This window comes from Martes martes (assembly GCF_963455335.1).
Source record: "Martes martes genome assembly, chromosome: 1".
Taxonomy (NCBI): Eukaryota; Metazoa; Chordata; class Mammalia; order Carnivora; family Mustelidae; genus Martes; species Martes martes.
The window spans coordinates 177,169,668-177,746,383 of record NC_137888.1 but is presented as its reverse complement, the minus strand read 5'-3'; the positions used below and the strand labels follow the sequence as shown (position 1 = coordinate 177,746,383).

The following is a 576,716-nucleotide window of genomic DNA, read 5'->3' as shown; positions in this document are numbered from 1 at the left end:
ACTCTAACTCCTTCTTGAGGTCCCCTGTTTGATAATATTCCTTTGCAGTTATTTAAGAACCTCGGGGCCAGGACTAGCTACATAATTTGTGGAGCTCAGTGCAAAATGAAAATGCAGGACCTCTTGTTCAAAATGTAAGAATTCTGGGGTGTCCTGGGTGGCTCCATCGGTTAAGAGTCCAACTTCGGCTCAGGTCATGATCCCAGGGTCCTGGGATTGAGCTCCATGCTGGTCTCCCTGCTCCATGGGGAGCCTGCTTCTCCCTCTCCCTTTGCCTGTGGCTCTCTCTGCTTGTGCTCTTTGTTAAATAAATAAAATCTTAAAAACACAAAAACAAAATTTAAGAATTCAAGATGAGCACATAGGGCGCCTTCTGGAATGGCACACATCATATTCCCAGGTAGCTAGATCTGCTCATGGATGTGTTCAAGCTGAAAGACACCTCTAAACACCAGGCTGGGAGAGGAGAATCTGATGAGCTCACCATAGTCGTTGCCTCATGGGCCAATGATGTCATAGTTGAAGGTGAGGCTGCACGGTTCAAAGGACACTGCTTGCTTGTCCCCTCCTATGTGATGGCCTTGCAGGTTGAGTCCCTGCTCAGGCTGCCATGTTCCTATTCTTAGACTTCCTGTTAAGTGATTTGTTACCATCCCTAAAACACAAACATGGTAGGAGGGTAGCCAGCTCTTGGGAGACTGTGGCATGCCAGCCCAGGTTTCTCCTACCTTTTGAAGCTCCCTTTGAGGACTTAGTTGGCAGAACTCACCTAGCCAGTCCCAGTCCACGCTGATGGGTTTCTACAACTTTTGCTTTGGGGCAGTAGGTGTCCCTAATGTTTTTATTCCAGAAGTTCCTAGATCTGGATGCTAATTTGCCTTTTCTCATCCCAGAGGTCCCAGAGGTCAGGGACTAGGACTGCTTTGCTAACCTAAAAGACCAATAAATTCCTGCCTTCAAAGTGTGGAAGCATAGTGGCCTTGGGTGCCCTTGAAGAGGCTGCATGATGCTCCTCCACAGAGCAGTGACAGGGGCTCCACGGGTCTTTCTGGGTCGGCCTTTCCAGTAGCCGTGAAGAATTCTAGCAGAAAGGCCACGTATGTTTATGTCTTTATTTGGTTTGGCCTGCAAAGATTATCATTATTATTTTTTAGGTTTCAAACTAGTTGCCAACATTTAAATCAGGAAATTTCCCAAACAAGTCCAAATTCAGGCTCTCTGGGGAAAAAACCCTATATATATTGGAAGCAATAGGCTTGCATTCCCACATCTGCCATCGGCAGAGAGGATGGCAGTTTTCTAGGGTCACTGACACAAAGCACTAGCTTTCGTCTCCCTCTGCCCCTGTGTGCCCACTCCTTCCCTCACCTACCCAGTCTGTGTGGGCAGGACTGGAAGGAACATACCAGGGCCCAGCTGGGACCAGTTGTTAAATATTTTGACTCTCACCCTTGCCTGGAGCCATTTGAGTTGCTAACCCTGCTCGGGAGAGAAGCAGCTGTCAGCTTCTTGCTAAAAAACAAATTTAAATTCTGACTCCAGGGTCATTCTGTTACACTGATTAATCTGTTAGATTGTCAGTATCCTCCACTATTTCATTTACTGGGAGCAGAGCTTCGAGATGAAATCTGAGAGGGATTCAGAACGTCTGGCCGTGTCTGTACTGATGGAATGGGGGCCCTGGGAAGCCAATTTGCATGAAGGCTGAGGCCCCTCCTGGAGGACAATTCATCCTGATGAAATGAGAAGCCAGGTACTAGACCCTGACCTTGTTAGAGGAACTCACTTGTCAGATAATGGCATGAAGTCTGACATCCTGATTTCTCTCTGCATCTAGCCTTCACCGGCTCTGTAGCCTTAGAGAGCAGAGCAACAAGTAAAAAAATGCAACAGTGTTTCTCTCCAGACTCTTGGGTATCCCCCTAACAGAGTGGAACAGAAAGGGGACAAAGAGATATTCTGGGATCTCTTCCCCCTGGACGCTTGCTACTCGATTCACACACCTGTAGTGTATTGGCAGTGCCCTGTGGACCCCTTAGTGCTCTGCAGGAGAAGACATGTGGGTCCATCTTGGTGGTTTGGGATCCTCACTAATCACCCCTACCCCCTTCCAGGTCCTTACACTGTTGCAGACAGACATAAGGAGCCAAACAGTTTCAAATCCAGACACTGAGAGCATGGCAGGGTGGTTCTAGTGCCTGTAATGTTCTCCAAATATTTGAGTGTGGATAGTGGTATCTATGCATGTGCATGGTAACTATAATACATACCCTAGGAGCTGTTGGCTAAAATGTCAAGAATGCTTAGTCTAGTTACTTGTTGCTGCATAACTCCCCTCACAGCGTCGTGGGTTAGAAGGCAGCATGTTGACGTTGCTCGTGGTTCTGTAGATGGATGGCTCCGTTGGCAGTTCCCGCTTAGACTCTTGGATAGGGTCGCAGCCTGCTGGTAGCTGGGACCGCAGGCTTCTGAGGCCTCAGTGGGGGTGAATGTCCCGGGCTGTATCTTTCCTCACGTGGCTGGCACCTGGGCCAGGATGGCTGTCACGGCTGGGGGTTTGCTGGGGGTCTCTGACTTGATGTGGTCTCTCCACCTGGGTAGATGGGGCTTCCTCACAGCATGGAAATCTCAGGGCAGCCAGACTTCCAAGAGAGCGTGGTGAGGCTGCAAGTGTTCTTACCACTTAGCCTGGGAAGCCATGTTCCATTAATTCTCCTGTCACCAAGGCTGATGGGGATGGTTAATTTTAAGTGTCAATGTGGCTGGGGCTTGGTAACCAGATATTTGCTCAACTGTTATTGTAGATGTTTCTATGAAGGTATTTGGTAACATTTGAATCCATAGACTTCGAGGAAAGCAGAGTGCCCTACCCAATGTGGGTGGGTCTCATGCAATCAGGTGAAGGCTTTACTAGAAAAAGACTGCCCCTGAGGAAGAGGAAATTCTAGCAAATGGTCTTTGGATGCATCCACCATCAACTCTTCCCTGGGTATCCAGCCTTATGGTCTACCTTGCAGATTATGGATTGGCCAGCCATGATAGAAAGGAAAAATGGAAATTGTGAGCCAGTTCCCTGAAATCTTTGTAGCTCTGTTTCCCTCAGTGGCAGGGGGCTTAGAATCACAATGGGAGAGGCATCCAAGAAAACGTTCAGTCATCTTTAATTCGTCACAGTTTTCATCTGAAGTTTGCACTCTGTGGTTAGTTAGTTGTATACAATTTCTCAATGGTTGAATGAGTGGTGTTCAAGATATTTGGTTGGCTAGAAACACTCTACAAGCACCATAGTCCTTGAGCCAAGGAGATTTAAAAACCTGACAAGCCTAATATGACAGCATCTGCTCTTGGTCTGGAAAGTTATTTATCCTTGTGTCCCCCACTTATCAGAGCACCTGTTGCTTGATCTAAACAGAGGGATTACAAGTGAATGAAATTCTCTGTTAAGCTTCTTGTTGTAAAGCTCAAGGATAGGAAATCAAATGTCCCTGAGCTGACAGGATAAGTTATATATGATTACTTTGAGCCAGTCTGCTTTAAGAAACTGTTATACAAATGGAAAAATTTGGTCCACAGCTTGGTTTTATTATAAAATGCCATGCAGAAGTGAACCTTGGAGGAGCTGCATAGCTCCCACATACCTCTAACTGTTGGCTATGACCAATACTGGCTCCCCCAGATCTGTCCATATTGAATGGCCAAATGGGCTCAGATCAGTTTGCCCCATGAACTTTCTCTCTCCCTCTCTAAACAAGAACTCTGGGATTCATGTGACTTTGGTTTGCCTATTTATTTACAGGCTAAAGAACTAAGAAATTGCAAACTGGCCAAGCTGGCCAGCATCTGACCCTGCTTCATCACCTTACTAGAAGGAGCCAGGGGCACAAGGAATCATGCTTTCAAAGGGCAGGTGGCTCTCGCTGTCCTTGTTCAGCGCAGTGGTCCTGCTCCAGGCACAGGTGGCCCATTGGGTGTCAGGTGGTCCCATCTCACCAATCATATTCATGATTCCTCATTCCAACACCAGGAGCTAGAGAGGGCTACAGAGCTTACTCTATTGCTGTCCCTTTCAGGGAATAAGGGAGAAGTATTCTTGTGGAAATAAATATGGAGAAAGGGATATCCCAACCCAGATATTAAAGATGACTCCTGCTAATCCCAGACACCACTACAGAGGGAGTGATGGGGTCCTGCATGAACAGTGTAGCCCTGAGCCACTGACATTGATGTTTTATTAGGACACTGTCCTCAAGCTGGTGATGGTTGGCGAGAGCCTTCTTCTATCCATGTGCATTGGTTGTTTCCCTAAGTAGACATGAGGTCCATGTCACATTTCTTATGAACTGGGCTTTTTTCAGCCACTTAACACCCGGACAGTGCTCTGTGCTCTATTTGTTGTCAACCGCGTAACCTCTTCGTTGTTACGGAGTTCAGCAGTAGGAGCCCAGGGGCACTGTGGGTAGGTCTGGCATGAACATTAAGAAGTTTCCAGTGCATGATTTTCAAACTTCAATAATGTACTGAAAGACAAGGTCCTTACATGTTTATTTATAAGATAAAATTAAGTGTATTTAAGATATATAACATGATTTGATGGAGACACACGCATAGTAAAATGATTACTATAGTCAAGCCAGTTAACATACCTTCCCACATTCCTTTTTGTGCACGCTGAGCGCACCTGCTGTCTCTCGTAGCACATGTCCAGTGTGGAGGAGAGGATTAACTATACTCATGTTGTACATGACATCTCTAGACTTATTTATCCTACGTAACTCCAACTTTGTACCTTTTGACCAACATCTCTCTATTTTCCCTCTGCGCCCCCAGCCCTCAGCCATAGGTCACTGCCATTCTACTCCCTGCTTCCATGGATTTGGCTTTTATAGATTCCACCTCTAAGAGATCATGCAGGTTTTCTTCTCTCTGTGTTTGGCTTATTTCACTTAGCATAATGTCGTCCATGTTCATCCAGTTTGCGTGCAACAAGGAGAAAGCGGCTTTTAAATCAAAGGCAACTTACGGACTTCTAGAGTCGATTTAGCATTTTTATAATTTTTTTTAAAAAGATTTTATTTATTTATTTGTCAGAGAGAGAGCGAGCGAGAGAGCACAGGGAGACAGAGTGGCAGGCAGAGTCAGAGGGAGAAGCAGGCTCCCTGCCGAGCAAGGAGCCCGATGCAGGACTCGATCCCAGGACGCTGGGATCGTGACCCGAGCCGAAGGCAGCTGCTTAACCAACTGAGCCACCCAGGCATCCCGCATTTTTATAATGTTTTTAAATTCTTGGCATTACAGCACTCGGTGTGGTGGATCTTTTCTGTTTGCATACACCATATTCCTTCTCTCCACTCTGCCTGTGTCCTGTGGGGACAACCTATCTGAGCCACAGCAGCGGTCTCCTTTACTTAGGGCCTCTGATTGGGGTCAGCCCATGGGGAGCTCTGGCAGGAAAGTCAGGCTCCTTCCTTCTGACTGCACCTTGTACCCGCAATTCTCAACTTCTTCTTCTTCTTTTTTTTTTTTTAAGATTTTATTCATTTATTTGATAGACGGAGAGCTCAAGCAGGCAGAGAGGCAGGCAGAGAGAGAGAGAGGAGGAAGCAGGCTCCTGGCCGAGCAGAGAGCCTGATGCGGGGTTCGATCCCAGGACCCTGAGATCATGACCTGAGCTGAAGGCAGAGGTTTTAACCCACTGAGCCACCCAGATACCCCCAGTTCTCAACTTCTGACAGGGCACTCTCTCTGCAGGCTTTGTGCATCCCCTGCCACCACCCCTCCCCCCGTCTCTCTTCCTCTTCCTGTCTCTCCCTGCTGACCCCACAGTGTGCTCCTCCCCTGCTTTGCCCCATTAGGCCTTCAGTAATACCCTTCCTCTACCCCTCCCCACGCCTTTGTGAATGGCTTGCATGTTTAGCTCCCCTGACATTCATTACTCTGTCTCATCTCTTTTCCTGTCTGGACCCTGACTCATACGTTGGCCAGTGGTTCTCATCTGGGGACATTTGGGAATGTGTGGAGACCCTTCCGGTTGTCACAAATTGGGGGAGGGCTTGCTTTTGGCATCTGGCAGGCAGAGGCCGGGGGGCCGCCAAATGGTCTGCAATGGCCAGGACATCCTTGCAACAGACTCAGCAGGTCCCAGATGTCAGCAGCGGTGAGGCTGGGAGACGCGACTCCCTGGGGGTAACGCTCATGTCTGCTCTATGACTATAAAGGCAACACAGATTTATAAACCACATATGAAAACTACAGAACCAATGAAATTTTAATTAACGATGTTAATTGAAAGTTAAGGATGCGGTTGTTGAGCTGAAATGAAATATCACAAGGTCCCGACTGCTTAGGTCCCGGTTGGGCATGTGTCTGGGCGCCTAAGCCCATAACTCTCTCCCCCTCAGTATCTTTCTGCTCAGGCTACTAGGGGACATTTGCTCTTAGGGCACACGTTGGGGTTTTGTTGGCTTTTATTTGGCATCAATGTAATTTTCATCTGAAGTCTACCATTATCATTTCCCTCATAAACCTGTGTCAACGGATATTTGTTAATTGTTGTCATTAAGTTCATAAACATAATCAATCACAAAGGAGAACCCTATAGCAATGCTCTACTCAGATACACTTTTTTAAAGATTTATTTATTTATTTGAGAGAGAGGGTGTGAGCTAGCACGGGGGAAGGGGCAGAGGCAGAGGGGGAGAGAGAGTCCCAAGCAGACTCCAAACCAAGCGTGGAGCTGGTCACGGGTGTGGACCTTAACCTCATGACCCAAGGTCATGACCTGAGACCATGACCTGAGCCAGAACCAAGAGTTGGACGCTTAACTGACTCTGCCACCCAGAGGCCCTTGTCATTCCATTATTTTTAAGGATTTCATAGAGATTAAGACAAGAGGCTAAAATAAAATGTTTCACAGGGAACTCATGGGACCCTGACAATCTATCCTTGCACTCCTATGAGGGGATGCCGTTTTGGTATTGGATGGAAAATGCCAACAGACCTCAATTCCTTCCTTGATGATGGAAATGCAGGAAGCTTCTGCTGTGGGCAGAAGGTTTTGCAAACAGACACATAGCTTTCTCCTTGGCTCTTTCTGTAATGCCTCAAAGATAAAGAAAGGCCTTTCTAATAAAACCTTATCCCCAAGCTGCCCAGTGGGAGGTTCTCACACTTTCCAATCAACATGTTTTGCTTTCTCAGCTCTGGCTTTCTAAATGAAATTCCCCTGTGACATGAGGATGGCAACTTGAGGTTTTTCTCTTCATGAAAGAGATTTGTTGGATTTCCTCCTTTTCCCCCTGGCTGGGGAAGTGTGTCGGCTTCTGAGGGCTATTGAATCGTGTATGGTACAGACTAGCTTTGCAGAGGGCCTGTATTCTAAATTCCGCCTGGACAATGCAAACCTTATTTCTGCACCTAATAACCTCTCTGGCTGATCATATCCATCACAGAGTCTTGTGTTGCTCTTTATTTTACTCACGTGTTAGCACCTTTTGCAAATCTAAAACAATTATGAAACCATTTAAAAACAATAATGCTTAAATGCAAACACTTAAATGTTATTAAACTGTAGGCATCTTGCTGAATTATTTCCTTGTGGTTAATTACTTTATTTCTTTATAGCTAGCCATGATGGATTGCTGCCTAGTGTGGTTTCCACTCTTTGAGAAAATATAGTTGTGTGTTCTGAAACTGTTAAGGGTTCCCACCACTACTTTCAAAACTGTTTCAGAGCATTTGTGGGGTGTGTGTGTGGGGGGAGAGGCTGGGAAACTCTTTATTTTAATTTAGTTTTTATTTTTAAATAAATATTTAGCTACAGTGATTTTGATGAAGAGCCCTTTACTGGCTTAATGAAGGATTTTTATGGGTCTATATAACATCAGTGTCTTAATTACTACAAATGGATAATAAACCCTTTCTCATATGTGAGAATGGGAAACACACAGAGTGAGCGCCATTAGGAACAATTGGATTTTCACTTGATAATTCAGTAAAAAAAAAAAAAAATGTAAATACTGCAAATAACAGCCCAAGGGGTAGACTCTGCAAGCTCCACCAGAAACCATAGAGCATAACTAATTTTTACAGAGATTTTCTCTGTTTTTCGGTCTGTGACAAAAGCAAAATATATATTCATGCAGGGAATGAAAACATTGTTCATTTGGTGAGTACTAATTAATTCCTCTCTGTATGCTGGAGACATTTAATTCCTCATCATAAAAGGTCCTTGAATTTAGGACATGGCCCAGGGAGGAATGTATGACTCCACGCAAGTGGAGAGCAGTGCACAAGGAGGAGTGGTCTGGAGGCTCATAATGTGTGTGTGGCTCCAAAAACCAAATTCACTTGGTTTTAGAAACTCACTGATTGCTAGTACGGTTTGGCCTTTGCCATTTCAGCAAAAGGCCAATCAGAAAACAGTTTCAGAGAGGTAGTGGTTTCAGCTCTTCAAATCAGAAAATGGAAAGCCGTTGAGTAGGTCTTGAAAGAACTGCTGAATTATCACACTCTTCATTTCCTAATCAGAGGGCTTCAAGCCAGGGTGTGTCCAAGAACCACCTGGAAAACTAGATAAAATGAAGATTTGTGGTCTTTACTCCAAGACTTCAGCAGGCTTGGGTAGAGTCCAGAGACTTTTTTTGGATAGAAAAGGACCACATGTATGGCCCATGTTTTGAAAACAGTGGTTTCTTTTGGTAGTTTAAACATTTCCCTTGAAATTGTTCCTTTTATTTTTCTTTTCTTCCCAGATTACATTTAGAGTATTTAATGTTACTCAGTCCCTAATCAAATGGGCCCAAATTTCAGGTTAAAAATCTTAAAGCCTGCTCATACACAGGAGAGAGATAATCTCCACTTATATCCAGAGATCATTCTAGAAAATGGCAATTATTTTCAAAAAGTGGCACATGAGTACATAACTCTCTCTCTACCTTTCTGTATAGCTCTGGTTTGAATAAAGATAGAGCCCTGGAGAATCCAGGGTCTAAATCTGCAGAAAGAGTGTATCTCTAGCTCCAGAAACATATTTTGTAGGCTTCTTATAAGGAGATCTTGGTTGGATCTGTCTCTGTAATGATATTTGATTAAAGATTTATCACTCTGACTGAGATATAGCATTTATTTCCATTAGCATAAAGCATTTTCTTTGCCTTGTACTTTGTTCCCCTTTGGAACAATCTTCTCAAGATTCCACAATGTCTAATTTTTAAGTGATTTGGTTATAAAACTGAAACATTTTCTTCTTCTACTTCAATTCAAGGATCTACAAAACTGCTTCATTTTTCTTATCAAAAGAATGAGTCCACCATATCTAATCCAGGAGGGCCACTGGGGTTCTCTGCAATTATTTCTTTTTAAACTAAAATTACTTAATTTTATGAAAGTATAATTGGCATACAATATCCTATTAGTTTCAAGTGTACATCATAGTGATTCAATACTTTTATGCATTACAAAATGATCTCCAAGGTAAGTCTAGTTACTCTCTATCGCCACACAAAGTTATTACAATATTATTGACTATGTTCCCTATGCTGTACATTCCACCCCCATGACTTTTTTTTTTTTTTTTTTCTGATTGAAAGTTTGTACTTCTTACCCATTCACCTATTTCTCCCATCCCCTGATTCCTTCCCTCCTCTGGTAACTGACTATTTGTTTCCTGTATCTGACTCTGTTTCTGTTTTGTTTTGTTTGTTTCGTTTTTTTGGATTCCACATATAAGTGAAATCATACAGTATTTGTCTTTCTCCGACTTGTTTCACTTAGCATAATATCCTCAAATCCCATCCACGTTGTTGCAAATGGCAGGATAGCATTTTTTCTCATGGCTGAATAATATTCCGTGTGTGTGTGTGTCCATATTTATATCTGTTTAATCCATTAAACTGTTGATGGACATTTACACTGCTTCTTTATCTTGGCTATTACAAACAGTGGTGCAATAAATATGGAGGTGCAAACATCTCTTTGAATTGGTGTTTTTGTTTTCTTTGGATAAAGACCCAGAAGTGAGATTGCTGGGTCATATGGTAGTTCTGTTTTTAATTCTAGGGGGGAGCGTCCACACTGTTTTTTATAGTAGCTGCACCAATTTACAGTCCTCCCAATAGTGTAGGAGGGTTCCCTTTTCTCAGTATTCTTGCCAACACTTGTTATTTTTTTCCTCTTGATAATAGCCGGCTAATAGGTGTGAGGCGGTATCCCATTGTAGTTTTGATGTGCGTGTCCCTGACAATGAGCAGTGCAGAGCTTCTTTGCCTGTACGTGTTGCTCACCTGTATGTCTTCCTTGGAAAAAGTCTTTTAAAGTCTCCTGGCCATTTAAAAAAATCACATTGTCTATTTATTTTTCAATATAAAGTTGTTTAATTTGTTTATATCGTTGGGATATTAACCCCTTACCAGATGTATGATTTGCAAATATCTTTCCCCATTTAGTAGGTTCTCTTTTCATTTTGTTGATGGTTTCCTTTGCTGTGCAAAAGCTTCTTACTTGGATATGTCCCATTTGTTTATTTTAGCTTTTCTCGCCCTTGTCTGCAGAGCCCGGTTCAAAAAAGTATTCCTAAGATCCTAAGGCTGAGGTCAAAGAGCTTACTACTCATTTTTTCTTCCAGGAGATTTAGCGTTTCAGGTCTTAAATTCACGTCTCTAATTAATTTTGAATTTGTTTTTGTATATGGTATACGGTACTGGTCTAGTTTCGTTCTTTTGCATGTGGCTGTTCAGTTTTCCTAGCACCATTTATTGAAAAGACTGTCTTTTTCCAATTGTGTCCTCTTGCCTCCTTTGTCATAGACTGACTATGTATGTGTGGGTTTATTTCTATTCTGTTGATTTATATGTCTGTTTTCATGCCAGTACCACACAGTTTTGATCACTTTAGCTCTGTGTTATAGTTTGAAATCACGGAGTGTGATGCCTCCAGCTTTGTTCTTCTTTCTCAAGGTTGTTTTCTCTGTTTGGGATCTTTTGTGGTTCCATACAAATTTTAGGATCCTTTGTTCTAGTCCTCTGAAAAATGCCATTGGTATTTTAATGGGGATTGCATTGAATCTGTAGATAGCTTTGGGTGGTATGGATGTTTTAAGAGTATTCTTTTATTCCATGAACACAGAATATCTTTTTATTTGTGTTGTCTTTAATTTCTTTCATCATTGTCTTATAATTTGCAGGGTACAGGTTGTTTACGTCCTTGGTTAAATTTATTTCTAGGTGGTTTATTCTTTTAAATGCAATTATAAATGGGATGTTTTCTTAATTTCTCTAATAATTTGTTATTTGTTTATAGAAGCATGACCGATTTCTGTATGTTAATTTTGTATCCTGCAACTTCACTGAATTCATTTCTTCTAATAGTGTTTTGGTGGAGTCATTAGGGTTTTTCTATACAGTATCATGTCATCTGCAAATAGTGACAGTTTTACATCTTCCTTTCCAATTAAGATATAATTTACTTCCTTTTTTTTTTTTTAAACCTGATTGCTAGGGCTAGGATTTCCAATACTCTGTTGGAATAAAAGTGATGAGAGTGGGCATTCTAATCTGTTCCTGATCTTAGAGGAAAAGCTTTTAGCTTTTTCACTATTGACTATGATGTTAATTGTGGGTTTGTCACAGCCTTTTATTCTGGCCTTTATTTTGCTGAGAGTTTTTAACATAAATAGATGTTAAATTTTGTCAGATGCCTTTTCTGCATCCATTCAGATGATCATATGATTTTGATACATTGTTTTGTTGATGTGGTGTATCACATTGACTGTTTTGTGGATGTTGAATTGTTCTTGCATCCCTGTAATAAATCCCACTTGATAGTGGTGTCTGATCCTTTTTAATGTATTGTTGAATTCAATTTGACAATATTTTGTTGAGTACAATTCCATCTATGTTCAACAGGGATATTGGAGTGTCTTTTTTTTTTTTTTTTTTGTAGTGTCTTTGGTTTTGGTATCAGGGTAATGCTGGCCTTATGAAATGAATTTAGAGGGATTCATCCTTCTTCAGTTTTTTGGAACAATTTGAAAAGGATAGGTACTAATTCTTTAATTCTTTGGTAGACTATCGACTATGAAGCCATCTGTCCTGATTTTTTTTTTTTTTTTAGGGGGCTAGTTTTTAAGTTGTTGATTATATTTCATAACTTGTAATTGCTCTAGAAAATATTCAGATTTTCTTTTCCTTTGTGATTTAGTCTTAGAAGGTTGTGTGTTTCCAGGTATTTATCCATTTCTTCTAGGTTTTCTGGTCTGGTGACTATTCATAGTTATCTCTTAGGATCCTTTGTCTTTCTGTGGTGTCAGTTGTAACTTCTCTTTCATTTATGATTTTATTTATTTGGACCCTCTCTCTTTTTCTTGATGAGTCTGGCTAGAGGCTTACTGATTTTGTTTATCTTTTCAAAGAACCAGGTTAAGTTTCATTGATTTTTTTTCCTATTGATTTTTTAGTCTCCTTTTCATTTATATTCATTCTGATCTTTATTATTTCCTTCCATGAAATTTGGGTTTTGTTTGTTTTCCTTCCTATAGTTCCTTTAGTATAAAGTTAAATTGTTTATTTGGGATTTTTCTTGTTTCTTGAGGTAGACCTGCATTGCTATGAACCTCGCTCTTAAAACTGCTTTTGCTGCATCCTATAGATTTTGGAAAGTTGTGTTTTCATTCTCATTTGCCCCAGGGCATTTTTAAAAATATTCCTTTTTGATTTCTTTTTTAACCCGTGGGTTGTTTATTTTCCATGTATTTATGTTTTTTCTAGTTTTCTTCTTGTAATTGATTTCTAGTTTCATACAGTTGTAGTTGGAAAAGACGCATGATATGATTTCCGTCTTCTTAATGTTATTGAGACCTGTTTTGTGGCATAACATGTGCCCTATCTCAGAGAATGTTCCAGGTACATTTGAGAAGAATGTGTATTCAGCTGTTTTTGGATGGGAAGTTCTGTATATGTCTTTTAAGTCCATCTGGTCTAATGTGTTGCTTAAGACCAATGTTTCCTTGATTTTCTGACAGGACGATCTATTCATTCATGTCAGGGGGGTGTTAAAGTCACTTGTCATTATTGTGTGGCTATCAATCTCTTTTTTTATAGCTTTTAATATTTGCCTTATATATTTAGGTGCTTCTGTGTTGGGTCATAAATATTTGATGAATGTTATATCCTCTTCTTGGATTTACCTCTATCATTATATAATGCCCTTCTTTGTCTTCTGTTACAGTCTTTGTTTCAAAGTGTATTTTGTCTGATAGGAGTATTGCTATCCAGCTTTCTTTTCAATTTGCATGGATTATCTTTTTCTGTCTTTTCACTTTCAGTCTGTGTGTGGATTTAGGTCTGAAGTGAGTCTTTTATAGGCAGCATATAGTCGGGTGTTGTTTTTTCATCCATTCAGCCACCCTCTGTCTTTTGATGGGAGCAAGAATCCATTTACATTTAAAGTACTCATTGATGAGTGTGTACTTAGTGCTATTTTATAGCTTTCTTGTTGTTTTTACAGTTCTTCCTTTTTCCTTTCTTCTTGGTCTCTTCCCTTGTGGTTTGGTGTTTTCTTTATCTTTTTTTAAAAGATTTTATTTATTTATTTGAGAGAGAGAGAAACAGTGAGCATGACTGGGGGTGGAGGAAAAAGCAAACTCCCTGCTGAGCAGGGAGCCTGACATGGGGCTCAATCCCAGGACCCCGATATCATGACCTGAGTTGAAGGCAGGCACTTAACTGACTGAGACACCCAGGCACCATGGTTTTCTTTTCTTTTTAATAATGTTATGTATTTATTAATTTGAGAGAGAGAGAGAGAGAATGAACAGGGAGAGTGGCAGAGGGAGCGGGAGAAGCAGACTCCCTGCTGAGTGGGGAGCCCAATGTGGGGGTCCATCCCAGGACCCCAAGATCATGACCTGAGCTGGAGGCAGGTGCTTAACTGACTGAGCCACCCAGGCAGCACCCCTGGTTTGATGGTTCTCTTACTGTTATGTTTGGGCTCCTTTTGTCATTATTTTTGTGTATCTATTATTAGGTTTTTGGTTTGTGATTACCATGAGGTTCATACAATCAACCTATATATATATATGGCATTCTGGTTTAAGCTGGTAATTGCTTTGGTTTGAATACATCCTGAATGTACTATGTTAGTACTCCCCCATCCCAAGTTTTATGTTTTTGACATCATATTGCATCCTTCAGCTCTCGATTGTTCTTTTCTTGTACTTTCTGACTTTTTGTTGAAGCTCTCATTGTGTTCCTCCATTCTTCTCCTGAGTTTGGTGAACATCTTTATGATCAATACTTTGGATTCTTTATCACATCAATTACTTACTTCTAACTCACTCTTATTCTTTTATGAAACATATTCTTCTGTCTTTTAATTTTGTTTGACTTTCTGTGTCTGTGAGTTCAGCAGAACACCTACCTCTCCCTGAAGGAGTGGCCTTGTGTAGGAGAAGCTGGTGTGGACTGCATACTTCTGACAGATTTGGCAGGCCAGCTGGAGCTAGAAGAGCCAGGCAGTCTCAAGGCCTGTCATGTCAGGGCCACCTTGGCTGGATGCTGGAGTCACAGTGGGCGTGGACAGGGGGGAGGGGTGTCTCAGGGTGTATTTCACTTGGGCCACCTTCATGGGGTTGTTGGAACTGAAGTGGGTCTAGGCCCCAGTCTGGCTGGCTGGCTAGAGTCCTGGACCCTGCTTCATTTATGCCATCCAAGTGGAAGTGAAACAGGAAAAATGACACCTGCCAGTGCCTCTTACCCCAGAGAGAGTTCCAGCAGTACCCTAACCATTCAGCAGATGATCTAGGGTTAGTAAAGGGATTTCCTTCACTTATAGTCTAGTTGCCATTTAAACCACTATTTATTCACTTTGCCCCAATGCAGGTGAGTCTGCACATGGGTTAGTTATATCTCTCCCTAACACAGATTTTCTTATGGGGGTTGGGATTCTCATATTTCTGTGTCTCCATTTGTCCCACCCTTCTCTGTGTGATCCCTCTATCCTTTGTTGTGCGGAAGCTATTCTGTTTTATTTTATTAATATATAATATATTATTTGCTTCCGGGGTACAGATCTGTGAATCATCAGTCTTACAATTCATAGCAGTCACCATAGCATATACCCTCCCCAATGCCCATCACCCAGCCACCCCATTCCCCCACCTCTTCCCCTCCAGCAACCCTCAGTTTGTTTCCTGAGATGAAGAGACTCTTACGGTTTGTCTCCCTCCCCGGTCCCACCTTGTTAACCCTCAGTTCTTCAGGGGAATTGCTCTGTATGCAGGTATAAGTTTGGTGTGTCCGTGGGAGGAGGTGGTGTCAGGGTCTTCCTATGCTGCCATCTTGAAACACCTGTCCTGTTATCCTACATACTTCTTATAATTTGCTTATCAGTTTAAAAATTGAGGGTTAGGTTTTGATTAAAAAAGTAATACATTTTCAGGGACGCCTGGGTGGCTTAGTCAGTTAAGCAGCTGCCTTTGGCTCAGGTCATGAACCCAGCATCCTTGGATCAAGTCCGACATCGACATCGGGCTTCCTGCTCAGCGGGGAGCCTGCTTCTCCCTCTGCCTCTGCCTGCCACTCTGCCTGCCTGTACTCTCTCTGTCTCTCTGACAAATAAATACATAAAACCTTAAAAAAAAAGTAATACATTTTCAATTCTTGAAAGATTAAAACAGTACAAAGGAGAAAATGAAAATTGTTCATTTCTGCTACTCTGACATAATTCCATTAATATTTTGGCACAGTTTGAATTTAAGCCTTCCAAATCTAGATTTTGCTAAAAAAGTTTAAGTTTTACAGTACTTCCACTTAGGAAGTTATTAAGAACATCTGGTCAATCTGACCCCATTTTGTCTTACTTTGGGACCACCTCCTAAGAGGACAAAGCACTGTGTGGTTCATGGGGGCGCTCAGAGTCTTTGTAGCAATTCTGTTCTCACCTCCTTTCCAAACTGGTTACTCTCCTAATAATCACCAAGAAATTTTATGAGATTCAATTTGGGGACCAGTGAAAGAAATTTCTTCCTCCTCCTTCCTTATCCTTTGTCTCTACTTTCCTTCCCATTCTTCCCCCTCCTGCTCCTCTCCGCCTTTCTCATTTCTTTCCTCAGCTGGCCCTTGATGGGTAAAAACGCAGACCTTCCCATGGGCATCTCACCAATCAATACCCACACGACATACTAGAGATGTAGATTTTTCTCTGTTGCGACTGCTGTAATTTGATATTTGCCATGCCAATAGCCACCACATGTTTCTTTTAGTTAAATGACATTTATTTGACATCCTTTGTCACATGAGTAATCTTTATTCTATGCAGTCCATTTATCTTCTTTCAGTCTTTCAGCGACAATCTTTGTTCAAATAATAGCAGTACCATTTATCCATCAGTTACAGAGCATTACAGCATGCCGGGTGCCTGGTGCGAATGCTTTAAGTATATTTACTCACCTAATCCTTGCACACCTCTTAGAGGTCAATGATAGCATCACGATTTGACAGGTGAGGCATTGAGGCTCAGAGGGTTAAGGAATTTGCTTTAACATGGCAGGGCTGATAAATGGTGGAGCTGGGATTCCAATCCTAGTTTCTTGGATGCTAAAGTCAGTGAATTAATCAAATGTTTCCCTAACAATTGAAGGAACTTTATAGAATGGCATTAAGATGTCTGCCAGATGAGTGACCTCATAGAAGAGAATAGATTAATTTCCCTGGGAAGTTCAGTGATATGAAAAGAATCCATGAACCTTCTTGAGGCCCAAGCACCAAGTCTCTCAAGTCAGGGAATTCCAAACTTGACGTTTACTCCTGAGGCTCTGTCTGCATTCTGTGATGCCCAAGGCTCTAGTTTGGCATTTTGAACAAAGGACTCAGACAGTGGTGGACTTTGTGTCACATCCATAGGAAGTCTTAGGAACCGTTGTCTGACTGAGTTAGTCATAAAGCAGACAGAACATGGTAGGTTATGAAAACGCTCTGTTTGCTTAGCAGGGGCGGGTTGTAGAACGAGCGCTGATGACATGAGATCTGGTCTCTTTCTCACATGGAAAGATGGTAAATCTTGAGGCACAGGGAAGGTAGAGATCTGGTGTGAGTCTGGGAAGTCCGTCCTAGAAGAAATGATGTAGATACCAATGGCATGTCAGAATAAGCTCCATCAGGAAATCCTGAAGTGCTGAGAAACCTGAATTTGTTGTTAATCAAATTTAGGAGATAGTTTCTTGAGAAAAAGAAATCAAGAATCCAAGCTCTTCACTTTTTTTCTTTTTGAGACTGATGGTAGAGGGAAATAAAGTTTTCCTCTTCGATAAAGACTTAGCTATGGTAGCTAATTCTATACTCAGACGTCCTTTCTCTATTCAACAAAATGATTTTCAGTAACAATTATAAAATAAAACAAGTAATAGTAATAGAACAGGGATGCAGACAGTCCAAATGTTCAAATGTTCTTTCTTCTTCTTCTTCTTCTTCTTTTTTTTTTTTTAAGAGAGAGAGAGAGAGGAGTACGGAGGGGGAGAGGGAGAGAGAGAAAGAGAATCTTAAGCAGGCTCCACGCCCAGCACAGAACCTGACATGGGGCTCCATATCATGACCTTGAGAGGTTGATCCCAGCCTAAATCAAGAGTCAGACACTTAACCAACTGAGGCATCAAAAAGGAAAAAAAAAATGGATGAAAACTTTAAATCATATTGTGTTTTTTGACAAAAAAGAATTCTTATATTCGTTTGCAGCAATAAATACAGTTTTTCTTTTCAAGGCTTCTAAAAATTCGACAATGACGTTAATGAAGTTGATCTTCATGGCTTTGGGGTCAGTAGATGGTAGAGCCCGTTTTGCCAATCTAGGTTTACTCACAGCTGATCAGAGAATGTTTTCTGCTTTAATTTGAAAACTTTTCTTTTACACGAAGCAACAGATTCTCAAATAGACACGAAGCAACAGATTCTCAAATAGTTGGGAGAAATCTTAAACATAAGGGTAAATTTCACGGGGAGCCGTACAATTTTTATATCACCACAACTTCCCCAGAAAGTCACGACATCATCCATGTCTCTTTTCATTCAGGTTGGATTCTGGTGGCTTTCAATTATCTTGGCTGTTGAAAATTTTAAACACAGACACCCAAGTGGTCATACCGCATGACAGCTGGAGTAACTCAAATTCTGTTTCTTCGTCTTTGCATCTGTTACGTTGTCTTTATTTATTTTGAAGCTCCTGTTCAAACACAGGATTGTGTTGCACCACAAGTGGTTGGAAATAGAAACCGTGCACAAAACAAGCTCACTTAGGAACCTGATCTTGAAACCAACACATGCAATCGAGTTCCTGTTTGTTGCGAATGACTGTTTAATTAATTATCAGAATTTGCTTTCCTATAGAATATGATTATGAAAGTATAAATAGCAGAATCATGCTAATTTGAAGCTTACATACATGTTACTAAAAGTGAACTGAGTAAGTGGTTACTCGGTTCAGTTTAGTAAACCAGTTAGTTTAGCAACTGTTTAGAACTTAGACCAATGGAAGTGATGTTTTTGTTTGTGTTTTTAAGGGAAGAGTGTTTTTTTTCCTTGATAGTCTTTAGAAGTGCTAGTTTATGGTGATAATAAAATGAAGACTAGACAGTTTTATTTTATTTTATTTTATTTTTTAGGACTTATTTATTTTAGAGAGAGAGCACACATGCAGAGGGAGTGGCAAAGGGAGAGGGAGACAGAGATGAGCAGGCCTCCTACTGAGCTGTGAGCCAGGCGAGGTCAAGGGGCTCTATCCTAGGACCCTGAGATCATGACCTGAGTTGAAATCAAGAGTCAGATGCTTAACTGACTTGAGCCTCCCCCGGTGCCCTTTAAAAAAATAGTTTTAAAATTCTCTACAGTCAGTGCATTTTCTTATTGCCTGACCTTGGGCAATCCCTTCCCCATCCTTTCCTTTGGGCTTTGGAATATCCTTCCTTAAAGGATTGCTTTGGATTCAGGGGTTTTCAGCCATTTCTGATATATTTCATGATTTTTTTCCCCCATGACTTTTCTCAAATGATGAATCCTGGAGGGCAGCCTGGGCGAGGGTTGGGATTCTTTGGAATACCGCCTGTTGAAGGGCACCCCCATTCTGAGCCTACGAGCTCACTGTCTCATTGCCATGAAAATAGGAGCGTGGTGTTGCTCACCGGAGGGAGTGAGGTGGCTCAGCCACTGGCATGCTCACTCCCAGTCCCCAGGGAAATCACTGGCCAGGTGTCTCACTACACTAGGACTGCCTTGTGACCTTGGTAAATGGTCTGAATCAAGATTGGATCTCTTTCTAATTTAAGTTCTTTAGGGGGCCTCTAGTATACCAACCCTCCCTCTTTCTACCAGAGGCAGGAGTACTGCCAACCTCTCTAGGCTATGTCAGGAAGTTGTTCTTACTGTGTTTATTCCCTTCCCCTAGTTGCGTTTTTCTTTTAAAGTGCCTGCTTAACAGTGCGCTATAATCTTGATCAGCTAATCCCATTAGGAGATGGTGCCTTTGCTGGACAATCTCATCAGAAATGCCCCTGGAGAAAAAAATTAGTATAAATTTGGCAGAGGGAATCCTAATTCCATACAATACATCCTCTGTAAAACATATCCCTCTCCCAACAAGACCAGAAAGATCTATGTACTCATTCTTATCTTGCTAGTGCTCACTTCTTAGAGATTTTATTTTTACTATAGAAATGATAAATACAGCACGTGTATTCCATTTGGTTTTCATTGTGAGGTAAAATACTTATTGAAATGAGCAACATCGGGAGCCTCTGAGAATGATAAGTCCATAGACCATCTGGAGGGGAGGTAAAGAAAATGTTTTTGTGGGTTTTTGGGGGGGAAACAAATGGGCCTTGGGTTGTTGGAGGTAGGGATCTGAAAGCATTTGGTCTCATATGAAAGATGAAACATGTTTAGGCCAGGAGGCCAAGGAGACATGAATCATGGAAACCAAAGCCTATTAGGCATAACATTATGTGTGGAGGCTTGTTTGCCAGTCCTGGATCTGTTGTCTGGGATATACCCTGGGGCAGGAGGGGTAGCCCCTAGGGCGGGATTTCTCAAGTTTCTGAATCACCTGGATGGATTGGACCAATGGGATTTGTGGATGGGAGGTCAAAGGGCAGGGGGAGGGACAAACTGGGAAATTCTCCCTCCCATCCCTACTTTTCTGCCCTGAATCAAGTCTCCCTCAGTCCTTGTGGTTCCTCTGTGGCCTCAGGCACGCAGCGATTCTAGCCTTGGTGGTGGCCCCAGCCCCTGGCCTGGGACAAGCCCACTTTTTATCTCTGTTTATTCAGGGTGGTAATAGTTTTCCTGCTGCTACAGCTCTCTGGGAATGCCTCACTGTCCTATATTGGCTTCTCAGCTCTTTCCTCCCTTCGGTAACCAATTGCCTGTTTTAAATTTCCCTCTGCTTTCGTTACAGAGAAATTCCCCCCCCCCCTTTTTTTCCCCGATGGGCTTATAAAGGATACATTCCGAATATTTCTGTTTTTAGAAGTAGCCCAGTGAAAACCATATATGAGGCAGACGTTTGGTTTATTAGCCCCTTACTACTGTTCTTGTCCTTCCCATCTTCCCTCTGGAATTCTGTTAAGGACCAGACCTACATTGTTCTAGACTGGTATTTCTGCTGACATGAACATCATTGGAAAAAGAATACTGGTTTCATACATATAAGGTTAATTGATTGATGGATTTGGGGCCTCAGGAAATTCACTGGATGCTGGAGCCTCAGTGTTGGGATTAGGTAGGAAGCCAGGCATCGTCATGGTCATAAGAATGTTCTTTTTGCCACCACTATGGCTGACTTCTAGCCTGACCTTCCATCCTCATGACGTCCAAGATTTCGAGTTGGCAGAGAAAATGCCACTGGCGAAGCTTAAGTCACGTGGTTCCCTCTGTCTGTACTAGAGGACAGTCTCTGTACTAGAGACTCAACTTACGTGAGTCTCTAGTACAGTCTCTGTACTAGAGACTCAACTTATGTGAGTCTCTGCGATAAGCACCCTCCTAAGACCACATACTGGGTAGAAGAGGTGGTTCCCTGGAGGAAACCGGGTCACCGTTGGGAAGGGAATATGGAGGCTGGGCAGCCACAGAGGGAAAATATTCACCACATTCTCAGGGAATGGTAGTTCTTCTTGGTTACCATTCCCAGTCCAGCCTCTCTGGTGAAGGTTTGAGAGTAATTGCTATTTTTTGATACTCACTTAAGGGTATCTTTTCATTTAAGTCAGTTTACAGATAAGAAAAACATGGCTCAAGATGCTGAAGTGAATGCCAAAGGTCACTTCCAAGAAATGGAGAACAGCTGGGTTTGGAGTCAGGTGTGTCTGCCCCCAAGGCCTAGAAGGACAGCCTTGATGTCAGGAAGACTTTTTCCAGAGGAGCAAATACTTTTGTTCACCATTCACCCTCCTCAGAGCACCATTTGATGTCCGGGTTGATTCAGGCACCAAGTTGCTTGCTCAAGAAAACCCACGGTGGGAAATAGTGTTAGGGGCTGTATTCCAGACTGTGGTTCCAAACACTTTCCTTTATTTTCTTACTCCTTGAGGTGTTTCCCTGAGAACTCTGGTCTTGTGAAGCAAAAGAGAGACACAAAAAAACCAGTGGTTGGACTGGAAAAAGCTATGTAGGATTATCGCCCTTCAAGACAGTATACAGTATTTGTGGCACTGAAAAGTCCTAAAATAATAAGCCCTGTAGAGCTTTCAGGCTTCGTTTAACTCAAAATTTATACACCTATTTTGACCTCGGAATGTGGAGTACTCATTAACATTCGTGTTAGGCAGCGTTTTCTGGAAAAACAGACCCAATAGGATCCATATTCTAAGCAGGAGACTCAGGAAAGCCAGTGATGTAATTCTAGTAGGAGTTCCAAAGCCTGAGACCCAGGGAGCTGGAGGTGTAAGTCCCGGTCCAGGTGCAGGAGAAGACAACGGGAGATGTCTCAGGTCCAGCAGGCCAGAAGGAAAGGGAGTGAATATCTTCCTCCTTGCCTTTTGTTCTGTTCAGGCCCTTAACTGATGGGATAATGCCCACTCACACAGGATTTTATTGAGTTGACTAATTCGAACACTAACTCATCTGGAAACACCCTTGCAGACACACCCAAAAGTAACGCCTGGTCTGGACACTCTGTGGGCCAGTCAAGTTCACACATGAAATGAACCATCACAACAGATCATTTGATGAACATCAATCAGGGAACGTTTACTGTCGTACTATCTTCCCATCTAAGTAAACTGATGAGGAGGTGGCCTCATGGCCCAGGCTGTAGCTGCTTTGAGGGATGGGGGGAAATATGCTGGTCGCTCAGGTATGCTGCACCACTCTGGTGGGGTGTTTGCCATGCAGTTTTGGTACCAGTCCAGAAATTCTGGGCCTTCCTCAGACCTGCTCACATTGCAAGATGCAGCTTAGGTTTATGAGTGACTTTCTTTTCCCTCCCCAAATACACAGGCGTACCGCTTTGCTATGTCACCTTCTAGAACCATGAAAATGGATCTAAATAGATTTGGGACTGTTATAACACCAGTTATAGAAACTAGGGATATCCCAGGTCTTTAAAAACTACATTTGGGGGCAATACTAGTTTCAGTGTTCAGTTAACTAACTCATGATTGTTGTATCCTGGGTTTAGGGGCAAACTTCCGATGCCATTTAGTCCTTCCCTGACAAAGGCACAGAGAGAAGAGAATTCTACAATATAATGGAAGCATTCTCAATTAAAAAAAGCAATCCCACCTCACATCTTTTATACCTGACCTCGTTTTAGAAATGAACAACACAGCAATCTTTCCAATTGGAATCTTCTGGGTTTTGCATGTGCGTGTGTTAATGGTGGTGGCAGTGGTGGCTGTTTCATGGAATCCTCATTAGAGAACTAAATAATAAGGTCTCTGTAGAGTTACAGCGACTCTATTTGAACTGTCAGCCATCTTCCCATGATGCACTGCAGCTTGCATATTTTGGCTGCAAAGCTGCAATGTTATAAATCTGGAAAGAGACAGGCAAATTACAAATTAGGCATATTGTCCTATTAGCTGCAGATTCCATGATAAATTCTGCACATAAAAACTTCCCAGTAATGGTTCTATCTATGAAACTTTGTACATATTCTGTATATATCTTTTGAAATGAAGACCGATGAGTAATGGTTTGGTCGAGGAATAAATACATAATGAAGAATCACCTTTGATCTTTCTTGCTTTCTATGAGGTCAAAGTTGGGATGGGTTATAAATCATGATTTATGCTTTTAAGTCTGTGGTATTTTTTTTAAAACAGTCTGTTCCCCCATTGTTTTGATTTGAGTTGCTTAATTATTCATCAACCTGCAGTTCTTCCATTTTTTCAATGTTAGGTGTATTTGTTTAATTTTGGATACAGTTTGATTTTCAAGACTTGACTTTTTTTTCCACCTCCGTACATTGTCTTTGTGTTTACTGTGTTACATGACTATAATATGAAGATTCAGTTGTGGTAAATAAAAACCCAAAACGTATGTGTATCCATGCTATGAACTGCGACTGCAATCAGGGATTTTTAAGTAGAATTTTCAGGCGTTTGCTTTACTTGCTACATCTTTTTTCTTTTTCTTTCTTTTTTCTTTTTTTTTTTTAAGATTTTATTTATTTATTTGACAGACAGATCACAAGTAGGCAGAGAGGCAGGCGGAGAGAGAGGAGGAAGCAGACTCCCCGCTGAGCAGAGAGCCCGATGTGGGGCTCAATCACAGGACTCTGGGATCATGACCTGAGCTGAAGGCAGAGGCTTTAACCCACTGAGCCACCCAGGTGCCCCCTTTTTTTTTCTTGAAAAATGAAAAAAATTTAAATGCTCATAGGAGCTGCGGGACCTCAAAAACATGACATGCTTCACACACAATTGTAATGAATTTTTGAACACAGCTTGACTTGGTAGTGTGGGCATCTGATGAGAAGGAGTTTTTAAAAAATGATGTTTCTTAATAAGATAGAAATAGAGAAAACTTGAACTGATTTTGCGGTCCCAGAGAGGTAACCTGCTCCCCTTAAACTAGAGAGACAGCAGGCAAATTCCTTTTTATCATAGTGGTTGGTTTTAAATTTTGGGGTTGATGGGTGGACGAGACTCTGTGACACATACAGCCCCTAAACTCCATGCTATTCAGTGCTACAAAACATCAATCAACCTTTTAGCATAATGGGATGTTATAATTGGATACTGGCAAAAGCTTATTTCACACATTACTTCTGTTAATTTGTTTTTATGCCCCTGTTAAATATCCCTGCCACTTTGTACCTCCTGGGGAAGAAACAGTTGGTAACACACTTGAGACGAACCCCGGAGGGCCTCACACACAGGGTAAAATGCCTCTTTTCTCCCCCATATTGTGTTCCTACCTTGAGAGTTCTCTTAACTCCGAGACTGTGGAACGAGCACGGAATATTTTAGCAAAGCCAGCGTCACCTCATTAAGCATCCTTCACAAGGGTTGAATGTGGCCATGCGGCCATTCTAGTGAATATAGTCCCGGCACTAAAAAACATTTATCGCCATCATTAAAAAAAGAACTTTTAAAATGAGTTTGAAAGAAAGTCATTACCTCCTTAACTACCAAATAAACTCAGTGGTCTATGTAGATTATGATGAAATATCCCTGGTGCTTCCATCTTCCTCTCTTTGTTCCGTAAGCTGTAATTCATGCTGCGTCTGTGCTGACAGCTCTCCCTCCACGTCCCTCCCCGCGCCTGTCCGCTGCCTCCCCTCACTTAATCGTTTTTGCCTTGTTTGCTCTCTGCTCTTGCTTTCATCTCGGGATAAACTTTATTCCTTACTGTCTTTTAAAGTGTGTGTGTGTGTGTAAGCTAAGATATAGAAACTTTAAATAAAAGTTGACTGCTTTTGGGAGCCAACTATTTTTAGCAAATTTAGCTTTTGGATTTCTGTTAGTGTTTTTTCGCAAGCACGGGAATTCACTGATGAGTAGAGGTTGTAATCTATTCAGGGAAGCTTAAATGAATTGACTTAGATCATCAGGGATAGAGAAGTGTCTAGTTTCCCTACCTTCCACCTGTCCAAAGTCTAGATGCTTGGTGTCTGCAAAGCTCCACAGATCCTAAGAGGACACACTGGGCACTTTTTCATTAAGGGAGGGCAGATCACAGAAGTCATCCCTTCTTCCCATTTTCTCCTGCCTGCTTTGTAGTGCACTCTAAACGTGGCTGTGCCCTGTTTTTGATAGGAGTGGGCTTTGGCGAAGTCATTTGAAGGAGCAGTACAATCACTAGGGGTTGGTACCTTCGTGCTAGTCAGCCATTTTCTTGGCCTCACATTTCCACAGCAACATCCAGAGAGCTTTGGGCAAGCGTTAGCTAAGTCTCCCTTTTACAGCCAGGTCAGAATTTTAAAATTCATGGCTGGTACCATTTCGTGACTGGAGGTTTCCTAAAATTAATTGCATGTATTCCAGTGAAAAGGGGCTTGGAAACAACCAACCAAGAACCACACCAACATGTGTGAATGCTGTGAATATTTGCGTTAATGTGAAGCTAACAATTCTCTGACAGGACTGAGGCCCGGGTATCTATGCCCATTTAGGTCCCCTTCCATTAGTTCTGGGTCTGGCCAACAGGAAAAGGCGTGAAGCCTTCACAGCTGCAGAATGAGATCCAGAGGTAGGCAAACAGTTGGGAGACCTGATTCTAGCTCCTCTCCCTCCTGCCTGGATTCTAGTTCCTCTCCCTCCTTACATACCCTCAGAGCCTGACTTTGGTTAAGAGGAGGCACAGGTGCGAAAATGGACCAAATAATGGATGTGAAAGCCCTTGCTGATAACACGGATTCATTATAATTGCTGTTTGGCTTGATTTGTGACAGGACCAATGTCACAGAGTGTGATCTGTGTGACCACACGGGCCCTGAGCTCAGAAGGCCCCTGTGCTTGCTGTGGTGTTCTACTGTTGCCATCTTGAAATTCTTAATAATTTCCAAATGAGGGGCCTCACAATTTCATCCTGAACTGGGTTCCCCCGTTGGGTAGCCCATCCTGACTGTGGGCCCACCGTTGGCTCAGATGGCTGGATTGGTTCACTCAGCAAGTGTGACTGGGCCCTGCTCCAGGAAAGTGGGATTTTATTTTTTGGCCTGGGTCTGTCTTGAGCCTCACATAGTTACCGTTGCGGGTCAAGGTTGTCACTGCTGGGGCTCTCCTCTGCAAGGCAGAGGCCTGTCAACTGGGAAACCACTGCCACTGAAGCCACAGGGAGCCTCCTTGGTAGGTCCACCTTTAAGACTTGGAGAAATGTTGAAATTATATTTATGCAAAATTTTATGACATTCTCTTTCACCTTTGGACCTACCTCTGCTATTAAGGAGTACTGTTTGGAAAGGGATGGCAGTGCTGAAGGTTGTCATAATAATTGGAGCCGGGCAGGCGGAGGGGCAACACCGGCCCTTGGTGGCAGGGGTAAGGAATGCTAGATTTCCTGCCACGCATGGATAGCCCCACGTCGTAGGTACTTTTCTTGCTTCCCACACAACATCCCACGTGCCGTTCACATGACCTAACCAGTCATTCTTGTAGTGAAAACTGGTTTCCATTACTGAAGGTAGGAATGCCAGTTTCCACACAAGTACACTCTACTTTTTTTTTTAAGTTGTATTTATTTATTTGTTAGAGAGAGAGAGCGAGAGAGAGAGAGAGAGAACACAAGCATGAGGAGCGACAGGCAATGGGAGAAGTAGACTCCCCGCTGAGCCGAGAGCCCAATACGGGGCGTGATCCCAGTACCCTGGGACCATGACCTGCACTGAAAGCAGATGCTTAACCCACTGAGCCACCCAGGTGCCCCTTTACATGGTTTTTATATACCCTGAATCATGCAGCAATGCAACTGCAGTCCAAAGAGAGAAGGTTCTAGTTTGTTTCGTCCAGAGCTTGACTGTGAACTATTTATTCAGTATTTTTGGAAGGTTGTCAATGAGGACAGAAATGTAGGTGGCACTTGACCCCCACTGAAGCACGCTGGCTGTAGTGTCTACACCGGCTCTGGCATTGAGGGTGGCTCAATGCGTGTGTAGACACACAACTACACTTATTAAGGTCTTGTTCTGACATATGAAGTCCAAACTTCATTATAAGTAGGTCCAAGCATCTGACGTCTGCTTTAAGGTCTTCTTCAGTGCAGGGATCAGCAAATGAGGGCCAAAGCCATCTCTTTCTAGACTGCTCACAAGCCTCACCAATACTCAAGTTGTGAAAAAGGAAAGAAAAAAAAAAGAAAGAAACAGAGACCCTCTGCAGCCCACAAAGTCTGAAATACTGACCAGATGAGCCTTTACAGAAAAAATGTGCTGACTGCTGTTCTAATGTAATAATTCTTAAGTGGTGATATATCAAAATACATGGTTCATTAGAAATTATTTTCTTTTTCACATCTCCTTTATATACAAGTGAGGGCATCATATGGGTTAAGGCCATCTGACTATTGGTTGGATATTTGCGGCTTTCCCTCAGAAAAGTAAAAGGAAATGACCATTTGTCATGTCAAGGTGTGTGGAGAACTTCCGGTCACTCTGGGAAGGGTGCTCTGGGTTGAAGGTCCACAAACGCTGGCCTCCTGTCCACCGTTGGAGATGTGCCTTCTGCCTGCACTCCCATTGCCTTTAGCTCGTGGTTTCCTCAGAGCACACTCACACTCACACCCCATGCCTCCTCTTCCTCTCACTTCAAGGCCCAGCGACCGACTGTGGCTGCACCAGAGTGAGCGAGGGGTTGCCTATGGGCAGCAGATTCCTGTCTTTTCCTCTGTGGGTGCTGGTCTCCTCGGCCCGGCCCCACACAGCCCGGCCCCTGAGCCTGCCTAATGGCCCAGAGCTTCCTTCCTGATCCTGGCTGTCCTGTCTGGCCTCCTCTCTTGCCATGTCCATTCTCCCCTTTTGTTGTCTGGTTCTCTTTCAGTTTCTCAAACATAATACGTTCAGGTTTCCCCTTGGTCTTGGTGGATATTCCACATCCCCCTACCCCTCATTGCTTGGCCTTCCCCAACTCTGCCTTCCTGCCATGGTGCTGCCTCCCTGACTGGCCTCCGCCTCCATGAGAACAGGTCTCCCTCGTGTACCTTGCTCCCCCCAGTCCTCAGCTCCAGGCCTGTGCTTGGTGAGGCTCAGTCACTATTCGTATGCCACAAGCTCACCCTTCAAACTCTGTAATTTTCTCCCATGTGAGGTGTATGTGGAAAAAGAAAAATTAGCCCTGATGTTTTAATACTGTGTTGGCCTGTTTTTATAAGTAAGACCTTTAGAAACATATGTGTGAGTTTTCAGTACACACTGGCTGGTCAGAAGGATTAAGACTTCCAGCCATTCCATTTGGAGAGGTGAGAAACCATAATGAAGAGTCACTGGAAAGCTTGGACTTAGGCCTAGGGGATTGAAGGAACACGGAGACACCACTTTTTGGGAGGAGTAGGCCTGTGGAGCTTACCCTGACACCTTTTCTCTAAAAACTGCCTTCCCACTTAGCAACTAGGTCTTTGCCACACAACCCTATCACCAGCTACACCTAGTGAGATCCGTGGAGATATTTGGCTTTTCCGTCTTTGCCTTAGTCACTATCAGCATACTAGTGACTAGTCATTAGTCAATACTGTCATCAGTTCACTTTAGAGTTTTTGTAGTAATTTTCTGACTTCAGGAGCAAATCTGTTACTCCGGTAGGGAGCAAAAATAATAGAGAAGCTCTCTTCTCTGTGATCCTCGACTGTCCCATATAACATCTCCTTTGGTGTCCCAGGAGTTGCCATGTCTGCGTTAGGACCCCTTCACAAAAGGGAATTGGGTCACATAACTTCTGGCTTAACTGGTTGCAGTTGTTCAAATGATCTTGTCAAGGATTTCTCTATCTCTTCTCTTGGGGAGGGGGTTTCATTCTCAAGCCTGTTTTTCTTCATGGAGGCACAGATCTCCTACACAACCCCCCATCTCATTTTTCATGGGAAGAAGGAGAAACATCCACTGATATTTGAAAGAAGGAACTGGGCATGTATAACTCAGCAACCTTTTGTTTTTTGGAATGAATTGTGTTCAGGATGCTCATATTATTGGCCATGTGTGTGGTAAGCTTACTAGGACAGGATCTCCCTGGGAGAGGCCGATGTCCAGTTTTCAGAGGTTAAGTTAGAGAGTATAATTGTGACTTGAAGTCAGGCTTCCCTCTCTAGCATAAAGCTGATATTGTTTCTCTCTGTCATTCTGACTCCTCTGTCCATCTCTCTTAATTAGGCTTGTATACAGGAGTTGAGAAAGATTGGTATTTAAATGTCAACCTCCGAACCCCATTTGTGACTACAATTTGTAGTTTTCATCTGAAGAGTTTAGCAATAACCCAAAGAAAAGTTTCCTTCCTTTGTTCTGAGTAAGAGAAGTTTCCATGTAGTCCTCATTCGTTAGGCCTGATTCACATACCTAATTTTGAGCTGTTACTGATTGGCACAAAGGGTCACAAAGCACCCTCAGGTCTACAGGCCACACAAACTGAAAGGAGGAAGGGCGAACGTCTATAGACGGTAGTTCTCCAGTGGTTAAGTAAATATCAATTACCTGGGGCTCTTGATAAATGTAGATTCAGAGTCACCAGGCTCCAGGGTGGGGCCTGAGATTCTGCATTTCTTTTTCTTTTTTTTTTAAGATTTTATTTATTTATTAGACAGAGAGATCACAAGTAGGCAGAGAGGCAGGCAGAGAGAGAGAGGAGGAAGCAGGCTCCCCGCTGAGCAGAGAGCCCGATGCGGGGCTTGATCCCTGCACCCTGGGACCATGACCTGAGCCGAAAAGAGGCTTTAACCCACTGAGCTACCCAGGCGCCCCAAGAGATTCTGCATTTCTAATGAGCCCTCAGGTGATGCTGATGGAGCTGGTCTGGGCACCACATTTTGAGTAGTAAGGTCTGAAGGAACATTGGGATGTGGTTACTCAAGGCGCATGGTGCCAGGCAGGGGAAGGAAACCAGAGAGGGCCACCATGATCCCTTCCTGTCAACCCATTTTTTTAAATCACTTCTGCTTAGTGAACACAAGCTCTAAATTTCTCATAGAACTTAACTCAACAACTACAATGCACCGTGACCTGTCCTTCATTGAACTCCTTGCATGAAATTCATCCAATTGTTGATGATGGTGAGACATCTGGCATGAAAAAATTCTCGAGGCTAGATTCATTCCTAAAACACTCAAAGGAAGGAAGAAACCTCTTTCCGACATGGGAACACTGTTCTGTAGAGCTCCTGCTCTACGGCCATCCACTCTGTACAGAGACTGAGATTGAGTGGGGTTCTGTGGCCTGGCCCACCAAGATAACTTGCTTCCTTGGAGGAAACTGTTTCTACATTCCAAACTGATAACTTATGAAACCAGGCAGCTGGAACAGAAACTGCTTGGTGGAACACATTTTTTTCTTGGCTTGAGAATAAGCGAGAAGGCCACTTATTATTTGAGGGTGCTGTATGCCAGCGAGGTAACAGGTTTATCTGAAGGTGATGAGGTTGTTCTGCTTATCTAATGCAGTATTAGATCCCCACCCCACCCCGGCCAGTAACAGCCTTTTCGTTGACCCATAAGTGTGTAATCTGGTCAGGGTTTAATGGGGCAAAGGCCGTCTCGGTTCTACTTGGTGTTAGTTGGGGTGGATAAAAGGCTGGAATCATCTGAAGGGTCACTCATAGATCTGGTTCCTGAGGAGACTCACACAGCTGGGGGCTGGCACAGCTGGACTTCTGGGTGTTCCTCTCTAACTCTCTAGTTTCTCCATGTGATCCCTCCAGCATGGACACTTCCTTCATGTGAATGCAGGGCTCCCAAAGCACATGTGGAAAGAGCAGGAGTGGGGAGAGGGGGAGGGGAAAAGAGAGAAAGGGAGATGCAGGAGGTGGTGTTGGTGGGGGGAGGACCGAGCTGAAGCCCCATATCCTTTTATGACTTGTCCTTGGAAACCACACAGCATCACTTTCACTGAATTCTGATCCGTCAGTGCAGTTACAAAGACCCACAAAGTTTCAAGGGGAGGAAACTTGGACTTTTTGTGTAAAGTTTCAGTATTGCGGTGTAAGAGGAACCTGAGGGGTGGGGTGTGTGCGTGTGTGTGTGTGTGTGTGTGTGTGTGTGTGTGTGTGTGTGTAGCATCTTTAGAAACTACGAACTGGCACAGAGACTATGGGTGACATGATAGCTTTGTAAGAATACATAACAGTCTGATGTTTTCAAAGAGAATATATAGCTTTAATATCCAAAAAAAATTGCAACAAAATGACTTTGATAAAAAGTACTATAGGGGCCCCTGGGTGGCTCAGTTGTTAACCATCTGCCTCTGGCTCAGGTCATGATCCCAGGGTCCTGGGATTGGGGCCCTGCCCTGGGCTCTCTGCTCAGTGGGAAGCCTGCTTCTCCCTCTCCCACTCCCCCTTCTTGTGTTCCTTCTCTCCCTATCTCTCTCTGTCAAATAAATAAAATCTTTTTTTAAAAAAAAGGACCCTGTATAAGATCTAAGTACCAAAACCTTGGCCAATACTTAGTGTCATTCTCTGCCCTATTCTCCTAGCCACTCCCATCACCGATTATGACAGAATCAAGCCCCTTCAACAGAGAATGAGGCATTGGTAATTGGGCCAGCCAAATCACAAACAAACCAATTTCTTCTCAATTCTTCCTTACAGACCAGGAGTAAGGGAAAAGTAAGTAAGGGAAAAGCTCAGGGTTTTCTAAGTCAAAGAGGTAGAGAAAACCTCCTTGAAACAACGGCCAGTCCTTTCTGTTCAGCCCAACTGTATAATTGCGAAGCCTGGCGTTGGGCTCCAACAGCAATATCCTAGCTGCAGGGCATGGCGGCAGATGGAGTATGGCGTCTAATAAGCTCCAACTCCCCATTGCCGCCTGGCCACATAAGGAGAGCAGTAATAACACTCCAAGAATGAAAACATCCATCAAAGCCTGACAAACCTCTGACATAGATTTTCTTTATGCTCCTAAAAGAGCTAGTTAAATGTGATGGAACTGCTAATAAAAATTCTTTGGTGGTCCTAATGAAACAGCTTGGTACACCCAATCTCCTTCCTTGTTAGGCGAAAAGGAAAGCCGTATTAGAATTTTTGGTGGTTAACATTGTTTGTGGTCTGGTGGAACGGAGGGTAACCGGATCAAAGCAACTCAGCTCACTTGTCTTCTGGAATGGGAGACAATAGAGTGATGAGTCGTTTTAATGGTAGTCTTTGCCACAGAAAGATAGATTTTGTTATTGTAGTCCAAGAACAGAAGCTTGGAGGGATCAGGGGATGAGGGGACAGGATTTGCTTTTCCCTTGGTGGGTCCAAGATGTTTTTTCTTTCATCGAGCATGGTCCATCAGGCTATTGAGGTATTTCTTCTGGACTCAGCAGAATGGAGTGTGATGCATTCCATGCTGGCATCAGCACTGCCTGCAGAGGAATTTGTAAGGCACTTCATTGCAATGTAGTGTCTTGGTCATTCGTAGGTTGTGTCCCCCTCTCACCTGAACGGCACTGACCATAATACATCTGGAGTGATACGGCATTGCATTAGCCCACCCTGATTACTTCCTGTTTCCTAGTGTCCATTGTTAGAATTCTCGGTTCTGTTGGCTTCCTTGTTTCCCTGTCATTTAAGGGGGTGGTGGCTCCTTTTTTCTTTTCTTTTTTTTTAGAAACAGTGGGAGATTCAGGGGGAGGGGAAGAGGGAGAGGAAGCGAGAGAATCTTAAGCAGGCTCCACACCCAGCATGGACCCGATGTGAGGCTCGATCTCACCACCCTGAGATCATGAACTGAGCAGAAATCAAGAGTCAGACACGTAACTGACAGAGGAACCCAGGGGCCTTGAGGGGGTGGCATCTTTGACCAAGCCAGGAGTCCTGAGGTCTGTGGTCTCTTGTCTTCCCATGCTCTACCCAGCCATTCCTTCAGAAATCTGGCCAGTCTCCCAGGACACCGTTATGAAGCAGGGTCTATACTGAGACTATCCCTAGGACCCAAAGCAACCCTGTCCCCTTTCTATAGAGTCTATAGAGAAAGTCAGGGAATTTCTCTTACTTTCTCTCCTTTCTTTCTGAAGCTCTTTCCTTCCCTGCCCCATCTAGAATTCTGGCTTTCCTGAATGTGGGCTTTTACACAACCCAGGGAAAGTGGTGACCTCAGAGAGGAAGAAACCTACGAATCAACTTCTCAAAAGCATAAACTTATGTGTTGAGGATTCTGGGTGTCATGCTGATCTTATACAGGAAGAAACCAAGACCTAGGTAGATGAAGGGACTAGGATAAAATCACACTGTTAAGAAGCTGAGTGAGGCTTTTGTTCTGCGAGTCCAAGCCCTGCGTCTGAACACCTCTCCGTCGGTCGGAACCATCAGAGGGGTTCATCCAATAGGACCTGTTCATATAGACAGTGCACTTCTGAATATTTGATGTCAACACAGCCACTGACTTCTAACGTTCTCTGGGCAGAGCCATGGGCTTAGAGTCAGAGCGTCTGGGAATTCTGACCTTCCAGCTACCACAGCTGTGTGATCTTAGACAAGCCATTTGACCTCCCGTGATCTCACATTTTTGAAATCTAAAATCCTGGCTCAGTCAACCTCACAAATATGGATCGGAGGAAAATGTTGGCAGCCTTTAGTGAGTTAGAAGTGTCACATGGGTACGGCATAAACAATCGCGATCACTGTGGTCTGCCTTGACTTGCCCCAAACTCCAAGAGGTCAAGCTCTTCACCTCCTCCAGTCCGGAAAGTCTCCGCAGACAGTCAAGGCAGTCATGACATCACAATAGGGGCATTGGAGGCATAAATTTGCTTATTATTTATTTGTGTGACCCAGCTCTGTCTCTTGCCTCCTTGGGATTTGACACTCCTACACAGAAGTTTGGGATGCCTTCATGTTGACAGAAGTCACTGAACAATTAACCTGTATCATTAATAGTTTGTTAGCAACCTCCTTGCTTGGCTGATGTGTGGCCCTGGGCATCTCAATTAACCATTGTTCCTCCCTAGTGTATTATGAAAGGGGTTGACTATGCTCTGTGACAGTTCTATCCCGGAGGAAGAAGTTCTCCTGATTAAAAAAATAAAAGACTCCTCTCACATCTGCTTTGCAAACATGGCCCCATCCCTTGCTCAAGATCTGCAGGTTTTAGGTGCCAAGTAGAGCAGAATGCTGCTTTTGTAGCGCTCTGTTACCATCTGCATAATGGGAACCCTTGTTCAGGGAACCGGTTGTTTCTTCTACCGAGCTGAGTCGCCAGGGATCAGCCACCCTCTTCCCCCACCCCTCAGTTTCTGATGGTATCACCAGCATCATCTAGCAAGGTATTTTGTGTAATTACCCAATAAAGCTTGTTTGAATTGAATCTTACTACTGATTTGCCTTCTCTAGAAAGAATGGCTAGTGGACTTGTGAGGAGCCGTTATTCGTAGAACAAACTCGTTTGGCAGATAAATTGGTTGTTTAACTGCAGATGGTGAATACAAAGAACACAATTTCTACCATGTACTATTATATCAAAGAGCACGCCACAGTAGGCAAAACCATGGCATGGACAGGTCAAGACAGCTTACTCCGACATCTGCCAAAATGCCTCTAAAGTTATTTTGGAAGTTGCCTTGGAAATAAACTTATTACCAGGCTCGGAACATGAGAGGGTCATGAAACCAGAATGGATGTATGTGAGGTATGAGGGGAGTATCTAAAAATGCATGTTTCTAGGCCCTCCCCTCAGAGATCAGTATTCACTGTGTTTGAGGGGAGGCCCAGGAATCTGGATGTTTTAACAAACAACCCTAGTTGTTTGGACAAAGGTGTATCCTCAGAATGCAATTTGAGAAACAAATTAGAATGAAACAGATATTTCATTCTAATTCATTAACAAAAAACTAAACAGTAAAGTTACTGGCAGCATCGAGATTTCTGAAGTATTAAAAAGTTGCCTGACTCAAAATTTCAGAGGGTAAAAACCATAGTATTCAGCCTAGGAATTCGGGTAAGGTTTAAAGAGGGAAAGCAATTGTTCCAGTTACCTACTATGGTGTAGAAAATGACCCAGTTTGTAGCCGAAAATAGCCATCTTATTTTACTTTTTATTTTTGGTGTCAGGAGTTTGGGAAGGATTTGGTGGGGGTGGTAGTGGTCTGAGTTGCAGGCTGCCAGCTACACTATGGAGACTCCACTTTCAAGATGGCCTCTTTAATTATATGTCTGCTGCCGGCAATGCTCCTTGGCCTGTCTGTCTGTGCACTCATAGGCCTCTCCATGTGGCTTGGCTACTTGCAGCCTGGTGGTATCCGTGCAATTATACTTTTTTTACGGCCGCTAACTGTCAAGAGGCAGGGACTGGGAAGCCACGGGCTCACTTAAAGACTATGTGAGTCCTTGGCCCAGCCCTAGCCTGTGCATCTGGGGCTGCCCTGATTCAAGGGGCCATGGAAATAGGTTCCACCACCCAATAGAGTATTGCATGGTTTCACTGAAAAAAGAGTGTGGGGGATGAGGGATTTGGGGGAAACCATACTGGGAAAACAAAATTTGCCACATCTAACGCACTCAGGTGGAAGCAAAAGAAAGGTCTCCTAGAGAAGATATGCCTAGATAGAGGGTCCTATTATGTGCAGAATTTAGAAGTAAGTGTATTCATTGGGAATGAAAATGTCGGTGGTAGAATTTTATAGTCCGTGCTTAATAATTTCTGTGTTTACAGAATGTTCATTTCTTTGCATATTTTCATGGCATTGTTGAGAAAAGCGAACTCACTTTCCCAAGGGCTGTTCTCTTTGTCCTACACATCTTCAAGAGCATGTCTCACATGAGATGTGCCTCCGACTTAGTGCATGGCCTTGGAATGTTTACATGTCCTCATGGGTCAGGTTTAAATGTAGATGTCCTCTGACTTTCCTTGAGTTTTAAAAAATTCATACACTCATGTCTTTGCTCCTCGGTGGTATTTCCTCTTTTCCAATAATACTTTAAAATCTAATTTCATTGTTCCATTAGATGTGGTTCTTCCATTTTGATTTCTGCTTTTTCACTCTTCTGCAATTGGGGCTATCATATCAGTGACACTAACTAGTGGTTTTATTACACTAGAGCGTAAAAGAATTGCATATCCTCTACGTTTATAAATGTCGTATCCACATTCAGGCTGAGCATAGATTTCACTGAAATGCCTTGAACTTGTTAGTTGGTCCACAAATAGCTTCTCTATATATTTATGGTAATACTTTATGCTGAACAACAATTTCACACTTAGAACTGTCCCTACTGGTTTGTGTGTTTTAAATGTCATCTGTTCATATTTATAAATGTGGAATGAGCTCACTCAAATTGGATTTCTTGGGTCCAAGACACTTCTGATTTTCCTAATGACCAAATAACCAAAAAGCAGAACAGATTAAGAAGAAAAAAAAAATTCTCAGGCATACACAATTTTCAAGCAGTCAGGGTTTGTTTAAAGCTGCTTTGTTCGGCAGGAATGGTTAATAAAAGAAACATTTCCCCGAAGAATTGTTGTGGTCTTTAATTAAACTCCTTTCCCATAGGTTTGTAATGTAGCGTTGAACAATATTTGGTCACTTTCTCTGCCTGGATTTTTTAGTCGCAGGCTGGACTTTATTGGATCTCGGGTCCTAAGGGAACATTAGGAGTAGAGAGAGGCAGGCTGCGTCAAATGAAAAGTTAATTGTGTTTAAGCTGTCTTGGAAACCAGCCTCCAGTGTGCCTTAGCTGAGAGCCGCTGTCAACCATTGGATACCTACCAGGCTGTCAAGCGGGGTCCGTGGCCAAGAATTTACCTGCCCCAGAGAAAGCACAGTCTGACAAAGACTAGTGACTGCAGGGAACGTCAATCCAGGGTCTCCCCTCTCGGCGGTCATGGGCTCAGGGACAGCGGACAATGAGGCGATTCACTCGGCTGGTGGGGCGGGAAGTTGGGGGTCGCTCTGAGGAAGGAGGGCAGTGGGCAGAAGTTTCTCCCTATAGTTCATTAAGACTCAGAACTGTCTTGTGAAAAAGCTGTGATAAATTGCTCTAAATGATCTGGGAGCGGAGCACTGTGGGAGTTGTTGAGATATTTTGTCTGGCTCTCTTCCTGTCCTTGAGTCGAGAATTGTTCTATCAGAGCAGACACCTGCAAAGTGCGTCTGACGTAGCTAAAGTGGGTCATTTTGAGAAGGAACTGTTCCCTTCATGTCTGTAGCTTGGGGAGGGGGCACCCCCATCTCCTTCAGCCCCGCGGCATGTCCCTGGACACATAACCCTGGGAAGGGAAACTTGGCGGTCTTCCCGGGCTCTGAATATTCCGCTTCCTCATCTAGATGGCGATGCCATACCTGTTCATTTGATGATGATTTATTCGAAAGCTCACATCTATTACTTGCTTTAACGTATGAGGTAACGTGTGAAATGGCTAGTAGTCGGCCATCTTTCAATGTACAGAAATGGCAGTTTTATAAATTTCGGTATATTTTACACAAGGAAATTATAAAATAAGGTAGTGTAAATACCACCAAATCAGTAGTCACAAGATGGATTTAAGCCATAAAGCAGCAGCTCCGTAATCGAGGCATTGGTGATAAAACTAGTAGCTTTTCCACTGAAGAGTGTCCTTCACTTTCTTTTGCTTTGAGGAACAGTGCAGCGTGGTGGTTAGTGCTGGGCTTCCACGGCCAACCATGCTTGGGTTTGAGTCTCTGCTTGACCACGTATCAACTGGCTGGCCTTGGGGAAAGGTCTGAAAATGAGGCTGTTAATAGTACCTCCTGCCCGGGATAGCTGAGTAGATCCCAATGGATAGTATCTACCTCACCAGATGCGTCTCCCACCACTTCCCTTTGCAACCTATGGCTAGGCATGCTCTGGACTTCTGGGATACCTTCTGCCACCGTGTCTTCGAATGTGCTTTTTCCTCACTCTTCAGAATGTTCTTCTCCTATGCTTTTTCCTATGGGGTTCCTCCTTGCTTGAGATTTCTGCTCATTTCTTGTTTTCTTAGCTGCTCTGGGCATCTCAGACTAGGTCATAGTTGTTAAATTTTACCCTCTAATGGAACCCTGTAACTTCCTATTGTCATAGTGATCACAGCTGTGATTTCAGAGTAAGGTATGTATTGTTTTGATCCATTGATCACCCTCTGTGCGCTCCATTTGGGCAGGAGACAAGATGTTTTTTGCTCATTGTTGCTCACTGGAGGAGCTGACTCATAGTCAGTCCTCTGGAAGTATTGAATGAATGAAGTGGCTTGCATTCTAGAAGTTCTTCCATTTTAAGGGTTTGGGGGAGAGTCCCTGTATTTCTGTTTAAAAAAATGAAGAGAAAGCATGTATGTAAGCAGTGTGTATGTGTGTTTGTGTGACAGTCATTGATAAAGCCATCGGTTTAAAAAAAATTCACTCTGGGCATTCTGTGCAAGGTGGTGGATAGGCAGGAAAGTGGAAGGTTTAATACCTAAGGCGCTGTCTGAAGTATAGGCTCTGGCTTAGTTCATCATTTGTTTGCTCTGTGGTCTTGGAAAAGTTGCTTGTTCTGAAACTCATTTTCTACATCTCTACATTGGATATTAAAAATAGTACCTAAATGCTATGAGTTGAATTATGCCCCTTCCAAATTCACATATTGAAGTCTTAACCCCCAGTACCTCAGAATGTGACCTTAGTTGGAGACAGGGTTTTTACAGAGGTAATCAAGTTGAAGTGAGGTCATCAGAGTGGGGTCTAATCCCATATGACTGGTGTGACCTTCTCAAGAGGGGAAATCTGGACATAAAAACACACAGAGAGGGACGGTGAGGGAAGAGATAAAGAGAGAGGACATCTGTGTATCGGCCAAGTTGAGAGGCCTGGAACAGATCTTTCTCCCATAGACTTCAGAAGGAACCATCCCTGCTGACCCCTTGATTTTGGACTTAGAGACTCTAGAATAATTGAGACAGCAAATTTCTGTCATTTAAGTCACCTAGTTTGTGGCACCTAGTTTGTGGTTTGCTTCAGTCCTTGACAAGAAATATACGCAATTAGCCAGTTTAATACACAGTGAGACCATATGTTAAACAATCCAAAAATACCAGCCACTTAACAGTGGAAAACGTTTATTTTTCTCGCCCATGGGCCTGTGTGTTGATTGCAGTTCACCCAGACAAGAGGCCAGCTGGGTTCAGATCTACTCCTTGTGCCTATATCATTCTGGCCCTGGCAGCTACCTGGGGCATGTTCTCCTGAAAAAAGGCAGAAGAGGCCAAGGCAAACGGTGCAAGTCCGTTGAAGGCCTCTCAGGGCATCATGCCTGGTAGCAAAGCGAGTCACCTGGCCAAGCCTACTTCAAATAGGCAGAACATATATGTCTACTGTAGTGGGAAGTATGGAACCTCACATGGAAAAGGGAGAGAGGGACAAAAATCCACTTGATCACCATATCTTTTTTAAAAATTTTAAAAAAGATTTTTATATATTTATCTGAAAGAGAGTGAGAAAATGAGCAGGGTGGAAGGGCTGAGGGAGAGGGAGAAGTAGACTCCCCGCTGAGCAGGGAGCCTGACCAGGGCTCTACCCAGGAACCTGGGATCACGACCTGAGCCGAAGGCAGACGCTTAACCGACTGAGCCACCCAGGTGCCCCTTAATCACAATATCTATACATAATGGGGTTTTCTTATCTACATTAGATTTTGTGCTCGAAGCTCTGAGCCCAGGGTCTGGCACCGAGTTGGGGCTCAATAAATGGGTGTTGCTATTTTTATTATTGTTTTTATTCTTGAACAAATTCTAGTGTTCATCTTCTATTGTGACTCTACATGGACTTTTTCCTTTCAAACAAGTAGAATTAGCTGAATAAATTGCATTAATATTTGGTTAAGTGAAAGTCTCTGTAGGCTGCATTATCGCAGCTGTGATTAATTCTTTTAAATTCTTTTAAATTGCATGTCTGCTTCAGTGGATTGGAACAGAGATATGATTTCAAGCTTATGTTTCTCGTTAGGACTTTGAGGCCACAATTAAATGTGCTTTTTCTTCTTCTTTGAAAAAAATCAAAGGCTCTTAAAATGGATTGTTGTGAAAGGACACATAAATAGGTTTTAATCAATAGCTGAATTCTCCAAAGCATCATCAAGACAAAGTGGTAAATGTTCGGATTAAATTTGTGATTGGTTAAGCTAGAAATCCATACAGTTGCATGTCACACAGTATTTAATAAATGGCATGTAGAGTATCTTAATTGTACCCATTTATCACTTCCCTCTGTTTCTAGATGCATAAAGTTATCAAAATCTGGAAACTCAAACATTTTTATTTCCATTTCCTTGGTTGGGCTTTGTTCTCTGTCTTTCTTGGTGTATTGGGTCTGGTTTTGAGCTAAATATTTTTGACACAACCTTCACAACTCATTTGCATTTAAATAGTAACAGGAAATCTCTTTGCCAAGAAGGCTATTGGAATCAAATTTTACACCAGATCTTTTTTTTTTTTTAAAGATGTTATTATTGATTTTTTTCTGTACATCAAAGTACTTTTTTTTTTAAAAATCTAAGTACTATAGGCAGGGTACAGTTTTTCATTTTTCATCTTGGGTGTTTATTATTTCTTCTGATGCTCATAATTTATACCAGTTGCTATAATGTTAAAAATTAGAAAAGAACTTCTGAGGTGTTCATTGCCTTTGCTATTGAAATTCCATTAAAGGGAGTTTGAAGTATAAATGCATGCCCTTGAACTTGTTGTCACATGTTGAATAAGATCTCCTTACAGGACAGGGAGGATATAATTATAGAAAAGGTGATGAAATCGAATAGATTCCTAATCAACAAATTGAGGTGTGATTTATAAACATCCCCATGATGAGAAGATTTAATGTGAGTTGAGCAGATTGGAGATGATCAAGGGTGAACCTTTCTGGCTAGGAAAACCAGCATCTTCGATGGAGGATCATAGGACGAGAACTCCCAGGCATCCAAATGGATTTCACCTACCACACTACCTCATAGTCTTAGGAATTTTTAAAAGAAGATATTAGAATCACAAGAAGGCTTCCCAGCTTGTAAAGCAAAGTCAGCTGCATCAGCGTACTTAGACATTGTTATTCTAGGCATCTGTGGGAAGAAGAAATTCATTGTGTGCTGAGATCTTGTTATAATTCTCCCTGAACTGGATTTAAGGAAGGGCTCAGTAAAACTTGTTTAATAATAACTTACACGTGATTGACTGTTTATTCCGTTCTGGGCATTGAGAGTCTTACATAGATTAGTTCATTTTATTCCTGCCAAAAGTCTTTTGAGGTTGGTCATCTTATTCCCATTTTCAGAAGATAAAACTGAGACCTGAGGAGGCTGGGCAGTGGACCAAGTGTTGGAGCTGGGAGCAATGCCTTGGCAGCCAGCCTGCGGTGCCCATAGTCTTAATTCACACATTGGTGGTCAAAATGTCTTGTCTGTCCTTTTTTTGGCATCTCCTTCTTTCCTTCAGCTGTTTGGGTAGACACCCTATACTCTGTACTCTGTTTATGCACTGGGGATATGGTGTATTTCCAGCAGAAAAAGATGCCTGTCTTCCAGCATTTGATAGTCCACTGAGGAAACAGACAAGAACTCATACAAATCTATAATGTAATGGCTGGTTGAACAAAGTGCATTAAACGTAAGGCTGAATAAGGGGCTACAAGGCTGGGGGAAGAAGTGATGTCTTAGAGATGGTGATGGTTGAGAGTTTTCGACAAAGAATATTAAGGGGTTCTAAAATTCACAGAGCCGCTGGTTGGAAAAGCAAGTTAGCGTGCTCTACCGGAGTAGGATAACGTCACGGTGAAATGTGGTATGCAAATGACGAGTGTATGCAGTGGAGGTAGGTGGGGGATGACAACAGAGATGGGCAGCCAGCTAGGACTGACTAGCCTTGAATAGGGTTCTTTCTGTTCAAGTCACTCTGGCATTCCTTCTGTCCTCCTCCCTGCCATCAGGTCTTTGCAGAGCACTTGCCAGACTATTCCCTCTGCCCCTTTTCTACCGCCTTCACCTGGAATTTTTACTCTTTCAGATCTCTGCTCATTTATCACATTCTCAAAAAAGCCTTCCTTGATTCCTTGCACAATGCCGTATTCTTCGTTTTCGCTACTCCTAGAATACTGTTCACTTCTTTTGAGCATGCATCTCTGGCGAATGAGATAGTTTTTGGCAGATTGTGTGAGTGCTGTCTTCCTTGCCCCGTTGAACTATAAGCTCTTTGTGGATAGGGTCTGTGTCTCTTTTAGCTCATAAGTTGTCCCCAGAACTTACCAGAATATAGAACTTGTTAAATATTCTGCCATTTATTAAAAATGCATGAATATCGACAATTTGATATATGTCTCTATGTAGGTATAAGTCAACTTTAAATTTTACTTTAGGAGTAGTTAACATTTGAATTAATCAGGGACCAATTTTCCAGGGCTGCCATCAGATATCACTGTCTGCTAATTAAACATAAGGGATGTTAGAAATAAATGTTATTGGTGAAATAAATGGTGTTCAAGATATCCATTGGTTAGACTCTGCCCTTGCACAAATGGAGTTGTTACAGAAAAAATGATTTATGACACTTGTTAAAGATGGTAAGGCAGACTTTATCTAGGACCATCCAGATTGGCACAGAGAGCACTATAATTGGATTTTACATTGGGGGAGAGAGAGACTGGACCCAACTCCCAATACAGCACAGACAAGTGGGAATTTATAGTAAAGGAGCAGAATGAGGGTTAGTGGATGGAAAATTACTAAGAGGAAACATGGGGAGTATGAGGGAGTTCTGGCTAAACCAATCTAATGGGATTCTTACTGAAGACAGGCCAGGTGATCAGACATCACCTGTGGGACACTGGGGGATGAAGAACATGATGCGATATCAAGAATGATCAGTTGTCAAAGGTAGAGGGGTTCTGATTCAACTGACTTATCAGGGTTCTTGCTAAAACCAGATTTTATGATGACGTGCACAGATGGGCCTAGGAGAAGGTTCAGGAGCCTAAGTTTGCTCAAGCAAAGAATCTCTGCCAGGGTTGAAGAATAAGGTTAACATAGGCCTGGAACTCTGAAGGATCCTAGTCTCCGTGCTCCGGGGAAGACTCTGTTGCCTAAATTGACTAAATGAGAGGTGAACCTAGCTTTGGAACACGTTGTGTTTACCTCAGGATGAAACTTCTGTGCGACACGCTTTATCAAAAACCTAAAAGCCCGAGAACAGAGGCCTGGCTTGGGTAGGCGCAGATGGTTTGATTCTCTAGGACTTGCTTGCTCAGAACTCTTTGTAGGTGTGGTGACCTTCAGCCTGAGACTTGCTTACTCGTGACATACCGCTCAGGTGGGAAGAGGGGGTTGAGGAGAAATATGGCTCGAAATTACCTCTAAACATTGGAGGTTCTCCAGATTCAGTAAGGAAGTTTGGCATCTGTGAATGGCCAAATTGGCTTTGGTCATCTTACAAGAGAGCAATAGACCATTGTTGAATGAAAGAGGCGGTGGTGGGTTAGAGAATACCAAGATAGAGTCAACACATCCCGATGACTGATTTATGTGGATGTGAGGGAAGAGGTGAGGATGACTGACGCGTTGGTCCTGGGAGCAGGTGTGGGTTGGTTGCAGGAGGCTTATGACTCCATCTTGTAAACTGGGCTGGTCCCTGACTCTATTAGGAAGCAGACAGTGTTGGTCTTTGGTAACCTCTCACCTCTTTCATTGCGCCCATTGTGAAATTCTTCTCACCCAGTGCTCTGCCAAGTAACATCCCGTCTGCTGATGTGCTGTGCCTGAAGGTCTCATGGTCTTTGTTTTCCAGAAAAGGCACATTGGAGTCATCTGTTTACCCAACCTGTATTGTGATGGTTATGGCTGGAAATCTGTGGGACTCCAGCCCATGTAAATAAATCTGTGCATTTTAGAAAAACTTTTATTTTGAATTCAGTTTAGATGTACTGAAAAGTTGCAAAAATAATCTAGGTAATTCTCTTATATCTCTTTCTCTGCTTGCCCCAATCATGACATGGCATACAACCTTGGTGTAATTATCAAGAATAAGAAATTGCTATTGATACAGCATTCTTAACTACACTGTGGTCCTTATTTGAAATTCACCACTTCTTCTCTAATGCCCTTTCCTTTCCAGGATCCTGTTCAGGCTCCCACATTGCATTTTGTTGTTATTTTTCCTTCCTTTCCTCCAGTCTGGGACAGTTCCTCCATCATTCCCCATCTTCGTGACCTTAACACTTTGGAAGAGTACTGGCCAGTTATTATTTTATAAACGGATCTTAATTTGGGTTTGTCCAATGTTTTCTCATGATTGGGCTGAGATTATGCACTTTCAGCCTGAATTCCACAAAACTACTGTGTTTTCCTCAGTAACTGACAGGCAGGAGTTCGTGATGTCGGTATGTCTTATCGTAGGTGATGTTTTCTTTGATCACAATTTTGTTAATTGTTGTTTGCCAGGTTCCTCCTGTATAAAGTAACTATCTTTCCCTTTGTAGTTGACAAACAAATCTGTGATTTTAAACCTGGAAGCTAGCCAAAGGAGGGCAGTGACATTTTGGGCAAAAAACAAAACAAAACTCTGTTCTCCTCCTACCAGCCTCTGTTTAAAAACTATTCATTTGAGAGGCATCTGGGTGGCTTAGTTGGTGAAGCCTCTGCCTTCAGCTCAGGTCATGGCCTCAGGGTCCTGGGATTGAGTCCCAAATTGGGTTCCCTGCTCAGTGGGGCGTCTGCTTCTCCCTCTGCTCCTCCCCAACTCATGCTCGCTCTCTTGCTCACTCTCTGTCTCAAATAAATAAAATCTTAAAAAAAAAAAGGTATTCATTTGAACACTGTATTTTGTCCTGGAAAACTTAGAAGGGTTGATGTGCTAAAATAAAGCCATCTTCTGGCTGCTTCGGTGGCAATTTGTGAAGATGAAAAAGAGTGATAATTCCTGTCTCTATACTGCTGTGGTCGTAAAACCTATCTTTGGTCATTTTAGTTTCCTGATTAAAAATGTTTGTTGGGGGGGCACCTGGGTGGCTCAGTGGGTTAAAGCTTCTGCCTTCAGCTCAGGTCATGGCCTCAGGGTCCTGGGATTGAGCCCCACTTCGGGTTCTCTGCTCAGCAGGGAGCCTGCTTCCCCCTCTCTCCCTGCCTACTTGTGATCTTTCTCTCTCTGTCAAATAAATAAAATTAAAAAAAAATGTTTGTTGGGTTCCAAATGACTATAGGAAAATGTCCTGACTTCCCAGTGTGCTCCCCAGGAACCCCCACAACAGGACAGCTGTGCATTTTTCCACTTCTGTCCTCCCTTTGTCTTTCGTCTGTCTTCCGCTCTCACGAGCCCCATGCACCAGCCACGTTCACCCAACAATTGTTCCCTGAGTCTCTGTTTTTGCTTATGCTGTTCTCTCAGTCAGAACACTCCTTCCTATCTCACCTCTACCTTTTAAAACCCTTGTTCCCTGTGGATAAACATAATGATCTCATCAGTAATTAAGCTACTGTCTCTTAGCTCCCAAATCTCCCTCCTCTGTTCTGCTTTGTGATGCTGTGGCCGGGCTACTACAAGCCACATTTCTGCTTGGGCCAACTGCTTCCTGGAAGGCTCTGCCAGGATGAGGGACTAGAGGATCCTGGGAGATGTTTTATTGCTGCGAACATCACCGCAGTAATGCTTCTCCATCCAGCATGGCAATGGAATTCGTCTGCTCTTGGGCCAGCAGACCTGGCCACATGCCTGCTCCGACACCAGGACTGGAGGCCAGTGGCCTCTCCTCAGAGGGCTGGGTCCTGCCCCTGGGGGAGTCCCTCCTCTAAGCTCTGAGCTAACAGCCTCAGCCTGGCAGCACCCCCTTCTCAGACATCTGAATTTCAGCTCGGCAGAAAATGTTCTTTAGGATTCTGAGCTCCAATCATTCCAACCTCTGCCCTGGGTTCCTGCCTTCCTGGCAGTGGTAACTGTCTCCCTATGTGATAGCTTAGTGTTTTCTTTTTGCTTTCTGTAAAGTTAATAGTCTTATCCCTAGCTAACCCTAATTTTTATTAAATTCTCTCTGTTTCGAACAAACTAGAAAACATTGGTATGGTTCCTATCTCCTGCCCGGATCCTGAATGATGTGGAAGTCGGCGCCAGAAGCATTGCTAGGAAGCTAGTACTCTAAGATGGGTTTGGGGATTTGCTCATGGGGTCCTCAGACTTGAGCACAATGTTGAGTCTTCCTAATGGAAAAGGCACTGCTGGTGATCACGGCACCCTGTGGCCTCATGAGTCGTCAGCTTTGTGGTGAAACCCCTACTGAGGCAAGGACTAAGGGGGCCAAGTCACTTCTGCCCTTGACTGTGATGGCAGTCACGATGACTCTTAGGACTGCATTGTGAGGAGGATTTCCACAAGGACACGGGGGCTCTCACAGAAATGGAGTGACGAGCGCAGATCTTTAAATTCTCAGCTCACATCCATGGACAGAGGACCAGAGAGCTTCCCCCGCAACCCTAAAGACTTTCTTACCATAGCCACAGTTGGGAATGTTGATGGTGGTGCTGTCATCATTACCACTGTCTCCTGGGTTAGAGAGAGAGAGGGAGAGAGAGAGAGAATATGAATCAACCCAGTTTGGTTCAACAGTCTTCCCAAGTCTGATTGGCTGTAGTCAGGAAAGAACCTCATAGGGGGAACATGGAGGCTTGCGGTGGCAGGCTTTCCCATAGATGAGCACAGAGCTGATACCCTGAGAGCTGTCTCTCGATAACTGTACGGGAGTACAGACCACAGCCTGGGGAGGAAGTCTAGTGCTTCCCACCCTGGAGGTGGGAAGAAGATGGAAGAATTCTTTTCCACTTCAATCTCCGCACATAAGTCTGACCTTGAAACTGAGACTGCTTCTGGTAGCTCTCTGAAGTTGTTTTTCTTTAAAAATTGTATTTATTTGTTTGAGAGGGAAAGTGAGTGAGAGAAGCATGAGCAAGGGGGGAGAGGCTGAGGGAGAAACAGGTTTCCTGCTGAACAAGGAGGCTGATGCAGGGTTTGATCCCAGGACCCTGGGATCATGACCTGAGCTGAAGGCAGAGGCTTAACCGACTGAGCCACCCAGGTACCCCTGAAGTTGGTTTTCTGAGGGACTTTTAAGATTCAGGACACGAGGTTGGCTGCTCTGGGCCTTGGTAACAGAACAAGACTCAGGGTTCGGGAAGGGGACATGTTTTCCTTTTTGCTCAGAACCCACTGCGGCTTTGGAGCAAGGATGGAGGGAGCTCAGTGCTGTGTGGTCCCTCAAGGGGCTTGGATCTTCCTGCATCCAAAGGAAGTTGTCCCACAGGCAGAGGAGCAGCCTTCTTGAGGAGGGCTGGGGCTGTTGCAGCGGGGGATGGGGGTGTGTCATGCGTGGTGGGGCTCCTCCATCATGCTGACACCAGCCAGGACACCAAAATGGAAAGAGACATCAAAGGGATTCCCTCGAATAGTGAGAGCTTTGGAAGTGGGGGGTTCAGAGCCCACGTAAGTCAGGTAGAAATGGAATTTCGTTTGAACGCTCATGCTGCAGAGACTGGGGATTGCTCAGGTGACATTAAAACCTGCCGAACAACTGTTTTTCTCCCCCCCCCTTTTTTTTTTTTAAAGATTTTATTTATTTATTTGACAGAGAGAGATCACAAGTAGGCAGAGAGGCAGGCAGAGAGAGAGAGAGGGAAGCAGGCTCCCTGCTGAGCAGAGAGCCCGATGCGGGACTCGATCCCAGGACCCTGAGATCATGACCTGAGCCGAAGGCAGCGGCTTAACCCACTGAGCCACCCAGGCGCCCCTGTTTTTCTCCCTTTTTAAAGAAGCATCCTTATTCTGCACCGTTAGCCTATGGCAGGCTCTCGTCTTTCTGAAGACTTAGGCATCTGAGACTCAAGCCAAGAGAATGACAAAGGGAAGGCCTTGGCTTTCCCTTACATGGGTTTTGTTTTGTTTTGTTTTTCTCAGTGACACTTTTCAGGGTTTCTAGAAGAATGGAGCTAACCGGCAAGGGGCTTCTGAGAGTATCATCTCCCCAGAGGCATTTTGGGGTTTGTCGTTAACAGACTTGGCCGAGCACACATCGAAAGAACTCATTACTCGTTCTACCTGTTGTTTTAAAAAAGGCAGCATTCAAACTCTTTGAATATTTTGCTGTGGGGGTTTTGGCAGAACATATTTCAGAAGGGGCGAGGGATAAACCGTGGGGAAGGGCACATGAATTTCCTGTGAAGGACGGCTAGCTGGGACACATGGGTATGTTGCTGGTGGATTTTAAATTAGAATATTTGGAGACCCTGTGGTATTATTTCTGAAGCCCTGTACTTATTATTCATGGTTTCATTATGGCCCCTTTTATTCACACACACACACACACATTTGAGGGTGGGGTAAGGGAGGGGGCAGGTGCCGGGCTTGGCCTTAAAAAAACAAACATAAAACTCACCATATATTTTAGAATTATAGGTGCATGCATTTTTCCCCCTCCCATCAAATCTTATTTTTCCATTTTAGCCGCATAAATGGTTGTCATAGTGACATTTGCTTCAAGCCTTCATAGCTTTGGTACAGAGCAGAGAGCTCTGGCAGTATCTGGTGACCGTAAATTCAGCTCTAACTGTCCCCTTAGCTCTCTGAAACTCATCAGAAACGAGGTCTGCCACGGAGCTGCTCCTGCTCTCACAGAGCAAGTGAAAATTACATTGAAATTAGGTTACAACGGCCCCTTTGTCTGAGTTTTACAGAGGGGTGCTGTTCATTTTTAAGGAAAAGTTTGCTCATTCAGCATTTTAAAGGGCGTTTAGCCAGTAAAAGTCATGGTTCTCTGCCATCCAGCAGTAAAGTAGGACATTGAATCCCTTCGAACAATCTCTGCATATCTTAGGTCCCGAGTTGTGTCTTAAAAGTTGTGAGATGGTCCAAAGAATAACGTTTATGAGACTGACGCGCTACCTACTGCGCTAACGAGGCACCTAAGAATAACGTTTAAAAATGTCTTCGAGTTGACCTCAATGTCTCCTCTTTGGTAATATTTGGCTAATGTTATTTGATAAAATAATATTTGATAAAATAAGAATATATTAAGATCTAGCATCATCTCTAAGGCTACTTCCTCCTGGATTTTTTTTTTTTTTCAATTAACAACAATCGTGCCTCGGATAAACCTCATTGGCTACGATACTGCCACTGCGCAAAACTTGGATTTTTTTTTTTTTTAATAATCAAAGTTATTGGCTTGAGATATATTTTTATTTATTTATTTGACAGACAGAGATTACAAGTAGGCAGAGAGGCAGGCAGAGAGAGAGAGGAGGAAGCAGGCTCCCTGTCGAGGAGAGAGCCCGATGTGGGGCTCGATCCCAGGACCCTGGGATCATGACCTGAGCCAAAGGCAGAGGCTTTAACCCACTGAGCCACCCATGCGCCCCAAGGATTTTTTTTTTTTAATCAGAGGGTAAAACTGTAATCCAAAGGCAGAGAATTGGGGAGAATCTCAGCATTTGGAGGTTCTAATTGAGTTATTGGCAAGACTAGAAGACCACAGAGGTGGAACAAATTAATGGGAGGACATAGAAAAGCAAATTCCCCATCCTGCCTCAGCATGGGGTCTATGAAGATCACGTATTGCCACCAACACTTCCTAGGGGTCCTGTGGGCCTTTACCTGTGGCCAGTCTAACATCCAACAGACCATGGTAGACAGCTGCCATCAGTGGCACAAAATATGGAAAAAACAAACAAACAAACAAAAGTAACACAACACAACAAAGAATAACAATTCTTCTGGGATGCTTCTGGGATGCTCTTTTAGATGCAAGAAATAAAATGGCACCCAAGAGTAGTTTCCTTAGTTTGGACTTAATTTTCTTCTCCTAATAAGACGTTGAGAGGTAGAGAATTCCAGAGTTGGTTTTCCGTTGGCCCAGAATGCCATGGCTCTGGGTGATTGTCTCTGCAAGTGTCTGGCCCTTCTCCTCCTGGTTTAAACATGACCACCACTACCCCCAAGTCCACATCCTAAGTCCATACATCCAGAGTTGGAAGAAGGGAGAAGAAGAACATGCCTTACTTGCTCATCCATCTCCCATGCTCTCTCTCTTTTTGAACTCCAGATGCTGGCTAGCCCATGGAATGTCCACTTATGCTTCATTGGTGGAACTATATCACACAGCTGTCCCTAGCTGCAAGGAGGGCTGAGGAAGTGAGTATCTGGCATTTTCAGTCTCTGCTGGGTTGGGGTAGAATCTGTCAATAGAGTAGAAGAAAGAAGTGAATGGTTGCCATGCTGGCAACCAAAAAGTATCAGCCATAGACAAAGTTTTAGAAATGAAATGACTGAATGACATTGTTTTATCCATCTTATTTATGAGGAAACTGGCACCAGAGGAGGTTGGTGTCAGACCAGAGATCTGAGTCTAGATCTTCTAATTCCCAACGTAGAATTTGAGGTTGACGGCGACTAACATCTGACTTGCACATTCCAGCTGGCACAGCGAGGGCTCTGTTTAGCATGTATTAGTTTGCTTAATTTTTGCCTTTAGCACTGGGGGGTGGGGATGCTGCCTGCTTCTCAGAGCAGAGGGCACATATGCTATAGCTTCCCACTTCTGCTGAAAAGTGGCAAATCATTTCTTCCTAATTAAAGATCAAACATTATTTCAGATGGTCCCCTTCCTAAGATGTCATGGGAGATGTTCTTCGTATCTGTCAGTGGTACTGATCATGTTGTCATTTTTGGCAACTAATTCCTGGAATGAATAATAAAATTATAATAATCTTGCACCAGAGGGAGGATGACCAATTTGTAAAGTCCATTAAGAACTGAGCAAAGGATTGTCCTCTAATGAGATGGAGCGCGTCAGGGAGACCGTACATCAAGCTCCTCTGTCACAGATGCACAAAGGGACCCGGAGGGAGGGGCTCCTGTAATGCTGGCAGACAGGGCGGTTGTCTTGGATGCACATTTACATATTGTCATTGATCAGCTGGCGGAGAAGAGGATGACAAGCAGAACACCAGGGTTCTCCATTGTGAGGCTCAGGGTGTGTTTCTGCCACCATTGATTCATTCCCCATGGGAGAAGGAGCATTACTCACCATTTCCTCATATGCCAGAAAGAGAAATGGAATCAACGAGCATATCATCTCCTTGTTGGAAAATGACAGCTCCCTGATTATAAATCCCCAATAAATTGATGGAAGAGCTGTTCAAACTTCGTAGATATAAATGTTTTCTGGGATTAATTGGAAGTTATTCCTAGAAATGACTTACAGTTCAGGAACCAATCTCTGAGCAATTGGTTTTTGGTTTTGTTTTCCTTCAGATGCCACAAGCCCCCCCAAAGCAGCTGAGTGTGGACGGCCAAGGTGGTCCATCCAGCCCAGTCCTGTACCCCGCCACCTTCCTCATTTTCTGTTGCCATGCATTTACAGATTCAGAAAAGCCAAATTATCCCTGCCTTCTGGAGGAAGCTTCTTCCTGTTGAAAGTCCTTTAGAGGAGAACTTAAAATGTGAAGATCTACCTGTGACCTCTGGGGAGACATAACTGCTCCCTTGCAGGACAGAAGCCAAAATACTGCTTGTTATTGGGTCTTTTAGAATTTAAAAAAAATATTATTCAGTAGCTATCTTAACATTTTTGTTTTCAGTGCGCTTGTAAACGAGGACATTGAGCCACTTAACTGTCACTTTGGGAAGGGAATGTGCCAACAATGGCTTATTTTCTGAAACATCAGGATTCTTCTCCATTGTGACGTCTAATGCTCATTGGGGGATGTCACTTGTTATTTGTATTAATGTTGATACTCTCATCGAGTGAGTGCTTTTATAAGTGGGACTGGGCCTTTTGTCCAGCACAAGGAGCATGTGGGCACTTCATAAGTACCAATCAATACCTTTTGCTGATAGTGGAATGCAGACCCATCCACTTCCCAGATGGCTCCATTGGGAAAGATGCTCTTATAGCTTGTGCTTTATTCTAAAGAAGACATGAGGGGCTGCCTGCTATATTCCCTTTGTTTGAGTCTGGGCTCAATGTGACATTTACCCAGGCAATGCCACTTCTGTGTGCTGGTTGCTGGGGAGCCAGAAATACACTTCTCCTTGCACTTGACTTGCTATAATTCTAATTTACCCCAAGAGTGGGCTGGATGAGGAGTGGGGGTGTTGTCTTTAAGTCTGCCAACCTTCTCAACTGCCTTGAGCCCCAACTTACTTAGCCTCTTGTTAGATTTTGAAGAAGTTAGAGACTGAGGCTTGAGTTCTTCTGCCATTCAACCCTTCTCCTAACTTTTCCAAAGGAGGCAGAATTCTGAAACTCCTATCTTCTTGCTGTTTGTACGTGAATTGATTCATTCCACCTCCTCCTTCCTCCTCCAAAGTCCCACCACCAGATGGATGTGAAACAATTTCCAGAATTGGATAGTGGATGGGGAGAAGGGCATAGGGAACACATTAAGAATTAGATAGCACTTTTTTTTTTTTTTAAACAGTGACTTGGTTTCCGTCACCATGGGGAAACCTCACTGGTCTTGCCCCCTCAGGTTCTGACTTCTGCGAAGCCCTTCTGCCCTCCTGTTTGCTTATTAGGTCAACAAATAGGATTGAGCATGTTCTGTGCACCAGGTGTGAGCAGTAGATGCAAACAGACATGATGTGACAAAGCTTTTGGTCTAGGATGGAGGGGGAGAGACAGACAGCAGGAGAGATTAAACACACGACACACACATATTCTAGCACAACGGTGAGAAGGCCTGAGAAGGAGAACAGGGTTCTGTGAGCAAGATTAATATCTTCCCTGCTTCTTTTGTATTTCTGTAAGCCTCCCTCTTTTTCAGGTTGCCCATGAAATTCCCAGCCCCTCCCTCCCTCCCTCCCTCCCCTGCCTCCTCCCTCCCTTTCTTCCTTCTTTCTGTTGACTCTTTGTTCCAGATCTGTCTCAGGTTTGGGACCCTCACCTCTCTTACCCAAGAGGTCACCAGGGTACTTCCTTAAAGAAAGTGCTATCTTCCCTCATAGGAAATATGCTGCCACTCTCCTATGGGAAGACATTTAAGATTTGGGCTATTTTAAGTTGCAGTTACTTCCTTCCTGAAATACTGTATCAGTGTTGTGTTTCTAAGTACGAGATGTACAAAGTGAGGGGTGAAAGTTGTGTTTAGATGGTCTCTGGGAGAATATTAGTTAACACACATCTCATGGAGATACAGAGATTTTCTTCTTTTTTGGAGCTATAATTTATATATATATATATAATATATTAGTTACAAGTGTGTAACATAATGATTCAATGCTTGTATTTATTGCAAAATGATTACCAGAATAAATTTAGTTACCATCCATCACTACCCAGTTAAATTTTACATGGGCGTACACACACACACATACACACGACGCCTATAATTTCATTTCTTCTTATTACCTCTCCCTTCCTTCTCTTTTCTTACTTTCCACATTCACTTGGTGGTGACCCCTGACACCAATCAGTTACACATGTATGTGACAACAAACACTTCTATAATACTTGTTATATTCCAGGCACTGTCCTAAGAGCCCATTACAGATAGATACTCTTTTTTTAATTGAAGTATATTTGACGCACAATGTTACTTTAGTTGCAGGTGTACAACATTGCGATTGGACAGCTCTGTGTGTTACGCTGTGCTCGCCTCAAGTGTAGCTACCATCTGTCACCATACAACCCTAGTCTAACCCCATTGACTCTATTCCCTGTGCTGTACCTTTCATCCTTATGACTTACTCATTCTATAACCAGAAGTCTGTATTTCTCACTCGCCTTCGCCCATTCTGCCCATGCAACCACCTGTTTGTTTTTGGTATTATGTGTCTCTTTCTACTTTTTTTTGGTTCGTTTGTTTCTTGATTTGGTTTTTTAGATTCCACATATCAGTGATATCAAAGAGTATTGTCTTTCTCTGTCTGACTTATTTCAGTGAGCATAATCCCGTCTGGGTCCATCTGTGTCATTGCAACTGGCAAGATCTCATTCTTTTTTATGGCTGAGTAATATTCCTTGTGTGTATTTACCATCTTTTCCCTATCCATTCATCTATTGATGGACACTTGAGTTGCTTTTTATATGCTGGCTGTTATAAACAAATTGATACTCTTAATTGGGTCCAGGAGAATATCTCAGCTTTATGCTGGTGTGACTTGGTTATTTTCCTCTCCAAACGCATAGTGAGCAGCCCTTGGCTCAAAACTCCAACATCTAGTTAGAGTTCTAGAACTCTGTCCTGTTTCACTTTGCTATCTTCTTTTTAAGGTTATCTCCTTCCTATAGCAACTGATTCAGTTTATTTTGAAAATAACATTTTTAACGCATATTCTAACTATGTAAGGGTTGGTTGTGTCTGGGAGTAGGAAAATCATGCAGTTGGTTGCAGCCACTAAGACTCGGACGTCCTGTTACCATATGTGTGAGCAGACAACGCGGTAGGCAAGCTGGTGTTGCATGGCGTGGGTGGGGAGAGTGCGCAGGGGCCGTCAGAAGACCTGGTATGAATCCAGGTTTTGCCACATCTCCTCCACGTGGCCTTGGACAAATCTCTCTTCTCTTTCAGCCTTGATTTTATCTCCTTCCAAGTAATGATGAATACCAGACTGCTGTAAAGATTAAATGAGAAAAGCTTGAGAAAATGTTTGGCATGGCATCTGGCAAGTAGTTGGTGTAGAAAAATTTTTGTGTTTAAGTGGGAGTTGCAACATTTTATTGAATTAGCAAGTGACTATTAAAATAAAAAGACATCATTAGGAACAGCTGCTGTGTGTTCCTGGCACTGGGTTGTCAGTGATGACCAAGACAGCCCGGGCCCTCTGCTCACAGAGCCTCTATGCGCAGAGACAGACGAGACACATTTTACACAGATTCTTGGAGTGAGGGCTGTGATCAGAGGGAGGAAGACAGTGCTATGGGAGCATCTGACAAGCAGGTCTTGCATTCACTGGGGAATGAAAAATGTTTAGCAGAACAACCATAACAAGAAATTGCTTAAACTGAGCCCCCCGAACTGTGTAGGTGTCAGCTAGGCAAAGAGGAGAGGGAGAGAACAACATTCTAGACGGTAGACACTTCCACCTGAGAACTTGACACCGACCTTTGTACACGGAGCTGATAAACTCATCCAGCAAGCTCGGTTTATGGCCTCTATAAAAGGGTTTCATCCATCCCCAGCTCTCAAGGCAGTCCCTTTATAGTGGTGATCTTTCTTCCTGTTTTATATTACAACTGAAGCTGTTCCTTTTCCAAATTGCCTGGCAGCCGGAGGAGTTTTATGCATCCTTGGGTCTCTAGAAACAAGCCATTGTTCCAAGTCCTCAATTTCTCCCTCTCCACTGGCCTATTACGTGCCATTCCCTACTCTCCTACAGGCACTTCATTGTCCTTAAAATGAGAATCTCATTCTGTGATTGCTGTTTCTGTTTTGTTTTTTTTTTTCCTGAGAGTCTTATTTGATGAGGACAAGAAGATCAGATTAAATGCGGTATTAGATACATCTCCCTCTCTATTTTTGGCTCACGTTGAAAGGAAGGTCTATGTCACCGTTTACCATGTTGCGCCATGTAAAGAGAACATTTCAGAAGCCAGATGTGAAGCAGGATGGAGGGGGGAGGTGTTAAAATGTTGCTATTTATTGGCTTTTTAAAAAAATCACTATTTTTATGGAGGTAACTTGACCATTAAGGGACAGGACATTTTCGCTAACATTGTGCTTCTCATGTGTTTCCAAGTCAGGGACTCCTTCGTTCTGCAAGTTTCCATTTCTATTTTCATTGCTTTAGAAATAGCTCTGGTTTTGTGTGGTCTAATGTCATCTCTTGCTGGCATACTAAGCATGAGCTATACCATGACTGTTTGTTTTAAGATTTATTTATTAATTTTAGAGAGAGAGAAAGAGAGCATGAAGGGGAAGGCGCAGAGGAAGAGGGAGAGGGAGAATCTCAAGCAGACTGCCTGCTAAGAGTGGAGTCTGACATGGGGCTTGATCTCACGACCTTGAGATCATGACCTGAGCTGAAATCAAGAGTCAGATGCCTAACCGATCGAGCCTCCCGGCTGCCCCCATGGGTTTCTTATAGGTCTTGTCCCCACTCACCCCTTAGAACGTCTAATGAAGCACCTGCCTTGTAAAATGATATTCTGCCTGGAATACAGACCACCACCCCCTATCCATTGACACATAACCTCTGGGAAGCGCTCTCTGAAAGTGCAAGATGAAGTTGGAGCCCCCCTCCCCACCCACCATGTTCATATAAGACTTGATAATTCTACCTTCAGAGTACTTATTGGAACTGGTGATATTTGCCTGATTACTTGTTAGGTTGCCCCCAAGTCTACTGAGGTTGGGGACAAGCTGCCATGTTCACAGCTGTATGCCCTGTGTCTAGCAAAATCCCCACACCTAGTGGGGATTCAATAAGTATTTAAATGAATGAGTGAATGAAGTAATGAGTGAATAATGTGAGTGATAATATGTGGGCTTGGTTTTGAATTCAAAATCATTGACAGTATTTTCCGAGTCTTTTGATACATTTCTTTCTTTTCACCCAAGACACATCCCTCTTAAAGATAATCTTTAGCCTAGCTTGGGTTTCAGATCATCTCCATTGCTCAGGGAAATCTGCAATATCTTTGTTCCCATTTTATGCTGCATCTATAAAATAGTACTGCAGGAATGGTTTTCTAATAGAAGGACTCCGAGCAAATAATTCAGTGTCTGGGGCAGGAATGTTGAGGGAAGAATAAAATTGTTCAGATCCTGGCTTGCTTCTGGCCAAGGGCCTTAGTCCTTGAATTCTCATCTGTAAAATGGGGATATTCATACTCATTCAACTTCATAACGTTGGTGTGATTAAATGCCATATATATATATATATATACACACACACACACGCACATATATATATATATATATATTTTAAAGATTTTATTTATTTGAGAGAGAGAGAGAGAGAAAGCACAAGCAGGTGGAGGGGCAGAGGAAGAGGGAGAAGCAGACTCCCCGCTGAGCAGGGAGCCCGTTCAGGGCTTGATTCCCAGGGCCCTGAGATCATGACCTGAGCCAAAGGCAGACACTTAACCGACTGAGCCACACTGGTGCCCCTAAATGCTGTACATTTGGATGCAGTATCAATAAAATAGACCGGGGTGACTGTAAAATGATCCTTAGAGCAGTGACCTTTGTTGGCAGTATGTATTAAATTATAAATAAAAAGTTCAGGGGCACCTGGGTGGCTCAGTGGGTTAAAGCCTCTGCCTTCGCTCCGGTCGTGATCCCAGTGTCCTCGGATCGAGCCCCGCATAGGGCTCTCTGCTCTGTGGGGAGCCTGCTTCCTCCTCTCTCTCTGCCTGCCTCTCTGCCTAGTTGTGATTTCTGTCTGTCAAATAAATAAAATATTTTAAAAAAATTATAAATAAAAAATTCAGGATAATTTTTGCAGCTATGATGCAATGCCAGGCACTGGCGGAGTACTCAGTAAATTCTAGCTGATCTGGTGGTGCTCATTCCTATTAATTTATGAATATACTTGTCTGCTTGCCTCATCCCGAGGCACCAGGGAAAATGAAATCATATCCTAAACTACTGGGAGTGACAGCAAATACGGCAGCGCTAGCCATACCTCTGCCATCTTGAGAACTCCTTGTCAAAGGAGATCTCAAGCATCTCTCACATCAGCCTCCCCTTTGCCACCCTCTCTTTCGCTCTCGCTCGTGGCAACTCCAGTGACAAAACTTCACCCTGTAACAGGGAGGATGGTGACAGGTGGCAAATGACTGTGAAGAAAAACTCTTGGGTAGAGGTTGAAGATGAACACGTGCTTTACAGATTTCCCTGGAGGCTCTCTTCAGAGAGTTTCAGCCAACTGACATTATTCATGATCTAGCGTGAAAAATTGGTACCGAGGCCACTTGCAGCTTTGAAGTTAATTTGAGCTTTTTATTTTCTTCTGTGCTTTTAAGATATTGGACCATGTTAGAGGTGCTGCCGTACTGTGGGGCTAACCTCTCTCACCCCCGAAGCGGTATTCCTTGCCAATCAGATTGTTGTGGGTAATTAAATACTGTTGACATCTTTTTGGAAATCACCTTGAGACTTAATAATATGCTTTTATGTTTAATTTTTGTGGAACTGTGTTCACGTTAGTGTTTGATTCTTCTGTTCGGTATGCTTTTCTGCCTGGAAGTAGAAGACAGGCATCTCCTCTCTACCTCTGTAGATGAGAGTATGCCTAGAATTTCTGGGATTTTACCAGAGTTGGATTAACATTAACTCTGGAGTTTATATAGCTTAATTAGAACAATCACAGTGATGGGGTGTGAAAGGCAGAAGAATGCTGTTATAGTGTGCATGTTTGTACCTGCACCTACATATGAACACTTGTGTGTTCTGACATATATAATATGTGTCCAGCGCCTTAAAACAGTTGTCACTTGCCAAGATATATAAATGACATAGAGCAACACTTTCAACTTAGAAATTATGCTTGGGAATGATAGCGATGTGAATGTGATCAGCCGTTTTTACCTGTTCCCTTCTGCTCCAGTTGATGGATCAGTCTATCATGACATCACCCATGAGATATTCATAGCCTTACAAATCATTCTATCACTACATGCTGTGTGTTATTTGCAGCAGCTTGATTTTAAAATTGAATTATTGGCAGGACTGGGGCACCTGGGTGGCTCAGTGGGTTAAGCCTCTGCCTTCGGCTCGGGTCATGATCCCAGGGTCCTGGGATCGAGCCCCACATCGGGCTCTCTGCTCAGCAGGGAGCCTGCTTCTCCCTTCCTATCTGCCTGCCTCTCTGCCTACTTGTGATTTCTCTCTCTGTCAAATAAAAAATTAAATAATTTAAAAAAAAAAAAAAAAGAATTATTGGCAGGACTTCCAGGTATGGCTGAGTAAGGAGGTCAGTAAATCCTTTCCCCAAAATGCATCTATAAAGCTGGACAAAATGGACAAAAACAAGGATTTCAATATCCTGAGAATTAGTCAATGGCAGGAAACAATCTGAGAAGCATTTGTGCTTAAAAAAAAAAAAAATGCTGGAATTTGGGTACTTCTGGGAGTCTGAGGTGTTTTAGTCTGAAGCTGCTCTCCTTCCCAGCTCAGGTTGGGTAAATTGCACAGCCACAGTAAAGGGGGCTTGCGTGAATTTGGTGTAGGGGTGTTATTAATGAAAGTGATGACCTTGGTGACCAGGAAGTAGAAAGATCTACTAGCCTGAGTTTTTGGGCAAACATGTTCCCGGCTGAGGCTTTGCAGGTGCATAGCAGAGACCAGAGAAAGCCTCAGCTATTCATACACTCCTGGCCAACCCTAAAACTTTCCACATTGCCCAGAATACATGGAAAGGCCTAGCAGTAAACAAAAGCAGGGGCAGACTTAAGAATAGCCTGACTTTTTAATGTCTACTCCTACCCTCTACCATCAGCAAAGGACAGTATGCTTCCTGGTTAAGGTATTTGAGTCCAACCTTTTCCCAGTCATTAGCTGACTACTGAGCTATGGTGATATAAGAGCAGCCCGCATGAAGCCAGACTTAAAAAAGTAAAATCAAGAGCCCCCTGGGTGGCTCAGATGGTTAAGTGTCTGCCTTCGGCTCAGGTTATGATCCTAGTCTCCTGGGATTGAACCTTGGGTAGGGCTCCCTTCTCAGTGGGGAGCCTCCTCCCTCTCCCTCTGCTGCTTCTGTGCTCGCTCTCTCGTGCACACACCCCCCCAATAAAATCTAAAAAAAAAAAAAATCAAGAATTAAACAACAACAACAACAACAACAACAAAAACCTGAGCTAAAACACAGCAGCCACACACACTGCAGGGGACAGGCTTCAGAGTTTAGCCAGTGAAAATTTCTGAATAAACAGAACCAAGAAAATGGCAACAGCAACCATTGGAGGGGAAAAATCAGAATCCAGTGTTGCTACAACATATTATCTAAAATGTTCAGTGTTCAATCAAAAATATGAGACATACAGAGAAACAGGAAAGTCCAACCTATAATTGGAAGAAACCACAGTTGATAGGACTATCTCTGAACGTCCCCAGATGTTAGATTTAGCAAACAAAGATTTTTAAACAGCTATTATAAATATATTCAAAGAGGTATAGAAAACTATGCTTAAAGAATTAAAGGAAGTTGTATTAGGGTTTTTCAGAGAAACAGAACCAATATTAATATATATACATGCATATATATGTGTGTATATATATATTTTTTTCTATTGTATATTAATTGGTTTACATGATTATGGAGGCCAAGAAGTCCCATGATTTTCCTTCTGAAAGCTGGAGAGTCAGGAAAGCTGGTGGTATAATTCAGTCCAAGTCTGAAGGCCTGATAAGTGGGGGCAGGAGATGCTGATGGTCTAAGTCCTAATCCTAGTCTGAAGGCCCCAGAGCCACGAGTACTGATGTTTGAGGGCAGGAGAGGATGAACGTTCTTGCTCAGAGCACATTTACCACTCCTTTGCCTTTTTATTCTATCTGGACTATGAAGGGATTGAATAGGGATTCCCCACATTGAGGTGGGCCATCTGTTTACTCCGCTCACTGATCCAAATGCTAATCTTGTCCAGAAATACTCTTACAGACACCCCCAGAAATAATTATTACTAGTTATCTGGGCATCCCATAGCCTGGTTAAGTGGCCATTCAAAACTAAGCATCAGAGGAAGTATGACAATAATTAACAACTGAGTCTCAATGAGGAGATAGAATTATGAAAAAACAAAACAAAACAAAAACAAAAACCCCACATGGAAATTCTCAAGTTGATTACAATAACTGACAGGAATAATTCACTAAAGGGATTCAAGATAGCTGAAGAAAGTCTCAGTGAACATGAAGACAGAGAAGTAGAAATGATCTTTTCAGAGAGGGGGAAAAAAAGAATAAAAACAGAGCCTCAGAAAACATGGGGCATCAAATATAGCAACATAAATATAATGGGAGTTCTAAAAGAAAGAAGTGAAAGAGGGGAATAGAAAAGCTCTTTGAAAAAGCAGTGGCTGAAAACCTGCCATGTTTGATGGAAAACACACATCTACCAGGGTCAACATCCCCGTGGTAGGCTAAAGCCAATGAGATTATCATTCAGATGCATTACAGCCCAACTCTTGAAAGTGAAAGGCAGAGAAATTCTTGAGAATTTGAGAAAAATGGTTTCTTACAGGCAGGGGAAGTATCAGTATGATGAATGATCGACTGACTTCTCATCTGAAACAATAGAGGCCAGAAGGCAGTGGATGAAGTAGTCAAAGTGCTAAAGGAAGGAAACCAGGGGTGCCTGGGTGGCTCAGTTAAGTGTCTGCCTTCAGCTTAGGGCATGATCTCAGGGTCCTGGGGTAGAGCCCTGAATCAGGATTCCTGCTCAGTGGGGAGCCTGCTTCTCCCTCTCTCCCTGCTTGTGCTTGCTCTCTCTCTCTCTCAAATAAATATCTTTTTTTTTTTTAAAGAAGAAATCCAAAACCATAAACTAAAAATACTATATCCAGAAGAACCAGCCTTACAAATGGAGGAAAATAAAGACATTTCAGGATAAGCAAAGGCTAATAAAATCAGTTGCTGGTAGACCTACCAAGAAATATTTAAGAAATCCTTCAGGCTTAAAGGACAGGACATTAGGTACATCTTGAATCCATAAAAGAAGACAAAAAAGCACCAGAAATGGTAAATATAGATTAACATAAGAAACTCTGTAAATATATCTTTCTGATAACCTCTCTAATCTTTCTAAAAGATAAAGAGCTAATTATAGCATATATATATATATATCTACATATACACACACACACACACACGTATATATATATATATATATATGAAATATACACACACATGTTCATAGACACAAAAGAGCAAGGAATGGAGCCATGCTGAAGCAGAGTTTCTATATTTTATCAGAATTATGTTAGTATTAATCTGAAGTAGGTTGCAATAAATTAAGACACATGTTTTAATTCCCAGCACAGTCACTAAGAAAATAATAAAAATTAAAATATTTCATAGAAGAATTAAAATATTACACTAAAAAGTAGTTATTTAATGCAAGAGAAGGCAATCAAGAAGAAACAGGAACACAAAAAGGAAACAGAAAATAAGGTGGAAAATCTACATCCACTGGGAATGACCTAAATACCTTAATCAAATGGCAGAGATTGTCAAACTAGATTTTTCAAAAAGCAAGACAATCTCTTACCTACAACACAAAGAGCATGATTCATAAGAGAGAAAAAAATCTATATATTTGTTGTCCATCAACTGGTGAATGGATAAACAAAATGTGGTGTATCTGTGCAATGGAATCCCATTCAGAAATAAAAAGGAATCCATACATGCATACCATGGATGATTCTCAGAAACATTATAAGAAGCCAGAGGCAAAAGACTACCTGTTGTATCATTCTATTTATAGGAAGTAACCAGAAAAGGCAAATGTAATAGAGCCAGAAAGCAGAAGAGTGGTTGCCTTGGGGTGGGGGGGACAAGTGAGGATTTAGTGAAAGTGGTCTTCGTAGAATTTTGGGGGTTGATGACTAAGTCTTGTGGTATATAAATTAAACCTCAATAAAACTGTTTTAGAAAACACTAATTTAGAAAATATTGAATTATAGTTAGAGAGTCTTATTAAACAATTCAGATAAATTATCCCAGTATTTAGATTTCTGAACAAATGATCTTCTACTCTACAGTTATGAGAAAAGCTATTTGAAATGAATATGTCTCACACACAATTTAATGTTATGTAGCTATGATTCACACATATGCAGAATTATACTGTGAAGTTACTGCTTTCCCAATGAATGAATAAGGACCTTCCTTTGAAGATACTCTTGTTACCTGCCAACTAGCTCAGGTTTTTTTATAATGCTACTTTATGGACATGTTTTCAAAATATCTTCCTACATAGCATTCCTTCCTAGTACATTTTATGATATAAATACCTTCTTTTCTATAGTCAGTATACTACACCACACACTCTCATCCACTAGTGTTTGACAGGCAGTAGTGTGCAATTGTTGCTGAGGAGTGTCATTGTGTGTACCATACAGTATGATCTTTTGGCCAATGAGTGTTCACCATGTTATTTTGAGTTGAGTGTGGAGTTTACTTCTCTGCAGTCTCTCCTTCCACCATTGTTGTGTAGAGTATAAGAAGAGTCATGGCTCCCAGTGATACCAAGGCACTCAGTCCAGGGACTGTTCCAGAGAAGCAGTGGGAGAGCCCCCAATTAGATGGAGATGTAAGACTTTTATATGGAGAGTGTAGCAGAGGCAGTTGTAGGGGAATGCTTGAGGAAAAGCAGTCAACATCCTCAGGCAGGCAGGGGCTGGTAGAAGTCCTTTGGCTTTTCTGTTGCACAAACCTTGCTAGTTGAGATGAGTGACCAACATTTGCCTGAGGGATTGCAAAAGAAAAAAAGCCCAAGGTGGTCACGTCTCCAAGGATTGAAGAACATGGAAATGATCACATGATTCAGGAACTTCTCAGGGCAAGGGTTTTCTGGAACACATGCCTGCGGCACAGATTCAGGTAGTATCCCCATTTCTAACCAAGCCTTCCCATACCAATCCTGCTTCATGGCTGAGGGGTGGGGTAATACGCTTTTTTATTGTAAAAACATAAGCAATCCAGTCTTTCCTTCCTCAGTGCTACTACTCTGGTTTTATTCTACCAAGTCTTGTTTCCCCTACAAGCGTGCACCACACTGCAATTGGAGTGATGTTTCTGAGTGAACCTTCAGAGAATGTCACTTCCCTGCTTTCAACTTTAGAGACCAGCCAGTGCCCTCAGGATTAATATGGACTGCAGTGCCTTGTCCTACTTGCCCATCCTGCCTCATTCTTCGCTGTTCTCCATGTCCTCCCTTTTAGCCTTTATACACATGGTTCCCCTGTTTGGATGATTTTGTTACCTCACAGCCATCCCGCTGCTCAAATACCCTCACCCCTGGCAGTAACTCTTCCTCATTTTCAAGCCTCTGTTTCCATGTCTGGGAGACTCCCCTCTCCCTTAAATGCTTCAAAGTCATTTCTGTGCTTCTCCCAAGTGTTCCCTTAGTATTTCTTAAATCCATTTTCTTGTAGTTACCATCCTTAAGGCAGATAGTACTAATTACCTCCCCAATAACCATTATACTTTTCTTCCTTATTAGCAGGACCCTGGTTTTTCTCAGAGTAACCATGTGCCCAGTTAAAAAGACTTACCTTCCCAGACTCCCTCATAGCTGTGTGCAGTCACATGATCTGGTTATTGCCAATAACGTGTAAGGAATTTTCTACTGGGTGCAATTTCCAGATAATCATTTCCACTTTTTAAAAATTTTTTATTTATTTTTTTAAATTTCAGTGTTCCAGAGTTCACTTGTTTAAGCACCACTCCCAGTGCTCCATGCAATACGTGCCTTCCAAAACCCTCAGACTGTCTTTCAGAGTCCACAGTCTCTCATGGTTTGTCTCCCCCTCGAATTTCCCCCAACTCCCTTCTCCTCTCCATCTTCCCCATGTCCTCCATGTTATTTCTTATGCTCCACAAATAAGTGAAACTATATAATTGACTCTCTCTGCTTATTTCACTCAGCATAATCTCTTCTAGTCTTGTCCATGTTGATACAAAAGTTGGGTATTCATCCTTTCTGATGGAGGCATAATACTCCATAGTATATATGGACCACATCTTCCTTATTCATTCGTCCATTGAAGGGCATCTTCATTCTTTCCACAGTTTGGCAACTGTGGCCATTGCTGCAATGACCATTGGGGTATAGATGGCCCTTCTTTTCACTATATCTGTATCTTTGGGGTAAATACCCAGTAGTGCAATTTCAGGGTCATAGAGAAGCTCTATTTTTAATTTCTTAAGGAATCGGAACACTATTTCCAAAATGGCTGCACCAACTTGCATTCCCACCAACAGTGTAAGAGGTTTCCCCTTTCTCCACATCCTCTACAACACACGTTGTTTACTGTCTTGTTAATTTTGGGAATGCTAACTGGTGTAAGTTGGTATCTCAATGTGGTTTTGATTTGAATCTCCCTGATGGCTAGTGATTATGAACATTTTTTCGTGTGTTTGTTAGCCATTTGTATGTCTTCATTGGAGAAGTGTCTGTTCATGTCTTCTGCCCATTTTTTGACATGATTATCTGTTTTGTGTGTGTTGAGTTTGAGGAGTTCTTTATAGATCCTGGTTATCAGCCCTTTGTCTGTACTGTCATTTGTGAATATCTTCTCCCATTGCATGGGTCCCTCTTTGTTTTGTTGACTGGTTCCTTTGCTGTGCAGAAGATTTTGATCTTGTTGAAGTCCCCAAAATTCATTTTCACTTTTGTTTCCTTTGCCTTTGGAGACATATCTTGAAAGAACTTTTTGTGGCCAATGTTGAAGAGGTTACTGCCTATGTTCTCCTCTAGGATTCTAATGGATTCCTGCGTCACGTTGAGGTCTTTTATCCATTTTGAGTTTATCTTTGTATATGGTGTAAGAGAATGGTAGAGTTTCATTCTCCTACACATAGCTGTCCAATTTTCCCAGCACCATTTATTGAAGAGGTGGTCATTTTTCCACTGTATATTTTTTCCTGCTTTGTCGAAGATTATTTGACCATAGAGTTGAGTCCATATCTGGGCTCTCTACTTTGTTCCACTGGTCTATGTGTCTGTTTTTATCCCAGTACCATGCTGTCTTGGTGATCACAGCTCTGTAGTAAAGCTTGAAATTGGGCAACATGATGACCCCAGTTTTTTCTTTTTCAACATTTCCTTAGCAATTTGGAGTCTCTTCTGATTCCATACAAATTTTAGCATTGTTTGCTCCAGCTCTTTGAAAAATGCCAGTGGAATTTTGATTGGAATGGCATTAAAAGTATAGATTGCTCTAGGCAGTATAGACATTTTAACAATGTTTATTCTTCTGATCCAAGAGCATGGAATGGTCTTCCATCTTTTTGTGTCTTCTTCAGTTTCTTTCATGAGTGTTCTGTAGTTCCTCGAGTACAGATCCTTTATCTCTTTGGTTAGGTTTATTCCCAGGTATCTTATGGTTCCTGGTGCTATAGTAAATGGAATCGATTCTCTTATTTCCCTTTCTGTATTTTCATTGTTAGTGTATAAGAAAGCAACTGATTTCTGTACATTGATTTTGTATCCTGCCACATTACTGAATTGCTGTATGAGTTCTAGTAGTTTGGGGCTGGAGTCTTTTGGGTTTTCCATATAAAGTATCATGTCATCTGCGAAGAGAGAGAGTTTGACTTCTTCATTGCCAATTTAAATACTTTTTATTTCTCTTTGTTGTCTGATTGCTGTTGCTAGGACTTCTAATACTATGTTGAACAAGAGTGGTGAGAGTGGGCATCCTTGTCATGTTCCTGATCTCAAAGGGAAGGCTGTCAGCTTTTCCCCATTGAGGATGATATTCACTGGGGGGTTTTCATAGATAGATTTTATGAAGTTGAGGAATGTTCCCTCTATCCCTATACTTCGAAGCATTTTAATCAGGAATGGATGCTGGATTTTGTCAAATGCCTTTTCTGCATCAATTGAGAGGACCATGTGGTTCTTCTCTCTTCCCTTATTGATTTGTTCTATCACACTGATTGATTTGCGAATGTTGAACCACCCTTGCAACCCAGGGATAAATCCCACCTGGTCATGGTGGATAATTTTTGTAATGTGCTGTTGGATCCTATTAGCTAGGATCTTGTTGAGAATCTTAACATCCATATTCATCAGGGATTATTGGTCTGAAATTCTCCTTTTTGGTGGGATCTTTGCCTGGTTTGGGGATCAGGGTAATGCTAGCTTCATAAAAAGAGTCTGGAAGTTTTCCTTCTGCTTCAATTTTTTGAAACAGCTTCAGGAGAATAGGTATTATTTCTTCTTTGAAAGTTTGGTAGAATTCCCCAGGGAATCCATCAGGTCCTGGGCTCTTATTTTTTGGGAGGTTTTTGATCACTGCTTCAATCTCGTTACTAGGTATTGGTCTATTCAGGTTGTCAATTTCTTCCTGATTCAGTTTTGGAAGTTTATAGTTTTCCAGGAATGCATCCATTTTATCTAGGTTGCTTAACTTTTTAGCATATAACTGTTGATAATAATTTCTGATGATTGTTTCTATTTCTTTGGTGTCAGTTGTGATCTCTCCCTTTTCCTTCATACTTTTATTAATTTGGGTCTTCTCTCTTTTCTTTTGGATTTGTTTGGTCAATGGTTTATCGATCTTATTGATTCTTTCAAAAAAACAGCTTCTAGTTTCATTGATGCATTCTACTAGTTTCTATCTCATTGATCTCTGCTCTAATCTTGATTATTTCCCTTCTTATGTGTGGAGTTGGCTTAATTTGTTGTTGATTCTCCAGTTCTTTAAGGTGTAAAGACAGCTGGCGTATTCTGGATTTTTCAGTTTTTTTGAGGGAGGCTTCGATGGCTATGTATTTCCCCCTTAGGACCACCTTTACTGTATCCCATAGGTTTTGGGCCAAAGTGTCTTCATTCTCATAGGTTTCCATGAATTGTTTAAGTTATTCTTTGATTTCCTGGTTGATCCAAGCATTCTTTTTTTTTTTTTAATCTTTTTAAGATTTTATTTATTTATTTGATGGACAGAGATCACAAGGCAGAGAGGCAGGCAGAGAGAGAGGAGGAAGCAGGCTCCCTGCTGAGCAGAGAGCCTGATGCGGGGCTTGATCCCAGAACCCTGGGATCATGACCCTAGCTGAAGACAGAGGCTTTAACCCACTGAGTCTCCCAGGTGCCCCTGATCCAAGCATTCTTAAGCAAAGTGGTCTTTACCTTCCAGGTGTTTGAATTCCTTCCAAAATTTTTCTTGTGGTTGAGCTCCAGTTTTAAAGCATTGTGACCTGAGAATATATAGGAAATGATCTCAGGCTTTTGGTATTGGTTGAGCCCTGATTTGTGACCCAGTATGTGGTCTATTCTGGAGAAGGTTCCATGTGCACTTGAGAAGAATGAGTATTCTGTTCTTTTAGGGTGGAATGTTCTGTATATACCTATGAGGTCCATCTGGTCCGATGTGTCATTCAGTGCTCTTGTTTCTGCTTGGATGATCTGTCTATTACTGAGAGTGGCATGTTAAGATTTCCCACTATTAATGTATTCATATCAATATGACTCTTTATCTTGATTAACAGTTTTCTTGATAATCATTTCCATTTAAGAGAATGTGACCTGAGTGGTCTGTACATTACTTTGCCCTTGTCCTTTACTCTGTCTCCTCTGCTTGGCATTCAGATTTGAGCAGCAGCTAATAGAAGGGAGGCAAAACATGAAGGATGGCAGGGCAGGAGAGCAGCAGTTGTCCAGAGAGAGGCAGTTGTCTGTGGTCTTTGTCGCACAGGCAGTCCTTTGTCTGGGACTGCCTACCCTTGTATTTGTTTCTACATGAAAACAGACCTGGTTAAGTCAAATCCCAGTTTGATTAAAGTATTAAGCATACACCTAAACTCATTCCTAACTGATAGCACCGTTTCATTAAATTGTATATTTGCGTAACTGATTTTATTTCTAATGACCACCTTCTGCAGAAGGCAGGGACTCTGTCCTCTTCACTGCTGGAATCCCTGTGACTGCAATGACACTGGGCACCACGTTGATGTTTAGAAGTGTGTTGAATAAATAATTGGTTCAGTGAATGAATTAAGGCGATATGTTATGGATTTCCCCATGATTTTTGTTTAGCTTTCCTGGGTGTATTCCCATATGGAGCTGGGTCTCAGTATTCCATAGGGATTTTTGGCCTACTGTGTAGAACAGCATTTCTCAGCCATGGCATAAATGATGTTTGGGTCAGATGGTTTTCCATGTGAGGAAGTGTCCTGAGGATTATAGGAGGTTTAGCAGCACTCTTGGCCTCTATCCACTAAATCCTATTAGCACCCAAACCTTCCAGCTGTGGCAAACATCACTGAGTCCAGATGTTTGCTAGATGTCCTCTGCAGGACGAAACAGCCCCTGGTTGAGAACCACTGCTCGAGAGAAGGGATTCTGATATTAAGTTCTATGAACTACTGGGTGGGACGTGCATGTGTGGACCATTAAATAGCATGTAAAATTAGTTTTGTGAGTGTTCACTGCTTTGGGGAGAGGGCCTACAACTCTCATACATCCTCAAGGGAAACAATGGTCCAGCAAAACCAAGAACCATTCGTCTAGAATTTTCTAGCTGTTTTAAAACTTTTCATCATGATTTCCTTTAGCCTCCTGTACACCGTTGAATTTCAACGGTAGAGAGTAGGTAGAGAGGCCAACACCACGCTTAATGACTGGGAGTTCTAATTGAGTGTTCAAGCCCAATAACCTAGTAGTGCTTATGAGGCCCACAAAACAAGCCATCTGAAGCCTTTTGGAGAGACGTTGTAAAAGTGGACATTGAGGACTGTACTCTCCTGCCTTCTAACCTGATGGTCAATCTACTTAACAAAGGAGAATCAGATTGCAGTTCTCAAGCTCCCAGTGCAGCAGTAATTGGGTGAAAAGTAAGAAGAGAAACTCTCATAAACAGATTACTTAATAATAGTCTCAGGTGAATATATACCAGCAGGAAAATTTAAATTATAAAAAAGAAATAAGATGGATGTAAGCATGACTGAACTGAATTTAATGGTTGATGTTCTCACTTACTTAATCACATAATGCCACTACTTGGGACTCTATTACTGAAGCAAATCATTTGTTGCATCCAAAGGGAGCCATAATAATGCAAAATGTGCCATGAAATACCCAATTAAATTATTTTAACACATTGGAGATTGTGGGCTGGTACACGTCTTTCCTCTGCCTGACAGTCTGGAGGGTATGATATGTATTTAATATCTGGTTTTATTTCTCCACTCTGGCCTGTATGTTTGTGTGTGTGAGTGTGTGAGTGTCCATGTGCCTTCAGCACTCTGCTCTAGCCATGATAATGTTTGAGTGTAACATGGCTAGGAATATAAAGAATAAAAATAATCTTTAAATAAAACAGTCACCTCCTAGAGCATTCCTAGGGGAAGGTAGGAATGTGACAGACCAGGAACTAGGAAATGAGGTTTCCTAAACTTTAAACCATGGCCAAAGCTTAATGCGGTGAATCTGCCAGGGGCATGTAACTTGCTAACTGATAAAATTGAGCTGTCTGCTGGAAACACACGCTTCACTTGCTGGCTTTGCTTTGGGAGAGGGGGAGGGGAGAGAATGTGGGGAACTACCCTTTTCCCCTGTAAAGTGTTTCCATAAATGTAACTTTTAATCGTCCTTGTTATTTTCGACTATGAGGTTGTAGATAAACCATGTAGGGTTTAGCTATATATAGTATATTGTGAGTACTAAAGTAACATGGATTCATTATAGGGAAATATAAGAAAATAAGAAATGTCCATAATATTACCACCAAAGACAACCACTCAGTGTATTTCCTTTTCCTCTGTTTCAAAATCTAAAAAACTTTTTTTTAAAGAGAACCATTCTCATTAATACAGAAAGCTGTGGACGTAGCCTGTAATAATGCTTGGGCTCAAGGATAGGAATTATTCATTTTTGTATATAAATGTTCGAGTTTCTTCCCTCCTGAGCCTTGCATCCACACATATACAGAGATGGAATGTCGTCCACCAAATTCTCTGTTGTTTCTATTTCTGTTGATAGGCAGATCCATGATGCACACAAAGCTTTGTTGCTTTCATTTTTTATTTTTTATTTTTTAAAATATTTTATTTATTTATTTGACAGAGATCACAAGTAAGCAGAGAGGCAGGCAGAGAGAGAGGGGGACTCCCCCTGAGCAGAGAGCCCAATGCAGGGCTCGATCCCAGAACCCTGGGACTACGACCCGAGCTGAAGGCAGAGGCTTCAACCCACTGAGCCACCCAGGCGCCCCATGAATGTCCATTTTCAAATTCTTATTTTACACGAATGGGATCCTACTACCTCATCTCCATTGTATTACAAAATGTGCCCCTCCCCCTTCCAGGTGGGTACAGTTCTCATTCATCTACTCGGGTCTGTGAAGGGCTCCAAAGGGGACAGCAAGCCTTGACATCTTCCCCTCAGCAGTATGTGGAAGACACATAATGATCATACGTAGATGTCCCACCACCACCGCATCAACGTCCCTCCACAAGAGGAAACACTGAATGTAATGATTACTGTGTACATCAGGCACTGTTTTGGGAGCATTTAATAAATACCGTCCTCTTTAGCCCTTCAACACCTCTGTAGTAGCACTCTTACTTTCTCCATTTTATTGATGAAAAGACAGAGGCCTAGAGACATGAAGTTGCTTGTCCCGTGCCCCCCAGTTCGTGAACAGCAGGGATGGGATCTGAATCCTGGCAGGTTGCTCCCAGAGTTTGTGCTCTTACTTGTTCTGCCATTCTAACTAATCTCTTGTTGGCAATTTCTCCTTTCATTCCTATTAAAGTCATGTTTTAGTGAACATTTTAATCTGCTTATATCCTTAGGATAATTTTCTATTTAGTTTTTATTTAACACACTATTAAAGAACACTAAATGTCTGGCACTATTCTGAAAGTTTTACAAAAATTAACTCATTAATCTTCCTACCAACCCAAAGAGTCAGGATATTGCGGATGAGGCCGAGAAAGATTAACTAGGAAAAAATGCCAGAGCTGAGCTTCCAACCCAGCCAATCTGGATCCAGAGCCTGTTTCCTTAACCATCAAGTTATAGAGCTTCTTCCTCTCTTCAGGAAGCAAGAAAGTATCACAGACCATATCTGGGTGTAAAACTACCAGATTGGACTGAAGAAAAGAGTGTCCCCATGGGTGATTCCCACGTTAGGAAATTTTCTTCTAGCAGTCTTTTTCTAGGCATATCATACTGTATATCCAAACTTATCCAGTTATTTATTAAAAAAATTTAGGAAACAAAAAATAGGGGCACCTGGGTGGCTCAGTGGGTTAAAGCCTCTGCCTTTGGCTCATGTCATGATCCCAGGGTCCTGGGATCGAGCCCCGCATTGGGCTCTCTGCTCAGCGGAGAGCCTGCTTCCTCCTCTCTCTGCCTGCCTCTCTGCTTACTTGTGATCTCTGTCTGTCAAATAAATAAAATCTTTAAAAAAATATATAAAGAAAAAAATGACATACATTTGTCAGTGAGAAACCACCCATACATAATCACCTATGTGTGCTTTAGGATTCACAGTATTTTTTTCATGGGATTGTAAATGTATGTGCGCATTATAAATTGCTGTCCTTTTTGCAATGAAAATTATTTTTGCCATTAGTCTTTATTTTTTTAAGATTTTACTTATTTGAGAGAGAGAGGGAAACAAGTGGGGGAAGAGGCAGAGGGAGAAGCAGACTCCCAATGGAGCAGAGAGCCCAACGTGGGACTAGATCTCAGAGTCCTGGGATTATGACCTGAGCCAAATGCAGACACTTAACCGCCATCTAGGAATCCTCCATTAGTCTTTAAAACTAGTTTTACTGCTTGTACAACAATGAATTTTAAAAATGTAGCATGTATTTAACAAGTCTATAACTGAAAGAGGTTCCATCCAGTTTTTGGATTTTGATGGAAAAAATAACACAATGATGAATATTGTTATGCATTATTGTTGGTGTGATTTTGTTTCTTTAAGGTAGATCCCAGGACAAAAAAATTTACATCAAAGGCTATGAATATCTTAGGGTTTTACAGATACACTTTTATTTAGTTTGTAACAGATATTTTTCTAAGTTACAAAAAACCGTTCATGAGGACCATTTTACTCTCTAAATAATATAAAAATTACATATGGCTAGACCATACCTTGATCATTTCACTCTTTTTTTTTTTTTCATTTCACTCTTGTTTTATGACTTCTGTTGAGAGTGGTAGTCCTTGATCTTTTAAAGTTAGTGTCCCTGTTTGACAAACATTGATACCTCACGCCTCATTTTTTTTTTTTTAATAAACATATAGTGTATTTTTATCCCCAGGGGTACAGGTCTGTGAATCGCTAGGTTTACACATTTCACAGCACTCATCATAGCACATACCCTCCCCAATGTCCATATCCCCACCACCCTCTCCCATCCCCCCTCCCCCCAGCAACCTTCAGTCTGTTTTTTGAGATTGAGTCTTTTATGGTTTGTCTCCCTCCCAATCCCATCTTTTCATTTTTTCTTTTCCTACCTCCCCCCAATCCCCCCACATTGCATCTCCACTTCCTCATATCAAAGAGATCATATGATAGTTGTCTTTCTCCGATTGACTTATTTTGCTAAGCACAATACCCTCTAATTCCATCCACGTCATCGCAAATGGCAAGATTTCATTCCTTTTGATGGCTGCATAGTATTCCATTGTGTATATATACCACATCTTCTTTATCCATTCATCTGTCGATGGACATCTAGGTTCTTTCCACAGTTTGGCTATTGTGGACATTGCTGCTATAAACATTCAGGTGCACGTGCCCCTTTGGAGCACCACGTTTGTATCTTTAGGATATATACCCAGTAGGGCAATTGCTGGGTCATAGGGTAGCTCTATTTTCAGTTTTTTGAGGAACCTCCACACTGTTTTCCAGAGTGGTTGCACCAGTTTGCATTCCCACCAGCAGTGTAGGAGGGTTCCCCTCTCTCCGCATCCTCGCCAGCATCTGTCATTTCTTGACTTGTTAATTTTAGCCATTCTGACTGGTGTGAGGTGGTATCTCATTGTGGTTTTGATTTGTATTTCCCTGATGCCGAGTGATGTGGAGCACTTTTTCATGTGTCTGTTCGCCATCTGGATGTCTTCTTTGCAGAAATGTCTGTTCATGTCCTCTGCCCATTTCTTGATTGGATTATTTGTTCTCTGGGTGTTGAGTTTGATAAGCTCTTTATAGATTTTGGATACTCGCCCTTTATCTGATATGTCGTTTGCAAATATCTTCTCCCATTCTGTCAGTTGTCTTTTGGTTTTGTTAACTGTTTCCTTTGCTGTGCAAAAGCTTTTGATCTTGATGAAATCCCAATAGTTCATTTTTGCCCTTACTTCTGTTGCCTTTGGCGATGTTCCTAGGAAGAAGTTGCTGCGGTTGAGGTCAAAGAGGTTGCTGCCTGCATTCTCCTCAAGGATTTTGATGGATTCCTTTCTCACATTGAGGTCCTTCATCCATTTTGAGTCTATTTTCGTGTGTGGTGTAAGGAAATAGTCCAGTTTCATTTTTCTGCATGTGGCTGTCCAATTTTCCCAGCACCATTTGTTGAAGAGGCTGTCTTTTTTCCATTGGATATTCTTTCCTGCTTTGTCGAAGATTAGTTGACCATAGAGTTGAGGGTCTATTTCTGGGCTCTCTATTCTGTTCCATTGATCTGTTTTTGTGCCAGTACCATACTGTCTTGTTGATGACAGCTTTGTAATAGAGCTTGAAGTCTGGAATTGTGATGCCACCGACTTTGGCTTTCTTTTTCAATATTCCTTTGGCTACTCGAGGTCTTTTCTGGTTCCATATAAATTTTAGGATTATTTGTTCTATTTCTTTAAAAAATGGATGGGATTTTGATAGGGATTGCATTAAATGTGTAGATTGCTTTAGGTAGAATAGACATTTTCACAATATTTGTTCTTCCAATCCATGAGCATGGAATATTTTTCCATTTCTTTGTGTCTTCCTCAATTTCTTTCATGAGTACTTTATAGTTTTCTGAGTATAGATTCTTTGCCTCTTTGGTTAGATTTATTCCTAGGTATCTTATGGTTTTGGGTGTGATTGTGAATGGGACCGACTCCTCAATTTCTCTTTCTTCTGTCTTGTTGCGACTGATTTCTGTGCATTGACTTTATATCCTGACACTTTACTGAATTCCTGTACAAGTTCTAGCAGTTTTGGAGTGGAGCCTTTTGGGTTTTCCACATACAGTATCATATCATCTGCAAAGAGTGATAGTTTGACTTCTTATTTGCCAATTTGGATGCCTTTAATTTCTTTTTGTTGTCTGATTGCTGAGGCTAGGACTTCTAGTACAATGTTAAACAGCAGTGGTGATAACAGACATCCTTGCCGTGTTCCTGACCTTAGCGGAAAAGCTTTCAGTTTTTCTCCATTGAGAATGATATTTGCAGTGGGTTTTTCATAGATGGCTTTGATAATATTGAGGTATGTGCCTTCTATCCCTACACTTTGAAGAGTTTTAATCAGGAAGGGATGCTGCACTTTGTCAAATGCTTTTTCAGCATCTATTGAGAGTATCATATGGTTCTTATTCTTTCTTTCATTAATGTATTGTATCACATTGATGGATTTGCGGATGTTGAACCAACCTTGCAGCCCTGGAATAAATCCTACTTGGTCGTGGAGAATAATCCTTTTAATGTACTGTTGGATCCTATTGGCCAGTATTTTGGTGAGAATTTTCACATCTGTGTTCATCAAGGATATTGGTCTGTAATTCTCTTTTTTGGTGGGATCCTTGTCTGGTTTTGGGATCAAGGTGATGCTGGCCTCATAGAATGAGTTAGGAAGTTTTCCTTCCATTTCTATTTTTTGGAACAGTTTCAGGAGAATAGGAATTAATTCTTCTTTAAATGTTGGTAGAATTCCTCTGGGAAGCCGTCTGGTCCTGGACTTTTGTTTGTTTGGAGATTTTTGATGACTGTTTCAATCTCCTTACTGGTTATGGGTCTGTTCAGGTTATCTATTTCTTCCTGGTTCAGTTGTGGTAGTTTATATGTCTCTAGAAATGTATCCATTTCTTCCAGGTTGTCAAATTTGTTGGTGTAGAGTTGCTCGTAGTATGTTCTTATAATTGTTTGTATTTATTTGGTGTTGGTTGTGATCTCTCCTCTTTCATTCATGATTTTATTTATTTGCGTCCTTTCTCTTTTCTTTTTGATAAGTCTGGCCAGGGGTTTGTCAATCTTATTAATTCTTTCAAAGAACCAGCCCCTAGTTTTGTTGATTTGTTCTATTGTTTTTTTTGTTTCTATTTCATTGATTTCTGCTCTGATCTTTATGATTTCTCTTCTCCTGCTGGGTTTAGGCTTTCTTTGTTGTTCTTTCTCCAGCTCCTTTAGGTGTGGGGTTAGGTTGTGTATTTGAGACCTTTCTTGTTTCTTGAGAAAGGCTTGTACCACTATATATTTTCCTCTCAGGACTGCCTTTGTTGTGTCCCACAGATTTTGAAACGTTGGTTTTCATTATCATTTGTTTCCATGAATTTTTTAAATTCTTCTTTAATTTCCTGGTTGACCCATTCATTTTTTAGAAGGATGCTGTTTAGTCTCCATGTATTTGCGTTCTTTCCAAATTTCCTCTTGTGATTGAGTTCTAGCTTCAGAGCATTGTGGTCTGTAAATATGCAGGGAATGATCCCAATCTTTTGATACTAGTTGAGACCTGATTTATGACCCAGGATGTGGTCTATTCTGGAGAATGTTCCATGTGCACTAGAGAAGAATGTATATTCTGTTGCTTTGGGATGGAATGTTCTGAATATATCTGTGATGTCCATCTGGTCCAGTGTGTTATTTAAGGCCTTTATTTCCTTGTTGATCTTTTGCTTAGATGATCTGTCCATTTCAGTGAGGGGAGTGTTAAAGTCCCCTGCTATTATTGTATTACTGTCGATGTATTTCTTTGATTTTGTTATTAATTGGTTTATATAGTTGGCTGCTCCCATGTTAGGGGCATAGATATTTAAGATTGTTAGGTCTTCTTGTTGGACAGACCCTTTGAGTATGATATAGTGTCCTTCCTCATCTCTTATTATAGTCTTTGGCTTAAAATCTAATTGATCTGATATAAGGATTGCCACCCCAGCTTTCTTCTGCTGTCCATTAGCATGGTACATTGTTTTCCACCCCCTCACTTTAAATCTGGAGGTGTCTTCGGGTCTAAAATGAGTTTCTTGTAGGCAGCATATGGATGGGTTTTGTTTTTTTATCCATTCTGATACCCTGTGTCTTTTGATTGGGGCATTTAGCCCATTAACATTCAGGGTAACTATTGAGAGATATGAATTTAGTGCCATTGTATTGCCTGTAAGGTGACTGTTACTGTATATTGTCTCTGTTTCTTTCTGATCTACTACTTTTAGAGTCTCTCTTTGCTTAGAGGACCCCTTTCAATATTTCCTGTAGAGCTGGTTTGGTGTTTGCAAATTCTTTCAGCTTTTGTTTGTCCTGGAAGCTCTTTATCTCTCCTTCTATTTTCAATGATAGCCTAGCTGGATATAGTATTCTTGGCTGCATGTTTTTCTCGTTTAGTGTTCTGAATATACCATGCCAGTTCTTTCTGGCCTGCCAGGTCTCTGTGGATAGGTCCACTGCCAATCTAATGTTTTTACCCTTGTATGTTACAGACTTCTTTTCCCGGGCTGCTTTCAGGATTTTCTCTTTGTCGCTAAGACTTGTAAATTTTACTATCAGGTGACGAGGTGTGGACCTATTTTTATTGATTTTGAGGGGCGTTTTTAGCATCTCCTGGATTTTGATGTTTGTTCCCTTTGCCATAGTAGGGAAATTCTCTCCAATAATTGTCTCCAATATACCTTCTCCTCCTCTCTCTCTTTCTTCTTCTTCTGGAATCCCAATTATTCTAATGTTGTGTCATCTTATGGTGTTGCTTATCTCTCGAATTCTCTCCTCGTGGTCCAGTATTTGTTTGTCTCTCTTTTGCTCAGCTTCTTTATTCTCTGTCATTTGGTCTTCTATGTCACTAATTCTTTCTTCTGCCTCATTTATCCTAGCAGTGAGAGCTTCCATTTTTGATTGCACCTCATTAATAGCTTTTTTGATTTCAACTTTGTTAGATTTTAGTTCTTTTATTTCTCCAGAAAGGGCTTTTATCTCTCCGGAGAGGGTTTCTCTAATATCTTCTATGCCTTTTTCGAGCCCAGCTAGAACCTTGAGAATTGTCATTCTGAACTCTAGATCTGTCATGTTACCAATGTCCATATTGATTAGGTCTCCAGCCTTCGGTACTGCCTCTTGTTCTTTTTTTTGTGGTGAGTTTTTTCGCCTTGTCATTTTGTCCAGATAAGATTTGCTTTCTCCTCCTATAGAATTCTGCTGTTCTTGGTGAGTGAAGTTGGTCTTGGCTGGGTTTCTTGTTGATCTTCTGGGGGAGGGGCCTGTTGTGGTGATTCTCAAGTGTCTTTGCCGCAGGCAGAATTGCACCGCCCTTGCCAGGGGCCGCTCGGGTTTGCTTTTGGGAGCTTTTGTTCCCTGAGCGCTTTCCGTAGAGTTCTGGAGGACAGGAATGAAGATGGCGACCTCCCAATCTCTCGGCCCGGAGGAGCCGAGAGCCTGGGGTTCCGCTCCTCAGTGTGCCCTCAGAGAAAAGCGCCCAACCGCCCCGCCTCCCTGGCCTGTGGTTGTGCTGGTAGGAAAGCGGTCAATTGCTGGCACTTGGAGAAATGCGCCCGGTCGCTTCCGTCTCCATGGCCTCCGGCTGTGCTCCGAGCCCACCCAGCCTGCGACCAGCACAGGGTAACCCTGGGCTGAGAGCTCACTCCTCGGCTTTGTCGCGGTAGCCAGCTTCCCCACTCTAATACCTGCGAGCTCTGCAGCACTCAGACGCCCCCAGTCCTTCTGTGACCCTGCGGGACCTGGGGTTACACTGACCCCGCCTGGGTTTCCCCCCGGTTTAGCCAAGTCCCGATTTTGTGCTCCATTGCTCCGCCGCTTACCGGGAGCCGGCCCCTCCCGCCACGGTCTATCTTCCTGACACTTTGGATTCACTTCTCCGTAGGTCCTACCTTTCAGAAAGTGGTCAATTTTCTGTTTCTAGAATTGTTGCTCTTCTTCTCTTCAATTTCCCGTTGGATTTGTAGGTGTTCACAATGGTTAGATAAGCTATCTAGCTGATCTCCTGCTACCTGATGTCGTCTCAGCCTGCTACTTCTCCGCCATCTTAACTCTTCCCGGACCATGCCTCATTTAATGTAATTTTTTGACAGTATTTGAATCACTAGAAATTTTAGGAATAAAACATTTTATTTTGATTTTGAAAAATTATCTCCCTTTACCCTAAAAACCTTCCTTTAGCATTTCTTGGAGTTAAGGTCTGAAGGTGACAGATTCTCTTAGTTTTCTTTCTTTCTTTTTTTTAGAGAAGGAGGGAGAGAGGGTAAAAAGGAGGGCCAGAGTGTGGGAGAGATAGAGAGAGAGAATCTTAAGCAGGCCCCAGGTCCAATATGGAGCCAGACATGGGGCTTGATCTCACAACTATAAGACCATGACCTGAGCCGAAATCGAGTCGGATGCTTAACCTATTGAACAATCCAGGTGCCTCAGGTTTCTTCGATTTAAAAATGTTTTTATTTTAAAAATGGGTCCTTTGGGTGGTTCAGGGTCCTGGCATTGGCCCACATTGGATTCCTTGCTCAGCAGGGAGTCTGCTTCTCCCTTTCCCACTAATACTCCCCCAACTCCTGCGATCACTCACATGCACAAGCTCTCTCTCAAACAAATGGATAAAATATCTTTTAAAAAATATTTTCATTTTGACTTCATTCTGAAACACATTTTAGCATGTTACTTTTTGTTTTTCTAAGTAATCCCTACACCCAACGTGGAGCTTAAACTCACGACCCTGGGATTAAGAGTGGCACGCTCTACCAACTGAGCCAGCCAGGCACCCCCGGAGGACATTTTGGTTAAATAAAGAATTCTCTTGACAAGGTTTTCTTCAGGATTTTACAGATGTTATTCCATTATCTTCTTGTTTCCATAGTTTCTGATGAGAAATCTGTGATAATTTAAATGTTTGTTCCCCTGTGTGTAATGTGTTGTTTTTCTCTAGCTGCTTTTAACATTTTCTGTTCATTTTTGGCTCTCAGTGCTTTGACTACGAAGGGGTAGACATTGTTTTCTTCGTATTTATCCTATTTGAGGTTTGTGTAGCTTTGTAAACCTATGAACATATGATTTTAACCAATTAAGGAAACTTTGGATGTTTTATATTCAAGTTTTTTTTTTTTTTTCTGTTTATCTTCCTTCCAGGATTGCAGTTGTCTAAAAACTAGTCCATATGGTATCAGACCAAAATCCCATGAGGCTCTGTATATTTTCCATAATTGTTTTTGTCTATATGCTTTAGATCACATCATTTCTTTTGATTTAGCTGTAATTTCGCTAATTCTTTCCTCTGCCATCTCCATTCTTCCAGTAAGCCCATCCATTAACTTAAATTTCACATATTTTAATTTTCAGTTTGAGAATTTCCATTGGAGTCTCTGTCTCTTTTTTCTTTTTTTTGTAGTTTCCATTTGTCATTCATTATGATAAAATTTCTTCTTTATTGAACATAGAATAGTTGGTTCAAGTTCCAATGTCTGGGTCATCTCAGGATTGGCCTCTATTTATTGTCTCTACTCTGGCAATTGGCTCACAGCCCTGGTTCCTTGCATACTGAATAATTTTGGATTAGATCCTGGATATTGTGATGTTACCTTGTAGAAACTCTGGATTCCATTATATTCTTCTGCAGAGTCTTGATGTTCTTGTTTTACCAGACACCTAATGGGGTGGAACTCAAACAGTAACTTACTTCTGAGCAGTAGGTCAAATTTCAGTCCTGTTCTTTTATCTTTAGCGGGGCTGCTTTGAAATCTGCTCTGTGCATGTTGAGTTCACTTCAGCCAGACATGTGAACCAAGACTGTATGTAGAAACTGGACCTCTCCCTCTTTGGCTTTCTCTACCCTAGGCTTCTCTCCTTGCTTTGCAGTGACTGTGCTAGCTTCAAACCCTGTCCTCCTGTGCTTTGGGTCCAAAAGAGTGGTATTTTTCTTTAAGATTTGATTTATTTATTTTTCAGGGAGAGAGAGAGAGAGAGAGAGAGACATAGAGAAAGAGAGTGTGCACACAAGCAGGGGGAGCAGCAGGCAGAGGGAGAGGGACAAATACATTCCCCACTGAGCAAGGAGCCTGTTGCAGGGCTCGATCCCAGGACCCTGGGATCATTACCTGAGCCAAAGCAGACACGTAACCAACTGAGCCACCCAGGCGCCCCAAAAGAGTGGTATTTTTCTTTCAGAGTCGTAGCTGCCCCATGTGCTAACTCCGGCTTATCTTTAGGCTGCAAGTTGTAGAGACAAGTAACTTGTACTTTTCTTCCAAGTTTTGACAACCCTCCAGAATGTCTGCTTTTCATGCTTCATACCTTCAGGTTGTTTTGTGTGCACATATGTGTGCATGTGTTGTCCAGAGTTTATAGTTTTTATGTGCCGGACCCCCTGGTTCCACAGGTACCTCTTTATACCAGAAGCTGTGTTCTAAAAATGTCAGATAATTTATGTTTCAACAGTTAAACCTCAGAAGCACTTACGCCCATTTCCAATTCAAATGGCACTTCTTTGGGTAGCATTTATTACATAGGTTATTAAACATTGGTTGGGATACTTATTTAATGTTTTGGTTTTTTTTTTCCCCGTGAGAACATGTGAGCCCCTGTAATCCCAGACAATAAGCCTGGTACATCGTAGCATCTCCTCAAATATTTGAATAAACAAATATAGCCAGGAGATGAAGAGGGTCTAAACCACAGTAAAGCACCAATACTACAAAGTAGAGGGAATTAAAAAGAAATGCTAGAGCTTTGAGGGAATTTGCTTATTGGCCAGATGGGTGGGGATGTGTGGAAGAGGGAGGATGGTAGGACAGTCTCCAGGCTTCTAGCTGGAGATACTTGGTGGGTGGTTAGAGAGGGCAGGGATGAAGACTGGATTTCTGGGGGCGCCTGGGTGGCTCAGTGGGTTAAACCTCTGCCTTCGGCTCAGGTCATGATCCCAGGCTGGGATTGAACCCCACATCAGGCTCTCTGCTCAGTGGGGAGTCTGCTTCCCCCCCTCTCTCTGCCTGCCTCTCTGCCTACTTGTGATCTCTCTTTCTCTGTGTCAAATAAATAAATAAATGAACAAAATCTTAAAAAAAAAAAAAAAAGACTGGATTTCTGAGTGTGGAGAAAAATGACTGTAGTCTTTCCAGGCTGGTGGTCCCTCCTAATTTTTTATTAGCATTCTCTTGCCCTCAGCCCATCCTTGATGGGGGAACTGAGATTAAAGGAGCAGTAACCATATTTCTAATTCCTCAGTCCTGATCAGGTGCTGCTGGTTCTTCCAAGAGGGAAACGAGGATGTCTGGAATCCAGGGCATCTACTGAGAAAGGGTGTTTCTCTACGATAAGACGCTGAGTGTTGAAATTTAATCCTCCTGACTCCTGACTCCCCAGGACTCCATTAAATTGTTCCTATTAGCGTGATTGCTCCAAGATACCACAAGAGCAGGGGAGATATTAGAAAACCTGAAAACGAGGGGAGAGATATTGGAAGTTGTGCTTCCGTCATGATTTAGGAGCCTCGCTAAATTCGCCAGCACAAATGTCTGGCAGCCTCGGAACCTGCAATCTTTCATCTTGGTGGAATATGAGTTCGCGTGTGCAGTAAAATGAAAACTGGTGGTGAGCGGTGCAGTAAAGCTCATGTTCCCTTAGTAGCAGGGTTGGGATGAGAGCGTAATTACATGTAGAAATGCTGCCTTGGGCCTCCTTTCTTGTAAGTGGCCACGATAAAGACAGCATCTCTTCCTGGATTCCGGAGCGACCGGCGCCATCCAAACTTTTCTTATTAGCACCTCTGATGTCCCCTGGAGTCACAGGCTTTCAGCTAATCCTCCCGTGGAGCACAGTTGTTGTTACTCGCCTCAGTCAGGGCACTGAGCACCGGGAAAGCCTCTCCTGATGAGGTCCCCCTGCAATTAAGGAAAACTGGTTTCCAAGGGCGGGGGAGGGCAGGGCGTGGGGTTAGAGGGTTGGGGTGGGGTGGGGGGCTTTTCAGCGGAGTATCTGTTGTTATTTCTGCTTGGAGGCGGGTCTCCCTGGGATGCCTGGTTCCCAGCCACCCCCACAGGCCCTGCACCAGGGGACTGATTGCTTGTCATCAGGGGTAGTTTTTTGCGCATCTTGTCATGCAGTTAGAAGTGGAGACTCGGGGATGCTGGGTGGAGAAGGAAGCCTAGGGATCAGACGGGGGCACAGAAGAATGCAGCCTTGAGTGCTTTCGGGGGTTTTGCTCAACAGAACAACAGAACAACACTGCTAACCTAACGTCATTGACCCTCACCTGTCAGCTCCCTCCCACAGGAGCCCCAGCTGTGAATTCTGGGAGACCCCAGGGTGGAGGGGGCGGTTCTGATGAGTGCTCAAAGCACTCTGGGCCAGCTTCCTCACTGTGTCCCACTCTCCTTCGGTTGCTTGGCGACCATGGGGCGTCCACCGCAGGGGCTTGGTCTAGCCACACCAGGTGCTGCTGCTGCTCTGAGCTGCTTTTCTGTGCACCGAAAGTCTCTCGCCTGCTTCTCTGCACCTTCGTTCCCTATTGCTGCCTTCGTTCACATCGTCCCAAGGCTGGGGTGGGGTAGGGACTGAAGGGCTCCTTCTAAAGTTCCTTGCAAGTGACCTTGTGAGTAACCTAGTGTGTGTCCAGAGCTTTGCAAGATTGTTCCAGAAAACAGCCCTTGCATTTCTACCCTGACGCCCCTCCCTCTGAAGTTAACAGTTCAAACCTGTGGCTGCGCAGAGAAGTCACACGTGCGGCTTTTCATAGATAATGATGTCTGGACCCCAGCCTGGAGCACTGAAGTTAACATGCCATGGGGGAGGGGGCGGCTAGCACTGTGGTTTGTAAGCTTCCCAGGTGATATTAATGTGCTGCCTGGGCTGAGAACGCAGTTCCGTGGGGAGAGGGGAGGCACCAGACAGGACTGCCATCCCCATCCTGCCTCCCCGCTCCCCAGGACCTCCTGCAGATGCCACCAGGCCTCTTCCCTTCTACACAGAGGGATGTCTGTCCTTAGGCGGTACTGGCAGTGGCCCATCAGATTGGCTGGAAGCTAGGATTTGGATGCCCATTCACTCTAAAGCATTTTAAGTAGCCATTTCAAATACTTAGCTCAGGTGAGTCTCATCACTAGATGGCATGGGGAAAAATGTAGGGTGGAAAGCTTAAAGTAGACAGAATTAATTTCAGGCTGTGTGACCTTCTGTAAGTTTCTCAAGCTATCTGATTCTCGGTTTCTCTACCTGTGAAATGGGAACAGAATTTACCTTGTGGAGTTGCTACAATGTACAAATGAGGTGACGTAGATGAAAGCATTTTGTAAGAGTGTGGCATTATGGAAAAGCAATCCCTTGCCCATTGGCCGTTATCCAGCCATCTGGCAGATCTGGGGCTTGAGTTTCTCCTGGGGAGTGTGGGTAAAGCACTGGGAATTCATTACCACTACCGGAAAAACCATTCTGAGTGTACATTCTGGGGGTGAAAACTCGATGTTCTGTTTTGTAAATGGGGATCAGTATTATCATTATTGTTTAATTCTGTAATCCTCTGCGGTAGTATTACTTCTTATGGCAGAATTACTAATTTTCCCCAGTACTAGGAATTCTGGTTTTGGAATATTTTCACATTTTTAAAATGTTATCTTTTAGGCCCGAGGTTCTCCAACATCAAAGGCCTCAGGATCACCTGAAAGGCTTGTTAAAACAGATTGCCTGGCCCTCCCCCCTTTCTGATTCAGCAGGTCCGGAGTGGGGTGCAGGAAGGTGCATTTCTAACGCATTCCTAGGTAATACTGATGCTTCCAGTTCAGAGAGTGTGCATGGAGAGCCACTGTGTAGACTTCTACAGTGTCATGGCATTTCCTGGAGGGCAGTGGTTCTTATCCCTAGCTACACCTTAGAGTTACTTGTGGAGCTTTTTTTTTTTTTTTTTAAAGATTTTATTGATTCATTTGTCAGAGAGAGAGAGTGAACACAAGCAGGGGGCGAAGCAGGCTCCCTGCCAAGCAAGGAGCCTGGACAGGGACTTGATCCCAGGACCCTGAGGTCATGACCTGAGCTGAAGGCAGACGCTTAACCATCTGAGCCACCCAGGCATCCATCCCAGCCCTGGGGAGCATTTAAAAATAGTGATTCCCCACAGCAGCCAACTTGGTCTCCCTGGGTGGGGCCAGGGTATCACTATTTTTAAAATGTTTCATGAGGGATTCTAATGTGCAGCCAGAGGTGAGAACCACGGACATGGCGTAAATCCCATTTCCGGGCTTCCAGTATTCAGCCCTAGAATACAGTCTCCACCCAGAAGCTGAATCTGTTTGAAAAATACCAATCAGATGATCTCACAGCATTTCTCTGCTTAACACCCCTCATTTACCTTCTGATGTTTAAGATAAAGTCTGAACTCTATACCACACCCCTAAAGTCCAGGCAGGCCTACTCCCCCCTCACTCATTCTATCCTACGACCTCACCTACACACAAGCTCTTGGGTTTCTCTTGTGTTCTTCCAGCAGGCCACACCTGTCCCTGTGCCTGGGCCTCACGCTTGTCCTCCCTGGCTGGGATGCTCATCCCCAACCCCGGCACCGTTGTTTCCTTCTGGTCCCTCAAGCCGCAGCTCAAATATCCCTTCCTGGGCCATGCTGTGAAATACGGTGGCCACTGCTTAGATGTGTGCTGGTTAAGGACCACACAATTCTAGGGACCCCTTTACTTTATGGTCATCACGTATTTGTGTACACACATTGTGACAGTTTTCTAGCAGTTGGTGTTAAATGTGCAGAGTAAGGGGGGGGTGCTTTCTAATTCTGAACAAAGCCACCATCTTTTTCATTGGCGGTGGAACTGCTATAACAGGCCCTTTCCTACCATGCATCCCCCATTAAGTTCTCATATTTACCCATCTACCATCTTCATAGCCCTGATGAGATTTTAATATCTGGGTTATTTAGTTGATTACTTGCATGTCATCTGACTGTCAGGTAGTAATCGTCTTCTTTAGAGCGAGGTCCTTGCCTCCCTTGCTCACTGCTGCTCCAGGGGCTTGCGAGGTACAAGTACATAAACAGATTTATTGAATGAATGTATAAATAAATGAACCCTTCAAATTATGACCTACAGGTACCTACTCTGTCCTGTGACTATTACTGTAAGGAACTGGCAGCCCAGACATAGGCTCTTTTAGGCGGTTAGGCTACATTTGGCCACCTTGGAGGCCACGGGCCAATCATATCCTCTCTTGAGCCTGGTTGACTTCTCACTCACCGCTGTCACAGTTAAGATCAGACAATGGTGGGAGGGGCCAGACCAAAGCAGCAGCCACATTGCATTTCACAGAGAAATATGACAAGGGTGATTAAGTGGATCTGTGGTCCTTTACACCATTGCCTTACTGAGGGGTGGGGCTGTGGAAGGGTCAGTAATCGATAATTGCCATTTTATGTGGAAGGTTTATAGGCTAATTTCCAGAGTAATTTTTTCGGAAAGAGTAGTAAAATTAGGCAAGGAGGCCATTCGAGATGATGGCTTGTGAGGGGCAGTGCACAGACTGGCTGTTAGCATCACGGAGGTCAGACCTGCCTCGAAGTGAAGGGCATCATGTGTCCAGAATGAGGCATCCGAGCTTGAAGTGTGATCTTCCAGGGAGTTTAAGTGGCACCTGGAATGTTCAGCTTCTTGAGGAGGAAAAGGCAGGGTTGACCGAAGTCTGTGTTCTGGAGCAAGGAGGTGGCGTTGGGAAGGGTCAGATAGAAAATCTGGTGGGTTGGAAGCAAGCAGGCTCTTTCCGAAGCCGTTCTCTTCCTTAAGCATGGAGAAGTTTTCTATAATCAATACAACTCCCTAATCTCCTTGCGTTTGTGGCATTTTGTCCCATTCATACAAAGTGGTGCGGAGTGCACATTTCTAAATGAAAATGAAGGTGAAAAGCAGTTATGTGTCCCAAATAATTATCCTCGAATTTCAGGATAATTGGCAGGATTGTCCCAAAAGTAACCACCCTTACTTGCAAGATCAGTGAGAGGGTATTGGGCATACATATAATTTAAAAGCTGTTAATGTGTAGTAGAATCTCGGTAACTAGGACATCAGATCTGTGTATTTTCTTTCATATAGTGGTATAAAGTCTCTCATGCAAACAGATTTAGGTTAAAAAGTTAAATTGATTTTAAAGAAAACTATGATGGAACTATCAGGAGAAAGTAAAGAGTCACGAGAATTGAGAAAACCAGGACTGAGGCATCCAGACCTAAGCAAATGATTAAACAAGTGCTTTCTTTGTTTAATGGATGGGAATGTGGGTAAAATTGTTTTTGCTCAACATCTTCAGCATAAAAATTTGAGGAGAGAAGCAAGATTAACCTGCACTTGGACCACCTGTTTATTCTTTGCTGAGTAGACCCACAGAGCGGAAGAGGAAAGGGAGGAGATGCTACGTAACCAGCTGGATTAGCCAAATCCCATTGGCTTCTTGATGGAAGGAAGAGTGATGCTGCCGTCAGATGATGCTCATGTCCTCAGAAGACCTTCCCTGGCTCTGGACACATGAAACTCATAAATCTTCTCCAGAAGCCCTTGAGTCCAGCAGGAGGACAAAGTGGGGCAAGGCTTGTCGCACTTGGATCTGTTCCTAACTCAATAACTAGAGAGGGGGAACAATTTGTACTTGCTGGCCACACGACAGCACCAACAGTTGCCTGTCTTGTGGGAATGCCCCAATGCAAAGAATTTAATGCAGGAGTATTTTTAGATGGTTAAAATGTGTGTCTTCGGTGTCAACAAGGGCTAATAGTTTTGAACACATTGGTACTTGCTGACAGCTGCTCTTAGCCCATTTCTCTTGATGATTCTCTTTACTATCACAGAAAAGAGAGACTTGGGTGGGAATTTCTAAATAGACACTTCTTTATTGTAGATCTATACTGTCCAATATGGTAGCCCCTCACCACTGGGGCCATTTAAATAAAATCAAATAGAATTAGATAAAACTTAAAGTTCACTCTAAGTGTAAAATCTTAAGTTCAGCTTAAAATTCTCCTTTGGACCAGCCACATTCTATACACCAAATAGCATCCTGTGGCTATTAATACTGAATATTATATTTGATAGCATGGGGATTGGACATTCAGGGCAGGAAGTTCTTTGGATAGTGTTGTAGGAATGAGTCCCTTCTGAAACTTTGGACCCAATCAGCCTATTTTCATGGAGCATCATCCTATCCTAGGGGATTCAGGTATGTATGTTTGTAAAGGGTGGGGGGAGTGCTTCAGCAATTAGTTAAGTTTTTCAGTGTTTCAATTCTGAGCTATTTCTTAGTGTACTTCCATCACCCCAGGATATGCCTCTTGTTGGTCTCTCTCCTCTAAGGCTGATTGGCTTCTCCACAGGAGCGTGTTGGCTCTTCTGGGTTTTCTAATTCAAAGGAATTCTTGCCATTTCTGGAGGGAGGTAACAGACAATGAATCAAAAAGGAAAAGTCACAAATAAACCTATTCTTGAGATTTTCACTCACTGATGGTTTTCCCCTTAAGGCGGGGAAATAGTCCACCAACAAGCCCTGCTCTCCCTGGTACAGAGCAGGTGTACAAGAATGAAGAAAGAGGTGATTTAGAGGGGGAAGAAAATTTATTTTTGAATTTTTCTGGATAGAGTCAGGGACACTGAGCCGGAAAAGCCGGAACTGGCTTCTGCACACTCTGGGTGTGTTTTATTGAGTGGATCTTGTGCCTCGCAGCCCAGATTGACCGCTGCCCTTTGACTGATGGCAGAAGGAACATCGATTGAGCCTCTGCTAAGAAAACAAGTATCTCCACTCGATTCAAGAAAATACAATGTGTCACACACTTAGTGAAAATCAATAATGCAGGAAAATTTACTGGCTGCTATTCAAATCTCAGTTCCTCTAATTGTAGGAGCTGACGAAGTCCCTGGTTTTTTGTTTTTTGTTTTTTGTTTTTTTTTGAAGTTCAGGAGCCAGGCAGTAGGTACTGATCACTAGCTCTCTGGTAAACCTGAAAAGAGTCCCACTGTGTTGTTTTCTGTGCAAACGAGACAGGAAGCAAGTGGAGAAAGCCAACTGCAAAATAGATGGCAAGCTCTGGTGCTGAGAGCGACTCCTGGGGCTTTGCGGTATGCTCTGCAGAAGAGTGGTGAAGAGGGGCCTGGAACAGGGTTTTTTAAAACAAGAATCTCCATTTGGTTCGCTTCCCCCGTGGAAGCTGTCCGTCTGGTACTGGCTAGGATTTGAGTTTATGACCCTGCTTTCAGGAAAGCTAGGCACTGCTTATATACAGACCGATTTGAAGAAAGAAGAAAAGGAGAGCCCAGAGGAGCCCTGGAATAGAGGCATTGCCTCTTGTGGTCAGAATTAGAGGCAAACGTTGCTTGTTAGGCTCTATCCCCTCCTGCCCACCTCCCCCTGCCCCCACCCCAAGGACTTTGGAAGCAGAATGGGAAGATCGTCAAATGCAGGGAGGGCAGGAGAGAGCTGGGGGATGTGGGTAGAGCAGGACTGATGAGACACCGTAACTGAGTATTGAACTCTGGGCAGTAATATGGTGAATTACAGCCCAGCCCTTGAATGATGGCTGGAAGTCATCAAGTCTCTCGATTTTACTAAGTTGTCATTCACATGTTATATTAGCTGAAACTGTAACTACTGCTTCCCTCTCAGAAGGGAAAATGGCTCTCCGTGCTGGGTTACCGCCTCCATGGTATTGATTTTGTGTGGGCGGGCAGTGATTCATGGGACACCCCTCCCCTTTTATTTCTGGCTCCAGAGTTTCAAGGGTCTTGTGTGAATTGCACAAGTTTAGCAACAACGCAGCAGGCTCCCTCATCGTGTTTGCGAATGATTACTCCGGTTTCGGGAGCGAGAGGAAGACGGGTGAGAAACCACCAAATATAAAGTGAACTAAAGAAGACAAGGAGGAAGACGATGTTTGTGAATCTGTCAGGGATTGAAAGAAAGAGTTCTGAGTGTGGCGCTCCTACACTTTAGCTCAGCGGCATCCCTGGGGACGAAGAGAGGGGCAAAGTAAAAACTGAGACTGTTACTCTTTTTATGTCCTATTAAACAGTTTTCCAAGCCACTCTTGCTCGTTTTTGCTGAAAAACTTGCCCAAAGCTCTGCTGCAGAGAATGGAACAATTAAATGTTTATGAAGACATTAGGTTGAATGGTTCTTAGTGAGAAAGAACTAATTTTGTCCATCATTAGTCACCGGCGTGCTTAGGGTGCTCTCTGACTCTGTTCTCAGTTGGGATTCGGGATCTGAACTGGACTTCTGCTGACTACCAGTGTTCTTTCAGACGCTGTCCTGGAGCCCTGATTCCCCTCCCCTTCACAGCCTCCTGCCAGACTCAGCTCATGCCCAAAGGTGATGTTTATAAGAACATCAACATCTGGAGGTGTTTTTCCATGAGCGAGGGCTTGACTTTGATTTTGACCTGGGAATCCAGAGCCTTATTCTTGGTATATTTTCACTGTAATTTTATTCTGTTTTATTCCATTCTAACTCCTTAATTTTAGGCAACATATTCAGCAGGTAGTTCTCATTGGAGATGTGATATGATATTAACAATATATGGGGGCACCTGGGTGGCTTAGTCGGTTAAGTGTCTGCCTTTAGCTCAGGTCCTGAGGTCCCCCAGAACCCTGGCATGGAGCCCCCAACTAGGCTCCCTGCTCAGCAGGGAGTCTGCTTCTCCCTCTGCCTCTGCCCCTCCCTCCTACTTGTGCTCTCTCTCTGTCTCTCTCTCAAATAAATACATAAAATCTTAGGGAAAAAAAGCAATATATAATAGTAACCATCATTGTAACTGCTAATACTTTTGGTAATATGTTACATATTAATTCTATTAACATATACCAATTATTATAATTGGATTTTGTGTCACTGTTGAGGTAATAATTCTTTGTCACTGCTAACATTTCTTAAACTCTTACTATAAGCTGAATGCGGTGCTAAGCCCTTTTCATGTATTACCTCATTTAATCCTCACAAAACCCTATAGGTGAGTTTTAATCATTTTACCCCTTTTACAGATGGGGTAACTGGGACTTACAGAGTTTAAAGGAACTGTCCTAGGACGCACAACAAGATGATGGGAGAACTAGGCCTTCTACCTCTGTGGTCCTCATCTGTCTCCCCTGTAAACACTGCTCTGTGATTTGGTTGCTGTGACAGGTGCCTCCAGGCCCAGGTGTCTGGCCCTCCTTCAAACCTTCTGTTTTCAGGATGATGGAGAAGCCAGTGTCAGCCTCCAGGAAGATGTCATTTTCCAGTGAACTGATGATGGCCCCAAGCCTCATTAGTTGGCTGATGCTCTGGGTTTTAGGGGGTCTGTTCAATGGTTCGTGGAGTCAGTTCACTCCTGGGTCACCCCTAGCGATGCACTGGTAGATCGGATCTGGAGGCTCCATCCAGCAGTGGCTGCATTCGGGAGGGTGCCGCCCCCCCGGGACAGTGCAACAAATCAGATCTGTAGATCAGCAGAATCTGCCCCCACTGCCAGCCGCCTCCTCAAAGTAATGTGTGAGGAAGTGTGCAGGGAACCATGTGATGATGAATCACGGCTGGCGCTGGCGCTGGGAAGTGGGCAAAATCGACCCAGTCTTGTCTTTGTTCTCATTGACAAGAGTAACAACAAATCCCAGTTGCTGAAGGCGGAACCTTCCACCAGCTGCCCATGAAATCCAAAGGGCCTGAGTTTATCTCACTCATTCTGCTCTGGGGTATCCGAATCAGCCCCCAGCGCTAGTTCAGGCTGTCACATGCTGGTATGCATTTTGAGAGCACCAAGAAGCAAGCATCTATAATTTGTCATGTGACACCTACCTGGGAATTTACAACAGTGTTGTCCTTCTAGCCCATGCTGGAGGCCCACAGTGCATCCAGAGCCCGGCCCAGTGACCTTCACAGTGGAGAACAAGATCACGGAGAAGCTACATTTCCTAGCAGTAGTGGGTTGCGTGGGACAGAAGCAGGGTGTGCCTCTTTTTCCTGGAATAATTTTTAGCTTCCCTTTCACTCTCAAAGGTGTCCTTCTGAAATAGAAATTACAGAGTTGTTTTCTGACCCGGCAAAGAACGAAGGTGTTGCAGTCCACAGCCTAAGTACGAATCTTGGGTTTTCCTATTCACAGCCCTGTGATCTTGAATTCTTAGCTTTCTGAGCTCCGGCTTCCTCACTGTAAAATGAGAATAGTGGCAACTTTTTGAGAGTTGTTTTGTGGATTACACAATATGGTATTTGCAAAAGGCTTCGTGTGAAGGGCTCGCAGGTTAAGTGCTCCGTGAAAATTGAGTCTTGATGCAGTGTAGGGGTACAAGCTTATATGTTCCAGCGTGCCAGAAAGGCAAACTGGCTTGTTTTGTAGACTTCAATCATATTCCTGGCTTGGACCCTCCCTCTTCTGAAGCTGGCAACGTGGAAACAGTCTTCGAGGCTCTGCTCGAATTTTAGCCCTGCTGGTTAATAGCTGTGTTACCTATTTGTGTCATTTTACAGTTCCTCGTTAGGTATCCTCAGCTGAAAGTTAGACTCATGATTGCAGCTTAAAGTTTGAGACTCTGGATTCTGGATCCAAGTGTCTGCTTCCACATCCTGGCTTATCTACCCTGTCCCTGTGTGACCTCTGGGACTTCCCTCGCCCCTTTATTACTGTTTCCCAGCTGGGAATAGAATTTACCTGATAGCGTGCCGTGAGGATTAGAGGTGTGAACACACGTAAGCCTCTGAATTGTGCCCAACACATCGTGAGCATCGGTGAAGGTGCGATAGAGATACAGTGTTAGTTTTCAGGGAAATAGGAAGAAATGTAGATAACTGTTCACCAGTCCATCAGCCAGAGATAGCCACTGTTAATGGTTCAGTGTATTTTCTTTCCTTTATATCTGTATGTGCAATTTTGAAAATACTGTAGGGGTATATAGGCACATTGCTATCTTTTTCTTTACTTAGGTCAGTCATGTCCTCTATGTTACTGGTTTTTAGAAATCCCATTTTCACAGTAGCAATGTAGTCTATCGTACAATGAAATCTATTTTTTATTCCCCTGATACTGCATATTTATATGATTTCTTTTTTCTATGAAAAGTAATTATTCAGTAAATATTGCTGGATGAAAAACATAGATCTTGGGACCAGTTCTTTGGTTACCTCCCTTGTGCAGAAAGACTGGGCCAACAAATAAGTCTGTTTTAATGCTCTTTTAAGGATACATATCATCAGGTTATACTCTAGGAACGTATCAAATTTACCTTCTTAGCAGCAGAGTAGAGCCCTGCTTGTTTCATCGTGATTTCACCAGCATGAAGTGTCTTTATTCGGCCCTACTCACTGACTTGTATACACAACCTACCCTGTTATTTTTAGACCAGTGCTATCCCATTAAACTTTCTGCAATGATAGAAACGCTGTTTTAGCACTAATCGGGTAGCCACTAATTACGTGAGGATATCGAGCTCTTGAAATGTGGCTAGAGCAACCAAGGAAATGAATTTTTAATTCAATTTAGAGCAATTTGAATTTAAGAATTTTTTAAAAAGTATTTTTATTAGATAAATCATTTTTTATTTTTAAATTATTCCCATTAAAAATTTATTTTAATTCCAGTGGAGTTAACATCCACGATTACATGAGTTTCAGGTATACAACACAGTGATTCACCAATTCTGTACATGACGCAGTGCTCATTAGGGTAAGTGCACTCCTTAATCCCCATCACCTAATTCACCCATCCCCTACCCCCATCCCCTCTGGTAGCCATCTGTTTGTTCTCTAGAGCTAAGAGCCTGTGTTTTGGTTTGTCTCTTTCTCCCCCTTTGTTCTCTGGTTTCTTAAATTCCACATACGAGTGAGATCCTATGGTATTTATCTTTTCCTAGCTGACTGATTTCAGTTAGTATTATACTTTCTAGGTCCATCCCTATTGTTGCAAGATGACTTTGAAGTTAAAGAGCCACGTGTGGTCAGTGGCTACCATAGTGGACAGAGCAGCTTCACACTGTGTTTCCCATGAACGCAGCAGGACAGCCCCGTGCGTTACCAGCTGGGAGCTCGTCTAGTGTACTTTTCCGGTCCCTGCTGTAGGCAGGACAAATGGTAGCATCACTGCCAGTGATGATTTGGGGCAACAATTCCACTTTCTCTTCTGTGTCCACTCAGCAACACTCCCAGAAGCCCACCCGCCCAGAGAGCTGATGTCACTCCTTCCGTTAGAGGAGACTGAAGTGTGTGCCCCATCTTTGCCGTTTGCTCTGCTCTGCCGTCTGAGGTTTCTGCCTCCCTTACCCTGTTACTGTTAGACCCTTTTCCAGGGTGAGTTGGGAACTCCAGAAAAGCCATCTCTCTCTCTGCTGCTCTGCCCCCATCTTATGTTGGTGTGGAAGGTGGCGAGTTGGTTCTCTGCTTCCCTCTGCCCTCAGTTGTAGATGCTGCCCACGGATCCGCATCTAGGGTTTTCACTGCTTGCTCCTCAAATGCTCAGTGTGTGGTGTTTTTTGTTGCTGTTTATCTTGGTCATGTGACAAGGCACACAGCGTGGTTCACTGCACGCCCGAGCTCAGTACCTCTGTGATGGAGAGCCAGCCGGGCCCTCTGTGAAGTGTGCCTCCATCTGCTCGGCCCTGACCTGTGGGGCCAGAGTCGAACAAGGCCAAACTGCCCAAGGAAACAGCTGCCAAATGGCTCTTGGCAGCTCGGCACATGCCCTGTGGCGTACTCCTGACCACATCAGAAGAGAAATTAATGTCACACCATATAATCTAGTTTCTTAATTCTTGGCAAGTTCGAGCTACAGATAATCTCATTTGTAAGTAGATGGAATCATTTCAGAACCCTAACAGAAACAGGCAGCAAGAAGTGGTAAAATGGCTTGAAGTCTGTTTTTGGATAACACGTGGTTCTTGTTCAGTTCAGGTGAGAGTTAACTTACGTGGTCCCCTGGGGTTGGATTTTGCCTTTGATTTCTTAATCAACTTTTAATCCTACAACTGAAAGGAGTGGCCAGGAATTGACACACATCAGCTATCATGTATGAACTCTTTTTGGGGCAAATTCTTTTCAGAGTGGCTGTGATGGTGGTAAGAGACAGGCCCTCTTACATTGTACCTCTGTGTTTGCTGGCTGCTGGGCCCCATGCTGAATGCTTCTCATGGTTATTTTGTGTAATCCTTCCAGCATCCTCCTAGAGCCCATGACATTTGTCTTCTCATTTGCAGATGAAGAGATGCAAAGGTAAGGGAGGCAAATGACTTACCTCACATCACCCATTTAGTAGCTGGTAAAGCTGGGATTACACTGCAAGCAAACGGCCTCCAGCAGCTACATCCCTACCCTCTGCATGAATCGGATTCAGCACAAGAGTCATATGTGTGTGCTGAACGCTGGAGAAGGCTCTTTACATACATCCTTCTTGTTTTTTGTTTTACTTCTCAGAACAGCCGTATAGGCAGTGGGCACTACTCTCACTCCCAGTTGGCAAACCAAGGGTTAAGACTTAGGAATGTGACCAAGGTCACATGGTGAGGAATATGGTGGCACCAGGATGGGCCACAGTTGGACCCTTCCAGAGCTCAGGTTCTTAGCTACCAGATTGTAGTCCCTCCCTACCAGTGAGAAGGTTTGTCCTGGGCGGTGGCCGGAGTGTTATTACTGAGAGATTTCCAACCAATAACTAACATCGTTTATGCTTTTAAATTAAACTGTGAATTAGGGCTCTGCCATGGGTCTGTGGTGATACCATGAGAGAGGTTTTGTGGTATAGACCAGTGCCCCTCAAATGAGGAGCCAGAGGGATGGACCAGATTTTTGTTTTGTTTTGTTTTGTTATTTCCTTCTTCAAATTTCTAACTCATTGTGGTCCCACTCTGTATGGATAATGATGTAACTTGTGGCACATGCCTGACTAGGGAGATGGCAAGACCCCATATTCAGAGACAAGACCACAGACCTCTGCTTCAATATCAGCAACATCGACCTGCTGTAAGACTTTCTAAACATCTTCACTCAATTTCTGTACATATCTCATCACAGAGCACGATGAGAACATGGACCAGGTCTGGCCGTGGACCACACCATGGGAGAGTCATTACCAGAAATGACATTTCCAGCTCATAATTCAGGAGACACTCATTCTAGCTCCTGCTTTGAGCTTGGCGTGTGGCCCTAGGAAAGTTGCTTCCTCTCTCTGAGTTTAGCTCTTTCATTTAGTGGCTGGGTTTGGAGCAGATAAATACAGGATCCCTGCCAGTTCTAAGCCTCTGTTATTCCGTGTTGATTTTTTTTTTAAAGATTTTATTTATTTATTTGACAGAGAGAGATTGCAAGTAGACATAGGGGCAGGCGGGGGTGGGGTGGGGGAAGCAGGCTCTCCATTGAGCAGAGAGCCTGATGCGGGGGTTTGATTCCAGGACCCTGAGATCATGACCTGAGCCGAAGGCAGAGGCTTAACCCACTGAGCCACCCAGGTGCCCCACCATGTTGATTTTTGATGGGGTTCGGGGCTGCCCTCGAGAGGTCAGTGGTCAGAAGCCAAAGAACACCATGCATTTAGAATATGCTGAAAATGGTCTGTTTCTTGACAAAGCTTGGCATGGGAGACTCACGAACTTAATAAGACTCTTGTGATTTCAGTCTGTGGCATCCCTGTGTCTGACACAAGAATTTCAAGGGCACCAGAGTAGGTTGAGGCCGCTGAAAATCAGAGCACACCCAGTGTGCCAAAGCGAGTTGTGTGTCGTAAGTCTTTTGAGCTTAATTACAGTGATAGTTAAAATAACAGAAAATACAATGAGGTTTGTAAAGTACTGTCTGCTTGTTGGATTTGAAGTGCAGGTTCTTTCAACACCCATCAGGAAGCTATAGCCCAAGTCTTGGGTTTCTGCACCAAAGCACTGGAGAGAGGGATTCAAGGGCCTCCCCTTACATCATAGCTCCGGAGAGATCCTTTATTCTGTAATTGTAAATGCTCACCACGTGAAGTGTCGTCCATGGCCCAGGGGCCTTGGCATCTCCTAGGAGCTCGTTAGAAATGCAGAGTCTCAGGTCCTGCCCCAGCCTGGATGAATCAGAATGTGCATTTTAACAAGGTTCCCAAATGAACCCTACTCATTAGGATGGGACGAGTACAGCTCGGGGCCACTGGGAATCGCTCTTGAAAAGGGGAGAAACAAAAGGCTCAGTCATTCAATAAGTGACACTCCTGGTGATTGTCTGGCAGGCTCCGTAGTGGGCACTGGACTGGGGTTTGAAGGTGACAGATTTGGCTCCCTTCCGATAGAACTAGGACCGTGCAGTCATGTATGTCACACGGGACTCTGTGCTCTGACGAGCGGGGGAGTGGCACCAGAGACACATGGAGGAGGGGCAACTTCCCTGCCCCGTGGAGGTCAGGGGCACCTTCCCGGGTGTATGGCTTCTAAGCCAAGACAGAAATGGCTGACCACGAAGAATGGGAAGTGCAGTGGTTTCTAGCGGAGGCTCGGGGCATAGGGGCTTTCTTGGCTTTCTGTTCTGGAAAGAGTCAAAGGCAGATTTATAGGTAACTTTTGATTCACTTAGAATGGTGGCTGGCAAATTGTGGCCCATGACGCCTAATGGAGCCTACTGTTTATTTTTGTAAATAAAGTTTTATTGGAACAGAGCCATGCGCCTTTGTTTACATATTGTCTCTGGCTGCGTTCATGATCTAACAGCTGGAAAAGGAGCGGGAAGGCTCCTTTTCCAGAGCAGTGGTTCTCAAAGTGTGGATTCCAGCTCAGTTGCACCAGCATCATCTGGGAATGTTTTAGACGTGACAATTCCCAGGCCCACTTCAGAGCAACCGAAGTAAACTTTCTGGGGCGAGGCCTAGTGATGTGCATCGAACGAGCCCTCCAGCTGCTCTGATGCACATAGTGTTTGAGAAACACGGTCTTCGAGCCATCTCCTCTGTGCTTGGGGGACTTCACATAGTCCTATCTTCTCCCTGGACTGGGAGATCCTTGTATGTCTGGCTGCTTCTGTCCTTCAGGCCCCAGCTCTGATAACCATCCCTCAGAAAGCCACGCCTTGAGCAGGACCCAAAGGTGACTCGTTGGTCCGTCTAGCTCATCTCTTCTCTTTTAATGGCACATGCGCTATTTCTGCCACTTACTACCCCCTCCGCCCTTTTTGCTGTCTGCAGAGTAATTTATTCTCTCCTTGCTTTAGTTCCTTATCTGAAAAATGAGGGAGATAATAACACTGGTGCTCTCTGGTTATCGTAGGGAATAAATAAGTCACCATGTTAGGTGTTTATCCCTGGTACATGTAGGGATGGCCTGTTTATCCCTATCATGTAGGTGATAGTCTAAGAGGTGATACAGTGCTCTAGAAGTTTCCCTGGCTTGGTTGGCAGGAGTCACTTGCCAGAGGGACTGAACTGAACTGGCTTTGATTCGGGGCCCAGAGCTCCTGAGTTCTAAGCAGAAGTTATTTTCACTGGTCTCCTTAGCCCTTGTTCTAGGAACTGGACCAATTGAATACTGGAGCTACAGACTTGAAGATAATCTGCTCTAATCCCCTTGTTTGTAGGACAAAGGGGTCCCCATCTCCTCTGTTGCTGTGGAATGCTTCCTGAGTCTTTATGTGTCTTATCTCTTCCTTATCCCCAAGTTTAGGTGAAATACCCATGGCTCAGAGAGTTTCGCTGACTTGGCTACTGCCACACAGCTGGAAAATGGTAGGGTGGTGGCTCACCCCCCACAGGTCTGTGTTGTTGACAGGTTACTGAAACTTGTCCTAAGGTGTCCCAAGTGAGCATGATTTCAACCTGTGCTCAGTTCTTTTGAGGACATATTCTTCTGGAAGTGTCGGATCTCACCTCCCAACATCAGCGTAAAGCTCATAGACATTCCTACCGCTCTCCACTAATGTGGTATTGGTGGCCTTCTCTTCTCCATGGACACACGAATCAGCAAAATCTGGCTGGTGCATATGCCTCACAGATAGGTTAGGCTCATAGCCCTCGTATGCTTAGCTTCTTTCATTATGTTTGAAACTGACTCTGAACTTGGCATTGCTAGAATAGCCTTTATCAACCAATTAGCTTCAGATCTGGGTGGAGGGGCAGGGGCAACCCCCCCCCCCCCAAAAAGCACACTGTGTGAGAAAGTGAATTGTTAGGGTAACTAACAAAGGTAAGGCCAGTAAAATATCCACTTACCTGCGGATCCCCTAAGGTGCCTACAGAAAAATATTAATATGTGGTAAAGAATTGCTTGCAAAACCAAATAATTTCTTAGAGTGTATGTTTTAAGGGTGAAGCCTCTTTTGAAATAAGAAAAGTATGAGATTGATGGTTACATAAAGCCAGGTCCTCCCGTTCAAAGACTTCAGCAATAATAATGGATGCCGGCTCTCGCAGGCAGTTGAGCTCAGGACTTTGTAATTACTTTCGTCTTGATAACGTCCCAGGCTGGGGTATGTTTATTGCTTGTGAAGAAGAACTGCCCTCAAGTTATCTACGAAAAACCAGTCAAAGGCACGTTTATAAAGGTATTGACCCTAAGATAATAATAAAGTGTGTGGTTGAGGGGGTGGGAAGGCATATTGGGTTTGTGGAGAATTCTGAGGGAAGGGGGTGGTCGCTGGGGAACAGAAGGGTAGAAGAAAAATGGGAAAACTGGAACCTGGCTAATGATTGCAATGCATTTGGACTATTTTATTATTTGTCCTGACTTGGAGAGGCCTCAAGTGTTTACAGAACATAGATGACCATTGTGCACAGGGCTTAGAAGGCTTTACTGGAAGATGCTTCAGTGTTTTTGGAAAGTGAAAGGGGAAAAAAAAAGGAAAGGGATTTTAAACAAAAATACCAGTGTCACTCTGAAATCTTAGCTCACCACAGAAAATTTCCATACACAGAGATTTTCAGGGGGGCTTCAGTCCTCAGACCTGCAGTACAGCCATATGTTGGAGAATCACTCTGGGACAAGGAAAGCCACTTTCTGCCCTCTCTGAAGTAAATGCCATGAAAATCAAACCAGCTCTGGTCCTCAAGTGTGGACCTGAGCCTCTGTTGTGGGATCCAAGGGAGGAAAGTAGCTAAGAGCACTCAAAACGTCTCTCAAATACTTGCTCCAACTTTCTGCTCAGTGGGGAGTCTGCTTCTCTCTCTGCCCCTTGTCCCGCTCTTGTGGTCTCTCTCTCTCTCTCAAATAAATAAATAAAATCTTAAAAAAAATACTTGCTCCAAGGTCACAACCCAAGATGGCAGGATTTTTTTTTTCCTTTCAGTGTTATTGAGATGTAATTGACATAGAGCAGTGCATAAGTTTCAGGTAGAAAACATACTGATGTGATGTAAGTACGTATTGTGGAATGATCACCACCCCAAGTTCACTTCAGATCCATTACTTCATATTTACACATTTTTTATTCTTGTGACAAGAACTTTTAAGATCTAGTGTCTCAGCAACCTTCAAACATACAATACAGCGTTGTTAACTACAGTCTCCATCTGTGCATTAAATCCTGGGAACTTACTGGTCTTCCAACTAGATGTTCCTATTTTTGTCCCGCTTCACCCAGTTCCCCACCCCTTAACCCCTGCCTCTGGCAACCACCGATTTGTTCTCTGTCCCTGTGAGTCTTTGCTGTTGTTTTATTTTGTTGTGTGTGTGTGTCTTTTTAGATGCCACTTGTGAGTGAGATCATATGGTATTTATCTGTCTCTGTCTGACTGATTTCACTAGGCGGGTTTCTTTCTTCGGATAACTCTGATGTATTGGTGGTAGATGTGTAAAGTGCTGTATTGAGTAGGGTTCAGACATCATTCTTGGCCTCAGCAAGAAGGCGTGCCACAATTGGTTGGCTTTGTCTGCCCTGCAGATGAAAGGGGAGTGTGGTTCATGTGTACCCATCCGCCGACGTCACCACGTTCATGCTCAGCCAGGTCGCTGTCCCTAAAAGCACTGTGCTCTGCAAATCTACTGCATAAGTGGGGCAAGAGTCATATTTTTTTCTTAATTTTTTTGAGCAGTATTAGCTTTGCAGCAAAATGGAGAAGAAAGTATGGAGGTTTTCCATTTACCCCCTGCCCTCACACATGTGTAGCCTCTCATTGCAACATCCCCCATGAGAGTGGTATGGTTGTTACAGTTACTGAATCTGTGTTGACCTCCATCATCATCCAAAGTCAAGGGTTGACATTAGGGTTCACTCTGATTTGGTGCATTTGGTGGGCTTGGACAAATGGACAGTGGCACACATCCATCCATCGAGCCATTATAGTATATCGTACAGAGTATTTTTACTGCCCTAAAAGTCCTCCATGCTCTGCCTGTGTGTCTCTTCCCCACAACTCCTGACGATCACTGATCTTCCTACTCTCACCATAGTTTGGAATGCTCTATGGTTGGAATCACAGAGTTTGTAGCTTTTTTCAGACTGAATGACCACATTCTTCATAAATGACTTGGAGAGTTTTTGTAGACAGATCAACTTATTGATTTCGGTTCTGCAGGTGGATATGTGTCTAGTTCTGAAGGCTAAGGGACACTATAAAGCAAGATTTGTCCAACTTTTTCTGTAAAGGGACAGACAGTGAATATTTTAGGCTTTGTGGGTCAAGAAACAAAAAACCAAGGTATTTAGATAACGATTTAAAATAAAAGCGTTTAAAAATCTAAAAATTGTTCTTAGTTCATGGGCCATACCGTAACAGGTGGCATGCTGGATTTGGCCCACAGGCCAGAGTTTGTAGCCCTCTGACAGTGGATGTAGACACAGACTTCACCATGTAGACAGCATTTCATCCTCAGTTTCCCACAGACCATGTTCTTGTCATGAACCTCCTGCTGCCTTTGTTTACCTCACCTGTCTGAGTTTAGGTAATTAAGTGTGCAACTCCTGGGCCAGAGGAATGAACTCAAAAGCATGAAATCGTCCTTCTGATACTTTGTGTGTCATATCTTGTAGAGTTGGTGTCGGCGTTAGGTATGAGGGAGGCTAAGAGGGGCAGTTGAGGGTGGAGAAGCAGCATGGACTAAGAGAATGCTCTGGTAGAGTCTTTTGGTGGGCTCTGGTAGATGGTACTCTGGGGTTGGAGTAATGCATTAGAACACAGGCCATTCCTGACTTGCCAATTACAAGCCATGTGAGCATGGACCAGCCAGCTTTCCAGGTCTCAGTGTTCTCATCCATATAATGGGGATGCTGGTACCCATCTACCAGCTGACTAGGCTTGCTATAGGACTTTTTAGGACTTTTATTTTTATTATGTGAATCTATTGGGAAGCCTAGTGTTTAGCATTTTTGGATCATGGAAGATTGAATGAAGGTGAGTGTGGAGTATGGTTTGATGGGCTGGGGAACGGTGGGCTGAGAGCCTCAAATTGATGAACACCCCTGGACTCCTGAATGAGTTCACTGTAGAAATAAGAGAAGGAAATGTCACTATCTGGCAGATGATTCTTGAGGAATTGTGTAAAACTTGATGAGTGGGAAATATCCATTGAGAGGCTTAATTAGCACAAGTAAAGCTTTCTTTGGTTCATGGTCTGGTTTTTAGTCATGTAGCATCAGATGGGGGACTGTCCACACTGTCGTGAGCGTATCCATCTTTCAGGGAAGGATTCAGTCTGCCCAAGTTTTCATGGCTGATGCCCCAGAACCAGGCTATTAATGTATTCATTTTGGTGGAATACTCACGCCTGGATGGTTCCCAGCCTCTCTCCCTCTTGGCAGAGCTATGTGGGAAGACAGAGCTCACCCAGAAGGTTGACTAGGGAGTGGAGAATCGGTGCCAGGTGGGGGAATGAAGTGAGTCCACGGGCCCAAGGCGGGACAGCCTGCTTCTATTATATCCTGAGTGTTCATGGATAGCTTTGCCCAAGAGACTGGAAAATTCCACATTTTGCTTCAAGTGTCCTAAATTGTGTGTGTGCCTATCTGTTATAGTATAGCATCTGGGAAATGCAGAAACGCATCAAAATAATGTTAATCATCTAATTTCATTCTTCAGTTACAACCTCAGTTAATATATAATGGACAGTTTTTTCTGTGTATACATACATTTCTAAAAAAACAGTCCTATAGTACTGTACTAGTCAGGGTTTTCAAGAGGAACAGAATTAATAGTGTATATGTGCGTATGTACCCACATATAGAGAGATCTTGGTATATATATGGATAAGGATATGTATCTATCTGTCTATCAGAGAGAGAGAGAGCGAGAGAGAAGACTTCTAAGGAATTGGCTCACACCATTACAGAAGACGAGAAGTCCCCAAGGGGCCATCATCCAGCTGGAGACCCAGCAGAGTGGATGGTACAGTTCGAGTCCCAAGGCCAGCAGGCTCGCTACCCAAGAAGAGCCCATGATTCAGCTTCCATCCCAAGGCAGGAAAAGATTGATATCCCAGCTCCGGTCAGTCAGGTAGAAGCTCCTTCTCACTCTTGGGAAGATTAGCATTTTTGTTCTAGTCGGGCCTTCAGCGCCTTGGATGGAGTCATCCATTTTGGGGAGGATCATTTGCTTTATTCTGCCTACTGATTCAAGTGTAATGTCATCCGGAAGACACCCTCCCAACACACTGAGAATAATGTTTAACCAACTCTCTGGACACCCCTTGGCCCAGTCAGGTTCACGCATGCAATCAGCCGTCACAAAGACTGCTTTAGAAATGACCTTTCCAATATAGTATATTAGGAGCATTTCCTCATTTCATTATATAATCTTTCAAAACAACTTTCAAATTATACCATCTTTCACTTTATTTTTTAAAGATTTTATTTATTTGAGACAGAGAGAAAGAGAGCACACGCAGGGGAGGGGCAGAGGGAGAAGCAGACTCCCTGCTGAGCAGGGAGCCCCATGTGGGGCTCGAATCCAGGACCCTGGGATCATGTCCTGAGCTGAAGGCAACCACTCAACTGACTGAGCCACCAAGATGCCCCTAAATTATACCATAATTTAATTATTTCACCACCGTTGGATGTTGAAATGGTCATCCCTGGGTCTTGATGTAGTTCCTGAAAATCCTTTCTGTCCTCCCAAGACAACTCTAGTTTTGTTGCCTGGAACCCCTCTATGTGGATGGATGATTGACAGCTCTTCCTCTCTGGCCAGCACTTCCTACTCCTTCCCTAAAGCTTCCTGCATTTTCCGACATATAGTAGGTATCTGCCTCTATGTTTTTTGCCTAAAATCATCCTCCCATCATGACACATTGTTTGTTTCAGCTATTGTTTCTTTCATAGCATTTACCTCTACCTAAAATATTCCCATTTATTTTACTTATTTATATGTCTTCCCAACTAGAATGGAAACTCTATAAGCCCAGGGATCATCATAGCTCATACATACACTTAGAACATAGACAGGCACATAGCAAGTGCTCACTGAATATCTTAGAAAGGAAAAATGGCTATGTGAGCAACTAGTCTTTTTTAAAAAATATGGATTCCAGAAGATAAGTTGCTGACCTGGGAGGGAAAGGAATATGATTCTCTCGCATAACGAAAAATGACAACAACTATAAGCCATATTTTGATTCACTTTTGTCACAATTAGACTGTGAAAGCTTGATCATTTTTTCAGTGGACCATTTTTATGTCCTGACATGGATTTCTAATGGCACTCTCTCAAATAAGATTTTGGAAGCATATCCTCTAGCACACGTGGTCCTTTCCTGCCCTTCTGTAGCTTGGCATTTCTGTCCTCAAAGGCTTCCCAACCCCAGTAAAGGGCTGTCAGTGAAAACATGGCAGATAATCTTTGGAACACCTGTGAGTCCATTCCACATAAAGCATGGGTTTTGCTCAACCCACATTCTCGGGCTTGTACAGGAGGAGTTTGCTGGGGGGCAGTGACAGATGAGGGAAGGAGATGTGTATTTGGTTCACAATGACCTCATTGGCCTTCTTACCTTTGAGGTCTTGATGCCAGTAAGTGGGAGCCTTCTTGCTTGTCAGGGGCCGCAGTGCAGCCCACAGGAGAGCAGAGCTGGTCAGATAAGGCTGGGTCATTGCGGCACAGGAGTCCACCCCCTGGGCATGGCATCTACCAACTGGATAAGTTCTTTCAGACAATGAACGTGATCAGTTGGGCATTTTGGTCTCCCCGGATACCAAGTTGAGCTCTACTCTTCTCATGGGCCAGGACATTAAACCATATGAGGTCGGTGAACGTTTACTGGTAAATGGTCAGAGAGAAGACAGGTTTGGCTTTGCAGTCGCTTCACTTTTCTATTGTACCGCGAAAGCAGCCCTCCAGAGTACATGTGTGAACCGCCTGGCTGTGCACCAAGGAGACAGGTATGTGTAGAAACAGGTGGCAGGCTGGGCTTTGGCCTGTGGGGTGTGGTTCGTGCCCCTCTGCGCCATGGCATTGTGATTACAGATGTGGATTCTGCCATCAGACACACCTGGCTTCACCCGTTTCTGGCCAGGAGACCTTGGGGAGCACAGCTAATGACCTTGAACTCTGTCTCCTTATTAAAGTTAAAGAAATTAAGGGTTTGGGGCATCTTAAAAATACTGCTGTGCACGGAGATTTCACATTAGCATTATTCTCTTCAAAGAAATGACATCAGGAACAGTTTAGTTTTTACTCAGAATCTCTTCAGTGAGAAAGGAAAAAAAAGTAGCATTCTGAGACAGAAAACGAGACCTTCCTTGAACTTTGGCAGCGGCTGGTTCTGCGGCCACCTGAGGCACTGAGCAACAAAAGGCATCAGAAAGGAAACTGATCCAGAAAAAACCTTTGCTTTCAAAGTCCTGGAATAAATCAGACCATAACTGCATCCTTTAAAAATGTGAACTAATTTTTTTTCCCTCCAGAAAATAAAAATCGGTTTCTAAAATCAAATCTCCTTGTGCATCCCGTATGAATGTACTCAGAATAGACAAAATAGTCCCAACTTGCCTACAGAACCCCTCCATGAGGTCCAGCCGGAGCTGCTTACTGTCAGGCCTCTCACGGCAGCGGCTGCTCAGCAAAATCCGGCAGGGGCGTTGCTTAATGAGGGGTGAAGACAATATGGACTCAGGGATGCGGCCAGTTGCTTTTTCACAGTTGGTAGGCAGTGTTGCAGGTGCATTCTCTTAATGAGGGTTAATTTGTCTCATATTTTAATCTGACAGAATCTGGCCATGTTGTTGTGTATTCCTTGGAGGTGACTTGGTGTTCTTAGTTGGCAGAAAGAGAGAAAATGGAGTATAATTTGGGGTTTGTTCAAATGATAAAGAAGCAAGCGGGAGTTGGTAAGGAATCCTACATTTCTGGTGCCCAAAGTGATGATTACATGGAGGAAGAACATTTTAACACAAACAGCAAAGATGAAGGAGGGCTAAATTAAGTTTCTGGAAGATTCCACTTGGCAGTGGCTCGCTATATAATGCACTGAATGAGTGTAGGTACCAGCAGTGTTATTTCACACGGCACGTGTGAGTTTGCCACTTGCAGATTCTGCTACCTACAGGGTACTTAATGGCTCCTACTCCAAGAGCAAACACAGATTCTTTCCATTCTTAATTGGAAGCAGAAATTTTTTTGAAAAAAACAAACCAAAAAAACTCAAACCCATGTCTTCACTGAAGAAAAAAAAAAACCCATAAATAGTAATAGGTACTTATTGGAAAAGTTAAAATGATTAAATTGACCCTTCCCACCCCACATTAATCACAATCATAGATGATCACATGTAAGTACTGTTAAATTACTTGGATGTGTTTTGGATTTGGAGATGGAGACGTCCAGAAGCCCACAGGTATATATCCACGGTATTTGGGAGAGCTCTTTAATTGGCACATGACTGAAAGCAAACCCACACAAGCTTCAGCCACGAGGGGAATAGCCATGTTCCTGGGAAGTTAGCGAGGGGACATGGATGGGTTCCTGATTGGATCCTGGGGTCCGCTGGGAGCCTTCTCTCCGCCTCCTCTTCTCCCTTTCTCCTTCTCCATCATCTAGTCCTTCTCTCTCCTTGCCAGTCCTCTGCAGACCGCTCTCCTTCCCTTGGTGGGAAAGATGCTCACCCGCATCCCCCCAGCCCTAACTCACCAGGGCAGCCGCTCTGGTGGAGAAAAACTTCTTTATCCAGGGACCTGGACATCAGTCCCAGCGAAGGACGGTGACTGGCTCTGATCGGGCCAATCTCCGTGGACAGGGGGACAGTAACGGGACAGACCGGGGTCACCTCCTTATCTGTACCTGGAGGAATGGTTGTTGGGGAATGTGAAGCCCAGGACCACCTCAACTCAAAGAAGAGGGAGTTTGTGATTCCAGAGAAAGGGGAGAAAGAATACCAGTTAACAACCACATAGTGTGCCAGTGACGCATACACATGTACATCCTAATTTAAACAACAAAAAGGAATACAGAGTCTTTGCTATTCCATAGCTTTGCTTTTCGCTTGGTACATACCTTTGTGTGTGTCTCCATACATCCTTATAGCTTTCTTTTTCAAAGCTGTAGAACATTCACTTTGGCATGGATTCTGTTTTACCAGAGCCAAAGGAGCCGCCATTTAAGGAAAGACAATCATGTAGTATCCATCTAAAAGCACATGACAACTTATATTTTGGTATTTCCTTGTGTGTCTTTGACAGCTTTCCTCAAACTCCTAATTTCATTAAACCGTCTTAAAAATCAGGGATGTCATATTATGTGTCAGATTAGCCTTTGTCGGATTTCTGAGCTTTTAGAAAAGCCTCTGACTTGTTCCTTGTTGCCCGGAATTCCATTTTCGTGGCTCCTTTCCTTTTTGCTTGAAAAATGAAAATCTGAGCCCTGGAGGGGTGATGATTTGAGCAAGGAGTCGTTTTTACTCCTGGAGGTCAATGAGTTTGTCAGAGCTTTTCCCTCATTAAGGTTTTGGTAAGAGGTGGGAGGGGATCCTGGGCTCTGGGGGCAGAGTACTCCTTTGGGGTAGGGGCTCCCCTGAGGAAGGGGGACAGAAGTAAAGGTGGGCAGGGGTAAAAATGAATACATGAGAGGTTCTGGAACATGTTGGAGCTCAGTGCTTCATTAGAGAAAAAAGCTGGAAAACTCCCCTGCCTCTTAGGGATTTGGCTCCACGTGTGCCAATTTCTGGAAGAGCCCTGTGTGCCCCCCTACCACCAATTTCTGTCTGTGTCCTTCTGCCTCTATGCCTCCCCATCTGTGCATGCTGCTTTGACTCCACAGTTGTTACTATCAGAACAAAGCCCAGCCCCTTCCTTGGTTTCCACAAAACAATTGGTGAGCATCCCTTTTCATTGAAAATTTTAGGAGTTCATGGGAAGGAATAATGTGGGGGTTCACGTGCCTCTTCCAACCACTGCCTGGCACCAACACGATTATTTCTTCATTCCCGATTGTCTTTATTTCTGGGAAAGAAAGAAATTCTGCCTGGCTCCTGTAGGATAGTTCTGTATGATGTTCCTGAGCTGTCCCCTTACAAACCCATGCAGTTCTCAAGAGGTCCGAGAGTTACTGATCCGATGTGTTGGAATCAGGCAGGCTTGGTTTCAAATCGTTGTCCTTCTGCTTACTGACTGTGTAACTTTGGGCCTGTTACAAAACCTCTCCAGACTCTGTTTCCTCAGCTCTAAGAGAGCCGTAGTGACGCCTCCCACCCTCCTCCTCGCCACCTCAAAGCGCTGCTGGGAGCCTGAAATGGAGAATCCTTGGCAGAAAGCATAGCACCCGGAGGCTTGAGGGGTTGGGGGTTAGAGGATGGGTACCTCATTGAGAGGTGGGGCCGGACAAGTGGGCTACATTCTGAACACGGAATGTTCTAAATGTACACCCAGTTTTTGGCTTAATGTTTGATCCATTTGGGGGCCATTAAAGGTGTATGAATAGAGCTGGGTCTTAGCAGGTTAATTCTGGGAGCATGGAGGAAGATGGGTGGTCCAGGCAGGCCCGGGCAGATGCTGGCGAGCACTATGTCATGAAGCGGTGTCAACAGAATTTGATAAATTACTAGATTCTAGCCTCAAGTTGGCTTCCATTCAGGCCTTTCCCTCTGCATTTGTTTTTGTGATCTCTGGTACTCATTCATGATGCATATTGTATATTATTCTAACCATGTATTATGACTATTTTTCTATTGGCAACCAAGAGAAGGTCTCAGTAGGGTTACAGGCTTTGTAGGCTCTGATTCTGAAGCATGAGGACTTACTTACCGTGCTGCCCTGGAGATCTATCACCCAGCATAGTGGGATAATTAATTAATCAAACGAGCCATTCTTTCTGTACATTTCACTGATATGCATGAATTGATACACATGAACTATAGCAGGCTCTGATGGACTCCTTGGACAGAGAAGAATCTCTCTCCCAAACAAAATAACAAAAATTTCTCTGCAAATGATAGGTATCCCTGATTAGGAGTATCAACCAGAGGATGTATTACAGAAGAATTCTGTTGGTGCAATGTTAGACCTGATGCCCAGCCCCCTACCTTTGAGATGATGCTTTGGTCTCGCCTGATGCCCACTGTGCGGGGTGGGACTGTCGGGGACACACAGCGGGGCTGTTGGTAAGAAAGGGGATCAGACAGTCCCATGAGAAGCTGTGTATTCAGACAAAGCACAAAGCTGCCAGTAATGAGTTTTCTGCTTTTGGCAAAGGTACAAGAGCTTCAGAATTTCCCCAAATCTCAGGTGTGAAAGCTAAAGTTACCTCTAGGCTGTTTCAGCTATGTTATGTGATTGGTACTTCTTTGATAAACCCAAGTGTCTGAGGGCTTGGCACCCAGAAAGGCTGATTTTTCTAGGGTTCAACTGTCCTGAAATAACTTCCCTGGCATTGAAGGCACTGCGCTGGCTTTCCCCCACCTCCATCCCAGCCATGTTGGTAATGCCTCCTGCCTTGTTCCACCCTTGAGTTATTTACAATGGGGTAGAGATGGCATGAAATTCCCAATTTCTGTTTATGTCTGACATGCCCCATGTCTATCAGGCTCATCGCTCCTTAATTATGAAACACTGAGACGGACCTTTGAAATGGAAGCCAAGTCTTATTACAGACTTAATCATGGGTCTTTAAGTCGTATAATTGCTTGTGATCTCTCTTTCTTGGTCCCATTTAAGCAAAGTACGTTTGGTGTCTACATTTCTGTAAGGTCATTGAGCTAGAAGAGGGGGGATCCAGTCTCCGTGTATACAAATTGCACAGAAACGTGTGTGTTCTATGTGGTGGTGGTGGTGGTGGTGGTGGGTAGGGGGAGAATGGACTCTTGTTATGTCTGCTGCCTGTTTAATTAATTTTTCTAGATGCATATCCTTGTTAATGAGTCTAAAATCACGTTGTGTCCCTGAGTAAGCCCTGGGGAAGTGAGGCTCGTGAGCCAGCCTTGGGCTGCGGAAGGACAACCTCCCTTCACAGCCTGAGTCCCTTACACGCCATCTGTGAGGTTGGTGTGGAAGTCTCTGTCTCCAGTCCTCTTTCAGTAGGATCCAGAGCCTTCACGTCTCACTCCCAGAGGAACAGGAGACCCATCTCTTGACGAAACCGGGAACATTTTTTCTGAGTTAGATCATGTTCGAGTTAGACAATGTTCAGGTCTGCCTAAGGGCTTCCACGTGAGGAAATGAGGAAACGTAGCAGAACTGGGCTTATTGAACAAAGCTGCCTGTCTTGAGTTCGTCCAACCAGGGCTGAAATACACTGGGTTAAAAAAAAAAAATGAAAGGAGGGCTTTTGCTGAATTTGATTTCATATTTTGCTTGCTCTACCCAGAACTTTCTGTTGTCCATTCACAGGGTAATATGCAAGTTACCCCCTGTTATCCTTGTCTATACTTTACAGCTCTTGAAAAATCAAACTGCCCTTTATTCTGACTGTTTTTCATCAAATACAAATGCTTACAAATACACCAAGGCATAAGGTCAGAAATCAATTCCGTCCTCTTAAAATTACTTACATGCGGGAGCTGGCTGCTCCAGGGAGCCTCGCTCAATATCTCATATTTTACTTGTAGAGATTGCTTGTTTGGCTTCCTAATATCTGAGACAGGCTATGGGATATTTTCTCTTATTTTCCTGGAGAGCAAAGAATTCAAAAGAGCCTGATGAAAGAGCCCAGATAGCGTGGGGCCAGAGGAGGGATCCCTCTGTTTATACCGTGTTTGCGTACAGCCCTCAGCAGCGCCCGACGAGCACCTGGCCCCTGGGTGCTGCTCGGTCGCTCCTCTGGACCCCCGAGCAGCTGAGGATTCTGTTTCATCCCGAGGGTCTGAATCCTCACCCTCCAAGTGCTACTGGGGCAGTGCATAGTGGTATCATTGGCCTTCAAAGTAGGCAGATTTTTTCTTCTCACACGTCAACTGAAACGTTTGTCAGAGATCGTTTTCCTGTTAATAGTTGTCTCTACCCTTTGTGAGCTGTGCTCCAAGTGATATGATCCTTATAATGTGTCAAAGCCATGCAGTTAGAAATTATTTTTAAAAGGAAAGTAATGATTTCAAGGTCATCTCTGTAATAGCATCTCTCTCACCTGAATCCTGCTAATGGTTTTGTGTGGGATAAAAGGAGTAGAGGTAAATTCATTAAAACTTAAATATTTCTTTCCATCTTTTCAGCTGTCCATCCATCCATCCATCCATCTACCCATCATCTATCTCTCTCTCTACTCATCAGCCATCCATCTATCCGTTCATCCATTTGTCATCTCTCCGTCCGTCCATCCATCCATCCATCCTTCCCCCGCTTACCAAGCACGTGCTCTGTGTTAGGCACGGAAGTGGGAGTTGAGACAGGTGGCGAGCAAGGCAGGGTTCCTGACCTCATGAAGCACATAATGTATTTGGAGAGATAGAAAATAAAATGGTGAACGGATTATTAACAAACAAGAAATAATTTTTAAAAGATGGCAGAAAAGCAATTTCAGGTCTTCTAGGAAGTCAGCATTTAAGCTGAAACCTAAATATTAGAAAGACTGTGCCATGTAAAGATCTGGAGAAGAGTTTCACCAGAAGAGTGAATGACAAGTGCAAAGGGCCTGGTATGGGAATGAACGGGATAGATGTGAAGAACAGAAAGGAGGCGAGTAGGTGATGGAAAGAGAGGCAGCCCAGAGCAGTGTTTAAAGAGTATGGGCTTGGTGCTGCCTGAACTGGAATCCTAGTTGCCTTATTTGTCAGCTCTGGGAACTTGGATAAGTTCCTTAACCTCTCTGTGCTTTTCCTCATCTGTGAAGTGGGGGATAATGATAGCCCTACCTCATGGTATTTGTTGATAATTAAATGAGCTGGTATTTGTGAAGCACTTGGAATAAATGTTTGCTAACTTAAAAAAAAGGTTTTTTTTAAAGATTTATTTATTTATTTGAGAGATGGAGAGTGAAAGAGAGTGCATATGAGCATCTGCATGAGTTGGGGAGAGGCAGAGGAGAATCCCCAAGTGGACTCTCCACTGAGCCCCAAAGGGATCCCCTGAGCCCCTGAGATCATGACCTGAGCTGAAACCAAGAGTCAGCTGCTTAACTAACTGAGACACCCAGGCACCCCTAACTAAAAAAAATGTTTTTAAGTTAAGTTGAGAAATTGAATGAGATCTGTTTTAACCATGCCTAGTAATTATAATAATCCATGGACACAAATCTTACAATATCATGGTTTGTGACTATAGGGGGAAAAGGTGAATTGCTGACCTAGTTCAATATCCTCATTTTAGAAAAGAGACTGAGGCTTACTTGCAGATTTTATTTAAATTATTTATGAAGTACAATATACATGACCATGTTCTTGTTATAAGACATTCATAGAATGCTACCAAAGCTAAATTTTGAGCTCTTCTTCCCCTCAATGCTATGCCCCTCCCTGGAGGTCAGTATCTGACTCTGCTGACGTTTGTCTATACTTCCCTATGCTTAAGTGACAAGGAGGAAAATGCACGGTTTTGTTTTTACAGATACATTGAGAACATCTTTTGTTTTAAGTTGCAGTAAAAATACACGTACAGTTTACTGTCTTAACTGCTTTGAAGTACACAGCTCAGGGCCAAGAGCACATTCCCACTGTTTTGTTAGAATCTCTTGTTCTTAAACTTGTTTGTCGTTTTCACTTTTAATTTTCTTTTTACTTAACAGCATGTCTTAGAGATCTTTCTTCAGCATTGGTGTAGCTTTTTCTCATTCCTCTTAACCTCATCTTGGCCTTTCACGGTGTTGTAAATAGTTCTTCGAATAGTTCTTCGAATCACTTCCGTATTACGGGACATTAAATTGCTTCCAAGTCTCTGCTGTTGTATAGAAAGTGACTCTTCAAAATATTTTCTTTCTGTCCTGCTAAATAATGAAACAGGATCCAGAGCCGTATTGGGTAAAAGCACGACTTTTCAATGTTTTCTTGTCGCTTGGGAAGCCCCGGATCCTTCCACTCTGGCAGAAAGGCATCTTTAAATCAGGAAACCGGTGATGGGCAATTGCTCTGTAATAATTGTCTCAGGTTCCAAACTGGTCCACATGGAGCGTTAGCTTAATGAATGACAGGGGCGAGGTACCTTTTCCGTAAAGCCCCGCCGGAGAGAGCCGCAATCTGCTTTGTCTCCTGTTTGTTTTCCTCCCATCATCATTTGAGGGGTGCTCAGATGTGGCCTGGTACATAACGGCCATGTGACTTGTAATCAGACACCTGTCCATCCCATCACAACTGTCAGGATTCACAGGGGTCCCACCACATATGGGGCCGTGCTGGCAGCTCTTGCTGGGCTGAGCAGCCCTTTAGTGACTGAGAGCGTGTGAGAGTGCTGGGCCCCCAGGAGGTGTTGGCTGCTGCATCTCGGGGCGCTGGAGGCCCTCAGCCCCCACGGAACCATAGAGGTTCTCTGGAACTGCCCTCCCCACAGGACTGTGGAGCGTGGCATGGACGGAGTCAGGGAGTCAGGGAGTGACTGCGAGGCTGCTTGCCTGGCGAGGACTGTTGCAGAGGACGTACATAGGACAGGTGAGCTGAAGCAGTAAGGTCTGTTTTGCTTCTTCACTGTGCTGAACATTGTATCCCCAGGACTTTTATCTTATAAATGGCAATTTGGACCTTTGTCCCCCCCTTTGCCCATTTCATTCCCCAGCCTCTGGCAAACAGCGGTCTACTCTCTGTATTTACGAAGGGTTTTGTATTTTAGATTTCACATGCAATTGAGACCATACAATATTTGTCTTTCTTTTAACTTACTTCACTTGGCAGAATGCCGTCAAAGTCCATCCATGTTGCACATGACAGGATTTCCTTTTTTTTTTTTCCCTTAAGTTATGGCTCAGTAGTATTCTGTTGTGAAGATATAACACATTTTCTTTATCCACTGAACTATTGGTAGACCCTTAGACTGTTTCTATATCTTGGCTGTTGTAAGTAATGGTGCAATGAACATGAGGGTACAAATGGTTCTTTGGGATAGTGCTTTTGTTTGTTTCTTTTGGGTAAATATCCAAAAGTAGAAATGCTGGGTCATATGGTTATTCTAGTTTTAATTTTTTTTCAAAGATTTTATTTATTTATTTGACACAAAGAGATCACAAGTAGGCAGAGAGGCAGGCAGAGAGAGAGGGGGAAGCAGGCTCCCCGCTGAACAGAGAGCCCGATGTGGGGCTTGATCCCAGGGCCCTGGGATCATGACCTGAGCTGAAGGCAGAGGCTTTAACCCACTGAGCCACCCAGGAGCCCCTCTAGTTTTAATTTTTTGAAGAAATTGCACAGTGTTTTCCACAGTAGCTATAGCAAAACAGGAAGATAACAAAGAAAGAAAGAAAGAAAAAGAAAAGAAAAGAAAGAGAAAGAAAGGGAGGAAAGGAGGGAGGAAGAAAAGAAAGAAGGAAGAGGAAAAAGCTAGAGTTTGTCCATATTCTGTGCCAGATCTGGAGATGTCACTTGTCCATATCAAGTGTCACTTCTGTTCCCTATTGCTGTGATCACTTCCTGGAGTGACTTTGTGGAGAAGAGACATTATTGGATGGGCCCCTAGCCTCTCTCAGAATCTATAGTGGTTCTCTTACCTGTCCTCTGCTGATGTGTTTGCAAGTAATCGCTCTCTGCCATCTTTTCCCAATGAGGCAAATTCATGGTCCCTATTTCCACAAACGAGGCTCTTCCTTTTATCTCCTCAGACTGGCTAACCACTGTAATCTCAGCTCAGTTTGACGTACTAGAGTTGAATCTAGAAAGTTTTCCTTTTTTTGGAAAGGTCTAGAATTTTTCTGTCTGACACTGATGTTTGGTCATAATAGTAAAGAGCGAGACTGCCTGGGCTCCTGAAGTTGTCAGGGAAGAACCAGTCAGGTTCACTGGTCTCCTCAATCCTATGAACAAAACAAAGAAACAATGGCCATAAACACAACACACCAGCCTAAAATGATCTTATCCAAAGAATCATCCAAAGTAGATGTTCTCAAGAAGACAGGGAAGTGGGATCTGGCTGATGAGGCTGTTTGATGTTTTGAGTGGATGTGCACAGCTCAGTGTACTGGGAATTCCAAGTCATCCCAAGGAAAGGAGGAACAGAAGGTTCCTAGTGGTTTCTTCATTACCTGCAGACTATGAACGTCCCCAGTGGTCATCTGTGCTATCTGTTGGGGACATGGGCCAGGTATTTTGTAACTGATCACTTCTAGACTTATTAAAGTAGGGTGTTACAGTTCATGGACCCCCCCCCCAGATTGCTTTCATCCGGGGGCTCAAGTGTCAATGCCAAGGCTGCCTGGTCAGTGTCCACAACATAGGACATGCTGAATTCCTGGCAGGGTATCTATCTAGGTCTTGTGAAGAGGCAGGTGCGTTGGTGTTGCTACTAAGAAGGTGGTCCAATAGCTCGGTTAGATTTGGGTTTGTTCAGAATGAGAGCTGACACTTAGTGAACACTTACTATGTGCCTGACCTCATGTTACATTCTTCTGGAGCATTAGGTCATTTCATCTTTCCAGCAACTCTCAGCTATAGGTGGTCTAATCATCAAACTTGAGAGGCTTAGAAGGATTCGCTTACCCAATGTCACATAACAGGGATCACTCCAGAGTAGTCACTCTTAATCAATGATCAGCAAACTGTGGCCCAGAGGCCAAATTCAGTGCCTGTCTGTTCCGGGGTAGGACTCAGGATTGAAGAGTGGTTTTCGTATTTTAGAAGTGGGTTTTAGAACATCCAAAGAAGAGTGACATTTTGTAATAGGTGACAGTTATATGGACTTTGCATGTTGGTGTCCATAAGCCATGTTTTACTGTCACAAAGCCTCCAGCACTCCTTACGAGTGTCTGAGATTCGTGGCTCTCCCACAGCAGAGGGAGTGGTCGCATGCGACTTGCACAGCCCAAGTACATGCAGTTTGGTCACTGACTAAGGCAAGCCGGCCCGCCTCTGCTTTTCATCACTGCACAATTACCTGCCTGTTCATCCACACCCGTCCTCATAGGGAACCCTTCCGTGACCTGTGCCATGTGCCGGGCACTGTTCTGGGCGCTGACACTGAGTCAGTAATGGCCCTTTGCAACAGATTTCATCATGACTTCTTTTATAAACGGGACACTGAGGTATCAAGAGACACGGTTGCAGGCACTTGACGCCTATGAACACAACCCTGCGGACTGCCATTGCCCGCATTTGACAGGTGATGGAAATAGAGGACAGAGAGAGTCTGTGACTTTCTCTCCATTACGCGGGAAGCTGGAGGCAGACATACCCCTCAGTACCACTCTCGAGACCATCCCACGGCTATGGCACTTTTATGGGGGGGTTCATCACCGTGTGTCCAACAGGTAGGGGTGTGGCTCTCGATGACTCTACCAGCCTGCTTCAGGCTGGCCCCAGAGAGCCTTTGAGAGCCGTTGTAGCCCCCACCCCCGGGCGCCTCCAACTCCCATCCATCCCTGCTAAGCGAGCCTCAGTAATGATCTCATTTACATCAGGGAGGGAGGAGGAGATTTAGTTCAAAACCAAGCTGGCCAAGACGTATTCCATTTACGTGCCTTTCAAGCCGCATGCTGAAGCAGGTCTTGGTAATACCTTCTCTCCCTGGAACCAGAGGATTCCAATCCCGCTGGGCCTGCAGCAGGCTCTGCTCCTTTCATGTCAGATAAGGGGAGGCTCACGAGGCTTCCGTGGGAATAGTTTTGATAGTCTCGCAAGGTGAGCGCCTTTCCTTTTCCTTTGAAGGCATTGCTTCTTAGGAGTTATTGCTGAGTCCCTGTTTGAATAAATTTAGACGGCATTTCTTGAAAGCTCGGGTGCTCGTACTATGGATGCGTAAGTAGGACATCTGTTTTGAGGCGTGAGAGGAGAAAGGGCCTTTATATCCTTACAACGGCTTCCCGTCAAGATTTCTTTCCATCTCATGTGAAACTCCTCTGCCTGCCCGCCGCCCCCCCTGCCCCCATGCACACACACCTTGCATCAGTCCCCAGAAAATGCTCACTAAGCACCTCATGCCAAAAACAGCTTCAGTTTTTGTGATTTGTATTTATTCCTATAATTGTTCATCTCCATTTAAAAAAGGGACAGACGGAATTCCACAGACATCTGAATCCGCTGTAAGAAAACTGTTCGGTGTGTACAGATAGGGCTCGGGGCTCCAGAGAGGAGGGAGTATGCGCCTGAAGCAGAAGACAAAATATTTAAAAACCCGTTCTAAGGCAAGGCAGAGCAGGCAGTTCTGTAATTTCTGCTGAGCCCCACTGCCTTGTGAGGGTCAGGGGAAAGGCTAAGTCATGGTGGGTGGCTGGGGGCAGTTTGGGAATGTTCCCTGATGGAGGGAGAAATCAGCTTTGAAATGAGAATAAGATTTACAGAAGAGTATTACCGTGGGGGGGAGAGATGTGGATTTGCAACCAGAAATGGGCAATGTCATTGAAGAAGTAAGAAGAAAACCATGCTTGAACTCCTTAACATCATCAAATAAAGCCTAGGTTAAAGATTGGTTTCCATGTAGTTTTACAGCACATGGGCTGAATCTGGCCCTCTGCCTATTTTCGTAAATAAAGTTTTATTGGGGCACAGCTGCCCTCTGATTATTTGCATATTATGTGGCTTTTGCCCTATGGTGGCAGAGCTGAGTGGTTCTGACAGGGACCAGTTGGCCTTGCAAAGCCTAAAATAGTGACTTTCTGATCCTTGTAGAGCAAAAGTTTGCCACATTCTGCATGGATCAAGAGGTACCAGCTGAAGAGAAGGAGGGTCACGTGAGGAGAGGGGAGAAAGAGGAAGGTTTAGAAGATGAGCAAGAGGGGCACCTGGGTGGCTCAGTGGGTTAAAGCTTCTGCCTTTGGCTCAGGTCATGATCCCAGGGTCCTGGGATCGAGCCCCGCATCGGGCTCTCTGCTCAGCGGGGAGCCTGCTTCCCTTCCTCTCTCTCTGCCTGCCTCTCTGCCTACTTGTGATCTCTCTCAAATAAATAAATAAAATCTTAAAAAAAAAAAAGAGCAAGAACAAAAAGAAAGGTAAGTGGAGAGTGGCAGAGGCAAGAACCTTCTCCGTTGCATTCGTGCAGATCTATATCCCCTTTGCAGTTCAATGTTTCTCCGTTTCAACCACATATGGCATCACTGTTAGTCACGGTCCTTGACAGCTCTGGTCCCTGTGGGACTGTGGAATCATAGTGTCACTGCTGTTGGCCAAAGGAGCCCTGAAGAGTTTGTGTCATAGAAAATTTGGAAGTATAAATTCAAAACTCCAGAGAGCTGTAGGACACATGGCTAATGGCCACATGAGGCCTGAAGGCCAGTGCACCAGCATCCTGCTTGAGGAGTTCCATTCTGAATATGACAACCAGACAGCTCACTAGGGTGAACTTGGCACTTCCCCAATTTTTAGAGGATTTTCTGTGGTGTGACATGTTTGGTCAGGTAAATTGGGGAAGCTCGGGGTTGCATACAATTAAACATTTGCTGGCTGCAGGACTTCTCAGAGCCTTTAATAAGTCTCGAGAAGCTCTGGGCATAGAAGATAAGGTGTAGGATTTGTCAAATGTTTTTCACATGATCTTTACCCTCTCCCTGCCTTTTTTATTGATAAATGGAACCCATTTGGGGATGAGGTGGGGTAGGCATTATTTCAAGATCAGTGCATTTATATACATTTAAAGGTAGAGAGAGTCTTACAAGTCATGTAGCTGCGTGCCCTCATAGTAATGTTATGAATCGTCTTCCCAGGAATTTTATAAAATCAAATTTAAGCCTGAACGTCTGTGCTCCTGACTTTAATGTTGCCCTTGGAAATCTGTTTTTGGTGTTTGGGTTTAGGGATTTTATAATTGCAATTTCCAATCCAATTCCAGCCTCAGATTCTGCACTCCTATTGGCTTCTGATTTCGCTCCTTCCCAAGGGGGTTATGGCAAAAAGGGGGTGGAAATAATAAAACTTTGTAATTGGACACTTAAAGGTCAGTCACTGGAAAAAATGAACTAGCACATTGCATCGATGGTTGTGGATGATGAGTTTTTGGTTTAAAAAAAAAACAGCAACCAAAAAAAAAAAAAAAAAAAACCAACCCTCCTGTATTTCAAACACAGCCTAGAGTCAGCCCTAATTGCCTGAACCGTGGGCTTCCAAATGAGCGTTTGGAAATTGGCAATCAGCACAAGTTCACATCTGCTGTGACAAACTCCTGACTCCACCGCATCCTCTATCACGTGGAGAAGCCTTCCTTATTTCCCTGGTAATACTGTCACTTCAGTGTGGATTTTGCTTCCTCTGTGACATGCTTTGCAAACAAGGGAGGGCTACCCTAGGGGTTTGGGGCAGCGTGCCAGGGTTTACTCGGAGCTCTAGGATAAACCCACTATATTTTCCTGGAGTCCTTTTAAATAACTTTTTTATTGAGGTATAACATACACCCCCCACCCCCACACGTAGACACACATGAGAGATAAGAGTACACACATATCCTGACTGAGCAACTCAGATTTTGAACCTATGAACATACCCACATAACCGGCATCCCTGATGTTGATCAATTTCAGCCACACATGTTAAATTAAAGCAGGTACAGATACATTACCAAGTAATAAACCTTATGCTTAAAAATAAAATACAGGACCTCAAGGAACTTCTAGAACTCTTCATGAATTACTACAATTTTTTTGTTGTTGTTCTTGGAAAAGTTATGTAAGCACACAAATGTATTCTTTAAGCAAACAAATGTATTCTTCTTTGCCATTAGTTGCTATTTGATAAAATAAAGTTGGAGGAGAAATTGACTAGGCAGAAAAAAGAAGTAACCAGCAAGGCACTGAGTCCTTATGCTGTGTTAGGCATCGGGCATGCATTGCCTAAGTGTTCGTAACAAGCCCGAGGACGAGTACGCTTGAAGCAGCTGAGGCTTCTAGGCGTTGCCTGGGAGCCAGAGAGCTAACATCCCAGATCCATCTGACCCGAACATCTATTCTCTTAATTGCTCTGTTCAATTGCCTCTGTGACATTTCTCTGTTTCCTTTTGTTTGGGGCAAGTGATCTCACAAAAGAATATTATTGTTATTTTTTTTTAAATGAATTGAATATCCTGACTTCTTTGTCTACGGCTCTAAAAGTATAAAATTTATTTTTAGGTTGGAGACACACATCAGTGGGCTTGTTGTATAGCCTGCTGTCAGTTTTAGAGGAAAAGCAATCCAAGTTGAATTTGGAATGAATTACCTTCAAATGGCCATGCTTTGCAATGTACTACTGTAATCTGGGATATTGCAAGGCAGCTTAATGTGCTGGGTGATGACACGTATGACCATTATGTGGCTCTCCCTCATTGAATGCGTTGGGCACAACCCAAATCATAAATCTGCCAGCAGACAAAACATAAAATTTACATGCAAGATCAAATCTCCCCTGTTCCGATTTTTACACAAGGGTCACCAGTGGGTAGTAAATTAAGATTCAGAGTAAAAGTTACCTGCGGGTGCTAAATCACTAGACCATGTCAGGATCATAGAATTTTCTTTTGTTAATAACGCCACTGTTTGTTATCCGAGCCTGTGTGTACATGAACCCTGGGTCACTGTTTGTATAAGGAAAGGTGCCCTTTGTCCCTCGGAGATTTTGGATTTCTTTTGTCGGAGGTAGTGGCGTTGTTTTCTCAAACAGTGGGCTATCTGGTACCAAGATCTGGATTTGAAAGCTAAACGTAGGCGAGCAGACATGCTTGGATGATCTGTCATACTAATAAATCTCGTGTTGCCAAGAAATTACACATATATTTTAATTTCATTAGCTTTCAAGAAATATTTATTGAGCGCCTGCTGCCAGATACTGTTTTAGGCACTGAGTGTGCAAATAGGAATAAGACAATTCCATCGAGAAATGATCAATCAGGATCAGTGCAAGAAAAAGAAGTCACCCTTTTTAAGTCCCACCATTTTAAGCAGGGAGAGATTTAATGCCGGAAATCTGATGCTTAGAAAATCCCAGGAATTGTCAAAGGAGTGATTCTCTGAGCGCCTCTGAGGGACGGCCCAGTCCGCTGACAGGAGGTACCGGGAACCCACTGTCACCACACTGCCATCTCAATACCCTCTTGACACTTGGAGAGTGGAGAATGCATGGCAAATGCTGTTGTACGAAAGCCTCGCTTGTCTCAGTCCTTGATAACAAAGATGGGGAGATGACCTCTGCCTCACTTGTGCCTTCCAGGGATTACCTGCCTGCAGTGAACATGAAGAGTTGAATTTCTATCCAGCTGCAGAGGAGGCTGGCAGAAATCATCCCAAACTCTCCCAGGGGGAGAAGGGTGGAATGGTGATCAGGAAAATGGGTCTGTAGTATCCCCCAGTAGGGTACACGTGCAAAAATGCCTAATTTCAAAGTAGTATGTTCAGTGCCATCCCTGTCCTCTGCATTGAGTGTTGTGGGAATAGAGTGGACCTACCTTTCTCCTAGCCTGGGGGTTCTCTAAGAATTGGTGGCAGGAGATGTGTCCACATTGAATCTCAAAAGGCGAGGAGGAGTGATGCAGGTGGAGAAGTGAAGGAACAGTCACAGGGACAGCTTGAGCAACGTGGAGGGGTGTATGTGTATGTATCTGTGTGTGTGTGTGTGTGTGTGTGTGTGCGCGCGCGCACACGCGCGCACGCGCGTGTGCATGCGCCCCTACAAACCACAGACAGTTTGAAATTTATAAACAGCTAGTGAATGAATATTATCAGGATATAGGTGGACTGAAGACAGATACAAATAAAAGCAAATTTAAAAAGGTCTGTTTCCCATACCAAAGCTCATGGACACTCCATGAAATGATGGAGCATATCATGAACATTTATTGTTTGTGCCTCTTTTCATTCATTCTCTATACTTTTAAGGGTATCCCTTCATTCCTCTGGGGAGCTTATTTTCCCAAATTCAATCAGTGTGGTTCAAGTGAGATGGACCCCCCCCCCCCCCGGCTATGGTTAGAAGGCACATGATGCAGGCGTGGCTGTGAGGGTGTAATGTGTTCCAGGCCATGCGAACAGGAGTCTTGAGTCAAGCTGATCAAAGACAATAAGCATCAGACCTTAGACTGTCATTGCGTTTATAAGCAACCATGACCATTTTGGGTTTGTTTTACTTTGCTGGGGTGGCTAAGTGGAAGGCATAAGTTGGAGATGCTGAGGTTCCCCCAGAGGCTGCTTGGGAATCATTGACTAGGAGGATAACAAAGCCCAAGGGCGAGGAAGATTAAGTGCTCTCATTTCCCCTGGATCCGTGAGCCACTGGTCGCGCTCAGAGCGAGTCTGACAAGCCCATCTCCTCAGTCACAGGAGCCAGAAAACTCCCCTCTCTCGTTCAAGTCACTGTGAATTGGATTTCTGCCATTTGCAGGGGAACAAATCTTGATGACGGTGCGGGGCCATCAAAAGGTCTTAAAACGAGTATCATTGTGATCAGATAGAATGAGTGGGTGTATGACTGAAAGCAGGGAGCCAAGTGTGAAGGCTTGCTGCCCCATCCCATGGAGATAAGGCATGAGCGGAGGTCCGAGGTGGTGCAGGGCACCGATTTGGGAAATGGTTGGGAGGTGAATCAGTAGTGCTCATGACTGCTACTTTTATCTGGACAGCCACATGTCGTAGGCTTGCTTGCCGCTGGGACAGTCATGCTACAAAGTAGTAGCCCACGGGAAGTGCACAGAGGTGGTGTGTGCAAATCCTGGGTCATTCTTTATTTTTAATTTTTTTAGGTTTATTTATTTATTTTTTTAATGTTCAGTTAGCCACTGTATAGTACATCATTAGTTTTTGATGTAGTGTCCAATGATGCATTAGTTACATATAACACCCAGGGCTCCTCACAACTCATGCCTTCCTTAATACCCATCACCTTGTTACCCCCTCCCCCCACTGCCCTCTCCTCTGAAGCCCTCACTTTGTTCCCCAGGGTCCATAGTCTCTCATGGTTCCTCTCCTTCTCTGATTTCTCCCCCTTCAGATTTCCTTCCCTTCCCTATGGTCATGTCTTTAAAACAAAGGTGCTATCCTCTTCTGCTTCTCCTCCCCTTCCCACTGACGGGCTGAGATAGGGACATGGATATTGTAGGCAGGCTCAGAAATGCTGAGAAGACCAATGCTTGAGGAAGGTCAGGGCTTCAAGTGCCTGGACTCTGACAGCTTCATACAGCAAAACCACTCATGTTCCTGCACCACTGGCCACTTTCTCCTTTTACTGAGAGAGAAAGGAAACTTTTTTCTTGTTTTAAGCCACTGTGTTTTAGTCTGTCAAGAAAGCTGGCCCAATGTCCTAACATGGCAGCCTTTTATATATAGGGAGTGAGGTTGAGGAAGGAGTCCGGGGGTGGGGAATGATTGCTGGGCAGATTTGTACTTCAGAACGATCGCTCTGATGATGAATAGATTTGGAGGGGGGCACTATCTGACATCCTGGAGGCGAGTGCACGGGGCTGAGCGGGAGAGGACAGCATTTGAGACTAGGGTAGTGGTAGATGGGGCAGAAGGAGATACATAGATGGACTCAAGACACATTTAGGAGCTAGAAACCATAGGGCGTGATGACTAATTGATTGTCGTTGGGGTCGGGGAAAGAAAGAAGCAATGGAGTCTTAGGCCATTGGGTGGAAGATGGAATCATTTACTGAGTTCAGGACCACAGGACTAGGACAGGTTTGAAGGGCGAGAGAATGAAGGCAGGCTGGGGCATACTGAGTTTGAGGTGTGACATCTAAGAGGGGGTGTCCAGCAGGAGACGCAAGTTAAACAGGGAAAGTAGGATGAGAGGTAGAGACCTACAAATTGGCAGTAGATAAAGTATGTATATTCAGTATAAATACTGAATTGATGAGTATTGATGGAATTGCCCCAGAAGGAGACAAGGTCTAGGACAGGATCTTGAGGATATAGCATTTATGAAAAGAAGTGTGCAAAATAGAGGAGTGTCAGAAAGGTGGTGGAGGGAGGTCAGAATAAGAAAGATGGGTTGGAGAGGAGGATGTGGGATATGAATAGCTTGCTGCTAGGAGGCTGAAAGAGAACGGTTCTGGAAAGTGTCCCCCGGATTTGGTAACAGATGGGTTTGGTGACCTTGACAAGAGTAATTACATCTTGGTGGGAGCAGAAACCATCTGGGAGTGGTTTGAGATGTGAGTAGGAGTAAGATAGGGAGAGAGAATATAGGCACCCCCTTCAAGAACTTATAAAGGGGAAGCAATGGACCAGGTGTTGACTAGAAGATGATATTACATTCAAGGGAAAAGTGTGTCTGTGTTTTTCTTCCCTATTTCTAAGTACTATAAACCTGTGAATCAGAGGGTATGCATAAAGGATGTAACATTGTCCTGAAAAGAGCTAGGAATCGCTTATTTTAATGTTCTAGCCAGATAAAATGCGGGAAAGAGCTTTCAACTAGCCAGCTGGCCCAAATGTGCATCACCGACTCCCTCCGCTTTCATTCAACCATTTGGTGTGTATTGGGCCACTGTCACATACTCGGCCCCATGCCGTATCCTTCAGGGGAGAGAGAGGACATGGAGGATGTGGTTTCTGTCCTGCAGGAGCTTGCAGTGATAAGACCCTGTAAAAGCACAGCATTGTAAAATGACAAAGTGCCCTTGCATACATGTTGTTGGTATGACCTGACAGCCATGCACCTGCAGGAGTGCAGCGCTGGGTATCCGCAGGAAGAGCGCCTCAGGGACTAGCATTGCGGTCTCCCTCACAGAACACGAGCCCCAAGTGGACAGTCATTGATACCCTCCCCCCACCACCATGTTGCTGGGAGTTCCCTGAGGACGTGCGCTGTGTGCAAAGGATAGTGGGTGTGGTGGCAGACATGCACATCAGGACATAGGGACTGATCGATCTTTTGGGGCCGGAAGGGGGCAGAGGTGCCTTTGCGTGGCCAAGAACCCAGGAATCTGCATTTCATCTTCTTGGGCTTGTCTGCGTCCCTGAGTGGAGCTTTTATAGCTGGAGTGCTCCCTCAGGTTGCCAAGAATGCAGTCCTCCTCTTCCGGGTGACGTCACCGGCAGAGGAGGGGAAAGGAGGCTTGGGGTAAGTTCCTGTGAAGAAGACAGTGTAAGGAAGGTAGAACATTCCTCTAGGTCCCATGATGCCAAGGCCTTCAAGGAGAATGCAGCAAGGAGCTCTAGTAATGACAATGGTAGAGATAAATAATCATAACAAAAGCCACTAATAGTTGCTGAGAGCTTATTACACTCCAGGTACTGTGCTAAGAGCTCTTCATCTGTTACCTCTTCCCCTCCCCCTCCCCCTGCCCCTCCTCCTCCTTCTTCGATTTTGTTTGTTAGAGAAAATGTGAGAGGGAGGAGCAGAGGGAGAGGGAAGGATCCCAAGCAGACTCCGTGCTGAGTAAGGAGCCTGACTCAGGGCTCAGTTTCCTGCCCCTGAGATCATGGCCTGAACTGAGTCCCATACTTAACCAACCGAGACACCCAGGAGCCCCTCCTTTGTTGTTTGTTTTAAAATTAGTTTTTGAATAAAAATAGAATCACAATTGAGAAAAAGCATCAGTGGAAACTGTGTGCTGGAGAACAGTATTATTAATGGTTTTTGTGCATCCTTCCAGATATCCTTCACCCTTATCTTTCTGTGTTTGTTTTTGTTTTTAAAACACAAGTGGAGGGGCACCTGGGTGGCTCAGTGGGTTAAAGCCTCTGCCTTCAGCTCGGGCCATGATTCCAGGGTCCTGGGATCGAGCCCTGCATCGGGATCTCTGCTCAGCAGGGAGCCTGCTTCCTCCTCTCTCTCTGCCTGCCTCTCTGCCTACTTGTGATCTCTGTCAAATAAATAAATAAAATCTTAAAAAAAAAAAAAAACACACAAGTGGAAGCATTCTGTACCCCTTAACAAGATACTTATGGTTCTTTCCAGGTCAGAACATAAAAGAACCCGTTTTGGGTTTGCTTATCTTGGGGAAGACAGCATTATATCCCATCCGTTGTTTAGATTAACAAAATTTGTTCAGTCGTCTAGAAAAAGCCATTAAAATTTGTTTCCATTTGTTTGCAAATACAAGTAATGCCCTGATGAGAAACATTGCGTAGAAGTCATTTTCCGTCACAGCTATATCTGTAGGATAAACTGCAAGAAGTATAATTTGCCACATCAAGAGGTATGTGCCTCTGTGGTTTTGGTAGATGATGCCACAGAGCCCTGTGTGATGGTGACATCTGTTTCCACGGCCTGTAGCTGCATATCTGCTCCACAATGCACCGTGGGTTACCCAACTTTTGCATTGTTGACAATATACTAAGTAAACACCGACATCTTAGTATATGATAATGGACATGTCTCTTAGCATGAATGAGTGTCTTTGTGTCTGTTCGGTCATTCTCCTTTTGTGTTTATATTTTTTTCTGTTTCAGATTGTGTCTTTGACTTCAGTTTCTGGAAGTTCTTATTTATGAGAGAAGTTTGCATTTTGCCCGTGATTCTCCTCAGCTCGTCGGTCTTTCGCTTTGCATAAGTGGTTTTTTCATGCTAATTAAAAAATATTGTACATAACTGAATTTGTCAACCTTTTGTGTCTTGTGCTGTTATCAGAAAGGTGTCTCCCATTGTGATGTTATAAAAACTCCCTTCCAATTCCCCCCCCTTTTTTCCCTGAAAGATTTCATTTATTTATTTGAGAGAGAGAGCACAAGAAGGGAAAGAGGCAGAGGCAGAGGCAGAGGCAGAGGCAGAGGCAGAGGGAGAAGCAGACTCCCTGCTGAGCAGGAGCCTGATGTTGGGCTGGACCCCAGGACTCTGGGATCATGACCTGAGGTGAAGGCAGGCACAACCAACTGAGCCACCCAGGCGCTCCCCCCCAGGACTTCTTTGGCTTTATTTTCATATTTCCATCTTTGATCCACTGTGGTTTATTCGGTGTATGATCTAGGTACGTATATGTATATATATTTTTACAGATTTTATTTATTTGACAGACAGAGATTACAAGCAGGCAGAGAGGCAGGCAGAGAGAGAAAGGGAAGCAGAGAGCCCGATGTGGGGCTCGATCCCAGGACCCCAGGATCATGACCTGAACCGAAGGCCAAGGCTTTAACCCACTGAGACACCCAGGTGCCCCAGGTGTGTATATTTCTTTGTACTTTCTCTTTCTTTTTTAAAAGACGCATTAATTTATATTAGGAAGAGAGTGTGAGCTGGGGAGGGGCAGAAGGATGGAGGGGGAGAGAGAGAGAGAGAGATTCCTCAAGCAGACTCCCTGCTAAGCACAGAGTCCAACACAGAGCTCGATGCCAGGATCCCGAGATCATGACCTGAGCCGAAATCAAGAGTCAGATGTTTAAATGAGGGAGCCACCCAGGCGCCCCTTCTTTGTATATTTCTGATGGCTACCCTGTTATTCCAAGACCATTTATTGGAAACCCTTTTCTCCCCGGTGTGAAATGCTTCAGTCATTATATACCGTTATTTCATCTAATTCCCGTGACATCCTTTGAAGTCAATATTTGTCTCCTATTATACAGATAAGGAAATGGAGACTGAGAGAGGTGAAACATCCAGAAATGGTATTACCCAGATTTGAGCCTAAGCCTACTGTCATGGCTGTTTTGTTTCTCTCAACAGAAATCCTAGAAGATGCTCTGTCGGGAGCTTGTGTCTTCTCCTCGATACCAGAACCCTCATGTTACTGGGGTTCAGCTCCTGTCTGTCTCTGTTGCCTGTCTCCCAGCCACCGTCTCCTGACCTCCCTGATCTGCAGCTCTTGGGCTCAGATGCTTGAAAAGTGCGAATGGTCAGGTCGGCCTGCAGGCAAACCCCTGGAGTGCTATGATAGGGTGATCCTGCCTCACTGTCCATTTCCAGTGGCCACGTTCAGAAATGCCAACCTATGTGGTAACACAGGGGAGTGCCCTTCAGTTGGAGGCTTCCCAGATGGTGGGGAACCTTGCTCCACATCTAGGAGTGTGGGTGCCATTCCTCATTCTTGGCATGAATGAAGTTTTGTGTCCTCTGTAGAGATCAGGGCTTCGTAAATGACAGAAACCCAACCTGAGCTAACTTGAACAAAAGGAAAGTTTATTTTCTCTTCTAAGAACATGGTGGAAAAACCTGTGGTCTTACTGGCCTCTGGATGCCAGGATTCAGGAATATCAAAACCATTAAGTGTTGGTCTATTCCTCCTTTTCCTGCTGTGATGCTGGAATTTCAGAAGAGGCAGCTGAGGGCTTACAGTGCTCAGGAAAAGATTCTCATTGCCCGGTCTTGGGTCATGGATCTTTTCTGAAATGATCAGTGTGGCCAGGAAAGGGAGGTGTGGGACCTTGGACTGGCCCAGCCTGTCCAGGGGACCACCACCAGGGTAAGGGCGAGTGGGTAGTGTTTTTGGAAACTCTACCAAAATCATGCGGTTGAAGGGAGAAGAACAGAGTGGGGTGACTTTTACCAAAGGCCATTAGGCAGAGCAGAAGAACAGATTGGCTCCATTTTCTTCTGCCCTTTGGTTCAGAGCCAAAGCAGAGTACTTTGCCTGGTGCTACCTGGTTGTGGCGCCAAGTGCCGCCTCCTTCTCCCCTCCTCTTTCTAGGAAATGACTTATTCCGCCTGGATGTCTTTGTGAATTTTGAATCGACCATCCTCTTCTTGAATTTGTGGCTACTGATCAGTTTGTCTTACATACATCCATTTGCATATTTATTCCCTAATTCAACAAACTTTAATTGAATTCTGTGTGTTGGTGGGTCTGCTCCATTACCATTATTGTGGGATTAGAGATTCGAGATTTATAAATATTTGTTGCTGAAACAGAAATCTCCTGGAAATAGCTCAAGCTGAACGACAGGATTCGGTTCGGGTATAATGGGAACTAAAACCTCAGGAAGGGGCCAGAAACAGGCTTAGAAAGCACTCATGGGTTCCCCTGCACCTCTTGTGTCTGCTGCTGCCAGGGGACTGACTCTCCCACTGGCCACGTGTGTCATGGCCCATCTTTTGAGCTCATGCATTATAGTTTCGGACACCTGGAGAGACTAGTTAGTTGGCTAGGACCACAAACTTGATGGCTTAAACAATAGAAAGGTACCGTCTCACAGTTCTGGAGGCTGGAAGTCCCAAATCAAGGCTTCTGCAGGATTGGCTCCTCAAAGGACTCTGAAGGACACTCCTATCCCTCTCTCTCGAGTTCTGGTGGCTTGCTGGTGACTTTTGTGTGCCATGGCACGTAGAAATGTCCTTTGACCTCCGCTTCCCCTGTAACGTGGTGTTCTTTCTGTGTGTGATGTCTTTCTGTCCATATTTCCATTTTTCATAAGGATACAAGTTACATTAAGGCCCACCCTGGTAACCTCATCTTAATGTAACACAAACTGATTTTCCTTTTTTGTCCAAATTCCAAGCTCCCAGAAGAAGGAAGCTGACTGGTCCATCTTGGGTCAGATGGCAGGTGTCTACTCCCAGTTGAATCAACGTGATGATTCGATGGTGCAGGAAGGTGGCAGGCTCCCCTCTGGATTGGGGAGCTTTCCAGAAACCACAGAAAGGGTCTGTTAACTCTGCACATTGCCTTCTTCCATCCACTTCTAAACTGCCAATGACCATCAGCAGTCATTTATTATTAGCAGAAGTCTTGGGAATGAAAGAGGAGAGCTGTTCAGTTGTGTCTCCGTCAATCCGGGAAACAAAAGTCAGGCTTACCCTGGCCAAACTAGGACCCAGTCACATTCCCTGAGCGTTGCTCTACCTGGCAAAATGTGCTGCATTTATTCAAATACTTGTTCTTCTTTCTTACGTTCGCTAAGAAAGGAACAAACTTTGTTGGGGATTATAAATGTTCATTAAAAAAAAACCCCAAAACCTAGATAAACTAGAAGAAGAAAGTATGAAGCACCCCCAATCCCACCTGCTTGAAATATACACTATTAACAGTTTGATGCACTGTCTTCCAGACTGTTGTCATTTATCAATAATTGTATACACATGCAAATGCACACATGCATATGTTAATAGGCTCATATCACCTGGAGAATTGTGGCTTTTTTACTTTCTTATTGATACCATTCCATATTAATCTGTATGGATGTACATCAACTTTGTAGAATAGCTCCATAGCATTTTTATGTATGTATCCATTCTATTGATGGGTATTTCAGGTTCCTTTCCATTCTTTTTTTAGCAGCAGTATGTTAGCCATTATCCTTGTCTGTGTATCTTTATCAATTCCTAGAAGGAGCGTCTCCAGGTCAGAGTGTGAGCTCTGCTTTGAGATGAAGAAATGGTAGAAGAGGATTAGCAGCAGACAGGTCATTCCAATCCTCTCCCCCACCTTTCTCAACACACACACGCACACACACACACACACACACGCACACACACGCACACTTAGAGAAAATCTGCTTCTGAGTTGCGTTCAGGAGATAAAAGAGAATGCCAGTTTCCCTGGTAGGGGCGCTCTCCGCGGGAGTTCACATCAGGCTGTTGCTGTTCGGGGTGGTGGGAGGGGCTCTCCTTTGCTCTCACACATCAGTTTACATCCTTCAGCCTTGAACCCCTGCAGCTGCAGGCACAGACCCATGATCGGACTCCTACCCATTACAGTCAATGGGGATGCGTTTTCCTATTCTGTTTACCAGCTCGTTGTAGGTTTCTTTTCTTCCTGTTCCTCTGTCCAGGTTGAAATCTTGTTTGTAAGATGGCCTGATGCCCGCTGAGCCCAAACTGGGTGCCAAGCAGAGCAGGTGGTGGGCCGGCTGTGGCCCCGGAGGCTGAGGGCAGGTGGGTTTTATGCTGACTGGCGTGGGCAGGGGGTTTTTGCCTTTAAAGCCACCCACTAACCAACAAAAACAGCAACAAGATTTAAATTCAGTGGCCCTTGGCTCTCTAGGAAAAGGTCTCAGCATCCTTGATTTTAAAGGTCTCTGCATTGAGCGGAGGGCTTGATGTATGGTGTTTGATTTAAGCTGGTCATATTCACAATGTCCACCAAGTCTGCTTTCAAATCACCTACCCGTGACAGATGATAAAAAATCAGGCAGTTGTGATGTCTGGGTTGAAAGACAGTCCCCCGTAGGTCTTTGTTTTCTGGGATATTTGTAGTTCCCTAAATCTTGGCTTATTTGTCTTTGGGTTTGGGGAGCCTGTGGAGGAACTCTGCAGGCAGGGGCAAGGAAGGCTGTGTGTGTATGCGTGTGTGTGTGTGTGTGTGTGTGTGTGCGTGTGTGTTGCACACCCACAGGCACAGCTCACAGCTGTCAGGCATCCTCTATAGGGCATTGTCAAGGGAGGTTAATCCCAGTGCAGTCATACAGCTTCTTAAAATCTTCATACAAAAATCTGTTCTTGAAAGGGTCCCCACATTCATCCCATACCCTGTCATTCATCCTGAGGGTATTGCAGTTAGGGACAGGCTTCATTTCGTGACAGCTGTTCATCTCCTCGTGGGCCACAGGGACCATGCAGCAGCCAAAGGATAGCGGAGTCCATGAGGCCCTGGGTCCCCCAGTATGAAAGGGAAGAGGGGCGGCTGGCACAGTTTTAAGAAAGCTCATGTAACAGGATGTGAAGTTGGAGAATTAGATGAAGGGAACCCGGAGAGATTTTTTTTTTTAAAGTGCATGTCCCAAGTGTTTTCGGAGAGAGACTTGACTATGCTAATTTTATACTTTATAAGGTAAATTCTATGTACCCAGAGCTCACCAGGTATCAGGCACCAGGGCTAAATGCTTTATGTGCATCGTTTCATTAAATACTCGTAAAAACCTCTTGTGCCCTCATTATTATTCCCATTCCCCAGACAAGAAAGCTGAGTCTGGGAGAAGCTCCATCGTTTGGCCGGGATCACACAGCGGATGCAGAGCAGGGCCGTGATTTCAGTCCTGTCGTCCTCAGCGCCCACCTGGGCTCTTCACCACCACCCTCCAAGGCTTCTGGAGTTCGTACTCCATCTTTGGTTTCGGTGAGATGCTTTCCTGTGCAATAAGTGAAGAAGGCAAGGGGAACGTGATCTCACCAGCAGTATACTTTGTTTCAATAATGGGCGAGAAGCTAGCAATAATTATTCATAATAATAATTAGAGTTAATTGAGCGTGGCCCAGGGGCCAGCTTTTCCACTAAGGCCTTGACATGTATTATCTCATTCAATCCCACCCAATAACCCTATGGAATAGATATTGTGACGATCCCTGCAATTTCCAGCACTTTTACCTGCTTTCCTTCTGCTTTGTTGTGAACCCGCTACCCCCACCCCTCCGCCGTAAGTATTAGCCATTAGAAGCTTCAAGAAGGTAGGGACCATATCTGCTGCCTCACTGCCATGTTGCTGCCATCTTCCCCAGGGCTTAGCCGATGCCAGGGATCCAGGAAACCACTGCTGAATCCAAGAATGAAGCAGTCTCCTAGAGAGGCAGTCAGGGAAGCCCCGAGATGGGAGGTCACTAGCCCAAGTCCTCAGGTCTCAGCTGGTACACAAGGGGCTTGGGAGCACTTGGATACTCTGTCTCCTCCAAGGAGGAGTTACGAACTTCGTTTGTTGACTTTGGGAGGTGTAATGTGAGTGGTTATAATTAGGGGAAATGAGAACATTAGGAAGGTTTTCAGAGGGTAAGTATTTGACCCATTCTGCATTGGATAGGCAGTGTGTATCCACCATGGAGTTCCATGAGCTGGTTCATGTCCCAGAGAACAGGGCTTCTTACGTGCGGTCAAGTTTGCCTCCTTCAAGTCCCTGGACTGTTGGAGCATCCCTATTCCTGCTTAGGAATTGGAACAAGCTATACTTTAAAATTCTTTTGTATCGAAATTGGGAAGTATCAAGGTTCCTATGCAAAGACTGTGCAAACTCTTTGCAGGAAGGGCCCCAGTTTCCTCTGCACTTCTTGCTCTGAAGTTGGTCTTTCAATGAAGCCATTTAAAATCCTGCCCTGTGCCTCTACAGGCTAGACCACTGTGCCCCAGGCACGTCTTTCTCTAAAACCAGCAGGGAAAAGCACAAGGAATTTTCAACAAAAAACTATGGGGTTAGTGCACCAGGGACCCTAGAGGCTATTGTGTTCCCACTGCTGAACTGAGACGGGGGTTGGTGAGACGAGGCCAGGATGGACCAAGACGATACTCATTTGAGCTTCAGAAATGAATCAGCCAAACTTACGAACAGGTGCCATGTTCTTTTTGCCTTGTACAGTTTAGTTACTTGACTATGTTAAGTACTCACCAAGTCCTTGCTCTGATCAGGTGGCGTGCGATGGAAGGGTTTACAGATGAGGGCACTGATGGTGTCTGTGGCTGGAAAATTCTGTGTTGTAAAGGGCTGTCATGAGCATTTTAGAATCTGGAGCAGTATCCTTGGCCTCTTTTCACTAGATGCCAATAGCAACCCCTTCCCATTTGTGACACCTGAAAATGTCGCAAGACATTGCTACCTGTCCCTGGGGAGGCAAAAATCCCCCTCATTGAGAACCACTGTGCTAAGAGATTTACATACATCTTGGCATTTAATCCTCCACACCCGACCCGTTATTATTCCCCATTTTGCAGGGGTGAGGCCTGCGGCATAGGGAAGCTCAGTGTTGTACCCGATGTCTCAGTGGTAGAGCACGTGTAGCCGGAGCTGACATCTTTAACCACCGAATTCTGTCACACTGAGAAGTATGGGGCATCTTACTACAAAACCATGCTGTCTGCCTCCACTGAGCAATTTCTGTTCTATTTCTGTTCCTTTATTTGTTTAACACATATTTTTGGAGCATCTGCGATGTGCCAGGCGGTGTTCTGGTTGCTGGATGGGATAATGCAATGAATGAAATCACATAAATCCCTGCCCTGTGGGATTTGGAAAGTGCACATGTGCAACATCTTGTTGCCTGTGCCCTCAGGACAAGTGAGGCGGCACTGTGGCCGCATCACCCCACAGGTGACAGCTTAAGTTGACATTTGGCTTTTCTTCCTTATAGTACTGTTATTTTTTCCTAATAGTGACCCCCATTTAAGAGTTTTCCTCCAGTCAAGCTTTGAATTCCTGAAATTTAGCTTTTAAAACGAAGGCTCCATGTGGCTCTGGTGGGAATGGAAGTAAGACTCAGGAAGGGAAGGCATATTTATTTTTAATGCAATATTGCAAACTAGCTGCTCAGCATTTTTTCAAGTCTAATCAGGTAAATTTTTTCTCTCTTTCTCTCCCTTCCTGGGTAAGTGATGAGGTTTTGATGTTCTTGCAAGTCATTTAATAATAAAGGCACGGATCTAGCCTGTTTTAACTCCCTCTTAATGGGCTGGAGTTGATGCTGTGATTTTTTTTTTTTAAAGGAGAATTTTGTTTCATTTTAGGTCCAATGTGAATTTTTGCCATCAGAGCACACACATAAGTTTCTAACACTTATGGAAGTCTTTTGATAAATGGCACCATAAACGCAGGCAATTTTCTACATCTTGTTTGTCGGCTTTTGAAATTTACAAGGTTTCTCTTTAATACAATTGTCTATGCCAGCTAACAGGCGGTTTTATGGTCTCTGCGTATTTATCATTAGGATAAAAAAATCCTCACCTTAGATTCTTTATTCTCACAGGAACATAAATAATTCCAAATAACCAGCAATATGTTGGCCACAATTTGATTTGGTAGCTCTGGGGAAATAGCTCCTATTTTGCTAACTGTTAAGCCCTTTTCTGCAACATACATTTGAGTTTTAAAAGGCCTGGGCAGATTCTGAAATGTGTGCTATCAGTCTGATGCATGCATACAGAAGCGTCCAAATGCAGTTTTGAAACAGTCATGATGTGATTGGAGTTGCTCTGAACCCTTTGCGCACCTTTATCTTAGGCTACGATGGGGGAGGGAAAGAGAAATGTGTTCAGGGAGGGCAGGCTTTCAGGTTCTGTCACAGGTCGCAAAATGCATAGAATTGTTGAAAGTTAATTTATGTTTCTATTATACTGGGACAATCTGTCAAACAGTTTGTCATCCTTTTAAGGCAAGCAGATCAAATCAGTTTCCCCCCAAATGCCTGCATTTACCTGTTAGGATAATTTTTAACAGTTTTTTAAAAAATAGACTTTGGCCCCTACTCTATATACATCTCACTAATTGCTACCAACATATGAGAAAATATAGCAAAATAAATATATATGTAGCTGATGATATATTTTATAGAAATAAGTGTTATATAGGGATATGTTGTATCTTAGGTATGTAAAATATTATATTTTTCTCACTTATTTCTTGCATATTGCTCACAAGCCACTTTACCAAACTTTCTCAACTGTATACAGTCCCAATGGGTAATAGGTTTATGAAGGAGAGTGAAAGGAGATTAGGTTAACTTTTTTTTTTCCGTGTTAAAAAGAATCTGAGATGGAAGGTTTAGGGCTAATATGATAGTACCACAAAGTCATCAGGGATCCTGGCTGTTCCTAGCTATTTGTTCTCCTTCCTTAGAGTGTGGCCATTGACTCATGGACCAAAATGGTTGCTGGGATACCAAACATCACAGCCAAGCTCTTAGCAACAAGATAGAGGAAGAAGAGAAGTCTCTGCTCATACCCTTTGAAGTGATTTTATGGGAGCACCACATAGTATTTCTATTTCCATCTTACTGGCTAAGACACGGTCACCTGTGACTGCAGGGGTGGTGGTGGTATAATATTGTGGTTGGTTAGCAGAATACGCAGCTGAAAATCAGGATTCCGCTGCTGAGAAAGTTGGACGACAAGCCACACCCTCGTCCTAGTAAGGGAGAGAAACTTAAACTTGCCAAGTAAAGGCAAGTCAGACCCTTCCTGTTTAAGACGGCTGTTTTCAGGTGGACTGTCTTTTGCATAAATGCTGATTCCCTCTTCTTCGTTCTCCTCTTCCTGGGTGGTATCTGGTTAAGAAGAAGGTTAGTAACCTCAGAGGAGGACAGGAGGAAGGAGGTGACTCTTGTTTGTGCTGACCATTGGGGATGAATGGGTCCTATTGTGGTATGCGGACATGGCCCAGGAATCAAGCTGACAGTCACTGTCCCATGCCTGTGCTGGTTTGGTCTTGGCTCGTACTGGTTCCCGGCTGCTGCTGACTACAGACTTGCTCATGCCTTCCGGTCATGAGATCTCTTCCTCTCTCCTGACCCGCCACAAAGGAGGACCCTAGACCCATATCTTTTACCTTATTTGCCTTCATCCCACCCTAAACACTTGTCTCAGAATGGTGGGTCTCCCCACATTTCTATGGCATGCAGGTTGCTGGCCCCAACATTTCTGCCACCTCCTTCTTTCAGTCCAGCCCTTTTGGGGGAGGAAAGAGAAAATCAGGATCTTGGAGGTCTTCAGTCTTTGTCCTGCTTTTCTTCCTTCTTATGTCTGGGTGTCTCCCTGCTCCGTGGACTTCACTGCTGTGGGATAAACTGCCTTTCCTCCCCCAGGAGACTTGATGCCCAAGCCTTAGTGGCCAAAGAACCACAGAAGGAATAAAAAGAAAAACACTTATCATAAGGGAAACTACTTTGTAAGTTGTCCTTTCGGTATGTGCCCAAATGGCTTATTTTCTGAATAACTCAGAAACAGCACCACAACATCTTGTGTTTGTGTGTGTGTGTGTGTGTGTGTGTTTTATTGTGAATGTCATAAAAATCAGCATGAATTCTGCCCTGATCCAATTATCAAGAATATAAAATTAACACAAATCCTAGTCAGGTGTTGTTTATAATGCTATTAATATGTAGTAAGATTGGAACATGCCCTGCTTTAATGAATACTGCGTTATTTGGATTTAAAAAAAAAGGGGGGGGATACTATTTCTTATTTTGATCAGGGTTTTTAGTTCCTGGCATGTGTTTATTGAAACACATGGATGAACTAGAGATAAATCTGAAATCAAGTCTGTGTAAGGGAAAAAAAAGAACAAAAAAGAATTCACAATCCTCTGGATCAGTCTTTTATTTTAACCTTAGATATTCTTTCCCCTTTGGCATTTTGATTGTCTTAATTCAAACTCAGATGCCCCTCGGCACATTTTTTATCCTGCTCGGAGGCAATATGAAATTTACGCAGTCTGTCATTGGCAGTAATTGCTTTAGGGAGCACCGTCAACACCCTCCTCCACCACACATCAGCTTATCCCTGTCGAAATGCATGGCACCCACATTAAGAACATGTTTTATTCTGCCTCCCTTATTCAATGACACTGAGAAAGAAGCATCGTTACAGAGCTGAGAGGGAGCGCCCTGTTTCTAAAGCAATAAACCTTTTCCCTATCTTCTTCTTCTTTCATGTTGCCGGCTATTAATTGTAAACTTTCGTGATATCGAGAACAGTAAAAAGGGCAATAAAATTGTTCCTGTGAATTGTGGGGCTTTGAGCCTGTGGCATTTATTTGTTTAGATATTTATTTATTACTTAAGATATATATATTTTTTCTTTAGAGATCTAATAAGTCTGCTTGAGAGACCTAGGGTAGCCACTTTTTTATAAGGTGACCAAATATTAATCTAAAGATTAATAAAGTTCTGCCTGTTTCCTGGGGCTATACAAGGTACTATGACTTTTGGTCATACTTATCTTTTTTTTTTTTTTTCCTTTTCTTTGAGAGTGGAAAATGCCTTTTGATTTCAGGAGGGCTTTATTGAACTGTAACTGGAAGTTTGAGGCTTTGTAATTTATCTGTCGAAGAGAAACCGCCATCTCAGTATTACTGGTGTAATATTTGCTGGGTGTGTTATTTGTGTTATTTGTGGCCCACATTTGCTTTGGAAGGAAAAGCCCGGTTTTTCACTCCTCTTAGTGAGCTATTGGAATGATTCCTCTTGGATCCTTTGAGGAACTTATACCTGTGCAATCCCCTAAGTCCTAAACCGCATTCTAAAGCAAAACCTGAAAGTATATGAATATGGGTTTCATAGTACCCCTAAGTATATAGGAGGCTATCCGCTTCACTCATACTTGGAAGAAACCCCCAATCCCTGATCCCCATCACTGGTCCACTGCAAACTAAGCTAAGTATTTAGATATTTGTTTATTTTTACTAATGGTTAAAATAGTTCAGAAATAATACAAAAATATATATGTACAGACAAATATATATATATTTACATAAAACTATATATAAATAATACAGAAATATGAAAAACTATACAGTACAAGTATCCAGGTAAACCACTATTAGAAATAACTATTACTTGATGCATACAAAATTACATGGATTTTAAAAGACGTGAAATATGTAGACTGTACGGGAACCGTAGGGCTTAGGACATAGGGCAGATCAGATGAGATGGGGTCACTACAGAGATCAGCGATCTCCCACTTACAACCACTACCTATTGGAGGGGGCGCAAAGTCCCCAATTTCTTTTGTTCTGTTTGTTACTCCTCTAAGGAGGAGAACTATATGTCACCTCCCACTCTGGCCCCTACGACATCAAGCTCCCCATGCAACCTGCTTCATTGGCCAAGTGTATCATTTCCTACCAGAATTTTTAAAGAGACAGTATGTCTTCTTCCATTATTTCTCTCCCTTCTTCCACAAGGGATGACCTGTTCCATCTGGTCTCAGGGTGAAGATCGCGTGGAGTAGAGTGGCAGGAAATTTGTATTGGGTGTGTTGCATGATGAGGAAATAAAAGTCGGTTGTTGCAAAAGCCACCAAGATCCAAGGCTGCTTGTTACTGTAGTATGACTGTCTAAGCCCTCTGATGGGTTTGGCAATATTAAACATGGTCAATCCTCTAAGGTTTGGCCAGGTATTTAAAATTTGTAAGTCTATAAAATTCAAGCATCTAGGGCTCCGTGCTCCATGTGTAAATAAAATGGTAGGTAGCAATTTTGAGTGCGAGTCTCTGTTGTTGAGTACGGTAGCCACCAGCCACGCGTGGCTCTTGAGCACTTGAAGTGTGGCTAGTCGGGATTAAGATGTGGTGTAAATGTAAAACACACCAGCTTTCAAAGATTTAATACAGAAAAAATGTGAAATATCTTGATAATTTTCATATTAATTACATCTTGAGATGATAATGTTCCAAATACCATCAAATACAGTAGTAGCATGAATTTTGCCAGTTCTTACTTTTTTAATGTGGCTACTGAAATTTTTTAAATTGCCTACATGGCTCACATTAGATGTTCACTGGACAGTCCGGCTCTAGGCCCTGTTGGCTCTGGCGGTGTTCACCAGTGAGACCTTGTAAGGGAGCTTCCTGTTTCACACTCACTTCTCATCCGTAAGGCAGGGAGAACAATATCTGCCTGCTAAGGATATTATAATGGCTAAGTAAGATCACGACCATAAATCGTGCAGCCCGTAGGAAATGCCCTTCTTCTCCCTTCTGCCCTTCACAATGATGAATTTTTTCTAGAAGCTTCCCTTTGCATTACAATTTGCTCATATTTTCTGCTGGGGAGGGTGTGGGCAGTTAATTTCATGACTTCCAAATGCCTCCAAAATTTAGAAGCTTGGAGTCATGGGTAAGACCAATGGATTGGGCCAAAGTTTCACTCTGAATATCGTGAATGAGGCCTTCTCATTCTGCTTCTGTACTTTGGCTTCTCTGGAGGGTAGAGAATTGTCTTGGACTACTGTTCACCCTGATTGCATTATTCACCTCTTCAGAAAATGCAAATGACCAATGCACTCTAATGTATTATGTTGGGATGTTCGTCTAGAAATCATTCATCTTTATTGATTCTTTTGACACAACACATTTGGGGGTGCATAAAGCGAATTCCCTGTGGACTACAAATTAATTTCCTTCATGAATCTACTCAAAGATGCCAGGTTAGTTTATTTTTCCTGATGGCCGATAGGAGTCATTTGAAAAATGTCTGTCTTTTCAGTCTAAAACATTTTTATATAAGGACTTCCTTCGACTTTCGTTAGGTATTCAAATCAGTTTATAAATACTTGTGTTTACACATATTCGGAATCCTCCTGAGACCTCTTTGCGCGCGCGCGCGCGCGCGTGTGTGTGTGTGTGTTAGCAAAGTTTTAAAGCATTGCTCATAACATAAACCTATCGATCCAACAGCCGCACCATGTGGTGGGTCGCTCGATGTTGTGACTAGCCATTTATGAAGCTGCGAGCTCTACGACCCAAGCGTCAGACAGCATCCTTCCTGTGGCCTTCACAGTGTTTTCTAAAAAGGGTTTCTCCTTACTTCCATCAGCAAAGCCTAAGTGAAAGGAGTGGAGGTTGGATCTAGCCTTCATGGGACACAGAAGATCCAGGGTTGAGGGATGGTGATTATTGTTCCTAAAACCACCACCACCATCAGCCGTCTCTGTGGTCAGGCTCTGATACACACATGGGACTCTCTGAGCCTCGTATATAGGAGCACTTCCTGAGTTTCTAATGTCCCACAAGCCTTGTCAGCCTGTCTAGTTCCTTGGGCCACTCTTTTCTCCAGAATGGCCCCTGGGCTTCAGGGCCTCCTCAAGCACTTTAATATTTAACTTCAAGGTTCAGCTACAAATGAAGGATGACCCAAAACAACAGTGATTTAAATAAGATTGAAATTGATTTCTCTCCTCTGTATATAAAGACCTGAGGTGTAGGCATCTAGGACTGCTCCTCTAGTCAAAATCTGTGGGGACTCAGCTTCCTTTCAGTCTTCTGTTCTGCACTTGTCCGCCTCATGGTCCAAAAGAGCTGCTGGAACATCAGCCCAGCCTGGTTCCAGACCGGTCAGCGGAGAAGAAAAAGGCAAAGAAGGGTCTGCCCATAGCCTCTTCCTTTCCAATCAGCTTTCAGGAAGTGACTCATGACACCTCTGCTTACAGAAGACCGGCCAGCACTTGGTTTCGTACACTTGGTTGTATCAAGCTGCCAGGGAGATCGAGAGACACTGTCTTGAATCAGAGCAGCCCTGCCCCCGCCAAAATTGACAGGTGCTATTAGTACAAAAGAAGGGGAGAGAAGATGTTGAGGTGAAGAACTAATAGCCTTTTTTTCTACCATCCTTCATTTAATCCCTAAATAGAGACTTTTGTGGACCTTATTTTGTCATGCTTGATTAGTCTTTGCTCACAACTCAATGAGAGAGGCAGGAGTATTTCCATTTTTTTCAGATAAGGAACTGAAATTCAGAAAGTTTGCCTTTCTGTTAAGTCACATCTGTAACAATAATACCAGTTATTAGACTTTGGATGTTTTATGTGCATCACTGCCATTAATTTTTATCCCTCCCAAGTCCAATGAGTTGGCTCCATGATACCCAATTTTACATGAGGAAATGTTGGCTGACTTGTCCAAAGTCACAGGCTACAAATAAAAGGAAGAATTTGTAGTAGAACACAGCGATCAGTTTCAAACTTTTGGATTTGTTGTTGTTGTTGTTGTTGTTTTCTCTTGTTGCCATAACAAGTTACCCATGAAACTACATCCATTTGTGATTGTCCAGTTCTATAGGTCAGAAATCCTACCGGCCATTTCCGGAAATGTAGGAACATCTCCCTATTTTAAGACTAATGGCTCAGCAGACTAGTCACCTTAATTCCACGTGCAAAATCCCTTTTGCCATGTAACGTGGCCTATATACAAATTCAAGGGATTAGGGGATGGAATCTCTGGGAGCCCTTAGCCGCCTTACCACAGACCATGACCAATAGTGAGACACACTTTTACACTGCGACCCGGGACACATGTGCACTTAGATGAAATGAGTTTCACCAAACAATGTTTACCTATCCAATTTGTTAATTCAGTTTTAAGACATGCTGGGCTTGACCCAGCACATTGATTTCATGACCCACAGCTGGAGAAGCCCTGCCTAAGCCTCCCCCATTTCCAGTGCTGTCCCCTCAATCTGGTCCTCTTCCTCTCTTGTCTGCGTGGTTAGGAGCACTTGCCTCCCAGGTGTGATTCAAGATTCTCAACTCTCCTCCTTGAAGAGACCCCCACCAGCTCAGGACACTTTCTCCTCACTACTTGTGTTCTCTCAGGTATCTGTATTCCCCCACGATGCCTGAGCGAAGAGCACTGATGGACATTTCAAAGAATGTCCACGAGTGAGGTGATCCTGACTTTTCATAACCAAGGCCTGGGAAAGATGGTTGCTTCAAAGATGGCAAATCGGCTTACCTTTGCTGGTCATGCCTAAGCCTGAGGTGCTGTGCAAAGCACCATGACATCTCATGAAGGACTGGCGGAGGGCACTGGTATCCATGAGGGATGTATGCTGTGCACAAAGGAGGGGAGAGAGATGGCACGAGGCCCGGGCATGTGCCATCTCTGCTGTTGGTGGTTGTCTGTCATCCTGTCCTTCCAGTTTGCAAAACCACAGTCAGCATTCCTTAGAGGGCAAAACCTAAAGGAAAGGGCAGACACTCGAAGAAGCACTAGATCTGAATTTTAAGAAGAGAAAGGTCTCCTGGGTCTGTATGGAAAATAAGATATATAAGATCAGGCAATTTGTGGGAGACTGGAAAAAATGATTTTTGTGATTTGGGACCATGGAACTGGGAAGGATACGAATCACTTTCTGAGGCTAAAAGAATTCTTAGCTCATTAAAGCCCATTTCTGCTTTTACAACCACCGTCAGCATAGTAAATCTGTGTTTACCCTTTTGAGAGGGCTTTGTATTTTCCTTGGTCATGTGTCTGCTTCCTCAGACCAGAGATTGGAAGCTCAGATGCCTACAAGGAAGACATTTGGAGGCAACATCCCGTGCTTGTTCAGAGCCCTGCTCTCGAGTCCTGCTGCCTGACTTTATACCCCAGCTCTACCACTTATAATAAGCTTGATTCCCAGCAAATTGCTTTACCTTTTGGGGCCTCAGTTTATCTTTATGCCGTTGACAGCTGGGGGTGCTGGGAAATGGGGTGGCAATTGCAGACTGCTGACCTGTGGATAATGCCTCCTGCTTTGTAGGGTCCTTTGGAATAATAAATCATAGAATGAGTGACAAACATGAGACACATATTCAGAGAGTGATAAATGACAGTTATTGTGCTTAGTCAGAATGAATGGCTCCTATTCGTACCATTGCTTTGCCGTGTTTTAATTATTTGTTTACATGTTTCTTTCCCCCAGAGAGGGCAGATCAAAGGCCGACTTCTTCCCTGGGCTGAATTTCAATGACATTCTATGCATCCGTCCTTGTTCCCTATAGTCTTCTCTCCCTGTGGTAGCCAGAGGGTTCTTACATCACCTACGACAGGTCATGCTGCCCCTGGTCAAACTCTCTGATGTTTCCAGTGGCCTACGGGGCCTTTGTGATCTGTTCTCCCTACCTGTACCCTTCTGACCTTGTCACCTATCTCACCTCGTTCCACGCCAACACACGGGTTCCTTGTGATTCCTTGAATGTAACAGATGTGTGTCAACCTTAGCCACTGCAATAGCTCTTCCCATCTTCTAGAACATTCTTCCTATAGAGATCTTCATGGCTGTATTTTCCACTTTATTCAGAGCTTTGCTCAAATATCGCCTTCTCAGAGAGCCCTCTCACAATCACCTTTCCTAAAGTAGAAATCCCTCACCCCACAATCACTCTTTGTCTTGTGGCTCTATGCCATTTTTTTTCTTAAGCATTTTGTCATATCCAGACACATTGTGTTTTTACTTGATGGTTAGTTTTTTTGGTCTATCTTTGACCACTCAAAATGAAAGCTCCGTTATACAAAGGACTTGGTTGGTTTTAGTCATAGCTGTATCTAGTTTGCCTGGAGCTCTGCCCAGCACACAGTAGGCCCTCAGTAGTAATTATTGATTGAATAGCTAAATAAAATCTGAACAGATTTTAATTGAAGACGTACTATGTGCCAGGCACTGCATCAGACCCCAGTATATACAAATTGAACAAGATTAGACATGGTCCCTACCATCTTAAATTTTGTCATTGATTAAGAGAGACACATGGACAAGTACGTAAGTTTCCAAACATGTGAAGAACATTATAATAAAGGATCTAGAGACAGCTCTGAGGGATACTTAATCAAGGGCCTTCCAGAGGAAGGCATATTTAATCAACACCTAAGAGTATCAGTAGAACTTGAGCTACTGAAGGGGTGTTTTGGGGGTGGGAAAGAATGTTTCTGGCTGAAGTGAAAACTTACCCAATCACTGAAGGGTTTGCCCACACCACAGGGGCTGCAGCATCTCTATGCCATAGGGATTTAGGGACAACAATGTGGTTGAAAGGAGAATTGCTCTGAAGGAGTATTGGCACAAGATCTTATTTTATTTTTAGTGGGGACTTGGGGGAGTCTGAGAAGGATGAATTAAGGGCAAAGTCACTCCTGGGTCCCTGTTAGTGCCACAACCATGGATGCTCTCACAGAGGCTGTTTGGCCGACATGACAGTGCGTAATACCCTCCACTAGGCCAACTAAAGCATTGTGACCTCTAGCTTGTCTTCTCTCTGGGCTTGCTTGATGTAAGGGAAACCGGCCACATTGTCTTGAAATTGTCCTTAGTAGTTCTCCTTATTTTCAAATGAGAAAACATGAGGGTCAGCGAGGCTGAGTCAGTGAAGATCACCCGGCTCTTCAGGGGCATGCTGCTTTCTCACTAACCGCACTTTCTCTCTCTCTTTTTAAATTTTTTTTAGTGTTCCAAGATTCATTGTTCATGCACCACACCCAGTGCTCCATACAATATATACCCTTCATAATACCCACCACCAGGCCCACCTAGCCCCCCAGCCCCTCCCTTCCAAACCCTCAGTTTGTTTCTCAGAGTCCACAGTCTCTCATGGTTTGTCTCCCCCTCTGATTTCCCCCAACTCAATTCTCCTCTCCTTTTCCTAATGTCCTCCATGTTATTCCTTATGTTCCACAAGTAAGTGAAACCATATGATACTTGACTTCCTCTGTTTGACCTATTTCACTCATCATAATCTCCTTCAGTCCTGTCCATGTTGATACAAAAGTTGGGTATTCATCCTTTCTGATGGCTGCATAATATTCCATTGTGTATATGGACCACATCTTTTTTTTTTTTTTAAGATTTTATTTATTTATTTGACACAGAGAGATCACAAGTAGTCAGAGAGGCACGAGAGAGAGGCAGGGGGAAAACAGGCTCCCCGCTTAGCAGAGAGACTGATGCGGGGCTTGATCCCAGGACCCCAAGACCATGACCCAAGTCGAAGGCAGAGGCTTAATCCTCTGAGCCACCCAGGTACACCTGGACACATCTTCTTTATCCATTTGTCTGTTGAAGGGGATCTTGGCTCTTCCCACAGTTTGGCAATTGTGGACATTGCTGCTATGAACATCGGGGTACGTAAGGCCCTTCTTTTTACTACATCTGTACCTTTGGGGTAAATACCCAGTAGTGCAATTGCAAGGTCATAGGGTACTCTATTTTTATTTCTTGAGGAATCTCCACACTGTTTTCCAAAGTGGCTGCACCAGCTTGCATTCCTACCAACAGTATGAGAAGGTGCCCCTTTCTCCACATCCTCTCCAACACTTGTTTCCTGTCTTATTAATTTTGGCCATTTTAACTGGTATAAGATGCTATCTCAATGTGATTTTTATTTGAATCTCCCTGATGGCTAATGACGATGAACATTTTTTCATGTGTCTGTTAGCCATTTGTATGTCTTCTTTGGAGAAGTGTCTGTTCATATCTTCTGCCTGTTTTTTTGACATGATTATCTGTTTTTTGAGTGTTAAGTTTGAGGAGTTCTTTATAGATCTTGGATATCAGCCCTTTGTCTGTAGCGTCATTTGCAAATATCTTCTCCCATTCTGTGGGTTGCCTCTTTGTTTTATTGACTCTTTCCTTTGCTGTTCAGAAGATTTTTATCTTGATGAAGTCCCAGAAGTTCATTTTCGCTTTTCTTTCTTTTGCCTTTGGAGACGTGTGTTGAAAGAAGTTGCTGTGGCCGATGTTGAAGAGGTTACTGCCTGTGTTCTCCTCCAGGATTTTGATGGATTCCTATCTCATGTTGAGGTCTTTCATCCATTTTGAGTTTATCTTTGTACGTGTTGTAAGTGAATGGTCGAGTTTCATTCTTCTATACATAGCTGTTCAATTTTCCCAGCCCCACTTATTGAAGAGACTGTCTTTTTTCCACTGTTTATTTTTTCCTACTTTGTCGAAGATTATTTGACCATAGAGTTGAGGGTCCATATCTGGGCTCTCTACTCTGTTCGATTGGTCTATGTGTCTGTTTTTGTGCCAGTCCCATGCTGTCTTGGAGATCACAGCTTTGTAATAAAGCTTGAAATCAGGCAACATGATGCCCACAGCTTTGTTTTTCTTTTTTGACATTTCCTTAGCGATTTGGGTTTTTTCTGGTTCCATACAAATTTTAGGATTGTTTGTTCTAGCACTTTGAAAAATGCCGGTGGAATTTTGATCAGGATGGCATTGAAAGTATGGATTGCTCTGGGCAGAAAATATGGATTGCTCTGGGCAGTATAGAAATTTTAACAATGACTAACCACACTTTTAACTATGCTTCGAGGAGCCCAGCTGGAGTTAGAGGACAGAGCAGGGAGGAAGGAGGTGAGAACCATGATAATGGCATAACCCAGGGTTTCTCGAACTTAAGTGTGCATGCAAATAAATTGTAAGCCAACCCTGGGAATCTGCATTTCCAACCAGCCTCCTGGCTATGCCACAGGAGCTAACCCCAAACCACACTGCACTAAGCAAGGGTGTAGAAGACTTGAAATGTGAAATAAAATGACTAAGGGGACCCCAAGTGCCCCCAGCAACCTCAGATCTTATCACAAGGCTTTGGAGATCAGGTTTCTTGGAACAGTAAGTGCCGACAGAGCTTTAAAAGAAAGGACGCTCTCGGGAGCTTTGCGTCATTTTGGAAGCAGTTAGCCAGTTAATTTGGTTTAATCATCACAGGAAAATGCAAACAGAAAGGAGAGGGCACGCAGCCCTCATCCGCCACATCGCGTTTCAGGCCCTCAGACCTCTGGACTGCAGGCTTTCGCTGATACTACACAGAGGATTTATACGTGGAATAAATATTCTTAAATCTTTATAAGGTGCCTAAAATATTTATGGTTGTTTTAGTTTGGTTTGCATGCCATATTGGGTGCTTACATTAAGCAGTTTTTACACCATCAAGCTTTTCCATTAATCATTTCGGCCTGTTCCCAGCAATCTTAACTGAGGGGAGATCTATTACATTCAGCGACCAGAGCCAAATGATCTAATTTCTCCTTTGGCTGTTTCATCGAATGGTTCATAAACCTATGGCTATTATTGTATTAGGAAGACACATTGTGGTCCCCAAGTGTCATGTTGACATGTGTATGTTTCTTTTTCTTAAGAGAAATCATTATTAAAATGGAATATTCTTTCGCAGGAGGACGTTTTATAACAATTTCGGCCTGATGAAATTAAAATAGGGGAACATTCAGTCTCCCGCAAATGCTGAATTGGTTGAATCAACATTGTCGAAAGATCAAGATAATCTTGTTCCTCTCTTCTTAGGACAAGGAACTATTTCAGTGGAGCTTTAAAGATGAGAGAGATTTGCTGAGTGAGAATATTGTCCTGGGGAGACAAAAAAATGGTGTTGTTATTTTTTAGGAGGAGAGTAGGGGTTTGGAATGGGGGCTCCTGGTGGTGTTGCGACTTTCCTTTTGATGGAGTATGTCCACATTCTTGAGAAACAATTTTTGGGTGTCTCAGAGTCCAGTTTGACTCTGGAGAAGATGACGGATACCATTTTAAATACAGTTGGCCCTCGAACGACATGGGTTTGAGCTGCATGAGTCCATTCTTACGCAGGAATTTTTCGATAAATACCGTTCTGTCCTGTACATGTCTTTTCTCCTGCTTATGACCTACTTATTGGCATTTTCTCTTCTCTTGCTTACTTGATTGTAAGAATACAATCTGTTGGGGCACGTGGGTGGCTCACTCAGTTAAGTGACTGCATTTGGCTCAGGTCATGATTCTGGAGTTTGAGTCTGTGTTGGGCTCCCTGCTCACTGGGGAGTCTGTTTCTGTCTCTGACCCTCCCCCCTCTCATGCTCTCTCTCTCACTTACTCTCACTCTCTCTCAAATGAATAAATAAAATATTTTTAAAAAAAGAATATAGTCCTAATACACATAATGAACAAAGTACATGTTAATTGACTGTTAATGTTATTAGTAAGGCTTCTGGTCAATAGCAAAGGCTATCAGTAGTTAAGTTTTGGGGAAGTCAGAAGTTACACATGGACTTTCGACTGTATGAGGAGTCAGCACCCCTCCGCCTGAGTTGTTCAAGGGGCAATTGTAATGTTAAAGACTAGAAAAAGAGCACAGTTGGCCCAAATAACTTTGGGCCAATTGGGTTTCTTTCTTTCTTTCTTTTTTTTTTTTGGATTGTGTGTATGTGTTTCAACTGGAGGGAAAATGATCACACCCACCCTCACACCCAAGCCATATTTAGAATCTTCTGTGTACTAACTAATGTTAAGTAGCAACCACCACAAAAACAAACCACCGGCCTCACTTCTTCACTCATGGGATGGTTTGGCTGTTAGGAGAAAGCAAAGCCTTCAGTCTATTTAAGTTATAGGATCGCCTTAACTTTTGAAAGTTACCTTTGACAAGCTACACATCCAAAGTTCATGTGCCCCGGAAGGAAATATGTTCTTCTTTGCTTCCCCAGCAAGAGAATTTGTAGATAAAATCTAATTAAGTTCAGAAGTCATTTTTGCAAACAATCGCTTCCATTCCGTGAGTCATCGCCAACCGAATGTTGACTAATACACACCCATGCCGTATTATTTTGAAAGCCACACAGCCTTCAGCATTTTTCACAAGAATCCCTCTTTGCTTTTGGTTGTCATTTTGCATTCTTATAGGCAGATACGAACTACCTGTGCCACTGTCTGCTGCATAAACCTGGTTAATTCGCCATGGTATCCAAAACTGTACATAGCAACTGGGGAGGACAATTTACATGTAATCAAAACCAGCCCAAATCAAATCCAATGGACTGAAACACGAACCCTGGAGACTCTCCCACATCCATCCATTGTCACAGCTGCTTTTGTGAATGCACGATGTAGGATTCAACGTTTCTCTTATTTTGCTCACAACTATAATTCTTAAAATAATTGTTGCTGGAGTACTCAGCTGGTGAGGAGCACTGACGAAGGGCCAAAATTCAGTATTCTTGACCAGGTTTCAAAGCCTAACCCAAGTTTTGTTTGCAGGTTGACAGCCTGGAATGGTCCATTAAAAATACATGAATGCAGATGGTTGTGTGCAAGAAAGTCACAGCTGTCCAACCTGGTCAGATTTACACGCACACGTGCTCAGCCAAGGTATCTAAAGCTTTAAGCAAAAAGACACAATAAGGGGTGTCCTTGTTCGGATATAATTACCGCTTACCTCTGCCCTTTTTTGTTCCCCTCCTTGCTCCAGCATTATGAGGCATGAAGCATGGGCCAGGCTCCCTAAGTCCCACAGGGCCATGATTATTTCATGATAACAATGCTCCCTGGAGTGGTCTTATTGGTATTATAAAAAGTGTTTATTGTGGGGAAAGGCTATATTTTTGGTGCTGGCAGTAAAGCCTGTTGAGAGGCAAGCGCAGCTGTGGTTATGGTTTGAATCGACTAATCTTGTGCTTCAGACATCTCATTAGCCAATCAAAGTAATCCTAAATTAAGAAGGAAATTTGTAGAGAGGAGCAGAGCACATTCAGAATGAGGCTGTTACTTGCTTCCTGCTACGAACAGCAGGGACGCTTCTCCGGGGTTCTGTTTGCTCCCATGCAGGAGAAAATGATTCTTTGCAAACCCTTCCCTCTCGCAGTCAAATTTAGGGATCTGATTGGTCCTCTCAGTATTTTCCAAGCCATGAAGTAGCTCAATTTTATCTTCAGAGACAAGATGAGGAGCTGAACATGGGAGGCAGCCAAAAATTAAGGGAAGATCACCATAATTAAGGGAAGATTGCCATGGGGATATTTGCAACATGATGGCTGGGAGTGAGGGCTAGTGGCAGTTCGCATGCTTTCTGGAGGGAACAGAGCATGTCACATGTGTCCAGCCATTACCCCCAGAATCACTACCCAGGGTGTAGTCCTCAGTGTCGTTTGCAGTGAGGAGCACAACTGCACATCCCTAACACAGACATCAAAACACATCTTTTTTTTTTTTTTTAAGATTTTATTTATTAGAGAGGGAGTGAATGCCTATGTGTTGGGGAGGGGCAGAGGGGGTGGGAGAGGGACAAGCAGACTCCACATTGAGCATGGAGCCCGATGTGGGACTTGACCCCACAACCCCGGGATCGCTACCCCGGCAAAATCAAGAGTCTGATACTCAACCGACTGAGCCACCCAGGTGCCCCATAACGAGTCTTGTTAATGGAGGGAGAGCAGATACTGCCAGACACACCAAAGTGGGCACAGTGTGGGCACAGATGAGCAATTTGGGATAAGCTTGGGGCCCTGAAGGGTGGAGAGTGGTCACAGAAGTCGTTCATTCTTTCAGGCACAGACATAACTGAAAAAAACCTAGTTAGAGCCCTCTGTCTCTAAAACATAGCCTTTCTCCTGTGGCTCAGTAGTGAAAACCTCATTCTATGCCATTAGTGGAGAGATGTGAGCATTTTATCAGGAACTCTTTATTGAGCATCTGTTATGTGCATTGTGCTGAGTGCAGGAGGGTGGGGTTCAAAAGTGCATGAGGTCTGGGCTTTGCCCTGGAGTTAAGGACCTTACAGTCTGGATCATCGATAGATGGTTCTTACCCTGTTGAACGCTGTGGACTCCATTAGCCATCTGGTGAAGCTTTAGGCTCCCTTCTCAAAATATATTTTAGAATTATTAAATAGATATCATAGGATCACAAAAGAAACCAGTAGTACTGACGGTTATCAAAAGCTAAAAAACCAAACCTGTGATACAGTAGTAAATGTAGTTCTTTATTATTATATTAAATAACCATGATTAGTAGTGGGTCTAGCAAATTAGGAATTTATATAAATAATATTTGATATATCTGTAATAAGTATGACATGATATGAAAATATTTGCCATTTCTATGAATGGCAAAGTGCCAGGTGATTATTACCTTTATTTATAATCGAAGGATATGTCCAATTTTAATTAGATGTCCATGAAAGTGGGGATGTAGGTTTTTTTTTCATATCTAAGTTCAGGTTGGCATTGGCTATTTGAAATTGTCTTAAGTCTGTGGGACCACATCTGTGTTTAGAATGCCTTAGAATTCTCACCTTGACTTCTCTCCCTGGAGTACAGGTTAAAACCAAGGTCAAGGGGGAAAGATAGAAAGTTATCTACTGTTGTTTCCAGTCACCGGGACCTAGGTAATGGAGGCTGGGATGAGGGAAGTTTCCTTTCAGACTCAGGAAACTAGGTGGGGATGTGACATTTGGGCTGAAGGACAAAACTCCCCAATAATTGGGCAGGGGATTGATAAAGAGGTTTGGTAGATCTGGGCTCCTCCTAATTGGTCAGTCTTTGGCTTCCCCCACTGTGAGCTGGGACATGACACTCCTCTCATAGGGCTGCAGGTACCAAGCCCAGGGGGTGCCCCTCCCTGATCCCAAGCCCACGGCAGAAGATGTAGTCCCACAGACCTTTTTTTTTTTTTTTTAAAGATTTTATTTATTTATCTGACAGAGATCACAAACAGGCAGAGAGGCAGGCAGAGAGAGAGAGGAGGAAGCAGATCGTGACCTGAGCTGAAGGCAGAGGCTTTAACCCACTGAGCCACCCAGGCGCCCCCCCCCCCCACAGACCTTTTTAAGAAGAGTTTCAGAGAGCCGATGCCCATCCATGGATATTCAGAAATCAAACATATTTGCCATTTCCGCCCTAAGTGCAAAAGCGCCCCCACAGTGTTGTGTGGGATAATTTATAAGTTAAACTGAATACACAGCTCCAGCTCTGCTGAGTTCATGGGCGGTGAAGATTGCTTGGTCTTATCGTGACTTCCTCCTTCCATGATCCTGCTGTACAACCAAATGAATTCAGCTTGCACTGGGCAGAGGCACTGGGTGTGATGGTGCGAGTTGTGAACTGACTGAGTATGTTAGGTCTGAGGACAGGTGGGGCCGAACTTCCCATCTGGTGCTGACCTGAGTTTACCTGCTGAGGTCGTTTCATGCCTTTCCATTTTCTCCAAAGTACCTTGTATGTCAGTAGGAATTTAAGATCTTGATCTAAATTCTTCCTTAATTCTTTGAAAAGCGTGCATTTTTCTGGTTCTATCCTCTACCTCTGCCTGGGCCCAACTAAAAACCCCCTCCTTGGTCCCTGAGGAACTTAGAAGCCTTCAGGCTGGAGGAGGAGGCCACTTAAACCCTCCTTAAAAAAATCCTGCTTTTGCCCTCTTTACAGAAGATCCCACACATGCTCCTCCAAACCTGAGTCACTCCTATTTCATTTGTTTTTTTCTCATATTCCCTTGCTAGCTATGCTATTATTTATTTAATATTTTAAAAATAAAAAGTCCCTCTAAAACCTAAATTAGCATACACAGTAAGAAAACTCCAATTTGAAACTATTAATGGAAAATGGGAATTAATTGCCATAAAGAAGCAGTAACTGTGAGAGTAAGTGCCATGCTATGAAAATCAAATATTGGGGCACCTGGGTGGCTCAGTTGTTAAGCATCTGCCTTGGGCTCAGGTCGTGATCCCAGGGTCCTGCAATCGAGTCCCCCATCGGGATTCCTGCTCATCGAGAGGCCTGCTTCCCCCTCTCCCATTCCCCTTGCTTGTGTTCCATCTCTCGCTCTCTCTTTCTCTCTTCAAATAAATTAATAAAATCTTTTAAAAAATCAAATATTGACTTTCAATTGTACTTAACTGCTTTTATCTGAAGACTGAGTTCAAGGCCTGCCATCTATTAGAACAAAGAATTATAAGCATTATAGAAAGGTTAAGGACCCATTCGTGCCAATCTGAGTGTTTTTCTTCAGAAGAACAGAAAGAAAATTGAAGAAACAGCGTTCTATGTGTGTGTGTCTATGTTTTATGTGAATAGAGTTGACACACAATGCTACGTTGGTGTCAGATATAAAGCACAGAGATTCAACTTCTCTAAGTTATACTAAGCTCACTGCAGGTCTAGCTACCTTCTGTCACCTTACAATGCTATTATCATATCATTGACTCTATTCTCTGTGCTTTTACTATTACATATATATTCTTGTGTGTGTGTGTGTGTGTGTGTGTGTGTGTGTATGTGCGTGTGACTTACTCATTCAATAACCGGAAGCCTGTGTCTCCTACTCCCCTTCACACATTTTGTCCATCCCCTCCCCACTCTCCTCTCTGACAACCATCACTTTGTTCTCTGTATTTATCAGTCTGATTCTGTTTCTTGTTTGTTTATTCATTCATTTTGTTTTTTAGATTCCACGTGTGAGTGAACTCCTATGGTATTTGTCTTTCTCAGTCTGACTTACTTCACTTAGCAGAATACCCTTTGGGTCGATCTGGGTTGTCACGAATGGCAACACCTCATCTTCTTTTAATGAATGTGCAGCATCCCATTGTACATGTACCACGTCATCTTGATCCACGCATCTGGGGTTGGACACTTGGGTCACTTCCATATCTTAGTTATCGTAAATAATGCTGCAATACACAGGGGTACATATATCTTTTTGAATTAGCGTTTTTGTTTCTTTGGGTTAAGTGCCCACTAGTAGAATTATTGCATTATACAGAATTTCTATTTTTAATTTTTTTGAGGAAAGTCTATACTGTTTCTGCTGTGGCCCTACCAGTTTACATTACCACTAACAGTGCACAGGGGTTCCTTTTTCTCTACATCCTCACCAACACTTCCTTCTTTTTTTATTTTAGCTATTCTGACAAGTGAGGAGTGGTATTTCATTGTGATTTCAATTTGCATTTCCCTGTGTGCCTTCTTTGGAAAAATGTCTCTTCCATTCCTCTGCCCATTCTTCTAGGATTTATTTTTTTAATTCTTTAAAAAAGATTTATTTATTTATTCCAGAGGTGGGGGGAGAGAGGGCAGGGTAGAGGGAAGGAGAGTATCAGGCAGATTCCAAGCAGAGCACGGAGCAGGATGTGGGGTTCGATCTCACGGTCCTGAGATCACGACCTGAGCCCAAACCAAGAGTTGGACACTTAACTATGCCACCAAAGCACCCCAAGATTTATTTATTTTAGAGAGGGCAAGGTAGGGGCAGAGGAGGAGGCAGAGAATCTCAAGCAGAATCTGCCAGAGCCCGATGGAGGGCTCGATCTCATGACCCTGAAATCATGACCTGAGCTAAAATCAAGGGTCAGACCGAGCTTAACCAACTAAGCCACCCAGGAGGTTCTCTGCTTACAGTTTGTTTCTTCCTTTCTTCCTTCCTCTCTCTCTCTCTCTCATAGTGTCTGTGTCTGGTTTTGGTATCAAGGTAGTGCTGGCTTCATTTAATGTATTTGGAAGGTTTCCTTTTTCTTTCATGTTTTGGAATGTTTTTAGGAGAATAGGTATTAACTCTTCTTTAAATGTCCAGTAGAACTTACTGTTAATCTCTCTGGGCCTAGACTTTTATTTTGTGGTAATTTTTTGATTACTGATTCAGTTTTGTTACTAGTAATGGGTCTGCTCAGATTTTCTATTTTTTCCTGACTAGGTTTTGGAAGATTGTATGATTCCAGGAATTTATGTGTTGGTTCTACAGTTGGTTGTCATATAATTTTACATCATATACTGTTATAATCCTTTGTCATTCTGTGGTGTCAGTTGTTACTTCCATTTTTCTTCTGATTTTATTTATTTGGGTCCTTTCTCTCTCTCTCTCTCTCTCTCTCTCTCTCTCTGATGAGTCTGGCTAGGAGTTTATCAATTATTGTTTCCTTTTTCAAAGAACCAGCTCTTGGTTTCATTGTTTATATATATATGTTTATAAATTGAATCTCTATGTCATTTCTTTCTGTTCTTATTTTTATTATTTCCTGCCTTCTACTCATTTTGATCTTTATTTGTTCTTCTTTCTCTAGTCCCTTTAGGTGTAAGGCTAACTTGTTTGAGTTATTTCTTGTTTCTTGAGGAAGGCCTGTATTACTACATATTTCCCTCTCAGAATTGTCTTTGCTTCATTCTGAAGATTTGGGACCGTTGTGCTTTTATTTTCATTCGTCTCCATGTATTCTTTGATTTTTTTCATGGACCCGTTGGTTATTTAGTAGTGTGTGGTTTAACCTCCACATATTTGTGTTTTTTCTTTTTTCTTTTTTTCCTTGTGATTAATTTCTAGTTTCTTACTGTTACAGTTGAAAAAGTTGCATAATATGATTTCAGTCTTCTTAAACTTATTGAGACTTGTTTTGTGGCTTAACATGTGATCTGTTCTGGACAACTTTCTGTGTGTGTGTGAAAAGAATGTGTATTCTGTTGTTTTGGGATGAAATGTTCTGTGTTTATCTGTTGTGTCCATCAGGCCTAATGTGTTGTTTAAAGGTACTGTTTGTTTGCTCATTTTCTGCCTGGATGATATATCCATTGATGTAATTGGGGTGTTAAAGTCCCCTACTATTACTGGGTTACCATACATTTTCCCCTTTATGTCTGTTAGTATTTGCTTTATGTATTTAGGTGCTCTGATGCTGGGAACATAGATATTTATAATTATTATATCCTCTTATTGGATTGATCTCTATCATTATGTAATGACTTTTTTGTCTTTCATTAGTCTTTGTTTGTTTGTTTTTTTTTAAGATTTTATGTATTTATTTGAGAGAGAGAGATTTAGAGAATGACTGGGAGGAAGGACAGAGGGAGAAGCCAACTCCCTGCTGAGCAGGGAACCTGATGGGGGACTCAGTCCCAGGACCCTGGGATCATGACCTGAGCCGAAGGCAGCTACTTAACTGACTGAGCCACACAGGTGCCCTCGTTAGTCTTTGTTCTAAAATACATTTTGTCTGATGTAAGTATTGCTAACCTGGCTTTTTTTCCACTTCCGTTTGCATGGTAAATGTTTTTCCAACCCTTTTCTTTCAGTTGGATATGTCTTTAGGTCTTGGGTGAGTCTCTTGTAAACAGCATATAGATGGGGTTTTTATCTGCCACTCTATGTCTTTGGCTGCAGCAGTTAGACCATTTGCATTTAAAATATTTATTAATAGATAAGTGCTTATTGCCATTTTGTTAATTGTTTTCTGTTGTTGTTGTTTTATTAAATAGTTCTTCTCTGTTCTCCTTGCTTTCTTTCTTTGTAAACCTTAAGTTTCCTTGGTGTTATTTGGGTTTCTTTTTATTTTTCGTATCTCTGTTATAGGTTTTGGGTTTGTCATTTTCATGAGGTTCATATATCACTTCCTAAATATACAGCAGTCTATATTCTATATTAAGTTGTTGGTCACTTAAATTCAAACACATACTAAAATAACTTTTTTTTAACTCCTTTCCCTATACTTTATGTATATACTGTCATACTTCATATTTTTTTATGTATAATTTTCTTATAGCTAATTATGACCATTTCTTTTCCACTTAAAGAGGTTCCTTTAACATTTCTTATAAGGCTGGTTCAGTGGTGATAAATTCCTTTATCTTTTCTTTGTCTGGGAGATTCTTTCTCTCTCCTTCCAATCTGAATGATGACTTTGTTGGGGAGAGTAGTCTTCCTTTCAGCACTTTGAATATAGCATGCTAGCCCCTTCTGGCCTGCAGGTCTGCTGAGAAATCAGCTGATACCTTTAAAGAATTTTGCTTGTACATAACTTTTTGCTTGTCTCTTGTTGCTCTTAGAATTCTCTCTTTATCTTTACTCTGACATTTTAATTATCAAGTGTTTTGACGTGGACTTCCCTGGGTTCATTTTGTTTGGACCGTTTTATGCTTCTTGAAACTGGATGTCTATTTACGTCTCTTCATTAGGTAAGTTTTCAGCTATTATTTCCTCAATTAATTTTTCTGCTGCCTTAGCAAGCCATCTGAAGATGAAGTAGTATGCCCCTGGAATGTTCTGGGGTGCTTGGCACCTGTGTCACCTTGGCATGAAGGCTTGTGGCTGTCATGAGTGCTAACTGTGGGTGTCCTGGGGCTGCTTTGGTGGCATGGCTGGGGCTGGTATGGGCTAGTGACCTGGGGCTCACTGAGATAATTGGCCAGTTATGGTGCCTGAACCCTGTGCTGGTCTGTGCAGTGGAGAAGGGAGCATAGACTATGCCAGCCAGGTCCTTCCTCCCAGATAGAATTCCAGCAGCATCTGGCAGAGTTCTAGCGGTGGCCCTTTTATATGCTAGTTTCTCTTTAAATTGCAACATTTTTCTGTGCCCAGGTGCAGCCAAAGCAACAAGCTGGCCGTGGGGTCTGGACAGTTTTGGTCTGCGCTTGCAAGTTACAAGTGGGGCTGGGGGAGCATCCGCCATATTGCTGGCCAGTCCCTCTGACCCTGAGGGGGTTCCAGCAGCTCCTCTGCCATTTGGCTAAGTTCTAGTGTTGTCTCTTTGATATGTTAGTTGCTCTTCTAAACCACAGCTTTTTTTTTATATGCCCAAGGACAGAAGAATTTGCCCCTCATCCCTCAGTATTATTCTTTTCTACTTCAGTTTGCATCATTGACTGTGAGGGTTCCTTTTGTCTCTCCATCTCTCTTACTGTTCTTTTTTGTCATTCTGTCCTTTGTTATGCAGAAGCTGTTCTTTTTTTTTTAAGATTTTACTTATTTATTTGACAGAGAAAGAGAACAAGAACAAGCAGGGGGAGCTGCAGAGGGAGAAGCAGGCTCCCCACTGAGCAGGAGGTCCAACAGGGGCTCCCAGCAGGGAACTATGGGATCCTGACCTGAGCCATAGTCAGGGTTTAACTGACTGAGCCACCCAGGCGCCCTGCAGAAGCTGTTCAATTAGCCCTCAGTTCTTCCTTCAGGAAGACTTGCTCTTTAAATAGGTTTAATTTGGTGTGATCTGTGGAGAAGGTAAATTCAGGGTCTTCCTAGGTTGCCATCTTGGACCAGAACCTCCTTGTTGTGTTTTTAAATTTGATATTATTTTATGCCCTAACCAGAGGGACCATGTTCCATGCAGTAGGAAATGATACATTAATGTAACCTACCTTGTCCTATAAAGGAGATCAGAGGGTGGAGGTATCTACTTTCATGGAATTAAAGAATGATCTCAAAAAAATAAATAAAGAAAGAATGATCTCATTTGACAAGTTGTGAAAAAAATGGTTTATGCCTGCCAGCTCATTTCCAACTAAACATGGATTAGCACTTTCTAGATTTTGTCACCTCAATCTGCTTCCAAGTACCCCAGGAAAAATCATTTGCTGAGGAAACATCAGGACATATAATTCTGGTAGATTATGGGACATGTTTCCATGTTTTTTTCACCACAATCTCCCTGGGAATAAATTTAAACAAGAAGGTAGAAGATCTATATACTGAAAACAAAGATATCGATGAAAGAAATTGAAGGAGACACAGATAAATGGAAAGATAGACTATGTTCATGGATCTGAAGAATTATTATTATTAAAATGGTCATACTACATTTACAGATTTATAGATTTGTAGAGTTATAGATTGAATGCAGTTTCTACCAGAATTTCAATGGCATTTCTCACAAATATAGAAAAAGCAATTTGAAAATTCACATAGAATACAAAGACCCTGAATAGCTAAAGCAGTCTTGAGAAAAAAAGAACAAAGCTGGAATTCGCACACTTTGATTTGAAAGTGTTTTGATTACTACAACAATGTTGTAGTAATCAAAACAATATGGCACTGGCATAAAAATGGACACATTGACCAATAGAACAGAATCAAGAGCCTAGAAATAAACCAAATTAAACTTTTAGGATTATATTTTTGAAAAGGGGGTTTTTAAAGAGTTTTGGAATGAAGTGTGAGGTGGATTGGTGTTCCAAGAAATGGCTCTTCTAATAGACCAAGGATAAGAGGGTGGATTCAAGTTATGATATGGTCATCAGTTATTTTGGATCAGGCAATGTGATATAGTTTTACATTTTTCTTGCATTTGATAACCCTGACAACTTTACTGGGCAGGTGTTGTTCTCACCATCTTCTAGACAAGAACATTGAGGATTGATAGGTTTAGTAACTTGCGCAAAGTCCTGCAGGTCAATTCTCCATCACCAAGGAGCTGTGACTTTTAGAAGACCACGCCACTTTCTATTTGTCATTTTCCTCATTTCTAGAATCTCATTTCCTCATTTCTAGGACCTTGACCAGTAGTTCTGAGCTTGAAATTCTACCACAAACTGGGTGGTTTAAAACAGAAGAAATATATTCTTTCACAGTTCTGGAGGCTGGAAGTCCAAAATCAAGGTGTCCTCAGGGCCACACCCTCTCCAAAGTGTCTCAGGGAGAAACTTGCCTTGCCTCTTCCTCCTTCTGGTGGCTCCAGGTAGTCTTTGTCTTAGGACAGCGTCCCTCCAATGTGTGCCTCCATCTTCTCACAGCCTTTTTGTCTTCTGTGTCTTCTCTCTGTCTCTTATAAGGATGCTTACTAGATTTAGGTTCCACCCAGTTAATCTCAGATGATCTCATCCTGAGACCCTTAATTCTAGCTTCAAAGGCTCTCTTCAAACGCAGTCACATTCACACGTTTGGGAGTAAGGACGTGGACATAACATTTGGGGACTACCATTCAACCCACTATACTAGGTCTCTGTTTTCCCATTGGAAAAGGCAAGAAACTCATTAACACTGACACTTCCAGCCCTTCCTAAAAATACTGCAACTCTCTGCCCTGCATTAGTAGGACAGTGGCATTGAAAAAATGTGAGAGAGACATAAATGAAACAATGAAATGAAATAAATGAACCATGATGGGGGAAAGGAGCTGTCTCAGTCATGGCTTTCAGAGTCCCTAGTTTCACTGACTGCATTGTAGTGCCAGTCCCCGGGCTAAGTCCCGGGACTGCCCACCTGCCCTACTGTGCCCACGGCATACAAGTTTCTTAGAAAAGCTACCCGAGAACTTCTTTGATACATAGTTCACCCCAGGTCTTCAGAATTCTCCCCAGGTCTTCAGCTGTGTTTCCCAATGTGCTGTCCCCTCTAAAATTAACCAAGTTATCATCCAGAAAGGGCCTGCTGATATCCTCAAATTTACATATCCAGATGAGCCTGCAAAGCCATTTATCTCTCAAGAGCAGCCTGCTGTGGTCCCTTTTATTTTTTTTATGGGATTGTCCTTAAATGGGTGATTAGTTTGGGGTGATTTATAAATGCTTCAAGCTTGGCAATTTCCTCCTTAATGAGTGGACAGATTTGTGTTTGGCTTTAAGCAGCCCTGGTTTTTGTTGTTTTAGCATGTTCTCCCCCCTCCCCTTCCCCACGCAGCCCCTACTCTGAGTTGGCTTCAGTTCCCGTCAGCTAGATCTTTCCCGTTTCCCAACATTTTAAAATTTGCCTGTCTTTGGCCATTTGTTTATTTACTTATTTTGGAAAGACAGAAAAGGAGATACACATGGCTTCTCCTCATTCCTCTCTCATTCAGACTCAAGAGGGAATCGCATCGGACCTTGGATCCCTTATTTATCCTTTCTGGGCCTTGGTTTACTCATTGGAAAGTAGAAAAATGAGAGAACCTTGTTCTGTCTTAGGGTTCTTTGAGAATGGAATTAGCTAATGTTAGAAAACTGCTGAACACCATTGTCTTTTCCTGGGTAGCCCTTGATGGAGGTGACCTGCTGTTTTTCCTGTTTTGATGATATGGCAAGAGGCAAGCATGATAAGTGAGGACACTGAGTTTTATTTGCTTAAACCCCATTTTATCTACTTACATTTCTTCATTCTTGGCCTCCTCACAGGGAAGCTTATCTGTGGTAGGTCCAGCTCTCTACCTCACAGTGATGATATGCCTTCCCTTGCTAGGCCTCCTTCATATTTTGGTTTGTTCTTTTTTTAATTTAATTTTTAATATTACTGAAGTAGTAAGTGTACAGCAGAAGTCACTTTCCTGTTTCTGGGTTTCCCTTTCTGGAGGCAAAGTACTTTGGTCCTTTCTAGCTGTTTTTCATGATGGCTACTTCTCATTTTTAAGAAATAGAGTTACATTGTTTTTTTTTCTTGGCTTATGTATTTTGGACTATTTACAGGCTTCCTGAAATGGGAGATGATAGACTTATTTTCTTAAATATTCTCCCACACAGACACAAACCCACATATAAGCTTCCCGCTTCCTCATCCTTCGATCTTTCTTACATCATAATTTTTGGTCCAATTACTGTTCTGTACTCTTACTATTATTATGCAGATATCATTGACTGTTGAGTCAGGGAGTGAATGATACAGTCAACACTTGCTTTCCTGTACAACCTGGAGATAGTAATGACTTTGGTTATTTATTATTAATTGTTCAGCTTTCTGGGTACTTGTTGGTAAGTTTCTCTCAAGCACGCTGATAAAACCCTAAGACCATTTTCAGTATAGATCAGCCCATGAGATAAACCATCAATTTTATTTCCTGAGAGCCCCTGCTCTGTACCAAGCCAAGCTGGTTGGCCTGGCGGCCCCCTGCCCAATGCTCTCCCACGGATTTCCTTTTCCTTTTCTTTTGTGATTGGTGTTCTCCTTCCTGGATCCGTTGGAAGTTATTCTTGGTTACTCGCTCATCTCAGTGTCGTCCATCCCCTAATATCCTGCCATATGGAACACAAACAATATGAATACTTCACATTGCCAAAAATATAGACATTTTATCGTTACATTTGATTAACACTGGGTTTGGGTGTGTCATTCTGGGTTGGATGTTATTATTTCTCAGAGAATTTGAGGTCTTGTTCTATTGCCTTTTAACTTTCAAGTTTGCTGTTGAGAAGTCTAATGCTGATTTTTGATCTTTTGCAGGTGGTATGCATGTGTTTGTATGCATATATGCATACATTTGTGTCTGAGAAAGTCCTTAGCCGTGTGGGCGCTTGTGTGTGTGTTTGTGTGTGTGTGTGCAAATGAATCTCAGGAAGTCCTCTGCCCTCTTCATTTGTAGCGCTCAGCTGTTTCTTCCATTTCCTGAACTGATTTTTTTGTATCCTATTTTAAGTTCCTAGATATTCTTTACTATTCTCAAAATGTTTCCTTCTATAGAATTCTGTTTTTGTTTCGTGAATATAATATCCTTTCTATAACTCTCTAAGTACTGTGATTATGGCATTTGGAAATTTAATTCTGCTTTCTGCACTTTGTTTCTTCTGAGTTCTTCCTCCCACCCCCGGCTCCCAGCCCCATACCCGCTCTATTTGTTTTGGTACTTGTTTTATTTTTAAAGACTTATTCAAGAAGCTGGTTTTCTTTGATTGCTCATTCATATTTTAAGAAATGGAAATAGCTGCTCTTAAGCTGAGTGGGTGTGTTTGGGGCGTTTGCGTGGATGTGCTTGAAATACGTGTATGTGTTGAGGTAAGTGTTTCGTATTTCTCTCTGTGTTCACATGATACGTGTGTATGTTTGGTGTATGTGAGTTGAGGATGTGTGTGTGTATATATGTCTTTGCGATATGTGTGTGGGGGGTGGGGATGTATTTGTGTATTTGGGGAGTGTGTGTATCTGGAGAGTGCGACTCATGGGGGTGTGCATGTGTGTTTAGAGTGTGTGTTTGGTGGGAAGAGATCGGTGGCTTCACTGCAAGGAAACCAGGTCACAATAATTTTGTCTCAACAATCCTAAGATGGCGGTGTCTGGAAGTTTTCTTTCTCTTGGGTCAGTCAGTTTCTCAACTCAGGAATCCTGCGGTCTCCTGTCTTGGGAAGTGTAAACTCAGCTCCCAGGCTGATTCTAGGAGCCACAGTGGACAGAAAGGACAGGGGTCTCATTATCGGTGTGTAGACTTTTACTGCATCCCTATTTTCTGTTCAGTGCCATACTGGAGTCTTTGTTGTATCTTGAGATTTCATGATTGGAAAACATGTCTTTGATATCTCAGATATAAAAATCCCATTAACTCTTGGGGTCAGAATGGGTCCTAGCCTAGCAGTGAGGTGTTAAGGGTAGTTCCCTGGAAGTCTCACTGTCCTTTTCACGAACTTTGAGCCTCCTCCCTGGCTCCTTCCTTTGGAGACAACTGGTGCCCCAGTTCCTAAATCTTTCTGGAGCTCAGCATTACAAACCGGCATCCTTGTTGCCTCCCCCATAAGCCATACACTTTTAGGTCCAAGCTTTCTGTGTCGAGAATAATTGTGTTGTTTTCTTTCAACTATTGATATCTTATATTCTGTTGTTTTTGTCCTTGTGAGTTCATAGCTTTTCGTACCTTTCTAGTATTTTAATGAGATTTTGGAAGGAACAGAAATAACTACATGAGTTTCATCAGTGCTTTCCAGAAGTCTCACTGACTCTTTGCTAATTTATCATAAGTTCCCTAGATCTCTAAGGGATGTGACAGAAAAGTGGGAGTGACATGTATTTCTAGAGATAGATAGATTGATTGACTAGGTAAATATTTTCATTAGGCTCTGTGCATTTTGATGAGGCATTGTACAAATTCATTTCTTTCTCTCTATATATGTTATATATATATTTTATATTTATATTTTTATACTTATATATATTTATATATTATATATATTTATGTATATTTTATATTTATATATATTTCTATATATATTTAAGATTATATTTATTTGAGAGAAGGAGGGGGGAAGGGAGAAAGAATCTGAAGCAGACTCCACGCTGAGCTCAGAGCCCAGTGCGGGGCTCCATCCCAAGACTGCGAGGTCATGACCTAAGCCCAAAACATACGGAGTCGGATGCTTAACTGACTGTTGAAGGTGCCCTTCAACATGTATTTATTAAACGCGTACCATATGGCCAGGCATTGTTTTAAAAAGAGATGGGGAGATGCAGAGGCTAACAGACATCCCTGCTTTGGGGGAAATCACTAGACAGTGGAGGGAGACAGAATAGAAACATTGTCAGGTGGTCTTAAGTGCTCTGTGGAAAATAAAATAGATGAGTGCTGGAAAGTTATGAGGGGACTGGTTTAGGTTGGGCGGTCAGGGTAAGCCTCTGTGAAAAGAGGACGTTTCACCCAATCTCTGATTGACCACAGGGACCGGCAGTGCCAAGAGACAGTGCAACACAAAGAGCAGAGGCAGTTAGAGCACAGGCCTGGAGGTGGAAACTGATGGTGTCGAGAAACTTCAGAAGGATGGGCAGTTGGGCTCAGCAAGCTCTCATCGGTGAGTGGAGAGTAGGGGATGTGGCATGATTCAGTTATAGCTTTTGTCAGCTCACTCTGGCTGCTCCATCCGGAGCAGGATAGAAGATGGGGGCTAGGACGGACTCCGCAAGGCCTGTGAGAAACTGTAACTCGGGGAGGGGTGCTGATGGCCTGAGCGGGCGGCGAGGCCGGGCTAAGTTGTTTTGACCGCAGAGAGTGCGGGACTTACGGTTCGGCTGGATGTGGACTGATCATAATCAAGAATAATGTTGGGATTTGGGGTTTCTTTGGGAGAGTGTGAGGAACACGTTTACAGAAAAAAGCAATTGAAGGAATGGTTCTGGAATGTGAATTAAGAAAAAAACCCTTTTTATTACAGTATAAACTATAGACAGAAAAGCACAACCATCATCAGTGATGAATTTTTGTCAAGTGAATACTCTCACGGAAGCACCGGGCAGGTCAAGACCTAGAGCCTTAACCATTCCCCGGCGTGTGCTGATTTTGAGATTCGGGTGTCTTCCATAGTCACGTGGGGACATTAAGTGTCGAGAGGTAAAAGTTGGGAGCCAGCGGCCTGTTGGTGATGTTTAAAATTGTGGGAACTAGTTGAAACTGACTAGACAGAGATCATGAGGGAACCCCGATTTTCTGCTGCCGTCCTGTGGGTGGTGTGGATAGATTGGAAGTCCATGGGGCACAACCACATTAGGACCCTGGGCGGCAGCTCTCAGGTCAGAGAGACCGGAGACCACGGTGGGCTGGAAGTCAAGAGAGGGTTTTGAGGAGAGCACGACCAGGTACCCTGAAAGGCGCCAAGAGACTGGGAATAATGAGGTCAGAGATGGGTTCTCTGGCCTGGTTAGCATGAGGGTCCCCGGTCATGCTGAGGTGTGGCTTCACTTTAGGGGACAACCGTCCAGTCGAGTCTGTGAAAACGGGAACCGGTTTTGAGGAAGTGGAAACAGTGTGACAGAGAATGAGACCACTGGTGAGAAAGGTAGCTGAGGAACGATCCAGTAGCAGGGTGCTATTGACATAGGAAGGAACGGGCCTGAGCTCCAAGGAAGGGGAAGCATCCAGAGGACACGTTTATTTTCAGGAATAACAACATTTCCCTGACTAGAACAGAAATCATGAGTAGAGATGGGGGTCTGTACACAGATCAACTGACGGGCGTGGTGGTGAAGTTCTCGACTTACTATTTCCAGCTTCTTCCTGAAGTACCAGCCAGGACCTTGGCTCAGGGCGCAGGGCCAAAAGGAGAGAGTTGTGTGTGTTTGGGGGAGGGGCGGAGTTGGAGAAGGAGGAGAAGGTGTGAAAGAGCCAGGAAATACTGGGGAACAAAACATACCAGAGAGATGCCGTCGGCTTGGGAGTTCGTTAAAGGTGGTCATCCTTAGTTCGTCTCCCATTGCAAAGTGTCCGTTTGCCAAGCATGTCCTAGCATGATTTGTGGGTTATTCAACATGCTGTGTCATCTCCCTGTGCTATCTTCTTGATTGATGGGAACGGTGATGACTTCAGTCCATCAGGCTAGCAGGAAACTCTGGTCCCCAAATCACATCCCCTCAACCTGCTTCCGGTTGCAGACAAAGCCATGAGGGCTGTTCGGTGGAAGTTCAGGTTCACCTTGAGCCACACACTCCACCCCGAGTGTACCCATCTCTGCATTGTGCCCCAGGGCCTTCCTAGGGGGACTCATTCAGCTGGCATACCCGGCACCCAGCAGCGTCTGTATGTATGCATGTACATGGTGTGTATGTGTGTTCGTGCCCCTGGAGGTGCGTGACTCCCTTAAACCAAAGGGAGGTGGGAGTGGAACATCCTAGCCTTCCCGCTTTTCCAGATGCTTCTGGGAGGCATGCCATCTGCTCAGGAGGTCTCAGGAGCTCGGAGCCCCCAGTGCTCCTAGGAGTACCAGCAACAGATTCTCCCTTACACTGGCCTTCTCTTCCCCCGTGCCTGACTCTCCCTGCCCAGTCTCTCCTGTTTTCTGAGATCACTTCCCAAATAAACCCCCTGTCCCCAAGGCCTTTTCTCAGGTTCTTCTTTCCAGGAAACACAAATAATCATTCACCTGGGCCATGATTCTTTTACGGTAACTCCCACAAAACTGAGAACATTTCGGGATGGTGTTGGTGACTGTGACAAGGGACAGGCTGAGCAGAAATAAAAATGCAAGCTGCCATGGAGCCAGGGGTGAAGAGCTCGAGCTTTGGGGTCAGACAGAACTGGGACCCAGGGGACTCCACCCCATCTAGATTTGACATTAGACAGATGACACAACATCTCCAAGCCTCCCTCTTCACATTTTTGAAATGGGGGTGATGAGAACGGGTTTCCCAGTGGAGACGCACACATGCAGCCTGGGGTTCTTGTTACAGGCCCAGGTCCCCCGGCCTTGCTGTCACGGGAGTCCAAGTGGCTCAGTCCATCGCCTCACCTTTGTCACCAGCGATCTGCTGGGGGGTGTCTGCCCACCGCACTCGGAGCAATGCTGTGTGGGAGCCTGTTTGGTCGTGTAGTATATGTGGAGCCCTGGGCATGGGGAGAAGGGGGACAGCCTGCTTCCCTCCTGCCAGGGCCCTGATAAACATTAGCGGTGAGGATGAGAACGATAGTTCATCCTAATGGGCTTACGGCGCCACCTGTAATTACCATGTGGAGCGGATCACTGGCATCCTTCCTTCTCCAGAAGAGAAGCAGGAGTTGGAAGAGTAGAGGGTGTTTGTGGCAACTGCTCAAGGAGAGGGCAGAGGATGGGGCCACTGTTGGCGGGGGGCGGCGGGGGGGGGGGGCACGTCCAGACCTCAGGGCCTGCTGGGCGAGCAAGAATATCCGTGTTTGCACAAGGGAAAGGAGCCTCTGCTGGGGCGGGGCGGGGAGGGGTACATTCCTAACCAGCCCAAGTGGGGCAACAGCTCTCTCCCCGAGATGGGCTGGGAGTTGCTCTTAGCACAATATTTATCTCATCACGTAAAGCAATCTAGCTGGTTAGAAAAACAAGTTTTATTGCAGTGCACTTAGCTGGCTGGTCTCCTATAAAGCCATCTGTGTCTGATGGTAGAAATAACTTATCAGTATAAAGGCTGGGTAAATTGGATTAAGAAATCACCGTGTGCTGAGAAAGTGGACAGACTACATTTACAAATGGAAAAGAGGAGACCCCCCCCCCAAAAAAAAAAAGAATCATGGAGGGAGAAGGGAGTGGTGGCTGAGCCCCGCTGCAAATCCAGCTCCTCTACTTGACAAGCTGTGTGACTGAGGGCAGGTTACTTGACTTCTCTGGGCCTCCACTTAAACATGCAATGGGGGAATTCAATGAGAGAATGCATGTATTAACAGAGTCCTTAGAATAGTGTCTGTAAATAGTAAGAGTTTTAACAAGTTCTGGGAAAACTGTAGACAGGTTGAGGTGAGCTTTGCAGGGCTGGGACCAGGATAAAGTAGTATGAGGTACTCACTCGGGGTGAATTTAAGGGGGTGCCAAGAGCTCAGTAATCAAGATAAATAGTACTTCAATATTTTTAAAACATCAAAATCCATGTTGAACAAAATACCGAATTTTCCAATAAAGCCAGGATGCGACCCTATAATTATACCACTCCACCTCACTTGCTTTACCCTAATCTTGGCCCTGAGCTTCCAATAAAACTTTATTTACAAAAACAGGTGACCAACACCAGGACTGTAGTTTGGTGCTTCTGTTTTTTGTGTTGTTGTTGTTTTTAAAGATTTTATTTATTTATTTGACAGAGACACTGCGAGAGAGGGAACATAGGCAGGGGGAGTGGGAGAGGGAGAAGCAGGCTTCCCGCTGGGCAGGGAGCCTGATGCTGGGCTGGATCTCAGGAAGGACCCTGGGGTCATGACCTGAGCCGAAGGCAGATGCTTAATGACTGAGCCAGCCAGGTGCCCCTGATGGTTCTAATGTTTGAAAAGGATTGCATTAAAATGTTATTTATCCTTATTACTGGATTTTCACTACACCCTCTTCGATTTTGCACCACAGGTGTGTGTTTCATCTGTCTCATCTTCATCCCAGTGCTAGATATTTTCTCTGAGAATGTCAGGGAAATTCTAAATTATATGCTCACTTCGGAGCTCTCAGGGCCCAACAGGGGTTTCCCCTTTAGCTAAAAGAGCAGAATATTATTGGAGGACATGTGGGTGGCACTTGGGGGGGGGTGGGCAGTGTCTGGACTCAGGACTGGCTCCAAGGTCACCTCAGAGCAAAACTCCCTGTACAGAAAGAGAAAGATCTTCTCTCGCACATTCTCCTTCCACACCCACGGTGTAACTTTGAAGTTAAACTGAATGCAGGGGGAGGAATGGGCAGGGGCAGGGAGAAAGCTGGGAAGCTCAGGACCAAGAGCTGTTGCCTTTTTCTTTGTTGTTTTAACCTTCTTGGTGCTCTTCCAAAGGAGGCATTTGTCAGTGCTGCTATCAACTTTAGTGCCTTGTGTTTATAGCTCTGGATTTAATAGGAAGGACATAAACATATACTTTTCATCCATTTTCACTGTTACTTGCTCAGCTCAGACAACAGTTAGGATTATCATAACCCTTCGGAGGGAGCTATTATGGGGCCCGTGGTTTATCCTTGCCCTAGCAGGGCCATAAAGAGTGCGCCTCGGTGTGCAAAGACACACCATCAATGCGTTCCCGTCATTATCCAAAGCCCCCGCCTCACCCCATTTGTTAGGATTAATCCCCTCTCCTCGAGGCTTAAAGTCAACCAGTTTTTACCTCTCCCCTGATAGTTGCTCAGACATCACGAGAGCCGTGTACGAGACGCAGGCTGTGGGCTGACCTTTCTTGAGGGCACATAAGTTAGGGCTTGGAATTGTCACTCATGTGGCCCTTTGGTTAGAGCCAGGGCACTTCTGTGTCATTTGGGCCCAGAATGCTGCCAACACAGCCACTCACTGCAGAGAGCTGGGGAGCAAACGAGCTTTCTCGTTGACTTCCCCACCGGCAGCCAGAGTGATGGGAGCCAGGCCACTCGGCCAGCCTGTGTCTCCGGTTAGTCCTGCGGTGGGAAATACAGGCCAAGGTCGCCTCCAGCCTGGGAAGACTAGGAGAAAGGTCACGCCATCAGGAGGCAGCGGGGTGACCCCCAATCCCAAATTGAAAGAATGCGGTGGGGTGACTACAGATTCTCTAGCCTCCCAGAGTATCTAGCAAGGGGAAGAGTCCTTCTGCTATTAGACTGACGTGAGACAAGTGTGTAAGAAAGGACGCAAATGAAAAGGAAAACACACACACACACACACACACACACACAGTCCAAGCAACCATCTGATTTTAAGGAGGAGATTCTGACACAGCAAAACAAGAGTTTCCTATTATTTCTGTGCTGATCTTTGGGCTTAGGGAGTTTGTCTCTTTGCAATAATGTGAGTTTTATGACATCCTGGAGGGCCTAGAAACCATTCGGTAGTTTTTTTTAAAAAAATGCTCAATTTATTAAAATTACGCTTTAACTTTTCCTCACACTTTTTAATTCCAAATTCTAAATCTCATTATCCTATTTATAAATCTCACATTTTAACAAGCTCATTAAAGGAGATTTTGTTTACTATTTGAGCTCATTTATTAAACTTAGTTAATTAAACCTTTTTAAACATTTTAAACTTAATTTATTAGCTGACTGTATTCAATTTCCTTTTTAAGATTTTCATTTTATTCAGTTGTATGAGTTTTCTTTCTTTTTTGGGGGGGGCTCTTTTCAAGTGTTTGGTTCTTTTTATTTTATTTTATTTAAATTCAGTTAATTAACATACAATGTCTTATTAGTTTAGGAGGTAGAGTTTACTGATTTCATCAGTTGTTATATACAACTGTTGTTATATACAACACCCAGTGCTCATTGCATCACATACCTTTTTAATGCCCATCACCTGATTACCCCATCCCTGCACTCCCCTTGCCTCCAGCAACCCTAAGTTTGTTTCCTATGGTTAAGAGTGTCTTACGTTTTGTCTCCCTTTCTGATTTTGTCTTGTCTTATTTTTCCCTCCCTTCCTCTATGATCCTCTGTTTTGTTTCTTAAATCCCGTGTATGAGTGAAATCACGAGATAATTGTCTTTCTCTAATTGACTTTTATTTCGCTTAGCACAATATCCTCTGGTTCCATCCATGTTGTTGCAAGTGGCAAGATTTCATTTTTCTGATGACTGAGTAATATTCCATCATCAGTATATACCACATCTTCTTTATCCATTCATCTATCGATGGACATCTGGGTTCTTTCCATATATTGGCTATTGTGGACATTGTATGAGTTTTCAAAACTTTCTAAGTACTCAGGCAATTCTTGTAACTCTCATAAATTAAGCTTATGTCAATATGGTGAGTCTTAAAATCTCTGAACTCTTACAATCCTGTTTTGAAAGTAGATCACGATTGCAAGCTTGTGTTAATCAAGTATGTATCTTAGACAGGAGTCTATAAGGGTGTTTGATTAACTCAAACTTATTTCTCTCAAAAAATCCTATAAGAAAATAAGCACAGATTTTCTAATGTAAAAAAAATATCATATGGGTTTGTTGCTCACAGACATTCCTTTACTTAATTCTAAACCTTTATTTAAAAGATGCTTACCCAGGTAACAGATGCTATTTCAAAAACTGGGGGTCTGTCTTTCTCCAACCAAATGTGAACTCATTTCTCAGGTTCCTGAACTTTCCCAGTAACCAGAAATACCAGCTAGAATGGGGGTTAGATTCATATCCATGTACCTGATTAGCACAATCTGTATGTTTGTTAGTCTATAACAAGGTCTCCATAACCCAGGCTACTGATCCTACACATCCACTCAGACTCTGTTGGAGTTTGCAGTTCTCTGACCTTTAAAATTCTTGAACTTGATTGACCCCTGCACTTACAATCATACATATTCTTATTGATATTAAAATTGTATCTGGTTGGCTTCTCTACATCACAAGGCCATATTTGACTCCTGAATACTGTTATGAGCTGAATTATGTCCCCCAGGAAACCAATACCTCAAAATAGGACCTTATTTAGAGAGCTGGTCTTTACAGAGGTAATTCAATTAAAGTGGGATTCCCAGGGTGGGCCCTAATCCCATAGGACAGATGTCCTTATAAACAGGAAGCTTGGACACAGAGACAGACATGTACATAGGGAAGACAAGGGGAAGTCGGTCCTGTGCTGTTGGACTCAGGACTGGTTGATGTGTCTATGAGCCAAGGAGTTCATGAGCCTCAGCATCTGAGAGAGAGGCATGAAGCAGACCCATCCTTAGCACCTGCCGAGGTGGTTGGCCCTGCCAACACCTTGATTTAAAACTTGATTTAAAACTCTTGGCCTCCAAAACTATAAGACAAAAACTTACTGTGGGTTTAAGCCACTCTATTTCTTGTGTAAGAAACTGTAAAATTTGCTCTCACTCAGGCATGAAAAAAAGAAAGGAACTGTTTGGGGGATGGTGTATGTGATCTCTTGCTGAGACCCAGGGCTGAGGCAAAGTCACCTCATGAACTTACTCTCATGCTGTTGGTTTTAGGACTATCCTTAAATGCAAAAGGCAATTCTAAAAGGCGTTTACTGGTTTATTTCAAGTGGTGCCCTCAAGGACATGAGTACTCAGCAGGCCATGTAGATAGATAGTGGCAAAGAGTATTGGCTCTGCAGTGATCCCTGAGGGTGAACCCCAGCTCTGAGTGGGACTTGAATTTGTCATTGAGCCTTGGTGAAGGTTGATAACCTTTCCAGTGCAAAGGCACATATCTCAGAGGGTGGTCTAAGAGCCAGCTGAGATTCAAATTTTAGCTCAATACCTGGTACATCTTAGGTGTTCAGTAAATGTTGAAAAATTGTTATTGCTATTCTCTTGGTATGTACCTGCTACCAGACATCTGACATGTTCTCCTTGAATTTAATTGACTTTTACACCCTTGGGGACCACAATCAAGAAAAGATGGTGGAGAGGTAAAAGCACTGGGATGTAAGTAAAAGGCCCCGCTCTTTCGAAATCTTGGTTGTCCATGAACCCTCTGTGTGACCTTCAGTACCACTGAGCTCCACTAGGCTGCATTTCTTTAACTTTAGAGACAGAAGGTTAGGCTGAGCCCACATCCTTCTCTGTAAATCTAAGACTGCTTGACCTAAGGCCCTGATAAAACCCATGTGACTGCCTTGTTGAGACTTCCAGGTAGAGACCCTTATCTCTGTGCCCCAGGCTGGAAGGGATCTTTAGTGAACTAATAAGAAAGAGTTCTGTTTCCATTTGCTTTCTGACCCTGTTGCACCAACTGATACACCTACTTAATGCTGTTATCAACAATTTATGGTCACCTCAATGCCGTGCTCTTATCAGCAAAGCTAATCACATTTTAAGCTTTCTTGAGTTTTTCTCCTTCAAATAATTGCTTGGCTTTACTGTCTAATAATTCTTTAAATGATAGTTTGATTCTTGGGTGCAGGAGAGCTGGAAGATGGTTCTGGTAAATTCCAGTGACTTCTACCCCAAAGACAGACTGACTTATTAAAAGAAAATGGCAGTGACACCTTTTTTCTTTCTTTGCAAGGTGCTATGAGACTTGGCTCTGGCCAACTCAATATTGGCCGGCTGACCACTTTCTCTTCTGTGGGTATCTCTAAAATTATCCATAATTCAAAGTTTATTACCAGCAGTTCCCAATTATGTTTCTTAGTGAGTTGTTCTCAGAGATGTGATTGATTGGGTATTGTGAAAGGAGATATAAGAAGAGAAAGAAAAGATTGCAATGAAATAAAACTGGAGTCTTTGTAGATTGTATTTCTTTCTTTCTTTCTTTTTGTTTTGGAGACTCATAAAGTCCCCTGTCATATCAAAGTTACTAAAATGTCCTGTAGTCAACAAACCGTTTCCACATAGTTTAAACCACCACTTTTGTGAAGAACTTTTTTTTTTTTTTTTTTTTTTTTTGCAAATGACTGTGTTATAACACTTCTTAGCATCTGTCCCTGGAAAATACTCTAGATTGTGTTGTTGACCCTTTGAACAGAATTGAACCCTAATTGTAGCTTCTATTTGTAAGAAAAGCATTTGACATTTACCACCAATTACCTAGCTAAGGGGTGACTGCATGAGTTCTCTTTGTGGAGGTTCACTGGCTCTCCCTCCTTTCCTGCCATATTGCATGCACCCTTTGGGGTTCTGTAAGACATCTTCTCAGCCTAGTTTCTTAAGCCTTTTTGTAGTGGACTTAGGCTTCCAGGATCAGCGGTGAGGGGAACATAACCTCCTCTTGTTTCAGCCCCCTATATTTCTAGGAGCTCTGGGGGCAGACTGGAAGTCAAGTGGCTCTTCTGGCTCCTGAAATCTAGGATCTCCTGTGCCTTCATGTTCTTCTGTCATTAGGAATCTGTCTTTGCCTCATCTTCCTCCCACTTGCTGACCTGGGTTAGTGCTGTACTTGCCTCTTTTGAGACTGTGTCTGATTTTATTTTTGTAACAGCTACTCAGAAAAAAGCAGGCAGTGATCCTATTTGAAAGAAACCGAGAGGGTTAGGAAACTCTGATAAAGTGAAACCCAGGTTTTGTCCCTGTTGTATGCTTGAGTGTGCTAGTTCACTAGGGCTGATATGACAAAGTGCTACAACCAGAGTTGTTTAAAGAACGGGTATTTATTCTCTCACTGTTTAGGCTAGCTCTTCAAAGATCAAGATGTAGGTAGATTTGGCTGCTTCTGAGAGCTGTGGGAGAAAGTCTGTCCCACGCCCATTTCCTTGCTTCTGGTGGCTTGCTGGCCATCTTTGGCATTCTTTGACTTATAGATGCGTTGGTTTGCTCTCTGCCTTCATCTTTACAAGGTGTTCTCTTGTGTTTGTGTCTGACTCCAGATCTCTCCTTTTCATGAGGACATCAGCCAGACTGCATGAGAGCCCACCTCACTGTAACTTGATTATCTCCATAAAGACCCTGTCTTTAAATAAAGTCACATTCTGAAGTGCCAGGGGTTGAGACTTCAACCTATGAATTTGGGGGAGGGGACCCAGTTCAACCCATAACATTGAGTGTTAGGGAGCACCAGAGTAGTGATGATACCATGGCATCCACCACTCCTGACGGAAAGTGGGAGCAAGGGGCTGTTGACGTTACCTCGCCACCCCCTGTGGGAGGCTGTGGTTTATACAGCAGCAGGAACAGCAAACATTTGTATCTTTCCTTTGTTTAATGTTTATAGAGCATCAGGTGAGTTTATATAAATTGTCTCATTAATTCCTTATAGAAACATTCCACTTCCCTTGGACTCCTGCTTGGACTCCCAACACCTGCCTTCATCTCTCTGACAGAATCTCCAGTCCCTTCCCTCTTGCTTTCCTGCTCCAGCCCTGCAGGTGTTCTTGCTGTTCCTTAAACTTTCCACTGCATTTGGTGTCTCCTCTGCCTGGAGTGCCCACCACTCATCCCATACCCACATAGTCCTCCCTCCCCATTCTTAGCTCCATTCAGATGGCATACATCAATGAGGCCTTTGTTGACCACCCTGTTTAAAATGACAGTATCTCCCTACCTTACCCCTTCCTTGCTTTATTTTCCTCTGCAGCACCTGTCATCAAAGTCATTCTATGATTTCCTTTTTTGTTGTTGTTTCTTGTCAGTTTCTCCACGTTGGAAGGTAAGCTCCAAGAGGGCAAGGATTTGTTTTCTGTTTTGTTCACATGGTAGCCTTAGCCCATCAAATAAACTTACCATAAAGGTTTAGCATATATTTCTCTAACGAATGGATGAGTGATTGGAGTAAGTATTAATATCCTAAATCACGGATAAGGAAATAAATTCAGAGTGCTGAAGACCAAGAAACGATAGGGATGGGAGCTGGGGCCACAGTTAAAGTCCATACTGGTAAAGACACATAAATCAAAACCACACTGAGGTGTCACCCCTTCCTTTGAGACGGCCACCATCAACCAGACAGACAACAACCTTTTGGGGAGGTTGTAGGTGAATTGGAGCCCTCCAGCACTGTGGTGGGATTTTAAGATTGTACAACTGCTGTGGAAAACAGCATGGTGGTTTTCCTCAAATAATTAACACTGTAACTATGATAGGACTGAGCAATTCCACTTCTGGATATACATCTGAGAGAATTGAAAGCAAGACCTCAGAGAGAGAGTAGCACACACATGTTCACAGCAGCGCTGTTCCCAAGGGCCAAAAGGCAGAAGCAACTCCACTGTCTGTTGACAGATAAATGGATTAAGACCATGTGATGTATATGTACAATGGAATATTGTTCAACCTTTAAAAAGAAGGAAATTCTGACCTATCCTATAATCTAGATGAATCTTGAAGACATTATATTAAGTGAAATAACATAGTCACAAAAAGATAAATGCTATAGGATTCCATTTTTATGAGGTACCTCAACTAGAGACAGAAAGTGGAAGAGGGAGTTAACAGGCCCTGAGTTGGAGAAGGGGGGTGGCAAGGCATGTTCTTGCTTAATGGTTATCGAGTTCCAGTGTTACAGATGAAAAAAGTTCTGGAGATCCGTGAACGTACCTGACACTGATCTGCACACCTAAAAATGGTTAAGAGGGTAAAAAAAATAATGATAGTTATTATTTATATAACATTGAATTAAAAAAATTATTAGCTTGGGGCTCCTGGGAGGCTCAGTGGGTTAAAGCCTCTGCCTTCCGCTCAGGTCATGATCCCAGGGTCCTGGAATCGAGCCCCGCATCGGGCTCTCTGCTCAGCAGGGAGCCTGCTTCCGCCCCCCCCCCATCTGCCTCTCTGCCTACTTGTGATCTCTGTCAAATAAATAAATAACATCTTTAAAAAAAATTGTTAGCTCAATGGAATAAAATGAGGAAGGGTTGCATTGCAGGAAATGGCAACTAGTAACGTAGAAGGTATGTAAAAAGACCAAGCCCAAACGACCCATACTCTACAGCCCCCTGGGGGGTTCCCTCTTGGGTGTACGTTCTGGGTGCTGGCCAAGGTGTGCATCAAATGGTCATGACCTCAGCAAGAGCTGCCTCTGGTCACAACCAGGAGAGACTGGCTCTGGGCCTCAGCGTGAAACCAAATAGTGCCATCCAAGGCTCAGAGAATACCTTTCCCTTCCCGAAGAGGACTCCTTCCCCCAAGGGGAATCCAATACCAGGGAGGTAGGCAGAGGCCACGTAGAAAAATCAAGGGCAAATGCATTTGCTTCATCCCAGCCGGGCCATCCCATAGAACGTGCTGGTGGCTTCTTGAGGGAGTCCTCTTAGAACACTTACGGCAGGAAGTCTAGAAGAGCTTGCACTGGGTAAAAGGAAAAAATAGGGCCTAAAGAAATGTCTGTAAACACTACCTACACAGGAAGTTGTTTTTCCAGCAGGAATTAAAAGATGGGGTGCTCGGGGAGGGGAGAAATGGTCCCTCAGAGAATGTCAAGGTGGGGGTATGCCTGAGAATGGCTGGGCTGCAGGCACGAGGGGCATCTCTAGGGACACCTCAGGTCCACCTCAGAACACTTCAGAACCAGAGCCGCCTCCTCCTCCTCACCCAGGGGCTGTGCCGGTGCTGGTATATGGAAGGCTGCTCCCACCCTCACGGTCTGAGGAAAGCAGTTTGCCAGGATGCTTGTGGCTTGTTGGCAGCTGGGACTGCAGGGAAGGAGAAAGAGGCATGGCTTTTTGTTTTTTGAAATCATAGTCTCATGAGGAGTCTGCAGGTGTGGATGGCGATAGTTAATTTTATGTGTCCTCTTGACTGGGTAGGCCATGAGGTGCTCAGATATTTGGTCAAACGTTATTCTGGGCACTTCTATGAGAGCACTTTTGGGTGATATTAGCATTAGAGTTGGTAGATTGAATAAAGCAGATTGCTCTTACCAGTGTAGGTGGGGCCTTGTCCAATTCGTTGAACTCCTAGGTAGAACAAAAAGGCTCACTGTCCTCCAGTAAGAGAGTTCTTCTTGCCTAATGGTCTTTGTTCCAGATCATTGGCTTGTCTCCTGCTTTCAGTCTTGAACTGAAACAGTAGAAGTTCCTGGGTCTCAACTTGTCAGCCTTTGGACAGGAACCAAACCACCTGCCCTTGTGGGTCTCCACTTGTCCACTCACCCTGCAGATCTCGGGATTTGCCTGCCTCCACAGCCACGTGAGCCCATTCCTTCTAATCAGTACCCACCCCCCATTCATACATACGTGTACACACATATGGGCACACATACACATACATATATCCCATTGGTTCAGTTTCTCTGGAGAACCCTGACCAGTGCCTGGCCTAAGGTAGGAGTTAGGAACTTATGGCCCATGAGCCAAATCCAGCCTGTACCTCCTGTATGGCCCATGAATTAAGAATAGTTTTTACCATAAATATTTGGAATCAATGTGATGACAGGAGCACTAACTTTGAACCCTATGTAAGCAAAATGTCCCACCGTCCTTGCATTCTTCTCATTAGTAGGCCTATATTACTAACAGTAACACTTACGTACTTGGAAATTTGTTTTCTTTCTTTCTTTTCTTCTTCTTCTGCTTCTTCTGCTTCTTCTTCTTCTCCCCCTCTCTTTTTTTTTCCCCAAATATAAGCTCATGCCCAGAGTGGGGCTTGAACTTATGACTCTGAGATCAAGAGTCACATGCTCTACCAAATGAGCCAGCCAGGTGCCACATTTTTTCTCCTATATAAGTATCCAGTTAACATTCTTGATTTTGTCTCTTGACCCATAGATACTGAAATATTTACTATCTGATCTGTAAAAAGTTTGCTGACCCCTCACCTGAAGTCTGAATTCTGAGCTTCTGCTCTAAGTGACAAAATTGTGGGTACCTTAAAGACATCCAAAACAATTTTTTTTTACTTCTTAAATTTTAAAAAGTCTCTCTTAATATTCCATTAATTTTTAACATTAAAAAATGACATCAAAATAATTTTCCCGGTGGGCATAATTAGAGCCAAACTTACATCTTTTCTTGCTGATGAAGGTAAGCGCTGCAGGGAAGGAAGGGAGCTGCCACTTCGTGTCTCCCTGGCTGCCAGCTTTGTGTGCTGCCACAGTTGGAACTCGGCTGGGTATTGATGATGAAATATCCACGTTGACTTGTCCCAACGCCTTCCCCTGGCTCCTGGCAGCTTGAGTCACTACAGTCACATTTGTCACTGTGGTCTCTCACTTGCTGCCCTCCTTATGATGCCACCTGAAATGTATGTTGGCATGTGCTTTCTTGATGGTGGAAATGATGAGGACAGGACGAGCTTCAGAATGCACTGTTGAAAGTCGTAGCTGCGGCACACTACCCAGTTCTCCAGCCTGGCTTTCTGGGGGACACCGGGGAGCCTTTTTGTCCAGGGTCACTGAGAGGTCATTCTGACAGGACAACAGGGCAGGCTCTGTCAACGAAGGCCTTGTCTGCAGCTTGGCGCTGTGTGGTGGGCTTTGCACGCACACCCAACTAGAAAGGTGGTCATGCCTGCAGAGAGGTCAGGTTTTTCATCTGGTGGTGAAGCTCAGAAGAGACCTAGTCTTACGTTCCTTGGAGAGGTAAGAGTCTGGATCCGTGGCTTGTCAGGTGGTCTGGTTTTGAAGGAAGTCTTTTTCCCACCCCAGGACTTTTGCACTTGGCTCTTACAGTTGGCTTAGAGCCTTCTTGCCCACACTCTTTATATGGCTGAGTCTGGCTCGAACTTTAGGTCTCAGGTCAAATACTTAGATCTTCTCTGACAACCCAGCTTAAAGTACTAAGAACTTTCTTATAGTAAAGAACCCCAGTGGTCCATGTATTTGCCATATTTTATAGAGTGCCCTGTATGTCCAGGGACTGTTCTGAGGATTAGAGGTAAATAACCAAAACACCCAAATGGTCAAAACCCGTGCTTATTTGCAGTGTTCGCCAAACATCAGAATGCACCTGAGGGAGTCATTTGGAGGGCTTGTAATACAGATACCTTGGCTTTTGAGTGTGTGAATCAGCCAGTCTTGGTGGGACCCCAGAATTTGCATTTCTAGCAATACTCCAGGTTATGCTGGGTCTGCTGGTGCAGGGACCCCACTGTGAGAACCACTGGTCTGATGGGTAATTCTCTCAGACCTGTGCCTGTTTGCTTATCAAGATTTGCTAGTGTTTATCTTTGTTTACTTGAGTTTCTTTGAGGGGGGATCATCTCTGTCTTGTCTCTGGCGTAGCCATGGGCCCTAGCAGAGGGACCAGCACATAGTAGGTGTTCTGTAGATACTTGAAGGAGGGAAGGCCAGTAGGCAGCAAGAAAAACCCTCTCATTGTTCTTCCTTCCTGTGTATACCCCCTTAATCCAGCCACTTCCACTATGCATGAGAAATCTCTGCAGGAGGGACAAGGAGAACCTGAGTTCACGTCTCGTCCCCAGCGAGAACTTCATGTGTTCAGTCCGATTATTTCAGCGAAAGCAGTGATTTATGATATGGGGTGAGATTACAGAGTAGGTGAGTGGGTAAGAGATAAGAACGAGAGACAGACAGGTGGAGATTATGTAACGGTGGGTGTCCCCAAGTATGGAATGGGTGCCAGGAAGAACGATTTTGCAATCGGAGACCCTGTGACATTTAAGCTTCTAGGCAATCTTTTAAAAAGAGCTTCTAGAATCTGGGCAGTGAGGTCATTCTTGCTGGGAGCCGTCTTCATGCCTAGGTTTTCTAGATTAGAGAGAATTCTGTACTGTGTAATCTCATGAGGGCAACAAGAGGCAAGCCAACCAACTTTATTTCATGCCTGGAGATAGACCCTCGTCCCCTGCCAGTTACGGTGGAACCCAAAGTGTCTTTGTAACTTACAGCTAGGCACCTTAAGAAGTATTCGAAAGAATGTTTTGGTACTTGGGACCATTTTCAATTGTTCATTTCAAAACATCTTAGCCTATTCTGACTGCTCTTAAAAAAATTACCAAAGCCTGGGTGGCTTGAAAAGAGCAGAGATTTATTTCTCACGTGGTGGAGGCTGGAAGTCCTAGATCAGGGCACCAGCATGGCTGAGTTCCAGGGAAGGCTCTCTTCCGTGTTGTACTTGGCTGCCTTCTTACTGTACCCTCGCTTGGCAGAAGTGGGGAGGGAGCTCTCTGGGGCTTCTTTTATAACAGCACGAATCCCATTCAGGAGGGCTCTGTCCTCACGAGCTAATCAGCTCGCAGAGGGCCCACATCCTATTAACTCCACCTTGGGGGGCTAGATTTCAACACATGGAATTTAAGAGATACAAATATTTGATCTGCAACACCAAGGTAGGCATGAGTCCCTGCCCAGGCGTGAGCAGCCCACAAGCCCAGGAGATACTGGTATAACTTATTTCCTCAGCACCTCGATTAATAAAAGCATCCTTAGCTCACATGAAGGGGCACTGGCCTCATTTTGCCTTGGATCCATGCTACCTCAGATCAGAACCAACCTGGTGTCTAATACTGCTTTTGCAAAAAGTGTGAACTCAAATGAATAAAAATCGGCATGTATATTTGTTTTCTGATTGAGGAAGTATACATAGATCTCAACAATGCTTACAACAGTCAATGCTCTCAAGAAGCCAAAGGTAATTTGGCTTGACAGAAGACGTGAATTATTTTTTAGTTGTGATTATAATTGTGATTACACAGATACACACGTCATAAAATTTACCATTTCAGTGATTTTAACTACATAATTCAGTGCATTAATTACATTCATAATGTTGTAATCCATCACCATTATCTGTTTCCAAAGCTTTTCCATCACTCTAAACAGAATACTCTACACATTAAGCAATAATTCTGCACCTCTCTCCTCTGGTCCTTTGTAACCACATTTTGGTTTTCTGTCTCTGTGAATTTATCTGTTTTATATATTTCATATAACTAGAATGACACTATATTTGTCCCTTTATGTTTGGCTTATTTCACTTAGCATAATGTTTTCAACATTCATCCATGTTGCGACATTTATCAGATCGCCATTTCTTTTTCATGGCTGAATAATATTCTGCTGCATTAATATACCCCATTTAGTTTTAATGGACACTTGTGTTGTTTCCATCTTTTGGCTGTTATGAATAATATTACTTCTATGAATGTTAACTTACAAATACCTTTTCAAGTGCTGGCTGTCAGTCTTTTTGGTTTTCTATCCAGAAATGAAATTCCTAGATCATGTGGTAATTCTGTATATAGAGTTTTTTGAGGAACCACCAACTGTTTCCCCAGAATGGCTGCACCATTTTACATTCCCACCAGTAATGTGTGTATTCTGATTTCTTCACTCCTTACCAACACCTGTTCTTTTGTTTCTGTTTGGTTTTGGTTTTGATAGTAGTCATTCTAGCGGATAGGAGGTTGTATCTCCTTGCGGTTTTGATTTGTGTTTCCCTAAAGATTAGTGAGGTTGAGCATCTTTTCTTGTGCTTATTGGCCATCTGTACCTGTTCTGTGGAGAACTGTCTACTAAAGCCCTTGCCCATTTTTAAATTGGGTTCTCTTTTTGTCATTGAGTTGGATTAAGGTGGGCCCCCAACCCCATATGGTTGGAGATCTTTCTATACTCTGGATAATAAACCCTTTTCAGACATATGATTTGCAAGTATTTTCTCCAATTCTTTAAGTTATCTTTTCACACTCTTAATAATGTCCTTTAATGCACAAAGTTTTTAATTTTACGAAGCCCAATGTATCCATTTTGTGCTTCGTTGTTCATGCATTTGGTATCCTATCTAAGAACCCATTGTAAAATCCAAGTTCATGAGGATGACATGAGGTTGTCTGGACGAGGAGATCAAGTCAGTATTTGTCATGACTTTGTTTAAGACAGTACAACGTTTTGTGAATCCCCTGAATTATATGCAAAATTTTGTACTTTGGAGTTTTAATGGGATCTTTGTGTTTAAGATAGATAACAGGGAAGCATCTGTCATGATATAAATTAGTAGCTGCTTATTTTAGGGGTTTGTCTGCCGACATCTCCCAAAGCATTACTCTGAGAGGCAGGTGTCCTGGCTCACCCTGGGGCGAGATCTTGAGCATGTCCATTGTGTTTGGTAGCGGATCCATCGAACGTGCAGGTCTTTCCTCTTTATATGTGCTGAGTATTCATGAGCTTTTGTGCATTTTAAGAAACACATTTATATATGGCCTTGGCTCTCACTGTACAAATCTATGCTTCTTTTGGAATTATGCTTGATGTTAATTGAAGGAACGAATTCCAAGCCTGGTTTATAAACTGTTCTTAAGGAAATCAGGTCATGACACCTTGGGTAGATATTAAGAAAGTGACCTTGGTGCAGAGGTGGGAAAAGCAGGAGGGTTAAGGGAGTAGGAAATAGAAGCAGTTGGCATTCCTGAAAAGGCTTCGTCAAAAAGAGTCAGAAGATTGAAAAGTTGATTACAAAACACTGGTCAAATATAAGCCTCCTCACCAAAGTACTCCTCAGAATGTTGACTTGGAATGTAGACAGAGGGCATAAGAACATGCCATGTTCTTAAGGTAACCAAGTCCCTCAGTGCTTGTAATGAGGCTCAGGTCATGGTGAAGGTAACTCTTAGAAACTCATTATTTTTTCATTAGGTCCAATACCCTTCTCCCCAAGACGCTGCTCTACAACCACATGGGCGGGTTTTGTTCATTCTGCGAGGCATTTGCAAACCCCATGTTCCTTGTCTTAAATGCCTACTTCTCAGAAAGTGGAAAGGCTTACATTATATTTAATTAGGATGTATTTAGCTCCCCTGCTTCTAGCTCATCAGCGCTGAGAAACTGCGTGATGGAGGTGGATGTTCAGTGTCTTTGGAAACTTGTGGCTTCAGCTTAGGACACCTTTGGGATCACTTACAGAAGGAAGAGCTGAAAGACTGGCAGCGGGGGTTGGGAAACTGCCCTCTGACACGGAGTCACCCTGTTAGTTCACACAGCGGGTCACAACTCAGGAGAGGTGTTTTCAAAGGCTGGCTAATCAGAGCAGCTGTGTGGCCCTAAAACTACTTAAATTGCCTTCTTCATTATACACTCAGTGGGACCATTTCATCAGGTCAGGTTCTTTATCTTCGGACAGCGGTAAGACCCGGGAGGCCGGGTTTTTAGCCGGGAAGGAAGGAAGGAAGAAGGAAACTCGCTTTTTCTTAGCCCTTGATCTGTATGTTCATGATGGGTGATGGAAAAGGCAGACTTGGAAAGGGAGTTTTGTTCTTACCACTGGTCAACTCTGCAGAAGTGAATGGACTAAGCTTGTTAAGTTTATCATCTGCAGGAGCATAGAAATGAGAAGCGACAGGGTTATGGACAGATTTATACCTGCACTGGAGAAGGGCACACAGCGATCAACAGAGGTCACAATGATACTTACCGACTAAGTGTCGTGTGCCCCACCCGACCCCTGAATTCATGCCTGTTGAAGCCCTAACCCCCAGTATATGGGTAAATGGAGATGAGGCCTTTGGGAGGTAATTAAGGTTAGATGAAATCATGAGGGTTTATTATAAGTTTTTATAAGTTTATTTTATATATATATATATATATATATGTTATTGTAAGTTTATTATAAGTTTAGTGTCCATATAAGAAGAGAAAGAGACCAGAGCTTGCTGCTCTCCCCACGATGGGGAGATAGCTATCTACAAGCCAGGAAGAGAGTTGTCACCAGAACCTGATTACACTGATCTTACACTTTCGCCCTCCAGACCTGTAAGAAATACACTGCTGTTGTGTAAGCTCCAGCTAAGATGCGAACAAGCATCTGGCACTTGCTGAAATATGAACATGTCTCACAGGGAAAATCTATGGGCTCCCCGTCATGGAAATGCTATTTCCAAGCACAGCGATCCACAGGTTTTGCTTCATTGTCATTGACCACTTTATCTGGTTGTCAGTTTAAGGTATTTGGTGATAAAACTACAGTCCCTTAAGAAAAAAGAAAGAGTGGTTGGAAAGAACTGGTTTTACCTTTCCCCTTCGCCCTGTACCAGCTCTTTCACTTTGAGCAGGGGAGAGGACAACACTCCCACCCATCTCATAGGCTGTTTATGCTTAAACAAGTTAGCACACATAACCATTCAGTATAAATTCCAGCACATGTTGGGTACTCAGTAAGTACTGGCCATGGGGAATGGGTCTTTATGGTTGAGTGGAGAACTGGGTTCTTTGCTACCTCTCCAGTCTTAATCACATAATCTCTTCTCCACTGCATTCTGAGCACAAGCTACATGGCTTTCTTTGTTTTTTTGTTTTTGTTTTTGTTTTTGTTTTTTAAATTTGTTTAAATTAAATAAGCCATGTCTCTCCCACCTCAGGACCTTTGCATATGCTGTTTCCACTGCCTGGAATATAACCACTTCCTTTGCCTAGTTAACTCACAGTCATCCATTGGCTTTGAGCTCAACCGTTACTTTTTTGGGAGACACCCCTTGAACTCTGTGGCATTAGCTCTCCCATCTACCAACCCTACCCCCACTCTAATCATGCTGACATTTTGTTTTTAAATATTTGTGTGATGACTGGATTATTTTCTTTTCCAATAGACTGTGAGCTTTAGGAGAACTCACTGTGGTCTTAAACCTGGGGACCCAGAAAATTGCTGGCTGAACATGTCCATGCTGGGTCATGATGTAGCTCCTGGGGCATGGGGCTGGTAACAGTTCCTCGGAGGTAGAAGTGCTAAGTCCAACCCATCACATCTGGGGTGGTGGATGAAGAGGAGGACTAAACACATGGTTCAACCTAATCCTAATAGATTTTCATTTAGGGAGGTTTCATTTGGCTTCTGAGGGTTTTGGCAAGACTCACTAAACTGGTGAGCCAAGCTAATTCTGCAGTAGCCCCACAAAAGTAAGAATCCTTAATAGCCCGTTTTTTTTCATTTTAAAAAGCAGCTGAGTGCACAGAGGTCAGCTTTCTACCACTGCGAGGCAAAACCACGTTACTGGCAAATCACATGACCCCGCGGACCACGCTCTTTCAGGATTAGCGGAAACTGGAAGCTAGGCAAAATGGACCATTTAAGCAGGAAAACCCATCTGAATGAAACCCAAAGAACCATACTCTGTTTTGTAACTGCTTTAGGGAATTCACATTTAATCAAAATTGAAGACTACAGCATTTGCCATGAGAATTCTTGCATCTTATCTCGGGTTTTAGTGATTTCTTTTTAATTAGTTGCTGCTCTGCCGAAATCTGAACGTGCTTAAAACAATCGGGAAACGAATAAAACTGGGAGCTGCAATTGCTTATGGTGCAACTGTGTTTGCTTCCTTGGTTTTAGGCAATTTCACTAACAAGTAACCTGTAACCTGCTTCTAAAGCTACGAGGAGATAATTATTTGGTAAATTTTCATACTTCAGTTTATAATACTAATTAGTTCTCCAACTGGTATTCCCCAGGCAATGTGTGCCGTCCTCTCATCACATTTGTGATTCTTTCGGCTTGGGAATCTCCTGTTTTCATTTAAAAGATGAAAAGCTTAATTTGTGCCCCAAATTCCTATATTTTTATGTGTCGTCTGTCCTATGTTCTTGCCAGGAGAGTTAGAATACCCTGTAATTTAAAACTCAAAGGGAACTGAGCAAAATGCCCATCATTTTGAAGTGGTTTCTTTTATTGCAATCATAACTATGTTACAAGTAATGGCAGAATTTGAACAGACTGTAAGTGACTTCTTGAGAAGAGGATGGAGGCACAGTGGTGACAGGTGAAGGGTTTGGCATCACGTGGGTGCAAATTCAAAGCCCCTCTCTACACTCATCTGGGCGGATTGCATCCTTGGAGTTTGAAGTGTGGCTGAGGCCACCGCCGTGCTGAAGCACCCCACTGATGGGGTGAGATGGCGGGGTGGCTTTACACACGCGTGGTTGAGAGTCTCTATCAGTGCTACAGGATAGAAATAGAATATGTGGCACATGCGTAACCAAATGTTTCTAGGAGCCACATTAAAGTGAAAAGAGATAAAATTAAAAGTATTTTCTTTAACCCAACATATGTGAAATATTATCATTTCAACATGCATGAAAATTGAAATTTTTTACGTCCTTTTTTGGGGGCATCTTTTAAATTCATTTTCTCAGAACATTTCAATTGAGGCTAGCCATATTTTAACAGCCTGCTAGGGCTAGTGGCTCCTGTATTGGATGGTATGGGAGCATGGAATCATCCATGAATTCTCATTTCTTTCCCTGTGAATTTTGAAAGTTTTGTTTAAACTTGAGTTATCCAGCCAGTGGAGTGGCTGCCAGGGAGAAGTGGGGATCTGTCCTTGTAGCCCTGAGATTTATTTAGCTAGGAGAGGAATAACCATCAGCACGATGACTGGGGGAGTATGGATGCTAGTGGTTGGTTGGATTTTAATTGCCATCTGCAATATGGTTCTAATGGGGATCTTTATTCCTTGATATTAAAAATGGGTGCCCCGATCAAACAGTGCCATCAGAGGCAACTAAAAGCAGCTTGTAAAATAAACCCATATGATTGTCCAGTTCATTTGGTCTCACGTTGAGGTTTTTGTAACTTCAGGGGAGGAACATGAACGGACTTTGTGGGCACAGAAGGCCTCCAAAATGATACACAACTTACTATGTTTTTCTGTGAGGAGAATCCTTGGCTTCCATCAGATTCTTCTCTGGGCCAAGGAAATCAGAGTATTAGCAGCTGAGGCCGGAGGGTGGCCTGTCGGCTACAGTGGAAGTTCTGTTTACACAGGAGCTAGGGTTTCACACCAGTGAGAGCAAAAGTTGTAAATTGTCTCTTGTCACCATTACCCAGGAAAATCCCTCCATGCACCCACTGGCCCGGAAATGCCTGTACCGAGAGGCACTTGGGAGCTCAGACTCACTGAAGAAATGGCAGATTCATGTCTCCTGGCTTATGCTCACTCCAGGGCATCCACTGGTGAAATGTGTTTATTTTTTGGTTGAGGGCACATGGTCACGTGCATCTGAGCGAACTGTGAATATGACAGCTACCTCTCCCCTGCGGCCGTGGCATTAAGAGCTGTGGGAACGGGAGGTGGGCTCTGAATTCAGATCTCCGTTTGTTTATTGAATGAGCTACGTTTGTCTCCTTGAGCCTCTTGCTGGTGGATAAAGTGACGATTTCTGGGGTGTCTTCCAGAATCTTTTCGGAGTTGATTTGCCAAATTAGATTTGGAAACTTCTTCTCACATTGCAAATTATGACCAAATGTATTTATATGATAAAAGTGATTTAAAATATAAGTTGTAATTGTAGAATCTGGAATTGGATTTAAATGTATGCTGCTTTCAATTTCCCTGCACTTTTTCATTAAGTGGCCCTGGCTGACCCCTCATTTGGAGGCAGTTGGGGAGCTCCGGTGAGAAGCTCCCCAGCTTCACTCTCTTGGCACATGACTGTTTAGGCTAGAGCTCTTTGTTCCTGTGGCTACATACATACCTCTGACTTCCGTAAGAACACAAAAGGGGAGGAAAGCTATTTCCCCACGGGAACCCACATACTTCCATGTGTCTCGCAGCCATGTTTGTTCTTTGTGAAACATGAGCGAGAAAGGGTGTGAGGCAAGAGTGCTATAGATGAGCTTCTTCTGGGAACCGAGGACCACTTCTGCTGGCAGGTGAACTTGGAGAATATTGGAAAACCATGGCCCTGTTAGTCCACCTTTTGAGAAAACTTGTCTTTGGAGGGCTGATGAGAATAATGTAGATTTAACTGTCTTTGTAGTTCCTGGTCTGGAAGAGGGAATGAACAGACATCTTATACACTTTAGTGTCTTACCTTCACTAAATTGTTGTTAAGATTTTAGCCCCCAAGGAGGAATTTTGGTTTGAGGAGCATAGAGGGGAGTTATCTGTTAGATGTCTAACCAGCTGGTCACTTCAATCAAATTTTTAGTCAGATCAGTGTGTAAACTAGATATCCGGCAACATGTCAAATGAAATGGACTCCCTTCTTAATCCTATCTTTATTTTGTGTTTTCAGTAAGTCTTAGAGTTGCAATTGGTGTCAACACTATAACCAGGGAACCATTTGTAGCAAATTCATTATTTAAGATCCTGGAGGTGGTTGGGATTCTGGAAGATACCAGTTTTAAAAACCTGCTACCTTTGGTGACCTAAGTTATTCTGTGAAAATATGAGATAGTTTGCAGAAATGGGAAGTTGGGTCTAGCCACCCAGAGTTGTTTTATCGGCAGGCAGTAATGGCTGCAATAAACCAGAGAAATTTCATTGTAAATGTGACCGTGATTGATAAACTTGCTCCTTCTCATTCTTGCTTACAGGGTAACCAGGCCAGGCTTGAGGCTTTCTGCAACACAGCAGTCAGAATGCAGGATTCAGTGGTGAGTTTGATTCCTTCTTCTTAACTGACAGACATTTGTTTTAGGTCTGTCTTTGGGTTTTGGGCAGAATGAAGGTACTGGATGATTTGAAAGAGTCAAATATTCCCAAGGTAATCGATTAATGGGAGAAAAAAAAAAAACACTGTGAAAGGCTTTTATTTTATAAGCACCACTGCAAAAAATGAGGAATCACTTCAAAACATATCAAATAGAAAATAATAATTTATTTTAACTTCATTTTACTTAGTGTTTGTAACTAATCATGATTTCATGAGCTTGCTTGTAAAACTCTGTCCCTTCAAATCTACAAAGCAAAGGTTTACTACAATGAGCACTTAAAATTCCACAAACCACCTCCATCCACAACTTTCCTGTACATGCAAATTCTTCCATCGGGCTGCAATATTTGCAAACATGCTTTAAACTTCCATAAAGCTGCATGATATTTTGCTTTCTGATAAAACCTTTACGCTCTTGGGAACTTTCACCAGGAAAAAAAAAAATGTTTGTTTAAATGTGTATCCCAACTCTAAACACTGCTGGTTTGGTTATGTGTATTAAATCCTAAACCACACAGTTTGGGAGTTTTGAGTTGAAGCCTTGACCTAAATTATATATTAATGGTCACTCATATGAAATACATTTAACAAAGTAACATTATAAAATAGGGTTCTGTTAAAAATACACACTGGCAGTTGTATTTGTGTTTTCGGCAGGGAAAAAAAAAGCGTGTTTAACTTTTTTATATGAATATAGTTTAAACAAATTATTCTGTGAAAGTATGCTTAATAAAAGATCTTTTTGAAATTTAAACACTTTATGCAAAAGGTAGCAAGTAAAAAAGTACAATTGCTATTTGAAAAAAGCTCAGCTTGTTACCATTGCCTTCCAAGACAGTTAAGGGTGGTTTTTCTCCGCTTAAAATAGAGCTATCGACACCCAGAGTGAGTTGCAGCGTTGGCCAGTCGTGACTATAAACAGGATGACCGTATTTATCTTATATACAAAAACTTGCCGCATTGAACGAGGCAGGAATTTCTACCCCAACGGTAGCGTTCTCTCGTATGTACACCACGCAGGAGGGACAATTATACAGTCGTCACGGACAAGAAGGAATTGTATACTCTCGTGCCATCGGGGGACTTTGTGCCGTGGGTTAAGAGTTCTTGGATTGTCATCCAATTGTCAAATATCTTTTTGTTCCTCTTCTTCATCATCTTTTTGTGGCTCAGTTCGAGGATGTTCATCTCCTTCCTGTCGTCGGCCGCCTGCTGCTCCTTCAGGCAGTCGAGCCGGCTCTGCATCATGAACTCGCGCCGGCGCCGCTGCTCCTTGGCCTTCACCACGTGCTGCTTGCGCTCCTCTTTGCTCCAGTACCGACCCAGCTTCAGCTCGCTCACCGCGTCGTCGTCGGTGGTCATGCCGCTGCGCTCCTCGCGGATCTTGAGCGCGCGCTCCCGCAGCAGGCGGTCGCGCACCGGCCGCTTGGTGATGTAGCGCGTGCCGTCGCTGCGGACCTTGACCTTCCACTCCATGCGGGCCTCAGCTGCGCCGGCCGAGTGCAGGTCCTTGCACATGCTCACCAGGCTCATCTGGCTCTGCGCGTACTCCACCGCCGACTTCTGCTGGATCAGCTGCATGTAGCTCTGGTAGTGCTGCGCGTGCGCCGGGATGTGTGCGTGTTTGTAGGGCGAGTGCGGGAAGGGCGGCAGGTAGGAGCCGCCCAGCTTGGGGCTGGGGCTGGGGCTGCCGCCGCCGTCGTCGCTGGGCCTCCGCTCCCTGCTCTCTGGGGCCGGGCTGGGCTCCAGCTCTCGGGGCGGCGGCGGGCTGTAGCTGGCGCCGCCCGCCTCCGGATCTTCGGTGATGGAGAGCAGGTTCCTGGGGCACGGCCCGTAGGCCTCCGCGCTCCCCGCGGCCCCCTCGCCACCCGCGCAGCTGCCGCCCTCCGCCACTCTCCTCAGCGAGTTGTCGGGGGACATTTCCAAGGTGAGCGGTGTGCTGCGGCAGCTCTCGCCCGTGTTGTAGGCGCTCGAGCTGTCCTTGTCGGATTTCTCGGGGAGCTCGGTGATGTCCGACAGCTCGTGGCGGCGCACGTCCACGCTGGTGTTGTAGTTGCGGAAGCCGCTGTGGTGCAGCATCCACGACTCGCGGTACTGCTCGCGGAGCTGCTGCATTTTGTGCGCCCGCACGATGCTCAGGCACTCCAGCTCGATGCTGCGCAGCTCCTCGTTCAACAGCTCCAGCTCCTTGTCCACGCTCTCGGGATCGCTCTTGCTGGCGTCCAGGGGGCTGCTGGCGTAGTACAGGCTGTAGGGGCTGCTGCTCTTGGCCTGGCACTTGAGCTCCAGGAGCTCCCGGAAGCGCTCGCACTCGTCCACGGGGATGCCCAGGTAGTCGGCTTCAGTGCAGTCGGCCGACAGGAAGGACTCGTTGCTGAAGGGCAGGTCGCCGCTGCCCAGGGTGTCCTGGCTGCATGTGAGCTTCCTCTGCCCGGCCAGCGGGGTGGACGAGGCGGTGGCGTCGTCACCGTTGTTCTCCTGCTCCGAGCTCTCGTCGTTGCGCGTGCTCTCGTCGGTGCGTCCCACGCCGCTGTCCTTCTCGTGCTGGTTGGATAGGATGGTGGCTGTATCTGTGGTCCCCCCGTCTTCTTCGTGCTTCTTCTGGAACAAGAACAAATGGCCACGGTGAGGGAGGTGCGGACCGCAGCGGCCATGTGCCCTGCAGGACAAGGGCTGCCGGTCGGGGCAGGCTCTGCATCTCTAAGGTTGAGAGGCTGCAGATGCTCTCCATACCTGGCCATCAGGCAGACCCACCCGGGCTAAACACCTGCCCTGTTCCTCCTCCTCAGTTCTCCCACCTGTAAGACGAGGGTATTAGTCACCTTAGCTCAGTGAATGATCCTAGCCACGCCGGCACCCAATGCATGGGGAGCAGGAGGCACAGAGGGCCTTACCACTCAGCAGTGCGTTTTTAGGACCCTGACCATGGAGGTGGCACAGAAGGGGGCTACAGAGCTCTAAGAAGCTCAGGCTACACTGACGGAATTGTTCTAGTTTTGAAAACATGACTTCATGCTTCCTAATGTGTGTTAAAGCTGGCCCAGGTGTTTTCCAAGCAGATAGCTCGTCAGCTGGACCTCAGCATGACTACTGCACTTTCAGAGCCCAGCCCCATTCCCTGGGTGGGGGAGGATATGGCTTCGGCTGTGCTGGTGTGCAGAGGGGAAGGCATGGAGGAGGGGCAGGTAGGGAGTGCAGGGGAGGGGAGGGGAGGGGAGTCACCTGCTGCAGCACACCAGCGGTGAACTGCATGGCTTGATGGTGCTGCTCCTCCAGCATGTCCATGTGCAGCTGGTCCAGGAAGTCGTTGCGGTCATCATCCATCCAGCCCTCGTCCAGCTGCAGAGAGAGAGCAGCCCACACGGGCCTCAGACAGGATTCCTTTTGCTTTCATTTTATTTACTTTTTTAAAAGAAAGGACATTAACTTGGAGGAAAAGACTTCTTAGGCTCTCTCTGGGAGGCCTGAAAATGCAGTGTGCCCGTTGTTTGGCCTCTTTCACGGTCAAGAGCCCTTCCGCCCTAGGAAAGTCTCTGCTGTCCATGGCTGTCTTTTCTCCAGAGGACGCTCCACGGGGGCTACTTTCAGGGAAGAAGGCCATCCAGGAGGGGTCCCGGACAGCTAGCCCTGCCCCCGCCCCTGTTGACTGGCCCACACATAGGTTTAGCAGGCCCTGAAGACAAACTATTTGCAGTGCTGGAAGAGTTCCTTTCGGCACAGAACGTGGTTCTGTTAACTACCTGTCTGGGGCAAGACCCCTCACTTTGATCACGCCCAAGTCTTCCTAGAGCAGACTACTCAGGGGTCAGATGTGGCCTGCTGCCTGTGGACTGTCTGCAGCCACGTCTTCTTTTCTTTTTAATCTTTTTTTTTTTTTTTAGATTTATTTATTTATTTGACAGACAGAGATCACAAGTAGGCAGAGAGGCAGGCAGAGAGAGAGGGGAGGAACAGGCTCCCTGCTGAGCAGAGAGCCCGATGTGGGACTCGATCCCAGGACCCTGAGATCATGACCTGAGCCGAAGGCAGAGGCTTTAACCCACTGAGCCACCCAGGCGCCCCTGCAGCCACTTCTGTGCTACTATAGCAGAGTCTAGCGATGGCACCAGAGGCTATATGGCCCCCCAAAGCCAGACATTGAGAAAAGGTTTTCTGAGCAATGGTGCTTTCATTTTTTAAAATAAAAGTTGTATTTTATGTTTAAGAGGTACGTGGTGATGATTGAATATACATCAACGTAGGTAATTCCTAGAGTCAAGCTCATTAACATAGAATTTCCTCACAGAGGAAAATTTGTGTGCGTGTGTGTGTGATGAGAGCACCTGAGATTTACTCTCTCATCAAAGATTTAGCAGCAATGCACTATTATTAGCCACAACCACTGTACTGTACCCGACCTCCACTCTGCAGCTGGAGATGAGGTCCGCACTGACCCTGGCTGGAACACCCGTCAGGCTTTGGGAATGCCAACATCTAGATGGTTATGACCTTGGCTGTCCCTTGTTTTCTTCTTCATGACCATTCCTATGCTAATGAGCCTGCTGGGCCTAGAGTGTGATTTCAGGCTGGATGTCAGTGCCCTCCTTAAATGGTTAAAACATAAAATAGATTTTAGATCATATCAAGTGAGACGAATTTTTCAGGGTGTACAAAGTGCCTTCAAATTCAGACCCAATACTTGGGCAGTAGTCTACAGTGCTGAGGACTTGGGTTTTTGGTTGTAGCAACACAGACCCAGCTTCTCATGCAGGAAGTGGACCCACCTGGAGTTCAGGCCTTGCAATCAGCAAGGAAAAGTTCTTGTTTTCTTCACTGGTTAGGAGAGCCACAGCCTCTTCACGGTTCTGTACCTCTATTCCATTAATCTTAAAAAAAAAAAAAAAAAAGGGTGAGGAGGCAATGGAGCGATGGACAATAGTATAATGAGATCGTAACAAAATCATTCTATACTGTTCCAGGCCTCTGTGTGTCATGCCGTCACAGCTGGAGCAGAGAACTTCCATGGAGCTTGCAAAGAATGCTTTTTCCGAAGGAAAGGCCTTGCTCAGACAGGTCTATCAGTCAGCCGTGACAGGTGTACAAGGCAACTAATGTGGAAACTATGTGAACACAAGTGGCTGAGACTCCAGAAGGCAGACTGAGAAAAATCACCATGTTGTGAAGAGGGAACATCTGAGCAATTTAATCAGACATAATACTCAGGCAAGAACATAAAGGGAATATACTAAAGCATTATTATAGGCATTTTCAGATAATAGGTGAGAAAAAGCAGCAGCAGGTCTCATGTGACCATTATGGAAGTTGAGGGCAAACAAAGAAATGGCATTGTATGTGGTGGTCTGTGTGCCCAGTTTGTCACTTGAACTTCGTTAGGTGGGACAAAAAGTCTAGTGGGAGGGACTCTCACAAATTGCTCCAGGGCATAGAGGAATGGTCTCAAGAGCAGGGAGCAGACCCTTCCATCCAACTCAGGCCAGTAAACCAAGAGGCAACAGAGGGGGTGACCCTACTGGGTGGGGTGAATGAACCCAGTGACCAGTGGAGGTAGGCAGGGCCATGTCTGGAACCCAGGACTTCCGTGCCCCGTAGTAAAAGCTAAAGGAAAAGCACAGCATCCCCAAGTGGTAGGACTGCTGATGGGTCAGAGCATTTAGGAATGAAGGTATGGGTTACTTCACCAGCAAATGGTTGTTAAGCAGCTGAGGCTGGGGTTGAAATCTGGGGAAATGCAGACGAAGCAGTGGAAAAAGGGAAGATAAATGACTCACAGTGCAGTAAGTCATGGCAGATACAAACACAGTGGAACACAGATGGGAAGACAGGAATGAGGGGAGGTAGAAGCTAAGCCTTGTGGGACACAGTGGACCAAACGATCTCCATTTCTGGGAGATTAAAGAAGACTGTAGCTGAAACAAGCAGTCTCATTTGGATTCCAAAGAGCAACAGGGCTTCAGGTAAAGAAACTATCCTTAGAGGCCCTTCTAAATGTCAAGTCATGAAATTTAAAAGGCTTCTCCATCAATTTTACTAAATTTGCCAAAGATGTTCCTATTTTTTTTTTTTAAGATTTTGTTTATTTATTTGACAGAGAGAGAGATCACAAATCGGCAGAGAGAGAGAGAGAGAAGGAAACAGGCTCCAGAGCAGGGAGCCTGATGCGGGACTCAATCCCAGGACTCTGGGATCATGACCTGAGCCGAAGGCAGAGGCTTTAACCCACTGAGCCACCCAGGTGCCCCAAGATGTTCCTATTTTAAGGACAAGACCAAACTTGACATTCATGGTCCAAAATAACTCCTTCAGAGAAATAAAAAATGAATTATTCTGGTTCACAAGTTGCAGACTATTGGCTTGACTTGGGCCCTGGCGGTGCTGCGCTGGGCCTTGCAGAGAGAATGGAAGGCAATGAGGTGTGTCTTCTGTAAGGTGCTGGGGCAGCTCCGTCCAATTGTCTTAGGCCTCACCACTCCCTGGTGCGTGTCACTTTGCAGGGTCTTTGCTTCGCTCATTAATTTAACTTCTGGCCTCCCTGTAGGTCTGATTTGGTGATCCTTGTTCTTTAACGTCTTCTGCATTTTCAACCCTAAAGCCATTATCATCAACCATAAAATGTGCTCGTCAGGGACAGGCATGGGACGAGGCCTCTGGTAGAAGGCTGACCTACCTGGATAATGCGGTCTCCTTCTCGGATGCGCCCATCCTTGGCCGCAATGCTGTTAGGGTCGATCTGAAACACACAGGGACAGGTCAGCATGGAGTGGATACTGAAGACACATATGAGAATAAACAGCAGACTTCTCAAAGGCTGTCTGACACGCAGTCCTGCTTATCCCTGTTTTTGTTTTGCACAGAAATAAACAAGACTTGGTGTCATGCAAGGAGAGGCAGACATGGATTGATCTGTTTCCAAGCCCTTTCCTGGGCAGGCACTTGGATCCCTGCATGGCCTCCCTGTAACAGGGCGGTGTGCACAGACCCTGCTGACCTAAGGGCTGGAGAGGCACAGCTCACATTCATCGCAGGCACAGAAATGAAAACCAAAGTGTGATGCAGAACAAGGTAAACCAGACCCCACGCCTATGCTGATGAGCGACCATACCTTGATTGTTTTCCTAAATGGTTCCATTTTGGAAAGTAACTTTAAAAATGAAATATAATTGAAACAAGTGGGATGAAGTATAGGAAAATACCCCCCAAATTCAGGAATGGTGGACCATCTTAAGCTTGGTGAATAAAGTACACCCAAAGGAATAACTATTAAGCCTAGTGAACACATCCCTTGGCTCATCCCACAGAGAGAGGTTTCATGTCCTAACAAAACTGAATGTCTGTGCTCGTGTGGGTGGGAGGCTTGGGTTAAGTATCTATGTTGTAATCACACTGCATTGTCCTCTCTAAGAAGATCACAATAGCTTCCATCTCTGTCCTTTGCAGACACATTTAACTTACATGAATGCAGCGATATACACAGTCAACGAAAAGGAAAAAGATATAGTTTAAAAAGCATAAATGATTCCATCCACCATCCCATTCAATGGACACGAGAAGGGAAATGTGAATTTGCTGTCCCCTCGGGGTTGAACACACAAAACCGTGTAAACGGCTCCATTTTCTGGCCGATTTGCAGGCTTCTCAAGTGTAATTTCGCCTTATGTGCTGACTGACATTTGAACTTCACCCCCATGTAAAGATGTAACTTCATGGACTGTGTGATGAAGGGGAGAAAGACATTTGGGTCTTTCCAAAGACTTGTCAATGAGCCAGCATGAAGGCTGGTTAACATGTAACAGGAAAAAAACCAATAAAGCAAACCCAAACACTTCCTCTGGTCTTGGGATGATACTTATAAACACTTAGCCTTCGTACCTCACTTATGTAAATCCCAAGGTCATCTTCATCATCTGTCCGGTAGCACACGGTGAGGCCCAGCTTGTCCTGGCTGTTCATTCTGTAGAGATCCACTTCCTAGACAAAGAAAAGGTGACTGCAGTGAGCTTCCAGCAGGCAGGGAGAGCTGGGAGGGGTCAAATGCTTTAAAAATATTTTGTTTCAATGATGAACTGGGTTTCTTTGTATTTGACTGTATAGAGTGGTTAACTTACTAAACAAAAAGTGATTATGGACACAGGATCAATGCCCACGGCATATCTGACCTTTCAGTCAATATAAAGTCATTTTGAAAATAGTTATTTTATTGATCCCCCAAAAGAAAAATTACCTATATTTCACTCAGTGTCAAGACTTCTGGGGTTGGGCTTTTAAAAAGCCTTCTTTCAACGTCTGCCACAAACGAGACTATTTCCATACCCCAAACCATCCAGCCATTTCAGTACAAATGTTTCCAATGTGTTCGGTTAGATTATTTCACGTTGCGTTCCCTTAATATTCACAGTAATAGAACTTGCAAACAGATTACACATAAATTGATCCAAGAAAGGAGGGTAACGTGATAGTGTGCAATTAATGCTTTCCACAACAGCTGTGATATTTACAGTCGAGAAATTAGTTTCAGCCGCTATTACTGCAAATTAAATAAGATAAAAGCAAAGTGAGCCCAAATGCGAGACACATGAGCACAGGGAACGCCACTGTATTTGCCAATTAGTCTGTGCGGCAGAATGAAATCAGAACTCTGAAAATTGCTGGAGTCTTGGGAGGAAGTTCTGGGTTTTCTGAAAGTATCACCCAGCCAAGCTGTCCTCTCTGCCATACCGCCAATTGCCCCTGCGAGATTCTGCAGCGCTAAGCTGAGGCCTGTCTGAAGGGCTGCCTGAGAGTGTCTCCAGCAGGTCTCTCGGTCTGGTTTTTACGTTGCCTGCTCACCAACTGGGAGGGGGAGGTGCTGAGAGAATGGGTCTCCGAAACCATGATCTCCGGGGACCACTTCCTCTCTCCACAGTATTCTTGGTGTGTGGTAAGGATGCACTTGTCCTTGTGGGGAAGCTCAAAGCAGATACTTCCTGAACCCTCCCCTGTGAAAGGTCCCAACACCGTGGACACTTTCAAGGTGGAGGAACAGCAGGTGCAAATGTCCTGGGCCAAATGCCAAAGCCCTGTGTGCCAAGAGGAGAGAGGTGGGCTGAGCACGGACAGGCATGAAGCCAGACCAGGTCAGGAGGACCCCCACAGGCCAGCATGAGGAGCTCAGATCTTACTTCGCCATTGTGGGAACCCATGAAAAAGCTTTAAGCGAGGACTGCACTGATGTGACAGACTCCTTTCGGCAGTCTTTCTGGCAGATGTATGGAGAGTGATGTGGCGGTGAAGGGTTGGGGCTATGAAGACAGGCAGACCCATGTTCAGATCCCAAAGCTACATTTTCTGGCACCTCCATCATGGGCTTGTGGCTGTATCTAAGCCCGTCTCCCCACTAGGCAAGGTCATTCTGCTGCCTCAGGCTGGGGGAAGACTCAGTGAGGTAAGGCTCGTGGACAGCTTCAGCACAGTGCTTGGCCCAGAGTTAATAGGAAACTGTAGTAAAATAATTACTGCAGGTATGTTTACCTGCCTCAAGTCCCAGCACTTGTGTGTAGCAGAGGGGTTATATCTCACGTGCCCCTTCCCCAATAAGGTAACTTTGTTTTCTTAACATTGATATGTTAATTAATTCACTGACTTCCTAATTATAGCTTTAGCAATATGGCAAATTTTCACTAAATGAAATCCCATTAATTTCTGTAACTTCAGTTGGATGGAAATTTCTTTCCTCCTGTTTTGAGAACTGGACTGAGCAGCACAGTAAGGGAGGAAGCAGGAGTTTGAAGGTCACAAGGGCCTTCACAAGGGCCGATTCTTTCCAAATAGTTTGGAGTAACCCATTTGCATACCTCACATAATATTATCAGTCACACATCCTCCTCTTATGTTTCAAACACAAGCCCACATCTCTGTCTCAGGGTACACTTCCTTTGGGTCTGGGTAGAAGGAAAGACTTTCTCCATTTTGGCCCTTCTTACAGTTAGTGTGAGTCAGTGGAATTTCATGATGGTTTGTTTGGGTCCAGCTGCACAACTATAGCCAAATGCTGCCACCGAGCCCTGTGCTATCATGGCGGACGCGAGATGGTTCGGGAGCGAGTCCACGGGCAACCAAAGCAGAGAGAGGGATAGAACAGGAAAGGTTGGAGGAAGAAAAATGAGAAAGACAATAAATGCTGTGATAGTCCTTTTAACAGAAGTACAAATGGTGATATGAGTTACAGCTTTTTTCTGAGCAACGGGCCACCAAGATGAGTTTCTAAGCATAAAAGATTTCAAAGTTCCACTGGGCTTTATTCTAGTACCCAGAGTGAGCTTCCAAGTGTGGTTTTAAGGAATAAGTGCAGAAACAGAGGGAAGGGTTTAGAAACTACTAGAGCATTTGGATATTGTCATAATACCCAAAAACAAGATGAGCAAGCTTGGCTTCCTGACCGAAGTGTGTGTTGGTTCAGGTACTCCTGACTCAAGTGGAAAAGTTTGTACAGGATGAGCTATATAGCGTGCCACATGGTAGAACCACATATCAGTGACACACTGAAGCTGGTTGGTCCTCCTGGTTTTTCAGTATAGACTGTCTGAGAAGCACAGCTCTCCAACACACATCCTAGAAGTTAAGGCTCCATCTGAAAACCTAGGAAAGTGAAAAGTCTGGAAATCGTTGTCTTGGAAAAGAACAGCATAATGTACTAGGATTATTCAAGACAGAAAAAGGAAGGCTCGTAAGGAACGGGATAGCTGAAGGTCTGCTACATAAAAAAGGATTACATTCATTTGGCTTGGTTTCCAAAATGTAGACAGTCTGCTGTCTCAAGTGTTGGGTAAATGATTTAAAAAAAAAAAAAACAACCTAGCTTGAACAGCATTTCTGCTCTATTTTTTGGTCAGGATTTTGACTGACAGATAGTTGGAGAACTAGGAAGCTATAAATGTGGACATCGGTTCATGCTGCTATTGGTGGGAGGCTTTTTTCCCCCTGTACTTTACTCTTCTGACTCTGCCAGTTCCTTTCAACAAATCTTTTATAACCAGGGAGAAACTTTCTTAGAACAAGATGTCAGGCTGGAAAGGAATACATCCTAAAGTGTTGCTTTAAAATAGTTTCACCTGAATTTCTGATACCTGAATCATGGATAATCCCTATGCTGTCCTTGAACACATTTTATATGCTGCCATTAACCTCATATGTGATTAGCAAATCAATAATAGATTTCCAACACACACTGTTGGAAATGACACACAATACATGATGGTCAACATTCCCACATTTGTGCATGGGAGACGAGAGGTTTTCATTACCAGATCTACTCCCAGTTAGCAATACTCTGAGAGTGCAGAGCTCCCTACCTCCGGCACAAAGACTTAGCCAACACTACATTTAGCCTTTATATCCCATTGCAAATCCTCCCAGGACAGACTGTCATGGCTACAGTCACATTTTCACTTTGGTCAGATTTGACTTAAAAACTGCAAAAGCTGAATTCCATCCTTGACATGGATGAGAAGCTGGCTCTGGCATCACACGCACGTGCATGTGTGTTCACACACACACACACACACACACACACCATGAGAGGGCAGAGCACAGGAGGAGCCCACTCTTATCTGAAACACTTGCCCTGAGTATGTTAAAGCTTTCTTTTCTACCCACAATTCCAGTTGGCTGTGAAGCAAACTTTAGGACTTGACTTTTAAAACAGATTCAAGAATGGGAGTGTAATTCTAGTTTAGGGAGTAGTCCTCTGGAAATAACTCTCTATCTTAGAAGTGGTCTGGTTTTAAAAATGATGAGTGGTACAGGATAGACATACTGGTATTACATTTCTAAGTGGTGGGAAAGGAAAGAAAAGGTTTCCTCCAGGTATGTTCTTGACATTGATATTAGAAAGGGTGGCTTGGCCTAGAATGTCTTCTTGTGTTACCTATATCTTCTGAGGAACACTAACCAAACACTGGAGAAGTTTCACTTAGAAGGCATATGGCTCAACTTAGCTCTAGTCACTCAATTTCCAAGGGATGGTTCAACATTGGAGGAAGAGCCTAGATGCTCTTAGGCAAAGAGTGAACCATAAAAGGTTTTCAGAAGCTCTTGGAAAACAACACTCTAAGAACTGCTACTATCCTAGCTGTGTATAAATCTGAGTTTTACCTTGGTTGCTCATCAAGATTATATTAAGGCAATAGCTGAATCATGAGTTTTGAAGTAAAGAAAAGCCTAATGTAGTGTGCACAGTAGGTGCCTCAGAACTGAATGAAGGAGCTTGCAATTCCAAGGCAGGGGAAAAAAAAAAATCCACATGAACAACCATCTTGGCTGGGCCATGAGCAAGCCAGGCGACCTTGGGAAAGTCACTTCACTTTCTCTGAAATGTCTCAGCTATTCTACAATTTCCCAACCAGATATGGTATATTTGGGGGCCTGAGCAGACAATTCTCCAAACTCACTGGCTGGCTTGTAAATTCTCAACATGGCATTCTGCCTCAAAGGTAAAGGCAGAGTCTTACCCAACTGAGCACATCACTGAAAGCTTAGAGGTTATCAATACATATCTGTCTGTGATGATGGAGATAAGATTTCAAAGAAGACCATTAATCAAACTGGTATGAATAATGTATTAGCATTATCTGGATTACAGCTCCCCCACCACTGGTGTCCTGTTGCTTACTGGTCTAGATGGACTCTTGGATAAAAATGAACTGCTAAGCCTGACATTTCAGATGAAATTGAAACGATAGCCCAATTAAGAGAATTAATGGGGCCATTCCACCTGGGTGATTCAAGCTTTCTGTTTCAACGTCAGCCACTTTAATCAGAGGGGATCCCAAAGACTAATTTCAGTGGCTTATCCCATACCCGGAAGACGGGTCACTGCAGCATACCTCTACCTTATCGGTTCAGAGCTGCTGTGCCGACGTCTTTAAATCATCTCCACTCTTTCTGTGTCTATGCATAGGGCGGGCTACGTGCAACACAGAGCTGTCTCTAGAGAGGCTGCACTTCCCTTTGAGAACCTTCACTGGAGATAAGGTAATGGGCATTTATTCCTCCACTCCACAAATGTTTACAGGGTACCTGCCATGTGTCGAGTATCCTAGGCATGAGGAGTGGAGCCAGGAATGAGCTGGACAAGAGCCCAGGTCTCATGGAACTTCTGTTCTAGGCGGGGAGGCCAGTCAGTAAGTAGGAAATGGCACGGTTGGGGTAGGGATGTCCTAGACAGAGTGGCTGGAAAGCTTCTCTGGAGGTGACCTGTGGACAAAAGATGGAACCAGGCGGGGCCATGCTAGGATCTGGGCAAGTGCTCTGCGGGCTGAGAGCAGAGCAGGCAGAAGGTCCTGGTGTGCAGACGGTAGCACAAAGAACAGGCAAGTGCCGACTGTACTGGGACTAGGTGAGGAGGCCGACTCCGTGAGGGCAGGGCTTGACCAGGGAAGGCTTCCTGGAGGAGTTCTTGAGCTGCGCTTTAAAGGCTGAAGACAAATGGACAGATTGGCTGGGGTGTCCTGTATCGTCTCTGGCATAATCCCAATTCCCTAGTGACCTACTTAGGTTACTTGATGAAACCAGGTTTGGAGGTCGTTTTAGTCTCCCTGTTGAAACTGTAGCTTTTCTTCTCTTTTCTCACCCCAAAATGACATCATCAGAACACAACATAGGTGAGGGTAGTTTCACAGCTTGGAAGGGAGGGGGGTTACCGATGAACCGACTGGGAAATTAACACGCTAGATTAAGGAAAAAGCCTTCTTCAAACATCTATTTTCCTTCTTAATTGCCTCCAGGAAGATCTAGAGCAGGTGTTCAGTACCTGAAAATTTATGGGTAATTATGTGGCTGCTCAACCCTTGGGCATACTTGGGTATAATCCTTTTGGCTTTACACAGTTTCACAATAACAGGGATTTGACACTTACCTAAATACGATCATTTTGTGTGCTTTAAAAGACAGAACATCTGTTTTTCTCTGTGAATTTGCTTCTATAATATCCCAACACACTCATATATTTTCCTCCTATATAATATCCACGGAACTAGCTATTTTTCAAAAGGTGTGGATGTTAATCTCATCCAACTCGGACGACGAGTGGTGTGTTGAGACTGACCACCTAACTCAGAACAGGCCTGCTCTTTTTGTAATCTAACCCCAGAGTCGGGGAGGGGGGATAAAAGGATGGAACATAGCAGAGACAGAGTGTGGACTGCTCTATGAAACCTGGTGAGAAGCATGGATGACAGGTACATGCCAATTGCCCTAAAAACTGGGTCTGCTTTAGGAAACTCTGCTCTTGGCACTGAGGTTCGTCTGAGCATCTGGGAGCTGACCAAACTACCGTCCGAGGACGTGCCTCTGCAGCGGGGCAAAGTGCTGGAGGTACACTGTTCTCTACGGGAGAGTGCCTCCTGGGAAGGGGCCACACTGAGCTTCTGGAAGACTCCATGCCCTCACCACAGGACTCAGGATGGGCCTCTTATCCCAAACCGCCAGGTTCACTTTGTGAGATGTGCTTACTTAGCAAAAATAACCTGGTGACATCTCAGCTAAGGACAAAAGTCCAGAGGTGAAAGCAACCTTCCCGCCTGGCGTGCACCCATGACCATATTTTGGCTTTCTTAGGAGATGGTGAGCTCCTGTCTAATAATCCTAAAGGCTTAGGAACTGCGAGGAATGTGAGCTCCTTAAAGGCAAGCAGGGTGGTGACTTCCTGATTTTGCATTTCCAGCTCCAGTGTATTCTGTGTAACAGATGATCAGTGAAAATGGGCAAGTCGAAATGAAAATAATCATGGATGTAAAGTCTCATGGCATCAAAGGTCTAATGTAAGAGACTCAGCAAAAAAGAAAAGAAAAGAAAACTGGGGTTTCAGGGAAAATTGCAGAGAGATCTTTTCGGAACAGGCACTTTTAACTATCAAATTTTACTTTGTTTGCATTGCAAAAAAAATAAATAAATAAAACACTCAACTGATTTTCCAAATACTTGGGTTGTTTGTCTCTGCTTTTTACTCATGAAAAGAAAGAAGTCTATACGGAATGGAATGCACAACCAAAACCTTGCTGCTTTGCCCCCTGAGCAAATGGAAACTTGGGACTTTTTTACCTCTAGGTGGGGCCCCTCCAACTTGAGTGTGTGCCAAGTCACCTAGGGATCTTGTTAAAATGCAGATTGGGACTCAGCAGGTCTGAGGGCCAAGACTCTGCATTTCCTGCCATCTCCCAGGGGATGCTGTGCCGGTCCTGGCACCACACTTGGAGAAGCAAGATTCTAGGGAACTGTTTTAGAGTGGCTTCTACCAAAAGCAAGATGCTCTAAGGTAGTTCATGCTGAGAAAGTTACCACCTTTAGGAAGACGGACTCTGTCTGGGCTAGTCTGGACACTCCTTTAACATTAGCTGATCTCCTGAATAAGAGAGGAGGGGTGGGGAGAACCGGCCCCAGACCCCTCAGCCCTCACCCGGCACCACTGATCATGCACATCAGGGTTTGGTAACACTGCCTGGGGTCCACTGTATATACTGTGTAGAACCTTTTATTTATGGCAGTTGATGCTGATTTTCTGAGGCAGTCATAGTGCATTGCCTTTAAAATAAATTCACCTGGCTTACAATGAGTTGAGTTGGGTTAAAACAGAGCAGAAAGCAAACAGTGATCCTGGTGGTATTCAGATACAACAAAAAAAGTTTAGGGCAGAATGGGCCAAATGGGGCAGATACTCTGGGAGACCTGTGACCTTCCAGAAGGCATCTGTAAGCTCTTTTAGACATAAGATTTTTCCAGGAAGAAACCCTAAGTTCACGACCCAGCAATTGCACTACTGAGTATTTAACCTAAAGATACAAATGTAGTGATCTGAAGGGGCACGTGCACCCGAATGTTTATAGTAGCAATGTCCACAATAGCCAAACTATGGAAAGAACCTAGATGTCCATCAATAGATGAATGGATAAAGAAGATGTGGTACATATATACAATGGAATACTATGCAGCCATCAAAAGAAATGAAATCTTGGGGCACCTGGGTGGCTCAGTGGGTTAAAGCCTCTGCCTTTGGCTCAGGTCATGATCTCAGGATCCTGGGATCGAGCCCCACATCGGGCTCTCTGCTCAGCAGAGAGACTGCTTCCTCCTCTCTCTCTGTCTCTGCCTGCCTCTCTGCCTACTTGTGATCTCTGTCTGTCAAGTAAATAAATAAAATCTTTAAAAAAAAAAAAAAGAAATGAAATCTTGCCATTTGTGACGACGTGGATGGAACTAGACAGTATTATGCTTAGTGAAATAAGTCAGTCGGAGAAAGACAACTGTCACATGATCTCCCTGATATGAGGAAGTGGAGATGCAACGTGGGGGGTTTGGGGGGTTGGAAAAGAATAAATGAAACAAGATGGGATCGGGAGGGAGACAAACCATAAGAGACTCTTAATCTCACAAAACAAAATGAGGGTTGCCGGGGGGAGGGGAGTAGGGAGAGGGTGGTGGAGTTATGGACATTGGGGAGGGTATGTGACATGGTGAGTGCTGTGAAGTGTGTAAACCTGGCAATTCACAGGCCTGTACTCCTGGGGCTAATAATACATTATATGTTAATAAAAATAAAAATTTTAAAAAAAGAAACCCTAGGTTCTGTCAGTTTCTCTGAGGCATTAGATACTAAAACAGATCACTAGTATGGAGTCAAGTTTAATGAGGTGTCCATGACTTACCAAGTCTACGCCATACAGCCAACCTTTGAACAACATGGGTTTTAACCACATGGGTCCACTTACATGTGGATTGTTTTTGTGGATTATACAATATAATACTGAATATAATACTGAAAACATATTTTCTCTTATTTTCTTTTCTCTGGCTTACCTGACTGTAAGGATACAGTGTGTGTTAACTGTCTATGTCATCGGTAAGGCTTCTGGTCAACGGTAGGCTAATAGTTAAGTTTTTGGACAGTCAGAAGTTAGATGTGGATTTCTGACTGCACAGGGGGTCAGCCCTCCTAACCCCTGTGTTGTTCAGAGGCCAGTTAGACTCTGTAAATCTAGCTCCTGAGATATTTTATAGCTTTTTAAAGACTTCGACTTTATCACAGTTACATTGATCATCAAAACATAGTGTTGTCCTATAACTATTGCTAAATAGCCTTCTTCTTTAAAGCCCTATTCCAGAGAACTCTAGACCCAGGAAATGCTAAGAGGTAGTTGGCGAGAGAGAAGTTGTTAGATCAAAAAAAAAAAAAATGTTGGAGGTAATTCTATTATATTTGTTCCCCTTCCTAGGGCATTTACCATGCCCTTGAACATATCCAGGACTAAGAAGTCCCCTGGGACCCAAATCTGTTCACTGTGGTTCACTCAGACATTTCTCAAACACAGTTGATGTGGAACCCCATTTGCACACACTGCGTGTTAGTTAACATGTTAAGAACTAGTGTCCTGGGAGGGGGCACTGGCTGCTCCATGAACTAGCCCTGAAGTTGGGGAAATGAGAAATCGTAAATAATGGGCAGAATCGCTGGTTTTCTGAAAGGCGCAAGGCTATGTTTTACACAGCATCAATCAGTGGGAGGCCAGCACTGCAGTCTACGGCAGATGGTGTGCAGGAACGGCAGCAGTCTTGAGTCACAATGACCACCGTTGCACAGTGACCATAGGCATTTAGCGGGAAATTCAAATTTTCCAAACAATGCCCCTGAATCCGTCATGGCTCTACTGCCAAGTACACTGATTGGTCTGTGTCAGGCTGTAGGGAGCAGCCAACTGATCCCTGTCCTCTCTTCTGGCACAAAACCCCCCGGTAACCATAAAGGAGAGCTCGAGGATCACAACCACCTTACACTCGTCCCCCGCTTCCGTCACTGCCCTCCAGCCTACTCCACTCACAGCAACCTGTCCGCTTCACATGTGTTGGTGGGATGGCCCGGACAGCACAGCAGGCAGCCACGGTTGAGTAAACTGTTACTGGACTTTTCCTGGCTGACCTTCCGATGGCGCTGCAGGGCCTACCCTTGACATCAGGAATCTTTCCAAAAGGTCCCTGATTATCCTAGTCTGTAAAGTTAGTTCTGAAAAAACGCTATTTTTCGAAAACACAGTGGAATACAGGAACCAGTGTTTGCCCAAAAGTGTAAATAAGCACATCTTGAAGGGTGACTTTGCTCTATTTTCCATCTCTCTTATTAAAAGACAAATGAGAGCTGGAACTCTGTAAACGGAGGTCCACTAGAGGAGGTGGGCCGGGGGCTGTGTGAAACGGGTGACAGGGACAAGGAGTGCACTTCTCGTGAGGGGCCCTGAGTAACCTACAGGACTGCTGAGACACTGTTAGACACCTGAAACTAATGCAACACCGTATCTTAGTTATACTTGAATAAGAATAAATTTAAAAGCCCTTAGAGGCCGGTGTGACCTCAGACATCACCTAGAATCATATCCGAGTCAGATACGGCCTCAACTTAAGCAGAGTTTCAGATTAACTGAATTTTTTTCAAGCTCAGTGTTAGAAACCATCGGTAAACCCTTTTGTGTTGGTGTGGGCGAGCACCTACTCTAATTACCCACCTACTCTTGCCTTTGAGTCAAAGTAGCCATGACTTCAAGAGGAGAAAAGGTCGGGGAGCCCCCCGCAGTTACAAGAATGGACGGAGTTTAGAGCCTGATGAGAGGAGAGAACCCGAGTTCACAGATCCACAAAAGGACTCGCTACCCTATCTTTTAAGTGATTTTAATTTAAAGAAAACCCCTACACTTCTGCTTTGGGGTCAGACTGTTACTTTCTGTTTTGAAAGGGGAACGGAAGGCAAAAAAGAGGCAGAGAAGAAAAGCCGAATTATGCCTTTAAATGGCACGACTCAAAGTGGTTCTTCTGAAAGAAATCCACCCATAGTGGCTCTTTCGTTAACATCCATGAACTACGTGTGTGCTCACAGACACCTTGTTAGACTTAGCAATGACTCCTAAATCGAGACAAGGACGTCCTTACCTCCAACTCCAGCTCCTCCCTGTCCATTTCCTGATGGATGCCGCCAATGTAGTCACTGGGGTCACAGTACTCGTGGGCCGAGGGATGCCTGAGAACAGAAGAGACACCTTTATGACCTGCTTGCGGCTGAAAGTTGCTGCTTTCATTCTCCCCCAACCTCGCCGGGCCTGCTGTCATGCCGCCTCTATTCTCAGGGCCAGGGCACTGTCTTGCCCAAGTCCCCCTGTTCCCACCGTGCTTCCCAGCAGCACAGGACCTCCCCTATTAACACTTCCATCCTCCCCGGAGAAGATGCAGGGACAGCGGGATTGCCTCTACTGCTCCTAGTGACCATCCTCTTGCCAGCTAGTCCCGTGAGTCAACAGGCCTCCTGTCTCACTCAGTGTCTAGGCAGCAGACACACTCCTCTCTCCTGCTTATTGCTTCACCGTTAGATTTTCTCTTTGGGTAGAAAAAGCTGGACTTCAGGAAACACTCCAAGATACGTGCTGGCCGCTGAGTCCGGTCCAAAGGGCTGGGACTGAAACTATGAGGCTGTCATCTAGGACAGTGTCTTTCCAAACTTCTGTGATTGTCCCATGACAAGGTAGGTTTGACATGAAACCCGAGTACGCACATACATGTACATAATGAACGAACGAATGTACCTACATGCACATGTGAAATGCACCCGTATCGGAGCTGACATGCATACACACCCACTGCTCAGAGGACGGAAGCTTGAGTCTCTCTAGGACAACATATGTGAAAACCTGTTTCCAGAAGCCATGGTCTCTCTGGGACCTCCAGGAGCCGAGGCAGTGGGGATGGTAACAGGCTCGGTGAGCAGCCCTGAGAGGGGCCAGACAAGGTGGGAAGGCTTAGCCTGACGGTTGCCTCTTGAGCATCTTGTCCTCAAAGGTCAGCACAGCAATCAATGGGCTCTGGTCTTCCCTCCCGGGCACTTAGTTTTGAAATACCAGATCAGACACGAATGGCCAAACAAGGGCTGGCTTTCAATTCTCTGGACCTATCCGGTAAATATCCTGCGAGCACTTAAGGGGCTTGTAGTACTGAGGATGCCGCTGGAAGGCCTGGGCTTTCAAGCATCACGTTAACACTCCCCTTTCCATCCCAATGCGCACTCTTGCCCTGCTCTGACCTTGGGGCCAGAACCTGGAGAGGCCTGACCTCTGGACTCTACTGACATTTCTCAAGTTGCCCCTGGGGGGTAAGTCATGTCATGTTAACTAGACTTAAGAGGAAATTAAGGGTTTGGCTTCTCAAAGGCCCATCACGGTGACAGTTCAACATCTGAGAGGCAGGAGTGGCTACAAAGCCCTCATCAATACTGAGAGGCAGTTTTGCTCTATAAAGTCAAAGGACTGGCTTGAATGATTGTGTTCAGTGAATCAGGCAATTCTTTCCCAGGAGCAACTGGGAGGCCACGGAAGAGTCACGTGGCTAAGCGCTGGCCGTTGAGGTTAGACAGACCTGACCTTCAGTCGCTGCCAACTGAAGCTGAGGAGAAGGGGCGCCTGTGCGCTTCCCCACGCACGGGAGGGCCGTCGTCTGTGCACACTCCCGTGCACACTGAGCACGGATGTCAGAGAGGGGAACCCCTCGTCCCCCGTCCCCACTGTCAGCTGCAGCTGAAATTACTTCGTCAGGTCTGGGGAATCAGCCCCGGGCTCCTGGGACAGCCAGCGGGTAACGCCACGGGACTAAAGGCAAGCCTCCGTCCGGGATCTGGAGGAACCGCAGGGAATGTGGGCTCACTCCAGCTACTGAGTTACTATCCGAAACCCAAGAGGCGGCACCCAGACGTTCGCCCTGGGAGGGGTAAGATGCCCTTGGAAATAAAGCACCACGTCAGTGATGGGAAGCAGGAGCAAGAAGGAAGGCCCACGAGTGACTCTCCCATCACCTAGAGAGACTCAGGTGGGGAAGTGGACATCCTGTCCTCACACAGGCAAAATGACACGCTACGAGCTCTATGATAAAGCGGGCATCTTCTCAGAAGTGGTCTCTCGCAGAAAATTTCTCGCTCTTCATTTTTTCCCTAGATGTTCCATCTCACTCACTCCATGAACGATTCTGCTCCCTCCTGAGTGCCTACCATATGTCATGCTGAGACCTTCCCACACGTTACTTCCTCTAGTCCAACTCCTACACACTGGGGGCTATCACCACTTTTCCTATATTAAAATGGGGATAAAGTAAATTGCCCCAGGTGCCCAGCTAGTTATCAGTTCGAACATCAGTTTCGTCTGACTTGAAGGCTCCGAGCTCCTCTCTCTCTCTCTCTCTGGCAGGAAGTAAGGTAAGAGGAGAGTCATGTGTAAAGTAATTCATTCGGGATGCCGGATCGCAGCTGTTACTTAATCGGTAAATGTGGTATTTATATGAGGCACGTGTGGGCTTATTAACACGGATCCAGGTTTGAAACGAGACCCAAGAAATCGGAATGCACACCCTTCAGGGCTCTCTTTACACTCCCGACTCCCTTTGTTGTCTGTTTAAGAGAACCATCAGCGTTCCCTCTAGTTAGAACACAAAACCTTCCCGTTGCCATTTGCGGTGATTAAATTTTAGTCTGAAATAACTTTTACGACATTTGTAAGTAATTTCGTTTTTAGAATATAATTTGAATAATTCCGCTCCAGGGCTATAATAAAGTAATTAATATGTCAGGGCGGTTTTGAGCAGGACTCCACTGATTGCCTCTATAAACAATAAAGTTAAACATGAGCAACTTGGAGGAAAATTGTCAGACCCGCTCATGTTTTCCACCACACGGAAGGGAAGAAAACAACTTCACTGCACTTCTTTACCGTGCTTAACGGATTAGTGCCACGGGACCATGTGACTTACTCCTCTGGTAGGAGATAGGGATCCAGCACAGGTGGGGTGGGAGAGGACATCTTGGTGAGCGCCATGATGTGCTCGAATGTGATGTCAGTCTGGGTTCCCGTGTCTACCAGCTGCGCCTCTGACGGGGGCGTGAACATTTTGGTCCGAGGCGTTCTCCTCAACACCTGTACCACGATGGGCTCTTTGGCGGTCTTGAAAGCTTCCACAGCCTGGTCATGAGTCGCTCTGGATAAGTCTTTACCGTTGACCTGTGGAAAAACATTTAGGGTGAGAGAGGATTATAGTCAAGCAGAAGCTGGAAAGACCGCGCTCCCGTGTAAGCAAGCTAAAAATTAAGAAATTGACGGTGTCAGAGAATTCCAATTCTCCCTGTTTTAGGTTTCTTTCCTAAGGAATGCCTGGTGGGATGGGAGTGAGTTTGGAGGGATACAGATCTGGCATCAAATGATAAATCTCACAGTGGGGACATCTTGGCTTCCTACCGGAATGTCTTTCACACGGTATCATCACCTGCTAATCTTCCCTGTGAGAGAAAAGAGCAGCCTCCGGGCTCAGAGCCTTTATCAGGCAATAATAGCTAACCAGAAATTAATTACATTGTTATGCTTTAATGGGGTCTATTATGTCAGGTGACATTAGCTTTGCTTTTACGGAAGTGATGTGAAGTTTCCTTTTTAAATAAATTGCTTTGCTTTTTTTTTTTTTTTTTCAGAGTCAATCTAATATATTAAGTAAATGATAATCCGGGTGGTAGATGGACGTGGCAGGCGTCAACGTGGTGCACGTTCAGCTGGCATTCTGGCCAACATGTGGGGAACCATCGCTAGCTGCATACGGTCTTGTTTCCCACTGTGCACAGCTTGAGCCGCTGCCGCGTCCCCCGTGCCTTTACTTACAGCGTGTCCACAGTCCACCGCAGGACTGACCCAAAGCTAGCACTTAACACTTCCCTCAACACAGTCCGGGAAGTTGGCAGAGCCAACGTTATGCTCGTCTCCCTCTTCTAACAGCTGCAGATTCACCACATGAGCCCACACAGCCCGTTAGTGGTGGGTCACAACTTTGAACCATTGGCAAGTATCCTGGATGCGGCATCCAATCCGCTAACTCAACGTGGCTATCTTTAGCACAGCTTACACGAGAGGAAACAGAAGCCAGAACCTTACTTCTAGAAAATGAAGTCATTCCAAGCAACCTCTTAGTCCAACTCCTGAATTTACCTCATCCTTCTCCTGTACCCCACAGAGAAGGACTAGGATGTTATGTTCCGGGAGTTTGGTAATGTCTAGCAACTACACTGCAGAAACGGTCCCTGGCTCATAGTTCAGTATTATTCCCCAGGGGGTTGGTTTGCTTTGTAAAGTCAGATACAAAATGATCGTACAGGAACCATACTCTGTGGGCTGTACCTCTGCAAAACTTCCTGAGCTTCTCAAATCTCCGGAGAGCAACACTCACAAGCTTGTGTCACTTCACATAGGGGTTCCTGAGCATAAATCTCTTAGACTGATACTCCATTGTTTCAATAGGCATGTTTTTAGTATTTATTTACAAATGTCAAAATGAACACTGAACCTTTTTCTGTCCGGCATACGCTTCCTCCCCCTAACCCCCCAGTATCTTGTACTTCAAAGCACAATGACAATTAGGTCCCACCTCTGAGGCAGAGAGCACGTCGGTTTCTCTTTGTCCAAGCAAAACACGAGTATTGATCAGGCAGCCGTTTTTCTATTTTTTGCTAAGCCCCTCCACTCCGGCCCTGCAGGGACAAGAACTCTCAGGACCGCGGATCTTGTAAACAACTGCTAGGTTGAAGGATAGATGTGAGACTCTTTCCTTGTAATGAAGCCCAAGTGCATCACGCTGGCAGAGATTATTAATGATCTGGAGTCAATCTACTTAAGTAATTTACTTGCAACACAAGGGACTTGGGTAGAACAAGAACTCTGGGCTAGGAAATGACTCGAGTGCACCAGGAAGTAGATGAACGGCTGAAAACACCGAACTCTTCCATCCTCTGCCCAGGAGGACTGGGGACGCCGGGGTTTAACCTCACAACTGTCTTCCCCCTTCTCCTTCGAGAAGAGGACAACCAGACACAAAGGAATTCTTTCCAGTTCCCAAACCAGCGGACCACCTCGGCCCCCTCCTTGCTCAGAGCCCAGAGTGCTTGGGGCTTGGGTTGGGAGGGAAGGGGAGGGGGCGTGGTTGAACAGCGACTTGGAGATCTGTGAGATTCATGCTGTGGTAGAACTCTCTGAGCCCTATTTTCCATGACTGCCTGACGCCGAGGGTCAAATACTACAGGAATGTGCAGTGTGAGAGTCAGACTGTCCCTGGGTTAAATTAATGCCACAGACAGCACGTGTAAGAGATGTGGACGTGGCCACTGCCAGCTAGCCCAGCTGTCTCCTGCCCTCGGTAGTCACCAGGGATGGCTTGTACCGGAGGCAGTATTACTCCCAACCAACTCTCACGTGAAGACTTTTTTTCCCGTAAGTTTTTATGTATTTGAGAGAGAGAGAGAGTGCGCATGAGCAGAGGGAGGGGCAGGAGGAGAAGCAGACGCCCTGCTGAGCAGGGAACCCCACTCCAGTCAGGGCTCCACCCCAGCACCTGGAGATCAAGACCTGAGCCGAAGACAGATGATTAACCGACGGGGTCACCCAGGCGCCCTTAGACATGAAGACTTTTGAATGCGTCCTGCAAGATCTTGTAACCTGTGGTTTCTCTATTCATACATAAATACCAGGGCTTTTGCCAAAAGGGAGTGAACATGAGATTTTCTTTCAGGATCCTTCTAGTTGTGGCTAAAGAAGAACCCATCCTAGGAGTCAACTTTTTACATGTACAATCAGGTCTTCTAGATACAACACCAGACAGTGTTAGCTACCTGCTCAAAAGACAGCCTTCCTTGCCTCACCTTCCTCCCAGCTCAGGAAGATGGGATTTTGTTTTCCTTCCATCAGATCAGAGAGCTTTCCCTCCCAGGGAGCCTGTGGTGTGGGTTTGATTAACTTTGGCTTATTACAGTGCTCTTGTTCCCTTAGTGATGGATTTAGGCATGGGCATACAACACACTTCTGGCTGGTAGGAGACCATGAGGAATCTTCTAGGGAGCTTTTGAAGTTTTGTTTGTTTTTAAAACAGGTAGGGATGGCCTCCTGCTGCCTCTGGGCAAATCATCTGCATGTGCCGCCTGGACGCCTGGGAGTATGTTGGGATCATGTTGAGAGCCAGTCTCTGGAGCCAAATTAACAACATACTGAGGGATTCGGAGCAGAAAAACTAGGCAGCTAGGGTCTCTGATGGTTGCACTGAGCAAATGAACTAACCAAGCTTAGAACCTTTGAACCCCAAATTTCTTCTCATATTCAGTACTGAATTCCTTATACATCGACCATTTTAACTTCAATCTTCACTGCGTGCAGCCCAAAACATCCCAGTAGGTGTGAGTATCACAGAGATGTACTGTAAAATTAGGCAGGAATGTTACTACCTATTACTTAGGTAGATTTTATAAATCAATGCTACGAGACTGAGCAGATGTTTAAATGGTACCTAGAAAAAGAAACGCGACGGACCCACCTGAATCAGTCTAGGCTAAGAGGATTCATGGGGGCAAAGAGCTGCCCTGTGTCTCTATGCACACAATTCCAAAACACACGAAGGCTTTTCTGAATCCGTCCCGTTGTTGGTATTATTCGAAGGTGTTGATGCAACGACACCCATCGCATCTCTACTGCCTAGAGTGAAGAAAGAGGGCAGCAAAACCCAAGGAAGGCCTGGAATATTGGGGTGACCACGAAATGACCTCTTGTCCCACTCCAGGATGTCACCGCCATGCTGGGTTCCCCAGAAAGGCATTTCTGACACCTGTGTCCATGAGAACAACTTCAGAAGCCCAGAGTCATGTGTGTATGTGAATCAAAGACAGTTCCGCTGAAGCCTGGGCACAATCTAGGTGAGCTCCTCCTTCCTTAAGTTACAGCTCAGGAAGGAAGGCACAGGTCAGCAAGCGTGAAAGCAGGGCAGGGCTGGAATCCTGACTGTGGGCTTTGAACAGCTTGGCTATTCCGAGTCTCAGTTACCCCTTCCACAAAACAATGTAATTACAGTGTTGTGCCTATTAAGGTTATTATGAAGTTTAACAAGATAATCTACTTAGAGTGACTAACATGCAAATAATAAGAAATTTACTAAGATACCAGGGCTAATGGGGATCCTATACCAGAACAGTCACATTTTCCCAGGAGAAAATAATCTATAAATCAAAGAAGCAAAATGCAGCCTAATTAGGTAGTCTTAAGAAACATTTGTGTACCCAGGAGCTCCCTGCCCGTCTCTTGTTCCTGGACTACCAACATGCACGTTCATATCCTAGAGTCCTCAAGCTGGGATTCTCCAGCAAGGGTTTGGGGGGTAAGAGATAAATTTTACAAGACTTGACCCACACAAGCTTCTTGACAGGGTATTTTAGGGATCATTACATTCTCTTAAAAGACAAGGAGACAATGTGGGAGTTTACCATCCTAGACGATCCATTTTTGCAGCCAAATTTGTTTTGAATTACCTTGTGCACATAACACTTATTACACTGTCATCTTGGAATCACATCCCTGAGAGCCTTCGCTAGGGGATGACGCCGGTGTGCTGTCAACCACCCGAGAATGACAGCCTTTATTCCCGGGATTAGCATTACAGCTACATTACATGGCACAGCCGTGATGATGGCTGCAATTACAGAGGGAATGCGCCGCCGTGCTCATCCGGTGACGTTTGGCCCGGTCACATTAAATATCATTAACTCGCCCAATTGAGCAGATTGCTTTTAAAACAGTTTATGCAGCTCTAAAACCAAGTAAATGGAATGTTTTGGAACCAGAAATGCTGATTGCAAACTTTATCTTTATTATAAATTAAAGGCTTAAGTTATTCACCTAAGGCTCTGGCTGGCCCCTCGGGACTTAGGTGCAATTATGGTGAAAATCCAATCAGTCTGTCTCGTGGCAAACATCGCGGCCACAAACATGACATGACACTAAGGAACCCTCGAGAGGTCCTTTAGCGTAAGGTCTCCTGAGACAAGACAATTACGCCGTGGGCATGGAAAGATCCCTGCCTGATTCCGATGAGGCCGGGCTAACGTGCTTGCTGCTCTCTGTATGAGGCAGTCGTGACGGTCTTTTCCACAGCCCTGAGAGGTGGTGCAAAACTGGGGGGGGGGGGCAGATTTTCTACTTGGGGGCAGATCTCACGGACAACCCCTCGGTCCACCTTGTAGTCATTCGATCACCGAGAAAGTATTTGCTGGGGTTATTTAGACAGGACGCTACTCAGGAGAATTAAAATGAGGCCCCAGCAAGTGTGAGCCACTCAAGAAATGGCCAGAGGAATGTGTCGTGGACGGCATTTTCCCAAGACACCCGGTGAAGGATGTGACCTGCTGAGGTGGCCGGTTTGCTCCCAGAGACTACACATGCTGGCACACAAAATGAGCCCATAGCCCAGAGAGAAGCCGGACCACTGCTGTGTACCTAGAAATGCCATCCACGCAAGTCCTGTCCTGCATCTTTAGTGTCGCCTTCCAAAAGACGCGCCCAGAAAGCTTGCAGGGTGCCCTCCGACCCAACGGTGAGCGGTTCAGGATACCTGAATATGTAATATTTGGAAAAGACATACCATGCTGTCTCTAAGTTAGAAAATATGTATCTATTTTTGGGAAGACATCTGGTTTCTGAGGTTCGAGGTACCGCAGTCACCTCTCTTTCCACTGCGTGTGCCAGCGACCCCAATGGAAAGCGCTAATGCAATTTTAAATCCAGCCTACTCTCAATTATGCCCCTGGCTAAAACACAACTTTTATAGGGTTCATTTAATTAAATACAGGGGCAGGGATTTCATTCTGTAAAATATCACACCTATGTTGTCAAACTAATTAAAACTTAGATCCCACTGGAACCAACAGACAATAATAAACTACATACCAAAAAGTAAAAGGTTTCAAGCTCGGATTTGGGTTGAAGCAAAAAACATTTTTTTTCATTGAGGAAACTTCTTGTGTGTTTTCATTTAGTTCAAATATATAGTCTGCTCTGGGGCTGGACAAAGGGAAGGTTAACTTATCTAACATGTAGACATTATGTTTAATAAGAAGGAAGAGGAGTCTTCATAAACAAATGGTGTTTAAATTAATGTATTTCTGCGGAAAGCACTCACTTTCCTCTGTGAGGTCATCTATAAATAGATTACCCTTCTGTAGATCTGTAGATCTCAGTTCCTATGATGTAAAAACTTAAATCTGTAGGAGCACGTTTGATTTCTAGCACGGACCACACTAGGGTTTGTCCACAGTAATTTCTAAATGCATCCTGATGTTAATTCCCTGGGTTTGGTATTTCTGTAACTGGAAGATTCCTCCCCACCCCCCACCCCTGACTTACTACATTCTGAGTTCACTTGAACAACTGAACTTACAGTCTAGGTAGTTTTCCTGTTAGAGGACCCTTCCTTATGTCTAACTTAAGTATCTTGCATTTTAAAATCCCTTACTTTTTTTTTTCCTAAACGGAGAATATTCCTGGTGATAGCCTCTGAATAATAAAATGGATGACAAGTCCTAAAGAAAGAGAGGTGAAAAGTCACGTATGTTCTTAGTTTTTCTAAAGGTAGTATGAGTCCTAAAATTACAAAATGCTTTCTTCTCAGGTTAAAAAAAAAAAAAATCTACCTTAATCGACAATGTTTTGTTAATCTCTTTTCGGGAGACTTGATGTCATCACGCCAAAGTCCCATTTTAAGTGATCACATCCAAATGTCCATTAAACTATGGTGTATCTGAACCACTCAGCAACTTATTAACATGCACTTTTTACATCATCTTGAAGGTGATAATTTAAAGAGGCAACTCAACCTGTTACAGGAAAGCCCAGTGTCAAGTACTTGGAAAGAAGGTGTTTCTATCGCTAAATCTCCCTCTCCTTTCTAGGACTAAGTTCTTTGGAACGTGTCTTCTCTAGTCCTATCTTTCATGCCCCTGCCGCACGGGATGGTTTTGGGTTTAAAGCCAGTTAAATATGGCCAATTATATTCCGCAGCCCATCACTATTCACTCCTGGGAGACATTCTTCCAAATACCTCCAACCATCCTTGCCCTTCTCTTATTCTTTATGCTCATCTGGAAGAACAGCCCTTATGGTCCAACCATCTGCCTGTTGTCCACTTCCACACAAGAGTTTAGTGATGTTAATTCACACAACGAGATGTCACCAAGTAGAATTCACAGCATTTTCTTGATGTGCAATCACACAGTTACTTTTCTTGCCTGTATTTTCTCACCAGGCTCTGAACTCCACGAGAGCATCAATGGTGCCTTTCACTCCCTGTACACCCAGACCTCAGCACAGCAGCTGGAAGGCAGCAGGCTTGCCAGCAGGTCACCTGAGTGACCTCTTCACTCGTTTGTAGACAGTTGCATCCCCCCACTGGGCACATCTGCTACCATTTCATGGTCCTTTCTACTCTTAAACCAAAATTCAACATTTTCTGCTCTGTGGTTGTCTATGCGTAGCTAAGCTAAATACAAATCTGGTTGAGTTTCCTTTAGAATTTCCACATGTCAAATGAAAATACAATATGCCTTTTGTGTTTTTCACATACATACGCACATATTTAGTGAGAAGCATTTTCAGTAGAAAATGTACGTGGCACCATTCTCGGTAGGATTGACATGATGTCAAGGGTAAAGTATCCTCTGTTTTTTTGGAGAATGTAAAACGTGAGGCCCAGAAAGGTCATGGAGTGCCTGCAAAGAACCAAGGTGGCTCTACCCAAGCTTTCCTGTCCTCCGTGGGTTCTGTATTGTTGGAGACAAGGTGGGACCACTTCAAGTGAAAACATGAAACCTCCCATATAGGGGAAGGAGACAAGAAAGACCAAAGTTACAGACCTCACAGAAAATCAGAACATGTGAAAATGCAAAATTTCTTCTCCCCTCCCTATCCCCCTGCCCTGCTCCCTCATACTCTGTCTCTCTCCTGGATCCCTGCTTAGGGTTGTGCAGACTAAGCGGTGAGCAAGGTGCCCAGACAAGGAGGGGAGTGGGTGGGCGGGCTCAGAGGAAAGGGAGCTTTTTTCTTTTCTTTTTTTTTTTTAATTTTATTTATTTATTTGTTTGACAGACAGAGATCACAAGTAGACAGAGAGACAGGCAGAGAGGGGGGGAAGCAGGCTCCTTGCTGAGCAGAGAGCCTGATGTGGGGCTCGATTCCAAGACCCTGGGATCATGACCTGAGCCGCAGGCAGAGGCTTTAACCCACTGAGCCACCCAGGTGCCCCAAGGGAGCTTTTTTCTAATCCCCACTGAAGTGCCAGAAGGACTGGCCATGGTCCCACTTGGGGCTGTCACTGGGTCAGGAGTAGGAGGTGTCATGGACGCACGTGATGACCTGGCCTCTGGACACGCAGAGGGGACTGTGTGGTGGCTCAGCTACCTCAGCCCTACCCCAAAAGGGTTGGAAAAGGTCTCTTCCCCTAGTACCACCGTGCTGCAGCATCCGGGAGAGCAGGCATTATCTTTCTGGGCTCCGCTGCTCACCTCGCCATGTGATGAGAGCCCAGAAGAGCTGAAGTAATGTGCAGGAGTTTGGGGCACTCTGGCCATGATAATGTCAACAGTGGTACTGCGCTCCCTCCAGGCCGGCCACTATTCTAAGCACGGCGCGTTTACGTACTCAGCTGATCTCCTGTGAGGGAGATGGTGTAAAATGACCTGTATCTGACAGATGAAATTGGGAGGCCAGTGAGCATTTGTGTATCTGCAGACCTTGGATTCAACTGGCCAGCGGCTTCTAACTTGAATCGGCAGATGCAAGTTCAGAGCTAGCCGTGCTTCTTTTTACAGGTCCGTTTTATTGCATTTAACGATCCATATTGGCTTTACCCCCTACTATCAAAGCAATACAGCCACCACTCAAAGGAGAAAGGCGTGGTTCCGTTTTTGCAAGCATCACACCCAAGGCCTTATGAAAACCACTTTACTATGTCATTTCCATCTCCCTGGTGTAAACTTCATATCGGTCTCATAAACAGACCTTGTAAATTTGTTAGCTGTTTTCCTCAAAGACGAGGGCAGTGATTAGGATAAAACTCTACCCTCCAGCCTCTCATCATCAGAGAAAAGGACGTGTAGGAAGACTCCTCCATGAAAACAATCATTGTCATGCTGAAATTAAAATATGACGTAAAAAGAAGTGTTCAATGATGTTTCACGTAACCATGGGCACCAAAGTTTCAAACAGGATCCTAACGGGGACAGCATGAAGGTGCATAAGAACAGGAAGGAGTTCTACATAGGGTCTGACCGCCTCAGTTTAAATATAAGCTGTGTCACTTCCGTGTTATATCGTCTTGAGCAAGTCAACCTCCTGGTGACTCGGGTTTCTTATCTGTAAAATGGGTCAACAGGAGGACCTAACTCATTGGTTTGTTATTCAAATTCATTAGGCCACACATAGAAAGTCATTCGGGTTTGTGCCCCCACAGAGTGCATGCTCAATAAATATCAGGTACCTTTTATCTTCATTCATTTGAAGATTTATTGGGGGAACCACTAAGTGCTAGGCTCTATGTCCCACTGAGAAAGTGGTGACCCCAAAGCTCAGTAACAGTGGGTAAGAGTGACCACTGTCTGGGCTCTGGGGTGAGACACCCATGGGTCTGAATCTCTGTTCTGCCATTTACCACATGTGAGACCGGGTAAATTACTCTACCTCTGTGTGCCTCAGTGTCCCCCACTAAAAATGGAGGATACTAAAGCAGTTACCTCCTAGGGTTTCTGTAACCACTTAGCAGTGCAAAGTAAAGCTCTCAGCATAGTGCTGAATGCCAGCCATTGTCATAACCCTGCAAACTCGGACACATTCTCCCTGTGCCTCATCTGTGAATGCAGTTGTGAAGATTCAATGTGAAGAAAGTCTGGCTCAGGGTCAGCACTTTTCACAGGAGATACCAGCCCCCATGTGGTTCCGGAATATTCCAGCTGCCAAATTTCAGTAAAAAACTTTAGTGCAAATAAATTGTATAAGAACATCAATAAAGGGGCGCCTGGGTGGCTCAGTCATTAAGTGTCTGCCTTCGGCTCGGGTCATGATCCCGGCGTCCTGGGATCGAGCCCTGCATCGGGCTCCCTGTTCGGCGGGAAGCCTGCTTCTCCTTCTCCCATTCCCTCTGCTTATGTTCCCTCTCTTGCTGTCTCTCTCTCTGTCAAATAAATAACTAAAATCTTAAAAAAAAAAAAGAACATCAATAAAAAAGATTTTATGTTACACTCATGTGTATGGGAAAGACACAGATGGATTTGTAGAGGGATCCTAGCGTCCGTCTCAAGGATCTGGTATTCTGCACTACTTGTAGTGCATGCTGCTTTGGGCCAGGCCCTGTGCTAAATGCTTTCTATGCGTGATCCTATCCCATCCTCTCGATAAGGTCATTGGTAAGGTCAGAGGTGTTTTCCATGTTTACAGATGAGAAAATAAAAGCCTAAGCTGCTAAAAGCAGCATCTGAAAAACAGTACAGCTCCTAAGCAGTAGAGATGGGACTTGAACCACATCTGCCCAAGTTCAAGCATATGTCCTATCCCTCTTACCATAGAGCTGCGTAGCTGGAGCACTGTTGTCTGACCCCAGCCCAGAGGTAAGATGAGGTCGAAACAGGATGGGAGAACAGAGTGGAAAAGAGTCATCATCACATGGGGGGTCAAGGGAGCCTCAGAGGGGAAACTCAAAGCTCTCATGAGGAAGTCAAGTTCCTCAAAGTTCCTCACCCAAGAAAGACATTCACTGTTGGTGCCTTGGGCGAATGGGTGAGCTGGGCCACACGGACCCAAGGTGGCTAAGCCAGCTGACCTTTCCCAGAAACTCACCTTGGTCATGGGACATGTTTACCAAGCAGAGTGAGAAAACACAAGTTTTCACTCACCCACCCCTTCCTACTTATCTGCGAAGATGAAGCAGAGGAATCTATTTTCTTTTCTCATTTCTTTTCTTTTTCTTTTCTTACGAAGCTGTCCCTTCAAATTTTAGCATGTTTGCCCTACACATGTCCTGAGGCATTTTGTGAAGCCCCAGTGATGGGACACCATTTAAAATGGTCCAACTAGGAGGAATGTAATGTGAGTCTTGTGTTAAAACAGAAAACTCTTGAGCGGTAATAAGAAAACCAGTAGCACCAGGCATATTGAAGCCCATGAATCTTATAGAAGCAGAGCCAAGAGAACACATTTTGCAAGAAGCTCACTGACCTTAATGACCTCTGTCTTACTTATTCCTCTTGATAAGACAATGAAATTTCCTAACTATCTTTATATAACACCAATGTCAGTAAACAATCTGATGCATGCCAAGACAAATGAAAGCTAAAGTCATGCACTTGACAGAATTTCCTGGCTCTTGCGGATCTGTGTCTCAAATTTTTATGTCACTTCAACAGTGGTTTGGAAGCTTTTTTGTTTGTTTTCTGTTTTCTTCCAAGAAATAAAATTATGACATATAGGACTTAGATAAAAACTAATTTTTTGCTTCTACCCTGCAAGCTAGTAGTAAAATTTCCATGAAAATGGGGTAGAATCCTTAAAGAAAATGTTGTAAATGATTGCCTTGTGGTCTTAGCAGTTAAAGAAAAGTCTATTGAGAAGGGCCTAGTACAAGCATGAAAATGAAACTGGCACTAGATGTTGAGAGAATAGGCTAGTTTTTCTTTTGTTTTCACAGAAAAGAATCATTAGTTGGCTTGTCCACAATTATCTTCCTCAATAAATTATATATCATCACAAACATTTCTGATTTACTAAATAGAATTTTTAAAAGATCCACACCAGAGAAAAACCAGAAAGTATGGCTGGGATTTGAAATACAACTGAAAGACTAAAAGCCCCTTAATGTTAGGGATCCTACTTTTTACTTCCTAGAAACATCAGACATCATCATTCATTCAGAATATTTTCTATGTACCGTGCACTATGCTTAAGTCATTTTATATTCAATCACTCATTCATGTGCTTATTGATCTAATAAATACTGGAGATGACCATGTGCCTGGTATCCTGCTTGGGGTTGCCAGTGCACTGGTGAGCAAAACCAGAAATGAGAGCCACCCATTAAGTTCATAGTCTGGTGAAGGAGACAGAGCTAATGATCCTATAACTGAGAGAAGGAAAGAGAACCTGGCTGGGGTTGGAAAGGAGGCCAGTACTGGGATGAGGGGGGAATCCTCTGAGGAAGAGATGTCAAGCATAAATCAGCAGAATAGACAAGATTTACATGGGTAGAAAGAGAGAAGAGCATAGTCCAGACAGAAGGAGCAGCATGAGCCAAGGTCCTGTGGCTGGAAGAAACCTGGCACAACTGCATGAGAACAGGTGGAATATAGACTGTTATGTGATAGGACTGGAAGTGTGGGCAGGTACAGGCCACATTGACCACTGGAGGCCACAGAAAGGACTCTGACTCTGAGATATCTATAAAGGGGTAGGTGGAGAACTAACCAAAGAGGATACATGTTCAGGTTTGCCTCTTAGAAACATGACTCTAGCACCTGGCTGCTATGTGAAGACTGCAGTGGCAGAGACTAGGTAACAGGTGTCTGTGGTGGCCCAAGGACAACAAAGAAAGATTTAGGAAGTGGGACCCTTTCAACCACCCTTTGAGTTATTTCCATTTTCATAGGAAACTGAGACTCAAGAGGGTAAGTGACTTGCCTAAGGGTCACAGAACTATTAAATGTAGTTTGGGGAGCCTGAACTTGGTTTCTTAACTCCAAAAGAGCCTGCTTTGCTAAGATAAATCACTCGAGGTGTGAATATCATGGCAAAACACATCCAAGTAGCAAATTCTAAGAACATGAAATGAATAAGGATCCAAGCAGGTCCTAGGCTTCTCAAGAATTTTCCTTGTCCGACTACAGACTTCCTGTAATGTCCTGGGTTCTAAATCGTGGTTCCTTCTTGGGGCTCCCTCCCAAGTGCATGGTGAGGGCATTGTGTCACCACCTGCTGTTTCCATCCAGTGGAAGCTACTATTTTGTTGGAGCCTCTGCTTCCTACACGTCTCTTCTTTGGCTAGAAAACCATAATGAGGTTAGATTACAGACCTAAGGATGGGTTATTGTGCCAACGGGTTAAAAAAGCCACTCAATCTTATATTTCAACAACTCTTTCTGCAAAATGGGACGCATAGTCCTCCGCTTCAGCAGGGGAAGACCCTTGCTCTGCACATGAGCTTCCCCTATAGTTGGTGTTCTAAAGTTGTTGTAAACCATATCTAATTATACGATTCCCAGATTTTTTAGTTTTAAACTTTATTGGATGTCAACATTTCAAAGTCAGATTACGATGGGCAATTTTTAGCACTTTTAGTACGAAAATTTTTCCTGATCTTCTTTTCCCTCTTCATTATCCCCAGGAGGAAAATTGCAGAATTGAAGTCTGCAGTTAGCAGGATGGCCCTTGCTGCTCAAGCATCCTCAGAGTGGGCGGACAGGCTCTGGATTTTATTTTCCTAACTTATAGCAACAGACTCATTTTGGAGAGGGATAGTATGTGCGTGTGTGTGTGTGTGTGTGTGTGAGTGATATAAATTCACTGCAACAAAACAAGAACAATTCATTGCTTATCTAATCGATGTGCTTGAAACACAAAAACTAACCTCTTGTTTTGTCCCGAACTGTGACAAAATTCTCTATTTTTTTAAAATTTTTTTAAAGATTTTATTTATTTATTTGACAGACAGAGATCACAAGTAGGCGGAAAGGCAGGCAGAGAGAGGAGGAAGCAGGCTCCCCGTGGAGCAGAGAGCCCGATGTGGGGTTTGATCCCAGGACCCTGGGATCATGACCTGAGCCGAAGGCAGAAGTTTTAAACGACTGAACCACCCAGGCGCCCCAAATTCTCTATTTTTAATTGCAAATTGTTGCTCGATTTGTTGAGGAAATTTTTGGTTAGAGGAAAAAATATGTCTCTCTCCTGCTGGGTTGAGAAAGATTTCTAAATTTAAATACAATTTCTAAAAGACAAAACACTCATCCTACCAGCTCGTACTTCATCTGTCCTATGTATAAGTATATTCCGTTTAGGAGTGTTTAAATGCAGTAAAGAACCTAGATAGATCTCTAGTGAATTGCCACAAGATTTACAGTTTGCAGATACCTTCCCTTGCAACCAGAGACAACTTTGTATCAAGAGATTGTATAAATTCTCGTCAAGTTCTCTCCGCTGGAGTATGGAGTTACCAAATGATCACTGTGAGAAATTAATGCAGAACTCTGGAAATACTGGCTTTGAAAGCAGAACCAATGTAAGTGAACAGGAATGATGGCCTCTGGAGGTGTGGAAGGAACAGAAAGCGGTAAGATTTAGAACCTTTATGAATCAAAAATAAACTTAAGGTGGTACTTCTTTCTCAAAGATTTATAAATGTGATTTATAAATGGCACCAAAAGAATAATGATGACATCCTGGGATATTTATCACCTCTAAAATAGGGAATAAAATGACTCTTCCTCTCAACTTCACAGACACTGAGGGCTTTAAAATATGACCACATTATCATAATTGATCTTCGCTTTTTTGGTGATTAAATTCGGGGCAATGAGAATGGCAGAGTAATTACAAGAATGAGCTGCACAGGACTCCCAGGATGGAGAAGGCCCATGATAAGTTTGTTGATCCTAATGGAAATAAAAAATAAGAGATGCTTATGGAAAGTATGAACTTAGCCTTTCTACACGCAATTCCACAACCCCCACTGCTCCCAATATTCTGCCAAATGGTGAGAGGAAGAACTACGCCCCCACATCTTGCCCCTCATAAGAACGCTCAACTGTTAAAACTTCTTGAGTTCCTTTTCTTGCTCTCAGTGTTGGTTACATGGAAGCATCATGTCCGGGGAATGGGTCTGTCAGACATCTGCCTGACTCTCGGCTCCAGCAGGGGACACAGAGGAGATGGACCCCTTGCCTGTGGCCACTTGGAGAACTTTGTTTAGATGACAAAATAACCTTGAGTGTGTCTCAGTGAGGTGAGATGTGGAATACTCCAGTGAGAGCTTTGGCCAAAGCACAACTATGAAATGTCTCCTCTGCTGTCAAGTTGTTAGTGAGTTTTAAGGAAGAAGCTAACAGGGTTGTTTTGCTGAGAGGAAGGAGGATAAAACTGTTTGCAGGGCACAGGAATTAGCATGTGGACTCCCATCCCTATGACAGAGAAGAACCTGCAGCATTTTCTAAGATGATTTATTAGACATGGGTAGAATTTGCTAGAAACCTACCAGGAGCAAATCATCTGGGAAGGAATTAATGATCCAAACACAACACTTGATAATGCAATTAGAATATGAGGAAATGTAGGGGTTTTCCAGAGAGAGAGAAAAGTAGGGAGGGAGGGAGGGAGGGAGGGGGAGAGAGAGAAAGAGACAAAGAGAGGAAGGGAGGTGGGGAGTTTGGGGAGGAGAAAGAGAGAGGGAGAGAGAGACAGACAGGGAAGGAGGGAGGGAGGGGAGCAGACAGACAGACGGAGAGGGAGAGAGAGAGAAATATGTGTACGTGATTTTGATTATGTCAAAAGTAAAGCCAGAAAAAGAATCTAATAACAAATTTCTGAAAGAGTGAAGTTGTCAGAGGGGAGAAGGAGAGGACTGGGGTGCACTCTCTAGTTCTTTCCCTCCAGTATAGTTACCAAGTGTGCCCAGCTGAGTGGAAATGCACCTGCGGCTACATTCCAGCAAAGTGGTGTGTGGGTCTGAGAAAAAAGAAAAATCAGACCACCGGCAGCAAAAACAGGGACCCCCATCATGGAATGGCAGAGAGCAGTGATGGGACACAGCGTTTTTCTTCAGGTGCTGGAGGCAACAGTAAGATTTCTTCCCCCTACTTTTGTTTGGGTCAGGGATTTTTTTCCTTTAAACCTTTTCTTAGTTGAGTTAGAAACTGAGAGTCTGAAGCTCTGGAAGTTTTTCTGACCTCATTTCATCTTGCCTCATAGATGTGCTCACCAAAATACGTGTTTTCCAGTGGCAACATCCGCTGTATGTGTCTCCAGAGGAAATTTCCGGCTGTCTACTCATTCTAGCTGCCATCCTAGGCTTTGTGCACACACGATCCGGGTAGCACAGGCTCCCTTTATTTTTATGAATGTCTAACCCCTATATGTTTTTAAAAATCTGTTATTGAACAACATATCTTCCCCGTCTCTTTCATTAGTTTGTTTAGTTTGGAGAGGCTATGATTAACATTAGTGATGTCTTTCCAAAGCATTTCTTTATTTAAATATTTGGCGTAGTCCTACCCCCATCTACACAGAATTTGCTTCATACTTTCAAAGCATTTCATCTGCTTTCGCTCAGCAAGTAAGGGTCCAGCTTGGGATGGCAGCCCGGAAGCCAAGCTCTCTTGGGATGCTCGAGAGCATAGGAAACATATGCCCGGGGAGGTATCGTCAATGAAATGCTCTTCCTAGAGCTCCAGGCCTCTTTCTGCCCCCAAGCTACTGCCTGGCTCATGCTGACTGCTTTGTGCCAGATGATTAGGAAGCCCAGCCTGGCTACCAGGATTGGATCCTCACCCCCGAACAGGTGGTCCCTGGGGCTTGGCACTGGCCGCCTGCTGGGCTTCTTACTGGTGTGTGTTCACCTGTGTGATAACTTGGCAGTGTCCAACCCCCTCCACCTCCAGGTGGTAAGAACGGGAGGCTCGTGACTTTGTTGGTGTTGTAACCCCTGCATCACCGCCAGTGGCTCCCCTCCCTGGCACAGTAGAGGTGTTCAAGAAATAACACATGGAACAAATGACAGAATTTCTTCCAAACATACTGTGTATTCACCTTTGCATTATAATTCTTGGGAGTCTTGGCCTTTCATACTTCTTTCAAAAGCCCTGTTTGCCACTGCTCCTTTCTAAGAAATGACTTAGCAACAGTGGTGGCCAATGAGGTACGCATAAGTTGCCCTTTCTGGAGCCACTGCCATCCCTTGGCCTACCTCTCGAAGACCTTCTAGCCATAATGATGACCCCTTTTACAACCAACTCTGGAGGCCTGGCTGCCGCCACCTCCTCTAGGAATGCTGGCTTTCTCCCTTGGTCCCCAGAGCCGCGACTGGCTTATCGGACAACACGTAATAGTTAACAGCACGGCGTCTGGGGCCAGGATGTGAGTGCTGTGAGCACAGGGCTGCCTTCCGTCTTTCCCTCGGCATGTGGCCCAGCGAACCCAGCCGGCACTCAGTAAACGCTGGCCTTCGGACCACAAGAGGGTGACTCGCCACTGGGATAACTCGTGGATGGGACTCCTCTCCTGCTTTAGTAAGACACTAAGATGAACCTCCCTGGAGGGATATGTCACACCAATACACCATGTAACCCCCATAGCTGTGGAACTCTTTTTTTTTTTTTTTTTAAACTTCCCTACTATAAAGGAGAAAACGGAGCACAGTTTCCTTTTCCAGTCTTTTGACGGTATATCTGTGGCAGATCCATATTCCTTCAAGCTTACCTTGTAACATAATCATATGCTCATTAATGTAAGTTTTAATTTCTGACCTTCCACCATCCCAGAACACGAGCCCCCAGGACAGGGACACTTGGCTATCACGGTGCCAGATATTTAGTACAATGCTGGGGACGCTGTTCAGACATGTTCTGGAGACCAACAGTCCTGTGCTAGGATTTTGGCTCTGCCCCGTGGGAGCCATGTGATCCCAGGCACATGAATCTGCTTCTCTAACTGACCCTCAGTTGTCCCGTATGTAAAATGGACATAACAATAGGAGCTGTGCTCCAAGAGGCTGTGTTAGAATCACATGAACTCTGCATCTAACACGCGCCTACGGACCATGAGCACTGCAGTTCACGGTGACTTATCATCGCTATTAACACAGAAATCCAAATCACTGGAATGTGTCTGTCTTGCCTTCCCTGGACAAAGAATACAATGCTGGAATGGCTTCTTCCTTTCTCTGGACATTTCTTAACTGTGGTTGGGTGTGGAGGAGAGCTGCTTCTAAACCTTGACGGCCAACTGAGAAAAAGATGTGCTAGCTCTTCACCGTGCCTTCTCCCTGAGGCTTGCCCCTCCCTGCACTCTAAGGGGGAACAGGTACTTGCTCTCAATTCCACTCCAGGGAAGAACCACACCAGAACCTTCCATTGGTTGGGGGAGAGATTAGACAGACATGCCTGATAACTCAAACATCAATGCCTGGGAAGCTTCTAGATGCCTAAGCTTATACTCCAAATTTTAGGCTTAGAAAGTTGCTAGAGCGACAACGGAAAAGGAGAAAACCCTGGGCCCCCGGAAACAGAGGCACTGCAGGCTACAGTACCGTAACGCATGGGAACACACAGATACACGCGGGTCAGTGCAACAAGTGGTAGCTGGTCTCCAACAGGGAGAGGGTAGGAGATATAAGTCATTCACACCGGGCATTCTCTAACTAGATAAAAAGAAGAGAATCCCAGGTGTGAAATACCATTGTGATTCGGCAGGGGAGGGGACACAGCTCTTCCTCTCCTAATGCCAATGGAAATACTGTGATGAAAGAGGGCAGTTTCTCCCTAGGTTTTCCAGATCCCGCAAACAGTAAACAGCTGCTTGATAAAGGAACATTGGTTCCTATTACTTAGAGTTTCCTCTTATTAGAATGCATGTCACTTCTAATGCTATGTGCCCCACCACGGACACTTTTGGGCCCAGAAGGGGAATAAAGAGTTGTCATGTATGGTAAAGCAGGAACTCATCTGAGCGGTGGGACACTGCTTAACACACTGGGAGGAAACTTATTTTCCCAGATGTCTGACAAATGAACTCTGTTCTCATTGGTTTAATGCTGTGAAGAGTGTCTATCTCCATTATATGGCTTATGCATTTTTTGTTCACAAAAACAGAAAACATTTTTGCTTAAGACTTCTTTATATACAGACATGCAACCATGCCAACTCTTGAGCAATGTGTTTGTAAAGATCCAAGTTCTAACTGTGGTCCTACAGCTGTCTTCTGCTACAACAAATGGTAGAGGGTGAGAGAATTCTTGCGCACATGAAGAATGTTTTTTCTTAAGGAAAAAATAAGACAGTATTTTAATACTTTTTAAAGATCTTGAGAGCCAACCAACGCTTTCCTCCCCATCATTACTATTTCTGATTTACTTTCCTTCAGAATTTGGGGGAGGGAGGAAGCTTTTTATAATATATGGTATTTCTTCTTGGGGCTCTTCTTAATATTTTTATTTTATTAAATACTGAATACATTAAAAGTTTTGTTAAGAGGCATATAATTATAAAGAATGCTACGCTGCATACTTGTAAGCCCATCCCCCCATTTGAGAAAAGAGCACTACCAATATATCACTTGAAAAGCTGAACATCCATGTCCGTGGATAGACAGAATGCCAAGAAGACCACAAGAAGGCAGCACCAGAGAAGGACCTTCTCCTAGGGGGACAAGAGTTTCTAGATAACTATAGCACTAGAAAACAGACACCCTTAGTGTGGTTTTGGTGCAGGAAGACTCTTGATGGATCAGAAAAGAAAGGCCAGAAACAGCCCCAAACACAAAGGGAAACTGGCTCTGCCCTTTGATGGGGAGGAGATGGGCTTTTCTACATTGGTACGAGGAGATCCACCCTAAAACAAAGTCGGCTCCCGCCTTACAGCCTTCTGTGGAAGGCAAAAGTTATATAAAGCTTTTGAAAGAAAACACGGGATAGCAGCTTTAGAGCTTCAGAGTAGAAAATACATTTCCTCACAGAGACTGAAAGCACAAACCATAAGAAAAGACTGATATATCTGACTATGTTCAATGAAGGGATTTGGTTCACTGGAACACATCATAAAGAGAAGGCAAAGACAAGCCACAAACTGGGAGAAAAGGTCTGGAAGTCGTACCTGATAAAGGACTGGTATCCAGAAAATGCTTTAAAAAATCCTATGAACCAAAGGAAAAAAGATGAAAAATCCAATAGAGAACTGGGGCGAACACCTGAAGAGGCACTGTACACACACACACACACACACACACACACACACACACACACACTCGAATATGGTCAATATATGCATCAAAAATAAAACACTCTATTTCATTAATAATCAAGAGCACAGCAAATTTAAACCATAGTGAGAAACCTCTTTGTATTCACAGCATTGTAAAAATTAAGGAGCCAGATGATACCAAGTACTGACAGGGAAGTGAAGCATTAAGAACCCCTCTACCATAACAGTCTGGCATTAGTAAAATCGAGAAGCATTCACCTTAAAGCCCGCCTTCCTTCCCTCCCTCCTGTCCTTTTGTCCATCTTTTTGTCCATCTGTCAGTTTGTCCATCCATCCAACCAACCATCCACCCGTCCGTCTGTCAATCCACCCGTCTATCCAACCATCCATCCATCATCCACCCATCCACCTGTCTACCCATCCATCTGTCCATCCATCCATCCACCCACCTGTCTACCCGTCCATCCGTGCATCCATCCATCTGTCCATCCATCCATATGTAACCACAAATATCTCAGAGCAGTGATTCCCAAATCATGCTCCCCAGACCAGAAGCATCTAAACCGGGGTTGGGCCGGGGACTCAGTGCTTCCATACTGCCTCCTGGAGACGCTGCTGCATGTTCCAGTTTGCGAACCCAGTGCCCTAGAGGAACGTTGTGCCTTGAAACTGGTGTAGGAATGCAAGTTACAGTTGAGAGTGCAGTCCTCTACCCCACCCCCTTTTCCTACCAAATAGAAAAAAAAGTGAGAATACCTTTAATGCCCACTGAGTATGGGAAAGGGAGACAAGGTGAGACAGATACTTAGTTGCCGGTGGTGTTACACAAAGAGGTTCATCTGGGGGATAATCTGGCAAGACTTATTAAGACTGCTAAAAGAATTTCTCCTCTGGTATAACACATCAGAATGCACACTAAGATAGTTCCTAAGGATTGATCAGTGGTACTGTTTCCCTGACAGAGACAGCGGGACTGCGTCCTACAACCTGAACATGCTCCAGAAGCAGGGTCTGTGAATCGTGACCCAGCAGCATGGTGACGGCCACCCAGCTCACCATCAGAAGGAGGTCCCTGCTCCACTCACTCACCCACGATTCTGCAAACGAGGATTCGTTTGGCTAACAAGGTCTTTCTAAACACACATTCTCTTCGGGCAGGAGGATTCTGTCTACCATCATTCACGTTCTTGGGAATTACTCTAAATGAATTTCCCACTGACTACTGGAAAGGGAGCATTGATACGAGCAGGAGGGTGTGGGACTTAAGAAGATTAAAATTCTGGAATCTGGGGTGATTCTGAAAGTGACACTGGTTGAAGAAAATTGAAGGTTAATCGGTAGAAGAGACACACACATGTGCACACATGTACATGTGTGTGTTTACATGTGCATATACGTCTTTACTAGGCAAAGCTTCACTAACCTTCATTTCCCCACTTGTAAACTATATATTATAGAACGACTTACTTGAAAAAAGCCCTGCTTCACCAGAATAAAATGACTGCTATTTTGTATTCACCAACAGATGGTTACATTTTGATCTGAATGGAAGTGTCTGAGATAGAAGCGTGTCCTGCCGCCTCTTCGTTCGAAGGAAGGATGGAGAAAATCTGCCCCAAAGCTTAGGTAACTGGAGAGTCCTCCCTCTCCTGGTATTTTGGGCTGAACCTGGAACAGAGGTGCTGACACTTGAGTGAGCATCAGACTCATCTGGAGACCTTGTTCAACACAGATTGCTGGCGCCCAGCACAGGGACTGGGACTCAGTAGGTCTGGACTGTGGCTGGAGTGTCTGCATTTCTAACGTGTTCCTATGTGATGCTGCTGCTGCTGCCCCAAGACCATACTCTGAGAATGAGTGACTTAGAAGAAACTTCTGGAAACGCTTCAACTGTCAGGAAAGTGCCCCTTGATCCCCACCGCCTCTCAAATTGAGATCCTCGTGCTCCCACAACTGAACATTGATGCCAATAACTTCCTTCCACTTCTGCATAATTCCAGCATATTCTTTATTATAGACTGATGGGTATAATAAAATGGTTTTGGAGAAAAAGTGATCCTACCAGGCAGATGGCCAGTAGACCGGACAAGGGGCCCTCTCCCCAAAGTTAACCCACAAACACACACCACTCAATATGCCCTTGATGAAGAAATAGGAAAGCAGAGCATCTGAAGTAGACAAATTCACGCCTGACTTTCGCCAGCGCAGCACTCGCCATTAGGCAGCAGAATCCAATGACATTTCACCAATGTTATGACACCTGCCACGCTACGGAGGGTAATGTTGCTAGCAGCCCGGCTTCGTGAGCTTTAGAGAGTGAAGGCTGTGTTCCTTGTTGCATCCCACACTGGGCAGACAAGGCAGGGGGGGTTCTTTTGGCTCTGGCGTGCCTCTGGACCTGGGATGGCATTCTTTTGTGCCTGTTCTCCCCCACCCCCAGTGTAGCCATGACCTCTCCCTGCATTATTAATGAGTGCAAGAGAAGTCATTTATTAAAGCTACATTTTTTCACTGTTCCATATGTTTCTTTCTGCCAGCCACGGCAGGCACGTCACAGGAGCAGAGAGAGAGGGGCAGTCATCTCCCCTGTGGCTGCGTACCACCTGCCTCATGGCGATATGCAGCTGAATCTATGGAAGCCATTAGAATCCCAGGATGCAGACTCATTCGTCATTGCTAAAAGCCCGGACCAAAGTGGGACCTACTTAATACATTCCTCATTCAGAAGTTAATTTGGTAAACATGTCCTGAATAGTTTACTGGTTATATGTCAGGATCTGGGGTGTCACAGAGAATAAGACAAAGTCCCCACCTTCACGGGGCTGACGTTTTCCTGGGGACTGCGAGCTGGAAACAGTGGACAAGTTAGTAAGTACATGAATTATGATAAGTGCTAAGAAAGAAAGAAAGAAACTGTGGACAGAGAGGTCAACATGGGTCAGGGGAGGGGAACTTCTCAGATCAGGGAAGATCTCTGGGGAAGAGCGATATTTGAGCCGAGTCCTCAAGGATGAGCTGGTGAGCTATGCTTCAGGTGGAGAGGAATGGCTAGTCTAAGGTGTGAAGACAGAAGCAGTCATGTGGGGTCTGGGTGCTGCAAGAAACCGGTAAGGATCAGAGTGGATGTATGATGGGCTCGTGGCAGGTGGCTTGCTGGAGGGGGAGAAAGAAGCCAGACCACACAGGTCCCTGCAAGCCCCAGTGAAGGAAGTTTTATCTCCAGGGCACTGGGGAGCCAGTGAGTAGGGAGTGGGAAATTTGGTACTCAGCATGGGGTTGGTCGGGTAAACACATTGGCCAAATGAATGGAAACACAATGTCTCGTATCCCCTGTGTTCTTTGTTGGCCCCTTTATGGATGAATCACAGGCATCTCTTCCAACAGCTTGTTCTGGGTTCCTAACTAGTACCCTTGTTTCTTTTCTTGCTCCTCGTGCCCTACCAACACATACAAAATTCAGTGTGTTCAAGTGATCACATGCGGAGGATACAGATGGTGACAAGGCCACCCAGGATTTCACAGTGTAACCAAGGAGGCCGAATTAACAGATTAGTACCGAAACAAGGAAGAGAATGATGAACAGAGCCTTGAGGGAGGGCTCAGGGCATGGGTACTATGGTGCACAGGACCTCACGGGGGCTCACTCAGCACAGGGATACGGAGGTGTGCAGGGACTCATGGGCACACTCAGAAAGTCACCTGAGCTGGGGTTGTGGCCAACTGACTTCAGTCCTAAGAGGAGAGCAAGAGACTGCTAATACGGTCACCAAATGTGTTGTACGTAAAGAAGAGATGGGTAGAAAGACAGGCGAGTCAGCCGTGCTCAAACCCTAAGCCTTTCCTTTTCACTGCTTCATCAGCATCAAAGTGTTTTACGGTCCACTGTTGACTGAAGGAAAAAACAAGTCCAAGTGATGGATAAATGCTTCCCATGAAAAAAAAAGGGACCCTTTCAGCCACAGACGGTGCCACGCCATTAAGGCAGGAGGAGACAGGCTTTCTTTTTCCACACCTGCTTTGCCTCAACTAATTCAGATTATAAAGCTGCTTCTAATAATAAAGTTTTTGGAACTGATAGGTTGTTTAAGCAGACACACTCTCACTTACAGGAAAACTAAACCACGTGCAACACTTCCATATGGAGGTCAAGTTTATGTTCATCCAATTAATCACCATTAGCTCTGTCCACGCTTTATCATACCACGAACTGGCCGATTCCCCAAATCAACAACTTTAGGGGGCATAAAAGGCACAGATTCCTCCTATTTGTTGTTACTGTGAGATGCAAAAGAACATAAACCACTCTCAAATGAACCATTCTTAAAACGGCCTGGGAAGCGGGTGGGAATGCTGCGTTCCTCCTGAACACTTTTCTCTCTGTCCACCATTCTCCCCTGGCATGAGGGACCCGAGGCCCTGTCTCAAGTCCTCTCATTTGTAGGAGAACAGACCCAAGCGCTCCCAGGCTGACGGGGAGGGCAAGCAGCACATGGCCCTTTTGGAGAATACAGGGCCTCCCTGTTTGCTCCACAAACTTGAGAATGATATTTTAAAAATTTAACTAGGCGTCCCATATAATACAGGGATCTCCTCACTGGGTTTGATAAAAATGATTTGTATAAGAGAAGAATTCAGACTTTGGAATCCCAGCACGGGCATCGCTGCCACTCCCATTCCTAATTCCTTTGTGTCTCGGTTTTTTTAATCTCCAAAATGGGGTATCAGTATGACCCACCTCTTGGCGCTGCTGTGAGGATCTGATGGAGAAATGTGCAGTCGGCACGGGTGCAAAGTAAGTGCCCAATAATGCTGTGGTTCCCACAATGGCCATCACTGCGATTCCTATGTTCTCCTAGCCATCTTGAAAACATGTGTACAGTGCAAGCGAATGTACTCGTTATTAAAATTTCAGTTTGAAGCCCAAGTCCCAAACAGTATTACTTCCTTATGACCCAATCAAGTGACCCAAGGTCACTAATCTACAAAGAGCATCTGGTCGACCTTAGGAGAGGCGGAGGGAATGAGTGATACCGCCTGGTGTGTTATTCCTTTTCCCTTCCCCCAGCCTCTATCTGAAAATTCTCTTCAAAGCATCCACACACTGGCCTTCCCCTTGTCCAGAAAGGACGCAGCTGGGGGGATGGCTGATGCCTGGCTGGGGACGGGGTCCCGGGCACCAAGCCAGCAGAGCCACAGACTTCTCCAGCCCTGCCAATACTACTCTCCAACCCTTTCCCTATAGCCAGGGGACCAGCCTCAGCTAGGTTCTGGCCATTGCTCCAAAGCTGTCAGGCTCCCCACCCCATCACCCCCTGCTCATGAGATCTTCTGGGCAGTTAATTTGTCCAAGCAGAAGACTGTGCCCCTCGATAACCTTAGAGCATCTTCCTTTCTTGCTTCTGTCTTTACGCCTCAGCAGTGCTTCTGAGTGGTCGCCCGAGATGGGCTGGTTTTCCAAAGCAGGAAGCAGCTACTAACTTAAATGTTAGATGTCCCACAGGCACAGGTCCTGTCTTGATGCTCCCCAGGACGCTACAGTTACCAGGAAAGCACGAAGGCTGCTATACCTGGGCTGATCTGACACCTCCAGGGTGGACAGGAGGCTCGCCCCGTACCCCCCCAGGAAATATTCCGGAGATCCCCAGACACCTGGGGATACTGCGTGATGGGAATCGCTGCTATATGTGTGCACTCCTCACAGCGCCATTTGACAGCCAGGCAACTTCCTGTGTTGCTGGTGTTTTTCTAATGTGATTAAAGGTACAATAAGGTATGTGTGCAACAAGAGGCAAAGCCATTGTTCTGCATCATTAAGCTCACAGCAGCCCCAAAAAGAAATTGTAGGCAGCTTGCCAAAGGCCCTAATGAAGAGCATCTCTTTGAATTATCTCTGGATGAGGGAAGGATAAAGTCTGAGCCCCAGAATATTTGATCCTCTTTGTGCTGCTGTTACGAGGGCTTACCGAAGCCAGACACACTGGACCTTCTGGAACTGTAATTTATGGAAACCTTAATTTCTCTGCTTTTAATAAGGCTTTGCATAATAAGAAGGGGAATGCAGTTATTAATTCTTGCAAGTGTTTTGTGAATTCCTTTATGCTACGGTTCAGGACTCCCAAAGAATAGGAGAAAGGGGATTTTACTTAGTTGGCACAAGGGTAATGGGTCCGAAAAGTAGTTTGAGTTTCCTGAAAATAAATCTGCATGGCTTCCTAAATTGCTGACAAAGTGTATTCCAGATGGTAGTCATTTATCAGCAATTTACTGCACGATGCTTTGGCCAGAAATATTTCCACATAAATTCACCTAGTAAAAACAAACAAACAGAATCCAGGCTCCTTCTTTTGGGGGGGGGCTAATGGGGAAGAGCCTACCCAATCCAGATGAATAAAGCCCGAGTTAACACAGATCTGCAGGAGACCAGGTAGGGTGACCACATTTTGGAGGGTACCAGTGTAATTAAACACATGTATGACAATGAATACTAAGTGATATTTCTGTGCACTGATAGTTAGAAGAAAAAAAGCCCAGCAAGTTATTAAGACTCTATTTTTATGCACTATATTATATACACAGTAGTGCATGTCTGCCACACACAACCACATTGGTGATGGTTCTGTTGTTCTGTTCTGGTTCTGAATGCCTCACTCATGGAGAAGGGGGGCGCTCAGTGCTTATCGCACATGATAACCTGGCACAATGTAGATGACAACATCACCACACGACCACACAAGGGATGGAGGCCAGCCCTCCACTGCCAGTGGCACTAAATTTAGCCCAGGCTTCCAATGTGCAACCCAAGACTGCTTTCAAAGGACAGAAGTCCGGCAGACTGCGAAGCGTGAAGTCATAGGTCAGAAGTGTATGTCAAACACTGATTTAAGATGCTTGTTTTTTGTAAGAGATGTGCGCTCTGTACAGGGGCGGCTGCCGGAGGCTGGGTAGGTGGGGAATGACCAAGCCCCAAAAGGTTTGTTCTGACATTCTCTGTGCTTCAGTGGAGAAAAGACACACATGCGTGCGCACACATCTTTTCTTTACCCAGGGTCCCTCTATCCTGAGACTGTCCACAGAGGCAGCCAACGCACTGAAGCAGCCTTGCTACACTGTGTCTTTTTAATGCTATGCGCCCTCTGGTGGCTTGTGCAAAAATGGTACCCAAGTGAGGGCTCATCAAATTCTTTTTTTAAGCTGTCTGGCTCTTTAGAGAATATATTAATATACCCCCATTCACTGTGATAAGTTAAGGAATAAGCACCTTTGTTTTCTTACCATAAAGAGTTTTTTCTGTCATTCTAACTAAAAAAAACCCGTTTTAATAGGATTCTAATTTTTTTGATTGCCAAAGAAAAACTGGAAGGAGTTAGAATGATTTAAGGAGAAAACACTTAACTGTCAAGTTAGGTTACCAACGACAGTCGAAAAACCTCCTAGTTCAGGATAAAACTTGAATATTTAAAGATAAAACACTCAACGCAAATGTTAGGTAAGTTCTCTGGGTTATGTCTTAACTGTCCCATCTCATCTCGACTGAATTTTCACGTCACTCATGATGTAGAAGTTTTGAGAAGTCATCTGCCGTGGATGACAGCACCCAAGATCAAGCCACTTGCTCTTGAAGCTCTTAAAATTTTCACAGGGTGAGGTACAGAAATGGCAAGTGTGAAGCATAAATCAGAACCACATGTCCCAGGACAAGACGCTGCTGAAAGAATCGAGTCTGCGGTAGACACTTGTGCTCTACTGAAAGGCGCGCCTCGGAACTATTTATAAACAGAGACAAAACCGCACAAGCATCAATCATCATCCCCGTCTTCTCCAACTTGTTCAAAGGGTGACCACGCTCTGACCCTTCCTAAGACAGTCGCTGACACTCCAGAGAGCGGTCAGTTGTAAAGGAGCTTTGTGGCATGACTGCTGGAAACGTACTTTGTGACTGTCAGCATCTATTTAAGTATTCAAATGCTGGCACCTAAGTGCCACTGGGAGGGAAAGCACGGAAGAGACTGAACGGAGGCTGTATGGACAAGTCAGAGAAGCCGTCTCGTTCAGAACACAGACACACGCCCCCAGCCCCAATTCCTTTCCTAGAAGTTACACTCTGCCAGGTGAGTGCTGGTCCACGCCCACAGAATAAAAGGCAATGCGTTACCTGACAAACTTCATAGAGCAATTTGTACTGCTCCTCTTGCTTCTGCAGGCTGCACAAACTGCATCCCATGTTTAGAGGAACGTCCGAGGAAGGCTTCAGGACTCGCCAGCACCCGGGAACAGCAGCGTCCTGCGTGCAGGCATGAAGGGATCCTCGGAGAGCCTCAGGTGCATCGGACGGCTGCTACACTTCACATTGGCGTTGCTCTCTAAGGCTGAAAACAACTCTCTCCCCGTCCACGCTTCCCCTCCTTGCCTCGCAGCATGCACACACGCGCAGACACACAGACACGCGCATACACACACACACACACACACGCACGCACACACACACACCGCTCCCTCCTCTGAGGGACTCTGGCAGCTGGATTGTGGTCCAATGCACACGGTATATATACTGCTGCTCATGCATATTAATCAGCTCTCATTGACTATTCATAACAATGATACAGAAGCTATAATTGCCAACTATGACAGTTGAAATTTCTCTAATTAACAAGCAAGTGCTCCAGTGGTAGGGAATAATAAAAGACACTAACAATTTTGTAAGCCATTTTCTGGCAGTTACAAATAAACAGGACTGCATTTTTAGCAAGGTCTCTTAGGATGATCCCTAATGCATTTAAGCTAAGTAGAAATTCATTTTTAAATATATCATAAAATTTTTGATGATATAAAATGTATTTAATGCTGCGGATAATGATGGCATATAAACAAGTTTTATGGAAGGCACATGTTTTGAATGATATTCATATAATATTTAGCGCTTTACCAAGTTGTAGGAAAAATGTGCCCCGTATGAATAAAATATAAAAATTTAAATTGCAAGAACTATGTGTGTGTATGCAAAGTCACCGGGGGCTTGTAAGGAGACAGGCTCCCCTAAAGGTGAGGAAGCAGATAATCACCGCTAAAGTGTATTCGCAGTTCCCAAAGCAGAAAGTTATTTCTTAAAGGGCTGCCCAGCTAACTGGAAGGAAGAGAAGCCTAACACCATTTCGGGAGCTAGGAGATGCTCCAGATACCTCAGAGTCCATGCCGCTCAGCTAACTGTCACCGGCTACTATGGGTCTGGATCTGATAATCCCATGGCCACCTAGACCGTCATAGCTCTGATCCGTGCTGTGTGTCAAGAAAGCGGGGAGCTGTGATGACCCAGAGCATTTAAGAATTTTTTTTCTTGCTGCCTTGCCTCTTGTCTCCTTTTATTCAGCCTCTGACCCACTAAGTCTGATGGATGGCTTTCAAAACAAAAACCTGCTGTTTTCAAATCATCGCCCCACCGCCTAAACGAAATGCACAGGTACTATTGTTTCAACGCAAATCACTGAGGTATAAAATTCTCACAACTGCTTCCAAACCCTCACACCCCCCCTCGATTTTATGAAGGTTGAACTGTCTCTCAGGAGGACTCCCACGTCTTGCCAAGAGGCATAACAGGGCCTGAAGAATAATGCTCCCTTTCTCTGGGAGCCCAGACACACCTGTGATGTGAGTAAACCTGTAAATAAAATCCCACTTGGGCTGGTGGCCAGCAGATACATCTGGTCCCATTTCTCAGACCCAGAAGATGAGGCATGACAACTTGTCACAGATCAACTCACAGCTCTGGCTTGCTGGAGAGGGAGGAAGGGAACCTTCATCTCAGTCCCACACCTGGTGTCCCCATCACGGCTAGAGCAGAGTGTGGAGGCATGCCACCAGGGAAAAGAAGCCACAGATGGGGCTGGGCAGTGGCAGTGACCTCTGACTTGCCCTGATGCTGGGAAGGGCCCTATGGATCCATGAGAAGGTTACTGGGAGCTCGGTTTCCTGATCCCTAATTAGCTCTACAACTACCTACCTACCTTGCAGACTTTTGTTACAGCCTCGTGAGAAAACACAAGCTGTCAAGCCAAAGCTGGAAGTCATGCTTGTTTGCTGCCCCTGTCCCAGAGCCTTCCCCTTCTCTATAAGTCTGCTCTCCTTGATTCCAAGTGAGATTTCAGTTCTGTCCACTTCTGTTTATCATCCCTGGCGTGCCATCCACTCCAGATGGATGACACTAAGAGCCTCCGATGTACTTGGTGCTTCCTCTCCTGCCCATGCATGCGCTCCCCACTCTACAAGGTTGCCAGGTCCATCTTCAAAAAGCAGAGACAGGATCACTTCTTCCACTTGCCTGAAAACCCCGCAATGACTTCTCATCACACTTGGATTAAAATCACGTTCTTCACCGGACCTCTAATGACCTAGGAAATCTGGTCCTTGCCCATCAGTTTCTCTATACCACCATCTACTGGGGCTCTGGGGCTCACCTAATTCCCACCGAGCTGGGTCCCTCCTCAGGATTCCCTCCTCCAGACTGTACCCCCTTCTCCTTCCTAGCCACCCAGCAGCCCTGTCTCAGCTCAAACCAAGTCCCGTTTGAACAGCCTTTGCTGGCCACCTTGTGTGAATCTATTTCTCTATCCTCCAGATGACTGTGTGGCATCATTCCATTCATTTCCTCAGTCTTCCTGTTCATTTATGCTTATCTGTTACTCAAGTCTCCTTAAACAGGGATGCCAGCTTCCCCAGGGCAGGAACTGTGTCTGCATTGCCCTGTGGGCCAGCCCTGTGAAGGGGCTGGGGAAACACACGTCCTCTGGTTGAATGATGTCTCCCAAACTCCTACCTGAGGGGGTGGACTGGAAGTACCATACACAGAGGACAACGGTGTGCTTGGTTTTCCTCCCCAAAGTTATGGGCTTTTAAATGATTTTTTTGATAAGGTTTTGCATTTCACACTAGCTTATATGCATGTTTTTCCTGCATATCCACAGATAAATGTAGAAATGGGCTCCTGCTAAAGGAATAGGGAACTTAGGCAAATCCCTTTAGTCTTTGTTGGAAAACTTCAAATCTCATTCGCAAGCCAGGAGAGTTTTATCACATACCGCCCTGCACTGTGGAAAAGTTTCTCCAACTTTTGGCTCTTGGGAGTCCTTCACATTCTTAAAAAACTAATGAGAAAGTTGAAGAGCTGGTCTTTATTTGGACTATACCTATCGATGTTGATCATGTTAGAAACAGAAATACGAAAATATTTATTCCTTCGTTCATTTAAAATAGCAACAACAAACCCACTGTATATTAACATAAATAACATTTTTATGAAACATTACCATATTTTCCAAAACAAAAAGCATTTTTTGGGAAGAATGGTATTGTTTTACATTTTCACAAAGCCCTCTATGTCTAGCTTAATTGAAGACAGCTGGCCTTTTGCTTCTGCATTCAATCATTTCTGTTATGCGATAGGGGGGCTTCTAGAAAACTCTACTGCACTGTACTTTCATAAAAGAACAAGAGAAATAGAAAAAAAAATCTTGATGTTTTTAGGAACATAGTTTGACCTCATGGACTCCCTGAAACAGTACAGAGGACCCGCCCCAGGTGCCTGTGTGATACATGACAATCACCACTCTAAGAAGACATGGATGGCGGTGAGCTGGGTGTCTAAGAACCCCATGCTTGGGGGTGGGGAGAAAAGTGGAGAGAATACTAATTTGAATTCAACTTATGGCTGGTCTTCCATTCTTATGATTAATTACGTATTATTTGGACTCAAGAATGAGAAAACACTCGTACCTATTATGCCTAAAACAAGACTTACCAAACTGATGATATGCCTTAAAAATACACTTTCCTTTGCAAAATCATCTAGTACACGGAGAACAGTTTCATTTTCAAAATGTTGCTCCCACAGAGTAAGAAACACAACTGTGTCAAAGGAGGCTCCCCTGTACTGTGCTCCACACCAAGGTCTGTCCGAGGGGCACGGACCATAGTGACAGGAAGCTATTTACTACAGAACTGTTTTTGAGAAAACAGCTGTCCCAGGAAAAATGAAAAACTCCAGGCCGCACAAAGACGCACATTGTTTAAGGAAGATGCTGAATGTCCTTTTCGAGTTCGTAATCACATCATCAGAAAGTGTTTAACGAGCTCGTGAGAGCCCAGAGCATGCCTCTCAGGGGTTCTGTGTGGTCAGATGACTGTCTCTTCCTGCCTTCATGGTAATGAAAAATCCAGTGCCAAGAAGGGTCACCAAGGAACACACAGAAAGAGACACACACAGAAGAGGCACATATAGTAAGGGCCGGAGGTGCCCAGGGAAGAGCCTCTATCATCATTCTTTGAACTTCCTTAAGGCATCAAGGATGCTGCAAGAGTAGCAAATGGAGACAAGAACTTATGTTTGCTTAATTGTGGAAGCATCTCTCTGATTCAGGCATACTATTCTGGCACCCAGACTGGGGTGCCCGCTTGTCCGATACCTGTCATCTGACCGTCCTGTTGTTCCCCATGTATGAAGGGCACAGGAGTCATCAAACTACAGAAGAACATACTGGGAAGAGCGATGACAAAAAAGAGGCGGGCGGGGTGATGGAGCCAAGTTCATGTTGAGAACTGGAGTCTCAGCGGGGGCCAGCACGAGAGAGTTGTGGAGTCAATCCCACCTCCCTTCCATCTATGAGAGCCCCGCCCACCGACCTGGTCTTTCCTTAAGCACTTTTCAGCTTTTTTCAGGATCTTGCGGGTTCATTAACTTGTTTCTTCCTGCTTTGACTCTCACTCTCATTTCAAGTCCTTCCTACTCTACCACGCAGCTAGAATCATCCGCCCCAGCCACACAGACATGGCGGATAAACCACCAACCTCCAGACACAGCCCAAGTGCCCAAGCTTGTGGACCTGACCGCTCCAGCTCTGCCCGGCCTCTTCTGTCCTCTATCATCCAGCAGCACTTTAGGGCCCTTCATGCCTCATGTCCATCCACACAGCAGGCCCTCGGCTCGCACTGCCCAACTTGCAGCCTTAGGCGTGGCCCTCAAGTCTCCCCACCTCTTCTGCCGCCTTCTTTCTGGCAAGCTTCACATTGCGTGGTCCTTCTGTGTTTCCAACACTCCCTTCCTCCCTGGAGGGGGCCCTGGAGAACACCAGGCCAAATGCAGCTTTGGAGGCTCACCCCTGCCCCCCAACCCCAGGTACTCAAATCAGTCTCTCATAAATAAATTCGGTATCTGATATTCACCGAGTGTTCACTCACTATGAGGCACTTTCCTGAGTTCTGAGAACACAACAGTGACCAAAATGGACATAGAGTGCAACGCTCACAAGGAGATTAAGGCCGTAAACCTGCGAAAAGCACTTTTTGTGCCAGCTCTGGTCTGGATGTTTGTGTCCCCTCCCCAATTAATACACTGACATCCTAACGTCCAGTGTGATGGGTATTAGGAGGTCGGGCCCTTGGGAAGTGCTTAGGTGATGAGTGGAGCCCTCAGTGTTCTTAGAAAAGAGACCCCACAGAGCTTCTAGTCCTTTCTGCAGTGTGATAATACAGCCCAATCTGTGACTTGGAAGCCAGCCGTCCCCCAAGCACACTGGCACCCTAACCTGGGACCTTCAGCCACCAAGCCTGTGAACAACACGTTTCGGCAGTTTCCCAGCCACAGAGTTGATGCCACTTTGTTGAACAACCCAAAGGGACCAAGATGCTACCTTGTGCAGGACAAAAGCTGCTCCTACAGGCCTCCCATCCACGTCATGCCAGAGATTCAACTCATAAGCTGATGAGCAAGTGGGTTAGTAACTTCTAGTGAACCGTCTCCTTTGTCAGGGTGACACTCCCAAAGCCAAAGCCTGTCTGAATCACACATAGTGAGTTCTCCAACTAATCCCTGAACAAGGAGGAAGAACTCCTGGAAAGCCAGGGGTGGATGAAGAACACATCATTGTTGCGAAGAAAAAAAGCAACTGCCAGGATGTCAGAACACAGGAGCAACACGGCGGGGGTGGGGGGGGGTGTAGGGGGTGGGTTGGAGAAGCATTTCCCTGCAGCCTTGAGTACAGGTTTGGTTCTGAAAAGCTATGTAAGTTCAGAATATCTGCAGAGGACTTCCACTCTTATTTCTACACACGAAAGGATGTTTCTCCTTTTGACTGAGGTGCTGCCGTCCTGAGGGCACGTCCTCTGGGCTCCAGGTGTTCAATGAACACCCTGGCTGCCTGAGTCCCACAGCCCACTGCTTCCACTGCAAGCAATTGGGACTGGAGGTACCACTGAACCCTGGGAGGGGAGGGAGGGAGAGGTGGGCGGGGGCAGCGGAACAGCTGCCCTTCAAATGCCACAGAGTCAGATGAGCACCAGGCCCCAAGAGCTACCTCACGAACCACAAAACCACTGGACAAGGATGCAGCCAGAGCCACGGGGATCTGTCACGGGGTGGCTGGAATACAAGCATTTTGGGTGAAGGCAGCCAGTGGGGAAGAGCTCCAAGGGCCCTCAACTTCCAACAGAAAATTCAAGTTTTCTGATGGGCTTGCAGCCCTGGGATGCCCCTGTAGATGCATTTCTTCCTCAAAGGCCCCAAAGCATATTGTTTTTGGGGTGGTGCCAGTGCGTCTTATTGTTGGGAGTAAGCGCGTACCTCGGTTTCCCCAACTATAGTTGAGGTTCCTGGAGGGTGGACTCCCGACTAAGTCATCTCTAGGACCCCTGGAATGCCTAGAACAACATCCAAACGTGCATGTGAGTTCCTCCCAGAGAAGAGGGAGCACACCCATCGGCCCTGGCTCTGAGAGCCAAGTGGGGAAGGGAGACTAATGGTCAACTCAGTCCAATCCAGAAGAACAGCTCACGGGCTGTAGGAAGCAAACTCACAGTCTCCCGGGATCTTGGTTTCCCCACCTTCCAGCGTGGCACCCAGCCCCTCAAACCAGGGCTCTGGAGAGAGGACTCACTAAAGAGAAGGCCTATGAAAGTTCTTAGAACACAGCCCACGGGTGCGCAACCAGACAAAAAGCAAGTGACACACCAGGGGCCCCAAAGCCCTTCCAGCATGTTCTAGTGCAGAGGGTGGCAAACTTTTACCACAAAGGGCCAGACAGTAAATAGTTTACATTTTGTCAGCCAAGAGGCCAAACTGAGAATAATATGTAGAAACTTATAGAACCATTTTATTATTTCATTAATTTTTTCAAGATTTATTTATTTTAGTGAGGGGGGGCATGGGGGGAGACTCTTTCAAGCAGACTCCCTGCTGAGAGTGGAGCCCAACAAGGGGCTCAATCTCATGACCTGTGCGATCACGACCCAAGCCAAAACCAGGAGTCAGATGCTTAATCGACTGCACCACCCGGGTGCCTCTAGAACCATTCTAAAACGTAGAAAACATTCTTCCAATGCAGGCTATATATAAACGGGTTATGGGCTAGATTTGGCCTGGGAACCAAAATTTGCCAACCAGACGCTGACCGAGTGAACAAAGAGTTCTTTGATACAGACAGCACGAAGAGGCAGTGCTCGCTCTTCTCCCCAAGTTACACAGGAGGAAACGGGCAGGTGGGCAGGCAGAGCGACTGACCCAAGAGCCCATGGCCAGTAACAGTGGAGATGAGATCCGGATTCAGACTGCGTAACCCCAAGCCCACGAGCTGCTGTGTGTCCATTTCCCTCCCACCACCTTACAGTTCGTCAGGAATACTGTATGCAGAGAGGCTCTGAATGCCAGTCCTTGTTGGGAAGTGGCAGGCACTGCTACAGAAAAAAATCTATAAGCCACACAATGTTCCCATGATGATCCTGTTCAACACACAAAATCTGTAACTCATTGGCCTGCCCAAGAGGACAAGGCATGCTTGCTGCAGCTGTGATGTGTTCCTATCTCACGCTGGATAGTTTTTTCCTTTTTGATATTTACAACCACCCAGCAGCCCGATCCCAGGTGTCCCTCCTGAGTCCAGGGGATGTGAAATGTGTCCAGTCCTCCCTAAGGCACTGTGCCCGCTTACATATGACAGACCCCTCAAAGGCTATATTCTGAATGGCATGAGGGGAGGACGGATTCTGTAGCTCTGTGACCCTGGCCAGGCTTCCAGAAGTGCTGGGGGTTATCTCAGGCCGGCCACGAACCACACGGGTCTGTTCCAACCATGGGATGTGGGATTCCTGACAGCAGGAAAGAAGATTCCAGGCCTGAAGTCTAGGCAGGGAGAGACGGAAGAGGAGGACACGTGACAAAGACAGATGAGTGAACACAGAAGCTGAGGAGAAGGGAAGATAGCTGGAGAGGGCGTCAGGCTAGGATTTGGGGGAATTATGATGGGGGCAAGCACATCATTCAAAGTCCCGATGGCTTAAGCCAGGCTTAACTGTGTGAAGCCTGAACTCGGATGACAGAGAAAGCAAGCAAGCGACAGGACCAAACAGCCAAGATGAAGGACATTCGGCAAGAGGAAAGGGGGAGAGATCTGGAACTCAGGCTACGGGACACATGAAAAGGGCACCAACTGTGTTACTGTGGATTCAGAGAAATGACTAAAATAGCAGGCAAAAAAAAAAAAATGCACATAAAGGGACAACTGAATGTGACAAAACCTTGGGCAAAGGAAGAGACAGGACTTTATCTCATTACATCAGAGGTCACAGACTGTGTGCTGGACCCATGCAGACTCTTCAGAATTTTGGATCAGGGCTAAGTAAAAACACAGTCAGGAACTCTCACCTAAAATGTGTATTTTGTGGACATCTTTTGATAAATCCCCCAAATCTGATACATGCGTGGCAAACAGAAGCAGAGTAAAGACTGTCCCCTGAGATGGGGCTGGGGGTTTGTGGTCCCCACCTCCATCCCAGGCGTCCTCACGAGCCGGTTTACACTGGAGGACATCAGGGTGCCCAGGGCCCTATGGCGCTCGTAATATACTGAGAAAGTGAGAGAGACTCGGTGGGAGACCCCCACTGGAGCCCGCAGGCTGGCCGCTCTGTAGCCTGCCTCCCTCCTCCACCAACATGGTCCCGTGAGCTCACTCAGGAGGGGGCGTGGGAACCAGGCTGCTCCCAGCTCCCCAGCTCCGGCGGGAGGAAAGCAGCAGCCCGAGTCTGTGCCACGGGTGGAAAGAAAAGCCTCGCTTCAGACCTACCACATGCTGATTCACACCTTCTTATTAATTGCCCGCAATGAGCCAGACACTGTTGTGTAGTGATAAACAAGGAACATAAAATCCCAGCCCTCACAGAAGAGCTGCTCTGTGTCTGACTTCCGGCTCTCCTGGGACGATGACGGCTCTTGCCAAATTCACCAATGGCTTCCCACTGGGTCAGGCTCCAACAATCTTTTGGTCCTGGGCCTAGATAGCTTCTCTGCAGCAACTTTCCACCGGGGGAGGGGGAATCTTTCCATTTTGACACTGGTACACACCAAACTTCCAGCCATAGGGAATCATCCTTTTTGACATATGCCCCCAACACTATTTACTTTGTATTTTTCTCTAAAGCTACTCACTTGGTTTTATTTGGAAAAAAAAAAACAAAAAACTTTTATGCCTCCTGTAAATGGGAAACCATGATCACCTACAATGTCTAAAAATTGTTATTAAAAATAATCATGAATGTAAAATGAGAAAAGAGGTCCATTCCCATCCCACACAAACGACTATATGCCACCATGTTTAACATGTTTTTGGGATGAACGTCTACTTGGCACTGAATTTCAGCCCCAACATGACCTTTCCCATGCCTGTTTTGTCAGCCTTCCCTGCGCTTTCATTGAGCCTGTTGGCTCTAAGTAGGATGCCCTCTGCACACTCGGCTTCTCCCAATTTGAACTCCAAGCTTTTAAATCCCATTTATATTAAAGCCAAGTCCAACTTCACCCCTCCAAATTCATCTCTAGATCCTAGGTGCTCCTACTGCACCTGCTGCCATCTGGTGTGTGCCGGTTTCTTGGGGGCATGCCTTTCGGTCTTCAAACCATTTAAACTGGCAAATGTTAAGCTAAGTGGTGGGGACAGAATGGTGACTGTGACCAGCTTCCTCCTCCTCTGGGAAAAAGCTACAAGTTCCTAAGACAGAAACGCCACAGTGTTTTATGACCAATAAATGGCTCTGTTACAGTGATTCATCAATGAGCAAGTATTTACCGAGCATCTGAACTACACATCCTACCCACGGAGCGGACCAGAAAAATTGTACAACCTTGTCTTTACACCCAGAGAGCAGATAACTCCCTGTGGAAGATGGGACTGAACTATAAAGGGGGCAACGGGAAGTCTGAGCTGTGGGGAGCAGAGGCTGAAGACAACAGGGGCTACTGGTCCTGATGACCCCCACGAAAGAGTTATCACAAAGCCCCCTGGGGCCATGCTTCTGGGTCTGCTGTAATTCGGACAGCCTCTGTGGAGGAGGCAGGGTCTGAGCTGGCTGCTGCAAGATAGAGAGAATTTGGACATGGGAGTAACAACCCAGAGAGAACAATGTGTGCGAAATAGCGTGAGGGAGAACTTGCTGGTTGCAGTTGGAGTTGGGTTCCTGGACCATGGCGGGATGGCCAGGAGGATGGTGGCCTCGAGGGCAAGGAAATGGTGGGACAGAAGCCATGTCTGAGGAGGTGGTCTGGGACTGTCGTCTTTGTTGGCGTGAAGGTGGGAGAGTATAAAATGGTGAGAGGGTGACACAGGGTACAGGCAGGAAGTAGTAAGAAAGAGCCCAGATCTGAATTCAGAACTGGGTGTCCTGATGGGCAAATCTCGTGGTCCTTTCTTTTGGCAGATGCCAGGCTGAACTACTGCCAAGAGTGGGTCAGAGAAACGCAGCTTCTGTGTTTCAGTCTCAGCCAGGCTCAAGGATCTGGGACACACCCCTGCCATAGACTGTTTCTTTCCCCGACGGTCCGTAATTGAGCCACAGGATCCTGGACTGTTCCTGTGTGAGGGAATCTGCGATACAGGAAAAGCATGAGCTGGATGGATGACTTGGGCACTAACAGGAAGCTAACTCGCTATTTTAAAATCACTCAGAAGGTGAAAAAGTAGTGACGAAGAGACGTATTTGAGGAAGAACAACACAACATGGCACAGTGGGGCTTCGTAATTCACTTACGCCGCTAAGGTTGTGTGCTACCAAGTCAGCCATTACTCATCAAGCTTCTATCCTGGATTTACTTTCGATATGAAACAGCACTTCAGAGAATAAGTAAGCAAACAGTATTATGACCAATGACTTGTTTTAAGAGAAAAATGCTCTCACAAAGGGCTATACTAATTTTTCTTAACACTTCTCTGGGAAAATATAACAACGATATACTTGAGAACTGGGTAAAAACTATCTGACATTGTACTTCGTCCCTGAAACTGATCTATAGGAGTCCAAAAGCTAATGAAGTTGCCTCTAATACAAATGGGGGGGGGAGTAAAACACTAGATCACAGGCCACACTCATCCGCTTCGGATTCTGGTCTTATGGGCAGAGCCCAAGGGCAGAGAAAATTGAAGTGATTTAAAATAGTCTCTGATAGGATATATCTGATATTAGTGGGCTTACTGAAGCGAGACAGTAATATCCAGAGATACCAAGGTGTAGAACCTGTTAATGGGCATCCAAATGTTTGGAGGCCTGGGACCTCCACATCTTTTATCCACCGTGGGGTAGGCAGAGCTATGCTGGGTAGATCAACGAGAAGACCAGGAAATGGGTATTCTGAAGCCATGATTTATTTTATGGGATGAGCCCGGGAACACTAATGGCATCTTCTTTCAGTTTCCACCTTCCACCCCGAAGGTCCCCACCCCGTCAGCCCCCCGAGTTCTGCCCATATTCTTCCTGAGTCCCTCTACCAAGACCTACCTTGGGGCAAGGCATTTCATTACAGGAAGAGCAGCAAATACATGGTCATGTAGACAGAGCGTGTCCCCTCACAGCTCTGCTTGAGCACACCAAGCCACAGTCCTCTTCACCCGCCACGCACGCTGACTTATTAACTGTACCGTGGACGCCAAGGACTGCTAGTTCTCTGCCACGTGGTGGCTCACAGACCAGTCAAGTTATCAAGGGGAAAAGTGCCCAACGAACTGCATGGTCAAATATACGAACTGTCTTGTAAGGACCTTTAAACTAATCTGTTAGAATATTTTTTTTAAAAGATTTTATTTATTTGACAGAGAGAGATCACAAGTAGGCAGAGAGGCAGGCGAGAGAGAGGGGGAAGCAGGCTCCCTGCTGAGCAGAGAGCCCGATGCGGGGCTCGATCCCAGGACCCTGAGATCATGACCTGAGCCAAAGGCAGAGGCTTAACCCACTGAGCCACCCAGGTGCCCCAATCTGTTAGTATCTTAACTGGGAAAAAATCCCCTCAGAACGACGGGACACAACCTAAGAACTGACAAAACAGAGTGACTTGATATTGACCAAGTACTCACTGCACAATCCCTTTGGGCTCTCTGCAGCCGCACCCCTGCGGGGACGGCAAGCACGGGCACTAACATACATGCCACCCAGGCTGCTCCTGGTGACGGGGAAGTTCCCTGCCTGGAGGAAGAAGCGCTGACCAGGGTGCACGGAACAATGGACAATGAGGCACCATTTCTTCTTTCAAATACCGAATTGTACGGCAGCAAGCCAGTCCGTCTTACCTGACTTGCTCTCTTCACTTGTGTCCTCCGTGTCTCCCACAGGCACGATGCCGGTGAAGCAGACTCCCAGTTCCTGCCTCTCTCTTTTCCTTTATTCCCACCTTCACTCCCAGCTTTCTCGTGCCCTTCTGAACCCAGGACAGGAAGATTCCTCACTGGTTCAGACTGACACGGGCTAAGCCATCACTGCTTCTAGGAACCTCATGAAAACACATGTGTCTATGCAATCCATGCATCTGTCTCCCTGTTCATTCCCCGGCCCCAAGTTATCCGTGTCGGTGGAGAAACAAACTCCGTGCACTTCCTGGCTCTATCCCACTGCCCTTGTTTGGCTCCTCCAGTGTCTACAGGGAATGGGGGCCTCTCTCCCTCTGAACTCAGGTTTTCTAGATTCACAGCGACGGTCTTGCTACAATCCCTCCCACTGTGCTCTCCGACCCAGCCCCAGCTGTCTGCCCTTCCTCTGGAAACCACCAGGCCTACAGAGGTTTCCTCATTCTGAAGACTCTCAAATCTGTGGGCCCCCAACCTCCTCCTCCGCCCGCCGTTCACTGCCACACTTCTTGATAGAGGTGTCTATGAGGAGGTACCCCCTCTTCTTTCTCACCTCGACACCATGCAATTTGGTTTGCCCTTATGATCTGTCCTTCCTACAGACAAACACATCTCACCTAGGGTCACAAGGACCTCTCGAATGTCACAACCAAGAGCCTCTGTAAGTCCTCGATTCAACCTACCTAAGCAGGAGGACACGGAGGCCCGTGGTCCAAGCTTTACCTCTAACAACTTGGGAGAAAAAGGAATTGCAGTCCAGAAACACGGGGGCGGCCTTGTGGCCATGGTCACCCAGTCGCTTACGGGCAGAAGCTGGGTCACCCAGCTTCTGGTCACTATGCTGATGCTCCCCCTACCCTGTCCCCTCCCTCCCGAGCAAATTGTCACCACTGGCCCTGCTTTCCCTCTCCAGGCTGACCCTGGTAACCATCTAGTCCTTCTGAACTCCTCCTGATAGCACACATTCCTGCTGTCCGTGGGTCCCTCCAGTGTCTCATGCATGTGTTTCTTCTTCCTCCTGGCTTCTAAATGAATGTGGACGCATTCCGAAGTCCCAGCCTTTCCAGGAGTCAGTAAAGTATGAGCAGATATAAATTCTCTGCTCCCCACCTCTCTTCCGTGTGCACTCCTGTCAGTGGAGGTGCGGCATCTCTGACATCTAAAAATATCCTTTCTTTTCGTCACCTGTAAATAAGCACCCACTGCGCGAGGTTTTGCAGAGCGGGGAGAAGAGTCAGGGACTGGGGCTCAGACTGCCAATTTTGGAATGCTTCTCAGCCCCCAGGACTTGGCTTGTTTCTGCCTGAGTGTCCATGTCCTCATCGAAGCACACAGGACTGTTGCGAAGACCACTGAGAAAGCTTTTCTGAATTACTCGGTACCGGAGCTGGCTCATAGCACTCACAGTAAACGGAAGATTTCAGTTTGTTCTCATTTAAAGTTTCATCACTAATGTCTGTCAGGGAGGACACTAAGCCTCTCTTGCTTCTCCTGAGTGGCTCAGTGTCCTTAAGGCTCAAAGACGCACAGACTGAACGGCATCACTGACTTCAGATGTGCTCTGATGGCTGCAGGAGGAGTGGTGTGGGGAGGACAGGGGAAAGAGTTAACTCCACTTGGGACATCAGAAAAAGCTTGACCATGAAGAACTGAACATTGGTCTGGACCTCGTTCCCCCTCCTGGGAATGAGGCTCCTCTAGGAACCACATGCCAACTCTGCCTTCTGAAAAGAGCAGTATCATGTCAAGAAAAATGCCAAAACATTTAGAAAAGAATCACTCAGACTTTGGGGAGCAACAGAAATCCCCCATTATTGGATAGGTGTGGTGGTGGGTTGGTTAAATGCAGATTCCTAAGCCCTGCCCAAAAGGGTGATGGTTCAACAGACCCGGGCACCCACCCGTTTTCCATGCAGGAGGTCCTAGCAGGAACATGCCGACTGTGATGTGACACCAAAGTCAGAACGGGCATCTTCCTGTTTCAAGCTAATCACCTCCACCACCACTACCAGCTTCCAGTACTTATTAAGCAGGTTCAATTTCTCGCGACGATGCTGTGCGCGGTGTGGCTGGGATCACGAGGCTGATGATGTTCCTGGGCTTTTGAACCTCTGCTTGTGTGTTTGAGTTTTACTGAAGCCTGGTCTTTGAGAGAGAGAGAGCAGGAAGAAATCACGGATAATTAAAGCTTAAAATATTCTTATTTCACGGTGGGGATAACAAGTGAAACTACAAGTAATGATGTAATCCAACTTGTCAAAAAGGAAAATGAAAAGAGGAGACAGAAGGCAGGACAGAGCCTTGGGACCTGGCGTGCCATGTCATCTTCTAATTAACTAACTGATCCTTTAAACTGTCAAACTCAGAGAGGGGCTCCGTGGCCTGGCGTCTGATTAATATTCATATTTGGGCACTGGATGCTCTGATTTAGGTCCCAGTGGTTGTAGTTAAACATCAGTCTTTAAAAAAGAGAGAGAGAGAAATAAAAACCGGCCTGGCCAGCCAAAATCTCCAGGTTTTACATTCATAGGGAAATGAGGGGAGGCCACCCTGAAGTCCATAATCCACGGCGAGAACAAACCCTCCACGGATGCATATTGATTTCTGAATCATGATGAGGACTTGTATATTGAAAAAATAATTATTTTGCCTCTTCCCACTGGCAGCCACATTGTTAATCACACTCTGTGCCCCATTGTTAAATAAGTGAACGGCATGTATAAAATTACATAGCATTCGGTAATATAATCAAGCTTTTAATTTCAAACAAAAATAATTGAATATGTAATTTAATCAAAGCAAGCTAGAATCGATCATTTAAACTATAGTAAGTGGCAACCTGGACTTTTGTTCTTATAGCACAGGCTGCGAAAGAATCCATTATTCCCTTCCTCATATTGGCTTTCCCTGGCTAAAAAAAATAACCTCAGTCCGGGGTATAAGAAACACCCGTTCTAACAAATGCTTTCCGTGGAGAAGGCAGTTGGCTCGAAAACCAAAACTGGCTCCCTCGTGGTAAGTCCGGTTCACACTTCCAACCAGCAACAGCCGGGCAGGACAACCCGCGGGTTGCTCTTCCAGAAGGTGGTAACATGAGGAAGGGTCCCTCAGAGGCACCGGACCCACGAGGCCTTTTCCTTCACTCTCCGTTCACATTTTAAAAAATTTAAAAATCTTCCAAGGAAGGAAACAATGCAACCCAGTTCCACTGTGAGCTCTAACGGCCACGGCTTTCAGAAACGATTTCCCAAATTCTAACCTGAGCCTGGCCTCTCACGCTGTGGATCCATCCCACAGTCCTCCGTCCTGGATTGAGACGCCCCGTATCCCATAAACGTTCTCCGCTGCAATTCCCCTTTACCCTAGAGAACTCAGAGGACATCCTCAAGCTCTTGTTTAACTTACTACTCAGCTATTTCAAGTTAGCTTTAAAAATGGGGGACACTGCAGGCTCAGACTGGGATCGTATTTCACACGCTTTCTGAAAACAAGTGGTGTGGAACAGCTAGACTCAGGCTGATGAATTCAACCACCAGATACTGAGGCCCTACCATGTAATCAGACACATTAATAAGACGCAGTTCATTTCCGTTTGGTGGGGAGAGAGGCCATACCACTCGTACGATCAATACATTTTTAATAAAGGAACAGCCCACTTCTAATAAATAAATAGATACATTACGGATGGCTTGTAGTGCTTTCTAGACTGAGAAGAAATTCATGGCCATTTTCTTTCAGGGCACAGGTTTACATTCCAGAAGGCATTCACGTACCTGTACTCAGGAGACCTGGAGAAGGAGGAAAACCACCCAGAAGCATTAAGAGTATGTGACCTGGGTCACAACCATCTGTGAAACATCACAACTAAAATCTCCCGGGGAAAGATGGGCTGATGCCACCCATCAGGAACCTTGGTTCATCGACCCCCCCCCCCCAAGTCGATGGTCAATAACGTCCTTCCCCCTGATAATTATTTCTAGGATGACTTGGAACCTTTCTCATGCTCTTAAAAAAAAAAAAAAAAAACAGAAAAACCAAGAAGCTGACACAATGCCAAATCCACAAACGCCCACCTCCGCTTGGAGTCTTGGCCGTCGGGGACATCTACTGTCACTGCCAGGCCTGACTGAGAGCTCCACACAGGGAGGAATCCAATACTGAGGCAGGGAACGTCTTGACGTCTCACTTCAGAAGTCAACACACAACTTCCGTGCACTGCCTGCCACATGACGTCCTGTGCCGTGTTCCTTGGAGCTGCAAATCCTTCTTCGGGTGGGGAGCAGACTCCGGGGACACCGAAACTGGCTCCAGTCCACAGGCAATAAGGTAATTAATGGTGTTTTTCAGGGCAAGCGCAGTAAAAAAATAATTGCTCTCAAATTTTTACTGCTAATGAATGATTGGTACAGTCAATATTTGTGTTGTTGGGAGTGGATGTGTGTGAATGCGTGTGTGTGTGTGTGTGTGTGAGAGAGAGAGAGAGAGAGAGAGAGAGAGAGAGGATGAGGAAGAGTCTTTTGGATGCAAATGCCCAAACCAGTCTATCAGCTTGGCTAACAACTTTGAACCTCCAGACCACAAATGTTGAATATGTTGACTTTAAATGTCTATGGGGAACACATGCCATGGATCAAAGAACACAGTGATTAATCCAACAGAGACTAAAATCTGTCACTTTGGTCATGGTGCAAAGACGTGCCAAACAAGATCAGGAAAGAGAGTAAATAAATGGGAGAGAAATACCAAAGTTAAATTGGTTTCAAAGAGGGGCTGAGCTGCCAACTACCTGTCTCAAGGCGACTGGGTTAGGTGAACACATTTCCTTCCCCAGCACATCTGCCCACTTGTGTTAAAACAGCACTTCCCCTTTCTTAAGACAACTACCAGCTTGCTGACGCCAGGTAACTCTCACTCACGCTGTCATCATTTACTACCACATTAGGTCATCGGCTTTCCCTCTGCTCAATCCCACAGACACTCTGGCTTCTCATCACATATGCACGGCCCTGCGGACAGATTCAAAGAGAACTCTGCTCGTGTGGTTTAGTGGGAAGTTGGTTCTCATAAGTAACAGAAAGCCACTGCTCGTATGAACAGTGAACACAGGGAGAAAACCGTGAGAGCCAAACACAATCAGGTCTTGGCTATAGTGAATGGAAGACACACGCTGCCATGTTTTTTGGGTTGTTTTTTTTTTAATGGGCCAGTTTGCCCAATGGTTAGAACACAGCTGAGGCTACAGCAGCAAGCCTGATTCCCATGTGAGGAGGACAAATGGCCTCGTGGCTGCAGAATGAATCCTTCATCGCCACATCACCCCACAAATACGCATGCCTTGGGTCGGGGCAGGGCCCATGACTAACACAAAGGCTGAGTCAATATGGTGGGTCAGCGGTGGGGTAGAAGGAGGGGAGGTGCGGGGAGTTAGACTGGGCCACAGACACATTTCTTTTCTCTGCCTCTGATGGGGTGACGGTCATTTGTTTATCTTCTGCCAAGAAGCCGCAAACTATCGGCCACACAGAGTCCTGCAGACTGACGGGGAAAGATACACCTTGGATGTTCCTGTTAAATCTGCTTCTGCCTTACTGCACGGAAGACCTGGCTCCGAGCCAGGAACCCCGTGCTCCTCCAGGAAGCCAAACGAGAGGCCGAGTGGCTGTGGCTGGGCCCGGCTTCCCGCACAGTCCCACTGCCGCCCCCGCACTGCTGTGACTCATGCATTACTACTGGGAGTGCCAAGGCGCACGCGTGTCCTCTCGGCTCTCTTTCTGGCCACCGTATTTCACTTGGTTTCAAGTTCTGAGAGACTTCGGGGCTGCTCCCCCCACGCCCCCCCCCACCCCGGGCAAACCAAGCGAACGCTTCAACTAAGAGGGTACAGTTGAATAATTTTATAAGTTATTCATGAAGTAACAACTGCTGTCGACAACACAAGCTTTCCAAAGGAAATTCTTTTCAACCTGCCACATAGCTGGTGGGTTGTTTTTTCCCCCCAGTCCACTGCAGTTGTCCTTAACTTGTTCTTCTGTATAATTTATTGGGCAGCTGTCAAACATGCATGTTCTCTTGTCTCCTATCTGACATATGCACGGTGAGAAATGACACCGGAAATGGGCGACGAACACACGGACACGCTCGAGACTGAATAAATGAAAGCTGAGGAGTACAGTGATGAGAGAAAACAGTTGGGACAAAGTATGCTACATCCTCTGCCAGCAGGCAGGCCTATGAATGGACCCACTGTTGAATTCTTGAGCGGCCGGCTGAAATGGGACTGACTTCACAGAAACACTCATTTTAATATACATGAAGTTGTTTCCTTCTTGCCTTAACTATATACACACACACGTGTGTGTGTGTGTGTGTGTGTGTGTGTGTGTGTATATAAACTTATGTGTAATTTTATATAATCTACAATGATTTTACAAAGTCAACAACGTTGATACTGTAATCGAATACACAGTTTGAGAAACTCCTGAATTTCCCCGAAGAGAACGCCTAATCCCTGCAACGGGCCAAATAACGCAACTCTGCAAACCTCACATGCACAGACAACTGATCTCCACGCTAACCCACGGAGCACTGTTGCTAAGCGAACACACTCCTTCCTTTTGATCTCTTTCCATCTCCTGCATTGTGTTCAGTGCCTCTTATCCTTGTCCAACATCAACAGGTCATTTGCAGAGTGGTCAGTGCTGGCCAACAAAAATAACCATTATAAAACCTCTAGCATGTTTAAAATCAACAACCCAAGTGGCCTACACTGTTTAAAGAATAAATTCCAAATATTTTGATGGCAGAGGGTAGCCAGGGACTGTGAAAAGTACAGGTACAAACTATAGTTAAATAATCAGATCACAGCAAGCTCTTCTAGCACAACGCTCTCTATTTTTAAACCAGCTTGAAAACAAATAGAGATACAGCGTCCCTTGGGCAGGATGGTAAGCCCGGCTCTGTGCCACAGGCAGGTATATTTCAGAAGAGGTTCACACACATGGCTGAAATTACCCGTATGGACACAGATGCAAGGGTTCTCAGCCAAATCTCCAAGAGCCGAAGAATTCGAGAGCCCAGACAACCTCCGAGCAGGCAGAGGCAGTGACTCTCGCAGTCTCCAGCTGCCTCTCTCTCTCACCCCCAAAGCCCATTGACAATGACCCGCCTCCCGCTAGGCTCACCTGAGCAGGGCGCTGCATTGCGACACCAACGAGCCTCCAAACAAACTCTCCCTTGAAAGAACAGATATGGGCTGATGTGAGTAGTCTGAGAGCTGCTGATGTCTCCCTTTGAGGATGACATGGATCCTCACTCCAGATTTGCCTCTTCTGCTTGCGTTGCTCAGGTGGTTACTGGAATTAATCTGCATTATCTGAGAACACAGTCATTAAGCTGGGTGGAGTAGTATCTATAAATGCTAAGGACCTAGTGGGCCAAGAATAATATTGACCATGAGGAAGATCTACCTTTACTGCCATGGAGAGATGGCTAGAACACGGTGCTAATTGAGAAACAGGAGGTTCTAGAACAAGCACGCACAGAGCTGCATTATTTTAACACAGAACTACATAGGTGGATGAAACAATGCGTGAATAAATGAATACATTACGTCCAGAGAATGTTTATTCAAATCTCTTCTCTGTGTACTGGGTTAGCAGCTGATCTGAAGTCTCTGCATTATTATTATCATAAAACATTACTTAAATATTGATGTTTCGGTCTGATTGGCTTATCATCCTTAGGAAATTTGTCTTGAATTTCTACACTCTATACTTGGGGCACCAGCTGATTCCTTCTAGAGGTCCATCCAATTTTGCAACTCCTATTTCAGGCTGTTTTTCTAGAAGTGCACACACCTTTCTGGCAAACTGGACCCTCACCATTTCGGAGTTCCCTTCCCCAAATTTATTTTCGTAATAAACTGAAGTTCTTATGATTGGGAAAAGCAGCTGTTTTCATGTCGAAGAAACAATCACCACGAGGAATGACCAAAGACTATTCTCAGATCATCACCACTGATATGCTTTAAGCATTACTCTGCACCAGACATTACTTAATTTAACCCGTATGATAACTCCACGAGGTAAAAACATTTGCCTAGGATCGTCTCTCCAGTTTGTAGACAAGAGAGGTGAGGATGAAAAGGTTAGGGAACCTACTCAGAATCACACGGGGACTGCTGGAACCAGAGTGAAACCTCAGTTCATCCAAATCTAAAGCCTGAGTTCTTCTTCTTTTTTTTTTTTTTAAAGATTATTTATTTGACAGACAGAGATCACAAGTAGGCAGAGAGGCAGAGAGAGAGAAGGGGAAGCAGGCTCCCTACTGAGCAGAGAGCCCGATGTGGGGCTTGATCCCAGGACCCTGGGATCATGACCTGAGCCAAAGGCAGAGACTTTAACCCACTGAGCCACCCAGGCGCCCCTAGAGCCTGAGTTCTTAATGCCTCCAGGTGCCATGTTAACATTACAAAACAGCGACACTACTATCTCCACACGTGTAAAGAAAGACATTGCAGACCCAGGAAACTGAGACACTGGCCTCTCCATGCCATAGAAATCTATTTTCTTACCCCCAGAACGGCTCTCACTAGCAAGGCATATATAATTTCTGAGCTTCTATTTTTCTCACCTGTAAAACATATTATAATAAATCTTGTTCCAATGATGAAGATGCCTTATTTATTTCCAAAGTCTGCTGAGAAGGTGGGATGTAATATCCCAATTTTACCAATGATGGGTCACTTTTCTCCAGCACTGAGCAACCAAAGAATAAAATTGCATTTACGTTTTTCAGACACAAATTCATACAAGTCAAAATGTACATTTTCTTTACTTTCTTCATGAGGCCAACTCTCTTCCTCTGAACCCCTGCTAATTTTCCTGATGATGTTTGAACAGAACATGCTGATTTGCGTAATTCCATGTCCAGGCACAAAAATAACTGATGACATCAGCATAGTTATGGGAATTAAACTTATTAGTTAATTACAGAACCAGCAGAGGGAGCACAAACCCTGCATAAATAATAACCATTTCTTTTGGGCTTCTTAAAAAACAGTAGCAGTAGTCATAGGGAGAAATACATTTAAAACTAAATTACCAGTAGTCAGAAGATGGTCTCTCGTTCCTTGGAATGGTGTTAAGGTAGAAATCCAATATATTGTCCATACAATTTAGATTCACATATATGTTGGCCTTCTTGGGTATCTAAGAGGGAGAAAGTGTGTGTGTGTGTGTGTGTGTGTGTGTGTACATGTACGCTTGTGTGCCTCTTGGTATCATGGTGATACCCTCTCCACTGGTGGATTAATTAAGGTGCGATGATAAGACTTGCCTAGAGTTGGCAAATATTTACTTGTTCAACCCTGATATCAGAGCAGCTTTCATTTTAGCTCATCCTGATAAAGTACTAAATGAATAAACCAATTTTATCCTTTTAAGATGCAATTAAGGCTTACATTTAAAATAGAAGAAAGGTTTGACAAAATAGCATAATATCTACTGGTAAAAAAAAATCATATATTTAAGGAACTATCAGCCTTAAGTACTGCTAAGATTTTTAAATAAATGGCCGTATTTTTGAATTTGAAACAGATGTTGTTGACCTTTTTTTCTGCAACAATAAATTACTGACAGACAGTAAAGAGACTAGGTCCCCAACCAAAATAAGACTTCCACATAGACATGGAAGAAAAAGGGCACCCTTTTATCAGTCCTTTGATAAGCTGGGTCAATTCCTTTAAAGATAGCTATGACCACCCACCCACCCACCACCACCCAGCAAGATGTAAAATTCAGCCAAAGAGATAATATAATGAAAGACCTGATTTCCCTGTCACGGATTTCTTCTGTTGAGTTTGAGAGGATGGCTTCCCCATCACTGACATGGGCAAATTAAAAAGGGAAATCATGGAACACATTTATTAACATTTAAATTATACACGTCCTGATACACTACAACAAAATGTTTATTTCAGAAAAGTCTTCTGCGGAAGTGGGGAGGGGAATACATTTCAGCTTTAGCTCACAGAGAGCTGCCAAGCCTCAGGAACAGGGAAACGGTGCTGATGAAGAGACACTATGTGTTCGGTGAAGAAAGGCCCCAGTGCACGACTGTGTGACTCAGGTGAGAACCCAGTGGGGGTATGATGTGGGCCCGGGCTTCCACCACCCTCTCCACAAGGCCCCGTCCTGTGGGCAGCAGTTCCCGTCATCCTGTTAGCCCATGCCGACCACCCCAGGAAAGTGGACCGGGACCTGCCGGTGGACAGTGGACAGCAGACCTGCCATGGAAGCCGGAAAGGCACTCCAGTACAGAGACCTAGACGCTGGTTATCAATGGGGACAGACGTGCTCTGCCCTGGCCACCCCCCCCCCGCCCCCACCTAACTTTTTAACTTTCTTCTCCCATCAAGGACTCTAAACATAGTGCAGCCTCCAAATGTGGCCCTCATCTATTGGCTGCAGTTTACTTCGGGTGGGTCTGCTTTCCTTATGGACGTGATCAGAGGAACGGGAGGGACCTGGGTGGTCCCAGTGGGCGGGCTCTCCTACGGTGCCTGCGGTGAGGGCCCTTACTGACCACTCCCAGGTCTGATGCCAACACCTGTCTTTCAGAGACTGATGGCCTCTTAGTGGTGCTTTCTCCCACACTCAAATGTCGCTCTTACAGGGTCGGGTAACTCCCTGTGCCTGAATGCTGTGTCTCAGCACAGATATTCATGAATCCTTTTTTCCATTTAATTGTCCCACAACATTCTGCATATTTGAGGTTTTAATGGCGAAGTAGAATTTACAGAACTCCTATCATACACCAACACGGTGTTAGAAGCCTTGGCTGCATAATCTCAATTCTCAGAAGAGCTTTAAGACTTACGCACTCTCTCTCTCTTTTTTTTTTTTTTAAGATTATTTATTTGACATACAGAGATCACAAGTAGGCAGAAAGGCAGGCGGCGGGGGCTTGGGGGGAAGGAGGCTCCCTGCTGAGCAGAGAGCCTGATGCAGGGCTCAATCCCAGGACCCTGGGATCATGACCCGGGCCGAAGGCAGAGGCCTTAACCAACTGAGCCACCCAGCTGCCCCATGCACTCTCTTTTATTCCTAGTTCATAGATGGGGAACCTGGAACTCGAGCAATTAAGCAAGCTGCCCAAGGTCACCCTGATTGTATGTGGTAGTCAGGAATCACATCCGTGTGTCTGTCTCTGTGATTCCAGGCATGCCCTTCCCACGACAGCGCAGTGTTACCCGTTTCAAGTGAAGAAGGTAGATGATAATGTGCAGGGAAGATGGTAGGATCCATCCATTATTAGAACTCTCAAACAGACGTTGTGGGGATTTTTTTTTTTTTTTTTTTTTTTTTTTTTTTTTTTGGTGTTTTAGGCAACCACAAGTTTGCTGGTTTGGGAAACTAACAGCAAATGAAAATGAGCAAAATAATCCCACTGAAAAAAATACCAATCAGTGAGAGAATAATGATTGGGAAAATAATGATCTAACATAATGCTAACATTCTCTCCAGTGATCCTTAGTGCCTGTGTCGTGAGTTGTGTCCTCCACGGGAAGGAGCTTTCTTTTCCATCGTGATGGCTAAAGGTCATTACAGACCCAATCAACAAGCTAACTAGCTCCTTATCTGTCGGAGTCATTAAGACCAAAATAAATGGGACCAGCTGTCTCAGGCCTCCAATCCTGATTCATCTTAACAATGCACTGAAAACCATAGGTTTTCTATGAATTAAGAAATTTAAAAATTCTCTTCAGGGAGCATATTATGTACCTGGCAAATGTATCCCAATCCTTTTCTTTATGATATCATGTTTTCTAAATGAAAAGTTTAACATTGAATGTGATATAAACATACTCTTCCCAAGTTTTCTTAGCTGATCAAGAACAAAGAAAGAAATCAACAATGTTTATTTTCACTCAACAAATGAATTTAACACAGCTTATCTATGGATTACTCATGACTATAGGGATTTGTGTTAAACTTACTAGTGCTCATTATAACATGTATCAAAGTGGCCTCAGAATGAAGCTGCTGAGAGAGACCAGTACAGTGTCTTGTCTAATCATGTTAGGAGATGACTGAAAATCCTGACCCAATAATTTATTTCAGTAAAAACTGCCAAGCTTGAATAGAGCGACCCATTTGTCAGGCCTATGCTCTGTGCACCCTTGTATCTGTAGCATGTCACAGCCATTCCTGGCCAATTCTACAAGTAACTCAGGAAGCTGTATGAACTCAGGACAGGTACTGTAAATGTGGAGAACCCAGAAATCTTTAGAGGAATCCTCTGGACACTTGCCCCACTTTGCTTTATAAACACCAGCGAGATCGTGTCAGTGAAACTCATCTCATCAATGTACAAAGCACTGATTCCCACAAATGTGTTTACGTCAAAAAAGTAGGTAGTCTGCTTCACGCATCGGTTTAGAGACACTGTCTCTGCCTCTGTACCCCCCAAACACAAGTTAAAGTTCTTGTGGTCATCTGGAAAAGAAATGCAAAATTTCCCCCCATGGACTACTGGTTTGCTTTCTCAGAAAGACCTGGAGATAATATTAACTCATTTGGATGGTCCTGTGGACAGCGGATGTCAGAGCACAGACATGAGCACATGTGTGAGAAAGTACATGTCATGGCAATGGCCACGTCATCCACGGCCTGAGCTTCCCTGAGGACAGGGGTTCAGCCATGGGGCGGCCAGAGAGAGGGCCATGATTCACTCTAGCAGGGCCAGAGCCTGGACAGACTCGTCTTTAATTGCCTGGTTGTCATCTCTGAGATACTCCTGGGTGACATTGTGGCTAGAGTAATGAAGAAAATAAATACACAGAATCCTATAGATTCCGGGATCCTGAAATGCTCTATTTGCTCAATATTCATTAACGGGGGAAAAAAAATCAAGGTTTCATCTTTCACGTTATGCATCAATGCTGTATATCATTTTTGCTTGAGTGTAAATGGTGATGTGTATTCGTTCAATGATATGAAAAGCAAGATGTCAAAGATTATGAATCTGCAGTGATGCTGTTCTACATGCTCACATTTTTTTTTGACCGTGGAAGTCTGTAGTTCCAACACAGGGGTAATCAGCTCAAATAGTCTGAATGGTAATTTTGCTCTAGAGGTGTCAAATCATAATTTCGTCACAGAAGTGTCACATAGCTTGTGAACCCTGAAAAAGGAACTTGATTCCATTTAAGGTCTAGAAGTTTTCATCCTATTGTATAATGTCACAAAAAGTCTCAAGCATTTTCGGTTGGGTATAATGGCATGTCGAGAGAAAACCGAGGCTCCACTTGGCCTCCTGATCCCTCTGCCTGTGGTGTTGGAAGTCCTATCCCATTCTCTAAATTAACAAAAGCAGTGGCCACCACCAGATACCAGGTACAGGCTAAGCACTTGGCCTCCATTATCACGTTTAACTTTTTCAATATGCTTTTGCCATAAGCTTTACTGGTCATGCTTTTGCAAATGAAAATGAGAGACTTCGAGGGAGGGACTAAGTATTTATGCATCCTGCATGTACTGGTCTTTCCTGGTTTGGATCACCAAGGATGGAAAGGAAATGGCAGAGAGAAAGGAAAGGATCAAGTCCTAGCCTGGCAAGACAGATGTGCACACATGTGAAAAGGCAAGCTTCAGGAAGAATTCGTTATCTTATTGGGGTAGCACTGGCAGAATTCCTGTTCTCCTGGGGCTCACTGCATTGTGACCTCAAGCAGGGTCTACCTTACTCTGTCAGACTTGGGAAGGAAAGATCTAGCAACACTGAGAAGCAGACAGCTGAGACTACCATATGGAACAGTATTTGGGAGCTTACTGGTTACTCAGTGTCAAGAGATTCTGTTCCAAGGACAACCCAACTAGTAGCTCAGGGAGCCAATGTACCATTCATGCACGACTACTTACTGTACACATATTGTGTCTATATGGCATATAAAGACTTTTATCATAAGTGGATGTAAAACCTAAAAAATAGAAAAGGGGGGTCTCTCTCTCTTTTTAATCTGAAACCCACATTCTGCTTTGCTAGGTTTTGAGAGACTCCTGATCACAAGGTTCTAAGTGGTCCTGGGGTCATGGAACTGTCACATGATGAATCTTAATTACATTATAATAGAGTGTCCCCAGGGAACTGGTGTAGCACTGACTGCTTTCCCCACTAGCCTGGCAGCTGGTACTTAGGAGATATTCAGTAACTATTTCATGAAAAATGAAGGATACTTTCTTTCATGTTTTTTAGTTTCTGCATCTTGAAACCTCTCTTCCTACCCATGTCTCTTCCTTCCCCTCAGATCCAGCACCCGCTATGGCAAAAAAAACCCACTTCCTCAGGCAGGGGGTGTGGAGGGTATGGTCTGAACATCCACTAGGACGGGTGGTTCCGGGCTATGGAATCTGAGGGGATTTGGAAAACAAAACCCTAATTAAACAAAACGAAGTATCCCTTCCTAATCTGCTAAGAAATACCTCTGAAAGGACCACAGTTGAAGAACAAAACCAAGCCACTGGACTTCCCCAGGATGACGCCAGCCGGGTGTGAGGGTCAGAGAGGGGCTACTGGGGAGTCACAATTATTGTTGGATATTATTTGTGTTTAGTGCCAGAGAAACGATTTTCTTTTTGCAATATCTCCGTCCCAATAAAATTAAGAACTTAGTGTAGGATCCAAATTCCCCCCAAAGGAGTCAGCTTAAAAAAATTTACTAGCTCTCCTGCCACCAGGATTTATGGTTTCTTCTTTAATAGTTACAGTCTGATACACTATAAGTTTCTTCGGTCACTCCACAGATTCATTTATCTTTCTTTTGAAATACACACTGAACATTTTAAACAAATTCTGGCAATCCAATTTGGCTGAATTTTACATCGAGAAATGAATTGTAAAGTGGCTTTGGAATGGGTCTCCAAAACAAGACGACCTTAAAATAAAAACAGATACTGAAGACTGTATTTTCCTGATTGTCAGTCAAGCTAATTACGCTTTACTCTAAAGCTTTGTCTATCAGGCAAGAAAGCAAAAGGCAATTGGGGGCTCTCTCCTTGCACAGCCTGATGTCTGGGAATATAACACCAGTTTTTTCACAGCAGGAGGCTGCTGTAATTGGCAGTTCCATTTTCCCCTACTAGAGGGTAATTCTCAAGCGAAGAAAACACAATGTTAACAAGATTTTACAAATCTGACATATGGTATTCTATCTAAAATGACCAACAAAAGTTCCTTCTCTCCCCAAGCAAACAGTTTTCACTGGATAGGACAACAAGAGAATGTGATAAAAGGGGGTAAAGTCACCTGGGGTTCTTTTAGGGCAACAGTATATCTGCGATCGTAAGAAAAAAAGCAACAAGAAATAAGAGCAATGAAAGGTAAGCCACTCAGGGTAGTTGTGTCCCAGAGAGGTGTTGATACAATGACAACAAAAACCTCACCTAGAACACCAGGCTTCATTAATGACATGTGGTCATGCCTAGGGCACTCCAGGAGAGGATTCAGACCCAGGAGAGAATCCTTAGTGAGTCCATTAAAGTGGGGGTAGCGCTGGTTCACAGTGTGAGTGCACAGGACCTAGAGACGGGTCTTAGTTTATCTTCATCCCTTCCCTAAACACACAGAAACTTTAGAATGAATTTTTAGGGAAGGCCCAATTGCCTTAATGTGAATCCAAAAACTTGTGATCATAACAGAATTCTTGTTTAAAACCATATACCCCGGGCGCCCAGGTGGCTCAGATGGTTAAATATCTGCCTTTGGCTCAGGTGATGATCCCAGGGTCCTGGGAGCCAGCCCTGAGCTGGGAACCCCTGTGAAGCAGGGAGTCTGCTTCTCCCTCTGCCCCTTCCCCTGCTCATGGGTGCCAGTGCATGCACATGCTCTCTCTCCCTAATAAATAAATCTTTTAAAAAAATTTAAAAAACCCTATAGAGTCCCAATGAAGTTTCTGGATTCTTTTTTATTTTTTTAAAAGATTTTATTTATTTATTTGATAGACAGAGATTACAAGTAATCAGAGAGGCAGGCAGAGAGAGAGGAGGAAGCAGGCTCCCAGCTGAGCAGAGAGCCCGATGCGGGGCTTGATCCCAGAACCCTGGGATCATGACCTGAGCTGAAGGCAGAGGCTTCAACCCACTGAGCCACCCAGGTGCCCCTCTGGATTCTTTTTTAACTAACAAAGGAATGCAAGAAAGAATACTCTAGTACATAAAAAGCAGAACAGAAATGTACCACAGCTTTCCAGGAAAAGAGCAAGGATTTTTCTCCCCCTGTCTCCTGAGCATCATTTCATTCCTTCTTGGTAAGGCATTGGGTAGATTCCAAAGATGGGCAAAAATGGATCCCTAGGAATTCACCCTGAATTTGCCGCTAAGTTAACCACCGTTCATTGTCTATAGCTCTCATCCAGACACTGTTGCCAGACCTCGTCTGAGGTTACATCTGCCCCCAGCTGCAGAGATGGTGCATGGACTGGAGATTCATTTTTAGGTTGGTGATCTCAAGGGGATTCCAGGAAGGGGTTAATGAGCATTCGCAGCCACCAGGTACTAGCAGGAAAGGCACAGAGTCAGGGCGAGTCCTAATTTTCATGGGGAATTAAACTGCTTTTTGTTACCACCTGGTGACACATAATTGACAATCAATGAGAACCTGCCCAGGTGAAGGAAAGAAGGATGGCAAAGCCACTCTTTTGTTTCAGTGCACTCAACAGCACAGACGCTCCATGTTCTCCGGCAACAACATTTGCTTCTCTGGGGAAACTATTTGTGCGTTCCTGTCCATTTCTTCTTTCCTTCTGGGATGTGCTACAATGGTGATTCCCAGTAGCACCTGAGCTATTTTCAAGTAGTATAAAGACAGGCTTTGAATTAACACTGAATCACGTAACAAAGAGAGTTTTACTCTCTCCATTGTCTTGCTAGCCTGAGTCTCCAATATGAAAAAGTGGGAATCTCAGTTTGGTGCTGATACAGCTTTTGTACCTGGCCAGTATGTGCTAATCTAAAAGCAAGGCAGGAAGTAAGAGTGCCCAAAGGAGTGCAGAACCCAGCTAACATCTAATAATGGAATTTCACTGTAATTCATTTTTACAATTATTTCTTCTTCTATGACAAACATCACTGGTTCTCCATTTCCAGAAATCGGAGAAAATTTTCACTTTAAACAGTTACTCACGCTAGATGAAATCAGCAAGTCACAGAAAGACAAATATTCTATGATTCCACTTGTATGAAGTATCTAAAATAGTCAAATTCATACACAAAAGAAGTAGTACTGGTTGCCAGGGGTGAGGGCAGAAGGGAACAGAGAGTTGTTTCTGGGTACAGAGTTTCAATTTTGCAAGATGAAAACTTTTGTAGATTGGTTGCACTACAATGTAAATATGTTTAGCACTACTGAATGTTGCACGCTTAAAAATGGTAAAAATGGCAAAATTTATGTGTATTTTACTGCAACCAAAAAAAAAAAAAGGGTAGAGAGAAGCAGAGAATGATGTGACTATGGAGAAATATAACGTCGTGGGCCTGGAAGACACAGGAGAAGCCACGATCCCAGGAATGCAGACAGCCTGCAAATGCTGGAAAAGGCCAGGAAACGGAACCTTCTCTTGAGCCTCCAGAAAGGAAGATAGCCCTGCTAACACCTTGATTCTAACCCAGCAGGACACAGTGCAGACTTCTGTGAGATAATAAATTTGTGTTGTTTTAAGCACCTCTTATCTCCCTACTCCCTGAAAAACACAATCACCCAAATGTATCTTTCTCTGAGTCACTTCAAGCATACTTGGAAATGATAGAGATGAGGTCCACGTCTACAGGAAAACTCTGAGTGCCTATGAGAACACCTGATGGTTGGTGGACACATATCCTATCTGTGGGGCTACAGAAGGCAAACAAAGTTTTCCAGGATTATACCCAAGAGGCATCGTGACCATGGGGTGAGGTCAAATTAGATGCCAAATACTTTACGCTCAACTCTAACACAGGCAATGGTCTTCAATTATTCAAGGCACCTCCCTCCCAAACTTTCTCACCATGCTGACCGATGGAAATACGAACCAGGAGTTAAGCTTCGGGACAGGAGGCAGCCATGCTAGATTTACCCCTGGCTTTGCCACGAGCAGCTGCATACACCTGGGTTCATCCCCTGCTCTCAGAGCTTCAGCGTCTCAACTATGAAATGGGTTAATCAGTATTTCCCTCAAAAGAGCTGCTGTGAGACTCAATCAAGATGCACAGCAACTTTAGGCACATGCCTGGTTGCTATGATTAATACGATTATTACCAGCCATTCCAATTCTACAAAACAGCTATCTTCTTTCAGGGAAAACAAAACAAAACAAAACACACCCACCAGATTCAGCACTTCAAGATACATTAAGTCTGAGCAACTCCAGCCACCAATCCGTTGGTATTTTGCAGGGCACGTTATTTGGAGTGATCTAGGATGCCACCATGTTGGGGCAGACTTGTTCTTGGGGACAGCTCTACCCTCTGGTCAGCTCTGAGTGAAAGTGCCCAGTGCTGTGTGCCTGTTCACTGGGCCACGGCCATGAGGTGAGGGCACCTAAGAGCTTGAGCCATTTAATGCTGGAGCCTGGCCTGAGTGCTGGGTCTCTCCACAGCTGTCACTTATCAGCAACACAATACGCTAGGGATATGTATTCATCAAATGCTTATTGACTTAAGCTGTTGGGCTTTTTTTTTTTTAACTTTTTCCTTTTTGTAACATTAGAAAATATTGCTTCTGATTTAAATAGTTTTCTTTGCAGGGTGGAATTAAAAAAAAACAAAGATCCATTTTCTGATTGTATTCGATGATTGAAGGTGAGCAGTTGGGACCTTAAGGCAAGGTTCCCCAACCCTGGCACTACTGACCTCTTAGGCCAGATGATTCTAGGTTTGTAGAGACTGTCCTGTGCTTTGTACGATGTTTAGCAGTACCCGTGGCCTCTACCTGCCAGACGCCACCAGGACCCCCGCCCCCAGCTGTGACAACCAGAAATGTTTCCATACACGGCCAAAATAGCCCCCACTGGCAAAATCGCCTTCAGCTGAGACTGACTGCATTGGAGGACGATATCAACTCTGAGATTACTAACAGTAGCTGTTTCCTTAAAAAAAAAATAATTAAAAAATATTTAACATAGAGCCACAGTTATGGCCACCAGTTGTGAATAATTAAAAAGAAGCACTTTATATTTTTATAGAGTCCCTCAATCCAATAGACAGAAATTAAATGTAATAATAAATAAACCTGCTTTGTAAATTGCAAAGTGCGGTGTTCATGATTATTACAATGATACCAGCATGCTCTGGGACTGTACAAAGCAGGAGCCGCTTTGAAGAACTGACTTTTTATTAAGCCCGTGCTATGGGCTAAGTACTTAGCTCACACCATCTCATTTGAACTTAAAACTCTGATTTGTATGAATGAGGGAACAAAGGCTCAGGAAATAGAGTAATATGATCAAGGTCATTCAGCCAGTAAAAGGTAGTGGCAGGATCTTGAATCTAGGGCTGTAACTCTCCAAAGCCCCATTCTCCTCTCCCACTCACTGCCTACCAGATGCTGTAGATGCCAGTCTGGAACGGGAGGGAGATACTCGTATGTTCTCTGACAAGCCCTTCTGGCAACAATGGCACATCTATCTAGAGAAGCCAGCCAGGGCTGGAATGAAATCTATAACCAGGAGCTGAAGCCATCTGAACTGGTTAATGCAGGCCTAAATTCAGAACCCAAGACCCTATGAGTCAGTTACCCAACCAACCAGTCAAAAACTGACATTTTTAGGGTTAACTCTTAGTACATGTTATTCTTTTTCTTTTTCTTTTGTATTCCTTTTGTATTCTTATTCTTTTTCTCCCTCTAAATATTCAGAAAATTAAGCTTTGATGCAAGCAGGAGAAACACACTGCAAATTGACCTAAGTCACAAGAAGGAATTTAGATGCTGTTTTCCAATTTTTGAACTTAGTATTTGTAATGGGTTGAAATGTCTCCCCAGAACACGTTATATGTCAAATTCCTAAGCCCCAGTCCCCCAGAAGGTGAGCTTATTTGGAAACAGGGTCTTTACCGAGGTCGTCAAGTTATAATGAGGTTATCAGGATGGGGCCCTGATCCAATATGGCTAGTGTCCTTATAAGGAAAAATTTAGACACAGATAGGAGGAAATATCGGGAGAAGACCAGGTGAAGACAGAACATCAAAGACGACTGACGACCCCTCAGAAGCTAGAAAGAGGCAAGAAGGAATTTCCCTCTCACCTTCAGAGGGAGCATGGCATTGCCAACACTTTGTTTTTAGACTTCCAGCCTACAAAACATTGAGACGACAAATTTCTCTTTAAGTCACTGAGTTTGTGACTTCATGGGTGAGGAAAATGAATGTTATGGCGGCCCTAGGAAACTAACAGAGTTTCCATTTCATAACGTAATCCATAAGCAGACTTGGGAAAAGGCATATGGTATGTTTTCAGGGGGTTCTAGAATACTGTATTTGCATGAGTGGAAAGCAGACTGAGTTGTCTGAGGTGGCTTGTCCACTGAGTTGTGCCCGCCATATGCATTTTTTGGCTTACTGCCATGTAATGACAGGGCCCTCACCCATGCCAACTGGCGGCTGGGCCCCCGTCAGCCTGTCTTCTGTCCACCTCTTCAAGGCACGTCTTTTCTAGGTCCCAGGCAAAATGGCCTCCTGGCTTTACCCCGAAGATTTAGAATGTTTATTCGCATGAATTCTAATGGATTTGTAAAAATAACATCTTCAAGTTTCTACTATATAGTCCCATTAACATTTGTATGATGTAAATACATTCAGAGAAAAAAGGAGGGATATTTACTACACAGAGAAACGCCAGTGGCATTAATATTCATGTCCATCTGAAAGGTGGGCAAAGAATAAATGAGTGGGCCATGGGAAACTAAAACAGCAACAAAAACTTTTCTTAACCTTTTTTGAACTGAAGCATAGCACCAATCCGCTGTCTTGGAGATGACCAGGACAGAGGAAAACCTATTTGTGGAAAGTTAAAAAGTTCACATCTGGCATTAGTAAATCAAGGCAGAAAACACCACTGCTCATCTCCTCGGTGAGCCAGGCCTGGGCCGTTATCTAATTACGGCACTTCTGGCTTTGTTCGGGCTGTCCGCGCCGCATTTGTTTATAGGTGTTTTCTTCTGCAAATCTGCCGGTGGAGGCTCCCCCATGTCATTTGTCAGGGGCTAAAGAGCCCCAGGCCAAGAGCAGACATTTACTTACAGAATCTTCAGATTCTTTTAAATAGGCCTTTGGGATTTTGCCACTGACTGTTCTGTGGCAAGAGGCTCTGGACATCTTGCACTGGGTGTTTCTTTTAATTGACTAAGCTCGATGTTGCTGCTCAGAACCACCGTAACCCACACATGCCCTCGGTCTGAAGCTTCTAATGACCTTTCTCTGGCCCTCCACACATATGGCTGAGACAATGCAAACATCATTTGGAAGATGAGTAAATTCAATAACACAATTACAGCTACACCAAAGCGCCATTTATCAAACTTGGACCACAGCACTTTGTCTCTCTTAGAACCTCTGTTTTTCCACGGCCAGGCATTTGGGGAAAGTCACTAATCAATTTAGGAATGATTAAATTGGAATTTGTAACACTTCCCATTATTAAACCTTCAATCTTCATTACGGCAACTTAATGATTACATCATGGCTGAGAAAAACAAATTATGGGTAGCTGGCATCATTCAGAGAGCTACAGTGGCGAGGAAATCATCAAAACCACCGGAAGGCTAATACGTGTGGGTGTATGAACGATTGTTGGATGTGTACAAAGAAACACCAAATTGCCATTCCCATTAGGTAAAAATATGCATTAAAACTTGACATAGTGTGTTGGCCTTTACTGTATTCTTGCTCTTTTCCTATAGGTTCAGTTGATTAACCTGGGGTGAATGGATGGGAGCCGGGAAGCCCTCCAAAAAATGGATGCAAACCTGGATGTGTGCACATGAGCTTTATTACAAGAGGAAGTTCCTAAGATCATATCTGATTTCTAATGGGGTGCATAAATAGAGGTGGTCTCTATTTAGTAAAGGAAGCCATGTTCTAGAGTGTTCCTCTCTTATGTCCTTCATAGGCCCGTTTGTCCTCTTTCTCCCAAACTCCAGTATTAGCGTTCTGGTCAAAAACTCTTTTATAGGAAATGTTTATTTTCTCAACTCTTTTAATGAGCTTTCAATGGCTACTACTTCATGCAAATTCTTTGCCGTTTCTACCACTCACCTTGTCCTCCGTGTGCTGGCAGCAGAAAAACTCAGTAAGGTTTACCCATGTGACTTTAGGTACTGACATTCTGATGGATTCTCATTGGGCAGCCAAGAAAGAGGGTGAAATTCAAGGTAGTGGGGGGATCATTAATGGCAAGGAGAAAAAGAAAACAGGAATTGGTGTTATACAGGCCCATTTAAACACTATAGAAAGGTAGAGGGTAGAGACTGACAACTATGATCGTGATGATAAAATAATACTGAGAGTTTATCAGGACTCAGATAAGGTGTATTGATTCAAATTCAATTTTCACTATGAAGCCACTGAAGTATTATTTCCTTATTTTACAGATGAAGAAATGGAGGCTCAGAGAAGTGAGGCGGCTTGCCTGGTTGTGGTAGCCAGCCTCCAAAATGGCTCCCAACGGGCCCAGTCTGGTATTCACAGTCTTGTCCTCTCCTACAATGTATCAAGGCTGGTCTTGGTGACTAATGGAATACAGCAGAAATGACTGAATGCCACTTCTAAGATTAGCTATGAAAAGATACGAAGGCTTCCTTCATCTTGGGCATTCGCTCATTCGCTCTTGCTCTCAAGGAAGCCAGATATAGTGTCATGAGCAGACCTTCACCATGGTAGAGTCCCTGAGGCCAACAGCCATGGGAGTAAACTTGGAGGTGGAACCCCAGTCCTGACCTACCTCACAGGACTGCTGCCCCAGTCCACAACCCGAGTATACCCACGGGAGAAACCCTGAATCAGAGCTATTCAGCCCTTAGCCGCTTCGGATTCCTGACATTCAGAAACCATACGGCAGAATTAACATTTGTTGTTTTAAACTACTAGGTTTGGAGGTAATTTGTTAAGTAACAATAACTAACATACTCATCACACACCTAGTAAGCAGGAGAGCCTTGATTCAAACCCAAACTTGCCTGGCTCTAGAGTTTATGTCCTTAACCCTCCCTCATTCTCTCTCAATAGTTCCTTTATGCACCTAGCACCTCTTTTACGGGAAAACATAAATTTATTTCTGCTCCCACAGCCACCTTAGTAGGCACTTGTCAAAGTAGCTGTAGTCTTCCCCAGCCTGCCAATCACCAAAGGAAAAGGTCAAAGGTAACACAGCTCATCATCCAGACAGATGGGAGAAATCCCAGTGCTTAGCAGGTGGGCCCTCTCCCTGGCTCTATCAGCTTTGGAAGTTAATTTTATACACACAGGGTTTCTAAAGCAGACTGCTGTCAATGACATTCAGTGGGGAAAATATACCCACATCTCATAATTACCTATTTATTTAAAAAGGTAGAGCAGATTAAACTCAACAAATACCATCTTCTTCCACCACAGGGTTTACATATTAGAGTAAATCTGATGAACACTAAGGTCACTGTCTTGTGCTCCACCTTCATTTAAACAATGGATGTGGGAAGAAAAACACCTACATTAAAAACGCCGTAGATCCGTAATTTCCTTGCAATCCAAGCTTCATTTATGGTGAGAGTGCAGAGCGAGTGCTACTACTACGGTAACAGTGTACACTTCTAAGCTCAGAGAATAGAGAGGCATTAAACAAAAGAGGACCAGTGGGAGACCCATCCATTTCAGGCCCTGGGAAAGGTCCCTCTTGCCAAGTGAAGGGGGAAAAATGAGCCGTAAGGCATTAAGAAAGGAGCAAGCTGTGAAATGAACCAAGGGGTAGATGGTGCAGTTCATGACCCTGTAGCCTCATAACACCGTCCTTCAGCCACGGGGTCGCTAATGAAGGGCGATGCCTGGAAATTAATGGAGTGGTATGGGGTGTTCGGGTGAAAATGGGAGCATGGTGATTTTTCCAGCCCTTTCTGCTCAAAGAGTTGGGGCAGAATGGTTATTAAAGCTTCCAGCACTTTGATAAGTTAATATTTCACCATTATATGATTAGAATGAGCGAGCCCAGGCATCAAGCACCCAAGCATCTTCTTTTTGAAAAACAGAAGGGATCACTGGTCCTAGGAAGAAGAAAGAGAATAAAGACATGCTCATCCGATTCCAAGCTCTGATGAGGCAAGAGCCTTCATTTTCTTTTGTTTTAATTCAAAAGGCCCCTTTAGCCAAATGGACCCTGCGAAAATCCTCTAGTGAGAGCTCCCATCCTAATCACGTCCTTCCAAAAGCCTCACAAATAGATATTTATGGCAAATACAAAACACCAAGCGTGCTGACTTATGAAAGGCGATTTGTTCCGTCTGTGAATTGAGACCTGAAACCTTTCTACTTTCATGTGAGCTGTCATTTTTCTCCCACAAATGAAATGAATAATTCCTCCTCATGGCAGTCAATTTCAAATTCGCAGGGTTCCCCCACCCCTGAACCCATTATATTTTGTTGCATAAAACCCATCTCATAAAATAAACCTCTCAAAGTTGTAAATTAAAAAATAAACATTCTTGAGAAAATGTCAAATGCAGGCCTGAGAGAAAGGCCAAAAAATCCATTTAAGGGAATATTGCAGTGAATCCGTCCCCAGAAAATTGGGGGAAAACACTCAGACTGGTGATTGAATATAAATTCACTGCCTTCAGCCAGTTTGTAATGAAATGAACCTTTAGCTAGGGGTTGCTATATACTTTGAGAATGGACTATAAGATGAGCCATGTCTGCGGTGGAGGGAAATCAAAAAATATGTACCAGAATATTAAAATAAAAGCGAGGGTGAACGAATGGCAGAGGGCAAACATAGTATTTGGCACCATCTCTGGGTGTGCAAATAAGAAGTCAAGAAAATACTACCCACCCTCCCACACACACACGGTAGTTGCATTGACCCTACCAAGTAGACTCATACTAAGTGCTCAGGCTAGTGGGTTTTCAGTGGTACATCTTTAATTCTGGAGAAGTCTTCCTAGGGTCTCTGGTCAGCATCCCCCCTTCACGGCTCAGAAACAGAGCACAAACACCACCGTGGCATAAACATCAGCCTCCAAGATGGCGCCATCATGCTGCCTTCCGGTATTCACACCCTGTGTTCTCCCCACCCACACTGTGCCAGGGTTGGTTTGTGTGACCAGCCAGGTAGGGCAGAAGCGATGGTATGTCATTTCCAACATCAGGTTATAAAAGACCCTGCCCTGTCTTTTGCTCAGTCTCTTTATTTCTCTTGCTGGTCATTTGCTCTTGCAGGGGAAGCCCGTGGACACGGCCTGAGTAGCCCTTCGGAAAAGCCCACGTGCTGAACAACCGAGGCCTCGCACCAACGGCCAGTGGAGACCCGAAGAAGCCCTGGCAATGGCAGTCATGGTGAGTGAACCACTGTCAACACAGATCATCAGTCAAGCCTTCAGAGCGCCACCGTCCAGGTGGACAGCTGATTCCAAGCTCACGAGAGACAATGAACCCAGACAACTCAGGTAAGTTTTCCCCAGATTCCTGATCTTCAGAAACGGTGAGACCCAAATTATAATTTTTTGTAGAAGCAGCACATTGGGGGATTATTTGTCACACAGCCAGTGACCGCTACCGCAACCACTGCTGACCCCACATATCTGAGTTCTTGTAACGTACCAGACAGCACGTGCGATGTTTCTCATGAACTATCTCACTTAATCCATCACACACCCTACTGAGCGGGTCCTAGGATTCCCAGCGCTCCTTCTCAGGGTTGTAGGAGGATGAGATGACATATAAAGCACTTAGAAGGCACACAGTCAGGACTTTCTAAATGTTAGCTCTCAAGACTATTCATGCTCCCGGTAGAGGAGAAAATCAAGGTTTTGTAAGAGCAAGTGTTCTGCTCTAGATCACACAGCAGGGAAGCAGCAAAGAGTTAGACTCTAAGTGTCTCTGGTTCCAAGGCTAGTGTTCTAAAATAGGGAGGCTTCCTTTGACAGAGCAGTCTTCAGTGAACAAAATGAAACACACACTATAAGCAAAAGTAAATAATTCCCGCAGTATCTATGGTCTTGGATTAAAATCCTCTTCGCATGGGTTACTAACAGAGCCAACAGTATTTCCAAATGCTCCAGGAAAAAAAAAAGCCTATAAGAAAATCAAGATTTTTATTTGGTGTAAGAATTTGTTGAATACCAATGATATCTGAGCCTGAAACCGGCTAAATGCTGCCATGAGTCAGTAAATGTGCGCCCATCTTTAAGATGAAATCGAGTAAGAGAAAGGTGTGTGTGCATTACTCGGGCTGAATCCTGAGCCTGCAGGGACACTAACAGAAGTTTCTGTTGGTAATTTCCGTCCTAGCTGTAGAACTAAAAACAGTCAAAGAGAGTCCAGCCCTCTGACACGTGTTGCTTTTTACCTGGAGTATATCCCAGGTGGGGTTATCATCTCTGTAAGATACTCTATAAAATTAATGAGAAATAACAGAAACTACACGCTGATACTGTTTAAAAAACACATCTTGACCAAGTCTCATATAGTTGATTAATCAACATACAGCTTTCCTCTTTAGAGTAGAACCTTGGGTTCTACATAATTCAGTGCTGAATGAACATCTGTTCACTCCTGAGATGGATGTATCACGGGCACTTGTGGGGTGGGAAACTAAGAAATGTGGCTTGAATCCTACTCTATCTTGAAGAATTCTCTCCTCCTCTGAGGTTAGGAAGCCTGAAAAAAGGCACTGGCTTCTTGTGATCTCATTTCTTTATGACACCGTCATTATTTATCAAAGTAACCCAGCAACTTCAAAGAAAACTGCCACTGAGAGCATCCATTCTCTTTCAGCCCATGAGGAGGAAAGTTCAATTCCTCCTGTTTATTGGTGTTTTCAAATTGTGAAGGCAGCAATTAGTAGAACCAAACCCCGAAGGCCTCTACTTCGAGGAGACGCTTTTTGCCCATATACACTGCCCACAGTCGACCACCCAAGTTCCTTTTCCACTGTCATTTGGCTGGCCACGTCCCTGTAACTCCCTGAGAACACCTACCAGAGTCTGCCACCAGCCACCGGGAGCCCCGGGCAGGCCCCTATCAGAATTGTTCCAATCCAACATCCACAGGGGAGCTCTGCCCGAGAAGCGGATGCCCAGCAGTGTGGCCGCCGGGAAGGGCTTCAGAGTGGTCTTTGCAATAAGAGCATCTCTGAAAGGCTCCAGAGCTTTCCTGTTCCCCCTCCTCAGACCGTCTGAATGGATGGATGAAGCAGGCCCAGCAACGCTGCCCCCTGCCCCTAGTCCCATGCCCACACTCCAGACTCATTCTGTCTCCACGAATGTTGTGGACTCTCTTGTATCTGTTTTAAAACAACCAACCAACCATCCCCCAGCCACAGTCATATAGGGCTCCATGTCGTGTGATCTGGCAAAGCGAGACGGACAGACTGAGTAGGAGGGGTGGATGACGGGAAGAGAAGGAAATCAGGTTACGCGCAAGGGACCCGGCAGTGCACTGGAATACAGTTTCCAATACAGATGCTGGCACCAGGTGTTCCAATAAACCCTTGTGTTTGTAATGTGATTTTACTGGGGGCAATCCAATTACAGAGAAGTTCAAACCACCATCCTTAGGGTAAGACCTGCAGCCAGGGTCTAACTATTAATAACTCTATTAATACTCCTGCTCACGAGACAAACTGTGTCTGCCCTTGGCTGCTGTGACTGCCTATTGGAGAGCACCTTGATCCTGACACCACGGGGGCATGAAGGCCAGCCAGCCCGAGATCAGCCACCGCTGAAGTCACTGTTGTCAAAACTGTTGCCCACAGGATATAAAGTCCAGCAGAGCTCACAGCTCTCAGTGCAGCACGCAGGGGAGCCCTTGGTGATGCGGTATGTCCCACTGCTGAGAACCCCATGGGATCCTCTATGGTCTGCCCCCCCCTAAATGGTGTCAGCTAAAGATGCAGGTGAGCAGGTCATCAAACCTCTCATCCTCTGCACACGTGGGTCCCTCTGCTGGTAAAGGCTTCCTGAGGCTGGTCTGTCTAGCTCTCAGGTAAACCACGCTGAAGGCAGGCTCTGCTTTGTTCTTTCCTGGACATGGTGTCTAGTCAGCTCTTCAAGTCTGACTTAGAAAGAGCTCCTGGGACCTCCTCCTTAACCTGCTCCCCACACAGTCCACACTTGCTTCTGCAACAGCCCTTGGCTCCCTGACAAGAGGCACAGGTATTTCTACCACTTAACCACACCACACCGAGGAGGGAGTACCTTCCCTTCCTTCATCTGCGCCCTCAGCGGCAACAAGATGATGTTTCAGGCTCAGAAAGTGCTGTCGGACCCACACCTCTGCTCCCAATTCAGTATGTTATAGCAGCTCCTGCTGCTGTGTATGTACTGCTTTCCGAACCACACATCCTGCAACAGCTTCTGCCCCAGGACAGTAAGAGGACAAGCAGCCTCCACACTTTGCTTTCATACAGTTGCTGACTATTTATATGCATGAGTTCATGTACCTCTAACAATGTTGTACGTTAGTACTTGCATTATTCTTTACAGCCAGGAATTAGCATTTGGGTAAATGACTTGTCCAAGGCCATGAAAGTCTAGTAAATGACAGAGGTGGGATCCGGCCTATTCTGTCCTGACCCTGGAATCTGTGCTCTTCACCTATACGTGCATACCTAACTTATCCTTCCAGGCTTCCGAGCCCTTCGCCACGAGGACTGTGTATGGTGATGAGATGTGTCAGAGGGTAAAAGGGTCACAGTGCCCATCTAGGAGTGTAGCACTTTGGAGAAAAATCTCTCCTCTTAACCTTAAAATAATGAAAAATGGAGATAATACAATTTATTATACTTAATAAAAAGGTCTGATGATAGGCATCTATCTCCTAGAAGACCATGAGCTGGACATATGGAAACCCACTGAGTTCATGGGAAGCAAACCACTCCTTCTTACTTCTACTCTTGAAAAAGAAATAAAACAATATATTCAAATTTATGAACGGGTTGTTCATGGAATTTATAGTGCAATTTTACAAATAGAAGGGACATCAGAGATTCTCCAATCCACCTCCCTCACTTTATAGAGGAGGGACAGAGAGGTCCAAGAAGAGTGAAAAAGATGAGCAAAACCACAAAGCTGCTAGTGGAAGCATCTAGATTGAACACAGGTGTCCTCCATCCCAGCCCAACATCCTTCCTGTTATCCAAGCATGGCAAATTGTTTCAACACGAAGGGTGCCTCTGACTGATGGGTAGTGGCTGCCTGGAGTGACACTGTGAAGTCTCTGGAGCCACAGGGGTGGATGTGGTGGGGGGATGGGGTAGGGAAGGGAAGGGGGGGGCTCCAAGGATAAGAAGGCAGTGAGTGATTAATCACATCTGATACAGGGATGGGCCAAAAGATGAGAGTCAGCTGCTCCCTTCTGAGGTTCTCTATTCACAGAATTGTGTCTGTTTAATTGTAGTGAACTCATAATTTATCTCAAGAGCAATTACATTAATACCATCACAGGAGTCTAGTTCATTAGACTGTTACAAATCTATTTCAAAGGGAAAATACCGTTTTGATTTGCAACATGGGATCTCAGAGCCCTGGACTCTTCTTCAGAGGAAAGCCCAAGGAAAGGCAAATGGAGATGAGCTCACTGGAGAGCAATCCAATGGAGAGCCCCAAATGCTCACCATTCTTCAACAGTGGCCTTGAGACAGACACACCCTCTCCTATTTGGCCGCCATTCCACTAGGCTGTGTCAGAATGGCTAAAGCAGACATTTATTACCTGGTTCCTAAAAGTAACACAGACAGTCTTCAACTCTATTTTCTGAAACATCGTATACCCTAACGTACCCATGGAATGTATTATGAGAAAGCTCTGGTCTATTTTGGGATTGCCCTGAACAAGTTCAACCGAGTACCCGAAGACAATGCAAGGGATGAGGTGCCCACAGGGCTGGTCTGGGACGCCCCTCAACTATTAAAGGACCCAGAGTTGTCAGACACCCCTAGACAGTAATACAGCCTTTGATGAATCTTGAACTTACATGGTTTCTGAGGACAGAACACTTCCAGTCTTTCTGCTGGGTAGATCCAGAAACCATCATACTCGCCCTGGGGCACTCCTAAGTATCGAATCTCTCTCTGACTTTCCTCACCACGGCCAACATGACTGATCCCTGGACACCAGAGGGCTTAGGGAACTGCTGCTGATGGTTTCTTATTTTGTTATAAATAAAGTCAACTGTTCTTGTGCATTAGAGAACAAACATGCATACCTTGCCTTTGCTTTATTTTTTTATTTTTTAAGATTTTATTTATGTATTCGACAGACTGAAATCACAAGTAGGCAAAGAGGCAGGCAGAGAGAGAGACAGAGAGGGAGAGAGAGAGAGAGAGAGAGAGAAGGAAGCAGGCTCCCTACAGAGCAGAGAGCCGGATGTGGGGCTCGATCCCAGGACCCTGGAATCATGACCTGAGCTGAAGGCAGAGGCTTTAACCTACTGAGCCACCCAGGTGCCCCTGCCTTTGCTTTATAATCTGGAGTAGAAGATGAAATTTTCCCTCTACTTCAGAGAAGGTGATTAGAGAAGAAATGATTATTATGGTTGTTATAGATACACCAGACACCTGAGTGGCTGACCCAAGCACACAGAAGGGAGAAAGTCACCAAGAAATATCTAAGAGAAAAGCTTTATTCTGAAGCAGTCCGTATGAAGCCACAAAGACATGCCTTTTTTGAACTCATTCTCCCTGCCTGCAAAGTCAACAGAACGAGGATGCGAGAAACAGCAGTTAACATAAAGCATTTCGGCTGGGCACACTTTTGCGCCCAGGGTGCTCTGTCAACGATGTCTTCACAGTGTTGTCAGTTGTCCCGGGGAAGAAATGTGTCCTGGGCTCACCAACACTGACGAGCTTCCAGAAGCGGAGAAATTTATTTTTTAGCTCACCAGTTGTTATGATGACGGCTATGATAAGGCTCTTTCTGGCTTCCTGTCACTATCTCTTGTCTGGGTACCGTGGCTGCACTGTGCTTAGGCAAATATATGCCCATTCTTTAAAGGGCGAATGCAGAGGGGATGTAAGTTTACTGCATATGCTATAAAGTGAGGTCGCTTAGCTGGTTGGTTGTGTTGTTCGCCACACAGAGCCTTACAGAAAAATAATGTGGAAGGATTTAACAAGAAGCTAGGAATATAATTGTGTCTACTAAGCATTTGGTCCTGCTTTCTTAGAACCACAGCCTAATCAAGAATTTAGTGGGGGGAAAGAGTCCACTGATGGTATCAGTAAACTCCGCTTCAGAATTAGCAGTGAAACACTCACTGCTTTTGCTTTTTCCCTGATTTGTTTTCAGAGGATGGACAGAAAGTCAATTTTCTTTGTCCCTTTTCTAGAAATGACAAGTGCAAACCCATTAAAAGATGAGTTGGGTTTAGCTGACAATGCCAGGAAGGGTGTCCCAGATGGAGGGGACAGTCGACACAGAGGCACAGGACCGTGACACTCCTGGATGGATCTGCACATAGGATGGCTGGTGTGGTAAGCTTTGGTTGGAGGCGACTAGAGAGGTGAGTGGGCTGGGAGAGGCTGGGAAGGGCCTTAGGGATGAGACTAAGTAACTGAAACCATATAGCGGCCAGAAGAACTTGCCTCCATAAGAAAAAAATGTACCGCAGCACAGTTTTAGAAGAATTTTGACTCCTGGAGATAGTGTAACAAAAAGATTGCAGGAAGGAGAAAATGGACTATGGTAGGGACTAAGGAAAGAAGTATAACAATCCTGGCAAAGGTGATGGGGTGGAAATGCAGAGGAGGGGGTGGATAGGAGAGATAATAACCAGAAGTTAGAACCAGAAGTTAGAACTGGCAGGCAATGACAGGTGAGTGAAGAGGGAGAGTCCAGAACATTTCCAAAGTTTCTAGCTTGAGCGACTGTGGGTGGATAAGGATGATGTCAAGTAAGACTTGGAAGGTAAGAAAGAGAAGGAGGGGAAGCAGCAGTGTGGCTTATAAACCTTCAGGACAGAGCTGGGGAAAGAAGCCATGTTGTGACACAGAAAGTCAAAAAAGAAAGCAGGGACAGACTGTTCTTTCAAGATGACTTTCAGATGTTCTTTTCAAGATGACCGTCAAAGAGAGAGAGAGAGAGAGATGAGGCAGTGCCATCACGGGGAGGAAGAGGTGGCCTGGGAAAGGAGTGAAACCCGGAGCCTTGCTATGCCCGGTGGGGTCTCCAGGCCAGCTGCATTAGCATCACGCATGGACTTGTTAAAAATGCAGAATCTCAGGCCTCTCTCTCCAGAGTAAACGAATCAGAATCTGCGCTTTAGCGAGTTCCTCCGCGATAGATTTGCATATTCAAGTCTGAGAAGCTGGTTGTAAAGGAGGCTTGGACTTCTGTGGCGTAGAATGGGGGGCACCTAGGAAGAGGGAGAGCAAACATTCTCCTGCAAAAAGTGCAATTAGATTACAACAGGAGGAGTGATTTTAACCTTAAAATGAAGCCAGAAAGGGCACAGAGTGAATTTAACCTTAAAATGAAGCCAGAAAGGGCATACATCCTAATCTTTCTTCCTTTCCTCCAGTTTCCAACAAATATACTTGAGTGATGCAAACAAGCATCACTTTCTCTGGTCTCAGTTCTCTGACTCGTAAAATAAGGATAACGAAGAATTATTGAATTCTGCAATTAATTTAATTTTTAACCTCATCAACATGATGGGATAGGAAATACATTCCTCAAATCCTCTTTATATCTTTGTAGAATGAGGCAATTACAGATTTTGAACCAATGACAGAAGGACATTTCAGGAGTTCGGATAGAGTTCCTACCTCAGACTGTTCACAGTAGAAGGAATTTTCCTACCACTGTTTGGTTACTATATATCTGGAAGCTTCGAAGTCAAATACAGTTTGCCTTACAAAGAATTAAGCCCTAGCTTCAGGATAGATGGTGGTATCTCATTCTTCCAACTTCCTAAAGGAGATCTCTGTCAAGTCCAAACTTACTGGTAGCAGGAAATGCTCATTTTAAACAGTAAGACCATGAAAAATGGTTAGTTTTTTGTTTTTTTGTTTTTTTAAATGCAGGCACTGCAAGAAATGTGGCTAGCATGCAAAGGATGACAATTAAATAAGTCAACTTTGGGAAAATTGGCAGGTCATCTGATGTGTGTTGATCTACCCATCTCCGCTCCTAATGTTTAAAAAGAAATTTGGAAAAACTTACAGGTGACGCAAGGCTGATAAAAACCTGTAATTACAACCACAAGGCGGCCCATGTAGCATCTTTATCAAGTAATTAACAACGTGTCTGGCAATGATGGTACATGACTCCCTGTTTCTAATTTCTTTAAGTGAATTTTAAAGTTATTACCAGGGCCCTTGCCAACACACAGCAAGGGATGTGGCTGAGCAGGTTTCGTGCAAAAAAAAAACTCCATCTTCATCAGAGGAAGTAAGTGGATCAAGCTGACAGGTTGCTGGGAAACAGCACAGGGCAAGGATGGATGGGCGTGGCCAGGGAACTGGAAAAATCATCAACGCGCTACCAGACACTGGGGTCGGGGAGATGCCAGTGGCTGCAAATGGCTCACTTTTAGGTCAACAGCTTGAATCCGGCTCCAATGGGCAATAACTCCAAATTCTATGGCCTGTGTAAGAGCCCATGGATGGGAGGGGTGGGATTCCAATCCAGTCACAAGTACACAGCTGGGAATTTCCATGGCTTTAGAGCTGGCAGGGTTGGAGAGGAGACTGGGAGAAAAATGATCATTCAGCCAACCAATATGATTTTTCAAACCCTGAAAACAACCCCATTAAACCAACAGACAAAAAAAGCCACACACTGGCTTAGCGGTTACAGTTTCTGTTTGGGACAGTGAAAACGTTTTGGGTACCGTCAGTGGGGACGGTTGTACAACCTTGTCAATGTCATTAATACCACTAAATCGTACGTTTTAAAATAGATGAAATGGTAAATGTGAAGCTATTCAGATTCTGCCACAACGAAAAGAAACAAAGAACAGAAACAAAGAAGAAGCCAAACATTTAATTTATCCAGTCCATGAAAATTTCCTCAGTTGGCCAAGCTGGGAGGCAGAGCTGGTAGATATTTTGTGATTATCTATGAAGCTGTCGGCAGCTGATTGGTAGAGATGACACTTAAACCTTATTATCAGACATGCCAGAGGTCAAACATTTAATTTCATATCAGAAAAACTTAGTATTTTTAAAGTATCAGAAAGATATTAATAAATTAGCTTAAGAAAAACCCTTAAACCTATAGTCTATTCTAAGGTAAATCTACCCTGTGGAATGAAAATGTCTTTTCCTCCAAAGTTTATGTGCACTGTATTTTATACTACCCCCTACCACCAATAAACTGGTTAAACATATAAATACTCAAAATGTTCTATTTACATGGAAATCAAATGGATTTTTATAGTTAATATAAAAAAATGGACCAATATTGATTTCTAAATGGAAGCAATCTGAATGTCGACTTGCTATACCGTTTTTTATTAGCTTCTGTATCTGCAAACTTAGATGTTTCCTAAGAAACAGTTTTAGGTTTTGAAATTCAAGGCACTTGATGGTACTTAGTACTTAATTCTGTATCTTATAATCAGATGGCCAAGTTCTTCTTTAAAAATAAGATACAGAGCACCTGGGACGCTCAGTTGGTTAAGCAGCCAACTCTTGATTTCAGCTCAGGTCATGATCTCAGGGTCCAGGGGTGTAGCCCCACATTGGGGTCTGCTCTTGGCAGGGAATCAGCTTGAGAATGCTCTCTCTCCCTCACCCTGTGCTCACTCTCTCTCAAAAATAAATAAACCTTTTAAAAAAATGAAAAAAATACAAAGGAGACGAAGATCTTTTTTTTTTTTTTTTTTACCCCTAGAAAAATAACACCAATACAGTAAATCCTTTTATAATAAAATGGAGGAGAGGGACCAAAACTGTCTGCACAACTCCCAGGAGAAGGGTGTCCTCCTTTTCTGTGTTTTCTGGGAGGTAAACTAATCAGTTCATTATACTACACAAGATGAAGACGTCACAATTAACTGATCCCACCTAATTACCACTGAAACTGTCTGGGACACATCAGAGCTCTCTCCTCTCCTGACATTCAAGCCTTGTTTGGCTGAAAAGAAACTAGCTTTTCTTTCTTTCTTTTTTTTTTTTTTTAATTCAGAACACCACCATTAAGTAGTTAAAACATTTACAATCTTGAATTTCTGTGAAGGTCTAAAAATGGTTCTTGTGTAAGCCAATAATTTCTGTGTTGCTATCTGACCTAAGTACAGAGAACTTTTGGAACCCATGTGACCTTCTCAGTGATTTCTCCCTCGCTGCCCCATGTGAGGCCTTTCACTGCTCACTGTTTAAAGTACTCAACTTTGAGGCTATTTCTCAACAGGAAAAAGCCTCCCAGAAACATCACCTCATGAGAAGCCCAGAAACCATTTTCTTATCTCACAGCAGCGTGCAGGAAAAAACACATCATACACCTACTGCAGGCTGATTTCCTCCAATTTTAGATAAGCGCTTTTCAATAAGGTTGTGATCGAGGCATTAGGCTTTTATATTTCATGAGGGCAAATGCAAGGCACCGAGTGTTGTCTGATTTTTAGATTAATTGTCAAGTCATATGCCAGCACAGGTCCACTAGCTACTACATCAAATCCCCCTTTGAGGGAAATGAACGGAAGTCTAAATTTTCTCCTACAAGTTTCCTTGGGGTGAAAAAGCTGAGCCTCTTGGGCTGAAATTAACCAAAGAGAATGACGTGTACAAAGGCACATGTATGATTTAAGGAAAAGGTGGCTATGAGGAACTAAACTTAGCCTGTCCCCAAATACCTCTATCAATTTTCTATCAATCTTTTCCACTTTCTCCATGCTGCTCTCCTTGTCATTCCTCAGGCCACAGCCAGGTGCTTTCAGTTCCTCCAATAAGCAAGGACCTTTATGGCCTCAGGGCCTTTGCATGTGCTATTTGTCCTGGCTAGAACAACCTTCTTCCCAACTCTTGCCTTAATTGCCACCTTCTCATAGCTTGGTCTTTGTTTAAATGACCCATTATCTAAAAAGCCACCTAACTACCATCTCTAGTGTTCTGTCATCTTTTTGGTTTTTCTTTGCCTTGGTCTTATTCTTTCTTACTTTAGTAGAAATTACATTCATTGGACGTGGGAGGGTGGATGGATATCATCCTATCTCTTTTTTACCTGTAGGACTAGCTTCATGTACTCATGAGGGTGCTTCCCCATACTTGGGGCTTAATGCTCTATCTTGAAAGCCTTAATAATTTTATCTTTGAATTTGTGTTTCAAAAATGAAATTGGGTAAGACGACATAGTATATGCTGAAGGCTTGGCTCATAATGAGTTGCCCCGAGACCTGCTGGCCCCCTCTTCCCTGCCTCTGCTGCTGACCTCCAGCCTTGATGTGGGCTGGGCCCGGGAGGGTTTGAGTCAGGTGTATGTGACTGTGACACCCAGGGGTGGGACATGGTAGTGGCCTACCTCCCTGGGCTTGCCATTCCCCAGTATATCTGATAGGCCCACCACATCTTGGCACACTGGTTGCAATTCCCTTGTGGATAACCTGTCAGTGGGAGCTTAGGGCTGCAGGCCCACGAGATGGGGAGATACCTTCCCTTGCCCAGTGGGGACACAGGGCGTTGGGGAGGTGAGTGGCAGGAGGAGGACCCAGTGGTGGTTGTGTGTGCGCCAGTGTGCAGGGAGGGCCCCCAGAAGCCTGTGAGGGTCTGCACTTGCACATGTTCTGGGGGTAGCTCCATGCCTGAAGGAACACATCAAACAGCAAATAAAATGCCAAGGCAGGTAGACACACCATGGGAGAAAAGCAAAAGGCATGAAAAAATATATATACATATATGGCCATCATATATATATGATGGCAATGCAATATACATATATATTTTTAATGCTTTATTTATTTGAGAGAAAGAGAGAGTGCGAGCACATGCAAGCAGGGGAAGGTATTCATTTTAGAGAGAGCATACACACACACACTCACGAGTGTGTGAACTGGGATAGGGGCAGAGGGAGAGAGGATCTCAGGCCAACTCCACACTGAGTGCGAAGCCCAACTCAGGACTCGATCCCAGGACCCTGAGGGTCATGACCTGAGCTGAAATCAAGAATGGCTGCTTAACCCACTGAGCCACCCCGTGGCCCCCAAATGGCATATATTTTCGTGCCTTTAAATGGCCCTCTCTTCAGTTTTCTCAAACAGTGGGGCCCTGTGTTTTCGCTCTGCACCGGCCCCTCCAAACCAGGAGGCTGAGCCTGCTCACCACTGTATCCCAGCCCCCAGCAGAATAGATACCCCGCTGCTCAATCAAACCCTCTACCCCCTTCTGTCAGAAGTTTTGAGTGGTGGGAGGAGGGCTCTCTGGGGGCGGCACGGCTGAGGACTAACTGTGCCACCCGAGGCTGTCCTGGCTGGGCTGGCTGGCAGCTCCCGGTGTTCCCGCAGGCACCCAGGGCAGCAATGATGGCGCAGAATGTTCCTGGGCTATCTAAATCCCCAGATGTAATTACAAAGTGTGGATGGGATCTCATGAGTAGGTTGTGCTATCAAGCCATGTTACTCCTCATCCCATCTCTTCATCTGTGAACCTATGGACTGACGAAAAACCCGCTGATGAACTCATTTTAATTGACACAACCTGCCCTGCAGAACCTTGAAGACATTATTTTTGTCTCAATGGCTAAGTCCATCTTCAGGCCCCTGCACCCCTGCAGCCCTGCTCGGGGGCACACCTCTCCCAGCAGGAGGACAGGTCAGCGGCAAAGCCTGCTGTCCCCGCTCCATGGAAAGGGAGAACCCAGCACAGCCTGGAGGGCTCAGCATGGTTAAAATAGCACCCACCATCCCATGTCAGGGACCGCCTCTCACTCCTGCACACGGAATCAAGTCCCCTCAAGGCCACCAAGGGGAGGGGAAATGCGGGGCCTCATCAGGATTCTTGTTTTCCAGGTATAACCAGTACCTCCTAAAGGTTTTCGGATCACGTGTGGCCCGGCTGAGAAACACCCCGAGCCTCTCCGATCGTCCGTTGGAAGAGTGATACCTGCTTCCATGGCACGGACACTTGTAACCCCCAGAGCGGCGAATGCAGGCAAAACCCTCACAGCCACGTGTGTACCTGTGGCCCGACAAAGGTTTGAGTCTTCATCAGTTCTCCAACTATAAATTCAGATGCACGCAGGATAAAATTGGGAGGTATGGGGTTACTCTTCTCTCCTGCTGAATCAGCAGGAAATCCTATCTAAGGAGAAAAGGCTGACGTGAGGGTACATTCAGATGAAAATAACCTTTTCTGGGGAAGGCCTACTTCTTGGGCAGACCTGCTGCCACGGATCCCTTGCCTTAAAGAAAAAGCTCAGGGAAATGTTGAAAAACAAAAATAAAACTGGTGGCATCACGTTACCTGATTTCAAGCTTTACTACAAAGCTGTGATCACCAAGACAGCATGGTACTGGCATAAAAACAGACACATGGACCAGTGGAACAGAGTAGAGAGCCCAGATATGGACCCTCAACTCTATGGTCAAATAATCTTTGACAAAACAGGAAAAAATATCCAGTGGAAAAAAGACAGTCTCTTCAATAAATGGTGCTGGGAAAACTGGACAGCTATATGTAGAAGAATGAAACTTGACCATTCTCTTACACCGTACACAAAGATAAACTCGAAATGGATAAAAGACCTCAACGTGAGACAGGAATCCATCAGAATCCTCGAGGAGAACATAGGGAGTAACCTCTTTGATATCAGCCATAGCAACTTCTTTCAAGATATGTCTCCAAAGGCGAAGGAAATAAAGGCAAAGATGAACTTCTGGGACTTCATCAAGATAAAAAGCTTCTGCACAGCAAAAGAAACAGTCATCAAAACAAAGAGGCAACCCACGGAATGGGAGAAGATATTTGCAAATGACAGTACAGATAAAAGGTTGATATCCAGGATCTATAAAGAACTCCTCAAACTCAACACACACAAAACAGATAATCATATCAAAAAATGGGCAGAAGATATGAACAGACACTTCTCCAATGAAGACATACAAATGGCTACCAGACACATGAAAAAATGTTCATCATCACTAGCCATCAGGGAGATTCAAATCAAAACCACATTGAGATACCACCTTACACCAGTTAGAATGGCCAAAATTAGCAAGACAGGAAACAACGTGTGTTGGAGAGGATGTGGAGAAAGGGGAACCCTCTTACACTGTTGGTGGGAATGCAAACTGGTGCAGCCACTTTGGAGAACAGTGTGGAGATTCCTCAGGAAATTAAAAATAGAGCTTCCCTATGACCCTGCAATTGCACTGCTGGGGATTTACCCCAAAGATACAGATGTAGTGAAAAGAAGGGCCATCTGTACCCCAATGTTTATAGCAGCAATGGCCACGGTCGCCAAACTGTGGAAAGAACCAAGATGCCCTTCAACGGATGAATGGATAAGGAAGATGTGGTCCATATACACTATGGAGTATTATGCCTCCATCAGAAAGGACGAATACCCAACTTTTGTAGCAACATGGGCAGGACTGGAAGAGATTATGTTGAGTGAAATAAGTCAAGCAGAGAAAGTCAAGTATCATATGGTTTCACTTATTGGTGGAGCATGACAAATAATATAGAGGACAAGGGTAGATGGAGAGGAGAAGGGAGTTGAGGGAAATTGGAAGGGGAGGTGAACCATGAGAGACTATGGACTCTGAAAAACAACCTGAGGGTTTTGAAGGGGCGGGGTGGGAGGGTGGGGGAACCAGGTGGTGGGTATTAGGGAGGGCACAGATTGCATGGAGCACTGGGTGTGGTGAAAAAACAATGAATACTGTTACACTGAAAATAAATAAAAAATTTTAAAAAAAAAGGGGGAAAAAAAAAGGAAAAAAAAAAAAAAAAAGAAAAAGCTCAGGCAGTGGCTACTGGTCTCCATACCTCTGCACTTCAAAGGAACTGAAACGACGGTGCCCAACGTGCTGCCAAAGAAAGCAGAGTCTGAGGGCTCCCTGGCCGGACGTGAGTGTGGGCACAGCCATCCCCAGATGCACAGGGACCGCTCTCTCTTTCCTGTCTCAGACGGAAACTACGGTATCAAGAGCCAATAAAACCCTGCCAGGCAAACCCTCCAAGGTCAGGGTCAGTTCAGCAAGCTGCAGGAAGGCTCAGGCAGGCGGCTATAATTCCCAGCAGTCCCGTTTCCTAAATGTTCCCATGCCACGACCTCCTGGCCTGCTGGCAGGGCCTCTACTCCACGCAGGGGGCTCCCGCTCACGGTACAGGGATGCGTCTTTTAAATCACTGAAATTCTCTCCGGGGTGCTTAGGATGAATTCCTCCTTCAGGGACTGCATGAAGATTAGCCTATAAATGACTCTGTGGGGCACCAGCGGCTCCTTTCCCAACCTCCCCCACAGAGGAAAAGGCAACGAGGGGAAGCTTGATGTCTGATGCTGTTCACTCTGCTCCTGGGCTCGGAGCTGGCCCCACCTGCCGCAGACTGGTGTGAGGACGCGGACGGATCCTGCCGCCTGGCTCCACGCCAGTTGCTCAGACAGATTTGGAAATGTGAGTGTGAGGTTGTAAGAGAAGGGGGATGTTAATTCAGGCGAGGACACTGCCAGTGTCCTCCAGTTCCTGCCAGTGTCCTGACAGTTCCTCCAGTCACCGGGAGGAACAGGAGATGCTCGCGTGGAAAGGTCTTGGTTAGACCGGAGGGCCGGTGTCCTGTCTCTCTGGGTGCTCTGTGGCTCACGGATGGATCTGGGAACCTCTGCTTCCACCACGTGCTTCTCCAGACCTCCTCTCCCCATAAGAAAGACCCACACAGCACTGTGATGAGCCATCCTTGAGGGCCTGAGAGCCAGCAGTGAAGAAATCTTCGCATTCTCTAATCCTGGAATACCCTTCCTGGGTGCGCGCAGGCCTGGACACCAGTGAAAGGGGTCTCTGAAGCTTGTAAATTGGTTTCCAACCCAACTTATCAAATTATTCACAGAAAATCTTGGCTTGCTGTCTTTTCTTGCCGAAACGTAGAGGCTCCAGCAGGAGCGGGCTTGCGTGTCTTCGTGGTCATCGCTGGATGGCTCTGGGTCGTGGCTTCTGTCTGTCTGAAGCCAGGCTGTGTGCCCACGAGCCCCTCACGGTGTCCCACCTCACTCACGCTTGCCCTGCGCCTCCCTGGCCCTTGGAGGTGCTTGCGTTTATGACCCTGATCCCAAATGTGCTCTGGAAACCGCGAGATTGACCACCTGTCCAAAGCCCGAGTGGAGGCCATTCGCCGAGTGCCTACATGCGCGGTGCTGTTCTCAGCCAACAGGGGACCGCGGAGGTACATCTGGAAGGGATCCTACAGCAAGGTGGAAAGGCTAGGCATACTTAAGAACAGAGGCGCACTGGAGGAAGCGGGCTGGTACTCACACTCTAAGCCATCTGGTCTTTCTGGGAATCCACAAAAATGAGCACTGCCCTTTCTTTTTTTACTTAAAACTTGGCAAAGATTTCTCGTCTATGATTTTACGCAAACTGAAATCTTCAGGCAGGGAAAGAAAGAGGGTAGGTCGGGGGCTCCCATCTCTTTGGCTTTCCCTTCTTATTCTGTGGCTTCTTCTAGCGCCCCAGAGGGACATCTCCTGGAGCTGAAGGCTCCCAAAGGCCCAGGTGGAGCCTCAACGACCCGCACGATGCCCAAGGTCTCTCTGTGCTCTCATGTTCTAGTGTCTTTCTGAGCGGCCCCATGGAAATGGGAGGGCAGGTGTGATGGCAGAGCTTCCTGCTATGTTACAGAAGAAAACAGCCAGTAGGAGAGACAATGACAATATGCATGACCTCATCCATGGGGCGCCTATGACTGACTCTGAAACTGCAAGGCAGGAGATCGTGTACCATCTCAGAAGCATCTCTAAACCTGACAGAGCAGGACTCATGACCCAACATCCACCACTTGAAACAGCACCCTAGTAGATGAGTAGATGAGAAGTAGATGAGCAGGTGCGTGTGACCATGTTTGCACGTGTGCACACACATAACTGGAGACCTTGTCAAAAACCACACAGACTGCAGGCTCAAATACCTGGTCATTCTGCATCATATCACTCTTTCTGCCTATCCCTGACCCCTACTTGGCAAAGAGCTCCTTATTTCCCCTTGGGCAACCATCCCTCCCTCCTTCTTTCAACATGGTTTAGCTAACTTGACCCCATCACTAGTTCCAGAGATGAGCACGTGCCTCCAGCCTGGCCAATAAGATGGCTACAAACTGCTGGCATAAGCCATTGATTAAAGGATGGCACACACTTAAACTGGTATAGTGAGAGACTGCTGTTAGATTTTTGCTGAAATGGTCAAGAAGAGAACTTGCTTTTACCCTGGGAGTGCTGGGCTGATGAGATCAATCTTACAGATGCTAGGAGCCATGTTTACCACCTTGTGGGAAGAGTACAGCCCAAAACGAAACCAGCCAGAGTTAGGCACAGCTAAGAATGCAAAGAGAGCTATGCTGGATGACAAGAGTTGAAGGGTTGGAGCTAGTTGAGCCTGTATTTTTCCATTTCAGGAGCCAATGAACTGCCATGTGTCCTTTGTTTTGTTTTGCTTACTGCTGAGGCCAACTTGACTGAGGTTTTGACACATGCATTCTCAAGAATCCTGACCAGTATCATCTTTCTTCACTGAGCACCACTGGACTTTTAGCTAAATACCTTAAATGCATACCAAGGTTTTCTTACTGTAAATGAAAAGATCAAATCAGAGAATTAAAGAGTAAAAGGCTATTTTCTTTACTGTGTATTCCTAGCTTCTGACATTACTCATTAGACAACTGATTTTGACCACATGTCCAAATCCAACCATTCCCTAAAATAACTCACTTTCCCTTCATTAACTGTGAAGCTCAGAGCAGGACAGTCCTGACATATTTGCCGACAGCTACTCCCGGAAGAGGTGTGAACAAAATCTGTGTCTACCTTATGTTAAGTCACTTGTTCTCATCCCAAACAGCAATAAACTAATTCAAATACCTCATATAACACTTATAAAGGGAACTATTTTTAACCTATGAAATAGTATTTGCAAAAGTTTCATGGCAACTGCTTATGAATTGAATTCATTGAAATCAAATATTTAAGAGTTGTTGGTTTTGGACATAATTCTTTAGTTACTTTAAGAACCTTAATTTATAAAGTAATTTTTGCCCACCTATGACCTTTCTCTTCTGCATTATTTTAAAGACACTTATGTAACCCCATGTATTTATTTAGTTCCTTCAAAGCCAAAAGACAAAATCTAAAGACTTTAACTTTTTTTTTTCAATGAAGAATATGATTTTTGGTTCTTCAGCATGCCACAATATAAGACAAAGCTTATTTCTCACCAACCGAAAAGAAAAGAAATCCAACATTGCAAAACTAATTAAATTAAAAAAAAATGTCACTTTACAAACTGAGAGCTCCTTTTGATAGCAAGATGTACGTAGCAGGTGTCTTACCTTTCACTTAATTTTTAATTGCCCAAGTAATACAAGGAAACATTTTGGTTGTGAAAAATTTAAACATGCCTGACTTAGTCAAAATTCCTCATTCATCTCCATTTCCAAGAAGAAACCAGTGTCCCCTGACTGGGGTGTGCCTCCCAGATCTTTTTCCTTCTATGTCTATACTGCTTGGTATGTATGTGTCTTTCCACAAATGCTGCCAAACATTATGTAGTATTTTTAACTTCTTTTTCTCCTCTCAGTAGTAGTAATATTAGAGATCTTTCCCTATTAGTACACAACTATTTGTCTCATTATTTTAAATTCCATACTTTATTCTGCTGTTGATTGATTGGGATGTTTCTGAGTCTTTTTTTTCTTACTAGAAACAACATTGTAATGAACATCCAGGTACAAACCCTCTTTTATACAAATAGTCAAGGACTTCTCTTGGGCTGATTCACACTCATTTTTTCAGGCCGGTAGCTGTTTACACACACAAAAGGTGGACAACAAACAAAACTATGGCTCCAAAGAAAAACTATCATAAACCAAAGTTGTTTTTTCCCTCTATTTTTAAAGATTTTGATTTTTTTTTTTTTTTGCTTTCCAAAAACTGCTGTATCCTTAAGGAAGGCTGCCCAATTAAGACAGAAACCATAGCTAGTACTCAACAGTTGTGTTTTACATGATTAGAGACCTTATTCTCCCCCAACCCAAGAACTCCAGCATCGTTTATTATGCCTATTCTTTGAAGATGTGTTAATTATAAGGACTGTTGATGTCAGCATATAGTCCAAAAGACACTTAAGTCACAGTCAAGCTCTGTATTTGAAACAATGTAACTGTTCCACAAAGAGGAACTTCATTTTTAAAATGGAATGTATGATATATACAAAGTAATAAACCCATACACCCAGCGAATGTGGTACAAAGAATAGTGAATGAAATACCCCCAGACCCACCACTCTTACGAACAATCTCCAGACTGGGGATGCCTCTTGAGCAATTACCGCATTTCATTTCTCCCCAGGGGTATATATTCCAATTTTTCTATTTATCCTTTGAAATGTTATTAACATTTTATTGTGGAAATCTTGAAATATACATAAAAGCAGAGAGAATAACCTAATGAACTCCCAGGTATCCAACACACGACTGGAACTATTAGCAACTTCTTTGTCACTGCGAGTTCATCGACCCACTCTCATTCTTCCTATTTCCTGGCATCTTTTTAAGAAAGTCATAGGGGTGCCTGGATGGCTGAGTTGGTTAACCATCCGGCTCCTGATTTTGGCTCGGGTCATGATCTCTGGGTTGTGAGATCGAGCCCTGTGTTGGGCTCTGTGGCCTGCATCAGGCTGTGCACTTAGCACAAAGTATGCTGGAGATGCTCTCTCTCCTCTCCCTCTGCCCCTCTACCTGCTCATGCACACACGTGCTTTCCCTCTCTCAAAACAAAATCTTACAAAAAAAAAAAATCACACAGACCATGTCATGTTCTTCATAATGACTTCATAATGCACCTTAAAGAGGAGTTAAAAAAAAAAAAGCCTACCATGCCATTATCACACACAACACAATAATGATTCCTTAATTTAATCTAACATCCGCCCACATTCAGATTTTCTCAACACTCAAAGATGTCTATTCAGCTATTTTAAAAGTTCATTAAAAAGTTAAATTAGGATACAGACTCAAAAACCCTACATGATTTTAAAAACATTTTACTTCAAACTTTAAGAAACAGCCTATCTTTCCCTCAAATTAACATGCAACAGAGAGGTTTTATTATATAATCAACAACTCGGTGAGCATTACCAAATATACTTCCCCTCCCCCCATATTTGCCACAGTGCACAACAGAATCATTAAGCAATTGGTAAGGTTTTTAGATTCACAAGTGTATGAACTAAATTATATGGTGACTACAGTGTTACAATGTGACTAATATACACTCTGGGCCTTATTTTCCAAGCTTCGAAATAATTGGGTAGATACCACTGAGTATTTGGGTGTAGAGCTTTTTATTCTGCTTTCTTTAAGGAAGCATATGATTAATTTAAATGTGGCCATTAAGGAATATTTATTTCCCTATTCTGGTTTGTTCTTTACACTTAGAAGGGGGAAAAAGTATGTTTGGAAAGCAATAGCACACGTGTCTGACAGGGAAACTGTTAGGTAAAGGTTGAAACTGCTTCAGTGGGGTTTCAGACCTACTTTTCTTGGTGTATTTATCAAGAGTGAGGAAATACATGAAATTAATTCTGAAGATGAATGATCAAATTTTTGGTACATTCAGCTGCTTTTCTAAAGCAAATGCCTCATTATCACTGCTGCTATTATAGGTGTATCCAGCTTTAAGAAAACCCCAAATCCAAAAGGCTCAAGCATTAAAGGATGATCACTCATGCTTTTTAATTTTTAATTTTTAATTTTTTACTTATTTGTTAGAGGGAGAGAGAGGGAGAGAGAGCACGAGCAGGGGGAACAGCAGAGGGAGATGGAGGCTCCCCGCTGAGCAAGGAGTCCGATGTAGGGCTCGATCCCAGGACCCTGGGATCATGATCGGAGCTGAAGGCAGACACTTAATGGACTGAGCCACTCAGGCATCCCTCACTAATGCCTTTTATTATGGAAAAACTCAACCATCTATACAAGTAGAGAGATAATATAATGAAATCCTATGTATCCATCACCCAGCTTAAAGAGTTACCAACTCACTTTAAATCTTGTTTCAACTACCCCCTAGGTAGATTTACAAGGGTGGTGTCACATGGGAATGGACTTGATCTTAGGAACAGAAGGAGGGAGAGAACACTCACATGCAGCTGGGCCGCAGCACCTCGTAAGTCAGCACAGTGCTGGGCCCCTAGCAGGGGGCTCAAACACTCGCTGGAGGCATCAAGAGCCCCAAGAATCTCCCATCCTTCCCCGAGTGTGACAGGTTGATTTTGGAAGACATACTAGAAAGGGCCCTAGGAGCAGGGAAGACACAGAGAGAGAGCATGGGCAGGAGTCTGCATGGTTCCAACTCCTTCCTCCCCTCCAGGGTGGGAGCTGCTCTTTCTGAACTTCCCGGGGAGACGCTAAGGTCAGGCACCTGGTTTATACTTGTCCCTACATGGACACAAAAACTCACCCTTTCCCCCTCATTTTCCAGATGCGGTAAATATCATCACGGCCTGTCATTCCACTTGAAAATACCTCCTAGATGCTCCCCTTTCCTCCAGCCTCCTGGCACCACTCTTCCCTTGTTTAGGCTCCATGCATAGGTGAGCCCCCACTGCATCCTGACTAACTCGAAAAGGTCCTGGCCCCGGCAGCTGGGGTAGGTGTAGGAGTCAGGGGTTAGTCTCGTAAGGGCGGCCTGGGATACTGCACTGAAGCTACCGCTGGGATCTTGGCCTCCGAAGAGGACACAAGAGTTTCAACACCACTTTCATTCAAAAGGTTTTACAAAAAACCTAGATACTTATGTGGAAAGTGGGAGAATGAGGGCTTGAGGAATTTTTGCTCATTTGTTCCCCGACACAATGAGTAATTGCTCTTTGCCATAACCTATCTTTTCACAAAAGCGGTACTGAGAGAGGAGGGTACAAGTTCCAGATCTCCAGCACTCCCACAGTAAGCTGCCATGACAGCACAGACAGGGTGAGGCCAGTCAGTGGCTGGGAGTCTCCCTGGTCAGACTTGCTGCTGTTTTCGGAGGGAAAAACTGAGGTGGTACCATCCTGACATCCCGGGAGACAAGCTCAGTTCCCCTGTGGGGAAGATGGGCTGAAGCTAGGCGATTCCCAGCCACACCACAGGAAAGGAACAAATGACAACGTGGTGTGTTCTCATGCTCATTAACAATCTGACTTTCCTAGACCTCTTTCAGTCACCCACCAAAAGCATGCTTCCTGACTTAATCCTTTCAACACAGACCAGGTTCCTATCGCTATTCCAGGCACTGCTATAGCGCTGTGGGAAAGATCGAGTCCCCAATCCCACAAAGTTTGCCTTCAGATTCTCGACAGTGTGATTAGGGATCCCTCGTGAGCATGGCCTGAAGCCACAAAACCTAGGCTGGGGCCATGGACGAGCCACCCTCCCAGGCCCACAGACCTGATCTGCCATAGTCTCCCTGGTGAGTCCACACACCAGCTCGGCACCTGTGTCATGACGCAGTCCAGCCCATCTACGACCATTAGTGCAAGGCTCATGGGTCCATGCTCTAGATACGGATGACAACAAGCCCTTGGATCTTCCGGAACTACCTAATTGAAGGGCCCATAGGTAGTTAAGAAACCACAGAAATATCAACGTTGTGGCATCCTCCAAAATGCCAAAGGTCTGGGCTTGGAGGAGGAGTGGGAGAAGCAAGGGCACAGCGGTCTTCTGTTGAATTACGAGAGGGAGTAGGGAATCTGTGGGTGCTAGGGTGCTCACACCGAGGTTTGCTACTGACTGCAGTTGCATCTTCTTGGGTGAGTTACAGAATCTCCCCACATTGCAAATTCTTTGCCTGTAAAATAAGGGTAATGATAGCACCTACCTCTACATTGCTGTGATGATTACACGGCTTAATGCATGTTCAGTCCCAGACAGAGCCCACCATGGAGAAAACCTAATGGATGCCGGCAAGTATCATTGTTCTCAATATTAACTGTCAGATTTCTTTTGTTTGGAAGAAAACCTGCCTCCGTAGGAATGGGGGTTTCAAAGAGTACCAGAGGAAGCCTTCGTTGCTTTTTTAGAAAAAAAAAAATCTGTTCTTAAGATTGAACTTGAACTTGGCTTTTTACACTTCTTTTTGATCTCCATCTTCCACCCTGTTTTCCAAGTGAGGTATGTCGCATTTCACTTTGGGCCCTGAGTATCTTGGAGCTGAATCACCAGGCCTGCTGAATGCTAATCGCCATGGCTCCAGTCTATTCCAAGGTCATTGCCCGAGGAATCCTCCTAAAACAGGGTCTCAACAAGCTTTGCCCCCACCCAACAATGGTTCTTGTTGTAAACTGGATTAAGGGCAAGTTCTTCATCCTTTTATTTTGGCAACTCAGTAACCCAGCTTCAAGCCCACCTGTCAGCTCCCACCTCCACTCAAGACTGTCCCCTCTAAACCCCCTCCATGTATACACCAGGCCATATGTGCATTTGTCCACCAGAGCCATGCCTTCTAAAGAAAGCTCCTCTCTTTCTCTCTCAATGTGTACGTCTTAAAGCTCTGATTTCTCCGTAATGCTTAACCTATACACTATAGCCAGTGTGAGTCCCTCGGTCAAGTCTTCTGCTCATTTTATGCCTGTTTGCTGCTGCTTCTTTAGAATGGCTGCATTTTGCCTCCTTTGTGCAAGTCTGGTCTCCCAAGACAGATTCCAATTTTCTCCAGAGCAGGCGCGGTGCCATACATTCCTTATGAAATCCACATACCCTTCTCCCTCCCTACCAAGTCCAGATAGGTGATTCAGAGATCGTGTAACCTTCAGAACTATTTGGACAGGTTATTATAAACTCTTGCTGAAATTCTGGTATGACTTCATGAACCTGATCCCAGTTGCAAAATCCAAACACAAAACCACAGCTGCCATGGTTTGCTCTGGGGTTCTTAACAAGCAAACCAATTTCTCCACTTGATTCTCATCTCTGATTAAATTCATGCCAACTGCCCTCCTGAGCTAAGGGCATCTTTCCAAGTCCTTTCTACTCTCAATTGGGAAGTGGATGTCAGAGATGATGCCCTTTACTAAGGGCCCCATTCACTGTTAATAAATACACTCTTGTTGTTTATTCCTAGGTTCTGTGGAATCTGCCTCCCACGTAGGGCTTATCCATCCCATCTCCAACTTCCCTGCCACTTTTCTATATGGGTCACCATCATTTACCCCAATGACTGCAGAAGACTCTTAACCATTCCTTCAACATTCAGTCTCTGCCACTTCTAACCTAGCAATGATTCATTTAAAACAAATCCATTGTGTGCCTGTTACGGAAAAAGCACAAACAGTGTTGGACAGAGAGGAGGCTATAGGGTGTCAAAGGGAAGCCATGTTAAATCTGACCCTCTGCCTCCGTATTTGGTGGAAACAAAGTGGCTGACACTGTCATCTAAACTCTAAAACAAGCTGTCAGAAAAACGAAGCTCCTTGAATTATCTCCAGCTTTTAGAGTAAATGAGACCCTTTTCTAAGAGTCATGTTATTAAGGAAAGAGGAAAAACACAATAGTAGGCAACAGGAGAGAAAATCACGTGCTACCACACATGCATCTTGGTTGAGCCATGGCACACAGAATCAAGTATAAAACCTTTTGTCTGAAGGAAATATGTTTTCAGTCGAAATTATAACCTGGTTGCTGCCCAAATGACAGGTTTTTATAGAGAAGATTCCATTTCCATAATGGTGTTCTTCAGTGTCTAAATAAATGACTTCCCATAAGACGGGGGATTGTCAGCTACATCTGAGAAGAGAAAGGAAGAGACTTCATTTTCTGTAAGTTTAGGCCGTCAATAAGTATAATCATTATTTTTCAACATTCACTCAAGGTTATATTTAATATCCACCTTTCTGAATGATCTTTTCTGAGAATGGTTCTCCCTCCCCCACCACACACACTTAAGTAAGGCTGCCTGATAGGAGCTTCTATTTTGTGGTACGTTATGTTCAGGAACTGGCATCATGAAGCCAGTCAACTCTTAAGAAGTGACAACTTTCAACATACAGCTCGGTCAAGGATGTTAAATGGTCAGATGTAAGGCAAGTCCCTCAGGGGTCCAGGTATTCCTAAAGATGAGCTGTGTGATGTCTTACAGAAAATCCTCCCCTATGGCACAGGGCGGCTAGAGCCTCTCATCAGCCAGAAAGAATGACCAAGAGGTATGGTATCAGAGCGCCACCTTCTGGCATAGCTATGCCAACGTTCTACACACGACAGATCTTTGCAGAGCACCGTCTCTAGGCTTTTAACATAAATAAGAAAAAGTGAAATTCTTCCTATGGACAAAAGAGATGCAAACACACTTGTGATGTTGCATTACTGGGGTTGGCTATATGGGTGCTATTGGTCAGAGAACATTAAACTAACACAGCTAGTTTTGCTTTAGATAAAGGCATTTTTATTTCAAAGTGTTCTTGATCTCAATTTTATTATAAACAAAAACTGTCATCTCTTAAGAATTTTGGTATTTCAGTCTTTTAGAAAGAAACTAAGCAAGTTTTGGATAGCTGTTTTTTCTTTATAGGCTAATTCTAGATTTTAACGTTTCCTTCAGAATTGTTTCTATTAGGTGCTACTTTTAAAAGCAAATGTCTAAGTTGTACATTATTTACCTAGAAGATTCTACTGAGGTCATAAATCTGATGTGAGCTCCATTTACAAGTGACAGGTAGGTTAAACATCTGGGAATGCAAAACCAAGTTCTAACATTACACATGGGTAACTCTTTATTTTTAAACCTCAAGGAAGTATGATTTCATAGTTTAAATACTGGGCTTCAAAAAAAAGCAATTTATTCATTTTAAATCAAACTTTTATCCATAATGCTTCATTCCAAAGAGCATTCCCATTGCGGTCTCTTCAGCTTCACCTAACGAATAATGAAAAGTCCTTCTCTTACTTAGTTTGGTACTTTTTGATTATAGAGGACATCATCTAATCCTTTTCCCGAGGCACTCTGCAAAGTCTTAAATGACAGAATACAAGTACATTTCCAAATATATAACACAGCATTTACAGTGTCTGAACTCAACTGTCTTGGTGCAACCATGAATGTGTCTCAAGAAACTTGGTAAAAGCTTTGAACTTCTTTGGGGCAGAAAGGCATCACAGATGGAAATAAAAAACCTACAATTAAAGCTTTTATATAAAATTTATACATAGATCAAGTTCTGCTCTCTGACACACAGGCAGGAAAGCAAGGGGGGGAGGGAGAGAACTCAGACAGATGTGTTTCTGTGTTAAGTATATGACCGCACGTCTGAAACGTAATTCAGTGAAACAGGAATCCCAGCGTATTACACGTTTTTTGAACAGAAATGCAAATACGGCATCCCCAAAATCACACTGTATGTGCCAGACGTTCATTTATTCATGCTTCTGCCCTCCTTTATTAAGCAGACATTCATAGTATACTTCTGGCTGTGTATGTGTGTCTGTCTTTTGTAGGTACATTCTTGTTTTCCCTGGATGACCAACCAGTGCACCTCATTCGCACCACTAATGAGAACACGTATATGGTTAAACACACAGGAATATGGGGTTAGTTAACCAGTGTTGTGTAACAAATGAATTCACATAAAATTTACATGTGATTTAATTAGCTGATAATGGGTCATTAATTGAGGGGCTGAAGAAAGGAAACATATTCTTTTGGACACATAAAGGCGCCATTCAGGAAGAATAGATTTGTTTTTCCTCAGCCTTTCTCGGCTAGGAAAACCACCTGTGCAAATACGCGGCTCAAGTCAGATGACAAGCGGGGTTTTATGGTACCAGGAAGATTTTCATCTCCATGACAACTTTCCTGGTTCCAAATAGAGAATGTTATTTTTCTGGAATCAACATCTCGGCCACACTAGTGGGCTCAGTCCGAGCCTGGCGTGCATCTGAACGCTCCTTCCTGGGCAGCCATTATTAATGGAGGCTGCATCTGCCAAATCATTATTAGTTGGTGATTACAGATCCGACATATTTTATAATGACTCCGTCTTCTGAGCCCTTCATTTTCAAGGAATGAAGTAATGCTCTGACTCAACAACTCACTAGAACTACAAACCACTGCCCCCATCCCTACAGTATGCTGTTTATTATTAAGCAGGTCCATACCCATGTAAGTTATCAGATTTCAAATATGAAGATAACCATTTGGGGGCCACTTATGTGTATGCACATGGTAATTTAAGAGTAATGACAATTTAATTTTTCAGATATGGATCAACAACGTGACTGATCGGTATATGGAGAAATATACAGAGAGACCTCTGGGAACGTCACTCAAAATAAGCACGGAAAAAAACAAGACAACGTTTCTATGCAATGCTTGTGACACGGGGAGAATGGGTTTTGTAGCAACTCCAACAAGTGCTTTTGACTCCTTGGAAATGACATTTCATCAAGTTTCTGATTACAGCCCAAACCCATTCCTATTCCATGATCTCTCCACACCCTACAGAGGCAAATTTGGAATAGACAACTATGAGAACACAGGACTGAAAGCAAAGATTTTGTTCTTTTGATTTAAGAACTAAGCCATACCTCTGGGGCGCCTTGGTGGGTTGAGTGTCTGACTCTCAGTTTAATCTCAGGCCCTGATTTCAGGGTCGTGAGATCAAGCCCTGAATCGGGCTCCGTGTGGAGTCTGCTGGAGATTCTCTCTCTCTCCCTTTCCCTCTACCCCTTCCTCCCCACGCGTGCTTGCTCCCTCTCAAATAAATAAATAAATCCTTTTAAAAAAGGTCAAAGAATGTCATTCATGCAACTTTCTTCACTGTGTCAGGTTTGTGACTGTTGGTTTTAAGAGAACTGAGCCACAATGAACTAGGTAGATACACTACTGCACAAAAAACTCCCAAACAAAAACTGATTAACCATATCAGCCAAAACATATTCTACCAGACAAACCAACAGACGTAAGACTTTTCAAACAGTCCACTTTGTGGAAGATATTCTATATAATTTTTCACACCTTTGAAGCTTGAAACTCACTGCATTTAGTATATTTATTAAACAAGCAATGCTTATTAAAGATGGTTTATTTGTACTGCTTGAATTTCAAGAAAAGGCAAAACACATGGGAGTCACTGTTTACCAGAAAAGATGAAAATGTTGGTCTCGCTAATATAAATGAAGCTCTTCTGTATGTGTAAGATAGAAGATGAACCTATTGACCAAAACATGGGGAAGGTTACCAGCCTTGCACCAAAGAGGAAATACAACTGGCTAATGAGTAAGTGAAACTAGGTCCAACTCTATATGTAAAAACAAGTACTAATTTAAATAACAAGGTTCCTTTTTTTCACTTATCAACATAGTAAAGGTTAAAAATACCCCAGTACTAGTAAGGGGCAGGGAGACAATCCACAGGCCTGATATCACCTATGGGAAAGCAGTGGCCCCCACCTTCTGAGGGAGATAGCCACAATAAGGTGACAAACATTCCAATTCTAGAGACTTAGGAAAAATGCATAAACGGACTGAAGATTTACAGATAAGGACCTTCAACATAGCATCGTTTATAATGCAAAAATGGCAATAACAATAGCCAGGTAAGTTACAACACAGCCCCAAGTCAACTATGGAGCCATAAAAAAGTCCTGAGGCCCGAACTATCTAATGACAAAGGGAATCGTTTATGGTACCCTAAGTAGGAACAGGCTACAAGACATCAGGAAAAAGATGATCTCTTTTAAAACTCTGTGTGTGTAGGCGCGCCTGGGTGGCTCAGTCGGTTGAATGTCTGACTCTTAATCTCAGCTCAGGTCATGATCTTAAGGTCGTGAGACTGAGCCCTGCATGGGGCTTCATGCTGGGCACGAAGCCTGGTTGATATTCTCTCTCCCTTTCCCTCTGCCCCTAGCTGCCCCCACCCCCAGTGCTCTCTCAAAAAAATTTAAACTGCGTCTTTGTTTTCATTTTCTCTAATGCACTTAGGTGTACACACACCTACACAGATACCCACCAGAAGGTACAAATAAGGTATAAAGGAGTAATGGGTTTCTTCTTCCACACTGCTAGATGACAGGTAACTTCTCTGTCGCAGTGTTTTTGAGAAATGAGACCATATCAGTTCAGTAACTTGGGGAAGTTATGGAGCTTGGTGATGTCAGCTCTAATGAGAATCAGCCAAATGAGAAATGACTGTTGGCAGGTGAACACTTGGCCAAGGAAAGATGGGCTGGAATGAGGCAGTCACCAATCTCTAGGACTGTATACAGGAAGGGGTGCTCAGGCATTAGTGCTCCTAAGTCGGACTTAAATTTTGTAGTTAAGACACAGCTCCTACCACCCTATTCTCCATTCTTCACAACACCCATGGTTATCAACTAGAAACTTCCCTGAAGATACGTCTCTGCCTCACGGGCATACAGCCCAGCTAAGCCACACGCAGCCCCCTGCACACAACCCTTCTCACCGTGCAGCCTTGAATGAGGTAGGCCTGGGACAGAGCTGCTGCCCAGGAAGGCTGCCCTCTCTTTGGCTATCAAAGCCTGGTGCATAAAATCAGTCTGGAGTCACGCCTAGAACGCTGGGGACAGCAGCGGAGGAGCAGAAGAAAACCATGTGAACCAGGGAAGAAAGACCAACCAAAGTTTCTCCATGCAGAGTTCAGCCATCATGGTTCACGTCTGAGCCATAGGTCAGGCGGACAGGTGGATGGTGGTGCCTGCCTCAGAGGGACCAGTTCCTCAGCTCCTCTTCCGGGACCGTCGGTGACCCCTAGAACCACCAGGGGGCGACAGAGGAGCGAACAGTTTTCCATCCTGAAGCCAAGAAGCCTCTAATGTGCGCCCTTTAGTCACCGTAGAGAGCTAGCTCCCAGGTAAGACGTGTTTTAAATTTTAATCGCTAATGTAAGCAGGATCTTTCTAAGGTCTTTGGAAATGTACAGATAAAAGGCTTTCTGCTACACATGTGAGAAAGGGAAGGGAATGGCAGACAAAGCTGAGAAGGTGGAGAAGTATTTTTCTCTCTGCTGTCCACTTCCCCAGCCATAACCAAGGCTTCCTCCTCCAAAAGACAAAATAAATAAACGAACCTCTGACCACAGAGCCTGTTGCGTCCCTCTGAGGGTCTATTTATATATCACGACCATGGTTCAGACAGACGGACCCGAGAACGTTCTGCAGCAGCCAAGACGACTGCACCCACTCCCGCACTCAGCGTCTGTTACCCGTACCCCTTGCGTGGCTGGCGATCGCTCCCTCACTGCCTCGCGAGGGCTCGGCTATGGGGCCTTAATGCTCATAAGATGCCTTAAATCCTTTGTGGAAGGAAGCAAGATATAAATAATAATTTTAAAAACACACAGGCTTACTCTGCTATTTACATTTTTCACGTGTTTGACTTTTCCTTTCTTACTTTCCAAGACCCCCATGACGAAGTGCCTTTGCCTTCACGTTCAGGCTGGAAAGCCGCCACCCTGGGATGTGAGGATCCCGGGCTGACAGGGTCACCGAACACCTACCATGTGACCGTGCTACATAGGCTCGGAGGATGGCTCCAGCGGGACACCGAGCCACACAGTGTTCCCTGCCCTTGGGAAGACGAAAGGGCTGGCTGTCTACCTTCTGCTTTGTCCCCTCTTTCCTCTACCATCTGCAGACTAGGCCGTTTATTTAGGTCCTCCTGCCTCAGCTTCCTCGTCTCTAAAAGCCAAGGAGTTGAAGGAGATGGTGACCAGTCATCCTTCTGGATCTCACACTGCTATGGCTCAATGGGGCGTCCTGTCAATATTTATTAACTTACTGACAGACAAGTCTTTGAGCCCTGGAAGGCAGAAGCGTCTCCCGGGAATAGACACACCAAAATGTCATTTTAAATTAGGGTCTCGGGCTTTCAGGCCTTGGGAGGAAAAACATCCTCTTTCCTAACCTCCTCAGTAATCGCAGGCAGCAACTTCAGCTCCAACTGAGTCATCAATTCTTGCCAGAAGACGCCTGAGTAAATACCAAACAGACAACTTCCTGCCTTTGGTCCTGGCACGGGGAGCTCTTCCCTAGCAAGTCTCTGAAAAGGGCTACAAATGTTTCCACCTGGGGACCCCAGGGGCCTCCTGCCACCTTTCCTTGAAAGCAATAGTTGCAAATGTTTTGAAAACAACAGATGATCTTTAAAGAAGAAGCAACAACAAAAAGCCATTTGTCTCTTCTGCCCTGACTGATTCATTTGTTGTACACCCGGGGTTGGGGGCGGAGAGGAGAGGCCCTCAAACAAATGTTTCCTATCCGCCGCAAGGATGGTGACAATCAGGAAAGCACCGACTCAGTGTGCTGCCTGCTCAGAAACTGTCTTCGTAGTGTGAGGATTCAACAGGATTCCTACTGCATTCTTTCTGCCTCCTGTCTCTTCCGTCTATTTCTCTGTGGATTAATCGGTTTGGCTAGAAATCAAGCACAACCATAGGAAATACAGCTGGGGGCGATGGACATGAAGTTAGCGCTCTTGCATACAATGTTGTGCCCAAGAACAAGCACTACCAGAACCGGGTAGCACCTAAGCACAAGGGGGAATGTGCAAGGAAAACTCACAGCAGCATCACTTGGAAAAGCAAAATGTGTGCAAACAACCTAGAAATCCAATAACAGGGAGAGGGGTGTTCTATGAAGAAGTCTGAACCAGAGGGACAATTAAAAGGACCGTAAGCAGAAAATACAGACAGACAGAACACATATCAAGTTCACAGTAAGGTCTGGGCGGAGAGGGGTCTGGCATGGGAGTGGAAAGTGTTATGACCTAAGGAAGGGTTTACTTTTCTATATGTAACATTTTACAGTTCTAACGTTAAACTGTGAAGAGAAGGATAGTCAGCTGTTACCTTTTAATATATAAACAAAGAAAAAAAGCCACTGAAAGCAAATGTGGCAACATGGTCACAGTGGCTACTTTTAAGAGGGCAGGAATATGGACGACTTCATTTCTCCTTTTCTCGATTTTTTTCTCCCATCCCTTACTTCCAGAAAGAACATGAATAAGCAAGCCCTTGTCTTTGCATGGTCTCCTGCACGCTCACCATTAGGCAGAATGAAGCCTACAGAGAAGGCTCCAGCCACCAAGAAAAGAAGGGCCAAAGCAGGAAGCAGGTACCAACTATTCCCTCAGGACTTCATGTCCTGTCTAATCTAGAGAAATGGTCTTCCTTTCCAAGCCACCGCCTCCCCAACCCTAGGTATCCCCGTATCCCCTTCCAATCCTGGTTGCATTCCGCACTTGGGCTTGCTTGCGTGTTTGGACATTCTTCACAGGGCAAGCTTTTCCCTTCTGCTTTTCCCTCTGCTCCTTAAGGAAAGGACATGGCTGTAGGTCTCATGCTGAAATCAGGTCCTCGGGGTGTCTAGCCTGGGGCGGGATCAGGAGATGGAAGGAGAAAAGGGCAGCCTTTCTCACCGCCCCAGCTACCACCCACAGCACCAGCGGACAAAGCACGGCATGCTGTCCAGAGCCGTTCTGCGGGCAAAGGGAAAACAAATCCGTGCTTTTGGACTGAGGCTCAGCAGCCGCATCTCAAACAGACATCTCATTGTGCTCAGTTTTAAAAGAAGCCCTTCCAAAGCAGAGGCCTTTCGGGCTGACAGTTAAATCACAACGGCCGGTATTTATACGAACGGCTTCCAACTGTCTGGGCGAATACATAATATTTCTATTTCACAGAAACCAGGGACTGTAGCAACACTGTAGCTGGCGAGGCCAGAAAGCAAACCTCTGATTAGTACGCATGTGTTTAAGAAGCAGAAGCTGAGAAGTTTGCAGGAGTTAACACACTCCTTCTGTAAACAAGTTTGTTTTTTCTTTAATTAAGTGACAAATGTAATAGATCAGAATACACCCATACATACGTGTCTCAAGACGGCTTTGTGCTCATTAAATCACGTTATGTTGCTGTGAGCGCTTTCCACCATTCAGGCATTAGTGGGGAAGCTGCGTGATTCTTAGTTTCTTATTAAAGCTGGGGCAGCCCAGAGCAGCCGCTGAACATTCCAAATGCAGACAGGAAACACCTGGAACTCTGGGCTCCACTCGGACCACACTTTACATTTCAAAACAGGGGATTCTGAATTGTTCGTAAATATTTGTCTTGTTTCAATAAAACACTCTTCAACCAGTTTCATCAACCCTTGGTTCAGAAGGCTAAAACATACACGCTACCAGTCATCCACATTCTTTGAACGCTGCATATATTTATGTGGACAATATCCTAGAAACATAAAACCCAAGGAAGGCCTTTAATAGCGTCATAAGGGAATTTCAGTGTTGTGGGTTGTTTTTTTGGTTTTTTTTTTTTTTTTTGATGGGGGTCAGCTCTCTGCCCCATAAATAAAACCCAAATCATGCTTGTTTTCTAAAAAGATTTTTTAAAATGCTGAATTGAAGTATAAATTAAACCTAAGTTTCCCTAACTTGCCTATTAGAATAAATAAGACCCAGACAAACCCTTCTGGAGGCTTAGAAAAGCTTTAATAAATTGATTATTCAACCTGCAGCTACAGGGGAAATGCAAACTTCAGGCCTCATAGCCAGACTTTCACCCTTACACATAACTTGAACATGTTGAGCCCTTTAAAACGTTTTAAAAAGCTGTTTTTAGACACTGAAATGAAAACTGGCTCAGCTTGCATGTTGAAAATCAGATTTTTAAAAGCTATTTTCTTCCTACTTTCTAACTCTTCCAGATTTTCCACTATGTGGGGGACATGTATTGTTTTCATTTATTGTGTACTCTGATGATCAGAAAAATGAAAATGTCACACACACACACACACACACACACGCCAACAAGGAGGAAAAGAAGGGGCTTCTTCAGAGCAGTTTATACAGGCAGTGTGTCAACCCAGGAGAGAGTGCAGTGCTAGAAAACGTCTAGGGAAATGACTAAGGGCAGGTTCCGGGTTCCAGGGCAGACTCTGCAGGGAGTGGTGGCCTGGCTAGGAGCAGAGCTAACACGAGGGGCACTGAAATGGAACTCCTAAGAGGCGATGGAGGAAGCCTCAAGCCCAGGCTGCCTGCCAGGGTGCCCTGACTCTACCCCACCAACCCTGAGTCCTCCAAAGTCAAAAAGAAAATGCAGAGACCCAGGGTTACCAAGAGTTAAGTGGGAAAGTAGGTCACAAGTATATAAACCTGTGAGCATGGTCCAGAGACGGCAATGAGTGAGCTGCTGGTCCTTCTATTTTTCTGGAAGCAGCTGTGATTAAAAATTCCTCAGTTGACCATAAACCGTTTACCCTGGTCCCGCTAAGAATCATCAGCGTGCTGGTCCCTGGTTAATGAAGATTAGGCTGGGCGGTGATAAGAGATTTCATAGAAGCTCTTCGGAACCATAAAAGGCAGTAGTTAGAGGTAATGATAAACTAATTCTGAATACACCAGGCAGCGGACGCTCAGCCTCAGGTTAATGATTAATGTGCTGGACCCTGGCCAGTTAAGAAGTTGTTTAACCGGCGCCCCTGAAAAGCAAACCTGTTCACATTCACATGTCCGCAGAGAAACAGCCACTGTTTCCTTCCTCTGCCTGCACAGAGCTGAAACTCAACGAAAGGTGTCACCTTGCCCTGCCTCAAACCAGGACGTTTCACATCCAGGAACTGAACTCCATGAACTAAGACACATGAGTGAAGCTCCTGCAATTTTCTCAGATCCCTGAACACTTACTGCAAAAATCCACCAAATCAATATTGCTTTCCCACTAAACAAAAATATTTTGACCCACAGTTGAATGGTAATTGGTAATAGTGGAGTTTCTTATTCCTGAATGAACTGATTTTTATCACTCTTGAAAATAGACACCCCACAAAATTTAGGCTCACTGACGAGATTATGTCTAAAGTAAAGAACTGACTAGAAGAATCTCATTTGTTTCTGTATACAAAACTTTCTGGGACCTTGTGGTTAGTACTTGCACAGACCGGCCTCCCATATTTAAAGGGTCAGGCTGCCTTTGGCAAACACAAGGGAATCATTTAGGGGTACCTGATCTAATTTTAGGAACAATACACTGAAGAGGGTGATTAGTGATGCAAATGAAAAATCACCTTTGGTTGGGATAAGCAAGACAATCAAAGGGAACTCTTGTGGGGGGAGGGGATGCTGCTTTGATCATGCTGAAAGGCAGATTATAAAAAAGACTGAAAAGCTGAGTCTCCAGGATATGAGGTCTGGGGTCTGTTTATCCTACTTAGTTCAAGTTGGAATTAATGCATTGAAAAGTCTGAGATGACCCCAAACTACTCTTTCATTGGGGCAGGCCTGAGGGCAAAAGGTAGATATAGGCAGAAGAACTACACAGAGTATTGTGCATGTGTGTAACAATGAAGTATCCTTCTAACAAGATTTTCTTTGAAAAAAGACATAGCAGAAGGGTAATATGGAAGACCGGTATGGTTGGGGAAGCGAGGTGGTTGTCCTGAGTTTACTTAGGACTGTCTGTCTGAGCAAATTCTCTGGTCTTGATTTGAGCCATGAGGATCACGAATACACAACTATAATCACATTCTAACAATTTCTGTCAGTATCTGACCTAAGAAACTTCAACCAACACCATCTGGATCCTTTGTATTTTGCACTCCAAGTCAGGTAACTAGCCAACAGTCCTGAGTTCTGGTCCTTTGGCCTGCTTTCCTGTTCATTAGCAAAGAGGGGTTTGGTAACCCACCTAACTGTCAGAGCCACAACCAATCAACCACCTGAGCTGCCTGGTTTTCATCCAGGGAGAACTGCACATGCTCTTGGGATAAAAGTGTGCATTTATAGTCCAACAGAAACGACAGGTACCAGCAAAGGCTTGACGGGTGCTAGGTGGGAAGATAAGCATTTCACCGGCAATCTCTCATTTAACCTTTAACACCTCTATAAGCAAGAGGTTATTCATAAAACCATTTTACAGACAGGAAACAAGCTATGCTAGACTGCAAGTAAGAAAGGGACAAAAGACATATGTAAGGGGCGCCTGGGTGGCTCAGTGGGTTAAAGCCTCTGCCTTTGGCTCAGGTCATGGTCCCAGGGTCCTGGGATCAAGCCTAGAGTGGGGTTCTCTGCTCAGCGGGGGGCCTGCTTCCTCCTCTCTCTCTGCCTGCCTCTCTGTCTACTTGTGATCTCTGTCAAATAAATAAATAAAATCTTTTTTTTTAAAAAAAGACATTTAGTTGATCTGATTGTGAAGCAACCCCCGCCCCCCCCCGCCATATACTGTATCCCTGCGTGAAAAAACCCAGCCACCCAGAAGAGTTTACTCTTTAAATACTCATTAGCTGAGTGACACAGAAGGGCTCTAAAGATGACAGACGCCTAGGTGTTCTTTACTGACCCGGCAGATGTACTTTATTCAACACGGCAGCCCACAGAAGATGTATTGTCACTTAATCAGCAGCTACGTTTCTAATTTAGGAGGAAGGGACATCTTGTGGTGGTGTTTGTTTTCCATTGCATAATGTTCTAAGTAGCATCCTCGCCTGCCCACGCATGCGTGCATATATGCACGTGCACGTATCTGGCCATACTCTTGTGATTTTGTCCCAGCCTAATAATAGAAATCTATGAGCCAGAATGCACATTCTAATTTTAATAGATATTACCAAAAGCTGCACAAATTTAAACTCCTACCAACAGTTTATGAGGATGTCTATGTCAACACTGATCAATGCTGCCTATGATCAGACTGTTCTAGCTTTGCCAACATCATCGCAATTATGAGCAAAGTCAACCACCTTTTCACGCATTTACCGATGGTATTCTTGGCTAACTTTTCTATTGGGTGGTTTGTCTTTTCCCTGTTGACAAGTAGGAGCATATTAGGAAAGCAGGAAAGCAGCCCCTTGTCTGCTTCTGCTGGTTTAATTTTTATTATAGTTTTGCTTCTATATGTGACTTCTGAATTTTGTATAGTCCAATTATCAATCTTTTTCCTTATGACTTCTGGGTATATAGGGTATAGAAAAAAAAATTCAGATTCAGACCTATCCATAGGTGTCCATGAGAAACGGAAAGTCAACCCTGGGCAAACTTATCCTTGAAGTCTGATGTTTAAAACAAACACTCCAGAAAGAGGTCTACACTTGCTGCTGTACAAAAACTTCTGGACCCCTGCCCAAACCTTCTGGAGCAGAACTCTGCAAATCCATTTATGGTCCTGCTGTGCTGCTGGCTGGGATCATCTGCCTACAGACTAGAGCAGAACTAGAGGGTTCTTCCAAGTCCAGGAAACACTGCAAACAATGGCATACTGAGTTCAAGTTGCTGAGCTGAGCAGTAATCACAGCCATGCTGGCGCTCAAGCAGAACTCCCATCCATCCTGGTTCCTCAAATTCCACTACCATGGAGAAAACCAAAATACCTATTTTATTTAATATCTGAGGGGAGTGTTCATTGGCCACCACAAAGTGGGGGTTGAAGCAGTCCAACTGTCTGGAGGGAAGGTGTGTGTGTGTGGGTGTCTGTGTGTAAGTGTCCGTGTGTATGTCTGTATATGTGTCTATGTGTGTGTGTTTATCCTATCGCACACAGCTATGGGTGGAAGAACAGAAAGTGTGATGAGGTGGAAAGACCCAGGCTTACATTATGTGTCCTCCATTTACCCCCTCCGTGACTTTGAGTAACTGCGTTAACCTCTCTGAATATCAATTTCCTTATCTGGTAAATAAAGGTGATGATGATTCTATTATCTTTCAGTGTTATTAAGGTAATAAGATCAGACATTGAGATCCAAGAGCTAAGTGCTTGGGCTACAGTGAGTACTCATTAATGTTACCTGTTATTATGTAAAATAATTCACGTGTGACTAACTTGGGGGAAAGTTATAATACAATTCCAAGAAAATTATAGCTCTTTAAAATTTTATAACCCTGGTTTACCAAGGATTTTCCACACAGGTCTTCTTTCTAGATGAAAAGAATTCTCATCTGGACCACTGCATAACATGCTTTTACTTTTGTCACCTAACACTTAGCGACGGAAGAATAAAGTGTTAGATAAGCCACCAAACGCCCCCACACTGAATAGCATGGTTAGGGTTAGGCCCAAAAGGATGCTGCAAGCTCTTTAAAAGCCTAAACAGACTGGGCAACCGAGGTATATTCAAGAAAACACTCCCAAAGTGACACAGAAGAACCTTAGAGAGTATTCGTAGAATGTGTAGCCATGGCAATCAAAATATTCAGTATGCGATATAATTGAATCCATATCTGTAATTTACACATCTGCTTTGAAAATTGGCTTCATATTTCACAGGCAGGATGATGCAGAGTTTCTGCAATGCATTTTCTTAATATATTTTGTGGACCAAAATATTTACCAGCTCGAAATTACAAATGGGTATAAACAAAAGCAGGTGACCTCATAGACGTGACTAAAATAAGTTTCTTAGATGTGGGATACCATGCAGATACAGCAACTCCAAGAGTTTTAGTCTTTTGGGTCAAAGTAAACAATATAAATAATAAGAGATGAAAACAACATGGTGTATTCTCAAAAAATTAAAAATAGAAATGCTGTATGATCTCTTAATTCCACTCCTGGCTATACACCCAAAAGTATAAAAAGCAGAGTCTTGGAGAAATATTTGGAGACCCACTGTCACAGCAGCAGCATTATTCACAACAGTCGAAAGTTGAAAGAATTTCAGCATTCATGGGCAGGTGAATAAACAAAAGGGGGTAGAGATAAAGAGGTAGAGGTAAAGACAGAGGTAAAAGGAGTATTATTCAGTCTTAAAAAAGAAGGACATTCCGACATACACCACAACACAGATGACCTTGAGGACATTACGCTAACTGAAATAATCCAGTCAGGAAAGGACAAACGTTGTATGATTCCACTTCTAAAAAGTGCCAGAGCAATTACACTCAGAGAGACACAAAGGAGAACAGCGGCTGCCAGGGGCTGCAGGGAAGGAAGCAAAGGGAACTGTTTAGTGAGCAGAGTTTCAGTTTGGAACAATGAGAAAGTTCTGGAGATGGATAGTGGTGGTGGTGGCCTAACAATATGAATGTACTCAATACCCCTGCATTGCACCTTAAAAATCATTAACACCAGGGCAGAGGGCCCGGGATGATGGCATAGGAAGGTCCTGAGGCTCACCTCCTCCCAAGAACACACCAAAGTTACAACTCCATATAGAACAATTCTATCCAAGACTACAGAACAGCTCTTCCACAAAACACACACACACACACACACATACACAGGCAAATAAAAGAAAAAAGCCACATCCAGACCCATAAGAGGAGCAGAAAAGCAGTCTGGCCAGGACCCCACCCCTAACCGTGGCACCGTGCCCCACAAGAGGGAGAGATATCACAAATGCACAGCTCCTCTGAGGAGGGGTCTGAGCCCTGCCTACATCAGGCACTCCAGCCCACAGACACCTGCACCAGAAGAGTGAGCCTCCATAGCTACTCGCTTTGAAAACCCAACGGGCTAATATACAGGAAAGCCAGAGGGCTGCACGAAACTGAGACTCCATTCCTCTGTGTGTGAGGAAGATAGGTTGATTAGTCTTAGGAAGTGCACTAAAGGGGCAGGGGTCAGAGGGAGCTCTGTCCCAGGACAGAGGTGCTAATGATCACCATTTTTTTTTTTTTTTAACTCCTCTTCTTCCTTGTTAGCACACTGTGGGCAGATGCTATTTTTGGTGTTTTCCATCTACTCCCCTAGTGCCACCTGCTTCACCCCCACAGTGCCCTATAATCAACCAGACCTGGCTCAGAGCTCAGCTACCCGTCTCCCACTCTGCCACAATGAGCACCGGTGCTCACCCTGCGGCCTCTGTCCCCACAGGCTACCGTGGCCTCCACCCTGCTAGGCCCCATGAGCAGGAATGTCCCAGCCCCTGAGATCCAGGAGGTTCCTGCAGCTCACAGAGGACAACCTTGAGTACCTGGCCTTGCTGGCCACAGGGGCTTGCATTTCTGGGCCTATAGGACTGAAACCATTGCAGAGACAATACTTGGAAGGCTACTACTCCCCCTAAGGCACTGCAAAGACAACAGAATGAAACACACCTTCAAGCCTGGGAGAACCAGCTTCTTCACTTAATACAAAGAAACAAACACATCAAGTCAGGAAAAATGAAGAGACAAAGGAAGACCAAAAAAATTAATGAGTTGAAGATAAGCAATTTATCTGATCAAAAGTTCAAGGAAACAGTCATAAAGATGCTCACCAAACTTGGCAGAACAATGGAAAAACACAATGAGGTCTTCAACAAAGAGACAGAAAAAAGAAAAAAGCAACAGAAGTTACAAAGCTGAGGAATGCAGTAACTGGATGGAAAAATATGCTAGAGGGGCTCAAAAGCAGCCTGGATGAAGGAGGAGAACATATCAGCAAACTGGGAAATGGAGTGGTGGACGTTACCCAAACAGAGTACCAAGCAAAAAAACATTCTGAAAGGTGAAATTTCCTTAAGGGACCACTAGGACAATACCAAATAAAACAATATTCACAGTATAGATGTCCCAGAAGGAGAAGAGAAAGAAAAGGAGCCAGAAAGCTTATTTAAAATATAAAAGCTGAAAACTTCCCTAACTTAAAAGGTAACAGACACCCTGGTGCAGGAAGCAGAGAGTCCCAAATAAAATGAACCCAAGATATCTATACAATACACATGAGAATTAAAATGGCAAAAGTTCAAGATAAGAGACAATCTTAAAAGCAGGAAAAAAAACAACAAAAAACCAAAAAACCCAAACCTGATTAAGTCTTAGGTATAGGGGAAACTCCAAAAGGCCATCAGCGTATTTCTTAGCAGAAACCTTGCAAGCCAGAAGAGGGTGGCAGGAAATACTCAGAGAGCTGAGGGACAAAACTACTAACCCGGAATTCTCTACCTGGCAAGGTTATCATTTAGAATTGAAAGGGGAGATCAAGAGTTTTCCAGATAAGCAAAAGCATGAGGAGTTCATCTTCACTAAACCAGGCTTAAATAAATGTTAAAGGGACTTCTACAAGCTTCTATGAGCTGAAAACAAATAACATTAACAACAACAATGAAACCACACAAAAGTAAAAATATCACTAAAAAAGGTAAATATATAGTAAAGGTAGAATGAGTCAATTATTTATAAGGAAAGTATGAAGGTTAAAAAAGAACTAATAATAAAATTAACTAAAACTACAATAATTAAAGTAGGCATAAAATAAAAAGATGTAATATGTGATATTAAAAATACAAAATGTGGGTGTTGGGGGGGAGTAAAAATATAAGATTCTGGAATGTGCTCAAATTTATGTTGCTGTTAGCTTAAAACAGACTGGCAGCTATATACAGGGGAGGCTGTATGTGAATGTAATAGTAACCACCAAGCAAAAACCCATAGCAAGTACCCAAAAGATAATGAAAAAGGAATCTAAACCTAACACTAAAAAAAGCCAATGAAGTACAAGGGAAGAGAGAAAAAGAAGAAAGGAACAGAGAGAAACTCAGAAACAGCCAGAAAACAATTAACAAAATGGAAATAAATACATACCTATCAATAATCACTTTAAATATAAATGAACTAAACACTACGATCAAAAGACACAATGTGGCTGAGTGGGTAAAAAACAAGATCTATCTACACGCTGCCTACAAGAAACTTACTTCAGGAGTAAGTAAATAGACTGACAGTGAAGGGATGGACGAAAATATTCCATGCAAATGGAAATTCAAAGAAAGCTGGTGTGGCTATATTCATAGCAGTCAAAATAGACTTTAAACAAAGACTGCAATGAAACACAAAGAAACACATTACATAATGACAAAGGGATCAATCCAGCAAGGATATATAACATTTATAAATATATACACACCCAACACAGGAGAACCAGGATATAGAAAACAAGTATTAAAGTACATAAAGGGAGAAGTGACAGCAACATAGTAATAGCAAGGGACTTTAACACCCCACTTACACCAGTAGACAGATCATCCAGACAGAACATCAGTAAAAGAACATGGACTTCAAACAACATGTTAGACCATATGGACTTAATAGATGCACGCAAAACATTCCATCAAAAAGCAGCAGAATATGCATTTTTCTCAAGTACACATGGAACATTCCCCAGGACAGATCAAAGGTTGGCCACAGAATAATTCTCATTAAATTCAAGACTGAACTCATAACAAGCATCTTCTCAGACCACAATGGTATGAAATTAGAAATCAATTACAAAAAGAAAACTGGAAAAACCATCAAAATGAGGAGATTAAACAACATGTTACTGAACAACCAATGCGTCACTGAAGAAATCTAGGAAAAAATTTTAAAAATACATTGAGACAAATGGAAACAGAAATACAACATGCCAAACTTAATGGGATGCAACAAAAGTGGTTCAAAAAGGAAAGTTCGTAGCTATACAGGAATACCTCAAGAAACAAGAAAAATCTCAAACAGTTTAACTTTGCCCTTAAGGAATTAGAGAAAGAAGAACAAAGCCCAAAGTTAGAAGGAAGGAAATGATAAAGAAGAAAGTGTAAATAAATGACACAGAAACTAAAACAAAACAAAACAAAACAACCAAACAAACAAAACCCTCCCAAAAGCCCTATAAAAACCAAAAAACATCAATGAAATTGACTTTTTAAAAAAATAATAAAACTGACAAACCTTAGCAGGACTAACCAAGAAGTAAGAGAGCTCAAATAAAATAAAAAATGAAAAAAGAGAGATTACAATTGATACTACAGTAGTAAAAAGGATCATCGAGACTATTATAAACAATTACATGCCAACAAATTAGACAACTAGAAGAAATGGATAAACTCCTAAAAATATATAATCTTCAGGACTAAACCATGAAGAAACAGAAAATCTCAACAGATACTTATTAGTAAGGACACTGAATCAGTAATTGACAATTTTCCAACAAACAAAAGTCTAGGACTAGATGGCTTCACTAGTGAATTCTACCAAACATTCAATATCCATCCTTCTCAAAAATGCCAAAAAACTGAAGAAGAGGGAATGCTTCCAAACTCATTTTACGAGGCCAGCATTATCCTGATACAAACCAGGCAAGGACACTACAAAACAAGAAAATTACAGGCTAATATACTTAATGAATAAAGATGCAAAAATACCCAACAAAATAATAGCAAACTTTATTCAACAATACATTAAAAGGGTTATATAATGTGGTGCCCAGGTGGCTCAGTCAGTTAAGTGTCTGACTTTGGCTCAGGTCACGATCTCAGGGTCCTGGGGTGGAGCTCTGACTCCGGCTTCCTGCTCAGCAGGAGTGTGCTTCTCCCTGTGCCTCTCCCCTAGCCCAGCTCATGCGGGCTCTCTGTGTCTCTAATTAATTAATTAATTAATTATTTAAACAATATGCTCAAATAGGATTTATTCTAGGGATGCAAGAATGGTTCAACATCTGCAAATCAACCAACATGATACACCACATTAACAAAATGAAGGATTAAAATCATACGATCATCTTAACAGATGGAGAAAAATCATTTGACAAAACCCAACATCCATTTATGATAAAAACTCTCAACAAAGTGGACAGAGAGGGAAAATACCCGAAGATAATAAAGGCTGTATACAACCAATTCACAGCTAACATCATATGCAAGAGTGAAAAGCTAAAAACATTTCTTCTTAGATCAGGAACAAGTTAAGAATGCCAATTCTTGTTGCTTTTATTCAACATAATGTTGGAAGTCCACAGCAATCAGGCAAGAAAAAGAAATAAAAGGCATACAAAGTGGAAAGGAAGAAGTAAAACTGTTGCTATTTGCAGATGCCACTTTATACAGAAAATGCTAAAGATTCCACCAAAAAACTGTTAGAATACACAAATTCAGTACGGCTGCAGGACACAAATCAATCTATAGAAATCAGTGGTGCTTCTATATACTAACAACAAACTATCAGGAGAGAAATGAAGAAAACAAGCCCATTTACAACTGGATTAAAAAGAATAGAATGACTAGCAATAAATTTAACCAAATAAGTGAAAGGCCTATATATACCAAAAAACTATCAGACACTGATGAAGGAAACTAAAGACACAAAGCAGTGGAAAGATACTTGATGTTCATAGATCAGAAGAATCAATAGTGTTAAAATGTTCATACTACACAAAGCAATCTACAGATTCAACGTAATCTGTATCAAAATTCCCATGGCGTTCTGACAGAACTGGAATAATTCTAAAATTTGTGTGAAACCACAAAAAGACCCTGAAGAACCAAAGTGATCTTAAAGAAAGAAAAAAGCTGGAGGTATCATGTACCTCGACTTCAAACTATATTACAAAGCTATAGTAGTCAAAACAGTACATACAGTACTGGCATTAAAAACAGACATGCAGATCAATAGGGTAGAATCAAGAGTCCAGAAATAAAGTTGCACATATACAATTAATTTACAACAAAGGAACTAACAGAAAAAGGATAGCCTCCTCAATGAATGGTGCTGGGAAAACTGGACAACCACACGCAAAAGAAAGAAACCAGACAACTATCTTAGATCATACTTAAAAATTAAGTCCAAATGGATTAAAGACTTGAATATAAGACCTGAAACCATAAAATTCCTAAAAGAAAAACATAAGCAGTAGGCTACCTGATATAAGTCTTAGTGATGTTTTTGTGGATCTGACTCCAAAGGCAAGGGAAACAAAAGAAAATATGAACAAATGGGACTAAAGGTAAAGAGCTTTAGCACGGCAAGAAAGTCATCATCAAAATGAAAAGTAACCTACTGAGAGAAGGTATTTGCCTATTATATACCCAAGAGGGGTTAACATCCAAGATGTGTAACAAATTCATACTTAAGGCCCAAGATAACCTAATTTAAAAATGGGCAGAGGATCTCAATAGACTTTTTCCTAAAGAAGACTTATAGATGGCATTTTAGGCACATGAAATGCTATTCAAAATCACTCATTATCAAGGAAATGCAATTCAAAACCACAGTGAGGTATCAGTTCATACTGGTTGGACTATCATCAAAAAGAAATAACAAGCACTGGTGAGGACGTGGAGAAAAGGGAACCTTTGTGCTCTGCTGGTGGGAATGGATTGGTGCAGCCACTCTAGAAAACAGTTCATGGAGATTGCTCAAAATATTAAGAATAAAAAACTACCATATGATCCAGCTATTCCACTCTTGGATATTTACCTGAAAAATACAGAAATACGAATTCAAAAAGGTATCTGTTCCCCAATGCTCACAGCAGCATTGCTTACAGTAGCTAAGATACGGCAATGCTCTGACTGCCATGGATAGAGAAACATGACCACAAGAATGAAATCTTGCCATTTGTGAAAACATGGATAGAACTTGATGATATAATGTTAAGTGAAATTAGAAGAGAAAGACATAAACAGTATGATTTTACCTATAAGTGAAAAATAAAACAAAAAACAAACTCATAGACACAAAGAACAGATAAGCGGTTACCAGAGAGGAAGGGGATTGGAAGTTCAGGTGAAATGGGCCAAGGTGGCCAAGTGTATGCTGATGAATGGTAACAAGAATTTTGGAGGTCATCACATTATCATGAACACCGATCTCAAATTATAATTTTGGACACCAAAAACATATATTGTGTTATACACTCATTCTACCACAATCAAAAAGAAAACATGAAAAAAAATGGTTAAGATGGTAACTTTCATATGCTATGCATACCTCACTATACACATGCGCACCAACTTAAAGTGAGGTATACTTCTGTAGTAAGGAAACAGATGATACACTTAACACAAACAGGGCTGACTTACGTAACAGGTATGGGAGGAAGACCAGAGGACCAAGAGGAGTGGGCTGTTACCATGTCTGGGCCCACTTCCTCAGGAGTGTGCCTTGAGAAGTGTAGTGAGCTTCCCTCTATAGCCAGAGCCAACCTGAGATAACCTCTCAGGGAGAAGGTGAGACATGATCCCCCAACTTCATTTTCCCTCTTCTCACCCTGATATCCTGCACAGCACTCCCATGGCCAAACCCACTTAGAAGCTCAAGAGCACTGGACTATTGTTTGGGTCCCTGGCAGAAAGCGGGGTGGAAAAGAAGGCAACAGAAGTGAGAGGCAATCAAGAGTCAGCAAAATCCCCGTGCAGCAGAATGGAGAGAATGTCCAACATTGCTGAAAGAAAAACAGCAAGTTGCAGGCCAGAAGACCCACTATTATGTGATTCATGGTAGGTGGAGGGGGACCACCCCAGTATGTGTATATTCTACCAGTAAATGCAGAATGGAGTCTAATGGAGTCTTACCAACTGGTAAGAGATTTCTGGGGCAGGGATGAGGGGAAATCAAAAGGGACTTTGGACAGATCTGTAAGTTTTCAAAGATTTTCAAGAAAAATGTGCTCATGTGCCACTTGTACAGTTCAATGTTTATAAGAAATGGGTAAATGCAATCATTTGATCATTTGTTTTTATAAAACACAGATACCTCTAGCTCTTACAAAATTGGATTAGGTAGTTTACAAGTAGATGCGCCCTAAAGTCTTTAAGTGAGTAAAATGTTGTAAGAGAAAAAGTTCTGTCATCTCAAGCTATGTCTATATCAGAGGTTCTCAAAGTGTGGCCCCTGGATCGGCAAGCAGCATCACACCACCTGGAACTTGACAGAAACAAGTATGTTCAGACCCAACTCTAGACCTACTGAGACAGAAACTCTGGGACTGGCATTTGGGAAGAAAGTTGTATGGGCTATCGTAGTGGGTCAAAATTTCAAGCGTAGCTGTTGCTGGACCCTGTGAGCCCGAGCTGCCATGTACAGTAGAACATGCTATGCACTGAACAACTGAAGGAGGCACTCTTCATACAGATTATGATGAGAAGGATGACTCCCAGGGTTGTGCAGTACAAAACCTGCATTCTATACCTGGCAGTTTTTAAAGCAGAGGGAACCCATGGAAAGTTTTTAGCAAAAGGAATACATAATTTGTATTTGAGAAGCTATCACTGGCACCAGGTAGGAGAGAGGCAGGGGCTACCTGTAGGCACTCTATCATGTGTATATCATTGGGGCCATTTACAAGCTGCATCATGAGTGAATTAAAGTAAAAGACACCTTGAATGGAATTCAAGTTGTCCTTATAGCCAACCTTCAAATTCAGGCTACCAGATACTTGGGTCTATATTAGCAGAAAAATGCAACAAAGGAAAAAAAAGACTATCAGAGACTTGCAAGTTAAGTACAGAGAGATTGAGAGAGAGAGACAGAGAAGGACATGGAGGCAGAGCAGAGGCAAGCAGGTCTTGCAGAGGAAGAGATGAGCTTTATGGCAAGATAGCTGGAGGAAGACACACAAAGCCAGGGGACAGGTCTGGCTGGGGATATTGATCTGAAATCCATCAGCACCCAGATGGTAGTGAAACCACAAGTGAGGATAAGATCAGTCCAGAGGAATGCATAAACACTGGAAAAGAAGGGTGTTAGGGACTGGGCCTGCAGAAGCTCTACATTTAAGAAGCACAGAGGCCGGTGGAAAAGTGGGTTTGAAAGTTGGAGGCTGGAAAAAACCGGCAGACACACAACCAAAGAACTACTGGCATGGGAGAGTCAAGAGTTTAATTCAAGAAAGACATGTCAGCAAGAAAAAAAGAAAAAAAAAAAAGGGAGGGGACAAGCACAGGGAAGCTTTGCCCAAGTGCTCTGTCCCTGGGAAATGTTCTGCTACTGGTAGGCTCTTTAAACTGGTCAGTGTGCCTGCAGTGCCACTGGCCCCATCCCTGCTACGTAGCCTGATGTAAGACTTCACGCTTCTGGACACCTCTTCCAGGGCCGGGGTACAACCCATACCCCCCATTCATTCTCATTTTTGAGGAGCGAGATCAGCTGAGCAAAGCTTCGCCAAGTTTCAGAGGGACCAAAAATGTGCGTTTGGGAGGAGTGGGCGGCGGGCAGATGGTGCTGGATTAAAAAGATGCTGGTTTGCTCACGGTTCTGCGGTGTCTGAATCGTCTCCAGCACAGCAGTGGGGGCTCAGGAATTCCATCAGATGACCTAAAAACTTGTGAATCTCTCCCAAAAGACTTTATCCCCTACAAGACACCGAGGGGGGAGGGAGGCAATTCTAGAGGATCTGAGATTACAGAGAACCCGGGATTCTTGGGTTGCACATACTTTGCTCTGAGTCTATGTTTCACATTGTGTCGCAATTGTTTATATTTTACCACTTCTACCCTGCTAACCCCCTCTCCAATGAGGCTGTAAACCCTTGGAAAACAAAGGCTATCTTAATCATCTTCTGTATCCTTACTGCCCAAGCTGGGGCTGCTGTGCAGTCATCAGACCCCGAAATACCTGTTCAATCAGGTATTTTGGGAAGGATGATTTATAGACGTGCCGGTCAACGGCACACCTTTCCATTAGCTGAAGTTCTAAGACTTGAGTGTGCTAAGCAGGGTTGACAAACTGTAGTCTCCTGAGTAAATTTTGGCTGTGTGGCTATTGTGGGAAGGCTTATGAGGTTTGAAATGACCAGAAAAAAAATTTTTTTGGTGATGTGTGAAATTACATGAAATGTTTGTGTCCAGGGGCACCTGGGTGGCTCAGTGGGTTAAAGCCTCTGCCTTTGGCTTGGGTCATGATCTCTGGGTCCTGGGATCGAGCCCCGTATTGGGCTCTCTGCTCAGCAGGGAGCCTGCTTCCCCCTCTCTCTCTGCCTGCTTCTCTGCCTACTTGTGATCTCTGTCAAATGAATAAATAAAACCTTAGAAAAAAAAAAGAAATGTTTGTGTCCATCAATAAAGTTTTATAGGAACACAACAACACCCATTCAGTTCTGTATTATTGACAGTTACTTTAGGGCTCTGTCAGTATTTTTTTATATATTTATTTGACACAGAGAGAGAGCGAACAAGCAGGGAGAGTGGCAGGCAGAGGGAGAAGCAGGCTCCCCCCTGAGCAAGGATGTGGGGCTTGATCCCAGGACCCTGGGGTCATGACCTAAGCTGAAGGCAGAAGCTTAACTGACTGAGCCACCCAGGTGCCCCAGGGCTCTATTAAATACTGTTGAGTAGTTGTGACAGAAATAGCATGGCCCAAAATGATTACTTTTTTTTTTTTTTTTTACCATTTATGGAAAAGGTCTGCTGACCCCTACTATCAAGGAACACAAAATGAGATAAACATGAGATTATTTATCACGAGTAGAGTTCTTTAAGACTTTCTAATCACTGACATGAAAACAAAAGACATTTTTGCCCACCATGGGGCACAAACATCAATACATCCTAGTGGAGTAAAGCAGCAGACTCTGGGCCCATAAAAGCTTGCACTACTCACCATGCTAGAAGAAGGTCTGACAGGTTACCTACTTCCTAAGCTTCAGTCTCCTTGGCAGTAAAATGGGCACCTTAAGACTTTTTTCTCAGAAGGTTGTTCCAAGAATCAAATGGTACGATGCATTTTTACCTCTTAAGCTTACACCTGACGTCTAGTAAGCATTTGCTTAATGAAACTACTCTAATTTTCTTCATTGTCTCTGGAGGACTATTTCACTTTGATACAAGCTCGTTGATATTCCCCTCTAAAATGAATTACTTATGGGGTGCCTACGTGGTTCAGTCGGTTAAGTCTTGGTTTTGGCTCAGGTCATGATCTTGTGGTCCTGTGCTCAAGTCCAGTGTCAGGCTCCCCATTCTTGAGGATTCTCTCCCTTTCCCTCTGTCCCTCCCCCTGCTCACTGTCTCCCTCTAAAATAAACAGGTCTTTAAAAAATAAATGAAATGAATTACTTGTATCAGACTACAGCTTTTATTATGTCTAATGATGAAAGTTGAATTATTGCTCTAGGACATAACTGACTATGAATTCACTCGACCCTTAAGGATGAGTGTCTAAATAAAACATTAGAGTCTTATGATAAAGATATTCCAGCCAATGAAATATGACAAGAAAAAAAAAAAGAGATATTTGAAAGAGAAACAGTTCTCATGATCTAGAAATAACATGATAGACTTCCTCAGAAAACCTTACAATGAACTATAAAACTATTTAAATAGTCACCCAGTACAATAGCTATAGACATATGCATATATACACATATGTACACATACACACATGTAGTGGTACATGTACACACAGACACATACATAAACATAAAACACCAAACAGCAAAAGAAATGTGTAGAAATAATTCTCTGCAGAAAGATACAGTGTGTTACTGAGGGGCATTAAGGAATGTCATGAAAAAATATGGATCATAACACTTCAAGTAAGTGAAAAACAGGACCACAAAAGCAGAACAGTTGGTTAATGGTCCAAAGAGAAATCTGACAGAGTAACTAGAGGGATGGAAGAGCTTCAAACAAACCTCCACCTCCGTATCACACAGCAGAATAACACACAGCCCTCCCATTGCTCAGACGTTGGCCAGTGCTTTCTGGAAGCTGCTTTCATTTAGGCCTGAGCAGATGCAACTGGCAGAAAGGAAGCAGGCGGCTTTGGAAAAGCAGCAGGAAATGAACAGGCAGGGAGCACATTCATGGAGACCCTGGCGAAAGATCCAACGTGTTCTGTAAAAGGAGCGACAGAGCCTGGGAGTCGATTCTTTGGATTTACAAATCAGGAAGGAATAGGTTCAGGACTGTAAAATATTTCTTACATGCTGATAGATACCAGAGGCCACACTTAGCCTTCCCAGGAACCTTTCTGTTCACAGCAAACTTGTATTCTGGTGTTGGGGAAACATTTTGGGCTAGAAGGGCTCACATTAATTTATAATCCTGCAGAAGGGAGAAAAGGCAACTGAAGACCACCAACCCTTTTACAGTTAAGGTTGCAAACATATCCAAGATTTTTGGAGACTGGGAGACAGTCTACCTTGCAGAATTGGGGGGAAAAAAAAACACAGAAATTTAAGTAAAAAGTAGAAGCCATGTACATATTTTCCCTTCCTGTAACACAAAACTCCTTTCTCCCAAAGATATTCAAAATCAGGCTTTAAAAAATCCTTAACAACTGCACTGATGGATATTAGTGCTAGCAGCCTGAAGGAAATCAGAGGGAGATGTGAAGTTCCATCTGATTCACAAATTAGCCGCACGAGACACAGCAGGTCCAGAAAAAGCAGTGACCTTTGCAAGTAGGTTGTGACCTCCATAGGCCACTCATCACAGCTGCTGGGGCTGGCTGCAGTGTGGTCAGGTGTGCCCTGGGAGATCAGAAGGCCCCTTTATTAAAAATGAAAGAGAACTTGATCTTCTCATACTGCTTTGATGTGAGATCAGCAATTTCTAATAAAAGGGATTTTTTTTTTCCTGGACAGGACCACAGAGCCCAAATCTATATTTAGAAGAGTATGTTGTCACTGGCAAGCTCTAGTTTAATTAATTGCAATTTATAAAGGAATAGCTAGGGTTAGTGCCATGGTTAACCAGTCATGCAGATTAAAAGTGAACATAATTCTACTTTACATTTGGGGAAACTAGCTGGTGTAGCTCAGGAGGTAAAACGTACCCCAAGAGGGACAAGAGACATGTGATTTTCAATAATTTGTTTAAAAAAGAAATGTTGCCTCCTGCGGCAGAATCAAAATGTGCGGGTAGGTACTCACAGAAAGATTTTTCAGGGAACATTTTTGGTGGTCTGCCTGATGCTGCTCTGTGAAAAACAGAGCAAATAAATTAGCATTCATTAATTTTATGCCTTGCGTGTTTCGGCATTTACAATTACTATGCTCTTTTGAGGACTTTCTTGCTCAGAATTAGGACTCTGTACAATCTTTTTTTTTCTTTTAAAGAATGTATATAAAGGCAGAAGAACATCATTTTTTATGAATACATGTCAGGTTTCTAAGGAACCAAGCCCCATAAAAGACCACTAAGGAAATATGTGGAGGCAGAACTTCAAAACTTGTCCTTCTCCTTCTGTTCTCTCGCATCTGGAAGAGGGGAGGGGACGGTGACATGTGGCCAGTTAAAGGCGTTCATAGAAAGTCGAAATCTCTTTCATGCTTATACATTTGAACATATGTAATAAAAGAGAGAAAACACGACAACCCCAGGGGCAGCTGCAGAATCTTCTACTGATTGTGAGTAGTTTCTAAGATCTAAGTATTCTTTCTCGGTAACCATGTTCTGTCATTTTGAGCAGCTACTTTATGGGACCCCCTGGTACAGAGACTCTTTCCGGCTCTGGGCTTATACACCACATCCCGTCCCCTCTGCTGAAGCCCTCTGCTCCCGGCTGATCCCCTGGCTAACTCTAATTCTGCCAGATCTCAGCTCGAATGTCACTGACCCCGAGAAGCCTGGCCAGATTCACCAGCCTCACTGAGCTCCCCATGCCTGGCTCTTTCATCTCTCAGGCTCCTCTGTTCCTAGCACTAAGCACAGTGTGCTGCTCTTGCGTTCTTCGTGTTTGCTTATGTTCTGTCCTTTCCCCACTGGATTCTGAGCTTCCTCGGGGGGTGGGGGGTGCAGGGACCTTCCGTGCCGGCAGAGCACAGACACTACAATGTCACAATTAGAATGCAGGTTTTAGAGGTGGACTGCTGGGTTCCTACCTAGCTCCACTACGTACAGGCCGTGTGAACTCAGCAAGTCACGTCACTTCTCTGGGCAGTGGTTTCAACATCTTAGGTGGGAATAGGGTTAATAACACCTATACTCCTGTCTTCTATGGTTAAATTCAAATGTGATGATAGAGGTAAAGCACTTAAAATGATCCCTGACATACAGGAAGCACTTCATAAATGAACACTATTATTATTCACCACTGTATACCTAGTACCAGGCACAGGTGTCATACTAAAACGTGTTCAAATACTTACTAAAGCAATACACTCTAATATATCTGAGTATTCTTGCAACAACTCATGAAGTGATTCTACATCCACGTCAGAGACGGAATTAGAGAGATTATCAATGCCTTCTCTGATCTCTCACAACACTCTAGAAACTCCCAGTTTTGGAGTCCCAGCCCCACCAGCCTCAACTCAGGGCATTTCCAGTACATCTCCTGAGAGTTTTCACACCAACCTGTTGAGGGTAGGAACAATCAAAAACCAAGCAAACAAGAACAAATCTATAAACATAAAACAATGTTTATTTGATTATGAATATGGTATGATGTAGATGCTCTCCTGTCCTGTCCCATAAACCCTTTGAACCTTGGTTTTTCCCATCTGTGAAATGGGGATAATAGAGATGAAAGGAGGGAATATATGGAAGAATTGCCTCCCACAGGGACTGGCATTAACTAGGTCCTCAAAAAAGTGTAACTTTTGTTACCTATTCCCTCCTCCTCTCCAGGGGATATAAACCAGTAAATGATTTTTAAGGCCATAAGTTATACTTATCCTACATCTCATCAACTAAGAATCCATTAGGAGAAAAAAATAAAATCCATTAGAAACAACTATTTTGCTTTCAAATTATAGGGTAGTTAGAATGCTGAGACCCTTGGATTTACAACAGGTACTGTATTAGGCCATTCTCCCTATGCGTTTCTACATTGTCTTATGATACAATATGAAAAATAAAAAATCCCATCTGAACTAGAATCTGCCAACCTGGCCACTTCCAGTTCTTAAATGTATAGCATAGGGGGAAAAAAAAATCATACATTCTGACCTGTTCTTAGAATTCTCAAACTCATGGGGTGGCTCAGTCAGTTAAGCATCTGACTCTTGGTTGCAGCTCAGGTCATGATCTCAGGCTTGTGAGATCCAGCCCTGCCTCAGGCCCCATGCTGGGTGTAGAGCCTGCTTGGGATTCTTTTTCTCCCTCTCCCTCTGTCCTCCCTGCCCCACTTCTCCCCTTACCCCTCTTAAAAGAAAAAAAAAATTCTCAAACTCATGAATAAAGTTGTTTCAGGGGAAGTGGCTATTTTTCTTTGAGCTATTTGAAGTAGTCCAACTAATTATTAACAGAATTTGCCCACTCCCAACATTAGAAAGATTCATTTGCCAGAACTCTGGTCAGTGGGGGCTAGCACTGTTCCAAGAATACAAGGGGAATCCTAAAAAAAAATCACATTTCGTGCCTTGTCCCAGACTACCCAGAAAGACCACATGACCTAAAAACCAAATAATGGAAATAAACCCTCATTTACTTGGATTGGGAAAAATGTAAAAAACACTTCCCCATGATAAACTGATAAGTAAGGCTCCATTCATGAGCACAGATTACAGGCACTGCCCAAAGCCCCCTGGCTTATGTCCAGACCCAAGAAACCTGGACAAATCACTCAGTGCTATGAAGGTCAAGGTCAATGGGCAGAGGGGCTGTGAGGTCAAGGGCTGCCCACCACAGGCTGGAAAGGCTGCAGGCAACATTGCTCCTTATTACTGACATGGTCAGCCACCTTGGATTCCTCCTGGCCTAGACTGACTGCCTGAGAAACGGGTACGCTCGAGCCGCGGGTTTAAAACTCTGCTGGTTAATCTTTCAAAGGCCCAGTGCTGTTTATTCAGTGTGTGGAAAGGTTAAACCAAACGGCTTCCCTTCCGAAGGGCAGGTAAGCTTCTTGCTAAGGAGTTTGAAGACTACCACTGTAGAGAAAAAAAAACGTTTCAATGGCCAAGAGGGCAATGGGCAAGGAATGATCGATAAGGATTAGACAAGTCATGAAATACACAGTACAGCTCTGCTGAAATTAGACTGATGCCACGAGAAGAGAATGTGGCCCCATTCCAGCCCAAGGAAGATCAGAAACTCGAGGAAACTGTTGGAAATAAACACAGGATTCCAAAAGCTGAGAACCTTTTATATGCAATCGTGAAGTTACATAGATAATTCCAACTTCTGCTGATTTACACACTAAACATCATTCTTCACTCTATTTTTGGCTGCATTATTAATGATGTCGGTATCCCAACACTGCCATGTAATGGCGATTTAAACAAAACAGTAACAAAATGAAGCATTTTTACAGGCTAGTGAAATGGAATCAGGAATGTTTCCCATCCCACTGGGTTCTCTAACTGGATTTTATATCTGGCACAGAGGTCTGTGTATCACTGCCTTTTGCAGTGGGAGGAAGGCAGACAGACACAAGGAAAAGTGGGTATTTTTAGTGTCAAGAACTTTTTTTGAAACAAACAGCTAATAGGGATTGTTTAAAAACCCTGCTAGATCTGTCAAATAAAAATAAATAAAATCTAAAAAAAAAAAAAAACAAAAAAACACTGCTAGAAACATCTAACCCAAAGAGGGATAAAACTTGCTGAGCAAAAGAACTCTGGCAAGAGCAATATACAAGTAATATACACTCAAACACACTTAAGATGCTTTTGTTTTATGTTCCCATGGCTAGGGCTGGGGAGCAAAGATTTGGGACTGAGGTCCATGAGTGCAAATAAAAATTAAGCACTTCTGCTGGAAAGAAATTTACACACAGTCTTCCTACATCACTTGGGCTTCATTCATTATTCCATTAAACCTGAACTTGGCAACCTCAAAAATGTGACCTCGAGGGGCTTCTTGGAATTCTACTCCTTGATCAAGACCTATAAGGCAGAGACTGTAGAAGTTATCCGGCCTGTACCTCTGCCCCTCGCTGTGTTTATGTCAATCTGCTCTTCCAAAAAATTAGTAAGGAAGTAAGCCTAGGGCACCCGGACACCAGGTACAGATGGCAGGCCTGTGGTCTGTGCTACATGCTCTTCTCGACCCTCAAAAACCCCACCCTGCCTGTTACTTTATACCCCTGGTCACTTGCATTTGCTGCCTCTGGTGCCCTGGTGCTCTTCCTGCCTCACTGCTCCCAGACAGAGCCCAGATCACCCATTCCCAAGTCAAGCCAGCAAATACTGACTCCATCAGCAACACACTCTGTTACACGAGGGGGCTCCAGGGAACATCAAAGATACAGGAACAGTAGGACAGTGCTTGTCTTCAAGGGGATGACAAGGAAATTAAGAACTCCTTTTTGCAATATGGGGGGGTAGAACTAGATCGTCTTGATGGACTTATGAGTTCTCCAAAAAGAAGAGAATTTTCGCCAGCTCCTCTTATAAAGGGGACCACAGGAGTTCAGAACATCAGCCAGACTGGATGGTCTAAATTCTCTGCCATTTCACTAACTGCCCTAATTGGGGGAAGTCATTTCATCAGCCTGTGCCTCAAGCTCCTCACCTGTCAACAGGGGAGAAGAATCCTTCCTTGTAAAGTGGTGGTGGGGATTCAATGAATCAACACCCAGCAAGCCCTCCGAACAGTGTGTGCGACACATGAGCACTCTGTACAAGACTGCCGTCAACATCATCAACATTATTACCATGACTTTACTCCCTACCCGTTTACTTCATTCCTTCGGCTGATAACTGCTACGAAAGCCCATGGCAAAGCCACAGAACAACCCCTTCCCACTCTGGCAGGCACATTTTGGCCTCACCGTGGCGGTTCTGTTCCATTGTGCTCCCCACCAGCCTGAAGTCGACAGTGGTATGCTGGAACAGGGGGGACAAAGATGTCAAGAGAGGTCTGGTTCTTTTACTGAGCGCGGTGTAGACACATTTTATGACTTCATACTTATGCAATAAAAATTAAGTGGTTACCTAAGACGACTACCAAAGGACAAAACCATGATTATGTATCGGTTCCCTAGAAAACCTTGCACAGAAATGGATGCTAGTCGAGAACTACTTATTAATACCCTCAAGATCCATGCCAATGTATTTACATTTTATGAAAACCAAGGTGATTCTTGGTTCCTTGAGAGCAAAAAAAAAAAAAAAAAGTCAAAGTAATCAAAGTGATCTTATTAAAAAGTCCCAGCATACCAGGCTATACTAAATCTAGGTCAAGTAGAAGACCCAAATGGCCTACAGAATTGTAGATGTCATTCGAAGTAGAACATGCCTCTTAAATAACAGAGATCAATTTTTTTTTACAAAAATTTAAGCCATAAGTCTTGAATTTCTTTCTTAGGGAGAAAATCAGAGATATCTTCAGTTAATATTTATTTCTGATGTACTTCAAAACATAATCAAAATTCTGAAATTCTTTTTTTTTAAAGATTTTATTTATTTATTTGAGAGAGTGAGAGAGTGAGAAAGTGAGAGAGAGTGAGGAAGGACAAGCAGCAGGAGGGGCTATGAGAGAGGGACAAGCAGACTCCCCACTGAGCAGGGAGCCTGCTGAGTCAAAGTCAGAAGCTTAAACATCTGAGCCACCCAGGTACCCCAAAACTTTGGAATTCTAAGGAAGAGACATCAAAAATTCACTGAATGGACCAGTAGGTCAATGGACAACTCTTCTGTCACTTAACTGGGATAAGTTTAGCAGGTTGTGAGGAAGACCAGAAAAGTATAAAGCTTCGAAGAAAAGAGAGCTGGGGAAATCCAAAAGATTATTATGAGACTAAATTTTTTTTATTAAGGTACAGCTGACACACAATGTTACATTAGTTCCAGGTAAACAGCACAGCGATGCCTCAAGTTTCTATGTTACGCTGGGCTCACCACAAGCATAGCTACCCTCTGTCCCCATACAACACTATCACAATACCATTGACTGTATTCCCAATGATGTACCTTCTGTCCCTGTGACTTACTCATTCCATAAATGGAAACCTGCACCTCCCACTTCCCTTCTACCATTTGTCCATCCCTCCACTTTCCTCATCTCTTGTTCACCTGCAAATCTATCTGGTCCTACACAATTCTCAAGTATCCAACTCGAATCGAGAGGGCTGATCTGTTCCAGATCATGCTTGATAGTGAATTATCCTGTTTGTTTTGAATCAACTGAATCCTGCCTTCTCCATCCTAAGCCATATTCCCTATTTGGCTGGTGGCATCAGAATAATTCTCCCCACTCATGATCTCTACCATTACCAAGTTTGCCTGTGTGATGCTTGAGTGACTTGGGTGTGTACTTGTCGCCCCACTCAAAGGCTGGTTGTAGGAGCTGATCCTCCTTCCCAACCCCAGCCCCAAATCCTTTCCCAGACACTACTACTGATGAGTTGCTGCCCAAACTCCATTTTGACTCAAGTGGGTACGTGGAAGGAGGCACCTGTTCTTCAGCCACAAGAAGGTGCACAAGGCATTTCCTTCCTTCCTCAGAGCCAAACACATCTCAAAGCCCATCTGTAGCCTCCAAACGTGTCAGTGCTATACAACACAGACACATCTGCTCATGGAGTCCAGTCAGCCGAACATCTGGACTGGGTACTGTTAACCCTTTAGGTGCCCTCAGGGAGCAGGCAGAAACATGACAGAGGGAGGGGTGGTCTGCGTATCTCATCTCCTCCTATGTGAAGCCACTACCTCTCAGCTCCCACTGACTGCTGGTTCTGCAGGGAGGAGCACAGCAAGGGTCGTATGGCCAGAGAGTCTCAGTTTTCTAATAAAGCCAGAAACCTAGACTTCTCTGTAAGCATCTCCTCTCAATTTTATGTTGGCTTCAAATTCCAAACATTTTTAGACACAGTGATAGGTGGACCAAACATCTCTCTTAGCCACATGCAGCCTATGCGATACCAGTTGTGGAAATGACCCCCCCAAAAAGCAAGGAAACCTGAGTCGCAACTCCCATCTCCCCAGTGTTTGTAAAGTACCAATAATAAGGACCGTCACAGGCTAGGTACCAGTCTAAGTGCTTTCCACGCACCATCTCCTTTTGATTCTTATTATAAACTGTAATATTACCCCTCTAGCTGGAGAGATTAAAAAGAAAAAAGAAAAAAGACACTTAGGAGAGGGAAGCTCTTATCTAAATTTTCCCAGCCAGGCAGCAGCAGGACTTGAACTGGAGTCTCAACTTTAAACTCTACCAGCTTTCCCACAAACCACAGGACCTACACCTAGAAACAGTAACAGCACAAAGCTGACCTGGCAGGAGGGTCCTCTTAGGTCCTGGGGAAGGTAGCCTTAATGGATCTCTGTGTGACCTGCTAAGGTATGCGCTGCCAAGTCTGTTGTTCTGAGCTCAGTGGTCCAATGCGGTCGTCTCGGAAGTGAGAAATGAGTGTCTTCGACCACATTTCCAATGTACGATTCAGCCCTCCGGCGTGATGTGCCACCTGCAGGAAGATGCCATCAATCTGGCCACTAACAGTATTTGCAAGCAGAATGGCTCTTAAAAATAATAAGAATAATTTTTAGAGAGTAAGACAAACACTTTCGGGAGCCTTCATTCACTGATTCTTTCTTGTATCTATAGGTTTTACCTTGTTGACAAGTTGATTTGGGGGCGCCCGCTGGCTCAGTAAATATGGTGTGCGACTCTTGATCTCGGGATTGTGACTTTGAGCCCCACGATGGGTGTAGAGATTACTTAAAAAAAAGTTGATTTTAATCTTATTATTTCAACATCAAAGCAAGAAAAAGGTTCAACATCAAATGCAGTATTTTTACAAAAGAAGTCCAATAACTTCATCCAGCACTCTTTCTTAATTAACTTAAGCAACTTTCCATATTTTCCTAATGCTTATTTTTTGGCAGAAATTAAAGCAAAAGCAACTGAATCCAAAATTAGTGCACAGGCCAGTTGTGATTTTTATTTGCCTTAGTTTCATCTGACAACAGAGCCATTGTGAGGGACACACTTGCTCACAGAACTTCCAGATCTTCCCCCTCACACTAACCCATTCAAGAACAAGCTTCAAATTACTTACAGCATTGCACAACCACAGGAGTTTTTAACTGCCTATCAACCCCCTGCCTATTTCCAACTACAAACGCAAAGAAAAAAAATTGAGAAAACCTCTATCCAGTGTATTATGACCTCCAAGGACAATTTTTTATTCAAAAAAGAAAATACCTGGCATCCTGTGGGGCTGCAGTCCAGCGTACTTTAAGGAGCAGAAATAGCCCACCAGCGTCATCTCAGCAGTGTACGCAGCAGACACAATATCCACCGAACATCCACACACCCCTGCCACCGCTGTCCTTGTGAAAGTCACCAGATACCTTTGCATTAGAAGCAGGAAGGTCTTATGAAGGTGTAAGAGACCAGGTGAGCAGCCCAGGACAGAGGTAAGCAAAGACGTCAGCGAGGGATGGTACTGGCAGGGCTTCCACTTTGTACTCTCTGTCCCCTCACTCTGGAATACCTTTCACAAATATGAGTGCCATTGCCTCTGGGTCTCTGCTCCCTTGTGACGCCTTCAGGGAGACCTCACCTGAACACTCCATACCAAGCAGCACACGCAGTCCCTAGCCCTTACTCCCCACTGACCACACTTCCTTCCTTCCCTTCACTTTTTATCCTAGCACCCAGCGTCACTGCACATCTTGCGTACTGACCCGTTAATTTATATTCTACCTCTCCACCGCTAGAATGGTAGGTCCATGAGAGCTGGACCGCTGCCCATTCCCTTAATTGCCAAGTCCTCAGGATCTAATAATTAATCAATGCATTATCTTTTGTATGTAATTAATGAATATACAAGTGAACAGAGGCTAGATCATTAATGACCACACCCACCAGAATGTCAGTGCCTGAAAGCAGGGCTCCTGGGTGTCCCAGTGTCCCTGCAGCCTCCCGTGCCATTACCTACAACAGCGTCTGCCATACAGTAATGAATGGCTGGATCAGTGAGTGAATGAATCACACACTCGGGTTCATTCTGCAGCCAAGCTAATTCCACCGGCGGGGCAACGATATTTTCCCACGTGCAGTCAAGACTCCGGTGGAGGTTCAGATTCCTCTTCTTCTGTGTTCGACTCAGACACCTCCACATCTTCGGAGGTGAATGCTGCAGCTACTCAACTGCATCTTCCATGCGTTAATATACTGACTCTTAAAAGAGTGCTGTTGAAAGGAACAGACTCGTTCCATTCACCTCATGGGACGGGACCTTCTTGGTAAGGAAGATGTGTAGGGAAAGCAAGAGAAACCAAAGTGATCAGATCTCAGTAGGTTCAGAAAATCATGGGTCAAGATTTACAAGGAGTTTGTGAACCTGATAGCAGAAGGCCCCTGGCCTTGGCCAGGCAGCCCTACCTCCCCTGTGGGCTCACATTTTGCCACACTTGTCCCACATTGCCTGGTCTTTTCCTTACATCTTGTAGGTAACACCTTCGGACACTGAGGACTCTTGATCATCTTTATGGTAATGAGGATTAGAAAAGAGTGGGGATTCCCTTTCTGTGTTTCTAATAGTGTGCCATTCAATCAACCCCAACTACTACAAAAACAACCCCAACTACTACAAAAAACACTTCTCATTCACCAAGGACAGCACTGAGAAAATCAATGTCGCCATGCCAAGTGCAGTGGGCTAAACTATCGCTCAGAATATTTGCTGCCCTTCCCTGTGGGGGGATTATCCTTCCCTGTGCTGGTCATGTCAGACTTGATCAAATCCCTTAGCAGTGAAACGTGGCTGGGAGGGAGCATGCTCCTTCTGAGCAGAAGATCTGAGACCATTACCTGGTTCCGCCATGTTGTCTTCTCTTTCTGCCTACAGACAGAAATGTCCCAGCTAGAGGGTCACTCCTTCAGCCTAGGTTCTAGAAGGCTGAGCACATGGAACAGGGCTGCTGCTGACCCAGGGTGGACACATAGCAAGAGCAAGAAACAAACCGTTTGCTGCAAGCAGCTAAGCTTTTCAGAAGATATTAATGCTGTAGGACTTAGCCTAAGCAGGATGATACTCTGATGGTCGATTTGCAATGATTGTTCATTTCCTCACACTCTATGCTGTCATTAAACAAGTAAACAAGGAACTGGTACTGCCCTAACAGTAAGCAAGGTCTCCACTCTCTACACTTGAATGGAGACTAACTGGCCCGCTAATGGCAAGGGCCAAATCATGGACTCCCTCTCCCTACTCCTAACATCTGAAGAGAAAGCAGAGGTGCCGGGCAAGATAAAAGCAGACATACATCCATAGAACTGGCTTTTTGGGGACAGAGTATCTTGTGAAAGTTTCACTTGACAATTCACATGGGAAGATGGCAGAGTAAAAACAAATCAAGGTCCATATAGGCCCATAATTAGAGTCATCACACACTTCATAATGTGCATTTCCTAAACTGTCCTCCATGTCATCTGTTGCTACGTGTGGTGTGGACCTGGCACGTACTGTGTACCTTGAAGCCAACTCCAGAACGGGGTTTCTGAGGCCCCCACTTGTGTGGGACGCTGTACAAACAGGCAACGCAAACTCCAGGTATGCCCCGAAGTAACCTCAGCTGAGGATTTAACTGCAGGTAAGGGAAGAATTTACAAGGATATGAATCTGGGGTTTTCCATAATTATATATACTGTAACATCAATGTAAAAAGAAAATGTGATACGATCTAGACAGGCTCCCTTAAATGCACACACCCGATTTAAGAAACGTGACTGATACAAAAGCCAGAATCTTTTTGTGATGCTGAGTTGACTCAAGAAAAACCCCAAAGAAATGTTACTGTAATTTCTTTGTTTGGGCTACAACTTTTCATCACAGTAATCAATACAAATGTCTGTGCCCCCGTAGGGCACACCAGCCATCTCTGACAGATCATGGCATCTGTTCTATTTAACGACTCACAGGTACCAAATGTATATCCAAGAGATGTTGAAGGTTTCATTAAGTTGACTGATTAATACGATCTAAAGATTCAGTGTTCCTTATCAAATTCTACTAGAGTCCCTTCAACGGTCAGGGCTGACCAGATAGAAGTGCAGGGAAGATTCCCGCAGCTGGCTCTCCAGCAGAAAACTGGCGGTGGTCCAGAGCCTGCCCCAACCGCCCAGCCATCCCTTCTCCCGGGGCCGACACTGAGGATGTGGCTTTGCCGGCATGACAGGTATGTGTGTCATTCTGGAGCATGTGTGGTGCCCAGTGAAGAAACACTCAGACACACATCTGAAACCTCTGCCCCTTTGCAAAGATTTCCAGCTGCTTCGAATCCTGAGCACTGAGAACTTATTTTAAGAGACAAAGGTTTCTTTAAACCAATATCCATAATTTAGAGACTGGAAGGAGGGTCCCATGTCTAGAATGCCACATGTGGTCTTCAGATGTCCCCGTCCTTAAGTCCCCCACGGTGGCAGGTTCTCCAGAGGGACATGTTTCCCACGCTCAAGAACCACTGCATCAGAGACCAGAGAGGGAATGGACCCGGAGGGAAATATGACCAAGAGGCACTATTTTACCGGGTGTAGAAGTAACAGTCACAGTGATCTTGACCACTCTAAGAGACATGTTACACTTGCAGAGAATTTCTTCCACGTTGCAAGTCTTTTTTATTGGACCTAGTCATTCTGGTCCACTGGCGAGGCCCCCTATTGTAACCGCATGTGAGAGAGTGATTCCCCTCTCCTCTGGTCCTCCACTGAAAGGTGAGGGCCCACAACCCCAAGTGTTCACAGACACTGCACTATTTCATGTAGCCTCTCCCAACAGGTTGTTGAGGTCATGGCACAAGAGTTCTGGCCAACAGAACAGGAGCAGAAGTGATAGGCGTCACTTCCAAGTCTGGCCCAAAGAAACTTCTCCTGCAGATCTTTACTGGCTTTCCAAGTGAAGAGATTCAGAAGACCCAGAGGAGGCGGGCTCCAAGACTGGGACAAGCCTGGGTCCCGCACCTATGGTGAAGGACAGACCCCAAGCCCTTACTGAACCATGTCTGGCCCTCAACTGGAGCAGGTGATGAATATTTATTGTGTGGGACCTCTGAATTTGGGGGATTATTTGTTATAGCACTTAGTCTACTCCAATACAGTGATAATAAATTTGCCTTAACTGACCAGATGGCTTTAATCTATAATGCAGAACTGCCAAATACTTGGGAGTAGGTTGATACTTGGCTATCAATGAGCCCCAGGCAACAGTCTTGATTTTCAATCTTTTAGGGAGCACTACAGAATCTGGACAATACTAGTTAAAGAATGGCCAACAGGATCCAACTATTACCTTCTCTAAGAGACACAGGAGGCCTTTCTTTCATGTTCTCCTTGTATAGAGCCTGCCACCATGGGGGATTTAAGGACAGGGACATCTGAAGACCACATGTGGCACTCTACACACAGGACCCTCCTTCCAGTCACTGAATTACAGTTAGGTGATTAAGGAACCTGTGTCTCCTAAGCCATGTTCGATAGCACCATCCACTTCACCACTGGGGCTTCGGGACCAAAGTGACTCTTTAATGCTCTATCAAATCTTGAGTGGGGGTGGCCACGTGGAATCCACAAAGCACTGTTTACAACTAGAGGTGCGTTCACTTGTCCCAGGCCTGGGCTGTCACATTAAGATCTAGGATATGTAGCGATGTATTCTACTGTAATTTGCCACCTTCGTTTTACACTTCAGATTTCCAGGAGTCTACCCTCTGTTTTCCCACAGCCACACAAAGACATCCTCTAATTGCTCCTGAATGAAAGCAGAGACTTCGTTTCCTGGCCCGGAACACGTACACATCACACATACTTCAAGCACAATGAGCGGTCTCCCTTTCTCTCAGTTCTGTGCACTGTCTCACCAGCAGAGAAGAGCCTTTTTCAAATCAAAATAATACTCCTCCAAAAAGGCAATCTAGTTTTTTGAGGTTCTTTAAAATGAGCTTAGCCAGAACACCAGGGACTCCAATTACACATATTTACCTGATGTACTTTTACGGGAAGCATAATTCAAAAACTGCAGACTGACTTTAACACTGTGTCCTGTCCATTTTAAAAATGCACTTATGACGTCGAGCCCTTTCTTTTGTGGTTTCCTGATGCTACCACTCATTCCAAGTAGTTTCCTGGTCTCTCCTTATGTGAGGCAACACAGTTAACCCTTGGCAACAGAAAGCACTTAAGGGTTGTGCAAGCCTTGTTTCGCATCCACTTTTCTCTTGCAAAGAACACCAGATTTTTCATCTGGTTTTAATCTTTCACGATGATGTAGGTAAAGGCGAGCTCTGAGACCTGGTCATTAAGCCCGCATGGCTGCCCAGCAGAGGCACAGGAGAGGTTCACTAATCACAGGGATATGGTGGATCTCCTCATCCAGAGGGCTGTGTTTCCTAAGGTGTCTCACAAGTTCCTTACTTTAATGGCTTATGCAAAGACACACACTGGACAAAAGCCTTTCTTGAAGCATATTCCTAAATAAATGTTATTTTTACGATAGCCCCATGGGCTTTGACCGGAGCAGTATACAGCTCTGTCCTACTTCCAGCCTCTAAGGGAGCACCACCACTTCCCCAAATCTGCCCTTGTCCTTCAAGGCTGGCCAGGAACTTGCATTTCTTCAAGGGCAGGGAAGACGTCACTGACTTAAACATATTTATTAAAATAGAATGTCAGGTAATTATTTCTCAGACGAGGAGGTCCACTCCTGTTTGAGCCTTTAAAAAGGTTTTCACATTACAGGTCACTCTCCTAACGACTTAGTTTTGAACCACAACATATTTATGGAAGTGACATTTAGGGAAGATAGGGTAGCTTGAGTACATTTTAACCAAGGGATGTTTGGAATGCTTACAGATCTCACTATAGGCGATCAGTTAAAAAAAAAAGAGGTTGTGGTGGGCCAAGAAAGGCCACAAATTCTCTGTTGCTCCTCTCATCAAGAGGTAGAATCGAGTTCCTCGGTGCAAATCTGGGCTGGCCTTATGATTAAATTTGGCCAAGAGAATGTCAGAGAAGTGACAGCAGGTGACTTCTGAGTGAGGTCTTAAGGCCTTATGCGTTTTACTCTTCCCTCTTGACGCTCTGAGACTGCCATCAAAAGGCCTGCATTACCTCCTTGAGCAGGAAAGACTACATAGAAAGAGGGACACATCAACACGCTGCACCAACTGCTAGGCTTGTAAGTGTGGCCATCAGGACAATCCAAGTGAGGCTAGTAGAAGAACAGCCCACACTATCTAGAGAACCATGAGGAATTATACATCACTGTTGTTTTAAGCAACAGACACGGACATGGTTTTGTACATGGTAAGAGGTAACTGAAACCAAAGGCAAAAAAAAAAAAAAAAAAGACAGAGACTTACTATTTACTCCTGGTGGGTGTCTCTCTATATGTAATTCTAAGTCAGATTCACTGGGAATCAGTCTTTCAAAGAATAATTTTGAAAGCAATCAATAAATGGTTAATTGTGGAAAGCACAAATGCACTTTCATAGGGTGAATGGGAAAGTATGTTGAAAGGCTGCCCAGATAAGGATTTATGGTTTGCAATGAAAGGTCCTGTGATCGAGATGATTCAAAAAGTACTGTGCCTCCAACCACTTAGACAAAAATGCAGACGGTACGTTCTGGAAAACGGCAGGATGAAAAAAGCAGCTCTCAGGAGAGGACAAAGACACTGGTATTAAACATGCAAGGGAAGTTTTAATGAAGCAGTTTTATAAAATATGATAGTATTTTATAAAATAGTATTTTATATAATAGTATTTTATAAAATATGATAGTAATTTAAGATGTTACTCTCGGGGCGCCTGGGTGCCCAGTCGGTCCAGCAGCCAACTCTCAGTTTCAGCTCAGGTCACGATCTCAGAGTCCTGGGATGGAGCCTGAGGTCAGGCTCCCCCCTCAGCGGAGAGTCAGCTTGTCTCCCCCTCTCTTTGCCCAACCCCCACTCACCCTCCCTCTTACTAAATAAATAAATCTTTAAATAAGAAGAGAGACATTATTTTATGTGTGACTTATCTGAGATCCTAAATATGTAGAATTAAAACATTGTACATTATGAATTAACACTTGACTGTTTCATCTGCATCTATAAAAGTTTATATAATGAGGTGGGCCCCTCCTAAAACAACACAGGAGAAAAGCTGTTCTTTCTTCTTCTCGTTGGGGAGATGATGGAATTGGTCTACATTTGAGTACATATGGTATTTTATAAAATGATAGAGCTCAAAGGTATATAAATGATTGGATGCTACAATTTGGTGACAGTTACTCTGAGGTGGTTCAAAAACTATTATTTTTTGGAAACAATTGTAGTTAATTAAATTACCTGCCAAGACACCTATTTACCCAAATCTTGAAAGGCACTTTGCCATTATTAGCGTAGGGGTCACGGACCAGTCTATCCTGATGCTAACTCATCTTGAGGAGCAAAGAGCTTCTGGGAACTTGTGATAAACTTTATAAATTCCATTTACGGAGGTTAATAAGGCATTTGAGTTGAATGTCAGCAAAAATGTTGCTTCACCTCATGAAAATATACTCTAAATGGCTTTTCAGTCTCCTAAGTGTGACTCACCTGTGGTGTGTACATTTTTAAAACCTACTAAGAGATCCTACTTTAAAAAAAAACTTTTCTTCTGATTATCAAAGGCATATGTTCACTGTCGAAAATATTAAGAAATTTAAGACTATGAAGAACAAACTGTAATTTCCCATAATTTCACCATCCAAATATGCCCAATTTAGCTAATACTTACTGAGTACTGACTGTAAGCCAGAAGACAGTGGTCTAAATTCTTTACATAGAGGAATTCATTTAATCCACTTAAGTCTATGAGTTATGCTCCAAAATGATTTTTTTTTTTTAACAAATAAGGAAACCAATGCAGAAGGAGAGATATCGCAACTTTTAGTTACATGATCCATGGTTCAACGGCCAGTAAAAGGAAGAGCTGGGTGTTCTGGCTCAGGGCTCAGGCTCTAGATCAATACGGCATTGCCACTGGGCTGGCATTCTATTACTTTCCTTCCAGGCTTTCTTCTGTTATCTGATGTACACACTCTGGACTTAAACTGAGGTTTTGTTTTTTTTTTTTTTTTTTTTTTGAGAGCTCTAATAACCATCTGTTCAAGTCCCACCTTTGCCACAAAGTCTTGCCAGGTGTCTCCAAACCCACACTGATTTCCCCTAAGTGGCTAATGTAGCCATTTCAAACACTGAGTATTTACACTGTGGAGTTCAGTTCAATACATTTCATAGGTCATTAAGCCCAGGGTGTAGCGGCCACATCTGATTTTATTTTCCTCTCCCACCATTCTGAAACCATCTAAAATTCTGTAAATTCTAGAAACATTTGGGTGCTTGACATGTTTTCAAGAGTAGGATATTAAAAGAGTAGTACCCGAGTGACTAGTTTTTGAAAACTCTTTGGAAATAATCTAGGGCTCTGATGAAAGAGATGTCATCGGAAACTAAACTTGTGGGGGGAAACAAACAGAAGATAAGAGTAATCTGCAGTTTCTCTGGAGAGGGAACTATGAACAATGGGGTCAATGTTGAGGCAGGTCTTCAAAGTTCTATAAAGACATGGGAGGAAAGTACACAAGAAAATTCCCACTTTGATGGCATGATTAAATAATTATGGACAGAGAAATGTAGAGCACAAGAGAAATCAGCAGACATATTTTACTGGTCTCTCTGGATGACCAGAAAGCAGCAGGTCAGCAGTGCCTGGGTATGTTTGTGTTGCTAAGAACAAAGCCCCCTCCCCCCCACAACATCACCCCAGCCCAATCACTCTGTATCAGTGAATCGTTAGCAATGGATTTTTCTAGAAGATTTGTAAGTTAAACTTAAACAAATCACTCACATGGACCAAGGTGCAATAAAAGATCATTCTAAGACCTACTTGTTGACAATCACTGTACAAAAAAACACACATATTAACTTCACACAGTTACAGGGGATGTCGTCAAAATTGGTACTTCATGAACCCAAAACACGTCACCTTCAGGAGTGGAGTCGGTCATGACAAATGGTGTCTTTCTGCTATGGGCATTGCAAGCATCTGGCACTTCAGGCCCTTCAAGTTTTACTCTTGAGTTCATATTTTACCTGCTTTATTGCAAATACACAAAGCTTATATTCATGGACAGCTTTAAAATGGTCAACATGACATCTACAGAGGAACATCAAGGTCTCCAACCTCCTATTGTTTCAAATACAATGAAGCAGCCACTTGCTAAGACAGCATCCAGAGCCAAAAGGGGTCCCAGGATCCAAGTTCATCAGGCAGGATAACCCAGAGCCCCGCAGCTGAGAAGTCAGCACTGTGAGGTGGGCACCTAGGAGATGGCATCTTCCACCGGCCCTCAAAAGAACTGCCTTATCCACCTTGACTAGCCCACCCGCTCCTCAGAACCCCAGGGGCAGCTCCTGCAGTGAGACGGGGCGGCCTCTGAGAGATGAGGGGGTTCCCTTTCGTATAAACTAGGCAAAATGGAATCATGCTGAAAACACCATGGGCAGCTCATTCAGACTTTTTTTTTTTTTTAAGATTTTATTTATTTATTTGACAGACAGAGATCACAAGTAGGCAGAGAGGCAGGCAGAGAGAGAGGAAGGGAAGCAGGGTCCCTGCGGAGCAGAGAGCCCGATGCGGGGCTCGATCCCAGGACCCTGGGATCATGACCTGAGCCAAAGGCAGAGGCTTAACGCACTGAGCCACCCAGGCGCCCCCCATTCAGACTTTAAATCTTCTCTTGCAAGCTTGCAAATGTGATTTGGCCATATGGGTTTGTTTGTTTCCTTGTTTCCTTCCTTCCTTCCTTCCCCCCACCCTCCGTCCCTTCCTTTTTTTTTTCAGTCTTAACTAAAACCTAAAAATAGAGGCATTCCTAATAGATAAAGGATTCAGTCTTCCTTCGGGCTGCTGCCTCTTCCACAGTTCCTCCCAGGGATAGCGCTCCATGCAGCTGGCAATGACACACACCACAGGCATGCTTTCACAAAACCGGCCCAACTATTTTACTTCAAAATGAAGTTCACTGGAGGGAGTGAGCTCAGCACAGTCCGTCCCTGGGGCTGAAACACAGGCTATCTCCTGCTTTAACATCTCAAACAGACTATTAAAACTGTACGTTAACAAGCACACTGGAAAGAAAACATCACTTGACTTGCTCGGATTCAGCACTTTAAGTTGTTACTATCCAAATAAATACATGCTCATTATCCAAAAAAACTGGAAGAATAAAACATGTAACATCAACAAGTTCAAGTTTCCTGCCCTTTCGCTTACCCCAACGCCTTCCTTCACCGCAGTTACCTGTGGGCTTCTTCAAATTGTTCTTGGCACAACTTACCCCCAGGGGGGTTGTTATTTTACACAGATGAGACCACAGGACACCTATGCTTTAAACCTTGCTTTTTATTTAACAATCCATCTTAAACTGTTACATATATTTGTTGCCTTTACTTACTGATTGATTTTAAGCAGGCTCTATGCCTGAAGGTGGGCTTGAACTCAGGACCCACAGATCAAGTCACATGCTCTACTGACTGAAGCAGTCAGGCACCCCTTAAACTGTTACATCGATCTGAACAGTAACTGAAGTAACTGAAGTAACTGAAGGTTACTGCGGAGAAAGACCTACAAATGTACCACCACGCCATGGTGCCAACACACCCAGTTTCACTGTATTTTTTCCACGGACTACCTGCAGTCTCCACTACCTGGATTTTCTCCTGGAAAGAATGAGTCAGTAGGATGGCTTCTGAAAGAGTCTAAGAAAAATCTCATAATATCAGCTACTTTATTTTATTTTGAGAAGGAAGGAAATATCTGTTGGAATTACTGTTAAACACATTTTCTAGGTTTATTACGTGCCAGCCATCAACCCGTGGCATGTTTCTTTACAGATTTCATAATGGGCATGAGATTTGATATGAACAGAGCCCAAGACTGTACTTTTTCATCGAAATCTCCACATGTATTCCCCACCTCTGAATACTTACACATATGTATACAAATAACAACAAAACCATTTTCAAGGGAAAATTTTTTTTAATCCGCTTAGATATCCTGTTCATTTCACAGCATGCCTACCTATACTGACATTTGTTTTTTAAATTTTGAGTACAGTTGATACACAGTGTTACATTAGTTTCGAGTGTACAACATAGTGATTTCACAAGTTTATACATTATGCTCTGCTCACCATCAGTGTAGCTCCCATCAGACACCATACAATGCTATTGCAATCATCACTGACTACCCTGCATTTAATAGTAGTAATAAAAATAACAACTCACATCCATTGAGCCCCTCTGGGCTCACCAGCCAAACACCTGGTGTCTCAGGACAGGTCCTGGGAGCAGGTAAGCTGAAGTCCCCCAGGGCTAATAGGGCTGAATATGCACCTGCTTTATCCCCTGTGCCTTCAGGACTCCTCTCATTAACACCTTAACTGGTGATAAGAGGTGATACCAGTAACATCCTTCTTGGTAAGATCATAATCAGAGGATCACAGAGTTAAGAAATCCTTTGGAGAAGAGAGGATTGCACTGTGAAAAATCCTATTAGCTACTGCTATGAAGGTGATGAATAGTAAGTTCTAATAAAAATGTTCTACAACTTAGCTACACATAAAAAGTGCAAAATGGACAAAGAGCAAATAGTTTAGACTGCTCAGAAATGCCTCAGTGCTTACGTTTATTAAGTCTTTATTATATATGAGGTACTAAGAGGAATAAAATCTATCAGACAAAACCATAAGGAATAGTCAATATTTGATCATTGTGACCTATAACAAAAAGAGATTCCAAGGGCACCTGGGTGGCTCAGTGGGTTAAAGCCTCTACCTTTGGCTCAGGTCAAGGTCCCAGGATCCTGGGATCAAGCCTGCTATCGGGCTCTCTGCTCAGCGGGAAGCCTGCTTCCTCCTCTCTCTTTGCCTGCCTCTCTGCCTACTTGTGATCTCTGTCAAATAAATGAATAAAATCTTAAAAAAAAAAAAAAGAGAGAGATTCCATATGGGTCACCCCTGAAGTTCTAGTCCTTGAGATATCCTCGACTAGAAATTACTCATAACGTGTGGGAAGACCTTTAAAGGTCTTGGATCTTTAAACTTCTTGGCTATACCAAAATTCTGATAAAAATGCTTTTTCCCTCAGAGTCTTCAATTTCAGCGTGGGGGTTTTGCTGAGTGCTATGGCATTTTTTTCCACATGGTGGTGGAAGGGCCATTCTGAGGGAAGTCAGCCATGGTGTGAGCAGAGAGGAAAATCATCACCTCCCTCTCAACCAAGTCCAAGGCCCAAGTTCAGCACCTGGCTCTGCGACTCCCCATGTAAGCGCTAGAATGTGAGCTACACATATCCACAGGAACGGAAGCTGTTCATGAAGGGAGAAACTGTCTCTGTCCTAGACACATTTCCCAGCCCCTAGCATAAGGCTGGGTACAGGGAAAGCCCTCGGTATCTGCTGAAGGAATAAATCAATCAATGAATCACACTGAGCAGAATTCAATGGATGTAGCTCAACTTCTATTTCTTCACTGGAAATTAAAGTTACTCCAGACTGAGGGGGGAATTAAATAGACAATAGAGCGCTTGATCATCTGTTAACCTGAGGAGGCCTGTATTACCGGACAGGAAGGACCAGCAGGAGGCAGTGCACAATGAAGGAAATCTCACCCACCACTCATGGAGCCAATGGTCCTCGCTGTCTATCAGGCAAACTTCAAGCCCTTTGAAATCATTTTTGCAACTGGCTCACAGCCATCGCGTTGGGTCATATAAGAGCTTCTCACTAACCATATGAACCAAGCACCCCACTGCCATGCCCTCTGGCCAGTGATGGCACAGCTTTGATATGTGTCTGTCTGGTCATGGATTTCTCCCTGCTGTGGGATTCTTGGTTGGTGTGCTCAGACTTCAAGATTGCCTAAGACCTAATTCAGACTTTTCTAACTTGCCTAAAACATTTTACAGTTGCTGGGAAGTATTTTAAAATTTCCACTGAGAACGGCCCCCTCTTACACACACACACAATGTATATACAATACGTAATGGCATCATCTTCATGTTGAAGCTAACCTAGGACTTCATCCAATTCTAAGTACAAGAAGACCAAGCACACTTCTCCAGACCTATCCTTAGCATCAATGTCACATCTGAACGAGTGGATGACTTTATGTTGTACGTGTCCGCATGAGGAAATAAACACACTTGGGAAAGGGTCTGAGCTCAGCAGCTGGAACGCAGAGTGAGAATTTTCAGGTCAGGCTTTGCTTCCCACTCCCTACCTTTGCATTACAGTGCACCCACCCTGTGGCCCCTAAAAGGCCCAATGCCATCCCAAGCCAGGGAAACGAGACAGGAGTGCAAAGTCAACGGTGAGAGTTCCTTCTATCCCACTCACCAGAACCCAGGGAGGAGCCCTAAACTCTTGAGTGGCTGGCTCTATAAAATTCACCTCCTCTAGGAGCAAAGAGAAAAATCCTAACTGCTCACTAACCGAAGCTCTGAAAATAGGTGGACTCATTTCATTTCTGTGCTTATACAGAGCAGAAGTTCTAGAGTCTTAATGTCAGTAGTTTCTTTTACAAAGCTTGTAAGCCTTTCTTGATGAAGAAAAGCACTCAAAAAGGTCATTAAATGACAGCAATGCTGCCCCAAAGCCTGGTTTATAGCCGTGGGTGTCTCAGTCTCCCTCCCAGTGAGACAGAAGTCACTGGTGCAAAGGAGAGCCCTGGCTGGGAATCCATGGCTGGCAAAGGCATCAAGATTTAAATTAGTGACCTTCTCATGGACGGAGGTGGGAAACAGAGCAAGGAACTACTCCTCTGAGCTTCTGCAGCAGACATCTGCTCCCCAGTGGGCCAGTGGGAAGAGGCTGAGCTGTGTGGGGTCAGTCGGCTGTCTCCAAGAAAAACTAAAGACCAGACCAAAATCACAGTCATGCAGGGTTTAAGTAGGATTAGTGCCACTTCTGTGCCACCTTAAAAAGGGTAAAGAGAGTCTTTTCTGTTCTTGCTGAAGCTGTGAGTCTGCTCAAGTTTGGTGGGTCAGACTAGAAACAGAGTCAACCCTGAAGCTTGATTTTATTTACTCTTGGCAAGTCCCAACTTCCTGGTTCTAAGGGGAAAGGGAGGGAGGTGTTTAAAAGTCTCATAAAAAGGCTCCAAATGCTTCTTGGACACCAAAGAGCTCTTACAAAACTACATTTTGATGAGCTACATGTAAATGAATCAGAAACATATGGATTTCATTTCCTTTATAATACACAGGGGTTTAGGAATGAAGAGGTGGGGGGAATGCTCCACGAGATGAGTCTGGGCTCTGGCGAAAATGTGAAGGGCGCGGGGAGCTTCAGACATTTGCTGAACCTAAATTAAGACAAGGATAATAACCACCCCACCCCATCCTCTGTGGGCCTTTGGCATCCGCCAGCCAACCTAGGATGCCAGTGAGAGGAAGTATGACATACCTAAACCTGAGGACCTGGGGTCTGGGGCTTTCTTTGATGATGTTTGAGGACCTGGAAATTCTCTGTAACAGGCCAAAAAATACTGGATATTTTGGGGCTGTAGGGAACCATGAAGTAATACATATAAAAACTTTTATGTCCCTAGGATTCCACTAAAGGGAAGGCGGGTGGTGTTTCCGTAAGAGGGGCATACCCAATGCCCCTCAAAAGCAAAGAAGGACTTCTTCTCCGGGGCATGCACTAATTTGAGGTTCTTCGGAGCACCACATTCTGGAGGCTGGACCTTCCCACTGTAAAGCTCAACCCTCCCAAATCCCGGGGGTGGGGGCAGGGGAGGGAGCAGGCTGACATCCACACACCACAGAGCTGCGGTTTCTACCCCTGCCCTTTCACACATGCGTTTTATTAAGCTAATGAATTATGAGGAGGTAATAAAGAAGCTCAGAGTAAACGAGGTTTCTGGAGAGAGCCACTTGATAGGGTCAACCACTCAACACCTGTTTTGGCTAAAAATTAGATCGACTGTTTTAATTTCGCATGTCAGAAAGCCAGCGTGTCTAAGTCAAGAAAAAGTGATTCTCACCAAAGCAGAAAGACAAAATATAAAACAAAAAGCAGGAAAGCAGATGCTGGAAATCATACAAAGAAATGGCAAACAAGCCAATGTGAGAAAGACAGCTCCAAGAACTGATGACCAAGAACCTGGAGTGGCAGAAGAGCGGGAGCAGGGTATGGAGAAAGGCACCTGCCCCCACCCCATTCAAACACAAAGCTAGCCGGCTGTCTGGGGGACCATCCCCTCGCAAGCCCCGTTTCTTTTGAGAAGTCACATGCTTGGTGGCCTATCTCTTCTCGCCCCTGAACACAGGCACAATCACTTTCTGTTGATCATAATGTTGAGCTTAATCAACCAGCAGTTCCACTGGAACATTTCCTTCCTTAAGGCTGAAGCGATGTCATTATTTTTCATTTAATTGCAGAATAAGGGGTGCTCTGTTTGTCAAGTGCAGGAACAGCTAAGACAACAATGGTGAATGCCCCGCCAGTGCATGACTTCAGTGTTCATGATTACTATTAATTAAGGGTCTGTCAGATGGACAGAATGGGCTCTTTTCTTCTCTATCAGCTAGTGCTGGGCACTTGACTCGAGAGAAGCCGCATGGCAAGAAGGAAGAGTGAGCCAAGCTGCGCCAAGGCTTGGGTTCAAAGCCCAATCCTGGAAGGCCACGAGGATGGGACACAGAACAGCTGCTTTTACAAGCTCACTCTTGCATAAAGGTCAGGTGAAGACAGACGGGCAGCAGGGCAGCGAGAGGACTCCTGGGACAGGGCAGAGGGCAGAGATGGCATCCCAGAACTTTTGACACTTCATAAGGGGTTTTTCAGTAAACGACCAAGGAACATGTGGAGAATGAAAGGGGACTAGGAGAAGTTCCCAGAGTCAGATAAAAAGAAATTTAGGGTGTCCATTTAAATAAGAAATACATATGCTTAGTCATAGACTATGCGTTCTGCAGTTAAACTGTCCTCTTTTGGGGGCTAAGTCCCATGTTTTTGTTTTTTATTCCTCTTTGCATTACTGTGCCACATTTCATGCTGCCTAGGGCCTGTTAAGTGTTGCCACTCATGTTTCCAAGCTAGGTGTCTCAGTAAAGCTCCCGCATCCACAGCTCATTTGCTAGCCTAACAATTCCATAGACCCTGGCAACATTTTCTTCTCTTTTTAACTCTAAGCAGCCTCCCATCCAGTTCTTTTGGGTCCTGGGTCTCTAGTTCTCTGCCAGTTAGGATTTAACTGATTTAAAGAAAAAAGCTTACGACCCAACTTGTCTAGGAATGGGGAGGTGTAATATTTTAACACTTGCGCCTAAAACACTTGTTCTACTAAAAGCAACCCTAGGTATTTGTGTTGGCATTCCTTTTTTTTTTTTTTTTATCCTCTCTCATAGAGTCATGTAAAGCTATTGGAAAGATCCTTCTAGGCCTGTGGTCCTTAAAGTGAGTTCCCAGGACTACTGCATCAGCATCACTTGGGAACTTGCTAGAAATGCAGAACCTCAGGCCCACCTCCCACTGACTGAACCCGAAGTTCTGAGGATGAGGGCCGGGGCTGTGTTCCAACAAGCCCTGCGGGAGATTCTGCTGCACACTCACACTTGAGAACCACTGCTCGATGGCACTGGTTCTCAGTTCTGGCTGCACCTCGTAAACACCTGGGGAGCCTTTCAGCCTCTCAGTACCTGGTCCCACCCTGGACCGATCGAACCAGAATTCTCTGAAGGTGAGGCCTGGGCTTCAGCCTTTCCTTACACATTCCTAATCTGATTGAGTGTGCAGTCACAACTGGAAACCACTGCTGGTGGTGAGGAGTGCCGCCCTGCTCCACTTCCAGCTAAATCTCACCGCAGTAGACATCGCCAACGCTGCAAGTGGTGACCCCAAAGCCACGTCATGATTATGCATGAAGTCCTACATTCTAAGCATAAAGGCTGACCTACAGACTGCGGCTTCCACCCCAATAGGCCTTTCTCTACTATCCCATCTGTGTAGTAGAAAGAAATGCCAAGAAATCCAGTGATCGGGACTAGGAGGGGGATACCTTAGTTAGTGTTTCAGAAAATACAGGCAGCATCTGGGCTGACCTCGGAAACCAGCACTGGTCAGCACAAGGGTCCTGTGGACACAGGCGCTCCAAAGTGTCCCTGCCCCGCAGAAGCAGAATGTTGCAAAACCCCCTCTGTTTAATGCTTATTTTGAGAGTATCTGAAAGCGAGCTCTAGCTGAACAGTCCAGAAGAGCCGCGGCTGCTCTTGACAACGGCGGTATGCGCCTCTGCATCCGTCAGCATCACAGTTCCTGTCTGGGGGCGGATAACGAGTGCCATGGCATTCACGTCGGTTCCAGGGCAACCGGAGCCCAGGCCCAGCCAGGGAAACCAGCTTGACCGCCCTGCCCACCACTCTGTGTGGCGCAGGTCTGGCTCTCAGGGCCTCAGGTGACGGAGCGCAGGGGTGGCCGCACCCTCACCTTCCCACAGGCCAGGCACGGCAGGATGCACCCCTTCCAGCAGCCTGCCTCACAGCCCTCAAGGAAGGCTGGGCATAGCCGAGGCAAGGAGCCCCCTGTTCGGACTCTCCGTCCCCATCTGTAAACTGGGATGTCTACCTCACTTCAAACTCATGTCAAATAAGATCATGCTTGGGAAGCCCTGCTCTCAACAGTCACATTTCTGTCTTCAGGCTCTTCACTCACAGGCTCAGAGGCACACTTCTGCTCTGTCAGTGCCCTAAATTCCACACTGAGCATCCCGTCCCACTAAACCCTCTGTCTGCGGACTGAGGACTGCCAACTCGCCACTAGATGCTGTTCACTCCAGATTCCACCGTAGCTTACGTTCACCTGACCTCCACAACTCACAAGGAAGAGGAACAGCCACAACACAGTGCTTAGAGCCGACTCTGAAGGCAAACCAACCGCTTCCTCCCCTGGCTGCTCCCCTTAGGAATTCTGTAACCTTAGTGAGATCATTCTGACTTTCTGAAGCTTCGGTCTCAGCATCTGCAAAATGGGGGTAGTTATGTTACTTACTTCAGGATTATTGTAAGGAATGAAGGAATCTGTTTTTCATGTATGAATGTTAATCTAAGAAAACATCTTTATTTTAATTATCTTAGAATGTATTATTTGTTTCAGGGGTATAGTTCTGTGAATCATCAGTCTTAAACGATTCACAGTGCCCACCATAGCACATCCCCTCCCCAGTGTCCATCAGCCAGACTCTCCATCCCTCTAACCCGTCCCCTAAGAAAACATCTGTCTTAATTCCGAAAATAGTCTTTAAAAATGCACAGAGATAGCCAAGCCGTACACCAAAATCAGAACCTTCTTTTTATATCTCAGGAGGGAAGGAATGGGATCAACCAGAGCTAGAAAAAGGGTAGGATCTCTCCTCCACAGTATTTACCCCCTTAAAAAAGTTTTAAGCCATTATGGCAAAATGTCAACACTTGTTAGAATAGGCCCACATCTGTGTTTTAGTCACTATTCACGGAACTTGAGTATATTTAAATCCTGAGTATATTACCTGATGAAAAATAAACTGAAGAAAAGGGAGCACAACAAAACCCATACACAAAATGGATCACTCTTGCAAAAAAAAATATAGTCACAAAGTACAAAGAAATCCTGTTTTTAAATTATTTTCCAAAATTATGGTATCACCAAGTTTCAGCTGTTTTGTCACTTTTAATGTGCCTCAGTAAGACAATGTTTCTATTTCTCTAGAGATGGTTACTGAAGCAAACTTTAACGCAGCAAGAAAAAAAGGAGAGAGAGGAGGCAAAGAAAAGCCAATGCAGCAAAAATCATGACTTGTATGTTGAATGTAAGTAATGGTTCCAATTGTTCCAGGTTTCCTTGGCTAAATTTGAAACTTACGTGATTATTTTCCTACTTGCAATATTAGAAGCCCACAGAGATGGTCCAGAAAGTGGTAAGGGACATATTTTTGGAAGCTATCCCCTTGAAGCAGTCAACTACTAAACCTTTTGTTACACATTGTCATATTTATTTTCATAGCAACACAATGGCATTTATCTTTCCCTTAATGTATTGAAGAACCTGAGGCCCAGAGAAGATTAATACCTCACTTACAGCCACATTTCTAAGAGGGGGCTAGGCCAAAAGACCCACTCATGTCCAAGCAATTGACGCCTATGGTCTTCCAGTCCCTTTTACTGCTTCTCTCTCCTTCTCTGTGGACAGTCTTCTCTAGTTGAGCTCAGGGTCAGTTTTATAAAGACAAAGACTCCAGTCATCTGGGGCACATTTATTTTCTGACCCTTTTCTCTAGAACTTTCTTCCGCCCCTAAGTTACTCATCTTCTCTGGAGTTCAGTTTCCTCACCTCATTCTTATGAGAATGAAAGGAACAAACAGGTGCATGTCTCACTCCATACCTTAGAACAGTCACTGAATACAGTAAGTGTTATACAACTGGAGTAGCTATACAACTGGACATAGCTATGTAACTAGAGTAACTCTTCCTTCCATTAGCAATTAGGAAATAGTTACCCTGGTACCTTTTTACCACTCAAAACTTGCTCCTTCCCCACGAAGTGTCCTAATGACTAGTTTTAATAGGATAATAACTAGATCTAGGCAGTAGGTTCATGAGGAATTCATGCAATTACCTCAATTAATTCCTCATGACCCTATAAAATTAAGTTATTTTCTCCCCTGGGAGGAATATGAACTACAAGGAGCAGATATTTACAGGGTATGTACACAGCTGTGTGTGTGTGTGGGGGGGTCTAAAATAACTTTCAAAAGGACAGTTTATTTTTTATCAAGTAGATTCTGCCAAAACCAAGCAAGATTATATAAAACATACCACTAAGACACATTGCTGTTTGTGTTACTCAGCAAATTCTAATTGGACTGAGCGAGATGTCTGCCTACAGAGTACCTGCCCAGGGAAAATCGGTGCCACTGACTGGAAGAAGTGTGATTAATAAACTGTTTGGAATCTGAAGATACTGAAATATGGTGTTTGGAAAACAGCTCTCCAGAATGTAGGTGAATGTTTTCGTTCGTGGATAAACCGAGCACCAGCTGCTCAGCCCCATGATGCTCTCATTCTCGGCAACGCTATGCCGGGAATGCACAGCACCTACGATCTGCTCCCACCCTGGCTGGATTCTCTGGCCGACAGACCAGTACCAGGTGACCCTCGCCACCATAATTTAAAGAGGCAAAATGAGCACCTGAACTGAATAAGCAAAGGCTAGGATATGACCTTAAAGAGGGAGAAGTGTTTTGAGACTGTAAGATAGTAATGAAAAGGTAACATTTTTTACAAAACCACCTTGTTTATTCTTCATAGCTATATGATCTAAGAACAATTATTCCCATTTTATAGATGAAAAAGCTAAATGTCAGCGAAGCTAAACGGCCCAGACCCAGTATTTCACCCCAGACACTTTGACATCACAACTCACATCCTTAAGCATCAGAAATGTCAATATAGGTGGGGATGGTTAACCGGTAAAGGTAACAGGGAGGAGAGGACCTTGAGCTCTGGCAAAGGACAGGCAGGATTTGGTCAATGAAAAGGGCACAGGCAAGGATGGGGAGGGATACTGAAATCTGCATGGCAGAATGACAAGAGAGTTCATCCTGACCAGGGCTGTAGGGGGGGGGTGGTCTAGGGGAGAGAAGAATGACAGAGAATGGGGGTTGAGGAATAAGAAACCTACAAGTGTTTGCTAGTGTCTCACTGGCAGCTGGAGAAGCAAAGCAGAGGCAAAGGGAGCCTGGAAGTCTGGGCATCATCAGCACAGCGCTGCTAGCTGAAGACACAGGCAGCTCTGATGTGGAAGAAGGCAGCGCCCAGGTCCGGGTGTGACTAATGGCCACCATCTGGGCAGGAGGCAGAACCAAGAAAGAGGAACTCATATTTCAACAGCTTTATATACACCTACAAAGTTCTACCTGAATTCATACGGCAGCTCTGAAACCTAGTAGCTCTGTTGTTGTGGTTGTCAAGTTCGAACACATCTCTGGACCTCGTTTTACTCCAATATAAAATACGAGTCATGAGAATACCTATCTCACAGGATTGTGATGAGGAGTAAAACCAACACACCAACCATGATAACAACAATGCCGGGCGTGTAAGGAAGCACTTCGTAAGTGTCTGTTAATCATTGCTGCTGTTGTTACTGCCATCGTGGTGGCTCCCGTGAGCACGGTCGGCGGCACAGTTTGTAACAGGGAAAAATTAGAAACAGCCTCAATGGACATGCACAGAGATATGGCTATTCCAAAACCAGGCAATGGTTTCAAAAACTGGAGTAGCGTTCTACACATCCCAACCTGAAAGACCTTCAAGACGTAAAGGTTAGGAGAGAGAAGTAAGACAAATTCCAGAATTCCCATCCACAGTCACTAATCGTGATAAGGCAGTGACCATAGAGTCATTCACACAAACATCATCAGTTTCTTAGTGATTTCTCTGTAGAATGAATCTTTGCAGACTCCTACATGGTAGGGACAGCAGTTTTTTCTACTGACGCATTGAACAGGGCCAAGCACGTTGTGAGGGCCAAAGCCCTCAGAGGCAGGGAAAGGACCAGATTCCAACAGGCCTGACTGGCTGTCGCCTGCTTTAATCACCAGACAAAGCAGATAAGTTGCAGAGGGGATAGAAAAATTAAACATGTCTGTTTTTGCTTTTTAGAGGCAATTAGGGATTTATAGCCAAAGTGTTTTTTGAATCAGAGCCAGTAATTATTTTTTTCTTTTGGGAAAGATAATTATATCATAATCACTGAGATTTTAAAGGAACATTTTAGAGCCACTACTTTATTCCCCCCGAACAAGCACCGGTTCCTAAAATTCTAGCCATGTCCCTTGGGACCACAAAGCAATGAGGACTATGAGGCCATGGGGAAGCTTTCAGAAGGAGCACCTTTGTTTGTTTCCAGAGTAAAACAACAAAACAGAACAGCTGCAGTGGTTATCGAAACTCAGAGCCAAGTCTGAATCCACAAACCCACAGGGAGAACCTTCATTTGCAGAGTTTCCTATCCTACAGTCCAGGATGTTCCAAATAGTTCTATTCTCTTAAGTAATTAAAATTTTCCCACTGACATTTTGTAACAACTATCATTCTCCTTGGCATACCCTTTTCTTATGAGAAACAAGGATCGTCTTCAGACTTGGTCCAGCAGGACGGCCTATAACTTCCACATTACTGGAGTCTGAGTCAATGCCACGTCTCAGAAGTCTACAGTTTTGGAAAGATAAAACTCACAGAAAATATACACTGCACCTACATGGCAGGCAAAGGGGAAAGTATGGAAAGCACAAGCTTCGGGATATGGAAAGATGTCAGGGAGGCACCAAGGGTAACCTTGGTCCTCTACTTCTGAATTTAAAGCCGCTATTGTGTAAAACACAAGACTGTTCATAGCTGGATTTAGGTCCTCCTTCCATGTTCTTTTTTTTAAATTTTTTTTAAAGATTTTATTTATTTGACAGATCACAAGTAGGCAGAGACAAAGAGAGAGAGAGAGAGGAGGAAGCAGGCTCCCTGCTGAGCAAAGAGCCCAATGCGGGGCTCGATCCCAGGACCCTGGGATCATGACCTGAGCAGAAGGCAGAGGCTTTAACCCACTGAGCCACCCAGGTGCCCCTCCTTCCATGTTCTTATCCACGACTAAACACGAACATCTATTCAAACCTATGTCCAAAACCTAATACATGGAGGGTCCTGTGCTAATCACGGGAGAGGGCAAAGTAATTCAGAAAAGGCAATAATTACAAAATATGCTTAAGAAGTCTCAAGAGAAAATTCTGAAAATGTCCCCCTGCCCCCATTTTTCTTTCCCAAATCTGCCACACTAAGAAATCCTCTCAACTTTCAACATCTTCACCTTTACAATGAGCACAATACAAATGCACTCTTTCCTCTTCAAAATTTTTAGAATTGCTCATAAACACCAAGGAAATCTCAAATATAATAAGCAATAATCATCCGGAATCTATAAATGTTTTTCATTTAAGAAAAAAAAAACTTTAAAAGCTAAGACTCTGTAAAAAATGGTTTCAGACAACAGAAAACACAAACACGTCATTTCATAATAATGTAAAATATAATATCTACTACAGAGAAATCTGTAGTTTTATCCTTTTCCTGGTGACAAATACAATGCTAGGCCCCCAAAGGAGAGCTATCAACACTGCACAAATATTTTCAAGATATTTCAGGTACCTAAATAAAGCAAAGAGAGGTAAAATTACTTGTCAAAAAAAAGCCTCTTTTTTTTTTTTCCCCTTCACTATTTCCCGAGAGGTTCCTGTGGGCCAGACACAGTGCCTGGTGCTGAGGATAAATGATGAGTACAACAGGAGGAAGAACATATTTATTAAATCTGATACTACTATTAACTATAAACCATGTCAGGAAAACTACCCAGTGTTTGGGAGACGAGTTCATGCCAGAAATTAAAGGCAACTCTGAAGAAAGGACACACAAGCTTCTCTTCTATGGACAGAGGACTCCTGGGAGTTTCTAGAAGCAGCCCAAGAATGAAGGTAGCTTCCAGCCCCAAGGGTCTTCCCTGTTTGTCCCTCTGGAGGATGCTGGGGCAGTGACTCCAAGCGCCCAGTGCAGAATGCCAGTGCTAACCCTGAGTTATGTGCACCTGACCAGGGAACAGCCTCCCCCTCCCTCTGCTGCCCCAAGAACACCACCACCTTCTTGCCTTCCCCCCACAAGGCCTGAGAGATTGCTGTACTAGCCTGCTCCTCACATTACTGAGGCCCTGTGGGCAGGGTTGGGACAGAGAGCCACATAGCAGCAGGCCTGCTGTTGAGGGAAATATGGAAAGGGCAGAGGAAGGAGGGGTCTGTCCTTCATTCCTGTGGCCCCCATACGGCTGTGGCTGGACCTTGCACAGGGTGGACAGAACCACCTCTCCCCTTCCTCCCAGCTCCTCTACAAGAAAAACATCCAGAGCCTGGGCTTTCTCAATTCAAAAACAGCTCAAAGATGGGAAGCCAGCTGCTTTCAAAAAGAAACAACACAAGTATTCTTTATTTTATAAGACCTTTTCCATTTCCAGAAAAAAAAAAAAAGTACTGTATTAAAGGCAACAGCTGCTTCAAGTTAATAAAATCTGAATTATCTTTGTCTGGAAACTGATCACTAGTTTTAAGTCAGAAAGTTGGATTTCTAGGACTATTTCTCATCTTATGATTTGAATCCTTCCTTTCTGTGGTGGAAATAAAATTCAATGTGTGGTTATTCTTTATTCCTAATTTAGATTAATAATGACACACTTTAAATCCAAGGCCTCATATTTAAAAAACTATGTAATCAAACTAGTGGTTGAAAGTAAAAGCCAATTTCAAGTCTGGGATGTATCTCAACATTCTTAATCCAGCTGCCTGGCTATTTTCTTCCATTTGATATTTAAATATTTAAATGTCGGTATCTTGTGTCTTTACATATTTCTGAAAAAAATGTTTAAAGATACAGGAGACTGTTGTAATGACTCACAAAGGCAGGCAATGTATTAATATTTTAAGGCATCATCATTTCAAATCATTCTACTAACTCTAATCAGTGAGTTTTGTTCAACTTAAAGACAAAAATTGGAAATAGGAAATTTCGCAAACTTAAATGGTTTAATGCAATATGTTTCTCCAATGTATAAAAGTAAGAGTAGAAGAAACACCAAAACATTAACACTGGTTATCTCTAGTTGGTTTCACATCATTTTCTGTATGTTCTATGAAATAAAAATGCATTATTTTCACAAAATCAAAAAAATGCTTTTATCTTTACTATGTTTTTTAACGAATAATCATATATAGAAACTCTGCTTCTAAAAATAAACCTCTGTAGTATAACCAGTTATTTTTATATAATGAAACTAAAACTCTTGGCTAACACTATACTGGGAGGGAAAACTGTTTGGATATGTAGGGGGGGAACCTCCAGGAGTGTATCTACAAAGCTAGCAGACAGATAATTTTTTAAAAAGGACTAAATATTAGCATAAACGTTCTATTTTTTTGCACAGTATACAAGAAGTCTTTGTAAGACAGAAGTATCATCATAATGGTTCAAAAATATCATTATTTTAAAATTTGGTAAGTTCGAAAGTATCTACTCAATCAAAACAGAAAAGTAGATAAAAATGAATGAAATGATTCATTCTTCACTGGTTTTTGCCCCGTCCCAGGCACACCTAACACCAAGAGCCACAAGTGTGAACAGCAAACTGTTCTTCCTGTTCATTTTCCTGTCCAGGCTCCCTCTATCAGTCAGGGGCTGGGTCCCCAGGACCGATAATAAGGTCAGAGGAGAAGCAGGTGATTCCAAGCCTATAGGGAATCCAGTCCAAGGCAAACACTGTTAGCTTCCTAGACCCTTCCAAATGCAAATGCAGGTGGGGAGGAGGCTAAAAACCTTACTTAAAATATGCTATGGAAGCTTTACAAGTAGCCTTTTAAACCGTGTACTCTCAGAAACCTGTGAATTTCGTCACTGACCCCAGAAACCAGGAACTCCTGAGGTCCACATTATTTGATAGCCTATGCAAGACAACAAAAAATGCTCCAAAGGACATGGGACTGCTCTGCCTGGGAAGCCCCCAGATGGCTCAGTAAGTGATGACAGTGTCCACTAGCTGCACATCACTAGGGGGACACTATAAGAAAATGTTCCAGGAGTGTCTAAGACAGGGCTGCTATCTTCAAGACGCCCATAGGTACACCAAGCAATCAGGACAAACAGGTAGCCACAAGGAGCCAGATGCTGTGCATGGCCATTCTCTGGCTCATTTCTTTCAGTGGGTTTGGATTTAATAGATTCCATGGGAATGCATGCTGGTACAAGCCCTCTGGAAAACAGTATTGAGATGCCTTAAGACGTTAAATATAGAGCTACCCTACAACCCAGCAACTGCTTCACTAGGTATTTACCCCAAAGATACAGATGTAGTGGAAAGAAGGGCCATATGCACCCCAGTGTTCACAGCAGCAATGTCCACAAGAGCCAAACCATGGAAGGTTTGGGATGTCCTTCAACAGATGAATGGATAAAGAAGATGTGGTTCATATATACAATGGAATATGACTCAGCCATCAGAAAGGATGAATACCTACCATTTGCATCGACATGCATGGGACTAGAAGGGATTATGCTAACTGAAATAAATCAAGCAGAGAAAGAGAATTATCATATGGTTTCACTCATATGTGGAACATAAGGAAGGACCATATGGAGGACCATAGGGGAAAGGAGGGAAAACTGAATGGGATGAAATCAGAGAGGGAGACAAACCATGAGAAACTCTGGACTCTGGGAAATAAACTGAAGGTTACAGAAGGGAGGGCGGTGGGGGGATGGGGTAACAGAGTGATGGGCATTAAGGAGGGCACGTGTTGTGATGACCACTCGGTGTTATATGCAACTAACGAATCGCTGAACACTATATAAAAATGAATGCTGGCTAGCTGAACATAAAAATATAAGCCTTCAGAACTTGTCTACGGAGTTTATACTAAGTAGAACCTCTCTGATGGGTGTGAATCCATCTTGAACATCTTGCTCTCATGTGTCATTCTTCTCCCTTTTGCACAAGGGTTGCAGGCTTCAGACTTGGAGCCATCAGCTACTCTGAAGACTATCTCCTCTGCACGTTAAAGCTACCTTCCAGTTACTGCACGTCATAATTTCCCACTTACACAAGGCAAGGATTATTTCTTATTTGATTCGCTTATTCATTGATGGAGGATTATTTCTTTTTAAAATTAGTTTACATGTAGAAAGAATGGATGTAAGTAAAGCTATTTTTTTTTTAGATTTTTTCAAGGTTTTATTTATTTATTTTTCAGAGAGAGAGAGGGCACAAGCAGGCAGAGTGGCAGGCAGAGGCAGAGAGAGAAGGAGGTTCCCCGCAGAGCAAGGACCCCGATGCGGGACTCAATCCTGAGACCCTGGGATCATGACCTGAGCCGAAGGCAGACACTTAATGGACTGAGCCACCCAGGCGTCCCAGTAAAGCTATTTTTAAAAAAATAAGAATATGGGTAGAAGAGCGGACGCTGGTATCTGAAAGAAGCCTGGCCAAGGCTGGGATACAGTGTCCATATGCGTGCCATTAAAATAAAACAAAACTCCAACCGACTAGGAGATGTCCCCCACCACAGCATTATCTTAGTCCTTCCTTAGAATCAATATTTACACTCACAGAGCACATGTGAGCAGGCAGTTCACTTATAAATCACCAAGGGTGGAGGCAGCAGCCCCGCCCACCATCCCTGACTCGATCTGATCAGCCTGGTGAACATTCAAACTTCCATCTCTGCAGGGGACAGTCTGCACCCAACAGTGCCTGCTCTCCAGGTACCCAAGGATCCGTTAGTAGTAACATGCCTCTAACCCAGTAGGCTTGAAAACCTGTCCCGCAAAACCGTAAGACCTTTTCTCTTACAATCTCAAAGACAGGAAAAACACGTTGTGAGTCCTTTTTAGGCATCAACGACCACGCTGGGCCATTTACACATATCCTGTGAACTTCATTTTCGCAGGGGTCCTATTCCTTTGTGTGACTCATGACCCCATTCAACAGTTTAAGAAAGAGAGGCTAAGTAAGGTAGACTGACTAGAGCGAGGTCAAAATTCAACCCTAAAGCAGAGTACCCTGTCCCCACCCCCACCAAACAGGGGTGTGTTTGTGAATACAATCAAAGGAGCCTAATTTTCACAATCCAATTGAGAAACACGACATGCCGTAAGAAAACCTGCGTCATGGTACACGTGGCAGGTGAAGTGGGAAATCACTTCAACATACCTGCCTAATGGCATGTCAGATACATCTTGCTCTATACCTGGAGCAACCTACCCATTCGAACAAGTTTTACATGCAGCTTTATAAATTCTGCTCCTCCTCCCATCTTCTTGGGATGGAACATGGTCTGTGGCAGACGGGTCCCTTGGCATCAGCATCAGATTAAGTGGATAGAGACGAAAGCTTTAGAACGGGTGTTTCTGTGTTAGTACCGCCCAGGGCTGACTGTCACTCATGGTGGGGAACACTGCGTTATTAAGATTTAACGATCCTTGGTCCAGAAAGCCCCCTCACTCCAAACGAAGATAAACCAGTCATGGCTCACGTGCACGGAGTGGGTCTGGCCCATCTGTACTACTTCAATCTATCAGCTAGATCTAAATGATGTTTGTCAGAGGGCAACAGGGAGAGTAGGAAGAAGAGCACAAACAATTATGTAAACAGCTCCTCTGGGGAAACCATTTGAAAAGTAAGTGAATTCATCCAGTAGCCTATAAAAGCCCTCTACAGGGATACAGATAATAAGCTTCATACGATAACTTTCTTATCTTACCTGCCCTTAAGGAACTCTTTACACTTCGCACTGGTTAACCGGATCCTTGAATAAAATACGTGTTTTGGATGAGATTCAGTTGATCTGTGAGCTGGATAATTTTGTTTTCACATCCACTAAATTGCTTTTGTGGAGTTATTTTCAAGTGAAGTAGTAAATATTCTGAAAGTTTTCTACCTTTCATGCAACAGGGCTTCCCCTCACTTAGACAAATGCCACACCTTCTTCCTTCTTTACCATTGCTGTGACTAGAGCAAGTGCTCTTTTTGTCCAGCGGTTCTGATGGAACGAGCCTTCTCGCTCTGATTACTCAGAATTTCTAGAGGAGGAGAGGCTGTGGCATCCAGCAGTGACCGCTGGGCTGCAGAGGGCAAGGGCGTCCCGGACAGTGGATGCTGTATGTCCTCTTCACCAATGGAAACCCCACAAGGATACCCACCATGGAGGCGCCTGAGCGGGGGAGCTTCGTTTCTTAGCATCTCGCATTACTAGTCCATTCACCTGTCAGGATATTGGTAATATCTGAAAAAATACTGAACTACTTCTGAGAAATAACATGTTTCACCTGATGGGACACAGGAAAGGATGCCGTAATCAGTCTTTGAACCGGCAGGTGTCTAGGTTTTGAGAGGCCCATGTTTGCAAAATTTTAACCTGAACACATAAGGTCCTAGGTCTCCATTCCTGGACCAGATTAAAAAAAAAAAAAAATCTAGGGGCGCCTTGGTGGCTCAGTTGTTAAACATCTGCCTTCGACTCAGGTCATGATCCCAGGGTCCTGGGATTGACCCACACATTGGGAAGGAAGCCTGCTTCTCCCTCTCCCGCTCCCCCTGCTTGTGTTCCCTCTCCCGCTATGTCTCTGTCAAATAAATAAATAAAATCTTTTTTAAAAATTTACTTATTTCCTAGTGCAATTTTATTGTATTTTTTTAAAAATTTTATTTATTTATTTGAGAGAGAGACAGTGAGAGAGAGCATGAGAGGGGAGAAGGTCAGAGGGTGAAGCAGACTCCCTGTGGAGCTGGGAATCTGATGCGGGACTCGACCCCGGCACTCCAGGATCATGACCTGAGCTGAAGGCAGTTGCTTAACCAACTGAGCCACCCAGGAGCCCTCTTAGTGCAATTTTAAACGAATCATTACAACTTGGTACCATTAATAGAACAGAAAAACCCAAATCATCTTTTATGCTGGAAAAGCTGTCTTGTTTTCTCGAGGTAGCCATGTGAGCTTAATCAATTTCAGTAAGACCCACTCTGCACGCCAAACCTCACTGCCAGCATCATAAATAAATCTTCTGATCTGAGTTGGTTTCTAATATCTAAACCAGCACAGGAAAGTGGGGGTCTTCATGGCATTCACATTCAGAGGGGAATGGACTGCAGTAATAGGAACTAATGGATGCTTGGTGAAATAACACCAGACGGATAAATCACGAGAACTTCCTCGTAATAATCAGAGTCAAAACTAATGAAAGAAACCTACGGATGTCTGCTATGCAGAGGGCATGTGAACGCTCTGTTACAAGATGGCCATGGGATGCGACTCCTCTAAAACACTGACTCCACCAACCCCTGATATTAGGAGGTGTTCCATTAGATTGAAATTAGACATGCTTTCCAGAGTCCCTTTGAAAAATTAAACAAAAAAGGCCCCATTCCCTGAAAATTACAAAGTATGTCATTACTCAGACCTCACTTTGCTTTTACAGAACACGATTACAAAACTATCGTCCAACCCCAAACCTGTATTCACCAAGGTCGGTGCCCCTTTTAGGCAGGGCATTTACTCTTCCTGGCTTTCATTTTATTTAACAGCATCTGAAATTTACAGAATGAGAGGCATGATGGATATATACGGGCACTTCTTATCCCAAATCAGAGCCTGAATAGACAACATCATAATACAGCTTTTTGCACTTTCTTTTACTTCTTTTCCTTTTTAATCTGAGGAGAGGGGAAGTGAATTCTTTACCAAAAAAGGTTCCAGGACATATTTCTCAGTTGTTTCGCACCTTAAAAATGAAGTGTATCTCCTCTAAGTGTTACTGGCAACATACAACATCTCTAAGTCAGCTTAACCCTTTTCCTTGTAAATGAGAAACACATTTTCAGACTTTCTGGTGGTACTCATTTAACGATGGGATGCAACTTGCCAAATTATATTTTCTATGCAAAAAAAAGGGTAGATGAGCTAGAGAAATCAAAAGCAGTATTTAAGAGGAAGCCTAGCAGACGTGCAGAAAGAACGTGCCTTGTATTATCACATTTACACAGCCTAAAACCTTGTATTTAAAAAAAGAAAAAAAAAGTTATTTCTTTGCATTTGACTGTGTTGACAATGGGGAGTCCAAAGTCTAACATAAATGTATGGCTACCATTTTATGCAATTTCATTTATAAAGCCAAGGGCCACTTGCTTATCTTCAGGCTTTTCTGCAAATTTTCTATGACAAATAATAGATCTTCAAATGCCTAAATTTTCCACCAACTTACAGCAGCATGGGAGAGTCTCAACAGAGACCCTAAGGCCATATGGCCCCCAAGGCCAAAGATATCCACCATTTGTTCCTTTTTTTTTTTTTTAAGATTTTATTTATTTATTTGAGAGACAGAGATCACAAGTAGGCAGAGAGGCGGGCAGAGAGAGAGAGGGAAGCAGGCTATCTGCCAAGCAGAGAACCCGATGTGGGGCTCGATCCCAGGACCCTGGGATCATGACCTGAGCCGAAAGCAGAGGCTTTAACCCACTGAGCCACCCAGGCGCCCCCACCATTTGTTCCTTTGTAGAAAAGATTTACTGACTCCTGCCGTAAATCTATGAAGTATTATTATTATCCCAAATTTACCTAAGAGGCAAAGGTGGCTCAGAGAGAGAAAGCAATGTGCTAGAAGGTAACATAGCAAGAAGATGCAGGCGCTGGTACTTGAGGCAGTCCGCCTCCAGGGCGCGGGCTCACAACCTTGGTGTGACCTGTCATTGGTACTGCTGTCATTATGATCACCGACATGCACTCTCAGGAACACGCACATTGTTCCCTGGGCTTTGGGCTGCCCTGACTGTGGTTACTGATTCAGAGGTCGAGCCTCTGCAGTGTTGGATGTTCTGCCCTCTTCTGGCTCTGGGTCTTGCTTCCTGAGCCATGTCGTCTCGAGCCAAACCTGTGCAACGCTACATCCCAAATCTCCAGTCCCAGGCCTGGCAGTCCCTGCTGAGTGATTTAGAGCTGCAGACCAGAGGCTGTCATTGCACGTCTCTAAAATTCTCTTTTCCCATCTGAGTTGAGTTTTCTGTCATCCTGAGACTTTGCCTGCCTACCTCGTGAGGCTTTGGCTCTTGTCTTCCCCATCTGTCCATGTGGCCTAGCCCCACCTGTTATCTAAGCCAGCATCTGGGTCTCTTTTCAGCAGTAGCCATATGGCCTCAATTTGGGGTGTGTGTCATGGGGAGTGGGGATCACAACCCCAGCACCATCTGCGTTCCATCAGCTCCCTCCGGCACCTGTACCAACTTCTCTCTTCAAAGCCCGACACTCTGAGGCTTCTTTTGTCCGTTGCTCTTCCTCTGTTGGGTTGAAGAGGGAGTTCTAGCCGTCACCTGTTCCATGCAGTAGCCCATGCCCTGGATGAACCAGTCCTTCCTAGGGCTGCTCACTCTTCCAGGTCACTCCTGATGCCAACTGGGAACCTTCCTTTCCAGGGTCACAAGCACCACCGGTCCCCTGCTATGATCAGTGGCAAGCCTCTTCGTTAAGACCCTAGGGTCTGCAGTCAGCCAAACATGGGCTGGAATCCTGGCCCTCCTCCTGACCAGCTGTGTGCAACTGGGCAAGTGTAACAACTCCACTTCCCTTTCGTCGTCTTTAAAATGGGGACTACTATACAGTTATCGTGACGATGAAGGAATGATGGTGTTGAGGTCTAAGCATGCTACCTGGCACACCTTAAGTGCTCAGTAAACATCAGGGAGTGCCAGCCTATGATTTTTATTATTCTCATCATCACTATTACTGCCACTACCAATTGTGACTTTTACAACATCAAAGTTATCTAAATATAGAATTGTTACAGTAACTATATGCACAGTGCCATACAATTCTGTATGTGCTGTGCATTCTCTGGGGCTAAAGGAAATGAATCCACCAATAATCTTTCTAGGCTCACATTTCCTTATATGAAAAGAGGAAAATTTGGATGAACTGGGAGTTCATGTTTCCAAATACTGTCTAAGAATAAAGCTGATACATAGATCAATGGAACAGAATAGAGAACCCAGAAATGGACCCTCAGCACTATGGTCAACTAATCTTCAACAGAGCAGGGAAGAACAGCCAATGGTTATTCTTAAACTGATGTTCTTAAAAAGACAGTCTCTTCAACAAATGGTGTTGGGAAAATTGAACAGCCACATGCAGAAGAATGAAAGTGGACTATTCCTTATAACATACACAGAAATAGACTCAAAATGGATGTAAGATCTAAATGTGAGACAGGAATCCATCAAAATCCTAGAGGAGAGGGGCACCTGGGTGGCTCAGTCACTAAGCATCTACCTTCGGCTCAGGTCATGATCTCAGGGTCCTCAGATTGAGCCCTACATCAGGCTCTCTGCTCAACGGGGAGCCTGCTTCTCCCTTTCCAGCTCCCCTGTGCTTGTGTTCTGCTCTCGCTATCTCTGTCATAAATAAATAAAATGTTAAAAAAAAATCCTAGAGGATCTCAGCCGCAGCACCTTCTTGCTAGACATGTCTCTAAAGACAAGGTAAACAAAGGCAAAATGAACTATTGGGACTTCCTCAAGATAAAAAGCTTTTGCACAGCAAAGGAAACAGTTGACAAAACCAAAAGACAACCATCAGAATGTGAGAAAATATTTGCAAATGTCTTATCAGATAAAGGGCTAGTATCCAAGGTCTATAAAGAACTTATCAAGCTCAACATCCAAAGAACAAATAATTGAGTCAAGCAATGGGCAGAAGACATGAACAGACACTGCTCCAAAGAAAACACCCAAATGGTCAACACACAACATGAAAAAATATTCCACATCACTTGGCATCAGGGAAATACAAATCAAGACCACAATGAGAAATCACCTCACGCCAGTCAGAATGGCTAAAATTAACAAGTCAGGAAACAGACAGACATTGGCTAGAACAGGGGATCCTCCTACACTGCTGGTGGGAATGCAAGCTGGTGCAGCCACTCTGGAAAACAGCATGGAGGTTTCTCAAAAAGTTGAAAATAGAGCTACCCTATGACCCAGAAATTGCACTACTGGGTACTGACAAAGATACAGATGTAGCGATCCGAAGGGGCACCTGCACACCAATGTTGATAGCAACAATGTCCATAATGGCCAAACTATGGAAAGAGCCCACAGGTCCACTGACAGAAGAATGGATAAAGAATATATGGTAGATATACCCAATGGAATATTACTCAGTCATTAAAAAACGAAATCCTGCCTTTTGCAATAATGGATAGAACCAGAGGATAGAATAAAAAACGAAATCTTGCCATCTGCAATAATGGATAGAACCAGAGGGTATTATGCTAAGTGAAATAAGTCAATCAGGGAAGATGATTATCCTAAGATTCTCACTTGTATGTGGAATTTAAGAAACAAGGATCAACAAGAGGATCACAGGGGAAGAGAGGAAAAATAAAATAAGATGAAACCAGAGAGGGAGACAAACCATAAGAGTCTCTTAAGCACAGGAAACAAACTGAGGGTTGCTGGAGGGGAGGGGGATAGGGGATGGGGTAACTGGGTGATGGACAGTAAGGAGGGCACATGATGTAATGGGTACTGGGTGTTTTAGAAGACTGATGACTCACTGACCTCTACCTCTGAAACCAGTAATACATTATACATTAATTTTTTTTAAAAGAATGTGATTTGTGGTTAATAAAAGGAATAAAAAATAATATATTAAAAAATAAAGCTGATAAACCTGTATGCTGATTTCAGCTTCTGTAATACCCCAGGAAGACAGGACAAATCCTACAAATTTCCAAACAATGCTGCTTGTTACAAACTTTGTTTCCAGTGAAAAACATCCCTGTTATAAAAGCCAGGTTTGTCTTCATCCCTCAAACCATTTTCTGTAGCTTATCCTATAAGGTAAGAATTTTCACGTCAAAGAAATAAATGACATCTGAGCAAAGTAAAAATAAACCCAATGCGTGTCTCACTTTATGAAGGTCAAACAATGGACAGCCAAAATGTTCAAAGTATTAGCCTAATTAGGGAAAAGGGGAAAGTACTCCAAGCTTGAAATTTCCAGATGCCACATGATGATGGCTTGACAATTTTAACTTACATTTCATATTCTGGTCATGAGAGAAAGGAGGAGGGATGGTTTGGTTTTCAACTTTGTAGCTGGACTTACTAAAATCAATTTCCTTTCCTGGTATACACAAAATGACATCTCTTCTTTAACACGAGGAATGCAGAAAATCTCAACTGGTAAGCAGTCATGCTCACTTACTACACTGAGACTAAAATGTGACTTGATAATCTTATCAGATGATTCCCATGACCTGTGAGCATAGCCTTCATTTCATAAAATACTGAACAAATGGCTTTATCACAAAATTCCCAGAAGGAAAATATGAATCTATGTGGGAATTCCCCACCAAAGAACTGTCCCTTTGTTCCAATTTCATAAAATGCTCCTTATCTGAGGGCAATGAACACATTTATGAAGCGGGAATCCCAGGAGGAGAAGCCTGGAAGGGCAGTGACCACTTACTGCCCACCTGGCTCTTTCTGACCTTTCCTTTGATAGCACAATCCACATTTGAGCCACCCTCAGGGATGGTGAATGAATCCTAATGGGGCCACACCAATCATAGTAAACTCTGTCTCATAACTGAGTTTGGGTGTGACACATTCTGTCTAATAGGCAAATAGGAAGGTTCAGTCTGTCCTAGGACTTCTAGGAAAGCATCTCTCACACTCACAGAAAGAGACAAAGAAATAATGTCTTGTTGCTGTCTCTGGAGGCTGTCTTAACTAGATGTGATGCAAGGACCTGTGGCAGCCCTCTTGTGATCATGAGGAAAACTAAGCTGGCATGGTAAGGATGACCAAGAAGAGCCTGGGTCTTTGACAAAGTCACTGACCTGCTCAGCTCACTGATCTGGGAATCACCCAGTCCTTGTCCCTATGAACATTGTTTTCAAAGTTCCATTACATATGGCTAAAAAGACCTAAAATAATAGAACTAGACCCATGGAAAATCATTAGAGAAAAATCTAGTTGTTCATTAGATGTGCCCTCCAAAGAGCATACAGAAACGGGCTGATCTGCCTTACCACAAATGGCAAGATGTGAAAGGAACAATTTTTAGCTTGAACCGCGTGGACACTGACTGCTGAGGACACAGCTTCCACAGCTCACCTGTGATGTGTGCAGACACTTGCTTATCAAGTGAACAATGTCTTCAACATCCCCATGTGCTAGACTCTGCAGCCTGTGAAATGAGGTTTTAGGAACAAGCCTTCTAAACTGCATATGGATATGAAATAAAAAGATTTTTAAAAAAGTGACTACAACATCCATCAGCAAATGCCAGGTATGACTATTATTAGAAATCACAGTCCAAAAATTATGGCCTGGGTTTCCCAAGTTTTTAAAGAATTCCTCAGGGGTTTAAATCTCCTCAGAGGATTAAAAATTTTTTATCATTTTTACATGAACACTGAAACTGTTTCTTACTCAGAGTCCATTTAATTAAAAACAAAAACAAAAAGCCAAGGGGCACCTGGGTGGCTCAGATGGTTAAGCATTGACTCTTGATTTCAGCTCAGGTCATGATCTCAGGGTTCTGAGAGAAAGCCCTGTATCAGGCTTCACACTCAAGTGTGGAGGTCGCTTGGGATTCTCTCTCTACTTCTCCTTCTGCCCTTCCCTCTCCCCAACTTGTGCACATGCTCTGATAAATTAATAAAATTAATATAAATAAATAAATACATAAACAAACAAACCAAACTGGTCTTATTTATCTGGCAGACAAAATTCAGAGAACTCTACACATATTAAAAGAGTAAATTTGATTCACTGATGAAAATGTTTTTATAACAATGCTTATACCTCACGTCAATCTTCCACCAGACTGCTTTCTGCCTTTTAAACTTTCAATGAACGGCTTAGACTTTTCAAACTTCCGCTACTACCTTTGTTGCTTAAATAGCAACAAAGGGGCCCCAAGTGTATTCGGCACCAGACTAGGGCAGCAGGTACAAAGACAGGGGCCTGTGCTTATGGAGTGTATGTTTCAATGGTGGAGATAATATTAAATAACAAACACTGTATAAAAAACCTAAAATTTTATTTTAGGAAATAAAATTAAAGCTTGAGGCTCATGCTAATAAGGGAATAAGGAAGGGGCTAAAGGAAACCGGGGGGGTGTGGTGGGGAAGGCAGTTTTACCTCCAATGGGAGAATTAATCAAGGTCTCTTTGACAGGTGACATACCAGCTGTGATCTCAGAGAGAAAGAGTAGCCAACCCAGGGAACAGTCATGTGAAGCTAGGAGTTGAAAAGAAACAGCCTCTGGCACCAAAGCCACAAACCACCCCAGCGGTCTTACTTGTAAAAGACGCAGATCATCACTAACCTGCCTTTCTACCTGCAGCTGATTGTGACGACAGAGTCCTCCCCTTTTTACATTCAAGGTTAAAAGCTCTACCAATGGTAAAGTGCCCTTATGATTCACCTTCCCCTGGAAAACACAAGGCTTCAGCTGCTCTAAAAATAAACCCTCGTTGCTGTCTCCGGTTTCATACTGCATGTCTGGAAGCAGGAAATTAAAACGAGTTTTGACTTGAGAAGCTTTGGGTCCTGAGATACCGAAGGTCCACAGGACTCCTCCCACCTCACGGCGGAGAACGGCTCCCTTGCAGCATTTTGGCAAATGCATGTCAGTGCCCTAACAACTGACACAATTACTCTGCAAAACTGCCTTTGAAATAGTGACCCAAGTGAGAAAGGCCAAGGAAGAGGGCAGGGAGGATTCCTGGGCCACTCGGCTGATACGGGAGCATGTGGCAGCAAAGGCGGCTTGGAATTTGCTGGCAGAAAACCAAGCCCTTTCCATGGCATACTCTTTTTGTAGCCCCAGCTCCTAAATCGTGGTATTTGCCACATGATTACATAAAAATTAAACAATCACCAAGAGGCAACTACAGTCCTGTCACTGAAACAAATGACAAGCATGTCCCTAAGTACCGAACTCAAAGCCCCGTATGCTGGAAACGGTTTCTCTTGGACGAAGGTAAGCCAGACCTGCAATTTTTAGCAGATCTGCAGAGCAGCAAGGGAGAGGCAGTGGAAAGCAGGGAGCACGGATGCATTTCCTCCTTAGCTCCTAAACCCTCAGGATGTAGGTCTTGTTATTCCATTTCCAGAGGAAGGAACTGAACCCCTAAGAAGTCAGTGAACTCACCCAACGAAGGCACTGCGGCTGAAATGGGAATCAGATTCATGGGGCTCCAAACCACATGCACTTTGTCATCACGCTGCCTCACCTGCTCAGTTAGGTTTGATTCTCCAGCTCTCCTTGCATCATGGGGAGTAACAAGATTTCTGAAGGTCCTTCATAAAAATCTTAGTCCCTAGAGATGAGTAAGAGGATGCTGATGCATGTTGCAGAAAATGAAGACTGAGTTTCACCCAGGACCACCTCAGGTGAACATCAGGACAAGCAGGTTAAGGACCTTCTGTGAGGAGGGGCGGAGGGCAGGGCCACACGCAGGACCCCTGTGTGACAGCACAGAGCCCTTCCTCTTAGAGGTCACGTTCTTCCAAGACTCTGGTTTCTACTCGGATGGTTCCCACTGCACCAAATGCCTTGCTCATCGTTCCTCGTAGTGGTTCAGCTCCTCCTCAGTGAGTTCTCTGAGAAGTCCAGCACCACTGCCGCCGCCAACATCATCGCGGCCCTGGGACAGACGCCACCCCAGCACCGCGTCCCAAGGCCCACCATACTCAGGGCTCCCGGGACATTCCCAGCACAGTGGCACAGTGTTCCGCGGTACCCTCTTCACTGCTCGGGGACGTCTCCAAGCAGTACCTGAGTTCCAGTTTCTTTCCTTCTTAGTACTTAGCACCATATCTTCGAGTTGCGAATTCAAAGAGATACCCACTGACGCTTCACCTGGTCGCATGGGCCAAGGGCTGGGCTGGGCTGGGGGCAGCAGCTGTCGAGATGAGGGATCTCAAGGGATTGGGGGCAGGGGCTCTGGGTAATATGACATCCACCCCTGATGTCATCTTGGTTTTCTCTTAAACAGTGTGCCTTGGTCTCCTCATCTATAAATGGGGGTGAGGAACTTGCTCGGCCCCTCAGAGAGCTGTTGTCAGGGTAACAGGTGGACAAGGTTGGGAGATGCTGACACCTGAGAGTTGCAGAGAACATAATGAATGCCCTGTTAGCCTTCCATCACTTCCGGTCCCGCCTCCTGCTTCATTTCTGTCCAGGCACTCACTGACGAGCCGACACAGTGTATCTTCGGTTTGGCTTACTGCCAGCTCTGCCCTACTAGGATAATAAGCCCATCAGGAGAGGGTTCCTGTCTCTGCTGCTTTGTACTGGCATAGAAGGCAGTAACTGGGATGCACGAGGCCTTAAGTATTTCTTGAATGAATGAACGCACACACAAACATGTGAATGACTGAACAAGCGAATACTGACTGTCCAACACATAGAGCATACAATCTCGAAGACACCTGAGATATTAACAAACTGAAGACCATGAAATGGTATGTCAATAATTTCAGGGATATTTCATTTGTTATGTTCATCACAAAGGAAAAGCGGCACATGAATAAAATGCCTGGACATGAATTCATGGGTGATCTCACACTGGGTGGCAATGGAGTCCTCTCATCCTACCGTATCTGTCCCCAGATGCCCCATTACAAAACTAAAGCTGTGAAGCCACACCTCACCTACTGATGGCCTGTGCTTTAGCAGAGCCCTCTAGAAGAGCATAAATCCTCTGTAAGAAAATCTACCACTCCAGTTGGCCAGCTGTCTAGCTTCGGGTTTCCTCAAAGGCGAGTCTTTGACTAAACAAGGGGCAGAGCCTTCCTCTCCACAAGGAAGCATTGGAGGAGGCCAGGAAGAGCCCCCCACCCACCCACCGCCCAACTGGCAATGGGACCATTTCCCAGGCACTGAGAACAGAGGAGGAGGATGGGGAGGGGTGAATACACTCAGGGTAGAGGACCCCAAGCTCAATTCCCCTCTGGGACTCATGTTCCTCCAAAGTCTCTCAAGGTACTTCCTTTGTTATCACCCTTAACATCCTATAAATGAATCTGTGCCTATTTCTGCTGATCTCCCCGGCTGTGGGCGCTGCTAAGGAAATCTGTGCAGGAAGTCAAGAGAAGATAAAGTCCTGGGTTCTACTATCTCCACGGCTGTGTGTTCAAGGGGCATGAAAACCCTCCATTAAAAAACCTCATTTGACTCTCTCCGAAGGATGGACTGAGCTTTTCAAGATTCTGTATCAGAAAAGCTGCATGTTTATAAAAGCTGTCCTCATAATGAAATGAAAACATTTCATTCAACACCACACCCCCCAACAATTTCGGTTCTACTGCAACTGTTCTATCGCATCTGTAAACTGCATGCTCTGGCATACTTCTGCTTTTCCTATTTTTAAAAAAGGTCTCTGTATTCCTTTCTTCTCAATAACCAGTGGTGAGAAAAGTGATTTATCACCTGCCACAGGACCACTACTCCCACCATAAATTTTGCCCTTGTGACAAAATCCTTATCTTAAAAAACAGATAGCATCAACCATTACTGCTTTCTACATGGATGTCCTTTTATTCAGGAACGACTCTGTTTTCGTTATAAATCCTTAGGCATATTAGTGGAAGACGCATTCAAAGCACAGGCCTTCAGTGAGAGGCGATCCAGCTCAAGCGACGTGCTCACTTCTAAGCAGGGGCCAAATCCCTAAGTAAACACGTTCCACGGGGGCTGTGCTGAAGGACATTTTTCAAAGACCAATGCCGTGTGGTTGAAGTCAGCTCCAGAGGGCCGCATACCTTTTCAATCAAAGCCACAGCTGCGGGAGGGAGAGCCCTACCCTGGGAGAAGAGCCTGGAGAACTCCATCCATCTCCGTGGAGCAGGTGGAGCCCAGCTCATCAGCAGACCCTGCTCCTGGGGTTCACTTCTAAAGCGGCTGCTCAGAACCCCAAGAGCAGAAGCCCTGCCCTGAAAGCTAATACAGTCCCAGATGCTTCCCCGGTTCTGCTTGGTAAGATGGCAATGTAGCTCCCTCTCTCGCAGGGTTTTGGGCAACCCTTGGACTGACAGAATAGGACAAAGAGGGGAAGACGGGGTTGGGTTTGGTGAAAGCGTCATGGGTAATGTTGTACTCAGCACAAGGGACACACCATGACTGTCCTCAGAAAATTAATTCGGGGACACCTGGGTGGCTTAGTGGGTTAAAGCTTCTGCCTTCGGCTCAGGTCATGATCTCAAGGTCCTGGGATCGAGCCCCGCATTGGGCTCTCTGCTCAGTGGGGAGCCTGCTTCCTCCCTCTCTCTGCCTGCCTCTCTGCCTACCTGTGATCTCTCTGTCGAATAAATAAACAAAATTAAAAAAAAAAAGAAAAGAAAATTAATTTGGTGTCAACAGAATTTTGACAAGACATCTTAAAAATCACTTCATTTAATGTCTTCCTCTCACAGGTAAGCCAGGTGGAGTGAAGTAGCTGGGATTCAAGTCTCTCCAGTCATGCTCTCTTTTCAAGCTTGGTAATAAAAAATATAAATAAAACATCAAATCTGTTGGCTCCCAGCTATGTGTTTCCTAAGTGTTGACCTATTTAATGTGTGGTCACATGGACTGATTCTCTTCCTCTCTTGGGTCTCTTTCAAAAATTTTAGCTCTTCCAACATATCAAACTGGTAGTTACTAACTCAGTTGTGTGGAAATTCAATGCTGTGTTCTGTTCCACGAGAGAAAAAAGAAAGTAAGTCCTGGACTGATTCATCACAATGCTTAAAATATCACTGGTTTCCCTCTGCTCCTGTCCAGTGTACTTCTCTGCCATGGGCCTCCAGGCCTCGTGTGGATGTCGGGACTCAAGCTATCTGGCGATCTCCGTGTGAACCACCGCCATAAATCACACTGTGCATTCCGGCGGTCACAGAGCATCTTGTTCGACCACAGTTGGTTGCTTCCAGGTCTGGGCACACCTGAGTCCTGCGAGCAGGGAGACGGCAGTGCTGAAAAGGAGCACAGCTGTCCCAAGACAGTAAATAATCAGACCAACCCAAGAGCGGTCAGCCAAAGCAGCAGCAGCTTGATTTTGCAAGAGTACCCTCCCCCCAACTTTCTAATAAAAATGCAGATTCTGACGAACCATGAGAGACTGTGGACTCCAAGAAATAAACTGAGGGCTTTAGCGGGGATGGGAGTGGGGGTATGGGTGAGTCTGGTGGTGGGTATTAAGGAGGGCATGGAGTGCATGCAGCACTGGGTGTGGTACATAAACAATGAATCTGGGAACCCTGCATCAAAAACTAATGATGTATTTTATGGTGACTAAAATAACACAATAAAAAAATAAAATTTTTTTAAAAATCCAGATTCCTTCCCATACACACACACACACACGTATGTATGTATGTAAAAAACACTTGGAGATAAAGATCAGTAGTTTAACAGGTAACTTGGGAAAACTTCTGGAGTTTTGAGAAGATAGTTTCTAGAGCTTTCATGCTGGAGATTTCAAATAAACTGAGAAAATGCCACAAGCTCATTAGCAAAAGGGGGGTTTTCAGCTCTTGTTTTGTATCTCACAGTGTGCTGCAGAGACTATGGCTTATCTCAAATCCTAGAGCAAGATACAGAGCTTGTTGATAGTTGGCTGGAAACCAGGGTTGTCTTGTATAAATGCTGATCAGTTTTGCTGTCCCCAAAGGCCTCTCTGAGGTCTTAGGTGACCAACGCTGGTAGTAGAAGCCCCCAGAGCTGATACCTAGGCATGATCTCTAGGGCCTTCTGTTGCCTGGGAACGATAGAGCACGTACGATGCACCCCAGGGCAAACTGTTTTTAAGACGAGGTGTAGCAAGTGACAGTGGAATGTAGGTGACTGCGAGGACCACAGGGAAATTGAGGGGCGATGGCCTCGAAGATGAAATCTAGCCACAAAGCCAGACCTACGTATCAGAAGGAGTATTTTCTAGCAAGAGATTACAAACCAGAGGCAGCAAACTAAATTTGGTTCACTCCATTTTTTAAAATAAAGTTTTACGTAATAACAGTTTATCTGTTTACATGTGGTCTATGGCTATTTTTACACTCAGATGTCTATGCTGAGTTGTTGCAATAGGGACTATATGGCCCCAAAGCCAAAAGCTCACTATAGGACCCTTAACATAGAGTAAACCCCTATTCAACAGTCAAACGCAAACGTTATGGGCCATGTTCATTCTTCCAAAGCTATACAAGTCCTCCAACAATACCTTATAAAGCCCTGTAAATAGGCAAAATAATGTAAAATCGACCTCCCATACAAATGAGTCATTACCACACTGGGTCCTAACAGTAACTCAGGCTGTAACACTTTAAAAAAAAAGGCAGTAAATACTGAAGGGCGTTTCCACAGAAGGCCTTGTCGCAAACACAAACTTTGGGCTGCCAGGAACCATAAGTAGCTCGATTCTTAGTACACCCTCTAGACATGAGTGGACGGGGGGAGGCAAGAAGGCTTAAAATTAAAGGGGCAAATACTCTGTATTCTAGCATCAGAGAGAAGTAACAGTTGCCAGGATTAACAAACTGGCCTTAGCCCTGTCCGATATTTGACACTTAGCCTATAAAGAGAACAAAATGTCCAACGTTAATTACCTTCTGGGGCTGAAGGCTGCCCTCCAAGTACATTCTAACTCCCTCTCTTTGAGCCTCTTGACTGCTAATCTCAGCATCAAGAAAACCTGCCCCAGGACAGAAGTGGCTTCTTGGCGAAAGCTCCATAAAGCTTCGAAAACTGAACAGAGTACTTGACCATGCTAATTAGGCAGCATGAGCCTGGACAGCTAAGAAGGCCTTCTCAGCTCACTCTCCTTCCCCAGCACTTCTTTAAAAACAGAAATGAAATCAATGAGTGCAGTCAGACAAGCACATTCCATTACTGCAAAACAGCCAAAAGGCAGCAACGAATCCCAACCCTGCCTAAAAGACAAGAAGGCGATTTTTAAAACCAGTTCAAGTTTTTCCCCTCCTCTAGTCCATTTCTCTCTCTGGCTGTTCAGTCCTGTGCTAAACAATCACTTTATTTACAACACATGTACTAGGGCACGCTGTCAGGTGTAACTGAGTTTTATGCCTCTCAGTTCACTAAAGGGCTGCGGTAAGAGGTCTCTGCTTTGAAGTGTGGTACGAGAGAGCAATGTTGTGGTTTAAAAAAGAAAAGCTAAGAAGTTAATAAACAGAAAATCTCCCAGCTCTGAAGGATTTCACCTTTCTTGAGAATACGAGTGCTTCTGCAATTCAACATGATTGCCTATAAGAACAACGAACACAAACGGCATTATACTGTACTTAAAAGGAAAAAACAGGGGTTTATAATTACACAGCTAAATCTTAAGAAAGCTCACTAACAACTACAGAACAAGTACAGTATATGTACTGTTCACAGATTACAAAGGTGCCCACAACGTTCTGGAAAAGCAACCCCAGCATGAGCCACTCTAGGGTAACACATTACACCTTCAAGAGCGCTTGGGGATCTCACTTCCGAGGCAAGTTTTCTTTGGACATCTGGGAAAAAGTCACTCCTAGAACGTGTATCTCATCTTTTGCTCCCAGAAATCTAACACGGTGATATTCTCAAGGACAAACTTGAGAAAGGGCAGTCAAGTCAAACAGAAAACTCGTCATCAAACTTGAGAGTTTACAGCTGGGCCAAAATGAGATGTGTGTTTAAAAGACAAAGGGCTTACAGAAGCTTAAAACTTTTTAAGAAAAAGTTCAGAACGAAGAAACAGAAAACCATTTGACAAGACCATGCACTGCACTGTGCAAAGTACACCATGGCAAATAAGCCTCCTCCCGGGCCCAGCTCTGCCACCTGATGATGGGTGGGAACACGTCCTTCAGTGCTATGTGTCTCTGTCTTCTCATTCTACAAGCAGGATACTGAATGGACTAATCTCCCAGGATCATCAGAATGCTTCCACAGCTCTCCACTTACATCACTCAAAATCAATTTCTGCATAATAACTGAGCGGTAACCCTCTCAACAAAAGTATGTCTGACTGCCAAAAACCCTTAAAGGGTCATGTAATCTCAAAGTCAGGATGAAATATTACAGAAAGAAAGGAAAGGAGCGGTAGGATGAAGAAGGGAGGTAAGAGAAAGGGAGGAAACCCCAATGAAATCACTGTCACGTTGCTGTCATTTTGCAAGGAAGAGTATGTCCTTCAGAAGAAACGACACTCGCATGCACTCAAGTACACACCCTGGGCTAGAGAATGGACCCTCTTCTGCCAGAATCTTTCCTTTACCCTTCCTCCCCCCAAACTGGGGAGGTGAGCTCTTCTACGGTTAAGGACTAGAAAACCAAGTCTAAGTTGACCCCCATTAAAATAATGTGGTTGACAAACCTCAGGAGCAGTGAGACCCATCTCCATTCAAAACTAAAGCTTATGTAAAGGACTGTCACCCACCACAGTAAGGGATATTGGCTGAGCCAAACGTCCTCAAGCCCCAAGCTATGTGTTGTCCCCACTGCCAGTCCCCCAGTAAAGACAACTGGGGACCTCTCCGGGTGGCAGTGTGCCAAACCTCAGTGCCATAGATGTAATGTTTTAGCAATGACTTTTCATGTACCTGTTTTGGAATGTAAAAATAAGTACATGATCCAAACTACAAAAATGTAGAGAAACAAGTTTTTGGGGTGATGCAAGTCAAATTCTAGGACCCCGCCACATGCCATGAAATTTATCTTTTCAAGTCCACTTTCTTGTCAGAATACAAGCAATAGCACCAAACACTAAGTCCCCTGAAGTGCCTGCTGAAATCACCAACCTTTAGCCTTTTAAAATTCTGCTTGATTCAACTCCCTAACTACATTTGTCGACAGAAACCAGTAACTATCATCCTGTGTCCTGCAAAAGTGAGACATTACAGACTCACTCTCTTGTTGGTGTGGGTTAGTAGGCATTGAGTGATAGCTATGAGAGCTATAAAGAAGTCAAAATCTTCAAGATAAGGAGAATTTCTAGACAAAGAATCAAGAAACTGAATTATAAAGAATAAAAAAAAGTGAGGATAAACCAAGAACAACACGGACTCTAAAGATACTTATTTTTAAGACCTCTATTAGTACGGATTGCAAAGTTATCAAAGACATTCGCTTTCCCTGACCCTACTTTGATCCACAGTGTGATGCTATGTTTTGGGACAGGATTAAATTAGTACTTTCCTCAAATGGAGTCATTCACTTATGTGTGGTTGATGACTCATTCTATTAAAGGTCAGTATTCATCCATTCATTCATTCATTCAAGCAAATAGGGCTTCCCCTACTTTCAAACCCCAGCTGATAGCTTAGTATAATGACTTCCAAAAGTAACCTTACAGAAAGAACAATGTGGAAGACAGCCTGACTGACCCAAGGGATGTCAGTCTATTATATGACTAACTTCTGCACCAAGGGGATCTCTGTAGAAGGTTCTGTTCCTACTGCCTTGATTCCTTTACTCTTCAGACTGTAAACTGAAAGAATGCACATAAACCCTACATGTAATCAGACATCTAGATGTTTATGACGACTAGGATTAATAAGCAACAACAGGAAAAACATGTTTACAGAGCCCCCATTGGAAGTGGGGAAATCCAGGCTCATTAGCGTTTCAGGTCAGACAGCTTCCTTTTTTCCCACCCTACTCTTTGATCCCTGGGAGGACACTCTACAGAATGTCGATGTGTTCCCTCTGCTCTGCTGGCTTAGGTCAATGGGGCACACCAGAAGGGAAGCAAGAAAGAGAGGACAAATGAGGCCTGGGTATTTGCCCCTCCTTGTGGGGTGGTCTCTTGATAGCAGTGTCCTTCCAGGGAAAAAGCTCCAATCTGGGAAGCCCTTTCCACAAGGCCCCCTCTTTCCAGGTTCTGGTAACTCCTTCCTGCTCTGCACTGCAGGCCAAACTAGGTCACAGCAGTGCTCCTCACACAGGATACTGCCCCACCTGTATGCTCCCCCTACACCTACCGGTCCATGAGCCAGATCCTGCACAAAACCTATTTTGTTTGATAAAGTTTTATCCGAAGCCATACTCATTCATTATGTTGATGTCTATGTCTGCTTTCTGCACTTGAACAGCGAAGTAACTGAAACAGAGGCCAAATGGCCCCCAAACCTGAAAATATTTACAACTTGGCTCTTTACAGAGAAATCTGCCAACTCCTGTCCGACATTCTTCTCATACCCTTGAAAATAATCCTTGAACTTATCTCTTCTGATTTACCCTCCGTTAGGGGTGCCATCTATTTATTCCTGGGATCTTGCATGATACAGTCCTCCATTACTACGATGTAGTGTTAGTTACTAAGTATTCCCATTTCATACAAGACAAAGAAATTTAAGATTCGTTTTGGAGGAAAATATTTAGGTAACAGGGAGAGAGAACAAGTTACAAAAAAATAATAATAATAAAATAAAAAGCCATAAAGCAGCTTAGAGAGAGAGAGAGAGAGAGAGAGAAAGACTGATGTGTGAAGTGTTTAAACTTTGTCAAGTCAGTAAGGATACAGAGGATTTTCCCCCCTTATTTGAAAGATAAATTAATAGCAGCCAAGAATCTAAGTTTGCTTTGGCAACTGATGAGGAACCTGCCTTCCCCTTGTCACTTCCTGCTCCTTCTGGTTGGATATGAGGCACATTAATACTTCGGTGAGTGACCTGGAGATTTTGCGACAGAATCTTTCTTCATTCAGGAGTGGTGTCCAATGATTTCATGGGCTCTTTGTTGGTGAACAAAGAAAGCTACATGGTTAAACCCAGTTCTTCTCCGCCAGCCCCTGCCCCGGGATTTTAAATATTACCTCTGTAACACCTGAAGCCTATCCAAAGACAGAAATCTTCCAAGGCACACTGAATTTGGAAGGCCCACTCTGCGGGGTCAGAGACCAATAAACGGCTACTGTTGGATAATACTAAATGGTCCATTCACACTTCCAGTTACTCAGCACATCAGACGCACGTGCTAGGGCCTACGCAAGCACGTCGTCTTCTCTTTTTACTGACGGCCTGCAAGCTTATTTTTAACTGTACTACCACTACCTTCGTTTTTCAGAGGAGAAAATGAAGATAACTAAGTATGGAGAACTCGCCCAACTCTGTAAATGACAGAGTCTCAAGTGCAGAGCCTGCCTTTCTGGAGGAGGCGTGCTGAAAATTTCCCCTGCGTCAGAGTGGCGGACATGCCAAGAGGAGAAGCCTGCCATGGACGATCTGACTATAATAAGAGAACAACTCAGAGGTTATTTCATAAATCGTCACTGCCATCGCTGTTCTTGGACCACCTGGTGGTTTTAAACTATTCCTGTGATCTCAACAACCCTGAATGTCAGGTAGAGTATTTGCTCCACAGGGCCTACACTATTAGTAGGGAATAAGTTTGTGGTGGGGGTGGGAATGGGGGTAGGGTTGAGGGTAGGGGGGGGGGAGGGATTTGCACTCACACTAAGCTTCCTGAGACCTATACAGAAAAAGTCATGAGTTTCAAACCCTCCCAGAGAAGCAAGGACTCCAAATGAATTTATTCCAAGAAAGGAAGGTCCTACCTATCTCCCCAAATGAGCGTCTATTGGTTTTCCATATTATTTGGACCTCATACCCTCAAAGTCTATAGTCCATGAAGTGTTCCCGCAGATGCTCATTTATCCAGTTGGAAAATGGGAAGCCTATGTTAGGACTGAGCTGGTCTTGACAGAGGGGAAAATCATGATTTTCAGGGCTTTGTCTGGGACCCTGCAAACTTAAAAATTCTTAACAGATTCATGGATGGGTTCCAAGGAGCCTGAGTCCTGTGAAGTTGTGTGAGCGCCCGCATGGGAGAGCAAAGGAATGAGAGAATATGAGAATATGCATTTTTTTGGCAAGGAGATCCAAAACTCCCATCAGAGCCTTTATTGCAGGATCTGTCTCCTCCAAACCACAAAGAGTCACTGAGATGAGAGCTCACACAGTCCTCTTCCTTGGTGCAATCAGCCCACATTGCTCGCTGGCTGAAGTAGACCAACACATGAGCATTTGGCTCTTCCTCCTCCTCCTGAGCTGAGATCACACGCCATTCCTTTTTGCCCCATGTCCTGCTCACCACTGACTTACAATGAGCCTGTGATGTCACTATTCCCCACAGACGGGAACTCCACACAAAGAGGAGAAGGCCGTCCTGGACCCCAGCCAAAAGCTTTAGTTACTCAAGTAACACCAGGGCCTTTTCTGTGGCCGTTTCACCTGTGAGGCAATATGCTGACATCCAGCCTCTGTCTCAAAATAGGACTTTTACTTCATCCTGACTTCAGTCTGACTACAAAAAATGCATACGGACCTCCTCCACTAGTACAGTGGTCTGGTAATTCTCCCTATGTGACTATGTCCTAGAATTGTTATTATTTCCAGAGAGTGGTTTGAATTTTATCTTTCTGCATAACAATAAAGTGTACCTCAAACTAATTCTGAAATACAATACAGCCGCCTTTAAAGGATCCGGTCAACAGCTTCCACATAATAGCCCAGAAGCAACAAGCAAGTGTTTGTATTTCAGTAAAATGCCCTTTTCTGGGGGAAAGGGAGGATAAATTCTGGAGTATGAGGTTTAACTAAGTATAAATTCTCAAGGTGCAAACATACTCCCATGTATAAAACAGCCGTTGCAGAAGCAGAAGCAATGTAACTTTGGGATTCTTCTTCATACAAAGAATGTGTGTGTGAGTGTGTGTGTCTGTGTGTGTGTGTGTGTGCATGCATGCGTGCGTGTAGCTTTCTTAGAGTAGCTGAGTAGCCAAAGAGAACTGATGGTTTGCTCAGTATGTTTGCCAATTTCCCCCAAATTTTAAAACAAAAACACTCTCTGTGCCATGACCATATGTCCTGACGTGTTTTCTTTTACCACAGAAACCCAATGATGAACACCCAACAATGTGACATTAGTCTTGGAATAAATGTGACTCTGCTTTTGGCAGAGAAGTCTTTCACACTGGCTCTGGAGTCAGTGCAGTATGTCTGTGTGGGGGTGTGAATGTGTGAAAATCTATTTATTTTCCTTGAAATTTTATTTCTGATTATAAAGAAGTATCTGCTCAGTGTAGAAAGTAAAATTGCAAAAATTATATGAATGTATACTATATATAGTTGTTGGGAGTCCAAGCTCTAGGACCAAAGGAAACCTATATAGGGACATTATTACAGGACAGTTGGCAGAGGCAAAAACTGCAAAATAATTGAAGGATGTATCAATACATGTGTCATAGAATCAGCTGGGGTTACATTAGTATTTTGAAATTACATGCATTTATTAAAACCGATGGCTTAAATCTGTATCTCTTGGTGGTATGTGCATGACACACTGGTAAAGAAAGTTTTAATAAAATAGGAGTACAGTAGGATTCCATTGGTGTAAGGACAATGATCTAAAAAAGAAAAATCTAACACCCCATATGTGTGTGTACATTTCTATTTTTACATAATTATGCAGAAGGTTGTGGAAGGATGTGTGCCAGGCAGAAACACTGCTTACCTCAAGGAAAAGAGGAGGAAAAGGAAAAGAAAATAGGCAGAAAAGTGTCTTTTTCATTTTAAAACTTCATTGTTTCAGCGATTTGGGCACCTGCACATAATTTTACAGTTTGGGTGATGGTGTATTCAATAAGAGGTTTAAGATTTTATTGATTTACTTGAGAGAGAGAGTGAGCAAGAGAGAGCACAAGCTGGGGGAGCGGCAGAGGGAGGAGCAGACTCCTTGCTGAGCAGGGAGGCCAAAGTGGGGCTCGATCCCAGGACCCCAGGATCATGGCCCGAGCTAAAGGCAAACGCTTAACTGACTAAGCCATCCAGGCGCCGAATAAGAGGGGTTTTTTTAAAGAGAGAAAGAGAACTAAATATTTTAATAAAAAAATTTCAGAATCCACCCCCTTCCACCCTCCATGGTAGGCCACTGATGACAACTTGTATGCAAATTCCCATTATTCTCCATACCTACACTAAAATATATTTTAAACAAAATACAAATATTTTATATATAATATCTATATAGAATATATGTTTTATATATATGTATATATATACATATATATGCGCCATATATATTTTTAAACATGCTTTTCACTTAATGGGGCTTCAACATATTTCCACTAGCATGGGGTCTGATTAGACGGAAATGTGACAGAGCCAGATGGGGACTTGGATCCTGTCGTCCTCAACTGTCAGCTGTGAGACCTCAGATAAGGCACTCAGCTGAGTCTCAATGATATCTGCTGTAAAGTGGGAACAAGGCCATCTGCTAATGCAGGACTGTGTGAATGACACAAAATTCATCAGGATAACCGAGGTCACTCGCAGACATAACAGGTGCTCAACAAATGGAAACTCTCAGTAAGAATGATGTAATAGTGATATCACTGAGTACTCGCCTCGCATTAAGAACTAAGAGTTTCTAAAACCTTGAGATATATTCACTCATTTAACCCACACACCTAACTTTTGAGAGAGAGGCCATCATCCTCATTTTTCAAACAAGAATATGAAGGTCCAGAGAAGTTAAGGAACTTGCCCAAGGCTACAAAGCTAATAGTATCAGAGCTGGGATCCAAACCCACGCAGCTAGTTACTCCTATCCACTATGGACGCTGTTGCTCAATGCTGCGGTTACAGATGGGTTTCAGGGAAGTAGTAGTTCTGCAGGAACATCTGGGTAGATCGTGTAATAACTGATCAACCACACAGCTACAACAGCCTGGAGCCAGTAGTCAATTTTCTCCGTGCCGGTTCTCAGGCCTTTTCATGTGGGCACATATGTGTGCATTCACCTGGACATCGCAAACCAGTCCCCTGGGGACATTAAGCACTCTCCACCCATCTCTCCCCATGTGGCCAGCCAGTTATGTTCTGCAAGGACCCCGGTCAGCCAGGAGCTCTTCCTTTCCCATAAGCACTTCCAGCACTGGAAACAAAGGTTCAGCCACGGCAGGGAGATAGTGTCACAAGTGAGATAGGACAAGATGGCCTCAAGGGCCGGACTCACCTGAACCACAGTCCATCACCGGGTCACCAATGGCACCTGCCTCCCAGGTGGGTGGCTCAGACAGTATCTCATTACCTTATAATGGAATAAATGGCCCCACGTCAGGCTCTGATCATGAGAACCCCATGATCAGCTTATTAAACATACAGGTGACCCTAATGTCATGAAACAAATAACTTCTTTCCAGTCTCCAGAAGCCAGGGACTTTGAGCAAGGTGTCTCCCACCACTTTTAGGACTCACTGCAATTAAACCAAAATGGCATTTCTGTTTCCCTCAAGATCTAACAGACCTCAAGTGCTGGCCGGGTCTCGTGGGTGCTCAGTAACATTAACCCATCAACAATGAGCTTTATGTTTTCACCTCCAGTGACAAGGCAGCTCTTTCCTCTCGCTAACAAGGCTACGACGTTTCCTCTGTCTGGTGCAGTGAAGCAGGGGAGAAGGAAAGAAGAAAAAGAAGGGGAAAAAAAAAAAAAAGAAACCAGGCCATTGACAACCAGAGAGTTTGTTTCAATGCTTGTAACAAGCGGGATCTGGCCTCCCTGTTAGAGGAGCGTTTTCGGTGATCACTAGTGAACTTTGGGCGCCATGGGGTTCGAAGGAAGTAAGAGAGAACTAAGAGAAAACAGAGCCACTTCCTCCCGGGAAAGAGGGGACTGTTTTCTCAAACCCCCTCCCACTCTGGAGCTGAACTTGAGCGCTACACATGCTTTGCTCAATTAAGGCAATGACTGCATTCCTAGCAAAAGTCAGCAAGTTTTATTTCTTAATTGGAGGTTCTATTTAATGGTGTGTGTGTATATAAGAAAATAAATGAAAAGGATTTAGAAGAAAAAGAAAAAAAATTATTACTAATAAAATCACTTGGTTTTTGTTTTCTTAAAGTACCTTGAAACACTTCTTTCGATCCCTCTACAGTCAAGCTATTCTGGGTTAGATCCTAGTGTTAACTTATGGGACGTCCTTAAACCACAACAGTTTCTCCAAAGGAAATGCAAACAGTATACTGCATCCTATTACTAATACAGGGCACTCTCATCTGGGTAATGAAGCTAAGCAAAATATTACGTGAAATGCATTCAGAATCACCAAATGTTAACAGAAGTGGCTCGTTATGCACAATGCTTACTTACCGCTCTCCTTTCAACTTCTGTAACAGACATCACTTCCTTTTAAAAGCGTCCATTTGGGTGAATTCTGCCATCCCCCATCCCGAAAGAAAAGAGAAACTGCTTTGTCCCTGTTTGATCTCCCCCTTTTGAAATCTTTAACACAAAGTTATTTTTTTTTTTTTCAAAGTAAACTCTGAATGTGAGAGAAGTAACATTTCAGGGTGAAGCTGGCTGGCACAGAAACTTACAAGCTCAGCTCAGCTCAGCTCTACACAAATTAGCTTCTTTTCTTGGCTCCAGCGTTTAAAGGAAAACTCAAGGTAGCTGCTCTGTCTCATTAGTCTTAGCATTCCGAAACGTAGGAATTCACCTTTTTAAGTTTCCCTTAGCAAACGTTATTAGGAAACACAGCGGGAAATGTCTATTAAGAAACTTCTGAGGTCTTCATTTATAGTAGCATTTGCATTGTTTTTAGCTTGTTATTCATTCTATGAGGACATTCATCTGTTTTCAGCCTGTCACCCATTTCTTGCTACTACAGCACAAGAACATAAATCTCCAGTGTTCCAGAAGAAAGGTAACGGTGGAAAGGTTAGATAGATCTGTTTACTTCGACGGGTTTCAAACAACCCTTCCCTCATCAGATCCCTCCTGGAGTGTGGACTGGGGGTGGGGAGCAGTGAAGACCCTTTCCCTTAACGCTGCAGTTAGAGCCCCCTGCAGAGAAGTCCTCAGAAAGTTCTACTGGGGTTTCCTGCTTCACTGACAAGCTGGCTTAATCAAGCACTTGTGGCAAAGGAATCATTTCCTGGAACATGTATGAAAATTCCATGGCAACAATAGTGGCTAAACTTTCATCTAAGAAAACGGCACACTTGAAAGACAAGGCATCTGGAGGCATCTTCCCAGAACTCACTGGAAGTTACTATCGATTCTATGTTGCTAAAATAGGATCCTATAGGAAGACAAGATCAAGGTCAAAGAGACAGAAGACAGAGGTGACCAGTGTCACGTAATTTCTGAACATGACAGCAAGGCCTGTGGCTTCATAAGCAAAAAGCACCACTGCTTAAAAAAAAAAAAAATCTTACTGCTAAACATGACTAAGAAAAATGCTTACTTAAAATATAAACATTAGAATTCATAAATGCCACAAAGATTTTTCTTAAGATTGTAAAACCTAACATGGTTTATCAAAAATTGAACTCTTGATTCTCTTATGGAACCATTATCTTTTTTTTTTTTTTTTTTAAAGAAAGATCAAGAACAGGGTTTGCTCATGACTTTTCTCCAGCAGGCCAATTTAATCCCTTGCTTCCAAATAAAGGAACTCCCTACTCCTAAATCTGCCCCCGGCACTGGGAATGAGGTCTATTTTAAGCCACTGCTATTCCTGGACGGACAGCTGGTAGATTCCACCTGTCTGCAGGAGGCGGTGTGGAAGTATCGGATGTCCCCAAGACCTCGTGACATACTGTCACCTGCCTCTAATGCTGCTAATGTTAGACCTCCCATTGCAGTTTCACCCTCAGAAGGTGATCACGTGACTTGAACATCTATTTCCAAGCCCGGCAACAGACACTTACAGATCAAATCCTCTCCAGCAGCACAGTGCGAGGACCCAGGAGCATGGCAAATACACAGCCCAAGCGATGTGTCCCTAACTCTCAGGAGCTTGTAATCATACAGGACCCTCCTTGGTCCCTTCTTAATGAACCGCAAGTCTCACAGGGACATCTCACCAGTACAAACAGATGCTGGATTCAGGAGCCCACCTAGGTACACCTTACAGACTTCCCCACAGATCCTGGGAGGCAATGGCAACACATGCCATGCAGAGTGGCCACATCAAACATTAGGCAGTGACAAATGCCCCTGCACATGAAAGCCCCACTCTTAGACACAAGTTAGGCTTCCGAAGGCTTAGCTGAGGTCCCTTTGTGGCAAGTCCATTATGACCCAAGTGGGCACTAACTAATACCATCCATCTGCTGGTAACATGTGGAGCCCGTGAACTTGGCCTCGGGTAAGAAGTTCCTAAGTGGAAAACGGACAGGTAACGGGACTTATTTTTGCAAAGACAAGTCATATTCTAGTATTATATTTGACCCCATTCTTTCGGCAAGATGCTGGGGCTTAGGCCTTTAGCAAATGTGACACACTCCAGAGTATAGTGTCTGAAAAAGACACCTGCTGTCAACACAGAAGGCTCAGCTCTGTCCTCCCATGCAGAATGCTTTGGAACTGCTGGCCACTGCCTTTTAGTGAGTCATGAAATCAACTCAGGGGGCGGCAACGAGCCTTAAAAAAAGAAAAGAATGAAATAGAAATACCAGACTGCTGCGTGCAGCGAGGGTCAGTCTCTCTCCTCAACACTTGTTCAATTTTTGTACGTGGAACCAGGACCCAGTCCCATTTGTGAGCACTCCCCTGGCTTGCACATAAAGTCTATTTCAGATCGTAGGTCTCTGGAAAAGCAGTCTAGCACAAGGAGCTGTTCCAGCAGGTTTGTTTTTTTTTCTTTAAATTGTTACATTAGTTGCAGGTTTACAAGACAGGGATTCTCTGACGAGTCTGTACATGATGCTGGCCCCCCACGAGGGCAGCCACCCTGCCACCACACAACCCTGTGTCAAGACCACGGACTGTACTTCCTACACTCTACCCTTTTATCCTAAAGATTTATTTTGGAAAGAGAGAGAGAGAGAGAGAGAGAGCAGAAGGGCAGGGCAGAGGGAGAAGGAGAGAGAACCCCTGGCAGAGTCCACGCTGAGCGTGGAGCCTGACGCGGGGCTCGATCTCATGACCCTGAGACTATGACCTGAGCTGAAACCAAGAGTCAGGTGCTTAGCCAACTGAGCCCCTCAGGCGCCCCTTCTATCCTTTTATCCCCATGACGTATTCATTCCAGGGCTCTTACAGTTCTTCCACGTCTGAGTTGCCCCAATCGACAAATGAGCACACTACAGAGAGCTGGAATTAGAATGTATAATGATAGCAGAGTTTTTCAGAAAATGTATAAATCCAAATAAAAGTTGATCCAAAGTGGATTCCCTGGGTTGGGCCCTATGACACTAATATATACCTTTTTGCCTCAGAGATTCTTTGCCAGTGATGGCATCATCGTTCTCCGTGGTGCACTCTGGTCTCCAAAAGCTCCTCATTGCTCAACCAAACACACTTCAGCAGCTACACAAAGCGGTCAGCTCAGACTGGCTCCTGCCTACTTAGGCCATATGAAGTCGGGGGCAGGTGACACGACTGTGGGTGGTTCTTGGGACTATACTATTCAAAGACCTGCACTGACATCACAAGCAAACCGTTCTGTTGTTCACCTCCGGCCGATGTGCCTCCACCTAGGGGACAGACTCATCTGGGGCCTAAGTGTTCATAACATTTTTAGAAATACAACTGTCTAGGTGTAACATACACACAGGGAGTGAACAAACCGGAAGTGAATATCCTGAGGCATTTTTGCAGCATGTGTACCCTCATTAACCGAGACTCAGATGAAGACTCCAGTGGGACCAGCACCCCAGGTCTCTCCCAGGGCTTGCTCCCCATCATCATCCTGAGGAATCCCATAGAATAATTCCATTCTCAAAGAGAAAGCAAGGCTCATGAACTGTGATCAGCCAGCAAAAGTATAAGCTGAAATTCACCAACTCTACCCTTCTATTGTTTTTATTTTTACTGCTATCTTTACAGCACCCGAAAATGACTTTCCACAATCATGGCACAGTTTCCTTTCAGAGTAAATTTAAGTTACGCAAATGTCTGTTGCTTTCAGAAAAATGTTAAGTATTTAACAAAAACAGGTGGTGCATAGAGGGCAAAAACTGAGCAGGTGGTAGATGACTACAGTTTGAGAAACTCTTGCTTCGGGTGCTGATCAGCATGAAATGCGGAGCAGGCTCAACGGACCATACACTGCTCTGATTTTCTGCGGATGAGCGAAGAATCTCTCTCCCACTCCACGGTACATCACAAGGACTAACTTCCTTGCTTGCATATTTGTATAAAAGTTTAATGGCTGGTGCTTCAGGGAAGTCAGAGGACTTTGTTTTTATACCCTCTGGCTTGTATCTCTCCCATGCATCACGCTTAATCGCAACTGGAATAAATGGATTTGGAAGGAAAGGAAGCTTACCAGATTTTTCTCTCCTTAAATCTCTGTTTCAAGTTTTACAAGTTCACTTCAAACTAGGATCAGGCTACCAACAGCTCACACTGAATGTCTTTAATATTCTAATTACGGCAAAAAAGAACAGACACGTCTATGTACTTAACTGTCAAAAAAACTAAAGGGGAAAGGGAAAGATTTCAAAAGAAGTAACCACTACTTTCTTGTCCTCTTCTCTCTGAATTAGTATAATTCCCTGTATGTACTATTAAATCTAAGGACTTTAGCAGCTGAGACCTGCCACATTTCACTTATAAGATTGAGTGTATCCGGAAGAGTAACCTACATTTACTTATGAGTAGAGTTCGTAGGTAATTAAGACACTCTGGCAAAACAAAGATTTTTTTGCCTCTACATAATACTGTCTGCCCACTGGATTCCCCCTTCATTTCTTACAAAGTAGAAACAAAGTTTACTAAACAGGAATTGTATTAAAAAACAGCTTAGAACTCCTTTCAACTGGTCTTGGGTCTCCAAGGAGTGATTCAAACAAAAGAAAAGCAAAATCTCACAAGTGACCCGTGTGAAATTAAGGAAGTGCTTACGCATTCAGGCACACACACACCTTCATCCACAGATTCATACACTCATCCATACAGTCCTATACATACATATAGGTAAAACCTATTATTGTATAAGTCCTTTAGGCAATCTAAAAAGTCTTATTTGTCAAAATGCAGTAAGTTAAAGGACTTTGGCTAATAATGTAAGTTAAAGCATCGTTTAGAACTTCATTAAAACTCCAACACCAAGGCTGAGGCAACACAGCTCTGAAAATGATTCCACCAAACTCAGCATTTAATATCCTCCCTCTGTGCGATCACTTTCCCTCTGCTGGTTCAGACACCAAAGGGAATTAGTTCTCAGCATACCAAGATGCTGATCAGGGCAGCCAAACAGAGACATTTAAAACAGCACCAGCTTTGTAACCATTATCACTAGTCCTTTAGAAAGGAGGGATAAAGTAGTTCTTTCCAGCTTTCAAACTCACCTTTTAATCACCGAAGAAAATTAAGATGTTACTCCCTGGATAGTATTAAGGGCTTTCAAGAAGAATATGATGTAATACTTTTTTCTTGCTTGACTCCTGCTCCTCTACAATTCCTTTATCACCAGTAATTCTGTTCCAAGTCAGCATCACACATGGATACTCACCCCAGGTTCTTACAAGCATGCTCTCTTAGATAGTTCCAAGACTGATACCACGTATTAGAAATCCATTCACAATGCCATAACAAAATCATACTTAATCCTATTTTATTTGAGCTCCTCCCATTTCATTTTAGAGTTTAGAACAAGTCATAAATATGTGCTCTATACGCAATATGATTAATTTCCATGCCCCATCGGATTCCAGCACTCAGATAGTTGTATCTGTTCCTCTTTTTTGGTCAGGATCATGCTTGCCTTCAGTAAGAGTTTCTAGTATCATCTCTACACTTGACTGCATTTTCCAATATTTTTACATTGGTGCATTGCATTAGTATGAAGACATAAAAAGCAATTAAACGTAACTTGCAATCTTAAAGGAAGATGTAGTCAAAGAAACTCTTCACGATTTTAAGAAATTCCCAATATTCTTCATGAGTCAATATAAAAATGGAAATCTTATTCTCTTCTGGCATTTTAAAAATAGCTGATCTTAACCATGCAATTGTTTTACAGTATTTTTAGAACACTGGAGTCAGCACATATGCAATGAATTACCATGTTGTTCACACTATGATGTAAATTAAGAATTATTTTTGATTGATCAATTATTGTGATTTCTATAGCCTTAGGAAGTGACAGCTCTTTCTCAATCCAGATTCAAAGGGTCACTAATTTAAAAAAGAACTCTAAAACAAGTTAAAATGATCTACTCACAACTGTAATTTCAGGGTCACAAAACTATGCCATAGAACCATCATCATCAAAGCACGCGCTCACTGATAGGTCCCTCTAGGCCAGCCTCTACAGAGCTACAGGAAAGAACCCGGCAAAGCGAACCACCTGGCAAGTGTTTATTCTCGGGCCAAATTTACAGTATTCAGACACATACATTATTTTCTTTATTACAGCAACCTTATAATATCCGTAACTGTGTCCACATCTAACAGAAAAAAGCAGTGCCAGGAATGAGCTTGCCCAAGGTCACGAGGGTAGTGTGAAAATTGATATAGGGAAACCTCACCAAAGTGGACTTGAGATGCTAGAAGGAGAGGCTGGGAGAGGTAGGGAGAGCTGTACTACCCAATATCAGTTACTAAAAGAACTGTCAGTTACAGAACTCTATAAGAAGAATCCCAACAGGAAAATATGTATATCTCCTACAAGAAATAAACTGCCCCTGCAACTCAGCCAATAAGACACCATCATCACCCAGAATACCTGATTCCCTCTACAAGAGACTTAAGCTCAAAACAACACTTCCCAAGTTCCTCCTCCTATTCCATAAAATGAATTCCTCTCTTTTGCTTTTTGGTCTTGCCTATGGTTTTTCCAGAGCTTGCTTGCCCCAGATTCGAATTCTCTACTATTCCCAGATAAACCCATCTTCGGCTGGAAAAATGGCAGTTTTACTTTCAAGGCCAACAGTAGGTAATGGTGGAACCGATTCCAGAGTCTGCGACACTTAGCCATTCTAGACACTCCCCAGCTATCTTAAAACCCTAGTGTCAGACATCCTGCTCCAAACACTGGTCTCATGAGTAAACGCCCTAGAGCCAGGGACCACATTTTAGCTCTCTAAAGGAGAGCATCCTGTCCTCTCACAGGTTAGGAAGAACTCAGTGCACATCCAAAAAGCAACCATGCTGGCTAGTGGTTTCTCTTCCACTATTATCCCCAAAACTCATAGGACATGAAGATCTTTAGTAAGTTACAACCAGTAGATCACTCTATATAATTACTTTCCTCCCAAATGTTTAAATAAACACCTAGTAACTTTTTGGATAGAAGTTTTAAGTGTCTAGCTAATGAATTCTCAAATCAATGTGTCCAGAAATGTAGTATTTCTCAGCAATAATCATTCCACGAAAAGAGTAAGAACTGCCTTCTTTGATTAGACACTGCCAAAATTGATTCTGTTCCCAGAGTTTTTCCAAATGCTGAAAAACTATTATGTATATATATATGGCACATTTTAAAATGGGCTGGAATGTCTCTTTTGGGAGGTGGAAGAGCAAACGTAAAACCAACACGCTGAGGCTTTCAGTTCTCCTGACCCCAGAGAGCTGTCAAATGACTCACTGGGACCAGCAAGAAAGAGGAAGTGATGAGAGATGGAAATAAAGAGAATCAGAAGAGCCAAAAAGGCAGCAGGGAGTGCCACCCTCAGGAGAAAGGGGGTGGGACACACTCTCTGGAGTTGAAATGGGTATCCAAACAGACAAAGACAGGGTAAGAGGCAAAGGTCTCCTTGGAGCCCCGTGGCACTGTGTGGCAAGGGCAGACAGACGATCTCTGTACCAGCTGGTCTCCCCTGTGAGACTCCTGGGGACCATTAATCATCATTAGGGGAAGCCGAGCTGTTGCTGCTTCCCAACCTGGCGCATTCAGAATCCCCAGTGAAAGTGGCAGATCAGTGCTCACAGCCACCAAACTGCCCCAAGTCTTCTCATTTGCAATCTGCACTGATAATTTCTAACTCAACACTCCCTCCTCCTGTTCACAGCACCCTAAATCTACAGGCACTGTGCTTACTTTTTGTCTCCAAAATGATATCAAACTGTTGCTTTGAAGAGTCCCCCAGTGCCTCTCAGGAAGCAAATGCCCTACATTTCAGCTTACCACTTTTGTCCAACCATCCCAATATACCTTTCAAATTCACTAACAGTACAACCATGCTCATTTTGCCTTATAAAGACAGAAAAAACAAAAATTTTTAATAAAATTGTCCTCAAAACCCCCATACTTAAACGTAAGAGTCTAGATACCATGTGTAAAGAAGATGAGTGACTATAAAATACATTTTTTAAAAAAGGATTTGAGAGAGAGAGAGTGAGAGCGCACACGTGGTGGGGAGGGGCAGAGAGAGAGGGAAAGGAGAATCTCAAGCAGCCTCCCCACTAAGCACAGAGACTTACGTGGGGGGGCCCCACCCCAGGACCCTGAGACCATAACCTGAGCTGAAATCAAGAGTCCGACACTCAACTGACTGAGCCACCTGGGCACCCCAAAAATGCATCTTATCTGTAATGTTTTTTAAGATTTTATTTATTTGACAGAGAGAAAGAGATCACACATAGGCAGAGAGTCAGGTAGAGAAGAGGTAGCAGGCTCCCCGCTGAGCAGAGAGCCCGATGCGGGGCTGAGTCTCAGGACCCTGAGATCATGACCTGAGCCAAAGGCAGAGGCTTAACCCACTGAGCCAACTTTGTCAAGGGTTTGTGGTTTTGCTTTGTTGTCCTTGGGAAATGACCAAAAATTTACCTTTTTGACCTAATCTGTATCCAAAAAATTTAATGGGGACACCAGTCCCTTCTGATTTATTCTCAATTTTAAAATGCTTTGTAAATGATTCAATTAAGCCTTTTTATTAAGAGAGAGCCATGAGGGATAGACTGAAACCTTCTGTGGAGCCTTACACGGTGTTAAAGGAAGTGAACTTTGATTCATCTGAGCTGGGATGGGGGGGGGCGTAGGGGCAGCCAATGCCCTGTTCCCAGAGTTTCAGCCTAAAGCTAGCTGCTCACCCATCTCCAGGCCTGAGGCAGATGCTATGAGCTTTCAGAAATGAGAATGTCAAGTCATGTTTTGTTTTTATTTATTTGAAGATTTACTCATATTGGTAAGAGAGCGAGCGAGCAAGAGCACCAGAACGGGGTTGGGGGGAGAGGGAGAGAGAGAATCTCAAGCAGACTCCCCACTGAGTGAGGAGCCCAAGGTGAGGCTCCATCTCAGGACCCTGAGATCACGACCTGAGTCAAGAGTTAGACACTCAACCGACTGAGCCACCCGGGCACCCTGAGAATGTCAACTGACATTTTAAAGGAAACATACAAGCAGCAGTTAGCCTTGTAACACTTAAAACTCAGAAGAAACTTCTAACTCATCACACTTTTCACCTTCGCTTTTTTATGGATTATAAAAAATAATACTCACTTTGGAGAATTCCAACATTACAGAAATGTGACTTCAGAAATTCAAACTTACTGCCCATAATCCCACCCCACAAAATTACTGTCATAACTATAAAATGTTTATTAGCTCAGAGTATTTTTCCTATGAAAAGACTAATATATATAAATGCCTTTAAAATACACAAATTGCATCATGCCATATGTCCCATTCTTGATCTGTATGTTTATCTGGCTAGTGTACAACGATGTCTGTTACAAAGATGTTCACTGAAACCTGTTTTTTTTTTTTCTTAAAGCTAGTTTTAATAGCAAAATAATAAGACAATAACAACAACACTAATAAATATAACTAAGTCAATACATCAGTATAGTCTCTAGAAATAATGAATACAGAATTTTTTTTAAAGGCAGGGATTTAGGGTGGTATGTTTGACTTTAACTGGTCATAGTGTTAATTCTGGAAAGGATGACTCCCTGAAATAGATCAGAGTTTTCTCAATAATCCTACAGCGGCAACACTACATTCTTGCTAAAACACAGAACAAGAGGAAAATAGATCTCAAAAACTATTATTTTTTAAAGATTTTATGTATTTATTTGACAGAGAGAGACACAGTGAGAGAGGGAACACAGCAGGGGGAGTGGGAGAGGGACAAGCAGGCTCCCCGCTGAGCAGGGAGCCCGATGTGGGGCTTGATCCCAGGACCCTGAGATCATGACCTGAGCCGAAGGCAGATGCTGAATAACTGAGCCATCCAGGTGCCCCTCAAAATTAGTTTTGCTGACATCTATACTTAGATTTGGTATTAAGTTCTTGTGTCAGATGCTAAAATTTTAATTTAAAAAAAAGCCAGTTCTTCACATTTATACTTAATAGCAAAATCCCTGACCTATATTATCTCTTTGATCCACCTGCAGAGTATGACAGGTAAGGGAGCCAGTAATGCTCTTCCACTTTAGAAATGAAGAAGTCAAGGCTCAGCATTGTGGATACTGAGACCACAGAGTAGGTACCTGGGTGGGGACTTGAACTTGGGTGTCCTGATCTGAATCTCGGGGCTTTTTCCACCTCAGTATGTACCTTCTAGTACTAAAAGAACCAGATGCATTTTAGAGGAACATTAAATCATTTTGCCAGGATCTTCCATTGCTGTAGTATAGGCCATTAAGGTAAGATGAAAATGGTTAAACACAGAGGCAGGAGAAGGAAAAAATATATACATATGAAGGTGTTTGCTTTATTTTACATGTGAAGACCAAAAAGACTGATACATGATAATCGACTACATTCAATGCCAATGAAATCAGAGTCATGACTTGCAAATGATAATACAGTCACTCCAAAAACGTCCCTTAGGGGGGGTCCATTCTAGCAAATGCCCAGCCAGGATGTCATCCCTCCAGCCATCCCTTGTGCTGATGGTAACTATAATTAAATGACCACCACACTCAGGGCTTCTATCTACTCAGTTATTAGTGTGTGTGATTCTTGGTTTTGGGGTTGTAAGTTTGAGCCCCACATTGGGTGTGGAGATTACTTAAAAATAAAATCTTAAAAAAAATGATCACCGCACTCATCCCCATCCCATCCAGACATGACATCGGAAACTTTCCACATGGTAATCCAGGGTTTAAAACTGTCCATCCATCAAAATTGGTATGTAAAAAAAAAAACTCTCATCTCTGTCTCTGGAAATGGAGAGTTGTAATCCATACTAATAAGTGGTCTCTAAAGCCAGCTTATTTTTGCAGGTAACAAAGAGTCTTTGCAATATGGGTTGGATGATACCAAGTCTCCTTCATCAAAACAGATTATTCAGGTAAATGAGGCAATAGTTAGAAATTTCAAATTGACATGAATAGGTTTTAGTTCTAAGAAAATAATTGCCCCAGGATTCCCTGCTCTCCTCTGTTGAACATGGTCAGTGGGTATCAGTCACTGCAGAAGACAGCAAGAAAAGCTCATGTGTTTATTTCTAACACTGCCCAGAAAGGGCTTATGTCTATCTATGCTTGTTTAGTAGTAGCAATTTCCTGTATACAGTTACACAAGAAATACTCAGCTTTTCTTACCCTTAAAAAAATACATTACCCAATCATCTAGTTTATAGCACCTTTTTTCCCTCCAAAATCAAACCAAAATAATACAGAAAGATGTTAAACAATTTTCATCAACAATTTTTGATTCACTGATAACACTGAAGCAAAGGTCTGAGATTTGATTCAAAGGAAGAGTGCATTCATCACAACTTCAAAAGGGACTCTCTTAAGAGTTACAAATATTTAAGAGGAAGAATAGAATTAGCCATGCTGACTTGGAATGGAACTAGAGATACTGATAAAGGCATAGTTTTCAAATATATAAAGGAGAATGAATAAAGAAATAAATGCAGAGGTATTAATGTTGATGACGATGATACTATGTGTGTGTGTTGATATGTGCACATTTACATTTTCCAGCTCTATCTATTGAGAGTGCATAGAAGTAATGAAACCCAGGGGGCCTGAGTAGCTCAGTTGGTTAAGTGTCTGACTCTCGGTTTCGGCTCTGGTCATGATCTCCAGGTCATGAGAGTGAGCCTTGCACTGGGCTCCCCACTCTGCGGGGGGTCTCCCTGAGATTCTCTCTCTCCTTCTCCCCGCCCCACCACCTCAGTTTGCATGCTCGTGCATGTGCGCTCTCTCAAAAAATTAATTAAAAAAGCAATGAAACCACAATCATAATGATCAGCCTAGCAAACCCCATTATGGTTTCAAACACTATACCTCACCAAATGCAGCCTGAGTTACTTGGAAAAGTAGCTGATGCCACAACTGGGGCAAGACAAGTACAGAATGAACCAGAAACATCCTGTGGTAACAGAAAGAAAGAAAGTGCTCAAAAAATGATGGGAACACATCAAAAGATATAGGTACCATCTTTTAAAGGGCTCTGTCTGGCCAAAACTGGCCCCCGTGACAACCAAATTATAAGAGTCTATGCGTCCATACTGAGATGGATGGATGAAAAGAATGGATCGATGCAGATAAATAGAGAGATAAAAATAGGAGGGAAAGAATACCCTTTCTTATAGTGGAACGCCAAACTAATAAACACAGAGGAATGCAGTTAGAAAATCACCATTTGTCCACCATCTTAATAATAATCAATTCAAGTAAAAACCATAAATGGATGCTAAAACTGGTGTATTCAAGTTTGAGGAACAGCAGGATATTCACATGGCCTCAAAACATTCCCCCATAAGATACAACGTAAAGAAGAAAAAGTTAACTTGTTAGTGAGTGGAAAAGTCTCGCAGATAGAACTTGGACCAAGCAGTCCAAATTAATGTCATCAATGAAGGGACAAATTGACATCACATGACTCCCAACAGGGCATGCTGAGAAGGCCACACAATCACTTCCATGGTACCCTCGCTCAAAATGTACCACCTAACTCCACACTCCTGAGCAACAGACAAATCCAAATTGAGAGACACACTTCAAAAGACCTGGTTTGTACTCTTCCAAATACGAGCAGCATGCAGGACCGAAACTAAGTGCTATCAAGTAAGAGATACTTAAGAACTAAATAAAACCTGCGATCTGAGATTTCCTCTCACTTGTAACGGACATCATAGGGATTATCAGTGAAATCTGAATTATTTTGGTAGATAACAGAGCCCCACAAATGGTAATTTCCTGGCTTAGATAAATGTGCTGCAGTTATGTAAGAGAATGTCTTATTGCTAAAACACACACACACTGATATCTTTAGGAATTAAGAGTGAAGAGGATTCAAGTCAATGTAACAGATGTGAGTATTTGGGGAATCTGGATACACATGATATAGGAATTCATTTATACAAGTCTGAAATTACGTCAAAAAAGTTAGTAGGATAAAAAAGAGAATCTTAAACGTAAGTTATTTTTTTTTAAATAAATGCTTCATCAGATGAATTCATAGCCCATTTTGCAATTTTTTTCAGTCTCAGAACAGTACCTTCTAACAGTAACAAATGGTGAAACCTCATTTTGTTCTATCGGAGTCTGGCTCTGGAAGGGAAGGTACTGTTAAACCTTTCTTGCCAATCCCGTAACCCAGCCTTATCAGCAATGACAGGCTAACTAAACCCACAGCAAACACAACAGAGTAACTGGTTTACACCAAAGCCACTGAGGTTTCACAGCTCCGTGACCACAACATTGGGCCTTCAAATCCCAATGCTTCCACCAAGAACACTTTTCACAGAAGACTGTACAAAATAATGGTTCTCAGCAACCCCCCACCCATTCACTGCACCCCATCACATCTGCTCTCTCAGAGAACAACAGGACATTCCATTTAACCCAGCAACTGTTACAGAAACACACTTACTACCAAGTGGGAGCCTCGTAGAATGCAGCCATGAGCTCAGTTCTCCAACTTCAGAAACCTGAAAATTGGCAAAAAAAAAAAAAAAAAAAAAAAAGGCACATCCTGCGGATGGCCTCTACGGAGATTTAAGAGTTTCAGTGAGTTACATCATAAGGTCACGTACCTGCTAGGTCAGCCGTGTGGCTAAAAAAAAAACTGAGTGAGGAAAGAAATGGACCTATCGATCACACATGCCTCCAAGTGAATTCGCTAGTTTCTTCGTAGGCTTTGGTTTTTCTGTGCTTTTCTTGGCATGAGCATTTCACCCAAATGCGGTACTTGCATAAAAAGTCAAATGCCTCACATGGTAGTCAGCCAAGGAGATGGCGGTATGCTCCAGTGCTGGGGAAACCAGCTGGATGGACTTAGGGAGAGATGTATGCTGCCCACATGGGACATCCCGAAGGGATTTTTGAAAATAATGTCAACTATATGTGATTTTTTCACCTTTTGATTTCTTGAAATCACTTATAGTAGAATTGGGGAAAATGTGATTGGTCCAGACTAGACTCTAAAGGTTACAGAAACAAGCATTATATTTGTGATGAAACCTGTTTATGTTGATTAATGCACACTCAGGAGGCACTGGGAAGATTTTTTCCAATTTCAAGCTATTACAAAGAAGAAAAGCACAGTTCCTCTGAGAAATCTGGTGGTACTGAGGTATACGACAATTGCCTTGCCTTCAAAAGGGAATTCAGAAAGCAGGTGAGGCTCTGAGACAGAAAAACTAGAACCACTGGGGCATTTATGGTTTAGAATGAGTACAAAAAGTACAATGGAGAAATTAAATTAAGTTTTCTAAATAAGATTTGAGTAAATGTAACTAAAGGTGAGGTCAGAAGTTATGAAAAGGGCCTGAGGCAGCTCATTAGTATATACAGGGAGAAGACACATATGCAAAAAAAAAAAAAAAAAAAAAATCAGAAACAAATGCTAAGTTAGAAGTTGCTATATCTCAGTGTCAGATGTGAGGACGGGTGGGCACAACCATTTGTCTGTCCCTATCCAGGGCAGATGGGGACAGGAGGTGTCAACAGAAAGCATCAGCCATACTCCAAAGTTGCAACCATGTGGGCTGAGAGGACACTTCATCTGAGGGGCCCAAGATTTCTAGCCCGGGCCAGCTCAGCCTTTCTTATCAGGCCTTTAGAGCCCCCAGAGATGGAATCCAAGCAGTCAGGCCGGAACAGGGTAATGCTGACAACTCTGCTCTGAGTAGCCCACCTTACACCCTAAGTGTTGGACTTAGATCCATCTCTAATCCAGTGATCCTCCCTGGTACCCCCTTCACGTCCTGAGAGCGTGCTGGAAATCTGTGAGGGCACTCATGGGCATAATAATCAGGGTGGGGACCAGAGATGCTAGAAGTCTCACAATGCGCACAGTCCCAGGCACTGCACAATTATTATGTTTCTACTGCAACTTCCACATATCCTGCCAGACAGTCGGGAAGGTAAAATAACAAATGCTTTCTGAGTGGAGAACTTAACTTTCTGTTACATTTAAACACTAAGGGTTCTTCTTCTTTTTTTTCCCCCCAGTTTAAATATATACAGAATGTACACACTACTCACAGCAATACTATTCACAACAGTCGAAAGGTGGGAGTAAACCAAGTGTGTCTGTCAATGGACAGAGAGAGAAACAAAATGCAGTACATGCATCTATACACAGAGTGGGACAGTACTGAGTCTGAAAGAGGAGACAATTCTGATGCATCTTCCAATATGGACGAACCTGGATGGGGGAATCCTGCTGGATGAAATAAGCCAGACGCAAAAAGACGAAGACTGTATGATTCCTCTTACACAGGGTATCTAGAGCGGTCAAGTGCATAGAAACAGAAAGCAAAATGGTGGCCTCCAAGAGGTGGGGCTAGAGAGAGTGGGGGGTTTGTTAATGGGCACAGCTCCACTGTAGGAAGATGAGAAAGTTCTGGAGATGGATGGTGGTGACAGTTGCATGACAATGTGAACATACTTAGTGCCACAGAAAAGTAAGATTAAAAATGGTTAAATCTTATGTATATTTTAGCACAATTTTATTTTAGCACAATTTTAAAAATACACACACACACAAACACAGAGGTGGGCAAATCACAAGAAGACTGTACTTCGCGGTGCCAAAACTTAACCACAGCCTGCTCACCAGTGCAGGAAACCAAATCACATGACCCCAGGGCTCCAAGCGCCGGAGTCCCCAGCACCACCTGCCCACACTGGCATCCCTGACAGCAGGGACCTCATGTTGAGTCTACAAGGAGGCACAAGCACCTGCAGCATCATGGGGTCTTCCAACGTCGCTGTGCCCATCCGTTTACATCCTGATGACATATTTTATTATCAATTACCTTCCTTTTATTTTTCTATTATGGCCAATAGAGAGCTTACAATTAGGTGTGTGTGTATATGTAAATATTACTTACAAATTTCATTTCATTGCAGGATGGGTGGCCCTGAGAAAATAATTGTCATTAAAAAAAAAAAAAAAAGGGGGAGTGCGCCTGCCTCTGAGATGGGGGTGGAGGGGACCACCACTCCAGTCTCACGGGACAGAGAGGAGTAGGACCAGAGGAACTGCTAAAGATGCTGCACTAAGGGCCAGACTCAGTGAGTCTCTGTTGGTTTAAGATAAAAGCACCCTCCTGCAAAAATAAAGGTTCTTACGGTGGAGATCTGGCGGTTGTCTGCCCACTCCCCTGAAAAGGAAGAAATATGGTGGAAAACTAGAAAGTGCCTAACTCTCCTTTGTGATGAAACACAGGCACACTTAAAATAATCAGATTCATGCCCGGTAATGAGCTCCGACAGAGACGAGGTGAACCAGAGTATATATTTTTCAGTCATGGGAATCACTGTATCCTGTCAAAAAAGATCAGGATTTAACCGAGAAGGGCACGGTGTGTCAATTGCAGTGACACATATATTGTTGCTCTATTGTGCTCACCCTTCTTTTCCATCTCAACACGGGGCCGTGATTAATATTTTACATACTATCCAAAAGAGGAATGTGACTTACCAGAAACCGTCCTCCACATTTCAAATACGGATCCCCCCTTTGCCAAGAGAAAATCCTGCCCAGCTGTAGATTTCTCATTTGCAAAACATAAGAGCAATGAAATTCCATTACTTAGAGAAACTGGCTGTTCCCCCAAACCCTTGGCAACGGAAGCTGTACTTATCTTTCTGAACAATAGCCTCAGAAAATGTATTCTCTTTAAAAAAAAAAAAAAAAAAGAAAGAAAAGAAAAGTAAGTATGCCTTTGAGCTCTTAAGAAAGTGCTCTTGCACAAGCAAATTCCTGTTACGGAAAATCCACTCCCCCGACCTGGGAAGTACAAAGAGGGACCCTAAAACAGGCAGTAGAAAGAGCTCCAAGTTTCAGAATGCTTTGAAAAGTCAATGGGGATGTAACAATATTAAATGTCCTGAAAACAAAATCAAGTATCCTTTTCATATGTCCGTTACCACAACATACCTGCTCCCTCAGAAGAACGAGTCTTAGACCCTAACATGTTCAGTGTGCGTTCCCTGTGAGGTTGAACTGTATGTTTTCCCGAGGATATAAATGATCCTCAAGTGTACTGCTTTGCACATCATGGAATTCATCCAAACAAGACTGGGAAGGCGAGACTTTGTTCTCTGTCTTCCAGGCTCCCTTCCCCGGGAGAAGCATGTGGCCAAACTCCAGTGGCTTATGTGAACTTCGCTTATAGCTTATCTCACAGTCCGAGTTCCCACTCGGTCCAAGGTTTGGAAACAGACCACGAAAACACTCAAGATATACAGACGCCTCGCCAATGTGTTTGGAACCAGCGTCAGCAGCGTCGGGGCGGTTTTTCCGGTTCCCCGTCTAATGTGCCATGTCATGGCTATGGCCCGGGGGGGCCTTTCTTGTGGGATTCAACATACCATTCTGCACTCTCCTATCTTATTTCTTCCTCACAGGAGACCTGACAACTTACCCATGTACCAACCCATCAAAAGAGCAGTCAAAATGGTCGGCAAAAAATAGCCCGTTGTGTCCAACTTTGCACCAAGAGCCCATACCAGGAGGCAACGAATAATTCTTGCCCTTTGGGCAACCTGGGGCATCCGAGGACACTGTGTGACCTTATCCCAGTGCACTGGGTGGTGAGGCAAGAGGTCTTCCTCCCGCAGAGCAAATCCATGAACCTGCTCTATAAAGGCTTAAAATGCTCCACGAAGACCTGAAAATAAAGAATTCGGGACGATGGGAGTGATGATCCTGACCGTCGATCTCTGCCTACACATCCCCAGACAGTCACCTTGTACACCACATGACAGACAAACCCAACACAGAGAACAGTGCATCTCTAGCAACAACTGCGTGCCATGAGCCAGGAAGACACGAGCAGACCTCCAGAGCAGCCCCGGTTTTTGCCTGGTAAACGACGCGAACGCCGACACAATGTGCCCAACAGAGGTTTGTTCATCTGGTTCTAACTAACACACAACTCTCCAACGGCTTTCGTACAGAGCTCTAACTGAAGCATACAAAACAGATGTGAGGCCGCGGGAAGACAGCCAAATTGTGAACATGCCACTCATAATCTGGCTTCTCTATATTTAACATAAACAAAAACTTAACACCAAGGCAATCAGCGCTCTCCATCGTCCCACACAACGGGAAAGTTCTCCTGCCCAGCCATCCACAAGCTTAGGCCTCCCTCCCTGACCAAACATCTTGCACCCAACGAGACGAAGATGCGATGGCATTCGGCCTATTAAAAGACACTAGCCAGCGTTCACATACCTCAATAATCCTGTCATGAATTTGCAGGCCTCCGTCCTTGGCTGCCGGCCCGCTGTCAACTATTTTGGATACAAAGATTCCTTCAGTGGATGATCCATCTTGGTTGTCCTGTGGGTTAAAAAAACACACATGAATGCTAGGCATTAACTTGGTCATGAAAATAAAGCTTACACTCGTACACTGCAATGGACTCTTGCTCATGTCAAAAGGGGGTGAAGGCCCATCTGTTACCCTTAATTTCTGTTTCGATCTAAAATTAACATATACACATGGTAAAATACCTCAAACCATACAAAAAGGTATTTAAAAGAAGCCACTGCCACCCTCTATCTAGGGTCCTTTTCCCCATGTAGCTCTTATCTGCAGTTTACTTATCCTTTGTGAAACATTTTTCATAGATCACTTTCCTAAACATGTCTCTGTTCCTTTCTCATGCACACAGATGGTATGTGTGTGCACAGAGTATGCTCTCCCCACCCTGTGCATCTTACCTTGCCTCTTTCACTTAAGTCTACAAATCCAGAGACAATGCTGTCTTCAGTACCTTCCTACCTATACTACGACATATCGCATATCTGGAGCAAATCCCTAGTAATGGAACCATCAGGTTCAAGGATACATAAATTTGGCAACATACATCCAATCATGCACTGATAGCTCATTAGAGTATCTTCCCATATCCTCCCCAGCTCAGAGTACTATTAAAACTTTTAAATAGCCAATAATCTGACTGTGAAAATACGTGTTTTATATGTGTTCAGATTAACACCAGAAAAGCTCACTGCCACCCCCCAAGCCTAATAAATTCTCATCTCCAATCTCAAATTGCTTTAGATCTTTCAAAGTCTGGACCGAAACTTTCTGGGAAAGGCAACGGCTCACTGCTCAAACTCCTTCCTTTATTTAAAATCAAAAGGTCCAACAAACCCATAAAAAAAACCCTCACAGCTTGTTCATGAACTTCTTTCCAAACAGCACTGGGATGAATTCTCTCCAAGTGTGTGGATTAAGTTTCTAGTGATGAACAGATGGATTTGTAAGTTAAATGACACAAGTATGTATTGTTGCCAAACAAAAGCATTTGAAAAGTAATTTCAGGATCTTCCACAAAAACTCCAAATCCTACGATCATAGTAAATTCTTCACCATTAATGCCATAAGAAGATCTATCTTAACAGTAATTTCTGTACATAGAAATACATATAAATTCCATTTGCTAAGAAGTAACTATGAAAATATAAATTTTTTTTTTTTGACAGAGATCACAAGTAGGCTGAGAGGCAGAGAGAGAGAGAGAGAGAGGAGGAAGCAGGCTCTCCACTGAGCAGAGAGCCTGATGCGGGGCTTGATCCCAGGATCCTGGGATCATGACCTGAGCTGAAGGCAGAGGCTTTAACCCACTGAGCCACCCACGTGCCCTCAAATTTTTCTCTTTAAACAGAAAAAAAAAAAAAAAAAAGAAAAACTATATTCTAAAGAGAAAAGGGATGACTTTAAATGTGGTTTGATCAACCCCTTCCAGTGCAAGAGAGACGGCTAAGGGTGAGAAAACGCACATTCCGTACCTCTTCTCTCTCTCCCTCCCTCTCCCCTCACCCCTTTCTCTCAAAGACACATACACACTCTATAATGTTACAAATAGGATTCAAAAGAAACCAAAATCACAACCTAAAATGAGCATTAACTGTTCTTCCCAACATTAATCCCCCCATGACAAAGATAGGTCTCTAAACTGCCATCTGGATTCTATCAACACTCTCCCCAGAGAGAAGGGTCAGGGAGGATGTGGGTGCTGTACTAGATCAACAATCCTCAAAAGGCAGCCCTGCCCAGCATCACAGCACCCTGAACCGGCCCACCGCACACTAACCCTTCACTGTCTGAATTTCTCCCTGCCTCCTTTGTCTCTCACAGCAGCCTTACTAATGCACTCATCCCAGGGCATTCGTGAATCACCCTACATGCATTGCTCAAACAGAAGTACACAGCTGTGCAACAGCTTCTATTTACTGAGTGTATACTAGGTAGGTAGTGGGTACTCTGTGTCCCGTTTCACCCTCACAATATCCACAAACCTTAATACTTTATTTTTACCCATTTTGTAGATGAAAAACCCGAGAAAGAGAGGTTAAGTAACTTGTTTGAGGGCACATAGCTAAAAAGTAGCATAGGTCAGTTTCAAGCAGAGGACAGTTCAACTCCCTTACATAAGCTCTAAGCGCCGTCTCAAAAATACACATGAATTCAAAAGTTTCACATTATATGGCTATGGAATATTCCTCCGGACAAACCCAAAGAGCCTCAATGGACCATAGAGGATTTATGGACAATCTTGAGTTCCCTAAGAGGTGATGTCAATATACCCAAAGAAAAGAGATCCATGTGCTTACTCTGAATTAATTGCTTTGCATTTCTTGGCTGGAGAGGAAGCGGGAGAGGGGGGAGGGGATTTTTGGCCTGGTTTGTTTTGCAGAATACTACATCATGCACAAGTAATTCTTCTTAGGAGAGCAAGTAAGTTCAAGCAAAAAAAGAAAAACAGAGGAACAGGCAAAAACAAAGAGCAAAATTCAGGTTAAATGAAGACAGTGGTAGGAGGTAGAAACAGAATGCAAAAAAAATACAGAGACCACAAAATCAAAGAAAGCCAAATCAGTTCCATCCTGGATAACTAGACATGTCTCTTAAAAGACGTCTCCCCGTTCCTTAGTTTGTTTGGCTCCTCTCCTAATACATTTTAAGTCAGAGCTATTTATCAAGGTGAACTAATAAGGCTTGGGATTTGTTTTGTTTTGCTGGCTTGAGAAAAGGAAAAATAAAAGGGACTGTTTTCACCCCAGGGGTACCTGACAATGAAGTGTATGTGCCAAAGGCTGAAGTGAAAAGTCTGATACGCCAGACTCGATGCCGTCTCTTTAGAAACTTAAGAATGAATGAATGAATGATGTGGTTTTACCAAGAGCAGTGTATCAAGCAATGAAAAGCCTTATGTCAGCGCCCCCCAGGGCTGGGCCTATGTCACAACCCAACCAAGCTCCTAACACAAGAAATCGTTGGGAAACACATACGTCATGTGTACTGCATTCTACTTCCAGTACTAACAATGAGTGTGCATTGTTGCTCATCTTGGCTTTTTAGCATGTTCTCAATGACCTGCCAGATTTCCAGGCAACAGTTCAGAATACATTTAGGGTTCATTATGCGACTTCTGCTAATCAGGACAAGTTAAAAAAAAAAAAACAAAAAACACTATTGCAACCACATGCATATGGAATTAGACTTTCCTCCAGGGGACATGCATGTAGTTCTTGCAAAAAGACCACATGAACTGAGAACACTTACAAAAGCTACAAAATTCACTCTGGCTTGCACTTTAATCAGCCTCTTAAAGGAGAAAGAAAATAACCTAAAACACGTCCTTTGATAAGCACAAGAAAGCACCATATTCCAATGAGGCTGGGAGTGTCCTTTCGTTCCCCGGGAAGGACAGAAAACAAACACGTCATAAGTTCTCCAACCATCACCAAAGATACAAGGCATGCCTCTCCATTTCAAGCATTTTTAAAAAATTTTTATTTATTTGTTAGAGAGAGAGAGAACGAGAACACACAAGCAAGAGGAGTAACCAGAAGGAGAAGCAGGCTCCCCGCTGGGCAGGAAGCCTGACACAGGACTTGATCCCAGGAGCCTGGGATCATGACCTGAGTGGAAGGCAAATGCTTAGCTGCCTGAGCCACCCAGGAGTCCCATTTTAAGCATTTTTCAAACACTGGGCTCCTTTTTCCTATACACGCTCTGGTGAGGCAGAGAAGGGACCTTCCTGGTTTGGGCCCTCTTTCTGCGACAACTAACAGTAAAGTTTCTGCGACAACTAACAGTAAAGTGCATCTGGGTTTGCTGAAGTCACTTCCCAAAACTGGTAACAGTGGGGAGAGGAGATTTAATAATTATGAAGCCAAATGAAGGAAAGCCTCTGTTACTCATGCTCAGTGGTAAAGCGAAGCACGTTCTACAACACGTTCTGGAGGGTAAGCTGGGGAACATGAACCAGTGCCAGTCCTGTTGTTTCCTGGGACCATCCACTCAGACATCTGAGTCCCAGTCCGCTCCCTCATCCCTCCCCTTTGCTGGAGCACGTGCCCCCACCCACCCCTGCCCCTCCACAGCCAGGATACCAGCAGACCAGCACCATCACATGCTGCCTGGTTGCTCAGCCAACTGGCAAACGAGAAAAAAGAAAAGGTGCCAATGAGACATAAATTCTACAGTTTCTTAAGAATTTCAGTGAGATAATGCAAAAACCACCCCGTGTGCCCATCCCTGGGGCTCAGCAAACTGGGGGTGCCCCCGCCCCACCCATTTTTTCTCATAGTTTAATCTCACTGTCTGAAGGGTTCTCTCCTGTAGCTAAGTTTTATAGGGCAGTCCATCACTTAATGACTGTGCATTGCCTATACATAAGCTGTCATTTCTTACAATAAAATGTGTGTTTTCAAAACCCTGCCTTTGGCTACTCTTCTCCAGGTCTCCTGACCTCCTCCTGCCCGCCCCGTGACTCCAGCGGTGCTGTACTCTTTGCAGCTCCCCCAGCTGCCAACTCCAGGGCTATTCCGGGCTTCGCGCGGGCTGCACTGGGCCCATTTGCTTTCTTCTAGCTCAGTGCTCTCCCCAGGTGGGCTTGTGCAATGCAGGGCATTGGCACGATAAAAGGACATAAGAAAAACTGTATTCACACTCATGTTTTAATTTCATCATTTAAAGTGCTCCGTTTTGCATGTAACTTTTATAAGTCACGTAGAATTAGTTCAGGAGTAAATATATAATTTAGAACTAACTAAATAAGCTCACTTTTTTTTTTTTTTTACAGTTAAGAGTGCTTGAAGAAAACATTGTATATGGGCCTCTGATCTAGCAAACTCCTACTCATCCTTCAGAATACAGCTCAAATGGCCCTGCCCCAGGATACCTCCTACCCAAGGGTGAGCCCGACCCAGACACAAAGTTTAACCACATCTGGATGCCTGGCATCTTCTTATCCTTTACGACTCAGCTTAGTATTTCCTCCTCACTTTCCTGATCCCCCTGGCCAGTGATGCCCCTTGCTCCTTGGCACCTACTATCTGCCATCCTACCATTTTTCTGCTGCATCACATGTCTCCCAATCTGTAACTGTGACATTTACTTGTTTCTTGCCTAATGTCTCCACCAGGACATAAACTCAATGACCACAGAGACCCAGTGTCCCTGGGCTCCAAAGTGTCTTCCAGCTCCTACCAAACAGCCCCTACTCAATACTTATTTGTTGCATGAATGAATCCGATTTTCCTTGGACTATTATTGTCCTTTGAAGGTAACACACGAGGAAATGATCTGCCAGAGATAGAAGCAAGAGATGATGTCCATTCAGATAAGCTGGAATGTAAGGCGTGATCCTGCAACATGCCCCTTGCCACGTCCCATCCCTAGGGTCCTTTCTGCAGACATCTTCCTCCCCATTCAACTGACTGGTCTGAATTTGGCCTCTCCTTCCCAGAGGAGGAGCTAATGATGAATGGGGTGGACAAAAGAGCTGCAGTGGGAGAAAAAGCAAAGGGATGCGACAGCCCCCCCCGAATTAGGCAATCGTCTCTGACTAATGAAGAGCTGACAGAGCGGAGCTCCAGCTCAGACCTCCGGTCCCAGAGCCCACGCTCCAGGTCCGTTACTCAGTTCTAAGTGCATGCATCTCCCACAGCTTCCTGTAGCTCCACTGCTACACCACGGGACATGCCCCCCAAAACCTAAACAGTTCAGATAAGCTGTTGTATTTCTAGGACAATGCTATTTTAGGAGACCACAGCCAAATAAAAATCCCTGAGGGTGAAGATGTTAGATAAACAATGAACTCTCTAATTACAGAAAGCAGAATGAGGTAAGCAAGGTTTCCTACCCCTCACTACCCCTCTCCCCCCGACCCCACCCAACCTTGACCCCTCTTCCCGCTGCAGCAGGGCAAGGAGAAGCACATTTTAATAATTAACATACCACACACGGCCGGCCACCGATAATATTGAATCCCAGGGAGCCAGAGTCCCGATGTAGGACAAGAGTCAGACTTTTGGTTTCTTCACCCTGCAGGGAACAAATGAGTTCAAAATTTTATTTACCAACAGGGAATCGATGGTGGCAATTTTCTTTCTACCCGAGTGGACTCAAGGACTCTTAGGTCATCCTTCAAACACCTCTGTCTCTTGGGCAGTTTAAGCAAGGAAACTTCTAGGGCCCCAGCTGAAACAGTGTCCTGTGCCGAGGAGGTTACGGACATTCATAGACCCTGCCTCTCCCTGCAGTGTCCACGCAGGGCCTGATGAACACCGCCTATCAGTGACTCCGTGGTCTGCACACGCATCCCTCCTCCGACCGGCCCATTACACACCGGCTGTCTAGACAACGACTTTCTGTTTGCTCCTCAACCGTTCTCAACAGCAGCATTCATGTTTTGTCACGGAAGGTTCAAGGAGCAGCGCTCTCGGAAGTCTGAGCGCATGAAGCCTTGTCAATAGTCATCTGTGTCTGGGAGGCTTGAGGGGAGAGCAGGCCGTGGAAAGGCCGACGCAACCGTGGAGGGGAAAGGGAGCCTGCATCTTTCTGAGAGGGGGAGAGGGGCCCGTTCACAAAGTCATTACTGTCCAGGCCATCGGAGATGCCGGGCTGTTTAACAGAAAACAGCCCGGCATCAAGGGGGCTGGTCAGCGTGAGCCTCTTGAAGTCACGCAAGCAGAGGTCACCCAGGCAGCTCGCACAGGCCACGCTCAACAGCCACGAGGGACACAGATGCTTCGGCACCTCGGGTAAGACACAAGGAGCAGACACATGAGTAAAAGTAGATTTCCCCTTCTGTGTATGCGGTCCCTAACCAAGCTCTGACAGGCACTGTCAGCTCCTGGAGCACCTCAGAAGGGTTTCCAAAGACTGGAAGGATGCAGGTGCGGACTGCAGACACTCGCAAATGCTTCGCTCACGGTTTCTGTGTAAACACGGAATACTTAAATGCTGCATTTTTAGAAAATGTGAAATACTCCATTAACCAACCCTAACAGCTCATCTGAAAATAGATTTTATTCTGATGTTTACCGCCTCCTGATCAAACCTTTGCCTCCGACTTTTCCTGTGGAAAGAAACGACCACATGTGAAGGGCACAGATTCGAGGATCTGCCCCAGCCACACTGGCCAGGGAAACCAGGCTTTCTGACAGCCAGCGCCAGCAGCTTTCCTGCAGCATCGCGCCACGTACTGCGGGAGGGCTCACTGCCAAATGCTGGCAGCGGACTAATGCCCAGCAGAACCAAAAGAAAAAAAAATAATATGTATAGATGACCAACAGGCCTCAATACATAAAATTATCCATGCCTAAAGTTCTTAGTAACCACAACTCTTTCTCATGACTAGTGCACAGCAGAAATAAAAATATTAGAAATTTGTTAAAATTTCAAAAATGTTACATAACCCTAAGCATCCATTGTTAAAGGCTTATAAAAACAACAATGACAATTTTTCATTAGAAAAAGACAGTCTTGGGGTGCCTGGGTGGCCCAGTTGGTTAAGCATCTGCTTTCAGCTCAGGTCATGATCTTGGGGTCCTGGGAACGAGTCCCACATGGGGCTCCCTGCTCAGCAGGGGAGTCTGCTTCTCCCTCTCCCTCTGCCTGCCAATCCTCCTGCTTGTGTGCTCTCACTCTGTCAAATAAATAAAATCTTAAAAAATAAAAGAAATAGAAAAAGAAAAAAAGTCTTTAATGAAAGAACTAGGTGTCTTCTAAGAACGATGGAACAAAATATTCATTTCCTCAAGCTCACTTATTTGATACACAGAGTATTTTAATATAAAGAGAACATGTCTCTTTCAAGCTACTTCACCTCACCAAAAGCAGCAAGGCCTCTATAATAACAACGTACTGATTTTTCAAAAAATATTTCCAATCCACAGCATCGCCATCCAGAGCATCTGTGTGTCAATGGTATCGATCTGATTAATTTGACCTGCACCAGTTAACAGGCAGCAACTGTCAAGCTGCTCGAACAGAATAAACACTCAGGATCAACCTGATAGCTTTGAAATGTAAACGTAAGCATTCACAAACTGAAAGAGTTCATATCTCTTTGCCTTGGGAAAGGATAATCTTGGTAAGTCCATTTCTTGGCCTGCTATGTTAGAGGGGTGAAAAAGTTAGAAATACACTGGAATTTGAGTGAGTTATCACACATAGCTACATTTCTGGCTTTCATAATTAATGATAGAAATTGCACAGTTACTCGGTAATCCAAGGCAGATGCCTCCGGCCTGACAATCTGCAGTGATGCATGGCCAAGAACCCACAGACAAATTTTCTAGGGCTAGTTTTAAATCTACTGTGTGATAACCATTTATTCTTTCTAAAAACGAAAGAGAAACAAAGAAATTATATACTGCATTAACAGTGATAACAGCTAACATTTATTGGCAGCTTATTATGTACCACAAATGATATTAAACGTGTAACTGCTTTATTGTCTTTAATAAATCCCACCAATTTCATCACCTGGTATGAATAACCACCCTCACGATACAGGTGGGAAGAGCTAGTAAGAGATCACCCTGGGATGTAGACTCATGCTCTCTGATTCTGGACCCCACTTTCTCTTCCACACCATTCCCTTTTCATGTGGAATGTAGAAAAGAATGCCACAGAGCCTAGCAGTATCTTAGGTCCTTCTCAAGATGGTTCAACTGTTGGAGTTCCAAAAAGTTCCTTAAGGAACTCATGATAGGAAGTCATACCCAGGAAACCAATGTCAAAACAAAACTCCCAACTATTCACTGAACTATTTCTCTCCCAAAGACCCAGCCTGAGATGCCCGGACACCTCTAAGTCTGTACCCAGCTTCAGAGATCTCTCTCTAGGAAGAAGTGAGACAATGCCTGAGACACACCATTCCTTAGGCCAACAGCTATTTGCAAATAACGTTCTGAACAATCAGGTTGACCGTCTACACCTCCTTGCCAGTCACAGTCACTGGAAAGAAAGGAGTGTTCTCATTTCTGCAAGCATCTTGACAAAGTCTACTGTCCAGGAGGGGTTACAACAGGCTTTAGGTGCCATTGCCTATTTGAGGACTGATTTGCAGTAGTGAACTACCACATGGAAGATTCAACACACGATGCTGGGAGCAGTAACAGGAGAAGAGAAAAGCTCTGCCGAGGCTGAATTCCTTTCATTTCTCCACCTAACTTTTCCTCGGACACCATGAACTTGATTCTGGCTTTCCCTTTCCATTCTCCTCCCCTGAAAGCAACCTTAACTACTCTAATTTCTAATTCTTCAGAAAAAACACATGAATAGAGAATTTAAACACTGGACTTTTGCACAGCATATTTAACATGTTAACATTAATTCCTGTTTGATCATTTAACCTATTTCTGAGCTGAAAATGCATCAGGATAAAGAGCACTTAAATAATTCTCATTATACTCCACCAATTAAAGAGACATAAATATGGCACAAAGGCAAAGGCTCGCATCAATGCTCCTTTGCTCACTTTTGACGGAGAAGATGTTAATGAGCGGCTCTTTCATCTAAAGGAGATTTAACCAATATTGATCTGTTTTGGTAGTTTATCATAACCCATGCTTTGAAATTTTCCCAATGGCCTGATGAAGTAAAACAAAGAAGGGGAAGAGCTCAAACTCACATCAATAAAGGATTATCTCAAACATCAGCTTTTTGAAGCAGGCATTGTATCCAGGCTTTACACCTGAGAAACTGAGGTTCCAAGACATGCAGACATTTGCTTAAGATCACACAGCTGCAAGGAGGGAGAGCCAGGAATGAAGGTCCACGGGACTCCAACGTCCATGCTCTTTGTACTCTGCGGGTACATTCTGGCACCACATCCTAAAACCCCTTTGCCTCACAAGACTGAGCCTTCACATTAAAATGTCATGAAGGATTAGACATCTAATTAGTTTTGTAATTAGAGTTTTAAGTGAGGTTTCTCTGGACTGTGTAATAATAGTGGCAGGGATTAAGAGTGTCTATTATGCCGTGAAGGGTATCATAAGAGTATTATGCCCCCCCTACACAGGAACGAGGTAATGGTTAAGATCTTGGGACTCCAGGGTCAGAACCCTAGTTGAGTTTCCTCATCCACAGAATGGGGATAATAATGGTTTCTCCTCACATCACAGGGTTATGAAGAAGCCTGAATGAGATAGACAGTTGCTGACAAGGGCCTCAGCACAGTGCCTGCCCAACAGAAGTGCTCAAAATACAAACAGAGCACAGTGTGTGGTGGACATTCCTGCAGCTCAGCTGATGCCGTGGCACTCTTTAAGCACAAAAATTACCCTGCCACAAAATCCAAGCCATAAAAAATGTCTAATCCCAAATTAACTTAGTCTATCTCAAGCAAGTTTGGGAGAGCAAGGGCCTGAAGTTAAGCAAAATAGGATTATTATATATCCATGGCACCATCTGGCCATCTGATGGGAGCTCCTTCCATGTATGTGTCTTTTTTTTTTTTTTCTCCCTTAAAGTCTGGAGAAAGAGTAGCACATTCTAAGACAGACGATTAAGTGCCAATAGACAGTTCTTATTCTAGAGAAGGCAGCAGGAGACAAGACCACAGTGGGAGCAGCTCAGCCCAGACCTTCAGCGGCACAGACAGGTGAAGGATACTGACCTGCTGAGAAACAGGGATGAGGAGGGGAAATCAGACAAATGACACACCCAGGCCTGAGGTAGAGGCCGTGGGAACAGAGGATGGGGGAGCAGGTGTTGGCTCCCAACAGCACAGGAGCAACAGTAAGCCCAAGGATCTGTCGACTGGGATCGGGAGAGCAAAGCTAGAAGCAGCTGGGAGATGGGGAGCTAAGGGTGTTTGGGGATTGCCAAGGCACTGGACTGCTCCACGTTCCACCACATTAGCACTCTGGTGGGCTGGGAAGAAAAGGTGAAGAGTAGAGGACAGTCGACGACAACCGAAATGGAGGGGAGACGGGACCTCCTCGGCAGCTCCTCTCCGTACCCACCCTTCCCGGATGGCACGTGTCTCTTCCCTTCAGGAGACAGAGACCTCTCACCAAAACTGAGTGGCAGATGGAAAAGGAAAATTCTGGAGTCCAGTGACAGCCCGGTCTCCTCGGGGTGAGGCTGGAAGCTCCCCGGCCTCCACCCCAGAAGCACGTTCATAGCTGGCCCCTTACTGCTGTGCAGGGTCTCCTTGGGGAGTGTTTAGGTCTTTGGAATTGAGAACAAACAGAGATGCCTCGGCCTTGGAGAAGGAGACGTGGGCCACCATGCCTTAAATAACGGCATGAACAGTGCGCAGTACTTATCCCAGTAAATCTCGAGCAGAAATGGAAGCTCAACGCATGGGAACACAATAGTTGACGGCTCTGAAAATAAGCTTGGCTATCATATTCAAACAAGTATGTACGAGATCAAAATTTATTTTCAACTCAAGGGCTACGTGGACAAGAATTTGGGGGGAAAATGAAAGTCACGGTGGAAAAGGCAAAAATCCAAAGTACTTTGTCAAAGTCATCTTACACAGTGGCTGAGTTTTGTTGTTTCTATTGTATTTGTTTTTTAAATGTCCAAGAACATGAACTGTCCTCTACAGGCAAGGTCCTTTTTCCTCTTAGTATGGCTCTGTCACCGTCCTCCTCCCAACTCTCTGGCCTCGGAAGCTTGGATGCGTGCCATCTCTTAATCTATGCGGTGGCCCCCAGAGCCCATCCATGCCACTGTCAATGTGGATTCTTTCTAAACACTCCTTTCCGCCCCATGATGGGTGTTCCCCAATTACTGCTGTTGTGGGACTCACAGCCGAGAACTGGCTGGACTGGAAAGCTGCCCAGCGGGTTCTGAGAACTGTAATTGACTGACCGCTAGTCTGTGTATCTGGGGTGACAGGACACCTCTCAGCCTCAGATTATGCAAAGCTCTCTGGAGTCATGCAGCTGGGAAACAGCTCTGTCTGTGGGCTAGCGACAAGACAGCACAAAGTGTACAGCAGCGGAGGGGGCTGGGAGACCAGGAGGCAGAGCCGGCTGCGGGAACTTCGGGAACCTCCATACAGAAGAGGTGAGGGTGTCTTCACTCCCTACACTAAAATGTGTTTTTCCTCTTTGTTATTCAATTCATGTTTCTAGTGGTGAGGTGGCTTGGGTCAACCTCCTCCCCTCCAGAGAATTCAAACTCCAGTTCTAAAGAAGGGATATTCTTGGAGGAAGAACAGCAGAGGAAACTCTTCAAGCCTCAAACCGAAGGCAGTCACGGGGTTGACACAAATGAGCTGAAAATGGTTGGGACAGCCAGTGGAAGTGTTAGTGGTATGTATCCATCACCAAGATAGGTGGCGCAAAGAGGAAGAGGCAAAGGGCATGGAGAAACAGAAAGGAACAAAGGAACAGCTTTTCCAGAGTCATTCTACCTCCAGAATATAAATATTAAGTATATAAATAAACTCATCCATAAGGCAAACAAGTTACTTTTGAAAACCAGTGAAAAGAAGTATTCCCTAGACCCAAAAATATGTATGTATTTTTCAGTCCGTGGCTGTTTAAATAATTTGAGAAATTCCGAAATACCTATTTCTCTATTCCCAGAAGTTTGATTTCAAGTTTACTTCTCTAATTTTTATCATCAACTCATCTCTTTCCTGGTGACCTTCCACAAGCAAGGCTTCACCAAAAAAACAAGCAAGAATAACCTGACTTAAAGTACTACCACAATGCACATTTCCATTTGATGAAGTATAGGGTAGTTCAGGCTTTGAAATGCCAACCTTCGATCCATGGCCCACCCTGAAGATTTTCCTCCCCAACTGTGAATGCACCCACGGCTTCCCAGGTACAACACTGTAAGTTCTTGCTTACAGGAAGGCAGGTGATTTGCTTGGCCCCCCTCTCTTGAGCCTCATCAGTGTCAGGGGGAGACAGATACAAATACACCCAACAATCCCTTAGCCTTCATGTTGTTCACGAGCTTTGACCTGCTCCTTCCCATCGCAGCCCAGGGCTGCAACCCTGACAGTGCCACTGACCTGCACCTTCCTCGTTCACCCAGTCCCTACCTCTAGAACTGGTCATTCAGGGCAGCATGAGGCTCACAACGAAACGGTGACCCTGTGAGCAAGAGCCCCCTTCCATCTTCTCCGTTACACCACTTCAGATTTCTCATGTTTCCTCCGCACCTTATTTAAAGAAAATCTATAAAACCTACAAGTGCCAGGCACTTAATAGATGTTCAATAAATGCTTGTTAAGTCTTACTGTGCACTTGACATACATCATCTGGTTTAACCCCAAACCAGCTCTATCAGCCTACATATTATTATCCCATTTAAGAGATGAGAGAAGACAATTACGGCTTACAGGAGGTCGCAAGAGGCCCTCAACAATGAGAGAGAGGAAACACATGAGCCCTATTATCACCGACTCCAGGGTCTGGATACTAACCACATACCAAGCACCAACTCGATTCAGGGTATTTGGAAGCCTGCTTGTTTACACAAGGCCTACATCCAACCGTGACCCACATCCGGAAAGGACTGTATCTGATCTGTGTACAGCAGAGACACAGGACACCTGACAACAGCTTCTAGAACAAGTCTAAGGGTGACCTCTCTGCCTAAGACTCATTTCTGCATACCCACTGCTTACAAAAGAGTTCATCCCTGCCCATTCCCGGGGAAGCAGCTGCTGCTGGGCTCACTTACACACAGCCTGCTTGGTGTCTCTGTCCCCCAGGTTCCGTGTGAATATATATATGGAATGATGGATGCCTGTGTCCGTCTGTTAGTTATTTTCTTTGCAAAACTAATCATTATGTTATACCACTTCCCTTTTTTATTTATTGGAACAGGCTTATTAGGACCCCATTCGTTCAGGGGGGACAGAAGCTAATCCACATCTAGAAAGCTTCAGAGAACAAAGAACAGTCAGACTTGAGACTCAAGTGCATGTCGGATTGATCCCATGGTTTAAAGCTGTTCAAGTTGACCTTTGTATCCACAAGGGCCTATCATGGTGCCCGGCACGTTGTGCATTAGAATGTGAGGGGCTAAACTGCAAGCATACGTAAAGAAGGACCGCACTTTCTTCCTGCCATCAGCCACTCTCTAAATTACGAGCATGAAAATTAGAGAAATGAGTCACTATTCCACCCAGGATCCTAAGTCTTTAATTCTCTGTTTTTGTTGAAATCTCTTTCATAGGATCTGTATTATATTTTGTATGTTCTACACCAGAACTATGAGAATGGGAATTAGGGCATGAGAAAAACATACTTCATCAGCATGGACCAGAAGCCATTGGACCAACAAAATGGAGCCAAAGGAAGGTGCTGGGGGATTACTTTTCCAAACCTCTGCTTCTCCATCTGTAATATGGAAGATAATGTTTTGTGGGTACCTACCCCCACAGGGTCTTTCTGAGGATGAAATAAAATGATGTGCCTTCACCTCCAATTAACACAGTATTTGCATATATAATAACAGTCCTCTGGAAACACGTATGACACCTCACAGGAAACACGGCCTCAGGAGAAAATGCTTTTCTTATAATGGTAATGGTGTATAACCCTGGGGTCGGTCGCTGGGTTCAAATCCCAGGCTTATATTAGAATCTGTGGAACTTTTGGCTTTAACCTAGCTTTTATCTAATCTGTCTTATGATCTGCCCCTGTTACCAAAAAAGGAGCTCTACCTGATGAAAACGATGGAGAAGCTCATATATGTGCATACACAAAGCATCCTAAGTGATTAATATTTCTTGGTCTACATTCTAACCCATAACTGCCTTACAGATTCTTATGCATCTAACATTTTTAGAGAAGCAAGCAACACTTCCAAGTGCAGAAAGAACCACTTAAAAATACCTATCACCAGAATTCCCAACTCAAAAGGTTATAATCATTTAATCCAGTGTAATCCATATCCATTTAATCCAACAAACACATTGTAAACCAAATCTTAATTTTCTTTATAACACTTAAATGAAATGGATTGACAGCCCACAATTCCCTTTAGCTGAACTGGGCTATTTTGTTAGAGGCACTATGAAATGGTTATTTGTTGAAGCTTTCCAGAAACAGAAAATATACTGAAAAGTTAACACTCTGATAGATACTTTTCAAAGTGTTTGGACATCTGGAACGCCTTTTGATACAACTGTCTATTAGATTCACTTACCTCCAGGAGTTCTGAAATGGACAAAATCGTTTCTGGGATTTGGTGCTTGATACAATTTGATTTGGGTGGATCTAGTAGAACAAAAAGAATGCCTCCCAAAAACCTGGGAACAATTTTGTTAACTGGGGGGGGGGGGGTGTCACCGAAAAACTCATTCTTTTTCAATGCTCACTGTTGGTTAGCAATCTGAAAAGTTGTGATGGCTGACAAGACAGTCATTCCAATTTTGAGTTCACCCACTGAACAAACACATACTGAGAGTTTACAGTGTACATCAATCTAATGCCCAGAACACAGCCCTGAAGAAGATGGACATGCTCCCTCCTGGGGAGACATAATAAAGAGCCCTTCCAATCACTCAGTTACAGCTGTGATGAATGCCACGCAGGAGGAGTACCAAAGTGAACATCTCAGGGCACCAGACCTGGTCTGGGAGATCACAGAGGGCTTCGTGGAGGTGGTGATGCTTGAACTGGGATGGGAAGGATGGAAAGGTTATCTAGTGATGAACCAACTCTAAGTGCTGACATATAAGCAGGGGTTAGGAGGGAAGAGTTGGAAAACTTGCAGATTACCTAGTGCTTAGCTGGGAAGACTGTTGCAAGTAGAGAAAAGAGTCAACACAAAGGTGGGCGCAGAAGTGGGCGGCAGGCAAAAAGGAGCTTTGGGGCATATTCATGGAACTGCCAGAAACCACTGAAGCTGGGAAGAGACAAGGAATACAAGCAGACAGGGGGAGCCTGGCAGGATCCAGAGCAGACTGGACCTTATAGCCATGCAACAGCAACTGGAAGGCAAATGCATGGTTTAAGAAGTTAAAGTGCTATCAAGGGGCACCTGGGTGGCTCAGTCATTAAGTGTCTGCCTTTGGCTCAGGTCATGATCCCAGGGTCTGGGGATCCAGCCCTGCATCAGGATCCCTGCTCAGCAGGAGGCCTGCTTCTCCCTCTCTTACTGCCCTTGCTTCTGTTCCCCCTCTTACTGTCTCTCTGTCAAATAAATAAATAAAATCTTTTACAAAAATAAAGTACAATCAGACTGACATTTTGAAGAGATGATTCCTGGTGCTAGGTCATTTTAGGGGATCAAAAAGGTGTGTCATGTAAGCAGTTGTGATCCCGGCAAAAGATGATGGTGGCTAAGACCAAGGCCGATTTTGTTCCCCAGGTGACAGCGGGCAGTGTCTGGAGACCTCCGTGACTGTCACGACTTGGGAAGTACTACTGGCATCTAGCAGGCAGGGGCCAGGGATGCTGCTAAACATCCCATGAAACCAGAAAGACCGTCCCCCCAACACAACGCACACACAAGAACTATCTAGCCCAAAACGTTAATAGGCGGAGTTGGGAAACCTTGGTTTGGACCGTGGTGACCATTTGATGGTGATGGAGAGGAGGGCACAGGTACAAGAAGTGTTCTGGGGGTAAAATCAACAAGATTTATTGATGGGCTGGATGTAGAAGTAAAACAGCAGAAGGGATCAAGGACAAGGCTCCTCCAGTTTTTCAACATCTCCAAGAAATGTTCACAAGTGTCCCTTCCTCAGAAAGCCACTGTGAAATGCTTTTGCTCTCAGAATCACGGGGGCAGGTCAGGGTGGGAAAACAGGCAAGCAACAAAGCTCTTCAACTTGAACTCAAGCATCCCATCACCAAGTCTGCCAGAGCCCAGATGTGGCTTCCTAGTGGTTCAAGACGCCTGTCAGGCTGTGGTTACCTACTGTATAACTGCGAGGCCATCTGGGTTCTAGGACTTTACCCTGGTCTTTTTTTTTTTAAAGATTTTATTTATTTATTTTACAGAGAGAGAGATCACAAGTAGGCAGAGAGGCACGCAGAGAGAGAGAGGAGGAAGCAGGCTCCTCGCCGAGCAAAGAGCCTGATGCGGGGCTCGATCCCAGGACCCTGAGATCATGACCCGAGCTGAAGGCAGAGGCTTAACCCACTGAGCCACCCAGGCGCCCCCCTACCCTGGTCTTTCTTAAAAGGAGAAAACCAATACCTGTTTGTCTCTGTCCATACCTGAATCCAACTAAGTAACTACTCCGGGTGATAGGCAGACCAGCATCACCTGGGAGCTTGGGAAATGCCAACTCCAGACCAGCTGCGATGGATCGACAGCTGTAGGAGCAAGCCTCAGGAATCCTGGGTTTTAACAAGTTCTCTGGGTGATTCCGATCACAGGGAGGTAGGTTTGAGAAGAACAGCCCTGGAGACACAAGGTGTATGGAGGTACAGTACAGACAAACCCTCCGTACTCAGCTAGTGTCAAAAACCTGAAAGTTAAGATAATTTAAATAATGCCAGATCAAAATAAATAAATAAATAAATAAAGCACGCCAGATCATTTTCTGAAGCAGGGTCTAGGCCTTTAAGGGATGTTATTGAAAAATCTTCTGAGTATTTCTTATCTTACTTCAGCTTCTAACGGAGAGATAAACATTAGGACTTATTACCTAAAAAAAAAAAAAAAAAAGTGTTGTGCATGAGAGTTTCCAAGCAATATAAATCCTTCTGCCTTTTGGAAGAGAATAAACAGTACCCAGCAGGAGCAGAAAGTCAGCCCAATGAAATAAACAAGTTCTTAAACAGCTCGCAGTGGGAGAGGGTTTTCTGGCTGATACAGGAACAGCAAAAGCCTTCAGCAAGGGCCACGGAGGGTTAACTTCAGGGCGAGAGCCACAAGCTTCCCTAAGGCCTCAGCTGAGGCCAGCCAGGGTCTGAAGCCAGAGAAAGGAACTCTCACAGACTGCGGCCAGACCATGCTTGGCTGTCCTTGAGGCTAGCGCTGAGGTGCACAGAATTCCGAGGAGGGCTCCAACTCCAGAAGGGAACTCTCTCTGTAAGCTCAAAAAGCAACATCTTGTCCCTACACTTAATACCCTTGATTATCCCACCGGCTCACCCAACACAGCTTCAAAAACATCCATAGTTCAGATTCAAGTATCATATTTTGGGTTCTGAGAGAGGGTTTACCCAAACACTCCAGAAAGAAAACAGAGAGGCAAGAAGAAATAATAAACTAGCTTAACAATGAATGATGTATAAACTCTGGGGTAGTGAATGGCTTATTTATAAATAAGCGTCACTTAAAACTACGCAGGAAGCCGGCATGACAGCATAAACAAGAGAAACTCAGGAACTCCTTTGCCCCAAACCCGGCGCCTGCTAGAAAACCAAGCTTTGCCCTCTGTTTTGGTGACTCGCAGGCTCACACCAGTCTTTTGTATGCCTGTGCGGTCCTGGGTGAGCCTCCAAGTTGTAAATATTTGCCCTTCGCCCAGAGCTGGCCAGCTGCTGAGACTGCAGCTGACAGGCCAGGAGGCCAGGATGAGGGGGGTGGGGAGAGGGAAACTCACAGGCCTGGTGTGCACCTATGGAAGGGGGGTTGGGAGAGCACTGGGAGAGGTAAAGCAGATACAGGCCCCTGGGGGCCCCTCTGGCAAATATGCTCTCCTCCAAGGCAGCCACAGGGGATAGTCAACCACAGAGAAGCACCGTACTCCTCCGCATTTGTCTCAAGTGTGGACTTTGCAAGCAGAGAAAACAGGCAGTTTTACACATACACACCCCAGCCTCAGAGAACACTTAGTAATATTTGAAGACATTTTTAGTTGTCACATCTTGGAGGCGGGATTGGAGTCCTACTGGTATCTACTGGGTAGAGGCTAGCGATGTTGCTAAACATGGTGCAATCCAGGAGAGAGCCTCCTACAAAGACTAATGGGGCACACAGTGTCCATACATCCCAAAGCGGATAACTCTTAATGTGAACCTGAATCTCCACTCTGTCCCCTGAGTCACAGTATAACTCTGGACCAGTTCTATGACCGCACTGAGCCTGCCTCCTCCTTCTCAAAGGATTAAATAGATAATGCCTGTAAAGTGCTTCCCACATTTGCTGGCACATAATAAACACTCAAAAAAAAAAAAAAAAAAAGGGACTTGCGGTTACACCGAGACACAACACAATAGTGCTTAAGAACTGGGGCTGGTGAGGCGCCTGGGTGGCTCAGTCGGTTAAGCATCGGTTAAGCATCAGCCTCCGGCTCAGAGGACAATCTGGGGGTCCTGGAATGGAGCCCCATGTCAGCTCCCCGCTCAGCAGGGCGTCCACTTCTCCCTCTCTGCCCCTCCCTACTTGTGTTCTCTCTTCTCTCACTTGCTCACTCTCTCTCAAATAAATAAATACAATCTTAAAAAAAAAAAAAAAAGCCCTGGGGCCGGAGAGACTAGGGCAGGAGGGTTCAGAACACAATTCTGGCACTGAAAAGCTACGACCCAGGCACCACTGAACCTCAACTGGAGCTTGTTTTCTTCATCTACAAAATGAAAAGCATCACACCTGCCCCACTTGATTAAGAAGGAAACAACTGAAAGTACTTAGCATAAGGCCTAGAGCAAAATAAGCCTTCCAGAGTAGTGGCCATCATAATTACAGCAAGGACCAGCACCAGATGGCTCAGGGGGAGATGTTAAAGATGACTGCAGGCAACATTTGTGGAGCATTCACTCTCTCACAGTGCCAGGTCTTTTTAACATACTCTCTCCCTGAAGGCTGACAACTACCTATTCTACATTTAGGGAAACTGAGGCACATGGAGCATAAGCCACACAGTCACTCACTCACCCGCTAGCTAACAAAAAAAAGCCTAAATTCTAAAACAGTTCCAATTCCAGAGGACTTACTCTCAATTCTTAATTTATGTTTGGCGGAGCTTCCTTTTTTTTCTGGAATCCCCGGATGAACGCCACAGGCAGTGCATGGCTGTGTTCCCCACACCCCCCCCCCCAGCCCCATGTCACATCTCTAGGGACCAGTTTCTAACTTTAGAGAGGCTAAGCTGCTTGTTCAAGGTCAGCCAGCTAGCTGGCAGCAAAGCCCGCGTCTAAAGCCAGCTTTGACTCCAGGGGCCTGCCTTCTGGCAGCCTTCTGAACTTATTCAAAACTGTGTTTCCTTTACTCTTTCTGGAATTCCTAGGGATGCATGGATATAGTTCACCCTGTGTGTCAGTATCTCATCCTATCTGCCACGTGTATAAAGGAACTTTTCAGCCTTAACAGAGGTCAAGCAACTACCCCCAAATCACCTAGCTTATCTGAGCATTAAACCCTTTGGGCACTATTCCGACTTCAGAGCGGCGCTCACTCTTACTCTACGCTGACAGTGGGTTCTTTTTAGTCCTTCCAGACCCCTGGAAGCTCTGCTGTAGCTACTTTACATCCTGCGTCCCTAAACCTTAGGGACCATAGTTTCCAAGCTTAAACTGCTTCAAGAACCTGCTCATGTGATACCGCTGGTAAGCCTTGGAAAAAAGAGGAGGTAGGGATGTTCCTGGGAAGTTCCAGGCATCCCGGGGCCCCAAGGGCGCGGGAGGCGCCCGGGGTACCCAGGGGGCCCAGCGGGGGGTCGGGGCTGGCGGCGGGCGCCTACCTTGCCGCCGGGCGGCGCGGCCACGCAGCGGCTGAGCGAGTCGAGACGCGCGCTGTATTCGGTGAACTTCTTCTGGTAGCGCAGGGCGGTCATCTGCAGCTCCAGCTGCGCCGCTGCCAGCTGCGCCACCAGCGACTTCTCGCGCTTACCCGCGCGCAGCGCCTCCTTCTTGAGCGCCTTGTGCAGCGCGCCCAGGCGGGCCTGCAGCGCCGCGTTGTGCGCCCGCAGGGCCCGCGCGCAGCAGTGGCCGCCCGCGCGCTGCTCGCCGTGCGTCAGGGGCAGCCCGCAGCCCTCTTGGCAGCGGCCCACCGGCCGCGCGTCGCACGCGTCGCGCATGTGCGCCTCCACGTCGCGCCGCAGGAGCACCTGGCCGCAGCCCGCGTGGCGGCAGCGCGCGGGCGCGAAGTCGCAGCGCTCGAGGTGCTCGGGCAGCTGCTGCAGCTTGACCACCCGGTTGCAGCCGCGCGCCGCGTGCGCGCACTTGATGTCCAGCTTGAGGATGAGGCGCTTGAGCGGCAGGACGTGGTTGAGCTCCTTGGCCGACAGGCGACCGCGGCAGCGCGCCGGGCAGCTGCCCTCCTGCACCACCCAGGGCAACACGCAGCCGGCGCAGAAGACGTGGCCGCACGGCGTGGTCAGCGGGTCCTCCAAGACCTTGTGGCACAGCGCACACTTCAGGTCCGGGTCCACGTCGCCGTCGAAGCGGTCCAGCTCGAAGCCCATGGTGGCGGCCGGGGCCCGGGGTCGCCGCCGGGCGGCCGGCCGCCCCCTCCCTGCCTGCGAGGCAGCCCAGACACGCCGGCTGCGCCGCCCGCACGCTCGCTCGCTCTCCCCGGACTGAGCCTAATTGCTCCAGACTTCCTCGGAAAATGCCCGAGGAACAGGACTCCTCCAGCCGTATATGCGCGAGCGCGTGCGCACGCACATCCTGCCTCGGCTGCCTCCAGCCCGCCCCCTGCAACAAGGAGGAGGCCGGGAGGCAGAGGAGGATGGGGAGGCCCAGAGGCTCGCGGAGCGGACTGGCCCGCCCAGGATGCCAGCCTGAGCCCTTCTACCCGGCGACTGCTCTTTTGAAGTTTTCGCTATAAGATACCCACACAAGCCGAGAAAAGCTCACTAAGTCTGGAACCGAGGCTGCTGCAGTGGCCCAGCCGAGCTGTCCCGGAGCCCTTTCCCGGACAGATCGCGACATATTATTCTCCTCCCCCGCCCCTTCTTTTCTTGAATGATTGCAGAGAACGAAAAATATTTTGAGGCCCGCTATCTCGGCACTTACGGTGTTTATTTATTTCATTCCAGGGAAAGTTACAGAGCCTGTGGAACGCTCCAGCAACTACAGTTCCGATCAGAGGTTCGGCGGACCCAGCGTTTGGCCAACCCAAGGTTGCCGGGACTGGAGGGCAAATCTACAGGGGTGAATCGCGGGGAGTAGGGCTGCTCTTAGGCTGTCGGGTTGGGAGAGGCTGGAGTGCTGGCTCGTCCACTTCACTAACACTTGTGAAGTGTCCGCGCTTCTAAATCGGTCCCTTTAAAAATCATCAGCACAATGCTGTGAGAGTATTAGCGCCATTTAAAAATTATTTTTACTGCATTACAAAAGAATGTACGCTGGCCCTACAACGTGAAAAATCTCACAAGTCGAGATCTTAAATAAGTTCCCCATTACCACCCAACGCCCCCCCCCCCCATCGTGTGAACTGGGTTCCTTTAGTTTAGTTTAGTTTTTTTTTTTTTTTTCTTTGTGTATATCCCATTTTCCAATTGGGGAAACTAAGGTTGGGAGAAGGAAAAAAAAATCGTCCTGTAAGATCTCCTACAGCAGTGTTTCTCAAATTTTAATGTGATGTGGATTCTGATCCAGTAGGTCTGGGGCGGGGCCTGAGAATCCACATGTTAAAAGAGCTCCCAAAAGAGGCTGATGTCCCTGGTCCGTGTACCTCCACTTGATTGGAAAGTGGCCATCCAAGAATCTGCACATTTTTCTTCCACTCTAAGGCAACTTTTCAAGCAGCAAAGTGAGTCTTGTAATTTTCAGCAATACTTCTGTGTGTTGAAGGAATACTTAGGGATGTCAATTTAGATGATAAATACACAGCATCATCCATGGATTTGGTGATTTTTTTTTTCTCCCAAGGCTGTAGACATTGCTTGAAAAAACAAAAACAAAAACAAAAAACAAACAAAAAAAAAAAAACATGTAGTTAGTACCGGTAAGAAAGAAACCAAGGTATGGAATTCTCGTTTGGACTCTGCTGCCAGTTTCTGAATAGTAAAGTTGAAAAGTTGGATCTCTGTGTTTAGTGCGGCTCTGAGGTCTAGAAAGTGGGATTACAGCATCCATTTTGTCTAATTGCTTTTACTTCTCTCCTTTATCTGGCTGCTAAAGCCCCGTGACCTTCACTATTTAACTGCTTCACCAGAGTGAAAGGATTGCCTTGATGTCCACAGGATTACTTGTTTTGAACTGACCTTTAAAAAGCTGTCACTGACTAGATTTTTCAGTGCATTATTGAGGTCACTGGACAGTGTTCTTAAATCAGTGTTGGTGGCATTTGTTGTCTATTTGTGGTAGAGGCTTTCTTTTCATTGCTTTAATCAATTAATGCATTTCTTTGATAGTACATGGGGTGGAATATAATTGGCCTTTGTTCAGATAAGCATGTGCCAGGAATCCTCCATCAGTATATTTATTAAGCGGCTCACAGGTTCTCAGATAATGAGTAAGAAACGCATTCTTTCAACAAAGGTGTGTGGGCTTGTCAGTTTCACAGGGTGGGCTAGTGTCAACAGGGGGATAATCTCCAAACCAAACTGGTTTTGAGAAACAGGGAAAGCTCATCATACACCATAAATGGGAAATGAGTGCTTGTTCAGGGTGTCAGCTTCTTTTAGGAGCCACCCACCACCCCACCCCCCCTCCGGCCGCCCCAGCAGCACACAGAGAGGTGGTTGATGAAATGCCACAGTGGAGGCAACAGAGAAGCTATAGCGTAATGTGGATCTGTCTATTTAGGCAAAAGCAAAGTCTGTCTGAGCCACTCCTCACTGGTTAATTTTAGAATAAAAAATAATGAAGGTCAGGAAAAAAAAAAAAAAAGACAACCAACCCTCCTAGAATGTCAGAGTTGTTGGATCATATATATTATTTAGTGGCTAAATTTAACAAGGGGACTGAGAACCAGAAAGGTTAAAAAAAAAAAAAATACAGTGAATGGCAATGCTTCTCCACCTTGGCCTTACTGATAGTCAAATAATTCCTTGTGGTGGGGGCTTGTTCTGGGCATGGTACTGTGTTCAGTGGCATCTCTGGTTACTCTCCAGTAGATGCCAGTGGCAGCTTCATCCCCCGCCCCCCAGATATGACAACCAAATATCGCCAATGTCCCCTGGGGGTGAAATTGCCCTAGATTGAGAACCACTAGTTTGGGGCGGCCTTTCATTAATTGCTGAAGTCAGGCAAGAACTAGCATCCCATGTCCTCCACTAACTGTAGAATGACCGAGTGAGTACAGCACAGTGAGAGAGGGCTGTTAAATTAGAAAGTTGAGGCAGCACACTCCTAAACATGAATTTACACAGAGTCGGAAGGTGAATGTTTGGCACTGGTCTGGCAGGTCCTCTAAGAAAAGTAGCTAGTTTTTCTGATGTGGATTAGAGTGATATGGATTATTCAACAGTCACAGAAGCAGTTAAGTGTTTATAAGCAGATGATTCCTTGGGGATGGGTGGTTTGGTCACCTTGCAAAGGTGTCCTATTGGTATCTACCATCTCTGCCATCACCCCTTCCTTCTATAGTCTGATTCAGCACTTCCTAAGTGGAAGTGAAAGCCTAATGGAAATGCTATGTTCGCCATCACTCTGGCTTTAAATTTTGTTCTAATTGTCTTTTCTATTGTATTTAATCAGAAGATGATAATATCTGCCCTTTCTTGAGCTGGTACTCCATGCCAAGCATTGTGCTCACTACTGGACCTTTGTCTCTCTCGTTAAGCCTCACAGCACACCACCAACTACGTGTGTCCTTAGCTGTAGTTTACAGATGAGAAACCGAGGTTTACAGAGATTATGTAAGTTATCAAAGCAGCAGTTAAGAATATAGACAGAAGGATTCCAGAACCCTCACATTAACCTCTGTGAGCATTATGCTGCCTTCTGCAGAACCCCTAACTCCTCAGGAGTCATTACACTTACAAATGATGTAGAAAATCCCTCCATGCCCTACATTTCTTACCTCTTTCTTCCCCTGTCAACCCTTAGCTTTCCCTAGGCTTTAAATAATGTTTGGGTTCAGTACTAGAGAAAGTAAAATGTCAAGTGTTTTTGCTTTTTTTTTTTTTTTGGCAGCTTCTCAAGGCTTAAATACTTATACTCTACCAGCTGAAATAGCACCATCCAATTAATAAACCAAATACCAAGTAGCAATACCACCGGAGAGTAGTAAGATGTATTCATCACAGGCAAACATGTGTGACACATCTCAAGCAGAAAATTGCTTGCCTCCTCACACAGGCGATGTCAGCCATCCTGGGGGCCTCGGTGTTTCCTTTGGCCTTTAGTAAGTAGAAGACTAGGTAATTTTTTATCCTTGTGGCTTGGAAATTTGGGTAAGTCAGGGTGAGCTACCACGGTGGGGGCAATGGCCAGAGAACAGGAGGAGCTGCAAAGAGGCTTCTTAAAATTTGTGCAAGAGTCTGCACAGTGGTGAGGCCTCCTGCCCTGCCCCTCCAGACGGGATCAGCTTCTACAGCACCAAGTACTTTGACTTGTGTAACATTTGTCGCACTTGGAATGTCTTAATTTACCTAATAGTTAGCTAGTAGCTACTGTATGCGAGGAGGCTGCTTTCATGGCATTGGGATGGGGTGAACCAAATGGGCAATGCTGCCCTACTGAGCCCTCATTCCAGCGTGCAGAGAGGCAAGTATCAATACACAGACTCCATACTGACATAATAACGGGGCGACAGAAGTTCCCTACAGCAGTGCTGATCAAAGTGTTGTTCAGAGGCATGGACATCACCTGGAAGCTTGCTGGGACTATACCATCTCAGGCTTCATCCTGGATATGTGCTGCCTGAGAATCTGCATTTTAACAGTATCCTCACATGGCATGTATACACTCAACGTGTGTGAAGCACCGGTATAAAGACTATACAAAAACAAAAACAAAACAACAACAAAGACTATACAAGAAGCTAATGTGCTGGAGAGAAATTAGAGGTGCCCCTTGTAAATAGGGAACCCTGATGAGAGGAAAGGTGAGTTGTTGCTTCAAGGGCAAGAATGAGCTGGTAACAGGCAGCAGAACATTCCAGGCAGAAGCAACAGAGAGCGCAGAGGTCCAGAGGGAGTCAAGCAGGTGGTTTATTCAAGGTAGATGGAGCTTGCCTAGAACTTAAAACGGGGTGATAAAGGGGGAAAAAATCAAGTAAGGGCAAAGAAATGGGTAGGATCCAAACATTCAGGGCTGGCAGGGTACGCAGACTAAAGGGTTTGAAAGGATGTTGAGAGTGGTGGGTGGCACAGAGAGGTTTTGGGCAGCACAGGGGCACAGCTTGATCGATGTCCTGTCTCTCCCTCCCCTGTTCTATTCTAGAGAAGGCCACCATATGCACATTCTCTCCCATGCATCTCACACTTAGTGGAGACTTAAATGTTGAACAAACTCCTCCCTCTTGCCACTCCATGTAAGTTTCTGCTTCTAAAACCCTAAGCACAGACTGATGCTGCTATATGAGGTATCTGTATCACAGTGTGGGTTAAAAAGGCTTCTGTGGCCTATCATCACTTAGAAATTGTTCCCACAACAAAATCTATTCTGAATTTTGAAAAACCAGCTCCGACAGGAAGAGCTGGATCACTGTCTGGTTGTGAACTGAGCAGCTTTGATACAGACAAGGGGTGTGTATGTGTGTGTGTGTGTGTGACAAGTGTGATCCCAGACTTGTGACATCGTAGACATTTGGAGCTAGACAGGAGCTCCTCTTTTATCCCACAGATACTGATCCACTATCATGTAGAGAACTTAGATGACAAGACATATGAAAAAGGACACAGGCCCTAGCTCTTAGCTTAGAGAGTTCACAGGGTCCCCAAGTTTGCCAGCTGAATGAAATCACCAGCAGTTCTCATACTAAAACAAATGTATCAGGTATCTTATCCAGTCCAAAGTACTCATTAGAAAGTGGGGAAATGAAAGCTCGAAGAAATTAGATGACTTTCTAAATACATGTGATGAAACATACTACAGTCACAGATGCCCAGTTACCTTTGCAACCCAGTACAGCAGAAAAAGGATTGGACCACAAGTCTGGAGATGAGTGTTAGGCTGGATCACTGAGTAACCTTAGGTAAAGTCTGGGATTTTATGTAAATGTGGATGTGTATGCAATTCAACTGGGGTAAGCAAACTCCAAATTTTCTAAGACCTAACACTAAAGAATGTTTTTCTTACTCCTGCCCTCATATAGATATCCATGTGGTCATTCAGGATCCAGGTTCCTTCCATCTACTGGGTTTGCCCTGCTTTAAGCCCTCTCCTCAGACCTGCCCCATTCAGCAGATGGGAAGAAAAGAAGAGATCTCCCACCCACATTTTATCCACTGTAATTCAGTCACAGGGCCACACTAATAGGGATTCTGGAAAATGTGGTCTAGGTGTATTCTCAGGTGGACGAAGAAATAGGTTTTGTGTGCATCTAGCCAGTCTATACATGTGTGTGTGTATGTGTGTGCATAAATACATATGTGTATACACATACATAAAGGAGAGAAAAAGATTAAGTTTCACTGAAGAAAATAGAACATCAATATAACCATGAAGTCTAAAAGCAAGAAATTTCTCTTACCCTCAAATAAAAAAGTATAATCCATAGTTAGTAGATAAGGCTGATACCATGGCTTCCAAGTCATCAAGGACTTAGGATTCTTTAATATTCCTGGTCTACCATCAGTAGGGGCAGCCCTTTCTGCTCACTTCATGGACCAGGATGTTCACTGTAGAACTCAACCAGTCCAGGAGGAAAAATGAAGGAAAGAGGGGTGGACCAAAAATTACCCCTCCTAATTTAGCCTTCTTTACAACCTTTCTGGGAAGCCTGTCCAAGTACGTTCTCTTACATCTCAGCAACAATCCCTATGTGTAAAGAAGACTTGTGAAATAAATTCTTTCATGAAGGCACATTGCTTCCTGGTATATATCACAGGGTCTTAACATGAGATATAATTTAACATCTACTAGGATGGCTACTGTCAAAAAGACAGACAATAACAAGTGTAGATGAAGATATGTAGAAAACCCTTATACATTGCTGTGGGTTTGTAAAATGGGACAGCTGCTTTGGAAAGTAGTTTGGCAGTTACTCAAAATGTTAAACATTGGGTGACCAGATGACCCAGAAGTTCCACTCCTAGGTATATAACCAAGAGAACTGGAAACATAAACTTGCATGTGAATGTTCATGGCAGCATTATTTGTGAGAGTCATAAAGTTTAAACAGACCAAATAGCCATCAGTTGATGAATATGTAAGCAAAACTGGCATATCCACATAGAATATCAGTCACCATAAAAAGGAACAAATTACTGATTCATGCTATAACATCGGTTGACATTGAAAACATTATTCTGAATGAGAGAAGCCTAAAACAAAAGGCTACATATTGTGTGATTCCATTTATAGAGAACTTATAGAGAGACAAATTAGATGAGTGCTTGTCAGAAGCTGAGAGGTGGAGAAATGGGATGGGTATGGGATTTCTTTTCGAGGTGATGAAAGTGTTCTAAAATTAATCACACAGATGGTTACATAACTTTGTGCAAGTACTAAAAGCCACTGAATTATACACTTTAAAAGGGTGAATTTTCTGGTTTGTGAAGTGTATCTCATATACTGAGTATTCAATAAAGGTGTCTTAAAAATATAAAAATATTAATGGGGATCTGTTGATAAGGAAGAAGGGCATGATGGATATTAGATATACAGAGAGCATTCTGCATGTATCTATCTATCTATATATATGCATAAACTTTTTTCAAAATTATATCTATTAAAGTATTATCAATATCTTTGTAAAATCTACTTTCTATTTTCTCATCTATACCAAAAGCTGTATTTTAAAAAATCATTGATTTGAATTGCATTAGAACTCTTTTTACCTTCAAGTTCCTGAAACTCAATTCAAAGTGACTCAGGGATTTTAAAAGAAAAGAAAAGTAAAAAATAAAAATATAAAAGCCAAGGCCACATCAATGGAAATTTCAGGAGGTAAAAACGGCTTCAGGTATAGCTGAATCCAGGTGCTCACATGAATGTATTAAGAATCTACTCTGCTTTCCCCTGGACTGGCTTTCTCTTTAGGCAGGCTCTCCTCACACAATTAGACAAAGAACCCCTACATCCCAGGTTTGCACAGCAACCCCAGCAGAGAGAGCATTCTTTTCCCTATAGTTCCAATACATTTCCAAGGCATGACACTTGGCCTGCCTCAGGTCCTCTGTCCATTCCTGAACCAGGGAGTGGGGACAAGTTCACCCAGGCCACAAGAAAAGAAAGGGGATATAGTGATGTCGGAATGGCAAAAAATTTATGCCTACTATAGCCTTATTACAGGAGTCATCACTCATCCTGGGTAGGGGGAGGGGTGACAAAGCATTGCCTATATACCCATTGTCTTGGAATGAATTTCAAAAACACCAGTCAGCCTCCCTCCTGTTTATCAGTTATACCTTGCCTTGCAACAATCACCTATGAAGAGAAACCAAATACACATAAGGCCATGTAATATTTTTAATACATTCAGAATGACTTCACACAACAATGGACCCTCTCCCTTCAGCGACTCACATGAAGGTACAGTTTCTAAAGTAAAATTTAAACTTTCAAAGTTGAAAAGATGCCTGTCATGTTGGTCAGTGCCAGATATCCCCAAGACCTAGGATAGTGTTTGGCTCACACTGGACACTCATAAAACATGGTGTTTGGCTATGTAACTTACCCAAATATTTACTGGTCCAAAAACACTTTTCAGGTCTCTGAAACCTCAGAGACCCTTGACTATTCCTAAGGAGAAAAGAAAAGAAAGTGATCTGAACAGTGAGTCCTTTTGAGCACATGGAATCCCCATTATTTTTAATGGGGATCTTATTTTTTTTTAAAGATTTTTATTTATTTATTTGATAGAGATTACAAGTAGGCAGAGAGGCAGGCAGAGAGAGAGGAGGAAGCAGGCTCCCTGCTGAGCAGAGAGCCCGATGTGGGGCTCGATCCCAGGACCCTGGAATCATGACCTGAGCTGAAGGGAGAGGCTTTAACCCACTGAGCCACCCAGGCACCCCTGGGGATCTTATTTTTAAGATGGCTCAGTTGTCACAGGTGTATGGGAAGGTGAAAAAAATCATAAAAGGAAATATTCATAAATAAGAGCCAGAGCCCCAGCACTGGTTTCACTAATAAATAAGACACTTTTAACTCAGAAAATCTGTTTTTCCAGTATTTTTCACTTTACAGTGTGTTCTTTAAAATAAGCAAGCTCTTTAACCTCCTTGCAGGTTAGGCCTATGATCTAGGAACTCATTAATTGTAATTTTTCTCCTGGCACCTTCTCCATCACTCTCATTTACCCTGTCTGTAAAATTATGATAATAATAATCTGTGCTCACGTAACATACGGTAATAATTGCTAATTAACTAATTTTTATATGTAGAAACCTCTGAAGACTTTACACAGGTGCTAAGTTATTATTTTAGGCGGGGGGTGGGGGGCGTGGAGCAGCATTAGGACTTTCTGTTTGCAAGCATGATGGTTCATACTCTAATACAGCCCACTCCATGGGGATGCTTTCATGTACCATCCACTGCTGGTAGATTTGACAAGCAAACCCTGAAGTATGCTATCACTTTCTTTTGTCACCTTGTGCCTCAAATAGCCAGAGTTGTGCTCATTGTTTTATCTATGGGGGCCTTTTTAATAGCAAAATATAACCACTTTAGCACTGGCATCAACTAAGCTCAAAAGATGTAGAGTTGTAACTCTCAAGTTAATGATTTCCAGAATGCACCATCCGTGCCCCCACCCCCCCCCACCCCCTATCTAATGTAGAACACACATTTGCTTTTCAGGTAAATTCTATTTGATCATATTTGAAAAGAGAGTCATTCCCCTCAGCCCCCCCAACCAAAAGAGAGAGTTGCCCATTGTTTAGGATTTTTTTTTCCTTGCCTTTCCTTTTTATCATTTTTATAACAAAAGAATACTCTTTTCATCTGGGAGGGCTTCAGGCAGAACATTTTTGAGATGTCAGCCAACCAAGAGAAATGTGACATTACCATTCTTTGAAATCTTGTCCTGAAACTGTGGTTTTGGTACCCAGATCAACCAGGCACTTGGCAATGAAAAAGCTAAAACAAAACATTACTGAAAATAGTCCTACAATGGTATGGTGTTTCTAGGATAATCGTTTGTTATATTTTAACAAACAAAAGTCACTTAAACCTTTCATTCTATTTTCATGGCCTCACAGGAACAGACATGAAACATTTCACAAAGCTGGCCATGAGTTGCTTGCTACAGGGGCAAAAAGCAATCATGGAAAAAACTTCAGCAATGGGAACATTTTTGTATACAGGTAAAATGGAAAATGTGTCCGCACGCTGGCGTACTCTCTGTAATTTTGGCAAATAGCACACTCCATCTTGACAGAATACACAGAGCCTTAGAAGTTGAATCCAAAAAGATGAAAGAACTCGGAGGACAGTGAGTCAGTTTGTCATTGGTGGGAATCTCCACAGTAACTTATAATTTATCCATGGATTGTGTAAGCTTAAAGATGAAGATAAAACTGCTGTTGGAGAGCTTGGAGAGAGCTGGCTTGGACGGGTGTTCTTCCTATTCCAGAACTACAAAGTTTCTGATGATTCTTTCAACTGTAGGAGATAAGTGAAAGTGTGTTTCCAACTTCTGTAATACATGCTTTGTGTCTATTATTTCCAGAAAGGCAGTACTTGACTAGCAAAGACAGGAACTACCCAGTTTGTGAATGGAATTATGGGTGATGGTCTAAGAAATGCACACAACTCCAGATAGAGTAGGCCCCCCCTTATCTGAGGGGGGTGCATTCCAAGACCCACGCCCAGATGCCTGAAACCAAGACTGGTCCTAAACCCTATAAAAACTGTTTTTTCCTGTACATACAGACCTATGATAAAGTCTAATTTACAGATCAGGCACAGTTAGACATTAACACTATCTAATAAAACAGAACAATGATAACAATATATTGTAGTAGAAGTTACAGGTATGTCGTCTCTGTCTCCCTCGAGATATCGTCTTATACTCTGCCCTCTTGTGAACATGTGAGAGGATGAAATGCCTACATGATGACATGCCGCGAGGTGAGTGACGTAGGTGTTGTGACTTAGCGTCAGGCTATTTCGGACATGACCGGGCATCAGAAGGAGGATCCTTGGCTTCCCTGAGCACTGCTGACCGTGGGTAACAGAAACCACACAGACAGAAACTGAGGACAAGGGAGGAGGACTACTGTCACAAAACTTTAAAAGCGCCTTTTGGGAAAAAAGTCGCAAGAAGATCCACACTGCACACTTTCACTGAGAAAGGTACCTTTTATTTTTCATGCCCAAATCTCCCACAGACAGGTTTCCGACCTTTTTGTTTTGCGACAGTTGATAAAAATGTATTGAATTAAATAATATATACATACAAATTTAACGGTCACACTAAGCCTAAGTCAGTGAATAACACCATTCTACTCAGTAGAGAGAATTTCATTGAAGGAACAATACATGTGATTGTGCTCCATATTGGGGCTTGGCAAGCTTTTTCTGTAAAGAACCAGAGAGTAAATACCTGTGGCGCTGTTGGCCATGTCATCTCTGTCACAACTCTTCAGCTGTAATGGTGCAGCACAAAAGCAGCTGGATAAAATACGTAAATGAATGGCTGTGGTCCTATTCCAATAAAACTCTATTTTCAAAAGGGCTGGCTTTGACCCACAGGCCTTAGTGTGCCTACTGCTCTCCTTTATGAAGGCACTGCTGTATGGGCAAGACCAAAATCAGCTCAAGTTGAACCCATTAAGTCCATCAGAACGAGACAGACTGATATGGGTTTTATAATAAATAGATGTTCAATTAATCTTGATACTTGGAACAAAGGGGACAGTAAAGTATCATAAACTTGGGAGTCAGAAAAACCTATGTTCAGATTTTGGTTCTACCACAATCTGGTACAACCTTTGACTGTACAACCTTTACAAGTCACTCACTTCAGTCCTTCTCTGTGAAAGGGAGATGTTATGAGTGCCTGTTTCACACGGTTGATGTACATGAAGTGGCACACCATTTAAATCAGGAAGCCTATGGGAAGGGCTTGGCACAGTGCCAGGCATCTATCGCGCTAAATAACAGTAGAACTGACTTAATGACCATAAGGAGGGAAACATTCTAGTAAACCAGCATTGCCCATGCTGCCTAAAGTTATCACCTACAAACTGGGCCCAGATTCTCTGGCCTAGATCCCTGGAATGCAAGGATCCTAATGCATTTGTACACAGACTATGGATATGGGGTGATGGAGGGAGTAATACTCAAAAGCAGTCTGCTGACAAACTTCACCAGAAAGGAATTAGAAGAAAAAAGATGCCATATTGGAGCTACGTATGAACGCTCTCTGTCTTGGAGTTATTTATTATTCTGTGAATCAGCCAGTTGGTCCCCATAACAATTTTAACAACCCAGAAAACAAATGAACATCAGAAGAATGTGAGGTCCTCTTGCTTTAGAAAAAAAGTGGTGCCAACATTCATTAAGGCAATTCCTTAAAAGGGAATTACTGGAGGACATTGTCTTTCAAAGATAAATGTGTCCACCATGCTAAGTGCAAAAGCCGAAAGATCTTTGCCAGAGCCCTCTAACTGAGATTGCCAGTGAAGATGCCATCATCACTGGGAACCCATTTTAAACGAACCAGTGAGATATTTGTTCATCCTCTGTTTACAGGGAATTAGGCAGAAACTAGAGAGTTATTTAACTGAAGAAATCATAAGGTCAGACATGTCTATTCTCACTTCTATATGCCCAAGATGGAGCACAGTCCCTGGTATACAGTACATGCTCAATAAATGCCCATGGCACTGTTGACCGACAGACGAGAAGGTGCCATGGCTTTCTCAGACTTCCAATGGCACAGACACACGGCTCTGGAGCATTGTACTATTCTAAGCCCCTGTGCTGCACTGTGGGGCATATTGGAGACAGTAACCGATTGCATCATATTATATGCTTGGCATAATTATACTGTAGGCTTTTGTCTCCTTTGGTGCCAGTCAGTCTCAAAACACATGCCGCTTCCTCGCTTTGCTTATGTAAAGCACTAGGGTTGCCCACTCATTACAACTGGGATTTGTGAACTCTGTGTCCACATTCTGAGTCACTGCAGCCCAGAGGCTCATCTTGGGAGACCCAGGATAGCTTTTCCCCAGAGAAGAAGTTCAACAATGGGCATTTGAGTCCTGGAAGATAAAGAGGAAAGGAGCAGACACGGGCTGGCTGGGGTTAGATCCGAAAGAAAACAGTGATCAAGTTTGCTTTTCATTGTTTAAAAAAAAAAAAAAAAAAAACATCGAATTGCTTTTTCTTCTATTTTAAAAAGGGAGTGTGAGTTGTAGGGAGCTATAGATTCTCCCCTCTAAATCTCTTTCCCACCCATTTACTTCGTCTTTGCCACCGTCCTCATCTCAGTCCCCATCTCCCCTACCTGGGTGACGGCAATATTTTCCTAAGTTGTCTCTCTGCGTCCCATCATGCCTCTTTCCATTTCCATATCGCTGCCAGAGTGCTCTTTTTAAAATGGAAAAATGGTTCTGAACCACTGGTGCTTATTACCATTCAACAGTTTCCTGTGTCTTTTAAGAGAAGAATTGTAACCCTACACTTCACTTCTCGGGCTGGGCATGATCTCACCCTGCCTCTCTTGCCAGCCTCATTTTGTGCTTCTCTCTTAGTTCTGTTCTTCAGCAATTGAAGACATTGCCAATTGTCCCCTGGTATCCATTCCCCCTTGTGTTTTAAAAAAAAAAAAAAAAAAAAAGGCTGAATTTCCCCAGGGCCCATGGCTACCCAGCCAAGATCTACATTTCTAGTCTTTCTGAGTTCTGGACAATAGAACATGAGAAGAAGTGATGTTGTCCCTCAGAAGAAAATAAGCTTGCCCCCTATATCTCCTCCTACTACTGGTTGGCATGCAGGTTAAGCAGGTAGGACCAGGGAAAGGTCCAAAGTGTATCCCACAGGCCAAACCAGCCTGTCACGATTATGTCAATAAAGTTAGATTGGAACATAGTCACATCAATTGACTCAGGCATTGTCTGTGGCTGCTTTCATACTGCAGTGTCAGAGTTGAGAAGTTGTGACAGAGACTGTATGACCTACAAAGACAAAATATTGCCACTCCGGTCCTTTATAGAGAACTTTGCCAACCTGTGCCCTGTGGGGAAACAGAACAACAGGATAGAAGGGGCCTAGCTTCATGGCATTATAGAGCTGGTCACATCAGTTGAACCAGTGTGTCTGGGTTAATAAGTACAAAAAAATAAATCTTTTGTTTAAACCTTTGTATTAGGATCTTCTATTGAAGAGTCCTCAACCTGAGCATTACTGACATTTTGGGTAGGACAGTTCCTTGTTTTAGGATGCTGGGTTGGCAATCGTAGGATGCTAAACAGAATCCCCAGCATCTGCCCATTAGATGCCAATAGCATTCACTCCCCAAGTGTGATGACTATAACTATCTTCAGACATCGCCAGATATCTGCTGAGGGATAGAATTACTCCTGGTTGAGAAGCAGTGTTTTAGAGCGACTTCACCAGCTATGTCAAGCATCTCTCTCTCCTTAAACCTTCCAGAACCTACCCCCCCCCACCCCGCCCCGCTCAGGACTCACTCTTAGTGTTCTCTCTAGCGGAAATGTTCTGACCCACTCCTCACACAGTTATCTCCTACTTCACTTTCATGTGTCAGCTTCAACGTCATTTCCTCAGGACCCTCCACTTACCCTCCCACTAACTATTGCTCTGATAGTCCCCTGTAGTTTTCCTAGACAGCAATATTGTGCTTACTTACCGTTTACCCTTCATAGACACACATCATAAATGAAGAAATGGTTGCTAACTGGCTTACTCATGGGACGTTGTGATTTTGCAGGGAAAACCAGGGACTAGAATTGGTGGAGGAGGCAAACAAGAGCCTTGCCATGGTCCTGACTGGGGGAACGGAGTCCATATTGCTGGTTATAAGATAAGCAAGAAGCAGCCAGGGAGAAATGGGGTCTCCTTACTTCCCAGCCCCAGAATTCCCATAAACCAGGGGACCTGCCTTCCTTCCATAGCAGCCAAAACATCTGCTAAAGTTAGTCCGTTTCTGCATTTCAGAGCAGCATATGGATTTGTACTTTGCCTTCGGTTTTGCAATCGCTTGCATGTTAACCCTGTACTTTTTGGCCTGCGAAGTTGTGTGTGATATGATTTATTAACCCTGTGCTATACTCTTTTAAGTAAAGTTAAAGATAATCCCCACAATCACATCTTAAATTCACATCCAGAGAAGTATGTGCCCCCTACACTCTCCAGCCCCTCCAACTGTCCAAGCAACGAGGCTGAACATTCAGCTAGATCTAGATGCTCCCCGAGCACAAGCCATTAAGAGAGATGTGTGTGGTCTACTTAATTCCTTTATATTTTTCTCTCTATTCAGAGTTTGTCTTCTCTCTCAATCCCACTCTTTAGACTTCTGCAGCTTCAAAGGACCTCCCCATCTTTTTCTCAAGATCCTTAGCATTCTGTAAGTGAACCTAAATACTGTTTGAAATAAAGGTACCCTCCTTGTCCTCTCTTACTAGAACACCCACTAGTTGTGTGCACATGTGTATAATGGTTGCCAGAGATATTTGACCACTAAACCGAAAGAAATGTCTTTTGCAACAAATCTGGTCATAAGACTTAGTTCCATCAGTTTTTAAGACACTAGGATGTCTGAAAACAGTCATATAATCCCTGAGCCTTGGTTTCCTCAGCTTTTAAATGGGTCTAGTACTGCTTATCTAAAGGTGTGCTGGATTGAGGAGCACGGTGCCTTGCACACAGCAGGCGTTCGATGAATATTCACTATTTCTACAATCCATTCAGTTAGTCTTTCCTAGAATCCCTAAGACAGGTCACAGACCCCCTTGAGATGACAGGCTGGTGCATGGGACACACAGTGACTATGCTCTGCTAACCAGGCCATACGGGACTTCACCCCTTTACCTTGATCTAAACATGTTCCCCCAGGCAGATATTGTAAGGGACAGAGTATCTTTCTAGGAGCACACGGGGTGAGCAGTCCCCTCACACCTTGACACTTGCACTTCTCTCATGCTTCACTGTGTGCACGGACGTACCCACAAATGCATGTGTACAAACTCGTGCCCATGCTTATACGCACCGCAAAATACCGCCTGCACAACCACCCTACCACCGCACCACTCCGGAACCTTTGCGTCTTACTCAAGAAATCTTTAGGCTTCCTTCTCTCTCTCCCCTCCCTTCTTCTCTGAAAGTTGTGTAGGGTCATGGATATATGGATGGAAGGTAGACAAAATGGCTAGGAAAAATCTTGGAATAGGAGAGGACAGGACAATTTGCATTTCACATCACGGGCTGGGAAGACAAGAATAAGCACAACGCATCACAGCATCTCAAGATGTAAGTTAACACACTAAGCAGAACTATGCATCCAGGCATTTTATCCTTAGTTGGGTCATGATAATGATAGCTGCCATTTACTTCGTACTTACTCTGTGATAATAGTTTAATAAAGTTTAATAAAGTTTAATAAAGAATGTGTGAATTACTTTATTTAGTCCTGATAACAACCCTGATGGGGTAGATACTATTACCCCCATTTGACAGATGAGAAAATTGAGACCCTGATTTACCCAAGAGTTCCTGTGGACCTGTGAGTGACCAAACAGAATTTCAGACTCCCGGGTGCTTGATGCCAGACCCTAAACTCACCATGGTGTCGGGTGAGGTCCCAAGGATCCCACACAGTAGGAACGCTGAAGAATCCTCAGGTAGCCAATGCTGGCATCCACCCCAAATTCATTTTCCCCATCCACGCCATGATGATATGGCTTGGACATGGGTGCGCAGCCAGCTGTCACACTTGGAACAGCGCTTGCATTGAGATGTCCCGTGACACTCACATTCATTCACTAATGGAGTGTGAGTGGAAGTGGCCCGTGTCACTTCAGAGCCAACATTTTTAAGAGGCAGGAATGCCTCCTACATGTTCTTTTTCCCCCCCTCCCTCTAGCTAGACTCACAAGGGAACCAACTCTGAGGAGTACTGAACTTGGAGATGGAATCTGGGTCTCTCCATCACCGTTTAGAAGTGAGGGAAGCTGACGGTCAACACTCCCACAGGACACTTCGGTAAGTAGGAAATAAACTTGTATTGTGATTACACCCTCATAATTTTTAGGTCTTCTTCCTTATAGTCATCATTTTATCTGAACTCATATAACTTCTTTCTTTGCCTTAAACAACAAAAATTGTCCCTTGCTGCCCTAATGAGATAAAAAAAAAAGACCCCCCCAATAGCATAAGTCAATGGAAAATGAATCGCAGCTCCAAAAAATAAACATCTCCATAATTTGCAGACAAAATTCATTCAAACATGACTCATTAGATGTAACTATTATTTAAATCTGTTTGTCCTCTATCCTCTTCCCTTCAAATGAAGCAAACAAAGTTCAAAATGTGAATGCACAGCCGATGACACTCATAATATTTCAAATTCTGAAAGGTGTTCTGATGATTAAATTATTTCAAATTAATAACAGGAGAAAAGACGTATTTACTGTAAAAAAAAAAAAATCATTAACTTCTTTTTCCTTTGGCCTGGAATTGTTTCTCTCATTTTCTTCACTCACACTTTATTCAGTTGAGTGTCTGGCTTTCTGAGCCAGCTTGTCTTTTATGAATTTTCCAGGTGGTTTGAAACCCAGAGTAATTAAGTGACTTCTGCAAGGTCACATACAAAGAGCCGCAGCCTCTGATCTGAAGCCTCCTTTCCCCGCCTCTGGGCTTCCTTCCTCTGCATATTCCCCCCAAACTCTGTGCAGAAAACCAAGCAGAGATGAGGTCTTCTCCTTGGGAAACAAGCATAAAAACCTCTTTTAACCTTTTAACTGACTTTCTTACCTTTCCTAAGCTCTTGCATTTTCAAAGTTCGGGAATCCACCTTGGATATGCCAATTCCTGAAACCATAAAGACGAAGAAGTCTCTTTGCTGAAGTTAGTGCCTATGAAATGTTCCCAGACACGTGGAAACAAACCCTCGGCTTTTCTCTCTGCTCTGTACTTTGTGCTTTAGTGGAGAAAGGGAAAGTGCATGGAATTAAAACACAGACATGGTGCCCAGTTACAGCCCCCTGTGGTTCTGGCTTTATGTTTTCATATGACAGGCTCAGAAGAGAGACAATAGCGAGTACACAAGCCTAATTACTCTGTGTGCGCCACTTGCAAGCTGCAGTCTGGACCTGGGTTTGATTTAGCATTTTTGAATAGGACTTAGAGAGGCTGGTTAAGACTTATTACCACAATTGTGGTTTCTAGGCTGTCGCACCCACACAGAAGCTGGGTCAGGCTCCATTTTTTTGAGCTACAAATATTTCACCTATCTCCACACCCTTTCCTGCTAAGCTTAGAAATGGGTCTGTAAGACCCATGTAAGAAATGGGTTTGTCTTATAAACTTATCCTTTGCGATACTTACATTTAAAGTTTTTTGTTTTTTGTTTTTTTTTAATCAGGGCCCAGGTCCCCAACTCTGATAGAATTCTCACTCACTGGCCTTGGGGGCAAGGGAAAGCTGTAAAGGTGACCTTATACACGTCATGTCACCCTGTTCCTTTTAAAATCCTGAGACTGACCATTTCCGTAATTGTTACCTTCATATCTGACTTCCCCTGCATCTACCTGCTTATATCCTTACTTTGGAGGTTAGGAATTTGATCTTTTAATTTTGGCCTCTTAATTTTGGGGTCATCCTTCAATGGTCCACCCTCATCCCTACCCACGATTACCTCTAGGGTTTGGCACATATGGCCACCTACTAAAGGTAAGTCAACTTTTAGGTTGATTGCCTGATGGGACAAATGGACATATCAGATGTCTATATGTAGTCAGTGTATTTTGGAGACAGAAGTGATCTCTAAGCATGGCTGTTGTTTTCCTGGTCCAGCACTGACATCCTCTTCTGAAAGTGGCATTCTGATTTTTCCTCTGAGCTACTGTATACCCACTGTTTTCAGGGCAACGTATAATGCACATCTCTTATATTTAAGGATGGGCATGGAACCCAACTTGGCCAGTCAGCATATTCTCGGTATAGTGACTGGCACAAGGTAGACACACGAAACAAGTACCATAGACTGAATGTTTGTGTACCCTCCCCCCAGACATTCATATATGTGATAGTATTAGGAAATAGCATATTTGGGAGGTAATTAGGTCATAAAGGCAGAGCTCTCATGGGTGGGATTAGTGCCATCATAGAAGAGGCCCCACAAAGCTCCCTTGTCCCTTCCACCATATGAGGGGATAGCAAAAGAATGGCATCCAGGAAATGGGCCCTGCTCAGACACCAAAATCTACTCACACCATGATCTTGGACTTCCCAGTCTCCAGAAATGTGAGAAATCAATGTTGTTTATGGGTCACCCAGTCTGTGGTATTTGTTGTAGTAGCCCAAATAGACTAGGACATTGAGGTAATACAATCAGAGGAAATCCACTAATTTTTCTAGGACTATTGCAATGAATACACTCTCTTTAGTCTGGAATGAAGCCAACACAGAGGAAAAGAGGGCTAAGAAATATGTGTGACGGCATCCTGGTGATGCATATGACCTTCTGGATCCATCTGGGCCTGAAAACATACTGATTCTTGGCCTTACGCATGTTTGAGCCAATAATTTCTTTTTTGCTTAATATAAGTTGAGCAGGCTTTCTGTCGTGGGTGACCAGGAGAGTCGAAAGTAAGTTAAAACAAGGCCAACGTGACAATATCTAGTGATTTGCAGCATGTGCGCTATGGAGTTTTAACTAATAAAATGGCTAAGATGCACTGGGCTCCTTTCTTTAGTCTTTCTCTGTTGACTCATTTGCTCATAGGACTTGAAATAGCTTTTGCACGGCCCTGTCCAGTTTCTCCTGGGTGCCCCGCACAACCCACGTTATTTCCTGGTGTACTTACCATGACACTCAGAAACATCTCAAATGTTCATTTCCAAAATCAAATTCTTGATTGCTCCTCCTAATCAAGGATCTTTTCTTGATCGCCCTTACATCAGTAAAGACCGTCATCATCTTTGTCAAATGTTTGCACATGCTACTGTGTGTACTCGAACACGAATACATTTATAATGTTAGTGAATTCAGATAGGCTTTTTTGGTCTTTAGGTATTTTCTTAATCCATGGTTTCTTCATGTGAAAATTTCTCCAGTTCTACCTCCAGACCACCAGGCCCTGACAATTTGTACAGGCCTAGTCCCTAGCATTCCCCCTGACTCTTTTTTTTTTTTTTTAATGTTAAAAATTGACCCTCATTAGGGCTTTCATGGTGCAAAGTTCTAATTTGGGGGCTGCTGAAAATGAGGAGATGCATTCTCAGGAAATAAAAAAATTATCGATTTGTCGAGAAAGTATAATAGACCATAAACTTGAATGGAAGCTACACATTGTTTCAATGCTAATTCACTTATACCACTCCCCACTGCCTTCAGCAGGTTATGTGACTCATTCAAAGATGATTCATAAGAAAAAGATCCACATGGAGCTTAAACATAAAAACTGGAAAAATGAAAAAGTAATATAAACAAGAAAAACTATATTATGTACATAGGTATCCCCGTATAAAGAGAAGAAGAGGAAATATACAAAAGATGACAGAAACAACCTCCGAGGATTTATATACAAGATAATCTAAGAAAATATTTCAAATAAGAGATACGGAGATTCGAAGAAGAGGTGTTAAGACGATCAAGACAATAGAAGGTGGGGTGCCTGGGTGACTCAGTCGGTTAAGCATCTGCCTTCAGCTCAGGGCTCAAGGGTTTAGGTTGTGATCCCAGGGTCTTGAGATTGAGCCTCCCCCCACAACCTCCCAGGACTCCCTGCTCAACAGGGAGTCTGTTTCTCCCTCTCCTTCTGCCCCTCCCTCCCACACAGTCACTCTCCTTGCTTCACCATCTTCAGAATTGTCTCTTAACTCATAATGTTTCTTTTTTCCTCTTACTCTTCATTCCTCCCTCCTTCTTCCTTTCATTACCTCCATTTTTCCTCCTTTCCTGCTGTCCTGTCCTCCTTTTTTTCTTATACACATAGAGAAATATTGAATGTAAATATCACCAAATATTAAAATGACTATTTTGGGGAATTCTGAGTGATGTGGGGATATAATTTTTAAAATTTGTATAACTCTATTAATTTACATATGTCAAAAACATTTTTTTAAATGTGGATTGGGTCTCCATCATTAAAAATACTGTGAACCATTGGCTTAGTCCTACATCCACATATCACAGGTAAGGAAATTGATGCCCCACAGCATAGCATGAGGTATGGCATTGAGGGGAGGGGACTGATGACCAGTCCTGGTGCTACTTTGCATGGCCCGGAGCCATAAATAATGCCCATGTTGTTAAGGCTGGCTTGTTAAGAGTCAGTCTAATGGCTGGTCACTGCTAATAAATACATTTCCTCTCCCAGTTAATAGTGAACGTGGAGCCAAGGCAAACCACCTGAGCTTCTCCAGAGGACCCTTCAAAACTAGGGCAAATGCTGACTATTTCAAACAAAGGGACAGGCCAGAGAAATGGTAGTTAATTTCATTAAGCACCTATCGGCAGACGTGAGTCCGACCTCAAATTTCACCATCTTCTCTGTTTGCCAAGACAATCACCCCAATTTCTCAATTCTACCTTTTCAAACCCAGGGTGGCTCTCAGGATCCTGGAGCACATTTTCTCAGCTTTTTGCTCCTCTCCTCTCTATTCATCCTTAGTTCTCGATTTAAAAGTCCCCTCCTCAGCAGGCTTTCTCTGATCTGGAGAGACTCAGTTCTAAGGTTCCCTTTTCCATGTCCTTGTTTATTTTATTCAGAGCGATTATGACCATTATAATGAGTTTCTCTTTACTTGCTCATCCTCCTGCTAAAAGTTAAGTTTTATGAAAGCTCATGGGATATCTGTAGCCTTTATCCCAGCACCTGAAATACATCAGGTTTCAAACATAGTTCTTTGCCCTTGTCCCCCAAAAGAGACTATACTCTCACCTGAGAAAATATCCTATTAACATTTCATTTGAAATAATGGTCATAGCTCCATCAACAGTAAGCTGGTGACAGGTTACTTGTGTGTTACTATCACGGATGCGGGAGCATCAGTCTCTGTCATGTCCTATCAGTGAGACCCGGGGCAAGTTGCTTACTTCTCTGAGCCTCAGTTTCCTTGCCTGTATGATGGGGTCATATTACTTAGGAGGATCATATAGAACATGCTCCAAAAGCATTTGGAAAACTCTGTAGAGCAATGCAAAGTCAGGGATTCAGTATCAGAGTTTATTGGAAGGCAGAACTTTAAGGAGCCTGCTGTTGCCCCATGGCTCAGGCTCCCCCAGAAAAGGAGCTTTGGATGAGCTTTTGTGTGAAAGTGATTCACTAGGGAGTGCTTCCAGAGGAAAAGAAAGGAAGGGTGCACAGTGAAACAGGGAAGAGAAGAAAGTCAAACAAGGATGCCGTATCACGCACTGTCTCACTGGTGGTGACCCAGGCCCCTGGGGGAGTTCTGGACACATCAAGTCTCATGTCACAGGTGAAGCCCCACACCCATCAGTCATTGGTTGGGAGCTGCCCCCCCCAGGGGTTGGGGTGCAGGAATTCCCAGGTACTTCTACTTCAGGAAGGCAAAGGAGACTCTTGTAGCCGGAGGGCGGACAAAGCCTTCCAAGAACTTGTGAACGCATAAATGGTAAAAGGATTAAAGGAAGAGTCAACATGAACAGAGCATTCACTAGGAAATTCCTGTCTCAATCATAGACTATTGTCCTTGGCAGTAGGGTTCAGTTATGAGTCGAGATTAGATTTGAGCACACAGCTACTTTGTACTAATGCAGCCTTTCTCATTTCTCTTTGAAGTGCTTCTCCAATAACTCATGCGAAAGGATAGCTGAGAGCGGGCTGAGTTGGATCACGTGCGAACCATAAAAAAGTACATTTTCAAGGGCAGTAGGTTAAATAAAGGAAAGAGGTTCACTGGTTTTACAACCATGAGTGGTTTCTATTTTTCAATAAGTCAAACCCTTTAGAAGACATGGCTGAATGGGCAAAGAGCCCTCTCGGGGAAAGTCATGCCTTTACAGTTTTATTTTCTTTGGGGTAAAGGGGAAAATGCAAGCCATAGTTTAAAACTATTCATTTCATCGAGATCCTGAAACAAAACAAAACAAAACAGCGGCAGAATTTTTGGGACAGAGGATGTTTTATAAAATATGCTGTAAAAGCATTACTTTTGGACTCTATCTAGCTGGAAACATTCAAGTTTCTTTGCAGAACGGGTATGGTTTGTCTCCTTTTCTTTCCACCAAATGTTCCAACTTTGCTGACTGTCAACAGCTGATCCGCAAGGATGCCACAGGCCAGGAGACAGCTGTCACTGGAGTAGTCTTGGGCTTGTCCCTTCTCTGCGAGTGGAAGCTTGGACACAGACACAATTCAGCCTAGGCTAGCAAACCAGGGCCTAGGTGGAAATCCCGTCTGCTTTCTGCTTTGGGATTACCCGTGAACTAATAACAGATTTTACACATTTAAATGGCTGAAAAACAGAAGAATTCGAATCCCGTCATAGGAAAGTTATATGAAATTCCAATTTCAGTGTCCATACCTAAGGTTTTATGGAAACACAGCCACACCCACTTGTTTAGGCTTTGACTGCTTCTGCCCTACAAGAACACAGTACTCAGTCATGGCAGAGACTCAGGCCTATAAAGCCAAAAGCACATACTCTCCGGTCCTTTCAAGGAAAAGCTGGCTAACTCCTGACCCAGGACAAGTCCCTTCTCTGAGCTGCACCTTTTTCATCTCTAACATGGTTAATAGTGGTACCTGTGTCTCAGACAGCAATGTAGTGGGGCAATGTAGGAAGTAGTCAAGGGCACAGACAGGATTCTGACCCTAGCTCTGCCTCTTACTAAGTGGGTAACTTTGGGAAAGGAATTTAATTTCTTAATGCCTCAGTTTCTGTGGCTGTGAAATGGGGATAATGAAAGCCTTTGATTCCTAGTTATGAGTTTATTACAGACACATCCCTTGGAAAGGTACCTGACATGCATTACACACTATGGAATGTTAGCCATTGTTACTCTCTCCAGGTGGCTGGGAGCAGAAACATACATGCTCATTAGAACGAAGAAAGGTGAAATTAGGGTCCTCGTTTAAAAATGCTCCAGTAGTTGTATAAAAGGGCAAGGACTCTGGAGCCCAACTGTCCAAGTATAAATCCACCCTCCCTCCCTTACTAGCCCCATGACCCTAACCATGTTACTTTATCTCATGGGACTTCCCTTTTATCATCTATAAAATATAGGTAGTAATGATAATGGTCACCTCCTTGGATTTTGGGGAGGATTAAATGAACTTGAACTGTGTAAAGGACTTCGACTGGAGGCTGGCACAGAGTAAATGAATGTTGCCTTCTCATCCATGAATGCACTTAAAATAAATGCATAATCATGAAAAAAAGTTTACTCAACAACCACCTAAAAATCACCTCTCACGCACTAGTGGTACATGGACCATGATTTGGGAAACACTGACCAGCTGGCAGATGGATGGTGGACATTTGGGGAGAACAAAGGGGAACAGGCAATAGCTTAAATGGTCCTTTTAACCATTGGGATCTACCTCTCCCGATATCTGCAAGCAGCAGAAGCACTGTGCACGAGCACTGCTTACCTGTCTCCAGACTTCGGCCTCACAGTACATTCCTATTCAAGGTCGTGACTAGTCCCTGATCACATCTTTCCTGATTGTTGATTTAGCCCCAACGGCAAGCCACTTCTCCCCATTTCTCAGCTACTGTCCATGTAGCTTCAACCTCCATCTTGAGGAAGCATCTCTGACTGAACTTCTGCCCTCTCTCAGACACAATCCCAGGCCTGGCTGCAGCCTGCTGGCCAGAGGGAGTGCCCTTCTGCCATTCTGGATGCATGATATCTGAATATTCTATTATGGGGGGATTCCCAAGATAGTAGCAAAGCGGGGCCCACTTCTCACTACAAAAGCCAAGAAGGTAGGGTGTGTATTTCCTCTCCTGCTCCCTGGCAGCACTGACCATCCAGTGCTGAAGCCCAGGACTCTGAATCTTGGTAGAATGACACAAAGGTAGCAAATATTTGCTGCAGCACTCAGACCCCAGGGCCATGGAGGGAGCCATGAGTGGCAATGGCTTCAGGGGTAGTGACATTGGCCTTGGTGGAACACTAACTGCATCCTTCCTGTGGCTAGACTTGGCCTTCTCCTGGTTCTTGCCTGAGCTGGATCTCTGGCTTCTTTTATTCATGAGCTACCCAATAACCTTCCAATAAATTTCTTCTCTAATTAGGCTAACCAGAGACATTTCCATTGTTTGTAACCAACATCTTGACTTGTGTACAGGGTTGGGGAACTGGACCATAATGTATATTTACACTCAAGTCCTACTGCATCTCCCGTCACTGGACCAGAATCTCTTCTGGGAGTTTCCCCAGGGATCACAGACAATGACCTACATTTCTGCTCTGCTTATCTTTATCCAGAATCATTGTGGCTACATTAATAATTTTTTGCCATGTGCCATGTTTTTTCTTGCATCCTGCATTCTTTTCTGACCACACAGTGTTCATCTGGTTTAAAACATTTGAAAGTGTTGGAAGCCTAGAATTAAACCAGCAAGAGGGGAAAAAAAAAGTTTTATTAAAAATATAAGTCAAACTTTTTCAGATGAAGCCAAGTAACAGTATTAAGAAAGAATTTTGTCCAATTTTCTTTATTGAATTTTCAGTGATTTGGTAGCATTGTGTCATCTAGTCTATGCATGGTTTTTAACTTGTAATTTTCATTGTTGTCTTGGGTTCTTTAAATTGCATGTGGAAAGCACATTTTTTTGAGCTCTTGGGGGTAATAGCTGGAGACGAAACGAGGATGAGCTCTTGTCTCATGAAATATTGAAGCAATATCAAGAAAGTATAAAACATACACAGACCAACCTTCCTACACAAAGTAGTCTCTACTATCCATATAATTCCAAAGAATAGAGGCAAGTGCATTCATTCTCATGTCATCCAGTAACTTAGATAGATTTCTTTCTTTCCAGTGGTTTCTTCTCTTTTGTGTTTTGATAGCCTAATTTATGTCCCTTGCCAACATAGATATTTGTTAAATATTTGTTGTGAGCCTGGCTTCTTCCAAGGCACACAGAGACATGAAGAGAAAACATCTCTCTCTTATTCCCTTGGTTTTTCCATGTCAAGAACTCAACGAGAATAAATCCACAGTTCATGTCTTTTTTATCTTTGTATGACCAGAAGCTCCTCCCGTGCCTAGTATACAATAAGTGTTTAATAAAGTTTGCTGAATAAATGAAAAATTGCACTTTCAGAGAACTCATGACATAGTAGCATAGAGAAATGTATACAGGTGTAAATGCTGCACAAAGACATAGGAGTTATTAATGGAAGTAGAAAATGAAGTAGGGTAGGTATGCAAGAGAGGGAGGATACTAATCTCTCAGGGTGGTTGGGATCAATATCTTACTATTTTTTGCATTCCCCAGGTAATGCAATCTTCCGTCCACTTTCAAATCAATTCAAATGGAAAGGAGGGATTTTACTGATGCCCACAAGGGCTGCTGGGTCAGTCCCCACTAGTCTTTCTCTGCTTTGTCTTTGTGTGGCCTCTCATCTTGTCTTTTGGGTGTGTCATTCTCTCTCACCACCTCTTTTCCGGACTGAATTGTTTTTCCTTCCTTCCCCCAAGACACTGTGAACAGAAATGTTATGAAAAACAATAGACATTGAATGAATTTTTGGATAATCACAGGCCACAGCCAGATATGATTCCAGATTCAGCGTTTGACCTCTCTACAATCTTATTGGCCACTCCTCACTCCATGGAATTTTCTTGCTGGTCATAATGCCCTCCCCAGCAGACACTCAGAGCTGCTCACAAATTCTGGCGAATTGTCCATGACAAGCAGGTGAGCTCTTCCTCTCTTACTCTTAACTCATGTCTAGACGTTCCTCGCATTTCCAAAATGTCTCAGTGGTGCTCTGCTACACAAAGGACCATTGACACTGGGTGTCCAGCCTTAACACTACAAAGAACTGGAAAGAGCTTCACACTTAGAGATCACACATTGAAGCAGGAATCCCTTCTCCACTGATCAGAACAAAGAGTGCTCAGTGGGAGTGGAGAGCTGTCTTTCCTGTTACACACCTCAGCCCAGTGATAGGCATAAGGGTTCAAAGGTGTTTAATAGTAGGCTAAACAGAATGGGAAGGAGACAGAAAGAGCAGGCGATTAGAGAAGCAAGTTCCTATTGGAGTCAAGCCCAGATAAATACAAGCTGTCAAGTTGGTCTTGGTGAGGAAAAGGGAACCATCTTCCTGGAAACAAGCAAGGGAAGATAGGGACAGCCAAGATAAAAATGAAATTAATCACAGCGTACGTTTCCCCCTTGATTTCCTACACCTTGCTATAAATGGGATAGGACTGAGAACATTTTCTACCTTGGGATTTGTCCCAGGCCTCCTCTGCTGGGAGTGGCACATGGAGCATGTCTAGAGAACCGTGGGAACATGATCAAATCCCGGGGAAACAAAGAGTTTGGAATCTTCATGCCACCTGGAAATGTGGAATCAGTTCTAAATGTGCCTCACAGAATCTAGGTGGCCTTTCCTTGAATTTATAGGAATTATTTCTCTTACCAAAAATAAAAGTCAGAAAGCCTGGCTTTTATTTCTTCCCGTTGGTGTGTCTGGAACTCCTTTTAAAATCTCTTTTAGTTCCAAGGATGGCCAACACAAGGAACAAAATGTAACTGGATCACAGCCATCACTTTTACGGTCTGCTACCTTACCAGACTACAGAGATGCACAGAATTTTCCAGCTTTGCCCTTAGCAAAGAGAAGGACAGAGAAGCAATAACAAGCTACACTTTGCTTTCTTCCCAGGATGTTCTAACTTCGAAAAGGGATTGCCTTAGGCTGAAGTAATAAACAGCGCATTATGGGATGGATATATCAACATTCGCTCTCCCCAGTGTGCCCAAGTTTGAAAGAAATCAAGTACAAATTTGTATTTTTATCCCCTTCTACAGATGTGAACAATAATAGGTAATGAGTTACTTATCAATTCCCTAAACCACACGGTTGACATAATTTCACGATTGGAAGTACCCTTTCAGATCATGTAGTTTTACCCCTTTACTGGCATTCAAATCCCCCTATAAAGTCCCCATGAAATGGCCATGTGGCTTACCTGTAGCAGCCTCCTGTGTGGATAACTCATTATCTGTAAAGATATTTCATTCCTTCTTTTGCCAAATACAACTAACGGAAAGTCCTCATTTACCTAGCATCCCAATCCATCTACCATCAGTCCTATTTCAGCCCTACCATGGCCCTAGAGTAAGTGGCATCCTCACTCACCCAGTTGATGAGGCCAAAAATCTGAGAGTCATCCTTTACTCTTGTCTTTCTCTTATAATCACTCTCCAAAATATCAGTGAACACCATCAGATCTACCATTAAATTTATGCTGAGTGTGATAACTTTCATCTCTTCTTCTGCCACCCAATGAGCCACCATAGTTCCCTAGCAGAGACTACGGCAGTCATTTCCTAACTGATTCCTATGCTCTCATGTTCGCCTGCCTTTATCTGTTGCCTACATGGCACCCAAGGGGGGATGCCCTTTCAAAATATATTCAAAATATATTCTACCATGTTCCTCTCTTGGTCAAAACTTGCTGACAGCTTCCCAACTGACACATACTGTAGTCACACAAGGCTCAACATGACCTGGTCTCTTCCTTTCTCTCATATTCTCCTGCCTCTTTCTCCTTCAGTCACTGCTCTCTACCTACTCCTGGACATCCCTTAAAGAACACAAGCCTTTGCATCTGCTATTCTGCCTGCCTGGAATGCTCTTTCTTTAGGTATCCCATGGTTGGCTCCTTTGCTTCATGCTGATCTCTGCTCAAGTGTTGCCACTTCAGAGAGGACTTCTCTGACCACTCAGTCTCAAATATCACCACCACTCTTCACCCCCAGCTTTGATTATCTTCATAGTGTTTATCATCTCCTGACATTTGATATAATTATTTCCAAAATGTTTTATTGTCCATAATCCCTAACTAGCTTTCAAGCCCCATGAGAGCACGGGTTTTGCATTTATTCCCTTCTGTAACCTCACATGCTTCAATAAAATTGTGCTATGAAAGGAGTGAATGAGTAAAGGACTAATACCATCTTTATTCTTTCTTCCAAACAACTATCCTCCAGTCATTTGAAGATATTTAATTATCTCCACGCAAATCATCCTCCAGAATAAACAATCTCATTCCATCAGTGATCTACACATGGTTTCCGATCCCCATTCCTTCTGTTTCCCCCTTTCTCTCCTCCATTTGGTGTGTCAGCTCTCCCCTCACAGGGACTGGAGCTGGACGAGTATAGCAGGTAACTGTGTGGTTCTGGAGTCAGTCTGAAAGTTTTCAGTGACTTTTCTTACCTTGATTTGTTGACCTGACCACTAATGACTTGTTCACAGTGACAAGGCACTTAATGTTCTTTGGTAATAAGCAATAGCAACTGGCTAGCTTAAACAATAAAAACATGAACTTATTAGAATTATATGAATTGGTTGAGAGATCAGATGAAAAATAATCAGGCCCTGGAAAAATCAGAAATAGAAAGAGCTTGAGGACCAAAGTGGTAGGGCCACTTCTTCAGAGTACTGATGTTGGATTTTACCAGCGTCACCATTTTCTTTCCTTGTTCTACTCCATTCACAAGTCAAGTACTTGGAACTGGTAATGCTATGGGTTTGTTTTGATTCACATTTCCACCCTTTGGCCTGGAATTGGGCTGATATTTTACAAGACTGTACATAATGGTGGAGAGACAGTTACCAAAGAAAGAAAGAAGGTGGAATGGATAATGGGCAGGCACATGGGTGGATGCCCGTTTCACTCTCTAACCTGTTTCCTAAGGTGTGAAAGGGGTAGAATTAACAGTGATACCTCATGGGTTGTCTGAAGTTTAAATAGGGTGATATACAGAAAGGGTTTAGCACAGTGCCTGGCACAGAGAAAGCCTACAAGTAAGGGACCCACAATGAAATTCAATACTCTAAGTGTAGTAGAGTGGGATGCCATTTTCCTCATTTCAGACCCTAGTAACAAAGGCAGGGGTGGAATGTACATTTTCTCCTGCCATGGTCATGAATGACTCTAACTCAGCTTCTTGTCAGCCAAGACCCTTGAGTTGTCTCCATCAGTGCTTCCGTCAGCTCTTAAATCTCCCTCCTCACCCTGACACAGCTGACTGTTTGGTCTTTACACTTACTTCATGACACTTAATCTTGTTAGATAATAACCCATCACTGTGTCTCCTCCATAGCCTGGAATCTGGATTCTGTCTTCTAACAAAAACTCTTAACTTCGTGTCACTCGCACGTTTGTTACCAGATTAACTGAGATTACAAGAGAAAAATGCATACGAAATCCTTTGCAAATATGAAGCACAACACAAATTAAAGGTATTATTTTACTGTCCCTTTGGGTCTTCTCACGTGCCAGTGGACGCCTGCTTGTTAGCCTGGTGTCTGTTTTCCTGGCACATGTCCGATACCTTGTTTTCCAGTTTCAGTTCCACCAGGTGAAATAATGTTGCACACCTCCCGGAGCAAGCACATCTAAGTACTTTACAAGCAAGGGTATGTGGGGTTTTCCCATTACCATCAGTCTTCTGGATAACTTCAAGGAATTCAGGTTTTAAGCAGACAGCAGTCTAGTTCCGAAGCCATAGGGGCATATGTTCTCCATCTTTCAAATCTGACCTTGGCTGGCTTCAAAAGCAACAACCAGTGCTATTTCAGAGCAAATGTAATTTACATTATCTGATCGTCAACAATGCAATATCTCTACTCTACATGGTCATGGTCATGGAGATAGCTACAATAAAGACTTTATATGAATAGCTCTGGTGAGGGATTTAGAGTAATGTTATTTACATAACTTCAGCTTCTTCTGTGGAAACCATGCAGAGCAGTGATATTCTGTGAAGAATGTATTAATGATCTATGCCTGCTGGGTGGGTGTCCTTCACCTTTTTACAAATTTACTTAGATGCCAAACAAAACTCCTTAGCACTACTGTTCTTTTGACTGGACTTAAATTCACTCCACCATGTTAAAACAAAATAAAGACATTTTACCATACAAAGATAGTACGCATCTTTGCACTTTAGGCCATGGTCGGTCCACCAAGGTACCTGGCATGTTGTCTGATGCCGGTAGTGTTATTTTGGATTCCTACATCCTATGCCATGATAAGGGTTCATGCCTTTCCCATTAATTTTTCATATTTTTTTTTAAAGATTTTATTTATTTGACAGACGGAGACCACAAGTAGGCAGAGAGGCAGGCAGAGAGAGAGAGGGAGGAAGCAGGCTCCCTGCTGAGCAGAGAGCCTGATGCGGGGCTCGATCCCAGGACCCTGAGATCATGACCTGAGCCGAAGGCAGAGGCTTTAACCCACTGAGCCACCCAGGTGCCCCTAATTTTTCATATTGACATTGATTGTGTTTATATTTGAGGAAAGCAAATGCCTTTCATCTTCTGTTCAAAAACATTTTCAACAGATACCAAACTCATTGAACTACAATTTTTCGGTCTTCCAAATCCAGGTCTCTTTAAGGCACGTGAAGAGGCCTTTGAGAAGTGATTAAAGGTCTCTGTTCCCCAAACCCAGTCCTTGATCCTCAAAGAAAAAGTGACTCTAACCGTAATTGATCTCTAATGGAATAAGGCAGGATTGAACAGCTGAACTCGAGAGTGAGTGCTTGGGGGACACAGTGACTGTGAGCAGATACTTTTCTTTTCTCTGACAGTTCCCCCCTCCAGAGGTCTGATCAAGCTAAATTTCTGGTATTCTTGAACAGTCTCTGAGCCATCGGAGGGTCCTCTGGCTTCAATCCTCCTCGAGATAAGAAAAGCTCAGCTGTGACAGGAGGCATTTTCCGGCTGGAGCATGTATGTTACAACACAGTGCCTGGGAGGGAGAGAGATTTGCTGAATTGTGGCAAAGAGGATTCTAAACAAAGGCCTTGGAAAGTGAGAGTGTCCCCTGCAGAGAGACATGATGATTTCATCTCAGTCCTCAGCTCTGCTCCATAAGCGTGCAAGGGATTTCGTGTCTCCTCACAGCTTTGACGCTCTGAATGCTAATTGGAAAATGTAAACTTGATAATGCTTCTGTCCTGCCTATGTATTATTTGTACTTGGACGAATTCTGGCCTCACAAGGCGAGCTCATGATCTTTGCTGTAAGATGCTTTATGGGGGCAGTGTTTTTATTTATCTTCCATACTACTTTTTAAACATCCTGGGGCCAGATTCCATGATTTCCTCTTTCTTTGCTAACCTCACAAAGCAGATGATTTTTCCCATAAACTGGGCTTCTCCCTCCTTTTCATCTTTTGCTATTAAGAACAGAGATAAAACCTGTATACGTTACCCTAGAAGATAAGACCCCAGTGAAACTACAAGGTGAATGTTTACGTGAAATGATATAGTTAATTAAATCAGAATGCAGTTTCAATAATGTGACTTCATGACCTGGTGTTCGGGAAGTACATACAAGCTGGGACTCCACAGCAAAGTATGAATGAGGGGAAGGAAAACATAGGTGGAAGGGTTGCCTAGTAAGACTTTGTAATCTCTAGCAGCAGGATCTCAAAATGTTGTTAAGCTCAGGATAACCTATGGAATTTGGTGCTGATCATGCCATCTTGTGAATGACCCTCAGGTCAGAGATGACTCTTATCTCAGAGCCTGTTTCGTGTTATCCTCTCTGGTCTAGTCTTCTGTGCGGTTGACGATCGTCAGAACTCTCTGCTGTACGGTGAAATGTCACATGTGTTATAAAACAAATGCCCTTCTATGCATGGAGGTACGTGCAAAGGGAATATTATAGCATTAAGGACCCTGCCTTGAAAATCTTGTTTTAAATCATGTGCGGGAAAATGATATGCTTTGGGTTTTGTTGTGTGAGATTGTTTAACTTTATTTTCTGTGTATTGTGTTGAATTGCAGAGCCCTACTGGTGCACACGATACCTTGCTAAGTTCTATCACATTATTTAGCTAAGGTAGAAGAAGTACTAGGGCACTCATAGGCCAACAGAAGAGGGGAAGATTCTTCTAGAAAACCAATGAAGAAGGAAAATGTTTGGAGCAACAATTCTCAAATTACTATGCATAACATTCACCTTGAACTTGCTCACACACACACACACACACACACACACACACACACACTCCTATGACCCAACCATGGGGAATCCAATTCTCTTAGTGTTAGCTGAAGCTCTCTATATTTTAAACACACGACTAGGAGGCAGGTAGTACATTGGCCATACTTTAAGAAATGTTTAACTTGGAAAGTACTATGTGGTATAGAAAAGAACTCAGACCTGGGAACCCAGCTGGCCTGGGTTTGGTTGCAGCACTGTTTCTTGGTCAAGTTTCTTAACTTCTTTAAGTTTTTTTTTTTTTTTCATCTATAAAATCAGTATAATGATGCTCCCCTGAATGTGTATTGGTGATGGTATAACACTTAGTACATTGCTGGGTACATGAGAGGAGTTTGATATAAATCACAGTTCTTATTCTTATTATTTTTATTAAAAAAAATCATATTCAAGGAAGTGTTAAAGTGACCTCAACACAAGACAAACTCCTGTAAAGCAGGAAGTGGGGCCAAGCCAAGAAAAGGGCTTTGGATACTGGTAGATATGCTATTAGTATATGTGCTGCCGAACCGAGCACTAGATACGCTATTATCAGCAACTTGGGTTGGCCAGTCCAAACTCTGTATATGTAGCTTCCTTCTTTTTCTTCTCTGGGCCATTTTGCTCTTTTCTTATTTAAAGGAAAACACCGCAGAACTTGTTTTGATACTTTAAATTATATTCCCTTGTGGATGTACTAGAAAAATATGGAGTGAGATACTTCTAGTTTTCTTTGTTTTCCCATGCTGGTTGAAGGCGTTACCTCTGAGGCTCTTCCAGTATTCCAAAGCGCTTAAAGACCGTGACTACGGGGAGGGAGAAATGCCAGGAAGGTGTGTTCAGAAACTCAACTACTCTGCATTGATGGAAGCTATCTGTGCAGCTCTGTTTTCAAAGCAGGATTCAGCACTCCAATGTACTGGTTGCCAAAAGGATGTGATAGGTCAGGAAGTTGGTAATGGTGGTGGTGGAGATGGGGCCTGTTTCACAGTCATGTCACCATGCAGTTGCTCAAGATCCCATGCTCAGAAAGGGCCCCACGCTGCTTTTACTACTCTTCTGTTGCCCTCTTGAAATTTTTAATAATTCTGAACAATGGCACTACATTTTCATTTTGCATTGGGTCTCATGTTTTCTAGCTGGTTCCGGATGGATATTAGGGGGACTACTGGAGATATTGTTAAGGACACCATCAAGGCGGAGGGGGTGTGGCTAAAACATTGATGAACTCTGATTTATATTCTGAAGAGGTTTTTTTTCTGCTGAACAAGAACAGATCACAGGTAGAGGGGAGGAAGAACAGAAGCAAAAAGACTAGTAAGAAAGGATATCATTCTAGTATCTAGGTGAGAGATGATCATGGAATGGGTTAGATTATATAAATGGAGTATCTCAGATCCCAAAAGGAATTCGAATTGAGATCCATTTGTGGAGGCAGAGCCAACAAGACTAAAGTTTAACAAAAAAATATGTTGTTGTTACATACTTCTGCCATCAGCAAGATGGCCTCTTTTGACGTGAAGAAAATGCTCAGGAACCATGCTGGTAGGAGTAGTATGTTGTACACAAGATTTTTAGCACTGACCCTGACAGATTTTGGGCCTGGAGTCTAATGACCCAGCTGAATGAGAGCTCTGCAGAGCAGGTTTCAGGCTGACCCAGGTCGCCCAGCAGCAAATCTAGTGTGTGGGGCAGATGAAGAGCCTAACTTGCAACTGTGGTCCCAAGCTGCTGTTGACAGCAATTATTGATGGCGGTCCTTTGTCTTGACTTGGTGGCAGTCAATGAATGAAGAGGCTAATGTTGGACTGGATACCTCAGTACAAGCTTGTTAAGCAGAAACAGCAGAAGAAAACCACCCAAACACCAGTTAAATGGTTTTTTTAGAGCTCCAATATTGTCTAGACTAGAGAGGGCAACATTTAAATATTTATGGTGGTTTCTTGTTTACTATGTTTTATTTTCTTTGGCCTGTGGAAAATATTACAAAGATGAATTTCATGGTTGTTACTGATGATTAAATTCCATAATTAATTTTAAACTCAACATGACCTACTGCTATTTCTTTAATCTAACTAATGAGACTCCTTGGAATTTACATTAACCAATTAATCAACATGACTTTGGGGAAGATATTAGGGCTACAAGTCCTCGTAGCCGCAAAGTCAACAGTCATTTCAAATTTAGAAACCTCAGAGACCCAAGCTTATTTTATACCCACCTACATCGACTTTAATCATGTTTATGAAGTGCATGGAGCTACCATTATTTTTCTTTAATTTCTTTAGCTTAGTCTGGTTATGGAGCTGAGGATGTCACATGGTCTTGAGATAATGAGCTTTTTTTCGTAGTGGCTCCATGAGAGGCTTTTGTATTTCCTCCATTAAAATAGAAAAAGAAAGCTAGGTTGGCTATTCTTAAATGAAAAAGGATTCTCCAAGTCCGTGCGGACATTTTGGGTTAACAAATCTACCATACCACGTCGAACTGAAACTAAGACCCTAAAAATGCTCACTGTCCACCTCCCTGTTTTCCTTCAGAAATAACTGAAACACAACTTTAAGGTTTTCCAATTACTTCTACCTCTTGCATTCTGCTTTGTTGTGCTGGGTTTTTGCTAAGACAGCATCTCCATTTGATGAAATGAACGAAAAAGAAATGGTAGAGCATAAAGCCCTTCAAAAACAAGATAATACCATTGAATGAATTGGTCTTTCATCAAACTGAAACCTTTTAGCCTGTTTTCATGTGTAAAGCAATACTGGGGCCTCAGAAAGGCATTGGCCAACAGGCCAATATATTTGTTTGTTTTAATTTGTGTATTCAATTGGTCTTAGAATCCACTTTAAAGATACACAAATATTTTCTTTGGAAATGCAGATACTTCCTGCATTTATGAAGGGAAAAATAAATGAGAGCTCTGTTTGTTTTGCAGGACCAGATGTGGGCTGGATACAATGTGGGATGGAGCGAAAAAGACTAGGACTGGCTTTGGGCCCCACTCTAGCACCAGCTATGACCCTGGGCAAGTCACAGACACCCTCCCCCAGCCTTACTGTCAACTGTAAAATATCAATAAAATACTGATGTTCTTCTAGTTGTCCAATTTGTCAATACCAAGAGCCACTTCCTTTTTTTCCCCTTCATTTCTACATTTTCAATAATTTAATGGGATTTTTTCGGCACTCATTTGCAACTCAGTTCCGTATATTTCCCTATCATTTCACCTTCACCCCCACTGAAAAAAAAAAAGAAAAAAAAGAATTCTTTTACCCTCTGGTGAACCTCCAAGGCAAAGCAAGATGTCTTTCCAGAGGGATTTAATTAGAGGCTTATTGATTTTCCTCACATTGGTCCATTGTCCCTTCATTTTTCAGTTGTTTATAAACACATAAACTCGCATTTAAGTGTTTACAGGCACAGATTATGTAAACAATTATTGGAGAGTCAAGAAAACATATAATCACAGAAGGAGTTGGTTGTTGATATATTTTAAAATATTTGACTTTACTCCTGGGGAAAAAAAAGGGTGAAAAAATGTGAACAGCCCGCGGCTTACATTATATTTTATGTAAACTAAGATCTGATCTAATCCATCCAGCCATCCACCCATCATTCTTCGTAGCAGAAAACACTGATGTCTGTAGTATGACGGCAACACGTGTTCATCTTGGGAATGATTTGAACTTCAGTACTCTAAAATTAGAGTTGCCATAGAATTTCACTTTTTGACTAGTCTCTTCTATCAAGCAAGCGAATATATTCCAAGCTGTAAAACACAATTATGAAAGGCCAAGTGAGCTACATATTGTACAGAATTATCACAGGTCTCATGAATGATTTCCTTCAGTCCTTTATAGATTATTCTAATATCGCCTTCATTTCCCTGCAGAGCTGCAAGCATTTACTTGATTTAAATGTAGTTTTCCCTTAGGCAAAAGAAGTTTCAAGGAAACTGACCACCTCAAAGCATTTATAGAGGACATTTTTTCATCCTTTCTTCTGCATAGTTAATGTTCCCATTCAACTAAAACTTTCAGGGACACAAAAAGACAAAGACTGTGTGATTCTACTCATAGGAGTTACCTAGAATAGTTAAATCCATAGAGATGGAAATTAGAATGACTATGATTGCCAGAGGCTGAGGGCAGGGGATGAGAGGTGGGAATGAAGAGTTAGTATTTGAAGGATCCAAAGTTTCAGTTTGGGAAGATGAACAGCTCTGGAGATGGATGGTGGTGATAGTTACATCACAGTGTGAATGTATTTAATGCCACAGAACTATATACTTAAAAATGGTTAAAATGAAAATTTTTGTTACATATATTTTGCCACAATTAAAAAAAAGGGAAAACCTTTCAAAATATTCTGAATCTCTCATTTAGTTTTCAGCTATAGGACAGTCCAAGATGCTGATTTAATTGGTCAGGTAAAATAAATGAAATATTCCAAAATAATGAATATTGAATCAAAATAATCAAAATAATTTCAAATCAAATTTATTTCAAAAATAAATTCAAATCGAAATAACAAAATAATGAATAAATAATGAATATTCCAGATGTTCAAGCTGAAATTTGGTGAAATTCCTCAGCAAAAATAGAAATCATAATTTCTATTTTATAAATTATAAAAAAATAGAAACTGTAATTTAAGTTTTGAGTATCTTAATACTAATAACTGAAAAAATAAGGCAGTAAATGCAACAAATGTTGATATAAAGGTGTCAAATCTCTAGAGTAACCCTGTCCCACAGAAATATGATGTCAGCCACATATGTGACTCTAAAGACTCTGGGAGCCACGCTTGAAAAAGTAAAAGCAAATAGGTGAAGTTAACTTTAATAGTGCATTTCATTTAATCATATATAGCTACATTACTATCATATCAATGTATAACTGATATAAAAATGATTAATTAGATGCTTCATATTTTTTTCATTCTAAGAGTTTGAATTTGGTGTATACCTTAAAGCACATCTCTATTTAGGTATTACATTTTTATTGGAAATTCTTGATCTATATTCAGGTTTCATCAAATTTGCTGTTAAAAAGGTAGGTTTCTCTAAGTTGTTCCAAACATATCTAAACATTTTCTAATAACTGAATTGAACATCAAAAATTGATTTCTCTTAATATTTGCATCCACATGGACAAAACGGGTTCATTTCTTTTAGAACTGATTTGACTTTGAAATAAAAGCATATCAAATTCAGATTTACATGCATTCAAATTAAATAATTTTGCCACTCTTTGTTAAGTCCAAAAAGGTAAAACATAAGTTGAAAGCAACACTCACTTTTTAATATCAACAAATATCTTCAATTTTTTATGGTTTTTATAGTCCATTTATATAAAGCTACCAATTTTAATAATATTTTCTGCAGATTGAGTCATCTTAGAAAATGTATAAAATCATTACTATTGGTGTGTATTATGAGAAGTTTACATTTTAACACAAATTCTCATAATTGTTTAGCTTTGTCACAAGCTTTTTTGTATATAAAGACTTTTTAAAAAGATTTATTTATTTCCTTAAGAGAGACAGAGACCAGTGGGAGGGGTAGAGCATCTTCAAGCAGACTTCTGCTGAATGCAGAGCCTGATGCAGGGCTTGATCTCATGACCTTGAGATCCTGAGCTAAAATCAGGAGGTGATGGTTACCCGAATGAGCCACCCAGGCACTCCTGTATACAAAGTCTTTTTAAAAGTAGTTTTAGGGGCACCTGGGTGGCTCAGTGGGTTAAAGCCGCTGCCTTCAGCTCAGGTCATGATCCCAGCGTCCTGGGATCGAGCCCCGCATCGGGCTCTCTGCTCAGCAGGGAGCCTGCTTCCTTTCTTCTCTCTCTGCCTGCCTCTCTGCCTACTTGTGATCTGTCTGTCAAATAAATAAATAAAATCTTTAAAAAAAAAAAGTAGTTTTAGGTTTACAACAAAATTGAGAAGAAGGTACTGAAATTTCCTATAGACCATCTGCCCCAACACATGCATAGCCTCCACCATTTTGAGCACTCAACAGAATGGTGCATTTTTTTATCAAGGATGAACTGATATTAACATGGTCATCGTCCAGAGTCCACAGTTTACCTGAGTGTTCACTCTTTGCTTTGTATATTCAGTGGGTTTGGACAATATAACCATCATTATATTCTACAGAGTATCTTCACTGCCCTTAAAAATCCTCCGTGCTCTGCCTATTCATCTCTCCCTCACCCCACACTTGGTAACTCCTAATCTTTTCACTGTTTCCACCATTTTGTCTTGTCTTGTCTTGTCTTTTCTTTCTTTATGACTTTATTTATTTGAGAATGGGGAAGAGAGAGGGAGAGAGAGAGACCAAGCATGAGCTGGGGGAGGGGGAGAGAAAAAGAAGGAAGCAGAGGGAGAATTAGGCTCGTCACTGAGCAGGGAGTCTGATATAGGGTTCGATCCTAGGACTCCGGCATCATGAGTTGAGCTGAAGGTCGACACTTAACTCATTGAGCCACTCAGGTGCCCCTGTTTTACCTTTTTCAGAATGTCGTATAGTTGCAATTAGACAGTAAATACTGTATGTGAAATAAGCCTTCTCAATTTGGTTTATTTCACATAGTAATATGCACTTAAGTTTCCTCCATGTCTTTTCATGGCTGGATAGCTTATTTCTTTTTAGCAGTAAATAATGTATTATCATCTGGCTATACCACAGTTTATTAATCCATTCACCCACTGAAGACCATTTTGGTTACTTCTAAGTTTTGGCAATTATGAATAAGTCTGCTGTTAACATCTGTGTGCAGGGTTTTGTGCTGACATAGCTTTTCAACTCCTCTGGGTAAATATTAAGAACAGTAATTGCTGGATTGTATGGTAAAAACATGTTTAGTTTTGGAAGGAAGTGCCAAACTATCTTCCACAGTGGCTGTACCATTTTGCATTTCCACCAACAATGCATGAGAATTCCTGTTTCTCCACATCCATACTAGCATTTGATCTTATCAGTGTTCCAGAATTTGACCATTTAAATAGGCACGTGGGGATATCTTCTTCTTGTTTTTTTTTTTTTTTTTTTTTTTTAAAGATTTTATTTATTTATTTGACAGGCAGAGATCACAAGTAGGCAGAGAGGCAGGCAGAGAGAGAGAGGAGGAAGCAGGCTCCCCGCTGAGCAGAGAGCCCGATGCGGGGCTCGATCCCAGGACCCTGGGATCATGACCTGAGCCGAAGGCAGAGGCTTTAACCCACTGAGCCACCCAGGCGCCCCTCTTCTTCTTGTTTTAATTTCCCTGATTATATACTGTTGTGGAAGATCTTTTTAGATTTGCCATTTGGTCTATTTATCATTTGTATATTTTTGATGAGGTGTTAGTGAAGGTCTTTGGCATATTTTAAAAGTCAGGTTGTTTGCTGGGGTACTGGGGAGCAGGGGTGGGGCCTCAGTCAGTTAAGCCCCTGACTCCTAGTTTCAGCTCAGGTCATGATCTCAGGTCACGAGCCCCCCATCAGGCTCCATCAGGGGAGTCTGCCTGAGATTCTCTCTCTCCCTCATACTTTGCCCTTCCCCACTGCTCTCTCTCTCTCTCATAACAAACTAACTAATTAAATACAACTTTTTTTTTTAATCAGGTTGTTTGTTGTTTTATTGTTGAATTTTGTCAGTTCTGTGCATATTTTGGATAACAGATACGTCTTTTGCAAATATATTTTCCTAGTCTGTGTCTTATCTTCTAATTCTCTTAAGATTGTTTTTGACAGAGTAGAAGTTTTTAAATTTAATGCAGTCTAGTATATCAATTATTTCTTTTATGGATCATGTCTTTGGTGTTGTATCTAAAAAGGTACTGTCATATCCAAGATCATCTAGATTTTCTCCTATATTATCTTCTGGGAGTTTTATAGTTTTGCTTTTTATGTTTAAGTCTCTGATCCATTTTGAGTAATTTTTTTGAAGGGTGTAAGGAGTGTGTTTAGATTCATTCTTTTTGCATGTGGATGTCCAGCTGTTCTAGCACCACTGATTGAGGAGATCATCTTTACTCTATTATATTGCCTTTGCTCTTTTATCAAAGTTCAGTTGACTATATTTATGTGGGTCTATTTCTGATCTCTATATTTTATATAGAGAGATTCCAGCAATACCACACTGTGTTAAGCCAGAACAATTAGGCAAGAAAAAGAAATAAAAGGCATCCAAATTGGACAGGAAGAAATAGAACTTCCACTATTTGCAGATGATATGATATGATATTATATGTAGAAAACTCTAGAGACTCCATCTAAGAAAAAAAAATACCCAAACCCCCAAATTTTCAAAGCTAATAAAGGAACTCAGTAAAGTTTCAGGATATAGAATCAATGTACAAAAATCAGTTGTGTTTCTACACACTAACAATAAAATATCAGAAAAAAATAAAGAAACAATCCCATTTACAAATTAATCAAAAGGAATATAATATCTAGGAATAAATTTAGCCAAGGAGGTGAGAGACCTGTACACTGAAAACTATAAGATGATGATGAGAAAACCAAAGAACATGCAAATACATGGAAAGGTATTCCATGCTTACATATTGGAAGAATATTGTTAAATGTCTATATTTAACCAAAGCAATCTAAGATTTAGTGCAATCCCTATCAAAGCAATCTAAGATTTAGTGCAATCCCTATCAAAATTCCAGTGGCATTTTAACAGAAAGTGAACACATAATCTTAAAATTTCAATGAGACCACAAAAGACCACAAATAGTTAAAGCAATCCAGCATTTATCTGACTAAAAGCAAATGCAACTAAAGCAAAAATAAACAAGTAGAACTACATCAAACTAAAAATCTTCTTCACAGCGAAGGAAATCATCAACAAAATGAAAGGCAATCTACGGACTGGAAGAAAATATTTGTAAGTCCTATATCTGATGTAGGGGGTTAATATATAAAGAATATATATATTATATTCTTTATATTATATATATAAAGAACTAATACAACTGAATAACAAAAAAACTTCCCGAACATTAAGCAGTGGATCTGAATAAGACATTTTTCCCAAAGAAGACATATAGATGGGTAACAGGCACATGAAAAGATGTTCAATATTGCTAATTATCAGGGAAATGCAAATAAAAACAATAATGAGATATTACATCATGCCTGCCACAATAGCTACTGTATATGCAGAGAAGAAATAACAAACATTTGTGAGGATGTGGAGAAAAAGGAACTCTTGTGTACTATTGGTGGAAATGGAAATTGGTATAGTCATTATGGAAAACAGTATGAAGTTTACCCCCAAAATACAATTAGAACTGCTATATGATTCAGCAATTTTATTTCTGGGATTTATCTGAAGAAAACAAAAGCAGTAATTTGAAAAGATATATGCATTCTCATGTTCACTCTATTATGTACAATAGCCAAGATCTGGAAACAACCTAAGTGTCCATAAGATGTTCACACACACACACACACACACACACACACACACACACACGAATACCATTCAGCCATAAAAAAGAATAAAATCTTGCCATTTGTGACAATATAAATGGATCTTGAGGGCAATATCCTAAATGAAATAAATCAGACAGAGAAAGACAAGTACATATGAGCTCACTAATATATGGAATCTAAAAAAATAAAAAAAACAACAAAAACAAGCTCATTGATTCAAAGGAGAGATTTGTGGCTGCTGGGGTATTAGGGTGGGTGGGAGTAAAATGGGTGAAGAGGGTCAAAGGATACAAACGACCAGTTAAAAATTAAATAAGTCATGGGGATATAATGTGAAGCACGGTGACTAAAGTTAAAAACACTGTATTGTATATTTAAAAGTTGCTGAAAGTAAATCTTAAAAGTCCTCATCACAAGAAAAAAATTCTTTATGTATGGTACTAGATGTTAACTAGACTCATTATGGTGATTGTTTCACAAGATACACAAATACTGAATCACTATGTTTTATATCTGAAACTAATATAAATATATGTGTCCATTTTATCTCAATAAAAAAAAATACCACCTGTCAAGACTACTGTAGCTTTATATTAAGTCTTAAAGCCAGGTAATATCGGTCCTCCAACATTGTTCTTTTTCAATATTGTGTTGGTTATTCTGGGTCTTTTGCCTCTCTGTATAAGTTTTAGAATATGTTTGTTAATATCCATAAAATAACATGTTGGGATTTTAATTGGGATTGAATCTGCAGATGAGGGTGAGAACTGGCATCTTCACAATACTGAGTTTTCCTATCCATGAACATGAAATATCTCTTAATTCATTTAGTTCTTCTTTGATTTTGTTCAACAGAGTTTTGTACCTTTCCTCATTGAGCTCCTGTATATATGCTGTTACATTTACATCTAAGTATTTCATTTTGGGATACTAATATAAATGGTATTGTGTTTATATTTTCAAGTTTCACTTGTTTATTGTTGGTATCTAGGAAAGCAATGGACTTTTGTATATTACCCCTTGTATACCGCAAACTCGTTATAATCACTCATTAGTTCCAAGAAGGTTTTTTTGTTAATTCTTTCAGATTTTCTACATAGATTATACCATCTGCAAGCAAAGTTTTATGTTTTCCTTCCCAATCTGTATACATTTTATTTCTTTTACTTACCTTACTGCATTAGCAAGGATTTTCCAGTATAATGTTGAAGAGAAGCGGTGAAGGGGGACTTCCGCTCCTTGTTCCTGATTTTAGAGGGAAAGCTTCAACTTTCTCACCACCAAGTATGCTATTAACTATAGGCTTATACAGTGTCTTTATCCAGTTGAGAATATTCCCCTCTAATTCTAGTTTACTGAGAGTTATTATCATGAATGGGTGTTGGAGTTTGTCAAATGCTTTTTCATCTCTTGATATAACCATGTGATTTTTCTTTTTTAGTCCATTAATAAGATGATTATATTCATTGATTAACTGTCTTGGGATAAATCCCACTTGATCATGGTGTATAACTTTAATACTTTTTTGGATTCTATTTGGTGATATTTTTGTTGAGAATTTTTGCATTATGTTTATGAGTCTCTAGTTTTCTTGTAGTGTCTTTGTCTTGTTTTGACATTAAGGTGATACTGACCTAATAGAATAAATTAGGGAGTATTCCCACTGCTTCTCTCCTCTGAAAGAAATCATAGAGAACTGGTATAATTCATTCCTTAAATATTTGATAGAATTCACCAGGGAGGGGCACCTGGGTGGCTCCGTCTGTTAAGTGGCTGCCTTTGCCTCAGGTCATGATCTCAGTGTCCTGGGATGGAGGCCCACATCAGGCAATCTGCTGAGCAGTGAGTCTGCTTCTCCCTCTGCTTCTGTGATCCCTCTCCCTCTGTGATTGCTTTTGATTGCTCTAAAATAAATAAAATCTTAAAAAAAAAAAAAAGAATTCACCAGGGAACCCCTCTGGGCCTGGTTTGAGAGGTTATTAGTTATCAATTTAATTTCTTTAATAGATATAGGCATATTTATGTAATCAATTTATTCTTGTGTGAATTTTGGCAGATTGTGTCTTTCAAGGAGTTGGTTCATTTCATCTAGGTTATCACATTTATGGGCATTGAGCTGCTCATAGTATTCCAGTATTATTCTTTTAATTTCTATGGGATCAGTAGTGATGCCTCTTTTTTCTGATATCAGTAGTTTGTGCCCTCTATTTTCCTTTGTTAGTCTCGCCTAGGATTTCATTGAACTTTACAAAGTACTAGCTTTTGGTTTTGTTGTTTCTATTTCTTTTTTTCAATCTCATTGGTTTCTGTTCTAATTTTTACTACGTTTTTTATTGTACTTAATTTAGATTTAATTTGCTCTTCTTTTTTCTAGTTTCCTCAGGGAGAAACTTAGATTATTGATTTTAGAACTTTCTACCTTTATAATATATGCATTAAGTGCTATGAATTTTTTCTTTAAGCACTGCTTTTGCTGTATCCCACCCATTTTGTTAAGTTGTAATTTTACTTTCATTAGTTCAAAACATTTAAAACCTCTCTTGAGATTTCTTTTTTGACCCATGTGTTATTTAGAAGTAAGTTGTTTAATATCCACATATATTGGGATTTTCAAGTTATCTTTCTGTTATTTATTTCTAGTTTAATTCCACTGTGGTCTGAGAATGAATGATGTGTATTCTTTTAAATGTATTAAGGTGTTATTTATGGCCCTGAATGTGATTTATGTCAGTGGATGTTCAGTGTGGACCTGAGAAAAATTTCTATCAACTGGATGTGATTGATACCCATAAACTATCTTATCCAACAACAGCAGTTGATACAAATAAGCTTTTTAAAATTTCAAATTTAGTTTGTTCATATGTAGAGTGATAGTGATGAAAAATAGAAATCATTTTTTGCCATTTTTTGGTTTTGATCACTGAATATGTGGGAAGGATTCATTTTGTTTCAAGAAAATCTTGAATTGGAGCTAAATCTTTTAAAACTGTTCCATGACTCAACCAATATGTGTTGGCAAAGCACACAACATAATTAAAATCATTGTCTTCTATTTTCATCAACAGTTCTATAAGTGTGATGATTCCCAGAATTTGCACAAACATTGATTAATTTTTTTAAAAGTAGACTCCATGTGCAGCAGGGAGCCAATGTGGGGCCTGAACTTACAACCCTGAGATCAAGACCTGAGGTGAGATCAAGAGTCAGACATCTAAATGACTGAGCCACCTAGGTGACCCATATTGAATAATTTTTAACAATTACACCCATGAGGTGTGCCTGGCTGACTCAGTCAGTAGAGCCTGTGACTCTTGATCTTGGGGTTGTGAGTTCAAGCCCCATGTTGGAGGTAGAGTTTATTTCAAAATAATCAATGTACAGCTTAAGAACATACACTGTGCAATTACACCCATGATATTTTCCATAAAGCCTGCTTTAGAAAACTGAGCACAAATAGCTTCAATATGAATCCTAGAGTGGAGCAAAGCAATAAAGGAATCATCAGTTTTTTGTTTAAAGTTCCATTAACTTCAGATTTTTAACCCAATATACCTGGAACACTGTCCATCATGGTAGAAACTAATTTCATGTCTAGGTGAAGTTATTCTTTGATAGATATAAACAGTTGAGCAATATTTGCACAAGTTTTATTTGCTTATTTATTTTTTGGCTTGATTTGGTATTTATTAGTAAATTTGGAAATTCTGTAAGAACTTGGGTTAATTGGGCTGTGTATCTTTTATCATACAACTCATTGAAAGCCAAAGTAAAGTTCTTGCAATATTTGATTTTTGATATTATTAGGAAAATCTGGCACTCTATGTCAAATTTCTTTCTAGCTTCATTGAAGAAATTCCACTTTTTATATTTTTTGTCTTGTCCTCATAATTTTTTGCATAATTTCCATAATGGGATTAATTTATTTAACCATGTCTCTGTCTTTAAACTAGTTTCCTATTTTCTCTGTGTACAAGAATCCAAAATGGTTATAGTTGGTCAAAATTATATCCCAGATCCTTTAAAAAAAAACACACACACATATTAAGTTTGTTTTGTGGACATTTAATTTAGATTTCACATGACATATGTCACTGATTCCTTTTTGACTTTTGAAAGGAAACTGATTACCAATATCATTTTATAGCATTTTGTAATGGGCTCTTGCAAAATGCACATATAAGTATTAGACTCAATCATTCTAAACTGAATGATGAAAATGTCTGCTCAGAGCTTAGTGTGAGAATTGGAAGCTAAATTCAGGCTTTATAGTAAATGATTGATCTGGGATTGAGAAGTCAAACTAGTTGTGATTTGTGAACTTAGATAAAAATTACTTTTATTTTCTATATCTAAAACTATGAAATATAATTGCTAAAAAAGTAACTACAATAGCTCTATGACCTGGCAACAACCACCATGTCTCTCATAGTCTCTGTCTTCCTCTATTTGCTGGAAGTCCCTTTAGCCACCAAATGCTTTTTCTGCTTTTTCAAAATTTCTGCCATTTTCTAATGTGGCTTCCGCTAGCTGTGGCACCAGTTCTAACTTTGTAGCGCCTTTGTGGTGCTGTTTCAGTTACCAATTCTAATGGGCTCAAGCTCTCAACATTTCCCAGGTGGAATCCCTAAGAACAATGACATGACTTGCCAACATTTTCACATTTGGTGTGTCACTGGCTAGCCTATTGTATAGCTATCCATCCCTGAGCCCATCAGCTGAGGAAATGAGGTCTTTTGGGAGAAGCCAGGGCCATGAGGGCAACAATGACTCTCCACAGGGTGGTTGCCCTTAGAAATCGTGTGAGCGGGCAGAAAGAAATTATTTGACATCTGAAATACTCAAGACTGGTGTAGAAGATCACTATAGCACTATTCTGACAAGCTGTATACCAAATTACTGGAAAGACTCAGAAGAATTTTCTGAGGAAGCAGAAGAGATTTGTGAAGGAGAATTCTTTGTCCCAAGAGAAGAAGTAAAAAGGATGCCAGTATTATCAGGGCACCCCTAAACTAACGATGTCTAAATTTGATGTCCTTCTGCCATTGTCCATCCATAGCACCACTGAACAGATGGAAACCCTATACCTTGTTTCACAGATTCCTTCTCTGGCTATAAGCTCCTGGATGGCCTCCTTGTAGCAAACTCTCTGTGTTCTAAGTTGGTCCATGCACGAGAAGAGTATATTATATTTTACTTAAATGTGATGCTTGATTTCCTCTTCCCAGAGCTAAGTTGTGACTTTTAATTAATTCCATTTATAAGTAAATATGGAACATAAACTGTGCAAGATGCTTTGAACAATATAAACATGAACAGTATATCTATTCTGCCTTCAAGGAACAAACAATCTAAAAGAAGTTTTATGATTTATAACCAATTATCCGTAATGATAGGAGAACCTGGTGTCCCAAAAGAGGTACAGATGGCGAAGAATTTTGATAAACGTTCAGAAGAAGACTATAATCAATGCTGTGCTATAAATATTTTACACCAGACTATGGGGTGTGTACTTGGAGGAAGCCCTGATTAGCAGTATTTGCTGATTTCTGCAGTGTAAATATACCCATTATGGCCAGTTTCAAGCTGCCAATCTGAAATCACTGAACATATAGTTGGGAAGAGACATGTAAGTCATCCATCATTATGTAGTATTTCCATCATTCAGATAAGATACCACTAAGTAACCTGAAGAACACAGAGAGTAATAAAATGTAGTAAAATAATTAGGAGGTGCATAACCTTTGCTTTGAATAAAATTTGTTTAATCCTAAGTTTAAATTTAATAACTGGGATGTTTAACAACTGGCTTAGAAAATTCCCCAAATGTTGCAACTGCTACTCTCAAGCCTGCTCCAGCACACTGCGGGTTAAATGGGCTGTGAGTTGCCTGGATTCTAGCTGGGGGAGGGACAGATCAAAAGGAGACCTTTAGGTTGAGCCTCTGGACATGGACTAGCAAGAGAGAGAAAATGAGAAGAAGGAATCCAAGAAGAAAAAGCTTGAGGCATGAATGGACAAACAAAAATGAGTAAACCACTTCTGTAATCCAACTCAGTCACTAACTACTGACCCAACTCAGGGCTAATTTTCATGCCCAACTCCACCCATTTCAGACTGATGACAATGATAACAATAATAATGATAATGGCAGCTAATATTTGTAGAATGATTGCTTGGTGCCAGGTACCATTCTAAGTAAGGAATAAATCTTCCTGCTTCCCTATTTACCATGTTGCCCAGCAGCCGCTGTCTTCTCAGGGTGTGGCACTCCATTCTCCCGCTCACCCCCGAGCCGACTGTTCACTCCTGTCTTTCCCACACCACAGTGCAGGCCGCCATTTGTCACAGAGCTTGTGCAAGTGCTTTCGCGCAGAGTGAAGAAACAGTCCTCTGCATCCATGACTCAGAAATGTGAAAACAAAGGAGAGATGACCACATCTTTCCAGAGAGATAGGAAACAGTACATTTCTTTGTAGACATAGAGAACACTTCTCTGCATTTAATGTGGAAATATCTGATCTGTTTCATTAATTTATATTCTGTTGACCACCAACTCCCCCGTCCCCACACCCTGCCACTGGCACTTAAGTTGAGGTCCCGTTTCTGTGGGCAAGACAGTCCCATCAACGGGTAGTAAAATAAAAATTAGTTTTGCAGTCAAGGACTTGCTGTGTTTAGGAAGCCTGCAAATTTAAAATGCATCCAAAACTTTCAAAAGTCAGTAGGGAACTTGATGTGTATCAAAATCGTTATGAGACAGGCTTTCTGTACATGAACTCTGAGCTGTTAGGATTAAGGGAGTAGAAAGAGACTTGGTTCTGTTCCTTTCTGCTAATTTCTCATATACCCTGTCTTGTTGGAAGCAATCCTATTTCTCACAAATTCAGGTTAAGAAATGATAGGAGCATCTCACTGTATTGCCACTTAGATTCCAGGAGCGATGGGAAAGAAGGAAAAAAAGGTGAAGCAAAACTGAGATGAATGATATTCCAAATACGGTAAGACTAGTAATTCTGTTTTTATTTGCAAATCCATTTATTTTGGTAAAATCCACCTGTTCTCAACTTGGAGGAAATGTCTACTTAGGGAGAAGCAATTTCTATGGTTCAACTTTGAAATTTGTTTTTAAGGATAGATGAAATGTACAACTGGAAGGGAAGTGAGAGTACACTTGAGGACCCCTGCAAGGATTACATATCATGCTCCTCACAGGAAGCTGTGTTAATTGAGAAATTCTATAGCTTGAGACACTCACAGGAAACAGTGTAATGCATTAATTACAAGGGTAAAGTGTGTGTGTGTGCGTGTGTGTGTGTGTGCATGTGCACATGCACAAGGAAGGGGGGTTAACCAAATGATGGTTTATTTTCTTAGAATTTGGTATTTGGCTTGCTTCTACAAAACACTCAAAAGGCAAATAGTCTTTCTGTTCTCCAATAAGATATGCTGAATTACATCAACATTATTTTCACATTAAAGATAAACCCAGTCGTTTACAGAGGGTAACATGAGGTATACGGCTTTGGAATAACCGCCTCCACTCTTGCCAATAAACAACTTTAGTGAACTCAATTTTCTCTAATTTATAGTCAGCCTGTTTAAATTACTGTTATTTGGCTGGGATTATTTCATAGGGATTTAATTGTGCCTGTAAATCGAGTTTCTTTCAAATTCATCTCTTTATTCACTTTATTTCCCTCCCCCATGTCTCATTTTGCATATGCTCCAAAACATATCAATAATTTATGCCACAAAGCCTTGTTTTCTCCTTCGTAACTACACACATGTTCTGCATTGTGTAGTGATGTCAAAGGAAATGTGTATATTGTGAAAAGGTCTTGAATTTTTCATGAAAGTTGGTTAGGGCCAAATGGCATTTTATAGATCTTTGGGAGAAGAACAAACCTATTTTGTGAAACGGTTTCAAAACTGAGTGAAAGCCATAATAGAATAAGCAGTAACAAAGATAATATTTGCTGAGCATGGTTTTTTTTTTTTTTATCATGAACAGATCTAAACATTTACACACACTATCTAATCCTGATAACCACATTGTTACTAAGGCTTCATGATCTCCATTTTACAGACCAGGTAACTGACATGGGAAGGCACTGCATCATGTCACAAAGCAAGGGAATAACAGAAGAGGAACTTAAACTCAGGCCTTTTGGACCTCAAAACTCAAGTAGTCTTTTCATAAAATCAGTTATGCAACTTTCTCATATGTGGGCCACAATAGTTGAGACAGATTGGTTTTGCTTTAATTCTAAATCTAAAACTAGAACCTCCAACTCTTCTTCTTTTCTTAAAAAACATTTTTTTTTTCATCCTGTCTGTCCTACTCAATTCCTGCTGGTTCTCAACTGACCACCAGATCAAGTGGATAAAACCTGATGGCATTTGCAGCAGAGGGGGAAGGGAATGATGTCATCTACACAGATGTCTGTAGGGCACAGGCAACATGAGATCACCCTGAGCTGATACTGAGTCAATACAGGATATTCGTTCATTATTTATTGAATGCCAAGTATATGCAAAATTGGGGGTCAGCAAACTGTGTCCTGTGAGCCAAATATGTCCTGCCTACTGTCTTTGCAGTAAAGTTTTTTTTTGGGGGGGGGGGATTTCATTTATTTATTTGAGAGAGATAGAGTGTGTTTGTGCACTAGCCCATGAGAAGGAGGGGAAGGGCAGAGGGAGAGGGAGAAGCAGATTCCCTGCTGAGCAGGGAGCCTAGCCTGGGCTCAATGATCCCAGGACTCTGGGATCATGACCTGAGCTAAAGGCAGACACTTAACTGACTGAGCCATCCAGGTGCCCCACAAATAAAGTTTTATTGGAACACAGCAATGCGCATTCATTACATATGCTTCTGTGTTGCAACAGGGACACTGTATAGTTGTGACAGACACTGTACAACTTGCAATGATGAAAACACTCTCTTGCCCTTTATAGAAACTGCTTGTTAACTCTGTGCCAAATAATGATCAAAACAGACAGAACACCTACCCTTGTGACCTTTATTATCTTGTGAGACACATTAATAAAAATATTATATTATTAAACATTATGATACATGCTATGAAAGTAGAGTAGAGTGGGCAATAGATTTTACTGTGCTTATCGTTTGCTTTTGGTTCTTGAAATTCAATCATTTGGGCTTTATTCTTTTATATTAAAGGTACTTTTTGAGGGGAGTGACAAACATAAACCTCTTTACTCATTTATTCACTCATTTAAATTTGGTGACTATATACTCAGTACCTGCCATGTGGTGGATGCTGTATTAGGTTCCAAAATATAGGAGTAAACAAAAGTTGAAATGGCCTCCTATTTGTTGAGTCGTCGACGGTATTTCTCAATTGATTCAGAACTCAGGAAATGAAGAGTTCTACTTAGCGAACCCAATCAACTTCCAAACAGAGTCCATTGTAAAACCTGGCTCTTTTTGTCCTTGAATTCTCTGAAATGGCCTTGTGGTCTTAGGGTACATTCCCCATTTTAATCAAAACTATTTTGACTGGGTTTCAAACCTCTAAAACTTGGAGTTTTGTGACTAAGTCAGCTAGATGAGCATTTGGCTTTACAGACTCTAGGGTGGGAGGAAGCAATGCAACAAGATGCTGGAAATGGCTTTTATGTAGACAACCATGTCTGTCCTAGTTCTGTTCTTGGCTTCCCATCTTCCTTCTCCATATGTTCTTCTTCTTGATCTTATCTTATCCTTGAAAACTTCAATTACTGCTATTCTCCCAGTAGCTCTCAAGAGATAGCTCTGTCTCAATTCCTTAGTTCAGTTGTTTGCCGCTCAAGTACCCTTGAATGTCTCATTGTTGCCTCAAAACTAACCAGACACATTCTCTTCTTCCACCCTTCACCTTCCTCACCTTCCTCACCCTTCCTCACCCTTCCTCACCTTCCACTACAGGCTCCTTGTCTTGACTACAGCCTTGGAGGAAAACATGGAGCATAGAAACAGCTGAAACCACATGTGACACCCGAGTGGGGAAATAGCTTCAGGCCTAGGGTGGAGGTCACACTATGAGGCACGTCCAGGTGAATTCTGTCTCCCTTTCCTTAGTTGGGCTCAGTTTATGACCTTGAGGATGTCCCTTTCCCATTCCTCCTAACTGGGACCTCCGTCTCTCCTGAACTCTGACTTGGTTCTCTAAATCTCAATTCCCGAACTTAATTTTGTATTTTCTGTTTCTATGTCATCCTCCACCGAGGAATACTTTCCAGATATTCAGTGTTTTAAATATGCTACCTAAGTTAGTCCTTAAAACAATCTTGTGAGAAAGGTAGCATTGTTATTATAATCTATTCCCAGATGAAGGGGTGAGACACCAACAGGTTTAAGTGACTTGCCCAAGGTTACACAGATGTATAGAACTAGGATTCCAACCTGGTCTGACTTACTCTAAAATAGTGCTCTAATTCCTTCTTCCTGCTACTAGAAATTGATTTCTGTTCCCCCCATCCTTAATGTACCATGTGGGGGTTCTGATCTTGATGCTTACTTTAACATTGGTATCAGGGATTAGTAAACTTTTTCTGTAAAGGACCAGACAGTAAATACTTTTGGCTTTGCGGGACTCTATCACAGGCCTCTATCACAACTATTTTAGCTCTGCCATTGTGGTACGGCCATTAACAATACACAAATGATGTGTGTGGCTCTGTTCCAATAAAACCTTATTTTTAGATCCTGAAATTTGAATTTCATGTAATTTTCACACATCACTAATTATTATTCTTTTCAGTTTTCAAAAAACGTAAAACCATTCTTAGCTTGTGAAACATACAAAAGTAGGCAATGAGCCACATTAGGTCCATGGGCTAGAGTTTGCCAACTCTTTTTCTATCCCACGTTATTTGGCTTTGGGTTTATAATTTTTCTGAAATCCTCACCCATTAGCTACCACTTATGGTGAGCTGAAGTATACACCAACATTCCAAGTATTTACATATATATTAATGAATGTGTTCTTTGTAACCACTTGACGAGGGAGATGCTTTTATCATCTCAATTTTACAGATGAAGAAAATGAGCCACAGGGAGATGAACTAATTTGCACAAGGTTGTGCTAAGCTAGGAAATGGGGGAGTCTAGATTGCAACTCAGGCAGTCCCACTCCAGGGCTGGCATGTTAAGCACGGAGCTATGCTTCCTTTCTGGTTCCTATGAGATCATGTACTTTAAAGTATTTTGAAACCTATAAAGGTTATATAAATAGAAGTTAATAATTATCATAATTATTAGTATTACATCTTTATCTAGGTTTCTAAAGGGATTGGATAGTAATCAAATTGATGTTAATCAAAACAAAAACACCCAGGCATGCCGTGGGTTGGTATCTATTTTTCTGTCCATCTTAGCATTCAACATTTTTAAGCTCTGCATTTTCGTCACAAATAAGTAATGCAGGAGACTTCTTCCTATAGCTAGTTTGCTATTTGCCTCCATTCTCTCTGAACTTGGCACTACATCTCAGTTCTGATTAAAACCAAACTGAAGCTGCATATGTGAAGGAAGCTGCATATCAATAAGGGTTGATTATTGATATATAATAACTAATATATTATATATTGTTATATATAAGTGTTGTTGTTGTTGTTTTTTTTTTCCTACTCTTTCACTTCTTTTAGGTTCTTAAATTAGATAGCAGGAGAGACATGACTTAATTATTGAGAATACTTCGGAGCCAAATGGAAAATTATACTACTACTTACTCAGATGCCAGGGTAATTAGAGCCCAATTATTTCTCTCATTTGGCGCTAATGAATGAAGATCAATTAAAAAAATAATGTAGCTGCTAATTGCTTTTATTGAGTGGAGAACTCTAAGCAGCTGAAATTGTCTACTCTTTCACTAATTGAAAATACTGAATGAAGGCAACCCAGAGTGTGATTGTCTCCATGTCATTTTAGAGCAGTTTGATTTTCAAAAACCATGCAGATGGCCAAAGCCTTGTATTAGACTCATTTCCTGGGTATAGCCCACTGGTCTTTCTTCCATAAGGAAAGTCAAAACATGGCTCAAGAAATTCCTGGTTCCCTAGTGATAACATCAGGTTTGTTGGCAGGACTTTATTGTTGCTTCTGGGTTGGTCGTGCCTCCGCTAAGATGGAATGTCTGATTTGCTTGGCTATTTTACTTTTCTCCTGATTAGTATATCCATTTCATCAAATGTATTCTGAAAACAACATTTATTTGACTGTACCAAAATCTGATTGAAAGAGACATCTCCTTGATTAAAACTTTAGATTCAGCTTATGTGGTTATGGACTTACCTGCTCAAAGATAACCTTGGACTTCAGTTTGCCATTTAACGGAATGTTTAAACAGCATCACTGTAACAAAACGAAACAACAAAAATAAACCCCAAGCTTATGTTATTTTATTTTACTAGCATTTTTTTTTTTTGAGGGAATGGTATAAAAACTGTCATTCAGTCGGTTTGTTTATGGTCTGAATACAGATTCCCATGAATGAGTTACAGGATAGCTTGACACGCTGCATCCTACAGACGAAGTAACGGCACCATTTTTAACAGTGGAGTTCGCCCTCCTCCCCACCCCAACTCGCGCTTCACACAATCTACTGACCTTTGCAATTCACAAGATATGTTTACCTCGATTATCTCATTACACCCTCAAACAACGTTAGGAAGTAAATAAGGCAGGTTTTATCTTTAATTTACAAGCAAAAAAAAAAAAAATGAGGCTTCAGAGAGCTTACAGAGCACCCAGACATCAAAACCAATGCTGTTGATCCCACTGTGGTCTCCATGAATGGTGACCCCCCGCCCCCCAGTTGTGCAGTATGAAACCTATGTAGTCAAAGACAGCACCTAATTTTGACTCCTAATTCAGCTTTAAAGAAGATCCAAACAGAAAAGCAAAAGAAAATTCTGAAATGCGTGAGTCAGAATGCAGGCAAACCCTAAAACATTTGCTCTCAGCATTTCCCCAGCTGAAAAAGAAATGGGTGTGACCAAGGTCTGAATCAGCTTTGGTCATCTGGGCTTGGCTTTAGGGCTGAGCAAGTGGAAACTCAGAAGAATAAATCCCCTCTGTCCTGTAATGCAGTCGAAATGGTACGTGTGTGTCCCATGTTCGGATTGTGTGGTTACACTAGTACGGAAGGCCTCTTTAGTGGGGATTCTAAATCAGTGGGGATTCTAAACCCACTGATCAATGTTTGGCCCCCAGTGGCTCTGGACTTCCTGGTTAAGTTCTCCTCAGCATCAGGAGTAGGTGGGGGCTGGTGAAGGAGAGCTGGTTAGCTTACTAACAACCAGGGGCCTCAAATTATTAGTGCCAAATGAGGTTGTGCACAGGTCCTAGAGGAACAGTGACAGGATTCAAAGAAGATGCTACTTTTTGTGTGTCTTGTCACTGCCTTTTCCCAACTGTAGTTCACTGTTAACTACCACTTTCTTTTTAATAATCCCATTTCACCTTGTAAATAGTAATGCTACACCTCATTGTGGGTTGTGTGTGTGTGTGTGTGTGTGTGTTTTGTATATTAGAAGCATAACTTTGCTAAGTGAACACATTTAAAATAAAAATAAATAACAAAATAAAATAAATAAAATAAATAAAATAAAATAATAAAAATAAATAATAAATTAAAAAATATTTTTTCACCCTATTTTGGCATGTTTTCATTAAGAACAAAACAAAAGATAGCAAGAGTTTAAAAAATAGGAAGTAACTTTTTGTTTTTTTCCCCCCAACGCTAAGAAGCTTGCTGAGTGTGCTGGGGATAAAGGAGGGCAGCACACTTGGGATCAAGTCTGACTCTGCCAATTCTAAGCCTTGAGCAAGATTCTTCTTTTAAAAATCTCAGCTTCCTCATCACTACAATGCAGACCATTATAATTAACTTCCTCATAGTATTGTCCTGAGAGTTAATGAGATCTCGCTGGTCAAGAGCTGGGCTTAATACCTGCCACTGAGCAATGCTCACTACGCTCACTACGTGTGAGACCTAAGTATTTGTCTCTTTAACTAAGATTAACACCTCAATCCGTGGGGAAATTCCAGGTGAGTGGTGTGTTTCCCAAAGGTGTGGGGTAAAAAGGGGAGTTCTGGGGCTGAAAATGACACTTTGTTCACTAACTAACTCAACAAATGTTTATTGGGTTTTGCTATGAGGAGATCTCTCCAAGGCATGGGAGAGGCAGGGGTGAACAAAACCATAGACTTAGAATAAAACCCAAAAACCTCCCTTGAAGAAAGGGAGGTAGTTAAAGTAACTGGGGAGCTGATTTCCAGAAAGAGGGAAGAAATAGAAAGGCCCGGAAGTCCAGGAATGAACTTGGTTTGTTCGAGGGAATAAGAGCTCAGGGTGTCCAGAGCAGAGGATGTGTGTTGGATGAGGACACTGACAGAAAATGGCATCAGGAAGAGAAGTGGGCAGAGTGTGTAGGTCTGTGTAGACCAAGTGAATGACTTTGGGTTTTATTCTAAGTCTGTGGTGGGAAGCTAATGGGTTAGACACAAGAGAAAAAGCATCTGATTTGTATTTTTTCCAAGTTTACTTTGCATTCTGAGTAGAGGATTGATTCCAACGGGTAAGAGAGGAAGCAGAGAAGATAGTCAGCAGGCCCTTGAGGCTGTCTGTAGGACATGATGGCAGCCTGGAATAGAGTAGCTGCCATGAAGGGTTAGAGGAGCAGACTGATTAAAGGTACTATGGGAGGAATCTCCACACTGTTCTCCAAAGTGGCTGCACCAGTTTGCATTCCCACCAACAGTGTAAGAGGGTTCCCCTTTCTCCACATCCTCTCCAACACACGTTGTTTCCTGTCTTGCTAATTTTGGCCATTCTAACTGGTGTAAGGTGGTATCTCAATGTGGTTTTGATTTGAATCTCCCTGATGGCTAGTGATGATGAACATTTTTTCATGTGTCTGGTAGCCAACTGGTGCAGCCACTTTGGAGAACAGTGTGGAGATTCCTCAGGAAATTAAAAATAGATCTTCCCTATGACCCTGCAATTGCACTGCTGGGTATTTACCCCAAAGATACAGATGTAGTGAAAAGAAGGGCCATCTGTACCCCAATGTTTATAGCAGCAATGGCCACGGTCGCCAAACTGTGGAAAGAACCAAGATGCCCTTCGACGGATGAATGGATAAGGAAGATGTGGTCCATATACACTATGGAGTATTATGCCTCCATCAGAAAGGACGAATACCCAACTTTTGTAGCAACATGGACAGGACTGGAAGAGATTATGCTGAGTGAAATAAGTCAAACAGAGAAAGTCAAGTATCATATGGTTTCACTTATTGGTGGAGCATAACAAATAATATAGAGGACAAGGGTAGATGGAGAGGAGAAGGGAGTTGAGGGAAATTGGAAGGGGAGGTGAACCATGAGAGACTATGGACTCTGAAAAACAACCTGAGGGTTTTGAAGGGGCGGGGTGGGAGGGTGGGGGAACCAGGTGGTGGGTATTAGGGAGGGCACAGATTGCATGGAGCACTGGGTGTGGTGAAAAAACAATGAATACTGTTACGCTGAAAATAAATAAAAAATTAAAAAAAAAAAAAAAGGTACTATGGGAGGACTTGCTGTTGGACTGGATGTGGGTGTGAGGGAAAGAGAGGAGTCAAAGATTTCTGGCCTGAACAAATAGGTCAATAATGGCATTCTTAACCAGGGCAGGGAAGACTAGAGACTTGGGGGTGTGGATGAGGAAATCAAAACTTCTATTTGAGATGGCTATTCAAATCACGTCAAGCAGGAAGTTGAGTATATGAGTCTGAACTTTAGAGGAGACTTTTGACCTGCTGATATTAACTTGGGAGCCATTAGCTTAAAGGTGGCATTCAGGATTCCATAATGTATCTTAATATTGATTAACACAAGTGTAGGGTTTATCATCCATCTCTTCCCTTGTATATTCGATATGTTCAGTCATTGGGTCTTAAACTTTGCTATGGTTTTCCATATTTCAAAATTATTTAGAGGAGTTTATTAAAAATACGATTGCTCAAAGTTATATTTCTTAGACAATTATGCCTGTCTACATGACTTTTATCTGTTGTTTTTTTGTGAGTCGTAAAAATACATGCCTATTTCTTTTCCTTGGCTGCCTTTCCACCATTTGAGAAGAGGGCTTACAAGCATCGTAGCTATCAATACTGAGCACACTCCATATGCCAGGCCTTAATCCTCAGAACAATAAGGAGAATTTGGCAGGCAGAGACAGGTGTAAGATATCTGGTTATCAACGATGGGAAGAAGAAAAGCAACGTTGGTGGTTTTGTCTTGATGTGGCTAATGGGAAAGTGTTGTCTGTATCTAAGATGTTTCAAAAACTATCCAAACCAATGAATGTGATCCCCTTCTATGAAACACACCTGCTCTAGTGCTCATTTATTCGAAATGTTGAGGAGGACACAGGAAGTCAGAGTGGGGTAGGGATGGCAAGTAATTTCAATCTTTGTATAAAAACTGTGACTTGAACTTGAAATTGAGGCTTGGGAAAGCTCAGGTCTATGCTGCTTGCAAGAGACAAAACCTAGACAAACTGGCTTAAGTTAAGCCTAGGGGGTTAGCTGGCTCATGTAACAGAAATGCTAAGCAAATTAACTTTAAACAAGGCTGAATCTAAGCGCTGAAGTCAAGTTCGACTTTCTGAGACGTGGACTGAGAAACCGGCCAGTGTTACTCTGTAAACAAGAACCACTTTCCAATACTAGAAAGAGGGCGAAGGGCTCTTGGAGAGACAAAAACAACAAATGTCCATTACAGGCAGGATGAGAGGAAGGAAAATGGACACTTGTTTTCCCGGTTATTTGAAAGGTGAGATTTTGCAGTTTTTGATTAGTATTTGAAAGAAAACAAAACAAAACCCAGGACAGTGGTATCTCAGTAAAAGGAAAGTTGATTCTTGTTTACAGAACCACACTGGCTTGCTTAGTCACATGACCCAGGAAAGGTTTCTGTATCTCTCCAAGCCTCAGGTGTCTCATCTGCAAAATGGGGGTGAGCATGGAGTCTCCTCAGAGCTGTGATAAAGACCCAGTGAAATCCGGCATGTGTGGTGCCTAGCACAGTGCTTTGCACAAAGTAACCTCTCAAAAAGGTGATGACTCTTTCCCCCTCCTCTTTATTACTATCGCTCTTATTTTTGATAAACCAGATTTACAATGACTGATAAAATGCATATAATGCTGACTCAGGACATTTTATCATCTGCTTATGCTCAAAAGGACTGTGTTTTGTCTCAGAATAACAGTTTTGTGATTGACTAATACCTTGGCTTTGGGTGCAGGGAGACTAAGCTGTTTTGTCCGAGATCAGATAACCCTAGTAGTTAGCCTCTGAGCCTCAGTTTCCCTATATACTAATTCTCATAGGATTGTGAGGATAGCTTGAATAATTGATCTGTTGTGCATATCGTAGTTTCTAGACCTTGTGAGATTTTAATAAATAATAATAACAGTAATAGCACCTATCATTATTGGATCTGTAGCAATTTCTGCAAGGCAGCCTTGGACCTTGTGAAAAGAAGGGTTCTGATAGGAAGACAGAATTGCCCCTTGATGACAGGGCAGTTGTCACATGATGAACCTTCACCATATGGATCACCTTAGTCATCCTCGTTCTACTTGGTTGGAATGTGACATCAGTGTCGATTTGCCTGCTGGGTGTCTTTTAAAAGAAAGGGAGTCTTGACTCCATTCCGCCGATGATTTATTTAGAAATGCCTGGGAGCGGAGAAACACAGAATGTTCTGAAAAGTCAGCGTGTGCATCTTGTCCCAGGGTGATTTCATGACTGTTCATTTGCTGTTTACATGGCTTACCTCTCTAATTTATAGACTCTGAAAGCACCAGTGAATGCAACAAACTAGGTTTGGATCGCCTAATATAGTTTATAGTGCAACCATAAATTTGGAGCCATTTATGGAACATTATGACTTGCAAACATCTCCCCCTGTTTTATTACTCAGGAAAAAAAATGTGTGGAGCTTACAATTTCTCTAAAAACTGTAAAAGCACTTAAAAAAATTCAAGTGGCTATGCAGTGCAGAAGGCAAGATTTTATCTTGGGTAGTATATTGAAAGCCCAGGGTTTTTTTTTTGTTTGTTTTTTGTTTTTTTTTTTACTGAAACATCAGTTTATTTTAAAATACACAAGCTGACGGATTGGAATCTTTAATGGAAAGAACTCACCTTTGCTCTTCCCTCTTCCAAAAAAAAAAAAAAAATTGTGCTATACTTAAGGAGGGATTTAGCAATTAGATGATTTCTATAAAATAGTAATTGACATATGCCCTATTTTTTTCTACCATCAAAGATGTTTAATTTAAATAAAAGCTTTCTTCTCCACAATCTGACATTCTCCCTGAGTTTATCTTGCTCTAAAGTCATTATCTTACAATTAGGTCTGAACTTAGGGGTAAAACAACAACGACAAGAACCAGGAACTCCAGCGCAGAGACCTTCCTTGGGCTGGAGCTGTCTGATGCTATCTGGGCTGAGCAGCTTTTTATCATCCTGATGTTTAAAGGGAAAGGTCTCTGTTCTGTTGCCTTCCACGCCCCCATTATTCTTTAAAGTTGGACCCGCTGAGTAGGCTGGGGCCTCTGTGTGGCAGGACAAGATATTGTTATCATAAAAATGAATGTGGAGGTCACACATTTATCTTTGTCTCTGTCTCCCCTGCAGGGTCCTGAGAAAGAAAAATTATGGATGAGGTGCTTTTATCTAAGCAAAGTTCAGATGGAGATAAATAGTGCAGGGTGGGGAGCAAACAGAAACAGAACTAGGCGGGGGTGAGTCTTAGAAGAGAAGATTCTGTTCAATGGAATCCTATAATTGCTCCCATAGAAGGGGCCCCAGAAATGCTCTAGTGTGACTCCATCAGGGCACGGGAGCCATGAAGCAGAAGAGTGAGAAAGGGCAGATTCCTTTCAAGTTGCTCTTGCATTGGGAAATTAAGGGCCCTGGAAGGTATGGGTTAAGTGGGTGAGGATTTGGGACCAGATGGCTTGGTATGAACTTGCCTATGTCACTTTCTGGTTGTGTGTGGGTAAGAAATAGAAATTCTCTAAGCCACTATGTCCTAGCTGTCCAATGTGGAAGAACAATATTCCATACAACGTGCATTACTGAGTATCTCCCCTAAAGTAATAGAGAGCACAGACCACCATTCCTCCCTCCCGGCCTCCCTCTCTCCCTTCCTCCATTCCCGTCTTCCTTCCCTCCATCATTCATTCACTCAATGAGAAATAATTGAGTATTTGTGAGGTACTAAGACCGTCCTTGGCACTGGGGATACAATGTTTTACCAGAGAGGGTTCTTGATCTTGTGAATTGTACTAAAATGTTAACTACTATTATCATAATGAGTGATGAAAACTGAGATTCTAAGAAGTCATGCCACCAAATTGTAAAAGATCTCAAAATAGAGCAGGGTATTCAGATTCCCATGCTTCTCTCCCCTGCCCAGACCTCCCACCCCTATCCCATACTGTGCTGCTTCTACTCAGTTTGTTGCCTTCCATTTGCTCTGTTAAGAAATGGATTTTTTTGATGTAGTGTTCCATGATTCATTAGTTGTGTATAACACCCAGCGCTCATCACAATACATGCTACCCCATCTTATCTTAATACCTAGCTACCCCATCCCTTCATCTCTCCCCCACCCCGCAACCCTCAGTTTGGTTTCCGGAGTCTATAGTCTCTCATGGTTCATCTCCCTCTCTGATTCCCAACCCCGACTTCAGCTTTCCCTCCCTTCCCCTATGGTCTTCTGAGCTATTCATTTTGTTCCACTTATGAGTGAAACCACATGATAATTGTCTTTCTCTGCTTGACTTATTTCACTTAGCATAATCCCCTCCAGTTCCATTCATGTCAATGCAAATGGTAGGTATTCATCGTTTCTGATGGCTGAGTAATATTCCATTGTATTTATGAACTATATCTTCTCTATCCATTCATCTGTTGAAGGGCACCTTGGCTCTTTCCACAGTTTGGCTATTGTGGACTTTGCTGCTATGAAAATTGGGGAACAGGTGCCCCTTCTTTTCACTACATATGTATCTCTGGGGTAACTATCCAGTAGTGCAATTGCTGGGTCATAGGGTAGCTCTATTTTTAGTTTTTTGGAGGAATCTCCACACTGTTTTTCAAAGTGGCTGCACCAACTTGCATTCCCACCAACAGTGTAAGAAGATTCCTCTTTCTTCACAACTTCTCCAATATTTGTTATTTCTTACCTTGTCAATTTTTGCCATTCTAACTGGTATAAAGTGGTATCTCATTGTGGTTTTGATTTATATTTCCCTGATGGCTAATGATGTTGAACATTTTTTCATCTATCTGTTAGCCATTTGTATGTCTTCTTTGGAGAAGTGTCTGTTCATGTCTTCTGTCCATTTATTGACTGAATTATTTGTTTTTTTGGGTGTTGAGTTTGAGAAGTTCTTTATAGTTCTTGGATACCAGCTCTTTGTCTGTAATGTCATTTGCAAATAGCTTCTCCCGTTCTGTGGGTTGCCTCCAACTAATGATGTACTGTATGGAGGCTAACTAAACATTAAAAAAAAAGAAAAGAAAGAAACAAAACAGATGAGAAAAGGGAAAAAGAGAGAAAGAGAAGCAAACCAAGAGACAGACTATTAACTATAGAGAATGCACTGATGGTTACCAGAGGGGAGGTGGGTGGGAAGATGGGTGAAATCAGTGAGGGGGATTAAGGAGTGCACCTGTGATCTGCACCAGGTGAGGTCTGGAGGGGCTGAATGACTATATTGTATACCTGAAACTACTTTAACCCTGTGTGTTAACGGGAATTTAAATAAAACTGAAAATATTTTATCAAAAAATAGATTTTTAAAAACACAAACTGTATTTTTTAAGCACAGTTTTAGATTTATTAAAAAAATTGTGAAGATAGCATGAGAATCTCCATATATCTCACATTTTCCCCTAAATCTTACATTAGCGTGGTACATTTGCTGTAATGAATGAACCAATATTGACACTTGGGTTTTTCTTTTAACCTAATGTTCTTTTTCTGTTCCAGGATCCCATCCAAGACAGCACATTGCATTTAGTCTTCATGTCTCCTTGGCCTCCACTGGGCTGTGTCAGTGTTTCTGACTTTCCTTATTTATTTATTTTTTTTAAGATTTATTTATTTATTTTCGAGTTGGGGAGGGGCAGAAGGAGAGAGGAAATCTCAAGCAGACTCCCCATTGAGACTCCTCACAGGGCTCAATCCCAGGACCCTGAGACCATGACCTGAGCCAAAATCAAGGGTGTGACACTTAATCAACTGAGCCACCCAAGGACCACTGACTTTCTTGATTTTTGACAACCTTGACAGTTTTGAGGAGTACTGGTTAGGTATCTTGTAGAATGTCCCTCAGTTAGGATTTGTCTGATATTTTCTTCACGATTAGACTGCCCCGATATATTTTTGAGAGTAAGACCACAGAGGTTCAGTGCCATTTTCATCATATTATATCAAGAGCACACACTACCACATGGCAGATCACTATTGATATTGACCTTGATCTCCTGGATGAGGTCGTATTTGTTAGGTGGGCCCCTCTTTTGTCATCCTTTCCATATTGCAGTCTGAGGAAGGGAGTCAGTATGTGGAGCACACACGTATGGAGTGGGAAATGACGCCCCATCTCCTTGAGAGGAGAGCATCTGCATGAAGCGTTTGGAATTCTTCTGCACAGGAGGGTTTTTTTTTTTCTTTGTTTTTTTTAAATGCATTCAACCATTTACTTGTATTGTATGAATTCATGGATACTTATTTCATACTTCGAGTTGCAATCCAGGACTCTTTTTCTTATCATTTGCTCAAATTATTCCAGGTTTGGTCACTGACAGCTCTTTCAATTAGCTTCTGTTATGTCCTTGACATGCCTTCACCCATGTGCTGGGTATGTGTTGCTGTTGTTTGTTTGTTTGTTTTTTAGTACTTCTCACTTCCTGGCACTACAAGGTTCTGAAGGCTTATCTTGTATGTCTTCTGTCTAGTCCTTGAATCAGCCATTTCTCTAAGGAGCTCAAGCTCCTTTTTATTGGAGAATGGTAGTAGAAATCAGTATCTGGACCCTGGGTGAGCTCATTGCTACCCTGGTACTGTTGCTTCTATGCACTCCTAGCTGACAGACTGAGAAAATATATGTATGCTTAGTAACTTCTACATATGTACATATCTATAATTATTTCTATGTGCAACTTTCTGTATGTAAAGTGAGCCAAACATGAGTTCATACTAATGTCTCCAATACCAATCCATTATCACACAGATCGTTCTTGCCTCTTCTCTTCTCCTATTTGTAAATTTCCAATTTAGCAATAACAGATAGCTTCCACTATCCACCATCCATTTACTTTTTCAGTTTCAATATACATGTTTGATGGTACCAGAACTGTTAACCTACACTCCTATGTTAATCAACTTTATTACCAGCAAGGAGTGTTTCTGTACCCATTCTCTTCTCTTCTTTATGATGAACTTACAGATTCTGTACATTTCCGAAGTTAAGTCTGCACCTTTTTCTGCAGCCCCCTTTAGAGAGATCTTCTCACACATTTGTAATGCTGTCAGATTGCTTCATCACATTCCGTATTCTGTCCTGGGATCTCCAGTCTCCTAAATAATTTCTTGAAAATTTGCATACATTATGGTCCACTCTTTGTACTGTAAAGTTTAATGGGCTTTGACAAACGTAGTATCATGTATCCACCATCGCAGGATCATACAGAATAGTTTCACCATCCTGTAACTCCTTGATTTTCCCCCCTTTCAACCTCCTTTCCACCAAGGGCTTGGTGGAAGGGATAGGGTTGAAACCACTGATCTTTTTCCCATTGTTCAGTTTTGCTTTTTCCAGAAAGTCATTTCATTGGAGTCATAGAATATGGTGCATTTACACACAATATGCATTTAAGAGTCATTCATTTGCCTGCCTGCCTGCCTGCCTTCCTTCCTTCCTTCCTGATTTAATAGGACAAGTAGATGCATTTTACAAAATACATGCAAATTTCAAATATATGCATTTAATGCTAATATTCTATTATACGAATGTACCACAGTTTGTGTATATATTACCTACTAAAGGATATCTTGGCTGCTTACAGATTTTTAGTAGCTATGAATAAAGTTGCTGTAAATGCTCACAGGCAGTTTTTGTGAAAATATAAGTTTTCAAATCAGGTGGGTAACTATCTAGGAGATGATTGCTGAATTTTATGCTAACACTATGTTAAGCTTTCTAGGAAAATGCCAAACTGTTTTCCCAAGTGGCTGTGTTATTTGGCGTTTCTACCAGCAATGAATGAGAGATCTTGTTCCACATTCTTGCCAGCATTTGATGTTGTAAATTTAAAAAAAAAAATAAAATTGCCATTCTAATTGGTATATAGTGATATCTCATCATTGTTTTAATTTGTAATTCCCCAGTGAAACTTTTTTCCTAATAAATCTTTCCATATGCTCATTTATCATATATATCTTATTTACCACATACATTTTCTTTTGTGAGGCCTCTGTTCACGTTTTCTGATTTTTTTTTAATTGAGTTGTTTTGTTCCTTTCTCTTAAGTTTTAGGAACACAAGCCCTTTATCAGATACGGCTTGTGTAAATATTTTCTCCTAGGCCGTGGCTTGACTTTGATTTTCTTAATAGTGTCTTTCACAGAGCAGAAGGTTTTAATTTTTATAAAGTCCATTTTACCAATTTTTTCCCCATGGATCATGCTTCGAGTGTTGTATCTAAAAACTCATCGTCAAACCCAAAAATCACTAGAGATTTTCTCCCTATATTTTGGTCTAGAAATTTTATAGCTTTGCATTTACATTTAGGTATATGATCCATTTTGAGTTAAGTTTTGTGGAAGGCATAAAATCAGCATCTGGATCGATTTTTAATTTTTAAAAAATTTTTTTTGCTTATGGATATCTAGTTGTTCCAGTGTTATTTGTTGAAAACACTCTTCTTTTTCCCGGGAGTTGTCTATGTACCTTGGCCAAAGATCAGTTGGCTATATTTGTGTGAATCAATTTCTGGGCTCTCTTTCTGTTCCATTCAACCATGTGTCTTTCCATAATGTCATGCTTTTTGGTGATGATGGTTCTATAGTAAGTCTTGAAATTTGGTAGTATGTCTTAAATTTGTGTATTTATTCTCCAGTATTGTGTTGGTTATTCTAGGTCTTTTGCCTTTATATATATAGTTAAGTATAATTTCATTGATATTTACACATCAGTGTGCTAGGCTCTTGATTGGGTTTTGTTGAACCCCTACATCATGTTGAGATGAATTGACATTTTAAGAATATTGAGTTTTCCAATTCATGAACACAGAATATTTCTCCATTTATTTATATCTTCTTTGATTTTTTAAAATCAGAGTTTTATACTTTTCCACATATAGAACCTGTACATATTTTGTTAGATTTATATCTAATTATTTTATTTTTTATGCCTTCATACATGGTAATTTAAAAAAACCTTCAAATTCTTATTGTTCATTGCTGGTATATAGGAAAACAACTGACTTTTGTATACGAAACTTGTATCCTCCAATATTCCTATGCTCACTTGTTTGTTTTGGGAGGTTTTGTTTTTATTTTTTGTCTTGTTTTTCAATTCTTCTGGATTTTCTACATAGACAATCATGTCATCTGTGAACAAAGACAGTTTTATTTCTTCTCAAACTGAATACACTTCATTTTCCTTTCTTAGAGCACTAGGTAGAGCTTCTAGCACACATGAATAAGAGCAGTGAAAAGGGACATCCTTGCCATGCATGTTCCTAATCTTAGAGAGAAGGTAACCATTTCTCAACATTAAAGATAATGTTATTCTAGAGTTCTTTGACAGATATTCTATATCTAGTTGAGGAATTTCCCCACTCGTCTTAGTTTGCTGAGTTTTTATTACGAAGAAGTGCTGGATTTTGCAAATGCTTTTTCTGCATAAATTGCTATGATCATATGGTCTCTCTTCTGTAGTCCATAGATGTGGATTAGATTAACTGATTTTCGAATGTTGAGCCAATCTTGCGCATCTGGAATAAATCCCATTTGGTAATTTTGTATGATTTTCTATATTATTGGATTTTATGTGCAATATTTTTGTTGAGGATATTGATCTATAATTTTCCTTTGCTGTGATGTCTTTATCTTTTTGGGGGGTTGGAGTAATACTGGCATCCTAGAATGATTTGGACAGTTTTCTGTTTCTATTTTCTGGAAGAGACTGTGGAGTATTGATATCATTTCTTCTTTAGAGGTTTGTGAAAGTTTATTAGTGAAACCAACTGAGCTTAGTGGTTTTTTATTAATTGTTAATTTAATTACTATAATAAACAAGGGCCTACTCAGATAATCTTTTATAGTTTGTGTGAATTTTAGTAGTTTGTGCTTTCTGAAGAATAGATTTATTGCTGTAAGTAATTAAATTTGTGGGCATAGAGTTGTTCATATACTCTTTGATTATACTTTTAATGTCCATGGGATCAGTAGAGATTTTTTGTTTGTTTGTTTGTGATATTAGTAATTTGTATCTTCTTTCTTTTTCTCTTGGTTAGCCTAGCTAGAAGGTTGTCAACTTGATTGATCTTTTCAAAGAATCAGCTTTTGGTTTTGTGGACTCTCTCTATTATTTCTTGTTTTCAATTTCAATAATTTTTCTAGATTTTGTTACTTCTTTTTTTTTCTGCTTCATTTAGGCTTGGATGGTTCTTCTTTCTCTAGTTGCCTAATATGAATACTTAAATTACTAGTTTTTAGATGATTCTATTTTTCTAATATATGCATTGAATGCCATGAATTTCTAAGCATAGCCTTCACTGAACTCCACAAATTTTGATTAGTGATATTTTCACTTTCACTTAGCTCAAGATATTTTAAACTTTCTTATGAGACTTTTTCAACCATGCATTATTTAGAAGTGTGTTATTTAATTTTCAAGTATTTGGGGGTTTTGTTATTTGTTAATTCTATTGTAATCTGAGAACATAAATTTGTTAAGATTTGGTTTTATGGCTCAGAATGTGGTTTTCCTTGGTGAATGTACCATGCAAGATTGAAAAGAATGTGTATCCTGCTGTTTTGGGGTGGAGTATTCTACAGGTGTCAGTTGGATTGAGTAGACTGGGAGTGCTGGTCGGATCTGCAAATTCCTGCCTGCTTAATCTATCAGTTACCAAAAGAGGGTATCAAAGTCTTTAACCATAATAGTTGATTTCACTATTTATTTTTACAGTGCTATCAGTTTTTGCCCCACATGTTTGACACTGTTGTTGGATGCATACATGTTTATCACTGTTCAGAGTTCTTAGAGAATTGACCTCTTTATCAATGAAATCCCACTATTTATTCCTGATAAATTTCTTTTTCTGAAATAAACATAAGTTTATGTGGGAGGTGATCCCAAGATCCAAGATCAAGAGTGAGGGAATGAGGAGGGTAAAACAGGGAAGGGACAAAAGCCAACAGCAGTCATTGAGGCTGTCACTCTTGGAAATGGGACATTGATTGTGCTGGAACAGCTGAGATACATGTGGAATGCTTCCCAGAATTGTTTACTCCAAAGATGGGAAGCTGGAACATTTATCTACTAGCTCTCATTCCTTTTTGGGTGATGGTGACCCTGGGGGCATTAACTTCCCCACACTTAGAGGCTGGGCTTGCTATGAGTCCTGTAGAGTCCAGCAGAGCCAGAAGTTGCTAAGGTAGGATATAAGGTGTGGCCATGCTCTTGAAGTGAGTGTCCCCTTCCAGCCTAAGGTGCGTAGAATTGTCCACTGCAGCTCTGACTAGAATAGGAAGCAAGCCATCCTAATGAGATGCAGCACAAAACCAGGCATCTGCTATGATGGGTTTCTACTGCAATTCTTAGTGTGGATAATTATTGTAAAATACACCAGTATACTTTGCTACCTGGAGAGTGCCAAGGGATGCTATTTATATCTCCTCACTATGCTGAAAGCCATCTTAAATAAGCATACTAAGTAAAACCAGGGTACTTACTACAGCCTGCAGCTTTAAAATAATATTTTTGGCTGTTCACTTCCACTCAAAGGGCTGCTCCTTTGCAGATGGATGCAAATTCTGAAGCTGGGATGGTAGTACACACACAGAATGAGACTGATCCCTTGTTTGAACATTGAGGCATTAGCAGGTCATCTCTGCCTGAACATCCATTCTTCTCAAACTCCATTATATCCTTGGATGCATTTATTTCTCATGCTTCCTCTGTAAATTATGTGTAGCAAAAGATACAGTTCTCTCAAAGGATCAGGTGGTTGAAGTGTGTTCAGATAACTCAGTTGTCTAACTGAGGTGTGGCTAACTTGCAATTTCTCATGACAGGAGGCCAGAAGGCAGAAGAAAGAATCACCATCACAGTCGGTATAATTGACTCTTCTCACCATGAGAGGCTGGAGGTGCTGCTCCATAATGGGGGCAGTGAGAAGTAAGCTTGAAACCCAGCACATTCATTTGGGGTATCTCTGGCTGTTTCCATACCTGTTGATAATAGCCTATGGGAAAGTGCAATAACTAGTCTCACAGGGGCTAGAAGGAAACTACGGGGCTCAGACCTTCTGAAGGTGGATATTTGAGTCATTACTAGAAAAACATCCCAGCTGGAGCGCTAGCCAAGGGGGAAGGGTATCCAGAATGGCTGGTGGAAAGAGGTCTATGGAACAGCGATTCTGGCCTCAGGGCTGACTGCAGCTGTCATCTGGCTGGTTCACCGCTCTGCCCGGCCCCCCCACCCCCCCCCCGCCCCCTGCCTTGCATTAAGTCTTTGCAGAGATTGTGGCGGCTGCCACTTTAAAGGAACTGGGTAATTATTTGAACTGAGAGAGTAAACACAGAGCTGGGTGGTTCAAAGGGTAAACTATATCATACACAGTGTGTGTGTCACCTCAGAACTTCTTATCTGTTCTTATCTTCCTCTCTTATTTTAGCCAATCTGCGGCAAGCCGTGGTTCCACTTACGCTTCAGCCTCTGCCCAAATGCTTTCTTTTGGGCTTCCAGTGCAGGCCTCCTGCTTTCTCTTCTAGAATCGCTTTCCTGCTGTGGTGTGGGATGCTCTTGGCAATCCACGTGGAACTCATGCAGGCACAGTGCGTGGGGCAATAATTGATCCACAGAGAATAGGAGCCCCGGTCAGTGCTGCTTCTTTCATTCCTTCAGGGTGGATGGACCTGAGACACATTTTGCCCAGCTTCTCTGAAAGCCCCATGGCATGAAGCACCCAGACTCCCCTAGCAGTTGTTAGGATTGTTGGTGACACATCCGGGTATTTGCTCTCATTCATTTCCCTGTGTTTATCTCTTCATCCTACACTTCCAGATGAGCTACATGAACATAAGTCTATTTTTTTTTTTTAGGGGCCACTTGTGGGGAAATATAAAATGAATCAAAATTAAAGCAGATAAAGAAGCATAATTTTTACATGGACAGTGAACATTTCCCCAATTTTATGTAAATTAAGAACCAAAGCATCTTAGGAATAGTTATCATTTTGTTCGAATCCACACACATAATATTATTCAAAGCATCAAGGGCTCTATGCAGGTATAATACTGAGAAAAGTCCTCTACCAGCCAGACTACAACTCCTGGATAGAACTGCAGAGTGGACAACAATCCAAAAGTTGTGAGGGGTAATTACAAAAATGTTGCCATGTTTTTAGCCCCTGAGAGTGGGACTGGAGGAAGGTGCAGTTTCTGTAGTTGGATGGTGAGGACAGTTATCATTTCTTTTTTTGTTTGTTTAAAGATTTTATTTATCTATTTGAGAGAGAGAGAGAACATGAAAGAGAGCAAGAGCACAAGCAGCGGGGAAGAGTAGAAGGAGAAATGGACTTCCCATTGAGGAGGGAGCCCCATGTGGGTCTCGATCCTACAACCCTGGGATCATGACCTGAGCTGAAGGCAGAAGCTTAACCAACTGAGCCACCCAAGCACCCAACAGTTATCATTTCTAAAAGCACATTATCATTTTCCTACTCTTTTGATTCATCTCATGTTCTCACCATTGATGTTTCAATTAGGTATTGAAGAGAGTGATGCTCATGGTTCTTCTAACATATTTTCATTATGGACTGCATTCACTAATGATGCTTCACGTGAAATGTACTACTTTTTGAGAATATTTATTTTCAAATTTTTATTTATGTACAGTGAAGCACTGCAAATATAGTGGCTTAAAACAAAACATCACTGGGCTCAGCTATCTATAGGCTATAGTGAGAATATCTTGTCTTTTCCCCACCTAATATTAGTGGTAGTGGCCCAGAGGCTAGAGGATCCCATGTCTGGAGTATAAGCAGGGTGTCAGCTGGGGCTGTGGTGAGAACTGTTGGCCAGAGCACCTACATGTAGCCTCCTCATGTGGTCTGGGATTCCTCATAGCATGGTGGCTGGATTCCAAGAGGTAGCATATCAGGAGAGAGAGAGAGAGAGAGAAGCAGAAGCTCTATCATTTTTTTTTTTTTTTTTTACATAGGCTCCAAAATTCCACAGTATCAGATCCATCTCATTCTGTTCAATAGAAATAAGTCACTAAGTTGGTTCATATTCAAGAAAAAGGGAATTAGAGTCCACAATTTTTTTGATAGGTCGTAGAACAAAGAATTCATAACATGTTATAAAATGACCATAGTATAAGTGAGAAATGAGAGCTCCCCCTGCTTCTCATGTAACTATGACAATTTTTCAAGAGAATGACGTGTTTCATGATGCCTGATCTTATTTTCTAGAGCAATTCTCCAATAAGACTTTCTGTGATGACCTCAGTGTTCTCTGTCTGTTCCATTCAATACAATAGTCACTAGCGAAATATGGTGATTGAGCTCTTGCCATATGGCTAATGGAACTGAAATTTAAATTTTATTGAATTTTAATCAATTTACATTAAATAGGTGCTTGTGTATGGTGGCTACTAGACTAGGCAGCTCAGTTCCAGAACAGCAAGTAAAGAAAGAGAGTTCAAATTCCAGCAGTGATGTAAGTATTGGGCAGGCTTTCTAGTACAACCCTGCAACATTCCAATTACAAGCAAAATGCTTCCAGGCCTGACTGCATTCAGAGTACAAATGGAGCTGATTTGGCCTAGGATGTCCTAGAGAGGAGAAATTTCCCAGCGTGTGGGTGTGGAAAAGCAGAATAATCACTGGGGAGAAGAGTCAGGACAACTCCTCAGGTGGGCAAGATGCTGGAATGGTTTAGACATGCAGCTCCTTGCTCAACAATCTGTCTCTTCACACAGTGACTCCAGCCAACTCATTCTTACATCAAGTGTGAGCACTCCTTAAGGTTGGATCTCACAGGATGATGACTTCTGAAATTCCTGTGTGCGCCTGCCTCCTGTGCCTGCTTCCCCTAGCCTCTTTGCCCTCCTTGCACTTGTCCTTCAAGTTCCTTAGTCTTGAAACTTGTGATTCTGGAGTCACAATGTTGGAAACGTCATGGCTAGCCCATCAAAATCATGAGAAATCATCATTCCCCCAATTTTTCTTGATCATCCACTATGTATAAGGTTCTATGCTGGGTATATCACTATGAATTAATTTCTACCCTTGGGATGCTATCTTCTAGTTGGTGAGATTTAAAGATTTTATTTATTTGAGAGAGAACGAATGAGAGAGAGAGAGAGAAAGAGCATGAGAAGTGGGAGGGTCAGAGGGAGAAACAGACTCTCTGCCAATCAGGGAGCCCAATGTGGGACTCAATCCCAGGACTCTAGGATCATGACCTGAGCCGAAGGCAGTCGCTTAACCAACTGAGCCATCCAGGCATCCCTAGTTGGTGAGATTTAATAGAACAGCTAACATTTATAGAGAGCTTACTATTTGCCAAATATTATGCTTTTTTAAAAAATGAATATGATCTCATTTATCCTCTTAAAATTTTATGACACAGAGACTTTTTTTATCTAGGCTTTATAGATGGAGAAGCTGATGTTAAAATAGCTCACCCAAAATAAAGCATCTATTAAGTGGTTAAGTAGATTTGAACCTAGGCTGAGTGAATGCCAAAGTCTGTGCTCATAACTCCTCAATCATGCTTATGTCCCATTATTCTGAATAGCATTTCCCACTTCTTTGCGGACTCATGTGTGACAAAGCCAGGTCACTAATAGTTGGAAAGAGTTAGCAGACTTCCTGAAGGACACCGAGGCATTGGTCTTGGGGGCATACCAAAGAGTACAGGTGGTAAAATGTGCTCATCTGCTCCAAAGACATGACAATGGGTTGAGGAAGGAGTTAGTGAGACAGGCTGTGAGAATTTTTTTTTTTTTTTTTTTTGTCAGCATGACCAGTCAGAAGAAAATATCTTTAGAACAAAAACTAGGTAACAGGAGGGAGTAAGAGATAAGTGACAGGCTTTTTAAGAGTCACAGATTCCATGGACGGTCAGGTCCTGCCAACTTACTCTACCTGGGAAGGAATGTTACGTTAGGTGTGCATGTTTCAACTTACTGAGCTCATCAGAAAGCCGTGAGGAATTGCATTCAAATGCCAGCATAATCCTCTCCGAGACAATGAACAGATCCATATCACTATGAAATACAATTTGAAGGACTTTTATTAACTGTAAGGAGGGGGAAATCTCTCTATAGAGGGTACACAAGAAAGATAGAGAATTTAACAGGATGATCACTTATCTAAAATTAAATATGAGGGAGAGATCAATTGTTCAAGTCCTGGATGAGAGACATGGGTTCAGATCCCACCTGTGTCATTTACTAGCTTAGTAACTCTGGACAATATACTTAACATCTTTCTGTATTCTTTGTGAGGAAAGTCGAGACAATTAATAAGAATGTACTTTCAGGTTACTTGTGAGGATTAAATGAAATAATTCACGTAAAATGCTTAGTGTCATGACTGGCACATAATAATGCTCATTAAGTGATGGCTGCTTTTGTTTTTAAAAAGCCAGTGGAGAACAGTGTGGCCTCTGGGCCACCATCTACTGGGTGTGAATCCCCATCCTACATAATAAATATGCCATCTTAGGCAGGCTCTATTATCTCTGTGTGTCTCATTTTCTCACTTATAAAATGGAGATAAAAATAACCCCTCACACCTATTAAGATGGGTATTATAAAAAAAGAAAAAACCAAAAAACTATTGACAAGGATATGGAAAAACTAGAACTCTTGTGCACTGTTGTTGGGAATGTACAATGTGCAGGTGCTGTGGAAAACAGTATGGCGGTTCATAAACGAATTACACATAGAATTATAATATGGTCCAGTAATTCTGCTTCTGAGTATATGCTCAAAATAATTGATATCAGGGACTTGGGCATTTTTATACCTTCAAAGCATTATTCCCAAAAGCCAAAAGGTAAAAGCAACCCAGGTATCCACTAATATACAGATGACTGACAAACAAAATGGTGTGTACACACAATATATTGTTATTCAGCCTTAAAAAGCAAGTGAATTTTGGCACTTATTTCAACGTGGATGAACCTTGAGGATATGAGGATATGAGGCTAGTTGAAATAAGCCAGTCACAAAAGGACAAATACTATAGTCTTCCTCTTACACGAGGGTCCTAGAGTAGCCAGATTCACAGAGACAGAAAGTGGACGGGTGCCAGGGGTCGGCGGAGTGAGGAATGGGGAATTTGATTTTAATAGTACAGCGTTTCACTTTGGGAAGATGAAAAACTTCCGGAGATGTGTGCTGATAATGGTTATGCATGATAATGTACTCAGTGACAATGAACTGTACTGAACATTTAAAAATGGTTCCGATGATGAGTTTTGTATTATCTGTATCTTATCATAATAAAAGAGAGATAAGTTATCAACTGTTTATATTACTACCTGGGACTGCATCTGAAGCTTTGCTATGATGATGATGATGTTTATCAGGAGTATTATTTATTTTACATCTTTGTGCCCTAGCCCCATGTAAAGCTGCATAAATTAACATACGCTTTGTTTTCATATGACAAGGATAATCATCCCCCAAGAGTTAAACAAAAGATTAGCCCTCAGACCAACCTACCTGCCAGATTCTTCAGAACACTGATTATTTAATGTATGAAAAAAATGAATATTAATGACTCAATTTCTTTCTTTCAGCTTTATGACCAACCTTGTAGCATCAAAATAAAGAGGATAAAAATGCAGGAAGACTATATCGAGGGCTTATTTTTTCAATAAAGATGTTTAAAATTCAGGTGTCTTACTAGGGATAGAATCTTGGAGGAACATTGAAAACAAAATATGTCATCTCATCATTAGTTAAAAGATTCAGAAAAATTCTGCAAACCATGAGGCTGGAAGAAATCACTCACATGCTAAAACGAATAACAGTAATTTTCGAATACCAAACTACTCGAGCTGTCACCTTCAGGAAAACTGCATGTTCCCACTGACAGTAATTCCTAATGCTGGGGAGAAAAAGGAAACTAAGTGACAGGCTTATTCAACTTTGCTAATTTCAAAGGCTGAGGCTTATTTCTGGGATTTGTCTGAAAACCGGGGTCACCGTGACTAAAGCCACCCGTTGAATCAGCTGACTCCAGCACTGAAGCTTTCTACTTATTATTTGTGTTGACTGATGGGTGACAGAGTTGAAGAAATGAAATGTAGGGGTTAAGTTCAAGGCCTCAGGAGTCAGATGGTTCCAAATCCTTGCCTGGCCATGAGATTGTGAACAGATGACTCAGGTTCCTCATCTCAAAGGAGTGATAGTAATAGCTTCTGCCTCAGCACTGTTGTGATACTACACAATACATAGATAACTGATAATTAGATACTTTGGTTATTGAATAATAATTTAATATTATTGAATAATAATATTGGTTTGGTTATTGAATAATAATTACATAATAAATTAGAGAAGAACTGATAAATAGTAAGGTAAAATAAAATAATACAGGTGAATGTTCAATAAACATTAATGGTGGGGTAATGATGAGGAAGATGGTAATGATGATAAAAGAGCCCAGGGACCTCACTCCTCATGCCAGTGTTGTTACAAATGCTGTGGGGTATGTTTTGTAGATGACTAAACTTACTTAACCAAGAATGCTTTTAGCAATTAGTGACAGAAAACCCAATTGAAAGTTGCCTATAAAATATGTAACGGTGTTTGGAGAGTGCATTCTTGGTCACACTTGTTGGCTCAGAGCCTCAGTGATCTAAAGGATAGCCTATCTGTGAATCCCTTGACCCTTTTATCATTCTGGCTGCCTTTTGGTGCCAAGATGGCTGCTGTCTCTCCAGATACCAGTGTAAGCAGGAACAAGGGCAATGGATAGCTGCTTCTTTTATTAGGAAAGCAAAAATTTATCCAGAAACCCAAGTGGCATTTTGGTTACAGACTATTGGCCAGTAAGGCCACTTCTTACTACAAAGAAGCCTGAGAAAGAAGTATTTAGCCCAGTCATATCGCTGCTTCAAACCAACTGGGGTTGGACAGTGAGGAAGAAGGAGGTGGCAGATGAAGTTACCTCTCCTACACTTGCCCTCACGGTTTTCCATGGAGAAAATGGGGTGAGACGTGGAGGCTAACGCACAGGACTTTTTGCAGAGAATGACATCAGAAAGTAGCCAATAAGGACAACTCAGCCCTGAATTTCAGCATGGATTGTGCTGCATAGTTATTATTCTGTCAGGCTTCCAGATCAGCAGTTTGCGACGTAGGTCACATGGGCCCGTCAGCTGTTTTTGTAAAGGCCGCTTTACAAAACGAGTTAAGAATGGTAACATTTATATCTACCAAGTTTTACAAAAACAAACAAACAAGACAGAAGCATATGCAACAAAGACCCTTAATGGCCCACGAAGCTTAAAAACACTTGCATTCTGGCCTTCGCTGAAACCCTTTGCTGTCTCTTGTTCTGGCCTGTGGACTCCTTGAGAGGCGTGTTGACGTTCCCTTTATCTTTGCGTCTCTGTGACAGTGTCTGGCAGAAGTAGGTGCCCAGTGAAAGTGTGATAAATGAATGACTGGAGAAACACTGACATGAACAAATACATCGCGTTCCAGGACTTTCTAAAGGGCTTTTGATTAATAAAGAGCTTCCCTATCATTTTACTTATAATGCTCACCATCGCTCTGCCAACACCCCAAGTTCCGTCAGCTCATGACGCCTGCTCAGGATGTGAGACTTCAAATCCCGTGGCGTCTCCCTCCTCGGACCCGATGCTGTGGAGAGGCACCCACCCACCTGTAGTCATCTTATTTTCTTATGTCTCTGGTTTACTCTTGGATTGGGAGCCTCATGAGGCAAGGGCTCCTGTTTATTTTATTCAGTGTTGAGTCCCTGGGTCTTAAAAATGATCTGTCCAATAAATGTTTGACTATGTGGGGTCATGTTTTACTGTGGGAATATTGTTCTTTCCCCTCATTTTGTCAGGGATTGGTTTGAATGGTTTAATTCCTAAGGAGAGAGTTATCCCTCATATTCTTTGTGCCTGGGCTGATTCAGTTCTGAATTCACATTTATGACTCAGGCGACTGGGAATTTTGTTGCCTAATTGATTGAAAAACACACATGTGGGTCCCAGAGCTCTGTTTTCACTGCCTATCCAGAGTTATCCAATCCTTTCTTTACATCCTGCAAGCCTCTTTGCATATAATTACCAGCTAGTTAATTCATTGACTCACCCATTATCAAATCATGTTTGAGCATCCACTCTGTGAGGCCATGGGTGGGGTTCAGCGGTGGCTTCTGTTCTAGAAGGGGCACCCAATCTAAATGGAGAAGCAGAAGAGAAATAAGTTTCCAAGTGGGCGATCTATATGGGCCATGAGGTGACATTCTGAGGTGGAGTTTTGTGTTTATTTTGAATGGTACCCTGTGGCACCCGCAAAGAGTCAGCTCATCCCTGAGGTTGTGGGTCAAGTTAAAAGAATTTGGTTAAACAAACCAGCCATCATGTCTTAGAAGCGTCAATCACAGGACCTTTTATTGCTTTGCTCATTGGCTCTGTTTTCCTGGCTAAACACCTATTTAGATGTTTGGCGTCTAAACGAGGCTGTGGAGATGGGAGAAGTGAAATGCTAGCACTCCAATATCCTGTAAACCCTTGTCAGCCCGTGGGTTATCAGACTCATTTGACTTGACATGAGTGACCCTTCTTTAATTTTTAAAATAAACTTTTTTGGGGGGGATAATTTGGGAGTTAAAAAAAGTTGCCAGATAGTACAGTGTTCCTATATGTCCTTTATCCAATTTCTACTAACATTAACATCTTACATAACCACAGGACATTTGTCAAAACCAGGAAATGAACATAAATGCGTCACGAGGAGCTAAACTCCAGACCGTGTTCAGATTTCCTCCCAGTGTCTTGCTTCTGTTCCAAAACTAAAAAATTGTATTTAGAGTTACTTATTTTGGGGATAAAGAATTATAAATCAGGTAGGAGTATTTCCTTTTAAAGTCTCTTAGTATAAATTTGCATAAAAACTATTAAAACAGAGTGACAAACTTAAAGTTTGCTTAATGTTCATGAGAACTTAGAGATGTTGAGGTAATCCACAATATTTAACATACATACTAACAAAGACAGAAAAATGATTTAGAAGAATTAGAGGCACAAACTTTTTCTGTAGTAATCCCAAAAGAAATTAAAGCTCCTGCCGGTAAAATATTCCAGTAAACAGCGTATATACCTACTAAAACACACATCTAAAGCACAAGGTTCAGGCACCTGGGTGGCTCAGTCACTTAAGCACCTGACTTCAGTTCAGATCATGATCCCAAGGTCCTGGGCTCGAGCCCCGCATTGGGTTCCCTGCTTAGTGGAGAGCTTGGTTCTCCCTCTACTCCTTCTGCCTGCTCTGATCTCTCTCTGTCTCATGCTCTCTCTCTCTCAAATAAATAAAATCTTAAAAAAATTAAAGTACAAGGTCCTATGAAGACTATTTGAAATGATGATCCCTTATTTAGAAATAAAAATTCTTTTAACTCTGCTGTATGAGCTTCTCTTTTCCATAAATTCCCCGAACATTATGTACTATTAAGATAATCTGCAAAAACCTTATCCACCTAACATTCTGAGACTTTCTTGGTACTTTCAGCCAATAATTAATTTTTATGGGCAAATCCGGAAAATGCTGACAGGCTCATGACTTCTGAATGGAGGCTCTCTACTGAGTTATATTTAAATGTACTAATCCTTTGTGGCCATGTCACATCTGTACACTTCAGCTGCTTTATATCAGAAAGCTGTTCCTTCACAGAAAGATGTTGCCTCAACTTTATACACACACCAGTGGTCTAGCTGATTTCAAACCAGACTGAAATAGGTTTCCATTCTCATAAGGCCAAGATAATTGGCAATGGCATTAACATGGACTATTTCAAACCATGAGCAGGGGTGCGTTTAGTAATGGTAAAGATGTTGGGCATCACGCATTAGGGTTTTCACTTTAGCCAGAAGGTAGTCTGGGTCTATTCAGCATTTCCAAAGACTAGGAAGATAGAATGGAACACTGAGAACATGGGCATTAGAGTTAGGAAATGTTGTGGATCTGAGGTCTACCACGAATGAGTCGCGTGACCGTGAACCAAATTCACAACCTTTCTGAACCTCAGTTTACCACTTTGCAAACTAAGAGTAATGACCCTGCAATTGCACTACTGGGTATTTACCCCAAAGATACAGATGTAGTGAAAAGAAGGGCCATCTGTACCCCAATGTTTATAGCAGCAATGACCACGGTCGCCAAACTGTGGAAAGAACCAAAATGCCCTTCAATGGACGAACGGATAAGGAAGATGTGGTCCATATACGCTATGGAGTATTATGCCTCCATCAGAAAGGATGAATACCCAACTTTTGTAGCAACATGGACAGGACTGGAAGAGATTATGCTGAGTGAAATAAGTCAAGCAGAGAGAATCAATTATCATATGGTTTCACTTATTTGTGGAGCATAACAAATAACATGGAGGACATGGGGAGATGGAGAGGAGAAGGGAGTTGAGGGAAATTGGAAGGGGAGGTGAACCATGAGAGACTATGGACACTGAAAAACAACCTGAGGGTTTTGAAGGGGCAGGGGGTGGGAGGTTGGGGGAACCAGGTGGTGGGTATTGGGGAAGGCACGTATTGCATGGAGCACCGGGTGTGGTGTAAAAACAATGAGTACTGTTATGCTGAAAAGAAAAAAAATAAAGAGTAGTAGTAACAATGACCTCTTTAGGCTATTGGATAATTGATATTGAAAGCATGTAGCACGGTGTCTGGAATGTAGAGCACTCCACAAATGTTACGTGCCATTACTACTACCACTACCAGCCTGTGGAATATTAATAGTCTTCCTAGAGAAAAGTGTGGGAAGCAGTAGGTTTCAAGAATTTTGAAATGGTTCTTTGGTGCAATATTTCTCAGGGTACAGTATGCTAGAGTTCCCAAACATATTTGATCAAGACACCCCTTTTCTCTAAGCTACTTGTGTTACTTTCCTAGTGCTGCTGTGACCAAGTACAACAGACTTAGTGGCTCAGAGCAACATGGATTTATTCTCTTCTGGTCCTGGAAGTCATAGTCTATAATGAACCCTACCAGACTCTAATCAAGGTATTTGCAGGGCTACATCCCTTCTGGAGGTTCCAGGGGAGAATCTGTTTCCTTGCCTTTTCCACCTGCTACAGGCTGCTGCCTTCCTTGGCTCATGCTCCCTTTTTCCACCCTCAAAGCCAACAGCAGAGCAGCTTCAAGGCTCTCTGTCCCACTCTCTTGGACCTCTGCTTTCTTTGCCACATCTGCTTCGATGTTGGACTCTTGGCCTCCCTTTTAGGAGGAGCCATCTGATTAGATTAGGCCCTTTGGGATAAGTCCTAATAATCTCTCCAGGGCAAGATCCTTAACTTAACCACATCAGCAAAGTCTTTTTTGTCATGGAAGAAGCATATCTAAGGTTTCGGAGGTGAGGATATGGACACCTTTGTGAGACCATTATTCTGCTTCTATTACACGTTACCTAAGAAGTCTAGGGTTCTGAGAAAATAATGAAGAAAAACCCTGGACTTCATTGGTCAGCAGTTTAGGGGATGGCAGACAGGAAGGCAAGGAAAAGAGTATACCTGGGACATTTCATTTATGTTGATTATAAAATAATATGGATGGTATAGCAATCAGGGTCCCAGAAGAGAATGGATGGCTAAACAGGATGGTAAGATAAACAAAAGAAGGCTTAACGAAGTAGAAAAAGAGGCTTCAAGGGTGTGTACCGGGGATAGAGAACCTGCCAGAAGAGTCCTAATATTTCAATATTTTCTCCTTTTTGCTAGGGGCACACATCGACCTAACCCAATTGCAAAGGCAAAGAAGAGGAGAGCTGGGGCTGTAGAATAGGGGTTCTCAACCTCTAGCCTGTGTCCAAAACACCGGAGGGCTTCCTAAAACACAGAGTGCTGGGGCCTCTCCCCAGAGTCTCTGATTCAGCAGGTTTTCAGAGAAGTCTGCTGCTGCAGTCTGGCATTACACCTTGAGAACCACTGACAGTGACCAAACAGGTCAGCCTCCAGGTGCACAGAGCAGGTGGAGAAGGATGCTGAATGGCTGTGTGGGGCCCCACCGAAACAGCAAATTCTGAACTAAAAGGTGTCAATTTTGAGCACAATGGGAGGAGTCCTAGCCTGTGGAAAGCCCGACAAGCTGGAGGAGTTGAGGAAGGTATCATAGAGGAAGTAGAATTTCCTCAGAGGGATTATAAGGATTTCAAAATCAGGGGAAGGGACAGCAGGGCACTGAGGCATAAGAAGCACGCAGACTACAGTACATCGGCATGGTCCCTGTTAGGAGATCTATTTGCCTCAGGAAAGCAGTCTTGCTTGGTGTGAAAGTCAATTTTGAGGAGCATTTGGAAAATCAGTTAATTGTGTAAGAGAAGGGCAGAAAGATAGGTAACAGTATTTGGGATTGACAGGGGTGGCAAAAGGGAACCAGTGCAGGTTTTTGAGTAAGGGGAAAATGTTGTGAATGAACAGGATGAGTGGAAGGGGAAGATGGCTGACTTGGTGACATTAGTTAAGAAAGTCATTAAAATACTTGGCATTGTAGAAAAAAAAAATCCCTACTAAGTTTGGGAGCAAGAGACTAGGTTTCTGGTTTAGACCCTATTATTAACTAATTAACTAGCTAGATCAGGTTGGTCCAACCATTGAACCACTCTGAAGGGAATGTAATTATTTTATTTCAAGAGCGTGTTGATTTCCTGGAGAGAAAAGAGCAAAGAGGAGAAACATTTCAAATGCTATCAACATCTACACCAAGAAAAATAGCGACATCTGACAACCAGTGTGTAAACTTTGTCAATCTTTAGTAACAACAAACTTTAATTCTTGCTTGGGGTGACTTGTTGCTGACCATGCAAGGATTAGGTCCTATTCTTTGGGTAGGTCATATATCATTAGTGTGAAAAAAAAAGAAAAAAAGTTTTATACCACCGAAGCTAACTTACTTTGCTTAAAATTATTTCCCTCATTTATTCATCCATCCATCCATCCATTCATTCATCCATCCATTTATAAATGAGTTGCTTTTATAAATGAGAACACCAGGACCTTGAAAACTTTAAAAATATGACTTAGTGTATAGTAGCTCTTGTTGAAGAAATTTACTGTCTTCAAAGTAATAAACACGGAGCTGACATTAGCCATCTGCCCTCAGTGAGATAAGGTTTTATGTGCATTCTAAGAATGATGTCTACACTGCTCAAAAGGGAAAAAAAGAAGTATCATTTTCTTGAAACAATTTTAATTTCTCTTCAAATACGTTCTTTCCAGATCTATTAGCTTCACTTTATATTCTATACTTTGATTCCTTGGAATGTTCTGGATACACAGAACTTAAATTTAAGACAATTTACTAAACAGGTTTTGGAAGGGAGGGGGGTAGGAGGTTGGGTGAGCCTGGTGGTGGGTATTATGGAGGGCACGCATTGCATGGTGCACTGGGTGTGGTGCATAAACAATGAATTCTGGAACAGTGAAAATAAATAAAATAAAATAAAATGAAAAAAATTGTAGACAGTAAGGCTACATCACTAAATAAATTTTTAAAAAATTTAATCAAGATTATGATGTATTTCAGAATGACAGAAGAAAATAGAGAGAGAGAGAGAGATAAATGGTACTCTTTTTCCCTGAAAAGATTGGCAATGCCAGCTCTGACGAGTATGTGACATTTGCCTCCAATGATATGATCACTAACAGTAATAACATAAGCCTATCTAGTGTTTACCATATGCCAAGCAGATATTTCATGGCCATTCTGCCTTTTAATCATTACAACAACTATATGAAGTAGTTATTATTATTCTGAGAACACAGATAAAAGGAGAAACAGAAGCTTAGATATGTTAAGTATTTGTCTGATGACATTGCACTGATGGTGTTGGGTGCTGGGTTTCGAATTCATGTCTGACTTATTTCAAAAGGCCATGCTTTTTACCATTACACTCTTTTCTTCTAACACTCTCTCCCTGACCCGCACTTACTCTCTCTCTCTCTCTTTTTTTTTTTTTTTTGGATGGGTGATTTATACTCAAAGGCTCTACTTTTCCTACTGTGTAATTTACCTACTGCTGCATAACAAGTTACCCCAAAGCTGAATAGATTAAAATAACATTTATTAGCTCAGTTTCTGTAGGTCAGGAATTCAGGAATGCTCAGCTAGGTGTTTCCATCCCATAGACTCTTGTTGCAGCTGGGGTAGCAGGCATCTGAAAGTTTTGACTGATGCTAGAAGCTCCACTATCAAGATGTCCCCTCTTGTGATGATTTCCAGGAGGGCTCAGTTCCCAGGGGACCTCAGCCCCTCAGCACATGGACCTGTCCATGGGGCTTCTTGAGGGTTCTCATGGCATGACAGCTGGCTATCCTTAGAGTGAGTGATCTAACAGAGAACAAGACAGAAGACTAGAAGATAGAGCACCTTTTATGACCTAGCTTTGGAAGTTACACTCATTATCTCTGCAATATCCCGTTGGTCACATAGTCAGTCCTATTCCTCATGGGAGAGTGTGAGTACCATAGGGTGAAAATACTTGTAGCCTGGCCACACACCTTCCATTTGGGAAGCAGGCTACCCATTTACCAATCATTTCTCTCTTAACTCTCTGTCCTTTAATTTTTTGCCTCCTTTTCTGGATTTTTAAAGTCTTATTTCCAACAGGTTTTATAATTTCCTTCCCATTATATTTCAAAGTTTTTGCTGGATTCAATAATCCCTTACCATCTCCTCCTTTTGTTCTTGGTTTTTCATTCAGATCTAGTGCTTAGCATAGTGCTGGGCACATAGGAAGACTACTTAATAGACACTTGCTACATGAATGAACACATTCAATGACTATATTCTCAATTTCATTCTCTCTCTGTGCTTCTATAGTTCCTGCTCTTCATTAGGGCTCAGTTGTAGGCTGGGCATATTTGGGTCAACTAAGGTGTTTTATTTCTTTGAATCATACAGAATTTTAGAAAAATTGAGGCAACATGTAAAAGTCAGGGTGTTTCTCACAAAAATATTAGTTCCTGCTTTTCTTGAAAACTTAGAAAACCTGGCATGGAAATAGTTGCTGGAGCCAAGAAAGGAGGTCCCCCTTGAGAGATGGCAGGTGCCCTTCAGTTCATCATGGTTCCCGCCATTTCTGCTTTTCAAGCTGACACTGAGACTCTTTCAGCTTACCATTTATTACTGCACTTACAATGACAGAAGGCATGAACAGACACTTCTCCAGAAGACATACAAATAAATGGCTAACAGACACATGAAAAAAATGTTCATCATCACTAGCCATCAGGGAAATTCAAATCAAAACCACATTGAGATACCGCCTTACACCAGCTAGAATGGCCAAAATTAACAAGATGGTAAACAACAAGTGTTGCAGAGGATTTGGAGAAAGGGGAACCCTCCTACACTGTTGGTGGGAATGCAAGCTGGTGCAGCCACTCTGGAAAACAGTATGGAGGTTCAAAATAGAGCTACCCTATGGCCCAGCAATTTCACTACTGGGAATTTACCCCAAAGATACAGATGTAGTGAAACAAAAGGACACCTGCACCTCAATGTTCATAGCAGCAATGTCCACAAAGCCGAACTGTGGAAGGAGCCGAGATGCTCTTCAACAGATTAATGGATAAAGAAGATTTGGTATATAATATATACAGTGGAATATTACTCAGCCATCAGAAAGATTGAATACTTACCTTTTATATTAACATGGATGGAAGTGGAGGGTATTATGCTAAAAGAAATAAGTCAACTGAGAAAGACAATTATTATACGGTTTCACTCATATGTGGAATGTAGAAACAGTGCAAAGGTTATAAGGGAAGGGAGGGAAAACTTAATGGGAAGAAATCAGAGAGGGAGACAAATCATGAGGGACTCAACCATGGGCTACTAAAGGGGAACTTGGTGGGGGGATGAGATAACTGGGTATTGGGCATTAAGGAAGGAACATGATGTGATAAACACCAAGTGTTATACACAACTGATGAATTGCTGAACACTACATCTGAAACTAACGATGTACTATGTGTTGGTTAATTGAATTTAAATTTAAAAAATTAAATTAAATTAAAAAAGCACCAGGGGGAAAAATAAAAGATCTCTAATTTAAAAGATCATTATTGGGGCACCTTGGTGGCTCAGTCAGTTAGGCATCTGCCTTTGGCTCAGGTCATGATCCCAGAGTCCTGGGATTGAGCCCTACATCAGGCTCTCTGCTCAGTGGGGTGCTTGCTTCTTCCTGTCCCTCTGTAGCCCCCCCCCCACTTGTGCTCATGTTCTCTCTTTTTCAAATAAATAAATAAAATCTTAGGGGAAAAAAAGATCATTGGTAATAGTTGTCTAGGGATGGTATGGAAGATCCACAGAATTGTGTTGGATCCAGCTATCCCCTTTTTTCTCTGCCAGCTTTGAAGCATAACTTCCATCCTTAAGTCACGAGGTGGCTGCTGGAGTTCCAGCCATTGTGTCAACTTGCTGAATAGGAGCAAAGAGAAGAGCAAGGCCAAAAGGGCTAGTCCAATTGCCCCTGTCCAGCATTTCTGCACTTATCTCATTGGATGTTTCTATGTATAAGGGAGTGTGTGTGAAAATGTTTCTTCAGCTAGATTCATTGCTTAGTGGTCTGGTGGTAAGGACCAAAGGATGAATAAATGTAACAAATTGTGTCAAATCTTTTTAAGGGAAAGTAATAAAAGTAATTATTATTTGACAATTTATTATGTGCTAGGACTGTGCTATAAATAACCTCAAATAGTCAAACAACCATAAGAAATAAGAAATAGTATGCCATTCCTGTGTTATAGTTAAGGAAACTGAGGCTCAGACAGGTTATATAACTTGACTGAAATCAGTTATAGGTTATAAGTAGTAAGTAGGCCAGCATTTCTAAAAGCTGTTGATTTGTCCTTGGAAATGTATAGGAGATGAGATATCCTTTCTTGATAACACTGGAGTTTCTCATTTCCCTTAGGTTTGTAGATTTCGTGCAGAGCAACATGAACTCCTAACATGACTTCTTGGGCTCTTTATTACTGAGATTTTAGAACATAATACAGCAGCATTTAAAAGCCTTTGGGGACTTTAGAAAAGTGATAAACTAATTTTAGATCTTCTCTTCCTAGATGTTCAACTTAACATATTAAGGTCCCACAAATAGACAAGGTGTTTCCCTTGAAGATATATATATATACCTTGCTTATGTGAATCAAGACCTACCTTACAGTTGAATATTCCTTGCTCTTGCTTAAGCCTTTTGTCATCTTAGCATGAGAAGTAAAATGTATTTATTCTAGTCGAATGAGGTATAAATTCTGTCTTATAAACCAAGATAAAGTTGAGAACTGTAAATTGTCTGCTATAAAAAAAGAACACAGTTCTGTTGTCTTACTATGCAAGTTCATTGTTATTTGTAAAATTAAACTCAGCAATTTATGAGTGAAGTTTTCAAAGAAAGAGTATTACTCATAAAGTTCATGATGGGAAATTTGGAAGTCTGGCCAGACTAAGCATAGTGTCATGGGCTTTGTTTTTAGTGGAGAACAAAAGAGCAGATTTCCTCAAATTCAGGAGCAAAACAAGTTGCATCTAAAAAATTGAGCTGTGGATCAAATGTTCAAAGCTTAGATCTCGTAATATACGTTATTGTCATGTCAACCACAATATTAGCACTGTGTTAAAAAAAAAGATCCATTATTGCTAATTCCTCCAGAGTCTTTCTCAATCTCTTCCAGAAATAAAATTCAAAGCTTGCTGTGTTGGCATATCTTTTGAGAAATCTGAATGCCAGGGGGCAGAATATACTGGGATTGAAGCTTTCCAAAGGCAGTGGTCATGTTTTTCTTGTTTGCTGTTTATCTGCTGCTCTGAGCACACAGTAGGCACTCAAATACTTACTCAACAAGGGGGTGAAAGAAAATCAGATTTCCTAGTTCCTTTTAAAATTGGGAGATCTATTTAGGATCATGCTTATGGCTTCCAGATCTAGAAGCCACCTCTCTGGTCGCTCCCCATTTACCCTGCTGGCCTCTGTCTATTTTGGTCTGATGAACTGGTCTTCTCGAAAATCACCATTTGCCTTTTACTCATCAACTCTTCAGACTTCTTCTCCGTCTTTTTTCTACCTGATCTGACACAGCATTGGTCAAGGTTGTCTTGACCTTGAAGCAGTCTCCTCTCTTTGTTCCTACAATGCTCTACAATCTTGATACTTTTTCTCCTTCTGTGACCTCATCTCAGTCATTCTCTGAATGTTCTCTCATTTTTTTTTTTTTTTTTGCCACAGAGAGAGAGAGAGACAGAGTACACACAAGCAGGCAGAGAGGCAGGCAGAGGCAGCGAGAGAAGCAGGCTCCCTGCCGAGGAAGGAGCCCGATGCAGGACTCGATCCCAGGACCCTGGGATCATGACCTGAGCTGAAGGCAGCTGCTTAACCAACTGAGCCACCCAGGCGTCCCATGTTCTCTCATTTTTATACAGAAAGTCACTAATATTCAATTATCCACCAAGGTCTCCTCATACCTTTCTAAATCCCCTTGTTAGAGACCTTGTCTCTACATTTGTCTTCGAAGATTCTCTGCAGTTTACCCCTATCCTGCTTTTCTCTGCCCTGCATATTCTGTGTTCTTACCTCATACTTTCATTATCTTGCTGCCTAGAAGACACACTAGCACGCATGTCTAGAGTGGAAGTGATTACCTCCCCCCCTTTCAATACACACATGCATGCATGCTCACATACATATACACTCACTGTGATGGTTAGTTCTACGTGTCAACTTGACCGGATCATGGGGGTCCCCAGATATTTGGTTAAACATTAATCTGGGGGGTATCTGTGAGGGTGTTTCTGGATGGTAAAGCAGATTGCCATCCCCGGTGTGGCTGTGTATCCTTCAATCATCTGTTGAAAGCCTAAATAAAATAAAAGGCTGAGTTGGAATTGAATCTTTCTTTCTATTCTTTGAGGTGGGACATCAGTCATATCCTGCCTTTGGATTTGGACTCAGACTGGAACCTACACCGTCAGCTCCCTTGGTTCTCAGGCCTTCAGACTCAGACAGGAATTATACCATGGGATCCTCTGCGTCTGGACTTCTCAGACTTATCAATTGAGCCAATTCTTTATAATCTCTCTCTCTCTCTACACAAATATATCCTATTGTTTTCTATTGTTTTATTTCTCTGGAGAACCTTAACTAATATACTCACATGCCCATGCCCATGCCCACACCTGCTGACATTCACTTAAATTCACATAAGCGGGTCCTCATTAATGGCCTTTCCCAATTCTGGACCCAATGTCTCTAACAATCTTCAAGGTAGATTTGACTCACCACCTACCCCTTTAATCTTCAAAGCTAACCAGTCAGCAAATACTGGTGATACCTCTTTTCATGATGCCCTTTAAAGGCAGCTTCTCCCACTTATGTTTTATAATTATTTTTTAACCCCTTTTTTTTTCTTAAAGATTTTATTTATTTATTTGACAGAGAGATCACAAGTAGGCAGAGAGGCAGGCAGAGAGAGAGAGGGAAGCAGGCTTCCCGCTGAGCAGAGAGCCTGATGTGGGGCTCAATCCCAGGACCCCGAGACCACGACCTGAGCCGAAGGCAGAGGCTTAACCCACAGAGCCACCCAGGTGCCCCATTATTTTTAAAAACTATAATTATTTTTAAAAATAGTTTTAGTTTTATAGACAAGTTGCAAAATAGTATTGAGGATTTCTCTACACCTATCACCCAGCTTCCCCTAATATTAACATTTATAAAGCAATCACACACTTATGAAAGCTAAGAAATTAACAGTAGTACAATACCATTAACTAAACTACAGGCTTTATTCAAATATAACCCTTTTCCCCTTCTTTTCAGTTGTAGGATTTCACATTGCATTGAGTTGTATATCTTCTTAGTTTCCTCCAATCTATGACAATGGCAATGTCCATCCTTACTACATGGATCATATGTCTTCTGGGTTTTGCCACTCTAAAGTTACTCCTTTTCCCCTTGAAATTAATAAGTGTCTTAGAGAAAATGCTTTGAGGTTATAGAAATACATGATTTATCCTCAAATTTTTCCCACCAATTTTAGCGTTCATGATTGGGTCTTACAAGCAAGAATTATTGCCGTGGTGTTCTAATGGTGATTTTCTATTTCCCTTGGTTTTTTTGAACTTTATTAATTTCTTTCATTCCATTTGAAATTAAAACTATTAACAACAGTCACAAATAGTTTTTGGGGTATTTACTCTATATCGGGTATTAGATTATAAATTTAATACTCACTGTATCATTTAATGCCCACAGTAACCCTTTGAATTAGATATGGTTAACACTACTTTACAGATTAGCAAAAGGGGACCCATAGAGGCCAATAATTTGGCCATGGCCAATAATTTGACCATGGCAAATAGGATGAGGCCAGCATCCTGCCCATGTTTGTCTGTTGCTAAAATCTGTTCTCCCTACCCTTACATAATCCTGCTATTACTTTGGTTTATGTACTCACGTCATTAGAACATCTGTGAGAGAACCCCTGCTACCACAGTACCTACCAGGGTCCAATTTACTTCCCTAATCCATAATTCTATGATGTTACTCTTATCCTCAAGATATTTCAATATCTCCCATTAAACATGAAGTCTGAAATATTTAACCCACACCGAAGTCATCTGACACCTAACCCCAAGCCAACATTCCCCTCCTTCCCTATATCTGTTCTCTACTCCAAAGAAATGTTCCCTTCACTATGGCCTGCCAGTTCGTGGTGTTTTCTATCTCTTGACTTTGCCTTATGTTTCATTTGCTTTTTTTTTCTTTCTCTGACAACTAATCCTGCGCATTTCTTAAAGCTCATGGCCTCCATGATGGGGAGATCCTATTGGCTTTATTTTCCAAACATGTCCAGAATCTGGCTCAATCTCGATGTTCCCACAGTTAACCCTCAGGCCCAAGCTCCCAGCATCATCTCACTCCTGAATTATGGCAGGAGCCTTCTAACAGTTTCACCTTCCTTGGCTCTTACCATCCACCCCCTCTCCTTTACCCAGCAGTTAGTGTATCCTTTCAAATGCACATTAGAAGAGGCCCCTCCTCTAGGAGACTCTGCAAAGAATCCCATTTTGTGAATGTAATGGGTCAAGTGCACAAAAAGGCCAGAAAGACCTGATGAGATCTGCTCTACCTCCCTGCTTTCCCACCATCACCTCTCCAACCTGGCCTGTTTCTATTCTCACCCTTATTAGTTCCACTCCAACTACACTGAAATCTGTGCTATCACCAGAGTATCCTAGTAGGCACACTGAGGGCTTTTGCTTTGACTTTGGTCCCTTTGCCAGGAATGCTCTTCCCCAGATATTTGCACAGCTAATTCTCTCAGGTCCTTCATGGGTTCACTCAGATGTCACCTTCTCAGTGAGTCCCAACCTAACCTTGAGCAATGTCCAGTCTCTTTTTAATTCCCTGCTTTTCTATTTCGGTAGTATCCATGATCTTTTAATGAATGTTTTGTTTTACCTGTGTTTATGTCTATAGATTGTTGTCTATCCAGAATATAAGCACCAGGAAGTCAGGGATCTTTGCATTTTGCTCACTGATACATCCCAATCAGCAGAGACTGAACCTAGTACATAGAAGATCCTCAGGAAATTTTTGATGAATTACATTGAGGGTCTGTCTCATTCACAATGACCTCTTTCTTTTGTGTCACTCTATGGTATACATAATGTTGGAACCATTCTTTTGGTATGTATCATATATGCACTGCCTCATTTCATTTCTTGTACCCATGAACTGACCACCCAACTGCATTGTATGTTTGCAGAGGTGACATCTGTGGCTTTATCCTGCCAATGATCCAGTAGACCCAGTTCACCTTCTTTCCTGCCTACCCAGTAAAACTCCATGGTCTCTCATTATCATTACTCCCTTGCATACATCTTCAAATTCATTGCCCCTGACCTGATTCACTTCAACCCTGGTTATATCTCAAAGCCAACCCTCTGCCTCCTGCAAGCTTGGACCCCAGCAGGGAAACATATAACTGTATTGATGGGATTCACATTATATTCATAATCACAGATGTGAGGTATAGTTCAGCAACCTGGTTACATTTCCTTATTCTTTTACTTATCTAGATGACTCTTCTATGCTCAATAAACTTTCATCTTTCCCCAGTGTTGGGGTGGAAAGGAACTCCCATTTCTCACTTGCTTCTGAACATGTGCTGTATCTGTGCTCTCATTCTCGATGTACCCTTCTGGTTCTGTTGGTCTAACCCACTACCTGCACCCTGGGTTCCTTCCTTTTCACCTGTTCAAGCATTTCTCTCCTGGAGGTGAATCTGCTCCTTCCTACATACTCAATTTCTCCTTTTCTCTTGGATTGGCTTGACCACGGTGAACAATTTCCCTTCCTTAGAAACCCTCTTAAGTCTATATATCCATTTTATGCTACTTCCCCATTTCCGTGTTTCTTTTATAAAAAATGCTCATTGGACTTATTGTCTTCCCTTCTTCACATATAATTCATTCTTCCTTTACCCATTTTAGTTGGGTTTTCATCCTCACCCCTTCACTGAAATTGCTCTTGTCAAGGACCTCCTTTTTGCCAAATTCAATGGTTAATTCTCAGTCTTTGTCTTACTCGATTACTTAACAACACTGGACACAGTAGACCATCTCTTTCTTCTTGAAACACGTGGCTAAGGCTCCTCATTTTCCTCCCATCCTGAAAATGTTAATGCTTCAGGATTCAGGCTCTGATCCTCTTTCTTTTCTCTCTGCATGCACACCTGACTGATTATGACTTTGGAACCATCTCTGTACTGATGATCCCCAATATATATTCCAACATGGACCCTTCCCTAAACTCGACTCAAGGAGTCACTCAACACCTTCCCTTGAATGTCTCATAGCAGCATAAGACTTGCCCCAAACAGAGCAAATCAAGTCCAGAGTGATAAGAGTGACTTAAAGTGAATTAAAGGAACAATAGTAGTAGATGGCAAGATCGGAGAGGTAACAGAAAGGCTCAGGTTGAGTCTTAAAAGCGATGGTAGGGAGTGTGGATTCTATTCTCAGTTTGTTGGAATGGCAATAAAAGGTTTGGTTCAGGAAGCACCTCAGCAAATGCCATCCGCATTCACTTAAAAAAATGTAACTATGAGTCATGATTGATTTCTTCCTTTCTTCAGACCTCAATCCACCAACAATTACAGTTGGATCTATCTGCAAAATACATCCCAAATCTCATTGCTTCTTGTCTTATTTTTTTTTTACCAACATCCTAGTCTAAGTTATTACTCTATGCATGGATTATTGCAGTAGCCTCTCTCTGGCCTCCTTGATTCTATTATTTCCTTCAGAATGTCCTTTAAAATAAAATTGTAATAGTGCTTCCTGAACCAAACCTTTTATTGCCATTCCAACAAACTGAGAATAGAATCCACACTCCCTACCATCGCTTTTAAGACTCAACCGGAGCCTTTCTGTTACCTCTCTGATCTTGCCATCTACTACTATTGTTCCTTTAACTCACTTTAAGTCACTCTTATCACTCTGGACTTCTTACTCTGTCTTGAAAAGTCAAGCCTACTCCTGCCTCAGGGCCACTGTACTTGCTGTTCTCTCCACCTAAAACCTTCCTTCACAAGATCTTTGTATGACTTGCTCACTTATTTCATTCATTTTTCTGCAAACATCTCCTCCTCCTCCTCAGAGAGGCCTTCCCTGACACCCAATCTAAAGCTACCTCCACCCCCACCAGTCTCTCTCCTTTTTTCCTGCCTTAGTTTTCATCACAGCACTTAGCAGTGAAATCATTTAATAAATGTGTTATTTCCCTGACTGGCCCAAGAGGATGGAAACTCTCTAGGCATGAGAAACATCTTCGTCAGGTAGACTCCCTAAGTATCTAGAACAGTAGATACCTGAATAAATCCTAGTTAAATGAATAGATACAGTTAATAATTTATACTTGTGCCAGACACAGGACAAGGTGCTATGGAGACAGGGATGAATGAGAAAATTCTTATCCGCAAGGAACTCACTATCTTATGTAGTAGGTTCTTGCCATGTCTGCCTCAGACCAGAAGCACCAGCACCATCTGGGAATTTATTAGAAAGGGAAATTCTCAGGTCCTGCCTGGAACGGCTGGATTAGCAGCCCCGGGGGTGAGGCTGCAATCTGTGTTTTAACAAGCCCTCCTGCAATTCCAGTGTCCTGTGGAGCTTGAGGACCACGGTCCGTAGGGCTGAAGTCAGACCCGAACAGGCGAGGCTAGTATATGGGGGCCAGGGCCGGTAGTAAATGCTGGGCACTTTGAAGACATTCTTTGTTAAAGACAAGACTGTTGTGCCAATACAAATACATCCCCACAACGTCCTGGGCCCTCTCCTTTTTCTTATCCTTTTCATTTTCCCAAAGGGAGTCAGCTTATATTCCAAACAGAGGGGAAGCAAAAACAAAAACAAAAACAAAACGCAAACAGCTGGTCCAAGACCAAGGGAGTTGTAGCCTCGTTGAACTAGTTTTCCAAATCCAGTTAAACGAGGCTATAACTCCCGGGGCGGGCTCACCCTCCGTGTTGTTGAAATTCCAGAATCTCCCCATGAACGGGAACAACAGGCCCAGTGTTGCTCAGTGTGAGCCAGCGGAACACCTAGACAATAGAAGTCACTTACAAAACAAGGACTTAATGTAGCGCCAAGAATGGAAACCTCCGTGGAAGGTTAGCCTTGATCCGAGAAAGCAGGCCAGCCCCGTTTTGGCCCCTCTCTGTCCACTGACCACTGCCGGAGTGTTTCTGCTTGAGGTTTCTGTCTGTTCACGAAGGGTTGTTGCCGGGACAGTTTCTAATGAACACCACTGGGCTGTTTCTTTACCACCCCGACAAACAGCAATCCGCCTGCAATGCTCCCTCTGATTTCAGCCCCAGATTAAAAAGAAAAAAAAAAGACCTCCTGGACACTTCTACCTCATATTTATCCACTGAGCAAAACTGTGAGAGCCAGTTTAATTGGCTTGAATACCTCTCAGACTTGCTATCAGCCGATAAATCTGCAGGAGGCGCTTAGAAAATTAGGTTGGCCTTAATCTTATTTTAAAACTTGGAGTTGCAGAGGGAAAAAAAAAAAGAAACAAAGAAAAAAAGAGAAAGCATTTGACTAAGTTTTGGTGCAGTGAAGTTATTGGCTATTTCAAATGTTCTAGGATGTCGGCTGAAGCCTATATGAAAACAGTTAAATGCTATTCCAAGAGAATCCAATATGCTAGGAATATGATAGGGGACATTGAATGGAAAATTCTGTAATTACTATGTTCATATTTCATGGTAAAATATATTCAAGATTAACTGTCTTCTAAAGGAACAGTACATGTATCCAAAACATTTGGGGGCCGCTTGGTTGGGTGGGAAGGAGGAATAATTTAATTAGGCCACAGATAGAGTTTTCTTAGAATTCTTGGTCCTACGTAGCTAGTTTTGAATTTCTTCTTTTACGGCTTTGAGCCACTGGTCATGAAATCAGCATTGTTAGGAAATAAACCTGATCAGCAGCCTTATCCTTTTGGTGCTACACGTATGGGGTGATCGTTGAGGCAGTGGGAGTGTGTAGAGTCGGGACGGCGTCCCGAGGCATTGTTCCTATCCATAGAGCCCTCTGAGGGTTTCACAGCCATACGCTGCCTTTGGACACCAGTCAGGTCTTCTGAAAATATACACGACGTTAAACCACAGGCTGAGTTTTCAATATGTTGTAAACATTCTCACAGCGAGCGCAAAAATGATTCACTGCCTGCCAGTGTTTGCTCTTAACAGTGGCCAAGAGGGGCAGAGAGTCTAAGGAAAGAAAAAAATAGAAAAAGAGCCAAAGAGCCGGAGGGACACGTGAGAGAAAGGAGGAGGGGACAAAGAAGATAGAGGGAATGAGAGAGATGGAGGGACAGGAAGGGAAAGGGGAGAGAGAGGGAGAAAAGATTTAAAGGAAACCAGCAGCCTCAAGTATCCTAGAATGTTCTACTTGCTAAAAAACATCAAGGGAACAATTCGAGGGCAAACCTTAACTTGCGGGATCCTGGGGTATTACAAGTCATGTTGGATGTGTCGAGCAGGTAACTGACAATGCCAAAGTCACTGCCTGTCTGCCCACCTGGACCCCCAACTTTAGAGATTCACTTGGATTTTGGATTCATTCATCTGTGAACATTAGAGAGGAAATACTCCTAACGCTCATCCAGAGTGGATTTCCCAGTAGGGCTCATGGCTACTTATTACTGTGAAGCTATGAGGGGCTTTCCAGGGTTTCCCAATTCCCAATGTATCTTCCACCTAGAGACAAAGATCACGGGAGTCCATTCACAGATTGCAGAGGGGGGGCGGAAATACAGCAAGAAATGGTGTTTATGATATTTACAGTATGCATATATAAGAAAGAATATTCAGAGGAAATAATGCTGTGTGCTAATATTTTAATTTTAACATTTTCCTTTGATTTAGTTAATGATATTTTTGTTTTACTGTTTTCTATACTTTTTATCGTGAATTTACACAGTTTTTTAACACTTTTTTTTAAAGTGGATTTTTAACTGATTTTAGAGGGCCTTTCTCTCTCTTGAATTCCACTGTACTCTTCCTTCTATTCCATATTCCTTCAAGTTGCTCACATCTTTCCAAGGACTTCGCTCCTGAATTTCACAGACCCAATTTTAGAACTGATGTTCACTATTTCAGCCCATCCTGTCTGTTCCACTTAATGACATATATGATTGCAGCGATTTTGCGGACTACCAAGAAAGCAGTGGTTTTCTACTTCATCCAGATTCTTGGGTTTCAAATCTCAGTGGCACAGTTTGTTAATTGTGTAACTGTGGTCAAGTTATATATTTTCTCTATAATTCCATTTCCTCATTTATCAAATGGAGACAATACTACTACTTATTATATAATATTATAATAATACTACTTACCATATAGGGTTGTTGTGGAAGTTTTTAAATTTTTTTTAAGAGCTTATTTATTTATTTGATGGAGAGATAGCATAAGTAGGCAGAGTGGCAGGCAGAGGGAGAGAGAGAAGCAGGCTCTCCGCTGAGCAGGGAGCCCGATGCAGGGCTTAATCCCAGGACTCTAGGATCATGAACTGAGCTAAAGGCAGATGCTTAACTGATTGAGCCCCCAGGCACCCCTGTTGTGGAAGTTAAATGAGTTGATATGAATTAAGCACTTAGAAGAATACACAGCATGATGGGAAATGTCTAAGAGATGCCAGTTCTTATTTTGAGCCACCCATTCATTCATATAACCAACTTTTATTGATCAACTACTCTGTGCCTCCCCTTTGTTGACCACAGGGCCTTTGCAGGTATAGTGCCCTTCATCTGAAATATTTTTCTCTTAAGTTGATTAAATTATATATCTTTTGGACCTCAGCTCAAATGTCACTTTTTATTGACAGCTTCCCCTGAGCCCCTAGCAAAGATCATATTCTCAATGTCCTGATTCCTTTCCTTTATAACGTTCATCAGGCTTTGTAATTATGCACTTGGCTTTTACTATTTGACTACTCTATGCCCCTTTCTAGACCATGTACCCCATGAGAACAAGGACCATGGAGATTTTGTTTACCATTATGTCATCAATGAGAGGCAGAGAGTAGATGATTAAGAGGTAATTGTGACCTGAGCCAGTGGGTAATTCTGTCATCACTGTGCTGAGGATTGAGGATGAAAAGATCGACAGTCTCTGTCCTGAAAGAGCTTGCCATCAGCTAGAGGTTGGAGTCCTGTCTGGAATCAATTCCAGTTGTCTGGGTGAACAAGGAGGAAGGCCAGACCTAACGCAGTGACAATGCCTTGGCTCAACCGGCCCAGTGGCTTAACGACCTGCCTTGGCAGCCTCCGGAGCAACTGAGGGCATGGGCCCATGGGTCAGTGAGAATCTCAGCAGAGAAGCAGACTAATGAGCTTCTGCAGAGAGTCACACTTGGGAATCCTCGGTGCATATTTATTTGCTGGCCTAGCATTAGCCTGAAGCGCCACGAAGTTTCTGTCCATTTTTATTCCCACATAACTTATCCAGGCTGTTACTAACACTACCTCTGCAAAACTTTCTCTCCTCCTGAAAGCTATTTTTACATTTTAGTTGTGAATTCAGTGGTATATTTGTGATTCTCAGAGGTCTACTCTCTTTGGAACATGGCCCAGGCCTGCTGTTCTATGTATAACATTTGACTGCCTCTCCACATCTTGCTGGATGTCTCACTTACAGGCACACAAAACCCATCCACATAGTGTATGGTGGGAAGCAGAGATTGGAGGACTTCATCTCAAAACCTAAATCCAGCGGAACCTGTATCTTTTTTTCCATTTCCTTTTTTAAACTCATAAGAATAATACCTCGGCCTGGATAACTATCATCAACATGCATTTGTTAAGTACTCACTATCTTTGTGGGCTCTGGAGTATTGGGCTTTACAAGACTTTAGTTACTCTGCTGTTAGCTGGCTATAGGACCATGGGTTTCAGAATTTCTTAGTGCATTGTGCCCTACCTTTACTCTCTGTACTAGGGGAGTAATGTCAAGAGCTGCATCATGAGATTTCTGTGAAGTTTAAGTGTGATAACATCTGGAGCACTTAGACTTATGCATGTGTGGAATCAGTGCATAGTCACGGCGGGGATACAGCTACTGATGCTGATGATACGTTCCTCAGTCACAAAGTCTATTGTTGTCTCAACTCAGGAAATTACTTTAAAGTTATCCTGGACTGATTATGTATCTAAGTATGTGGCTGAGGACATTCAGGTGATTGGGGAGCCTGGCATCTTCCACTTAAGTCACACAGAATCCCTACAAACACTTTTTAAGAACAATGACCTATGTACGGTTAAAAATGATCAAGCACATAGGGGAACAAGGTACCAAGAGTGAGAACCGGCAGAAACGATAAAAAGCAAAAACGTTATTATAAAGACTTCAGATATTGGACTCATCAATAAAAGGTCATAAGACAACTCTTTTTTTTTTTTAACGTTTAAAGAAATAAAAGGTAAGCTTCAGAATAGCTACAAGCTATTATCCATCTCCAGAAACGGCAGAGATGGACTCTGAGTATCCTAGCAGCTGAATATGTTTTCTTCAGCTCTTCCATTCACCTTGGTCCTCTAGTCAGCCTGGTCTGCAATTTCCAATTTCCTTGAACCCAGTCCTCCTGGCTGGGGCACTCACTGGTATCTTCCTTCCCTTGAGGACATGGTTGATTCCACTTCTTCATTTCCTGGGCAGATCTGGAAATCTTCCCATGAAAGGACAGAGGTCCTGGGACCTCCGCTTGTGTTAGGGCAGTAGCATATCTCTTTCCCTGTCCTCTGTCCACTTCAGTTCCTATTTCATAGGAAAGAAGCCTCTAAATGGTCCAAACAATAAGGAAATGTATTATTTCACAGAACAGAAAATCAAAAGGTAAGCTGGGCTTTAGGACAGGTTAATTAACAGTTTAGCAACAGTCCCAGATTCTTTCTTTCCACCCTCTATCCACACCATTAGCTTCATTCTACAGCTGGTTCCACTCACCATCTCAAGATGGCTGTCAGAGACAATTAAGAGTATGGGTGTCTTTGCTCAAGCGCAGTCAGAGAGAGAAAACCAGAGTCTGCCCCAAACCATTGGATAAAAGGGTTCTTACGGTCTGATCGGGCCAACAAGGTCGTGAGACCACTAAAAACATTTACCGATTGGTTTAAGTCTGAATTCCTGAACCAATCTCTGGCAAGGAAGAATTCATTTATGCAAATTGCTTAGACCAGTGGTTCATGGTTTTCCACTGGGCTGAAACTAGCCCTGTGAGGCCATTGAAGAGGCTGTTATTTTCCTCTCAATGATTTGGGGGAACAAGTGGATGAGAAGCTAAATGTCTTATGGAGGGTAAGGGAACTGCAGTACAGAATCATACAATAATGAACTGCCCTCTTACCTGTAGGACTTTCAAAAAAATAACAACATTATGGAGGGGTACTTGGATGGCTCAGTCAATTGAGCTACTGACTCTTGGTTTCAGCTCAGGTCATGATCTCCAGGTCATGAGATCAGGGTCATAAGATTGAGCCCCATGTGGGGCTTTGGGCTCCTCACAGAGTCTGTTTGAGATTCTCTCTCTCCTTCTTTCTCTGCTCCTTCCCTTGCTTGTGCTCATTCTCTCTCTAAAATAAATTAATAAATCTTTTTAAAAAATAACAGCCTTATTGAGATATTATTCATATGCTATAGTACTCACCTATATAAAATATAAAATCTATTTTTTTAGATTATTTAAAATTTTGCAGCTCTAATCACAATCAATTTTAGAATGTTTTCATTGCCTCTCTCTGTGGCAAATAGACTCCCACAGCAATCAGCCTCCCCCCACCTTCTCAACACACACAACACCTAATCTACTTCTGTCTCCGTAGATCTGCCTACTCTGGGCACTTCCTACAAATAGAAAAAAACAATATGTGGCTTTTAGTGACTGGCTTTCTTGGCATGTTTTCAAGGTTCATCCCTTGTTGTGGCATGCATTGGAGCTTCGTTTCTCTTTAGTGCAAATAATATTCCATTGTATGGATATACCACATTTTATTCATGCATTTATGAGTTGATGGCCACTGGAGTTCTTTCTACTTTGGGACTGTCATGAACAACACTTTGGGCATTCATGCACCTGCCCCGGTTTTTGCAAAGGCACATGTTTGCTTAGGAACATGTTTGTGTTTCTCCTGGGAGTATAACTAGGAGTGGAATTGCTGGGTCATATGGTAACTCTATGTTTAAGATTTTAAAGAACTGCCAGATTGTTTCCCAAAACATTTTTATTTTTCCCTGATCTGCAAATGGAAATGTCCTTGTTTCTAATTATTTGTATTAAATGACTCCGATTTACATATAAACATAGAGCCTCGTTTCGTGCAGCCATTGGGTGAAATGAGGGGAGGCCTTACTATACGCTTAGTTGGAACTTTACTAGGAAGTAAGATCTTCCTAGTAAATTCAGAAAAATCACATCACTGACAACTGCACTGTTTGTTGTATTGGAGTTACCAAAAAAAACCCCCACACCTTATATCCAGTCTTATGCCAGTGGCTCCCAACCAGACCTGATTGTTCCCACCACCCATTCGCAATGACTGGAGTCCTTTTTGGTTGCCTGGAAGGTGGAGTGGAGGTGCTCCTGACATCTAGTAGGGCATTCCCCACAACAAATAATTATAGAGCCCCAAGTGTCCACAGTGCCAAGGTTGAGAAACCCTAGTGTATACTCAAAAGTTCTCAGATTCAGACTGTATCTTCCCTCGAGCACAATCTTCCCACTTGTTATTATATACTTTTTTTTTTAAAGATTTTATTTATTTATTTGACAGATAGAGATCGCAAGTAGGCAGAGAGGCAGGCAGAGAGAGAGGAGGAAGCAGGCTCCCCACCGAGCAGAGAGCCCGATGCGGGGCTCGATCCCAGAACCCCGGGATCATGACCTGAGCCGAAGGCAGAGGCTTTAACCCACTGAGCCACCCAGGTGCCCCTTGTTATTATATACTTATTGGAGTCGGGCTAGGCATTTTCTGATCAAAATGCATATAACTTTATTAGATGAAGCTTCTATGTGTCTTTTACATGGCAGTTAGGGAATTAGACTGAATTTATAAAATATGTATCCCTGAATTTCATTTCATGGTAAGTACAGGGGACACTACAAATCATATGAATCTGCTAGGGGACTCAGTGGTTTGGACCTCTCAATTCAACAATGGGAGCTGGGTGGATCTTCTGTAGACCGCTGAGCCCTGCAGGGAAATGGTGGGTGTGGAGGGGAGTTGGGACTCTCTGAAGAAGGTAGGGCAAGGAGAATGCTGGGCGGAGAGTCAACCACGTCTGCTACGGTTACCGATGTTTGCCAAGATCCTGGTTTTAGATCCCTGGGTAGCCTGCTTGTATTCTCTACCTTCTTGCCAAAACTACCCTTGGCACCTTATAAACCTCCATATTCCCTTCTTCCCTCCTTCCTTCTTTTTCTTTCTTTCTTAAACTCATCTCAGGAAATTCTGTCATTTGCAACCAAAAGGAACCAGAAGTAAAACAAAGGCAGGTGCAAAATAACTACAAGTGGGGGAAAAAAAAAGAGCATGGCATTCTCACTCTCCTAAGCTTCAAGAGGGACTGTCACTGATATGATTTAAACCTGTTTTTCCCACTGGGTCTTATCAGCACCAGATGTTGGGATGGAATGTATCCATCCAAGAAGATGACAGTAGATGGAGAAACTTAACTTGCATATTGAGACTGGTGCAGAGCTTGCATGTGGACAGCAGAGCCCCCACAACAAAAGAGCTGTCATGGGACGAATAAGAGCTGAAAATATTTCCTGCCTCTGGGAAGTAGGGGCTATGAAACTTTGTTCTACTCAGCAATCAAGCAACACATTTCTTCACTGGTCTGTGAAGAGCAAGGTAGTTCTAGAGTTGACCAGTTAACTCTTTCTTTGCAGTTCACAACTTCCCTGTGCAGAAGCATCGCAGCCTATGCATGCATCCCCACGTGAGCATGTGTAGGTGAAATTCAGATTCCTAGGTTCTGACCTAAGGGATAACTAGGATCGCAGGTTCGGCCGGTACGTGGGAACCTGTATTGTAGATAAGATGCTTCCCCCCTCCCTTCCTGTTCCCTTTGAATCAAGCTTCGAGAATCGTCCTGTAGACATAATGATTTGGGTCTTTTTCCCTGACTGAGGCAAGAGTTGGGAAAGGAAACGCTGCCAGAGTTTTTTCCTGCTGCAGGGAGCTTCCTCAGATCTGTCTGTCAGCTCAGCTTTCTGGCCCGAGAAGCTGGCTCTTCTGGGGCTGGCTGACGTTGCCTCTGCAATGGAATTTCCTTTGCTGCAGAACCTGTGGCCTGCATCCTGCTGAGCACGGATTCTGTGGCTACTCAGTAAGAGTTCCTTAAACCAGCCTCGACTGAGCAATGGTTAGGAATGGGGCGCGCAGGCCCTGAGAGCACAGGGACCGAAGCATGGACAGCAGGGACAGCGGGGCACTGGCGAGGAGAATGCCCATCGTCACCCCTCCGGGGAGTGAGGCCACTGATCATGCCAGCAGCCCTATGAAATGTGCTCTCATGCCCCTATAAAAGAATAACTCTTGATAAAGAGCAGGATTTGAGAATTTGATGGATGTATTTATATATGTATCTAACCCCTGATGGGCTGAGGTTTCTGTGTTTCCAATGGACTTTGATGTGGAGGAGAAAGTACATTTCAACAAGAATTCCGTGCGGGAGAGAAGGTTTGGGTGCCCTCCTCCACCCTCCAAAGACTTCTGAATCAGATAGAAAGCAGGTCCTGAGGATATGAAAAGTTGAAGTGCTATAGAAAACAGTAATTTCAGCTGGGATTGCTGGTGGGTGTGGAGAGATGACTCAGATTCATGAAAGAGAATCAAAGAGATGCTGGAAAAGGAAAATACATTTGGTAGCATATGGTTGTTTTACACTTTTCTTGTTGGGAATGGGGGTAGGGTCGTCTAGAAGAGGGAACCTAGGCCATACAGTAATGTTTGGGTAAGGTAGAGAGGTAAGTGCCTCCTGCCAAGGCCAGAAATAACCTCAAGGAGAAGGGTAAACTGTCTTGGTAGTAGAAATTTCATACCACATTGGTGCCAGCTCTTCATGGATAGCAAATATCAGAAACTCAGGTCACCTATGCTCATCCTGAGACAGACATTGCCAATGGATCACAGCATACTTTTTCACTCTAGGCAGCCATTAGCAATCAATCAAGGTCAGCATTCATGATGAGATAGAAAAAGACTACAGGGGCACCTGGGTGGCTCAGTGGGTTAAAGCCTCTGCCTTTGGCTCAGGTCATGATCCCAGGGTCCTAGGATTGAGCCCCGCATCGGGCTCTCTCCTCGGCAGGGAGCCTGTTTCCTCCTCTCTCTCTCTGCCTGCCTCTCTGCCTACTTGTGATCTCTGCCTGTCAAATAAATAAATAAATAAATCTTTAAAAAAAAAAAAAAAAAAGAAAGAAAGAAAAAGACACTACAGTATTTGGCCAGGGAAGATCTGAGAGAATATCTTAGACTAGATGAGACGCAGGAAAAACTAACAGTACAGAAGGATTCCAAAGCCTCGGGAATTTGGGGAAGGTTCTCTGATTTCTTTCTAAACCTTGTATCAACGTTAATAAAATCAACTATTATTTATCAGAACTTTCCATGCACTGAGCTGTTTTTTGTGTCATTTAGTCCTCCTCCTAGAGCTGTGAGGGGCTGTGATTCCCATTGTGTAGATGAGGGAACTGAAACTCAGCAAAGTTAAGAGGGTCACACAGAAGTGCAACTACAGGGGGTCAATTTTAAGCTACCATTCAAAATCCAGAGCCCTTGGGCCCAAGGAGATCTCTCTCAGTCTAAGTGAGCCTGGGGTATCGAGAAGGCACAGCTCAAGACAGACTTCTGGCCAGCTCCCTCTGATTTGTTTATCCCCTAAATTACCTGTGCAGAGATTTCTGCCATCCACCATCTCCCTTCTCCCTGACTGTGGAAGATAGCCTTTGTAGTAAGGAAAAGCATGCAGAAACTGTAAGCTGACACCTCGCCCTGGTCATTTCCATGACTTATGAGCACACATCAGACACACAATTGCTAAACACTCTTGCATGATACTCATTTTCCTCGGATCCCAGCTGCCTGGGAGTTTGGAAAAAAAACTGGGGCCAGCTCTAGGGTCAGCCGAACGAACAGATGGGGATGCGCAGAGGTGACACACGATCACTCCTTGGCATCTGCTGGGCCTGTCGCGGCCGCTTTGGCTGGCGGATGCCTTGACCCAGCTAATCCTGTTGGTCATCCTGGGCCGGCTGTGTTGTGTCACTCATCCCAGCCCCTGCGGTAACTTCTGATTACAGAGGTTTCTTTCCTTCTGAAAGTCATGCTGGTAGTGTTCTGACTGCCTGCTTCAATTTTGGCCTGGGCTTGGCCTTCAGCCAACAAATGGCCCACGCAGAGGGCCAGGAGTATTTAAGATGCCAGATTCTAGGTAGTTTACTAATAACATTAGTCTATTTCCAGGCCCTTCCTCTCCTGGCGTTTGTCATCTCATGCCAACAATGCTTACATACATACTACAGTTAGCTAGATTTTTTAGAATGCCATGCTGAAAAAAAAATGGAGGACACAGTCTTATTTTGGGGCATCTCTTTGGGTCTGTGGCCACTGATGTCATTCATCATCCATTTACCTCTCTATTAGTTACGGAGTACCTATTATATGTCAATCAACCTTATTAGGGGGGCCTCCACATCAGCAGTGAAAAAAAAAACCAAAACTAATTTCATTAGTGTCACCATAGAATTTACTGTCTACTGAAAAAGGTTGAACAAAAGCTGGTTAGAAACAAATGAGGGTAATTATAATTTGAGCAAAGCTATACAGGAAAAGAGTATTTCAGGAACTGATACGTGAAGACCCAGAAGCAGGAAAGAATTTGGCTGCTTTAGGAACTCGAAGGTGGCCATTGGGGCTGAACTGTCATAGGTAGTGGGCTTGGGGCAGGAGACTGGGACAGGTTGGGTCAGGTAGCATCATGCTAGGGAGCTTAGGTTGTGAGTTTCGCTGGAACAAACTTGAGAGGTTTTAGGCAGAGGAATGGCATAATCTGGGCAATGTTTTCAAACAACTTGTTTTTCTGCATTGTGGAGAATATTTTGGTCAGAGCTAGAGTGGAGGAAATAAGATAAATGAAGGGGCTATCACAATACCTCAGGAACACTAAGATGGCTGTAATGAGAATGGAGAAAAGTCAGAGAGTGGTCAAAATTATTGTTTCTGGTCATCTGGGGACAAAATGATGACAGATGAATGGCCTGATTGATTCAGCTTCTCCATTGTGAATTTAGAGATTCGGAAAAAAAAATTTACTTAGAAATTGTGTTATTAATTATGTATTATCTGAGAGTAATCAGGTAACTGCACACAGATTTTCTATAAGAATATTCACGGCAATGCTGTTTTCAACTAGCAAAAAATTACAGTCTGAAGGCCCAAATGTCCTACCTAGGAACTTGTCTAAGATATCACAATTTATCTGTATAACGGAATTTTATGGAACAATTATCAAAGACAAAACAAATCTATTGATACAGGCAGATATTCATAATGTAGAAGTTGAGTAAGGCATATTTAAGATAAATATGGATGATACGGTGCCATATTTTGGATGACATCTGCATAGAAAAAGAAATCTCTCAGATCATATCCAACCAAACATTAATGGTGAACACTGGGTGGGAGAAATCAGAGGCAGTTACGAATCTTTTTTCTTTCCCATTTCTATTTTCTGTTTATTCTATTGTGTACCAGAAAGTTCTTTTGTATAACTTTATGAAGTAGTGGATTGGTAGTAATTGTGCTTTTCTGTTATTGCCACACATACTGCTTTACTCACTGAGCTTTGGCACATGACTAATAGTTCTTTTCTCTTTGATCTTGCTCATAATCTTCATTTACTTCCTTCTGGAATATCCTCCCTACTCTTTCTTCCTTGTATCTTTTCTATAAACAGGGTGTGATCATGTAATTTCTCATGCAAACTGGGACACTTTCATAAATGAAAGAAGCCGATATGATACCACAATACAGCCAAATCGGTACATCTGGTTAACCTCTTAAAATCCTTTGCTCATTTGGCATCTCTTTCGTAATGCTCTCTCTGCCGTTTTTATACTCCATCCTTTGGCAATAGTAGTCAACATAACTTTTGTCTTGTGTTTTTTTCCATATAGTCATTTTCATCTTTGATTGTTATTGACCATTTCACCTGCCCGTGTCTTCCTTCTCAACTAGAGACAATAAGCTCAGTGACAGCAGACACAATATTATCCACCAAGCTTTCCTGACTTCGATACCTAATAAATGCTCAATAAATGTTTTCCTTATTTAGTTGTAAAATTATTCTGTCATTCCAGGCACATAGAAAAAAAAAAAATTACTCAGATGAGAAAGAGAGTTACAGCAAGCCTCTTGGGAAGGTGTAGCTAACAGAAACATAGCCAAATCAAGCCAGGTTTCCAGTTTTCCAAGAGTCAGGGAGCCCTATGGAAGTACTCTAACCCAAACTGTGGAAATTGGGAACAAATGCTTTTGGAAACTTCCCATGTTTGGGGGCGGGGGTTTCTTTACAGACTTGTAGGCCACATGGCAGTTTCAAGTTTTGGTACACAAGGCTTGGGAGTGAAAGTCAGATGTGATTAAAAATACACGTCTTACAGATGTCTGGATGCTGTTCAAATCCCCAAAAGTGTGATAGAAAACCCAGTTGCTTTCCAGATTTTTAGGGCAGGGAAAAAAGGCCATCATGGCCCCTTTGTCTCCTTATTGAATGGGTATGTTCAAGTGACGTTTTAAATTTGTAGTGTTATCTCAGCTGCTTGTTTACCTTTTTAGTGGTCCTGCTCACTGCCCTGAAACTGAAAGCAGGGTAATTGGGGGAACATGTGACATGTCCCAGGAGATGAAAAGTTCTCATTATTTTTAGCATATGCTAAGTAAGCCTAGGTAAGTGCAACACACTATAAACACAATTTATGGAAATGAAAAAATATAAAATCCTGGATACTGCCTCCCTGATACCAAAATAGAACAGTATTATTTTCTTCAGCATTTTCCTATGTTCTTATTTTTAAAAAGAGAAGTTATATTTTATTTATTTGACTTATTTTTTTTATAAACACTCTCTAACCATATCCAGCTGTCTGGCTTTGTTTATAATAACCTGTTTACTCATCATCAATTTAAACATACAATCTGAACATCTGTCTCCTTCTACCCCAACTTATTTGCTTTCAGTCTTCATTTCAGCTTGAACTTGAAGGTCAACATCTTTTTCTTCTGGGCTCAAAGGAGTTTTGAGAGGTATGTTTAATTTAAAAATTCACATCCCACTCCCCCCACCTCAGAAAATAAAAAAGGAAAAAAATTGGTCTCTGTTACACAGAGAGAAAACAAAGTAGGAAAGAAAGGCACTTTGTTTTGCCAGACAAAGACAGGCTATCAATTTTCATAAATCTGCATTCCCAAGACAACTGCTCACGTCTGGTAAGAGGTCCATTTCTTTGAACTTACATACCAGAAAGTATTTTTTCCCTTGTCTCAGAAGGCTGAAGAATATAGTTAATAATAGTATATGTAGAACTTAAGTAATCAAATACAGATAATTTTGTTAATTTCAACAATTCTGTTTTATAAGGATGGGATTCCTTGGGGTTGGGAAATTGGTCCAGAGCTAAGTAGGGGAGTCCTAAACAACAACTTAGACAAACACGCTCTCTGGTTTTCTAGAAAACATTCCTTGCCACCATCACGTGTGTGTATGTGTGTGTACATTTACGTGTCAGTTTGTTAATTATAAGATGGACATTTAAATATATTATTGAAACAAGGAGAATCTGACACAATTCTGACAGGATTGGCTAACTATATTAAAACTGTTTTGTTTCAAAGAGTCAAATATTACTAATATTTACTGGTTTTGTAAATGTATATGCTGTAAAGTCTTAACTTTTGTGCTTGCTCTTTTCTGTCTCCCCTTCCAGTTTTAACCACTGAATAACCAACATTCTTGTACACATACAACCCTAGCCATGCATACATACCAACCTCAAGTATGCATATGTATAGTATCTGTCAGCCTTAATCCATTTCCTAGTGAAGTTTTATAGCTGTGTCTTTGAGACAGACAGGGCTCATGTTACTAAGACGGCCTAATATACATATAGCTCATTAAACAATGAGAGCTCATAAATCACTAAGCATAAATAGCATAGATCAGTTGATGCAACATATTGAAAGACTTGGATTTTAAAATGAATCATTGTTCCTGCATATTTGTAGTATAGAAGAGTCCCACAGTTGGTTTTCAGAGTCATCTAGACCAGATTTCTGAGGATGCAAGTCACTTTGTATGCCCAAAAGACATTTAGCTTTCTTGGACTCTTAGGGATTTTGAGTCAGCAGGATGGGGTAGATCCTGGGGATGTGCAATTTTCAAAGGGGCTTCAGATAATCCTCATGATGGGGTGGTTTGGGGAGCAACACTAGACCTTTGCTGTTCAGAGTGTGGTCCATGGATCAGCAGCACTGGCATTGCCTGGAGGCAGGTTAGAGACAAAGAATCTCATGCCCCACCCAGGTCTACCAAGTCAGAATCTGTATGCCAGGAGCATCCCCAGGTAATATGTATGAACACTAATGTGAGAGAAGCACTGTTCTAGACCAGTACAATGACTACCACTGTCTTCATTATAAATACATAGCCCTGAACTCCATCTTATTTTATTTTATTGTACTTTTTCGCAGTTCAATATATCCTATAACTTCATATTGTGAATCTCAGTTCAGGGAGTATGTTTTCATGATGCTGAACTTATTGGTTGAATCAATTAGTCTGGTCAGGTAAGTGCTTAATTCTGTGAAGACATAAATGCACTCTCAAAAAGCCCCAAACCATCAGCCAAGATAATTATTCATTATAATGTCAACCAAAATACCTACTTGAGTGATTGAATCATTGCCATTGCAAAGCCTTGTTCTGATGGGGCCCTATGTTGATTTGCCATGACAACGGCAGGATGCACTTTGTATGTCTTCACTGGAGTCATGGTGTGTGGATTAAAATCCTGGATTTTGGAAAGGAAAAGAGGTGGGTTTCAGGCCTGGTTTGTCCACGTATTACCTGCATGTTCTTGGGTATTTTTTCCTCTTTGGGCCACAGTTTCCTGATGTGTTAAATGGAAATAATAAGAGGCTCTGCCTCCTAGTGCTTGGCATAGCATATCCATGCTATAAAGGTGAGTTTTTATAATGGAAGGGTTTTAGGAACTAGCTGTTTGTTTTTGAGTTATGGTTTATTATAGAATTCACACTTGAAAATGTGTAGGATATAGTTTTGGTTTGGGAATGGCCAGGAAGCCAGGAAGCTTTATCATGAGCAGTCTATGTAAATATAAGTAAATTCAGGAGAATTGAGTGCATCTCATCTAACTTATGAATCTTGGCAGTCCTTTTGAAGAAACTCAGGGGCTTATCCAAGCATATATGAATCCTCTACTTGAATTCTGAATCTGGTTCTCATATACCTGTGATTTCACTTAATATTTATTACTAAGCTTGTAAGAGCCATAGGACTTTTGAATAGCATTGGTTTTCTCTGAATTATTGAATGGCTTTCCCGAAGGGGCATTGGACTAGGTGGCAAATCACAGCACAGTTGGCCTGGCTTCTAGCCCAACATTTGAATTCAGTAATTTCAGATTAAAGTGAATTTTCAGGGCAAGGGATATACAAGTTGCCAAAACCCATAGCCTGGAGCTTGGTGGTAGGGGGAAGGAGCAAGGATGGTTCCTTTGGTAACTGTGTATGTGTGCACAAGAGTCTTATACATACTCAGCTTCACCCCATCTTGCTTCTTCACCTACCCCTCCCAGAGGCACTGCCCACTGTTTGTTCTCCTCAGTATTTGGTAAAATCCCTGTGGTATTAACCCCAGAGCCAATTCACAGAAAACATTTGGGGTTTCAAAATCATTTTTCTTCTAATAATAACTTGCAAGAGGAATAAAAAAATACAATTGATAATAGTAACATTTTTTTAACTGACTCAGTACACTTGTTTTGGTTTTTATGTGGGTGTGAACGACTACATTCAAGGTTGGGTAAGCCACTTTCAGTCATTTACTCTTAATCACTGCTGGTAACTGTAGAAAATGATTTGATGATATATATTGGGATTTGTGAAAAGTTTGCATTTTTTTGAACATTGTATTTGGACTAGTGATCCTCAGGTTGATTGATAAGTATCCGCCTGCACTTAATAGATTTTCTTTTTTTCCACAGAGTTATGGGATAGCAATTTTGAAACTACTTTCTGTGTAAACTAGGATCGAACAGATGAGTAAACAGACAGCAGATAGTAGGAGCAATAGCTGAGATTTTGGAGAAGAGAGTTACAAATACAAAGAGGGCAAAAATTAGAATAAATCTTATTCTGTTAAATTGGAATTGATGGTCATTCCAATAGTAGGTCATAGAACACTCATTATTTTTAACATATATAGCTATGGATACAGTTATAGAGATGGATACAAGTACATATATGCACATATACATGAGAGTGTTTGAATATACAAATTTGTATTTTCCAGGTCTGTAGGCTGAAAGAGTCTGGAAGGAATAACAGCTTGGTGGCCACATGCATTCCTATTTTGGTCTCAAAATGCCATTTTCCCCTAAAAGGAACTAAGACCCCTTGGAGAAATAGCTGATTCTAGGGGAGAGGCAACAAACAAAAATGAACAAAAAACAATATAGACTTGGAACTTCATGCTATGTCTGAAAGTAGGAAGTGTTCAAAGATTTATGGGAGTATGCCAAAAGGACATGGGTATCAACATAAAGGAACTTCCACTAACTAAATCTGGAACACTTGGAGTATCAAAGTAGAGATAATAATAGACTATGACCAATTAAATAAAATAGGAAACCATGAGTCTATATACCTATAATTAGTTAAGGAAAAGGAAGGGTTCTCCTTCTAGGAGACTGTAACTGAGAAATGCAGAAGGAAGGATGGCATCAGAAAACCGCCATATGGCAACTATCTCAGTAACAATGAATTCAACCTAAAATAGTCACAGATGCTAAAACCAATGGGTCAAAGTTTGACGAGTAATAGATATTTCCCTAGTTTTACAAAATATGTATTAATTACAAAGGAGAAAAAAATGTATCTTCACAAACAAGAAACGTAGCAGACACCACTCTAACCAAAGGGTCAAAGTTGACATCCTGAGTAATGAGACAAACCCACATCAGGAGCCTTATGATATGATGCTCTGAGCACCCCCGCTACAGTATTCCTGCGGCAAATGCATAACCTGAAACCACTTGGTAGGAAATATTTGAGCGATCTGGAGTGAAGGACATTTTACAACACCATGGGCCTTTATTCTGTAAAGGTATCAATATTGTGAAAGACAAAGAGCAGTTGAGGAATTATTTTAAAGATTTTATTTATTTGAGAAAGAGAGAGTTCATGCGCACACGCAAGCGAGTGGGAGAAGGGTAGAGGGAGAGATTCTCCAGCGGACTCCCTGCGGAGTGCAGAGCCTTATGCAGGGCTCCATCTCAGGACTTAAGATCAGGACCTGAACCTGCAACCTCAGCCAAACCAAAGTCCCACGCTTAACCAACTGAGCCACCCAGGCAACCCTAGGCATTGTTTTAGATTACAGAAAGCCTGAGGCTTATGACAACTGAAGAAAATGTATGATCCAGGATTTTATTTGCTATAAAGACCATTAGTAGGACAAATGGAGAAATCTGCATAAATTCTTTAAATTAGACAATATATGCCATCAATGTTAATTTTCTATCAGATTTTTATACGTGCTTCTATAGGAGAATATCTGTAATTTTAGGAAATATACACAGAAGCATTTAGGTGTTAACATGTATCATGTCTGCGAGTTACTCTTAAATGGGAGAGAAGAGAGCTTGGAGGGAAGAGGGGAAGGCAGAAGGGAAAGGAAAAGAGAGAAAGAGTGGGTTAGGGAAATGGAGAGAGGGACAGGGAGAGGAGGTGGGGAGAGAGATTCATAAAGCAAATGTGGTGAAATGTTAAAATGTGGGAAATCTAAGTAAAGGCGTGTAAGGGATTTTTTTGTACTTCCCTTCCAACCTCACCTGTAAGTTCAAAATTAGGACAAAATGACAAATTAAAAAAATGTACTTTTGATTGGTTAAGTTCACTTCTAAGAATCTCTCTTCAGTATATAAGAGTACAGATAACAATTTATATACAAAGTGCAGGGCTCTTTACAGAATTAATTATAGATAATTATAGAATTATCTACAATACAAAACTAGAAACAATACATATATAAACTAATAAGAGAATGTACACATGTTTAGACATAAGCATTTAAAAATACTGTATAGTTAGTGAAATGAATTTTTTCCAAGAAATTTAATTAAGTGGAAAATGCTGTAATGATAATAATTATAAATATGAACTCAGTCATGCAAAAATATACATAAACTAAAAAGGAGGTATACTAATATGTTCATGGAGCATTTCCTTGAAGAGAAGAACTGAAGATTACTTTCTTAAAAATGTATTGATTTTCGGGGTGCCTGGGTGGCTCAGTGGTTTAAGCCACTGCCTTCGGCTCAGGTCATGATCTCAGGGTCCTGGGATTGAGTCCCGCATCGGGCTCTCTGCTCGGCAGGGAGCCTGCTTCCCTCTCACTCTCTCTGCCTGCCTCTCTGCCTACTTGTGATCTCTCTCTGTCAAATAAATAAATAAAATCTTTAAAAAAATAAAAGTATTGATTTTCATACTTATTCATAATTAACATAATTCCAATAAGAAAGAAAGACATTTATTTTCATAGCTTCTAATCTAAGATTCTGTTTGATCTGAGCAACAGTGAGGTTTTCAGTAAAAGAATATGGTGGTCATGGGGCGCCTGGGTGGTGCAGTTAAGTGTCATTGGATTCTTGGTTTCTGCTCAGGCCCTAGTCTCAGGGTCATTGCTACCAGGCTCTGTGCTTCGCAAGGAATCTGCTTGGGATTCTCTCTCCCTCTCTCTCTCTCTGCCCTTCCTACTTACATTCTCTCTCTCTCTCTCTCTCTCAAATAAATGTATAAATCTTAAAAAAAAAGAATATGGTAATCAAAAAATAGAAAACTTTTTCAACTACAAGATTACCTCAAATATGGGCACTTTAGAGACCTCAATTTATAAATTAGCATACTAATTAGAAATTTTAACTTATCAGCATATTGGTAGTTTAATTAATTTTTTGCTACTTGTATTTCAAAGTAATAGGATTACACTTACACTTCCTAAAATACACATTCCCTTGTTTCAGACAGACCTTCTCTCTACTAAATACATGTACATTATATGTCATTCTGAGATGTGAGTTCCAGGGATGGGAAGTGACTTCTGATAAACTGACAGATGCTTTCTGTAGAGGAAGGAAGACTTCACCATAGGGATGGTAGCTATGATTTCTCCCTCATTTAAAGAGCTTATAAAATGTTGGCAAGGAGAGACTTTGCTGAAGATAACATAGGAATGTTTTATTTATTTATTTATTTATTTATTTATTAAGATTTTATTTATGCATCTGACAGAGAGAGAGACCAGAAGTAGGCAGAGAGGCAGGCAGAGAGAGAGGGGGAAGCAGGCTCCCTGCTGAGCAGAGAGCCTGATGCGGGGCTCGATCCTAGGACCCTGGGATCATGACCTGAGTTGAAGGCAGAGGCTTAACCCACTGAGCCACCCAGGTGTCCCACACAGGAATATTTTAAAGAGTTGCTAGTCAGGGGTAATTTGAAATTTTAACAATGGTTGTGGTGAAGGATGTTGGGGCAATATTTCCTGGCTGGAACCTTTTCTTTGGAAGCATTATTTATTGAGGATTTCTTCTTCAGAGGGGGTTGGTTCAGGCAACTTTTTGAAATAACAGAGATTGTTTAGAATGTTCCACATTCCTCAAAGAAGATATCAGGAGAGAATTTACAGAAAGGAACACTTGTTAAGCAAAATTAAAAACGACTTGAAGTTGGGTCTCATCAAAACCATGTTGGTAAATGGAAACCAGTAATATCAACAACAATTAATGTGTATTGACCATATACTGTTTGCCTTATGGTTTGCCTGCCTCACCTTCTTTATTGCTCGTTTCTAAACTGGATAGCCCCCAAAAGTTAAAAGTAAAGATTGTCTTGCAATAACTTAGTACCATCTTCTATGCTTAGTACCCAAATAGCTCAAAGAAGATAGCCTGGGTGATTTGTTTATGGGAGATAGAAATTGAATTGAAGCAAGAAATCCCGGAAGTTGGGCATCAGGTGAGCCAGAGGATTTGGCAAAGGAAGGCATGAGGCAATGTTTCCATTAGGGATGATTGGAAAAGAAAGAGGCTGGAAAGGAAATATCCATGGGCTGCTGGATTGCCAAGAAGAACATGACTCACCAATGAGAGATTTGTTATCTGAGCCTCTAAGTCCCTTCTTGAAAAGTAATACTTCTCCTGAGGTGGATTGGACTCAGGAAGAATGAGATGTGGGAATCTGGATGGGTTCCATTTCGAGGGGGAGTGATACCAGACTACACTCTGCCGCCAGTACCTTAGAGGAAAGGTATTGCATTTCCTGTGGACTTTGTTACAGATGGACAAGCCTGATGGACAAGTGGAAGCAAAGGAGACTAACCATTTCAAACGAGAAAATCTTCCAGTGAGCCTTTCCCCATGCCTGCAATCTGTCTTTTCTTTCTTCTCCTCCTCCACATTTTTTCCCACATGTCGAAATCCTGCTTTAGTTTAAAGGTCAACCCACAAATAGAGTCTCCAGAAGAATCTTCCCTGATCTGCTCCAGAAACGAATGGCTCTCCTCTTGATGTTTTCTTTTCACTTCGCTTATTCCTTTTGTCACATCATGCCTCGTGCTGCCATGGCTTGCCTTCTACGTTAGTGATTGGTATAGACATCGGTCTTTGATATCATGAAAGCTCTTTGAGGCCAGGGACACATCTTACCCTGTTGTCCCTAGATCATCACTCAGTGCCTTGCCCAAATGAAAGATCAGTAAGTATTTGTTTCTGAAGTGGCCCATCTGTGCCATATGCTTTCACAAAGTGAAGATTATGAGCAGAGAAGAGGCATAGTGTGACAACAGGTGGGCAAGATGGAATAGATAACAGATCTAGGAACACGAGAGAGAAAAGTCAGCTAGCTACACCATTCACTTTCTTTCCTCTAAGATGTATTTGTGAGTTGATCTAAAGTCAGTAATGACACTTAAGGCCCTGAGAATCAAAGTGAGGGCCACACTGTGCCGCTGGAAGAATGCTGGATTCAGACTGAATGTCTGCCCACCTGACTTTCAGAGGGCATTTAACTGCCATGCACCTTATCCTCCTCACCTGCGAAATAGAGATGAAATACATGCCTTCCCTTTGCACAGGCTTGTTGTCAGAACTCATGAGGTCACCAGGAAAGTGATCTGGAAGCTCAGAGTTCTTTTTCCCATTATTGCATCAGCATCACTTGGGAGGTGGCTAGAAATGCAGGACCTCAGGCCCCACCCTAGACCTCCCGAATCCGAATCTGCATTTTAACAAGGTCTACAAGCAGTTTTCATGCACGTGAACCATTTCAGAAAGTACTACTCTAAGGGGCTAGAGAATATAATACACAATTGTTCATGAGGTCTGGTGTGTATGTGTTGGGGAAAATGGATGTGGACTCGGTCCTGGTGACTGAGCATTGGAAGGGGAGCCAGACTGTGAACGGAAGGGTGCTCACACCCAGCCATCCAACTGGTGAGGTAGGAAACAAGGGACCTCTTCTGTTACATATAAAATGGCAGGCGTGCTGACCCCTCCGATATGTGTTCCCTTGACCCAACTTTGCTAAGTTCTTTACCCTGTCCTTTTCTCTCATCAAAACTCATCTGCATTATGTTGTTCTTTCTCAACAATCCTTGCCACATGAGAGGTAATATAAACCAAGGAGTTAGTATTGGGTAGTATCTCAGAAATTTGCATGATGTGAAAGATCTTCCCGAGATAGCATTTTCATCCCAAGAGTTAGGTGGGTAGTAGAAGATTTAGAGTGCCAGGGAAGACCCAAAGGGCTCATTAAACAATTCCATGTTGAGGATCGGGGCTGTTAATGACCAGAACTTTGTGTATCCCAGAGTGGTAGGATGAGGGTAGGACTAGTGGATTTGCATTCATAGAGGGCAATAAGATATTGAGAAGTGGCTAGAGGAAGGTTGGAAATGATCATGATCATGAGAGTGACTATGCATTACACACCTACTGTGTGCTGGGCATTCTGCTGGACATTTGGCCTTTGCAAATATTACCCCATTTCATCCACGCTTTAACTCTATAATCCTTATTTTATAAGCATAGCAGCTGAGGTTATAGAACTTGCACAAGGTCACACAGCTAGTGTCCAGTGGAACCAAAATTGGAACTCAAATTGGATGGATGGCAGGGCTAAAGAAGTACCTCTGGATATCTAATTTTTGATGCCATAAGTGCACATATAAGAAAAATTGGAAGGACTGGTGAGGACAAAAAATTCCCCCCTCCATACTTTATTTCTGTGTGAGACAATAATATTTCATAGTGGGAGTCAAGACTTTGGATAGTAACTAGGATACTCTTTAAATTTTATCCTTGAGTTTGTACTTGCAAAATGAAACCCCAAAGTATTACCACTTTCATCAAAACTTTGTTTTATCTTTTGCTGAATTACAAACAGTTCTTGTATGAAGACATCATGAGGTTTAATTGAGTCTGACCTGGAAGAAAATACCTACATGTTTATATGAAAAGGTAAGAAGTTTTGTATTCATAAAATTCTATCTTGTAGAACAAATTGTACATTCTTTCTTTATATGTTTTAACAGAAGATTCTAAAGGACAAATAATTTTAAAGATTTTTGAGCTTACAGAGTTAAGAAAGGATAGAGCGCTAGTATATACTTTTTAATAATTTTTTGGGAAAATTACAATTTTATGTTCTTGTGTAGGTATACACACATTCTACCAGATACAGGATATGACAATTTTAATTTCAGAAGACCAAGACTTTGGAATGATATATTAATATATTCCACAATAACAACCCTTGAATTTACTCTCCTTGGTTTCTAGGAGTTCCAGTGTTAGGGGCTGAAACACACATGATGTTCTTCCCAACCATCTGGGAACACAGATGTTTAACTGCTATCTAATAGGTTCACTTAAAAAAACAAGTGGGCCAGAGCAACAGAAAACCTTTTTTTGCAAATATAATATTAGTGCATCTGTTCTAAGGACATCATGTAATTCTCTGTAGCTATATGCTACAATGAAGGCAGAGAAGATTTAAATTTATAGGGGAAGCAGGAATGTTTCAAAGAATTAGGAGTCGTGGATTTGATGTCAGCCACTGCTTCAAGCACAACCTCCACTGTCTATGGGAATTTATATAGGTCATTTAACCCCTAGTTATCCAATAAAATAGTGACAGGAATGGCATCTGTACAATGTGGAAAGGATTACTGGGAGAACTGGATGGGAGGATGCATGCTAAGCTTTAGCACAGGACCTGGCGTATTATAGTTAAGAGAAAGCTGCTTTTACTGAAAACTGACAAAGGTTACATCTGATTATTTACAACAAGGGAAGGAATTCTGACTTCAGCTATATATGCGAGCTCTGGATGGAAACTGGGTGAATTGGCATTAGAATGATTGGAAAATGCTTTAGAACTTGGCCATTCTCAGCCCCTTTCTAGTTTCTGCTCAATTACTAAGAACTGTGCTAAGAACTGTGGCTTCATACGAGGTCCTGTGAATTTCTTAAGGCTCAAAAGGCAACAGTGGGGACTTCTGAAAGAAAATGGAGTTCTGGTAGATTTATTTTTTGTATTTGTGCCAAGCCCTTTAAGATGTCCTGTAATTCCACCAAGAAGATTTTCGAAAGTTCTACCAGCTTGGAGAATCTGAAAACCAATGTCTAAAGGATGATGGGAAATTTGATAACTAGACCAATGTGCAGGGGATCATGTTCCTGAAAGATCAGCAAAATCTTGGATCAGGCTGTGGTCTATACTTCTGTTCTTCATTGAAATCTTTCTGCTTTAAAGGCCAGCCATGGTCTTCACTAGGAAGTGATAGAGTACTCTGTGGGAAAATGATAAATCACACACAAACCTTTTCATCTTTATATAATTATGGTTTAGATTTTATTGTTTATGCATAACAACATGGATGAAATTGTGTCTTCTCAGCAGCTGGTTTGAGGATTTTTTTAACTGAGGAAATGTGGCCTTTGCTGAGAAGTTACATTCAACCAGCTGTGGGGTTGGAGCAAGTGTGGGGCCGGGACAAGTTTTCATGCAGAAGAAGAAAGTGACTTTACATTTATAAGAATCAGAAGCTGGAGTCGAGGCAAGGGGCCAAGAGAGATTGAGAAGCCACGTGGGGGTGGGGGTGGGATGAGAAAGAGGGAAACCCACTGGGTACTTAGAAAAGAGCCCGAATAGGAGAGACTGTCTTGTGGGGACCTTTTTTGAGATCATCACTGTGGGCTCTGAGGTGGAAGCATCCTCTTTGTCTCACTGAAAAACTTCCACAGAATTTACATTGCTCCCCAGTGCTCACAGTTTAAGCAGATTCTTTTTTGGAGAACACAAAAAGCTACGGAGGCTGCCTCAAAGTAGACATGAGGGGAAAATGGAGCCTGTGTGGGAGGAAAGCGACATATGGTGCCCATAAGTGGCACATGCTAATTGTGGAGAAATGAGAAAATATGGGTGAGCAAAAGAAAAGAAAGGAATCGTCCAGATTTATACCATCCCGAGACAGCTATTCTTAATGTGTTGATGGCTTCTGGTCCTTGTTCTAGATTATTGTGCACAATTGTGTTGTTCTATTATACTTTTCTTAAAAGAAAGTGCGATCCATGCAGTAAATACTGCCTTCCAACCTTTTTCATGTGTCTAACAATATGCTGAGGCCATCCCTCTAACAGCAGGGTGTTTCTGGTGGAGGCATGTAGAATACTCATGTGAGAAGCACTGGTTTCCTGCCTGGTGCTCTCACCATTACTGGTCTCATCATATCCTGATGGCTAAATCCTAAACAGGTATCTGGTTATTTCCTTCAGATAAATTTTCCCTTCTCTGCTTCTTCCTCTCACCCTTTCATTCATATGTCCATCAATGAATAGTTGCTGTCTTAATCTGCTTGGGCTACTGTAGCAAAATACCAGACTGGGGGACTTAAAGTACAGATATTTATTTCCCAGTTTTGGAGACTGGCAAGTCCCAAAGAAAGGTAGTGGCAGCTTCAGTTCCCGGTGAGAGTTTTCTTCCAGACTTGCAGACAGCTGACCTCTCTCTGTGTCCTCACATGACAGAAAGAGAGAGAGAGAGAGCAAGCCAGCTCTTGTCTCTTTCCCTCTTTCTGTAAGGAAGGCCCTAAAGACCTCATCAGACCTAATTAATACCCGAAGGGCTTACCTCCCCATAATATCACATTGAGGGGTAGAGTTCCAACACATGAATTGTGGGGTAGACACAAAACATTTAGATCCTAATAACTGGTGAACCTTTCCTCAGCGATGGGCCCTGGTTGAGGTTCTGGAGATACAGATTTGTTGACCTCCTTATGGAAGACACAAGGCCATGAATCAAATTGCCAGGTGGAAAGAATAATTTAGGGAAGTCATGTAAGATTTCACTGAAGAAGTCATACTTGAGCTGGGATGCGAAGGATGAACAGGAAATAATCAGGGGAAGACAGACAGGAAGAGGATCTCAGGGAGAAAGAATAGTAGGTGTAGAGACTTGAAGACAGGAAGGAAAATGCTAGAACAAAGGACTGAATGAAGATGAGTATTATGAAAGGAGACATGGCCTAGAGGTTGCCAAGAACTGCTGGTTTAAAAGGATCTAGTATTTCCGGGCCTTATTTTAAGTAAAATTTCCCTTAAGAAATGTTATATCACATTTAATTGTATTGCATTTGAAATACTCCATTGAGTTAAATTATTCCAATGAGAAAATCTAAATAGAAAACTACCAGACTATGGATATGGTGAGGAGGAGGCTGAGTAAAACTGAATGAATCTTCGAGAACATATAAGAAATCCCACTTTAACTGTATTTGTATTTGGGACTCCTTTAACAGCCCATAACTAAAAGCTCATCTGGGTTGGGCTTAAAAGAGATACGCCCATTCCTAGTGACCAAACCAGCAGTGTAACTAGATGGGCTTAGTCATATTTGGTAGGTTCTTCCAAAGGACCATTTCGTCAGTCACTAATCCTGGGCCCAGTCTTTTCTCAGCCAGCAAAGTATGGCATCCACAGAGCAAAACAATGTGGATGAAAAGCAAGAATGCTATTGCTCAGTTGACAGAACTCCATGATATTGTTGGACAAGGCCCAGAATTAAAACACAATTTCATGAACACTTCCGTGATTTTTTGCCATGCTGACAATACCGGTGAGAGTTCTAAGTATTATTTATTGCTCTAATGTAGTATTTGGCAATCACTTTGCTTTGGCTTGGGCGGCCACTAGCCCACATTAGAACATTTGTGTGAATAGGAAAATGGCACCCCCTACAGCAGATGCTTGACTTAATGATGTTAGAGGGCATCTGTGTGAATAGGAAAAGGTAAACCTTGCCTTGCCTCATCAGTGTGTGGTCACACCAGGGAGTGCAGCATGGTCAGGGGACTGTCGGGAGGACTGGGGCTTCACTTGCCCCCCCGGAACCTGGGTGTCAGGCACAACCAACAAGAAAACACCAATGATTTTGCTTTGCCTTAATCTCATTTTGATGTAAATAATGGCTATGAGGTTTCTTGCCTCATCTTTACTTTGGTGATTTTTTAAAGAAAAAGTGAGGTGCACCGGGGTGGCTCAGTGGGTTAAGGCCTCTGCCTTCGGCACAGGTTATGATCCCAGGGTCCTGGGATCAAGCCCTGCGTCGGGCTCTCTGCTCTTCGGAGAGCCTGCTTCCTCCTCTCCCTGCCTGCCTGCCTCTCTGCCTACTTGTGATCTCTGTCTGTCAAATAAATAAATAAATAAAATCTTAAAAAAAAAAAAAGAAAAAGTGAAAAAAAAAAGCAAACAAACAAACAACAAACAAAAAGCCCCAGGCTTAAAAACCACCATTTTTCTTTTATTTGAGGTCCCAATATTTGACCCAGTACATTACCTGCCCTTATTGTCATACTGAGGACAATTGATCACATTGCATGAATAATTTCTTACTTCCACAAGAAAGTCAGCAGACTTGACCTATTTTTATTTATGATGAAGGAGACCATTAATTTTCAAGGTTGCTCTTTTCTTACAGTGCTGAGTTACACTATGCTCAAAGCATGACTTTGCTTTACAGATGCTTTTCTGGCTTTTATCTTTCCATTTATTAGTGGTCTAGAAGGACCCCTATTTATGGCTCTTTATTGATGCTTCTAGGAAACTGGTAGCAATCTAAAGGGAACATACTAATACTGTAGTAATCGGAATTGATTCTCTAACTTCCCTTTCTATTTTTTCATTGTTAGAGTATAAGAAAACAACCGATTTCTATTCATTGATTTTGTATCCTGCCACATTATTGAATTTCTGTATAAGTTCTGGTAGTTTGGGTGTGGAGTCTTTTGGGTTTTCCATAAAAAGTATCGTGTCATCTGCAAAGCACCAAGAACCACAAGATACCTGGGAATAAACCTAACCAAAGAGGTAAAGGATCTGTACTCAAGGAACTACAGGACACTCATGAAAGAAATTGAAGAAGACACAAAAAGATGGAAAAGCATTCCATGCTCATGGATCAGAAGAATAAACATTGTTAAAATATCTATACTGCCTAGAACAACCTATACTTTCAATGCCATCCTGATCAAAATTCCACCAGCATTTTTCAAAGAGCTGGAACAAACAATCCTAAAACTTGCACGGAAACAGAAAAGACCCCAAATCACTAAGGAAAAGTTGAAAAAGAAAAGCAAAACTGGGGGCATCACCTGCCTGATTTCAAGTTTTACTACAAAGCTGTGATCACCAAAACAGCATGGTGCTGGCACAAAAACAGACACATAGACTGGTGGAACAGAGTAGAAAGCCCAGATATGGTCCCTCAACTCTATGGCCAACTAATCTTTGACAAAGCAAGAAAAAATATACAGTGGAAAAATGACAGTCTCTTCAATAAATGGTGCTGGGAAAATTGGACAGCTATGTATAGAAGAATGAAACTCCACCATTCTCTTACACCATACACAAAGATAAACTCGAAATGGATAAAAGACCTCAACGTGAGGCAGGAATCTATCAAAATCCTAGAGGAGCACATAGGCAGTAACCTCTTTGACATCGGCCACAGGAACTTCTTTCAAGATATGTCTCCAAAGGCAAAGGAAATAAAAGCAAAAATGAACTTTTGGGAACTCATCAAGATCAAATGCTTCTGCACAGCAAAGGAAACAGTCAACAAAACAAAGAGGCAACCCACGGAATGGGAGAAGATATTTGCAAATGACACACAGGCAAAGGGCTGATATCCAAGATCTGTAAAGAACCCCTCAAACTCAACACACACAAAACAGTTAATCACGTCAAAAATGGGCAGAAGACATGAACAGACACTTCTCCAATGAAGACATACAAATGGCTAACAGACATGTGAAAAAATGTTCATCACTAGCCATCAGGGAGATTCAAATCAAAACCACATCGAGATACCACCTTACACCAGCTAGAATGGCCAAAATTAACAAGATAGTAAACAACAAGTGTTGGAGAGGATGTGGAAGAAGGGGAAACCTCTTACACTGTTGGTGGGAATGCAAGTTAGTGTAGCCACTTCGGAAAACAGTGTGGAGATTCCTTAAGAAATTAAAAATAGAGTTACCATATGACCCTGCAATTGCACTACTGGGTATTTACCCCAAAGATACAGATGTAGTGAACAGAAGGGCCATCTGTACCTCAATCTTCATAGCAGCAATGGTCACAGTCGCCAAACTGTAGAAAGAACCAAGATGCCCTTCAATGGATGAATGTATAAAGAAGACATGGTCCATATATACTATGGAGTATTATGCCTCCATCAGAAAGAATGAAAACCTAACTTTTGTATCAACATGCACAGGACTAGAAGAGATTATGCTGAGTGAAATAAGTCAAGCAGAGAGAGTTAATTATCATATGGTTTCACTTACTTGTGGAGCATAAGGAATAACACGGACACTGGGAGATGGAGAGGAGAAGTGAGTTGGGGGAAACTAGAGGGGGAGACAAACCATGAGAGACTGTGGACTCTGAGAAACAAACTGAGGGTTTTGGAGGGGAGGGGGATGGGGGGTTGGGTGAGCCTGGTGGTGGGTATTAAGGAGGGAACGTATTGCATGGAGCACTGGGTGTGGTGCATAAACATAAATTTTGGAACACTGAAAAAAATTAAAAAAAATAAAGGGAACATACTTAGATTTTGAAGTTGTTTTTTATTATTTATTATTATTATTTTAAAAAGATTTTATTAATTTATTTGTCAGAGAGAAAGAGATCACAAGCAGGGAGAGCAGCACATAGAGAAAGAGGGAGAAGCAGACTCCTCGCTGAGTGGGGAGCCTGACAATGGACTCGATCCCAGGACCCTGGGATCATGACCTGAACTGAAGGCAAATGCTTAACTGACTGAGCCACCCAGGCACCACTTTGAAATTGTTTTTAAAAATGATTTTAATGGCTACAGAACCAACAGGGAAAAACCCAAATGGTTTCCTAGGCAAGTTCTCCTCTCAAACCACTGTGCCCAGGGAAAATTATTAATGACAACAGGGGAAAATAGGGCAGTTCACTGAATCCATTTTCTCTTCTTCTGAATTGTCCTTCTCAAGTATACAACCTCGGTGCCCAATATTGGACCCATTTAGGCCAATCGTTAAATCAAGCTTAGCACCAAATTTACAACTTTTCAAGAACACAAAGTGAGCTGGTTCTGGACAGTTGGAAGATGTGCATATGATCATGAAAACTTCTAGACACCCACAATTTCATTAGTCTTCCCAAGGGCTTCTTTTGTGCCCTCTGATGCGACTTGAATCATTCTTTAGTAATTTAAGGGTATGTTCCTTCTCTCTTTCTAACACTGCCTTTCCACTTAGAGACATGATCTTTTTCTCTCACATCCATTTTCAAGATAAACAAAAAGAGGTTTCTCTCTCACAGTGTGCCAAGCTTTGCTGGCAGTCAAAACAAAGAGAGAAAGAAAGAAAAAGAAATACAACAATTATATAAAGGAGGAGGGGCGACACGTAGGAAGCCAAGCGCATGGGCATCGGGACGTGGTTGAGGAGTGGCGCACATGCCAGGCGAGCTCAGGGGCTTGACGCAGAATAAGAGTTCATCAATAATTTCACACCACAAATACCCGATCTATCTTGTTCTGGAAATGGTGACTGTGAGGCCACACCAACAAGATATCCTACAGCCAGGAGCTGCCTTCTGTGAATTTATTTTCCTTCTAGTTAAATGGCAAGTAAAGCAGGTTAGGTTTAGGAAATTTGGGGTTTTGTCTCAGCTCTGCCATTAACTTGTGTTTTAGTCAGCTATTGCCTTAATTACGCTGCAAAACAAACCACCCCGAATCTCAGGGACATGCAACCGTAAGCATTCATTTCTGGCTCCCTGAACTCTGGGTTGGTGGGCACAGCCCTGCTTCTGGCTGTGAGTCTGTAGGTCAGCTGGGGTGGCCCTGCTTGAGGCTGTCAGTCAAAGTGAGGCTGACTCCGGGGTCTCTCATGCTGGGGCCAAGCTGAAGGGACAGCCGCTCCTTGGGGCATAATCATCTCATACAGGAGCTCAGAAACTCCTGAAGGGCTGATGGGAACACGCCATTCCTTGCATGGCCTATGCCCGGAACTGCCACCTTTCTTCCTCCAGTGGCCAAATTAAGTCATCTGGTCAAACCTAACATCAAAGAAGGGGGTGGGGTGAGGGGAGACTACCTCTCCCTTGGAGTGGGGAGAGGAGTGACTACTGGCTGAACAAGAGAATTTGCCATAACTTGATTTCAAGTGTAGCAACTGTATCTCTTCTTAAGGTTTGTGGAATAGGGCTTCGGGCCACATAGGCAGGGAGAAATAGATCCTGCCAGAGATCAGGTGAGGTAACAATGGTTATTAACTACCTTTATAAAAGTCAAAAGTAAATATACTTAGTGATCTCCACAAAAAATCATAATTTAGGTTGAGTATATTATGTTTTAAAGATTTATTTATCTATTTCAGAAAGAGAGAGAGAGAGCATGCGTGAGGAAGGGGGAGAATCTCGAGCAGACGCCACACTGAGGGCAGAGCCCCCTGCAGGACTCGATCTCACCGCCCTGAGGTCACTACCTGAGCTGAAATCAAGAGTCAGTCACTTATCTGACTGCACCACCCAGCTGCCCCAGGTTGAGTATACTATTAAATATCAGAATGTCAATGAGAAAGTTGCCACTGGCTTTTAACCTCTTGAATGTTTCTGTTCCAGCCCACTGAAGAAGTAGCCTTGCTGAAGCAAAGGAGCAAAGCTCGCCAGGTTACCCAGTAGCAATCTCCCATGTCCACCCCAGGGTTTCTGATACCGGCCGAAATCAGGGATCAGCGAACCATGGCCCGTAGGCCAAATCTGTTTTTGTACAGACCAAATCTGTAACCTAAGGATGGTTTTCAAATTTTTCCATGCTTTCATTTTAAAAAGAAAATAATATTTTGTAATGTGACAAAATAAATAAAATACAAATTTCAGTTAAAAAAAATCATTCTTAAAACCTCATCATGTTCCTCCATGTATGTATTATCCCCGCTTTTGGACTATAGGAGCGGAGTTGAGGACTTCGGGCAGAGACTGTAGGGCCAGGAAATCTCAATATATTTACTCTATGTATACTGGCTTCTGACTGGGAGCATTTGCCAGCTCCTGAACTCAACGATTCACGGTCATTGTATATGTTTCTTAGAGGGTTTGAGGCCTAACTGTTCTGTACCATGAGACAGAGAGGGGAACACAGTATCTGATGGGTCCCTGTGCCTCCCCTGAATCAGCACCACCCTGAGAAAGGCAGGGAGCTCAAAGGCAGGGATCCCTGACTCTCCCTTAGCACTGAGGGAGAGGGCAACTCGGATCTGCCTGCTTCTGTGATGAAGAAAGAAATACTGCTTTTTTGGCTGCCTGGGCAAAATTCTGTATTTTCCTCCTTGGGTATTTCTTGACCCTGGCTGGGTTCAGTATCCAGCTACTCAGTGGCCCATGGAGCCCGCCTCCATGACGTCCTCGTCTACGTTTCCTAAGGCATCGTGAGTGATGCCAGAAACGGCTCTTGAAGTCTCCCCCTGGACACCGATTTACATTTCATGCTGGTCAATGCTGACAATTTATCTTCTATTGTTTTTCACACACATTTTTCTAAACCTCCGTAAGCTTAGATTTGGATTTAATTTTTGTTTTATAAAAACAAATGTCATGCCACAAGGGGAGATAGCCTTTGTTATAAACACACACGTGTCGGACTGTAAAACTTAATGAAATTCACAACCGAACGTTATAATAAAATGGCCTCGGGACAGAAACAGTCTGATCAGCCTCCAGTGAGTCACAGATGATCGGCTGGAATCGCACACAGGTGGCTGAGGGCACAAGGCCGCTGGCGTCTTGCCTCACAGCACACAGGGGACGTGCATTTTATGACCCAACTCTGCGTGCCCTGTCGTGCTTTATTGTTTGCATATTTCTGTTGAAACCTGCCCTGGCAATGTAGCTGCGGAGAAATTACAGTCTGCAAAACCACACTCATTAGGAGAAGTTAGCAAATATTTCATTGCCCCAGAAAGGACCAATTGATTTGCAAAGCGGCGTCCAGATGAGGTAACTCAAGTTTTGGGGGCCCTGACTGAGGTTTGCAACTTTGAAAAAGAGCACAAAGGAATGACTCCCTTTCCTCCTTCCTTGTCTTTAAATCTTTTGGGGGTAATCCTGTGGGAGAATGGAAAGTATTTTCTGTAATTTGGATGACATGCTTTATTGAGTTGGACAGAATCATTGAGAAAGTGGACATGACTTTTAGTTAATGACATAGAAATATCTGAGTGGCTTTGGGGAGTAGCAGTATGGAGAGAGCTTCCCAATCTTTCATTCCAAAATTAAATCACGAGCTCTATTACAAATGTTGGGAGGTGTTGCAACCTTGCTGAAATGATCTGGGGGCCCATTTACAGTACTTGGTTGTGTACCAATGCTGAGCAAGCTGATGGTGGTGGGGTGGGGGGAGAGGGGTGAGTGAAGTACATTCTAAGAAAGATAATGCAGACCTTATCATGAGATTGACTGGGGATTACAAGGGAAATGTATGGGACCATTAGCTGCATGAGGCTAATGATGCAGAAAAATCTATCCAGTGTGAAAATAAATGCATAAATACTATTGCATTATTTTGAGAACAAGTAAATCACCTAGGTTTTTGGAATCTTACAAATGGTGGTACCACTACCACCAGTAACCACTTCTAAGGGTATCTTCCACCCTTTTCTGGATGGCATTTAGATGACAGAATGGTTAAGAGCAGGGTCTGGAACCAGACCACCAGGGACTAAATCCTGGTCTGCCCTGTAAGAGCTCTGTGACCTTGGGAAATTTATCTAGTATCTCTGTGCCTCTGTCTCCTTCGGAGAAAGAGATACTAATAGCAACTACTCAAAAGGTTACTGTGCTGATAACAGTAAGTTCATCCATGAGAAGAATTTCATACCATGCCTTGCACATAGGGAGTGCTTCACTGATATTAGCTGTTATTAATGTAATTATTTGGTGTATATGTTTGTACATCCACTTAGGACTCTACAATCAAAAAGTTATTTAAGAAGAAAGAGGGATGAGAACTAACATTTATTGCATACCATGGGCTAGGTCTTAGCTCATGACTTCCTGTTTATTGTCTTTTGTACTTCTTCTAATGGTCTTACAGTGGTACAGATGAGAGAACACATTCTAAAAAGGTAATGAACTCAGAAAGTGCCCATCAACTATACGTAGGAAGAGCTAGTGTCAGCCACTTACTGATCTATGCCTGGTTAAAGAGCTTGAGCTTGGAGTTTAATTCCTGCCTCTGTCTCTTACTAACTGGTCTCGGACAGTTTAACCTCTTTAAACTTCATTTGCTCCCTGCAAAAAGTGAATAATGATAGAAAGCACATCACAGGCACACCATAAATATGAACACCTGGCAGTGTACAGCGCAGTACCTGGGACTTGAAAGATAGCGATCAGTGGCCACTAACCACAGAAGATGCGCATGTCTGTTGGGTCTGTATTTCCCCACCAGAACGCTTATCATGTGGTTAGCCCAACCATTGTCACTATACCAGTGTGACCTGTAGGATAGTGGTTACCCAAAGTAGAGTAATTACCGTGTGTTCTCAGTTTCTGGGACAAAGCTTTTAGCTCGCATCGGGTCTTCAATAAATACACAAAATGGTTGTTGAACAGCTAAATAAATCCATTTTTATATTTAAATTACTCATTCTAAAAAAAAAATAAATTACTCATTCTTAGGTTTTCTTTGAGGGTATGAAAAAAGGCAGCATACATACAGTGGAATATTATTCATCCTTAACAGAGAAGGAAATCCTGCCACCCAAGGCTTCAGGGACTAACCTGGAGGACCTTGTGCTAAGTGGGAAAATCAGTCACAGAAGGATAAACACTGTAACGCTTAGTTGCTTAGATGCAATATCTCAAATACAAATACTTATATGATGTATTTAAAATCATCACACTCCTAGAAGCAGACAGTGGAATGGTGGTCTCCAGGGGCCGTGGGGAGGAGGAAATGGGGTAGAACATTTCAATAAGTAGAAAGTTATAGTTATACAAAGTCACCCAGTTCTAGAGCTCTGCTGTACAACATTGTGTCTACAGTTAATAATTGTATTACACACTTAAAAATTTGTCAAGAGGGTAGATCTCATGTTAAGTGTTCTTACCACAATATCACACACACACGAAAGGCACTAGAACTGAAATTTTTGAAATAGTTCCCATTAATTTCAAGGAAACTTCACCCAAGAAAAATTTTCCAATTCTTTCCTTAATTTGGCTTGAAAAACTGACATTTATGGGTGATCCTAATAAGTCTTGTTGCTCTTTGCAGAAAGAGGGATGGTGATAGAAACAAGAAGTCACGGCCTGCCTGGCACTTCAAGACTGCTTAGTGACACGGCACCATCACTACCACAGTGCTACCACCATTAGCTCATTCTCTTTGCAGCAAATGATACCAAGACCTTTCCACCAACATCCTCTTTAACCCTCCCATCAACTCTTCAAACAAGAATTCTCATTTCTCTTTTCTCAGTGAAAAAGAACTGATGTTCAGAGAGTTCAAGTGACTTGCCCAGGGTCACACAGCAGGAATGTGTCAAGAGCATAGGCGGGGATGTCACTCTGTCTGACTCCAGAACCATTGCACCCTTGCTGTCTCTCTCTAGGCTCCCAATTCTGCGGCAATTTATCGAGTACCTACCATTAAGTAAGTAGGTATGTTTAAAGATGTTAGAACAGTGTCAGGCATAGAATAAGTGCAGTGTGTTTGATAAATCAGTAAATACGTAAGTTCTGGGCTCGATTGGAATAGAGCAAGGAGCAAAGCACATCACGATCCCTGCTCTTGGGGACGATGATGGGGGAGATCAGTGATAAACAATGAGCATAATAAGCACGCAGGTGAGTAATGGCAGAAGGTCAGAAATGCTATGGGAGAACTCAAGCCCCCCTGGGAGATCCAGCAGGAATGTTCCTAGGGCTGGCTGGTTGCAGTATTCAGTGTGGTGGTCAGGGCAGGACTCAAGGAGAAGGTTCGTGAGAGAAGGTCCCTGTCTGAGGGAAGGTACTCCAACAGGGAACAGCTAGAGCAAGTGACTGCGGGTAACTGAGGAACTGGAAGGAGGCCAGGGGGTCTGGGCTGGAAGAAGCCAGGCTGAAGTGGCAGGACATGGAGTCAGGAGGAGGAGGGGGTGAGGGGCGGTAGACACTCTGTAGGAGAGTCCAGTCCGGGCTGCTTGGCTTAGCATCCCACCATCTGACCCCTACTGGCTGGTCTATTATTTGCAGTTCTTGCTTGGGGACATTTAGAAGGTCTCAATAGCCACTTCCACAGTTTGACACCTGCGGGGGAGGGGCAGAGAGGGTTGGATAGAAGGCACAGGTGCCGGCTGGTCAGCAGGGTCTGCTCAACCCAGGAACATGAGATCCGACAAAGGGCAAAGGTGATGTGGGTGACTGCAAACCTACAGCATCTGTCTGCCCCGCACAGATAAAGGGGCAAACGATATGAAAAAAAAAAAAAAAAATGAATACGCAACAGAAGGAAAGGCTCTCTGGGAAGAATAAAAGGCTGAGCAACACCAAGATTTGTAAATAGGGGTGTGTGTGTGTGTGTGTGTGTGTGTGTGTGTGTGTGTGTATTTAATTCAAATGAATCACTGTAGTAACTGCCTGCCATGAGCAAGTCACGACAGAGAATATAAGACAACTTTGTGACATGGGACAAAGTTTCAGGCATCTCAAATCACTAGAAAAGCCATCGACATTTGGAGTCAAGAGCAAAGATGGGCAAACTTTTTCTGTGAAGGGCCAGAGAGTAAGTTGGGCTCTGTGGGCCCTCTATGGCCTCTGTTGTAACTACTTAACTCAGCTGTTGTAGCAGGAAAGCAGTGGTAGAGGATTCACAAGTAGGTGAGGCTGTGTTCCAATAAAACTTTATTTATAAAAACTGCGGTAGTCCTGATTTGGCACATGGGCAGCACTTTGCTGTGCCCTGAGCTAGGGACTTACATTACTGTTAGTTCTGCTCAAGTGCCTCCTTTCTGAGGGTCCCCACCTGCTGCCAGGACCATGTTAAGTGCTCCTCCTACTAAGCCTAACGTAATTCTTACAGCACAAATATTATGATCTCTAGTTTGCAGATGAAGAAAGAGAGGTTTTGCTCAGAGAGGGTCAGTAAATTAACTAGGGTCACACAGCAATGAAGGTGCAGAACTGAAAAGCCAGTCGTGGGACACGACTCCTCATGGCGCATCCTCTCTGTCAGAACACACAGAACCTCACAGAAAAGCCAAGCAGATAGTAATTGGATGTTTAGCCCTTTGTACCAGGCATGAAAAACCAAAGAGAATGAAGCTGAGATTTTAGTCACCGTGTATTGTAACAGTTACAATGTCCATTTTACTTCAGGGAAAGGAGAAAAAAAAAAAAAAAAGATATGTGTCTACTTTGCCTTCTTTGGCATGTGTGTGAACTTCCCTCCAGAGATTTCAAAGCTGCTTGGCTCTGAGGTTCTGCATTTCTCTTGGAAACAATCTGTGCCTTTACGAATGCCAGAGGGGGCTTCTGGGCTGCAGAGGGATGGATCAAGGAACTCTGCCCTTGTCCTGAGCGACAGACGGGCAGACTTGAGAAGGAAGGAGGGTAGGGAGTGAAGTACAAAATTACTCCTTGAGCCCTGTGAACACTTCAAACGTGTACAGAAATAAGGCCACTGCCACGTCCTTCTCCCCGTGCTCTGAGAACATCAGCCTTCTTTCTGTCCACAGATTACATGCCAAACTCTGTCCTGAATCATGGCCTCCGCTTGGAGTGCTCATGTGCCTGGCGTCTCCTGAGACTCAGGTCTTGGACTTAGTCCTTTCATCTTCAGAGGAACTTTCCAGAGCTCCTAGTCTCCATGTGCCAGCCTCAGGACTTTATCACAGTAGCCTCTACGTGTTCTTGTCTATTCATTCGTGTGCTTTAAATTCTCTGTTGATGAGATCATACACTCCATGGAAACAGAGATCTTGCCTATTTTGTTCATCACTGCCCCCAGTGCCCAAGCCAGTGTCTAGCACAGAGAGGGCATCTAGAGAATGTTTGTTGAATGAAAACGTGATCAACAACAGTCACGAAGCAGCTATATTGAGTGTTTATTAACAGGCCAGCGCTGTCCTGAGCCTTCACATGCATTTTCTCACGAATCTTCTCAGCAACTCAAATTCCTCAAGGAATGCTGATTTGTCCCCATTTTATAGAGGGTAGAGTGGAGACCAGGAAAAGCGAGCCCTGCAGGCACACTGCTCCACAGCCGGCATGTGGCAGGGCTACGATTTTCACTCAAGCCCATCTGACTGCGAAGCCGCCATTTGCAAGAGATGGGGAAACTGGAAGATGTAACCACGCCTACTCATGACCCTAAGGGATAATGACAATGTTCTCACTAAGGGGCAAAGAGCCAGGACAAGAAAGGTAACAGAACCACACCAGCCTCAGCTTCTCAGAGGACCTACACAACAGTGGAGCCATTGTCATCTGTGCCCAATTCAAAGAAATGTTCAAGAAGGAAGAGCAGGCTGACCGCCCGCACGTTTCCGTGGGAGTCCATGGGAGAGCACCAGGGCATAGCTTGTTCTGGAACCCCGGCGAGGCGGTGCTGCTGTCATTTGGTCTGGCCACATTCTCAAGGTGAGTTATTAAAGAAACAACTTTCAGGGGGGAACTGGAAATCTCGCTGGGGAGCCCTACTCTCCACCCAACCTGGCGTGTCTAAATTCTGCTTTGGGTGTGACAGTCGTCGCCTCTGCCTGGTTGGGGGCTGGATTAAGAAGTGACACTTAATAAAGGCGTCTCCAATTCCACCACTTCCATTTGGGCTTTTGGCACATTTGCTTCGAGTTTCCAGCTTTGATGTGGGGCCTCGTTCAGACGGCTCTGGGGCTGGGGAGGGAGAGCTGCTGCGAGCAGGAGGTAGGAGGGAGGCTTGGTGTTTGAACTGGCACAGTGATTGATTAACCCTTTCTGCAACTTCTCCGGTGAAAAATAGACGGCTCGGTGAAGTGGGCTCCAGATGGCCACAGGATGTAGGCTACATTTCCTGAGATGCTGATTTGGGGGGTTGTACGCCCTGTAACAGATTGAGTTTGACATGTGGCCATACTAACATGCGAACCCCGGGAAGACTGGTTTCCTGGAGGGCCTTGGAGGAGTTTGGAAGTGGAGATTTCCTTCTCTCAGCAAATTTCAATCTCAGGGTAGCTCTGGTTCCCGCACGGCAAAATTTCAATCTCAGGGTAGCTCTGGTTCCCGCACGGCATGCAGAGCAATCCAAAGAGAAGGGACAAAAATAAACTCTCAAATAAAGCACGCGTACAACTTATTTTGGTCTTGGTTCTTTGTTTTGCATTTTGTGGACTCTGCTGTCAACTCCCAAGCCTTGAATACAACTGGGTTGAAAAGAAAGAAGGAAAAAAAAAAAAAAAAGGAAGGAAGGAAAGGAACCGAAGGAAGGAAGGAAAGAAGGAAGAAAACTGCCATACTAAATTTAGCTACCAGGCCTTCTAAAGAAGTTTGTGAAACACAACACTGTTGCTGTAACACTCAGTGAATAGAGCAGTATTTTCATTTTGGGAACATCATTTAATATTTTAAGGCAAGAGACACTTGCTCGTTTTCCCCCATTTATTGCATTATTCCAAACACACTTACTCTGGGGTAAAGTCAAAGGAAACCAGCTCTAGTCTCTTGCTTAAGTGAAAAAGAAGGGAGTGTTTACAAGCATGTTTTTAATCAGACGTGTTTTATTTTATTTATTGTTTTTGCCATTTACCAGACATGTTGCTAGTTCTTTCGAGGAAGAGAAAGTACCACACGAAATGTGATTGTGTTCTCTCTGCTGCTTTACCCACAGGTCCAGGCTTTACAGTTACCAGTTCTGAGAGTGGGGAGACTTGGTTATCTGCTATCGTGACACCCGTTTGGAACCGTGGAACTCTGGGACCGATCGCAGCCACCAGGCCAAGCTCCTCACCCATCCCTTGAAACCAAACCAAAAAAGCAGAACAAATATGCCTCCCTCCACTTCTTAAACATGTTTGTAGTGGGAAACTGAATGCAAATGAACAGAATGGCTCAGTATGGATGTGGACATATGTTTAAAAAAAAAAAAAAAAGCCTGTAAGACAAGGCATTGGTTGTTCACAGTAACTCAAGCTGTGTTATTTGACCAGAGCACATTCAGCCTCAGCTATCAGCTACGTGAATTTTCGCCAGCGCATCATTTCTTCTGATTGGTGCCAGAGAGAAATTGTTATGTCTATTAGGCTGGGGCAAGCTTGCTTCCACGCTGTTAGAATGGGGCTCAGCATTATGTGGATTTAGGCTGCTGTTCCCCCATGTCTCACCCATGGCAGACATCACTAATCGATGATGGCACTCTTTCCCACTGAGTCCACGAGGCCTCAGAAACCTGTCACAGTGAGGCACTGTGCAGTCAGTCAGTCAGTGTTGGAACTGTCATCACATGAAAATCTACTGGGGCTACCTGCAGGTGACACAACAGTGTCTTGCATTTGTGACAGCCTTCCATCATCCCCAAATATTCCTCCTATTTGTGCCGTCATGTAATTCCCTCCCTTGAGTACGGGCTCAACCTAGCACTTCACTCTAACGAATAGAATATGGCAAAAGGGATGACAGGATGTCATGACCTCCTTTTGTCATGACCAAAGACTGTAACTTTCATCTTGCTGGCACTCTGCTCTTTCCCTCTCACTCTGAGGAAACCAGCTGCCATTGTGTGAGTAGCATCATGGAGGGGCTCAAAGGACAAGGAACTAGAGGAGGCCTCCCTGTGAGCCAATAGCTCAGAGGGAACTAAGACCCGCAGTCCAAAAGACAGTAAGTGACTGAATTTTGCAGAAAACTATGTGAGTCACCTGGAAAGTAGACATCTCCCTGGCAGAGCTTTGACTTGACTGGAGGTTTTGGCAGACACCTTCAACACCATCAGAGGACTCAGATTTCTCACTTATGGCAATTATGAGATGAAAAATGCAGTTGCTCTCAGGCTGTTCAGTCCTGGGTTGATTTGTTACACAGCAAGAGACAGCTAATACAGCAAGATTTTAGCAGACTCCATGCAAGGAAGGAGGCAGGGATCGAGGGGACTTGTTCAAATAAGGAAACTGAGACTCTGAAAGGAAATTCAAATTTTTCTGGGATGGAAAATACTTAAAAACACATCACCCCTCAATGTTGAGCTTCTTGGCTTTGGGATGATTCTGTCACTCTTATCAAACATTTCCTGCTTGTTTAGGCCAAGTATGTCCTCCCCCATGGGATCTTGGAGATACACAGAAGCAAACCCTCCTCTCCATCCTTAGGTATTTCAGGGTTAGGACAGAGGTGCTAGAAGATAAGAATGTGAGGAGAAATCAGTGTACTGGACACACACTGTTTTCATCTGCTCAGCAACCCCACTTTGTTACTTTAGCTTCAGCAAGCTGACTTTTCCTGATGAAACCACCCCAAACTCTCCTAGGCCATTCGATCTGGGTGGCACTGACCCCATCTAAGGTAAGCTCTGATGCTGAGGTTGCTAACTTGGTAGAAAAGAAGCTTAGGGATACTGGTGACCATCTTTAGCCCTACTTAGGAAACATCAGTCCGAATCGCACCAGACAGAGGAAAGCAAAGGCAACAGAAGAAAAAAAGTGCACCCCTGACAAAACCCTTCCAGCACCTTTCTCCAACTACTCTTGAACTGCAACTTTCACTTCTACTAACCAATAAATCCCCACCCCCTTTTCTCTTCCTTAACCTTATGACTATTTGAACTGGGTTTCTGTAACTGGCAACTGAAATAATTCGGAATAATGCCATATGAAAGATGTGAAAACGTAGACATTTTAAAGAGCTAGTCCTGTAGAGGTGGCTTTGAGATGGGCCTGGACCAGCAGAAAGACAGAGTCATATGCAGGTTTCTAGGTTGCTGTGTCCTTTGGATACAACTAAAGTATTTTTTTAAAAGGCATGACTCCTAATATGAGTTCTAGAATGAACTCATTCTAGGTGAACTACCTAGACTCACAGAGAAAATGAGCCAGGATATTAATAATGTTTATTCATTCATCAGTTTTTTATTAAATATTGGCTATATATCAGTAACTAGTGGGGCTCTGGGGACACAGTGACAAAGTGTCTGTGCTTGTGGAGTATGTGTATATGAGTGTTGAGTCAGTTTGGGAAGGTAGATGATAAATAAATCTATCAGTGTATGATGAGGCTGGTAATGACAAGTATCAGGAAAGACCAAGAAAGTAAGGGCTAGATAAGGATGATGGGGCTAAGGAGTGTGGGTGATACTGTAGATACGGTGACCAGAAAAGGCCTTATGGTAGCATGAACATGTGAGCAGATCCATGAATGAAATGTGGGATGATCCGTGCAGATATTTGGGGGAAGGTATTTTAGGCAGAGGGAAGGGTAAGTACAGAGGCTTGGGATACAGAGGTTGGGATAGAATATTTGGTATGCTTGGGGACAGCTGAAGGGCTGACATATCAGGGAGATGTGTGAAAGGAGGAAGGGGAAATAAGATGAGGTTGGGAGAGCCTGATCACATAGGACCTGCAGGCCATCACGAGGATGTCAGGTTTACACTGAAAGCAATGGGCAACAAGAGGAGCACCATGCTCTGAATTACTCAGCTCTCTCTGGCTTGCTCTATTGAGAAAGGACTGCCAGGCAACAGAGGTGGAACAGAAGACCAATAAAGAAACTATTGCAACAGTCTTGGCAAGAACTGATGGTGATTAATACTGGGGTTGGATTCTAAATATATTTTGAAGGTGGAACCCATAAGATTTGCTGCACCTAAGAACTGTGTTATGTAGGAAGAATAAAGGGAAAGGTACAGATGCTTTAAGTAAGACAGAGAAGACTGGAAGAGAAGAGTTTGGCTTGGATCTGCTCAGTGTATGGTACCTGTTGGACGCTGGAGTGATGGATTAGGTGATGAGTGGATGTGTAAGTCCAGAGTGCAAAGGGAAGCCTGGGGTGGAGATATGCATTTGGGAGACACAGAGGACAGAGGTGTTTAAAAGTGAGACTGGATGAAACCACCTAAGGAGTAAATATAGAAAGAGGACAGGAGAGATTCAATGGGCTCCTAAGATACTCACTTGAGGTCAGAAGAAGGGGAAGTTGCTGGAAAAACAAAAGAGTGAGAAAGTCTAAACCACCGGGCAGTGTAATCAACTACAAAGCAAAAGCACTAATCTTTGTGCTTCTGTTTTACCTACTGTCACTTCCCTTTCACTTAGTATAGTACTTTCTCATTAAATAGCAGGAAGGTCAGCACACAGAATCACTATAGCAGTTTTCTTACTCAGAGATAAATTTTTAATCAAGGCATAGGACACTGGCCTTAAAGAAGATACAGAGTTTCTATTGCAGTGAATTGTGAATGCAGCTTGAAGGGCTGGTGCTGGAAAAACTGAGGCAGGTTTCAAGGAATCATGTGAGGAGTCGAAGCCACAAAGTTAGGGAAACCTGAAATCAGGAGACCCTCAGAGCTGGGTCAAGGAAACAATGGGCGAGAAGCACATTAGATAAGGGTCTTGCAGTTCCAAGACCCTGAAATAGAAGGTGGAAAGTCCAAATCCAAAGAAACCAACAAATACTTAGATCATGACCAGTTAAACAAATATGATGATCAAGTAACATCAAATAATTCATTAAATTACCTCTGGTATTTATGGGGTTTCATCTTGCCTTATTCACGTGACTTTCTTGTCTTTCATTTGGAGAGGGAAACTACTAAAGCAGAACAAGTCTGAGGGTTTATAGGTGGAGGTACTTGGAAGTCCTTGGATAGAGGGAAAACTGACAGGAGAGAAAAGTAGCCATTGACACTGACAGGTAATTAACCAAGCAGGGTGTTGCTGTTGTCATTCATAGCACTCTGCTACATCCAGGATTCACTCACTGATGCCTGGACGCCTGCAAGCACATATAAGGCAGCGTCTGTTCTTAACCTTTTCTGTGCCTTCTTTTGGTGCTTAGCAGCTTGTTGCTGTGCAACAACCATGGGTTTTGAGTCAGCTAATTTAAACATTTTTTTTATTGGTTCAGACACCTTTTATTCTGCATTTTGGAGCCTCCTTTTCCTTCACAAAACTGGCAAATATAAAAGATTGGCTTCATCACTCATTCACCTAGAATGACAATTTCCTCACCCACGAACAATGTAAATAACACCACCACCAACAATAACAACTAACATGGCAAAGTGCCTTCCATGAGTCAGGCGCTGAGCTAATGCCTCATTTTATATTCATTGTCTCCCTGTTTTACAGATGGAGAAACTGAGACATAGTAGACTTAAGTGATATGCCTAGGTTCCTACAGCTAGTGAGTCTGAAACCTTCAATTAAACCTAGATCTTAGGCTGGCATCCTGGCAGTGTCAGAGGCATGTGGGGTGGGACATCGGTAAGGGCTGGGTGAAGTGGGGCTTGAAGGAGAGACTGCTTGACTATGGGACGGAAGTAGGTACTGAGCAAAACTGATGGCAGTGCTCGTTTGGACACATCTCATGAATTGTCTTCCATCTTCAGGTAGAATATCCGCCTAGCAAAATAAATGGCCTGATGACTTAACTGGGTCGGGGGAATTAGGGTATGGTGTTCTTTCTGGTCTCAGGGTCTATAGCTTCAGTCCCCTAGAGAAGGAAGGTGGTAAACACCCATTTACTGAACACAGGTTAAGCTAAGTGGCTACTGAGCAACATACTTCCCACGTGTGATTTTTAGTATCTTCTGAGAACAATTCAGTAGGGTAGGTATTTGACCCCCTCTGTTACAGATGAAGAAACTTAGACTCAGCGGAGGAAACAGGTTTGTGCGGTGTGAAAAGGGATGACGCCAGTTTGTTCCAGACTGTGCCTGATTCCAAACCTTGTGCTCTTTCTCATATTCCTAGGGAAAATGTATTCTTCTTCCTGTCTCTAAAACCAGTGCAAAACCAGATGTGCGTTTTCTTGCCACTTTATCTCTTCTGTAATAGTTTCCCTTTTCCTCCCCAATCCTCCAAAAAAGTTCTGGGGAACAGACGAGGAGTGCAGGCCAATATTTCTTTCCTTCTCTCCTGTTTCCTCTCCTCTCTGAGTCTCTTAAGCACATTTGAAACTTGTCCTTATTCCCTTCCCCCAAAGTGAAAGTTGCTGTCTTTTGGTTAACTCAGAACTGCAGGGATAAATTCTTGGGAAAGTCATGTGCTTTTTATTATTATGTTGTTTATTCATGCACTTGAAACACATTTATATTGTTAGGCTATTCATGGAATAAAACATTTGGATGAAAAAACAAACCAGCAAATTTGGAAGTCATCTTGAGGAAACAAAGAGAAGTCTCCTAGAGAGGAGCACATTTAACTCTTCTTGTCTCATTTCCTAATTCAGGAGGCCTGTTCACCACTGCCACGGGTTGAAGGGACTCCCTGTTTCTCCCTGTGAACGTCATCATGGAGGAGACTTTGAGTCTCCTGTCAGCATTGCAAAGGAAACCAGGGGCTCAGAAATTACTGGAAACACATGCCAAGCAAACAACATCAGTATCTATAACAGCACCTCCAACTTCCCATCTCACAGTCCTCGTGGGGAGTATATGTTTCTGTGGAAGGTGGGAGTGGGGATCCAGTACCTATAAAGTACCACGATCAAGCACTCACTCTATAACCTTGCTACTCAAAGTGTGGTTCTGGGACTGGTAGCATTGGACTATTTGGGAACTTGCCAGAAATCCATCATCTCAGATCCCACCATAATCCTAGTCAATCTGCATTTTCTAAGATTCCTGGGGAAACTCTCCTGCATATTAAAGTTTGAGAAACACTGCTCTGTTAGGCATCTACTTAGACATTTCTCACCTTTAGGGAACAGGAATTCATGTCAGTGTTACTTATATGAGAAAGCAAAAACTTAGGGCCAAATCCTCACTAGTTAGGGTCAGGGCCATCTTTGAACTCTGTTTTGTCTGACTTCAAAGCTTGTCTATTTTCTGTTCTCTCGTATTACCTTCATTTTGTCCTAAAGTTTAGGTTGCAAGGTGCTGCTTTCATTTCAATGAGAGGAAACATGAGACCTGAATTTCCACAAGGGGAGACTCAGTGAAGCAAGAATTGGAGGCCCCAGTAATGGTAGACCAGGGGAACCAACAGGCAAGTCAAATGAAGATAGGCTCTCGGAGGTGAGCGTGACAAGGGTGTGACCTCCATGATACGGACTGCTCTCTGTGGGTACTTGGGCCACAGTAGTGTGTCCTGGAAATATGTCTATGCATGCTGGAGGCGCACAGCCTTGTCTGAGCTTTTCCTTCCTCCCCTGCCTTTGAATAAGTCCTAGGAAACTTAGAATTATTTTCCCCTTTCTAAGTTCTCTAACCTAAAGAATATAAACAGTGACTTTGAGGGTTTAATTCAGCCCACAGATGGGCACTATTTGGCCTACATGATGTTGGCCCAGATAATGTTTGAAAATTCTTCTAAAAATTAAAGTACCAGCCAACACATTTAAAAACTTTTCATTAAAGTTTAACCTACACAGAAAAGCACATATGCAAGTGCCCAGGTCCATGAATTTTCTTAAAGACCACACCTATGTCATTAGCACCAAGATCAAGAAACAGAACATTAAATTAATAAAATAAAAAAAAAGAAATAGAACATTACCAGCACCCCCAAGTTCTACTTATACTTTTTACATAAGGGAACCCAATAGCCTGACTTCTAATTGTACTGATTAATTCACTTGTCAATATTCAAAAATTAGAAGGTTTAACATAAAAATCTGAGACTTCTGGCTTCTCTTGAAAAACTGAAGCACCCAGCTCCCATTTTCACAGAGAGACCAGCAATAAGCTGAAGATGAGGAGGGCCTGCTATCTTTTTTATTTTTTTAAGATTTTATTTATTTATTTATTTGACAGAGAGAGAAAGATCACAAGTAGGCAGAGAGGCAGACGGAGAGAGAGAGGGAGGAAGCAGACTCCCTGCTGAGCAGAGCGCCCGATGCAGGGCTCGATCCCAGGACCCTGAGATCATGACCTGAGCCGAAGGCAGAGGCTTAACTCACTGAGCCACCCAGGCACCCTAGGACTGCTGTCTTTAATAGTGCATGCCCTCTTCCATCACTTCTTACTAGTCAACACTTAGAGCTAGTGGCAGTGGTCTTTAATCAATACACTTGCAGTCAAAAGTAGAATTAAGAATGAAAACAGAATTATGTAAAATCATTTCTTATATTCTCTTGCTTCCCTCATTTACATTATACACTGGAATCCTATAAGCACTTGAATTTGAGATCCCTGCTCTAAGCCTGTGGATTCCCCATATAATTGTAAACCTCAGAGGACAGCTCAAATGCTTCTTAAGAATGGTAGTTATGACAATTGTTTTTTTTAAAGAAGTTATTTATTAAAAATTTTTTTAAAAAATTATTTATTTAAGAGAGAGTGAGCAGGAGACGCAGGAGGGTCAGAGGGAGAAGCAGATTCCCTGCTGAGCAGGGAGCCTGACATGGGACTGGGTCCTGGGACTCTGGGATCGTGACCTGAGCCAAAGGCAACAACTTAACCATCTGAGCTACCCAGGTGCCCCTGAAGTTATGACAATCCTTTGTTATCTTCCCAATTTGGCTTTCAAGGTGCTAAGTAAGTGGTTAAATATTCTTGTTAAACGATAGGGAAAGGGAAGCAGCAAAGGGAAGAAGATGCAGTTTCTTAACAAATTTTTTTTTCTTTTTTTCTTTTTGGCCTAGTTAGGTATTGTTGTAGGGGGTTTGGCATGGTACAACCAAACACAGGAAAGAAGCTGAGCACATAGCCTGGGCTAGGTTTGCAGGAATGGCCACATCCAGACCTGAGTTCTGAGGGCTGCTCTCCCACTGTGCGGAAGTAGACGTCTCCTCCTGCAAAATTTCCACCCAGTTTGTAAGTTAGAGAAAAAAGGTTCTCACAGAATAGGTGCTGCTCTGGATAAGGGCAAGAGAAGGGAAAGTAAAGGAGGACTAGGGGAGGAGCCCTCCATATAAGGAAAGAATATAAACGCCAATAACAATTGTATCATTTCCAAACTGGAAGGGTGGGCTCTGAGGACACAGAGCCAGGGTGATCATGCAACCCCTTTCTCAAGGCCTTCCCTCTCTCCTCTGTTGAGGAGAATCCATTCACAGCTTAAGAAAAGCATACCGACTCCAGCGAAAGAGAGTGCTATATCCCTTGCCAGATAATACAGGTATGAAATGAACCTGTGAGGTAATAATAGGTTGAAAAGTAAGTTTAAGAAGAATTTTGATGAATGATTCTAGGCTAATAATGGAAAGTTACAGGCCAATGATGTCACCCTTGAAGTTGACAGTGATGAGACTTTCCCTCCCTAAAAGTTCCCAGGTACTGAGAGCTTAAATTTGAGGCTGGATACCTTCATCAAATGGTAATGGAAAAACCGGATATCTATATGCAAAATAAGGAAATTGGACCTTTATCTTATATGATAGACAAAAACCAATTAAAAAGGGATTAAAGATTCAAGCATAAGAATTGAAATTGTGCAACTACTAGAAGAAAACATAGGGGAAAAGCTTCATGGCATTGACCTTGGCAATGGTTTTTCAGATTTGACACCAAAAGCAAAGACAACAAAAGAAAAAACAGACAACTGGGAATAGATCAACTAAAAAGCCTGATGGAAACAATTAACAAAGTGAAAAAGCAACCTACAGACTGGAGAAAATATTTGCAAACAATATATATGATAAGGAATTCATACCCAAAATATACAAGAAACTCAACTCATTACCAAAAAACAAATAAGCTACTTAAAACCTGGGCAAAGGAATTGAACAGACATTTCTATAAAGAAGACATACAGAAGACAACCAAAAGGAAATATGCTCAATGTCACTAAGTGTTAGGGAAATGCAAAGCAAAGCCACAATGAGATATCACCTTATACCAGCTGGGAAGGTTAGTTTAAAATACACACACACACACACACACACACACACACACACACACACACGATAACAAGTGAGCATACCGAGTAACTGACTTTTGTACACTGTTGGTAGGATTGTAAACTTGGGTAGCCAGTATGGAAAACAGTATGGAGGTTCCTAAAAATATTGAAAATAGAACTACCATATGATCTAGTCACCCCCCCTCAGGATATTTACCCCAAAGAATTGAAATTGGCATGTTTTTTTTGAAAATTTTATTTATTTATTAGATAGATAGAGAGAGAGAGATCACAAGTAGGCAGAGAGGCAGTCAGAGAGAGAGGGGGAAGCAGGCTCCCTGTTGAGCAGAGAACCCGATGTGGGGCTCAATCCCAGGACCCGGGGATCATGACCTGAGCTGAAGGCAGAGGTTTAACCCACTGAGCCACCCAGGCACCCCTGAAATTGGCATCCTGAAGAGATATTTATACTCCCGAACTCACTGCAGCATAATTCACAAAAGCCAGAATATGGAAACAACCTAAATGTCCACTGGTGGGTAAATGGATAAAGAAAATGGGATACATACACAGGTATATTATTTAGGCTTCAGAAAGGATCTCCTTCCATATGCAATAGCATGGTTGAAATTTGAGGACCTTATGCTAAGTGAAATAAGCAAATCAGAGGAAAAATACTGCAGGATGCCATTTAAAAAAAAAAGATTTCTATTTATTTATTTCAGAGAGCAAGAAAGAGTGCTGGGGAAGAACAGATGGAGAGGGAGAACCTGACCACTCCCCCTGCCCCCAACTAAGCAGGGAGCCCAATGTAGGGCTCGAAGGAGGGCTTGATCCTAAGACCCCAAGACCATGACCTGACAGAAGGCAGATGCCTAACCAGTTGAGCTACCCAGGTGCCCCTGCATGATGCCATTTATACGAGAAATACAAAGTACTTGAGTGTAGAGAACAGAATGGAGCTTTCCAAGGGTCCCGGGGTGGGGGGGAATGGAGAGTAGTTATTCAACTGTTTTAAAGTTTCAATTATGGGGGGTGCCTGGGTGGCTTAGTGGGTTAAAGCCTCTGCCTTCAGCTCAGGGTCCTGGGATCGAGCCCCACATCTGTCTCTCTGCTCAGCAGGGAGCCTGCTTCCCCCTCTCTCTCTGCCTGCCTCTCTGCCTACTTGTGATTTCTGTCTGTCAAATAAATAAATAAAATCTTAAAAAAAAAAGTTTTAATTATGTAAGATGACTAAGTTCTAGAGATCTGCACCATGCCTGTTAACACTGCTGTATTGTACACTTTAAGACCAGTGAAGAAGGTAGATCTCATGTTAAGTGATCTTGGCACAATTTAAAAAAATAATGGGAGCTGGATACATCATTTGTTCTTAAGGAAACTGAAAATAAATCCCTTGATGAGAAGAGAGCAACAATTCCTTTCGGCTCCGCACAATGCTAATCAGTCTCTGTGTGACATCATCATGACAGAAACCACAGCTCACAGTATTTCAAAACAGACACTATGAGATCAACATTATGAGATTTCAGATATTATGGATGAAGAAATTGAGAAAAGTCACGTGTCCAAGTCGCCCAACTACTGTTCTACAGCTTGGTGCCTAATGCCAAAACCCTGTGCTTTAAAAAAAAAAACCCACTTATTGCCTCCTCATCATGAAAACAAGGTTTTAGAGGTGCTCTCTGGTGCTAGCTCCCCTCCCCCAAGTGTCTAATTGGGCCGATGGAGAGATAGGGATTGAGAGTCAGGTGGGTGAGCATTTATCCTGCTCCGGGTTCTCCTTTGTCAAATGCCATCACATGAAAAGTATGAGGTGTTGTCACAGGAATAATGGGCCACCCAGAGGGAGAAGGAAAGCTGTCTTGCTTCTAGGAGCCCAGGATAGGCTCTTCTGGATTTCCCTGGAAACTCTTTAGCAGGAAGTGTCTTTGGCACATTTTCTATTCCAGAAAGATTGCTGCTAAAATTATCTCCGTTAGGAATGTGACAGAGTTCTGGCCCCTGAGAATTTGGTATGGAAATAAACAGCAGAACTGATTATCTCTATTCAAACTTAAATAAAACCTTATGAAGAGCTCGGCCAACCCCTCCCCCACCAGCCCCACCTCATCTCTGTGATTTTTGGAACGTCCATTACAACGGGCCTTTCTCTTTTCCTCTTCTGTCTCCTCCTTCCCCAGATCATGGCCCTTCTCTCCCAGCTCTGTGCTGCAGATCAGCATAAAGCCCCAAGTCTTTCCCAAATGTCTAGTGGCTAGTGAAGCCCCAAACGTATTTCCAGCAAACCTCCTCCTTCTGAAATTCTAAAAGGGTGTACAAATTTAGAAATGTAATCAGGGTGATTAGGATTCGTCTCTGCTTTGCTCATGCAACTATGTTGCAAGAGCCATTTGATGTCGAGCAGAGTTTTTAGTCTTCTCCCCACGCCCACCCCAAGTCTTTTATCTTAAAACCAGGAAGTCGCATTTTTGCCAGCCAACGATGAACTGTAACCACAGAAAGTTGGTTCAAAGCTCAGGACTCATGAGAGGGCTGAGTATGTTTTAACCTTGGCGACAGGCATTCCACAGTCACTCAGGGGGAAGGCATGTCCGCGGGCGCTGGTGGGGGCAGCGGTGTTACTGGCGACATGGTTGGTGGGTTGTTCTCACAGTGTGAGGAATATGTGAGCAAAGCAGCCTCGTTCTGGGGGTGCTGTACAGGACTGGAAGAGGAGTTACTTTCATTTTCCACTCGGATGCAGTGGTGGAAAGAATCCGTCAGGAACCTCTCCTCCTTTCTTTGCTGCCTCTCCCTGAGCTCAGCTGTAGAAACAAGGGCGGTAGTTCTTTCTCTTACACTGGGGAGAGAAACCTAAGCCATCTGAAGTGTTCACTGTAAACACTTGAAATTGAGTGGGGAAGGCTCCCTCCTTGGTGTCATCCCCTCCTACATCACTTCCTTTGCCCCTCAGTCTTTATCTTTCCGTAACACAGAACAGCTTGAATTCCCAAGGCATACTTGTGGCTTTTTTTGTCCTCCTTAGAGCCTTTGTACATGATCTGCCTCTTCCGGGACCTTTCCTCCGACCCTCAAGTCTTCCTGAAAGCACTCCGATACTCCTCCAACATCTCCTGGAGCATCACCTTTTATGCAAAGACTTACATGAAAAGGATATCTATCATGGTCTCCATCCCTCTCTCTCTCCATCTTCTTTGACATCATTGGAAAGAGGTCTCTGCTCCACAGTTTCACTTCCCCTGTTTTGTGTATTGATGTCTGATCGTGCTGTTCAAAAGGATTATCAACCTCTATGAGTCTGCTTAGCCTTCCAGACCGCTGTTGTCCGATAGAACTTTCTGCGACAATGGAAACGTTCTGCACCTTCAATATCCAGTATGGTGACTACTAGTCACATGAAATGTGGCTGGTGCCCTTGAGGAACTGAATTTTTAATTTTACTTAATTTTAATTAAATGTAAATAGCTGCACATGGTTAGTGGATACTGTATTGGACAGCACACTGTAGACCGTGATCTTCTTGATGATAAAAACAATGTATTACTTATCCCCTGTGTCTGGCACATAGTAAGGGTTCAGTCACCGTTTGCTGAACTCAATTATTGTGTATACTTATGACAATAATCCTGCCAAGCAGTTATTACTAACTCTAGTAGTTTCATCTTTATACACAACAAAACGAAACAAAACAACAGCAAAATGTGGTTCAGTGAAGTTAAGGGATGTAGCCAGGATCGGAACCACAATGTTTAAAATAAACCCCCATTCTTTCTGATCCACGAGCAGGGCTTTGGTACTTGGTGAGTAAATTTGTATGTAAGTGGTTGTATATACAAGATAGGAGGAGGCAACATTTTATAGAATAGTTAATTGTCTCCATACAATTAGACATGCAAAGACTTGCTTCTAGAAAAGGCAACGGAAAGAAAGAAAAAAAAAAGCAAGTTGGCTTATCCTTAATGTATCTTAGTACCGTGCACACATTTAAAGGATAGATTGGCTAAATAGATTTCTTTTAAAAGAGGAGCATATCATAAAAAAAGGTTACAACAGCCAACAAATTGGGCAGCTGGTGAGCAATTTGTGATTGTTAACTTTCGAATGTTGATAGCCTTGGAGTTTGACAGTTGAAGAGCAAAATGGTGGGGGTAATGCTGCCATCTACTGGTGATCATCGCAGTTAGCTGCTATTTCAAGATGTGAATAAACATTCTAGATGCTGTAGGATCCCAGTTATCTATTTTTTTTTAATTTATTACTTAGCCTTATACCTAAAAACAGCCTCAGAATTATTCTAAACTTGAAGAAAAAAACACCATCCTTCACATTTCTTTTTCGTTTTTGTTTGCAAATAAATACAGCCCCTTGGGGTTTTCGGTTCTTCCTCATTTAGCTGAATTGCCTGCTGGTACAAGCCAGTAATAGTTTCAGTTGGCTTTTCTCTGATTCACGTTCTCGCTCCTGATGAATGACTGTATCAGGCTGCATTCTGATGGGACTACTATCATCACAGACCAAAGTCAGGTCTTACAGAATTTCTTCTTCCCTGCCACAAGTCTGTTTCTAGATCAGCGTTGAGGGCTATACCTGAAGATAGGCAGTTAGGGCAAACTTTGGGATATGGTGATAGATCCGAGTCAGGTACTGGTAAGCAAAAATAAATAAATAAATAAATAAATAAATAAATAAATAAATAAATAAATCTTGACGAAAATTCCGGTTATAACCAATGCGGAGAAATTAACCCATACTCTTTGCCAGAAACCAGAACGCATGCTGCTCATTTTCATCAGCCATAAATGCCCAAAAGGCAATATGGAAACGGAATTTTGATGTTCTATGAATTGGATTCTCTGCAGAGGGATCTAGACTCTATCTGATGATTTTATAGTAAGAATCACACTGTCCCTGCATGTTGAGGCAGTTGGAAGTAAGGGAAGCGATATGAGCCTGGAGAAGTAGATGAAGAAGGGAAAAGAAGCACATACACTAACTTCGCTTCACAG

At 43.2% G+C, this 576,716-nt stretch overlaps 1 protein-coding gene across 3 annotated transcripts; it reads right to left on the bottom strand.

Moving 5' to 3' along the window:
- Positions 1 to 188,522: 188,522 nt before the first annotated feature.
- On the bottom strand, positions 188,523 to 429,760 carry PDZRN3 (PDZ domain containing ring finger 3). 3 transcript variants are annotated; one of them, XM_080828836.1, is made up of 10 exons: positions 427,616 to 429,760; positions 412,993 to 413,079; positions 406,969 to 407,076; positions 210,237 to 210,484; positions 207,384 to 207,471; positions 196,308 to 196,406; positions 195,106 to 195,168; positions 193,205 to 193,306; positions 191,664 to 191,780; positions 188,523 to 191,042 (listed from the first exon to the last, which is right to left on the bottom strand). In XM_080828836.1, the coding sequence occupies exons 1-10, from the start codon at positions 428,336 to 428,338 to the stop codon at positions 189,471 to 189,473; spliced, it is 3,207 nt and encodes a 1,068-aa protein (XP_080684962.1). In that variant the 5' UTR covers positions 428,339 to 429,760; the 3' UTR covers positions 188,523 to 189,470. The 3 variants fall into 3 exon arrangements, with proteins under 3 accessions (XP_080684962.1, XP_080684964.1, XP_080684963.1); XM_080828838.1 differs by lacking the exons at positions 406,969 to 407,076; positions 412,993 to 413,079; positions 427,616 to 429,760 and adding an exon at positions 258,095 to 258,261; XM_080828837.1 differs by lacking the exons at positions 406,969 to 407,076; positions 412,993 to 413,079; positions 427,616 to 429,760 and adding an exon at positions 238,427 to 238,791.
- Between the last annotated feature and the right edge of the window lie 146,956 nt (positions 429,761 to 576,716).

Coding starts and splice junctions, on each gene's coding strand:
- PDZRN3 (XM_080828836.1), bottom strand. CDS start 428,338: ATGGGCTTCGAGCTGGACCGCTTCGACGGCGACGTGGACCCGGACCTG. Junction 207,472..210,236: donor CCCTATCTCCTACCAGAGGA/GTAAGTCACATG, acceptor TTCTGTTCTCAG/GCATCCCTCGGCCCACGAGT. Junction 193,307..195,105: donor AAGGAGACCGCATTATCCAG/GTAGGTCAGCCT, acceptor TTTTTTTTTAAG/ATTAATGGAATAGAGGTACA.